The sequence below is a fragment of the Leopardus geoffroyi genome, chromosome B4, assembly GCF_018350155.1.
Source record: "Leopardus geoffroyi isolate Oge1 chromosome B4, O.geoffroyi_Oge1_pat1.0, whole genome shotgun sequence".
Taxonomy (NCBI): domain Eukaryota; kingdom Metazoa; phylum Chordata; class Mammalia; order Carnivora; family Felidae; genus Leopardus; species Leopardus geoffroyi.
In genome coordinates this window covers 68,677,350-69,228,451 of record NC_059341.1, presented here as the reverse complement: position 1 = coordinate 69,228,451, position 551,102 = coordinate 68,677,350, and the positions used below count along the sequence as shown (strand labels likewise).

Below are 551,102 nucleotides of genomic sequence, written 5' to 3'. Positions count from 1 at the left end.
AGAACAACTCTAATAGCTGTTATGTAATAACTCTTCACTCTGTGATAGACACAGCAGTATGCTCGTCACATGTGCAATTTCATTCAACTCTCCAGTGGTCATTTTGGGTAGATACTCTTATTATCCCCACAATTTGCCCAAGTTTACACAAATTGAAAGTGACAGAACCTGGGATGAAACCAAAATCTGCCTCTTTAAAGAGCTCTCACTGTTAAATACTGTACTGGAAGAACTTGTTTTCCCCCTATCTACTACAGAATCATTTTAGGATAAAAAGTACTATCAAAACTGATATGTGAATGGAAGCTATAAATTACATCTGTTTGATTTCCATTGTTTAAAGGCTACCACTGCTTTTCTGCCTTTCTCCAAGGAGGAAAATTCTAGCATCATATTTATTAGAAGTCTTTGAATAATTGATATGAATGAGAATATCGACCCTATAAATTGTTCCTTGAAATGCCAATGGGGTTGTATTTTTAGATTATTTTGTCTATATAAATAATCTCAAATAACTGAGAGTTTTCTCTATGATAGACTAATTACCTCAATTCCTTGAGTCCTGGCTTAATATATCAATCACAATGTATTTTTGTTGAAACCTTATTTTGTGTTTACTTCAATGAATATTTTACTATCTTCTGGATGTTTCTCAAAAATTCCAGAGATTTAAACAAAATTTTGAACACAGTAAGTTCATTAAATCAACTTGTGGCTTAGTGAAAGCCAACACATTACCGGTCAAAATATCTGTAGTATGTTTTGAATGTTTTAGTAACTATTTATAATTATAGTACAATAAATGTGATCATATACTACAGCATAATATATGAAGCAAGTTTAAATTCTAAGCAAATGGGGCGCCTGGGTGGCGCAGTCGGTTAAGCGTCCGACTTCAGCCAGGTCACGATCTCGCAGTCCGTGAGTTTGAGCCCCGCGTCAGGCTCTGGGCTGATGGCTCAGAGCCTGGAGCCTGTTTCCGATTCTGTGTCTCCCTCTCTCTCTGCCCCCCCCCCCCCGTTCATGCTCTGTCTCTCTCTGTCCCAAAAATAAATAAACGTTGAAAGAATTTCCTTTAAAAAAAAATTCTAAGCAAATAATAACAATAAGGAGAATACTAATTACTCCTACCTCATTGGATTGTTGTGAGATCGGGTTAATAAATGTAACGTAGAACCTTGAAGCATAGTTAGTATTATATATGTTTTTGCCCTCATTATTGCACTCCAGAACTATTTTATCGAATTACACATAGAGAGAGCAGCGTGTGAGTACATGCCCCACCACACTGAATGTTCTCCCTCCAAAAAAAAGAAAAAAAAAAAGATCTCATCATGTTATTTTAATTTGCACTTCTTTGTTTGCCAGTGGAATTGAATGTTAATTGACCACATGTATTTCTTCCTGGGATTATTCTTCACATTTTTATCACAATACTTGGGCTTTTTTGTAATATATGAGTCTATATATATATTAAGAATTCTATTTTTTATCAGCCTGTATAACATTGTTAAGTTCTGTTTATGATCATCTATCTTTGAAAGCTGAGAAAAGAAGAACATATGTTATTCTTTGTAAGAGGTTATCAATTGCCACTATCTTGTTTTGAGAAGAGCACAAATGAGTCTTTGTTTTGGTTATTCTACCACATCTACCACATCTATTAAATAAATATGTATTTCTTGTGATGTGCCTAGAGAGGAGAGTGTACCACTGAAAGCAACTTTGACCATGAGCTAAGGAAACCACTTTCTTCCTTCTGGAGTTTTCTATCTGGATTATTGAAACCCCCAAGAGCAAACTTTTATCTATGCTGCAAATCTTGCTCACCGGTTTTGTGATATCATTTGCCTTTATTTGATATGTGCTCTGCTAAAGCTGTACTTTTTATGAAGAACAATTTTCTACACAGTGTTGTATTCACCATGTAGTATTCAGCAGATGTTTCTTTAATGTTAAATAAATATGATAGTTTAAATTATGTGCAATTTTGGTTCATAGCTAAGGTTATAATTAAAGTATTCATTTGCAGAGTTGTCCCACGACTGCACACCAAGTTTCTGATTGTAATAGAGAGGTTGATTAATTCCACTCATGCACTCCTTGCCCCCCTCCTAGCTCCATGTTGCTTGCTCCCATCAGATCCATAATCACCATCCAAGTTATAAGCCCTTTGGATTCACTATTTTCCCTCAATCTTTTCTGACTCAGTTCGTTTCTTTTTTAAAAAATTTTTGATCATACTTGCTTATCTTTTTAACCCTGTTTTCAGCTGCTCTCACAGTGCACTCCTGTGTAATCCTCTTCTGTTTCCAGGAATCTTTCTCACACATTCAAACTTTCCTAGGAAAACATTTTAGCATCGATCATTCCAACTAGACCTGATTTTCCTGTGGCAACTAAATTCTCCCTCAGGAAACTCAGAAAAAAACAAAGTAGTTCATTCACCCATTCATTAAAATCTCAGAGCTAGAAAAAGGGATGACATTTATTCATGGTCTGCTTACAGATACATGACTATAATTATCAACAGCCCACCCCACCAAAAATTCAACTCATGCTGATCTAAACAATAGGTTGGAATCTATAGGTCATGATCTCACAGTTGGTGAATTCTAGCCCCACGTCAGGCTCTGCACTGACAGCTGCAGAGCCTGCTTGGGATTCTCTGTTCTTCTCTCTCTCTCTCTCTCTCTCTGCCCTTCTACCACTGCGTTTCTCATTCTCTCAAAAATAAGTAAATAAATATTTTAAAAATTTTATAAAAAGTAGGTTGGAGTCTAGAGCTGGGTTAGGTTTTGGTTCATCCAGTGGCTTCAGGATGCCCTCAGTGACTCAGGTTGTGCCCTTTTATGACCCTCGCTGGCCTTTAGGGCTGGTTCTCCTCATGGCTGAAGGATGGTTGCCGGTAACTTTCAGTATTCTGTGCTTCCTCATACATGCTGAGTGGTCAAGGAGGTAGTTTTTCCCAGAAAAGCAAGCATAGAACTTCTCCAGAATCCATCTCCCCACCCTCCCCCGCAAATTCTTGACTCTCATTGTCCATAATTGCCCGATTGAGCATTACAGAACCAGTCACCAGAAAAAGTCGTATCATTACGCTGGTTGACTCAGACTGGTGAGGACCCACACCTGGAGCAGGGGATGTATAAGCCTCCCCTGGGTGAAGAGGGTTCTGACATAAATATCTGAACAAAAGTACAGTCCTCTTTGGAAAAAGAGCAGATTATAATTAACTGACTGTTTACTATGTTCCAGAAGCTGTCCTAAGCTTTAAAGGTATCTTAGTCATTTACAAGTCAGAACAACTCTAGGGGGTAGGTATTGTTATTCTCATCCTCTTTGTCTTACACATAAGGAAACTGAGACCTAGAGAGTTTGAGTGACTTCTCTAGGTTATGGAGTTCTGAAGTGGAAACACTGGGACTTATACTTGGACATCAGGCTTTACAGACTCTGTTCTTTTTTTTTTTTTTTTTTTTTTTTTAGTTTTTGAGAGAAAACTTTTATTTATTTTGAGAGAGAGAGAGAGGGTGAGAGAGACTGTGCAAGTGCGAGCAGGGGAGGGGCAGAGAGAGAGGGGGAGAGACAATCCCAAGCAGACTCCTCACTGTCAGTGCGGAGCCCAACAGAGGGCTCTAACCCAGGAACCAGGAGATCATAACCTGAGCCAAAACCAAGGGTCAGACGCTTAACCAAACGAGCCACCCAGGTGCCCCTTACAGACTCTGTTCTAAACCACTAAACCAAATTGTCTTTATGATCTTCACTACACCACTTTTTTTTTTTTTTAAGTCCCTGGTGAAGATTAAGACTTTGTAGTTAATGTAGTCCTTGACCTGAATCCTAGCTCCTTTATATATATACCAGCTACGCAATCTTGTGGGAAATGACTTCACCTTTCTGAATATTAATTTCTGTACCTCTAAAATGAGCAAAATACTGACTATTACACAATGATTATGTGAAGAATAATAAAATAGTGCTTATTCCTCTGACACAGAGGAGGTATTTAATAAATGGCAGCTCTTGTAATTTTCTCTGGGGAAACTTAATTTATGTTGGGGCATTTGTAAATGTAAAATGTAACAGTCATAAATTTTTGGTTATTCTATAAATCATATTATATCATTTATAATCCCTGTTAAAACGCTATGAAATATGATTCATGCAAAATGTTTTTCCTAAAATCTGACCCAAATCAATAAATGTGGATAAAACTATATGCTTCATGCACCATTTCTCAAAAATGATGTTTTTCAGTTAGCCTAAAAGAGTGTTGTTTTTAGAAGTGACTTAAACATTAGATTTCTTTTTGACTTTTCTCACTTATAAAACTTAACCTGCCCCTGAATGTTGGCACATTATAAGATTTTCAAATTAATATGCATCTTGCCAAAATACTAAGAAATACAAGCCAACAAATCTGGAGAACAATCTGGCAGCACTTATGCCCTGGCAAACCTCTCCTGGGAGCGTCTTCCACGAGTTGATACTGTGGGTATAGTGCAGCTTTGTCTGGGGACCAGGGAGTTATGGGAAACATAGGTGATCATCTCTAGGAGAGAGATGAAAAAGTGGGGTAGAAATAGCTTATGGGCTGGGGCGCCTGGGTAGCTCAGGCAGTTAAGCCTCTGCCTCTTGGTTTCAGCTCAGGGCATGATCTCATGTTTCCTGGGTTCGAGCCCCATGTTGGGTTCCGCTCTGAGAGTTCAGAATCTGCTTGGGATTCATTCTCTCTCTCTCTCTCTCTCTCTCTCTTTCTCTCCCTCCCTGCCCCCTGTTCTCTCTAAATAAATAAATAAATAAACATTAAGAAAAAAAAAGAAGAAGAAGAAGAAATAGCCTATGGGCTATGCAGTGACCAAAAGCAATTATCTACATATACCTATAGCATACAGCTGAGTGCAAAGTCACATATTGAGTTAAAAAACTAACCATAAAAGGGGCACCTGGGTGTCTCAGTGGGCTAAGCCTCTGACTTCAGCTCAGGTCATGACCTCACAGTTGGTGGGTTGGAGTCCCGCATCAGGCTCTGTGCTGACAGCTCAGAGGCTGAAGCCTGCCTCTGATTCTGCTTCCCTCTCTCTCTGCCCCTCCTCCACTTGCGCTCTGTCTCTCAAAAATAAATAAATGCTAAAAAAAAACTATATCTATAGCAGAATACCATTTTTTATAAATTAAAACCAGATACATTCATAAAATAACTACGCACATTTTTCAAGGATACCTATATATCCAAAAACACATATTAAATGCATCAGAGCAGGTGACTAAGGAAGGAAAGAAATGATAGTGGGGAATGGGAATAAAAACAACAGAAACAAAAACAAGGAGGAGGAGAAAAAAAAAAAAACAAAAATTGCACAGATTAATGATGATGGTGTATCATGAATCCAGGCTTATGATTAATTCAAATCTCTGTTTCCAATGAAAACAGAAGAGAAGAAAAGTATGAGAGATAAGTAATTAAAGGAAGGGGAATAGAAGGGAAGGGAGGGGAGGGGAGGGGAGATGGGACGGGAGGAAAAAGAAAAGATAGAAACACAGGGAGGCCTTACTTCATGCGTATCCATTTAACAACTTCTCTTTTAATCTTTTCATAGTAGTTCTAATTCAATTTGCATGCCTACATATCACCAAAGCATATTTCCCAAAGATGACTGCATTCACTACACCTACTTACAGTAGATTCATACAATGACTGTAGAGACATTTAGGTATTAAATTGATTGATTTAATCCATACTTAAATTAAAACCAAGAAAAGCAAAGCTCTTTCCCTGGCTTTGTACTCTATTAAGTCAGCTGAACATTTGCTATAAGAGGATAGTTTCTACAGCTATTTATCAGTCCTATTTTTCATAGCCAGAGAGAGTTCCTAAATAATAAAAGTAGAGTGTGTTCATGTGTGCATACTTGCAGTGGTGCACGAAAATTATATAAATCATTTCTCTCTGTTAACTTTTCTACTATGGGTAGTATAGCTAAACAAAAGGCATACATAAAACGTTAAGAGAAGCTGAGAGAGAAAGACAGAACACAGACATACAGAACATCACTGTGGGCTGTGGAGATGCCCTAAGCTTCCAAGCTCCAGGGCAGAACCTGGGGAATTTGGGGTGGGGGGGAAGAGTAAACGGAGAGAGGATAGACAAGGTGGAGAATTGGCTTCCACACAAATACTTGAGTTCACCCCGACCCAAGACTTCCTAAGTTATCCAGCCCTAGTGTCCAGTACAGATATTGGGAAAGAAGTAGATTATTGTCATACCTGATTTAATTGTGCTTCACAGACAGTATGTTTTCCATTAATTGCAGGTTTGTGGCAATCCTGCGTTGAGAAAGTTTATTGGTGCCATTTTTCCAACGGCATGTACTCACTTCATGACTCTGTGTCACATTTTGATAATTCTCCCATATTTCAAACTTATTAATTATTATTATATTTGTTATGGTGATCTGTGATCAGCGATTATGACTCACTGAAAGCTCAGATGATGATTAATATTTTTTGCAATGAAGTATTTTAATTAAAGAATGCACATTTTTTAGGCACAATGCTATTGCACACTTAATAGACTGCAGAATGTTGTAAACATATCTTTTATATGCACCGGAAAACCAAAAAAAATTATTTGACTGGCTTTATTGTGATATTCACTTGATTGTAGTGGTCTGGAACCAAATCCTCAATAGCTCCAAGCTATGTGTGTGTTCAGGAAATGATGTTAGGAAAATCACTTACATATTTGGAGCAAAATCCATCTCAATTTTGACCAATCTCCTTTTGCTTGGTTAAGTCCCACATATATTAAATGATTAAATATTGAAATTTCTGGAAACCAATCTGAAGAAACCAGAGGAAAATTACAGTAGGTTTGGCTATGTTACTTTTAAGACTTTTGTATATTAATGATAAAATAAAAGCAAAAGTAAGTATTAAGTGTGCAGTTTATATCTGTAGGACAAATATTAAAATCCCAACAAAGAAATGAGCAAAGAGCATTTACAGGAGAGACAAGAAACAATTAAGGAATAAAGAAACAACAGGTTAATTTCATTGAGTCAAAGACATGCTAAATAAAGGAGCAACAAGGAACAGTATTTACCTAATAATTAACAAAGGTTAATTTGTGATCGAGAGTATAGATGTCTAGATACCTGCGTGTATTTGTATGTGTGAAGGTCTCTCTACTACGTCTGTGTGTTCATTAGTGGATTTCATATTCCCTATTGTGGAAAAAGCATTACCTTTGAGAATGTAAGAATTATTTTTATAAGTTTATTTTTTATTCAAAATTTTATGTAGACTATACAATAAGAAAGAATCTAATCAACCTAGACATATATAGTCACATGATTTATCACAAAGTTTATGCTACCGTACAACGTGAAAGAGTGGTCTTTCTTATTAGATCATTCTGGGTCTGCTTGTTAGGAATATGGCACAATATCATGATCCGTATCTCATACAATACACAATGTTTCAAGTATGAAAGTGTTCAAAAGGTAAAAAATAGGTATTTTACAAATAAAAGATAAAACAATAAAGATCTTAGGAAAAAACAGAACATCTCATTATATTGGAATAGGCTAAAATTTGTTAAACAAGATATAAAAAGTGATAAGTATAAAATTTTTAAATGATAAATTGGGTGGTCACTGGAAGGGTATGTGGATTCATAGGTTTGGCTTCAAAATTAGATAATCTTTTTGTTTAATGTTTGTTTATTTATTTTGAAAGAAAGAGAGGGAGAAAGAGAGTGTGAGTGAATGGGGGAGGGGCAGAGAGAGGGAGAGACAGAATCCCAAGCAGGCTTCATGCTCAACACGAAGCCCAATGCAGGGCTTGATCACACAGTTCATGAGATCATGCCTAGAGCTGAAATCAAGAGTTGGGAGCTTAACCAACTGAGCCACCCAGGTGCCCCTCAAACATTATATAATCTAAAGCATGTTTGCATATCAATTAATATGATCCTTTAGAGACAGAGAATGTGATAACGTAGGAAAGAGAAAGCACCAAAGGAGTGTGTATTCATGCCCTTGACTGCTGGCTGTCCTAGAGAATTGCTTCTAAGCAACAAAATGAGATCAAGGTGATGGGTTGTCATTTACATGATTACGTTACATAACATCGTGACTTCTGTTTTGCTAGCAGACTCTCTCTCTCTGGCTTTGATAGAGCAATTGCCACACTGGGGAGATCCACGTGGCGGGGGTCTGAAGATGGGTTCTGTCCAAGAGTCAGCAAGGAACTGAGTCTTGTAGTCTGACAGCCCTAAAGGAACTCATTTCTGCCTATAGCAGGATCTTGGAAAAAGTGACCTTGGAAACACATCCTTTCCCATTTGAGTCTTCAGATGAGCCCTCAATTCTGGGTAACACCTAGATTACAGCTTTGGGAAAAACCCTGAAGCAGAGACCCAGTTGGCACATGCCTGGATATCCAATGCATAGAAACTGGGAGATAATAAATGTATGCTGTTAAGCTGTCAGGTTTGGGAGTGATTTGTTACATAGCAATGGATAACTAATACAATAGTAAAGAATTTGGGAAGGTAAGTGAGGACCTTCAAGAGAACATCAAGAGTGCAAGTGCTTGGATAGAAGCAGAAAGCTATTAGAATAACAAAGGAAATTTTTCAAAAATGTGATACTACACAAATTGGTAAATTTGGAAATGGAACAATAAAGGGGCTCCTATTTCATTGTTTTCTTTTAAAAAAAATATTTATTTATTTTGGGAGAGAGACACTGTGTGCAAGCAGGGAAGGGGCAGAGAGGGAGGAGAGAGAAAATTCCAAATAAGCTCCATACCATCAGTGCGAAGCACTATTCGGGGCTTGATCTCACCAACTAAATCTTGAGATTGACCTGAGCCAAAATCAACAGTTCGATGCTTAACATACTGAGCCACCCAGTTGCCTCTAGTTGCATGTTTTCTAAATAAAATATTCAGCAATGTAATCTAATGAGAGTAAGGACAAGGAAGGGTGCAGGTATATACCAGTTTGAGGAGAAAGGAGAATGTTTGCAATAGTGATTGTGGACAATGGAGAAGCAAATATCCTGGGCAAGTGTGGTGGGTGTTCAAATTAAGTATAGCTCAGGGAGTGAGAACACAGACTGTAGAGCCAGACCACCTACATTGGTGTCCTAGGACTGTCCCAGGAAATTGCCATAAACTGGATGATTTACAAAAGAATTTTATTCTCTCACAGTTCTGGAGCCCAGAAGTTCAAATTGAAATGTGGGCAGGACCATCTCCCCCTGAAACCTCTAAGGAAGATTTCTTCCTTGCCTCTTCCTGCATCAGGTGACTACAGCCAATCCTGGGCTATGCCTGCATCACTCCAACCTCTGTCTCCGTGGTCACATTGCCTCTTCCTCTTATCTTTCTCTCCTCTGTGTGCCTCATATATGAACACTTGTCATTGGAGTTAGGGTCCTCCTGGATAATCCACATAATCTCATCTCAAGATCGTTTGGTTTTTTTGTGGTGTTATGAAAATCATTTATTTGAAATACATGAGCAAAGTAAAGTGGAACATTTAGAAATGATCAGTACGGTGGACATATTTCAAATACTTAGTTCTCTATGGAGTAAATAACTTTGGACCGAACTTCTAGAGAATTTTTCATTTTTTAATAATAAAATATTGAACAAACTCAAATATTGTAGTACAGAACATAATTGCGGTTTTCAAAGCATTGATCAATATCATTTATATGGGTTGTGTTATTATTTGTATTATTTTTTTCAATGTTATATTGTCTATCAGAGTTGGTTCTTTATTTTAATGTATTTTTTATGTTTAAAGTTTTTATTTAGGGGCTCCTGGGTGGCTCAGTTGGTTAAGCATCCGACTTTGGCTCAGGTCATGATCTCATGGTTTGTGAGTTCAAGCCCTGCATTGGGCTCCATGCTGACAGCTCGGAACCTAGAGCCTGATTCAGATTCTGTGTCTCCCTCTCTCTCTCTCTGCCCCTCCCTCGCTCACACTCTGTCTCTCGCTCTTGCTGTCTCAAAAATAAATAAACATTAAACATTTAAAAAAAAAATAAAGTTTTTATTTAAATTCTAGTTAGTTAACATATAATGTAATATTAATTTCAGGAGTAAAAGCCAGTGATTCATCACTTACATACATCACCCAGTCCTCATCACAAGTGCCCTCCTTAATACCCATCATCCATTTGGCCTATTCCCCCACCTACCTCCCCTCATCTCAAGATCTTTAACTTCAGTACCTCTACAAAAACCCTTTTTTCAAGCAAGGTTATATTCATAAGTTCTGAGTGTTAGGATGTGGCTATGTATTTTTTGCAAGCCACCATTCAGCCCCTATGCCGTCTATTTTTAAATCACGGTTCAGCCATCTCCTTAAGTGTGTCCTTCAGCATGTCATTTCACTTCCCCATGCCTTAGTTTGTTCATATGTAACAAAGAGGTTTATGAGAGGGATATCAGATGAGGTAGTATATATGCAAAGTGTTTGGTTAATTGTTCTTTTTATGTAAATATTAGTTATTACTAAGTCGTGATAAGAAATGTGGACACATTTACAATGGGAAAAATCACATAGAAAGGCAAGCTATTACTAAAATATAATTTTCCTCTCTTTTACAATGGTTTATGTGGCCCTTTTACATTATCTCTGATGACACTCCAACTCTGGGCTTGACCACAGTAAATCATTCTCAAAGAGGTATGGTCATACATTAGCAAAGTGTGCAGTTTTGCATGTATTGTAATTTAAAAAGAACTATTATAAAGGCCTCCCTTATCAAAAAGTGTTCCTTATCAAACAGGTACTCCAAGGAATACTATATATTTATCTTTGTTGTTTTTGATGTTGTTATCAGAGCAACAACAGAACTCTCCAGTAAATGTCCCAAGGAGAGAAAAAGAGGAGCAAGAAGTCATATTTCTAAAGAAGCATATTTACAAACATTAAGTAATTTTGTCCCAATCTAAATATGACTTTCATCATTTAAGCCCTACCACGTGGTTTATCATCTGAGGAAAATTTGTCATCTAAGGAAAAAAACTGAGTGGGAAAAATTTCAGACTTCCTTGGAAATGCTCAGGGCTTAAAACAGCAACATCGCCTCCCTATTTTTCCTCTGCACCTATGCTGTATATGAAATAGATTTAGAAGTTGTCAGGTGCTCTGAGTAGGAGGTTACAGAAAGTTAGATGAGCAGAGAGATAATAACGGTTGCCACGGAGGAGGGATAGGTGACCCTGAAACAGAGACTATAGGGCAGACAGCCCAAACATGGGGTGAGTTGGACCAAGAAGGAATAGTTCTGACTATTTGTAGTACTTAAAAGAGCTGAGCAAGAGGGAGGAACATCAAGCTGAGGGTGAGCAATCAGACAGGGACTGAGTGCTTTCAGTTTTAAAACTGGGACAACCCAGGGAAAACAAAACAAAACAGAACAAAACAAAACAAAACAAAACAACAACAACAACAACAACAACAACAAAACAGAATGAGTTAGTTTCCCTACAAGGCCTTAACTGTGCTAAAATTTGGCCACAAGTTCTACACACTCATATTTCAGTGACAGGTACCAGCAGATACCCAGTGGATACCTATGAATCTGAGGCCTACACCCTGCTCTATTTTCACTTGGCCTTATAAACTTGATCTCTATATATGGAGGTGCCATCTTAAAAGGAAGAGTGAAGGGAACAAGTTCTAGGTGGGGATGGGTTGATGAAGAAGCTCTTAAATGCTAAGCATTTACGTAAAAGACATTGATTTTATGAACCCCCCACCTCTAAAAAAAACAAAAAAACGAAACAAAACAAAGCAGTCTAAACCCAAGGAAAGTACTTTTAATTGATAAGCTTATGTCCTTCCTCCTTTTAGCATGGTGGGATCCAGGCTCAGGAGCAGGAAGAGGTCTGATGTAGAACATGGAGGAGCTATAATCTTATGCACCTCTAAGATGGAGTGTATATGACTTTGACACTGTCACACCAGTGTGGTAGCTTTATAGGGTGTCAGTTTAGCTAAGCTGGATTAATGTTTTGAGAATTCTTTTCCCTGCATGGGTTTGGATTAGGACAGATCACGAGTGTAACTTGTGCGAACTTTGGAAGGCAGCCATATTTACGCTGGGAAGTTTCATGTAGGCTCAGATGCTGATCACATGGTGTCCTGATTCGGCCAGCTCAGCTTGTTCACAATAACAGCTCAAGGTCAACAGCTCCTGCAGCTCTCACTGGAGCCTCCACTGGCATCTCCAGTTCTGGGCTGGTTTCACGTCCAGCTGCATGGCAGCGACCGCTCAGCATCTTCAAAGTTGGAGACTTAGAGATCCTGAGACATGGATACAAGTGCTAGAGAAAGACAGAAGTAGGGCCCAGTGTGGCCTCATGGATTCCAGCTCATCTCTGTAGGCTGCAATTTGTCCTTGGTCCCCACACTTCATATCTATCTTCACTTTGCTGCTGGCCTTGCCCACTTTAGGCACAACTCCAGATACAGGAGCAACACAGTTGAACAGACTGCCCGACCAATCATACAAGGTCTAATCACCATAATAAATGTGTTATGTCCCTTAAGATGGTTCAGCTTCTGTGATGGAATCCATAGGATGCCCAGTATGTGATAACAATCCTTTTCTTATCTTAATTTTTCAGTTGAAGGAATTATACTTGAAAGAGGATAATTGGCCTCAAATCATACAGCTCTTAAGTGGCAACCTGGGATTTGAACCCAGGGTTCTTAGGCTCCAGAGCGCTCACTCTTTCCCAGCTGGCTTTCATCAATCACTTTTATCACTGGGCAATCACTTTATCATGTTAGTCATTGCCTATCAGGTCTCTAGCAGAATAAAACAGAGGGCAGGGACCTTAGAAGAGTGGAGAGTGGGTGCCTCTGGGTAGCGCAGGCCAGCTGGAAAGCCATGAAGAGGGAGTTCTGGTTGCCTCAGTTTGAAGGCCCTAGTACCAACACTTACTTATGATAACGGATGGTGACACTTAACCTGTGCCAGGCTTTTCCTAAGTGCTTTACACTTATCAAATCATTTAATCTTTATGGCAATTGTAACAGGTAGGTTTTATTATCAATTCCATATTACAGATGGATAAGATTACTTCACTGGCACAGAGCGGGATTCATACTCAGGGAGTTGGCTTAACCAAATCGGATTCTCTGAACAAAATGGAACAGACACCACAAGGAGGGGCTGAGGTTCCTTTTGGAGAGTTCCTTTGGGCTTCACTGAAGAGTAACTTTACCTCATAATTTTGTTGAGCTAACAACACATTTCAGAAAAATAAAAGCTTGTCATTAAAAAAAAAAAAGGTACAGAAAATAGAAAATGAAGCAAGACTTAAGGATTTTCCTCAACTAACTTATGGATTGCATACTGTTTCCAAGACATTAGATTGCTAACAAAAACAAAGTTTTGAGCAATTACATACTGAAGCCACCATTATTGTTAACCAGTAAAGTACATTTTCTTAAAGTGAAATTTCAATGTAAATGGTCAATTTGTTTAAGCTGTGGATTGTCAGAGATTCCTCAAGTGTCCACAGAAAACTATTCAACTACAAGAGGATTTTTGTTTAGCAGCTTTCTGTTGTAAACTATTGGTTTTCATACATTCCAGGGAATCTATTTAATTATAATTAATTGTGAAAAATTTTATCTGTAAGAATAAAAGAAAGGTCCTTACTCGTTCATCTAATGTCATTCACAGGAGGGAAAAGTGAAGTGTGAAGTATTAAGGGGAAGCCAGCTATAAACACAAAGAAAGAAAAATGAGGGAGAAAAAAAAAAGAAGAAAGTACATGAGAGGATTTCCAGAGTATTTACTTTAATTCTCAGAATTAGGACTTTGAAATGAAGTTTAAATATCATTCCATTAAAATGCAGTTGGCTCACCCCAGAGCTAAGCCAAACATCCTAAAGGATCTGTGAAGAGAATTTTGATAAGTGTTACTGCTTGACATTGGCACAAGATGTCTTCCTGAAAGTCAGGGAAAATGGTCCCCCAGGTCTTCTTAAAAGTGAATTAGAAAAGGCAGTTAAAAATAAATAAATATGCCTGAACAACAAACATTAATTTGACATCATTTTGCTATTATTTTTTTCCTTCTGTCCACACAGGGGTCACATCAGAAATAAGAAATGAGTTGGGGTGCCTGGGTGGCTCATTCGGTTAAGCTCCGACTTCGGCTCAGGTCATGATCTCACAGTTTGTGAGTTTGAGCCCCATGTCGGGCTCTGTGCTGACAGCTCGGAGCCTGGAACCTGCGTCAGATTCTGTATCTCCTTCTCTCTCTGACCCTCCCCAACTTATGCTCTGTTTCTCTATGTCTCTCAAAAAATAAATAAATGTAAAAAACATTTTTTAAATAAAGAGAAGAAAAAAGAAATAAGAAATGAGCAAGTGAAAAAAGCTTAGAAAAGAAATACATTTAATACCTGACTCGAAATGAATAAGTTGCTCTCATTACATTATACTCAATAGTATTTTATACATTTAGAACAATGATACCTCTTATTCCTCTGGGACTTTAGTGTTTATAAAACACATTCACATCCTTTATGTCTTTGATCTCCTCTCACATCAACTCCTGGAGGAAGAACAGGCATTTTTATCACCACTGTATAGATGAAAAAACTGAGTCTCAGACTTATATACATTGTCTCAAGTTGCAGGCTAGAATATGAACCTTGGTAACTAATTTGAGGATTACTGTTTTTTTTTTTTTTTCCTACATTTAAACTATCCAGCTTTTCTTCTTAGTTTTGAAAAGGTTAGCCTAAGAATCGTTGCCTTTTGCTTCTTAAATATCTTTTCAAATTTGAGATTAAACACAAAATAACTATATTTTCAATCAACTTTATAACACTCGTGGACCCTACATAAATGTCAACTGGATGATTAAAACTTTTTTGTTTACTCCACCATAAATATTTTTAAAAAACCTCAGGCATGTTTGAACAGAAACAGCCAGATCTCTCTCTAATATCAGTGCTTGTAGAAAAATTGTCAACTCAATATGACAGAAAATTTCAGTGAGGAAAAAACTAGACCTCCAAGATTAAGGGACTCTGAAACAAGTTGCCTGCAATTCTCCTGCCAGCCATTCTTACTCTTCCTGTAGAAATTCAGCTTCATTTAGAAAGTAAATAAAGGGCATAGATTTCTATTGAATAAAATATTTGTGTTTTGGTCTATGAGAATCTTGACCTTCAAAAAATCTTTTGTTACACAAAGTGTACATTTTCTTAATTTAACTCACTTTACAAGAGCCTGCATGAAAGTGGAGATTTCTGTCTGGTTTTGTTCACTATTGTAACTCTGATGCCCAAAATATCTGGCATGTGGTAGATGCTCTACAAATATTTGTTGAATGAATAAAAGAAATTCATAAGCAACATTTTAGTAGAGGGATTCGTTTTCCATCTACTTTTAAATACCAGGGTTATGTAGGTAGGATTTGGGTCTCCAGTATAGCTTATAAAATTGATTCCTTCTTTTCTTCTTGACCTTCACCTTCAACTCTAATGCCTGTACTTATTTGGTGTAATCCTACTGTCTGCATACTCACTGATGTAGGCAAATAGGAACAAAGGGTTAAAGACAATGAAGCAGTCTTGGATGGAATCCTATCTTTTCCATAGTCTTTCATCTTTTATTTAACTTCCATTTATGTCTTTCTCCACCTCCAATTTTAATTGTCCTCCATTAATCCAATAAATGCTACCATTGGTACATCTTTGACTCCACACTTACTGTATTACCTCAGATAGCCAGTTGTATCCCTGATAGGCACATATCTCTAGAACAGATGCTAATAAAGTTAGCAGCAGTCTAGAGAAAGTTGCAAGGACATTATCTAAATTTTAAACTGCCATATAATTTGAAAATGACAAATAATGTGTAATAAAATAACAATTACTACAAAATATTTATGACTAAACTTGATGTCAACATTCCTTGCTACCTAGGAGTAATCCCACTTTATTTAATTATATGCAGCAAATTATCAAAGGACAATTAACTCTTGGTTTTCTGAAAAATTCTGTTCTCGTTTATATGTAAAGTCTGCTCTCTGATGAACTTTGATGTCTAAGTCTCCATAGGTCTTATTCAACTGATAAATTGTATATATGCACTTCCCCAAATGTTTCCATAGTTTTTTCAATATATAAATGGATTATGGAAACTTATCAAAGAAAGAAATTGGCTAAATAGTCACATGAAAATATGTATTTTTGGGGTACCTGGGTGGCTCAGTTGGTTATGTCCAACTCATGGTTTTGGCTCAAATCATGATCTCACAGTTCATGGCTTCATTCTCTGTGTGGCTCAGTTGGTTAAGTGTCCTACTCTTAGTTTTTGGCTCAGGTCATGATCTCATGGTTTGTGGGTTCAAGCCCCATATGGGGCTCCATGCTGATAGCATGGGGCTTGCTTGGGATTTTCTCTCTCCCATTCTTTCTGTTCATCCCCTGCTCACTCTCTCTGTCTCTGTTTCAAAATAAAAAAATAATAATAATTTAAAAATGCATTTTATGCCTTTTTGGATAAACATATTTTACATATCTTAGCATTCAGAAAAATAATCCACTAGAGTGGTTTTAATAGTATAGGCTTTTTTTTTTTTTTTTTTTTTTTGCCCATTGACTCATAAAATGTCCCAAATTTAATTGTTATGCATTTATAATGGTTGACAGTGTTCAGTCTGAGTTTAGAGCCCGATCTAAAAACACTGTCTGAAGTATATTTACAATAAAGAACCTTTCAAAGGGAGATCTTACTACCTCTTTTTTCTCAAATGGATTATTCTGATGTGAACACTAATCAATAACCTTCTGAGTTTGCATTAAAATGCACTTAAATTTCTATAACTGATGATAATAAAAACAAAATATCAATGTCATTATCTATTTGAAATTACATTCCTTTGCTTTATTCTCCATATCCAGTATGAAACTTCCTTTCTCTGCCCATGATCTATGGGTTTTGTACCTTTTCCCCCTGCTATATCTGACCACACTGATTCCCTTTACTTTTTGAAAGGAGTCAATGCCATTTGCAACAACGTGGATGGGACTGGAAGGTCTTAAGCTGAGTGAAGTCAGTCAGTCAGAGAAGGACAGATATCATGTTTTCACTTATATGGGGATCTTGTGAAACTTAACAGAAGACCATAGTAGAAGGGAAGGGGAAAAAGTAGTTACAAACAGAGAGGGAGGGAGGCAAACCATAAGAGACTCTTAAATACAGAGAACAAACTGAGGGTGGATGGACTGATGGGAGAGAGAGGAAATGGGTGATGGGCATTGAAGAGGGCACTTGTCGGGATGAGCACCGGGTGTTGTATGTAAGTGATGAACCATGAGAATCTACCCCCAAAACTAAGAGCACACTTTACACACTCTATGTTAGCCAATTTGACAATAAACTATACTAAAAAAAAAATTAAATAAGTAAATAATAATTTTTTTGCTTAGAAGTAAAAAAAATAAAAATAAAAAATAAAAGGAGTCATTGTTTCCTATGTTTTAATAGACTAATTTATTTTTAAACAGTCATTATTTTGTCCATTTCTGAAATTCCATTTTAAAATTATGTTTTTTATCACCTTGCAAACATCCTTAAATAAATCACATCACAGCAATTCAAAAATTTTGCAAGTCACCTTTCCTTCCCCACATACCTCGTGAATTGATAAAAAAAATCACAGTTATTTTCTGTTTAAAATAAACTTGAAAATAAAAGATACTGATTTATAAGGATGTGAACCAAAAATTATCTGTGAAGCACAACTTTAAATATTGCTCTCTACAGATTTTTTATGTACAAACAGTTCTTGAATTATATCCAATTAGTTTCTAAAGAATCCAAAATACCTTTTAATAAGACAGTTTCACACTCATGAGGTCATCTATAGCATGAACTTTGAGGGTATGAGTGAATGAACTTCTGTGTTCTTCTTCCAGTTCTGAACCTAGTAATGTTAAAAGGGTATGTGCCACTAAAGTAGCCCGGTCTAATGTGAAGGTCATAGCATAGCTAAATATCTGGTTCTCTAGAGAGGAGTTGGCAAATTATGACCTAATGCCCTCTCTGACTGGCCACCAATTCTATAAATAAAGTTTTATTGGAATAAAACTCTGCTCATTTGTTTATATGTTATCTATGGCTATTTTCGCAATGACAACAGAGACTGTCTGGACCACAAGGCCTAAACTGTTTACTATCTATAGGCCCTTTACAGAAAATCCTCTAGTGCACTGTATAATTATATTAGGACTACCACATACGTCATCACTCCTGTCAGAATTGAAGATTCTTTCCATGTTCAAATCTGTATAACCTGCTGATACTTTATAGATCAACTTTTACTATTTCTGTCAGCAGCACAGCTTACAAAAAAAAAAAAAAAAAAAAAAAAAAAAAAAACCAGGGCACGATAAAAAATTGTAAAATTTGTTAAAGGAGGCAACAGTGTTTCTTAAAACCAGAAAATCATCCTGGTGTCCATGATATGTCATATAGCAGAAAATAAAATTTTGAATGTCCATCAGATATAAAATAGCAGAGTGAAGAAAAGTTTAGAAGAATATGCGTTTCAGTCTAGTTGAAGAAATTACACAATGGGAAAGCGAGCCTTATAAATAAGAGTTTTCATTTATTTCATAAATAATTTAAAAATGTTTTTGGAGTAAAATTAAATAGCGATAACTGTTTTTTTAAAATGTTTATTTATTTATTTTGAGGGGGAGGCAGAGAAGGAGGGAGGGAGATAATCCCAAGCAGGCTCCATGCTCACTGTGGAGCCTGACATGAGGCTCAATATCATGAACCATGAGATCATAATCTGAGCGGAAATCAAGAGTCGGATGCCCAACCGACTGAGCCACTCAGGCTCTGCAAATACAGATAACTTTGAATGTGTAAAGTATTAATCATGAGAAAGAACTAGGTAAAATACTTTGGTAAAATTCATGATCTAATATTACATGTTTCTATAACTATGCTAAGAGTTCATTATGCTAATGTCAATGCAAGAAAAAATCTGAATTTTATTTTTTAATAGTATTTTATTATTTTAAAAACTATCTTATAATGGAATGTATTATTATCATTACTGGTTACTAAAAGGCTGTCGGGAAGTTATGATACTAACATTTTTCATTCGTTAGATGCTAGCATTGTGATAAATACTTTAATATACATTTTTTCACTTATTCCAGATGAGAAAATTGACAATTAGGTCACATGAACCACCAGTATTTTACACTCACATATTGGCAATAGAACATGAATTCTTGAAGAGGGTTGAGTCTGGGATTTGAAACAAAACCTGTCTGCTTCTATACTGTTCAGTATTATGAAATATCTCATTCTGTTATAAAACTTCTGAGGGTAAGATACCATGTACCTCTTTTAATTTTATATATTAAAAAGTAAACAATGGATACAGGAGATACACAATGATTAATTGAAATAGAGACAATCTTGTATTTAAGTATTGGTGCTAGGGGGTGCCTGGGTGTCTCAGTTGGTTGAGCGTCCAACTTCGACTCAGGTCATGATCTCACTGCTCGTGAGTTTGAGCCCTACCTTGGGCTCTGTGCTGACAGCTCAGGGCCTGGAGTCTGCTTAGGATTCTCTCTCTGCTCCTCCCCTGCTCACATTCTGTCTCTCTCTCCAAAAATAAATAAACATTAAAAAAATTTAAAAACAAGTATTGGTGCTAAAGCAGTAAAATTTGATATCTCAAATTACTTAAATAATCTTGCTTATTCTATTTGTAAATAATTAGGCTAACTCATCATACTCCAGAAGAACAGACTGAACTTACCACAACTCAATCACCAAGAAGATAAATTAATAAGACTTTGTTAATATCCATAGGAACTGTTCTTTCAAAGGTCATCAAAGACCTCCATGTTGGTAAATCCAAAGATCAATTCTCATTCCTCATCCTTTTTTGGCCTATCAGCAGCATTTGACTCAGTGGATCATTTTCCCCTTTTCTTTATTTCTTTCTTGGCTTCCAGGAGTATATACTAACCCACTAATCTTTCTACTGTGATAGTCATCCTCTCAATCTCCTATGTTGGTTCCTTCTTGTCTTCCTGATTTCAGTGGTGGAGTGCCCCAGGTCTGTGAAGCTGCCAAAGATTGCCACATTTACATCTCCAAGCTGTCTCTCCCTCAATCTCCAACATCTCCAGTTGGATATCTAATGGATATTTCAAACTCATATCAGAACTGAGTTCCTTGTTTTCTCTCCTAAATCTGCTCTACTCACAACCTTCAATGTCCTCTTTCAAGATGTTCAGGCTAAAACCATATAGTCTTTTTTTTTTTTTAAGATTATTCACTTATTTTTGAGAGAGAGAGAGAGAGAGGGAGCAAGTTGAAGATGGGCAGAGAGAGAGGGAGAGAGAGAGAGAATCTGTACTGTCAGCATGGAGGCTGATACAAGGCTTGAAGTCATGAACCATGATATCTTGACCTAAGCTGAACTCAAGAGTCAGACACTTAATCAACAGAGCCACCCAGGCATCCCTAAAAACCATATAATCTTGATCTCTCCCTCTCTCTCTCTCTCTCTCTCTCTCTCCATGTAAAATTCTCCAGACATCCTGCTGTATATAACATAAAACATTTTTAAAATCAGCCATTTCTCATTATTGCCACAGTTACAGTGTGATTTGAGCCCCATAACCTCTCATCTGAATTGCAGCATGCTTCTTCTGATTATAGTAAAGTTATATAAACTTATTTCACATAAGGGCTGTTAAGTTCATCATTTTTTTCCCACTTGATGGCTCTTGAAAAGTTATAACACCTTTTGGATAATGATTCCATATATACTTTTATTTTTCTCTCAAACATATACTAAATATGTTGTAATATATTATGGTCACCATTTAATATGAAACAACGACTGTCATTTGGAGCAAATTTGGATTGTATGTCATATTTGGATGAACCTAAAATGTTTTGCTTTGCAGATGTACACCAGCAAGAGAGATGAAGAAACACCATCTTCTACAACTTGTTAGTCTGTTTGCATCCTATTTCCATATATTTCAGAAAGCCCTCATGCTTAGCCTGGGGTTATCATCAAGCACATGGGACTGACATTGAAGACCTGCCTAGAAGTCAGCTACTTGAGTTTCTATCGTCTTCCAAAGAATAACTCCTTTGCAATCTTCTTCCATGAATTCCACCAACCTTAAACCATTGCCAAGAATTCTTTGGTGAATAAAATAAACCTCAACTACCTTAACTTTTATGCGCCAAGTGTATTATTTACCTTCAAAATTTTTATAACTTACATAAATTTGTTTTCATTCACTTGATACATTATACTATGTATAAAAACTGCTTGGGTATCTGTGTGGGATGGGATATCTGCTCATGTTTCCCATTAGAATTAACAAGGATGTTTTTTCATTTAATACATTTTCACCTAGCAGAAAAAATTTTCAGGAACAAATTAAAACTATTAAGCAAGGATAGGTGTTCTTGTATAAAGGACTTATTTGGAAATAAATGCATAACAATGTGTCCATATCATTCTTAAATATTACTGTCTGCATCTGTTTTCCACTGTAGCTCTCAAATAGTTGTTTAAAGTAGTTCAACTTTAATTTAGAATTTGAATATAGATGTAATTGAGAAAAATGCACTTTTTAAAACAAATTACATGGAACGCCTTGGTTTTTGTTGCACTTTATACTCGTTACTTCTTATGGACAGCATTATATTTTGTAAATAGTATGACTATGCATTGGATCTATGCCTGGATTACCAATAAAAATGCACATGCACCTATAGGCATGGCAAAAGGGGGCTACTGATAGAGGTGAGTCTTAGAATTATTGGTTAATATTTATTACTTGGCTATTTGTGTATTAAGAGGTAAAGGTTAATGATAATAATGTATCTGTAAAATGTATTAACGCATATAGAAAGCATTAAATCAATGATAGCAGCATCTTAGATGTTATAATCTGACTTTAAGCCTTAATCCTCTATTTTCTTATCAGTTAGTTTTGGAATTTTAATAACAATGACTCTTTAGATAAGAATTTTTGGGATTTACTATTTATCCAATATGCTTCAGTTTCCATCAAAAAAAGCTCTTTCCTCTTCCTGCATATTTCTATATGTATGTTTATTTTTGAAACTTGGGATATGTTCTTTCTACTCCAGAAATCCATATTGCATTTATATTTCCCCACACAAACTGACAGTTTGGGAAAATATTTAAAAAGATGTTGGGTAAACGGGAAATCTCTGAAATTCTTATTTTTAGAGGAAAAACAGAACTGAACTTTTGCCACTAATGCAGATGATTTTGACAGTCTAATTTCAAACTTGATGATTCTTCTTCTTGATTGCATGGTAATTATAAGTTACTTGGAACACTCCAAATAGTTTTCCCTCTTAGACTTTTTGAGTTTCTCTATGCCAATGTAGTATTAATCAACATTAAAGAGTATGGCCTTTTACTAACGCATGCTCATAAAAGTTATTATTGAACATATGCCCCAGTAATATCAATTCTGATTCTAATCATGTATAGAGGGAAAACTATGTATTAGCGGTAGGGCAACAGTTGGAAATTAAAGCTGAGAAGGAAAAAGACTGAAGATTAAAAGCCAGATTGGCATCTGATGAGTTGCACACTGTTTTGGTTTGAGTTGTTCAGGGCCTATGTTTTTCATTTATTAACTTATGAGAAGTGCCCACCACATTACTTGGCACATAGTTGACATTAAATAAATACTTATTTCCCTTTTTTAGGACTTGGGATAAAAGCATTGAGGTCTGAATTTACTTCAGTAGAGTGTATTTCAGAAAAGGGGGTAAAGAAGCTAAGTTAGCAACTCTGGTTTGGCAATGTGAATGCTCCTGGAACCCTGGTATGGAGACATGGATATCTGACTCCAATCCAAAAGTTTTAGGGAAGAAATGAAGCATCCAATAGCTAGATTAAAAGTTGGCAATAATAATAAATTAGTACTTAATGATAGATCAGAAACCCTACCAAGATGGCCACGTGCGCATGCCTAAAAATGTAGCTAGCCACATAGATATTTTAAAGATTTCTTTTTAAAAGCTTTAAAGAATTTCTTTAAATCTAGTATCCTTACTACAGATGACTTGTGGCAATGAATGACTATCATTTCCTTCTCTCCTTCTCCCATATTCTATGGAAAAACAAATTGCTTGCTATATAAAATAGAGATTATCAGCAGTATTGCTAATTGATGGTGTAGCTGCCAAAGACCAAGTCACATTCTGACAAAGAATATGACCTAACATTACTTAATAACATTTCATCAATCACAAGTCAGAAAATAACCAACAGTCAGTATTTTCCTTGGCTCAGTCATGCAACTTAATAGTGGCAGTTAGCATAATTAAAGGCCTATAACCAGATTAAAAAGTCTTACTTTGTAATTTTTTTTTCTAAGAAAGGATATGTATTAAATGATGTTTGAATTGAATCCAAAGTATGGGGAAAATCCCACCAATATGATTAAAAAGTTTTCAATGAGTATTTAATGAGTACCTACCCAGTGCCCAGTGAAGGGCACTTGAGGGGATATAATGGCAGAGGATACCATTTTTGCTACCCATGAATTTACAATATGATTGGGTAAAGAAAATGAGCAGATTTAACACAAAAAAGCAGAGGCTTAATGGCTAACAATGAAATGCTATAGGAAATCTGAGGATAATAACTACGTGATTTGGAATGATCAGAAAATATGGGGTGCCTGGGTGGCTCAGTCGGTTGAGCATCCGACTTCAGCTCAGGTCGTGATCTCATGGTTGATGAGTTTGAGCCCTGTGTCGGGCTCTGTGCTGACAGCCCAGAGCCTGGAGCCTACTCCACATTGTCTCTCTCTCTCTCTCTCTCTCAAAAATAAACATTAAAAAAAAAAAAGAAAAGAATATTGCCAAGAAGGTAAATGTTCAGAGGATGTGCAAATGGAAGGCATTTCAGTGACCCCTCTTGTCTGCACAAATTGATTTACATATACATGTAGCTGAAAAGGCACATAAAAGGGCAAGTGTATATCCAGCCAATTGTTAAGAACTCAGAAGTTTAATGCATTGAAATGTGATATAGAATGTCATGCATTTTGCAGACATTGGCACTCAAATGGCACTGAAATGATGGACATGTGGAAACTTGAACTGGATTTAGAGGCAGAAACAAAGAACCAAAGATGGAGTCATGTGTAAAGTAAAATGATTGAGAAATGCAAGCAAATTATTCATCTTTGACACTAAGAATAGTAGACACTAAGTAGTAGTGAATCCTATATCAGGACAGCCTGAGTCAGATAGGAAATAACATTGGCTTAGCAAGAAGTAAGTCATTGGTACCATTTGAGAAAAGGAAACAAAGATATCTGTTGGATGGAAAGCATCATCAATCTTTGGAAATTTTAGATAGTGAAAAAAAAATGAGAGAGTTTGCATGTTATCTAGAACATTCTGAAAGCACCCATAGCAATCATATTCTCTTTAAAAATGACATTTGCAAATACTGCTTTGCTGATTATTTGGATGTATCATAACAGAGAAAAAATTCAAAAAAATTAGAATTATTTTTTCTTCTATTAAAAAGTAAAGTTGAATGATAAATGTGAATAACAGTAAAGTGGCCGTTCAGCATCACGTAAGCTAACAGTGCATGTTCTGATAGTGGTCTTTCATACCATGAGATAGTGTGAGGGAAGCCTAAACTGATTTGTCAGAATAGAGCAGCTCTTCAATGTTGAAAAGAGCTTAGGATATCATGGGTTTGTTTGGCCGTAATATTGCTGCAAGCAGCTGAGTATCATTCATTCCTCTTGATAAACTTGTTCTAAAATGAAATGTTAAAAGTTACGTATAATATTTTGAACAATGTTGACTTCTAATTTAGCTTTGTCATGCAAATTGTTTCCAGAAAATGATGAAGCTCTAACTTCTAGAACATGTATACATTGCTAGAGCAGTCTCTCCGTAGCTAGCTTCAAAGAACTACAAAAGCATAGTACATGATTACATACATACAAGTAAATAAATGACAAATAAAGGATTCAATAAATGGAAATAAAATGTCAGGCTACATTCTGGACTCTTGCCTAGTGTCCCTATTCCCTAGTCTTTACCAGAATACAAACTCCTTTATTAGCTCCATGGGATTCTTGTCTCTGATGGTCAGGGGGATATCCTGAAGCTGGCTGCTGGAGGATACCTCAGAGGTATGAGATGCAACCCAATAAATCTGCTAAAACTAGATTTGCTCATCATGCCTGCCACTGGAGATTGAAGGGAACACAGCCCACCCTGGCGAGGCCCTGAGCAAGGTTCCTTGCCCCTCTCATAAGTGACAGGCTGGTGATCATATAATTTATCATCCAAATCAGGACACATTTAAAAGAAAAAAGGGGTACTGCTTAATTACACTGGAGCAGCTGGTGTAAACCAAGACTGTTGGGCCTACTGGAAATTATGGTTATTCCACCATGGCCCTACTCAGGCTTCATCTGGCCATTTCAAGGGCCTAGAAAATCATTATCTCATGGAACATATGACATCCATGTACAGTATTTATTTGGGAAGTTCAAATCTTGTGCTGAAACGTATTGAGTAAAAGTTGAACAATGGTGAAGTTTTGAGGAGCGTGTAGTTCAACACACACACCACTATACCTGTTTACCTCCTGACTCTCCCAACGTGGTGGTAAGAGCCAGCTCACAACCCAGTCGCTTCCCAAAAAATCTATCCATTGGTTGGTTTTATTTCCATACACACAGAATCTTCAACTAACTTTTTAGTGCCCACCACTTAAATGTTGAATAGAGAAGGATTTCTAGACATTTGTGAAGATATTTTCATATGAAATGTAGGAAACAAAACAAGGAGAAAAAGAGAATGTTAGAGGAAACAAAATAATTAGGTAGCAGAAAAAAACCCACCTACTATAGATAATATCTCCAGGAAAATAAGAGAATAATTTGTATACTTGAAACAATAGCATAATGCCTAAAAAGGGATGTTGAAGGGAGAAGGGAACATGCAGAAACAAGCAAGGGCTTTGTTAAAAATAGGATATCAGAAATAAAATGTCAGTAAAAGTGTTAGAAAATAAAGCAGATAAAATCAGAAAGAACAAAAAATGGGACAGACATGGAAAGACAGATGTGGAAAAATGGTTGGAAAGAAGAAGACAATCAGATATTAAATCAGGAAGTTGCACAGCTTCAATAAAAATTAAAAAAAGGGGCATCTGGGTGGCTCAATGTGCTAAGGTCATGATCTCACAGTCATGATCTGACGCCCACAACCCAGTGCTGGGTGTGGAGCCTGCTTGGGATTGCCTCTCCCACTTCCCTGCTCTCATGTGCATGTACTCTCTCTCTCTCTCTCTCTTTCACTCTCTCTCTATTTTTCTCAAATAAACAAACACAAAATAATAAATAAAATAAAATAGGGGTGTCTGGATGGCTCAGTCGGTTAGGCATCTGAGTTCAGCTCAGGTCATGATCTCATAGTCCATGAGTTTGAGCCCTGTGTTGGGCTCTGTGCTGACAGCTCAGAGCCTGGAGCCTGATTTGGATTCTGTGTCTCCCTCTCTCTCTCTGCCCCTCCCCTGCTCATGCTCTGTCTCTCTCTGTCTCAAAAATAAATAAAAACATTAAAGGAAATTTAAAAAATAAAAAATAAAATAAAATAAAATAAGCTCCAGAAAGAGGAAACAGAGAAGAGAAACTTCTATGAAAGAAAGAATATAAGAAAATTTCCTAGGATCGGCAAATGTGAGCCAGGAGATATCTATGAAAGTACAATGAGTGAAAAACAATGTAAAACACTGAACAATGACATCAGGCATACCTATTAGGAAGTTCACAAAACTAGGGGAAAAAAAAAAAAAACAGTGACTCTAAAAGCTTCCAGAGAGGGAGTTAAAACTGGTAACCTAGACTGTCTTGTGAATTAGCATACCATTGGACTCCCCACAATACTAGAAGCTTAAAGATCATAGAATAATGCTTTCAAAATTCTGGGGGAAAATGATTTCTCAGCTGGAATTCTATACATGAATATGGAGGTAGGACAAAGAATTTTTGGACTATTGATGTTCTCAGACAATTTGTCTTTCATGTACACATTCTTCAGAAGCTGCTATAGGATGTGTCCCACCAAGATCAGGGAGTGAACAGAGAACCACTTGGATGTGGCAGGTTGATAAAGGAGCCAGAGCCATGGGCCTGGGAGAGAAGACCAGGGAGGTCCCAGCGCAGCCGCTGGGCTGCAGGCCGACAGGGCAGTGGTGTATGTGGAACTCCAGAAGGAATATCTTTATTCAAAACAACAACAACAACAACAACAACAACAACAACAACATACTGGGGTTGGAAGGTTATGTAATGTGCGACCATGTAGAATATAGGGTTTAGAAGGCTGAGAGTTCTTTTGAGAATTTCTGAATTGATAAGAAGAGAATAACAAAAATAACCTAAGACAATTATTAACTCTGGAAGAAAAGGTGCTGGTGCACAAAAGAGGAAACATGTGTCTCCTGGCTCCACAGTAAATAACATGAACATGATTTTAGTAAGTTAAATCCTGTATATCCAGTGACGTAAAAAGTTAGGAGAGGGAAAGGAGAGAAAATTGGGGAAGGGGAATATAAAAATACAAAATTCATCTATTCCTTATAAGGTCAGTAGATAATATCTGAGAGGGAGTTTGTATAAATATCTTATTTAAACTTCAGAGGAAATGCAAGAAGAAAGATCTAAAGAATTTAAAAGCTAAATAGGGTATTCTATTTAGGGTATGGGATTTGATAATGCTGTGACAGGGGGTTCCTGTTATTAATTATAAGTTTTCTAGCTGTATTTCATTTTTTTATGAAGAACTTATGTTATTTTGATACAAATGAATGTAATACCAATGAATATGGAAGCCATTAGATGGTTATGAACCGGGGTGGGGGGACGCATTGTGATTTTATGTCTGGTTTACATTTTAAACGTCAGTAATATATTAAGCAGAAAAAAATCAGACCATAAAAGCATACGTACAGAAAGATCTCTGCGAGGATATATAAAACTATGCAGCTAACAGTAGCCAACTCTGGGTGGTGGAATTTTGAGTCGTTTAAAAAATAATTAATTGTATTTTCTAATTTTTTATAACGAACTTTTATTACTTATCAAATGCCTGGAAGAAAATGCCCGAAAATCAGAGGCACCCAGACAGAAACTGACCAAACATTGCTTAAGTTTTAGGGACCCTTACTTGCCTGAAGCAGACATTTTATTTGATAATTTTGTTTCCCGTTGCTTAAATAACACCTATCCCTACACGTCGTATAGACCGTGGGCCCCACCAAACTTAGATCTGCCCTTAGAAATAGGTTCAAATTCTGCCCTGCTACTTGCTACGATGTGATCTCAGGTAGCTCAGTTTATAACTTAGGCAACTTCTTTATAATCTTCTTATTTGGAAAGGAACATGCTACATGTCTGTTTCAGAGTCATTGCAAGGATTCAATTACACGCTAAAAATAAAGTGGATTTCGTTAGGCCTGCATTCCATAGAAACTATAAATGTTAGTTCCTCTCTTTTTAACATAAATCAAAATAAGACAATTTTAAGATATACATGTTTCTTATGATTTCAGAGCTAGCATGAAATCACTGCTGAATGTAAAATCAATGTTTTGTCCTGGAATTTGTAGAAGCCTTTAGTGTAGCTACTCTAGATGCTTCTGTGGAGGGTCTCATGATACCATTTATGCTTTGCTTGTAATTGAATGTCTTTTTTTGTCTCTTTTAACTGAATTCATGCATTTGGCCTTCTTTATCCATGAATGAGAAAGATCTGGTCATCTGTGAAAACCTTATATACTGCATGAGTTTCCTACAGCTGCTATAACAAAGTACCACAAAGTGTATGGCTTTAAACACTGAAATTTATTCTTTGAGTTTTGGAGGCCAGAGGTTCTGTCATCAGGGCTGTGCTCCCACTGAAGGCTCTAGCAAAGAATCCTGCCTCACTCCTTCCTAGCTTTTGGTAGCTGGGGCCACCCTTGGAGTGCTGTGGCTTGTAGCTGTCACTCTGTTTTCTCCCTCTATAGTCAATACATGACTTTTTCACCATGTGTCTGTGTGTCTGTGTCCAAATTTCTCTTTTCTTTTCTTTTTTTTTTAATTATTTAAAAATAATTTTTTTTGATGTTTATTTTCTGAGACAGACAGAGTGCAAGCAGGGGAGGGGCAGAAAGAGAGAGGGAGACACAGAATCTGAAGCAGGCTCCAGACTCCAAGCTGTTAGCACAGAACCCCGCGTGGGGTTCAAACTCACTAACCGTGAGGTCATGACCTGAGCCAAAGTGAGACACTTAACTGACTAAGCCACCCAGGTGCCCCTCTATTTTCTTATCTTTTTTTTAAGTTTATTTATTTATTTATTTATTTTTGAGAATAAGAGAGAGAAGGTGAGCAGGGGAGGGGCAGAGAGAGAGGGAGAGAGAGAATCCCAAGCAGGTTCCATGCTGTCAGCGCAGAGCCTGACACTGGGCTCAAGCTCACAAACCGTGAGATCATGACCTGAGCTAAAATCAAGAGTTGGATGCTTAACTGACTGTGCCACCCAGGCATCCCTTAATTTCTCTTTCCTTACAAAGTAACCAGTCATTGGATTTAGGACTCAGCCTGACACAGGATGACCCAATCTTAACTTGATTACATCTGTAAAGACCCTCTACTTCCAAATAAGGTCTCATTCACAGGGGCCTCGTGTCAGGATTTCAATATATCTTTTGAGGCTACGCAATTCACCCACAACACATACCAACCATTTACACTATACGAAAGATCTTAAATTAGAAGTGGGAGTGCCCATAGCTGATATTACACTTTTACACTGGAGACAATGTTACACTGAAGACAGTCTCTTAACTAATCCAAGAATATTTTGTCCCAGATTGTCTAAGTAATTGCTTTCTGCTTTATATCTGTATTTTACTCTTTGGAACCTCAAAGGACAAAAACATATATATTTGTGCATATATTCTTTCTGATTTTTTTTATTTTATATCAAATGACTGCAAAGTGTATGCGTCAAAAACAACTAGCATTTTTACTTCTTATCTGTCAAAACACTAAATATCTTCTACATATCAAATTGAGACATTTTAACATTGATATATTTGGTTGCTCTTTCCAGAACTTTCACACTGGATATCTTTGAATTTAAAAATATGGTCCTCAACCCTTACTTTGCTTTAAATGCCATGTATGGGTAAGGATTTTTATGAGAATGTCTTGACAGCAGGCACTGTGACCTATTTGACTGTATCCTAGTGCTGAACACAGTCTGGCACATAGTAGGTGGTTGGCGAATGTTTTTCAGTGGAGGGAATGACCCTGACATGGTGATAATGGAATGTTTGCCTGCAGCCACAAAACACCCTCTTCATTCTGTGGGTTTAGAGTAGAGGTGGGGAGTGGAGAATCTATCTTTTAAGGCATCTATAGACTTGTTCAGAAATGCCCTTGGCATGACTTTTAAACCCAGAGGCGCCTAGGTACTGTAATACTTAAATAAGAAACATTGCTATTACAGTCAGGGTCCAGGCAGGAGACCAATGGTACGCTTGCATGAGGTGATTGGGAGAGTTTCCTGAAGACAGTATTTAGAGACTTGTGGACAGCATTTGGAGAATGAAACAAGGTATTGTGGCTGGAGGTGGGGACAGGATTGGTTCCATCTCTGCCTCAAGGTACAAAGGGAAGGAACAATCACAGAAACTCCAGAAAGCTTTCCAGGGAGGAGCACGGCCACTTCAACTAGTGCCTGTGGAGAAAGAGAGTCAGAGAGTCAGGTGAATAAACACCTGGCCTCCTATTCTTCCTAGTTCTGGATCTTCTGTGGGTGTCTTTCTGGGCCAGACCCAAGTGGAAGTCAGAGGACGATCAACAAAGGGTCACATAACAGGTTGGAAAGGGGAGGAAAGTGAATCTGGAGGGGCAAATGGCGAATTTCTAGCAGGGTTTTATTCTTCATTTTATTGTTTGACATATCGGTGAAGCAAAAGATAAAGAAATACTTGGCTGGGCACCAGCTAGAGGACATTTATTTAGTGAATATAGTAAAGGTCTACAACTCAGTGCCAGAGACAACTCAGATATTTTCGGGCCTATAACATCTAAAATTGGTATTCTTGGGGCACTTGGGTGGCTCAGTTGGTTAAGTGTCCAACTCCTGGTTTTGGCTTAGGTCATGATCTCACGGTTTGTGAGTTCAAGCCCCACATCGGGCCCTGTGCTGTCAGCATGGAGCCTGCTTGGGATTCTGTCTCTTCATCTCTCTCTGCCTCTTTCTCTTTCTCTCTCTCAAAAATAAATAGATAAATAAACATTTTTTTTAAAAGAAAAAAGAAGTAAACAGGTATTCTCAATAATCCACCCATTCACTATTTACATAGAGAGAGTTAGGCACTAGGTACAATACCGGTGGTAAAAAGACAGACAATACACACAGGCCACTGCATCCACAAAGCTTACATTTTTGAGAGGTGGTGGACAATAATAACTGGACAGAGAGCAGGAGAATAACAGGTTATAAGTATCACAAAGCAAATGAATAAGGAAAGAAGACAGAATAACTGAGCCACTTTAGAAGACAACAGGGAAACCTCTGAGACACCCAAAGAAAAAGTGGGAGCCAATCCAGTTTGTTCAAACACTGGGTCGTTTACAAGAATCCAATCCAAACACTTGTGAAACTGATTTAGTGGATCCAAAATAGCATTTTCTTTGTATCTAAGTAGATTATGACTGGTCAGAGTACATCCCAGGTACTAAGTGAGAGAGCATTGTTCTGAGACACCCTGCCTCTCATTTACATATGTGCATGCTCTGTGTGTGTGCTGGGTCTTTGATGGAAAATACATTCCTTACACGACCCACAGTCTAATGCTGCAGAGGCTATGATCCCCAATCTGTCACTCATCTCCACCCTCTAAATCTCTTCCAGTGTGCCCTTTGGAACAGGTAGCAGATCAGTAGCCAACACCCCTTGTTCACTAACTTTTTTCCTCATGATTCCATCTCCTTTTTTGTCCTAAAGGAAAGCTGGCCATTTCGTGCTGCCGCTGAACACCAGGCAAAGCTCAGGGGTGGAAAGTGTTTGTCTTCCCTCCACTGACTGACCTCAGGGATCAGCAAAGGGGAAGGAGCATGTCTTTCTTGCCCTCCAGTGCTGCTTCCAAACTGTCTCCCTACTTCTCATTTAAATACGCCAGGCCCTTTCAGAGTTTATGCCAACAAACTTCATGAATTGCTACCCTTCCTCCTGGTGTCCTGTGCCAACCTGGCCTCTCCCCTTCCATTCATGACTTTAGTAGCTGCTCCCTTTTTCATCACCGCATTGATTCTGGGACAGTTCTTGCTGGCTCAATATCTTTTGGGTTGTGCTCTCTAATACCTTGGCTTCTTAATTCTTTGGCCTCACATTTTTTTTTCTTTCTCTTCTTGTTTACTGACACTCATGGTCTGACCTTTGACATTTATAACCATCAAAAATTCATATGCTGCCAGGATCTCTATATCAATCTTCAGACTCTAACTACCACTTCCCACTCATTTAGCTTATTTATTCTAGGTGTCCTACTCTAGCAACTCTTTGCCCTCATTGAGACCTCTAACTCTTTACTGTTTTCTTTTTTGTACAACTACGTATCCCTCTAATTGTCATTGCTATGGTTACATAGCTTAGATTTCACAGCCTGTAACTAAAATCACTTTCTAAAAAGAAAAATGCCTTAACTGTTAGGCATCTTCCCCCTTCCTTCAATTCCTGCTCAGGAAGGCTCCAATTCTGGTAAATCCCAGCTCTTTCCCTACCGATACTTGAGCAAATAAATGTTGCTGGAATAAACACAACAATACTAACTGGTCTCACCTTATATTCATTACTGCAATACTCAAGCGAGGACTCCGCTTTGGCCAGGAACCCTACATACTACCCTATAATGTTTGCTCTCCTATTCTCTGCAACAATGATTTCAAACTACCTCCCTTTCCTAGAGCTCCAACACTCTACCTTCCTTCCTTATTCTTGGCCTAAATCCCCAAGGAGAAAATAGAATTAGGCAGTAACTCCCACAACTTCATACCCCCAAACCTACCACTCTCCTGGCATCCATAGCAACACTCTGTGCTATTTGTCCTGCTACCGTACATGAAGCACCCCCACTCAATGCAGGGTCACTCCTTCCCTCCTTCCGTCCCCACTGCTGTCTAGCACTGTCTCAAGAACGTCACTCCTACGACTATATCCCCTCTCTCCTGCATCGTCCCTTTCACTGTCTCTACTGGTTCACTTTTTCATTCTCATCGGTGCATGCATTGTAGGAATTTGCTCGTGAAGCTCTTCCAGCTTATTTTTGGTCTTCTTAACAACAGAATCTTGAAAAGGCTTCACCAATCTAATTCCTTCACCAAATCATGTCTTATTTTTGTCTGAACTTGCTAAAATAGGGCTTCTGTTTCTATCACCAATGTATAAAAGTCTCCCTCATTTCCAAACCCAGTGTTTATACATGTGTCCTTATCTGGCTCAACTTCCCAAACTATTCAACTCTGTTAAACAATCCCTCCATCTTGAAACCTTTTCTTCTCTTGGCTTCTGAAATGTCACATTCTAGTGTTTTCCTTCTAACATACTGTCACTCTTTCTCAGTTTTTTTTTTCTGACTTTTTTTCTCCTTGTCCTAATCTCCAATGGCTCAGGGCATGGCTCAGGACATGTATTTCTATCTATGTTTCTGTCTAGGTAATATATTGCAGCTCAGGACTTAGTACTATCTACACAATGATTTATATCTTCACTCCACATTGCTCTCCTGGACTGCAGACTCAAATATTTAACTACCCACTTGACATATCCACCTGGATGTCCAATAGGCATCTCAAGCTCAGAACAGTCAAAACAGAACCCTGAATTCTCCCCACTGAGCCCCACATTTGTTCTTCTAACAGTCGTACTCATCTCAGAAAAATGTATCTTCATCTACTCAATTGCTTAAGCCTGAAACCTAGAAATCATTCTTGCTTTCTCTTTTTTGTCCCTCATCTCTCTCCAATCTACTAGCAAGGCTTTTCTCTATCTCCAAATGTTTCATTTCTTGCATCAACATTATTACCATCCTGGCAGGAAAAGTTTCTGTCTTCTCTACTTTGAGCCATTTAAGGTTATCTATGACCTAGTTTCCTTGCTTCTCTGTTTTCTCACTACAATCTATTTTGCAAGTGAAACTGATTCTTCAATACTTAAATCAGAGAATATCACTGGATAATTTAATAAACTTTAGTGGCTTATGATTTAATTTAAAATGAAATAACCTGGCATAAAGGCCCTACTTCACCTGGCCCCTGCATCCTTCTCTATGTCGCCTCTTAATATTCTTTCCTTCTCTCATTAAGCTCCAATCACTTTGACCTTTCTGTGAATTTGACGTGCTAAATTTATTTCTTCCTTCAAGTTCAGCTTGAAAGTTTCCTCCCTATATCTTCACCAGTTTTTCTTGTCACTAAGATCTTAGCTTAGCTATTATTTCTTTATAGAGGCCTTCTCTAAACCCCCAATCCAAATTAGTCCCCAAGACATTCTTTACTACATCCCTTTGATTTATTGTACTATAGCCTAATCACTATTTGATGGCTTCTTGTTTTTGTTATCTATCCTTTGCATTAGGATGTTGGTTTCCTGAAATCAGCCTGCAGTTTTATTTCTTACCCTTGAGCTCTCTGAACCTTCACAATGCCTCCCATGTTGTAATTCTGTGATGCAGTTTGATATTTCAATGAATGGATCAGGACTCCCTCTGTTCAGTCTGATCCATTGCTCCCTTCATGGCTTTCTTTACATCTTTCTTCCTCATAGCAGGTGCGCTAGACAAACTCCCAAGTATAGATTCAATGGCAAGAAGTCTCTTGTTCTATTTCTCTCTTTCTCTTTTAAGTCAAATTCTAGATTAGGGGATGGGATGTTTATTCATTCAACATGAATCAGGTAAGCACTCCGGTCTAGTGACCCATAATTAGAAGTGCACTTGTAGACATATTGCAAAAATATGGCTTCTGGGGGACCAGCTCCTATGTATAGAACTATCAAGGGAGGGAGACAGTATTAAAGGGCTCATTATGAACTGGGTAGGCACTTCAAAATTATCTTTGTGACCCAAGCTAAATTCCTTCATGCCTCATGTCTTTGTGCCTATTTTTTGTTTGTTTTTGCTTTTGTTTTATTAGAGACAGAGCACGTGAGCAAAAGAGGGGGAAGGTCAGAGAGAGAAGGAGAGAAAAGGAAAGAGAATCTTAAGCAGGCTCCATACTCAGCTTGGAGCCCTTCATAGGGCTTGATCCCATGATCAGACTATGAGATCATGACCTGAGCCAAAATCAAAAGTTGAAAGCTTAACCAACTGAGCCACCCAGGTGCCCCTGTGCCTATTGTTTTATCTGTCTGGCTTGTCTCTGTTTGACACCACTGCTTCCTCTTCAACTATGTCTCTACAGCCCTTGTCTATCCTTGATGGCTGATTTCTAACATTGCCACTGGATCTTATTCATGTTATTTGCTCATACATCTGGCCCCCCTTTGTAAGTTGTCTATACCTATATCATAAGACTAATGGCTTCACTACAGAATTTTGTTAACATGCTTGTCTTTCCAACTAAACATATTGCTCTTTAAGGCTATAGGTCATGTCATAATTTTTGCATATCCATGGCTGTGCAGTATGGAAGGTCCTAGTTACTACCATTTCTTCACATGTGGCAGAACAAGTATGCAGGCAGAAAATTAAATTCCACACAAGTTTGGTAGCAGTGAATGGAACAGTAGAGCCGAAGAGGAAATATAAAAGAGGGTGAGAAAAAGGAAGTTTTTGATCTAGGGATGAAAAGATTTGGGGAGCATGACATTGGAACAGAGACTACATGGGCTGAAGAGAGAAAGAATAAGCTAGCTTTATTGAAGGAAGAAAGGGGCATACTGGGGACATGACAATCTTGCTGCCTAGCAATCTTCTTTTAACATCTCCCCAAAACATCTGAGCAAAAAAAAAAAAAATACCAGAAATGTGATCAGTTTATAAAAAGTACATGAAATCAGTAATATAAATTGGGAATTATTAGTCATTGTTTTATGTATTCTTTTCAGGGGAAATAGTTCTAAATTATCAAATCATATATGCAACAGTGCTATATATGCAACAGCTGCTTAGGGCGAGTTTTTGCTACTGACAAAGGACAAACTGAACCATTTGAACTTTAATGAAAGATATATTAGAATAAAAAGAATGACATGTGAATTGAATAATTGAACATATAAAAAAGAAAAAATCAGAGAAAAAGGAAAAAGCGGGTGATCTTCTTGAACACCAGGTGCACATGGTCCAGTCTTTTAATGGTTTTGACACTGTGTTTTATGGGAGCCCTAGACAGACTAAGTGGTCTTGAATTTGGCTGTGACACTTCCTAGATGTGAATTGGGGTAATTTGCTCAACCTCCCTAAGCCTTTCCTCGGTAAAATGAGGTTTTTGAGAGGATGGAGAAAAATTCATCTAAAGATTGTATTAGCCAAATCTTTTGGGTTGCAAGAAACTCAACAAAAATCAGCCCAATTAAAAAGAAAAAGAAAATATGGTGATTCATGTAACTTGGAGGTCCAAGCAGTGTTAGAAACAGACTCAAGCAATTTTGCATAGGTTTTTCTGTGGGCTTAAATCTCAGGCAGGCTTTTTCTATGTGGACAGAAAGAGGCATGCTGTAGCCTCCAACTTGTATTCTTATATCTCATAACCCAAAGGGAGTTGAGATCTTCCCTCTTAGTTTTTAGAAAGACTCTAAGTCACACGCCCGCCCTTATACTCATCACTATTTCCTGCAGAGCAGCAAACTGCAGGTGAATGGTAGTCTTAAGTACATCTCTAGGAATGTGTGGACCATCATGATTGACAGTCTCACCAGGAACACGTGGCAGACAGAAAAGACAGTTCCCTGAAGAAGGGGATAAAGGGAGACAAAAGCATAGCATCCGCCACTTAATAAATTGCCTTGTCTGTGAGAAAAGGACTTGGAAAGGAAAATGTATATTAAGCAGGCAGAAAATGTCAACCATTCTTCTCTCTCCCCCCTCCTTTCTTCCCTCTATCTACTTTCCAAATTTTCTCTTGATTATTTGAGTCAAACTGCATTTTAATTAGAAATCATTTTAATTCTTCATCTGTCTTTGGCAAAGCTTTGCTAAGTGCAATCCTAGCTGAAACTTTACAGTGATTACAGTTAGAAAGTTATACAGTGTGATAAATTTCTGTGGTGCATTATCATCTAGCATCGGGCAAACAGAAATTAAGTTGTAGGAGCCAAAGGAGTCAAGTTTAATAAATGCAATTTCTTCTCACGGGAGTCATGGTGTCAACATTTACAAATATTTCTGCTTTGATGATGCAGGTAGGTGGCAAAACATTAAAATAGTTTGTTTCCTCTAAAATATTTAGAGATTATTTGGTCCAAAAGACAAAAATAAGCAAAGTAGAAGCGCAAACTTATTCTCTCTTACTGGTCTAACAGTGTGCTGTCTGAATTATGCTAGGCACCTGGAGTGTAGTCCCCCAAGTGGTGGTGGAGTATTAATTGAGAACTCTTTAAACTGAGCAGTAGACTTTCTATTGCACACCCTTCAATCTGTAATTTTAAATCTTTGTAATATGAGAATATGTGATAATATTAAAACATTTTGCTTGCAATGTTCCTTTCAAGACTGATTCCCATTATGTTTTATAAACACTAGCTCGTTAACCTTCATAAAAGCCCTTTGAGGTATGTTTTCAAATTTCTTTCTTGTTTCTCCACCATCAAGGAAGTCTACATTTTCTCCCGAACTTGAAGAACACTGCTTCCATTTTCTATAGTGATTTTTTTGAATGAAATATCCATAAAATAAAACTTTTAATAAAATGAGATGTGAGATGTAGAATTATCTCTTCTGTTACGTGTAGGCAGGTTTGGGCATTTTGAATAATCAGCAAGGAGTTTCTTCTGATATTTAAAGAGAAAATAGTGGCAGCTAATGAGCAGAAGAAATCCTAATCTGAGATTTATGTGGGTAGCTGGATGGGATTGGAATTGGTGGGGGCACAAATGTGTGGTATGTGACCAGGTGAGCATATTGATTTCTTTCCCTGAATCTCCTCCTTAAAAAGATACAGGCAGCCACATGAAAGAGCCTCAAAATTGAAGCTATACCAGTGAGAAATGACATATGATATATTTTTTAAGTTTACCTATGTATTTGAGAGAGAGAGAGAGAGAGAGAGAGACAGAGACAGAGAGAAAGAGAGCACGCGCGCACAAGCACAGGTGGAGGAGGGGCAGAGAGCAAGGGACACACAGAATCTGAAGTGGGCTCCAGGCTCCCAGCTGTCAGCTCAGAGCCCAGTGCGGGGAATGAACCCGTGAATGACACACGACATATTTTATTTTGTTTACAAATTCTTCCCCTTTGTCTTTTTTTTTTTTTTAATTTTCTTCAACGTTTATTTATTTATTTATTTATTTTTATTATTTTTTTGGGGACAGAGAGAGACAGAGCATGAACGGGGGAGGGGCAGAGAGAGAGGGAGACACAGAATCGGAAACAGGCTCCAGGCTCTGAGCCATCAGCCCAGAGCCTGACGCGGGGCTCGAACTCCCGGACTGCGAGATCGTGACCTGGCTGAAGTCGGACGCTTAACCGACTGTGCCACCCAGGCGCCCCATCTTCCCCTTTGTCTTGATTCAACTAGGGAACTAGGAAAAAACAGGATCGCCTCACTTTCTCAAATTAGCAATCTTCACAAAACCTTGTCAGTCAGAGTTTGTGCAAATAAAACTTCCCTGGGACAAGGTTATGAAACACAATATTATCAATCTAAAAATGCAACACAAAGATAAATTAAAAATTCTGACATTTTAAAAGCACATGATATAAAAAATAAATGCACATGATAGAGTCAATATTAAAGAAACAGTTTGGGTTAGTTAGAAATGCACTTGGCAGGAAGATATGAGCTGGGTAAATCTGGCTAGCACGCCTTTAACTTAGAACTAGTCAAGGTATATACCTGAAGCTGTCTTTATCTGCAAAATAAGTGGGTTGCTGCCATGATCTGGGGATCTACTCTAGCTCCAACGTGTACTGGAAAGTATTAGTGGGCAAACGATTTAGTCTATCCCCTGCTTCCTCATTTGTAAAATGGAAGCATTAACCGCCTTAAGGGCCTCACGTAATTATTGTACAATTAAATAGAATTATGCATATGAATGCCTTTTTCAAATTGGAAATCTACTCAAAATTTAAGTTATCATTATTATTAAAGATGAGTGAAATAGATACTTACTCGGAGGATCGAATGCTAATCTTATAATGTCTAAGAAATCCATCATTGGGAGTTGTCATTTGAAAATTCATCATATGGAGTATTAGCAACATTCTATCATTATTGCTTTATCTATTTGCTCTTTAATTTATCCTCAGTATTTTCTAACCTGTACCCTGTACTCTGCTGCCTATTCTATCACTTTTTATCTAATTACCTGTTAAATATTCATCCATTCTTTTTTTTTTTTTTTTACATCAATACATATTGAGCTCTTTCTGGGTGCCAAGTGGTATAACCTTTTGTATATTTTGTGCCCATAAAAAGTTTTATGTGTGATTACTTAATCGCTGCAAATGGTTCACCATATTCACACATTCAAATTTCCACTCTTCTAATTTTCCATAATTAGTGCTTTTGTGCTTAAGCTATTCTCAACTGAGGCTACCATTTTTCCTTTTCATATGCTTTTCTTTCATTTCTTTTTAACTTTAATTCCTTATATCTCTTTCTTGTAACCCACTTTGTGGATCAAAAAACATTTACTGAGCACCTAGTAAAAGGCTAGGTGCTAACTGCTGAAATGAGAATTCTTGGAGAGCTTACCCTTTACTCCTTGTACAGAGCTTACTAGAAATGAGTAAGATTATTCTGAATGATAGCAAAACATAATCAGGCTTCGGGGCGCCTGGGTGGCGCAGTCGGTTAAGCGTCTGACTTCAGCCAGGTCGCGATCTCGCGGTCCGTGAGTTCGAGCCCCGCGTCAGGCTCTGGGCTGATGGCTCAGAGCCTGGAGCCTGTTTCCGATTCTGTGTCTCCCTCTCTCTCTGCCCCTCCCCCGTTCATGCTCTGTCTCTCTCTGTCCCAAAAATAAATAAACGTTGAAAAAAAAAATTAAATAAAAAAAACATAACCAGGCTTCGATAGAGGTATATTTTAGGTGTAATAGATGCACAGTGGAGAGTTGACTCAATTAGATAGGTAGATGAAGAGAAGACTCCTGAAGACACAGATATACACATTAAGGTTTGAAGGATGGCTAGCATTTGGCTGAACAAATATGATGGTAAAGGTATTCTAGGAAATGACAAGTCAATGCAAAGAGTGTAATTCCCTTGAAAGATATACAAGTAGATTGATTAATAGATCTGAGGAAAAAATAGTCTCTGCAGGGAGGGATGGGAAATGGGATATGAGATTCTGGGTACAAAAACAGCTGGCTTCTTGTGTCGTCACATAGTCTTTCTCTAGGCACATGCAGACAGAGGGAGAAAGAACTCTGGTATCTCTTCCTGTTGTTATAAGAATAAAAGTTCACCCAGATTAGGGCTACATCTTTATGACCCAATTTAACTTCAATTACTCCTTTAAAGACCTTTTTTCCAAGTATAGTCACGTTGGGGCTTAGGGCTTCAATATGTAAATTGTGGCTACACAATTCAGTCATTAACACAGAGGATGAAATTCATAGCTCCATATAAATTGAAATGATGTAGTATAGAAATTACCTATTAATTATAAATATGGCTGTACTCTGCTCTGCCATATTCAAAAGGGAAGGACATTTCAAAGGTAAAGCTTTATACTGGAAAATCTTTTGGAGCATATTGATGTCCCAATATCAACTGGAGGCCCTTGGCCAACTGTCAGAAGACTTACAGCCATATATAACGGGGGTGGGGGAAAGCTGGTAGAATGTCCCTTGCCACACTACTTTGTGAGTTCTTTCTTATCTCAGTAACTTCTTTCACCATCACTAAGGAAGATATTTCCCTGATCGTGACACTCAAAAGAGTAGTGATTCTTACCTGCCCTAGTTTCTGGTCAGGGTGAAGCATGACAATCGCCATACTTTGAACCACACTAAAACCTCAAGGCTCTCCCATTGGGGCAAATAGGAGACCTCCACCTCAAATTTCTGCACACACTGGAGACTCAGGCTCACACCTGAGCCTGCACACACTTTCATAATTCACAAGGTGCTTTCACAGATATTATCATTTAAAGCTTATGTTATTCCTGTGGGATATGTAAAGAAAAATATCCCAATTTTTACAAAGCATAAAGAACTCTCTTCATGAGTAGAAGCAGAATCTAAACCTAGTTTTTCTAATTGCAGCCCCAGTACTTCTTAGAACTCACTTATGAATATTCTACTAATGCCTTTCCATTCAGAGGCTTGCTGCTTTTTCAGTCCTTTAACTTTCTACCCAACTCTACAAGAAGAAATATGATCAAAGGAAACACAAATGCCAGAGTATTTTTTTTTAACGAGAATTATTTTTTAATTGTTATTTCTTTTGTAAAAGCAAAGGGGATTACCAAAATTGAGATCCAGAATTCAGCTAGGCTTCAAGGAGAAGTATTCTCTGACATACTTTATAGTAACCTTTATAAAAATTCAAGCTTATGGAAATTCTCTGCTTAAAATATTCCTATGCTTACCCTATATCTACATCTAGAATATAATTCATTCTTACTAGAATGCTAAGTGAAATATGACTTTGTCTACCTCTCAAATTTTGCCACCTTTGTGGTCTAACTTTGATGTTCTTCTTCAAAGCCAATATGCTTTTTTTTTTTTTTTTTATATCCCAATACCTCTTCATCCTTCAGGAATCAATTCCAACATCACCTTCATTTGAGAAATTTATCTTTGGGTATTTCTTTTTTTTTTTTTTTTTTTTAAATTTTTTTTTCAATGTTTATTTATTTTTGGGACAGAGAGAGACAGAGCATGAACGGGGGAGGGTCAGAGAGAGAGGGAGACACAGAATCAGAAACAGGCTCCAGGCTCTGAGCCATCAGCCCATAGCCTGACGCGGGGCTCGAACTCACGGACCGCGAGATCGTGACCTGGCTGAAGTCGGACGCTTAACCGACTGCGCCACCCAGGCGCCCCTATCTTTGGGTATTTCAAAAGAATTGAATTGTGTTTTCCTCCCTACCCATTTAACATATTTTCCCTCTCTCTCACTATATGGAAAGGCCCAAGAGGGCTAGGCACTCTGTTCTGTGCAATTTTGTATTCCAACCCTTTACTTCAGATACTTCATAATTTTGTTAAACCAAGGAATAAATGAACTTAATACAATGATCCAGCCTGGGTATACAGAGGCACCATATTGTCAAGACGTAGAAGAATAGGCTTTAGGACCAGATCTACTCACGTTTCCTGGGATTGAGCCCTGCATTGGGCTCTGCATTGACAGCACAGAGTCTGCTTGAGAGTCTCTCTCTCCCTCTCTCTCTGTCCCTCCCCTGCTCGTGCTCTCTCTCTCTCTCTCTCTCTCTCAAAGCAAATAAATAATTTTTTAAAAAGAACCAGGTCTATATTTGAATCCCACTTTTGACATTGATTAGCTAATATTAACTATGGAAAAATGACCTTATCTCTCTCTGTTTCAACATCTGTAAAACAGGAATAAGTTAGGGAGCCTAAGATGCTGAGCACTATGTTGGGCATATTAAGTATCCAACATCTGCCAGGCACTGTTTTAATTTTAAAAACATTGTATGTATTAAGAAAATAGCCAGTAGGGTACAGTTGGTATACAGCAACTCTAAATAAGGGAAATGGACTAAAGACGTTCCTTAAGAACACAGAGAAGGACGTTTCACATGGTGTGCCATATTACAACGCTTTGGGAAACTGCTATCCCACAAGAAACCCAGGCTTTATGATGGATGAGGTGGCCGCCAAAGGACCCGAAGTGAAACCAAGCAGCAAATGAAACTGGTTTTGTTAAAAAGAAAAAAGCTATTAATCAGCTCTAATCCAAATCTAAGGGAGATCTGTATGGGAGAGCATTGTCGCTACTGGTCACCTAATGAGCTTTGTAGTCCAACTTCCCACAGAGCTAGTGATCACAGCTGGCTTAATTCTTTTAAACACAAAGTATACAGATTATTTATTATGTTCCCCCCATTCTATATTATCACCCCCTCATCCACAAAAACCAGTCATTAAGCCTCTATCTGGAGGCTATGGAGAGGATTGTGTCCTTTATTAAAGCATAAGATATTATGGAAAAAAAAATTAAACACCTCCAAAAAGATATGGAGACATTCCATTGTGTATGTCTTTTCTCATTTCTGTTTTATAAAATTAAAATTGTTGCTATCACTGCTAAACAATGTCTTTTGTAGTGTTCAAATCTCAGCAATGTAAATAAAACAAAACTTCCATATAATTTGTAGCAATTTATCTTATGATTGTAGCTGGACTGGTTTTTAACAAACCTCAGCATTTTACTTTTTAAAATTTTTTTAGTTAAAAACATTTTTTTGATGTTTTAATTTTAAAAAATTTTTAATGTTTTATTTATTTTTAGACAGAGAGAGACAGAGCATAAGTGAGGATGGGGCAGAGAGAGAAGAAGACACAGAATCTGAAGCAGGTTCCAGGCTCTGAGCTGTCAGCATGGAGCCCGATGCGGGGCTCAAACTCACCAACTGTGAGATCATGGCCCCAGCCAAAGTTGGATGCTCAACAACTGAGTCACCCAGGTGCCCCAGCATTTTACTTTTAAAAAAAGTATTTGCTAACAAGTTAATACTATAAATCAAATGTCAGGTTGGAAATTGGACAAATTTCAGAGACTCTATTCACCAAAGGAAATTTAAAATATTTGCTTATATATGGTGTGTAGTCAGGGCCAATCAACCCCATCACCATCATCAATATCAGTCTTTGAGGACTCTCTGTTATACTTGAAAATACTATTAGACAAACACATCAAGTTAATATCTGACTTTTAGAAAACAAAACACACTACTGTACACCCAAAACACACAAAATAATATTTGTACATTTAAAGATTATCAGAAAAAAACCCAAATGAAAAGAAATACTTTTATTTTTATTTAGTTATTTATTTTTACTGAAGTATATTTGGCACCCGATGTTACATTAGTTTTGGGTGTACAGCATAGTGATTCCACAACTTTATACATTATCCTATGCTTACCAGAAATACTTTTCAAATATTTGTAGCAGAGATACATTTTAGAGGGCAAATGGTGTGGAAAAAGAGAGAGAGAGAAGAAAAGAGAGAAAGAAACAAAATTCAATTTTCTGACCTGCTTGAAATATACTTCCATGTCATTGACACTGCAAAATGGATGTTGACTCATGATTAGAGGCAACGGCTAAGGTTTTCGTGCCTTTTCTGTCAGGGAATGAATTTTTCACTACATACACTCTCACATGTAGTCATTTTCTAAGGGGGCAGAATTCCTAATCTGAGGTGACTCTGTCATTCAGTAGTCAATGCTGAGGACCGGCCTGGCTGGGGGCCCTTAGTGCATCACTTGGTACCCTAAGGCTCCGGAAATCACTTTGCCCCAAGACCTCCTCTCTCCTTGTCCATGGAAGCTGCTCCCAGACTGTCTCTCTCTCTCTCTCTCGTGTGTGTGTGTGTGTGTGTGTGTGTGTGTGTGTGTGTGAGACTGGGGTTGGCAGATCTCCTGTCCGAACTTCTTTGGTGCCCTGAGACCAGAATAGCTTCAGAGTGCATCTGCTCTCAGCTCCAGCATCTTCCTCCCAGGGCATCTTACACAGCCTGGCCACAGGGCATCTTATGGCCACATGCTTGTGCTTGAAATTTGAACAGGGACAGGGGACACCAGAGTGTGGGAGGAAAGAGATGGATGGACAGTACAGTGAGAATCAACCCGCATTACCACATCCACCTGAAGGCTGGTCACATTTTATTTTTTTAATTTTTTTAATGTTTATTTATTTTTGAGACAGAGAGAGACAGAGCATGAACGGGGGAGGGGCAGAGAGAGGGGGAGACACAGAATCCGAAACAGGCTCCAGGCTCTGAGCGGTCAGCACAGAGCCCGACGCGAGGCTCGAACTCACGGACCACGAGATCGTGACCTGAGCCGAAGTCGGCCGCTTAACCGACTGAGCCACCCAGGCGCCCCGGTCACATTTTAAAGGCAAGTGAGAAGACAGCAATGAGTTTGAGATATGGCTGTAATAATTGGAATAAATTAGAAATCACTGAGTATTTCTTTTAAAAGGCAAATGATGGTAATAAATCAAGCTTCGAGTGGAGGCACGAAAAGAAAATTAATTCTGATTTGAAGTGCATCTGAAGTGTCTAAAGCCGTCAGTTTAAATGCTGCTTCGCTTTTTAAAATCCCCTTTTAAGTAGAAGTTACTATATAAGAAACTAGCCTTCGCTATATTTCTTTTGAAATGAAAATCTTACCCAGAGTCTTCGCGGAGTTTGAGAGGCTTGTTGGTGGGGGCGGGCGGAGGGGTAGAGGCAGGCTGGGGAAGCAGGACTCTGCAATTCTCAATCTTACTTCAGCCAGAGTAATGCCACTTAGGTATTTTCTATATTGAACTTCCCAGTACATTTCTGAAGAAAGGACATTGTCTTAACAAAAGAGAGGGAAAAAGAAAACGTGGGTAAAAAACTGCTCTAGAAGTCAGAGAAATGACAGATTCGATTAAAAGGTAGATCCTACCACACATTGAAACAACCTACAAAGCTAAAAACAGGATGAAGATGAAATTTGTAAAACTAGCAATCAAAGAATCTATACTGGTGGTACTCTTACAGCATAACATTTCATGGCCAAGCATTTTTTAAATAAGCAATTCAAATTATCTCTGTAGGTAGAAAATTCAGTATTCAATGATTTTAGGGGAAATGGGATTACAAATTATTATTTCTTTTATATAACCAAGCGTATTTTTCTATACCCTATGTTTTCCCATGATGGTTTCTTTAAAGAGAGAAGGGCACTTTATTTACAACCTATAATGTTCACACCTAAGCAATACTCCACATCCAATTATTATTTTTAATAATCCTGTTATTAAAATTATAAAGAAAATGAAGAAGAGGATAAGAAATGCGGTTAAGGGAAAAGAATTACCTACTAAAAAGTCATCTGTGGCATCAAAGGAAGCTCTGTTGGAAGTCTTATTTTCCCATCAATATGTTGTATGACTTCTCTGAACCTCAGTTTCTTCATCTGTGAACTGAGGTTGACGATAATCTTTAACATGGAATGCTAGGTACTTTCCTAAGCATGTAGCACTTATTAATTCAACTCTCACACAACTCTGTGAGTTGGTTGTTATTATTCCCATCTTTCAGATGAGAAATCTGGAGGGCCTGGCAATGTGACCAAGGTCACATAACCAATGAATGGGAAACCTGGGGTCCAACCCAAACTGCCTGATTCCCAGGCCACACACTTGACACCTACCTCATATTGTCTTTCTGGGATGTGAGCCCAGACATTAAGACTACGGTCTCTACTCCGAGGTTAATCAGTTATTTAATCATCCATTTTATAGATATTTATTTGCATATATTATGCATCAGCTACTCTCCTAAGCAATAAGAGATAGCTAGGAAAAAAACCCCAAAAACAAGAAAATGGTTATTCTCATGATGCTTGTGTGATAGCAGGGGGACACAAAATAATAAAAATCAATATGATATGATTGGTGATAATAAGTGCCAAGAAGAAAAATAGAAAAAGGGGACTGGGATGACAGGAGCAGTTCCTAGTTAGACTGGTTTATGTAAAGAAGGACTTGATCTAGAAGGTTTACTTGACAGGGTGATGTTTGAAAGAACTAAAGTGAGTACACTTTCTGAGCTGTTATGTGGATTGCATGAGACAGGTATATAAAAGTACCGAAGACAGTGCCCACCACATAGTAGGGACTGGCTAAATCGCATTTTCGTCTCCCCTTCAAGTTAAAAGAAACTGAGAAAGGGAAATTGAGTCCAGTAGGGAAGATAAACTGTTGAGGAGAACTTTCTTCCAACTTTTTTTTTTTAACAACAAAAAGTAAACATGATCACAGGTCCCAAACTTTCTTGAACGTTCAAATTTATAAAAACAAAGGTATTGCAAGCCGAGACAAGAAGTATCAGCCCTGTGTGCTGTGTGTGAGAGGGACAGAAAGAGAGACACAGAGAAACAGCATAAAAGGACAGAAGAAAAATTGATAGGAATATTCAATGGTTTCAGCAGAAAGTGCTGACAGACTTTCGAGCATTTCAGAACATGAAGTATCTAACGTGCTAATAAATAATGTTTCTGGCAGGTCCAAATTCAGAACTTTTGTGTAGAGATGGAAAGATGAGAATTTGACTATTCTGGATTCCTTCCAGCTCAATTAATGCCATATATATCATATGGCTCACCCAGATCCATAAATCACAGCTACAACTACCATTACTTTTTTAATGGTGCCATGACTATCACAATGCCACGCAGAGAAATTGATTCCTTTGGGAAAGTTATGTGAACACTAAATTTTATAATGACTAACTGGAGAGTAAACATGGGAAGATAATAGCTCTAAGCTTCTTGTGATAATATATAACTGTAACTCTGATATCAAAGCCTCTAACTTGCCTGAGTCCACACCGTGCATTCAGGAAGTCTTTATTTCACAGTTCTGGTATTTGATTAAAGCGAAATTTGTTTAAACGTCCACCTGAAATTTAATACAGAATCCAGGCGCAGGGACTGTAAAGTAGTAGTTATTTTGGAGTTCTTGGCACGGACAGGTGGATCAGATCGAGTTAGTGTTAACTTATGTTATTCCAGTGCTGTTAAGTAAGCTTTGCAGCCAGTTGCTGATATTCACACCCATCATATTCAATCTGTACATGTGTAGTTAATAGATACAATGCAGGGAGGTTTCAGTAATGGAAGTTGATGGATATAAATGTGCTTCTGTTTCTCAAATGGTGAGAAAAGTTCTTTGTAGGAGGCAACAACTGAGGAAACTCTAATCCTGTAGACTGTTCACTCTTCCATTTACTTCAGCTCTTGATTAAGCTTCTGGCTTCCCTAGTGGAGCTTCTTGCCAGGAAATGGGGTGCTGCAGGGAGACCGCACCCTCTGATGTCCTCCTCCCTCTCCTTCGCCATCTTGTCTTTTCCTTCACCCAATACTTTAAACTTAGCTTTTTTTTTTTTTTTTTTTGAGAGAGAGAGAGAGAGAGAGAGAGAGAGAGAGCATGAACAGGGAATGGGCAGAGAAAGACAGAGAATCCCAAGCAGTCTCCATGCTGTCAGTGCAGAGCCCAATGTAGCATTGAAACTCACCAACTGTGAGATGACCTGAGCCGAAATCAAGAGTCAGACGCTTAACTGACTGAGTCACCCAGGTGCCCCGAAGCCTAGTTTTTGCAAACCTTCACATGTCCTGTGCTGAAGTCCATGCTGATGCGCTGTTCCAGACTGCTGCTCAGATAATTTTATCTGAGAAAGTAATTCCCCCAGTTTAAAGGCACAAGGCATGCAACATTTCAGTTTCCTTCCAAATCTTTTTCCTCTGACTTCATGCCATGGCCCTTTAAAAATAGATCAAATTAGGGTTGTAAAACTGGAAACTGTCAGAAGGACTGTCAGAAGAAACCATGTGACACTCCTCTCAGTGCCCCTATTCTTCATCTCCTGTCTAGATCTTCCCATAGAAACCAGGCCTACATTTGTTTTTGAAAGAGATGGCAGACAGTGTCACAAATAGTATTCCGCATAATTGCAGAATGAATTCATTTTTTGGAAGCACATTATTATTTTACTTAACAGGCAAAATAAAATATGAACAATAAACATAATCCCTCAAATCAAGCTCTTTACAAGGGATAATTTCTGAGTATAGATCCAGCCATACCCTTTCCAAAAGAATAGATTATGTGAAACTTTAAAGCAACAAGTCTTTCTCGTTAACAGAAAAAGCAGAGTCGATATGGCTGCTTTCTTCTTAAAGATATCATTTGGCTTTATATGAATTTCATATTTCAGTAACCAAGTAACCAAAACTATAGTGGCTTATTCCACTGTGCATGATAAGGGTAATAGTATTGTAACTATAGAAACAACTTTTGATCAAAAATATTGTTGAGACACAGACCTTTCCAGGGGTGTTGTGTTGTATGTTCACACCCTTTCCATGTATGGTATGACTTGTTTTCAGTTCTGAAAAACCTAAATCCTAAATATAAATAATGCATACTGTGCACATACCACATAGTTTACTGAAACAGATGGATGGTTTGAATTTCAGGAAGCCACACTTCTGAGTTTAGAGCCATGGATCACTAATATACTTGACCTATGGATCACTAAAATATTTAAATCATATCTTAACCCTCAAAAGAAACTTATTGAGCCTCATCATAAAATTCAAAAAGGACAATTTGTTACGCTAAATAAGCATTATTTCCTTTACTGTGGTGGCTTAAGCCTACAAATTTGACTCAAGTAAAGTTTCTTTATTTCCATTGATAGTCATTGTAGTTTTGGAGGTATGATCCTAGGTCTCATAGGCTTTTGTCAAGGGAGATACTGGGAACGTCTGTGACTTTGAATATTCAATAGAAGTGGCTCTGTTGTGTTTTCAGACTCTGAATCACTTTGCACATTCACTTCCAATCAGTTAATACTTCAGTCAGGTCACATTCTGAGGCATCCATGATGCTTGGGGAAAACAAAAGTCCCTGTGTCCAATTATAATCTAATTGGGCCATCTTGAAATATGAAACATACGTGACAAAATATAATTGAGAGTTAAGTGGCATGATACAATTGGAAAGAGCTAAATGGATTCACATGGTTCAACAGGCTGCAAAAGTTGGCAGAGACTTTAAGAAGTCATGTTCTTAATGAGTGGGCAAAAAGGATAAAGAGGAAGAAGAGAAGAAAGAAATTTCAGGAAGAGAGAGACTGAGCTTAGAGGAGAGGTAGTCCTGGTTGAGTATGTTCTCCAGAAATGGAAGAAATTGCCCAGACTAGAATTTAATGGAACACAAGTTTAGATTGTTTGAGTGGGGCTAAATAATAAAGGATATGGACATTCTTCTCATAATGAATTTTTGTAGAATTTTCAGCCGATACATGGAAACTGACAGATTTTGACATGGTGGATCAGAATGGAGAGAAAGTGAGGCCATGGGACCTTAAATCATGCAGAAGACTGTTTCCCCTAATTTTCAGATAATAATTATAGCAAGGGATTAGCTGCCTGTGGATAAATCCAGTTTGAGAAGCCATCAAAGGAAGTGATGGTTATTCTGAAATAATAGTTACAGACTAGTGGAAACATTAAAAAGACCTGCAAAGTTTATTGGACCAGCCAGAGAAATGTATTACTTGTTTCTCATCTCTGACCTGGCTACTCCCTACTGCTACACTTTAGGTCTGCAGCCTGATGGAGACTTAGGCTGTCTGAAATGCATTTCCTCTTCCTTGGTAGGTATAACAACAGCACCCGATATTGACAGAGTATTTCATACTTGTGACTTTGTGAAATGGCTGATTTTGTTTTAAACATGGGACTAGACTTAAATTTAAAAAATAAAAATAAATACAGATGGGACCAGAAAAACGTGATTTGTCCAATTACATGCTCTGAAATAAGATACAAGTCATTTAATACCAATTCGAGCCTTTGAGGTCTCACACTGATAAAAAAAAAAAAAAGTGACCTTTGGTGAACCAAAAGAAACTATAAAATATGGAGCTCAATCAGGAAATGATTCCTCAGACTTGCTGTGAGAGGTTGGTAGTTATTCCTATGTTGACATGTCAACCTTTCAAAGCAGGGAAGCTTGGTTGGATCTTCTTCCTTTTGTTCAGTCTTTCCTAAAGCAGATTTATGATCTTTACACCTTATACCTTCCCTCTGTGTACTGATAGAAAATTCACCTATTTCCTTGTTGGCTCTATGCTTAGAGAGAAACACAGTGGAATGGCCTCTCAAAGGGTCTAAAATTTGGCCTGAATCTGTGTTGTTTGCACACAGATTTTGTTTTCTAGGCAGAATGCCCAGTTTCATTTACATTTTTGTTTATTATTTGTTCAGCATTCCACATGCTCTTCAGTAGGTTGCTTCGTGAATATGACCACATTTGGCTGGCCGTTCTGTGAAAGGCACAATGTCATTTTAAGACAGAATGGATCTATACCTGCAATGATATAAAATTTGTAATTCTGAGCCTTTTATGCTGTGTTATTCATTTGCTTACAAGAACATTTCCTGATGGCTGTGGGGTTACTCTGAGGCAAGGGGACTTTCTAAGGTTCACACATGCTGTTTTGGCAACACCTTGAATAGCAAAAATATGGGAAAAAAAAGAAACATTGGATGCATGGGCAAGCAGAACAATATTATTAGCCAGGTTTAGTTCAAGTGATTTTTCAATAATTTTTTGGTAGTGGAATTTGGGGCATGTTTACATTCAGCTAACACATTTCATGTAATAATGGGTATAAAGCATTGTGTGTGTGTGTGTGTGTGTGTGAGAGAGAGAGAGAGAGAGAGAGAGAGAGACAGAGAGAGAGAGAGAGACAGAGAGAGAGAGACAGAGACAGAGAGACAGAGAGAGACAGAGAGAGACACAGAGAGAGGGAGGCTTTTCCTTTGTTCTTACTATTTCCATGGCTGGATATACAACACCCAAATAAAAATATGTATTCGTTCCTAACTGAATAGGGAAAATATCATGAACCAGTCCCAGTTAGACAAAAGTGCCCTCTCTATCATCATGAACCATCAGAAGGAGGCAAGTTTCTCTGACGGTTTGTCTGAATTCAATCTTATAACACTTTTATTTCTTTCTTTATGACACTGTGGGAGATGCTCCTATGGACACTGAGATGAGTAGAAATTCAATCAGGGCAGAGGAGAAGGGGAGCAACAGTCCCAGTGAATTCTCTCTAAAACCAAATGGACTGTCATAAAAGCTACACACACTGAGAAATAGGTATCTCATGCTTCTGCGGAGGAGTGGAAAATGGAGAAAGAGCAGGGACTGATGCCAGGGATAAGGTAGGCATGGACAAGGTAGCATAGTATATGCTATTGAAAGAAATTTAGAACACATTCTGATCAGTTGCATGTGGGAGGGTATTACAGGAAGAATGTGTCCCCCAAAATTCATGTTGAAGTTCCACCCCTCTTGTGATGGTATTAAGAGGTAGGGCCTTAGTGCTCACCAGGATGTGAGCATATGGGCACCCTGAGCTGAGACTCCCAGCCTCCTGAACTGTCAGAAGTACATATCTGTTGCTTAGAGCCATGCAGTCTATGGCGCTTTGTTATAACAGCCTGAACTAAGACAGAAATCAGTACCGACAAGTGGGGATGATGTTGTAATAAATACCTAATTATATGGGAGCGACTTTGGAACTGAGTGATGGGCAGAGTTTGGAAGGTTTTTGAGGTGTGTGCTAGAAAAAGCCTACATTGCCATGAACGAAGCTGTAAGGGAGATTCTGTAGAAGACTCAGAAAGAGAAGAGAGCTGAAGAGAACACATCCTTCTTAGAGAATCTCCAAGTAATCTGAACAGAATATTGGCAGATATATGGACAGTTAAGGCCATGCTCATGAGATCTTAGACAGACATGAGGAACATGTTATTGGAAACTGGAGGAAGGATGATCCTTTTCATAAAGTGGTGAATAACGTGGCTGAATTTGTGGTCACGTTCCAGTGTTTTCTGGAGGGTAGCACTTGTGAGCGATGATATTTGGATGAAGAAATTTCTAAAAATGTTGCAGGTGCAGTTTGGCTTCTGACTACTTATCATAAAATGTGAGAAGAGAGATATGGCTTACAGATGGGATTGTTAAGCAAACAGAAAGCAGAACTAAAAGATCTGGGTAATTCTCAGCCTACGCAAATTGCCAAAAATGAGAAAGCATGTTCAGAAAAGAACACTAAAGGAGTGGCCAAGCATCTATTTGATAAGAGATGAGTACGTATGGGGACAATGGACTTCATCAGCCACTCTAGCAGGAAACTTGGTTTCAACTAAAGAAGGAGGAGACAGGAGTACATGAAGGATTTCTTGGATTTCACAGGACAAGTTCATAGAGCTATCTGCCTCAGAACTTGCCCTATTCCTCAAAACAATGAAAGAATGACTCTGAAGGCAATTCAGAGACCACCAGGGCTGCCTCCTTGGTTTCAAAACAGGGAAACTATTGCTTTGCTGTCAATAAGCCTTGGGGGCAGGGCCACCTTACAGAGCGCTGGGGGCGCAGAGCTCCCAGGACTGGACAGCCACTCCAGTGAGTCTGGAAGGCACAGCATTGAGCCCAAGATGAGACTAACAATCTAATGTAGTTTGCCTTGGTAAGTTTTAGGCTTGCCTGGGAACTGTCACCCCTTCCTGCTTTCCTGTTTCTTCTCTTTGGAATAAGAATATTTCTCCTATGCCCGTTTCACCATTGTTTTTTGGAAAAACAACTTGTTTTTTTTTCAACGGTTCACCGCTGGAGGGGAATTTTGTGTCAGGATGAATGTGCCTCGAGTTTCATCTTTGTCTAATTTAGATGAGATTTTGAACTTCAGACTTTAGAGTTGTTGCTGGAATGAGTTAAAACTTTTGGGGTTGTTGGGATGGAATGTATTTGCATGTGAGAAGTACTTGAGTTTGGGATCCTGGGGCAGAATGTTATAGACTAAATGTCTGTGTCTCCCCAAGAATCATATGTTGAAACCTTACCTTCCAATGTGGTGGTATTACAGGGCATGGCCTTGGAGAAGTAGGAATTTAGAATTAGAGGAGAAAGGTAGAGCCCTCATGAGTGGGATTAGTGCCTTGTAAGGGTCTTGCAAGACCTTATATCCTTTTTCTGCTCTCGCCATAGGAGGATACAATGAGAAGCCGGCTGTCTGCAACCCTGAAGAGGGTGGACCGTCCTGATCTTGGATTGCCAGTTTTCAGAACTGTGAGAAATAGGTTTCTGTTGTTTATAACCCTCCCAGTCTATAGCACTTGTTATAGGAGCCTGAACTAAAATGGGGGTAACCATGCCAAACTTCTTATTTAGGAAAGACCATAGTATTTTGGTTACTGAGCCCTCTTCTCTTCCCCATACCCCACCAACTCTGATATAATTCATGGAAGTACTAGGTAACTCCTGAATCCTGTCTTTAGCAGCAGTCTCACAATTTGGAAGGTGGGGTTCTGGTGCCTAAAGGCTTCGCTGTGGGCAGAGATGTAATTGAGTTTTTTATGCAACAAGATTTCAGATTCCCGGATTCTCAGTCAATTGCATGCCCCAGGCAATACCTTTCTCAACAAAGCTGTGTTACCTTTTCTTTCTGCTTCCAAACTAGTGTACTTCAATGTGCGTTGACTATAGAAATTTTTTTGACAAAATTGTTTACTGCAAGTGTCAGGGAGTAGCCAGCACACAGCCACATTCTGATTTTTTTCCCAACTTATTTACCTAAAGCTATAGTCTTGGCTGGCACTTGATACACCTTCCAGAGTACAGTAGGCAAGACTCTGACCAAATACTTTGCCATTTCTTAACAAGAGAAACCAGGTTTCCGAACTCCAATATCTAGATCCTTGCCCCCTCTGTTAAGTCAGTGCTACCTTTAGGTAGTATAATTGGTTGCATTCTAACTCCTAGCTATCAAATTTTAAATAAATATAAGCAAATGTTCTCATGTAATAAAAGCAATAAATACATATATGGCAAATTTTCATTTTTGTTAGTTATCAAACATATTTCTTAAAACCATGAAATATTATCTTTTAAATTAGAAACATCTTAAAAATTCGGTAATAAGTATAAAGCCTGTACTGTTCTACACCCATAGGGGCAAAACCATGCTTTAGCTTTACTGGGCAATATAGATCAGGACTGATATTTAATATATTTTGATATGATGATAATGTGCATGAAAACCATTTTAAGAGATAATACACAAAATAAAAATGACGTACATGATTTGTGTTCTATGTAGGAAGCAACTGGAATGTTAAAATGAAGAAAAATGGATGAGAAAATTATGACACATCTATTCAATGGGCTATTATGTAACAAAATAATTAGGAAGACTATGTTACAACATGAAGCTCAGTATACGATGTTCAATATAAAATGTCAAAACATAAAATTACATGTGCACAATGATTGCAAACAAGTGAAGTAATGTATGAAAAATTCTTAGATGGGATTATAACTAAATAATTGTAGTTGTTCCATGGGTGGTGAGATCATGTCATTCTCTAATTTCCAACTTTTGCGTCCAGGAAAACTATCTCAAGATTTATGGTCAATGAACTGACATGACTTACCTTTAAAACATAATAAAATGAATCTATGTTATTAAATAGATTAAGTTGGGCACATTATTGCAATTTCGTGGGTTAAGTTGCAGAACAGCTGTCTTTATCCCTTTATCCTTTAATTATTTTCTATGATTTATTTACTTAAACTCTTATGCAAAATGCCAATAATTCATTTCTTAAATTAAAGAGAGGTTTATCAAATTAATCCTTAGAAAATCTCCTTTGAAAGCGTCCAGAATGCAGTTTAAAATTATGTTTCTTTAAAGATACACACAGATGATCCACAATATTTCTATAACTTCTTATAAGATGATTTTCCCATTTTCTGTCCTTAACTTTATTTTTCTTACGCTGGACCGCTTTCATTTCCTTAATTATGCCAAATCACATCTGGAGTATTTAGAACACCTTTTTTTAGCATGTTCACAAAATGGCTGTTTTATAGGTAAGGGGAGAGAACGTCAATATAAGTTTTATAGGTAGATGATCAAAAGTAGAGTGTGTTTTCTAAAAAGGCATGTTTGAAACCCACATATTAGTAAATTCTCCTGGTGTGAGATGTTGCCACCTGAATTAGGTCCACAATCTTATTTCTTTTTTCCTTTGGACCCTCTGGTATCCCCTACGTGAGTCTATTCTTCTCTGTCTTCGTGCCTTAATAAAAATAATTTATTTTTAAAATGTTTGTTTGTTCTGAGGGTTGATAGGGAGTGGGAGGGAGGGGAGGGTGGGTGATGGGTATTCAGGAGGGTACCTTTTGGGATGAGCACTGGGTGTTGTATGGAAACCATTCTGACAATAAATTTCATATATTGAAAAAAAATAAATAAAGTACAATACAATGCAGTCTTAAAAATAATAAATAAAATGTTTGTTTGTTTATTTATTTTGAGAGAGAGAGAGAGAGAGAGAGAGAGCACATGTGTGAGAGGGGGAGGGGCAGAGAGATGGGGAGAGAGAGAATCCCAAGCAGGCTCCATGCTGTCAGCACAGAGACTGACAAGGGGCTTGAACCCATGAACTGTGAGATCATGACCTGAGCTGAAATCAAGAATCGGTTGCTTAACTGAGTGAGCCACCCAGGCACCCCCAAAATAATAGTAATTTTTTATGGTGAAGCTTATATGCCACAAATTCTTTTCCTTCCAACCATGTATCTCAAGATAACTTTTTTCCTTTGAATGACTTATATTACCTTTTCTGAAGGCAGGTTGCCTTTAGAAATTTTACAAGGTAGATTTTGGATTCTTTTCTAATAGTTCTTGTAGCTTCCTCAGGAATAACTATAGTACTTGAGTTCACTCACCATTATCTCTCCTTTCTATAGTATCTTAGTACTTTCATCTATGTTTTTCTTCTGCCACCCGAGAGCCACTTATTTTCATTATTAGTTTTCTAGTTAATTGTTTTGTTTATAAATTTTCCTTCACCCCAGTTACATCTATCAATCTATATTCTTTTATTGGTAACCTTTGCACCTGTACCCACTTTTATAATGGTTTCTTCTCCTTGGTCAGGGTCTTTTTTTCTCAGATTCGGATATCAACTTCCTAAAATTTTCATCTGGCTTAAAAACACTGGTATTACTCTGAGAGCACCTGATGGGTTAAGTCGGTTAAGCATCCAGACTTTGCTTAGGTCATGATTTTGTGGTTTGCCAGTCCGAGTTCCGCTTCAGGCTCTGTGCGGACAGCTCAGAGCCTGGAGATTGCTTCGGATTCTGTGTCTCCCTCTCTCTCTGCCCCTCCCCTGCTCATGCTCTATCACTCTTTCTTCTCAAAAATAAATAAATATTAAAAAAACTTAAAAAACAGCACTGGTATTACTCTGATTCTTTAGGATACTGGTCCTTTTTACTTGTGCTCCAATATTGCAAGGTCATTATGTGTCTGCTGTTTTTGTTTTTTTTTTTTTTTAACTCCTGTTTGACTTCATAGAGATCATTAAAGAACATGATATAGTTCATTTTAATTTTTTGAGGAACCTCCATACTGCTTTCCACGGTGGCTGCACCAGTTTGCATTCCCATCTACACCAAGATTTTAGAAGAGGAGACAAAAAAAGGATGGAGAAAAGAAGGCCACCCCACCCCCAACTTAAAAATAGGAGTAGGGAGGGACTGGGCTACCTGGAGAAGATACAGGGTGCTGTCCCCCTTGATTTCTCTCTCTTCCTCCCCCAGCATGTTGTCTTACTAATGTATGTCCACATTGGGCAGTGGAGACTACCCAGTATTCAAATCAGAAGACTTGACTTCTGGTCTTAGCCCTACTAAGTGCCTCACTCTGACCTAGTCAAAGACAGCTGCTCTTCCTGGGATCCAGTTTCCCTTGGGAGTATGTGTTTGATTATACAACCTTTAAGACTCCTTAGAATCTTGCTATTCAAAGTATGGTCTGTAATTGCACTACCAGGTATTTATCCAAGGGATACAGGTGTATTGTTTTGAAGGGACACATGCACCCCAATGTTTATAGCAGCACTATCAACAATACCAAAGTATGGAAAGAGCCCAAATGTCCATCGATGGATGAATGGATAAAGAAGATGTGGTATATATACATACAATGGAGTATTACTCGGCAATCAAAAAGAATGAAATCTTGCTATTTGCAACTACGTGGATGGAATTGGAGGATATTATGCTAAGTGAAATTAGTCAGTCAGACAAAGACAAAAATCATATGACTTCACTCATATGAGGACTTTAAGAGACAAAACAGATGAACATAAGGGAAGGGAAACAAAAATAATATAAAAAACACGGAGGGGGACAAAACAGAAGAGATTAATAAATATGGAGAACAAACTGATGGTTACTGGAGGGGTTGTCAGAGGGAGGAATGGGCTAAATGGGTAAGGGGCATGAAGGAATCTACTCCTGAAATCATTGTTGCACTATATGCTAACTAACTTGGATGTAAATTAAAAAGATAAATTACAAACAAACAAACAAATAAGAACTGGAAATTCAAAAGCAAAAAATAAAAAATAAAGAACATGATACAGGCAAACAACTACAGTTGGCAAATTGCTCGTTCGTTTGGTTGATGTGGACTCTTTTACCCCTTAGGTGATGATCACAACTTCTCAGATGTATTGCTCCTTGATGCATACAGTTCCAACCCCCAAAACCAGTATCTAATTCAGATCTGAGAGACTGACATAGGAACATCTTGTAATTCCTTATCCTATTACCTTGACTTGAAACTAAAGAAAAATACATTTAAAAAAAAACACCCAATCATTTCAAATATTTCACATTTTTCTGATGTGTACTTTAATCTGCATAATTTACTTTTGAGGATTCCATTTCCAAAGTTGCATGTGACATCACCAATATCCTTCCTTCAACCTGTCTCCCTTCAGTGACATCACTTTTCTCCACCAAACCTTCAACTCAGACCCCACCACTCCACTCCACCACTCCACATGCTTTTTTGTGAAATACTTTTGGGATGTTAAATCCCTGACTAGATATAGGAAGAAAAGGGAAAGTTGAAAGGAAGGGAGAAATACAGCACTTACTAATAGCGCTCAAGAAAACAAAGGTTGTGGCTCACTTTCTGGTTTATCACTCCATCATTTTTTTTTCTTTTTTCAACAGATATTTATTAAGTTCCTCTATATGCCAGAGACAGAGCTAGAGAGTGGATATATAGTGGTAACAAAGACCAAACAAACAAATAAATAAATCTATGATCTTTGTATTCATGAACCTCACAGTCTAGGGAGATAAATGTGAAAAATCAACATTCATTTTTCTATTTCTCTGGCTTTCTCGTTAAAGATAAGTTGTGGTAAATATGATGAAGGGAAGATATGAAGTACCTTCAGGACATTGAGTATTATATAGATAGTAGTTCAGAGGATTATTCTCTGGGTAAATAACATTTAAACTGAGGACTGAAGAGTGAAAGGGAATTAAACATGTGACGAATATATATGTGATTGTCAGGGGAAGGCAAGTTGGTGAGCAGGAAGAGGAAACACAGCCTGACAATGTCCTGATAGAAAAGAACCTGGCACAGATATCATGTGTGTGGAACAGAAACTGTGCAGTGAAGGAGATATGAACCATGGCTTTCCCTCTAAGTGAACCTGATGCACATTGGTGCCCATCCTTTCTATTGTTTAATTTTGTGGCTTTATTTCAACTGACAGATTGTAGGGTTTTTTTTTCTTTTTAATGTTATTGATGAATTTTCAATCTGTAACCACATATTTTTAAGTATTTTTGTTGGCAGTAGACAGAGTTTGCAGCAGAGTTTGCTAACCAGCTGACATTTTAAGAATCTGTCAAGTGGTCAAACAATCCCCAAACAGCAGCACAGTGGTAACAGGACCACAAGTATGAGTACTGAAGTCGCTATGTTGTCCTGCCACCTTTCCATAGATTTGACCAGTAAGGAGTCAACGATCTCAAACAGATTCAGTTTACAACTTATGCAAAAGCAAAGTAAGATCAGCATGGTGCTACCTCCCCATATTATATGCCTAAACCAGAAGCGTCATATGACAGATGACGTAGGTAAAGGGTCATCTTGCTATTAGGGAGCAGCCTCTAAACCACAATTACTTACATGGAAGCCTGAAGTTGTACTCCAAGGGATGAGGTGAGTTGCAAAGTCCTGTGCTCAACTGAAACTAGGGCAATGGATGGGAATCAGATTTCTGGTAGTCTTCCACAAGATTGGGATAAGAAACTGCCTCATAACAAAACTTACCTCTCCTTGCTCCAAAAGGAGCCACAGGACCCTCTAGCAAGACGTGGATTAGACTACGGTCAAGGTTGGCCACAGAGCATATGTGAAGTCACATAAGATCACCAGGGCATCAGGGAAGAGCTGTTTCTCTGTAGAATCCCCAATCTATTTTTAATGGTGCCCTAAAATGTGTCCTTGAGTTCTTTATAATAATCAAAAGAAGTCTATAGAAATGACTTAGAGAAAAATAGTGCAAACTAATATTATACCAGAGTAAAATGTCAACTTCCTTTTTCTACAAATAAGCATACAAAAGAGGCATTTGCCCCAAGTGTTTGTTATTTATGGTGATTGATATGGATCTCTGTCCTCTTATTAGGGAGATAGGAATAATGCCTAAATAATTTTAAGGCCATAGAGTAAGTAATTATAGAAGTTTCATACAATATTTATAGCCCAAAGGAAAGAGTCCTTAGCCCTGCTTGAGGGTCTCAGGAAAGGCTTCCAGAAAAAACATGACTGGAGAATAGACAAATAGATCAAACAGTAGAATAGACAACCCAGAAAGAGACCCACATAATATAGACACTTGATTTATGCAAAAGTTAGCACTTTAGAGAAAGAATGTTCTTTTAAAAAATGTTTTATTTGTTTTTGAGAGAGTGAGAGAGAGAGAGAGCACGAGCAGAGGAGGGCAGAGAGAGAGAGGGAGAGGGAGAATCCTAAGCCCAGCTATTAGCTCAGAGTCCAATGCAGGACTCGATCCCACAAACTGCGAGATCATGACCTGAGCTGAAGTCATAAGTCAGATGCTTAACCAATTGAGCCACCTAAGTGCCCCAAGAATGGTCCTTTTGATGAAGAGATTTGAATCAGCTGTATAGCTGTATGGCAGGGGTGGGGGTGGGTGGGTAGTGACTTCTTCATCATGCCTTATTAAAACCAATTATTTCCGGATAGATTTTTTTTTTTAGAGTTTAGACATAAATGCAAAAGGAAAAACAAAGGTAAAGATAACATAGGAGAATATCTTCATAATTTGATAGAAAAATTATTTTCAATAAAACTTAATAGCATTAATCCTAAATTTGTTAAACTACTCCAAAATTAAGTTCAGTACTTTTTATCAAAAAACACCATGTGAAAGAGTGAAAAAGCAAGCTATGGAGTAGGAGAAGTATTTACATCAACTATAACATCATCTAAAAATAATAAAGCACACCTGGGTGGCTGAGTTGGTTAAGCATCTGACTTTGGCTCATGTCATGATCTCATGATTCATGGGTTCAAGCCCTGCATTGGGCTTAGTGCTGACAGTGCGGAGCCTGCTTGGGATTCTCTCTCTCTCCCTCTCTCTCTGCCCCTTACCAACTCGTGATTTCTCTCTCGCTCTCAAAATAAATAAACTTATATATACACACACACACACACACACATATATATATACATATGTATATATGTGTGTGTATATATATATATATATATATATATACATATATATATGTCTCCTGTCAATTAATAATAAGAAGAGACACAGCCCAGCATGTTCAAGGGGTTTGAACAAATACTTCACAAAAGAATCTCAAAGATCAATAAACATGTGAAAGGTCATTGGCAACCATCAGGTCTCTGCATAAGAAAACAGAAGTCACATTATGTATTTTAGGTATGAAGGGCTTTAGTATAGAGAATAAGAAACTTCTACAAACATGTAAACATCTGGGGAGTAAAGCTCAGAGAAGCTCCCACCATGTGTCTCTTGGGCTGCATTGGTAAAGCAGGTGGTTCCTGAGAACCAAGGAAGAGACTGCTGACAATACATATCTGTCTGTCAGGTTGGCTACAACCTCCTCTAGAGAATATGTCCTCTCCTTCCCTTCTTAGAACTGCCTCTCAGTGTCAGACTTAAATCCAGAATCACACAGACAGAAAATTCTTGGAAATGTAATCTCTGGCTTCTCTGGGATGCAGATAATATCTTGGTAGTGATGCCTTATTGACAACAGATAATTTAGAACAATGTCCAACATCATTCCCTCCAAATCAGGAAAATAAAAATTAAATCTGCAAATAGGTTCACGACACACCAGATGGCTAGATATGAAAAGACTTGCAATTCTATGTGTTGGCAAGTATGTGGAATAACAGCAATTTTCATACATTGTAGGCGGAAGTGTAAGTTGGTATAACCACTTTGGAAAACTATTTGGCATTGTTTATGAAGTTGAGCATATGTATATCATATAACTTGCTCTACTCCTAAGCAGAATGAGTTTTCACACACAAAAAATGTGAAAACATGTACAAAGAGCCATATCCAATAATATCTACAAGTGTATTTATAGTGGACCAAAACTGGAAACTGTTTCATTCTTTACAAATAGTAGCATGGCTAAATGATGGTCCCCTCAATCACATACTATAGAATGCTCTATCTAGTAAAATAAACCATACCTACAGCAAGAAGGTGAATTTCACAAATGCTATGTTGCTTTATGTTGCCATGAAATGTTACGTTGTCTGAAAGAAATCAGAGAAGTACATACACTATTATTTTATTCATCTAATGTTTGAAAGCAGGCCAGGATAAACTATCATGTTAGGAGTCAAGATACTGGTCATCCTTTCTGAGGAGCAAGGAGTAGTAATCAAAACAAGGAGGAAGGGTACTTCTGGTTACTGAAAATCATCTGTTTTGGGGGGGAATTATTCACATGGTAATAAATTAATGAGTTGTACAATGCTATTTCAATTGTTCTTCATGCCTTATACATTATAATAAAGATAAAAAACAAAAGCAAAAAAAAATGCAAACAAATCAACAAACAAAACATAAAAATTCGAAAAAAGCCTCCCCAGTAGAAGGATACAATTTACTATCACTTTTCAAAGTGTAATAAAAAGAAACAAAATGCTCTCCCATGACTTAGTACAGTTTCTGAACTTACATACATCACCACCCCTCAAGTGTGCTGTTAGAAGTCTCAGAAAACTGAGAATTTTTCCTTATACTGTACAATTTGAAAAGAAGTGGAGTCAGGAGGAAAGTAGGCAGTCTAGAGGAAAACCAATGAAAAACACTGAGGTGCAGGAACTCATACTTACCGTTGCCATGTACTAGAAGAAACAGAAATGTCACCCGGGCTCAGCATTCCTAGGGCTTCATTCTGCATTTGAGAAAAGGAAAACGGAAAAAATCCAATTAATGACCTAAGGAAAAACTTAAGATCTTGAAAACAAAAGTAGACAAATAGGCTTCTGAATGGTAATTGTGGTTGTTCGTTTTTTTTTTTTTAAGTAGAAAATCTCTAAAATAAAATATAGTTGAAGATATAAAAAATTATTTGATATAAGAGCTGAATTCTTTTATTGAAATTTTATACAAAAGATGGAAATATCAAGATGTGTCTAAGTTTGAACCTCAAAGATAAATAATTTTTCAGGCTTGAAAGTGGAAAAACCGAGTCACCATCAAAAAGGAGAGACCAAGCTGCTCTCCAGTGGTAGTCATATCAGAAGATAACAATGTTTACCAAGTCTTGAAGGAAAGAAGAGCATATCCAGCAATTTTTCCACTCAATGAGGAAGGAGGTTTTAAAATCTCAAGGATGGGGTGCTTGGGTGTCTCAGTCCTTTAACCTTCTAACTCTTGTTTTCTGCTCAGGTCATGATCTCATGGTTTCATGAATTCAAGCCCCATATCAGGGATTCTTCCTCTCTCTCTCCTTCTGCCTCTCTACCACTTGTGCTCGCACGCTCTCTCTCTCTCTCTCTCTCTCTCTCTCTCAAAATCAATAAATAAACTTAAAAACAATTTAAAACCTCAAGGAATCCAGCATTCATGATCCATTCCTTCTTGAAAGAAAACACAATACTGAAAGATTAAATCTAGCAGATGAGAAGATGACTGGGGAACGGGTAGCAAAAAGCAGTGTTATACCTAAAAACAGGAAACAGAAGGGAGATGTCCACAGCTTTCTGGTAAAAAATATTGTAAATCAGTAATTGTTTACCCAGGTATGAGACAAGCTTCTCAAGCTTGCAGCAGTTCCGGAAGAAACTTACTTATTATTGAAAAGAATCTTACTTATTATTGAAACCTGCAGTAGGCAGGGTTCTAAGATGGCTCCCAAGGCCCCCAGCCTGTGCTATGCACACACCTGCTCCTGGTTATTCAATTAAACAGCAGAGTGGGTACTGCTGTGAAGAGCTTTGGCAGACATAATAATTAAGTTTCCAAACCAGTTGATCTTAAAATGGGGAAGTTATCCAAGTAGGCCATACCTAATCACATGAACCTCTAAAAACAGAGTATTTTCTCAAACAGATTGCAGAATAAAAAAGCCGGAGATTTGTAGCAGAAAAGAATTTGGTGCCACGTTGCTGGCTTGAAGAGGGAGGGGCCATGTGGCAAGGAAAGAAAGCGGCCTCTAGTTGCTGCTAGCGGTGTCCAGCTGGTGTTGAACAAGTAAACAGGGACCTACGTCCAACAACTATACGTATATGAATCCAGTCGACAGTTAGAATGGCTTGGAGAAAGGTTCAGAGCCTCCAGAAGAGGCCTCAACCTGTCTGACATCTTTATTTCAGCCTTGTGACACCCTGGGCACAGAACCCAGGCTTTTGTGCCAGACTCAATAAATGAGTTGCTTGTGCTAAGCAGCTAAGTTTGAGGTAATTTGTTACACAGTGATAGAAAACAAATACAAAATCTAACCAGACATTAAGTAATTCACAATAAAGAGCTCAAGAAAGTAGAAGCAAGAGTGTTGGGGTTGAGCAATGGATTTGTATAAAGAGAAATTGTGTAAATAGCCATTGACAAAAACACAAAGAAATTAATAGCAATTATTCACTGATTTTTTTTCTTTAAACAAATACCAAGCACCTATGTGACAGGTACTGTTCTAGGTATGTATTAATAACAACAGTAAAAAAGCAGGCAAATTTCCCTCTCCTTGAGGAGTTTACATTCTGATGAGGAAGGGGAAAGAAGACCATAAACAAAATAAAGGAAACGTGTAATATGTTATTGGTGATAAGTGCTGTGGAGAAGAATAACCCAGAGATGTTAGAGAGAATGTTTGGAGGGAGGGTTAAAATTTAGATAGGGTGGCAGGAAAGGCTGCCTTGAGAATGTGGCATTGAAGGAAAGCCTGCATAATGAGAGGGCATTAGCCATGCAGGGATCTTAAGCAAAGTGATGGTAGACAGAGGAAACATCTGAGAAGAGCCATGATGCGGGTGTCCGGCCAATGGGAGGAGGCCACTGTGGCTGCAGTGAAGTAAGAGAGGAGGTGAAGTGAGTGACAGGGTGAGACTGTGCAGGACCTTGAAGGCCACTGTTAAAACTTTTAAGAGTTTCCTTCAAAGAGTTGACAGGACTGTGTTGTTTCTATAAAAGGATCATTCCTGCTGCTGGGTTGAGAGGTACCTGAGGGGCACAGGGGCAAAACTGGGAGACCGTTAGGAGGCCATTACTGCAAGAGTCCAGGTGAGTTGAGGCTGATGATGACATTGCTTGAGAGTGATGGTGGTGAAGGTGGGCAGGTTGTGGATACGTTTAGAAGGTAGAGCCCACACGATTTGTTTGTGGCCTGGATGTGGGCTGAGGGAGAAAGAGAGGGCTCAGAAAGCATCCAAGTTTCATGGGCTGAGCAACTGTAATTCTAGAGTTGCCCTCAGCCAAGATGCACAAGACAGTGGGAGGAGCAGGTTTTCAGTTTCTGGGGAATTGGGTGTTGTGAGTATGGAGTTTGGGGCGTTATTAGGAATAGAAATGCAGAATGGAGCATAAATGACATAAATCTTCATAACATGATAAAAACAAAAACAAACAAAACGCACAAATATATAACGTGTTTTAGTATGTGGAAAAACAGGGGGCCGGTGGTAGAGGAAATTATTTGAATGTCCACTTCCTCATCTTTAAAAAAATTTTTTTAAGTTTATTTATTTTTGAGAGAGAGAGAGTGAGCAGGGGAGAGGCAGAGAGAGAGAGAGAGAGAGAGAACCCAAGCAGGCTCCCCACCATCAGTGCGGAGCCCAATTTGTGGCTCCAACTCACGAACTGTGAGATCATGACCTAAGCCGAAATCGAGAGTCAGACCTTTAACCAAATGAGCCACCCAGGTGCCCCATTTCCTCATTAAATAAGCACTCACTTGAGGTCTGGGTGGTTCAGTCAGTTAAGCGTCCTCTCTCTCTCCTTCTTTCAAAAATAAATAAATAAACATTAAAAAATATAAATAAATAAAAATGATAGAATACCTGTTAAGTGTTCATGACCATTTAAAATCTAGTTTAGAAAGATATTTTAGGTCATGGTATCTCTTTTGACGAAGAAACAATTACCAAAGCTTCAACAATCCATTTAGTTTCTCTCTTTTATTTTTTTTTTCAATACAGCTTTTAAAAACGTTCAAATAAAACAGCCTGTAATAATTCTGAAAAAAATAGAAGCAAGTACAGCTCCATATTAATATTATTATTTTGGTCTCAATTGAGATGTCTATACTGCCATGCTTATGTATGAATCAAGAAATGTCTGGAATTAAGGTCACCGAAATTTAATAATAATCATTTCTAGGTAATGGAACAGTTCTTTTAAACTTAATTTTTTTTTAATATTTAGTTATTTTTGAGAGAAAGAGAGAGAGAGAGAGAACAGGGGAGAGACAGAGAGAGAGGGAGACCCAGAATCCCAAGTAGGTTCCAGGCTCCATGCTGTCAGCACAGAGCCTGATGCAGGGCTCAAACTCATGAGCTGTGAGATTGTGACCTGAGCTGAAGTTGGGCACTTAACCAGCTGAGCCACCCAGGAGCCCCTAAAGGTTTTCTAGTGCTGAATGGCTTGGATATTCTTAAACATGCAAATTTTATGATCAAATAAATATATGTCAGTTACTATATTTAGGGGTAACAAAATACAAATTTTGAAAATGTTTTCTATTTATTTTACATTAACAAAAAATTGCATAATAGTAAGCAAATGTCTGAAAGTACCTCTGGGAAACTCTTCTCCCAAGCCAACTCATGACTAGGCATGCCTATACTCACCATGGTCAATGGTGGTAATGCTATAAACACCTCTAAGATGATTAACATATTATTTTGTTTGAGAATATAAGAAGTAAATATAATCAGTTTTATAGACTAGTAGTTTATCTAGTTAAATAATGAGACTGGATTATTCATAAGCAGAATGTTTGACACCAAAAAACATTCACAGCTCGGACATAAAATGACCAGCTAGTCCATTTAAGGATAATTTAATGCAGTGTCTTTATTCATTCTGACTTAGAGGAGTGGAGTTGCTTCAGTTAGTTTCATTGTTTCCCCTTTTTTATAATTAGCAAATAATTAGTGGCCCTTTGACTATTTTAATATGTGGTCTACAGCTTAGGGCTATGATGTCTAACACAGTAGCCCTTAGTCACATAAGACTAATTAAATATAAATTTATTAAAGTTAAACAAAACTTGGGGCACTTGGGTGGCTCAGTTAGTTGAGCACCAGTCTTGATTTTGGCTCAGGTCATGATCCCATAGTCATGGTCTCGAGCCCAGGGTCATGGGATCGAGCCCCATGTCAGTCTCCATGCTGAGCTTGGAGCCTGCTTAAGGTTCTCCTTCTCCCTCCCTTTGCCCTTCTCCCCAGCTTGTGCTTTTTCTCTAGCTCTCAAAAGAAAAGAAAAGAAAAGAAAAGAAAAGAAAAGAAAAGAAAAGAAAAAGAAAAAGAAAAAGAAAAAGAAAAAGAAAAAGAAAAAGAAAAAGAAAAAGAAAAAAGAAAAAAAAGGAAAGGAAAGAAATTAAAACAACTTAAAATTCAGTTTCTCCTTGAGCTGGTCACATTTCAAGTCTTAAATGACTCAATGACTGGTGGGTACCCTCTTGTACAGTGCAGATGTAGAACATTTCCATTGCCTCAGAGTGTTCTAGAGGACAGTGCTAGTCTAAAGCTAATGGTATTCCATGAAGAAAGTTTTTTTTTAGTTGCTTCTACAAAACAATTTTATTATCTATCTTTAAGTCTTTAGGTCACTTTTTAAAATCACCATTTTGAAAAAGCAAGATGAATTATGCATTATCCAGTGATTTAGCTAATATAAGAATGTAGAACAAATATAAAAAATAACTTATTCTGAGTAGGAGTTAAAGTCAATTTGCAAACAATGATGTCATTGTAGACAGAGCTCTGGACTCTATCTAACAAGAGTCTGGACTAATCTTCAAAATCTTCATCTTTGAATAAACAAGTATTGGCCATAGATTTAATTTATAGTCTAACAACAAAGAATCATGTAAGTTCCAATTCAGCATAAATACAAAACCGTTTTTATTACTTAGATTTGTTTACGAGACAGTTTATGAAACTTTCAAAAATACATATTGGACATCTTGGAAATTCATTCTCAGATATATTGGCTTAATGTTTCTATTTCTGGGAATTTAAATGGTACCTTCATCAACTGCATCTATAGTACCAAGTTTTCTTAGGACAAATTTTCCCTTCAGCAACCTAGGATCTGAGCTAATAATGGAATTGAGCCAACCAACCTCGTGGATTAGTTTAAAATATCTCTTGCTTACTAAGCAAAATGTCAGGGCTCTAGATATTAGAGTTTACTTAACTTGATTTCCCCTGCCTAAGACTAATCCACACCTCTCTCCATCAGTGGGGAAAAGCATTTATATTAATGAGTTACTCTGTTGACACCCATTTAATACCACTGATTTATACTAATTGCTTTTCAAAAATAATACTATTTGTGGTTTCCAGTACCACACACAAATCGTATTCAACAGCCCTTAAAATGGATTACTGTGTGAACATGGAATTGTTTGCTGCAAACATTCCATGACCTTGTGACGGGACTGATATTGCAAGTGGCTCTGCTATATAAATTTTGGTTCAGAGTGATTCCCTGTCTTCTGCATCATATCAAGTATTTGGTTCCATAACTTTTCCAAGTTTTAGAATACGTGCTTGCAAACAGACCCTCATCTTGAGGCATGAAGGATAAAGACAAAGTTTCATGTTGCATAAATGGGAATAAAGCTCTCTAAGTCATATTTCTGAAGTTCAGAAGTTTTTTCTCTATCTTAATGTTGTTTACAGATTAAACAAACCAATTAAAAAATACAAAAAATAAAGCCAGGGTATAATTAAAAATTAACATTTTCAATTATTGGGTCAAAGTATTTGATTGGATGATTATTGCTCTTATTTTCTAAATTGCAAAGTTTTATGTACACATTTTCGATCTCTGTTAGTATTTTTGAATATTTAATAAATAGTACTTGGGATACATATTACAATTATATAATTATCAGTTTATTGCTAAGGTAGAAATTTAATACAGAAATAAAAAAAATGAGATTTCTTAAAAACCAATGTCTTACATATTCACGATCCTCTTTTTCCAAAGATGTCATGAAAATCATTGAATGAAGTCAGTGTTAGGGGTGTTTGCAAATACATATGGATTGTTTAACCTAATACTGGAGGCTTGATGGGATTCACATGTTTTTGAAATTTCGGGGTCCCCAAGGAACAAGAGTGACCTGGTGGGGGATGTCTTCTGTGAATTGTTACCTCCGAAAAGGAATAAGGGAGGAAGGAGCTGAAGACGGAGAGTCTTAGAAGGGAACTGTTCCTCTGTTGAAGTCTTAGGTGAGATCTCTGACCCTTAGCCCAGCTAATTATCTCCTCTGCATATTGCAGTATCTGCCTCCATTTCTCTAGATGCACTAAACCTAATTATACTGGCTACTTTCAGAAGAACTTATTCTACTGCGCTTAACTGCCTTTCCTTTACAGGTTGGGAGATCTATATGCTGGTTAATAACAAAATTGCAATTATCTGTATGAAAAAGCACCATATAAACCAAGTTAAAAATAAAATAATACACTAAAACATGTATGTGACAACAGAAAACAGAAAACAAATAACCAGACTATTCCATCATGTCTATAACAAAATGACAAAAACACAACAGAATAATAGGCAAAAATTTTAGTAGGCCATCTGCAAAGAGAACGTACAAATAACCAACAACATGAAAAGGATGCTTACCTTAACTGTGAAGCAGGAGAATGCAAATTAAAACAAGTGTTAAATATCTTTTTGATTTCATCAGATCGAGAAAAGTTTGGTAACATCAAGGGTTGATGACGAGTCTAGGAACTGTTGGTTAATTTATATTGCTTCAGTTCTCTTAAACATCTTGTCAGTATCTTAGTTATAAATATTAGTAATGCATATTATTAAATATAAATAATAAGTAATATAAATAAATTGCTGATAATCCTTTGGGAATCTACCCCATCTTTATTGGAATAAATCTTGTTGAAACTACCGAAGTATTCATTCTCTTCAAAGGCAAAGAATTAGCATGTGACTTAAATAAGGCTACTCAGTGCTCTTCTTGGAATCTGAATCTCAGGACCTAAAAACTAAGGAAATTGTCCATTTCTAGATTTCATCTTTCTAAAATGCCATACATGCAAGATACAACTTTACTAAATGTATCACTTTTTAAAAGGCACCAGTTACACAGCTATCACTTTCTTTCTACTTACATTTAGTAAATGAGCTCCTTTACATGTACTTACAAATATATTTGTTGTCTTATTTCACGCTTGCACTTAAAAAGAAAAAGAAAGTGGAACAAATGGGCTTAAATCATCTTTATTTTATGAACCACTTTGACTCAGAACCCTCTTGTAAATCACTTTTGATTCCGAGTTCTCAGTGTTCTTGAGTCTCAGGCTATAAAGAGGGTAACTGATGGAGCACTTTTTAGTCTCAGATATTTTCGTCCATGCTGCTGGTACCCATTCAGCAAATTTTGGTGCTTACCATGAGTTCTTCAACAATGAATATTAACTGCACTAATATAAAATGTATGCACTGCTGCTTTTATGTCTTTTTGCATACACAATAAATTTTAAATACACCAGTTAATGTATAATCAAGATATTTTAAATGTGATTAAACCAAACATGTGTGGTGCTAACCTTGCTCATTATTTAACCGTAGTGAGGATAATATTAACATCACAGCCAAGTTCTCACATGCTCAGACAAGGTCATCTACTTTAACAGTACCTCTGTCCAACCAGGATTGTGATACTCCATTTTAGAGATGTTACGTTATGAAAAATGTACAGCTTAGAAATGATTAAATATGATTATTCCTCTATAGATATTTAGCAATGTCATAGTTTCTATACTATGAAACCCTATCATTCAGGTTTTCTTTTATTTAGTATTTACAATACATTCAGGCACTCTTCTAAGTGCCCTACTTGGGTTATCTAATTGAATTTAATGACACACCACATGACATAACTATTCTGCATGTGTGTGCTTGCATGTGTGTGCACATGTGTGTGTTATATAACAGGATATATAAAGTATAGAATATATATATTATATAAAAGCACATACAAGATTATATATGATTAAAATTTGGAAACAATCTGAATACGTTTTAGTAAAAGATTAAGCAATTTTTGATATATTAAGACTAAATTATAACCAGCTTTAGTGTTTAAGGTTGCTTATAGTAAGTCAAGATCTTTACGTAGTGGCTTTCCTTAGTATAGGTATAAAGTAATGGGCAGCCTGAGGGACGTGTGTATGACAGGGGTCAGTATCAACAAATGCTTCCAGGGGCAGAAAACTGGTTAGTAGCTAAGAATATGGGGTGATAGCCACCCTATTGCCTGCACAGTGCTCATCTCCTTCAGAAAGGGAGGCTGTTTTCAATTCCAGCTGACTGTTTCCATGCAGCCATATGACCCTTGTTTCCAGATAGATCACATCTTCAAGAAACGGCTTACATCCAATATTTTACACGAAATTAATTGACAATTAGTTAAAGTGAAACAATGCAGGCCAAACAAACATTACATGCAGGCCAACCTTGGGCTTGGGTAAGGTAATAAAAAGTAAAGATAAAAAAGCAAAGCCTTGGCCTTAATTTTAGGGTACATGGTCCTCTAAGGAAAAAAGACATTTAGGGGCGCCTGGGTGGCTCAGTCGGTTAAGCCTCCGACTTTGGCTCAGGTCATGATCTCGTGGTTTGTGAGTTCGAGCCCCGCGTCGGGCTCTGTGCTGACCGCTCAGAGCCTGGAGCCTACTTCAGATTCTGTGTCTCCCTCTCTCTCTGCTCCTCCCCCACTTGTGCTCTGTCTCTCTCTATCAAAAATAAATAACATATAAAAAAAATTAAAAAAAAGAAAAAAGACATTTACCAGCTTCCCTAGAAAGAAGATGAATTTCCATCATCTGGTAGATTTCAGGATCCTTCATTAAAAACAAATGGAAGATGCCCTTGGCCTCTTCTTTCCTCCTTTATCCATTCTTCTGCCCGGAATGTTCCTGGGCCTAGAAGTGAAGGGCCACACTGCGGTGATAGCACACTGATGAGCTGGAAGGAACCTAAATTCTTGAAGACTGTGGAACAAAAAGTGCCAAACAAGCCCTCCTCTGCCAACCTCCAGACTTTTGAAGAGAAGGAATATATTCTATATTGTTTAAATCAATGATGTCTGTGGCTGAAGCTAATCTTATTTTGGGAAACTGAATTGGAAAATCCCAAATGAGAAAACTAAGCAACTTCTAGGCCTTAACAAAGCAGCTTTAATTAAATCGCCACCTGTAGCACCATGGGTCTTATATAAAGTGCCTGCTAAGCTTTACCGAGTAGGAAAAGGACAGAATGAAGCAAACCTTGGCCACTTCTTGGGTTTTTCAGGGAATATGTACAAGAAAGAGACAAACCTTATTCTAAGCTGTTATAGCTTAAAACAGAAAGAAAGAGCATATGTCTTTGTTAAGACATTCATTCAGCCTGTGTCCAGAAACTCAAAAGAGATTAAGGTCAGATAATCCTGTTATTCATTTCTGTGAATTGCAAGAAAAAAATGATTTGACCCAGTAAGCAAAAGCAGAGATGAAAACAGTGGTGATGTGATGAAAACATAAACTTTAAACAAGAAATATTTCCAGAGATATTGAGGGATATTTTATAAAACTGAAAGGATCGAGTCACCAAAAATATATAACAATCCTAACTATATACACCCAATAACTGAGCTTCAGAAATATATAAACAAAACTGTTAGAATTGAAAGAAATATATAAATTCATAATTATAATTGAGTATTTCAACTCTTCTCTCTCAGTAAATCCTAGAGCAAAAAAGAACATTGGTAAGAAGGTAGAAGACTAGAACAACACTATCAACATGTTCTGTGACATTTTTAGAGCACTCTGTACCAGAATAGCAGAACACAAATTTATGTCAGAACACAGGGGATATTCTCCAAGATGGACCATATGCTAGACTGTCCAATACATATCAATACATTTAACAAGATTGGAATCATACAGAGACCATGCAATAATAAAATCAATTTTTAAAAAAAAATACTTGAAAACTGTTTAAAAATTGGAAGTTGAACATTTTAAATAACTCATGGTTTAAAACATCACAAGTTAGAAATATTTAATCTAAATAACAATGAAAGTATTTTCTTTCTTATATTTCTTGAAATGCAGCTGTTGTCTTTGTGCATTGTTTTCCAGAAGCCTGCTGCTAGTCCCATTCTCTTCTGTTTGTAAGTTAATTCCTCAAAAGGAAGTGCTGACGATTGTTTTCTTCACTGATAAAGTTTGGTATTTTTACCAGATTCTGTCTTGGAGCTGGTCGTTCCTAGTCCATTTTCTGTGCTCTCTGTGTGTTTTCAATGTGGAGATTTAGATTTTCTTTTATTTCTGAAAACTTTGTGTTATAGCTTTACATATTAGTCCTGTTATGCTGTTTTAATTTTCTTCTTCAGAGACCCCAGTTGTATGTATGTTGAATATACTTTGTTTTATGTTTTAATCACTTTTTCTCTGACACTACTTTTTTTCTGATGCCTTTTATTTATTTTTCTTCATATCATTTGCATGCTTCTGGTTATTTTTCTGCATTCCTTCAATTACCTTTACATTATTAATGATTTTTATTAGACCTTAGTCTACCTTGGCCCCATCTTGTAGTTTATTCTTCACTTATGATATGACTTTTGTCATTTTTTTCTATTTCCTTGCCAAGTTCAATCAATTCTTATTTCATTTCTCCCCCCTCCCACCCCATATCTTCTCTAGTTTTATAATCTGACTGAAGATACTTTTTTATATCCTTAAATAGCTGTCTGGGAGGGGTACCTGAGGGTCTCAGTCAGTTAATCATCTGACTCTTGGTTTCTGCTCAGGTCACGATCTCGTAGCTCGTGGGTTCAAGCCCCACATCCAGCTCTGTGCTGACAGCTCAGAGCCTGGAGCCTGCTTCAGATTCTGTGTCTCCATCTCTCTCTGCCCCTTCCCCACCCACATGCTATCTCTCTCTCTCTCTCTCAAAAATAAATAAACATTAAAATTTTTTTAAGAAAATAGCTGTCTGAGGATATAGAATTGTTTGGAGTGTTCCATTACCATTTTCACCAATTCGATGATTTTTTTTTGTGGGGAATGGGGTAAATTTTCAACAGCAGAGTATTTTCATGAATATTTTCCATTTATATAAAGTAGTTGTATGTGTATGTGGCTTGCTTTTTCCCATTCCTGTTTATTTTGTGAACAGTGTTTTTAGTTTGAGAGCACTTTTTTTTTTGTTGTGAGCCTAGCACTTATCAGTTTGTTTTTGTTTTTGTTTATTTATTTATTTTTGAGAAGGAGCATGCAACTGGGGTAGAGGCAGAGAGAGAGAGAGAGAGAGGGAGAGAATCCCAAGGCAGGCTCTGCACTGGCAGTACAGAGCCACATGTGGGGCTGGAACTCACAAGCCATGAGATCATGACCTGAGCTGACATCAGATGTTAACCCATTGAGCCAACCCACTGAGCCACCCAGGTGCCCCAATTTTCAGGTTTTTTTATGAGGAGGGCATGGTGTCTTTTTCTCCTTCATTTCTGTAAGATCCTTAATTTTTCTCTCATATGATAGCTTCATTTCTCAGAACTGCTAGATTTTTCTGCATATCTGATTCTACCCCAGAAACAACTCTGCCATTCCAGTCATACACACATTCAAGTGTCTCTCCTATAGCCAGTCCTGTGAACCATCGACTTCTGACTTGTCTTGATTGTTTTGGTATATAATGTTGACCTTTCTACTTGGGAGTTAACTTTGTCCTTGCTTCATGTAAGTCCCTTACCACCTTATATCTTTTTTATGGAGTCTCTAAGTCACCCCTTCTCCATTCTCCTGATTGCAGAATAGTACTGTTCTGCATTCTCCTGACTGTTCTGTACATTCTCCTGACTGCAAAATACTGTTACTGCAGTAACAGAAAAAGGATCACAAACTTGCATGCCAGTTCCAGAGATAAGTTATCAGTGGGAGCAGGTGATAGGAATGGATTCTCAGACTGATGGTATCTAGGAAATTCCCAGATTTATAATCTACCCACTTAATGTTCAAGTAGATTGTAAATGGAATTGCTCCATTAAAAAGACTCTTAAAAAACGGTAAAGTTTTGTACTTTATTTCATCCATGTTCAGGAGAACTAAGAAAGAAAGTGGGAATAAAAAAGTCCTTGAAGCTGATTACCTTGGGAAACTCAGGTGGCAAATATATTGATTCAGGTGTGAAATAAATGTTAATAAACAATTTTGCAAAACTACATCTCTAGGAAACACCTTTCCAAAACAGTTTTAAAAATTCCCAAATAATTTATAGTATTGTATAACATTTTAAATGTTTTGTTTGTCCAAATATTAACATAAAGTGTTAATGTATTAAATTCAAATAGTTTATGGGGATTTATTCATTGGAATCATCACCCCAAGAAGAGAAGCATAAATTGAAGAACAGATGGTTTTTTAGTAGGCTGAATAATGGACCCCAAAGATAATCAGATACTAACCTCTGTAACCCACATTTATACTTGTAAATGTTACTTTACATGGCAAAGACTTTACAGATGTAGTTATGGATTTTGAGATGGGAAAATTATCCTGGATTATTAGAGTGGGACCTCAGTACAATCACATGTGTCCTTTTAAGACAGAAGTAGAAGCAGATTTGACTACACACAGAAGAGGGAAAGGTGATGTGACCATTGGAGGCAGAAACTGAAATGATATGGACAAAAGCCAAGAGACGCTATCAGCTACCAAAAACTAGAAAGGCAAGGAACAAGTTTCTTAGAGCTGCCAGAGAGTGGATAGCCCAGCAGCACCATGGTTTCAGGTCAGTGATTACTAAACTTCTGGCCTCCAGAACTGTGAGAGAATAAATTTCTAGTCTTTTAAGCCCCCAGGCTTGTGGTAATTTGTTATAGCAGCCACAGGAAGCCAATATAGTTATCAAACGGAATGACATTATTCTCTCAAGCAATATCAATTTTACCACCTAAGAGATGATGCACTGGAAGTTATGTAATGAGCTACTGTAATATATGTGGTCTACAATTGTTAATTTCCTGCATACTCCTAGTTGTGGAAGAAGATAAACAGAAATTCACCCTGTAAGCCCAAAGCTTTCAATATCTGTTCTAAAGATTTTAAATCAACTTCTCAGAGACAATGACTAAAAATCCAATCCTATCAAACCAAATCTGGTAGACTCTTTAAACAATTAATGAAAAATATATAATTTAATGATTTTTAAAGGGTCTAAATTACAATATTCAAGTATATCACCAGGTGCCTTTAGCTCATGAGAAGTATATAGTTTTCCAACAGATATTGGCATGGATGTGGAGAAAGGGGAACCTTTTTTACACTATTGGTGGAAAAGCAAACTGGTACAGCCACTCTGGGAATCAGTATGGAGGTTCCTAAAAAAATTAAAACTAGAACGACCCAGCAAATGCACTACTATGTATTTATCCAAAGGATACAAAAATGCTGGTTCAGAGGGGAACATACACCCCAACGTTTATAGCAGTGCTATCAACGATAGCCAAATTATGGAAACAGCCCAAATGGCCACTGACTGATGAATGGATAAAGATGTGGCCATATATATATATATATATATATATATATATACATATACATGTATACAGTGGAATACTATTCAGTGATCAAAAATGAAATCTTGCCATTTGTAACAATGTGGATGGAACTAGAGTATAATATGCTAAGCGAAATAAGTCAGAGAAAGACAAGTATATAATTTCACTCATATGTGGAATTTGAGAAACACAACAGATGGACATAGGAGAAGGGAAAGAAAAATAGATGAAAACAGAAAGGGAGGCAAACCATAAGAGACTCTCAAATACAGGTAACAAACTGAGGGTTGCTGGAGGGGAGATGGGTGGAGGGATGGGCTAAATGGATGATCAGCATTAAGGAGGGCTCTTGTTGAAATGAGCACTGGGTGTTGTGTGTAAGTGCTGAATCACTGGGTTCTACTCCTGAAACCAGTACTACATTGTATGTTAACTAACTTGAATTTAAATAAATAAATAAATAAATAAAAAGAAGTACAGTATATGGTTTTCATTACTTACCTCCCTACCTTCCTCTGATTTTATGGGTCTCCTTCTTCATAAGTCAGAATAGTTGAATCTTACATCTTTTAAAATTTCCTGCATAAATAGCAATTGAAGGATTTTCTGCAGTTTCGTTTTTTTTTTAAGTGGCTGTATACTTAAATAACATATTTGCAATTATAGACATCCCCCGTAGGAACTTTCCAGAACCCTAAATTCTTTAGAAGTATTATCAGAAGACTCTGGTGAATAAGTGAAAGCAATCAGGAATGATTGACAAGATGACATATTCCATAGTGGATTCTAAAGAATGAACAAAAAAGGACTAGCTGCTCAGGACCCCAATCTGAGAATCTGATGTAGAAGCAGATGGGACAGGCTGGAGATGTGAGAGCTTCTTGTTGCTATCCTGGGGAGAGAATTCTGAAGCAACTCTTTGAGTTTGGATTTGTTCACCCACATGGCATTTTATGCCTCTTTAGCATGGCCTCCCAAACTGAGCTTTTCTGAATGCCAGACAGCAGACCATGTCATGGGAAGAAAAGGAGATCAAACCAAACTGGTTTTGCTTGTCTTGAAGAGTCATCCCTGGTACAAATATTGTTAGATTAATTAGAAGTTTAAAAAAAAGGAAGTAAAAAAAGAGAAAGGAATAAAAAATGCAAAACAAGAAAAGCACACAGGTTCTTAGTAAGAAAATATTTAAGGGACTTGGAAAGGTCACATTCTTTATTTGATCATTAACCAAGTAAGATTTTGGTACAGTTCTGCAGGAGCCTTGAGGGACCATTTCCCTGGCTAAGGAGTGCTTGATTATGCTAAACAAACAGAACAATAAATTCATTGGAAAGTACTGGGGATAGGTTCTTTTCCTGGGGGTGGCAATAAGAAAGAGCAGAATGATTTTTTTTTTCCGAAGACTGGGATAATAAAAACAGTATTATAAAAATATGGTGTATTTTTCTTCCACACTGCAGTTGAAGCACAGAATTAGCTTGTTTGTCAATTAGGACTTAGCACACAACTGTTAGAACCAAAAACATATTTAGGGTGAGATGGAAATACTCTTTACACGATATATGTTTCTATTACAGTGAACAAAACTTAAACCCATAGGAATCATGTAGCTAACTCAACATCACTAGATCTGACACTCAAATTTATGGTTTAAGACTCCTAGTAAATTGTTTTTTTCAAAGAGCTACTGTATTTCCCAAGACTTTTCAAATAGTAAAATCTTCCCCAAACTGGATTGCTTAGAATATTCCATTACATACCAGATTAGCCATTTCTAAAATATACATTCCATAATAGAATTGTTTAAAGAAAAAATAGGCATTTCCACTGAAATCAGAGAAAGTCATGTATATGCAGGATCAATAGTGTCTCATATGCTAAAAATGCCAATCAGTAAATCTTTTTTGAGAGCTGGTTTGCCTCAGTTAGCAGTGTAAACAATCTCTCTGGAAAGTGAAACTGTTTATATTAGAAAGATGCCTCTTTCCTGTCCTTAGGACTTTAATTCCACAGTAGTATAGCTGAATTGAATAGAATATAACTACCTCTATAATATTTATGAATGTCACAAACAGAATTTTGAAGTATTCAAGTTGTGCTTTACATGCTTCATTAAATCTCTTTTAATCATTTTATTATTTCTTCTGTATGACAGAGTTTGGACTGTTACCTAGTGCCTTCTACTACCTTTCAAAGACTTCCTATCACTACAAATGCTTTAAGTATGACCATTTCCTAACTAACCTCTTAACTCCAGCCAAAAAGGATGGTTTTTACATTTCTTCAAAGCTGTTAACTTCTCAAATTATTTTAAATTAGGGTGTAAAAAAATGTAGTGTATAGCATAATAGTTGTGTTTAACTCTCTCAAGACTTTTTTTTTTTTTTTTTTTTTTTTGTAGGTTTCATCCCCAGTGCAGAGCACAATGCAGGGCTTGAACTCATGACCCTGAGATCAAGACCTGAGATCAAAAGTCAGACACTCAACTGACAGAGCCACCCAGGTGCCCCTTGCCTCTCCACTCTTAATCCACTATTTCTCAATCCGAGTCTGTTCAAAGAACCCGCATCTTACATATTCTGAGAATTCTCAAGGACAATTTAAAATTTTTGATCATTTGATGATTATCTTTGGATGATGTCTTTAAAAAATAATGTAAGCACATTCTGATCTTCTGAGTGATCACCGAAGAGCTTCATATTTCCTATCATTTTAGTCCTGGAGTTTGTATGTGCAATTGCATTGGTGCCAAATAGCCCTATTTTCTTGTCTCTGGCTAAGAAGAAACAAACAGACATGCACTTAATGGTAAATGATGAGTGTGCACTAAGTGATGCCCAGATGTCAGCACCATTTACCAAAAGGTTTCATAGTAATTAGGATTGGGAAACGATAGGAGAGTTCAGTCGTCTGGTACAGGGCTGCAAGCAGCAAATTAATTTCGGCAAAACAACATCCATGATCACATGAAATCAATGATTAATTTCAACAGTGCTAGGTTTGTAGCTTTGTCTAATTTTTAAGCTTGCTTTGGTATAAGTTATAAGGACAAGAAATTTATAATTAATTTTATGTTGGAAAATATTTAGGTAACATTTTAATAATATTATAGTCAACCTGGATTGCCTGTGATTTTTTTGGTTGATTTATTTGGTTTCAGCTGTGCTTTCCTCAAGTTTAAGGGACACAAGGCCAAGATAGATAATAATATAAAAATCTAAAATCTGTCTGACAGATGGTCCTTCTGGCAACTCTCAGCTCACTTGGTACGAGCAGTTGTCTTCCCAGTATTTGACTCTGGAAATGGCAAACTTATAAGCAGTTAAATTGGTCAGTATTTTTGAGCACAGCGGATTAAGTGAGGAGGGGAATGTTAATTTATCTTATCAAAAAAATATCTATATTACCATGCTCTCAAAAGGGGGTCTGAAGTCTCCTCATTTATAAACCACAAAAAACTAGAGAAACTTTTGAACAATCTGATGTATTTCTGTTTCCTTTAGCAAATCATTGTAGTCTTATGAAGATATCTCAGACTTTTACCTTCAACAGACTGTCATGCATTTGGCTGCCCTCCTCGAGATATTTTATTACTCTTTCTAGCCATAGGTATGAACAATTTAAGCACAGTATAAATGCTGTTGTTATGAAAAACAGTACAAATATCTAAAATCACTCAAAACCATTTGTGAAGCCATTTGAAAGCTTTGGTTAATTTCGAAGAAAAATAGCTAGACTTAAAACCAGCAAATGATGCTTGTTTTCATTTGGTCTATTCACCATACCCAGTCAAATCATGAGTTCTCTTAATTTGGTCTATTAAATACCCTTAAAGTCTGTTCACTTTCTTCATTTTTTTTCCACCACAAGAGGATTTCAGGCCACCACCCTTCTTCCCCTGGATTTTTCCTACTGTTCTCTTGCTGACTAGTCACCCTCATGCCAGACTACTGAAGGATGAGGGAAAAGTAGGGCAGAGCCAAGTTGTCCTAAAGGGCCCACTGACAGTGTGTAACAGCTGATAGCTGGCTCTCAGGCACATGAGAAAGCCCAGTTCATATTAGCAAAGCCCCATACCTGACCCACTGCTGACCCAGATGTGCGAGCAATTAATATTTATTGCCATCTGCCACTGAAGTGTTGTGGTTGTATTTCTGCAGCACTATTATGGCAATAAATCACTAATATGGTTCACTTAAAAGGCTGTGTGTGTCTTTAATACTTTATTATGGCATGTCCCTTCCCATTGATTAATTGGAATTAATTGCCTAGTAGATAAACTTGTCCAATTAAGTTCTGAAATCCCTTGGAAATTTGTACCACCCCTAGATACACACATCACTCTTTCTTAGAAATAATGAAAAAAAGTGAAGGTGAGACTGCTTGACAATGGTGTCCCTTCACTCATCACTGGGAAGGGTGTACATTTAAAGTGTAGTAAAAGGAAGATTTCAGTGATGACAGGCTTTTTCTCATCTTCTTTTACGTTCTGATATTGCTTTCAGTTAGCTAAGTCAGCTCTACCTGATCAAGGAGGAACTAACTTTGGGTTGACTGTGGATGCTAAGCTCTGTGCTAAGTATCAACAGAGAACTGTGCCATCCCCTGAAGTAGGAGTTTTAGGAGCCCTAAATGCAAAACTGCACTTATCTATTGAAAAGTAATGGTAGGAAGGGAGACTTAAGATTGGTTTTGGATTTATAACTCTATCATCTTCTTAAATTTGTATAAATTGTATAGAACTCCAGGAAGAAGTGGAGAATGCTTTTTGCCAGTCCAACACTCTCCTGCTAGTAGCATTTGATAGTCCTTTGTGACTGCATGTGGTCCTGGTCCTCCATTTTTATCAGAGTGTATTTGCCACCTTCTAGTTATCCAGAGGGTAGACAGGAGGCCCAAGATGGCTGAATAAAATACACCAAACTCCTGGGGATAATCTGAGTCGTTAATGAGATTTGGTATGCGTCAGAAAGAGTCTCTATGCCTTTTGGACCACTGACCTGGAGGACGTAAACTGTCAGCACCTATGATTCCTGCCACAAGGAGATTAGACTGCCTGAGAATGAAGCCTATGCACAGACAGAAGCAGAATCAACAATGGAGAGAGAGTGTTCCCTGGGAACATTTATGGCCTTATATCAAGTCCATCTTGTAGATCCCATTATCTGAGCCAATAAATTCCTTTTTTCCCCCTTCAGTTTGAGTTGAGTGTCTATCACTTACACTTGAAAGAATCCTGAGGAGTGTTGTCCTCATTTTATGGAGGAGGAAATTTGTCCTCAAAATGCTGCATTGCTTGTCCAAGGCCTCACAAGTAATAACAGATCAAGTTAGAATATGATTGCAGGTCTATCCAACACCCATGATCCAATGCCCAGTTTAAAAAATGTCCACACAGTAAAACCTACTCATTTGCTGTACGGTTCTCTGAGTTTTGACAAATGGCTAGATTTGGGTCACTGCTATTAGTTCCATCATCTCTAAGGGTTACTCATGCTGTTCCTATGTAGTCAGACTCTCTATCCTTAATGCCTGGTCACTATTGACCTGTTCCCTGCCTCCAGAGTTTCACTTTTTCCAGAATGTCATATAAATGGAATCACACAGCCTTTTGAATCTGGCTTCTTTTCACTGAACACAATGCATTTGATATTCATCTACATTGTTGTATGTTATCAACATAAATGTTTTCTGAAAGCATGCTTACAGCAGTGTTTCAATCACATCTTCATTAGTGTGAGTGGAGCATATGCACGTTTTAAAATGAGGAAAGGGGAAGAACACGGGGTTGAATATTCTCCTAAGATTTCTATCTACCTGGAATCTGTGACTCTGATCTTATTTGGAAATAGGGACTTTGCAGAGGTCATCAAGGCCATACTGGATTAGGGTGGGCCCTAATCCAATGGTTGGCATCTTTATAAGAAGAGAGAAATCTGTATGCACCACAAGGAGAATGTCAGTTGAAAATGGAAGCAGAGATGGAGGGAAACAGCTGGAAGCCAGAGAATGCCAAGGATTGCCCACAACCACAAGAAACTAGGAGAGAGTCACGGAACAGATTCTCCCTCAGAACTAACCTTGCTGGCACCTTGATTTCAGAGTTATAGCTTCCAGAACCGTGAGAAAATAGATTTCTATTGTTTGATGCCGTTCAGTTCGCGGTCATTTGTTATGATAGCCCTAGGAAACTAATATAACTGAACTAATGAGGTATTCAGCACTATTTTCAACCAAAGCAAAGCGGCCTGAGGACATATGATAGGCGAAGACCAAGTTCCTTCACTTCACAATTTGCCTTAGGCTGAGCTTGATTGAATTTTACAGCCAAATTAGTAATAGCATCATATGCACTGTTATATATTACCTCAACTATCAAATTTATTACTAGAAACTAAAAAGTGAAACCTGTTTTTAAGTTATTATAGAAATGTTAGAAATCTAATCCTGGCCTCCCATCAACTAATTTTAAAGTCAACTCATCCAAAACCACTGTGTTTCTATTCTGGAAAAAAAAAAAAAAAGTTCAAGTTAAGGAGCGGACACCTTTCATCAATCTTTTTATTAACAACCTTCAGAAGATTATAGACTCAGGAAATTAAGTATTAAAGTTTAATTAAGTTACTAAGTCACATAAAAAAAAAAGAAAGAAAAGGGTAAAAGAAATCCACATTCCTTTAGAGAAAAAATCTTCTGAGGTACATTTGTGTCTGCTGCTTGGATTTTAGAAACAAACAAGTTGGGATATTTTGATTAGACAAGCATTTTGACACTTAAGATATGTAACTAAAATGTAAGAAAGGTCATCAGTATTTTAGCATTTTAGACAAGCCAAGAAAATGGATTTTTTCCTTAAGAGATACTTAAATTACATATGCAGTCAAAAATATCAGTTAATCTAGTTTGTAGTAATCATAAAAATCTTTGATTCTCAAATCTGGCTCCCTATGAAGACACTCTTGAACAACCTAAAAGATACAGCTTTGTATCCCTCACTTTCCAAATTCTGATTTGGTAAGTCTGGACTGGGGCCCAGAGACTATTTTATTTTTTTCAAATTCTCCAGCTGATACTAAGGGGTAACCAGGTTTGAGAACCACTAACATGGGAAACACTCTCATGGAAAAAAGCTTTCATCTCCCAGAGTCTGGGGAATTAGAGCTAGGGTCAATCCAAGGTCAAATACCAAAAGCAAAATATTAGAAGGGAAGTAATCTAATACTTAGGGTCAAGAAACAGAGGCAGGGGTCCGAAAGGGAAACCAGGATCCAGTGTGGAAGCAAGTTTCATGAAACAGGAAGGGAGGTCGGAATGCCAATGAGAAATCACAATCAGAACACAGAAGATTGTCAGGCAGAACACAGGGAGCCCTGGGATTCAGAACTTTGGGCTTAGTCTAAATCAGGATTCAGAGAAACTTTACCTGTACCAGACTCCTGTCTTTAGAGACATGCTTTTATGCAAATTCCTCTATTAGAATTTCAGTTCATTCAGGGTTGAATAGCCTTTTTTTTCTTTTTTTAGCTTTTAGCAGTTTGCTTTAGTGTCTAGCATTAGATTCATGGCAATCCACAAAATTGAAGTTTTTTACTAGATGATCTTATTTCAATGTAATAATGCCTGTGTGTGTACGTGCAAGCTCGTGTGTGTGTGTGTTTGTGTTTGTGTGTGTCTTTACATTTGTGTGTATATTTTTTGTAGAACCTTTCAAACATTTAACTGTTACTTAACAATATTTATTCCATGCAGTTGAATTTACAACGAAACCTTCTAGGGGTACCTGGGTGGCTCAGTCGGTTAAATATCCAACTCTTGATTTTGGCTCAGGTCATGATCTCATGGTTCATGGGTTTGAGCCCCGCATCAGGCTCTGTGCTAACAGCACAGGCCTGCTTGACATTCTCTCTCTCTCTCTGCCCCTCCCCCGCACACTTTCTCTCAAAATAAAAAAATAAACTTAAAAAAAAAGGAAAGAAAACCTTCTAAAAATGAGTTTTAAACTTTAGGTAAATTGAAAGGACAGTTGCTATTGTTTGGGTAACAGTAAGACATTTATTTCTTTATAATTTGTTTTCATTCATAAAAAGGACAAAGCACAGTCCTATACTACTCCATTGAAAAAATGATAAAAAATAACTAAAAAAATCAATTCAATATTTATCAGTATCAAATAAAACTACTATCACCTTTCCTGAAATACAAAGAAACAACAGATATGTCTATATCTATATAAAGTTTAATTAAGAATCTTGCGTCTTAAGCAGATGATACATTAGTTAGTTTGACAACAGTTTAAAACTGATGGTCCCAGTCAAATTTGTACAACTGTATGAGGAAATGAAAAGCTTGAGTTATCAGTGTATGAGAGATTTTAATCTACCTTATCTCTGTCACAAATTTAAAATGAAACAACCTCCAAAGTCTGTTTCTTCTTACCTTTCAGAACCATTTCATGCAAAATCTAACCAGTTTTGCTCTTTATTGCAATACATTAGAAATAAAAGGCGAGCATGCATTTGGCAAAAGATTTAGTTGTTGTCGATTATATAAAAATGCCCAACATGGGTCACATTGCAAAAGGAAAACCCCAAAGTGTAACAATGAAAACACAAACATTTGTACAGAAGGCTTACACAGTATTCGTTTCCCTAAAGTATGAAGAGATTTTGTTTCTTTTTCAAATAATTATGTATTTTATGAAATCTGGTAATGATTTTAAGACTGTTGACATACTTCCACTGGGAAATCATCCATTTCACTTATTATTAAAAAGTTTAATTTTATAACAAAGAGTTGAATGTAAACTAATGACATATTTATTGATATTTTCATAATGAAAGCTCTAAACATTTACACATAGATATATAGTACAAAAATTATACAAATTAAAGAAAAGGGGGTAAAGTAGTAATAGTTCTATTTTGCTGCCTGTAAATATTTTTTATGAACCTATAAGGTATCCTTTCTAAAAAGATAAACTCTATCTCTAATTAGCTAGCAAGGTTGTGCTAATAAAATAGGATTATACCTCCTGAATCATCAGACATTGCACTATTTCATGAGCCAGCTAATCCTTTATTATTCCATTTCTCTCACATCCACACTCAAACACATTTCCTTGCATACCATGGAGAATGAAGAAATGTGCATCTTCCTTTTTACAACTTATGAAAACCTAAAGCACCAACACTTGGGAGACACCATTGGACACATTATTTGTCTCCTCCTGGCCTTCCAGTTTGCATACTTTCAAAGTACCATTAGCAACATATTGATTTGGTATTTTTAGCCAGTTTTCAGTATTGCATTGAAGTGGGAAATGAGTTTACTAGCAAATTAAAAACAATAAGGTATATTGTAGATTTTCCAACCTATAGGTGATTTCTTGATACCTTCAATAAAGAAAGCTTTTACTTAGAAATGGAGCACAAAAACAAAGATCCTTAGAATAGTATTAGATCACACTTATACTCACTTAACGTTGTTTATTTCTAGCTGTGTAACGACTGTCACCTCTCAATTAAAAAATGAAAGCATTCTACTTTTCAAAATTCATTATTCTATGTATGAATAAATACAGCAATATGATGATACTCTAGAGAAGAGCTGTGATTTTTGAGGTTTGAAACTGATGATGAGAAAAGCATAAAATATCTTCAGAATATCATATAAAAGTAAAGAAAAACCTTCCTATGGTATGTTAACTTTACCACTAAAAATCTAACGTAAAATTATTACTGATTCTGAAAATCAAGCATTTAGAAAATTACTTACTTCCAAAATAAGAATACTGATAACAATTTCTAGAATTTGGTTTTCAATATTCAGAATCTTTCAACTCATTCAGTAAAATGAGTTGCTCATGGAATTTATGTCAAAATGTTTCAGTTATACTCTATTTTTTTTTCAAGAAAACTCAAAATGTCATGAATGATAGGGGCCATTCGAAAATATGCAGGACCCAAAACAGAGAATAGTACAAGAGACTGTTTTACTCTTACATTTACCACATACAATCAACATTTCAACCTCTATTATATTTCACAACTTGTTATTAAATTTAAAGCACCTGTGTATGGTGATTTTACTTTTCACTCTACAGCCTATAGTATTGAATTGAACACTGTAACTTGTCCCATTGGATTAAATCATGCAACTGTCACAGAATCAGGTTAAGTGGTTTATAAGGCATATTGGAACGAGTTAAAAATCATTTTATACCCATTTAAAAGTTTATTCTTTTGGACGAAGGGGTTCCTGAATGCCTCAGTCATAATGTGTGTTGTAAATCTGTTGGAGAGTTTGTTAAAGTATCATTTATTTGGCTTAGGGTGGAGCCACAGAAAATGGAAGGAATTATATTCATCATAGGGATGAAGGTGTCCTCTGTGTCCTCTAAGCTGGGCTGGGAGCAGCAGCTGTCACATCACACTCAGAAATCCAGGTAGACAAGGATGCCAAGGGCAGGCAGCAGTAAGCCAAGAAGGCTTGGTGATAGGGTGGATACACCTGAGAAGTAAATAAAAAAGTACATGTTATTTCATTGAGAATGGCACTGTTTCTCATTCACCCTGCTTTAGGAAAGGCCAGATTATGTAGGTTTGAATATCAAATGGTTCCTTTAAAAAAAATTCTCTGTTCTTAAGTAATATAAAGAAAAAAAAAACATTTGATCAAGAATTTTGTGTGTGAGAGCACGTGACTCTCTACAACATGTTCTTATAAATCATTCATGATAAGATCACAAATGCTTAGGTTTTCCCTATAATCCAGCTGTCCCAAATTCCTACCAGAAGGTGATAAGTGAAAAAAACATATGGAAATAAGCAAACAAATGAAAAAACACTGAAGGTGTTAAAAAATAAGATAAAAAGATGTACTAAAAATACTAATAAGGTTACCTGGTATAAAAACATCATGGGTATATTAGATAAATTTTGCATAATTTCATATCCCAATAGTTTTAAGGCATTTAGGTGCTCAGACACAAATGATTTGAGTAATATATATATAATATATATAATATATATAAATAAATATATATATAATATATATAAATAATACATATAATGTATAATATATAATATATTATATATATATATAAAATAGGTGCTCATCTCAACAGGTGCCCTCCTCAATACCCATCACCCACCCTTCCCCTCCCTCCCACCCCCCATCAGCCCTCAGTTTGTTCTCAGTTTTTAAGAGTCTCTTATGCTTTGTCTCTCTCTCACTCTAACCTCTTTTTTTTTTCCTTTCCCTCCCCCATGGGTTCCTGTTAAGTTTCTCAGGATCCACATAAGAGTGAAAACATATGGTATCTGTCTTTCTCTGTATGGCTTATTTCACTTAACATGACACTCTCCAGTTCCATCCACATTGCTACAAAGGGCCATATTTCGTTCTTTCTCATTGCCACGTAGTACTCCATTGTGTATATAAACCACAATTTCTTTATCCATTCATCAGTTGATGGACATTTAGGCTCTTTCCATAATTAGGCTATTGTTGAGAGCGCTGCTATAAACATTGGGGTACAAGTGACCCTATGCATGAGTACTCCTGTATCCCTTGGGTAAATTCCTAGCAGTGCTACTTTTGGATCATAGGGTAGGTCTATTTTTAATTTTTTGAGGAACTTCCACACTGTTTTCCAGAGCGGCTGCACCAATTTGCATTCCCACCAACAGTGCAAGAGGGTTCATGTTTCTCCACATCCTCACCAGCATCTATAGTCTCCTGATTTGTTCATTTTGGCCACTCTGACTGGCGTGAGGTGATAACTGAGTGTGGTATTGACTTGTATTTCCCTGATGAGGAGCGACGTTGAGCATCTTTTCATGTGCCTGTTGGCCATCCGGATGTCTTCTTTAGAGAAGTGTCTATTCATGTTTTCTGCCCATTTCTTCACCGGGTTATTTGTTTTTCGGGTGTGGAGTTTGGTGAGCTCTTTATAGATTTTGGATACTAGCCCTTTGTCCGATATGTCATTTGCAAATATCTGTTCCCATTCCGTTGGTTGTCTTTTAGTTTTGTTGATTGTTTCCTTTGCAGTGCAGAAGCTTTTAATCTTCATGAGGTCCCAATAGTTCATTTTTGCTTTTAATTCCCTTGCCTTTGGGGATGTGTCGAGTAAGAGATTGCTACGGCTGAGGTCAGAGAGGTCTTTTCCTGCTTTCTCCTCTAGGGTTTTGATGGTTTCCTGTCTCACATTCAGGTCCTTTATCCATTTTGAGTTTATTTTTGTGAATGGTGTGATAAAGTGGTCTAGTTTCAACCTTCTGCATGTTGCTGTCCAATTCCCCCAGCACCATTTGTTAAAGAGACTGTCTTTTTTCCATTGATGTTCTTTCCTGCTTTGTCAAAGATTAGTCGGCCATACGTTTGTGGGTCTAGTTCTGGGGTTTCTATTCTATTCCATTGGTCTATGTGTCTGTTTGTGTGCCAATACCATGCTGTCTTGATGATGACAGCTTTGTAGTAGAGGCTAAAGTCTGGGATTGTGATGCCTCCTGCTTTGGTCTTCTTCTTCAAAATTACTTTGGCTATTCAGGGCCTTTTGTGGTTCCATATGAATTTTAGGATTGCTCGTTCTAGCTTCGAGAAGAATGCTGGCGCAATTTTGATTGGGATTGCACTGAAAGTGTAGATAGCTTTGGGTATTGACATTTTGACAATATTTATTCTTCCAACCCATGAGCATGGAATGTTTTTCCATTTCTTTATATCTTCTTCAATTTCCTTCATAAGCTTTCTATAGTTTTCAGCATACAGATCTTTTACATCTTTGGTTAGATTTATTCCTAGGTATGTTATGCTTCTTGGTGCAATTGTGAATGGGATCAGTTTCTTTGTCTTTCTGTTGCTTCATTATTAGTGTATAAGAATGCAACTGATTTCCGTACATTGATTTTGTATCCTGCAACTTTGCTGAATTCATGTATCAGTTCTAGCAGACTTTTGGTGGAGTCTATCGGATTTTCCATGTATAGTATCATGTCATCTACAAAAAGTGAAAGCTTAATTTCATCTTTGCCAATTTTGATGCCTTTGATTTCCTTTTGTTGTCTGATTGCTGATGCTAGAACTTCCAGCACTATGTTAAACAACAGCGGTGAGAGTGGATATCCCTGTTGTGTTCCTGATCTCAGGGATGGTGAGTTTTTCCCCATTGGGGATGGTGTTAGCTGTGGGCTTTTCATAAATGGCTTTTATGATCTTTAAGTATGTTCCTTCTATCCCGACTTTCTCGAGGGTTTTTATTAAGAAAGGATGCTGAATTTTGTCAAATGATTTTTCTGCATTGATTGACAGGATCATATGGTTCTTATCTTTTCTATTATTAATGTGATGTATCATGTTGATTGATTTACGGATGTTGAACCAGCCCTGCATCCCAGGAATGAATCCCACTTGATCATGGTGAATAATTCTTTTTATATGCTGTTGAATTCGATTTGCTAGTACCTTATTGAGAATTTTTGCATCCATATTCATCAGGGATATTGGCCTGTAGTTCTCTTTTTTTGCTGGGTCTCTGTCTGGTTTAGGAATCAAAGTAATACTGGCTTCATAGAATAAGTCTGGAAGTTTTCCTTCCCTTTCTATTTCTTGGAATAACTTGAGAAGGATAGGTATTATCTCTGCTTTAAATGTTGGGTAGAACTCCCCTGGGAAGCCATCTGGTCCTGGACTCTTATTTGTTGGGAGATTTTTGATAACTGATTCAATCTTCGCTGGTTATCGGTCTGTTCAAGCTTTCTATTTCCTCCTGATTGAGTTTTGTAAGTGTGTGCGTGTTTAGGAATTTGTCCATTTCTTCCAGGTTGTCCGGTCTGTTGGCATATAGTTGTTCATAGTATTCCCTGATATTTGCTTGTATTTCTGAGGGATTGTAATAATTCCGTTTTCATTCATGATTTTATCTATTTGGGTCATCTCCCTTTTCTTTTTGAGAAGCCTGGTTAGAGGTTTATCCATTTTGTTTATTTTTTCAAAAAAACAACTCTTGGTATCCTTGATCTGCTCTACAGTTTTTTTAGATTCTATATTGTTTATTTCTGCTCTAATCTTTATTATTTCTCTTCTTCTGCTGGGTTTGGGGTGTCTTTACTGTTCTGCTTCTATTTCCTTTAGGTGTGCTGTTAGATTTTGTATTTGGGCTTTTTCTTGTTTCTTGAGATAGGCCTGGATTGCAATGTATTTTCCTCTCAGGACTGCCTTCGCAGCATCCCAAAGCATTTGGATTGTTGTATTTTCATTTTCGTTTTTTTCCATATATTTTTTAATTTCTTCTCTAATTGCCTGGTTGACCCATTCATTATTTAGTAGGGTGTTCTTTAACCTCCATGGTTTTCCTGTAGTTGATTTCAAGCTTCATAGCATTGTGGTCTGAAAGTATGCATGGTATAATTTCAATTCTGGTAAACTTATGGAGGGCTGTTTTGTGACCCAGTATATGATCTATCTTGGAGAATGTTCCATGTGCACTCGAGAAGAAAGTATATTCTGTTGTTTTGGGATGCAGAGTTCTAAATATATCTGTCAAGTCCATCTGATCCAATGTATCATTCAGGGCCCTTGTTTCTTTATTGACCGTGTGTCTAGATGATCTATCCATTTCTGTAAGTGGGGTGTTAAACTCCCCTGCAATTACCACATTCTTATCAATAAGGTTGCTTATGTTTGTGAGTAATTGTTTTATATATTTGGGGGCTCCTGTATTCGGTGCATAGACATTTATAATTTTTAGCTCTTCCTGATGGATAGACCCTGTAATTATTATATAATGCCCTTCTTCATCTCTTGTTACAGTCTTTAATTTAAAGTCTAGTTTGTCTGATATAAGTATGGCTACTCCACTTGTTTTTTGACTTCCAGTAGCATGATAAATAATTCTCCATCCCCTCAGTTTCAATCTGAAGGTGTCCTCAGGTCTAAAATGAGTCTCTTGTAGACAGCAGATAGATTGGTCTTATTTTTTTATCCATTCTGGTACCCTATGTCTTTCGGTTGGTGCATTTAGTCCATTTACGTTCAGTGTTATTATAGAAAGATATGAGTTTAGAGTCATTGTGATGTCTGTAGGTTTCATGCTTGTAGTGATGTCTCTGGTACTTTGTTTCACAGGATCCCCCTTAGGATCTCTTGTAGGACTGGTTTAGTGGTGATGAATTCCTTCAGTTTTTGTTTGTTTGGGAAGACCTTTATCTCTCCCTCTATTCTAAATGACAGACTTGCTGGATAAAGGATTCTCGGCTGCATATTTTTCCTGTTTAGCACACTGAAGATTTCCTGCCATTCCTTTCTGGCCTGCCAAGTTTCAGTAGAGAGATCCGTCACAAGTCTTATCAGTCTCCCTTTATATGTTAGAGCATGTTTATCCCTAGCTGCTTTCAGAATTTTCTCTTTATCCTTGTATTTTGCCAGTTTCACTATGATATGTCATGCAGAAGATCGATTCAAGTTCCGTCTGAAGGGAGTTCTCTGTGCCTCTTGGATTTCAATGCCTTTTTCCTTCCCCAGATCAGGGAAGTTCTTAGCTATTATTTCTTCAAGTACACCTTCAGCACCTTTCCCTCTCTCTTCCTCCTCTGGAATACCAATTATGTGTAGATTATTTCTCTTTAGTGCATCACTTAGTTCTCTAATTTTCCCCTCACACTCCTGGATTTTTTTTATCTCTCTTTTTCTCAGCTTCCTCTTTTTACATAATTTTATCTTCCAGTTCACCTATTCTCTCCTCTGCCTCTTCAATCCGAGCTGTGGTTGTCTCCATTTTATTTTGCAGCTCATTTATAGCATTTTTTAGCTCCTCCTGGCTGTTCCTTAGTCCCTTGATATCTGTAGCAAGAGATTCTCTGCTGTCCTCTATACTGTTTTCAAGCCCAGCAATTAATTTTATGACTATTATTCTAAATTCACTTTCTGTTATATTGTTTAAATCCTTTTTGATCAGTTCATTAGCTGTCGTTATTTCCTGGAGATTCTTTTGAGGGGAATTCTTCCGTTTCGTCATTTTAGATAGTCCCTGGAGTGGTGCGGGACTGCAGGGCACTTGCCCTGTGCTGTCTTGAATGACTTGCATTGGTGAACGGGACCGCAGTCAGACCTGATGTCTGCCCCCAGCCCACCTCTGGGGCCACAGTCAGACTGGTGTGTGCCTTCTCTTCCCCTCTCCTAGGGGCGGGATTCACTGTGGGGTGGCAAGGCCTGTCTGGGCTACTTGCACACTGCCAGGCTTGTGGTGCTGGGGATCTGGCGTATTAGCTGGGGTGGATTGGCAAGGTGCACAGGAGCATAAGGGGCAGGCTCAGTTCGCTTTTCCTTCGGAGATCCACTTCGGGAGGGGCCCTGCAGCACCTGGAGGGAGTCAGACCCGCCACCAGAGGGATGGATCCTCAGAAGCACAATGTTGGGTGTTTGCACGGTGCAAGAAAGTTCCCTGACAGGAACTGGTTCTCTTTGGGATTTTGGCTGGGGGATGGGCAAGGGAGATGGCGCTGGCGAGCACCTTTGTTCTCCACCAAGCTGAGTTCTGTTGTCTGGGGCTCAACCACTCTCCTCCCGTTGTCCTCCAGCCCTCCTTCTCTCCGAGCAGAGCTGTTAGCTTATAACCTTCCAGATGTTAAGTCCCGCTTGCTGTCCGAACACACTCCATCTGTCCCCTCCACTTTTGCAAGCCAGACTCGGGGGCTCTGCTCTGCCGGCGGGCTGCCCCTCTGCCCCAGCTCCCTCCTGCCAGTCCGTGTAGCATGCACTGCCTCTCTGCCCTTCCTACCCTCTTCTGTGGGCCTGTTGCCTATGCTTGGCTCCAGAGAATCCGTTCTGCTAGTCTTCTGGTGGTTTTCTGGGTTATTTAGGCAGGTGTGGGTGGAATCTAAGTGATCAGCAGGATGCGCGGTGAGCCCAGCGTCCTCCTACACCACCATCTTCCTATTCATTTCTCTGTATTCTTGATAATAGTAAATAACCTATTCAAATTTTTATATAAGGAAAAATTGCTTTGAGATACTATGTTGTGAATTAAAAGTAAAAATGATGTCATGTACTCTGGACTTGAATTACACCTTGAGCTAATCATTACATCTAGAAGGGTTCCTCCTGTTGTCCAGTTTATGGGTGCAGGTATTGCCCACGTTGGAATTCTTGAGAAAAGGCTAACAAAGGGGATCAAGAAGGCACACTCTTCTTTTCCACTCTCCACATCTATTAGGCAGTATCTTCACTGAACACACTATTTGGATGAATGCTGAGCTAAAAACTACAGTCAACAGTTCATAAATATAATAGATGTGTGTCAAGTTATAGACACAAGTTATAGAAGTTATTCTGAAACCTTAAAACATTATTAGCTACCATATTAACAGTGACTCCAAACAGCCCTTTCTGTGGAATATTCCCCTTGTATTAGGAAGAGTCAGGGCATTTATCTTGACTCTCTAGTCATTAGAAGCACATTCCCATTCTCCACAGGATGGAAGATGATTGTGTCTATCTGCAAACATGTATTTCACTAGTACCCTGTTAGTAGCATTGAGTACTGCATGGAAAACTTAAGAGAAGTATCATTTGACACAGATTAAAAAAAATAAGCAGGACGGTGAGGGTCAAAAGTGTGGGCAAACAAGAAGGGCAATATAAGTGGCTGCTTATAGTCCATTAATGCCGATGCTGCATAACATTATCAATAGCGATGATAACACTAACAGCAAACTATGAATGCTACTACTTCCTGATCTACAGCCATAAGACAGACACTACGCTGGCCAGTTGTATATATTATGGCGTTAACACAACAGCCTGTGATGGTAGGTCTTACCATCCTGCTTTTATAGATTAGGTAACTCAGTGTCAGGTAAAATGACTTGCTCAAAGCCAATTGCCAGTAGACTGGCAGAGCCAGGTTTCCATCTCAGATTGGTCAGGCCCCAAAGGCCGTATTCCATTTTCTGCCACTTCCTACAGAAGTAGGAAAAGGATCCTTTTGGAAAAGGATCAGTTCTAGAAATGCATAAGGACGCTACCCTCCACACTTAAAAAGGCACAGAAAGAAAATTATATGAGACATATGAGAAAGCAGAGCACCTAAGTTGTTTCAAAGAGTCTTTGGATTCACGTAGCATTTTTTCATTCTATTTTTCTACATAGATATTTTAAAAATTATGCCACAGTCCACATGTTATTTTATTCTGACAAGGTGACCAATAGTAAACCTCAATCACACAGAAAAACATTAGTTTTCAAAGTCTGACCTAAGTTAAATGATCTGTTCTGAAGACTTTTGTCTGACAATGAGTGCAGGGTCTCTCTGTACTGCTGCGTCCTTTGACCACAAATTACATCAGTGACGGGTCCACATTCATGTACTTGCCTAACTGGTGGGTTGGCTCATACAAACTTTGGCTGCAGAAAGAAGTTTAGGCAATTGTGGATGCCAGCTTGAAGTTTTGGTGTTAGTATGAAAACCAAATACAATTTCATAATTTGTGGCTTCAACATCAGGATATTTGATTTATTTTAAATAAACTCTTCATGTTTATGTGTGTTATATTTAATTTCTCTAATGGCTCAAGCTTATGTAATTGTGGTCTTCATCTTCAATTCTCTTCCACATTCCAAGCACAAATTAGAGACCTGACTGAATTACTATTTAAAGGGCATTTTAAATATGGGCTCCCCTTATTCTTCAAGGGTTTTCAATATATATTGGTTTTATATCTAACAAAATGTATATCAAAATAATGCTATCAAGCACAATGTCATAATTATATGGTAATTAGTAAACATATATTTTGCTTTCACATATTTACTGCATGTCAAACACGAACATGTGAATCATTTTTCCCTATCAGAACAAAACCAAAGCCAATTTAGAGTACTATATTTTTTCTACTGGATTTTCTTGATTTTTCTTTTTACCTAACCTTCACTGATCTATTATTTCCTTCAGAAAGGATTCCTAATGGAGGGATTTTTATGTTGAGAAGGGAAATTCTAATTAAAAGTTAAGCAGTGCTTAACCATCTTTGCAAGTTTTATGATAAGCAGAGAACCATTCTAGTCAGTTTTTAATAGAGATCTACTTTCTTGTTTTTTCCATTTATTTATTTATTTTGAGAGAGTGAGAACAGGGGAGGGGCAGAGAGGGAGAGAGAGAATCCCTAGCAGGCTCCACACTGTCAGTGTAGAGCCTGATGGGGGGCTTGAACTCATTAACTGTGAGATCATGACCTGAGCCAAAATCAAGAGTCGGATGCTTAACTGACTGAGCCACCCAGGCATCCCACAAATCTCTTTTTTGATGCTTCAATTTGGACATTATAGTCCAATCCAAATTGCTACTGCCTAGCTATCATGCATGATGCCGTGGGACAGAGAAGTTCATTCTTGTGGTGTCACTCTTTGTGTTCACACTGTTCATATTTCTAAATTGTAAACACTTCAGGAAAAGGAATAAACCCAAACTGTATTTTCATCTGTGTTGACTAATACCAAGTGCTGCACAGAGTGAATACTTGATCTGTAATGTTATAATATAAATAATTTTAACAGCTAGAAGCCCTTAACCTTTTCTGATTAAGGGTACAAGTTGGGAGAGAAAGCAAAAGGGTAGGAAAGGGGGCTTAATAAAGAAGACAAAGGAAAGCACTGTGATCTGTAGTGGAACCGTTGGTATTTCCTTACATATTATAATCTTGCTATTCCATAATCTCTCTAACTTTTAGGGATCTGGGGCAAGGAAAGGGGTTATCCATTCCTGTAAATGCTTTTCTTCAGGAAATCCCGGGTTTTTTTTCTCCACCAAAGAGAGGATATTGAAAAAAAAAAAACACACACACAACAAAAAGGCATTTATTGTGGTACCTGGCTGGCTCAGTCAGTAGAGCATGTGACTCTTGATCTTGGGTGGTGAGTTTGAACCCTACATTGGGAGTACAGATTACTTAAAAATAAAATCATTTTAAAAAGCCATCTATCTATTTTACCACTTGGTTGTGGAATCCTCTGATTTGTCTTGTTAGAACATTACTTCAGATTCTTTCAGTCTTATAATTGGCCCTGGACTTAGGGAAGAAAGATTTTAGATAAGATGGTTGATTCCCCACAACCTAGAGGTATGTTTAATATACATTCACTGTATTAGGTATGTATCAGTGGGTGTTTGTTATTGAAATTTGTCAAGTTAACAGAACATTTGTTGGGATAGCAGCAAACTTAAGTCAAAGAGTAGAAATCTGTCTGGGACTGAGAGTGGAAATCAGATTAGATGGAAAAAGAACAAAGCCACAAGCCATTATTCAGGTTAGTGTGAAAGACACAGATAATGCCAACTGTAAGCTTCACTGGAGATACTTCAGAGGTCAAGCCACAGCAACAAAATTCCATAATGGCCCCTTCATTGAGGGGCTAGTGCTGTGTTACCCATGATGCCCCCGGTCTGCTTTACTTCCCATCTATTACTGGGAATACTCAATTTATCAACCGCCCTCTACTCATGATGGCCCCCCAACCCTAGTTAATTTCTGCTTCTCCTATCCTTACTTGGGAAACAGCAGGTCCAGAACTGATTGTTAAATCCCTTACACCCTGCTCTGAATTCTTCAGCAGGGACTCAAGTCTTACGTAAGAAGCTTCTCCATCTCACTTGAGTGGTGTTCCACAACTGTTCTGGCTTGTTTCTTTGCTGCATCCAGTCTGACTACATGGCAGACTACAGGTTTGTGCTTGGTCTTCAGCTGTGTAGGTTTTCACAGAATCAAGAGGCAAACATGAGGATCAGTAAGGAGATCAGTGTCCTGGTAGGAGCTGTAAAGCTTTACTGGCAATAGTAGTAGCATGTGGCAGATAAGAATAAGACCTCTGGGGAGAGGCAAAGAAGGCAAAGTCCAAATCCTGCCTCTGCCTTTTACTGGCTAGGTAATCTTTAGTGTGTGTCTTAATCTTTTTATGCCTCAGTTTCTTCAGCTATAAAATGAAGATAATAATATGTCTCATGGCTTTATTGTGAGAATTGAGAAGATGTCTATTAATGGTTCTTATATATATTTTAGCAGAAATCTTTAGAAGCAATCATACGTGGAAGTCCATGACTGAACTAAGAGGAAAAGGGATGCTTTATTCAAAGATGTGCCTGGAGAAGGAGACTAGAGACCTTTGCCTCCTCCATGGTCATGCTGGTACTTGTACTCCTGCAAGCCCATCACTCCACACAGCATGTGGAGATCTGCTTATTACAGTTTGAAAACAGCTGCCTTATGTAAAGCACTTCAGAAAATCCATGGCTAATAGAAAATTCCTGCAAATTGTAGTAATTCATACTACATTTGGCCTGTGGCCAAGTGGGGGAGGGGCAGACAGAGATGGGGACAGAGGCAGAAGTAGGCTCCATGCTCACAGTGGAGAGCGCAATGCAGGGCTCGAACTAATGAACTGTGAGAGCATGACTGAGCCAAAGTTGGACATTTAACTGACTGAGCCACCAGGCACCCCGATACTGTTCATTTCTTGCAATAGATTTCTTGCACTATATTTTTTGAAAAGTAGATGGGTGAAAAGCAAAGAAAAACAATAAAAAAGGCAGGTGTCCCTTGCATACAACCTACATTTGAGACATACATGTCTACTTACTGTTCCCCAACCACACACATGTCCTTTTAGTGCACAAATATTCCTAGAATGTCCTTCCACCTATTAAGACTGGGCATACTGAACTTTATTGTAGTGGTCTAGCTCAAGTGTTATCTCCTCTGAGGTATTATAGTTGGGATCTTTGGCTTCTGGTAACAGGAACCCAACTAAAGAGCCAATGTCATACGGATTTTGGACAACTAGAGCCAGAGACTTCAACCTCTGTGTCTTCCGTGTCGCTGACTTTCATCTCTTCTTCCTTTGCATATTGCCTCAAATTCTCAGACACACTTCTCCTCAAGACACACAAGAGCACTAAGCTCGCTGTCATATATTCTCAAGAAGAAAATGACGACATCTTTTTACCCAAATTCTAGTGAGAAAACTGTGAAGGAAAGATTCTGATTTGCAGAGTCTGGATCAAACAGCCACTCCCAGACCAAGCACTGTGGCTGAATTAGTGAATTTCTGTAATAGAACCAGCTTGGAACAGGTTCCCATCCCTTTACTAATCAGTGTGGCCAAGGAGACAAGGTGACTTAAGAAGATGTCAATGTTCATTCTGATCTCAGGAGGGGGTACCTTCCCCAGGGAAAGAGCTATGAGGATCAAGAAGCAAAATAAGAGTTCTGAGAGAAAATGAGAGCACACTTCAACTAAAAAGTACAAATGCCCACTGAGTCACCAAAGTAACATAGAATAATCCTTATCTCCTAAATTTGTTGACTATGGTATGCTTTTTGTCAAGGAGTAAGTCAAAAGAATAATATTCCGCCATAACTTTGGAAAATGTGTTTTGTGGTAATTGGAAAAATATGTTTCAGATAATTGCTCACCTCTCTAACTTGCCTTCCTCAACTTTTACATATTTTTCCAATTCCAATCAAAATAAGAAAAGCAAATGATCTATTTAGCTACTGAAGATTTAAGGACTAATTATTTCTGTAAACTAGTCACAGTAATGGAGCCATTTTTATGAGTAAACATTGAAAGTCACTCAGGATGGGTGCAACATTAGATACTGTAAGCCTGGAGGCTACTTTTCTTTTTGTGGGGGGGAGGGGGTGGAGTACACAAACATGTATGGTTATATTTACCCCAAGATCTGAATTTCAGCAGCAGTGATAATTACATAAAGGACGAGCTAAGAAATTTAATAAACTACTATGGTTGGGTCTACATAAGATCTGCATTTCTGACCTTATTTATTTGTACAGGAAGACCTAGAAAGAGTTTGTCATTTTACAAATTCAATCAATCATAAGGATTTAGTCTGGTTAAGAAGTGGTGAAGGTTTATTTTTGGTTAGCCTAACCCACTGGGAATTCTCCATCTATCTTTTACTAATTATATACCCTTCAGCAAACTATTTAATTATATCTGCTTCTCCACTGGATTGTTGTATGAAGTTGGAAATGATACTTATTTTCCTAAGTTTTGTGGCAGAAATAGGTGAAAACAAGGGTTAAAGAAGGAAGAGCTGTTTCTGACTTTGAAATATTGAAATGTAACTTAAAGTATGGGTGTGTTTTCTTACAAAGACAATTAAGACAAAAATTAGGCAATCCAATTTTCTCGCAGGACTTAACACCTGAGCAATGTTTGCCATTGAGCAAAACCAAATTACTTTAAAAAGTTATTTAAAACTTTTCCTTGACTATTGGGATTTTATGAAAATATTGGATTTGGTTGAGTCATTTCTGGAATTTCCATACTTTCTGTCTCTTTGCATACTTTCTCTTGCACGATTCTCCTGCCCTACCAGCCCCAGGTTCCCACCCCATTCTTTATCCCATCTAAATGCTATCAATAACGAGGGTTTAGAATAGAGCTGATGTATAAAACTGAAAAACTTATAAAGTAGGAAAGTTTTACTTGCCTGGAAACTGGCATAAAATTTGCAATAAAACGCCTACAATTCAGTGAGGTTAATGTTAAAATTTCCTTTAGGCCATATACCAAAATTATTTTTATAAATTGCCTAGTGCTTATTAACAATTAGAGGAGGTGACTTTTTAGAAAAGTAGTTGGATTTTCTTCAAATAGGTCTCTAGGGGAAAATGCTGAGACATGTTTCAGTTTTAAATCAATTATTATAAGCGTTAACTACCTGCCCTTGACAAAATGAAGTAATGGATATTTACCCAGTTGGTTTTAAAAGTTTCTGGGGGAAAAAAAAGCAAAAGGGAAATCAGAAAATAAAATGAGTTTGTTCTTTGAGTTACAGATTTTTCTGAACTTTTCCATCATTTTTTTTCTTTAGATAACTATTTTTTATGGTGTCTATCAGCTTACTTATTTTGCTTTTGGTAATTTTGTCTCTGTATGTCTCTTTGAGATGGGAAAATACTAAGCTTTGTGGAGAAGGAAAAAGATAGCCTAAGGCCTACTTCCAGTTCTTTCAATAACTAGTTGTATAACTTCAGGCAAGATAATATTTGGACTCAAGATGTGGCTCTGAGGCTGGTGTGACCTTTGGCTATTTTACTTGTCAAGGATGTGAATTTTCCTTCTGGAAAATGATAGGGTTCAATGTTATAAGTCCTAAGGTTCCTAGTATGGCCATGAGTCTATGATTCTAAGCAAGCCATAATGTATTTAAGAATATCAAACATTGAACCATCAAATTTGCAAACATATTTGTTATATTTCCCCTCATTTATAATAATCAAAGTTGATACTAGTTTATAAATACACATTAAAAGTTTGATCATGTAAGTGATAGTGGCTTTGATGTTTTTTTTCAAATTCATGCAACCCACTAATCTTTTTTTGGCAGGGGTACGTGGTTTGCTGGCAGCTTATCTTAGCAATTGTACTCTTTCCTTACTGTTGACTCTGGCCCTTTCCATGTCAGAATGCTAGACTGCCAGGATGCATTTCCTTTTTGAGAAAGAAACGAGCATTTACAATACAATGATGACCAAGTATTTGCTGGGAAATGTAAAAGTACCTTCCAACTGCCTATTGGCCAACAAGCATATGCTCAAACAACCTCCTTTGATATGTTTTGGGCAAGATAAGACTATGACTATGAGGGCCTTTTAGATTAGCTTACCTAGTCCTGAAGAAATGCAAGGTGATGTTTTCACAAGAGCATGAGACTCCACATTAGAAAGAATTCTATTTGAATATTTTTGCCCTCAGTGCTCTATGTGAACGTATTTGAATATATTTGTCCTCACAAGGTACTTAAGCCTTCAGAGCCTCCATTTCCTTATCTATAAAATGGGGAATGTAATACACAGCAGGGTATTTGTGATCATTAAATGGAAAAAAATGCTAAAAATGTAAAGTAAAAGTCATCTGATAATTATAAATTTGAAATATGAAATATAATTTGTGCACTAAAACAATTATTTCATGAATTTTTAATGAGAATACACTGAGCCGGGGGTGAGACAGAGAAGACCCAGACCTCAGTATTTGGGTCGCATTCTACACCAAATGTGCAACATGTATATAATGGATTTCATGGGTTTATTTTTTTTTCAACTTATATGAAACTTTTAACGAATAACATTCAAATTATTTATTTGTGATTAATTCACAAACAACCAGAGTCAGCTTGTTAGATCTCTGCATTTGGCTTTGGAAACAGCTGTTAGAACATTCTTACATGGGTAGCCCTTGCTTTGTGGAATGCATTAAACTACCACAAGAATCAGTTTTTTCTCAACCTTGATTACAGTTAGAGAGACTGGGGACTTAATATGCCTATTCTAGTTTGCCATACTCGTAAAAACAAATACTAAAATCCTCTCCTCCTCCTCCCTCTCCTTCCCTTTCCCCATTCTGTTTTTGAGATAAAAGGACAGTGAGAAGAGTCAGAAAGTTTAAGAATTTGTGTGTGCCCCTTGCCACGGCTAGTGGTGCCCTCTTTAGTGCTAGGCTTGAAGAACCACTTGAGCACATCAGGGACTAATACCTCCTGGACATTTTCAGGAGTTACAGATACATGGTTTATTGGGTTTACTTACAGATGAAGAAAGACTGTTCTGTGCACCTCCTCCACTGACACACTCGCTGGTTCTATAGCTTTGCCTCTTCATGCTTTTGGGAGACCAGCTAGTGTTTTAGCTTATTGACAATAAAGAGGAAGAGCAAAACCTACTGGTCATGACAGTCAATTTTCCTTGAACTCATAATTGTATCTAATCGAAAGAAATCCAAACTAAGGGAAACAGGCAGATATGTCTTCCCACAAAGCCCACTGAGTTCTCAGTAGTTCTGTTCTTTTCTTTTCTTTTACTTTACTCTATCTTATTTTATTTTAGAGAGAGGGAGAGTGTATGAGTCAGGGAGGGAGCCACAAGGAGAGAGGGAGGGAGGGAGGGAGAGAGAGAGAGAGAGAGAGAGAGAGAGAATCTTAAGCAGACTCTTAAGCATGCTCATTGCAGAGCCTGATGAGGGGATGAGGGCCTCCATCCCACAACTCTGGGACCTGAGCTGAAATCAAGAGTTGGAGGTTCAACCAACTTAACCACTCAGGTGCCCCCTCAGTTCTTATTTTATATAAACTTGAGTAAATGATCTTTTGCTGATTTTAATACCCATATTCAAGGTCAGGGTGGTGCACACTGTTTTTATGTGAGACAATGGAATCCAAAAAGCTTACTCTATCATGTGGCAGGATGTCATGACTATTCATGCACAGAGGGTCTACTTTCTATAGGCATCCCTAAAATTGTAGGAAATGTGACATATTTCTACGAGACACACATTTACATGCATATTGCTGGTACCAGTATTTGTGGGACACATCACTCCCCAGTTGTAGGAAAGGATAGGTATGCAGTTATTTAAAATTTGCTTAGAATAGCAGGCCCTTCAAAAAGACGAGAACTACGAGGATAACATAGGGCAGTCTTTGTCAATTGGCGCTATGAGTCCCAAAGTGGGAGTTGTGTCTAGCTTTATGTGGCTCTTTTGTGGGACCCTAATTAGTAGCAGTAACTCAAGTGGCTAGCCTGCCTGGGGGTAATGTCCACATCTCATGCCTAGTTTTATTAAAGTATAGATGCAGATTAATTTGTATTTAAATTTTAGCTCTGTTTGTCTTTTAAAATAAAATCTTCATCTAACGATGAGGAAAACTCTAAAATTTAAGTATACAGAGAGTGATAGGAGAATAAAAAGGAGATTTTTAAAAGTCATTTCATTTAGGGGCACCTCAGTGGTTCAGTCAGTTAAGTGTCCAACTTTCGCTCAGGTCATGATCTCAGTTGGTGAGTTTGAGCCCGGCATCAGACTCTGTTGTCAGCACAGCGCCCACCTCAGATGCTCTGTCTTCCCTGTCTCTATCCCCTCCCCTGCTGGTTGCTTCTCTTTTTCTCTCTCAATAAATAACTAAACTTTAAAATTATTTCATTTATCCTAAGTTTTCTGGACAATCTGACCCCTAACACAGCACCAACAAATATCCATTCAGTGGATTGATTTTTTTTTTAAATAATTTATGATGTGCCAACTCTGGGGAAGTTGTAACATGTTATTTTGTGTAAGCCATATAATACACAGTTGAAGTATCGTTATCCTCACATATAGATGAGGGGCCTAAGGCTCAGATTTGCCCACCTAGGAAAAGTAAAATGAAGTATTGAACTGAAACCTGACTGTAAGCCCAGTGCTATTTTCCCTACTGCACAGATGCTTCATGAGTGTCTCTTACTATGGCTAGAGAATGCAGTGATCCAGCCTACCTAATGTAATGAGCTGAGGGCTGGAAATTACTACCCATATCTAAGCACCTCCACAGCGAAACAGCCAAAAATCTTAGTTCTCCACTGGTTTCACTTGGTGATTCAGAGACCTTGGGAGCTTTCCCAGGGTAAAACTGTGACAAAAGGACCATTTGATCTTTCTTGATTCATCGTTGCTTTGCGGGTCTGACAAATGAGTGACTCACCTGTTTGAGGTAGTATTTTGGTAGTTAAGATTTTCCTTCCTAATAGGAACCTGAACTCATTTGTTTGTCAGACCTTGAGGCCTCATGCAGGTTCAGTGTCATCCCTCTATCTGCGAGGATTACTTGGTGTATTTCTGTTTTTCCACATGCACATTCAGTTCTTCTAAGAAATGGTCCAAATTCACTGAATTTCTACAACTATTATAAGGATCACAACCAGCTGATTCTTCTTTTTGCACTTCCCCAGGAGAAACAATTTCTCAGCTGTTTTAATGATATAGTCTGAAACATGGAAGGAGTTGCTGGCTGAAACTCATCGCTGATTACTCTAAACGATTTCTGAGCGTGTGCTTGTTTAAAGCCTCTCAGCCGGAAGATTATAACATAATCCAATCACTTTGGATGGTGTCTGCATGGAATTTTCACTCTGTTTATACATTTTCCAGAATTCTCTTTCCAGAAAGCTCATCCTCAGTCTTACTGTCAGGTGCTAAAGTCTGAAATTATAAGTTCTTTTCAAATTCTTTAGGCTCAAAAAAGTGGAGACAAGAAGATTGGCTTTCATCACTTCCGCAAAGAGTTTATTTTAAAAATCAGCAAAGTAGTTACTCCTTGCTAACCACGAGGAATTCTGGGAAATTCTTAAGAAACCATTTTGTTTATATTGAACAAGCCAAATTCCCACACAGTGAGTGGAAATTGAACTTCTTTCAACATTTGCCTGTATTCCTAACAGTAGTGCCATTTTTCTTCTAGTCACTTCATTATACATTTTTTGGAGTCATCACTGTCTTTCTTCCATTAAGACTTGCACCTTGTGCCTTTATGCCTCTTGACAGTGCATTTTATACAGAGAGACTTTTAGACATTGATGATATGCTAGTATGTTTTAAATAACTCATAATTAATTTTCTAGGTATTGAGACAAGTATTATAAAATCTAGAAAGAAGTTTGAGACTAATGATTTGTTTTGAGACAGTATGTCTTAACTGGACTGTCCTACCTCTCATTTACCTGAGCTGTTTTTTCTATGTTAGAGTTCTTCAGAATTTGTCACTGAACCTCTTCTTTCTCCCTATATTCTCTTTGCTCTGCCACTGTCATTGTTCTTATAAAATGTGCCCACTGAATTTCTGAATTACTTAGCTCAGTCAATGATGTTGCCATGTTCTCATTATTCATAACAGAAAACACAGAATCATTTGCAAAACCGTTTTGCCCTCATTTGCAATGTACCAACTTGGCCACCAAGCACAAATGAAGAATCTCTCTGTTCCACTTTCTCTACTGCCTCTGCCTTAGTAATCCAGGACCTCATCACCTCCTTTTCAAACATAAGAAAAAGTAAAATATGAAAAAAAAAACCCGAACCATAAATTCAATATGCCCCTTTCTCACAGTCTGAATAAAATAATCTATACTCTACTTATTTCTACCCCACCCTCCTTTTTTTGAATGCCACATCCCAAATGCACTAAATACGATGCCATTTTTATGTGTTCTTACAGTCAACATTTGTTTCCTTGGACTTGAACCCCCTTTATTCCTGGAAAATTCTCACTGATATTACTAGATTCATCAAACATGCCATTCCTTAAAACAGTTATACGTTGATTTAATCACTTTCTCTCTGTCCTTGCTTCTATAACACTTGATAGATGTGCCACAATTATTTTTCTGCCTCCTATTCTCCATGAGCTCAGGACTCCTGGAGAATACACACTATGTTCCTATTCTTCTTTAAACTTCCCGGGACCAAGTCTTATCTAACATGTTTGGTGCTCAGTAAGGTTTTACTGAATGGGTTGAACTAATGGTCAAAACCTTTTTTTTTTTTTTTTTTCACATTTAATCACCAGCTGCTGCTTTGGATTCCCCTTCGGCTGTAGTTCTGTGCAGGGTCTGTTTATCTATGCATGTCCCAGAGAACCATTCCTGAGAAAAAGTATTATAAAGAATTAGTGTCCCTATAAAACCCCCACTTGTCTTAGACTCAAAATCAAGCAATCATTACATCTAATCACATCCACTAGAGTACTCAATTTGTAAATATGAACAAGCAAGGTCAGTTGATCATCCAACTCTGGATTTTGGCTCAGGTCTTGATCTTATGGTTTCTGACATTGAGCCCCACGTCTGGTTCTGAGCTGACAGTGTGAAGCCTGCTTGGGATTTTCTCTCTCCCTCTTGCTCTGCCCCTCCCCTGCCTTGTTCTTTCTCTGTCCCTCTATCAAAATAAATAAATAAATATTTTTAAAAATACTAGGCATTAACAGAAATTCTTACTTAATTGATAGAAAAAAGCTTACAATCAAATATGCCTTAGGAAATATTTATAATTCTGAGTTTAATATTGCCTATAATGTATACTCTTTCTTTTTCTTTTAATATCGATGCTGTAACTCCTGGCATTTATTACTTAATCAATTATAATTTATAACTTATTTATTTATTTTTATTTTTTTAATGTTTATTTATTTTTTAGAGACAGAGAGAGAGTTTGAGCAGGGAAGGGGCAGAGACGGAGACATAGAATCTGAAACAGGCTCCAGGCTCTAGCTGTCAGAACAGAGCAGGATGTGGGGCTCAAACTCACGAACCATGAGCTCATGACCTGAGTATGACACTTAACCCAGAGCCACCCAGGTGCCCCAAATTGTCTTATGTCTTTTTTTGAACCCAAAGTTCTACATAAGTGTAATAACCCAACAGATATAAGATAGTATCTTTTATTGTAATTTTTAGATACACCTTTAAATATAACTCACTTTTTAAAAAAAATCTTTTTAATGTTTTTATTTATTTTTGAGACAGAGAGAGACAGAGCATGAGCAGGGGAGGTGCAGAGACAGGGGGAGACACAGAATCTGAAGCAGGCTCCAGGCTCTGAGCTGTCAGCACAGATCTTGACACGGGGCTTGAACTAACAGAGTGTGAGATCATGACCTGAGCTGAAGTCGGATGCTCAACCGACTGAGCCACCCAGGCGGCCCCCCTTTTTTAAAATTTTTAATGTTTTTATATAACTCACTTTTTTAAAGTTTATTTTTATTTATTTTGAGAGAGATAAAGAGCAAGTGGGGGAGGGGCAGAGAGAGAGGGAGACAGAATCCTAAGCAGGCTCCATGCTCTCAGTACAGAACCTGATGAGGGGATCAAACTCACAAACCATGAGATCATGACCTGAGCTGAAGTCAAGAGTCCCATGCTTAACCAACTGAGCCACCCAGGCATCCTTAGAACTCATTTAATTAATCTTCAATTTTACTAAAATAAATCTTCTTCTGGAAAGAACTGTAAAGAGATTTTAAAATACCAAACAAATAATCACACTATAATAAAAAAGCATCCTTATTTGCATCTTCATTTATTTGAGAACAATGTAACTTTTTCCCACTTTGAGGAAAAGGGATTAACAAATAAAATTCAAATATGGAGTTATTTTCTTTTATATTTCTTTTATTTGGTCAGAAAATATTGATTTTTTAAAACCTCCTTTGAATGTAATTAATGGTTTTCATAGAAAATATTCCTTAAAGAGTAAGAGTATAATAATAATAAAAAAGAATGAGAATAATAATTGGGGTTCTTACTCCAGTCACAAATTATGTTCACTTGTAAACTGAGCAAAAATAAAAATAAAAATCAGAATAAGAAAATTCTAAGTTAAATCATTGTCTTATGTCTTTTTTCTTTTTTTAATGTTTATTTTTGAGAGAGAAAGAAAGACAGCACAAGCGGGGGAGGGGCAGAGAGAGAGAGAGGGAGACACAGAATCCGAAGCAGGCTCCAGGCTCTGAGCTGTCAGCACAGAGTCTGACCCGGGCTCAAACTCACAGACCACAAGATCATGACCTGAGCCGAAGTTGGACATTTAACTGATTGAACCACGCCGGCGCCCCAGATTGTATTATGTCTTTACTTGAATCCAAAGTTCTACAGAAGTGTAATAACTCAACAGGTATAAGATAGTATCTTTTTTGTAATGATTTTTAAATATATCTTACTTAATGTTTTAAGGATCAGTTAAATTTTTTTAGGTAAAGAAAGCTTTTCAGTCCTAGGTAAAACACAAAAAATAATATATGGCTTCAGGGAGCTGCAAAAAGATGTGTTCAGCCATCAAAATCACCCTTACAAAAGGCAAAGTAATTAACAAAATCACAAAATAACCAGTTTTCCAGAAATGAGCAATCCTCTAAAAGACCAGCTCTGTGTTATCAGCAGAAAAATATATTCAGGGAGAACAAAAGAGACAGAAACTAAATACATTTTTATCTGTGTAGGACTTTATTCTCTATATCAAATTCATGTTGGGTATCGGGTACCCATGTCAGTATATTTATATGTTTGGAGGTTTAGGCAGCACTTAATGACTATATAAAAAGAATGTCCTTCCATTTATAAAAACCAAAGCTCTCTCCAAAACCTCGGAATATATAATGTTACTACATTAGTTGAGGTATTTGGAAGAATATATATAAGAATTATGATGGCTATATATTTCATATATGGTAGCACCATTTTCCCTACTTCCAATCTTTCTCTATTAAGCTGGTTTGCCTCGTGTTTCAGGTTTCTCCTTGAATTACAATTTCTTTGTAATCTTAGAATCATATATAACAGTTTTCCAGTTGTCATGAAAATCATCATACTAAATAATAAGCACTTTTTAATTGTGTCAATTTTTCATTTTTAACATTTTCTCTAGATTTGATTTTATTTTAGAATACATTCTTTATGACTTGCTATATTTAAAGAATTTCTTTTTATCTTATATTTTCATTATGCATATGTTAGAAATCTGATACATGTGTCTTGTAGTTCTTGAGGGTCAATACATGCTCTTTAGACATTTATGATCTGTGTTCCTAAGACATTTTAACACATCACTATTTATTTAGGTAACTTTTTTTACTAGTTAATCTGGGAAAATAAATATTGAGTCAAAATGCTTTGCCAGGTTTTTTGGAGAATGAAATATAAATATTTACCTATAAGTTATATGCTTCCTAATTCTAAAAAGGTTTTAAGATAGTTTGCAAAGATACATAAATTGTGACAAAGGAAAAATAAGGAAATTGAGAAGAAGGAAAATTAATTTAGGAAAAAATAGACTAAGCTAGGAGAAAATGATATCAAAATAGCAACAATAACATGCACCAATGCTGCTACTAATATTACTAATATTTATTAAGTAGTTATTTAAAAAGCACTTTACTTACATTCACATATCTTCAATTAAAATATACAATGACCTATATACTTTGCTATAGGTATGTCAGAAATATGGTTGTAAGCTTTGGCCAAGCAACACAGAGAAATAGATCAGTCACTAAGTTAATTACCCAAATGATAAACAAACAAACAAATAAAAACAAAAACAGGTAATGTGCTCAAAAAGGCTTTTCTATTCCTGGTCCTGAGATAAGAGGTTAAGGGGCAGTCCATCTGGGCAGGTCCCTGGAATAACAATCCATCATGATGCTAACACAATACTAGAAATGCAACAAATTAGTAAAGTATTTTTTTTAACTTTTCTTAATGTTTTTATTTATTTTGAGAGACAGAACAGGAGCAGAGGAGGCACAGAGAGAGAGGGAGACACAGAATCTGAAGCAGGCTACAGGCTCTGAGCTGTCAGCCCAGAGCCTGACGTGGGGCTTGAACCCATGAACCATGAGGTTGTGACCTGAGCCAAAGCTGGATGCTCAACCGACTGAGCCACCCAGCCACCCCAGAAAGTTTATTTACCAGAGGGGTTGTTTTTCATCTCCCCTCCCTCACCTGAATTCCTTTTCATGGAAAGTACTGTATTGAAGGAAGATATTTGTAACTTATTTAGAGTGTATGTGCATAGAACATAGATTTCCTAATAAATATGCTCTAATAAGTAATATATTAGTTGCCTACAGAGGAGAATGGATTTATTTAACTGTATGTATTTTTCCTTTTTGAGTGTGTGTGTGTGTGTGTGTGTGTGTGTGTGTGTGTGTGCGTGTGTGTGTCAGAGAGGGGGAGTGGTGCTGAGGAAATCGATTTTTCTAGAATTTAGACAACAGTGGTCATATTTCACAACCTACCTCTAATAAGATCTCATCCTTCCCATTAAATAGTATACAAAAATTTCAAGAATACTTATTTAATGTTAAATATTAAATTATCTTATTTAAATATTTATTTACTAGCCTGGGCCAGGGCATTTACTTGTCTAGATTCATCCCTACTTACGAAAATTTTTAACCATCGTTCCTTAAAAGAAGGACACTGTGTAGTACAGCAAAACATATCCTCTACAATCATCTAATAATATGGTAGTAGATTGTATGTAATTGTTTTTTGCTTTTGTTCTTTTTTCTATAACGTTCCTCAGGATAAGCCAATAGCAAAATACCAAAGTACAATACGATAAAAATTAGTCCTATGAAGGTGCAAAAAATGTCTCGTAAAAACACAGCTCACTGACCTTTTGGACAGATAAATTCAGAAAATGATTGCATCTCTTGGGAATGGATGGAAGGGGGTAACTCCAGAGAGAATGCATTCTCCATAGGGACAATATGGCCCTCATGGAGATGAAAACTAGATCTTGTGAGTTGAAAGGATCTAAGATAGTACAATGGTTTTTGCATCTCCAAAGGACTACTGTACATGAAGAGATATGCAGAATATCTGTGGTATTAAAATGGCATGGGTGGCACAGTTTCTAGGCAAAAATGTGTAAAAGGGCTTATTAGTGAGGTAGTAATGAAACAAGGTTGAGAAACACTGATATGGAGTATTATCTCTCCCAATCATGCTTTTGTTTGGAATTGGATGGCAAAAGTTTAAGGCATAATAAAACAGATTTTGATGTATTCATTTATTATTCACAATAATAGTACATAGTATCATTTGCTATTCATAATAATAGGAGGTAACAATCTATTCATCACTTATTACTCACATACAAGATAGACACTTAATCCTATTCTACATATAAAGAATAGAATATACTTTTTATATAGAATAGAATAATCAATGCATATAAGTAATACAAATATATACAAATATATAGGAATAATATAGGCATCTTGATTAGAGGAGTCAAATTTTTCAGGGTATTAGAAAACCAATTAAGAATCTCACAGAAACAGATTTATATTTCATGAGCTGGGGAGATCATGGTACTGGCCAAGGTTGAGAGAGATAAGACAAAATACAAAAATGAATATGGGACCTAGTCCTATTCTGAGTAAGATGGAAAGTGATTGCAAGTTTTTGTACAGGTAAGTGCTGACATATGTGAAAATGATCACTGTGGTCATTCTGTTGAGAATGAATTGTATGGTGCTAGCTAAGCACAAAGCAGAGAACACAGATGTCTAATGCAATAATCCTGAAGATAACGCATGATCACTGAACCATGATGGTGGCAGCAAACCTAGAGGTTTCTAGATATATTTTGGTGGTGAAACCAATAGGATTTTTTGATGAAATGAATATGGTATGTAAGGAGGAAAAAAAGTCAAAGATGACTTCAAGGAATATTGGAAATGTTTTGTTGAGATGGGTAAAAATGTAGGAAGAGCAAATATAGTGGGCCAGGGGGAAAGTTTACTTTAGATATGTAAGCAGAAATAGTGGTTAGTGATTAGAGAGTTGAATAAACCAGAGACTTATAATGGAGAGCTTTCAGCATTTAAATCCTTGGAACTGTATAAGATTACCTAGACACTAAGAGGGATACAGTTACTGAAGTACTGAGTCCTAGGGCATTTTAAGTTCAAAAGTTGGAAATATGACCAGGAGCCAGCAAAGGAGACTGAGAACAGCAGCTTGTGAGGGAGGAGGAAAATCAAGGGAAACTGGTGCCCAGAAAGCCAAGAAGGAGAAAGTGATCAACTGTACTGATGCTACTAAGAGATTAAATAAGGACTGACTCCTTGGTTAAAAACATGAAGGTCATTGGTGACCTTGACAAGAGATTTTTGATACAGTGTTGGAATGAAAACCTGATTGAAGCAAATTTAAGACAGAATTGGAGAGGGGAATTACAGATTGTGAAGATGGACAAATTATCTGTTGCATTTTGCTCTGAAGAAAATCATAGAATCATACAATAGCTACAAGGAGAGAGCTTTCTTTTTTCTTTTCTTTTCTTTTCTTTTCTTTTCTTTTCTTTTCTTTTTTCTCTTTTCCCTTCCCTTCTCTTCCTTTCCTTTCATTTCCCTTCCTTTCCTTTCGTTTCGTTTCCTTTCCTTTTCTTTTCTTTTCCCCCTTAAAGATGGGAACTATTGCTAAATGCTTGTAGGGTGATGCAAAAAAAAATGAATAGAGAAAAGGAAAATTATCATGCAGAAGAGAAAAGAAATAATGGCTGAGGCAATACCCTTGAATTAACAAGAGGTGTTGGAATCTGTCTCATATGTGGAGAGTGGACCTTGAGTAAGAAAGAACACCGAGTTCCTTCAGGGTATTAGGAGGGAAAGTATGGCATATATTTAGATGTTGGCTGCTTCTGACTTCTTCCATTTTCTCAGAAAAACAGAAGAAGTTATTGACAAAAGAGGAAGATAGGAAAGATATGTTGGAAACTGAAGGAAGGAGAAGTGCAAACGAGTTGTCAAGAAGAGGGTAAGAATGAACGTATGAGGAAAATCTAGTGGAATGGCCCAGCAGCACTGTGGTCCCGCTTAAAGTGAGTTGTCATGAATTCAAGGTGGTGTAACCAGTCTTAATGTTGGGTATTTTTCTTTAGCCACCTTTAGCTTTGAGAATGTAAACATAGATATAAGTGAACAGTTGGACTTAATCCATGAAATATCAAGTGAGTATGTGAAGTAAGAGAAGTAAAGATATGTGTGGGGATTCTATAAAAAGGAGTAATTATAATTTGTGGCTGTGGGGATTAAGGTAGATATGAAGAAATTGAGAAAGAAACAGAAAAAGTGATAAGATCAATGGCTTATGGTTTCTTGTGGGTCAAAAATTTTGGAAGTCAGAGTACTAAAAGATGAGAGAAAAGATAGGTGGTGGTCAGAGACTAGACTCTTTGATATTATAAAAACAGCAATAATAAGGTTGGAATGGAACCACAGGAAGGACAACATAAACGAGCAGTGTTTCAAGTGAGAGGATAGGGTAATGTATGGATTATCTATATGCATACTGAAATCAACAAAAGATATGACAGAAATAGTTTTGGAGACATTCACAGTGACCTGGGCTTGTAACTCCTCAAGGAATGAATAGAAATGATCCAGGGAATTGGTAAAAAAAAAAAAAACAAAAAAAAAAAACAAAAAAAAAACTGCAAAAATGGAAAATGAATGAGAGGAACAAATGCTATGAGATTCCAAGCAGGGTGTTTTGGACAAGAAAGGAGAATACTACTGAAGCAGCAACAAGAAGCAAGGACAACTACCCTGCCACCAGGCCCAGGGTCCACGGTGTCTGAACAGACTGCAGGAGAAGCAATGTCATTGGGTAGAGCAAGGTTTCAGATGAATTAAGGGGAAGGAAATATTCAGTGAGGAGATGGACACTACAGGAGACTTTGCTGATGACTGACCATAAATTCCAGAGGTCAGAGTGAGAGGTTTTAAGAGTTATGTATGGATAGAAGTGGAATCATAAAAGGAGCACCCAGAACTCCTTAATCAGGGACTCCTGGGCTACTTTTGGTTAGTGTAGTAAATGAGACCTATGGGAATGCTTAGACCTGAGGGTCTCCAGGCAGATAGTGTTGGGGGTAAATTTTGGGCATGGGGATGGACAGGGAGATCTTGGCAGGAGCTATTCAGGCACATAGTACAACAGAAATTTGTATTTAATCATAGTTTGGCTTGGCCACGTGAGGAGCGTAAAGGGAGAATGAGGCAAACTATAGATAAGGTAGTGGTTTTAATTGCAGGCCATGGAATGCTGCAAATAATGCTTTCACATACATTAAATATAATATCTAGAATTAAAGGAAAAAACAATTATATTGAGATACTTTTATAGAAATATCAAGAAAGCAAATATATGTTTATTAGCACAATAAAATTTTATGTGCACATCAAATAATAAGAACAAAGGTCAGGTCTAATAAATGCCATATTTTTGAAGCAGTAATACTGCAACAGCTGAAATATTATATGAGAATATCTGCAATTGTTATTGGTGACAGTAATTTGTTACTTCAGTTCACATTTCAAGGAATAATACATTTGAGTTAGCAATTAGTGAAAGTTACCATGTCATTTTTTCTCATTAAATTTTCAATGACCACTCATCTTTTTGTTTTTTTTCAATGTTTTATGTATTATTTTTGACAGAGAGAGAGGGAGCAGGGGAAGGACAGAGAAAGAGGTAGACAGAGGATTTGAAGTAGGTTCTATGCTGACAGTAGTGAGCCCAATGCAAGGCTCAAACCCACGAACCATGAGGTCATGACCTGAGCTAAAGTTGGACGCTCAACCTACTGATCCACCAAGGCAGCCCATGGGGACCGCTCATGTTCTAGTTCACATTTAGGTCTGTGAACCCCTGTCTCCATTGTGATCAGAAGCAGGTGACTGAGGCAGGGCAGGAAGACAAGATCATCAAGAAAGAGGAATTGAAAGTCCAGGGCATTGGAAGGATCATCCACACAGATGTTCATATCCAAAGAATTCACAACTTTTGGGCACATCTACTTTGAAGCAGCCCCTGTGGATTGAGTCTCCTTAAGCTACTCCTCTGTAATCTACAACATCCCTCACTCTTCCTGCTTCTAATGGCCATGTGACCAAGGCTGTTAATTTGCAGGGCCTGAAGCGGTAGGTTACTGAAGAAAGACAACTGGCGGGAGAAATACATACTTTTGTAATATGTTCTAAACGATTTATTTCCTCTTGGTCTGGCTCATTTTGCAGAAGGTGTTTGTAAAAAGTGCCTCTGGAATGTCTTTTGCTTCACTGAATTGCTTTCATACTGTGAATAATCTACTGAGGGGGCTGACTTCTAGCCTTACCTAACTTTGGGAAGGACTTTGAGACCCAAACATTCCTTTCATAAATCACTAAAGCTGGTCCCTAAAGTAGTATTAAATGGACCATTTTAATATGTTGATATATCACTTTCCAGTTTAAGTGTTTCATATTCCTTCTTATTATAGCATTAAAGGTTTCCAGTTCTATTTGTGAGAAATTTCCAGGGATTCAATTTTAACAATGACAAACTCATTTTCTTTTCTAAGTAGTTTTAAAATTTGTGTTACTGTGGGCAAATATCAAAACTACAGAGCGAAAATTTAAAGTCAACTCTCTTTCTCAGCACAGATAAGTATCTTTATATTTTCCTGAAAGGGTTACAAATTTCAACATAGCCTATAATGTTTCAAAGGAAATTAATTTTGAAATGGTGTTTTGATGGTTAATGTATATGTCGAATATAACATAATTATTTTAATTCACTTATTTGTTGCTCTTATTTAAGGAGAAAATATAAAGCAACATCCTCTGACTTGAGGGGGTGTACATATATCCTAATATTTCTTCCTTAGGATTATAGAATATTTTCACTCCATTTGTGTATAGAGAATAGAGAATCTTACTGTAATTTTTATGCCACTAATGTACCAACATTCATAAATGTGCAAAATTGAGCTTACTAATAATTAAAATTATACATATAAGACATGCCATTGCAAAAGATTATTCATTTTCTCATGATCAATGTATTGACACAAAATAAAATTTGTTGGAACTTTATATTCCACAGAGTTTGGAATTATGAAAACAAGATGAAAATAGAGAACTATTTAATAAAACTGGAATTTTGCTGATACCCCAAATTCAGAAAAGTTCATCTTTGAATGAAGATATCTCCCTTAGTACAACTGCTTCATTTTCTGAAACTTCTTCCGTGTAATTACATTCTTCAAAAATGATAAATTCCTTTAATTTACAACTCCTTTTTTGAGAACACTTACTTTATGTAGGAGTCCCTAACCATGCTAGGTTCCATTAGCAATGTTCTTTTCAGATTCTAACCTCCTAGTTCAACTTTTTAAATTTAGAAAACATCACCAAATGCAGTCTTTGAGGGGAAGGGATTGTCTCATAGGTTTGAGTATTGCAGAATATATAATCTAAACTACAAAACAAAGCAAAAATAGTTACAATTTTCCTACAGCAGTAATTACTTAAACTCTTCCTTGAACATTTCTGTTTACCCATCCAAATATTCTTTAACAGTTACTGACTTTAGATCGGACTTCTCTCAGTTTATGGACATAATCCTTGGTAACTTGTTCAACATTATTAATCCTTGTTTTAATCTAAAAATTCACATGTGATTACCATTCCTTATTACCTCAGTAAAAATAATCCTGCCTAAATTGTCTATTTTTGAAACTAATTTTCTATCTTTCCTATAACTTTTTGTCCTTCTGTTGCACTTTTATGAAGCTGCTCTTTGACCCAGTTTTCCCTTCTTCATTTTTCTATATCCTCATTTATTTATTTTAGTTATTTACCTCATTATTCATCTTGTTATCTAACTTTTAATATTAAGTAGAAATCTTTTTCTGTTTCCTTGCCAATATACTCTCCAGTTTTTGCTCAGATGTTCACTCCTTGAAGAAATTTTCACCATCCCCATCTGAATTAAATCTTGATCACTTTGAGCATTCGTGGAAATGCCATTTTACTAGTTTAGTAAAACCAATTTGAGACAATATGGAAAAGATTTTCAGAGAGTCTCTGGTAAAGGTCCTTCATTTAAGATGGAGCTTTGGCAGAGACATACCCCTTCTTCCTTGGACATCATAGAGTCTGCGTGCACTAATTTCTAGCTTTGCTACAGCCATACTATAACCACAGAGAGAATCAGCCTTAAATACACCCGGTTCTGAGACCCCTCTGGTGGAGATGTAAGATGCTGGGAGGGAATGGCCTTGATTACATTTTTGAGACACTGATTTCACTAAGGCCTAATAGCCACCTATTTCTTTTTTAAATTTTTTTTTTCAACGTTTATTTATTTTTGGGACAGAGAGAGACAGAGCATGAATGGGGGAGGGGCAGAGAGAGAGGGAGACACAGAATCGGAAACAGGCTCCAGGCTCTGAGCCATCAGCCCAGAGCCCGACGCGGGGCTCGAACTCACGGACCGCGAGATCGTGACCTGGCTGAAGTCGGACGCTTAACCGACTGCGCCACCCAGGCACCCCTAGCCATCTATTTCTTAAGCAATTTAGAGTTGAGGGTTTGTTATAGACAGCTGAAAATATTTTAATAGATACAAACTCTCTGCTCAGCTACTTAAATTATTCAACTAAAAGTAATGAATCCTTGTTTCCCTTATCTCCTACTACATTAACCATGCAAGTTGCCAACTTTGGGTGATGTCAACAACCATCTGCTTTCTCTGTATCCAGGCTGGTATGAATTGCAGATAGTTATATAACTATGCCACTTGGTTCTCTGACAAATTTGTTATTTGACCTCAACTGGTCTCTCAGTTTTGCTAGATGATTCTTTTCCTTTTTTTTTTTTTTTAAATCTATCTCCATCTGGATGACCGATGGACATAGCATGAACTAGCACATCAAAATTTGAGCTCTTCCTCCTTTTCTCCAGTCATCTATTTTTAGTAGATGATTCTGTTGGCCATTTCAGTAGATGATTCTGTTGCCTAATCTAAATTCTTAGAGTCATGCCAAATCCTCTTTCACATCCCTTATCAAATCATCAGAACATATTGTTGGGTCTTCTTCCAAATAAATCCTGACTGTACTTCTCACTTCTACTATGACCACACTAGTCAAAGCTGATTTCATCTCTAGCTTAGACTGTCACCTTTTGGTTTGTAACCACTCTCCCTGTTTCTAGAGATTCACAGAGATTTCTGGTCCACCATTTATGAGATTTCTACTTCCTTCCAAAGAACAGATAAAATAAGACTTGTAAAATATACATCTGATCATGCCATTTCCCATCTTAAAAAGCTTCTATGGCTTCTCATCACATTTAGAGTAAAATCTAGTCTTTAACCAGGACCTGTAAACCTTGTTATGATTCAGGTTCCAACTACTTCTCCACCATAATTGTGTCTACTCTCCCCACGCCTTGCTCAGTCCCAGTAACACTGGTCTCCTTGCTGTTCCTTGAACAGCCAAAGGCACTCCTAGAATAAGGCTTTATATTGTTCGAATAGGAATACTTTTCCTCCAGATAACCACATGGACCTTTCCCTCACCTCATATGGTTCTCTTTTCCAGTGTTATCTCATCAGAGCAAGCTGTTCCTCCCACTCATTGAAAATGTAGGTCCTAGCTATCTTCCATCACTATTTACCTACCTTCTTCTGGTTTACTTTCTTCTTCAGGTATTATCACTATCTGTTGTTATATGTTGACTGATTGATCTTGCCTCCTCTCTTTAGAATGTAAGCTCTGGGAGGTTGGCTTAGAGAAAGAAATAAGACCTTCACCCACAGTATTTTATGGAAGATTTTCTCTTGAAATTACCAGAAATTACCGGTAACTTTGTTATGGGATGAATTTTGTCCCTTCAAATTCCCATGTTGAGGCCCTAACCCTCAGTACCTCAGAATGTGACTGTATTCAGAGATAGTCTTTAAAGAGGTAATTAAGTTAAAGTAAGGTCATTAGGGTCAGCTCTAATCCAATATGACTGGTGTTCTTATAAGAAGAAAAACTCAGGACACAAACATACAGAGGGAAGACCCCATGAAGATAGGGGGAAGACAGCTGTCTATAATCCAAGGAAGCAAACCCTGCTGACGTTTTGACCTCAGACTTCTAGCCTTCAGAGCTGTGAGAAAGTGAATTATTGTTTAAACCACTCAGTCTGGAACTTTGTTATGGTAGCTCTAGCAAGGTAATAGACACCTCTAAAATGTCAGATTCAATAAACTTTCTTATTCGTCAACTTTGTCAATCTTCTTTTAACTTCTACAACTTTGAAATAAATTATGTAAATTAGTACTTTTAAAAATATAATTTAACAACAACAACAACAACAACAACAGAGCACTTACATACTTAACAGCCAGGCAAAGAAATAACATTGTCACCATCCTATAAGCCTCTTCCTGATTGCCCTCTGCCCCCTCACAAGGCAACATGGTACTGAATTTTGTGTTAATCATTTTCTCTTTTGGGGGGAAGTTTTACATGGCACTTACATACCTCTTGAAACATTGCTTCATTATTTTCTGCTTTTGGATTTCATAGAAGTGGACTTAAATCATATCTATTATTCTATGGCTTGTTTGTATGCACTAAATATTTAAAGGTTTTTAAGATGAGAATTCATTATTTTGCACATAAATGACCATATTGATCTAGTATCAATGACTTTGAAATGCAAACTTGAAAAAATATTTGCTACAAATAGGGTATGAAAACGCTAATTACATTGCTTTACAAAATGAGCATAAAATTTTAAGGAAAATTATTAATGTTAAACAGAGAAAAAACATAAACAGAACTTCTTAGAAATAAAAATATGAGTAGCTATTAAACATATTAATGTATTCACCTCAATAGTAATTAAAAATAATAAAAATTATGAGATCATATTTTTGCCCAATTAACCAAGAATTTTTGAATACTGAAATGCTAGTAAAAATTGTTTAATGATAAAATATAGGCATTACTGTTTAGATAGCAATTTGGCAATTCTCAAATATTTGCCAAGTGTTTGAAAGGTTCTGCCTTCTAATCCAGTATTCTACTTGTAAGAATCTTTTCTAAAAGGTAAGAAATTTTGAAAAAAAGATTTATATACAATGTTGTCCATTATGATGTTATTATAACACTGTAAAAGAAAATACAGAGGGGCGACTGGGTGGCTCAGTTGGTTGAGCGTCCAACTTTGGCTCACGTCATGATCTCACGGTCTGTGAGTTCGAGCCCCACATCAGGCTCTGTACTGACAGCTCAGAGCCTAGAGCCAGCTTCAGATTCTGTGTCTCCCTCTCTCTCTGCCCCTCCCCCACTCATGCTCTGTCTCTCTCTGTCTCAGAAACAAACATCAAAAAAAAAATTAAAAAGAAAATATACAGAATAACTAAATATAGTTGCCACATTGTTATCTGTGATTGTTGGTGATCAAGTGATATTAATCATTATTTTCTATATCTTAGGTAAGTCTCCCTTTTAGATATATTTATAATGCAGCCTCGATAGCTACGGGTTTTCTCGCCCTATATTTTTAATAGTGTTTCTAATACGGATTTCTATATCATGAAATCAATTTAGATTTCCCTAATTTCATTTAACATATCCTAAAAAGCCAGGTTTGGCTGGGTTTTTCTTGTCAGTTTTGATGGTTATCATGCAAAGCTACTTAGTTTTGGAGAAAGTGTGCTACATTTTTTCTTGGATTTGCAGCAGCATTTCTGGTGGTCACTATGTCCTTCTGCCTATCCCTGGGATAAAAAGGTGAGAACTACATTCCTAGATGCTCTTGCCAATGAGAGGCACAGAGAAGGGGTGGGATGTGGAAGGGCCCAGAAAAGCAGAAGCCCCTACTGCTTTTGCAGCAGTGGGCAGGGCTCTGGGCCTCGATGGTGCCCAAGGTTCCGGTGGTGCCAGTGCCCTCACAGCTTCTCCTGTGGTTCCCTCACTTGGGAGCTGCAGGCAGATGGACCACCAACAGGGGCTCTTTTCCACTGCAATTTGTTATTTTTCTTAAATCCAGCAGACATTCTAACAACTCTTATAAAAGGTTTTATTGTCTCTCTTTTAAGAATCTAATTCAATACTTGATTAAAATATCCAGAGATGTTTCATCTTTCCTCAAAGATGAAACCTCTTTCACTGAAAGAAGACAGAAAAGAAAGAACTTCATAGAAAGCTATGGGTTGATCCTATGAGGTAGATTTTATCAGAAACGAGTTCAACTACTATAGCATTGATCAGAGATCCATAATCTATTGATTAAGGTTATTGATAAGCCTAAGGGCTGCTTGTAAAATGGGTGAACTGGCTCCCCATCACAGATAGTGTTTGAACTGAGGTTGAAAGAGAAAAAGCCATGAATGTCCTGCAGAGAATTCCAATGCTTGGAAAAGAGTCAAACAAGATGATGTAGACATTTCCCTCCAGCAACTTTATGAATCTTTTTCACTTTTCTTATCTTTTTTATCACTAAATTTCACATATTTTGATAATTTGTACAGAAAACCTTCTAAAGTGTACATTTTCTCCCTCTGAAGGATATATAATGTCTCCGTACACATTCTTTAATCATTTGTCCTAGAAAAGGTCTTGTAGTTTGCTTTTCATCTCAGAGGAGTAACAGACTTGCTATCTTATAAAATGATTCTTTCTGGAAGGGAATCTACCAATGCTGATGGGCTGTCAGACTTGCTCTCTTTTTTACCAACTCCCCTTTGCTCCACATCAATATACTGTCTACACTACAACAAAAATGGTCTTCGATCAGGTTGCATCACTCATCTCTGAAAACACGCCGATATTCCCCCCAGAATAAAGTGCGGACTTCTGATGGAAGGCTTCAAGGATGGGGCGATGGGAGTTGGAATGAGCGAAAAAATGGTCTGAAATGAGTCTGAGATGCAGTCAAGGCCAGGCCTTTCACAGTGTTTTCCCCTATGCTGTCTCCAGCACAACCCCCACTGCTACTCACCAGTCACCCTGGCCTCCTTTCAGCTTCTTGAACATGGCGTGCTCTTTCCTTCACTCCCTGCACCTATGACTCTCATTCCTACTTTTGTGGTATGGCTAGTTCCTTTCCTTTAAATTTCATACCAGACATCACCTAGTTAGGGCTTGACCTGATCATCCTATTCAAACCAGTTCTACTTCCTTTATTCTCTAAATTAGCCACTGATTTTTTTCTTATAAATCCTTAAACCTACATAAAAATGGATTTTATTTTTGGTGTTAGTCCTTTATTCTCCTGATAACCTCTAGAATGTAAGCTTCAGGAAGGCTTGTTAATTATTGTAACCAATAACAAAGTAGAATGCCTGACACATTGTAGGTGTTTGGTAGATGTATATTAAATGAATCAATTTTCTGGAGAACAAAAGTATTATGAAAATATGTAATGTTTTAATACTAAGTTTTATTTATCAAAGGAAAAAATTATTTGCACATTCTAATACTAAAGTACAGCCTCATAGACTAAGACCATCCTTCATAAACTAAAATTATTTTGGTTGTAAGTAAATCTTGAAGGATTATTTTTAATTTTTCTTTCTATTCTTATAATGCATTCCACTGGGGAGTTTCCCAGCTAAATTATTTCTAAGTCTAAATAAATGAAGAAAATAATATATTTGGACTGTTGTGTTAACTTACTAGTAGCTAAAGAAACCTTGGAGAAGATCCAGGAAAACCCGAGTTAGTTTAGATGCAGAAGTGCTATCTTGAAGTCAAATGCAGAGACACACAAAATATTATTTTGTTCAGATAGTTTTCCCTCCATTTCATGATTGTTATGAAAGTAGGAGTGTTATGTACAGCTGGAATGTCAGAAAAGGTTTTAAGTGGATAGTCATAATTCAAAGTTAGTGAAAGGGATCTATACTTTAGAGGTAGTTAAAAATTTCTTAATGCTTTATTTATTTTTGAGACAAAGAGAAAGAGAGACAGAGCATGAGTAGGGGAGGGGCAGAGAGAGAGGGAGACAGAATCTGAAGCAGGGTCCAGGCTCTGAGCTGTAACCACAGAGCCCAATGAGGGGCTCAAACCCACGAACCATGAGATCATGACCTGAACCAAAGTTGGATGCTCAACCTACTGAGTCACCCAGGCACTCCAAGGTAATTTAAAATGTAAGCTGTTTGTCAGCCTAGAAATACAAAGGCTGGATTGGTCCACTTGAACTCTCAAATTGATCCCACACAGAACTTAGCAAAGGAAGACAAACTATTTGGCTACTTCAAAATAGTTGGAGAGATAGCCTTTCCTAAATAATAATATTTGATTATGCCATAATCACAAATACAAGCTTTTAAAGTTGTGATGATGAACTTATAAGAATGGCATTCAACTCTCATATGATATACCATTCCAATTTCTCATCTTAGTATATAATTTATTCATGGCAATCTATTTGTCCCAAATAACGCAGGACATTTACAACGTTACAGATTTGGGGGGGGGGTCACTAAATTATATAGTAGCCTATCATTAAAGAAGGCAAGATACAGTAATTCTAAGCCCATCATGTTTACTACCCTCTCCTCCTGTTATATGGACTACTGTATAAGATTAGATGCTCAAAATAATTTTGGCTTTTGAAATGCTTACACTGAAAAAGTGATGAAATCAATATAACATTTTAATTTCATAATGTATGAATTAAATCTAAACATCCCAACTACCTTCTTGTTCCTTTTACAATGTACTAATAACTTAGGTAGTAGAGAAGGGGGCATGTGAGTAACAGAGTTAACATCTAAAGATTGTATCTAGAGAACAGTTTCCTAGTCCTTCCTCTGCTGCTAGTGGAAAGATAAGGACAAAGTGAGAAAACAAAATGCGTTTTTCATCAGTGTTTAAGTCAGTGGCTTTGGTTATATAGTTTAACTTAGTAACTTAGGAGTTGCCAAAAGTAGTAGGTTAAATTTTGAGTTTGCATCATCTATGGCAACATCAGAATAAACTACAGATTTATTAGGAGATACAAAATCAACAAGATGAATATACAGCAACTTTAAATCAAATGGAAAAGATGTCTTGTTCTTTTAGAACCTACCCTAGACCTGACTGACCACTGCCCTCTTTCCAGGACAGACCGTTATCATCTTCTAATCATTCTATAATGATCACCTTGTAATTCTACTCCTTAAATCTTTCTTCCCTACTATATACATTTTCCACAATCACCAAAGTGATTTTTCAAGTATAAACAACTGATCCTGTTATTCCTACCTCCTTGAAGCTTTCAAATGATTATGGATTGCCCTTAGGAAGAAGTCTGGCCTCTAAAATGCCCTTAAAAGTCTTCTTTGATTTGACTAAGTTATCTTTTACTAAAACTGAAAAGAAAAATAAAAGCTCAAAATATGCACATTCACACATAAATAAGTAAATACGTACTTCTCTGTGGATATTTATTTATGGCCACAGATCCTTGATAATCTATATTCTAAAATTTATAGTGAATATGTAACAAGCCAAACTAGCTTATTAAAATTTACATTCAAAGTATTTTGTAACTATTAGCACATTCTTAATTTAACTACTAATGATGTACAAAAACAAAAGATTCTTAAGAGACAATATAGAATTTCTTAAAGATAGTACATTCTTGATGAAACATTTGTGGTGTCACATTTGCCTAGATGTGAACTGTAAACATCTAATGGGGAATAATGTATTAAGACAGCAGTACCAGTGTTCAGGTCAGAGAGAAGCAGAGATGCAAGTTACCATGTCAAATAAATTTTCTAGACTATCTCTCATATGAAGTCTTAAGCTTTGTAAGAACCAAACTGTGAATTAGCACATGGCATAATACAAACCATGTGCCTAAGGGAGAAAAGTGTATCAACATTCTGGAAATATAAATCATAATTTAAGTTATCCAAGTTATTCTTATAACTAAATTTTACTCTATGCAGAAATAGTAACTTCATTCAGCAATTATTTGTTAAAACCCTGTTTTGTGCCAGATGTGTCCCCGAAGTACTGGGGATTCAAAGGTTGAAGAAGTCAGATAAGAGCTTGTTCCCATGGAGATTTACATTCAAGGAAGGATGGAGATAGATGATAAACAGCATAAATTAATACATGAGGTAACTTTGAGTAGTTATAAATATTATTAATAAAATAAAAGAGTGATGTGATAAGATATAGAGGTACAGTAGGGGGCTATCTTAAATTGGTGGTCATACAAGTCTCTTCTGAGGAGGTGACATCTGAGCAAGAAACAAAAATGACAAAAATGAACCTGCCATGCCAAGATTCAGAGAATTCAGGCAGCAGCAGGAACAAGTACAGATGTTTCAAAGTAAGGATAACATTGATGTATGTTCACGAAGAGAAAGAAGGTCATGGAACAAAGATGAAATCACTTAATCGAGGTAAGAGAGTTTGGCCAGATTATTACAGAGCACTACAGGCCATGGTAAGGAATTTAGATTTTATCCTGTGGGAAGTCTTTTTAAAAGGAGAGTTGCATGATTTGATTTAAGTATAAAAAGACCCCTCTGGCAGCTGCATAGGGAATGGACTGTACAAGGCCAAAATTGGAAGCCAAGAAAATTGTTAGAATCACAGTAGGGCCATCAAGGGGTGATAGTGATGTGGAAGAGGAGGGATATGATATATATATATATATATATATATATATATATATATACACACACACACACATATATATAAGATATGAGATATATATACATATATAATATATGTATATAATATATATTGTATATAATATATGTATATAATATATATATTATATGTATATATACATATATAATGTATATAATACATGTATATATACATATATATGTGTGTGTGTGTGTGTGTATATATATATATATATATATATATATATATATATATATATTAGCACATTTTAAATATATGAACTGTGGGGGCACCTGGTGGTTCAGTTGGTTGAGTATCTGACTGTGACTCAGGTCATGATCTCATGGTTCATGAGTTCAAGCCCCACATCGGTCTCTGTGCTGATAGATCCACTGTCCCCTCTTGCTCTGCCCTGACCTCGCTCACACGCTCTCTCTCTCTCTCTCTCAAAAATGAACATTAGAAAAAAAAAAAAAAAATATATATATATATATATATATATATATATATATATATGAACTGTGCCTGGACATAATGTAGGCATTTCATGTATATTTCTTGAATGAATAAATAAATGAATGAATACATGAATAGCATAATGCTTATATAAACATTAAAACATAGCAATGTACTCTATTCCTGGCATCATATTTTAGTCATGAAAACAGAAACAAAGGAAAGTATGAGGAGTCTTTTACATTCAAAAGAAAGCCTAAAATTTTCATTTGCATTCACATGCTTCTTTCATTACAAATAAGGTAAACAATTTGCAAATGAATCTAACTTAAGAAAATTTTAGAATGGGATGACCCACCAAACATCTGACATTTCCTAATGTTAATTGTGGAGTTTCTTCATAGAGTCATGGCTAGAATAAGAAATAAATAACAGAAATTCTGCCTTAATAAGAACATTGCCCGTTAGTTGGCAGAAAAAGGAAATTATTCACTTGAGGTTTCTAAAAATAGCTTGCTCTGTGCCTTCTGTACGCGGGCTGTTCACACTAGTGTCAGAGTGTGCCCGTGGTGGGCAGCATGGGGTCTCTGCCACCTCCCAAGAACCGATTGTTAATTGTTTAGAAAATTGATGAGCAAGTGGTTAAAAATATTGTTATTAAAATTGAAATTATTTAAATTTCTTAAGTAAATGAGGAAGTTTAAAACAAGGTAGTAAATTCTCAAAACTCATCACTTCCTAATTCCTTACTGCATTTTTAATAATAGTCTTTGAATGTTTATTTATTTTTGAGAGAGACAGAACACAAATGGAGGGGAGGGGGCGGAGAGAGAGGGAGACACGATCTGAAGCGGGGTACAGGCTCTGAGTGTCAGTACAGAGCCTGACACGGGGATCAAACTCACTGACTCTGAGATCATGACCTGAGCTGAAGTCAGACGCTGAACGGACTGAGTCACCCAGGCACCCCTGTTCTGGCATTACAAAAAATTTTTTTCAGTTTATTTTGAGAGAGAGAGAGAGAGAGAGAGAGAGAGAGAGAGAGATAGAGAGAATCTTAAGCAGGCTTTGTGCACAGAGCCCAATGTGGGGCTCAAACCCACAAACCGTGAGATCATGACCTGAGCCAAAACTCAAGTTAGATGCTTAACCGACTGAGCTACCCACGTGCCCCTATTTTACTGCATTTTAATATCATCAATGCTCTTGAGGTTATTCCTCTGCATCTGTGTGGTGGCTACCACCACATATGCATAATGGTGTGCTGCTCAGCATTTCATCGTAGCTCCACATTCAGTGATGTCATGTGGGAAGTTTGAAATCAGACATGATGGAAATATTTACACCACAGAAATTAGCGAACTATAAAGCCAGGGCTTCCCCTCACCCTAAGACAGTCTGTTGTTTAACATCTACCTGCACATCACTAGTTATCACTATGCTGAGACTACTGTCACTGCTACGGCATCTCCAGCTACAAACTTCTGTAGTTTCAACCCCAGAAGCTGGGTTTTGCTTCACATCAGCGATGAAAAATGAAGGGTAAGGAAATAAAGAGAGCAGCAGTGGGGTATGGCAGGCTTCTTAACAAGGAAGGTTGGTTTTCAAATCGATTTACTGGGTTCTTTTGCACTTTACTACCCTCAAAATAAAGTGCTCATTTCCCTCTGATTTCCTTTGTGGAACAGCCCTGCTGAGTGTGAAACCACTCAAAGTGTGTGCTAGCAAAGTTCAGAAATTAGAAAATGTTTTAAAAATAAAAACATGCCATCTTCTCCTATCATTAGTAATGACTAAAAGGAAAACTAATGTTGGGGCAATGCAATGGGAAATGCACTCATATACAATGACAACAGGAAAATAAATAAATATATTTTAATTTGGCAATATAAAAGTAAAATACTTTATCAAATTATTTCAATTTAACCTGCAGAAAGATTAATTTATAAAAATGTATCCAAAATAGAATTATTTATTATAGTGGAAACCAAAATGGGTAGATACATCTTATACATTTGAGAGAATATTATGTATAATTTTAAGTGAAATTTACAACATTTTGAATGACATGGGGACTGTTTGTGTAACATGATTCATAAAAGTAGGATATACCATTATACATTCAACAGAAGCAAAAATGCAAAATTATATATAAATATAAATAAATATAAATATATAAATAATAAATATATAATTTATAAAATATTATATAGTGTAAATATATTATATATATAATATATAATAATTATATAATTTATATAAAATATAAACATATAAATATATATGTACACACACACACACATACACACATAGTGAACACTAATTGTAGCTAATTTAGAGTGTTTGGAATATGACTATTTTTTATTTTCAAATTTTGGCAATTTACAAATTTCCTAAAGAAACACAATAATAATGTCTAAACAAAAAAAATCAACATAAATTAAATGCATGAGAAAACCTATTTAAACAACTTGCAAATAAATCCAAACTTAAATGAGAAAATTCTAGAATGGCACTATTCATCAAATACATTAATCTATTTAGCTATAAATTATCATTTTTTTTCTAAATCAGTGATCCCTGTCTTTAGCATCTTGAAGTGTTTCAGAGACTCATAAAACTCTCAAATAAACATCATTTAATTCATTATAATTAATCTATAGCATGCAGGATGAGAAAAAAGTATCAAAATTTAAATAATAGTGTTCTACAAGTCCACACAAGAGATGAAGTCACTGCCTCAAGTATTTATTTTGGATTACCCAGTGCTGTGAGAAATACAGTTTGCAGATTAAGGACACATATGCTGAGAACACAGAGAGAGATAGTAAAGGAAGGAACTACCATCTAGTTAGTGTCTTTCTATTTTATTACTATATTAATATACATAGGACAAAGAAAAAGGAGTTAGAAAAGTATTAATAGTAGTCCAGTGAATTTCTTTTTTTTTTTTAATTTTTTTAATGTTTATTTATTTTTGAGACAGAGACAGACAGAACATGAACCGGGGAGGGTCAGAGAGAGGGGAGACACAGAATCTGAAACAGGCTCCAGGCTCTGAGCTGCCAGCACAGAGCCCGATGTGGGGCTCGAACTCATGAGCTGTGAGATCATGACCTGAGCCAAAGTCGCAGGCTCAACCGACTGAGCCACCCAGGCACCCCGTGAATTTCTTTTTGATAAAAGTTTGGATATTAGTATTTAATGGTCTATTATTATGTAAAATTTTAATGCATTGTGGTATTTCTTTCCATTGAACTATAGTTGACATAAAATGTTACAGGTATACTACATAGTGATGCAACAAGTCTAGATGTAATGCTAGGCTCACCATAAGTGTGGCTACCATCTGTTACCACACAATGCTATTACCATACCTGCATTATGGTACTTGAATTATGCTTTGTCACCCAGATAGTAATCAAAAAGTATGCGGTATGTTGCAAAGTTACTTTTGTGACTTAGAAGGGAAGAAATGCCAAGTTTCAGGACATCCTTGACACTTCAGATTTCCTTAGGAAAACACTGATACTGGTGTGCATACCAATCCTACCTTTACTCTTGAGAATCCATATGGCCTACAAATATACAAGTAATTAATGGAAATGTGTCTTAAATGACTGGCTTACCTGAAATTTTGACTTGAGACACTACTCCATCTCCTCCATCACTGTGTGCACGAACCTCTACAACATACTCTCCATCCCTGGGGATTGGAACTTCTATGGAGTGTTTATGAGTTGAATACAGCTTGCCATCATGCTGGCCATCGGGTCTATAGAGAACCTGAAAAAGTCCGAAAATATGTATATTTAATAAAGTGGTAATAATGAGCCAATGCCAAAACACTAAAACCAAAATAAAAATGCTTAGACTTTTATTAATAATAAAAAAAAATCCCAGGAAGCTGTTTAATACTAGCTAGAAAAAAAATTATGTTATTTTTAATTCACAGAAATTGATTTCACCTATTATTTTAGGGTGATCCAAGAGAAAATGCCTTAAGCATCTGACTTTTTTTTTCTGACCTAACATAGAGGCAAAAATGTGTGTGTGTGTGTGTGTGTGTGTGTGTGTGTGTGTGTGTGTGTGTTTTATGGAATAGGTATAAAAATGAGGGCTCTTTGAACATTTTGAAGTAGTCTTAAAACATTGCTCAGAATTAAATTTTTTAATATTATTCCCAAAGTCTGGTATCCAATAAAAAATGTGTGATAGAATATATGGAAATAAACTTTTTTCGGTTCATTTATGGTATGCAACTCAATATACCCAAGTTTACTGTGTGCCAGGCAATGCTATCTTAATCATTGCCAAACAAAAATGGATTTATGCACTGATTACTTTAACAACTCTATTCTTTAAAGCAGTTATTGTACCTATCTTGCTCACTTGACATAGAATTTTCATAGAATTCACTGAAGATATTTTCTCATTTCAAAATTTATCACAGTACGATGTCATCTGATTCCGCTATACAGCTAGAATAAGAAAGCTGAAAGGGTTTTGGTGAAATAAACATCAGTCAAGTCCAAACATCAATCACTCTTTATAGGAATAAAGCCTGTGTGCGGAAAAACCCAGTAATCTTTTACATACCTTATATCCTGTCACTGTAGATTCATTTGATAGTGCTACCACATGATCCCAGGTGATTATATAGCGTGAACCAGATCTTATGGAACTGATGATCCTTGGGGGCTGGCTCGGAGCTGTGGAAAGTAATAATATGCAAGTGACAGCCACCGTATCCAACTTGAGTTCTGCAAACTACCTTGAGTCAGTGATGATAATGATGTGACAACAACAGCTAATTTTGATGAGTGCTTACTACATAACAGGCACTATACTAAGCACTTTATATCCATGGGTTCATTTAATGTACCCTTTACCCTGTGAGGTAGGTAATATAACTATCTTTTATCCTCTTCTCCTTGTTCTTTACTTGGGTTTCTTTCTCCACCAGTCTTTTGTAACTGCTGCTTTTAAAGCCATCAATTATCTCCAGTTGGCCAGATAATGTCATGTTTTACTCTTTTCAGACTTAATATCTTTGTAGCATTCTACAGAATTGACCTTCTAACCCCTTTCTGAATCTCATTCTTTTCTTAAATTCATGATCTCTTAACATCCAGGTGTCCTTCCACCTCTCCAGATGCTCCTTCTCATCAACCATCCTGTGCCAGCTCCTGTGCTCTGCCTAATTTCTAGATGTTGGCATGACCTAGGACTTGATCCTGAGCACCATTCTCTGATCTATGAATATTTCCTAAATTTTATATCTGGGTGTATGGCTTTAAGAAGTCAAAATTTTATTTCAGGTGTATGCTTTCTCTTGGCCTCTAGACATATGTGTCCAATTGCCTGTATTAGAATGTCTACAAGACTTCTCAAATGTAATCAAGATGGAACATTGGCCATGTTCTCCCAAATCTGCGTCTCTATGGGTCTTTCCCATCTTTGGCAAATGATACAACTGAATCCTCAGTTTCTGAATCAAAAGTACAGTACTCAGTCTTCCATTCCATCCATGCCAACATCCAAATCAGCACCAAGTTGTCAACTCTTTCTGTAGAAAATTTTCCACTTCTCTTTATATCCATTATCACTTAGTTCTGGCCATCATCACTTCTCTCCTTGACATCTAAAACCGTCCCCTAATTGGTTCTTTTGTTTTTACCCCTACTCCACCACCACCCATTGTCCATCCGGAAACCAGAATGATTTTTTTCAAGCATAAGTTAACTATCCCTCTTTGCCTTAAAATGTCCCAATGGCTCTCAACAGACTTAGAAAAAACTCTAATCCCTAGCAGGACCTACAACTACAAGACTCTTCATATTTCAACACCAGCATACTTCCTCCTTCTCACTTCCAGCCTACATCCTTGCCCAACTGGCCTTTCTACACTTATGGCATACCAAACTATTCCCACCCTTAAACTTTACCCTAATTACTTTCTCTACCTGAAATAGTCCCCTCCCTGCCAGTTGTCATAGTGGGTCCTTCTTATGATTCATATATTCATATATATATGACTCAAATGGCATCTTATCAAAGAAGCTTTTCTTGACCACTCAATTGGAATTCATTTTCCATCCATGTCACTTTCTATTTTATTATGTTTATTCATTTTATTGACCTGTCATATTATCATTCATATTGATTTGTCAGTTCTTTGTTTTGTTTTGTTTTGTTTTGTTTTGTTTTGTTTTGTTTTCATGTCCTTCCATTAGGTTGTAAATCTTCTAAGAGGCTCTGGGTCTGGTTTGATCCCTTCTGTATTCTCAATGGCTAGAACAGAGATAGTAGACACATAGCATACTTCTGATGAATAAATGGAAAAAAAGAACAAAGGAATGGATGCTGCTCTTACAAATTAGAAAACTAAGGCTTAAAGGTGGGAGGTAATTTGTCTACTGGCACACATTTAGTAAGTGGAAAATACATATCTGAAGCCCATGGCTGATACCAAAGTCTGGTATCCTATCACCATGTTCAGTTACCTTTCCCCAAGTGAATTTCATAAATTTCCAAACACCAGTAGTATTCATGTCTCTAAATTCTTGCAAATCTCTCTAGAATCTTGAATATAAATTCTATTCTTCTATATATTCAATGTGGGTTCAAAAAGGAGATATCAAAGTGAACCCAGAGAGCTGAGAACGACTAGAAGACTTAAGCAGGATGGGCTGTCTTGTTGTATAAACAACGAGAACATATGGTAATAAGAGATGAAACATAATGCTACAACATTTACCTCACATTTGCACTATGCAGTGATGAAGGTTTATATAAAAAAAGTATAGAAAAGAAACAATTTTAATTTTCTCATGCTATATGCTATTTATGCAGTCCTATAAAACCAATGTTAAAAATAGTAACAGAGAATACAAATTGATTATCTAGTGATACAAAATTTACAAAGGGAGGTTCTGTAATATTATTTCTATAGTGGAACATTAAATGGGTGAAGTCATCCTCCACATGTTTTCATCACCTACAATAACTAGCAATGATTTTTTGTTTGTTTTTGTTTTAAACCTTGGATGGGTGTAAAAGATAAAATTTAAAATGGAATGTGCTAAGACTGCTAGGTAGTAAATTTCTCTCAAATGTACCTTGCATCATGACCGAATGGATTGGTAGTTTTTGATGAGTCTAAATGCAAATGTTGACTCACGTGCTTTCTTGGTGAAGGTCTCAATCATGTCACTGGGAGGCCCACACCCTGCACTATTGCAGGCCCTGACTTCCACGAAGTACTGGGTGTCGGGCAGAAGGTTCTCCAGCCTGGCCGAGTACTCTTGGCTGGTGACTTGAACTCTGTGTGCAGCTGCTTCTTTGTCATGGGCAGCCCAATACCGAATCTGCAAACATTCAAATTGAGGAAGATGTTGTGATGACTCCGTGGTGAAAATCCTTTTCACTTGGCTCTGACACCTATGATGTTGGCTGAGTGTCATATACTCAAATGTTACTTAATGCTACTTATACTTCTATTGGTCTTAGAATACGGCAAGGCACATAATGTAGATCTATTAAAGATGTCAAAGAAATCAAGGGCTCACCTCATGGCCTGAAATAGTATCACTCTAACAACAACAACAAAAAAAGATGAAGAAGAAACCAAAAACCTCTTCATATGATTTACCTTCAAAATATAACACTGGTTTCTGTTTGGACGTATTTCCACAATAATTTTTATCATTTATTTACTGTTTTATTTCTGTTTGTATAATATCAAATGTGTCATGGGTCACTGATAAAACAGTTTGACAGGAAATACAACTTTGTTTTATAAAAAGTTATTATATGGCCTAGAACATGTGAGTGTAATAAGTTTCTGCTAGTTCATTTTAGAAATATGTATGAAAAATTATTCCCTTTGAAGCTATATTTTTGCCAGCTATCAAAGAAATGGGCTGAAGAGTTTAATTAGTTGAGGAAATTATTTATTATGAAAATCAATTTATTTTTAAAAATGTTATCCATGCTGTGATTAGACATGATTACTTGTGGGGCACCTGGGTGGCTCAGTCCATTAAGCATCTAAATTTGGTTCAGGTCATGATCTCAGGGTTCATGAGTTCACGCCCCCTCTCCCCGCCCCCGCCCCTGCCCAAGCTCTGTGCTGACAGCTCAGAGCCTGGAGCCTGATTCAGATTCTGTGTCTCCCTCTCTCTCTGCCTCTCTCCCACTCACACTTTGTCTCTCTCTCTCTCTCAAAAATAAACATTAGTTAAAAAAAAAAAATGATTACTTGTACCAACCAATGTACCATGACACTCTTCCTTGTCTCTTAAAGTTTAAGTAAAAATTGGAAATTATAATTTCCATCCTTCTAATGAGACTATTTTATTGGTTAGAAATTCCTGTATCTAAGGTATAAATAAAAAGGAGCAAATTTCCTTATAAATGTGTTGATATTTTATATATTTTAGATTCCCTGGCCATAAAATAAATGAAAACTTAATTTCACAATTAAGCAAAGTGCCTAGACAATAGTATCTAATATTTATATACTCTTGAATAATTCATTTACATAAATCAAATGAAACCATTATAAAATGGAACTAGATGGTTCCAATTCACTTAGTAACAAAGTAAGGTTTATATGTAGAATGATCACATTTCAGAACAAAGCCTAGTTACTGAGTTGCTAATTTGTTTCCTTTGCAATGTTTTTATTTTGTTTTCTAGTACTCATTTTTCTCATGTCAGCAATACTTTTTCTAACGGTTTTGATAGGATCTCCTTGGCATTTCCTGTCATCTGACCAGAAGGATGGCCTCAGAACCAAGGAACTAGAATTGTACCCAGTGTCTCCAGAGGCAGATCTCAGTTGGCAGACCAAAGACCTGTTAAGGGGAGGAGCCTCCTCAAGAAGATGTTTCCAGATTCTAAAAGGGTTCAGGCAGTGAGTGCATTCATCTGGGAGGACAATGGCCTACATTTTAGTGGGCACTTGAATTAGGTAATGCATAAGGCCTCCTTCTAATGCTTGACTAAAGAGAAATAAAATGAAAATGTATATTCTAATGAAATGCCAAGAACCTGAGTAGGATCATCTGTATACATTATCTTCATAATAAATCTAGAATGTTTTATAGCAATCAAAACTGAAATCTATGAGGTTGATGCATTTTTATATGTATGCTTGTTGACTGAGATGTGGACTACATTTTAAAATCTTCATTCAATTTTAACAACTTTTCTATCATCCAGTTTAAAGAAGAGAAACTTTTTAACCAGATAGATATCAAAAAGGTAATTTCTAAAAGACAGACACTATGAGGAATTAAAGTGACAAAATTTTTCTGCCTTTTCACTCAAATTTCCATGAGGCATTTTGGCAATACAAAAGAAAAGAGCTTTCCTTAATTTACTATTTGCACCTATATCTAAAATGACAAATGACTTTATTCATCAAATTTTAGCAGGGATCTGTGGTGGTCAGTCTCTATTAAAATTCACAATAGTGGCGACTGGGTGGTTCAGTCAATGAAGCGTCTGACTTCCACTCAGGTCATGATCTCATGGTTCGTGAATTCCACTCCTGCACCGGGCTCTGTGCAGACAGCTTAGAGTCTGGAGCGTGCTTCAGATTCTGTGTCTCCCTCTCTCTCTCTGCCCTCCCTGACTCGTGCTCTATCTCTCTTTCTCAAAAATAAACATTAAAAAAAACATAAGTCACAATAAATTAAAGCAGTGATTTAGCTATGCCTTTTTAACTAGGGAGCAGAAAGAATTATTGAGAGTGCCAAACAGTCCTTGATTTCCTTGTTTTAGAACAGGAGACTTGTTTGAACTTTTCACAGTATAGTTAATCTTTACAAATGAAAGCATCTGAGACAAAATGATTTAATTTAATAATCTCTTTAAATTATATGTTTACATATAACTTACAATGTTTTCAAAGTGTATTAAAATAAATAGTAGATAGATATATGTCATGTATGGCATCATCTTTGTTTCTCTGAACTAGCCACTGGCCATGCACGTCATTTCCAAACAGATAATAAATTTGGGCTGTTGCATCTTGATCATCTCACTGAGTTTCTCAATGTGGTGAAGCACCGAGCAAATCGCTTATGAGCGATTTGGAACAAATCGCTTGGAGTGAAGGGTGCAACCTGTAGTCATGGAACAGAACAAATGTGTTGCTTCTGATTAATCACTAGGGAGACCGAAAGAGAGCCTGAATGAATTAGTGGAAAGGGATTATCACTACTGGAAAATACATACGCACATACATACATATACTAGGTCCTGAATTATGGATAGTAAACCATAAATTCATCTCCATATGCTGCATTAATATATAATGCATTTCTTTTTAATGCTGTGGCATTATACAATTTTCACTCTTTCTCTGCATGGTTCCATAATTCCCATAGCATCTTTTGTCTCTCATAAACCTATCATAGTGCTTATTAGGCAATTATGACTAACTAGACTGCCTCATGACTTGTCTTTTTCCACTTAAACTAGATTATAAGCTCTTTGATGACAGGGTATTTACTATTTATTTTCAACACTATGGGCACAGGGCTACATTTGACGTATGATACTCTTTCATTCATTGAACAAATATTTATCAGGTACCCACTTTGTCCCACTTACTGTGCAAGGTGCTGGGAGTGCAGTGAACCCAGGCATACGTGTTCTTTGCCATCATAGATCTTATTAAAAAAATGAAGGAATCAAAATGTATAACTTCACATAAAATCCCTAATATCTTTGAGGGAGAGATCTAAGTATATCATTTTGCCCAAAGAATACTTACTCTTTACAAAAGTATTAGGAAGCTAAAAAGAAAAAAGCCTTAGCAGAAGAATATCACACTTTCCATAAATTGTGTGCTACATTAATAATACTTTTGTACAATGACAATATAGTTATATTCCTTCTCAGAAAAATTTAAGAAATTTGCAGGGAAAATGGCTTTTCTAAAACCTCATTTTCTCCAAAGGGGTTTAGAAAAAAGGAATGGTTGTTACAATTATGGAAGTGCCTGAAGATATTTAGCACTTTTGGAAATTGGGTTTGCTCCATTTTATTATTTTCAACTTCAGTAAACTTTTTTCTTAAGTTTATTTAGGTATTTTGACTGAGAGAAAGAGAGACAGAGACAGGGAGAGAGAGAGACAGAGAGAGAACATGGAAGAGGAAGAAAGAGAGAGACAGAGGGAGAGAGAGAATCCCAAACAGGCTCGTGGATGTAGGGCTTGATCTCCCGAACCAGGAGATCATGACCTGAGCTGAAATCAAGAGTTGGAGTCAGATCCTTAACTGACTGAGCCACTCAGGCAGGCACCCCTTCAGTAACCTTTTGGATCAGATTTCTAAGTCCTGTCCTTTCAGTTCTGAATTTGCTGGGAAAAAAAATCATAATCATGTGACAAGTGAAGATTCTTTTGTAAAAGATATAATACAGTATTTAGGAGAAACGGTTAATATGGTCATTTAAGTGAAAAACTGAGACTCTGACACAAAAAAGCTCAATCTCTAAAAATATACAATAACTATATTATCCTAATCTTAGACTCCTTTGATTATTAGAATATTCTATGGGAAAGGAATAGCAAAAATATAAATCATTCCAATCCGTATTCTTACACCTTTTGGGAGCTATTCAAAATTCTTTTATTCCAGCCACTGGTGCAGGGACCAACCAATTCTATGGAGGCTTCACTTAGATACTTCTCCTAAGCATGACCAGTAAGCATTTCACCCATGCTAGTGCTGCTGGCCTCGCACTCCCAGTCCCAGGATGTCTTTGATGCTGCGATGTGAAACTTGTCCCACAGTCCACGGAAGTGGGAGAGGAGGTGATGCTGATGGGGCCACCCGTAACCAGTGGGGGGCAGCAGTGGATGAATGCTCCCCCTTTTATCCCAGGTAGGGCAATTCTAAGCCACATTCTAAAGGTCCTCAAAGATCCCAAGAGATGGAGCACCAGTTGCCAACAGGGTTTGCCAAAAAGATATGCATCTTTCTATCCAAGCTTCCCCTTTTCCTCTTCACTCTGTTTTTCCTCATTTTTTGCTCTCCAGGATCATATTAAAACAAATGGATCAACAACAGCAACAACAAAAACACTACCTTCTCCCACACCTGTGTGTCAGACTTTGCTTTGGGGAGATCAAGATCCAAAATAAGAAAATGAAGTACTTCCTAAATATTAGTACTTCCTAAATATGCTCGCTTTAATCAATTAACCTTTAAAAAACTGAGATTACTCAGTATTGATAATCTTTTAAGATAATTGTAAAACTGATTATTTGCATTAATCTCTAATTCACTTGTTAAGAGATTTTGCATTCATTATTCCTGATAGCATATTATGCTTGTTTACATTAAGTTAAGTGGGTGTTGTACCTGCTGGGTGAACAAACTAAGTCTTTTGTGGATTCTGGGCAGGAGCTCAAAGCTCTAATACACCTTTCCTACACTGCAGAAAAACTTGTACCATTAAGGTTAGGAGTGGGGAGCTCTTTAACTAGGCAAGAGGAAAAAATAAGTAGAACTTAAACACTCTACTGAGATACATTTTAAAACCACAAGGGAACAGATTATTTTTAAACTCAGCTGCTCACAGTTCTCACTTGAAATATCAGGAAATTAACCTTGAGAAGGGGTCAATCACACAGGACTCGGGCTTCTCCAGTTTTTATTTTATTTTCTTAATGTGTTACTTTTTTTTCTCTGTTTCTGTATAACTTTGTCCCTGAGTACATTTTTATAGGAAGTGCACTGGGGTATTAGTTTTCTCAATCATCTATCTTGTTAAACCATTGGCTTCTCCCATAATATTTTAGAATAGAAACAATAACCACATTATAGTCAGTCAAACTCCCCCCCCCCCACCCCCCATACAGGGGCATTTTCTTACAGGAGAATAAATGTTACAGACATTCTCTTTTAAGCTCTCATGCTTGTCTCTTTGATATTCAAGGTTCTGTGTCAACAACTCAAAAAGGTTTTAAGAGGGGCGCCTGGGTGGCGCAGTCGGTTGGGCGTCCGACTTCAGCCAGGTCACGATCTCGCGGTCCGTGAGTTCGAGCCCCGCGTCAGGCTCTGGGCTGATAGCTCAGAGCCTGGAGCCTGTTTCCGATTCTGTGTCTCCCTCTTTCTCTGCACCTCCCCCGTTCATGCTCTGTCTCTCTCTGTCCCAAAAATAAATAAACGTTGGAAAAAAAAAATTAAAAAAAAAAGGTTTTAAGAAAGAACAATTGGAAACAATAATTTTGCGATTTATGTCCAATATTTTAAATTTATTTGGAGACGTAAGACCTAGGTTCAAATCTGGTTATGCTAATTATTACACAGACAAATATTTCTAAACTCCAATGCTGTTGAGCATCATAAAGGCTCAACAAATGTTATCATTCTTATCAATATTATCATTATCATTTTCATCACTGTCATTATCATCACTATCACTGTCTTCAAATGTCCAATGACATAGAACAGGGAAAGGCATTAAAAGTTTTGATTTCATTCCACACAACAGTTCTATGAGGCATGATTACTCTCTCACCTTTCCAGGTAAGAGAACAGGGTTCAGAAATTTCAGATAAATTTTGTATCAAATTCCTCAGTGACAGAGTTGAGATATCAATGCACATCTGCTCAGCAAAAGAGCTCACTGTTCTCTACTTAATATGGAGTTACAGAAAGTCAGATATCTGTGAAACTAAATTCCTCAATGGTATACATTTTCCTTGAAATTATCATTTAGGAAAATATTATCTGATAACTATTATTTTTAATGGACTATTTCATTGAAAATCCTTAACTGATGTTTACTTCCAATCAAAAAAGCTTATATTCTGGTTATTGCCTAAATTCATTGGTGCCAATGCTAGGTCAATGTTTTAAACGAAGTAAAATATAAATTTAGCATTTTGATTCAATGAGTGAGTTATATTTTAAATAATCTTTTTTCTCTTTTTTTATTATTTAAAAATGAATAATATGAAAGAAGAAAAAAATCCTATGGTCCAAGATGACTTTCAAGCTCCAAATACTAATGTCTTCTCCCAAGAAACCTTGGACTTGTTTATTATAGGGGTTTGTAATGCCTAGTGAATTTATTTTTCCCATTCCTTTCCTACTAGCTTTAAATGTAAAGGTCAATTTAATAAGTTATGAATACTGTCTTTCCAGTTCATTCCTACCATTCCACTCTTTTCATAATAGCTTCAGCTGAACCCTTGCAAAGATTATCTGAAGACACTTTGACATGTACCCAAATCATAACCTATGTTACCGAAGAAAAGAAGCTTCCTGATATTTACATGTTTAAAACTTAAAATCTTGGGTTGGTTTTGTGGTCACATCTCAGAAACATGGCTTTGAGAAGTCCAGATTGTAACATATGATTTGATAATACTGCAGCTCTATTCAGCCTGAATACCTGTTTAGTGCCTACCCTGTGCCCAGCACTTGTTCTTGGCGCTGAGAGAAAAACAGACAAAATCTTGCCCTCAAAGAGCTAATATTCCAACAGATGAAGAAGGAAGGTGCACAAGAATTGAGAGGGCAAGCTGGCTGTGTGCGCAGTTCAGCACCCATGGCTTCAGAAGGGCATTCACTTCTAAAACAGAAAGGAGTCAGTGGTTTGGCATAAAGCCTTGAACTTTGAATCATCAAAGCTGAATTTTAGATACTGCTTTGACACTTAATTTGTGCTGAGGCAAGTTGTTGAATCTCTGGCATCCATTTGTTCATCTGCAAAGATCAGATGTTGCCAATTCCTCCTAATTTTCACTCTATGTGCTTAAACATATGAGATGATATCACATTTCCTGCACAATCAAGTCTTAATTTTGCTAGTATTGTATTAAAGGCCCGACTATCATTCTAGCTTCAATTTTCCAGGTCTTCTTCCCTTCAACTAAGACAAACTCTCCCCTTTGTATCTGGTGAATTCCTACTGGTATTTTAAGACTCAACTCAAGGAAAATTTCCTTTGGGACATTTCGAATGTTGCCAATTTTCTACCTTCATAGATAACATTATGAGACACATATTTGGTATATTTATACTTATTTCCTTTATAGGGACCATTAGAAGTAGAACTACTGAGACAAACAGAATAAACATTTTAAGGATGCTTTTATAAATTATCAAAATGGTTTCCAAAAAATTTTTAAATTTGGCAACAGTTTATGAGAATGTCTCAAGAGATCTCATTTAACTATGGGTGTTATTACCTTAGTTTTTATTTCAGTCAACTGTTTGTCAACACACAGGACTCTGTATCTCTCCTAGATAAGCTAGTTAGGAATCTCCGCCTTACTCTTAACAACTAGCTTATAAATGCCCAACATATTAGACACAGAGATTATAGTGTTAGTTGCCACATAAATCAATGGCCACAGAACATTCAAAGGGACAACATATTTGAAAACTTACGATAATAAACTTTTGAATAAATGTATATAGTTTAATAAAAATTGAACTTACCTGATAGCTTTCCACAATTTTTTCTACAACATGATCCCAATGAACAGATATCTCAGAAGATGATAAGACTTTTACACCTACTTCTGTTGGAGCTTCACTGGGAGCTGAAATTTGATGAGAACATTACATTCTTATATAAGGTGCTTATATTCATATAGCACCATTTGCTGTATGAATGGATTAAAATTACATTTTAATATTTTTTCAAGTTTTTGTATTTCTAAAATAAAACAAGACCAGTAATTTTATTATCTTTCTCTCTGATTTTACTAATATTATTTTATTTCATGGTCAGCAATGATATATGATGACACACACAGTCATCTACATGAATGTTAATATATTCATACACATGTACATACTCATGCACACACACACTTTTACAAAATATGACTCTTTCACGGATTTCTCCAATATCTGTGAGCAAGAACTGTACTAATTATTTTTTGTATTTCTCTGTACTAATCTGCTTTAAGAAAGCCTGTGGATGCACATTCAATTCATTATATTTATATAGCTCTATATTATCAAAAATAGGAAATTTGGTATTTATTATTAAAATTGTTCATTACATTTAATTTTCATTTTTCTCACACTTTGTATTTACATAAGCTACAGATACACAGAAATACTTCTCCCCTTTTCTTTTATGTTTAAGCTAAGTTTTTTTTTTTTTTTTTTTTAGATCCTTTGAAACAAGTTGTGACATCCACTGCTTCTTGCGCTCAGGAAAGCTTTTATAAGTCTAATCTTCCAACTGGGCATCAAGTCAAGTATGTATCAAAAAGGTCTCTGTTCAGTGAAAAATAAAAAGTAATTTACATCCCTTATGAAAATTACACAAAGAAACTAAGGAAATCTTTAAGCAAGAATGGTCAATTTTTATTGTCTTTTATTAACAAACCATAATCCTCTTTTGTGTAAAAAATGTCCTGCACATGAACATTGTTGCCTTTCTAAATCAAGGTTAATGTGTAGCACTATGATTGATTTCCTAGCAGGAGAAGAAGAGAGGAACGCTTATACAAGCTTCGGCACATGCAGGTTTTATGAGACTTATGAAACATTTAGGAAAGAAATATAATTAAATGCAGATGGTCATGACTACAGAGATGACAAGCATGGCCCTTTGCCTGATTACTTTAGCATCAAATAAGGCACTAAAAAGTTGATATTGGGTGAGAAGATAACTTGTAAAGTGCTTTTTACTTTCATGTCTTCTGTGGGGGATACTCAGATTGTTCAAACTGGTAACACTGAGCCAAGTTACCATCTTTCTATTGAATCGGAATAAGTATAGAGAATGTAAGAATTATTACTCAGGTCTGAAAGCCCTGACTTGATTATAAACTTAAATAATTTCCATTTTTATTCTCTCCATGTATTTAGTTAACTTAAAAAAAAGCACGTGTGTGTGTGTGTGTGTGTGTGTGTGTGTGTGCACCTACATGTATATATAACCATATATATAAGATTGCCTTTCATGTTTGTGTTATAAGTAAAGATCATGGAATGATGGGAATACATATTAAATTTTTAACAAGTAGGGAAGCTAATAACTGTATGCCTGAAGAGCATTATGTGAGTTCTGATAGCTAAATGTGTATTTTGAAGTAGAAGGTAACACAAATTGGGCAAATGAATAGAGTGTTTTTCCTCTAAGAGATCAGAGGAGTATTTCCTGTTTTATTTCCTTTTGTGCTTCTCACACGTATGTGAAGAGAACTTGGCCAAGGACAAATGTGTCAGGTCAGAAGGCAATGGAATTTCCATTTGCTTTTCTAGCCATTAATTGTTTACATAGTGCTCATGAGTACGGAGATATAATAAGGAGATCTTATGTTTCTTTAATAGGAAAACAATAAAAATCATAGTAGCTTAAATAGGAAATCACAGAAGTCAATGTTATTATGTTTAATCTAAAACAATGTATTATTTATCAAAGACATATAAAGTCTTTTAAAAGCATTCTCAGTTCAGATAAAGTTTCTAGAAAAACAAAGAGAGCCAGTATCTATATATTTGTCCCCTTAACGAGTTCTCCAGACAAATTTTTCCTTTCCCAATAAAAAAATTCAACTTTCTGACTCCTTCTTCATAGAATTCTGCCTAGATTCCCTTTAATAAAATTTCAGCACTCTATTGAAATGGCAAAGAAGTTACATAAAGGATAGAATTATACAATTTGGGGGTTAAAAGGGGAAACTTTACCCCCAGAAAAGTATATGTTAAGGAATTTGTAAGTAGTAAGCATTGTGAATGCACAGACATACTAAGGTACCAACCAAGTATGGAGAATTTCTCACTTCACAATTAGAATCAAGAGGCCAAAAACAGGGATCCAAAGCCAATTATTTTAGTGGAGATTTCCTAATTATCGTGGACATGATCTAAAGGATGAAAAAGATTTGGGAGGTACTCTTGTCTTTAAATGGTTGGAATGACATTTTAGTTTGGATCAAAGTAATACTCTTTTATTAAATGCCTAGTACTATGAAAAGATCTTAGCAAGTAAGGCCTGAAAGACAGCAAACAAAATACCTACCAGAGAGTTAGGTTTATCTTCCTCATCATGTTAGCAAGGTCTTTTACCTACCGTCTTGTGCTGAATTAATGACTGCTGTGAGGCTGTAAGGTCCATCTCCTTTGTTGTTGAAGGCCTTAACTTTGACTTGAAATGCAGTGGAAGGGCGCATGGTCTCATCTTTATGGACATAGCGGCCAGTATCTGGATTAGTTACTGTAACTTTTTTCCATTCTTCCCCATCAAAAGGCTTAAATGCCACTATGTAACCAAAATTGTTGCCGTAGTGGTATTCTCTTGACAAAGGCTAAATAGAAATTGATATATTAAATAGGTTTAAGCAATATAATTAATAGGGAGGAAATCCAATGCAAATAATAACAATACACATGGAAGCATGTTCTTTGTAAAAAATTACTTAAAAAAACATGTTCATAAGTTAGTGCTGCCTGAAAATGCCAGGGCAAAAACATGCCCAAACAAGTAATGACTTTACTTACTAAGTATTCTCTTCCTGGAATATCTCAGGGGGGCTCTCACTCTGGACCTTTTTACATTCAATTCTTTCTGCCTAGAATGCTCTCCCATACATCAGAAGCCTCCCTCCTTCACTTTCTTGAGGTAAAAATCACCTACTTGTGGTCTTTCCTGGCCACAAGATCTGCCATTTCAAGACTATTTCCATAACACCCCATACACCCTACCTCCCTGCTTTATTTTCTTTTCTGTAACACTACCATGATCCACACTATATAATTTACTTATCTATCTACTTCATTATCTTTCTCAACTACTAGAATATAAGTTTCATGAGGGCAGAGTTTCTGCGAGTTTCATTTACTTTCATGCCTAGAACCTAAAACAAAGAGAGTTGTATATGACTCTAGAATATCTGTCCTGTAATCAAACAGTAGACACTGGTCAGAGGAGAAAAGAGAGAAAAGGAAGGAAGAGATGATATTGCCTTCATATGTAGGAGGCTGGCTGTGGGCCCCTGTCTGACACAGTATTGAAGAATGTGCTCTGTTTGGCATTATTTCCTGAGTTTCTTATCATTACACATGTCATCTGCCCAATAAGGAAGTTCATGTCAGCTTTAACAAGTCATTATTTATAAATAACGACAAAGCTAGTTCTAGCAAATACTCATCACTTAGTTGTTTTCAGTCAAAAAGAGAAATATGCAGATTGTGTCTTTAATTTTTCACCAGAAAAATCAAAGTTATCTTGAGGAAAACCATGAAGTAAATATACCACAGTTTCTTGAATATACTTATGTTAAACAGGATGGTATAGAAATGTACATCCTGAAAGCATAATCCCCAGGATGCACATATTGTGATTTTTTAAATTATTAGATAATATAACCTAGTGTTTTGCAGTAGTTTGAACATTTTTCTTATTGATAGTTATCTACCTAGTTTTTGCAATTTAGAGTATACCAGAGTCAGCTAGAGAATTTTCAAATCCCAATGAAACTGGAGAAAAAAAAAATTCCAGAAAAAAAAAAAAAAAAAAAACTCCTTGGGGAAAAAATTAATAAGTCTCAGGCCATAGAGACTTGATTTAAAAATTTTAGAATAGGATTTCTAATTATGAATTTTTGGCAAGCCCGCATCTTATCCTGAAACAGATACCATCCAATTTTTTTTTAAAACCAATTCATATATATGCATAGGGGCACTTGTACCCCAATGTTTATAGCAGCACTCTCAACAATAGCCAAATTATGGAAAGAGCCTAAATGTCCATCAACTGATGAATGGATAAAGAAATTGTGGTTTATATACACAATGGAGTACTACGTGGCAATGAGAAAGAATGAAATATGGCCCTTTGTAGCAACATGGATGGAACTGGAGAGTGTTATGCTAAGTGAAATAAGCCATACAGAGAAAGACAGATACCATATGGTTTCACTCTTATGTGGATCCTGAGAAATGTAACAGAAACCCATGGGGGAGGGGAAGGAAAAAAAAAAAAAGAGGTTAGAGTGGGAGAGAGCCAAATCATAAGAGACTCTTAAAAAGTGAGAACAAACTGAGCGTTGATGGGGGGTGGGAGGGAGGGGAGGGTGGGTGATGGGTATTGAGGAGGGAACGTTTTGGGATGGGCACTGGGTATTGTATGGAAACCAATTTGACAATAAACTTCATATATTAGGAAAAAAATAAAAAAAAATTCATATATAAAATAATAGAATATTCTAATTTCCCTAATATCCACACTTATGTATGTTACATTGACTAAAACCTACAAATTAAATAACTTGATATTCAGCATTCAGTATTTCTAAATCTTACTTAAGAATGTAACCTAAATGCCAAGAATAAAATATGACACAGCACTGAATGAAGTCAATTTTTGCTAAATATCCACTTACTTAAATTGATTTGATTTCTGCAAAAATTAAAACCTGATTTTTTTTTTTTTTTGCACTCCTAAAAATCCCTTGGAGCTAGGTTGTGCTTTTTGACTATCTGCAATGATTGAACAGTAACGATATTTAATGGGTACACATGGACCTATATAAACATGTTACCTAGATAAACAGATGTCTAATGCAGACAAGTTTATACTATTGCAGCCCTCTCCTCCACCAATATCTGTCTCACTTCAAAAATCCAGATGAGAGGCATTGTTTCTCAGACATTATGGTTTCTGAGATAGACTTCCCTTTGGGTCATAAAAGATTAACAAAACGTTTTGGATGCCTCAATAACAAGTCCCTTGGGTGACTCCTGGGACAACATATTGTAATACATTACACTAGTGGTCAAAATAAGTCTCAAGTAAGAAAGCAAACTTCATTTTGAAAACAGGTGCTGATACAAAAGTTTTTAAATCTTTGGGGTTTTGAATGCCCAGAGAAGTGTTAGAAATTAAAATTGGGTTACCACACCACAGCGAGCTCAAAATCTATCTAGAATCAGATAGCAAGATGTTTGTTTAATCTTTTAGGCCAGTGGATCAATTTTTGCACAGGAACTATACACTCAGCCATAGGTAAAATCTGACTTGCATTTGAGGAAAAGAATAATTTTAGTAATTTATTCTTGCTTGTGCTTTGAGCATTGATTTTTTTTCTTCTTCCTTTTTTTTTTTTAAGTAAAGTAACATTTTGGATAGGGGATTGTGACATGAACAATTTTCATGAAAAGAAGTCATTGTGAGTTTGTCAGATACTTCAGAAATAGATGCTCAAGTTGCATAAAGCTTGAAGATAAAATTTGTTTTTCAAAAATGCAATTACAAATGTGATGGAAACATGTTGAATTGAAAGTTAATATTGCCATATTCTATGCAAACAACATAATAAAATCTCAAGGAGTCTTGAAGAAAGAAAATTGCATGCAAAATAATATTAAGTTTAAAAATGCTTAAAAAACAGCTTTCTGCTTTTATTTTACAAATTTTATGACATCATATGTAGAAGATTAGAAAGACCACCCCAAAATGTCAATGTGAGTTATTTCTGACATGTGTGATCTTGAGTAATTTTTGTTTACATAATACTTCAGCATTGGAGATGTCATTAATTTAAAAAAATGTTGCTTTCTAGCTTAAAAAATTATTTTTACAAAACAAACAAAAGGAGAATACCCCTGCAGTAGAAATATTACCATAATAGTAGATATGGTCTTTGGACTAGCTGATACTACATTACTGATGTGTAAATAGAAAAGGACAAATATATCAGTTTAGTGTAGTGAACAAGATTAGTACCAAAGAACATCCAGATTCCTTTTGGGTAAACGTTCCCCAGTTAAATACCCAATTATTCCAGTACCTTTCATTAACAAGTTTTTCTTTTTATTGAAAAAGAAAATAAAGTTATTTTCTTTGTATCACTTTGGTGCCTTTGTTGCAAGTTAATTGATCATATGAGTGTGAGTCTATTTCTGGGCTCTCTACTCCATTGATATGTATCGGTCCTTATGGGAATATCACATTGTCTTAATTAATGCAGCTTTAGTAAATTTTGAATTCAGGTAGTGAAATCCTGCACCTTTGTGTTTCTGTTTTTATTTTTCAAATTTACTTGATTCTTCTAATCCATGAACATGCTATTTATGTTCATTTATTTGGATTTTCCTTAGTTTCTCTCAGGAATATTTTGTAGTTCTTGGTAGAGAAGTCTTGTATGTTTCTGTTCATGTATATGTATTTTACCTTTTTCTAATTGTCATTATAAATGTATTTTTAAAGTTTTGTTAGCAGCAAACCAATAAAATATAAAAGAACATTTGACTTTAGAACATTGATTAGGTATCCTGCAATTCTATTAAATATGCTTATTAATTTTAATAGTTGTTTATAGGTTTCCTAGAATTTTCTGCACATATACACTTCGTGCTCTTTTTTCTTTTCTTCTTCTTCTTCTTCTTCTTCTTCTTCTTCTTCTTCTTCTTCTTCCTTTTCTTTTTTTCTGCCCTATTTCACTGGTTGGGGACTATTATAACATCAAGAGGGGATACATTTGCTCTGTGTCCAAACTTAGAAGGAAAACACTTAGTCTCTCACCATTGAGCCCATTATATTAGCTACAAATGTCTATAAATACTCTTTACCAGGTGTAGGAAATTCCCATCTATTTCTAGTTTACCTTGAATTTTTAAAAAATAAATGACTTTTTTAAGTTGCCAAGTGCTTTTTATGCATCTATTGAGAAGATCCTATGGTTTCATTCCTTTATTCTGCCAATATGATGAGATTTGTGAAACCAACTTTGCATTGCTGGGATAAACTCTACTTTGTCATAGTGTATCATTCTTTTAGTATTTTGCTGGGTTTAATTTGCCAACATTTTGTTAAGTTTTGCATCTATGGTTATAAAAGGTATTTCTTTGTTATGTTCTATTAAAAATAAAATTCACATTTTATTTAAATTAAAATACATCGTGACAGTTTATTTGTTTCACCAAAAATAACAGCAATATCTTTTATATTGTTACTCTATAAACCACAAATTCCTATTTTTCTCCAGGTAATTCTTATAAATCAAGAAAGGTGGTAGATACGGTCATGCAAAGAAAACAAATAGATAGCCAGTATCCTTGGCCTCTGATTCTATCTTGACCATGAATAAAAGTGTTCAATGTACACTCACTAGATTTATACCTTATGAGCTAACTCATAAGGCATAAATCAACAAATGAATGTCGATAACAACCATATGCAGAACAACAGTGGATTACTTTCCACTCAAATTCAATTTTCTCTTTACATTCACTTAATGGAGACAAAATCTACATTGAAATCTCTGGTGAACTCAGTTTCTTCTACTTGTTGATAATTTCCCTAATTGCCAATTCAAATTTTTTTTATTATATTTAAACAAAAACAAAACAGAACAAAACAAAAACAGTTTACTCTGGGCATTGTCTTTTATTCCATATTATTTCAGGAAACAAAATGGTTTTGAGATTCAGTGTAGGTAAAGCAGCCTATAATATATGTAACTTATTCATACTTACCACCCACGTTATGGTCAGCTCTCTGTTGCTTCCACCTCCACCTCCTACATCTGAAGGCGCCACATTAGGAGCTGAAACAAACAATAAAAAATGAGGTTATGCAATTTTTTTCTGGCACTCCAAGACCATAAATTTTTTCTTCACTAGGAAACACAAGCTGCACACATTACCCACTCAATTATAATGATAATGCCTCACAGTAGCTGCAATCTATCATATATTATATATATATATATATAATTATATAAATATAAGTATAAATATAAATAATATAAATATAAATATAAATATAAATATAAATATAAATATAAGTATAAAATTAAATATGTTTTCCTGCCAAGCTAAAAATTGATTCAGTGCCATAGGAAAGTATGGGTTTTCTTTAGCAGGGGGGAGCAAAGCAAATTTGCCCTCCCACACACATCTTTTTTTTTTTTTTCCTGTGTCCTTTCATTTAATATGATTTTGAAAGATTAGATCTATTTTGTTGGGAAAATATTCCACAGCTCTTACTTTTGAAACTTATGACCTTCTTATAATTTACTGTTGTGTTAGTTTTATGCTTCAATCTACAAATAATATTAAATAGCTCCTGTGAATTAACATTGGATAAAGTTTCTCCCAAACATCTGGTAATATTTGAAATCTAATATTTTTTCTGGTACTCTCACTTCCAGTTCCTAAATACCTTCTAGAACCTTGCCCCATCAGGGACTCCGACTCTCCCACACTTCTGTCTTTTTAGATCTTCCTTCAGTTTCACTTGTTCTACTAGATTCTACCTTACAGTCTCTCCATCTTTAAAAATTATCTGTAATATTGCCTCCTTCTTACCCTCCACACCATTAAACACTTTGTCACAGAACTGCAAAGAAGAACTGATATATGGCTATGCTTTGTACTTCACTCTGTAATAGCTTTTTAATGACCCATAATCTGTCTTCCACTTCTTTATATTACTAAATTCACTCTCTCAAAAAATCACAAATCACAAAATTGCTTCAAATTGCTAAGTCCAATGACCTCTTCTTTATTTTTCTCCATGTTATTCTCTCTCCCTATAAATCTTTCAGGGTAGTTGCTGTATCTCATCAGATTTGTATACTATTGGATTCTTATCTAACTGGAGTTGCACAGATAAATAAAGCATAGTTTGTCTTGTACTGGAGGCACTTGGAGACCAGCTACATGGATGAAGTCCGTGTTTTTACATGCAACTGTTGTGGCTCAGTCTGAGATATCATTCCCAGATCTGTTAAAATTTTAAAGAACAGATGAAGAGCACCTGTGTGGCTCAGTAGGTTAAGTGTCCAAGTTCAACTCAGGTCATGATCTTGAGGTTCATGGGTTAGAGCTCCAGTTCCAGCTCTGTGCTGACAGCTCAGAGCCTACAGCCTGGTTTGGAGTCTGTCTCTCTCTCTTTCTCTGCCCCTCCCCCACTCACACACACTCTCTCTCTCTCTCTCAAAACTGAATAAACATTAAAAAAAAGAACAGATGAAAGATGAATTATCCCTGGATTCCCCACATCCTTCCCATGGAAATAGTCATGCCTTCCTCAGAGTGCTCAAAGTAACATGTTCATTTACTAAGCTGCACATACCAACAAATAATTGTGACTCAAAGAAAAATACTTCATAACTTCTCCTATGTTAGCCATGCAAATTCTTTGTTGAGATATGTACGTTAATTGCACAGAAACAAAATGTATGGTTTTATGTCTATAAACCGTGTGATGATTTCCATTTCTGATTAGGAATGAATATGAATTTGAGAGATTTTATTTTACTACTCACCTGTCACCACATAAGTGTTAGAAATAAAAATTGAGTGCACAGAGGTGTTAAAAGATAATTGTAGTGCTTTAGATAAAATACATATTGAACCCTGGATATTAAAATAACTCTTGGAAACCTTTTAAACCACATAACTCATATTCTGAAGCTAAAATTCTACATGCTACAAGAAACAGGAAACAAAGAACATGCTGTCTTACAATCCATGAATAGATCAAATTTTGTGTGTTTAACTCTAAGTACAAGTATTGTGGTCACAGGCAAATAATTTCAAAAATAACTCTTAGAATAATTTATTACACTGCAATTTGTTGAATCAAACATTGCCTTCATCAGATCAAGTATTATTTGCCAAAGCACTTCACTGTAATCCTTTTCATTATAATCAAAATTAACCTCTTTATTTAGAGCTAAAAATGAAATATGTGTATTATGCTAGATTGAATTTTTCTCCATTTCATAATGTTTATTTCAAACTCCTTTTTTTTTTTTCAACGTTTATTTATTTTTGGGACAGAGAGAGACAGAGCATGAACGGGGGAGGGGCAGAGAGAGAGGGAGACACAGAATCGGAAACAGGCTCCAGGCTCTGAGCCATCCGCCCAGAGCCCGACACGGGGCTCGAACTTACGGACCGCGAGATCGTGACCTGGCTGAAGTCGGACGCTTAACCGACTGCGCCACCCAGGCGCCCCTATTTCAAACTCCTTTAACATGCTTCAATAAGTCAAGATTGACTTGCCCTTCAAAGATCACCCACTCAGCTTATGATGCTAAAATAAAGGGCAGGAATAAAGGTAACTGTACCTTCTAATAGAGTGTTTTATATCTTAGGTGAATTATTGACTTAATGTCCTCCATTTAGCTTTGAATGTGCAGCTGTAGCTTTAGCAACCAAGGGGCATTTTTTTTTCACAGGTGGGATTGACATATACCCTACATAACTGACAAGAATCTGAGCACCTTGGGGCACCTGCGTGGCTCAGTTGGTTAAGTGTCTAACTCTTGATTTCAGCTCAGGTCATGATCTCACGGTTCATGGGTTCAAGCCCCACATTGGGTTCTGCACTGACAGTGTGGAGCCTGCTTGAGATTTTCTCTCTTCCTCTCTCTTTGCCCCTGCCACTCCCCTGCTTGCACTCTCTCTTTCTCTCAAAATAAGTAAACTTAAAAAAAAAAAATCTGAGCACCTAGCTACTGTATATTTGTATTCAGCTTTGCTAGAACAGAAAACCTGGGCAAATCATGATTCCTTTCAGGGAAGTAAATAACTCTAACACAAGGCAGTTTATTCAGCGTTAGGCTCCAAAGCAATTTAACAGTGAACAAACTAAACTTTCTTTTAACAATAAATCATTTAAAAGATTTTAATGAAATATTTAGGAAAAAATAGAAAATTATTGAATTAATCACGAATAAACAATATTTATCATTTTACTGTGAAATGTTAAAAATAGCTTTTAAATTTGTTCTTCTGCCTTGAGTTCAGTCTAACAGTGATTTCCTAATGATGTTTATAAAAGTGCTTCTGTATTTCAGTCACAGAACTCAAAATTATTTAAAAAGAAACTCAAGCCACTGTCATAATTACTTGTTCAGTTTAGAAAAAAAAACTGATGCTGCCAATTTTACTTTTAGATTTGAAAGCTTAGGTAACTTCCTTAGAAGTACCAATTTGAGCTTTGGTGTTTTTTTGTTTTTTGTTTTTTCTTTTTTTTTTTTTTTTAACAGTGTACACATTGACTTATGACAAACCCTAAATTGTAACAACCATGAAGTATATGAAGACAGGCCCTTGATTCAAAATAAATTGTTGACTACTTAGTCCTTGTTAATTATTGCTTAATTTGTATAGCCATTTTTACAGAAATAAAGTTACCATGAATGTACCTTTCAAATTTAATTTGCATCAAAATCTCATTGTGATTTAAAACAAAATTTTTAGGAAGAGATTCAAATGGTTATAACTGTAATGCTCTAGAATCTAGAAAAACCAAGGGATTAAAAGTACAATTAAAGTCTTGCATCTGCTTTTATTCTACTTTTAAATATACATTCTTTGTGATTAGCCATTAACAAAACCAAATGAACTGCATAATATTTGGATATTCAAATGAGAGTAGCTATTTGTAACTCTTAATGATCTGTTCCGCTGGTGGAACAGATTGCTAATATTGCTAATGCATCTGCCATGTTAAACTGATGCTCTTCCCGTAACAGGTAAAAACAATACAGGGTCTGAGATAATTCACAATAATATTAATGTCGTAGGGTCTTCTAGAGCTGAAATTGGAGGTTTGTTTATGAATCTAGGCTTTGATCTCAAACAGGAAAAATTTATGGGTGGAACGGAGTAAATTTGTTAACTGCTCAAGAGCATGATAATCTAAAAATAAGTCATCTGAAGAAATGCTGGATGGGCAGAAAAGAATGCTACAAACTGAAATGATCATAAGGTACAGTGAAGTTATTATGAAGAACTCAAACCAACTATGCACTATTCATTTAAGTAAAAGGATGAAATCTAGTTTCTCTCAGGATATTAAAAACAAAAGTATTTAATGCATGTGTGAACTTTGTTTTCAAATAGAATAAAATATGTTTGGTAATGCGTTCTTTTCAATCATAACGTGCAATTATCACTATGGCTTTATCACTGCTTCTCTTTTCATCCTCCTCTATTAACCGCCAATTTCTAGAACGACCATCTTACCCTTCTTGCTCCTCCTTTTCTCTTCCACAAATAATTTTGTAGCGCTAAAGATAGCAACATAAATAGAATCTGATTCCAGTACTGAAGATGCACTTTCTTTAATTTAGCAACAAGTGAATATGTACGACTAATTTTAATTTAATGTGTTAAGTATCCCCAACTTGTGAAAGTCTGCCGAATGAATGAAGCAGCTCAGCTTCATAAAAGACTCATCTAGAACTCAGAAGTGATTTTTACATACTGCACCTAACTGGATACTCCGATCAGCCCTTTGAAGTAAGCATACAGAGAAGTAACATTATCCCATTTTACAGGAAAGGCAAATGAATCCCAATGGAAGTTACTTAACGAGCCATGTCACAAGCTTACATGGAGAGTAGCTTTAATGCAGGCCTCCTCATTGCTTAAAATTCTATACTTTTTGCTACTTTAAAAAAATGTTTCTCTCTTTTATTACCAATGATAGCAAATAAATTTATCAGTAACTTGCTAGCTACAAAACATGCTCTTAGCACCATTTCTCTCCTTTATCAAACATAACTAAAATGACTAAAAATAAAACTAAATAAAAAGAGAATGGCTTCATTAGACACAGAATTAATGTTCTATATAAAGGATGAAAGTGCTGGTTCTTGTATTTTTTTTCTCTTTTCCTTCTTAGGTTGATCTGGCATAAATAAATGCCAAAGCTGTCAAAACAAACCCAAATGCGCCATTTTAGGATATCAACTCACCAACTGCACCTGCAGATCCATTAGCTATGAGGGTATGTCTTAATGACACATTACTTTGAAGGACGCTTTTGTTATCTCTTTCTTACAGTCAAAATTAAATGGGCTACAATGAATTACAAACACATCTTCTAATTCTTCATTTGGGACCATCCATTTTATAATGCACTTGTCTGAATCCAAAGAATATACCCAACCATGCACTGCGATCTTAACATTAAGTAATTGGACAGATAAGGGCATGTGCTGCATTAGATAATGTTGTGTCTTTCAATCAGCATAATGAGGTGCAGGGGCAACCTTTCCATCAAATGGGAACCAGCCTTTATCCCACATAACATATGCTGGCATCTCTTAGGGAGTTGTTATAATGGTACATGGCAAGACAAACATCCCCTTGTTTTAAAAAGTATTTTTATTTTTTTTGTTAGAATGAAGAATGTGAATGTCCAATTTTATGCATATTAAATTTTTTAAAATGAAGAAGAAAAGAAAAACAATATTTAAAGATAAATTCTATTTAGTTTTATATTAAATGTATATTCTTGTGTTTATATTAAATATAAATATATATATATATATTCCTCTAAGATGATTAGAAATTACATGAAGCTATGTGATTCTCTGTATGCTTATAAAAAATGGAAATACATTGTCAAATGAGGTGATCAATTACAGAGTAGACAATATTTTCTTATAAGCATATTATGCTGTGAAATGAGAATAATAGCATAATAAATGAATATTAGGCAGCAAATATTATGCACTAGATAGTACTAACTTCTTTCATTATATGTTTTTAAATCATAAATCATAAAATCTCAAAAAATAAATAATTTCCATTTTGAGATGAGAAAACAGAGAGGTTACGTAATCTAAGGTTTGAAACAATGGAACCAAGATTCTACTGAAGGATCGGTATCTTGGAGCTTCAATACTACACACTGCTTTCAGAAGAGTAGGAAGACAGTGAGGTTGAAAGGTCTTTAGAGTTTCATATAAATTGAGTATACGAAAATGATCCTGAGCTTCTAAATATGATACTAAATATAAATCACAAATTCAGATTCAAAAGTCAGACTGAGTCTTTCTCTGAGACGCTTTTTGTTCGTATTCCTAAAAACATAATCATTTCTACTTTGAGATGACAAAAAAGATCTTACAATAATTCCTTCCAGATGATCAACCCATGTATACCAAAGCAATCACCTTCTGAAATTAAAAAAATTAAGATACTGTTTGTAACAGATTTCCTGAGGAGGAGAGGAGAAGGTCTGTATCTATCATCAATGCCAGAGAAAGCTCCTTCCTCCTCTAATGAACAATTTAGTATTTCAAAACATGTGTTCAGATTAAGTCTTAGTTCATACAATGTTAGTCAAGAGATCATGGAAAGTTAGCCAAGCTCAAGAGATTTTTTTTAAAGGACTATATTTAAATATAAGAATGTTATAATTTTTAATTTTTATTTATTTTTTTTAATGTTTATTCATTTTTGAGAGACAGAGAATGAGTTGGGGAGGGGCAGAGAGAGACAGAGGGAGACACAGAATCTGAAGCAGGCTCCAGGCTCTGAGCTGTCAGCACAGAGCCTGGCACAGGGCTTGAACCCATGAACCATGAGATCATGAGCTGAGCCAAAGTCCACTTAACTGACTGAGCCACCCAGATGCCCCAAGAATGTTATAATTTTTTAACTGAAAAAAGTTTACGTAGGCATAAACTTAATCATTTATTTTATTTTTACAATTTTATTTTGAAAATGAATACTTGTTAAATCAAATCAAGTACAAGATCTCTCAGCATGAAATTATGTGGTTTAAAACCACTGGTCAGATCATGCCCATGTTCCTTTTTATTTTTGTCTTTCAAGAAAGTCCATCATACAAAAGTTTATATTAAAAACACAAGTGGCTCTAGGGACTAATAACAAAAATCAAACACAAGGATCCTGGCTATATGGTATCTGTAATCTACAAAGCTTCAACTTATATTACCTCTCTATCCTAATGAGATGCTTGCCAGGTAGAGCAAAAGAAACAGTTGTGTTCATTTCGCAGGTGAATATACCAAAACAAACAAACAAAAAATTAGCATTTTATCATATCTAGCTTTATAGTTAAGGATGAAATCTAAACTATGCCTAGAACACTAATAAAGTTTTATATAAATACATATTTGGGTTTTTCTTTTCACGTTTATTTACTTACTTTGAGAGAGAGATAGAAAGCATGCTGTGTGTGAGTGGGGGAAGGACAGAGAGACAGGGAGAAAGAGAATCCCAAGCAGGCTCCACACGGTCAGTGCAGAGCTCTACAAGGGACTCGATCTCACAAATCGTGATATCATGACCTGAGCTGAAATCAAGAGTCAGAAGCTTAACCGACTGAGCTACACAGGCTCCCTGTGTACACACTTTTAGAGTCCTGCTTGAGAAAATGCCCTTAAGAGAGAAAGCTCAATGTATGAGAATAGGTGTCAAACAGATCTTAGGATTTGAACTGAGTCTTGCAAGTAATTATATGAATTTCACATTATTTACTGTCTCTGAGTCTGTTACCCATTAATGAACACTGGATAGTAATACCTACCTTAAAATATTATCAAAAGAATTAACTGAAATATGTGTGAAAATACTCAGTGAAGATCAGTATTTCAATGTTTATTATCTTCCTTAATTACAGAATCATTATTTTTATCTGGTAAATAATGTAGTAAACTACATGAAACTTTCAGAGATTACTGATGGCACTCCTGTGAATAACTGGCTTTAAAAACTAAGACATGAGAGTTCATAATTCTATTTAGAAGTTAGGCCAAGAAATTGAGGTAGCCAGCAATGTGGATTAGTGGTATTAAGATACCACAACAGATTTTAACAGCAGTCTATCATCCTTTTAAAATCTTTTCTCTCGCAGGCACCTGGGTGGCTCAGTGGGTTAAGCATCTGACTGCAGCTCAGGTCATGATCTCACAGTTCAAGGGTTCAAGCCCCACATTGGGCTATGTGCTGGCAGTGAAGAGCCTGTTTGGGATTCTCTTTCCTTCTCTCTCTCTCTCTCTGCCCCTCCCCCACTTGCACTCTCTCAGAGTGAATAAACTTAAAATAAATAAATAAATTAATAAAATCTCTTCTCCCAAATAAAGCACTGAACTTTGGCAAGGCAGAGTAAAAATAAACTCAGAGAGCCTACAAAACATTTTCTTTTCTTTTTTTTTTAAATATGAGATTTATTTTCAAATTGGTTTGCATACAACACCCAGCGCTCATTCCAACAATGCCCTCCTCAATGCCCATCACCCACTTTCCCCTCCCTCCTACCCCCCCATCAACCCTCAGTTTATTCTCAGTTTTTAACAGTCTCTTATGGTTTGGCTTCCTCCCTCTCTAACTTTAACATTTTCATTTTCATACACAAGGAATAATAAAAAAAAGAGCTATTATTATAATCAGAACAATATTTTTGCCTGGTAATTCAGGGAAAAGGAAAATAGAGCTGAGTACTTCTGCACCAAAGGCTATTTAAATGGAGTTGGTATTTCGCCTAAAAATGTGAACCTGAATTGGAACAACATCCATGGTTGAGCTAGGGTCAAAGAGCATATTTAGAGTGACACCTAATATTAAAAGAACACATTCTAGCTATTTCTCAGAGAAACTATGACTCTCTTCGTGGTTTAGATCTGGGAAGTTCTCATTCCATGGTCTCCACTCCCTGCTAATCCTACCCTCCCCCCCACCCCCGACCATGCCACACGGCCACACAGTTTTAAATGTTTTTGAGTGACATGCAGAATTGTGAACCTTCTAAATCTTAAAACTCGTTACTTAAGAGCCTCCCTGGTTAAGATTCAAAATTTACATGAAAGTTTACATTCTATTTTTTAATGTTTATTTATTTACTTATTTTGAGAGAGAGAGCACAAGTCGGGGAGGTGCAGAGAGAGAAGGAGAGAGAGAATTGAGGATGATAAATTGGCTTTCACTCTAGTGTCTACATAGAAGGTAGAAGCATTTACTGAGGGAGAAGTGAGATTAAGTGCAGGTGAGGACTTGTTCTAAATTATTTTTTGAGCAATTTAATTTTTAATCTTTAATTTTTTTAAGTTTATTTATTTTGCAAGACAGAGAGAGTGGAGGAGGGACAGAGAGAGAGAGGGAGAGAGAGAATCCTAAGCAGGCTCCATGCTATCAGCCGGAGCACCATGCAGGGCTCGAACTCACAAGCCATGAGATCACAACCTGAGCTGAAACCAAGAGTCCGACGCTTAACTGACTGAGCCACCCAGGTGCCCCTTTAGTTTTTTTTTAAATTTTTTTTAAGTTTATTTATTTTGAGAGAGAGAGAGTGTGTATGTGAGAGCATGAGAGTGGGAGAAGGGCAGAGAGAAAGGGAGAGAGAGAATCCCAAGCAGATTCAGCTCACAGCCCAATTCAGGGCTCGATCCCATGAACCATTAGATCATGACCTAAGTAAGCAGAAATCCAGAGTCAGATGCTTAACTGAGTGAGCTACCCAGGCACCCAAATATGAAAGTTTATATTATAAATACCAATTTCATTTTAGTCATTCCAAGTGGAATACGCAGAGATTTCTATTTACTTCTTTCCTTACATTCCTTATGTAAAAATATTCTTAAACATCATATGACCTTTTTCTTGATTTTTGACTGTCTTGTCACAGAATACACACACCTGTGTGAAATACATACACACATTTTTAGATGAATCACTTACCTCAGAGTATTATTTATTTCCAAATACATTCAACTATATATAAAAGTGGCACCATATATATAAACCTTTCAAATTTTTAAAAGTTTCTTCAACATACCAGCACCATCTGTTTTAATTCTGTTTGATGGTATACTGGGCTCTCCTATACCCAACGTATTGGTTGCTACCACACGAAATTCATACTCCATCCATGGTATTAAATCCACTGCTCTTGCTGCCTCCATATTCCCTTCAATGATTGGGGGATCTAAACAAAATGAACATTAAAAAGAATATTAGTTGAACAGCATCATTTTTATAATCCCACATTTTAATTTTACTATTTTGAGTGGCACATATTCCATTGAGTTGAAATAAAAATAAAAACTAGACATGACAAAATATTAAGTTCAAGGGAGTAAGCAGAGAGATCATTAATAAATAATAAACTACAAAAAGTGATATGAATGTGGATCATCTATTTCATAAGCCTAAGATCAGAGGGTTGAAATGCGGCACTCCTATCAAGCTCCCAGGTCATGCATTTACTGCTAATCCATGGACTCTACCTGGAATAGCAAGGAGCTGTATTTTAAAGGTAGAATCTAGAAAGATTTCCTGAGGGAAGAGCACAACTGGGACAGTCAAAAACTTTGTGGACATCCACTGACATTGTACATGGGCAGTGAATGATTTATTGTTAGGGTACCTATATGTTTATACCCTTTTTTAGTTGGTTTTGTTGATTTTTACCCAAATCACTTGGGGCAATGATAACAAATGTTATAATAGTTTATTAAAAATTCATGCTCCCAGATAATGAAAAGATTATAAATTATGGATAAAATATGATCCAACATTGCTTATTTCATTGAGATATGATAAAACATACAATCAAGGCAGGACTACACAGTATTTTAAGCTCTCTTGAAATATTTCCACATGTGTTTTTAATAACTAACATATACATACATATGCATATAAATACTTGTACCTCACTTGTTTGGAAAATGTGTTGCTTTAGGCTTGTCTATGACTCATTATCTTACTATTTAGGGAATTTTTTATCTGGCAATGCAGACCATGAATCTATAGTTTTTCAAGATGTTGTTCTCATCTCTACAATAAATGCCAAGCATCCCAGTGTCCTGGTTTCTGCTTTTGGACAAATTCCTGTGTGTCTCAGACCATGCCATGCTTCAACCTGCCATAATTGTAACTATCCTGGATGCTAATTTTTCCATCTCTTCTCTTATTTTGTTATGAACTTGTTCTATACATTTGATGTAATTTTTGACTTTCTGATTGAAAATTTGGCTTTGTCTTCTCCTGTTTTGATTCTGCCTCTTTATTTAATATTTATTCCACCCTTCCTTCACAGCAAATCAGAATTTGCTTTACTTCACATACCCAAGGACTTCTTTTAGGTAGTTGGAGGAAGGAAGTGTAGTTTTAGTTTGTAAAGTGCTCTTCATAAAGAAAAGAGAAAAATATAGCTGGTTGTTATGACACTGGGTAGCCCGCTTCCCCTCTAGAGACCTTCCAATAATTTTGAGCCTCGTATAAAAGAAAAAATTTTATAGTAGTGGGTTGAACTGTGCCTACCAAAAAGTTCTATCTCTTCCCAAATTACAAGAACCTGTGAATGTAAGTCATCTGGAAAACCAGTCTTTGTGTGTCCTTTGAAGTTTAAGACCAGAATTATGTTAAGGATCCTGGGATAAGATTAGCCTGGATTATCTAAGTGGGCCCTGAAGCCAATAATAAGCATCCTTATAAGAGAAACACAGTGGAGAGACATATGTAGAAGAGGAGGCAATGTGACCACAGAGACAGAAGTTGAAGTGATGTGGCCACAAGCCAAGGAACATCTGGAGCCACTGGAACCTAGGAGAGGTAAGGAATACCTGTTCCCTAGAGCCCCTGGAGACAGTACAGCCTTGCAAACACCTTGATTTTGGACTCTGGCCTCCAGCACTGTGAGAGTCTAAATTTCTGTTGTTTTAAGCAACCAGTTTGTTACAACAGCCCTAGGGAACCAATACAGAGTTTTAAAGTCAGAAGCTGATGGGATTATTTATGAGTTTGTGATCTTATGAATTTGGGGCCTAAGTAAAAACATATGGTAGAAGGCTCAAGGAGGCAGTCCAATCTTTCCCCTTCCTGTGCTGCAAAATCCCAGCACCATTTTAATGTTTATTTATTTTGAGAGAGAGAAAGAGAAAGAGAGGGAGGGACAGTGAGAGAAGGAGAGAGAAAATCCCAAGCAGACTCTGGATCTCATGACTGTGAGATCATGACCTGAGCCAGTATCAAGAGTTGGATGCTTAATCAACTGAGCCACCCATGCTTAATCAATTAAAGCCACTCTGATGCCTTTAATCCCAGCACCATTTAAATGCCTGAAGAATGGGAATGTTGAAAGCCCTCCAAAGGGTCTCTCTTGACAAGGGTATGCTATTCTCATGATGGTCAAAGCTAACCAGGCTTTTTCAAGCAGCTGGGCAGCCAACAAGTACAGGCAAGAGTATGTTGGGTCAAAACAAGAAGAACCAGAAGGATGTGCAGTGGAAACTGTAGCTAATAGACTGATTTTGAGCATGTGTGATCATCCAGTATGAAAACACCCCTAAATAAATGGAAGGTCGAGTATATGTTCAAAGAGTAGAAAATCAGACTTGACCACAGAAAATATTTGGAGGAATGGTGAAAGGTAAAGAAGGAAAGGTCTAGTGGGGTCATTTTGTGGTAGGCTTTGGATTCCAGGTGAAGCTGTCAGTCCTCTGATTTAATGACCGAGATGAAGAAAGAAGGAATAAGGAATAAGGAAAATAAGGAATATGGTGTTACTACCATAAGATAAACACCAGTGAGAAACCATTGGCTCAGGGATGCAAACAACTTTCTCAGAAGGGGAAACAAGAAGTGGGTGGTTGGTAGGAAGATGGACTTCTGGAAGCATCTTCTGAATGGGTAGGAAAGAATTTGGTATCTAGAAGTTAAGGATAGTATTCTCTACCAGGATTGCTAAAGGCATGAAAAGTGCTCTTTCCGGAACAAAACCAATTATAATCATTCTTGTTAATATACATTAACATCAGTACCTATGAGAATATAAATATCCCAAACAAACATGTATTGGTATATTTTTATAATACCTCCTAAATAAAACCATTTACATAAGCAGTAGGAATAACTTAGCCAAAAAAAAAAAAAAAAAGACTAACATTTTCATTTTAGAAAAATGTATCTAGAATTAAAAGTGGCTTCTATCATGCCTGTTTTCCATTCCACAAACTGGGGCAGGACTTTTGAACACCACATCATGAGAAGAGGATTTTAAAGCTTGCGAGAATTTCTCTAACTTTTTCCCAGCTCCAATCTTGACACAGGCAGTCCACACTAAAAATATTTCTTTTGCCTCCTCTTGTTTGTTCATTTGTGAACATCCACGTTTCTTCTACTTCTTCTACATGTTTTGGGATTCTCTGGGCCTAGTATACCTAGTATACTGTTTTGTAAATACTACTACTTAATAAATGTTTGTAAAAACTACACATAAAATATAAATACAAAAGTTACACTTGTTTAGAGCAGACAGTGTTTCAATGCAGGAAGCACAGCCTTGTGTAGAACACTCACGATAGTCTCCTTCCACCCTGAGTCATGCAGGCTACCGGTGAAAGACAAGAAGATCATCCCTTTACCCTGCCCCACCACAAAAGATCCAACACTCTGTGGCTTTGATGCTTATATTCAGTCTATAAATTACCTTCCCTTGTAAGGCAGTATACTTTGTCTCAGTCCCCTTAAGCCCTCTCCCACTCTCTTTAACTGTGAGCTGATCCTTTCTCCTCTACTGCTACTGTTTGTTTTACCTCTATTATGCACTTTTATTTGTTTTATTCTGGCCCTGAATATCCCTATAAATGGATTTTTACCCCATACAATTCTCCCCCAACTCCTTCAGTCCTGGCAGGAACTATTGGATATATTTTATTTTTCCAAAACCACCCACGTAGACAGGAGCAGAGTTCAGCTTTGCTTTGGAAGCAGATTCATACCCGGGCCGAATGCAGAACAGTCAGAAGCAGAGGACATTGTGTCCCCTCTCTTCAGCCAAGTTCCTTGCCACCTGTTTGTTATTCCTAGAGTCAGAAAGAGAGGAGAGCACTTTGCACAATTGACGCAAGTGCTAGGAATCAGGACTGGGGTCTCAAGATCCTGAGTTTTAAGTGGGTCAGTTCTGAGTCAGGCCATTGTTTAACAGATAATTTCAGTATTGAAAATCAGATCTTAACTGTATCATGACTGCCAGAGGCTTCTCCCTATAAAAACTATATTGAGTAGTAACCTGAAAGCTGTTTAAATCTTGGTTTTACTCCTGAGTGTAACTCTCAATCAAAGGGATACAGAGCAGGAGACATGCTCCTTACGTTAACACTCAGGTCAAAAGACCCTCTTGAGAAGGTCTTACTTTAACAACCAACCATACACAATAATCCGTAGATTCATTTGCAAATGCCTTGAGTCCCTGAGGCTCAGTATAAAAAGATTGTGACTAATCTTTGTAGGAAAAGAGAAGCAAGCCTCATGGGTATCCTAAGGCCAATAATTCACAGTGTTTTTGTTGCCTGGAAACCATGCTTATGGCACTCTGCCATCAGGCCACATGCACTAACTGAAAAGCTTCAGAAATAGCCGAATGACCTCTGGACTAAAAAATATATTGTTTCAAGAATAACTCTAGGCAATGTAATCCCACCTGTTCTAGATTCTTTGAAGTTGCCTAGTGAATCCTGGTGTTTCCTTAGAATTTAAATACATTCAGAACCTTTAGGTTCTCCCCTCTCAATCCAAAATTCAAGCATTTGAAACTATCCAGAAGCCACTCAGAGGTTCTAAGTGATAAAGCAGATCTGCGTTTGAGAATGGAGAAGGGCATTTACAGGCTTCTCATTGGTTCTGTGTTATATTAGAGCCTTCAGACCCCACCCACAAGGTCTTCTGGCAGAACTTTGAAAGGAGCCATAGATTTGGCAAAGTTCTCTGCAGTGAAAGAGAAGCAAATTGTGCTCTGGCATCCCAAAAGATGTGATTCATTGATTTTTCTCCAAGGAAATTTTGAATGTAACCTCATAAAACCCCAGAAATTCATATTTGAAATAAGAACAACAAAAAGTGAGGCTACAGAAAGGCAAAAGAGAAAATAGTAAATTCTACAAAGTATCCTACAAGAAGCCTAGTGGTTTTTCTTTTCTTTTTTTTTTTTTTTTTTTTTTTTTTTTGCATTTTTAAAACCTAACAATGTGGCAAAGAATTAAAAAAAAACACTAAAAACTAAGTAAAGATGTGGTAGAAGAGATACTCATATGCTGGTGGTGGTAATAGAAATTGTTTCTTCTTTTCTACTGGATAATTTTTTAGTTCAGCTCATGGGTTTAGGCATGTTTACACTAAATAATTTAGTTTACAAATATCTATTCTAAGGAAATAATCTAACATTAAAGAAACATTTATGTATTAAGACGTTATTACAGATTTGCACCAATAAATTCGAGGCTTCCACATGACGGAATTTTAAACACAAAGACATTTTTCTTCTTCATTTTAGAAAATATATCTCAGGTTTGTTCTCTTAATTGATCCTCATAGCACGGTTTCTAGGCCTCTTTATGTTCAGTCCCCTTGCATACATACATCCTATCACCAACAATATTCTATAAAATTTCCTCTCCAAGTAGCAGTATAGAATCAAACACAACATTCTAAATCTTATCTATGCATCGTGTAGAACCCTGAGAAAATGGCATCAAATTTCTGCTGTCCATCCCCAAAAAGTCCAAGAGAAATAATATTTACAATAGATTGTTTCAAAGACATACAGTCTATTCTTCCAGATCATTATTCTAAATGTAATCCTTGGACTGCTGAAACTTGGTATCTTTGAAAAATATTTAGTGAATACCTTAAATAATTACCTTCATAAAACAGAGTTTAGTCTTACACTTTCCATTTTTAGTGGGCACCACTATAAATAAAAACTACATGGTTGCATTTACCGCAAAAAGTATTTTTCATTTCTACTTAGGACACTGTCACAAGAGAATTTTACTTACATAACTAATAAAAAGAACAGGTAATACAATCTACAAAATAATCATTTTTCAGAGCCTATCAGAGAGCTGAATTTGTGAAATCTGTGAAGAAGAATAGGTACAGGGACAGGGAGAGGAGAACATAGTCATTAATGTTCAGAAAAACAAAACTTTTCACAGATATTTAAAGACAACAGGTAGGCTGGCATGGCTGTTTCGAATCCCAGAAGCCCCCAAATCAAGGAGCATCTATACCCATCAGCCAATTCTTTTTTTGTGGGCCTTCACCTAGTGTACTAAAAACAGCTGGGGGCAGGACAAGAGAGCCAAAAGAAACCTCTCTCTGAGGCACGGACATCTCAGATCTGTTCAAGTCTAAGAGCAAAGCAGGAAAATGGAGACCACCATATGCACTCCAGGCCTTACCCTGAATAAGTATGTGGTTGTGTGTGGCTGTGTGAGTGGCAAGAGAGCAAAGACAGATCTGCCTCCCCAGAGAGGGACAAGTGTTTTGGGTCTGCTGAAGTCTGAGTGAACCTGTAACTGAGAACCACTCCCCCACCCACCCCCAGGAACTCGGGGCTTCAGACTAATGATTAGACAACAGCTGCCTGGGGCAGAAGAAGGGAAGCTAATAGAACCCTCCCTGAGAGCCAGGCTAGAAGAACAAACAAAGTCTGATGGGAAGGCTGGAAAGCATTCACATGTGAGAGAGGTTTTGCTCCTCCACTCAAATTTACTCGACCCTGTACTGAACTGAATCTAATGGCAAAAGTCAGATTACCTCAATTACAGATTGTAGTGACAAAATGACAGTTTTGGAAAAATGACATGCATTTTCCAGGATATAAGTAGTATTCACTTTATGCTCCACTGTTCTTTCTTACACAATGTATGGATATTTAAAAAGTTATCAGGACATGAGAAAACAAAGAAATTCATTTTCAAGAAAGGAAAAAAGAAACAATCAACAGAGCCAGACTTAAAGATGGCCAGATGTTAAATGATCACACAAGGACTATAGAAAAGTTACTAGAAATACGTAAAAGTAACAAGTGGGAAAAAGTGCACCACTTGCAAAACAAAAAGGAAATTTCTATGGAATACTATGTAAACAATATGAAAAGGAACCAAATCCTGGAAACAAAAAATCCTGGAGATAAATAGAAATAAAAAATCAAAATAATTTTTATAGGATCTTCAGCAAACTGAATGTAGCATGGAAAAGAATCTATGAGGGTGAAGACAATTCATTAGACACTATCCAATCAGAAGCAAACACACACATCCATGATCTATGGAACACATCAAACAACCTAACATACATGGCAACACAGACCAAGAAGAGAAAGAGAGCATGACGCAGAAGAAATATCTGTAGAGATAATGGCTGAGAATTTTCTAAGTTGAAGGAAGATATCAACTCAAAGATCAAGCTTGCCAGTAAACCCCCACCAGGATAAACATATTTTCATCAAGCTGAAAAGCAAAAAGGAAAAAAAATCTTGAAAGCAGCTAGACATGACGGACACATTAAATATAGGAATATAAGGTAAAAACAATAAATAGTTCACTTCTTATCAGAAACAACAAAAGCAAAAAGATAAAGAAATAATATTTTCAAAATGTTCAAGGGATGCCTGGGTAGCTCTGTCAGTTAAGCCTCTAACTCTGGATTTTGGCTCAGGTCATGATCTCATGGTTCAGTTCACGAGACTGAGCCCAGCATTAGGCTCTGTGCTGACAGCTCAGAGCCTGCTTGGGATTCTCTCTCTCCCTATCTCTCTGCCCCTCCCCTGCTCGCTCTCTCTCTCTCTCTCTCTCTCTCTCAAAATAAATAAACTAAAAAATAAAAGAAATAACAAATAAAGGGGTGCCTGGGTGGCTCAGTTGGTTAAGCATCCAACTTCGGCTCAGGTCATCACTACGGTTTGTGAGTTCGTGCCCTGCGTCGGGCTCTGTGGTGACAGCTCAGAGCCTGAAGCCTGCTTCAGATTCTGTGTCTCCCTCTCTCTCTTATCCCTCCCCTATTCACGCTCTCTGTTTTTCCAAAATAAATAAACATTAAAAAAAAGAAATAAAAAATAAAATGCTCAAACAACTTAGAATTTATATTCAAAAAATTATCACAAATATGATATGAAAGAAATTTCCAAAGGCTAAAGGTCATTGACTCCAGCAACCTGCACAATCAGAAATATTAAAAAAATTCTTCACTTAGGAAAATTATACTAGATGGAAATTCAGGTCTACATAAATAAATGGAGAACACTTTCCAAAATGGAACTAAGTCCTCACCTGCACTTAATCTCTCTTCTCTCAGTGAATGTTTCTACGTTCTGTGCAGATGCTAGAGCCAAAATCTCATTTCCCATCCTCAATTCTGCCCTTTCTCTCAATATCCATACTCAATTTGTTAGAAAGCTCTGTTTTGCCTTCAAAAATATATCTCAAACCCACGCACTGCTCTCCATGCGCATTGCTATCCCATTGTCCTAGCCACTGACATCTCCGACCTGGACATCCCTCACCTTCGATATCCTCCTAGCTATTCTCCATGTTTCTAGTTTTGGCCCTCCAGAAATCCCTTCTCCATACATCATTATTTCTCCTTCGTTTAAAAATTCCTTATAGGATCTACAAGCCCCTGCATATCTTGTCATCCACTATTGCTATTTGCATTATAAACTACCTCCAAATTTAGTGGCTGACATCAACTATCATTTTACTCTGTCTCATGAGTTTCATATATATAAGTTTCTTATTATAGGGACACCTGGTTGGCTCATTCGGTTAAGCATCCGACTTCGGCTCAGGTCATGATCTCAGGGTTCATGAGTTTGAGTTCAGCATCAAGCTCTCTGCCGTCAGTGTGGAGCCCACTTAGGATCCTCTTTCTCCCTCTCTCTCTGCACCTCCCCCTATCATGCTCTGTCTCTCTCTCACACGCAAAAATAAACATTTAAAAATATTTATTGTATATATTTTATATTATAAAATAAAATTTTTTGTTGGGCCTAAGACATACAGAAGTGTAATATATTTGATAATATCTTAAAGGCAGGTGGATGCGAAGTTGTATCAGAGTAAGGATGGTAACTCAAATCCACAGGAACAAATGAGAAGGACTAAAAATGGAAAATAAAAAAGTTAATATAACAAACTCTATAAATATGCACTTGCTTTCCTTTCTTCTTGTAGCTTCTTTAGAAGACAGTAACAGAAGAATAACAGGTTTGTAATACATAGAGAGGTCTAAAAATAATACATAGCACCAAAAAATGGGTAAGATGCAATAGAGTTATCTAGGAGTAACATTTCCATATCTCACTGAAATTAAAATAGTAAACATATGAAGTATTCTAACAAGTTCAGATGTAGCTGGTGAGCCCTAGAGTAATAATATGTATATTTATATTTATATTTAAAATTCATTTATTTATATTCAGTAACGTATATATAGTATATATAGAGTAACCATTAACTACATAAATATATATATTCATTAAAGTAGTTAAAATGCTATACTAGAAAATATTCACTCAACCAGTAAAGAAGGAATAAAGAAACAAAAACAAGTAAAACATTTAGTAAGCAAAAATACAATGGATAGTTACCACAGGGGAGGTGGGCAGGGAATGGGTGAAATAGGTGATGGGGATGAAGGAATGCACTTGTGATGAGCACCAGGTATTATATGGAAGTGTTGAATCACTAAATTGTACACCTGAAACCAATATTATATTGTGTGTTGACTAACTGGAATTTAAATAAAAACTTAAAAAAATAAACAGAATAAAATACAATGGCATATATAAACCCAGCTATATAAATAGTAACATGAAATATTAAATGATTAAAGAATCCAATCAAAAGGCAGTGGGTGTCAGGATAAAAAATAAGATGCAGCTATATGTTTCAACAGAAAACATACTATAGATTCAAAGACTGAAATAGGCTGACAGTTGTGAAAGACACAACATGTAAACAAGAAGCATGCAAAAGTTGGGGTGACTAGATTAATATCAGAAGCACCCTTTCTTTCAAATGCAACTCCTGTATCATGATCCCTCTTCACGATTGTTTCTCTTTAGCACTAATCACCATAGGACTTACTGTACATTTTACTGTACATTTACTGTAAATATTTGTTCATTGCCATCTTTCCTACTAGAATGTCAACTCTTTTGAGGGTATGGTGTGTGTGTGTGTGTGTGTGTGTGTGTGTGTGTGTGTGTTCTCTCTGTTTTGTTCATGGATGGCCAGGTGTATATCCAGAATCTAGGACAGGTTCTTGCATACAATGGAGGCCCCATCAGCATGTGTTTAATAAATGAGCATTATGGGCCCTGATCTAGGAGTTAGAGTAGGGCAGTGAATAAAAACCTTCATCCTCATGGAACTTACTTTCTAGTGGAATAGATATAGATATTTTAATGATAAGTATATTTTTATTCAGCTACCTAGTAAGAACATATATTTAATGAAAATGATTACAATTATTACTCCTTTTTCAAAGCAAAACAAATTTAAACGTGTTCATTGCATTCTGTTCTCTAGTGTCTATAATCAGTCAATTAGGCTAGATATCAAATATTATCATTATCATCCATTTTAATTCTCTTCAGAGAAATAGAAAATACCCATACTTTAGGTTTATCAAACATCTAAATTGTTTTTATATTATTTTTCAAATGGTCTGATTTTGCCAAGTTTATTGCTAGATAACTTACATTCGCAAGCATAATGTAGCAGAAATATTTCACCTGTTTCTAACTTGTGTTCTTTATATAATATATGGAGAATACCTCAATACTAAAATATATCTAAACCCTCATAACAGCCTTCAGGTTTATATTTAGTTCATTTCACATAATAGGAATAAATTATCAAAGAAAATTAAATCTAAACTAAAACTTCTCAATGATCAGTACAATTAAATCCCATTATGTTAGTGAAAGCAAAAATAAGAGCAGGTTTGGGATATTCTGGGATTACTTCTTTTCAAATTTTTAAAAAGACAAACATTTTATTCATTTTGTTTTTTTCTCCCCTTGTGACAACTGAGCACATATTTCTACGTCTCTTCATTATATCTAAAAGAAACTCTAGCAATTACAAGTTTGTTTAAAAATAATGTCAAAATGACAAACAGAAACAGGTTATTTCATTGAAAGAATCCTTCATTTTCTTTGACATTACACCCAAAACTTCATTGAAAATATGTTCTGAGGAAATTCAAAGCAGGTATGATCATCTTTGAAAAACAAAGGCTATAGTAGTGAGAAACTGGGTGCTTAAATTAATATTTATAATCAAAGTGGCTTTTCTAAAAATGCAGAATAGTACCTATGTAATTGAAAAAAAATGAGTCATAAATAATAAGCTATAGATATCATTTGCCAAAAAAAAAAAAGATTTCCTGAAGTTTTTTTTTTTCCTAATAAACCTTAGAATTACACATAGCAAACTAGAAAACTAGGAGGCCTCTCTTTGCTTTCCCATTATAGATTCAGAAATGCTGCTTCCCCTGCAGCTTTAAAATGTCTAAGTTCCTTGTGGTTTTCTTCACTACCATCCCACAGGGATACTTGAAAAAAAAATTAAAAATAAAAAAGCATTTCAAGGTAGATGATGAAATCCTTAAAAAGTCCAGATATTCATTTTTGTGAAAATAATTCATTTAAAAATATGCACAGATTAATCAGACAAATGAAACTTACCTGTCTTTGCATCTTTCCAGTCATCTGAAAGAATAGTCTTGGTCTGAATAGTGTATTTAGATATAGGACTATGATTGTCTGAACCACGGCTCCAAGTAAGTGCCACAGAAGTGGCTCTAATGTCTTCTATTCGCAGACCACCTGGAGGGCCTGGAGGGCCTGGAATGAAAATTTGGGTAATGAATCAATGAATCCCAACTAGCGAATTAAGTGCACATTCGAATACAAAAAACATCTTCTATGAAATTAAAGAACATTTGTATCATATAATCGGTGTTGCCATATTTCTTTTGGAATATATAAACTATAATAGGCAGGGGCGCCTGGGTGGCTCAGTCGGTTGGGCGGCCGACTTCAGATCAGGTCATGATCTCGCTGTCTGTGAGGGCTGAGTTCGAGCCCCGCGTCAGGCTCTGTGCTGACAGCTCAGAGCCTGGAGCCTGTTTCAGATTCTGTGTCTCCCTCTCTCTGACCCTCCCCTGTTCATGCTCTGTCTCTCTCTGTCTCAAAAATAAATAAATGTTAAAAAAAATTTAAAAAAATAAACTATAATAGGCAATAATAATAATAATATTATGGCCTTTGCTAAATGATTCATGGTGTCTCTTTGAAAAAGGAGATAAATGCTATAATTTAGAAATGGCATTATTCAAGATAAATATGACAATCTTGGGTTCATAAAATGGATACACATGACAACCTTTGACTTATAAAATGCAATTGGCATTATAGGACCTAACAGAGTATAGCAAGTTAATAAATGTTTGCTGAATGCATAAATCAGATATGGTAGCACAAATAAGTCCAGATATGAGAATAGTTAGTTAAATGTTTCATTGTGCTTCCCCCAGATGGAACAAATTCTTTTTTATAACCCTAAATGGTCTAGGTAGTTTATTTTACTTGGAGTAGAAAATTCTGGGAATTATTGTATAATTTTGGATAACACATTCATATTAGTTACAGTAATGGGAGTAAATAATATGAAAAGAAATATCTATTTCCATAAAATACAAAAAACAATCATCAACTCAGAGATACACCAGAAATGCTCTGAAACACAAAATAATATACTGAAGAGTCTTAGGACAGAAAGATTATTAATGCAGAACATAAAACAATGTTAAAAATAGGTTTTCATAGATGCTTCATAGGTCAGCACCAATATTACTCATTGAGAGCACTATGCCAGGTAGTAGAAAAAACACATGATGCATAACTTTTGGGTACAGAAGAGCTCTTCAGGGTCTTGAAAAGAGTGAAATGGACCAGCAAATAAATAACTATAATTGTCGGGGTGCCTGGGTGGCTCAGTGGGTTACACATCCGACTTCAGCTCAGGTCATGATCTCACGGCTTGTGGGTTTGAGCCCCGCGTCAGGCTCTGTGCCGACAGCTCAGAGCCTGGAGCCTGCTTCAGATTCTGTCTCCCTCTCTCTCTGCCCCTCCCTCGCTCATGCTCTGTCTCTCTCTCAAAAATAAATAAACACTAAAAAAAAATAACTATAATTGGAAATGCCAGTAAATGCCATGATAATGGCATACAAGGCATTTATACTTTACATCACAATTTCTTGTTTTTAAAAATGAGAAAAACATCCTTTAAGTGGTACAGAGGCACCCACTGTTTACAATGCCACAGAAGGTTCTCAGGGAATAGAGACATCCTTGCATAGACATTTCAGAAAATACTCTCACTTGTTTTCTTTACACCAGAAAGGAGTCGATCCCCAACTAAATTGGGCATATTAAATATAATAACAACTTTGGTAAAATGATACCTTTGGCTTTTCATTGTGAATGTAGTACTAAAGACATGTGTAGCTAAATATAAATACTTTACTCTTGATTTATCAAATCAGATTCTTAGCATGCATCGTTTTGGTTTTTGCAAATGGGTTTTGGTTTTTGCTAAGGTATAGATGATTTCCTTGTAGCTGATCCCAAGGGGGAAAAAGTATAGATAGATCCATACAAATACATTGCTGCTAATACTAAAATAACACAAGACACATCCTATTGATGGTAGTAAATTTTATTATTTGGAGGTTTATATAACATATAAATAAACTTTTATAAATGGATCATCTCTAATAGTGTATTTATACTTCTCGATGTTAATCAAAAGCAACATATATACATCATCCAGAATAAATGAAAATAGACACATAAGTAATATAGAACACGTGCGATATTCTGAAAGAAAAAACTGCATTTTTCATGTGTAAAAACCACATTGATTGGATACTTTTTCTGAGCACAAAGGTATGGCATCAATAAAATGTTAAGGGGGATTTAAGCCATAATTGCCATAGGTTAGCCTTTAACCATTAAAGTATAAATTATTGCCCTGCTGTTATTCTCTGAAGTTCTTGGAGTGGCAAATGAGTAATATTTTAAAAGTTCAGATTAGAGTTGCATATTAGGAACATATTTGTTGGAATCTTACATGCCAAATAATTTCACTCAGTCATCCATTCATTGAACAGTAACTCTGTTAAGCAAGACATTGTAATTAAATTTGTGCATTTTGTTTCCTCTGATATATGCTTGGCTGCTAATGGGTTCTTAACAAATATTTTGGTGTCTACATAAATGCATATATCACATTTGAACTGCTCTCAGATCTATAAACATAGCAGTCATCCACAATACAAGCTCTACTTTTCCATTTGCCTTGAATATCATCCTAAGGAGGTAAAATTGAGAGAACAAATGGAAAGGTGTCGGTTGAGATCCTCAAAACCCTGGTGTGGCAATGTTACTTAGTAATGCCAAGTACACTTTTCCATCTAGTAAGTGACTACGAATATCTCCTGGAAAATACCTGAGAGAAAAGTACTATTAAAGGCAGGGATTGTGGAGTTTAAAAGAGGCTTGACTTTAAATTCTGTGCCCTTTGCCTGGTGACTCAGTCGGTTAAGTGCCCGACTCTTGATTTTGGCTCAGGTCGTGATCTCATGGTTGTGATGAGATCTAGCCCCACTTTGTTGCATCGGGCTCCATGCTGAGCGTGGAGCCTGCTTAAGATTCTCTCTCTCCCTGTCCCTTTGTCGCTCTTCCATGCTCACACAAACTCTCCACACACTCTAAAATATATGTGTGTGTATATTTATATTTATGAATATATATAATATAAATATATACAAATATTATATATATAATAAGTTCTATGCCCTGATTTATCATGGGCAAGTTTTTTAAAATTATTGTTTCCATTTCCTCATCTGTAAACTAGGAGTAATAAAAATTGATCATAATATAGAATAGTTTTTTTTAGGATTGAAACAATATCTTTAAAGAATATAGTGGTAGACTTGATCCATAGAAAGTCCTCAGTAAACTTTAAGTATCAAAAGTATTATTGCTGTTATTCCTGTAAGAGCTTCCTGGGCACCTGAGCTACTAAGCAGCAGTAATTATTGAATTGGGAGTGATCTGTTTCTCAGCTTGCTCATTTACAACTTGTTTTCACTTAAAAATAAAGTGTTTTCTGACAAATTTGTTGGAGGTGAAGAAAGGTTGGCCGTGTGAAGTCCCTTAGTTTGTACTAAGAAATCACGATGTAGCAAAAACAGAGGAGTGGTGCTATCAAGAGAAACTTGCACAACCCAGGAGGTCAGCTCAGGGCCAATATTGTATTATCCCCCAGAGGAAGATTTTCAAAGCAGTGTAGCTGATATTACTTGTTCATTTTTTCCTGTTCATAATGGAGAAAAAAGTTTTATGGTAGAAAATAAAATGCAGCTACCAGTTCCTCAGCACACACACAAGAAGGCATTCGGAACCGGCCACCCTTGTTATTCTTCCATCAATGAGGAGAAAAAAGCAATACATGATTCTAAGAGTTTCTCTTCCTCCCTCCCTCCCTTTCTCTCTCTTTCTCTGTCTCTTCTCTACCTCCACCTCCTCTCTCTCTCTTTCTCTTTTTCTCTGCCTTCTCTCCTTCTCCCTTTCCTTTTCCCTCTCCCTCTCTTTAAGCTCCTACTGTTTTACAAACACTCTCAAGAAATATACAAGCAATGAATTAAAGTCAGGGAAAAATGTAAGCAAATGGACTGTTACATGCAGCTTATTTCATTATTACCCTACTCATATATCTTTCCAATTTCTTAAGTGGCCCTCAGGCAGATAGCTAATTGTTCCTAAGAATGTTATTTATAATGAATTATGTATGTATGTGTATATATATATATATATATATATATATATATATATATGTATATACATATATATACATATATATATGTATATACATATATATATATACATATATATAAATTAAAATGAAATTAAATTGAAATTATAATGACACAGAAACATTGGTCAGATAGAAAGGAACTTTGGAATTTGACATGCATTTTAAATGCTTATATACATTCAATGAGAAATTATTTTAGTCTTCCATTTTCTTTCTTTTTTAAATTTTTTTTTTAAATTTTAGATGTTTGTTCATTTACTTTGAGTGGGAGAGGGGTCAGAGAGAGAGGGACAGAGGATCCCAATGACCTGACCCTACATCAAGAGTTGGATGCTTAACCAACTGAGCCATCCAAGCACCCCCATTTTTTTGTTTTTAATCATTACAGATCAGGATGGCAGGAGGAGGGGGAAGTGTGTGTGGAGGAACTGGGATATTTCCCTGACTAGCCCTGGCAAAACTTTCTTTTGATTCTTCTCACTGCCATTAAATGCTTAGGAAGCTGGAAAGAGAGGAGTAAGGAGAAAAATAAAAAAAAAGATCTGGGGGAGGAGATAAAAAGCTTTTTAAAGGACGCTTTTTATTTTTAGTTTTTATGAAGACAGTCTGACCAAATTCTCCTAGGATAAAATTTCCAGTGCAAACTTCAGTGTCAATACTCTCTATCTCCTGTTCAAAATCATGGTGCTCTATCACTATTTTTCTTGGACCTACCTTTCTGTACTTCTTCAGGTAGAGGCTGTCACTGTGTAATTCCTTCTCTATTTGCACTACCCTCTGTCTTACTATCCTGGTTTTTCACTCATATTCTTGTCCTCTGCCTTTAAATATCCCTCACAGAGATTGCTGCCTGAGAACGCTCCATAAAAATCTCACCTATAGTGGATAATTAGTGGTCTGTCAAAGTCCTTGCTAGTGCTATGTTTCAACATTGTGGGTTCTTCAAAGTCAGGCAAAAGGAATCTACAATTACTGAAGTTTGTTCTTTTTTTTTTTTTTTTCCAACCAGTGAAGAAGGACTGTGGGAAATATCCAGAATGGTCCTGTATCATCTGTGGTTCAATGCAGTCTCATTTGCCACATTGATACTCCCTACCCCTAAATCTCTCCAGGTTCTCAATGTTTTAACTATGAAATCATTGACTGCAGGCAAATAACAAAAACATTTCAGTATGTAATATGGATCACATACATTTTAGAGTGCATGTAAGTGAATATCTGTATATTTACCAAAGGATCCAGAACTCTAGAAAGGTTATTGCCAGAGTCACCCAGATAGTTTGTAACAGAGTACAGACTGGGACAAGAGACTGGGTGTCCTGACATAACTCACACAAAATGAGAAAAGGCCCATTTGAAATTTAGATCCTGCAGCCCAAAGGTGCCTATCTGCAAAAACCCTCCAAAAAGCTACCTGAATACTGACAGGTTTACCCTGTTGTTTTCTTGGATTTCTCTGTGTTTTTTTTAAATAATATAATGTATTTTTTAACAAGTATGAACTCATAACAACATAAAATTTATATGACATAAAATGTTAGTGAATAAAAATTTTATATTTTTTATTTTAATAAAAATAATATATTTTACTGGGCCCTTATTATATTGAAGTCACTGCTAACTCTCATCATCAATGATGTAGGTGCTATCATTTTTGCTACTTTACAGATGAGGAAACAGAGACATGGATAGATTAAACGATCACAGTCATACAGCTAGCAAATGACAGAGCTAGGATGTAAACACAGCCACTTTGCCATGAAACCAACTTTCCAATAACTATAGCATGATGATTTAAATTATTGCATTATCAGAATCAAATTCAAAAAATGGTATTGAGCTTTCTTTGGAGACCTCTCTTGTTGGGGACAATATGAATATCTTGGGCACAAGTGTATATTTTAGAAAAAATGACCAATACTGTTATACAATGACCGTAACTTTTTAAATCTTTGCTTGATCTGTTAGCTCAGATAAATGAAGATAAACACATCAGCTGTCTATAAATTCATACTGAATATATCCCCAGTTTTTCTTGATCACATAAAGCCATCTGTTAATCTTTCCTTAATTTTGCCAGTGTCTTTAGGTAAAAATACCTATGTATGAGCGAAATATAGATGTGATTTCCACTCAATTCTTGGTCATAGGTAATCAGAGGAAAAACTGAGCAAGAACACAACTATTTATCAATTTGGCCATTTCTTCTTTGGGAAAGTAGTAACATTCTATGAAAAGGAGTTTAGACACTTGAGAAAAAATCGCCAGGAAAAAAATATTTTAAAATGTCTCCATCAATAATTGAGACACATTTTCGGATGAGTCAAATGGGATAGAAGATTTGAAATTGGGACCCTCCAGAATTAAACAGGGTGCACAGCAGCCATGACTCCACCCCGTGCATTGCTTGAGTTTGTGCTGACACTTAGGCAGGACTGATCACTAATGGACTTTCTTCTTCTTAAACACTGACTTTCTAAACAACCGGACCCTAAACTTTTGGTCCTCTTGGGACTTCCTTCCACATGGCACACACATTTAATATAAACCTGCACGTTCCAGAGCTGCTGCAAGCGTGAAACATATCTAGCATTACTCTCTACCTGTAATTCCCATTAAGTAATTAAAGCAAACACCACATGCAAAACTCTGTGATTCTTTGTTTATTTTTTACTAAAATAGCAAATTTTAATGAAAAGTTTGAATGTTAAGGAAACAAACACTTCTCAGAACAAATGATCTTCCCTTTTAAAATAAAATAATCTTGAAAAAATCACATTACTGAAAGGACATCAGTTATATTAGGAGAGGTGACCTCTTTTTTTTTTACCAGTATGTGTCAGCTAAAGTCCTTTTATTATTGTAGGCCTATTTCTGTTCTCAAAATTAGTTAAGACAATGGTTCTACATAATTTTCTGAAACACAGTTCAATGTCATGGGGTCTTGTCAATGTTTAAAGCTCTACTAAGGTGAAGGTGAATATTAAACATCCCTACCATTTAATAGGAGCATGGTAGTTTTTTAACCTCTAACATTGAGAGAAGTGAACTTAGATCCATTCATAATGAGAATAAATCTAACAGGAGAGCAATGAATCTTTATAACCTCTACTTATTATCAATGCAGTTTATTTAAACAAGAATATTCTCCCTTTCCCAGAAACAGGAAAAGCACACTTGTTGTCATGTGATTTTCTTTCAAATTTTTATTCTTTCTTTTTTAAAGCTATATCCCCATCTAGGGGCATCTGGGTGGCTCAGTCGGTTAAGTGTCTGACTTCAGCTCAGGTCATGATCTCATGGCCCGTGAGTTTGAGCCCCGCATCAGATTCTATGCTGACAGCTCAGATTCTGTGTCTCCCTCTCTCTCTACCCCTCCCCTGCTCACACTCTGTCTCTCTCTCAAAAATAAATAAACATTAAAATTTTTTTTAAAAACCAACAACTATATCCCCATCTGGTCTTGGTGGTATACTTTCAATTACGGTCTATGAAAGAAGATGTCCACAATGACGATTCATGTACATATCTCCATGATGATATTTACAGGTACATGAGAGTTTCAGAAAAATTCTAAATATCTTATTAAAATGGCAATTGATCTGGATCTCTATTCTAAATTCTAAGATAGTTCCATCTGTGACAGTAATTGAGACTGGAAATTTTTAAAAAAATTAAAAAGGTGGAAATTAACAACATCTTGAGCCAGAGATTTTTATTCCTTTATGATGACTAATGAGTTATTTAAAAAAGAACACGACATATATATTTAAGAGTCATATCCATATCCCTCAAAACTTTCCTGAGAGTTCTTCCAACAACAGATGGGGTTGCTTGAGCTACTAAACGAGAAGTTTATATAATACCTTATACCTAAATATAAACCTGTTTAAGAGCAAAATTATTTCTGGTAAAGAGACAAGAATTTTAAGCATGTCTTTTTGACCAAAGGGGAAAAATTAAAGTATTTTGAAACAATGAAATTTAAGCAGTTCCAGAAAGAATTATATATACTTCATTTTAATCTTTCACTTCTGCTCAAGTCCTTCCAGTCACAGTCTCAAATTTCCTGCCCAAATTAAAGATCCAAGAAGGTTGATGGTAGGAGTTAATAAAATTAAATACACATCCATGCTGTTAACGGCTTGGTATCTTCACATAAACCTTGCTACTGAGACAACAATTTTCTCTGCATGCTGTCCATTTTCACTTCCCAATCCCAGGAATTGTTCCAAAAACCCTACAGAGCCATGGACAGTCTTGAGTTGTTTATTGCTGCTTTTCATCCATTCTTGCCAAAGAATATATATATGGCATCAGGATACAAAAGACCAATGGAGTAATGCTCCTTAGAATGCATCCTAATTAATATGACACCTTCGTGAATTTGACAACAACACTGTTCATTACCTGCTTGGCTAAATCAAACAGTCCATTCAGTGGCAATACTCCTGTATTATAATTCACCAGTTCTTCATAATTTTTTTCAGATAATGAGCTAATTTCTGAGATATGTAATTTCAATGAAAAACAGGACATGAAAACACAAAAATTTCACTTGGCCATTATAAGACGTACTAGGTTAGTTCACTAGCCATTTTTCATATTAGTGAAGCTATAATTATATTTTTAAATATCTTCCTGCTGAAAAGTACGTTTATAAGTTTCAAAGGGGGGAAAATCCTCTAAGATCTAGATGGGAGGGAAAACTGCAGAAGCTACAAAATTGAGTAAATTAGTATAATCTAGAATAATATGTTAAAAAAAAAAAGAAAGAAAGAAAAAAAGGCTTTCACACAAATGGTGAGTGTCAACGATCACCAGGTTGGAGGCAGGCTGGCACAGACGGGGAGAAAAGGATCCACCATGTTTTTCTCTCCATCTTTTCTGTTTTTACCTGCAAGAGGAAAGATCAAGGCTGAAGGGACAGTGTGGATGCCCGGTTAGGGGCAGGAAGCCATGTGCTTTGGGTATTTGCCATGAGTCCTTGATGGGTAAGTTGAACTAATGAGCAAAGGAAAACATCTTCTCCTAGACACTGGAGATGGGAGTCCAAGAGAGAAGGCTAAAGTGACAAGCTTTGGCCCAATCAAACCTCTCTCCCCCTGTAATAGTGACTGACTTTCTAGAGAACAAGAGCTGTACCTGGATCCGTTCCCCCACATTAGCAAACAAACAAACAAAAACTCCTAGAACCTTTGTAATTTCATTCCAGAAGTGCAAGCCTACTTACTAAAACATGTGCTTGAAGGCTTACAACTAAGAAAAAAATACTGAGGGTGAACTTAACAATGATTCTAAAAAGCTAACCAGTGTTTGGGACTGGATGTCACGGGAACTTGTGTCTTGAGGTATATGGTATTTATTTTTTATGTCTACATTATACATTAATAGCAAAGAGGGAAGAAATAAAGGAAGATGTTTATAAAACATCACCATGGTCATTGTGTGAGCTGTAACTATTATTATTCTCTTTCATAAATATGGAATCTGAGACTTAGAGTGATTAACTGACTAGCCTAAGACCACAGCTGAATCAGTAGTGGGAGTGGCTTTCTAAGGTACATTTGCTTCATGCCAAATGTCATACCTTTTAAAGTGCACCATATGGATATTTTTCTTTTAATTTTTTAAAGTTTATTTATTTATTTTGAGAGAGTGAGACTGAGAGAGAGTGCAAGCGGGGTAGGGGCAGAGAGAGGGGGGAGAGAATCCCAAGCAGGCTCCGCACTGCCAATGCAGAGCCCGATGCAGGGCTCAAATTCACGAACTATGAGATCACTACCTGAGCTGAAACCAAGAGTTGGGCGCTCAACTGACTGAGCCATCCAGAGGCCTCACATCATGTAGATCTTTTAATGATTGTATGCATATATTAACTATAGTATTAGAGAAAATCATGTAATTTATAGGATGACCAGCCACCTCTTTCCCTTACCCATAACTAAGTATAATTTGATTATTAGAATTAGACCACTTTACCACACTATTATCTCTCTGGTGGTGACTATTTAACTATGAGAAATAATATGTAAAAACTCGCTTTTGCTGACTGCTTATTGCAAATTTTGTCCTTATGATAAATGGTAGCAAAGGGCGCCAAATTCACTTGTCACTTTAAACACATGAGATTTCTACATCTTTTCAATGAGAACTGGAAGTATTAATTTTGGATATATTCTGTGCAAACACCACGCCCCTCACTCCCTGGCCTTTAAATAAAGTTTTGGTAGATTTTGCTATATTAGCAGAGTTTGCTTCTCTGAACCCTGAGGTTTTAAGTCTGGTAAGAGGGGACTCTGCACAGTCACACAGCAAGTCTCCCTAAACTGCCATACAATAGAGTTCCATTTCCTTGATTTAGGCACCTTAGCTACCAGCTTACACAAGAACATATCAGATGGTGACATCAGACAGATTTGACATATTACTGTCAGTAACGGTCTGTTGCTCCTGGAAAGATTCTCAGGAACACGTGGAGTTGCTCAAGCTCTGGTGTTGACAGCCAGTAAGACAGGAAGGAGCTGAAGTTTAGAGGTATATTCTTCAGTGTGATAGAGCCTCGACTATTCTGGGACACTCATACAAGGGATCACTACATCTTGGCATGTCACGAGTTACTTGCTACTCACATGTTTGTGCATTATTTCTTTTCTAAAATGAAGTGGATTCAAGGTTGTCCCTGCAACATGCTAACTCTTAGCTTACGTGCATCATCCCGACGCACTTTCAAAGGAGTTGGCACTCTCGCTGCCCTGGGAAATTCACAGAAACCACAGCCAGCTTCCTCACCTCCTCTCATGTCCATAGAGTGACCATTACTGTTGGCTAATATTGGACCATTAGAAATTAAAATAGTGTTTTACTTTTTAGGGAAAAAAAAGCCTTGGGATTTATGCCAGAATGGGCATTGACTTGTAAGTGTACTGGGCAGTCAAATAGTATAACCGGGGGCGCCTGGGTGGCGCAGTCGGTTAAGCGAACGACTTCAGCCAGGTCACGATCTCGCGGTCCGTGAGTTCGAGCCCCGCGTCAGGCTCTGGGCTGATGGCTCAGAGCCTGGAGCCTGTTTCGGATTCTGTGTCTCCCTCTCTCTCTGCCCCTCCCCCGTTCATGCTCTGTCTCTCTCTGTCCCAAAAATAAATAAACGTTGAAAAAAAAAACAAATAGTATAACGGGAAAGTGCAGTAGCAGAGGAAAGACAGAAGTCACTTCTGTGCTGATGTAATGATAGGTCCTAAGTCAAATTTAGATAACACATGGGGTATTCTGTCAAGTATGGGATCCTGTAGTTACCTTTAAGGAGGAAGTGGAGAGGATGCGAAACATGGTTGCATCATAGTTCAAATCCACAGCTGGGTTTGTAGGATATCAAGAGAAAGTCTACAGAGTCAGTTACAGAATACTTTTCACATATCTTCCTTTCTCTTTGAGTATATCTTAATTAATTTGATATCAAGATTTTACTTTCCTCTCTAACCTAACTTTGAATGATCATCAATACTTCAGAGTGGTTTGGATAGACAATTTAATTAACTTGATAAACTACATGCCAACAGTGAAACAGATGTAAAATAAAAATGATATGATCTGGCTTTTATATGTTGCGAAGTTAAGCATTAAGTGAAGTAAAATAAGTTATATAGTAAATTTAGAGCACTGGTATCTGGCCACGTTCTGGCTTTATAAGGTGAGAGCTGAAGATTATTCCTTTTCCTTTTTTCAATTCCCTCTGCTTATGAAATGGGATTACCAGTTATTACACTACTACCTCACAGCAATTTTAAGATACAACAAAAAGATGATATGATAAAATTTATATGAGAGTCCTATAGACATATCCATTATAAAGTAAAACATTTAAATATTTGAATAGTTGAATGTTATTTATTTTAAAAAAATTAATGTTGATTTATTTTTCAGAGTGAGAGACAGAGCGTGAGTGGGAGAGGGGCAGAGAGATAAGGAGACACACACAGAATCTCAAGTGGGGTCCAGGCTCTGAGCTGTCAGCACAGAGTCAGACTCGGGGTTCGAACTCACAGACCTCAAGATCATGACCTGAGCTGAAGTCAGAGGCTTAACAGACTGAGCCACCCAGGTGCCCCTTGAATGAATCAATTTTAAAGCTAAAGAGCACATTTTAAAATCAAACTTTAAAGCCACCTCCTATATTTATTGTTTTTGCTATTATAATTGCATGATGCTGAGTAGCTATATATATACCTATATATATATATATATATATATAGGTATATATATATATATTTTTTACTACTATAATTTCCCCTGTTATTAGGTCAGCTATAAATTATCATGGGCAAAAATAAAATTGCAAAATCGGCATCAGTGACTTTCTATGGAATAAAAAGTTCTTACCAATAAAGAAAGAGGCCTACTTTTTAAATTTTCCAAATTTATTATTTTATCTCATTGAATATATCTGGATTAGTGTTTCGTTATATTGTGTTTCAGCCATGAGCTAGATGTTACATCTGTAGTCAGGCTGCTTGGATTCAAATTTCGTTCTGCTTAGTAGCTGTATGACCTTAAGCCTCATTGGGACTCAATTTTTTTATGTGTAAATTGGGGATAACAATAGTATCCATCACTTAAAACAGTGCCTGTTAAGTAATAAGCCTTTAATTAATATTATGTATCTTTATATAGGAAATACATGATATATGGTAAGTAATATGTATTTTAATACCACATGTCTTTATGATACTCTATCTGCTCTATTATACATTAAATTATATAATTATATATCTTTATTTTTATTTTATATTCATAATATAATGTTTTTCATGGCCTGAAGATTGGAGTTGTAAACATAATATTCTTCCAACATACACTGAAATTATTTTCAAAATATGAACTAATTGTCATTTATGTATGCTCATAAAGACTTTTAACTATCTCTATCTGAACTGTTGTTATAATTTGACTGGCATAATTGTCACATAAATTTGGCACCATTGGTAAATACACCAGCTGTATAAAGCCTACCATACAGCACTGCAGTGGAGCATGTAAAAGTGTACCATGGCTATTAAGCTCTGTAAAGCTTTCCTCCTTTCTCTCCTGGAATCAGAGTGAGGAGAAGTGAGTTTGCTGATTATTTGTTAAGGGATCCGTGGATACAGACAGACTGTGTAGCAAAGAGTAAGTTTCAGTTTGCCAAAAGCTGACCAGTTTGATTATGAGACGAAGAGGGTCAGGAATAATTAATGAACAAAGAGGAGAAGAAACCCTCCATGAAAACGTCTCTCATTGCATTCCATTGAGGAAAAAGATAAGTAATCCAAATCTTCATCCGTGTATGTACTACAGTGTTGTGTATGAGCTTATGATTCTTACACAATTATGTTTTAATTTTTGAATTTGTAAAATGAGGTGTTACACTAGATCAATTTCAAGACCCATCTTAAAGCATAAAATCGTATGACTCATTCTGAATGAATTACATAATGTGTTGATATATTTGAAAATCACCTTGAATTTATATCAATTTACATTGAACTTACACTGAGGAATACAATTTCAAATCATTGGTGTACTTTATAACTTCAGTAGTATTGGAAGAGTTGTTATTTTTACTAGAGCTTTAAAAAAACAGCTTTAAAAAATAGAACTACTACTGAGTTCTAACTTTGAAGCAATCAAACTACTCTCTAAATTCTGTATTTATTCAAAACAGATACACATTCCAGCTCATTATTTCAGTATTAGTATGTAACAGTTATGGAGATCTGCCCCCTAGCAGCTTTTGAATCTGTTGATCTCAATGGAAAGGAGAATGCTTAATTTCTGGGCAGGCTTTCACTATTAATAGATGTATCACTGTGGTTTAGTGCCAAGTGGGCTCAGGATGCCTCAGGATGGCGCCCAGTCAGTCATTGTTCCAGCCAGTGTGGGCAGCAAGGGCCATTTTCCTGTCTCAGTCCTGTGAGGGCTGATGAGATGGAATCTTTAGTCTGTCTCTGTGGCAAACTTTCTTGGACAACACAAGTGGAAAGTAGAGGCAATTATCCAAGTATCTGAGGTAAATGTGTGTTTTTCTGACCCAAATACTTGAAAAACTACCTCAACTCTTCTCTTTGGTTTGATTATGATTATCTGGACACATCTTTCTGCCTTTATAAGTGTATCTCTTTTCTGGATGTCTTCATATAAGTGCGTATGGTGGCAGGGGTGGTAAGTTGTGTGCGTATTGGTATGCCTAACTTGGTACACATACCACAGGAAACTTTTCTGTCTGTTCTTCCTAATTTTATAGAGACTAAATTGATTAATTTCAAAGGCCTTTGAGATTCATTTAGGCATGCCATGTCTTAATAGTTTTGAATACAAATCCATAGTCTCATATTGGATAATAATTTGAATATAGGATTTCTTAAACACAATTGGAATATTTATGCCAGATACCACAAAAATCTAAATTGTGATTTAATATCAGAAGTTCCACAAATCTTAACATGACAGCAGACTTTCTTTCCTTTTGCTTTTACTTATAGCCAAGGACTGTAGGTTAGCCATACAAGTAGAATTCCAAATAACCCAGGAATTAATAGTTTAATCTCTTTTAGTGACTGTCTTTGGTTTTATCTTTTTCCACAATGTTTTAAACCCTTAACTGCTATTTATTAGCATATGCCACACAATGGGAAGGAAAGAGAAAAGAGCAGAAGCTGTAATCTCTAACTTTTACTACTTAGTAGCAGCAATTCTAGAATGGACTTGGTCATCGTTCTGATACTACACCAAATTAACTATAGAAAGCTTTAAAGTATTAGATACAGAAGTTTTAGAAATTAACTATAGATTTTATTTATTTGTATTCTCTGGAAGAAGCTCTAATACAATGACAAAACTGGACTGCTTATCACTAAGCAGATGGTAATACAGGGCAAATCCCTCTTAGAGTCCAAATTTACAAAATGAAGGCATAGGAATTATCCAAATGACTTCTAGCATTAATATTAAATTTAAAATTGTATATTCAAATTTGAACATAACTGCAGAGATTTCATATAGTTACTGTGAAGAGCAAACAAGATGTAATTAATGCATGATTTGACAATAACAGAACCAATAAAGCCTTTTGATCTTAAAGAAAATGTTTATGTATTCCATATTTTTTAAGGAAAGAGTACTAACTAACCTGAAACAACAATATCTGAGTAAATGCATCAAAACCAATTTTGCCTGGATATGCTCTGGATATGAACTCTGCTAATATAAAAGAGCTGAGCATTTCCTGTAGAAAAGACCACTAGCCAACCATTGATTTAAAATATAGCAATATTGGGGCGCCTGGGTGGATCAGTCAGTTAAGCATCTGACTTTGGCTCAGGCCATGATCTCGAAGTTCATGAGTGCAAGCCCCATGTCAGGCTCTGTGCTGACAGCTCACAGCCTGGAGCCTGCTTTGGATTCTGTCTCTGTCTCTGTCTCTGTCTCTCTCTGCCCCTCCCCTGCTCGTGATCTATCTCTCTCTCTCAAAAATAAATAAAAACGTTAAAAATAAAATAAAATTAAATAAAATATAGCAATATTATTCAGATAAAATGTATATTGACAGTTTCCATCAGGTTATTTATTTGGCTATGTTAACTTATTCAATGCAGGTTTTAAAAGTGGGTTAGTCATCAGCCAAAATGATCTCCTTAAGAAAGAATCTGGTAACCATGTGATTAGGCCAAGTAATAAAAACTTCAATGAATTACATCAAATAAAAATGACATCTAACATATCCATTTCCATTCTGCAACTGTACTCTGCTTTAGGAATAAAGCGGAAAGCTTCACACACACACACACACACACACACACACACACACACAGAGTCATCTAAATAAAAATGAATTTCAGCTACCCTTTTTTTCAAACATTTCCAAATTTATAGAGCATATGTCAGGGTTTGAGAATTTGACCAAAACAAAAGGAAACAAAAGTTTCAGATAGTGAAAGTCTTTTTTCCTTTTGTGTTTAAATCTCAGACTTACACTAAGAAATTTTGTTTAACATGGTATTTAAGATGTAAAACAACAACAACAAAAAGCCAGGGCATCTGAAAAATATGGTCTTCATTGCATTTTCTGTTTTGGCAAGTTTAGTGCCAAACATTATGTTCAGCTGGGTGTCAGGAAGGTCTTCCTAATAATTGGTAGCAATGCCAAGAATATTTATAATACAACAGAAATACCATGGAAAGTGGTAAAACACGGATGTCAAAGCCTAATTTCCTGCCTTTGTGACCTAATTTTATGGTCCATTTTTTAATGTTGTCCAAAAGTACACTCATGAAAGAGAATTTAGGTTTGGCAATCTGCATAAATATTCCCATAAGTGCTGCTGAATAAATCCTGGAAAACCTTTCCCTCTAAAGGACACTCTTAGCTGAAGAGCTCAGGTTTTTCAGAAGTGTCTTTCATTAAAGAACATTCATACAGGGCTCTTCATGTGTGCCAAAGCTTGCTTGATGAGGCTGACCTGAAATACATTTTTATGGCACCTAAGAAGTAAAACATTTATTATAACAACGAGGACATTTTTATCAATTCTCTTAGTTCAGAGTTTTATTAAGAGGTCTAAAAACATTTGAAGTTTAATAACTGGTTCTTTTTTTGTAACTAAGAATAGTTTTAAACTATAAAGTTTTTTTTTAATATTACGAAATTTATATTTGTTTGAGTTCTAAATCCCTTTGGCTATACTATGCACACATCTGTTTTAAAAGGTTAATTCTGAAGCTACCTCCTTCTCTGATACAATATTATTTTTAATTGAGTTTATATATGCTCTATTGGTAGGAAAAAAAAGCTTTCACTAAAATCTTCTATAAACAAATTTAAACATCATAATACCAAGAATGGTATTATAACCTCTTGTAAAGTTATCTTAAATTTTATAGTAGTGCTCTAGTTGGGGAATGTTTCATCATATTTGGTTTTTGTTTTTTCTTTACTGCTGATATACAGTCATATTGAGTAGTTCTATGATTAACTGTAGAGCTTTTGAAGCTAAACGATCTTACTTAGTGGGACTTAGGGTTTAAGTCCAGTTGTGCTAAAATGATGATGAGGATGAGGGAAAAACTCAAGGCCTTAGTTCTTCTCCCCACCTGGGCTGTTCTCCTCCATTCCCATACCACTCCTGGCCTTCTGTGGCTTCTGGAAAAACATTAATATCATTTTTTCAATTGTCGCCTGATTGACTTCTATTTGGTTTGCCTAGGACACACTGGAGGAAAAGAGGACCTTACTATCTTATGAAACATATTTCTAAAATAAATTATCCCCAAAATACATTGGATAAACAAAACAGGATTACTTGCAAACTATTTTCCATGGATACCCTGGAACAATAATTCCCGAATACCAGTTAGAGACCACTTTATTACAACCATCTGGAGCCTTATTAAAAATAGAGTTTGGCCAACCCAAGCCAGGTTTGAACATTTGGTCACTTTGGTTTGCTTTATTAATTTGATGTCCTCCATAATAAATATAAAAAAATATTTAATGTTTATTTCAAGGAAAGACAGAAATGCATAGGGAAAAAAAATGAAGATGGGTTTTGGGGAAGAAAGAAGAAAACACATACAGTTCTCTGTCACTTTCCAGTAATTCAGCTCTGGTCCCAAATCTGCAGGCCCACTGATTTTTTTCTAGGTCTGGAGGCTAACTGGACCCACTTCCTTAGAAGGTAGTTTGTGGCCATCACTTGTTTAAATATTACCTCTGGGTGTACCATACTCCACTTCTTCTAAAATTATACTATCCTTGAAAAAAGGAGCCCATAAATACTTATTTTCTTTATACTTTCAGTGTATTATATGTTCAGTGATTTTTAAAACTTCCTGTTTTGAGATAATTGTAGATTCACATGTATTTGTGAAAAATAATACTGGGAGATTCTGTATCTCCTTTGCTCATCCATCACTATATCACTAAAGTATACTAGCACAACAGGAAAATTTACTTTGCTATAATCCATCATCCTTATTCAGATTTCACTAGTTTTACATGTATTCATTTGTGTGCCTGTATGTTTCTGTAGTCCTAAGCAACTTTTCTTTTTATCCAATGCATAGACCATCACAGTTACAGAACAATTTCATCAAAAGAATCCTCTGTGGCATCCTTTCCTGGCTACATCTACTTCCTTTCCTCGGCCCTCCGTAACCCACGCCAATCATTAATCTATTCTCCATCTCTAAAATTTTGTCATTTTAAGAATGCTATGTAAAGGGAATCACACAGTATGTAACCTTTGAGATTGGCTTTTTCTTCACTCAGCATAAATCTCCCGAGATACATCCAAGTTGTGTGTATCAATAGATCATTTCCCTTTTATTTTTGAGCATTATTCCATGGTACTCATGTACCACAGTTGAACCATTCCCCTATTGGAGGATATGTGTTTTTTTCCAGTTTTTGATTAGTATGGATAAAGCTGTTGTGATCATTTGTGTATATATTTTTATGTGAACATATGTTCTTATGTCTCTGAGATAAATGCCCAGGAGTACTGGGTTGTATGGTAAGCACATGGCTACCAACTGCCATACTCATGTCCAGAGTGGCTGTCCCATTTCACATTTTCATCAGCAATGTGTAAGTAACTCACTGTCTCTACATCACTATTTTTTTTTTTATTTTAGGCATTCTGATATGTATATAGTGATAAGCCATTATGGTTTTAAATGTACTTTCTCCCAGTGGCTAATGATGTTCAACATCTTTTATATGTTTATTTCCTGGGGTGTCTGGGTGGCTCAGTCGGTTAAGCATCTGACTCTTGGTTTCAGCTCAGGTCAGGATCTCACATTTTGAGATTTTGAGCCCTGTATCAGGCTCTGCACTGACAGCTCAGAGCCTGCTTGGGCCCCTCTCCTGCCCCTCCCCTGCTCGCACTTGCTCCCTCTCTCTCTCAAAATAAATAAACTTTAAAAAAATTATGTGTTTATTTCCCATTTGTATATCATCTTCATTGAAATGTCTGCTCATGTCTTTTGTCATTTGTCACATTGTTGTTTTAGCGTCTTAAGAATTCTTCACATATTCTGTACACAAATCTTCTGTTGGGCATGTAGTTTGCAAATATTTCCTCCCAGTCCGTAGCTTTCTCTTCGTTATCTTCACACTTTCACAAAGCAAAAGGTTTTAATTTTGAAGAAGTCCACATTATCACTTTTTCATCTTATACATTATGCTTTTGGTGTCAAGTCTAAGAACTCTTACCCTACTCCTAGCTGCTGAACATTTTCATCTTCATTATTTTTCCTGAAAGTTCCATAGTTTTACATTTTACATTTAAGTCTATGATTTACTTGGAGTTAATTTTATATAAGGTTTGAAGATTAGGTCAAGGCTCTTTTTTTTTTTTCTTTTTGGTCTATGAATGCCCAATTGTTCCAGCATCATTTATTGGAAAGACTATCTTTCTTCCACTGAAAAACCTTAGCATCTTTGTTAAAAATCATTTGGGCATATTTGTAGGAGTTATTTTTTGTGCCCAGTGATGATGCACCATGTTTCATCAGGCCAATCTTTAATCCAACTTTGCTAGACTCATCCCAGCACTATTAACTCAAAAACTTCTCTAAGAGAGGACTTAGAATTGTGTGTCTTTAATCATAGTGGTAAATCTAATGTACAACCATGTTTGGGTACTCTACCCAGAGGTTTCACAAAGATCTCTCATGAATCTTTGCTGAGGTTGGTGGTGAGGAAGTGGAGGGTATCAGGTGACTCTGTGACACTCTTTTATTAAATTAATTAACAAATATTTGACATTTAGGGAAACTTATAAAAAATAAGAAATGGCTACTTATGTTCTTGCTACTTGGCTTAAGAAATGAAATATTACTTATAAAGATGTAGCTTCCTGTGGGTCCCCTCCCTCTTCGGCCACATCCTCCTCCCCTTCTGTCTCCAACCTCAGAAGTAACCACCCTCCTATATTTTATGATTATCATTTTCATGCATTCTCTATATTTGAGCATATAAAATATGCACATACATATGCATGTATCTACATATATACAGATATGTACATATATATCTACATATATACACATATGCATATATACTCATATATGTCTAATTTGTTATTTTTAACAGACCTGAAGTAAAAGCAACTACCAACTTGATCAGAGGACAAGTTATCATTCTCATTAGTCCTCAAACCCAGACAACAGCAGCATATCCTGAAGTCTGGCTTATTAGCTTAGTTTGCTTACATTTATCCACATACTTACTGGCTTCTTTGTTCACCATGCTTTCTGACATCTCAGAACTTTATTCTGGGATTATTTTCCTTCTTCCTGAATTCTACCCATTAGACATTCCTTTATATATAACACTTTCTTGGAGGATAAACTCTGTTATTGTTTGTCTAAACATAACTTTATTTTTCCTCATTATCAACGATAATTTGTCTGGATATACACTTTTTGGTGGACATTTACTTTTCCTTTAGCACATTGAAGACATAACTCCATGGCTGTTGTTGTATCTACAGCTGAATAACAAATTATCCGAAACCCAGTGGCTTAAAACAGCAATAAACATTACCTCTCATATCTTCCGTGGATTAAGAGCTTTTTAGTGGCATAGCTGGATAGTTCTTGATCAAGATGTTGACCAAGGCTACAGTCATCTGAAAGCTTGCCTGGAGGATCTACTTTCTAGATGGGTTACTGGAATGACTGGGAAATTGATATTGGCTATCAGTAGGAGGTCTTATCTCCTCCTCACATAGGCTTCTCTACAAGATGCTGAAATGTCCTCATGACATGGCTTCCTCGCGATTAAGAGTTCCAAGAACCAAGGGGGAAGAAGTGATGTGATTTATGACAGTGTTCAGCACTGTCACTCCTGTTGGCATATAGAGCAACCCTTAGTGTGAAAGGGATTACAGAAGGGTTGGTATACCAGAAAGCAAAATGAGTGGAGGCCATCTTGAAGTCTGACTCCCCCCAGTTACTTGGTGACTTTTATTGCTGATGCTGATTAGTCTGCAGTCGATGTATTGCTATGCATTTGCAAAAAGGTATTTTTCACTTTTGCTGCACTTACCATTTTCTATCTATTTTTAATGTTCTTGGGTTTTATTTTCATTATTTATTTTTATTGATTGTTCTTGTGTTTCATTGTGATTCTTAAAAACGAGAAACCATATTTCTCACTAATTTCCAAAAATCTGTAGTCATTATCTTTTTGAAAGGTTTTTCTCTCCTACTTCATCTATTAGTTCTTCTGATCATCTGATTTGACAAATACTGTTTTCTCATTAGATCCTTAATATCATCATCTCATTTTCATAATTTGTTTTTGTTTCTCTGTGCTGAAATGTGTTAATTTCCTCAGGTCTACCTCTTAGGTTCCCTGATCCTTTCCTGATCTGTCTCTAATTATTGTTTAACTTATTGATTAATCTATTGTTTTTATTATTTTCAATGACTATATTTATCATTTATAGAAACTGTCCTTGTTTTTCCCCCTCCAAACTGCTAATTTTTATAGTATCTTGTTTCAAACTCATTTTGGCCAGTTCTTTTATTTATTTAAAGATATGGGCAGGATTATTCTCATTCCTATTCCAATGATTAGAATATGTGAAGTACCTTGAACTTAAACACTCTTGTTGTCCATCAATCTAACTCCTGGTTCTCTCTCATTATGGCTTGTTTGTCATTCTTTGCATAATTTTATATTTGAAGGCTCACTATTTAGAGAGGGTATTCTTCTGCCTTTGCCAAGGCTGTGAGGAAGAACATATACTGATTTATCCAAAACTTTGGGTGCTTTTAATGAAAGAGTTTTTAGAACACTGAATGAGCATATTGCCAGTAAAGTAAATAGTTTTGATTTCTTTCAATCAGTGCCACTTGAATTCTATATATAGGGCTTCCAAAACCATACTGCTTGAATAAAGGTTACTTGTGCAAAAATAAGCTCTATTCTGTACAAAGACTAGCAGAAACATATCCATAGTGAAAGGACAGAAGTAGTATAAAAGGCAACTTTGGAAATAAAAAGTGAAAATCACACAGTAAGTATGACCCCATGATTTGAAATTGTTTGCATAACTGGAGGAATGGACAATGTGCGCCACTTTTATGGTCTAATCCTTGAGCATCCATTGGCTCATTTAGTGGGTAAATAAGTTGAAGTACTATAGATTTTTAATTTTCTTAATGTTTATTTTTTGAGACAGAGACAGAAAGAGAGAGAGACAGAGCATGAGCAGGGGAGGGGCAGAGAGAGGGAGAGACACAGAATCTGAAGTAGGCTCTAGGCTCTGAGCTGTCAGCACGGAGCCTGACGTGGGCTCGAACCCATGAGCCGAGCTGCAATATCATGACCTAAGCCGAAGTCGAATGCCTAACCAACTGAGCCACCCAGGTACCCCTGAAGTCCTATTCATTTTTAAACATAAACACTTAGGACTGTTACAATGACTTGTAGCTGATTATTAGACCATCTTCTATAAATTGGTTTTGGTTGACCACATTAGCTATTGTTTTCCTTATTTCTCAATCCCATCATACATTAAACAGATAAAGCGTGGAAGATGAGTTTTCTCTGGGCAAAAGCTCCATGAAATCAGATCCAATGTTACATTTTACTTGGACTGTGTTTTTCCTATATTTAATTTCATTTTATATGTAGAAGCATTCAGATTTAACTAATGCATTGCCTCTATTCTAAACTCAGTTTAAAATAATGATGAAAAATATAAACCAAAAACACCTTTTTCTCCCTCACAGAAATTCCTTTCATCAAACTTTATGAACATACCCACATTCACCCATCCATGGTTACACACACACACACACACACACACACACACACACACATACGGTGTGATAACAATAATTTTCATTTGTATTCATTCCCTTCAAGGTAACATAGGCTAAAAGAAACCACAATGTCTAAGTTATATCTGAATATTTCTACTTTCATTTCAGCCTTCTGATAAGGCATAACAGTTTACGCACTAAACTAGTTTTATTGTCCAAAAAATTTATCAGGGATCATCAGAGAAAATTACTTTCCTCTCTAACCTGCTCACTGCCCCACTCCTAACACTAATTTCAGAATCAGCAGTTTAGATCACTGACATCTGAAAATGAATTAGAATTAGTTCATCTCGAATCTGGCAAATTCTTTTATATATATATATGTGTGTGTGTGTATATATATATATATATATATATATATATATATATATATATACATACATATATATATATATAATGTCTAATATATAACATACTCAATATGTTTTGAGACATATATTCTTGGAAGGTTGAGTTAAAATTGAGTTTTTCAAAAGCAGTTCATAATCTAAATGCGCTACTAGATCTCACTATGTGGAACTTGTTAGTATTTTTTTTTTTATTGGCATGAAGTGAATAATCATCCCTTAGTTTCTCTTTTTAGAGAGTCTTGATCTACAAAAGGGAAAGAAAGAAAAACAGATTAAGCTTCTTGGCCTTTGGGCCAAAAATGGTCTTTTGGGCCACTGCCAGCATTGGAAATCTGATAAAATTATAAATCCACAATATACAATTATAAATGCCATACACACACATGAAATTTTGCATACAATTTCAGGAAGTCAATGGGACCCCTTGAATCCTGTCTATGGACTCCAGATTATGATTTCCTGGACTAGATGAGAAAATAAATTAAATGGATAAATGGACCAATAATAATATTACTTGAGGCATGCTATATTTTCTTATATATTACTCATCGTTACTATAATAAATTTAAAAGAACTGTTTAATTTTATATCCCATGACTTAATATATAAAGCATATTTGAAGGTTTAATTTATATACATTTTGTGGCACAAGCTATGCAAATATTGGCTTTTTAATAGCAAACTTCTCTTGACATAAATTGAATACCTTTTATATTAATAGAAATAAAGTTTGGAGAATGATTATAACTTGCAGACTTTTAACAGTACTAAGCAATACTTTTTATCTGCCTATATGGTTGTTTTTTAATATCCTGCTATAGTTTAGGGGCTTAAAATGTTCTATCATGTTTCTACTGAGTGCACTTCCCAGGTTCTATTGATTTAAAGTATTTTCTCTGGAACTAAAAAGCTTACAGTAAAACCTTTATATTTCCAAACAATACCTGTAATAGCTTCCTTTTATTTGTTTTACCTCTATAAAAAACATACATTATGATGATTATTAATTACCTAAGTATGTGTGGATAATACCATTAATACCCTGATTGCATTTGCCAAACTTCTTCTTCCTTCTAAATACTGGGAATTTACCATACTCTAATCATATAAAAACACTGCTGTACAAGTGTTGTAACATAACCCCTTTTGTAACATTAATGCTAAATCTGTTAATATGCAAGCAATTTCCATTAAATACATACATAAGCTATTGCTAAAAAAGGCTTAACAGCTAGTAGTCTGACTGGAAAATACAGGGAACTAGTCTCTCTCTCTCTCTCTCTCTCTGATAACTCTTGAATGCTAGATGTCCCAGATCATAAAATACTTTTAATGGAAATACAGAATTTAAATGCACTTTCTTCAAGTTAGCATAAGAGATGTATGGAATGAATGTCTAAGTTCATTTGGATATGAACTTCAGCTGGACTTCTATTACTCCATTGGAGAATATGTTAACTGGACTATAAGTCTTCTCAGCATTTCCCCAGTATGACTTGGGGACTCCATATCACCATTGCTCTAGAGGGAAATACGGGAGATGTATGAGGTTGAATGAAACTATAATGATCCAGAAAGGGTATGAAGACAAACCACATATCTCATGTCATTTACTAAATATTTGTTTGATTGTGCAAAAAGTGTCTGAACAAGTGTGCAATAAATATTAGTCAATAAATATTTCTAGTAGATGAAATATGAAAACATAAAAACTTTAACATAAAAAAGAATAAAGTTAAAATGTTAACATGACACTGAGAGAGAAAAAGAGAGCTATGAAAATATGAAATGGAATTCTGCAACTCACTTAAGGATTAATAAAAAATACATATGTGAATTTCACAATCCAGTAGAGAAGATAACTCATATGCACAGATTGCTATAAAATGCATTATAGAAAGTAGTAAATGTTATGAAAGTTTAGAAGAGAAGAGCTTATGTTGGTGACATCAGGAAAGGACTCATTAATTTGGTAATACTTTAGCCTAGCCTTGAAGGATGACTTAAGACTTGGGCAACAAATAATAACTACAGGAAATGGAAGCAATGTTGTGAACCAAGGAACGTAGAATGGTAAGAAATTAAAGCTAAACAGGCTGATGTCAATACATGGACCTTCTTGGTGCTTAGTTAAAAGGAGTGGTCTTTATTCTGTAGGCGGTGAGGGAAGAGCCAATGAATGATGTTTTGAGATGGCCTTACAGCTATACAGCAAAGACCAGTATCAAAGGAGCTGTATTTTCAAAAAGGGCATATTCCAGCACATTCTCAATTATATATAAGAACAAAAACACTGCTCTGAAAGCTGGCAACAAATAGAAACATGATGCATGTATAAATTAACTTCTTATTCTAAGATTACAGTAATAAATACGTAACACTTGAAGTTATAGTAAACAGTATCAGTATGCTTTTTCCATAAAAAATAAAAATGGAAACACTATTCTCAACACACGAAAAGTATTAGCAGAAACTGAGAACTTCTGGTAAATACTGAGTTTAAAAGCACAAACATTTAGTAGGAGGTATGTGGTGTAAGTTTCTAGAAGACATGTAGTTAGTAAAACAAACAAAATCAGTGTTGTTTACTACTTGTCTAGCAAAAATCATTCTTAAGCATGGATGAGGAGCTGTTCTCAAGGACCAAGACTCTAAATATATAAGAATTCATACCAGAGTGACCAGAAGATTATACATAGTTATGCAAGTCAAATACCTTTGGTTTCATAATTTTAAAATGTTGAAACTCTTACCTCGCACAACAAGATCAGCTGAAGCTGAAGAATTGTCCACGATTGTCTGAGCAGTGCACGTGTATCTCCCAGCATGCTTCAGCTGGGCATTTCGGATGAGCAGTTCTCCATTGGAATCCAGCTGTTAGCAAAGACAGCAGTCATTCACGTCAGCATAATCTTCACCAATTTTATGGCATTTAGGATTCAAGAGGTACATTTTCTCCCTAACAAAATGAGTACCGTGAAAAGGTATATCTTTTAGATATGCTAACTCTGTCCTATGTCTTTTAATGACAATTCTGTCTTTACTTAGGTTACTTAAAGTCTGGACTTTGGTATCTCAAGAGATAAATAAAGTGAGTGAATTGTATAAGATCCCTTTTTTTTAACATTTATTTATTGAGAGACAGAGAGATAGAGCATGAGCATGGGAGGGACAGGGAGAGGAGGAGACACAGAATATGAAGTAGGCTCCAGGCTTTGAGCTGTCAGAGCCGGATGCAGGGCTCAAACTCAGAAACCGAGAGATCATGACCTGAGCAGAAGTCGGACACTTCACTTACTGAGCTACCCAGGTGCCCCTGTGAGATCCTTTTAGTCCTAATATCTTTAACGTTCTATTATTTGTATTATCAGAAGGCCATACAGAGATAAAATATCTCATTGATATCTTTAAAAGATAAATGATAAAGTCTAAACCTCTTCATTGTAAATGTCAATGAGGATAACTAAATGGTAGAAGGCTAAGAAGAATTATTAATTTGGTTTTGCAAAGCCAATATAATTGATTAATTTCAAGATGTACTAAGGTTAATTACACAAAGATACTAAAGGTGTGTAGAAACTTTCAAAATGGACTATTCTAATATTTTCCATTTAGGTCAAAACATAAGCTCCATGTAGGCAAAGAATTTTGTTCTGTCACTGCTCTATTCTTAGCATTTGACTGATCAATATATATGTTTTGAAGAAGGCTGAGGGGTGCTTGAGAGATAAGGCACCATCTCAATGCAATTTCTAAAAATAGTTAATATTTATTGAATGCCCACTCTGTACGAGGTGCTGGGCTATGCAAGTATGGAAGTGTGTGTGTGTGTGTGTGTGTGTGTGGGTGGGTGTGTGGGTGGGTGTGCACGCGCGCGGGCGCGCGCATGTGCGTGAGTGAGTGTATAAAATCTCTTTCAATTCTCTTCTGACAACAGTCCTATGAGATAGGTCCTATTCTGTACATTTTATTGAAGATACAAGTGAGACTTAGAGTAGCTAAGTAATTTAACCAAGGTCACTGAGCTTGTTGCATAGTGGGAGCATGCTCATTATCTCCAAACTATTCATTTAGAGAAAAATTTGGAAAACTCAGTTGTTAAGTAGATATTTAATTTTCTCAAGAACCAAATATATTGATTTACTATTCTAATCACAAATATCCAGCTATCTTAAAAGATGAAAAATTGGTGATTAGGTTAATGTCTGAGAAAATAAACGAGGATGATTTTTATATGATATGATAGACCTACACATTTTAAATTTTGGTTTTTTAATGACTGTGGAATGAAGGCTCTACTTCACCATGGGTTTTGCAAATGGCCCTTTCATATGTTAATTTCCTTCTGGTTTTGGAAAGTATTCTGGTTTGCTATACTTGTTTAGTTAATGAGATTAGGAATGCAGGCATACCTTGAAGATATTGCAGGTTTAGTTCCAGACCACCCACCATAGAGAAAGTCAAATGATTTTTTTTTACTTCCCAGTGCATATAAAAGTTATGTTTATACTATATAGTCTATTCAGTGTGTGATGACATTATGTCTAAAAAAGCAATATACATACTTTAATTTAAAAATACATTATTGAAAAAAATGCTAACCATCATATGAGCTGTCAGCAAATCATAATCTTTTGCTGGGGGAGGGTCTTGCCTTACTGATGCTTGCTGACTGATCAGGATGGTGGTTGTTGAAGTTTGGGGTGGCTGTGTCAATTTCTTTTTTTTTTTTTTAATTTTTTAAAATATATATTCTGAGAGGGAGAGATAGAGAGCAGGGGAGGGGCAGAGAGAGAGAGAGACAGAGAAAGATTCCCAAGCAGGCTCCTTACTGTCAGCACAAAGTCCGATATGTGGCTCAAACCTATGAACAATGAAATCATGACCTGAGCTGAAGTTGGATGTTTAACTGACTAAGCCACTCAGGTACCCACAATTTCTTAAAATAAGACAACAGTGAAGCCTGCCCCATAGATTGACTCTTCCTTTCATTAAAGATTTCTCTGTAGCATATGATGTTGTTTGATAGCATTTACCCACAACTCAACTTCTTTCAAAATGGGAGTTCATCCAGTCCCTGCCCATGCTTTATCAACTAAGTTGATTTAATATTCTAAATCCTTTGTTGTCATTTCAACAATTTTCACAGCATCTTCACCAGGAATAGATTCCATCTCAAGAAAACATGTTCTTTGCCCATCCATAAGAAGACACTCCTCATCTGCTCAAGTTTCATTATAAGATTGCAGCAATTCAGTCAAATCCTTAAGCTTCACTTCTAATTCTAGTTCTCTTGCTCTTTCCACAATATCTACAGTTACTTCCTCCACTGAAGTCTTGAACCCCTCAAAGTCATCCATGAGGGTTAGAAACAAATTCTTTCAAAACCCTGTTTGTGTTGATACTTTGGCACCTTTCCATGAATTTCAAATGTTCTTACCGGCATGTAAAACTATGAATCCTTTTCAGAAGTTTTTCAGTTTTCTTTGTCCAGATCCATCAGAGGAATCACTATCTATGGCAGCTATAGCTTTATAAGATGTAGTTCTTAGGTAATAAGACTTGAAATGAAAACACTAATTTTAAAAGATATATGTACCCATATGTTTACTGCAGCATTATTTACAATAGCCATGATATGGAACCAGCCCAAGTGTCCACTGATAGATGAGTGGATAAAGAAGATGTGGTACACACACACACACACACACATGCACACACACACACACACACACACACACACACACACACACACACACCACACACCGGAATATGAGTCACAAAAATGAAGGAAATCTTGTAATTTACTACAATTTGGACATGGACATATTATTCAAAATGAAATAAGTCAGAGAAAGACAAATACCACAGTATTTACTACATATGAAATCTAACAAGAAAACCCAAAATAAATGAACAAACCAACCAAACTCAAATACAGAGAACAATATGGTGGTTGCCAGAAGGGAGGCTGGTGGGGGAATGGGCAAAATAGGTGAAGGGAATTAAGAGGTACAAACTTCCAGTTTTAAAATCACAAGTCATGGAGATGAAAAGTACAGTGTGGAGAATATAGACAATAATTTGTAATGATGTACAGTGACTATGCTTATTGGGGTGAGCACTGAGTAATGTACAGAATGTGTTGAATTACTGTGTTATACGTCTGAAAGTAATAAAACATTGTATGTCAGTTGCACTTTAATTATAACTTGAAAGGAATAATAGACTTGAAAGTTGAAATTGCATATTGATCCATGGACTGCAGAATAGATGTTGTGTTAGCAGGCATGAACACAACATTAACTTTGCTGTACATCTCTATCAAGTCTCTTTGGTGACAAGGTGCACTGTCAATGGGCACTATTATTTTGAAAGAAGTCACTTTTTTATGATCAATAGGTTTCAACAGTGGGCTTAAAATATTCAGTAAATCATATTGTCAACAGATGTGTTGTCATCCAGGCTTTGCTGTTCCATTTATAAAGCAAAGGCAGAGTAGATTTTGCATAACTCTTACCAGCCCTAGGATTCTCAGAATGGTAAATGAGAATTGGCTTCAACTTACAGTCACCAGTTGCGTTAATCCTCCACAAGAAAGTCAGCCAGTCCTTTGAATTTGTGAAGGCAGGCATTGACTTTTCTCTAGCTATGGAAGTCCTAGATGGTATCTTCTAGTATAAGGCTAGATTTGAAAATGTATTGTTTAGTTTTCATTAATGGTCTTAGCTAGACCATCTTGTTACTGCTTCTCCACCAGCACCTGCTGCTTCACCTTGCATTGTTATGTTGTGGGGATGGCTTCTTCCTTCACGCCTCACGAAACAATGTGTGCTAGCGTCAACTTTTCCTCTGCAGCTTCCTCATCTCTCTCAGCCCTCACAGAATTGAATAGAGTCTGGATCTTGCTCTGGATTAGGCTCTGGTTTAAGGGAATGTTTTGGCTGGTTTGATCTTCTATCCAGACCACTAAATCTTTCTCCTTACCAGCAATAAGGCTGTTCTGCTTTCTTATCCTTCATGTGTTCACTGGAGTAGAACTTTTAATTTCCTTCAAAAACTTTTCCTTTGTATTCACAACTTGGTTAATTGTTTGACACAAGAGTCCTAGATTTAGGCCTATCGTGGCTTTCGACATGCCTTCCTCTCTAAGCTTAATGATTTCTAGCATTTGATTGAAAGAGAGATGTTGACCTCGGCTCGGGTTATGATCTCACGATTCGTGAATTCAAGCCTGGCATCAGGTGAGCACGAGCCTCGCTTTGGGTGGGCCCTGCTTCTCTGTCTCTCCCTCCCTCTCTTTCTCTCTCTCTCTCTTCCCTTTGTGAGATTCTCTCTCCCTCTCTCTCTCTGCCCTTCATTCACTTGTGCCCTGTCATATGTGTGTGTATGTGTGTGTGTGTGTGTGTGTGTGTATGCATATATATAAAGTGAGAGATATGAAACTCTTTCTTTTACTCAAATACTTAGTGGGCATTGTAGGGTTATTGGCCTGATTTCAATATTGTTGTATGTCAGGTAATAGGGTAGGCCAACCACAGTCAGAACACACACAACATTTACTAAGTTCACTGTTTCATATAGGTACAATTCATGGCATGCAAAAACAATGACAAGAGTAACATCAAAGATCACTGATCACAGATGACCATAACAAATATAATAATGATGAAAGTTTGAAATATTGTGAGAATTATCAAAATATGACACAGGGACACAAAGGAAGGAAATGCTATTGGAAAAACAGTGCTGACAGACTTGTTCAACATAGGTTGCCACAAACTTTCAATCTTTAAAAACACATTATCTACAAATATCCATGAAGTGCAAAAAAACAAGGTATGCTTGTAATCACTAGTTATAATCTGAGCACATTGGTTCAGTTGGTTATAATGGGATCACTACTATCTCCATATAAAGAACTTGTCAGTGGCAACACACATTGTTCCTTGACAGTAACCAGTCTTAGTAAAAATGAAGATAAAGTTTACACAATTTAATGTCAGTTGGGGGTCTTCTTGTGCCCTGAGGTCTAGATTGACTAAAAATCCAGCTTCCAAGATTTCTGAAAATTCTTAGGGTAGGAGAGTATTTTCCTCCTGCTATATTTTTTAGTTATTTTGGTGCCACCAAGGAACACCATACAAGAAATTTAGCTCTTTCTCTATTTTGTCATACAACCTAGTAACACAAGGTACTCTCTAGTAAGGTGGGTTTACGGAACTGAAGATGGTGGAATTGGTTGTATCCCACAGGGTGGGGCATATCAACATTAAAAATGATCATTCACTACATATTTCTATTCTTAAAAGTCCTGTTGGCCATATTTTTACTGGGAATGTCACAGTGATTTTACCTTTCCCAGTGCCCTGCCATCTTGCTGGCATGCACTCCTGCTCCCGTCTCTTACTTCTCTCTGTTTTCCCCTGGAAACAGAGAATTATTCTTCTTTCTTCATGTTAAACTGCTTAATTCTACGACGGCTGCTTGGATTGAATAATATCTATTCTTTAAAACCTGAATTTCTGTTCTTAGGTTTTTTTCCCCATTTTTTAAAAATCTCTTAATCCTCAATTCATTTTAATCTGGTTCCCACCTCTTCAACTTATTTTACTTGACTTCTAATAGCATTTGAGCTTTCCTACACACTCAATTTCCAATCATCTAGGACAACACACTTTTCAGAAACTTTGAGGGCATTTTCAATCCTCTTCTTCAACTTCCTTATAATTCAATCATAAATTCTTGAATTTATCCATTCCTCCCATTACCACTATCTCTTTCTTTTTCTAAGCTACCCACATCTCTCACTGAACTACTATGACCTATTAGATCACAACCTCCACCGTTATTCTACTCTATTCTCTTCTCTACTTGGTACCCAGAGTGACCTTTTTAAAATGCAAGTGTGATCAAATCACCCCTCTTTGTAATAATACAACTTATTGAAAGCTTTAAAAATGTTCCTCTTCCTGGAATAAAACCTATATGTGTTATAATGACCAATCTGGTGCCATTTTCTAGAGTCTGTCCAATATTGCAGCTTACCTAGTGCCCCCATTTCACTTACTCTGCTCTCCAGGAAAACTTTCCCTTTTTAGGCCCTTAAATGCATCTTGTTCTCTCCCATCTCTGGTTCTTCATAGTGTTTCCTCTCCTGGAATGTGATCCCCCTCATTCACCTAAGTAACACTCTCCACTCACCAATACCACTTCATTTCCTCAAGCAAGACTTTCCATTTTCTCTTGTTATATTTTGTCACAGCACCTTTTACCTTGTGTCATATAATACATCTCAACTGCAATAAAATATTTGTACAACTGTATGATTAAAGTTGGTTTTCCTTGAGGACTATAGGTTTTACGTGAGGAGGAAACATGCCTGTTTTGTTCATCATTGCATCCTTATGTTATATATGTACAAAGATGTCTTCTACTGAGACATGATAATTTTTTGAGGGAGGGACTAGATCGTATTTATTATTATATACAAATTAATTATATCTGACGTATAGGGGAAATTCAACAAATATTACACAAATGAATTAATAAATATTATGTAAAATTTTTATTAAATTCTTTTAGTAATTTTGTATGACTTCTTCAGGTAAGATAATAATATTATAAGATAAAATAACCAAATTAAGAACAACTATTGCTATCCACATACATGAGAGCAAATATATATAATAATATATTTCAAACTAATTTTATTAGGAAATAAAGTTTTAGCACTAACATACAAATTTATAGAAAAAAATGCAGTTAACGTATAAGAATGGAAACCTCTGAGTTTTCCAACCATTTATATGTGTTATAAAGAATCTGGCCTTGTCGGAAGAGAGGTCTGTTATTTTCTCAGCCTCTGGAAGGTAATCTATATCGTCTTTTTCTGTTTGGGTATCTTGGATGATACTGGATAGACTAACAACATGATTTAGAGTGGGTGCTAGAGACACCTGTATACTTTTAGACTTAGGGTCTAACACTGTCTAGTGACTTAGGTAGTGGCTTTGGTCATGTGGTATCAGTCCAATCTTAAGACTGACATTAACCATATGGTCAATCAAACATGCCTACATGGTTAAGCCCCAGTAAAATCTCGGGATACGAAAGCTCAGGTGAGCTACCCTGGTTGGCAATATCTGTGCACACCGCCACACACGTAGACTGATAAAGTAAAGCATCTTGACTCTACAGAGAGAGAACAATGGAAGTTTTGTATTTCGTTTTTTTCCTGGACTCTGCCCTACGCACTTCTTCCATTGGCTGATTTTAATTTGTATTCCTATAACAAACTGACCATAAGTATAATAGCATTCAGGAAGTTCTGTGAGTCCCTTCCAGCAAATCAAAACTGAGGGTGGTTTTGGCAACCCCTGGAACTTGTAGTTCATTTAAGAAGTGAAGATGGTCTTGGAAACTGTACCCTTTGTAATTGGCCTAGTTCCTCATAGTGCCTTACTAAATAGAATTCTTCTGAGAAAGGAGATAAAGAAATACTATGGTATTATTTATAAATACTTTTTAAAAATATTTGAAGTAAGGAGAGAATAAATGTGTGTGTATAGTGAAGGTAGTAATAAATTTTTCTTGAGCTATCATACGGGCCATTATGGCACATTAGCCAAAGTGTATATGTGGTTTACCACTTAGAAATTTCCCAAACCTAAATCAAAAGACCTGCAAAATATAAATGCCCATTCCTTCCTTCCCCTTCCCCCATGAGTAATTTTCTAGTGAGAAAAAATAAAATTATAGTAAAATAATATAATTTAAACACTATATATTTGTAAAGCATACAGCTTCAATGTGCTTTCACATTCCTAACAGCACTGTACTGTAATACTAAATATTCAGTAATGGAAGGATATTAAGTAAAATCTTTTTAAGTTATTATGACATAAGATAATAAGGTATATTTGAGAAAACTAATGTTTGCATAAAAAATAAAAAGCCGTTCTATTATATGCTTTCATTATGTGAACTCACTACCCTGTTTGATTCCTATGTTTAAACGAAAGCTAATCCTGTTGCTAAACTCACACTATTTCAATGAGTCATGTGATTAGATTGGAATTAAAAAAAAAAAAAACACTTCAGAAATATTAAATGTTTTCATTCAACCTCACAATAAAAAATTGAGGGCAGAAAAATAATATAAAAATAAACAAGTTGTGACACCATAATTGCCTTTAGTAAAAAATTTGTATTCTGCATACCTAAATTCTTTTTTTCTTAATAAAATGGCTTTTTCCTCCAGACTCTCAGTTTGAAACATATTGCTGTTTACATATTCAGTTATTTTATTCTCAGAGAAATAATGTGGCATGATTTTTATACTTTTCACGTATAATGAAAACTGCAAACTATTTTATGTCTTAACATTATATTAAATATAAACTATTTTAGAATAAACCCTTTATTTTTTTTTATTTTTTTTTCAACGTTTATTTATTTTTGGGACAGAGAGAGACAGAGCATGAACGGGGGAGGGGCAGAGAGAGAGGGAGCCACAGAATCGGAAACAGGCTCCAGGCTCTGAGCCATCAGCCCAGAGCCTGACGCGGGGCTCGAACTCACAGACCGCGAGATCGTGACCTGGCTGAAGTCGGACGCTTAACCGACTGTGCCACCCAGGCGCCCCTAGAATAAACCCTTTAAAAGTTTTATTTAAAACTATTATAAAAGTTTAATACTAAAGTAACTTAAATGTCAGCGAGTTTTAAACATTAGGACTTAGGTAGGTAATGACAGACTTCTTGTATATTATTACCTTATACTTATAATAATAAGGAATTTTAACATTTATTTTCATTTGCTCTATATTTGGTAAAGGTGTGGCACTGGAATGTCTCAAGAAGGAAAGCAAGGGAAAATATACTATTTCATTTCCAATATAGTTGTGTATGTATAAGAGCTTTCCTGAAGTTTTATAAATGGTAATAGCTCTTTCCATACCTCAAGAGAAGCTGAGGTTCTCTGGTCAGCAGAACGCTTACAAAGCAAGTAAAGATCATGGACCTCAGCACATTCTAGCCACAAATTAGATACGAATGCTCTCTATATTTTCACTAAAAAAACCACAGCTTGGCTGAATTACAAAATGCTTCCCTTCATGTGAGGAGAGTTGAATCACATACTGGAAATTGTGATAGCACAGCTCAGGGATGTTCCAAAGTGTATATGTGGTTTACCACTTAGAAATTTCCCAAATTTAAATCAAAAGACTTCCAAAATATAAATGCCCCTTCCCCCCTTCCCCCTCCCCCGTGAACTAAATCTACAAATTCATCTCTGCAGTATAAATGAATCTGAATTACTAAGATGTAAATTGAATTAATCATCATGAACAAAGAAATAGGTTGTATGGTGCATACAAGGTCTAGATAAAGGCCATATATATATATATATATATATATATATATATATATATATATACACACCAATGAAAATGGCTAAACATCAATGAAAACATCTATTTTCTTCCATTGAAATGCAGAAGGAAGGGGCAGATACAGAAGGTTGAAGGAAAGAATATCCCTTAAAGAGAATGTTCTAGAAACTTAGAAGCAAAAGCTATTAAACATGTTTGATACATGCTATATCTATGAGAGATTAAAGAAATTCTCTTTTTAGTTTTGGCTTGTTAGATTAAAAAAGGCATAACTATAGCAGATGTATCACTGCAACTATAAACTTCAATATCACAATCACCAACACAATTTACAGCCTTAGTTAGGGTTCCATAGGTGTCAGACACTCTTATAAATAAATATTCTATGTGTGCAGACTCACTTGCTCTTCACAGCAACTCTGTGAGACAGATACTATTCTTAGTCACATTTCAGGGAAGAGGACACAATACTACTATAACTAAAGCCACTACTATTGCCAGTAGTGATGGAATAGAATTGCTGCTGATAGAACACTTCTGCTGCTACTAATCCTACTATTAAAACTGCACCTGTTAATTGCATTATTGCTGCTGCCACTGTGGCCACTATTCCTGAACTCCTTGGAATAACTGATCTAATTTATTAAGTGACGTTTAGATGTCTGGCAATATGCTTTACGTATATACATTTACATACCTTTTCTTATGTAGCTTTTATTATACTCAGGGAGATAGTATTTATATTTCCATTTTAAGGACAAGGAATTTGAGATTTTAAGTTGAGGGGCTTGTGGAAGGCTCCACAGTTAACACTCATTACTGGTGTTAAACTGTTTCCAAAATTCTAGTTTATGAATCAGACAATGGGATTTAAGTTCACAGTTTTGCAGGTAAAAATGGGTATCTTCTCATAGCAGAAAGAATACAATGCTATTATTTTACATAATTATTTATTAAGTTCTTAGCTTATTTAAAGGTCCAAACATGAGAAAATAGAAAGAATACTACCATGGTCACCTGTATACCAACGATTTGATTCAATAATTGTAAATTTACCATACTTGCTTTACCTAATTAGTAGCTAGCTAGCTCTGTCTTTCCTTGTCTCTATATATACAACGTGTCCATCTTTTTGAGTATGTGAAAAATGAATAACTGATATTATCGCACTTTCACTCTTCAAAATATTAGATTGAATCTCCAAAAATGGTTATTATCTTACATAATTGCAAAACCATTTTCACATGTAACATAATTAACACCAGTTTCCTAATATTACCTGGTGTAATATTACCTACCTAATATTCAAGTGTTACTACCTAATATTACTAATATTACTACCTAATATTCAAGTGTTATTGTATGCAATGCTTCAGCATTAAGATTTTTAAAAATTTTTTTTCAATGTTTATTTATTTTTGGGACAGAGAGAGACAGAGCATGAACAGGGGAGGGGCAGAGAGAGAGGGAGACACAGAATCGGAAACAGGCTCCAGGCTCTGAGCCATCAGCCCAGAGCCCGATTCAGCATTAAGATTTAATGTGGAAATTTTTTTAAAGGTATGACTTAAAAATATTATGAAAATGAAATAATATTATCATAAAGACTTAAATTAGGGAAGTGGTCTAGGATTATTTCTAAGGTAACCAAGTATTTACAGAGTCAATGTAAATATTGAATATCTTTAAATTTGGTTATTTTGATGGCTAAAGTGTCCAATTTTGATCATTTGGACAATTTTATTTACTTTTTTGTTTTGTTGCTTTTTTTAAACACTTAATATTTTCACTTTTTTTTTTTTTTTTTTTAAGAGACAGCAGGTGAACGAGGGAGAAGGGCAATGGGGAAGAGAGAGAATCTTAAGCAGGCCCCATGCTTAGCACAGAGGTCGATGTGGGACTCGATCCCATGACCCTGGGATCATGACCTGAGCCTAAATCAAGAATCAGAGCTCAACTGGCTAAGCCATCCAAGTGCCCCTACAGTTGAAAGTAGCTTGGATATTAATTTGTATGGTTTCATATCAGTTCCCATTAGCCTTAGGGTTCTTAAGATCTTCAAGGATCACTTGGTAGAAGAAAGGAATCATATGGGAAGTTTTGTGGTACAACAACCTCATCTTCTTGTCTTTTATTTATTGGGCTTCTGATTTAAATTGTCTTTGCAAAAAGGATTCTGCTGCTAAAAACTTGTTGTTGTTGTTGTTGTTGTTGTTATTTTAAAACTTCTGATGTGGACTAACCTCCTTATATAATAGATGAAAAGCCTAAGGCTCAGAGTGACTGTTTTGACCAAGGACATAGAACTCTGTCAAAGGCAAAACCAGAAAAAACACTCCAGATCTTTAGATACTATTATGTTCTTAAAAACAAAATGAAAAAATTAGATAGAATTTTTGGAATATGCCAGCTAATGACAAAATAGTGTACTGCTGGTGTGATATAAATAAAACATCAAAGTCCACAATGTAAAAATTATAAAATTCTTAAGATACCGAAGGGCTACATGTTTATTTCTTCCTCTTTTTATCTAAATACTTATATTTTGCCAGAATAATAACTGCCGTGATGCTTAAGTATGCAAGGAGTTCTACGTAAAACAAAGGGACTTTAACTTTGAATGTATTTCTGGACATTTTCCAAGCCAAGATATTTCTGAAGAACAAAGACTTGTTGCTCTATGTTCTTATTTCCACTTACTTAGCATTGCCATCAACAAATGCTCACTAATGACCAGACTATGGGGTGTTATGCTACAGAATAACCTTAGCTGACATGGTCTCTACACAGGAAGTATAATGTTCTAAAAGAAGCCAGAACATGTATAGACATCTCCCTTTTCATCTCCCTTGACAGTAGTTTCTCAATCTTGGCACTATTGACAATGTGGACCAGATAATTCTCTGTTGTGAGGGAATGTCCTCAGCATTATAGGATGTTTAGCAACACCTGTGCTAAACAGATGCCCATAATACATAGCCCTTCTCCCTCCTCCCCATAGTGGTGACAACCCAAATTGTCTCCACAAACGGCCAAAGTCCCCTGGGGAGGAAAATCGCTCCCAGTTTAAAACCACCACTTCAGGGCTTGCATCATTTTGTGGTGCCTGCTGGTCTTCTGCTCTAAAGCAGTCCTTGCCTGGATGATGGCCCAACCTTCCTTTTCTCCTCAAACCTTTACCCCCCAATTCTGGACAATCATCACCTTCTTGCTGAGCAGTAACAGAGAACCAATAACATTTTTATTGTCATTCCTTCCTCCTCTCTCTCCCTCTCCTCCTCAGCCCCTCTACCTTTGGATATGCAGAAGCAAAATTTCTGTTCAAATTCATAACATATTCTAGTATGGAACACATAGGTCTTAAATTTAAGCACCATGATGTTACATGTTCAGTATAATTAATATTTTCTTTTAAAAGGAAAACCTGAGGATAAGAATTCTGTCCTCCTGTGTTTTGAATGGTGTTGTATATACAAGCAGAACAAATGCACACCCACACACCTGCAAACACGCACTACACCTATCTACCTAAAGGAGATCAGAAAGAATTGCCTACAACTACAAAGACCACCAGAAACCATGTAGCCTTGATTTACAATGTATTGCAAAGTTTGCTAATAGTATAGGGAAAGTGAAGTAATTTGGATAAACCTGAGTGAATGTAAAAAGGTTCATTTAACACAATGATAGAATAAATTGGGAGTTGAACGGCACTGCCTTATAGTGCTTTGAACAATGGGAGGTGGGTATTAACCAGTGGATGAGAATCCGAAGTGGTGAAGGCCACAGTGTCTGCGGTCAGAGCACCTTGGTTTCAAATCCTCCCTGTCACCAACAAGTGGTATGAGGGCTTTGGACAAGTGACTCAACCTTTCTGATCCTCGGTTTCTTCACGTTGAAAGTTAAGAAAAATCACAATAATATATGTTTCCTAGAGGATTGCTATGAAGATCAATGGAGAAACACATGAAAAACATTTAACCCAATGCTGGCCAAACAGGAAGCACTCAATAAATGTTAACCATTCCCTCAGCAAGGAAATAGCTAGAACTTTTTGTTTCAGATTAGGTATCCAATGCAGCAGGAGTGCAAGAATTAAAGTATGAAAAATTGAGACCTGTAAGCTGAAAAAAACTATGCAGCAAAACCCTCTGGAAATTTCAGTGCGGAATGATTGCCCTCTATGCAGAGTATGAATAACTGCTTACAATCTGCCAGAACTTGTGTCAAGTGCTTCGTAGGCATTCTTTCACGGAATCATCCCAAAATACTAGGAAGCACCAGTTTCGCAAACCCAGTGAAGCAACCTGAATCAAGTAAGTGAATTATTAAAAAAATTTTACAGAGATGGAAATCTGAAAGTTTAGAGAGGTTTAATCACTGGCTCAGGGTCACACAATAAGAAGTGACAAAATGAAGCCTAGACCCCAGGACTGGTTGTGGCAGAGCCTCTGAACAATTCAGATGCTATTAATGAATTCAAAACATATACATAATAACTTATTGCCAAATTTCAATTTTAACATTTATTTGTATTAAGAGAAACAGGAAGAAGATATTAGAGTGGCAATACCTAGAATTGGAAAGTTCCAACTCATGCGGTTAACTAAGATAATGGCTCGGACAGGAAGGCGTTGTCAAATATTTGAAAGAAAATGACTCAAAGTAGATGTCAAAACTTATATGGTTATTGAAAAAAAGTAACTTCCGCAGATCAGACACTACCGTGGGAGAGGCATAAAATGGTATGTTAAATAGTTTTTTTTTTTTATTTTTTTGGTGGATAGTTTTAAGTCCTTTCAGGAACAAAAGGGAATATAAATTAAATTGATAAGTGAAATGACTCTGCCTTTTATACTTACTCTAAGGCAGTAAGCAGCTATTTCACTGGAAAATAAAAATAAAAGCCATTTTATAGTTGGGCTTGAAAAATTTATTTATTTGTCACATAACTTTGATAGAATAAAAGAATGCCAGATAAGTTGCTTATAAGCTTATTGCATCCAAGCTTCAATTTTTAAAATTTATGATTCATATATATAATTCTTAATATCCTTCTATGCATAAGTTCAAATGAAACATTTACTGAACCTGATTATATAATAATATAATGCTGAGTGACTCTTTATGGGATGAATGAAAGAATAAATGACATAGCAGGTAAATTAGATATTTAAGTTATTTTTTTCTATAATCAGTATGAAGTGTTTCCACACAGCTTTAAAATTAGTATCTATATATATATACATATTTTTAATAATCAATTCAAAAGAGTTTTGCATGAAGTAGGATCATTAAATGTAATGGCGATGTAATTTTTACTTTTTTTGTGAGTTCACTATAAATTCTTAAAAGAAATGCACCTTGGGGAGCCTGGGTGGTCAGTCTGTTAAGTGACCTACTCTTGATTTCCACTCAGGTCATGATCTTATGGTCCCTGAGATGCAGCCCTGCCTGGGGCTCTGCACTGACAGCACGAAGCATGTTTGGGATTCTCTCCCTCTCTCTCTCTGCACCTCCCCCTCCCTCTCTCAAAATAAAAATAAATAAACTTAAAAAAAGAAATGCACCTCTTGAAAATATACTTTTTTCCTGATAACTATATGAATATAATTGAAAAAATATAAAGTAGAAATTTTTTAATTACCTATAATCGCATATATTAGACCTAAGTATGGGAAAATGTATTTGTTTCATTTCATAAACCTTCAAGTCCCAATTATTCCAGGCTGTGAAATTTGAAAACTTATGCAAGGTTGCCACATTGTGGCCAAATTTGAGAATAGCAAGCTAAAATCAAAGCATCGTCATTGATTTGACATTGAATAAAATTTCTCATTGAAACTAAATTGGAAAATACAAACTTAGTTTCTGGAAGTGGAAACCTTAAATTTTGGTTTACATATTCATTCTTCATTAATTAGGACTTCTGATATTAATTTTTAGCAGTTAAATTTATTAAAACGAATGATGATGATGACATCGGTTTTGATAGCTATGGAAACATTTACATTTGAATTTTAAACTCACAGGGTGCCTCTAATTTATTTTGGATCAGTGCCTGTGTTTATTTTATTCAGTGTTTTATTCACCCTAGTGTCTATCCCTGTTCCTGCTTTTGGTATGTGCCCAGTACAATATTTTAAATGAACAAAAATGATATTCACTGATTAAAATGCTGCCAGAATCAAATAAAATATCAACACATTATTTAAGACCCCCCCCAAAAATGATGTACTGACATATTTGCCCATGCAATTTGAATAATCAACAAACGCAGTCAGCAATGTCCCTTCCTTTGTATTCCCTCACTACGCTTGAGGTAGGAAGGGCCACTCCTTCTGACGTGGTCTGTCAATGCATCCAGCAGCAATTACCAGTCATTAGCATGATCTACCAAGAGGTGGATCAAACACATATGGTGTTTTTACTCAAACTTTGTGTTGTACATTTAGCAGTGAAGTCTGACTTTGAATTTGGCTTTAAAAGAGAAGGAAGATGCAAGGGAAGGTTTTATAGGTCTTAGGTTCAAAAGACAGAATTAAATTTAATAATTTATTTTAAAATAAATTTCTTACCTAGGTTTTTTAAAATTATTTAGAGAACTGAATCGGCCTGTCCATCTAATGTGCTCCAAATGTGCATTTAATATTTTTACTCAATTAAGTTACATATTTAGCTAGTGAATATGTGTTCTACCAGTGGTTATCACTTGGTGGAATAAAGCTGAAGCAGAGTTGGTGAGGCAAAGCGTGGCCTGCAGTGAGTTGTGCTCTGGATTAGCTGAGGGACAAGCACATGAACTTCTGTGGCTGTCATCTGCAAAAGGAGTCCAGTAAGTAATGACCAAAGTCGTTTATGTTTTTATGATCCATTTTATTATTTATTTCTTAACTATTATTCCAGTTATTTCTTTATTTTCCTCTCTTTTTAAGCTACCAGGCTCTTTTTCCTTTTTTCCTTTCTCCTTTCCTTCTTATCCCTATCTCTTTTCCTTCCTTTTCTCCTTTATTCCTGTCTCTTTTTTTTGAAATATTTATTTACATCAACAAACATAATGTAGCTATCATTTTAAAGTACATAAAGAAACTCCATATATGAAGTTCCAGCAAATTCAAAAGTCTTTTTCTTTTAAGTAAGATATTTGTTTAGCTCATTTTTCCCCTTAAAATGAGTGAAAACTGAGTAGCATTCACCTTACTTGCAAAATTAAACACAATTTGAGGAAATTACTAAAGATATCAGTGCTAATTTTACTCATGTTGGGAACAGGTATGAGTAAGCATACCAAAATATTTTTCAGAAATATAAGGAGAGATATCATATAAGGAGTATAATGTTAAAATAGTTCCCTGTTGTTATTTTCTAAAGTGTAAGTTTTGTTCTGAAAATGAAAGACAATCAGCAGGTTTACAGTAAATTTCTACTCATAGCTAGAGCTGTTAGATTTGCAGTTAATATGTAGAAAGCATACATACTGATTATTGCATTGATAGTAGTTTTATGAATCTATCTAATAAAAATTTAAGAAGAAATGTTTTCATCTAGTTAAAATCAGTCTCACTCAACCTGGTTGAATGCTTGTTTAGCTTTTTAAAGTGTAAAGTTCTAGAATTTTTTTAAAAGCTAGACAATTTGAAAGCATGCTATTATATGTACATATCAATCTTAAGGTTTCATAGGACTTTAAAAATCCCACATATTCCATGGAGTTAATTCAAACTTTTATTTATATATTTATAATTAACTTCTAAAATTAAAATCAGTTTTCTTTACTAAGCATATGTTCTAAAGAGGTTTTTAGGTTCCTTAACAATAGCATTCCTAGGAACAGACAGGAACAGTGGCCAATTTATCTTTTATATATAACTGACCCTTGAACAATACGGGGGTTGGGGGCACTAAACCCCTGCACAGTTGAAAATCCATTATAGCTTTGACTCCCCAAAAACTTAACTACTAAGAGCCGTCCATTGACCAGAAACTTTAGTAATAGTTAAACGGTCAATTAACACATATTTTGTATGTTGTATGTATCATATATTGTATTCCTATTATAAAGCAAGCTAGAGAAAAGAAAACGTGATGAAGAAAATCATAAGGAAGAGAAAATACATTTATGTACTGTACTTATTGAAAACATCCACGTGTAATTGGACCTAGCAGTTCAGACCCCATGTGGTTCAAGGGTCAACTGTTCGCTGTAACAGAGACAGTCCTATCTTGCACCAGCGATGTTCCTATGCAAGTCAGTATTCCTGCATTACTTACCAGTCCTTTCCCTTTATTTTCTTTATTTCTACACAGGGACACCACTATTTGTACTTATAGGACTAGTGTCATGTATGATTTCCTATTCTTAAAATACAGCCATTTAACCCTTCTAAAAATCACGTGACTATTTCCTCAAACCCTCCCATATACATATTTTGCCTATTTCTTACCCTCAAAGAATAAGAGAAATGCCTTAAAGTCATCATTATAACAAAGGATAAGGTCTTTGCTCTTACCTTATTTAAAATTATTACGAAGGCACTACAACCAAGAGTACAGATACAATGAGGTATAGTACACAGCAATATCAAAATGATATTGTAATGAAAGGAAAAATGAACCTAAAGCCCAATGAATATGTATTGATTAATATCTCTACCAGAATACTTACAGCCAGCCATTTTTGAAAAGGTTCAAGAGTGCTACAGGTAATATAAGTAAACCATGAAAAGCTTTTTTTTCTTTTTCTTTTTCTTTTTCTTTTCTTTTTTTTTTTTTTTTTTTTTTTTTGCTTGTTTTTCAGTCTCGTATGAATGATTAGAGTAAAAGGAGTTGCAGTGCAGACACATAGGGGTCAATGGAATGTTAATAAGATGAAACTTAAAACACATACCATAAAATTCCTCTGGTAATGAATGTTCTCTTTGTTAAAATCGATCACATAGCCATTGAAGGACCAAATAAATGTGAGATCCAGGGCGGGATCAAAGGACGCAGCACACTGCATGGTAGCATTTTCTCCAACAGTAATATCAGCATTAATTGGGGCCAATATAATTCGCGTGGGATCTACACATTGGAAAAAAAAGAATAAAGCACAATTCAAGAAAACATTAGATATCATATTATCTGGCAGTTTCAAAGAATAAAAGGTACTACATTTTTATTTCTCTGAACAAAGGGAGAAAGATGTTTTCAGATTTAAATTCTAGGAACAATTTCATTAAGCAAGAGATTTGCCCAATAGGTTTTTGAAATGGAAACTTATCAATACATGGACTGTCTTTGTGAATCATGTCTTATACTATATTAGAAACTAAGTACTATTAAACTAGAAAAAATTAATATTGATCTAATGGTTTCTTACCTGTAATAACAAGAGTGCCAGTGTTATTAGCCCTCCCTCTATTATTTTCTGCAAAGCATGTATAGATACCTCCATCATTTCTTGTAATGTTATTTATTTCCAAGCTGCCGTCTTCCCAAATGAGTATTCTATTCAAATGAGAGAAACACATTCTTCACAAAACTAATTTAATAAACATTTTACTATTCTGTCTTAGATTACAAACACTATCTTTTGATCATTACTATTTATACAAATTACTCGACAGTAACATTTTCTAAAGATGAAACATTCTAGCCTTTGTTTATACTATTTTTTCCAGCATTGACCAATTGCTTTAGAAAGCCATCTTCATCTTTTTCTTGGACTATTGCTGTAGTCTCTAACCGGCCTCCTGCTTCTATCCTTGCCTGTCTCTAGTCTCTTTTCCACATGTCAGTCAGACATGAAGACACAAGTGACATAAGTCACACCATGTCACTCTTCAGCTCAGTGAGATCACTCTGCAGCTCAGCTCCCTCCAGTGATTTTCCATCTCACTCATAGTAAGAGACACAGTCCTTTGATTGCCCTTTTAGTCCCTGGGCAATCTCAAAGCTTTTGCACATTGGAACCTTCAACAAAGCTTTGCTTAATAATTCTATTTAGCATTGCATGCATGCATATGTCACCGCTGCTGTCCAGGCACCCTCTCCAACCCATCCCTCCTCTAAGATTTTCTCTCCTAATATTCATGCCGTCACACATACTTCAGTTACTTATTAATCTATCCTTCCAATAGATGGTAACATTCCCATGCAAGGAATTTTTTATCTGCTTTGCTTGTGGCCCTGTCTCCAGCAGGTAATATATCTGTCTATTCATTCATTCATTCATTCATTAGAAAAAGAAAATCTGCGTGCCAGGAATTTAGAAGAGGAAGACACTAATTACTGATTAGGAAGTCAATCAACCTTTTCTTGAATGAATGCACTTCATGGAGTTTAATTGAAGCAAATGGTTTTTCATATACTGCCATAAAATGACTTAAAAACTGCTGTGGAACAGCCTCAAACCAGTCAAACCAGTCATAGGACTGAGATGAATGAGCCCAGGTCTTCCAGAAATGTGACCTCAGGACTTCAATTTGGACTTTTAAAAAATATATATATAATTTATTGTCAAATTGGTTTCCATACAACACCCAGTGCTCATCCTATTAAGTGCCCTCCTCCATGCCCATCACCCACTTTCCCCTCTCCCCCAATCCCAATCAACCCTCAGTTGTTCAGTCCTTAAGAGTCTCTTATGGTTTGGCTGCCTCCCTCTCTGTAACTTTTTTCCGCCTTCCCCTCCCCCCCTCCCTCCATCTTCTGTTAAGTTTCTCAGGATCCGCATATGAGTGAAGACATATGGTATCTGTCTTTCTCTGCCTGACTTATTTCACTTAGCATAATACCCTCCAGTTCCATCCATGTTGCTGCAAATGGCCAGATTTCATTTTTCCTCATTGCCAAGTAGTATTCCATCATATATGTATACCACATCTTCTTTATCCATTCGTCAGTTGATGGACATTTAGGCTCTTTCCATAATTTGGCTATTGTTGAAAGTGCTGCTATAAACATTGGGGTACACGTGCCCCTATTCAACTCAGACTTTAAAGTTAGCACAGACTATCGTTTCCACAGCTACAGAGGAATGCAAAAATATTTTTTAGTAATGTTTAAAGAAGGATATTCTAAAACCTTCCTTATTAACAGCTTCTGTAACAGATTAATATTTAGGAAATTCTTCTTTCAATGGAACCTAAATCTTTCATACTAACAACCTAAATCTATTCCCTGTCTGCCTCTTCCTCAGAGACTAGACACTATAAAAACTCATTATATATAACTAAATTGTATTTAACTTGTATATTTATTTAAAAACTTTAGGGGCACCTGGGTGGCTCAGTCGGTTAAGCAGCCGACTTCAGCTCAGGTCATGATCTCACGGTCCGTGAGTTTGAGCCCTGCGTCGGGCTCTGTGCTGACAGCTCAGAGCCTGGAGCCTGTTTCAGATTCTGTGTCTCCCTCTCTCTGACCCTCCCCCGTTCATGCTCTCTCTCTCTCTCTGTCTCAAAAAGAAATAAACATTAAAAAAATTAAAAAAAAAACTTTACTATGCTATATAATACTTTGCATTTTGATTCAATATCGAATTGCCTATCATTAGATTTTCACTTTCCTGAATGTACCATTCCAAAAACCTTAATTTATCTCTGAAGCTTGGTAGAGCACATGCCAACAATTATCCATCTATTCCACCTTAAGGGCGGAGCTTGATAAAGGAAAAACACCGTATATCTACCTTATTAAGAAAATACCAAATTTTCTTAATGCATTTCCACATAAGAAAATACCAAAAATTCCACCAATAATACATTCCAAGATTTCCTTTTGCCTCTTTATCCAGTTCCAACTTAAATTTATTTCAGAATACTTTCTTTTCCTTGAAGAGAAACTGTAGTTTCAAAATAATATCACCTTAAAAGTAACTATTTGGTACTGCAGAAGCTTTGGCATGTGCTCTAAGTTCTCCACTGTAAGAAGTATAATGGATCCACACAGCTGTTGCACTCAGAAATCCATCACTGTGTATGAGCCAAGGCTATACTTTCCAAAGGCTGGTCTCAGCCAATGACAACCTGAGAGGAATGTAAAGGCAAACCTGTTTCTAGGAGACATCAGATTCTTAGGAGCAGTTTGAGCTGGAGGACTCTCCAGTGGCCTCACCATATTCAGATCTGCCCTGAAATCTGAGTCATTTCCTTGGGCCTTCCTTCCTGCCCTCCCTTTCTCCTTCATCTGGAATCAGTCCTGCATCTTGGTCAGATGGTTGTCCAAACCTCTACCCAGTGCTATATTTTCCCATGTAGGCACTGCCATTAATAAATCTCCTGAATACTTACTCCTATATTGGCACCTGCTTCTCCAGAATCATATTAACAAGGACCAACATTAATGTGCCACACTTTTTTTTTTCACTAAAATCTAATGTGAGCCCTTAGCCAATGTTCCACTGCACTATCATTTAATTATTTTGCAGGAAGCTATGAAAATTATAGCCAATATGCAATGGAAAGAACAACAGTAATCATTCTTTCTAGAATCCACACTATTATTCTGTTTTCTCACATTAGCTCTCAGTTAACCTTTAGTATATCCAAAGAATATTCTTCTTTATGTCACTCATTTCACCTATTATTTCAGGCACTTATTTCGTGATACTAAAATTAATTTTTGGTAAGGATTACCATGGTAAGTTAACTTGATTTTTCTCTAATAATGGTCCCTATTTTTTTAATACATTTTTGGTTTATTTATTTATTTTAACAGAGACAGCATGAGTATGGGAGGGGCAGAGACAGAAGGGGAGAGAGAGAGAGAGAGAGAGAGAGAGAGAGAGAGAGAGAGAATCCCAAGCAACTCTGCACTTCCAACTCAGAGCCTGATGCAGGGTTCAAACTCATGAAACCCGAGTCGAAACCAAGAGTCGGACCCTTAACTGACTGAGCCACCCAGGAGCCCCTAATGGTCCCCATTCTTAAATCAATGCAGATCAAACTCTAGTGATCTTATCCTTATTTTCAGATAATCTGATATGGATAAGTAGTCCAATAAACTAGGAACTACTTGGTCTTTAATAAATTAGTCACTCACTTTTGCCAAAATTACCCCAGGATAACCTTCATTTTACTTGTTAATTGCTAAAGAATACTAACTCTAGAGAAGAAAAGAATTTTGGAGTTGCTCTCACATAAATGGCTCAGATAAAGATCACTTTAGAGCTGATAGCAGTCCATTAATATGAAATGAACAACTACAAATAAATTCTGTTGTAAACTGTATATCATTTAGCGCCAAGTAAAATCATACAATTGAGAACCTAATTACAATTTATCAAGATGTATGTTTCTTCTCTACTGATAGGAAATATCACATAAACCATTTTACAAGCCACTAATCAAGTGTGGCTAACTGTAATGTGGAACCATTTTCTGTAGTTTATTAATCAGAATGAGATTACAGTTATGCTGAAAGACAGTTATTCAGGTGCTCCTTGAATATTATTTTTAAACAGAAATGTTTTATTTCTCTAAAACCAATTTATTAGTTGAATTTTTCTTAATGCATACTATCTTACCACATTGAACTTTATTTTTATGTAAAATACTGTATCTATTATAAAATGGTGCTTATAATCTGAAAAATTAATGGATTAAAGCAGTGAGCAAAAATTGGATTTATAGAGTCTTTTGTCAAGAAGTAATACAACTTGATTCAAAGACTAAAAATATTCTGACAAGATTAAAATGGTAAGATTTTAGGAGCTAGAACACATATTGATATTTAGGAAAATATCCTTTTTCTTTTCCTTTTTTGAACACATGTTGATATTTAGGAAAAACAAGGCCATGAAACCAGGTTCTGAGAAATCCTTGGTCAGAAAGGCTCATGACATTGGTCCTCATCAGAATCAGAGCAAGATTTTTTTCATTTAGGGGAGAAAGTTAGTGGCGGGGGTGGGGAGGCTGAGGGCGATGCTGTGCCACAAGTTTATTGCAGGGGTAACTAAGTACCTAGATAAGGGACTTACCCTTTGGTCACAGTCTCTGCATTGCTCACTGTCTGATCATTAATGTTTCGGCAGAAAATTGAACAAATTAATTCTTCCTTTAACAATGATTCTGCTAGCATCATTTTGCTAAGGTCTTAATAAATCTTAGTCAAATCTATTCATTTTAAAAGTTAACGTGCTTGTGGAAATAACTACTGACCTTGTGCACTCCCTACCATCCCCCCCCCCCCATCTCGATCTCTGTCCCATACACAGCCACACTTGTGGCCATCCTAATAAGAGAACTGTGTTGGCATATGTTCATTCCATGTCAATATGACCCAAGTTGAAGTTTCAGTTTGGAGATTATCAACATACTTTCAAAAGTTTACTTTAACCATTCCAGGCTTCAGATACATCAAAATAGACATAATAATACCCATCTTACCTACTTTTTAAATTATTATTGTGAAGAAGATCTGTCTTATGCACTTTTGCTAGAATATTCTTTTTGAATGCAAAAACTACATCTTTTTCTCCTTTATTTAAGTCTTTAACAGATTTGGTTACTCAAAGATGGGGTCCAAGCCCCCTAGCCTAGAAAACATTATTGATGAGCTGGATTACTATATCTTATCTCTTAAAACTCTTCTCCACTTTCTCCTAAGGGAAAACCTCAGAAACCTAAGAATTCTTAAATTCTTCACCATCCTATACTCTCTGCCTCAGGGCCCTTGTACATAGTCCTTTCATTGCCTATAATATTTCTTTCTCCCCCACTTTCACAACCCATTTCCTATCCTGACTTTCTTTTCTCCATACTCAATATTACCTTATCTTCTCCTAGTACATTTATAGAAACCATTCAGTGTGCTTTTATTTTTTTTTTAATTTTTTTTTTCAACGTTTATTTATTTTTGGGACAGAGAGAGACAGAGCATGAACGGGGGAGGGGCAGAGAGAGAGGGAGACACAGAATCGGAAACAGGCTCCAGGCTCTGAGCCATCAGCCCAGAGCCCGACGCGGGGCTCGAACTCACGGACCGCAAGATCGTGACCTGGCTGAAGTCGGACGCTTAACCGACTGCGCCACCCAGGCGCCCCTCAGTGTGCTTTTAAATAAATATTATGAAGTCACATGCTTTATATTTTATCCTAAAGCTACCAAAACATTGGTAATCGTTTACTTGTTAGGAAGGTGAGAAATTCCAATTTATTTTAAAAGATGGGAAGGGGTGATTTATTCTTTGAAATGTACCTTTATATTTTTTCTACTGAAATATTTAATGGGCTAACTTCATAAAACTAAACCAAATATAAATGGATACAGAAGTCCGTGTTAGGGGAAAAGTAAGTCAGAGATCCTATTTTATTTCCCATTGTTCATTTTTTCCCCCCTCAGGACTTGGGCAATTAACCAAAATTCCCTGAGTCTCAATTTTCTAAATTTCTTATAAATTACAGAAGCCTAAAAATTGAACCTTGATTATCACAGATAACAGTGAAGGGTAAGTATTTCTTACTTTTGTTTATCTTAGAATTACAGTGCCTTCTGCAGAGGAAAGTTAGAACAGCCAACATTTACATAAGTCCTCTTTAAAGTCCTCTTTAAATGAACTTGGCCAAATAGTTCATTGCAATTGGATTTCTAGTTTCCGAACTGACCTGCTGCTATTGACGAGCCACTCTGTCCCTTTACTCCATGAGAATTTTGGCTTGGGTGCTGCTTTAGGTTTGCATTCAATTATGACCCTTCCTCCCTTAGCAGCTAAGATCTTTTTCTTCATAGGATTCATTTCAAAAGTTGGAGCCAAAGCTAAAAGGAAACAAATGATTATTTTTCTCTTTCACTAAAAAGGGAAAATAAAACATTTCTTCTATAGCATCTTTTATTCTTTTGATTAATAATCAACAGAAAACATTAATCCCACCAAATATTATCAGATATGACCATAAATATTTCATACCTAGTATTCATACATTTTTTTACTTAGTAACTTAACTGAGGTATATTTTACTTATAAAATTCACCCATTTTAAATGTATAAATCTTGCTGTTAACAGAATTAATTATTATGAATTTTAGTCACAATCAATTGCTATATACATATTTACCTTGAAGGTAACATCCAACTTAATTATTTTGACTTAATTGCACAAAGGAAGTTAGGTGGAAGACTGGAGTTATATTGAGCATCATTATTAATATCGACATACGGTCATAATTAATACCCTCAACCATACTTCGAATGACCTGTCTCCAGTGTACAAATGAGAGAACTGATATCTATTAAGATTATATAATTTGCCAAAGATGCCATAGGCAGTATCAGGTAGGATTCACAATTGAATCTTTTTCCTACTGATTTGCCAGCATCCTCTTTTAATTAAACAATATGATTCCCCCTTCAGTATGCAAACATTTCTTGAGCACCAACTGTGTGCAGACGCTCTGATGCCAAAATGAACATATGTCTGCCTTCACACCTACCTGCAAACATCCATGGGAGTGATGGATGCAATTAATTGAAGGGTACATGATTCACCTATAGTTTCTCCTTATGTCAAAGTACAGAGCTTACGAAAAACAGGATACAGAGCCTCTTAAAAGGTTACTTCAGTGATGACGTGCTCTATTTTTCTTTAGGTCTCCCACATCTGGCTCATTTCTCAATTTCCTTGTATTCTAGCAGAATTCTTGGCGGAGGGGGCATCCATTTATTTCTATACATCCAGTCTCTGTATGTAACTGTGTCCATTCTGTAGGCTTTTCCAGGCCCAAGTATATCTTTGTCCAGATATTAGCTTGTCATCTGCTAGTCCTGTGACTCTCAAATTCTATTTGTACATCAAAATAATGTGATGATCTTGGTAAAATGTTGATTAAGTAGGCCTGGTGTGGACCTGAGATTCAGCACTTCTAACAAGCTCTCAGGTGCTGTTATTGCTGCTGCTGCTCTGTGGGACACACTTTTATAGCAAGGATTTAGTTTATCTCATTGTTCTTTTGGGCTGAGTTTTGATAACTGACAATAAACAAACAAGTAACCAACCAACTTGTGTTGTACACCTAACTCCGTGTGTAGAATTTTGTAGAGGCTCAATAAATATTCTGGGTGACATATTGCTTGTCAAATAGGAAAGAAAGTTTAATGGAATTATATTTTAAAAACCTAAATTCATTTAGAAAATTAGAATTTTTCCTGAGTCTGAGTTTTAATGAAAAAAGTTGATTTCATACAGTTGTTTAAATGACTTCATACTTATCCAGTATCTGAATTTATAGTGAAAGAATCCAAACTATGTTCCTACATATTTTAGAAGTGGGTAAATGAGGGAATATTTGTCCCCAAACTAAGAAGACATGCATTTTTTTTTGTCTATCGTTCTTTTTTTTTTTAAATTTTTTTTTAACGTTTATTCATTTTTGAGACAGAGAGAGATAGAGCATGAATGGGGGAAGGTCAGAGAGAGAGGGAGACACAGAATCTGAAACAGGCTCCAGGCTCTGAGCTGTCAGCACAGAGCCCGATGCGGGGCTCGAACTCACGGACCGCGAGATCATGACCTGAGCCGAAGTCGGATACCCAAACGACTGAGCCACCCAGGCGCCCCTGTCTATCATTCTTTACTGTGTCTATTAAAAAGAATAGTATCTGGTGTAGAATAAGTTCCCAAAAAATATTTGGTGGGTGAATAAATGAATTACCTAGATAGCAAAGGAATATATATAGAGAGAAGCATTGTTTCTAAAGCTAATAAACAAAAATTGATTCAAACAAATATAAAGATGCCCAGAAACATTACTATAAGGCTGAAAACACTCAAGCAGTTTGTTTAATAAAAGCCATTAAACTACTGATAAATTTTGTGCTTGAATATGGAGAGATCTTTCATCCTGAGCTGTTGAATTTTCTTATTATTTTGTAACATAGCATGATAAGTAAATTTTAACAAAAAATAAAAAGCTAACATTTGGAAAAACATTCAAAGTCACCTCATATCTTGTATAAGAGTCAAAACTATTTTATTGTATTTCATAATAAAGAAATATGGTATGAAGCCTGAGCCTGAATGTTTGTTTGATACCCAAATAAAGTAGATTAAATATATCAGCAAAGAATTTTTACCTTGGAGGGAATAAATGGAATATGATCTTCAGCATTATAACAAGAGACTGGGAAAATTAAAATTAAGAAGGCCTCAACTCTTCTTAAAGTTAGTTTTATATATTCTTTCATATTTTTTAGTGTTAATTTATAGTGATAGCAATAATTAAAAAAAATTTTGGGGCGCCTGGGTGGCGCAGTCGGTTAAGCGTCCGACTTCAGCCAGGTCACGATCTCGCGGTCTGTGAGTTCGAGCCCCGCGTCGGGCTCTGGGCTGATGGCTCAGAGCCTGGAGCCTGTTTCCGATTCTGTGTCTCCCTCTCTCTCTGCCCCTCCCCCGTTCATGCTCTGTCTCTCTCTGTCCCAAAAATAAATAAACGTAAAAAAAAAAAAAAAAAAAATTTTAATGTTTATTTATTTTTGAGAGAGACAGAGACAGAATCCGAAGCAGGGTCCAGGTTCCGAGCCGTCAGCATAGAGCCCGACGCGGGGCTTGAACCCACAGAGATGTGAGATCATGACCTGAGCCAAAGTCAGACACCCAACCAACTGAGCCACCCAGACGCCCCTGATAGCAATATTTTAAAGAATTTCCCTTTGGTGTAGCAATAATAAAATAGGCCACACTTTATAGTCACTGCTTTATCTTTTTGGTAATCAGTTGTAGAAGACAAAGCCTGGCTACATCTAGATTCATTACTTATAACATGACTAAAGCTGATGACAGCTAATTAAAATAAAATGAAAAGGACACATTACAGTAAGGCCTTAATTAAAGTAGTTGTAATGAAAGTAAGGAGAATGTGAGATTTATGGGGTAACATTGAGAAATTTAGTAGATGTGATAGAAATAAAAGATGTAATGAATTATGTCATTCTATAGAACAGAATTTTTCAGGATAAGGTGAGTGAGAAATAAGGATTATAGCTTCAGACACACTAAGTCTGGGTTATCTGTGAGGTTACCAGATGAACATTCCTATTAGGAAGCTTTATATTGCGCTACGGATAAAAACCTGAGCCAGTGATATAAAGAATCAATGATAGTTAATGGAAGAAGAAGAAATTATCAAGGATTTCTAAAAATTTGAAAATAATAATTTGGGAATAATAATATAGAATATGAGAAAAAAGTGGGTTACAGAATAGAATGAAACCATAAGAATGGAATCTGAGAGCAAGATTTCTAACTGAGCAGAGGAAAGGGTAAAGAGGAAAAAATAAAAATGATCAATAAGAAATAATCTGGGAGGTATGAAAGCATGGAGTCTCCAAAGCCAAAGAAGCAGAGAATTCAAGAATAAAACATGATTAAAAGGAGAGGCAGCATGAAAGATATGAACACACATATGCACATGGAGAAGAGATATCTGTTCATATCAAGTACAGGGTAAGTGAAAAGAAATGAATATAGGGCAGAGGTAAAGGGATTACAGGCATACCTCAGAGATATTCCAGGTTAGGTTCCAGACCACCCCAATAAAGCAAAAATCACAAGTGAGTCACATGAATTTTTTGGTTTCCCAATACATACAACAGTTATATTTACACTATATTATAGCCTATTCGCTGTGCAAATGGCGTTATGTCTGAAAATAAACAATGTACATACCTTAATTTAAAAATACTTTATTGCTAAAAAATGCTAACCATCATATGAGCTTTCAGCGAGTCATAGTCTTTTTGTTAGTGGAGGGTCTTGCCTCCATGTTGATGGCTGTTGACTGATCAGGGTAATGGTTGCTGAAGGTTGGCGGTGGGGGGGGCATCTGTGGAAATTTCTGAAAAAAGACAACAATGAGGCTTGCCCCATCGATTGACTCTTCCTCTCATGAAAGATTTCTCTGTGGTATGTGATGCCTTTTGATAGCATTTTACTCACCACTGAACTTCTTTCAAAATGGGAGCCAATCCTCTCAAACCTAGCCATGCTTTATCAGCTAAGTTGATGTAATATTCTAAATCCTTTGTTGTCATTTCAACAATCTTCACAGCATCTTCACCAGGAGTATATTCCACCTCAAGAAACTACTTTATTTGCTCATCCATAAGAAGCAACTCTTCATCTGCTCAAGATTTATCATGAGATTAGAAGAATTCAGTGAAATCCTCAGGCTCCACTTCTAATTCTATTTCTCTTTCTAGTTCCACCACATCTACAGCTACTTCCTCCACTGAAGTCTTGAACCTCACAAAGTCATCCCTGAGGGTTAGAATCAACTTCTTCCCATCTCCTGCCCATGTTGATGATATTTTGCATCTTCCCATGAATCATGAAAGTTCTTAATGGTATCCAGAATAGTGAATCCTTTTCATAGATTTTTCAATTTGCTTTGCCAAGAGACATGAGAGAAATCACCATCTGTGACACCTAGAGCCTTATGAAATGCAGTTCTTAAATAATAAAATTTGAAAGTTGAAATTGCTCCTTGATTCAAGGGCCTCAGAATGGATGTTGTGATAGCAGGCATGAGAACAACATTAATCTCACGTACATCTCCATCAGAGTTCTTGGGTGACCAGGTGTGTTGTCAAGGAGCAGTAGTATTTTGAAAGGAATCTTTTTTTTTTTTTTTTTCTGATAAGTAGTTCTCAACAGAGGGCTTAAAATATTCAGTAAACCATGTTGTCAACAGATGTGCTGTCATCCAGTCTTTGTTGTTCCCTTTACAGAGCACAGACAGATTAGATTTAGCATAATTCTTAAGGGCTGTAGGATTCTCAGAATGGCAAATGTGCATTGGCTTCAACTGAAAGTCACCAGCCACATTAGTCCCCAACAAAAGTGTCAGCTGTGAAGCCATTTCCTCTTTTCTCTACTCTAAACCTCATGAACCAACCTGAGCTAGTTTTAAACTTTTCTTCTGCAGCTTCCTCCCCTCTTTCAGTCTTCACAGAATTGAAGAGAGTAAGAGCCTTGCTCTGGATTAGGCTCTGGCTTAAGTGAATAATGTGGCTGATCTGATCTTCTATTCAGACCACTAAAACTTTCTTCAAATCAGCAATAAGGCTGTTTTGTTCTCTTATCATTCATGTGCTCACTAGACCTGCACTTCTAATCATAAGAACTTTTCCTCTGCATGCACAACTTGGCTAACTGGTTAGCACAAGAAACCTAGCCTTCAGCCTATTTCAGCTTTTGACATTCCTTCCTCGTTAAGCTTAATCATTTCTAGCTTTTGTGTGAAAGTAAGAGATGTCTGACTCTTCCTTTCATTTGAACACCCAGAAGCCATTGTAAGCTTATTGACTGGCCTAATTTCAATATTGCTGTGTCTCAGAGAATAGGGAGGCTCGAGGTGAAGGAATGTGGGCAGTCAGAACACACACATGTATTGATTAGGTTTGCTCTCGTATATGGGCCTGGTTCATGGTGCCTGAAAACAGTTTCAATAGTAATATCAAAGACCACTGACTACAGATTAACATACCAAATATAATAATAATGAAAAAGTTTTAAATATTGTGAAATTACCAAAATGTAATACAGAGACATGAAGTAAGCCAATGTTGTTGGAAATATGCCTGCTCGCTGCAGGATTGCAATAAACTTTCAATTGGTAAAAACGCAGTACTGTGAAATGCAATGAAACGAGACAAGGTATGCCTGTTTTAGAGAGGAGAGATACTCACGCCTCTGGATGAAGAACATGAAGGGGAAAATGTAGTAAAGATTTACATACTTTTGAATGTGGATAGGAAATTGATATATTTTATTTCAAAGGGTTTCAATTGTTATGGCAGAGTAAGAAAGCGATACCAAAGAAGGAGTCAGGGTGGAGTAAAGAGCTTGAGGAATGTCCTGAGGATTTTAAATATCAATTGTAGGATATGAGATCCAAAGACTGCTATAACTAGCAAGTGCTGAAGATCCATCTGAGACTGGGTCACATGCCTTGTGGAAGCATCAATCACCACAATGTGATTTTCAGGAAGTATTTAACAGCCCAGACATAGGAGAGAATAAGACTTGTAAAAACTGGCGTATGTAAAGTTTGCTTTACCTGTAAATCATTTTTTTAAATTATTGTACTCCATGCTGCCTCTAACTTATTTACTGTTCTCCAATGAAAGAAGGGAAATAAAACAACAATATCACCCTGTTCCAAACCACATTTTGAAAGTTGTCACCTTTAGCGATCCAACATACAATCAAATATGATCTGCAGAAACCCTTATGATCACTGTTTAATGTGGTGCTTTCTTGCTGAATGTTATCAGAAACTAGAAATGATACTGACCCAAGATCTTCAACTCCGCATTTGCATATATGGCTCCATGTGTGTTTTCAGCTATGCACTGGTACATGCCAGCATTTTCAAAAGTCACATCATACAGTCTCAACTCCCCTTTATGATACTGAAAAGAAGACAAAGCAAAATACATTCCCTTGATCAACTTTAACAGAAAAGCTTTTATTTAAGTCTGGGCCGGTTTGCCTTTTCATTCAGGTACAATATTTTGCCCCCACTGTTAACTAAGCCAGATACGGTAGGGTTTAAAACCCACTTACCATGCCCAGTGGCTCTTGTTCTATTCATCCTACAGAGCTGGGAGTCCACTTTTTCCCTCTTGGCCCAGCTGGGAGATTACAGAGGGAAGGTACAGAAGGGCCCCACTGCTGCTACTTGTCCCCAGGGCTAAAAGTAGAACCTTCCCTCTTACCTCTGTTTCTGTGGGGTCAGGGAAATAGTGGCCAAAAAAAAGAGGACAATATCAGGTAGTAGAGAAGGAAAAGTAGGAAGCAGGGCAAAATGTGGAACAAAGGGCAAAATAAGGAGAGAGAGGAAGAGAGAGAGAAGGTAGACATAAGATTGCAGAAAAGTTGTTTTAAATTGAAAGAAGATAATTTATTGTTCACTTCCTTGTTTGCCTTTGTTAGAAGACTTTTTTACTTATTTATTTATTTATTTAATTTTAGGGCCAAGATACCCTTACTCTATTGATTCTCTTGCTAAATTTATCTGAGGACCACTGGAAATGGTGCCTGAGTATGGACTCAAGAAACGCAAAATGCTTGAACATACATACCGCGTATCCATTTTTCAGCCATCGGATTGTAGGGATGGGCTTCCCTGTGGCCACACAAGGCCAATAGAGGTCACTGCCTATATCCACCTCTGTGTCATTGATATGTTCTACCCACTCAGGAAACGCTGAAAGTTAAAGAACATTGTAAGTGTCAGACTCAAATCTCAACACTCAAAATAATCTCAAGAATGCAAATGTCACATTTGGTTGATCTTCTGGAGAATACATCAGATATTATATATGCCATAAAACCAGCGTTAGAGCCGTTGAAATTGCATCCCCATAGGTCTTCAGGTAAATTTTATCCTACATTGTTATAACATGAAGTAAATATAATCAATTCATAATTATTTTCCTATTTGTGAACCATGTGTTGTTAGAAAGCTAATTCATGAGTAACACTACACTAATTTATCTTTTCTTATAACTTAAATCTTTCAAAATGACAATTAAGGTTTTAAAAAAATATGTCTTGGGGCACCTGGGTTGCTCAACTGGTTAAGCATCTGCCTTCTGCTCAGGTCATGATCCCACGGTTTGTGAGTTCAAGCTCCATATCAGGTTCTGGGCTGACAGCTCAGAGCTCGGAGCCTGGAACCTGCTTCAGATTCTGTGTCTTTCTCTCTCTCTGCCCCTCCCCTGCTCACACTCTGTCTCTCTCTCTCTCTCTCAAAAATGAATAAACATTAAAAAATTAAAAATTTCTCACCTGCAGGAGGGGGCATGGGCTAAATGGGTAAGGGGCATTAAGGAATCTACTCCTGAAATCATTGTTGCACTATATGCTAATTTGGATGTAAATTAAAAAATAAAATTAAAAAAAAATTTCTCACCTGTAACATTTTTAAAAAATTATGTTTTGGGGCACTTGGGTAGCTCAGTTGGTCAAGTGTCCAACTTTGGCTCAGGTCATGATCTCGTTGTTTGTGAGTTCAAGCCCCACATCAGGCTCTGTGCTGACAGCTCAGAGCCTGGAGCCTGCTTCAGATTCTGTGTCTCCCTCTCTCTCTGCCCCTCCCCTGCTCACTCTCTTTTTCTCAAAAATAAATAAACATTAATTTTTTTTTTTAAATTATGGCTTCATTGAGTATGACACTAAGTATTTTCTTTTGGAATAAAGAATCAAAATTTTTTCCACTTCCTCAGGTGTCCTCCTTTTGATGTACCGTTCACCTAGTGGTCACTGTCACATTTTACTGTAGGATTAGATAAATGCCTTGATCACATAATTACTCTTTCAATATTAGAAACCACATACAGGAGCTATAATTGGTGAAATCCATGCTTTAGTGAAATTAATTTCAGCTTCATCATTTCATCTGATCTGGTAGCTAAAGAAAACTGCTAAGTATTTCCCATACCACAAGTAAATATGTCTAGAGAGCAAGCAAATGGACACTATGACATTTTTTTGAGTATTTAAGTTAAATAGTTTCAATAAATGTACGTAGGGGTGCCTGGGTGGCTCAGTCGGTTAAGCCTCTGACTTTGGCTCAGGTCATGATCTCACGGTTTGTGAATTCAAGCCCCACATTGGACTCTCTGTTGTCAAGACACAGCCTGCTTCAGATTTTGTGTTCCCTTCTCTGTCTGCCGCCCCCCACTTGTGCTCCCTCTTTCTCTCTCATAAATAAATAAATAAATAAATAAATAAATAAATAAATAAATAAATAAATGAATGAATAAATAAATAGCTGTAGGTAAATAAATTGATATAAAATAAAGGAGGTAGGAATAGAGAATTAATTGTGAGTGGAGGAGAGTATTTTATTTTCTTTAAAAAAGAAAACTTTGATATATTAATTTTATGACAAAATAATATACATGTCTTATAGAAAGTATTTAATACATATAAATAATAAAGAGTATAAAACATTTTTATGATCTCACTAGATATAATCCCATCAAGATTATATGCGTGTGTGTATTTATAACACAATAATCTGATTTAGTATATTTTCACTTATCATTACATTTTGGTAACATATGTAGACAGTTATAAAAATTAAATATTGATAAGAATGTTAATTGAGAGAGGTTTTATTTTGTAGACAATCTTGGCAATACATAAAACAGGAATATGAGCACCTTTCATGCCTTGGACTCTAACACACAAGATATCACATTAAAAAATACAATAAGAATAAATAATGGAATCAGCTTGACTATGATTTAATTTTGTAAACTGGTTGTTTGATTACACCAAAAGATAAAAACTGAGTGTGTTTCATTAGTAAAGGAATAATAATAGTTCCCTTAATAAGATTCCCTTACAAATATCTGCTGTCACCTTGATTCTTCTAAAGAATTAGACATTAGATAGTTTAGAACTCTACTCGGCTAAAAACCTGGATCATAGTTTTCTTAGTACACCGAATAAAAACAGATCTATAAGCACTAGAAACCTGGTAGAATGCCAGCTTTATTTAAAAAATGTAATGTAAGACTCTAACCAGAATTTTCCTCTCTTCTGGAGGTCACCTATGTATACTTGATATGTATCAAGTGAATTTTGTTGGGGTACTGAATATACAAGTCTAGGGTTCCAAGAAAGTATCTGGGTCAGAATTTTCAGGTGCTAGAGCCTAATTAAAGCCATGATCATAGGTGAAATCACCAAGGTTGTGAGGAAATAGAGAAGATTTTCAGAGACAAACTCTGCTTGCTCCCATGTTCGAAGGGCATATGGATTGAGGAGGAGAATGTAAGTGGTGCATAAGGATGTTAGCAAAGTATGGATCCCAGATGCGAAGCACAGAGAGCGGACGGTGGAGGACAGCACAGTCAACAGGGGCGTCTGTTGCTGCTGGATCAGGTAAGACACAGCTGCGAAGTGGCCATTTGCTTCAGCAACATAACGTCATTGGTGATCAAGACAAGATTCCAGCAGGGAGGTAGGTATGAGACTCAAACAAGAGTGAATTTTAAAAAGAAGAAAAATTGACCACAGCATATTTAGAAAGTATAGACAAATCTGTCAGGGAGACAAGAAGAAGGGAAATGGAGCAGCAGCCAGAGTTAAAAATATTTTAAAGAAGTAGGAAACAAGAGCCACTATACACTGATGAGAATGATCCATTGAAAAAAACGATTACTTTCGCCGGAGAGGGAATTGCTGGAACAACAGCCTTAAGGAAGTAGGAGGGTACAATCAAGCACAGAGTAGAGGTGTCGGCCTCAGATAGCAGCTGAATCCATAGCAATGAGATATGGGTAAAGGTATTGGATAGATGTGGGGTGGGAGCCTGTGGAAGTTCTAACTTGATCTTTCATTTTCTCAGGGAAAGAAGAAGCCAAGTTATCAGCTGAGAGTAAGTTTGAAGGAGGAGGTGTTAGGGTTTGAAGTAAACTGTGAAGGCATGAGTAGGTCATCCAAGGGACTGCAAGACTAAGTGGGCCTGTGGAAGTAAAATATAATTTCCAGGCAGCACCAAGGGCCCAGTTGAAGTTAGTGATGAATAATTTAAAATGCTCTAATAAGTATGGTGATGTTTATCTCAAGTCATATTCAAGCCCCTGGTTCAGGTACTGTAGGCAAAAACCTCGATTTTTCCGGGGTTGGCCTTTTACAAAGGTAGTAAGACAAAAGAGAAGGTGGTGAGTGCATTGTGGAGGAGTGCAGGGGAACAGTTATGAATGATCACAGGTTTAGGGAAGAGGTAGTAGAGGTTAGTGGAAGTGAAAGAATGTTAAACCGTTGCTAGATTAATTGGTTAGTTCCTGGTAGAGTCCAAGGGTATTAGAGAGACTGAACTAGAAAGATAGGAAATAGTGGTTTGAAAGAAATGTGTTAAATTGAGATGATAAAGGGATTGTAATTTGGAGGGCTCAGTTATTAGGTGTCTAACTCTTGTTTTTGGCTCAGGTCATGATCTCACAGTTGATCATGAGATTAAGCCCCACATTGGGTCCATGCTGAATGTATAGCCTGCTTGGGATTCTCTCTCTCTCTCCCTCTCTGCACCCACACCCCTATCTAAAAATAAATAAACATTAAAAAAATAAAGGGATTGTACTTTTTGGTAACATTGAGGTCTGAAGTGTGGCCATGGGAACGGGTTGCTCAGGTGGGTTGACAGACAAGATCATTAGGGAAGAGGAGTTCAATAGAACTGAGAGGCCAAACTACTAAAGATAATCATAGTCTAAGTTGATTTTGATGTCACTAAGAATGTCAAGAGTAGTGTTCTGGTTTGTAAGAGCTGCCAAGAGCAAAATCCTTAGAGAAATGAGGGGGTTTGTCCTGACAGATAGTTAACTGGACATTTAAAGGAAAAGAGATGGAGGGTAGTCTAGAAACAGTGTATGGAACAAGAAGAGCAGGTATACTGCAAGCCAAAGGGAATGAGAGCTGTGGAAGAAAATTAGCCACTGCCTGAGAGGATTACAGGGGAAGCAGTGTCTTTAAGGGAGAACCATGTTTTAGCTAAGTGAGAAGTGCAGAGTAGAAGTTACAGAGAAGTTGAGAATATAGGAGATTGCGATGACAGCAGCCTGTGTGTTGTGGAAAGTATGGTACAAAGGTTTCAGAAGTTAGGGATGGGGAGGAGATGGAGACTGAGAAGGACATGTGCAGAGCTGTGTAGGTGTTAAAGTTCAGATGATAAGGGAGGCCTGGAGTGCGTGGCTTTCTGTGCCAAATAGAATGAACAGGGTAAAGGCAAAAAGAGCCTAATCCTGGTGAATTCTATGGGATGGTGGTGGTGAGACTTCATGTGTTAAGTCATTGGAGGCACTTACTTCATCCCTGTATAGACAGAGGCCTGGGTCTGGGTAGGGGCCACAATGCCCCTTCTCCATTCTGATATCACAGTTTGGCTCTCACATGTGTATGGAGGCATATGTTCAGTTGCTTGTGTATACTGGTATAAATGTAGAGGTTTGTATATAGTATGAAAACAGTATGAATCCTGGACAGAGGACAGAGAGAGTATTTCTCTTATCTAGTTCCACTTGTTCCTGTCATAGTGTGTGTCTCTGAGTAGACACTCAATGGATGCTTATCCTTTAAATGAATGGGCTTACTGAAACCTTAGATGTTTGCTTAGTTGTGATCTTTAAGTTTTATATTGTACAATAATACAGAAATAATTTCAGCCTGAAAAGTTTCAAGTGGTCCCTGATAAACAACATTCTATCCCCCTAAATATAAGTGTGTGTGTGTGCGTGTGTGCGTGTGTGTGGGTGTGCGTGTGTCTGAATCAAACACTTGACCAAGAAAATTGCTTCAAAAAAATTCTTTTTTTCCTCTTTTGGAAAAAAGGAGGTTCTCAAACTGTGGCTCCTGGTCTGGTAGCATTAGCATCTTTTAGGAACTTGTTAGAAATACAGATTCATGGGCCCTAAATAGAACTTTCTAACTCAGAAACTCTGGGAACCAGCAATCTGTGTTTTAACAAGCCCTCCAGGTGATTTTGAAGCATACTTGAGTTTGCAAGTCAGTGGCTTAGCCTGAGTCATAATGCATAGTTTCTTCTACAAATAAAAAGGTACTGGGGGAAAAAAAGAACAAGGAAGGGAGTCAACAAGTTACATCAATTGTATTTTCAGAAAATTATCAAGAACACTACTATGAATCCATTGGTGTTAGTATGATGCTAATAGAAGTTTATAACTTTTATAAGCCATATTTGTGACTTCATTAGATGGATAAATATTTCACCTTTTTGCATAATATAAGATACATCACTGTTTTTAAACTATCATATACTAGCTTTTCAAGTATGGAAATGGCTATAAATAAGATACTGATGCAATTTACAGAAAATTAAAATAACATGTCTACCTTGAACATAAATTCTTGCCTGGTGTTTATCCTTTCCTCTATTGTTCTCAGCCTCACATTCATATGTGCCTTCATCTTCTAGCTGAATATTGAAGATCTTGAGGACAGCCCCAGAGGTGCTGATCTCAGCAGTACTTGGCATTGGTTCTAGGACCTTCCGCCATCGGATATCAGGAACGGGACTTTAAATAGGAGATAACAAAAGCTAAGGGTCCACAACATTTCAAAGTAAATTACTTTGTTTCTCTATAGCTAAACACTTACATCATTTATTTCCTAAATGGTACAAAAATTAATATATTTCTATATATGTTAATAAAAAATATAAGTATACTTACTTGCCAAGCGCAAAACACTCTAATGTCACATTTTGGCCCATCAATGCATAAATGTCCTTGAACTGAACTATGATATCAGCAGGATATGGTTTTGTTGTTCCTAATATCAAGAAAAATACAAATATCCACTAATTATTAGGCAGAATGAAAAGAGTTTTTTTTTTTTTCAATATTGTAATTTTGATAGAATTACTTCAGTATGGAAGACATTTCTCAAGTACTGGGAACTATCTGATCATATCACAATGCATAGACTTATTTGTTTATGCATAGTATGTATATAGCATAAATTTCATCAAGCATTTCCAATCATATTGACTCATTCTCAAGCTGTGTAACTAATTTTACTCAATTCACTAAAAAAAATTTTCAAGGGGCACCTGGGTGGCTCAGTCGGTTAAGTGGCTGACTTCGGCTCAGGTCATGATCTCGCGGTCCGTGAGTTGGAGCCCCGCGTTGGGCTCTGTGCTGACAGCTCAGAGCCTGGAGCCTGTTACGGATTCTGTGTCTCCCTCTCTCTGACCCTCCCCTGTTCATGCTCTGTCTCTCCCTGTCTCAAAAATAAATATAAAAATTTTTTTTTCAAGAAGTCTTAAAGAGCATCAAAAATGTGTGAAACACTTCTCTAAAGAAGACATCCGGATGGCCAACAGGCACATGAAAACATGTTCAGCGTCGCTCCTTATCAGGGAAATACAAATCAAAACCACACTCAGGTATCACCTCACGCCAGTCAGAGTGGCCAAAATGAAGAAATCAGGAGACTATAGATGCTGGAGAAGATGTGGAGAAACGGGAACCCTCTTGCACTGTTGGTGGGAATGCAAATTGGTGCAGCTGCTCTGGAAAGCAGTGTGGAGGTTCCTCAGAAAATTAAAAATAGACCTACCCTATGACCCAGCAATAGCACTGCTAGGAATTTATCCAAGGGATACAGGAGTACTGATGCATAGGGGCACTTGTACCCCAATGTTCATAGCAGCACTCTCAACAATAGCCAAATTATGGAAAGAGCCTAAATGTCCATCAACTGATGAATGGATAAAGAAATTGTGGTTTATATACACAATGGAATACTATGTGGCAATGAGAAAAAATGAAATATGGCCTTTTGTAGCAACGTGGATGGAACTGGAGAGTGTGATGCTAAGTGAAATAAGCCGTACAGAGAAAGACAGATACCATATGGTTTCACTCTTATGTGGATCCTGAGAAACTTAACAGGAACCCATGGGGGAGGGGGAGGAAAAAAGAAAAAAAAAAAAAAAAAGGAAAAAAGAGGTTAGAGTGGGAGAGAGCCAAAGCATGGGAGACTGTTAAAAACTGAGAACAAACTGAGGGTTGATGGGGGTGGGAGGGAGGAGAGGGTGGGCGATGGGTATTGAGGAGGGCACCTTTTGGGATGAGCACTGGGTGTTGTATGGAAACCAATTTGACAATAAATTTCATATAATAAAAAAAAATATTTATTTTTGAGACAGAGAGAGACAGAGCATGAACAGGGGAGGGTCAGAGAGAGGGAGACACAGAATCTGAAACAGGCTCCAGGCTCTGAGCTGTCAGCACAGAGCCCGACACGGGGCTCGAACTCACGGACCGCGAGATCATGACCTGAGCCGAAGTCGACCGCTTAACCGACTGAGCCACCCAGGCGCCCCTCATCATCTCAATTTTACAAATGGTACCAAGATGTTAACTAAGCCCATGCCAGAGACCAGCTCCAGCAACCAGGGGTTCCCAAAGGAAGAACGGCGTCGGTGAAAAGAAAATAAAACTAAAATAAAACACTGGAAAATAAAAAACTAAAATAAAAAGCTAAAACTAAAATACAAATGGACAGAGACAACAGCAGTGTGTTGAACCGGCCGATTTATTGCGGTAAACGTGGCATTATATATACTAGTGACTTCCTTGCAACATGCGTCATCTATGTTTTTCTAACATTACCCAATTCTAAAATTGTTCCTTTGTATAGTCACCCAATAAGGAATAACATGATTGTTTTGTCATAACGTTAAAAAAAAAATGTGTGAAACACTGTGCCTGGTGCTAAATGAGACTCAGGAAGGAAGAGAAAGGACAAGGGAAATGAGGGAGAAGGGTAGAAGGAAGAGAGAAGAGTGTAAAAGAAAGAGGCCAGGCGAGAAAAGAGGGAGAAAAGAAGAAAGACATGCATATGGCAAAAGGGAAATAAGTTGAAAAGAGGGAAGGAGAGAGGGAACGAAGAAAAGTGTTTATTCAGACAACACTGTGCTTATCAATATAGTTACCTTATTGAATGTATTGAGCACATCTATACTGAGAGATGCTTTATTCCCTCAATCTTACAGTCACAGAAACAGGCTCAGAAAGGCAAAATGCATGGTTTAAGATTATAGTATGAATGGCACTTTGCACTTCATTGGTACTAGAGAGACAAATAGATACACAATGACTGAAAATACAAGTCAAAACAAAAATAAGTGGTCTGAAAGGGTGGCAGCTAAGGAGGATGGTTGATTATGCAGGGCCTACGGGAATTTCAGGCAAGAAGAGTATTTGAATTCACCAGACCAGTTCGGGTTGAGGAAACAACATATTAAGACAAAGTTTCAGGAGTATGCAGGGAATTTTTTCAAAAATTCACAAAATATATGTGTTGAAGATGAGCTTGAATCTATTATCTAGAAGGCTTGAAACTGTGACATTAAACATTTTGAGAATAATTTCCTTGGTGATTAACTGCGAGTGCGTTTGGGAAAGAGAATTTATATGAATATCACCTTTGGTTTAAGTAGAAAATCTTGTTGGAAGTTTTAAAGAATGGAACATGGAGAAGAGAATTTTAGAAGAGTATCTAAGGAAGGCTTTGTCATTACTTCAGGCAAAACAGATGAGGGCTGGAGCAATAGGAATAAAAAGGAAAGAACTGGTCGAAGCTGTCTTTCAGAGGCAGAATCAACAGGACTGCTCTTTGGGTCAATGTTTTCACAACTCATAGATAAAGGATCCAATTCATTGTAATCACTGGGGATGCTTGCTGAACCTACAAATTCCTGGGTCACATCCCAGACCTGCTGAATTAGTATTTCTGGGTTGTATATTTCCGCAAACTTCCCAAGTGCTTACATACTAGCTGCAGACCACTGAATTAGCTATCTGGAGGATGAGGAGAGGACAGGACTTGATGATTAAAAATGTTATTCTGAGATAGTAGAGATATGACAATACCACCAAACAAGATGAAGAGCACTAGAAGTTTTAGACATGAGATGACAGATGTGTCTGGAACATTTTGAACTTAACATTCTCAAAAACATTCTGTATGACAAGTCTAGGAGGTAGGTAGAATTAAGTCCTAAACAAAGAGAAAAGTTTTAGACATAAGAATGTGGACTCATCTCCATAGTGCTGCTGTCGAAAGGGATAAATTGGTAATAATATCTGAAAAAAGATTAGAGAGAAATATAAGAAGGAGGGAGATCTGGGGAAGGGTACTGCATAGAATTTGTCAGAGAGGCAGGTGGAAGATAAGGGGAGGGAAGGAGCTGGGAAAATTAGGAAAAGAAAGAAGAGTTCAAGAGAAGCATAGGAGATCAATAGTGTCAAAGTTCATACAAATTCAGGACTGAAAAGTATACTTTGGATTTAGCAAATAAGAAATTGTCAAGATTGTTTGCAGTTAATACAAAAGAATACACAGAGGGAAATGAATGGAGAATAAAGATTCTGAAAAAAAAAAGCAGGAATTAAATGATATAGTGAAGTCTCTAAATGAATCAAATGACAAATGAACTAGTGCAACTGGAAGAATTAGCTAGAACAGGAAGAGAAACACTTCTTCCACAGAGATGCTAGTAAGAAATAAATAGATGAGATGAACTTCTGGGGTAGAATAAGAAAGAAACCTATAGAAGTTTTTACATGCTGGCTCCTTATGATTCTATGAGGTAGTAGATCTCAAGTATTTCCAAGATTGTGGAGAGAAAAAAGAGCCAGAAGTCAAAAAATATTTATTGAATATCAACTACGTGACCACAATCTTGAGTAGAAAAAATGCAGCCACAGTGATATGATGACATTTTCCCCATTTCTTATTTAGAATAGAGGCAGGAACCAAGCCTAGGTCTGTGAACAACAATTCCCAGTATTTCTTCAGAAGCCTGAACTCACTGATGTGAGTGGTAACAGGAGGACTATGATAAAAACAATGGGAAGTAAGCAAATATGTTGAAGTCTGATTTTCTTAGGAAGTGATGCATTAAAATAAGGAATGCTGTTCAACTGGAATCTTGGAAATGCCATTCAGGTCTGTCAGTGATCATCAATTATGGCATCATGGTAGTGATACCCCATGCTACTTACTTACAGCATAAAGGCAATACGTACACTAATTTGCTTCATGTAAACAGTTCCTTAAAATATCAAAGTAATGAAACTGCATTTATTTCCTAATTCTATAATCACTATAGCTTGTTTTGATCTAATCATTTGTTCTCTTTCATTAAGTTACTAAAAGCTTTGAATGGACATGAGAATAAAAGCAGAGGTAAGCGATTCCCACTGTAACCAGTATATGGGTATTAGGCTAATGAAGCAGTCCCTACACATTCTCTGAACTAGAAGCAACCAGTCTGACCTGGACCATCTTAGGGCACTTTTAACATGTAAATCTCCATCAGAAAAACTAAGTAATGACCAAGACTTTCAAAGTCTTCTGTTTGTGTATCTTCTGTTTGCCCTGAATGGGCAGCCAACAAGTCTTCCCACTGGATATTTCTTTTCATATTGTAAGTACTCCATAAGCAGACAATCTGCAAAAATAGTGTGTAACAAAATACTTACGTTCAGGTAGTGGAATGAGTGGGATAAATTTGCTGAACACACTCTTTGTAATAGAAGGACTGGATACAAAGCAGGAATAATTGCCTTTGTCTGATGCCTCGACATTTGCAATGTAGAGATTTCCATTTGTCTGAGACACAAATCTTCGTTTATCCATTGTGATAAATACAGGAAATTCATTTAGAAGCCAGCGGTAGCTAAGGTCATCTGGAAAAAAATATTGTCTCTTAAAACTGTTGTTTTCTAGCAGTAAGCTAAGGCATAATCCAAACTAGGCTATTGCAGAACAAATGTTGGATGTAAGCCAAGACAAACAGTGCTTTTTCCAAAAGCTACCATATTTTTTTTGAGTAAATATAAGCATGGCGATAAGCAATGGTATCTCTCTTTCTCTCTCAAATATTGTATGGACTATTAATATTCTTACTTCGATTTCACTGATAGGCTAAATGAGACTCAGAGGTTAAATGTTTTGCTTAGAATTTCATGATTGGTACGTAGAATCAGACCCTGCATTAATATAGGAAATTCCAAAATTTCATGACCCATCTTCCCTAATGCATTTTAAAAATAAAATGAAGATTGTTAACCACACTGTGTCTTTATATCTTTTTCCTTTTGCACTCCTATTTTGAGTAACAGATTTAGAAATGAATTTCCACTAAGTCTTTTCTTAAAACAGCAGCCATGCTCATCTTTCTATAACTTAAGCAATGTCATTGGTGGTCTAAGCCCTCCAATGAAAATCTCACTCTAGTTAAAGCCAGTGTAATCACTATGAATTATAAGGTCCCATGTGATACAGCTCTTGTATCTCTCCAATTTCATTTCTTACTACCTTCTACCTCATTCACTCTATTTCAGTCACCCTGACTTCCTTGATCTCCTTCCATAGTCCCTTCTCACCCCTTGCTCCTGCTGCTGCATCCGCCTGGTATGCCCTTATCTCAGACATCTGCACTGTTAGCTTCTTCATTTCCTTCAGGGCTTTATTCAAAGTTACCTTCACGGCATTGTCCCTTATAAGAGTTCAGCTATCCCTTTAACACTTACTCTTTCCCTTCCCTGAATTAATTTTCCACCCTGGAGCTTACCTACTACCGATACCTTGGTAGGAATGTAGTTCAAATGGAATCTTGGAAAAGCTATACCTGTTAACTATGGATCTTGTCTGTTGGCTGTCTCTTCCAGTAGCAAATCCCTGAGGGTAGGTGGATTTTCCTGTGTTACTCAAATAGGTATTCTTGCCTATCAGGCATACTAAGTGCCTGGCACACGTAATTGTATAACAGGTGCTCACAAGAGATTTGTTGAATGAATGAGTGGTTAAATGAAGCCCATCCAGTGCTGAATGTAGTCAAATGTAGTCATTGGCTACTTATGATCATTACCTTTGTTTGTGGGAAATGCTATGGAGATCAGGGAATTTTTTTCCCGGTAGTTTTAGCAGTTCTTCATAGTAAAAGATTACTCTCTCATAGAAAGGTTGTTACATCATTTTGAATTCTATGTTCCTCCTATATTTAGCATTTAATAGTATTTCTCCTGTTTTATTAGAGAGAAAACTACTGATATTTGATATATAAACAACCAGACTTCATATACATATAATTGTAATAGAATATATTCTCTACGAAGGTCTTTAAAGACAAATTTATGCCATAATATTAGAATATAAAACATTGTTTTTTTCCACTGTGAAAAGTAGTGTTTATATATTGTTTCAAGAAGATATTTTATAAAAACAGCAAATGAAAATTAATGAAAGTATATAAAGTGTTCATCTTTTAATTAGCACTTGATAGCTTTTCTTTTAGCCATATCAAAGTACAGAAAACCTGTATTCAAAGGTTGAATCTTGTTACAGATGACAATTTAACCCCTTTCTAAATTGGATGATTATTCTTGCAGATAGATGCCTTAAAGAGATTAGTAATTTATTATGTCTTTATCCTTTTCAAGCATTTATATAATTCACAGTATACTGTAGATATAATAGTTTTAATGAAATGACTGACCAGCACTGTTCTATTTTTAAAATAATTTGTAAATATTCTATCATACTTTCTCCTGTGTAACAAGAATGTTAATAAAGGCATAATCTAACATATATGTTGTTTATAAACCAATATGATTCCAGATCTTTGGAATTAGGGCCAAGTGACTAAAGAGCCTAGAAGGGTCTATAACCATTATTAAGTGATACATTACAAGGTTAGACAGATATTGAGTCTTACTTAATCATAAATGTACCATTATTGTTAAGAAAATTAAAACTGATGTGTTCATTGCACAGATGCTTACAGTCACAGAGGAACTTAGTTTACCTGGAAAATGGTAGGGAGGATCACAGAGAAGCACCATTCCCTTCCCTTCTTTCACTCTGACCTCAGGACGCTCCTCAGGTGGGAAAGGGTCAAGATCTAATTATGAAAGCAAAAAGGAAAACATTCACTCTCCAGTCAATAGAGATTTTCATTAAAGTATATCTTTTACCTACTAACTCATTTTTGGGTATGATACTTCTCAGTTGCTTTGGTGGAGCCTGTGCGAGTCAATTCTGCTTTTATACGCTGGCATTTGCATAGGCTCTAAAAGACTTCTGTGACGAACTCCAGCAACTGGATATTAGTATCAGCCTACGTAAGTGTGCTAACAACCCTGAAGATTACAAATATCCTCAACCTTTGCTTCAAGTTTAGGTAGAATCTTAGTAAGGTAATTTCAATCTCAGTAAGTAATTTCCATCTGGAAATACAATTGGCTCAGACAAAACCAGGATTCTACCAAATAAGTAAAGAGGAGTGACTTGGAGTCACAAACTCATTTGAAAAGTCTATTTCTCTTCCCGAGGGGAGGACTCCAAGGGGGTGAAGGAACAGGATGAATGGCAGGATCCTAGTCACCAACTTTTTCTCCTTTTCAAATTCTGAGTTTTCCTTAGTCTCATCTCCTTCATTCTTTTCTGTTTACTTAGAATTCACATTTTGTTTAGTTTCATGATACTCTATTTTTTATACTATTTTAAAAAAAATTTTAACACTTATTCATTTTTGAGAGATGGGGAGAGACAGAGCATGAGTGGGGGAGGGACAGAGAGAGAAGGAGACACAGAACCTGAAGCAAGCTCCAGGCTCTGAGCTGTTAACACAGGGCTTGAACCACAGACCACGAGATCATGACATGAGCTGAAGTCAGATGGTTAACTGACTAAGCCACTCAGGCACCCCTCATGATACTCTATTTTATTCTTTATTTGTTTTACTCATGCTCATTCTGTTTCAGCCCTGCCTCATCTCCTACTTCTCAGTACGTGAATTATAAAATCAAACTGTTACCTCTCTGAATATATTTGTATCTCAGAAAAGTCATCATTCTAATTATTACCTTTTTGCAGAGAGCCCTTCAGATATATATCTCTCATCCTGATGCCTCACTTGAATGCCAACCCTATCCTCAAATACTTAGCTGACATTTCAACAATGATAACTTAATGTCACTATAACCTCTGCATGTGAAGCCATTATTTAAATGCTTCCTCCCAACCTTGAAATTGGTTTTACTTGATCCCATTCCATTATTAAAGAAAGCAGAATGTTTCTGCCCTTTGACTTGACTTTCCTTTTAAAAAATTATTTAGGTTCCTTTTTCTTCAATGCAATGCAATGCAATTGTTCTATTGTTTCTTCAAGGACTGGGTTTATTATTTATATTCCAACTGTGGCCACATTAATTGAGTCTGATTGTTCACACCCTCTGGTAATCACTGCCACATGGGTCCTCTTAAAACATAGTTTTCAGGGTGCCTGGGTGGCTCAGTCGGTTAAGCGTCCGGCTTTGGCTCAGGTCATGATCTCACGGTTCATGAGTTCAAGCTCTGCATGGAGATCTGTGCTGACAGCTAGTACCTGGACCCTGAGAATCTGTCTCAGTCTCTCTCTCTGCCCCTCCCCTGCTTGTATTCTGTCTCTATCTCCAAAATAAATAAACATTAAAACAATTTTTTATTAAAAAAACATGGTTTTCATCCTATAATTGATTTTGCAAAGGATTTAAGTGCTAACTTATTAAATCACATACTGGAGATCATCTAGCCCAACCCCTCTTTCAATGTGCAATTTTCTTCTAGAATAGCTTCTATCTTTAAGTTTAGCACAAGGTTCCTGAAGGTATTTTTTCACAACTGCCTCCATAAGGAGAATATTTTAAACTTAAAATAATTTAATTAATTTAATTAAATGTATTCTTAATAAGGTAAATTAAGTACTATGGATTAAGATTCTGTCAGGTAGAGTTGAACTTTAGAGAACAGAAACTGTTAGTTACAATGTCAAAGATGGTTTCTGCCCCCAAAAGCTTCCATTGAGAACACATGGCTTGACACTTCCACTGAAACTAGTTTTTAGAAAGTTATTCAAAATCCCGCAGAACATGGCCTTTGTTTCACGAAGCTTCACTCTTGAAATTTTCTCTCCACAATCTTTTTTTAAAATTTTTTTACATTTATTTTTGAGAGAGAAAGAGAGAGACAGAGTGTGAGCAGAGAGAGAGGGAGACACAGAATCTAAAGCAGGCTCCAGGCTCTGAGCTGTCAGCACAAAACCCAACATGGGGCTCAAACTCATGAGAGGTGAGATCTTGACCTGAGCCAAAGTAGGATGCTTAACCGACTGAGCCACCCAGGCGCCCCTCTCCACACAGTTTTAAATGTGATCATATAAGACCCACTTTATCTATGGATCCTTTCTTTCATTTTCTTTTCATCTTGATTTTTCTTACTGACTCTTATGATGACATCTAATTTTTCCTTCACCTAAATACACTGACCATGTTAAAGTTACAGTCACTTACATCCAAAGCTCAGGGTTGCTTCAGTGCTTCTGACCATCCCATAGTTATTTGATGCCAAACAGTAATATATTCCAGCATCTTTCTGTTTGTCAGGGTTGTTGATAACCAGGTTTCCTCCCACCATACTGTACCGATCACTTGTCAGGTCAATATCCCCATTATTCATTCTCCATCTATGAGAAAGAAAAACAAATGTCATATCAAAGGTCATAAGGCCTGCAAATAGCATAACGGGCTAATGTCATTCTAAAATAATATGGGTATGGCTCCATGTGAAATCAGATGATTAAGTAGATGACTTGGTATGGTATTTCTTCACACCCTATAATTCTGGGTCGCTGGGCTCATAATTTATGATTTAGATCAGGCACATAAAGGTAAATGTTAAAGTGCATGAAACATTTTCTCTTTATTAATAAGACATCTGCAGAGACATATATTTCACTGAATTTTGCTACATTAATTGGTTTCTTAGCAGATACACATAGATTATAAATGATAATCATCTATGTACTAGTAAGTTTCATGCATATCCATATGTGTTGCATAAGATATTAATGCATTACTCTAGTAAAAAATAAAAAATAAAATATAAATTTCTGATTCTATATATCAAAATAATTTTTCAATAAAACTAATTGAAGTCAGGGTTCTACTGAGTAAATGTCACATTCTGACCACTAGAGGTCGATCACACAATTTGAAAATTGCAAAAATCAATTGGATCTTTTGTTTCCAAGCCAATATACAATTGCAGGTATATTTAGGGGATTGTGTTATAAATAAATCGACTAAAAACAGGAATCTAACTTCCTTGGTGAGATTATGAGAAGAATAAATGTAGAAAATAGTTTTCAATTAAGCTGACCATCTGTGTGATATACATACTCATTCTGTATCAGGGTTCATGTCTTCAGCAATGTCACAGGCAAGAGACATGGTCAATTAGTGGGCTGGGGCCGCATGGCTCATTGCCTTGCACACTTCTAATTAGGGTTAGAATCTTACCAAAAAAAGCCTAAACATTTTAGAATACTTTTTATTAAATCAAATTACTGGAACATTTTTAGTTTTAACTTTTATAATATAGGATGTAATTTAAAAGCAAACCCAGAAAACTGGGCTTTTGCATTTTGAAAGCCTCCCAAATTCCAACCCAATGAATAAATCTTCCTTCCCCCCAGTTTGATGGCAATGTTGGCCCTACTTGAACAATCCATTGTCAAGTTGTTTAGCACTTGCCAAGGCAATAGGTTTCCTTGTTGAGCAATTCCAATTTTATTTTGTTTTTCCACTATGATGACTCCAAATTTTTGCTTATTGCATTAATTCTTCTCCAGTACATTTGATTCTGCCTTTTAGGTTATATAATGATTAAGTTTTGCTACGTTTGGGTAGGTTCACTGGTTTACTTTACTTTCAGGAATACACACCATTCTTGTAACTCCTTTCAAACAGTTTTAAATGCAATTTAATTAGCATTCTTATTATTTTGGAGGTCAAAGCAAGATGATGAAAGCTTCAAGCCTGGTAAGTAAAAGGTAAGGTTCCCTGCTGTGCCTTTCAGGGTGTTGCCATGAATAAGACATTACCATGGAATATGCCATAAATATAAAACTACTGTGTGAATGACACTTTGCATGATGACCAAGGTTAGTATGGCTCGCTCTGAATATTAAGTAAATTTTAAAAACTTCAAATGTTCTTTTCAATCAGACACGCTGCATCATGAGCTGAATTCTTTATTCCCTTCCTCTTTCTTCCTTCCTTCTTTCCTCCCTCCCTTCCCTCCTCTCTTCCTCCCTTCCCCCCTTCCTCTCTTTCTTTCTTTCTTTCTTGTTGTCAAATGCAGACTGCCTTCATAACAGAATTAAACATCTACTTCTCCTTCCAGCTCTCTATATTAAGGTGCAAGGTCAGGAGGCCACACTCATCCTAGGCATTCAGTGCTGGTACAACTTATGGAAGGGAGTTGGTGATATATTTATCAAGCAAAGCTTTCTCTCTTATTTTTACATTTTAAATTTTGATAAGAACGCTTAATATGAGATCTACTTATATAAGGTATCTATAATAGTGAAACTAGCGAAGCAAAGTATAGAATGGTGGATGCCAGAGACTGGAGAGAAGAGAAAAAAGGGAGTTGTTAATCAATGTGTATTAAGTTGCAGTTATGCAAAGTTTTGCTTCTTACTGTGTCTGTGGGGTTGGGAAGGGGTTGAGCACAGTGAGAAACTCCCATTTGTAGAACACTATCTGAGAACAATCTCTTCTGTTATGATGCCTCCATTTCAGCCTATAGACTGATCTGCTAAGTTTCCATGTATGAGTGTCAAACACAAAGTGTCACAAAACAAGCATCACCGAAATAGCTTTTGAGATCACTGAAATAGCATTTGAGATGTTATCAACCTATCTATATAGACACATACTGAAAAAATTATATGTTTCTTTGAAAGCCATAAAACCTGTGTTTCAGTCCTGGATCTGTGATTACTAACTCTGAAGCAAGTCAGTTTATATATTCAAGATTCAACTTCCTTTCCTATAAAACTATGTGCTTGGGTTAGATCTCCTCTACAGTCCCTATTAGTTATACTATTCCATGCCCATAACTATGTATATAAACACCTATCATGTATGGCTTAAGGGTAGAAACAAGTCTAGCTCATCAAATATTTTCAGAACAAACATATTACTTATAATTTATAAAATGTCTATTTATTTTGTACTCCCATGCATGAAATTGAAACAATAAAAATAATTTCAAAGGGATGGTGATTTTGTATATAAATTCATATTTTATTTTAAGAATAATTTTGTAATTTAACCCAGAGACTTAAGAGAGTCTCTTGAACTCAAGAGAAAACAAACTCAATTAGAATGAAATTTGATAATGACTTTTTATAACAATAGACAGTTGTTTTTCCACTGAGAAAAAAATACTATGAAAATCAATCATGTTGAGTGACAACCTTCAATTAAGTTAACTGACATTAATGCACTAAAGTCCCAATTTCCCCATCAATCACTTGCTTTGTCTTCATGGAACCATTTCACAGGTGAAATTCAAATCCATTGGTGTCAGGTTGATTTTTTAATCTAATTCATTGTATCAGGCTAGGAATTGTTAGAATACTTTTCTGAACCATCTGAAGCAGAAAAACCCATTGTTCTTTTTTTATAATATAAATACGTACCTCAGAAAAACAGAGGGAGATATATTTATATGAATTGTCTAATAGGCGGGGATATTTAAGAAATTTGCTGTATTATCTGGAATATAGATTTGATACTACTGAAAAAAGTGGTGCTTTCAGGATTATAAGTGCAAGCTCTCTAAATGTAGTTGATACAGGAATATCATCTATAATATGTAAGTATGCATTATCCAGGTCAATGCATATAAGAACATTTTATTGTCAAATGAGTATATTTAAATTGTGCATGATTTTCACATAGCCTTTTATGTGCTTAAATCCATGATCACCATTAGAAAATTTTTAAATGGATAATATCAAAAAGCATTGGCATTATCTGTGCAGAAAATAGTAAGTGGATTATTTGCATATATTTAAGGAAACTTATCTGGGCATTAAACTACTCTATTTTGATAACTTGTATGCCAATATTTTTGTTAATATCCCTGTATTTTGTTAACAGCCTTATATTATAACTTTTTTCTATCATTACAGGGTCACAGATGTTGATCTATAATCTGGTCTGACACGCCACTATGAAAAGAGCAGTGAGGTACATTACTTGTAAACTGGGAAAGGGCTGGCTCGTGCCCTACAGTTTAGTGAAACTTTTCCTTCTGGTGATTCCTCTGGATAAATGGTATTGATTGGCTGCTCTTCGAAAATTGGTCCAAATCCTTTGTCTTCCTCAGAAACTACAAGAAAAATAAAATTATTTTACATTGTGTTGCTATAAGTGAAAGAAAATTTGGACATGTTTAAAAAGATTTTGGAAAAAAATGCCAGAAACGCAGAATCTCCATTCCCATTTGAACAAAGATATTTGCCTTCATAATCCTGAGGAAAACATTTAGGTGCTTTATTCAAAATTCTTTTCTGCCCATCTCTCATTGCATCTCCCAAAGCACCCAGTGTTGTCACGCTTAACTACTTATAGTCCCTCAAATGAGTCATGCTTTCATGCCTCTGAGCTTTTGCAACATGTTTTTTCCCCCTTTCTAGACTAATCATCTCATTTTTGTCCTCCTATCAATACTCAAAATGTCCTTTATGATGCAACAGTAGTTAGTTCCTCCAGAAAGCCACCCCTCAACCCCCCTAGCCTCAGTTGGTCCTCATTTGTGCTCTCATAACTCCTCACATAGCTTATGGTACTTAACACACCTTCTGTGATTCTTGATACAATTGTCTGTTCCACGAGACTGCAAATGCTTGGAACAGGTGGCTGTGTCGATAATCTCTCAGCTAGCGGTCAAGCAGTCTGGAGCACAATAGGTGCTGAATGAGTTTTTAATAAGAGAATGAATGAATTTGTAGATGCTCTGGGGAAATTAGGCTCTTCCCTGAGTCACTTTTTCTTTTTTGTTTTATTTTTTTTACACATGTGACCAATGCCTGTACTCAGGAACATCTAGAACAGTCAATAGACAAATTACATGGATATGGGATCTGACCAACTGGTTTAGAATTCATCACAAGCATACCCATGTTGGGAAGCAGCTGTTTCTCTGGAAGGGGAGAGTGATGCTTCACAGCAGGAAGACGAGAAGAGAATTACTCATATGACATCAATATGGCAGCACTTACAGAGAAGAGCTAAGAGCCATATGCCCCATATGAATTAATACTAGCATGTGTGGCTAGGAAGGAGGATATTCTTACATAAGATCATTAAAATGTCTCTGCTAGAGCAAAGCTATGGTTCACTCCTCCAATTTATTTTTTAAGAGAGTTTAAGGTGAACGCCACAGAGACATGTTTGTCTTCTCTAAAAACAACCTTGAAGATGAGAGCTTTGTTCCAGCTTCCCTGAATGAGTAGTTTTATTATATTATTTAAATCTTGCCTCAGTAGTGTTTACAGTGTCTTTGGAAAAATTATTTAAACTCTCCAAGCCTCAATATCACCCTTCATAAAATGAGGATAATAAAATCTATCCCATTAAGACACTGCAAGAATTATTTTGAGACAATGCACATAAGACAGCAGTGTACCTGGCTCACAGTCAGGATTCAATAAATGATTTTGCCAACTTTCTCATACATTTGCCAATCCTTTCAAAATTTAATTTATACATCTTATGTACATCTTATGCATATATCATTATATGTATATGCATATATTTGTATATCAACTTATGAACTTTCTAAAAGCAAGAAGCCACACTTTATTCACTCTTCCTGTTCTAGTGTTATTAGCGTTGTATCAATACCTATTTGGTACATGTCGCTGATTAATAAAATCCTCAAGTTAGTTTCTCTAAGTATGAAGCAACAATTTTTCTAAACTTGCATGAAATATTTTAAAAAGGAGATGACTCATTTTTAGTTGGAATCACTGAAATTGCCATTCAAGAATTTATAGACCTCAGTTACATTCTATATCACCATTCTATTTCAGATAGCAAATTGCTGGATCAGAATCAGAGGAATGATAGAAACTAAGATTTAGTTCCAACAATGTACTTCTCCAAACTGTTGTTTTATGCAAGCTATTTGGTTTACATGATCAACATTTAAAAATGTTTTGGTTTACATGGTCAACATTTAAACAAGAAAGGAAAGAGTGGGGGCATATGTTCTAAAGGCCCTCAGGCCCAATACAACCATAAATAAGATCACAAATGCAAGGTATTCACAGAAGCCCTCTGCTAATGACTGTGAAAGTCCTGCTGTGAGCAGTGTCTAGTTCCATATTCTTCCCGAGGCTGTAAAAAGCCAGAAATGCATATAACATTTTCTGCTTCACTTCTAATAATTTTCCTGATGATGCCCAGTATTTCCTGGCCTTTTGGGATATAACCACACACCAGAGGAAATGAGGAGTAAATTCCAAATCTGTGATAACTGGGGACTTTCATTTGGATGTAGGCTCTAGATTTTTCAATCTCTGAAAGAAATGACCTTGTGCGTATCCATGATAAAAATCATATGCCATTTTTCTTCCCACTTGGACAATTTTATAAGCTCTTCCTTGAGTCTCTCCCAATTGCACAGCTTTTCTGATTGGAACAATTTAGCAACACCTGCTGATCTGGAGATGCTTTGTTTCTTCCCAATTCACATGAAAATGCTTAAAACGACAAGCAGAGAAGTGCAGTTTTATCAGTATTTTTAGATTCTCTTCTTGAAGACAAGATGACTACTATTTTAACTCTATCCTCAATCAATGACAATTTTAGTGTGAATTTTTCAAACGATTTTTAAAAATTTAAGTAAACTAGATATGTAGAGAGTAAAAATAAATATTATTTATAGAAGTTTAAAGCTCATAAATATCTTCTAAGTACATTGTATTTATATAACGATCCTGATGTTTATGTCATTACTGTTACTACCAATGCATAAGATCATTAAATTTAAGGGGAAATGGATGTTTGATGCACTTATGCATATAATTTAAATAGAATATCATTGATCTGCACTGGATTGTATCTTGAGTTTCCATTTGCTACATTAGTGATAGTGTAAGAATTTCAGAAAGTCACTTGGGAGACCTTTGATGAACTATAGGACTATAGGTATTAGTTGTTCCCAGTTCAGTCAATGACTTGAATATGATCTTGGGTATTGCGATGGATTTTTAGACAGAACACAAAAGCATGGTTCATTAAAGAAAACAACAGACAAGCTTGATTTTATTAAAATAAAAAAATTCTGTTCTGTGAAAGATACTCTTAAGAGAATCTCAGGTCTTCAAGGTTAGGGTTTTTCCTTTCGATTTTCTCCAACGTGTATTCCACAAGAGCAAACAGGAGAGACTTACAACTAACTAAATCTTTGTTGTATTTATTAAGAGGGATATATTAGTGATTGCACACTATTTCACAAAATTTGTCCTCATCTCCACAGGTACAGGTTTGTAATAGTTAAACCCCCTTTAACATTATTGGGTTTCAATGCAGAAATAGCCAGTCCTGGCCCATCTAACATCTGCTTCTCTAGTGCCCTCTGGCAGTGCCATGAAAGAGATTGTAATAAATCACAAATTCTCAACTTATAATTTCATTAGCTTTCTTGAAACGACTACTTTTATCACTCTGAAACAGCGTTATGTTCATTCTAAACTGGCCTTAAATTATTTATGGTACTGTATGGTATAGGGGCGCCTGGATGGCTCAGTTGCTTAAGCATCCGACTTTGGCTCAGGTCATGATCTCGCAGTTCATGAGTTCAAGCCCTGCGTCGGATTCTGTGCTGACAGCTCAGAGCCTGGAACCTGTTTCAGATTCTGTGTCTCCCTCTCTCTCTGACCCTCCCCAACTCGTGTTCTGTCTCTCTGTCTCTCAAAAATAAATAAACATTAAAGTAAATTAAAAAAAAAAAAAGGACTGTATGCTACCTTCAAATTCAACAAAGACAGAAGTGTGTATATATATATATATATATATATACACACATATATATACACATATGTATATGTGTATATATATACACATATACATATATATATATACACACATATGTATATATATGAATGTGGACTTGCATATTTTAATTAAATGTATAATCTTAAATATTTCATTTGATAGTGTATCTTTTGATTTTAAGGTATATATGCTTTCGAGATAAAAGTTGGTCAGCTTTTAGAAAATTGAGGATGTTTCAGTAGTTTCTTCATCTTGATCATATGCATTAAAAATTATGTTTTTTTTTTCAGAAAAGAGACCAGCAATGAAAATTTCCATGGAAAATAATCAAATGTCACATACTTATAATGACGAGATTGTATCTCTTGCCAAGCAATATCTCAAGGAGTATATGTAAAGATTAAACACTTTTTGGGTGAAGTGAGTTGAAATTTATATGCCAAACTGGATAATATTAGTAGTACCCCATGCTATTTTTCTTTCTCAAAGACAAGGACTCTTCATAAATTACATGTATATTTCTTCATATTCCTCATCCATCTGGCCTTTATAGGAACAGACAACAAAACATTCAGGGGACAAAAATATGAAGCTACTTTCCACCAAAATATTGGATTTATTTTTCACATTGAGAGAACACTGCATTCAAGCAAGATACTTTCCTCGTCTCATTCTCTAGGTCAAAAGCAGAAAAGGACACACTTCACATCACAGTAATGTTCCTGGTAAGTATTATTTTATAAATAGAGGGTCCCTGCTTTTGTAAAATGTACAGGCCTAAATAAAACAATGTATTCACTTAGATGGTTTAGCAATTACTGTACATATTTTATTTGCGGAACATATTTGGGTCCTTAAAAGATAAATTACTCAAGTCAAGCTTGAGAATTGCATGGGCATGTGGGTGAATCTCTGAATGTGATCCTCACAACCCCCTTGAAGAGGGTCTGAGCTCATCATTCTGTTCACTCCACTAGGGCACTCAGATCAAGGAAAAAGAAATTTCTGGGAGGACACGAGGCTCAGTAAAGGAATCATTAATACAAGCATTACACTCTCAGAAACAGAAAATATGACCATCTTACTGTTTTTTTCTACAGCCATGGAAGTAATTACATGATAAATTACAGTGCTTTGGATGTATTATGAGGGTATAGGGCACCCAAGACAAGAAATAGGTATCACGTTACAGAAAAAGAAGATTAGTTTTTAAATATGTGCCCTTTTTCTTAGTGGGTAAATTCTTCTAAAAAGAAGCACAAAATTATGGATGATTTCTCAAGCTAATTGAAGACAACATTTCATATCACTCTTTCTTTTGATTTACTCTTAATGCAAAATCACCAGTTTTCTACCATGTAATGTTAGTCTCTTGCAGAAATAAGTTCAATTCTTTACATTCTTTATTTAATTAATTAATTAATTTATGTATTTATTTGAGGAGTGCAAGTGGGAGAGAGGGGCAGAGTGGGGGGGGGGGGGAGAGAGAGAGAATCTTAAGCAGGTTCCACATTTAGTGCTAAGCCTGAAGCAGGACTCAATCCTACAATCCTGGGATCATGACCTGATCCAAAATCAAGAGCTTTGATGCTTAACCAACTGAACCACCCTGGTGCCCTATAAGTTCATTTCTTAAATTTGATCACGAAGATTAATAAGAATAAAATCATATAAGAATATTTGTTGTCAAATTTACAAATGTGAATGACAGGTAAAAGTTACTGCTTTTTTCAGTACCATTCTTAATTCCAACACTAACATAATCAGTTGTATTCTCTAAACTGGGATTACCTCACCTCTCTTTATGTGGAGATGGTCCACTGTAACCTTGCTATTCTATTTTATGTTTGAAAATTGGAAGCATAATTATGATTTGTACTTGAGATAATTTTTTATTCATTTTATATCTATTTTGAAACAAATTCTGTTTCTCATTCTGTAATATGTCATCTCAATCTGTTAGTTATAAAAACATAATTTTACATAAGTATAAGAAGAATCTCAAGGAAAAAAACTATTAGAAAAAAGCAATGGCAAAAAATTTTGAACAGAGTCTAACAGGGGGATTTTTACAATATTTACAATGTTACAATTATTATAGGATGGAGAGTGTTACCAGTCTCTTGAAATACAATAAATTCTCTAAATGAGACAGCATTTAAATAGTCTCAAAGAATGCTTCTTCCTACTGTCTTCATTGTCAACCATTCCCCACTGATAAGGAAACAAGGCTGTTCAGAGCTTGGAGTTTGAATACTTGGGTGTCCCAATCCTTTAGAGTCATGGGGAATATATAATGTTGTAGTAATTCACTATAATTAAAATGTAAAGGAATTGGTTTGAAGAACTTGTAGCAACAAAATTATCAGAACAGAGACTAGGGTCAGGTTAGCGAAAGGTTGACCATATTTCCCTTTGCATGGCTTTATCTTCCAGAGAAGAGCCTATCAAGTCCTTGATAGCAGCCCCTTCCTTGACCACTGCTAAAGCCTCTACACACTGTGTTTTCCTTAACTGTCTGGGCATCTTCCCACACCTACTTCATATCTGACTATATCCCACTATATAGCACTCTCCAGTTAGTGGACCTATTTGTATGACTTAGACTCCTCAGGCTATCTCTAGTCTATTTTAATTTATAACAATGACTATATCACAAAATAATGATAAGGCAGTGAATGCTATAAAATCCCAGCCATAATTAGAGATAGACTAATGCTATATGAAATGAAAATAATGCTAAGTACTTGATGGTAGTCTTATGGAAAACATGTCATGAAAATTTGGGTGTAAGTGCCGTGAAGACAATGGAAATTCCATATCTGTTCTCTCTTCAGAATTTTAATTTTCCTTGATATTACCTTTGAATATTATAGTCATATGGTAATCCCATTGCACAAATTATAGATTGTTTTATATTCTAATTCCTACAGAATAAGTATTATACTGCTGTTTTATCTCTTCTCATATTCTTTTTTGTCACTAAATTACAAAAGAATTAAAGAGATACTTATTTTCATTTTTGGTTAGTATAGGTGAATGTTGGTCCTGAAATAGCTGTATCTTATTATTCTTTTCTTATTGTTAAAGTAAAGTAACAGCAGACCGTAATTGAGAAAGCATCTAAAATAAGTATTTACCCTCAAATATCAGTTATTAATTAAATATCTGAATATTACAGGTTCACTATATGGAATTCAGTTGTATTCATTCTCTTAACTCAATAGGATACATGTTGGTTTCATACAATCTAAAAAATAAAAGAGGAAGAAATTTTTAAGAGATATGGAGAAGAGTGGAGTTGGGCTTTAGTATTTTTAAATAAATTTTGGTGTATTTTATTTTTCAAACTAAAAATATCTATGTATTATTTTAATGCATATATTTATTTTATTTAAAAGCTAGTCACCTAGGCTATTAAGACTACTATGAAGTAATAGTTAAAAACTATTGTAGATCCAAAATGATATATTGGATAGAACTCTCCTATTCATAAGTGAAAAAACAAACCTTACTTTCAACTCACCTAAGTGATGTAGCAGACATTCTTCTTTGACTAACCTGTTCTAGTCCTCCCCTCCTACCCTGATGACAAAGGTCAGATATGTTTAAGGATCAAATCTTCAGTCACATGACTCAGAAATATAGGTTGACTCTCATTAATGTCATTACATTACTCCTTCCTATTGGAGGTAAATGTGTGACCCCACTCTGGACATTGAGGTGACTGGAGAACTACTGAAAGGTCTCTTACTTTTAAAAGAAATACATATGAGAAAAAATACAACCTGTAGATGTTATTATGTCTACACGTAATATCTGCAACTGCATCACTTTTCCAATAGGTCAAGTAGAAAGCCTTAGTGTTGACCATTGGATTCACAATGTGTACATCATTGGTGACATGGACAAAGCATCTTGGTTTGAAAGCATCTTGGGGTGAAAGTCTGATCAAAGTAGGTTCAAAGGGAAATATGGGTCAGAGAAGGAAAGACAGAAAGCATACTCCATTTTTTTTTAGTAATAATGTTGAAAAGAAGAATAGAAAAGTGGGATATTATCTATACAGTATGGGATTAGCAGAGACATGATTACTTAAATGAGAGAAATTACTACAGAATGTCTATATGTTGACAGTAATAATCGAGTAGAGAGGGAGAAACTGATGATGAGGAGACACGGCAGGCAATTACTGGAGCAATGAACTTAAATAAACCAGATGGGATAGGACAAGGGCACAGGTATAGGGTTTGGTATGGTGAGATCATGTACAAAACAAGCAGGAAGACACAGTCTATGAGTATAGATGTGGAAGGAAACTACATATAGTGGGGTGAACTTGTGGAAGTTCTCTTGAGATTGTCTCTAACACTTCTGTGTAATAGAAAGTAAAGGACAGCCAGGAGCTGTTGGAGTTTTGAAGAGAGGGAAGCAACTCTGACATGAGCTAGGAAAATGAGGAGATGAATTCACTGGGGAAGTGGAGTATGTTGGCTGGGCAGTACCAGCTCTTAATTTGAAGTTAGTAGTCATGAATTTAACTTGATATCGGTCAGCATAAATGAGGTTTTTTCCCTTCATAACTACTAGCTGGGTGGGTGAATAAGCTTGGGAATATCTGGATATTTTACAACTCTTCTTTCCTCAGAGATTCACAGTACTTTTCTCTCGGTGTAATAGTGTTGGTTGAATTGTGCTCCCACAAAAAGATATGTTGAAGTCTTAATCCCTGGTACATCAGAACGTGAACACATTTGGAAATAGGATAATTGCAAAAGTAAAATCAAATTAAAATGAGGTTAAAGGTGGGCCCTAATCCAATATGACTGGCAACTTTAAAAAGAGGGAAATTCAGGGGGGCCTGGGTGGCTCAGTTGGTTAAGTGACCCACACTTGATTTTGGCTCAGGTTATGATCTCACGGTTCGTGGGATTGAGCCCTGCGTTGGATTCTGTGCTTACAGCACGGAAGGTGCTTGGGATTCTCCCCCTTTGCTCCTCCCCTGCTTGCACTCTCAAAATAAATAAATAAATAAATAAATAAATAAATAAATAAACAAACAAACAAACAAACTTAAGGAGGGCAATTCAGACACAGACGTAGACACACACAGAGGGAAGATGTGAAGAGACATGGGAAGATGACATATGAAGATGGAGGTGAACATTTGCAGTCATGCTGCCATGAGCCAAGGAATGTCCAAAGCTACTCAAAGTTGGCAGAGGCAAAGAAGAAGCCTTCTCTTACAGGTTGCAGAGGAAACATGGCCTTGATGATACCTTGCTTTAGACTTCTAGCCTCCAGAAGTGTGAGACAATACATTTCTATTGTTATAAGCCACCCAAGTTGAGTTACTTTATTACAGCAGTCCTAAGCAAGTAATATATGTATTATACTTATTACATACATAGTATAAATACTTATTACTTAAAGTTAACAATAACCACTGAACTTTTATGAACTAACCTTTGCCAAATTTATTTGACAATGAAGTCCTTTCTAATGTAATTCCTACTAAGATCCTGTAGAACAAGTGTTTTCTGAAATGCTTGGAGAAACACTGCCTTGACACAGCCTTATTTCCCTAACTCTGTGTTGTTTTTGTTCCACATCATTTATTTGGAATTAGCTCCATTTCTAACTTTTGAAATCCTTCAAGATTCCCTAATGTACTACCCCCATCTTTAAATATTCCTTTTTTCCTCAAGGAAAATCTTTTAAAATGCTCATTATATTTTTCTTATAATTTCGTTATCTACTTACTTATTTCCTAGTATACAGTAAGGTTGTTGAAGTCAAGAAACATATCTTACTGATCTTTATATAATGTACATGCAGTGATCCCTAATTCACAAGGTGGGAACAGAAATGGCTTTGGTGGAATTCATGCTAAGACTTTCCCATAACCCTCATGGCAACCTACAAATGAAAGTTCTTCTGACCCACTCTAGCATGAATATTGTTGATTTGGCATGCAAGTTGTAGCACTGTTTGCTCAGTGCCTCTTTCTAATTTTTTCATTCTCCTACCACTATGCAGTAGCTTTTATAAGCTACGAGTCTTAGTGTGTTCACTGAGCACCTATCATGTAAGATCACTATGCTAGAATCTATCACCACATTCTTTTTTAGTCTTTACAAGAACCATGTGATTTTTATACATGGGAAAGTCAAAGCTCATAAAAGTTCAATAATTTGCACAAGATCACAATCTCTAGTGAATACCAGGTTGAATATGCAAATCCAAGTTGGTCTTACTCTAGATTCTGTCTTCTCCAGTATACCACTGCCTCTATTTCTGGCCAGAAATGTTCAGTGGTTGAAGTAGAATCTAAATTAGCAGAATCACTAGTTATACTTACTAAATTATAAACAATAAACTCTGCACCATCTTTGGGGTCCTAACTAAACTGTATCTTAAGGTTCCAATGTCATTAACTTTAACAAGTTAAAGAACTTGTTGAGAGTTCTTTTTCTCTCAACAAAGCAAGAGGATTTCAAAAGTAAGTTAGGTGTTTACAATATTTAAAATATTGCTTCAAAACTTCATGGCATCAAATTGTTACAAAGCATTAGGAAAAACTAAAGGCCACCTAGAATATATTTTCAATCTGCTATAATAATCCAATAGCATATTTGTTTGTGGCGTATCCATTCATTCATTTTGGCAATCAAACAAGTTGTTTTATGACCCCAGATAAACTATCTTATAGAATCTCCAAGTTATCTAACATTTATTTGCCATTAAGTTTATAGATTTAATTGCTTAGAGATAAAATATGGTTCATTTGGAAAAGTTATTTAAAAAATTTATTCTTTTTTCAACTTACCTCCATGACCATATCTTCTGTACCATGTAAACTCTAAAAATAAAAGAAAAAGCAATTTTAATCCCAAAGAAGCTTTTCAAGCTGTGGTTTGAAACATTACTCAAGTAACTCATACTAGTTAATAAAATGACATTATTGGCCCTTTCTTATGGTTGATGTATCTTCACATGTTAGCAACTATTTGTTTCATCTCTTTGCATTTTATAGTTGCATTAAAATTTGTGGTCAATAGAATTAGGACAAATTTTCAGTACTAATAAGGTTATTCCTTCATTTTATTCATACAAATAAGACTTAGCCAAAATAATCCTACCACAAAATTTTATTTATTTGTATAATATGTATATAAATATGCATGTAATTGTGTGTGTGTGTGTAATTCCTGTCATTATAGCAACATCATTAAAATTCTCAAGCACTGATGGAATTATTATATTTTATGGATTCTGAAGTCATCATAATAAAAACTAGTCCCCAAAATAAAATAGCATTTTTACTTCCTTAACAATAAAGAAAAAGTACAGTAGGATGTCTAGCAGGTTCATCATTAAAACAAAAATGGGGACTGATAAATGAAAAATAATTTCCACCTGAGTCTTACACTCAATAATAACCAAACAAGTATTTACTGAGTTAAGGCAATGAAATGAAGGTATTAGAAAAATGGATTGTTAGAAAACATGTTGCTTTCAGATAAAAATATAATGCCCCTCTCCTTGTAGGAAATATTTCTGAATCCTTTGTAGTTGTCTTTGAAAGACAGAGGTATAGTATCTCTCCTAAAACTACAGCACTTTCAAAACTGCTTTGTTGTTTTTAATGTCCTTGAACACACTGTAGATTATTTTAAAATTGTCTTTCACGGGGCGCCTGGGTGGCGCAGTCGGTTAAGCGTCCGACTTCAGCCAGGTCACGATCTCGCGGTCCGTGAGTTCGAGCCCCGCGTCGGGCTCTGGGCTGATGGCTCAGAGCCTGGAGCCTGTTTCCGATTCTGTGTCTCCCTCTCTCTCTGCCCCTCCCCTGTTCATGCTCTGTCTCTCTCTGTCCCAAAAATAAATAAACGTTGAAAAAAAAAAATTAAAAAAAAAAAATAAAATAAAATTGTCTTTCACAACACCAGCCAGTAATAGGAATTGAATATTAAGTTACAAATCAATTCATTAAAAACAAAAGTAACAAATGCTTAAAGCCCATTACTCTAATTATTTTACTACCTTTTACTTTTATTTACGCAATTGAGGTTACTTAAGGTACTGTATCCTTGCGGTGAAAATACTATATAATGGTGAGCTGTTGTATATCTTTTCCAATGGCACATAAAATTATGTCAATTTGTCAAGATTGGGTATAGCGGTAATATTTAGTCCCCAGCCATTGATAAATGTTATGCAGCAGGGACACTTTTCTCTCCCAGAGATCCACATTTTAAACATTAAGCAGCACACTACTACATAAGATTGATTTAATCTTGTGGCATTTTAATTGAAAATAAAAAGGAAAGTAGGGTCGGCCTTAATATGTATTAATTTACTTGTCTGACACAGATGTCAAAAAATATGAATACTAACTTCATGCACCAGATTTAATAAGGTGAATACACACATACTGATTACATTGACATAATTTATGGAGAATATGCAAAGGATACTTCTTACCTGATAAGCAGGTTGTAAAAGATATTATCACAAGGTGACTGACCAGCAACCACATTTTCATCTTAGGTGCAGAAGTTAGTTTTGATTTTTCAAAAAAGCTTTAGCTTTATGACAGTTGGATAGTAAACACCTACATCCAAAACAGAAGAGAAAGAAAAGGAAAGGAAAGAAAAAGATAGGATAAGGGGAAAAAAAGGGAAAGTGAATGTTCATCATTTGAGGTCAACAATATTATCAATTCTATTTTATTTTAGCTTTCTTGTTTATAGAATAAGTTTTAGTTTATTTAAATACATTCGTAAGCACCATGTTGTATGAAATGAGTGCACTTGGTATCAGAGGGTTATCAGCTGCCTCCCAGTCTTAACACTGTACAAACATGAGCAAATCACTCAATTTTAACTATAACCATTGAGCATAACAGTACTTTTCCTATAAATAGCACAGTAGTAAACATTTTGATATTGACCAATTTAATTGAAGATCAAATTTAAGCGAAGGGCTGGTAGGAAGATTCAATTAAAGATATGTCTGTATGCGAGTTTTGGAAATTCATAGACATTATACAAAAGTGATATGTTAGGATTACCTGTTTGGTGGCTTGTGGAACATTTTTTGCCAGTAATGCTAATTTCCAAATACTATGTGGAATGTGTTGATTAATGGAATGTGTTGATTAATAACACACTCATCCATCACCCTCTCCTTTATTATTCATTCAAAAAAAAGGCAAATTAAAACTTATGTGTCAGCAAGGGAGAATCTAAGTTTTGTGGGGCCAAATCTTTAAAAGTTGGAAAGCTGTATTTAAGAACAAGACGACAAAAATTACTAATGTAAACTAAACCACAGAACTATGCAGTAGTCTAATTAAAATACCTTGCTTTTATAAATTTTGCAAAAACTTAGGATCATGTGAAAACACTGGGGAGGATCCATCCAGGAGGTGCTGGGGATAGCTTGGTGAAGGCTGTATACCACAACTTAAGCTTATTTAGCTTTGTGCCAAATCCATCTCTGTGAGTAAGCATATAGATAGAGGAATCAGAAAAGACTTAGTTGACTTGCCCATAAGAAGTTCACAATTCAGTGGGCACACAGATGTGTACAAAAATCAGTGTGACGGAACAGTTGTTTGGACCTAAATGCTATTAAACTTGAAAACACGTTAATTACTTTAATTAAAAGCATCGTAAAATACATTATGGTGAGAATGGATCTGACTGTGGCAGCGAGAGCATCAAGGTGGAGGTATTACACTCTTAGATTTGAGTCATTGGGTGACATCAGAACCCAAGCAATTCTTTCTGCTCTCCTTGAGAGCTCTCTCCTGGAGAGCAACATGGTTCAGGGCACTAAAAAGAGACCCTTCAGTTGGGATACTACAGTAATTCCAACTTCGGAAGATATTAAATCACGTTTTCAAACAATGTATAATAACGTTGGAAACTCTCATGACCTAGAGTTGAATGTAAAATCTAAATTAACACAGAGCCTGAAAACAATACTGAAAAGAAAACATCGAATGTTATGATGTTCAATATAGAAATATATTTAAACATTTTCTTAAGTAGCAAAGCCAAAATGGTACTAATTGCTTACATCATAAAGACATGTAAAAAAAAAAAAACCCATAGGATTCTACTTATTTTTTTCAGTTGTGATGAATTTTAAGATCATATTTAGCACCACCCCCCTCCACCACCCCCACCCTGATGTGCCAGAATTCTAGCATTTCCAGAGACAGGTAAAAATATTTATTGGTACTACATGGACCAGGATAAACCCATTTTTCTCTTTTGGTATGTAGATTATTCTGCACTGAAAAATCAATCAAGAATCAATTATTTCAAGAAAAAGTTGAGGTGAAATCTCAACTTTTAGAGAAACATAAAAACAGAAAATATAGTGGAAATGGGTCAAATTAGCATCAGGAAATGTTTAAAATACACTTGCTTAAGTAAAAATATCAACAGTTAATTTTGAAATACCAGGATCAATTTATAACCAATTTCTTTCTCTTGGATGTAGGTGAGAAAGTGAGAACTACAAGTTTGTATAAATCGTACTTTCTGGACTTTTAATTTAATTTTATTTATTTTACTAAGCAGAGAGAAAAAGAGAATATTCCTTCAGGAATCGGGGAAATCAATTAAATGATCTATGGAAAGATTTCTAGCTATTCATTTCTATGATGTACAGTATCATTAGTATTTAAAGATAGACCTAAATGAAATTATTGAAACCTGTACACATTGCTTACATCTTGCAAAGCTTGTCTAAAAAATTTACATTTGAGCATTTTCTTGATCTGCTTGATCAAGATCTTATTTCTTCTCACAGAGTTCTGTACACTAATCAGGATGAATTCTCTTCATGAAAAGGAAGGTAGGGGCGTCTGGCTAGCTTAGTTGGTCAAGCATGAGAGTCTTCATCTCAGGGTCATGAGTTCAAGCCCCATGCTGGGCATGGAGCTCACTTTAAAAACAAAAAGAAAAGAAAAGAAAAGAAAGGAAAAGAAAAGAAAAGAAAAGAGAGAAGAAAAGAAGAAAAGGAATGTAGAAAAGGCAAACAGATAAACTATGCCAAAACTGTTGTGTCAATCACTTCTTTTTTTGTAAATATTAACTTAGATAATATACTGCAAAAATTTTACAGATTATAAAGCATTACACTTCAATGTGGTGGGAATTATTGTATTTTAACTAGCTCTAATTTACCTATTAATAAACCGTTATGATTTGCGAACTCTTAATAATTCTCACAGATGTTCAACTTTAAGAGCCAGGGATGGTGCAGCAGTTTGGTATTGAGGGTAGAGGAACCAGCACTGACCAGACAGAAAAAGAATCAGGTGAATCGAGGCAAAGAATGAAGAACAATTTCTGTGAACGTTTTCCTGATGTTTATAATTCAGATGAAGTATGTCAGCGAGATTTTGGTCTATTTATCTCATTAACTTTAAAAGTAGTCTAGGAAAGGAGAGCTGGTCTAAAGGAGGATTAGCTGTGCCCACACAGAGCAAGTGATTTCAGAAAATTGGAGGTAAAATACATAAGAATTTTCTAGGTCTGGAATATCATTTGACATTGCCTTCTTATATAACAACCACACTATGTGGGAAACTATGGCAAGGCAGAGTCAAAACAGAACAAGGGGAATTCAGCCAGATCTTGCTGGAATTTTGGCTCACCCAGTTTTTATGATAAAAATATATTTTATTTGCCATATAACTAGAATCTCAAAAGAAACATAAATTCAATCTCAGATGTTTCAAAAATTCAGGAAGTCCCCATATAACTTTGGGCGGACATATTAATATAAACTGATTAAATTAAATTATGATTTAGGTCCATTAAATTTCTCTCTTTAGAAAGGGATGAATAGGAGCATGCACCCTGTGTAATTAGAACTCATCTTATCTCCTGCCACATGTGGATATCGTACTGTCCAGGGAAGTCACCAACTAAGAGCTTTCCTCACTTCCTCTGTCAGAAAATGTTAATCAAAACTTGCTGTAAAACGAAAGCTGATGTCATTCATCAATTTTTAAAACCAGAGTGGGGTTTTCTCAGTTATTCAAAACTGCTACAGTAGGGTCACCTGGGTGGCTCAGATGGTCGTGTCCTATTTCAGCTCAGGTCATGATCTCATGGTTCGTGAGTTCGAGCCCTGCATTGGGCTCTGTGCTGACAGCTCAGCATGTGGAGCCTGCTTTGGATTCTGTGTCTCCCTCTCGGACTCTGCCCCTCCCCCCATTAATGTTCTGTTTCTCAGAAATGAAAAAATGTTTAAAAAAATGAAAAACTGCTAAAGATTTATCTATATGAGTGCCTATGTTCTAACAAAAACACATTACCCTTATTATATTTTCCCAAAATTAATTATGCTAGTAGATTTGGCTATTAGAACTGGGCCATAATTCAAGTCTAATGGTTGAATACGCCAAACATATAAGATTTTGTGGTTATTTGTTTCTCTTTTAAAAGTTACTACAAGTGCTCAGTTGGTTAAGTGTGCAACTCTTGATTTCGGTTCAGGTCATGGTTTGTGAGTTCAAGCCCTGTATTGGGTGTCATGGAGTCTGCTTGGGATTCTCTCTCTCACTTTCTGTCTGCCCCTCCCCCACTTATGCACATGCTCGCTCGCTCTCTCTCTCTTTCACACTTTCTCTCCCAACAAATAAATTAAAAATTTTTTTTTCAGTTAGTGATAAATTACTAATGTACTAAATAATGAATTTCATGATTTTTTGTAATAGAATCTTCATTTTGGCAAAGTTTTCACAAACAGCACATCGTACAAAGAACCTGGGCACCTGTTATGAAAAGTTTCCTCATTAATGACAAGGTCTTGTTTTTTTGTTTTTTTTTTTATTGTGGTAAAATACACATAACTTACATTAAGTTACACAACCAACACCACCATCTATCACCGTAACTCTTTACATCTTTCAAGACTGTAACTCTGTGCCTATTATACAATAATCCCCCAAGACCTCCTCCTCTAAGACCCTGACACCCAACAGTCCTCTTGATTTTTTTTACCTCCCCTTTCCCACACCCCAGCATCTGATAGCCTCCATTCTACTCTCTGTTGCTATGAGTTCACCTTTTCTCACCCATTCTTTAGCTTGTAGCTTGCGACAAGTTACTCAATCTCCAACCCTCGTTTTCCTCATATGTAAAATGGAAAGAATGACTATTTCATAAGACTGTTGTAAGAGTTACATAACATTGTACATGTGAAATATTTATGATGAAAGTGTTTAATAAATATTAACTTATTATTCTACCAGGCCATAGACCCACCAGGTTAGGGAACATGATTCTTATTCATTGTTGCTTTTATAATGCCTGGCACATAGAAGTCTCCCCATATACATTTAATGAATAAATGAAGGAATGAATGGACCATTCCATAACTATTCCAAAGCACTTGCCATAAACAAAGTGAAATTTAACTTTAATTCCTTAAAATGAGGGTAGGATGATGAAAAATAGTAACAAGGAATGTCTCCTAGGCAAACCATAAGAGACACTTAAATACAGAGAACAAACTGAGGATTGATGGTGGGGGGACGGGGGGCGGGTAGGAAGGAGGGAAAAACAGTTATGGGCATCAAGGAGAGCATTTGTTGGGATGAGCACTGGGTCTTGTAAGTAAATGATTAATCATGGGAATCTACTCCCGAAGCCAAGATCACACTGTATACACTGTATGTTAGCTAACTTGACGATAAATTATATATATACTAAAAAAAAAAAAAAAAAAAAAAAAAAAAAAGGACTGTCTCCTATTAGAGCTCTTTTCTCTGTTAGGGATTATTGTTGCTTATAAATAGAGTCTAGAAGAGGGTATTCTAACTAGCAATATTTTAAAGCATTTTTAATATGTACTTTATTAAGTGTTGGAAGTCTCTGTCTTCCGATATGAATATGCACATTCTAGTCAGAAGGAAAAGTTTTTCATTATTTTGAGCCTCTCTGTGTCATACCACATTATCTTTTCCTTCACTCCAAAATATTGCCTATTTCAATAGGACAGTGAGTCATCAGCCTGACAACATGTAATTTATTTCATTTAATGAGTTTCTTGCTGTTCAAATATAAGAGCAGCCTTCACATCTTGTTCACACATTTGTTTTCTGCTAGTGATTTGTTCCATTGTGTTACCAGTTATCTTATTATTTGTGACTCTCTGATCACATCCGCTCAGCAGTGCTGCAGAGGAGAGAGGCAGTGAGGATGGGCCCATTTCTGCTAACTCAGAAGAGGCCGCTCTTCTTACTTCGCTCTGGAGGACATACCATCGAGTAATTCACAGCTCGCTCCCCAGCCCCCACAGGCCCGAACGCCTTGCAGCAAATGAAGCGACGGAGGAAGAAAACAAACAACTCTGACAAAGATGTGTCACTTATGGGAGCAGACATTTTACTTCCCATAAGCTGAAAATACATAACGACCAAAAGCAGGAACCAGGGATGCATTCCTGTGCCCGAGGCAGCGCTGTGCACCGGAACTTGCTGGCTTTCAGAGCCCTGTGGCCTCTCTACTCTACGAGGGCAGGGCGAGGCCTCCCAGCCAGTCCTGCAGATGCGGCATCCCGCAAACCATCACAGATCTCTAGGTGTCTAGTGACTGCTGGAGCCCAGGGAATTTAACTTCTTTTGAATTTCCCAGGGAATTCAACTTCTTTTCCACTTCTTTTCTCCAGCATCCTTCACTAAATCTCTTAGTCACATTAAAACAAAAACACATTACAATGAGACAACACAAGGCGGCATGTTTCTCCCTTCCGTCCTTTTCCTTCTTTTTTCCTACACTTGTCTTTTCCCCTACCTCTTCCTTTCTATGTTAGACAATGCAAGAGTTCTCCTTTGAGAAATTTGGTCCATATCTAGATATTCATTTTTCTGCCAGACAGACACCATCTAGCTCTTTTGTTTAGTTCTGGCTTAGGCTAACACACATAAGCTATTTAAAAGCTTCAGCGATACATTAGTGGTGAGCATTTGGGCACTAACTATTATTTGAAAATTATTTAGTTTTGCTATAGAATCAAAGGATGTTTCATTAAGGCCAAAACAACTAATATTTCATTGCACTGATGGTTATATAATCATTTACATTGGTAGAAAACAAGATCTTAGGAGTATTGATAAATAATACATATAATCAAATGGTCACATCTCTATTTTAGAAAGAAAAAAGAGATTTGTGGGAATATCAGGGGTCTATCCTGATCTATTCTTAACACAGCTCATGAAAGGCCATGTTAAAAAGAATATTTACTTATGGTGCTCATTGTTCTGCTCTGGTTCAGAAAAACATTTGCTATAAAGTACTATTTCTAGAAAATAGTAAGAGGAAGCTTATTGGAGTTGAACATGGATTAGTCTAGGTGAAAATATACCAATGTCTTCTACTCTACATTTTAATTTTTTTAATGTTTTTATTTATTTTTGAGAGAGAGAGAGCACTCAATCAGGAGAGGGGCAGAGAGAGAGAGGGATACAGACACAGAATCAGAAGCAGGTTCCAGGCTCTGACGCGGGTCTCGAACACACGAGCTGTGAGATCATGACCTGAGCTGAAGTTGGATCTTCCCAAGGGGTCATCACCCAGTCTGTAAGTGGACATCCAAGCTCCTTCTTCACAGGATTATTGTGAGTACTAATGTATGTATGTGTGTGTATGCAAGTAAAAGCCCTACAACATGTGTACATAATAAAAGTAAATATTAAAGTGGAGTAAGTTAAATTTCCCAGAAATAAAATTAGTTTTTGATCTTAGAAAAAGGGCTACCCCTTTAGAGAGGGGATATTATATATTTAAATGTTAAGCCCATTAAACATCTTCATATTGCGGCGCGTGGGTGGCTCAGTCGGTTAAGCATCTGGCTTTGGCTCAGGTCATGATCTTGCAGTTTGTGAGTTCGAGCCTGTGTTGGGCTCTGTGCTGACAGCTTAGAGCATGGAACCTGCTTCGGATTCTGTGTCTGCCTCTTTCTCTGTCCCTCCACTGCTCACACTCTCTCTCTCTCTCTCAAAAATAAATACTAAAAAAATCTTCATATCAATATTCTAATTTTCAGATTATGAAATGTAATTTAAACATAGGTAACACATCTCCCTCTAGCTGAATAATTGCATATTTCAGATGTTCTTCTCCAGTCTCACACTGACTTCTTTAAACTCTATCATCAAATTATTATTACCTCAGTTCACTAGTTTTTCTGCAGTCATTAACAATATTTTAGCAGCTTACTGCTATGATCAAATATACTTAGTAAAAGTTTATGAAGAACTTGCTGTCTAAGCCAAAGAATAACAGCACAGACTCGAGAAAAACACCCCATTTTCTGAAACTGATTATAAACAGTATCCTTTTTCAGAACAGGGCCATACATTGTTCAACTAGTAGGTACAGCATAATATTCTTTAGATTGCAATCTTCTTAGTCCTTGAAACAGTCCACCACTTGACTGTGTATGAAGTATATGTAAAGACCGAAGTGATAAAATATATTTTAAAACATTTCAATAAATATGACATCATCAGATTGTGAAGTATGTCTTAGGGGCTGCTGAGGAAAAAAATATCTGAAGGCATTTTGAAGATGTGTATATTAATTGAGGACTGACAGTATAGCTTGCATTTAACAGAACAATTGACTCCTCACATTTTTAGATTTTATGATTAATTATACATTTATTTTTAAAATTATGTAAGACATGCAGAGGAATTTAAAAATAGTACAACCCCTGTTTGTGATATTTATAGCACATATGTTTTCACAGGCAAATTTAAGCTAACGATGTCATATAAGACTAATGATGCAGTCATGCTTATCACTGAGACAATTTCAGGAAACCATCACTTTCAGGTAGTAAACAGAAAGTCCTACATATATTTTGTTCCACATTTTAGGACATTTGAGAAAATGTGTAGCTCTTGACATTTGAGAAAATGCAGAAGGGTCCTGATGATTCCAAACTAATCCCCCAACATGACATACTGTCAATTGTGCCCGTTATTTTGCTTGAAATTACAAAAGTGAGATGCTATTGGAAAATGGAGACAGTAATCATGAGCAAATCAGACAACATGGTTTCGTAAGTAATTCCATAAATTACCAGTTCAGTCAATGAACAAGGGAGGAGCTATTTCATCAAGAAAGATTTAAAACTCAAACGTATATTTATGAATTCCACTCCACCTCTTTCCTATCAGTGTATCAATATGGATCACTTTGTTATTCAAGGGCAAACACATGTTTTACTCTACTTTGAATACAGTGCTACATTTGGCAAAGAACTGTTACTAAATTAAAAAAAAAAGAGAGGGATATCAAGTGAGAGGTGAAACACAGCAGGTAGGTTTTAGGACCAGTTAGGAAGGATACTGGGAAGCAGAATTGATTCTTCCTGTGTTATAAAGAATAGTGGAAGCAACTGAATGGAGCCAATGAGTACGAGTGTTGACAGTAACAAGGTCACCTCAGCTACTGGAAACCATAAAGGAGCAATACCAAGGATTGGTGCTAAAAATTTTACAAATCATTAATCTATATATCATCTCCTCTGACACTACCAAATGTCTAAGATTTTGAGAGACGAACAGAGTTATCAAGATCATGTGGATTGCCCAAAGATACACAGAGCCAGCATGTGACTCCTTCTATTCTAGAAAGATTTAAACCCTTTACTCTTTATTGTTTATTTTTTGAAAGATACTTAGAATTTATCCTAGCTCTAGATTGCAAAAAAAAGTTTTTTTGTATATTCATGATCAACATATTTTTCAAAATGCTAAAATGGTACTTCCCAAAACATGGTCTAGGGGCCAGCTACCTTAACAGTATTTGGATGTACTTGTTAATAAAATAGATTTCTGAAAAACTCCCAAGAATAATTAGAGTCTCTGTGGGAATAACCCAGGTATCTACTTTTCAATCAAGCTTCCCAGGTAATTTGTAGGCATACTACAAAAACTATAGTTCAAAAACTATTGTAGTAAGTGTATTAAGTGAAAGTCAAAATATTTCCAACACTCACAGACAACAATCAAATGTGTTCTGAATTCATTAGACCACATCTTTAAGCGGTGCACACTAAAAATCAGAAGATAACTAACATTTAACGTTCAATAACTCATCTCTTAAAATTATGTCTGCACTGTACTTTGTTGTGGCTTTTGGTCTGGGTGAGAATTGAATATCCTGTATGTCTACATCTGATTTACTTTACCACATCATAATGAATAAGGCATTTTGACATATTGCTTTGACTAATACCTAGAAGTTTTCTTACTATTAAATGAGACTTGTGGGACTATAATGACATGACTGAAACGTACTATTAACTTCTCTTGCAGCCCAACAGCCGTTCAAACTGATCTGAGAGAGCTGGACTACGTCAAAGTAATGTGTTTCATGATACCTTCCTTGTGAATCATATCTAACAATCCAAAATAGGATTGAATAAGTCTTTGACAGCAGGAAAAAAATTCCCATGCCAGCAAGACAGAACTTTCCCTTTTGCTCTCCCACAGACTTGCAAGAGAATGAAACCTGGGAAGAAACCATACCAGATGGAAACATGCACTCAACTTACACTGGGAGTTTTAAAGACTTCCTGGGCTGTCAGCTCTCCTCTGTATGACTTTATTCCTCTGTAGAGATGGCCATGTCTAATACCAAGGATTCACTGCTACGGCCACTCTGCTTTCTGAAGCTCCATTTGTAGCCATTCTCTCTAAAGCAGCTGCTTCTTGCTCCACAATATCTGTATGTCTTACATGTAAAAGAGCAGGTATTTATACTACCTCACCAACCTCAAGGCTGAGAATAAAGGCTCAAGAATAAAGCCTCAAGGCTCAAGAATAAAATTTCTTACTGTCTTCTGACAAGAGACCCACCCATGATTGAAGAATGAGGCTAATGATCTTGTATCTCTTAATCGCTGCTGTTCAGGTTGAGATACCGTACAGAAGAAAGAGCAGGATATAACCTTGACATTCTATTTTTCAAATAACAGGGGAGAATCACTAACTGTAGGTCGTCATATCAGTATTTAAACTGAGGAGTGATTCCTACCAAAATAATTTAGGCCCCTATTCCTAGAAACAATAGAAGAGAATTATTTTTAAATGCACTTCAATTCAATTAAACAATACGTATTTAATAAGTATTTATTTTTGAAACACATATAAGAGGGCATATGTGAACATTTGTGCACTTTAATCAGATATCAGTTTTTGCGTGCTGTTCAAAGATCAAGAAATTTGTTTTATTTCCTTTGAAGATTATAAAATAATCATATAGACATAGCTGGATGATCCTTTTTAATTATTCATTCTTTCCACACTATTTATGAAACACCCATCAGTAGCAACATTTTGTAGCAATAGGAAAAGTATTGGTAAATCAAGGATATACATTCAGTGACAGAGTTTCTAGATGTAAACGCCTCAGCAACAGTTTGTCTCATCCCTTTTACCATACTCCATATTGCTTAACACAAAGCCTTACTCATTAAAGGCACACAATTAACATTGGTTGAATAAGTTTATGGAATAATTACTAAAAGCAAATCATTGGTCTATATTTGACAGGTAGATCCATGCAAGCAGGTGGAAGTGCCAATAGTAAAAGCATACAGAAGGAAAGTAAAGGTTAAAGTCTGAGAACTCTGCAGAGTTTAATATGGCCAGGGCATACACTCATGGGAGATTTAGAAAAAAGATAAGTGGGAAGAAAATGGAATCAAATTATGGAATCTTAAATACCAAATGTTGAACTTTGATTTCATAGGTGGTGAGTGAGTTTCCCTTGCTGAATTGTTCTGCAGGAAAATATCATTCTATTTGATCCCAAGTGCTTTGGTTGATGAACACTGTGTTCTTCAGTCTCCTTTTCAGTGTTCCATTCACAGAAGAAATACTGGGGAAGCTCCCTAATTCTCTCCCTATTCTCATGCTCTTTTGTGGAAGTTTCTGATTTATAACGACAATGTAGTCTTGAGCTATACAAAGAATTTTACTCCTTGTTATTCAAATTTGTATCAAATATTAATTAAATTTCCCATAAGACAAGAGTGGATATATCCCTCCACTTAAATACAATTTCAGAACAAAGATATGGCTAATGCAAAGTCTGAAGTCTAAAGGAAAGGGATTCCACAGTTTCTGATAGTGCCTTTATTTTCTCTTAACGTAAGGAATTATTTCTTTTTATCAAACTCAAGTCTTATCAAACAACAAGTACTTACTGAGCACCTACTGTATGAAAGGGCCCAGACAAACCTCAGTTAGTATTAGAAGTAGAGGCAAATTTTCAATCTTCAGATACTTAGAGTCTACTTAAGCACACGTATCATAACGATCTCACTGGATCTATCCTTGATCCCGGTTACCAAGAGGAATCCATGCCAGAATTTTATTATTTTAAGGAACATGTATCGAAATATCTGAAGCTCAGTGAATAATACAAAGTTTAATTTGATCTTCAAAAAAATTAACTATTTTATACTCTGTCTCAAAATTTTTCAGTGGTACACTTCACACTTCCTTCAATATCTATTGAGTATTTTATGTGTTATACTATACATTATATTAGGTTATAGAAATTATAATACTATAGCATATTTATACATTATAATCATATTATATATGCTATAATTAGAATTATAAATATTTTAGAAATTAAAAGATCAATTAAATAATCCTTAGCTTCATAGTTAATATAACCACACTCCATTATCTCTCAACTTGAAAGGCAGACTCTGTTCTAGAAGCTTATTATTAATATTCATATGAACTCAAATGATACAGTAATTATTATTAACCTCAGTTTATAAATGAGAAAACAATGTCTCTCCTATATTTCAAGACTTAAATCAAGCTTTCTATTTATAGGAAAATCTAACCTCCGTCAATGTCCTATGAGATCCTCTCCCTTGTCTAAAATCATGGAGCATTTGTTTGACTCACTCATGGATTCCTTATTATTAGGTTCTTGCTTATCTTCAAATGCCAGGCCACTTCCAACTGAATATAGGGACACTTTATTAGAAGACTTATTTCAAGACAATTTCAAGAACTAAGGGGTGAAAAAAATATTTTGGAGAAGTGGTTTCTTAGCCAAAATTTGGTATTTTTGACAGGTCTTGATGGCTTATGAAGATAAATATAGCAGAACATCTGACTATAAAACTGTCTTGGAAAGTCTGTGCATATGGTCACAGCATTTTAGATTTTTATATTATCAAAAGGTAATGAGATTAAAACACAAGAATTCTTTAATATGGCTATTTCATTTGGGCAAATTATTTCAGCAACTGGCAAGTAGGAACACTAATATGTACTTACTTGTGAGAACTATATGAAAAAATGTAAATAAAACACCTATATTACTCTTTCTTAATCTCTAACTAGATTAGAATTTACTGAGTAAAAAGAACATGCCTTATACATATCTTCATATTCCTATTGGGGCCTCAAAACCTTGCACAGTGTGAGATCAATAAATGTGTGTGCATGTGCATGTGAGTGTATTTGTGTGTGTATTTAATGCCACTGAAGATATGTCATAGAAGAAAACTGATAATTAAAAGAAAAAGCACTACACCTGTGAATGGCTATGTAACTGCCTTCATTTGGAAGTCTTTAAGCACAAGAATCACTACTAAACAGTTAACATTGGTTTGAAGATAATTCCATGCATTTCTACAATTGGGAGGAATGATACAACACCATTTCTCTTCCAAGATCTAATGAATTCTCTAATGCTGTGAGGTTGCCAATACAATTTCCAGTGTAGATATGTAAAGTCAGTAATTTACTTATAATTTATTTAGCAAATGTAGAAACGGTTATATAGGCAATTATATTTGTTTTAAAATATTTAAGGGTCTATCATGTACCCTGTGTTAGGTCCATAGAGATTCAACAGACCCAAGCTCGATGGTCCTCAGACCTGTGAGAAATAAACAGTTTGGAAGTAGAAGGTGAGGGAAAGAGAGAAGCTCAGGGGTGAGTTCTCACCTCTTGACTTGCCCATTGGTGTGGAAGATGCTGCCACTTGGCAAAGGGGAAGTAGGGTTTTGGTGGAGAGTGAGTTGGCCAAAAATTTAGTTTTGAATGTGCTGGGTTTCAGTTTCCCATTATACATCCAAATGGAGATACCAAGTAAACATTTGAATAAATGAGACCAGAATTTTTGGAGGGGGTTGGGATTGGGAATAGGTACCTGGAAGTGATCTGCATAGAAATACCATGTGAAGCCCAGTAACAGGTAGAACCTTCAATTCAATTTGTATTATGCAGTGGAAAAGTGAAACAAAGATAAAAGAGACAGCAGAAATATAAACCTAAAATGATTTCCCCCCATCATGGTCCTCTCACTTACTAAAAACATAAAATAAGGGAAGAAAGCAGTGACAGCTGTAAATATTGGCAGGAGCCCTGCAGCCCTTTGCTCTATTGCCAGAATTATTTACTTTCTTCGAGTTTCTATGAGTTTAGAAGAAATACTGTTGGCTTTTGCTCAAAAATTCTTGCTGAATTAAAACAGATTTTTTAAAATGCTTCTTGGTGTTTTGAAGATTTAAGGAATATACCATGACTGTAGTTTCAGTTTTTTAGAATAAACATATTAGAAATTCATAGGTTTCAGAAATTCATCCTCTCTTATTTTTGTGAGCTAGTTTTGAATGCATCAGGCTTATTAAGGTTATTAAAAGACTTTTAGTCCTGTTCAAGAAAATATCAGTGGTGAATTCAATATGTCCATATTTATATCTCCAAATCTCAAATTATCATTGATATTTTAAGAAATTTGATTTAGCTGGAAAATTAAACTCCCTACACGACCATACAGAAATGATATAATGATCTCCACAGTTAAGATGAAAAAAGTTAGGCAATTATTTTATTATTATTATTATTAAGCAGTAAACTTTAGGCAAAGGCAATGTTTTCACATAAATTATTTAAGTGACCATTCATACTTTACTTGTATTTCAGCTATCTCTGAAATCTTTAGTAATAATAATGATAATAATAATAGTAACAACAACAACCAGATTATCTCTGCTTAATATTTTTTGGTATTTTAATAAGTATTTTTTCCTCTATCAATAGGTATATTTTGCTTCCAGCTTCATCATGTTTTCGTTTATTCACCCTCGAGTTGTTTTCATTTGTGTTTGTTTCCATTTGCTTAGAATAATGTGTCTTAAATTTCTGGGAATGATTTATATCATTACATACTAAACCTCTCTGACTCTCAGCATTCCAGCAGAAACGAAAGCACCACATACTGCCTTTTATATTTCCTTTTAAATACGTCATCTGATAAGATGTTGGCAAATTGCCTTATAGTCAAGTCTGGTAAAAAGTTAAAAATTCCAGGGGCGCCTGGGTGGCGCAGTCGGTTAAGCGTCCGACTTCAGCCAGGTCACGATCTCGCGGTCCGTGAGTTCGAGCCCCGCGTCAGGCTCTGGGATGATGGCCCAGAGCCTGGAGCCTGTTTCCGATTCTGTGTCTCCCTCTCTCTCTGCCCCTCCCCCGTTCATGCTCTGTCTCTCTCTGTCCCAAAAATAAATAAACGTTGAAAAAAAAAAAAGTTAAAAATTCCAGGTTGCAAATCTCTTGTACAGAAGTGAGCTTCTTAAGAAACTAAGAGTATACACTTATTGGATGAGTTACGTCCCCCAAAACGTTCAGTACTTTTATCAAAGGAAGATATCTTAACTAAATCAGGTATTATTCCTAGTACACATGCAGGAGATTTGTCGATTATTATAGATACTCATCCTCAGGTCTTCCTTTAAAATGCCAAGAGTAAGGATTGTTTAATTATGGTGGTTCTGTCATCTCCTGTTAGTGTGCCTCCTTGTTTGGGAAGGATTCCATTTTGTTTTTTTGCAATTAGTATTTTTATTTGAAAGTCAGTACCTAATGTTTTGCTGAGAATGAGAAACTCCCCTGACATATCTGAACATACATATTATTTTATAAAGCTGAAAAACCCCATTGACCACAGCATCTTTAGGGGTATATATAGTGACATAGATTTTTTAAACCTGAGATTAGCTCAACTACACTGTTATGTCCTTCCCACCATTTTCTGCTAATTGCATCTAATCTATACACCTTTCACCTTCAGACATGCCTGATGCAAAGGTGCAACCTCTCAGTGGTAGATCTTTATCAGCCAGCTGGCTCCTTGGCTACAACTGAGCTGCATAAAAAGGACAAACTTTTGCAATATGGCTATGGTATGGAAGGGTTCAATTTATTGTTTCATTAAACAAGTATTTTAGCACATTTTCATGCAAAGATGAAAAGGTAGAAGACTCAATATTGTCAAGATGTCAGTTCTTCCTAACTTGATCTATAGATTCAATACAATCCCAATCAAAATCCCAGCAAGTTATTTTATGTTATTTTGTGTGTTGAAAACCAATTCTAAAGTTTAGATGGAGAGGTAAAAGACCCAGAATAACCAACACAATATTGAAGGAAAATAACAAAGACAGAGGACTGACACTGCCTGACTTCAAGACTTACTATAACGCTATAGTAAACAAGACAGTGTGATACTGGTGAAAGAAAAATAGATCAATGGAACAGAATAGAGAGCCCAGAAATAGACCCACATAAATATAGCTAACTGATCTTTGACAAAGGAACAAAGGCAATACAATGGAGCAAAGATCATCTTTTCAACAAATGGAGTTTGAAAAACTGGATATCCACACGCAAAATCTGACTCTGGGCACAGACTTTACACTCTTCACAAAATGGATCACAGACCTAAATGTAAAATGCAAAACCACAAAACTCCTAGCAAGTAACATAGGAGAAAACCTAAGTGACCTTGGGTATGGTGATAACTTTTTAGACACAACACCAAAGACATAATCTCTGGAGAAAATAATTGATAAGCTGGACTTCATTAAAATTAAAGGCTCTAGCTGTCCAAAAGTCAATATGAAAAGAATTAGAAGGTAGGCTATAGAATGGGAGAAAATATTTGCAAAAGACATATCTGATAAAGAACTATTATGCAAAATACACAAAGAACTCTTAAAACTCAACAGGAAAACAACCTGATTTTAAAATGCACAAAAGATCTGAAGAGAGACATCAGCAAAAAAGATATACAGATGGCAGATAAGCATATGAAAAGATGTTCAACAACACATGTCAATAAGGGAATTGCAAATCAAAACAAGAAAATACCACTTAGAATGGCTCAAATCCAGAATACTCACAACATCAAATGCTGGTGAGTGTGTGAAGCAACTAGAAATCTTATTCATTTCCCGTGGGAATGCAAAAATGGTGCAGCCACTTTGGAAGACGGGTTGACAGTTTCTTACAAAACTAAACATACTCATAGCTTATGATCCGGCACTCTTACTCCTTTCAAATGACACTAGGAGTATTCCTGGATCTTTATCATTCTTAGAATTTACAACGGATACATCTGTATTTGATTTTTATTAATAATTTTTATATAGTTTTAGGGACTAATATCCCATGAGTAGTAGCCCAGTAAAAGAAATTAACTTATTTGTTGAATACTTACTATGTTCCAGATACTGGGCAGGTGTTCTACATATCTTTTATCTTCACAATAACCAATAGGTAACTGCTATTAACCACAACTAACAAATCAAGAAAATGAGGTTAAGAGCAGTTACATAACTTATCAAAGATAATAAATGATGGTACCTGGTTCCTAACATCTTCATCCACAGCACTGTGATCATCTTCAGTCTGCTCATCATTAGAATATGAATATAGCAGTTCAGTTCTTCCGGGGTCCCTGTCAAGTACTTGATTTGAGTTACCTCTTTTAATACTATTATGACACACTGAGGTGGTTAATATAATGATCCACAGTTTTTATGTGAGGGCATATAGTCAGAGAGATTCAGTATATTTCTTCTGTTATTGTGACAAAATATGCACATCATAAAATTTACCATTTTAATCATTTAAGTGTACAGTTCATATCATTTTGTAACCATCACCCCTGCCCATGTCTAGATATTTTTTAAATGTTTATTTATTTTGAGAGAGAGAGAGTGACTACACATGTGCACAAGCAGTGGAGGGGCAAAGACAGAAGGAGAGAGCATCCCAAGAAGGCTCCATCAGCACAGAGCCCAACTCAGGACTCAATCTCACAAACCATGAAATCATGATCTGAGCCAAAATCGAGTTGGGCTTTCAATCAACTGAGCCACCCAGGCACCCCTCCAGATCTTTTTACTATTCCCAAACTGAAGCTAGAGTGTTTTCTAATATTGGAGATATGATATGGTCCCCCTCCTTTCATGGCCCACTAAATTTAAAATAATAATAATAAATGCATCAATGTGGGTGACAAGGTTCTGCCTTGTTTAATTCCTGCTTGCCTAGCACATGCTTTTCATCCAACTGAAGCGTTTCTCAGATGCGACCTAAACTGACTTTCCTTAGAGAAGCTGTCTATCAATCCCCAAGTGAAATCAGGTTTTCCAATGACACTTTCATAATTCCCTGTGCCTTCCCTGTATTGCAAGTATGCTTTTTATGATTGGACACTTATTAATGACTTTTGCCCCCACTGGTCTGTAAACTTCAAAGGGGAAGCTCTAGCTAGAAGCTACCACCTGCATATTTCACAGGAAATGCTCAATAAACATTTTTTAAAAATCCCTGAATATATAAATTAATAAATGCCTTCAGAATTATTTCATTGACCTAAAAAATAATGATTACATGTTTGTACATACCTGAAGTGATAAACTGAAGAGACTGAAAAGAGAAGGAAGAACCTATCAATTGCCCTTTTCTCTTTCTTCAATCACATTCCGTCTTGGTCATTTTTTTGTTTTAAACCACTCATAGCATCCCCTCTCTTTGCCTTTTCCTCTTCACATCATGGCTAAAATCCATTCACTGAGGGTCAGTGATTCCAATTACAACTCTAGCCACTTCTCACCAATGTTTTAAAGAATCTCCCTAATTTATTTGTAAATGAATTAGGTGAACAGGTAGAAAGTGAATTTCCTAAGATAGTGGATTGAACCCTTACAGATAATCACTTGAGAAGGAAATTTTCAATGCTTTAACTTTTTATATTTCCATTCAAAGTACTTTCAAGGATTTCAAGTGACTGGCTCCATGAAGCAAATAATCTGTTGGCCCAGGCCTGCGTACTTACTGGCATGCTATAGTGGGGCAAAGTGAGAGGCAGTTGGGGGAGTGAGGCTTGTTCTTTGTCCACATGAGTGGGTATCTGCCACACTGTTCAACCTTGTTTTGTTTGTGGAGAACCACCTAGCTGGCTAGATTCTTACTCTGTTGAACCAATGAAGTGCTCCCATAGTCACTACATCAAACCTGGAGAAAGTCATGCTGTCTTCCCTAGCAATCAGGTAATAGAAATGTGTAAAGAATAATTACTGGCAAAAGAAAAAAACAAATAAACACAGACAAGCCTATTTGTTTACTTTTCATTTAAGCACATTTCTTTAAACCCCTAATCTTTAGTCTAGAACAAATAACCATAAGTTAAGATTGCAAACCATACCCCAGTTTATTCCTTTTCCTTAGAAACCAGGGATGAAAAATCTGTGACTTGAATTGCATTTCAATGTTGATTTTTAATACTCAAAATATTACTTTTTAAAGTTTAAACTAATGTATCTCTAAAGAGTCCTTTTTATAATGTGTATATTATTTTAATAGATTTCTATGAAAAATCAGTAACTGATTTTTCAGAATGTGGATAATTTTTAAAATATGAATATATTAAGGAAACTGATATTACTACCATAGTTGCTTTCAAATATAAAAAATCTGTAATAGGGAATAAGAACATTTAAATCATTATGAAGTAAAATTATTCAGAATACAAACAAGGTTTAAATTTGTCACCATAAATTAGGACTAATGGTTCTCAAGCTTTTGTGGTGATAAACTGTTTTTGATAATCTAATGAAACCTATCTAAAATCTTCCACAAATAATGCAAACCCACACACAACATTTGATATATACTATGTTAAAACCATGGGGCTAGTTTTAAAGTTCTCTAAGAAAAGGACCCATAGCTATGCTGTCGGTTGGTTTATCCCAAGTTCTTTCCACAGAACCTGAAACATGGAAACCACTCACTGAATATTTGTTAAACACATGAATTTAGCATTACTATGGAAGCTTACGCAAATACAGTTCAAAATTTAGTAAAACTCAGATTTTAAACAATTAGAAAAGAGGCGAAACTATTATTTGCATACTATGTGATTATATACAAGAATAGGAAAGAAAATGGATTTAAATAAAATACTAGAATTAAGAGAAAAGTGGCTACAAAGAAGATAAATATAAACCAAACAATGGTTTTCTTGAGTACTAATGATAAATATTTAAAAATAAGAAAAATAAAATATTTATTTAAAATATTTAATATAAAATATTTATAATATTAACAATTATTTAGTAGTACTTTTTAAAATTTGTTTTAAAAGTTTATTTATTTATTTTGAGAGAGAGAGAGAAAGAACATGAATGAGCAGGGGAGGGGCAGAGAGAGAGAGGGAGAGAGAGAGAATCCCAAGCAGACTCCATACTGTCAGCGCAGAGCCCAATGCAGAGCTCAAACCCACAAACCGTGAGGTCATGACATGATCTAAAACTTGATCCAACACTCAACTGACTGAGCTACCCAGGCACCCTTCTAGTAGGATTCTTAAAAAATAGTGTGAAGAAAAAAACTGTAATTATTTACTGATAGATGTAGAAGCAGTGTTGAAAAATTGGAGAAATACATCTTTTCCCTTAGTAAGACTCAATATTATAATTTCTTTTACAAAACAATGTACTTGTAATCAAAATAGAAATGGGATTTCTCTAAACTTGACTGAATAGATCTCAATTTCACTAGAGGATAAAAATGGATGAAAAGGACATTAAGAACATTTTGAGACAAGTAATAGTTCATGCTAGCAACACATTTACCACTAACTACTTTACGTATATTTAATCCTCATTGAATCCTCACAGTAAATCTCTGAGGCAGATGCTATACATATCTCAATTGTATAGATAGAGAAATTAAAAAAAAACAAATAGGTAAAGCAATTATCCAAGGTCATATAATTAATTAGTTTGGATGTTGGGATTTATATGCAGGCAATTCAGCTCTAGAGTTCATATGCTTAAATACTATGCCAAATTGTCTCCCAAAGCTAATAAAATGAGAAAAATCCCAACAGATAGAAAACTATAAAAGTAATCTCCATCTATAAAAGTGTGATGCTCTTCCAAGATAAAAAGATTCAATAATAGGTAACATTTCCTGGGAATTTGCTATGTGCCATATACCTGAGATATATTATTTCATTTACCCCTCACAATTACCCTATGATACAGACTCTTTGACAAACTCAGGCACATAGATGCCAAAGATGGTGGTGTTATTATGTGCGGGAGCTGAGATCTGACCCTAGGCTTACACTTACAATGCTTATATTTTCCATTTGTCAAAATGCTAACAGATAAAAATATAAATATAGATCTCATAGAGGACATTGAAGCAATTAGTTGGAAAACTAAATAAACATTCTAGTCTCACTTCATACATCAATATAAACTCGGACAAATTACAGGTTGAAATGTAACGTAAAAATCAAACCCACTGAAGAAAAAACTAATAGAAAAAGGAAAAGCATATATCAATCTCTGAATAAAAGAAAATGCAGAGAATTTCAAAATATAAACCGAGGGAAAGCTTCAAAAAGATTACAGACACAGCTATACGGAGCTCACAGCAAAAGATATGAAAAATTATTAAGATTACAATAGATCCATTTATGAAAAACATGGTTAGATACTTATATGAAGGAAAAATATGAATGGTTAAAAAATAAACCAAAACGGGTGCCTGGGTGGATCAGTTGGTTAAGTGTCCAATTCTGGATTTTGGCTTAAGTGATGATCTCATGGTTTATGAGTTCAAGGCCCACATCAAACTCTGTGGTGACAGTGCAGAGCCTGCTTGGGATTCTTTTTCTCTCTCCCCCTCTCTCTCTGTCCTTCCTTTGCTCATGCTCACTCGCTCTGTCTCTCTCTCTTTCAAAATAAATAAATAAACTTCAAAGACTAAAAAAAATGCAAGTTTTAAAAAATGCTATGTATATTTTACCTGATCAAATTTTCACAGCATTAAAATTAATAATACTCATTGTTGGCATGGATGCAATGATTAATATTTTCTCATATTGCTACAAGCAGCAGTAACCAAGACAATCTTTTGAGAAAATAATTTAGTAATATGCATTAAGGGTTTTTAAAGAAATCTATTCTAGTGAAATAACTGGAGATATTTATATTATACTACAGCAATATGGGAAAATATCAGGCAGGACTTAAAATTATGCATCATAATAATCAGAATCAGAATCACAAAATCTCATACTATACTATTATGTAAAAAGCAGCACTAAATATAATAGATTATGACTTCAAAAATGCAAGGTATACAAAAGATTCTCAATTGAATAGAAGGGAGAAGAAAGAGAAATAGTAACAAAAGTAAAGAAATAAACAAAATTTTAGAAATACACCAGGATACATAATAAATTATAATAAATATAAATGGATAAAACTAATTTATCTGCAGAAATCAGGGAATTTCATAACTTAAACTGTAAAAACATTTAGCTAGCATTACTGAGTATTTAGAATAAATATGAAGTAATAACACCAAAATATGGTTATTTCTGTGTGGCAGTATGGGTGATCTCTATTATTGCTTTATATTTTCTACAATCCAAATTTTCCTGTGATAAAGGATACATTACTTTAATAGTCAAAAAATTATTAAAGCTAAAATTAACATGAGTTTATTTATTTTATTTTTTTAATATGAAATTTGTTGTCAAATTGGTTTCCATACAACACCCAGTGCTCATGCCAACAGGTGCCCTCCTCAATGCCCATCACCCACTTTCCCCTCCCTCCCACTCCCCATCAAACCTCAGTTTATTCTCAGTTTTTAAGAGTCTCTTATGGTTTGGCTCCCTCCCTAACTTTTTTTTTTTTTCCTTTCCCTACCCCATGGTCTTCTGTTAAGTTTCTCAGGATCCACATAACAGTGAAAACATTCGGTATCTGTCTTTCTCTGTATGACTTATTTCACTTAGCATTAACACTCTCCATGAGTTTATTTTTATGTTTATGTGTATTTCTTTTAAAAGTAACTATTTTGACAAAATATCATTATATGCTTACAATTTTATCTTTGCCCAAATAAATAACAAATTATGTGGAAGTTCAGTGCAACATAAATAAAAACTATTTCAAAAATGAAGCTATTTAAGTAAACCAATAACAGATTCACTCTGGGTATAGCTTTACTAGATTATTTTTCCATTTTCTACATCAGAACATGCTACCACTGCACTTGTTTGTTGCAGGATGGAAGATTGCTCTGTAGGGAATTTCATCTTCGAATTGTGTTTCCTAGAAACTTCCTTGAAGCCAGAGTCTTTTTTAATATCAATCACTCGTATCTGTGGAGAATGCTTAAAAACATCTCTCTTATCCTGTGAATAAACAATGAAAATTGGGCCAGCAGACAGTTGCAAAGTGAGAAAAGCATTATCAATTCCATAATCACTAAAATTCTCTTATTCACTTTGGATGCCTATGCTTTAAACAGGGAAAAATATATTTGAATTTTTTCAGTCATATGATTTCAGTAATACTGTTAACTGTCAAGGATCTGGATTGAAAAACAACAGATACCATAACTATATCATCCTTATTTTCTCAAGACCAGAAATAATTAGCAACTGAATCTAAGGAATACTTTTAACTTAAAAGAGCAGGCTTCTCATTAGATCATACACTACCTTGAATGAAAATTAGAACTACTTGGGACTCTTTTAAAAAAAAATTAATGTTCATTTACTTACTTTGGAGAAAGAGAGAGAAAGAGAGAGCCCAAGTGGGGGAGAGACACAGAATGAGAGGGAGACACAGAATCTGAATCAGGCTCCAGGCTCTGAGGTGTCAATGCAGAGCCTGATGCGAGGCTCAAACTCACTAAGCTGAAGTTGGACACTTAACCAACTGAGCCACCCAGGTGACCCAACTATCTGGGACTTTTTTAAAACATGCCCACGTCCTGGTTGAAAACCTCAGTTATTCTGTCTTGAGTGATGATTAAAAGCTCATCATTGGGGCGCCCGGGTGGCTCAGTCGGTTGAGCGTCTGACTTCGGCTCAGGTCATGATCTCACAGTTCGTGGGTTCGAGCCCCGCATCGGGCTCTGTGCTGACAGCTCAGAGCCTGGAGACTGTTTCAGATTGTGTCTCCCTCTCTCTCTGCCCCTCCCCTGTTCGCACTCTGTCTCTGTCTCAAGAATAAATAAACATTAGAAAAATTAAAAAAAAAAAAAAAGCTCATCAGGTGATGCTAACATATGTCCTGAGTTGAAAACCATTGCATCGTTACAGGATCTGCAGTATCAGTTTTTGTTTCCCTCATACTGTAGTGTTGTAAGTATGTATGAAGTGATGTAGTAAGTGATAACTAAAGTTTGTGGAATAAATTAATAAAATATTATCTTCAGGCCTATCTTAAATATATTAATTTATACAGATTTTCTATAATGATTGAAAGGTAAATTTCAAATAAACCATATAGAACCCAAAATGAAAAGTCAAAACCTTTTAGAATGTCTTTATTTTACTATAAAATATTTTACTTTTACTACATATTTATTATGATGAATTCAAATCATTTTATAAAGAGATTATGTGTTCATGTGTGTTGATATTTATATTTCCTTCAGAAGGGTGTGTATATCACACGGGTTTATTAAAGATGGAATTTTAAGCTCTAACACACCATGAAGTATAAAGGGTGAGCAACAGGTGAAAGAGGTCCAGATATGATTGTGTCCTCTGAAAGGACTAGTACCTCTGGTCCTAGAAGAGAGAAAATCTAGAATAAATAGTGTTCATATCACTCAGTTTTCTGTGTTGCACATTCCAGTCAGTCTATAGAGAATTCTCTGGGAGATTGAGTCAGAAAGCAAAAATACTCTAGGACATATACCGTTTATTTTCACTCTTCACAGCTTTATAAATGTCTACTTTTATTATTGTTAATGACATGTTTCTTCTTGTATGTAACAGTCTTGGAATCAAATTAAGAAAAGGCACAAATATATTAATAAGATTTATTTAACCCATGTGTCTAAATAATCAGAATGAATCACTAATAGAATTTAAAGTATTTCAAAATGCTTGTTAGTTCAGCTGTTCTCTAAATATTTATTGGTATGCCTATGTGCCAGATACTTACTTAGCTCTTTTGTTGACTTATCCAATCATAATCAAGGTTAAATCTTGGAAAATTAAGAAGTGATCCAAATTTATCTTAGGATATCTTTGCTCCACTTCTATGTATCTTTCCTGTCCTTGTGTCCTTTCTCTCACCATCTATTCCCCATTTTAAAAAGGTTCAATTCTCCTAACTTTTGTCTCTCTCTTCCCCACAAAAAATGATTTTCTGATCATTCACAGTAAGTTATAAATGACATAAAATCATTTCATATATCCAAAACCAAATCACGTTGTGCAAAGGGGGCAAATTGTCTAACCTGAATATACAGAAAACAAGTCAAATTTTCCCCAACGATAAATGCCTGATAACGTGAAATTAGTTTTCTCAAATTTTACTTTCTAATCAGATTCCATTAATCAGAACTCAAATTGGGCAAAATTTGGACAAAATGGTATACAGTAATCATCTAGTCAAGATCTGTATGAGTATGGTAATATTTTATACGCAAGGCTACCAAACAAATGTCTGTGAAACTCATGTTATCTGTTTTTGATTTCCTGATTACTCTCAAAAAGTAATGGCCAATTTTTCTAAGAAAATGGCTATAGCCACAGTTTACAAAATAGGGGTCCCATAGGGTGTTTAAAAATTTTTAAATGAAACCCATCCACATTATTTCATAGATTTAAGTATTTATTAAACAGATCTCTTAGGTATTTATTTTGGTGTAGGGGTGCCATGAATAAAAATAACTGAGATATTAATTGTGATGTAATTTGAAAAAGTTTGGGAACCTCTGGGCCATATTATAACTCTACATCATGTATAACTATGAAAATACCTAATATTGGAATATTAATGGATCACCAAGTTCCTCCTTCTCCTCCTCCTCCTCCTCCTCCTCCTCATCATCATCATCACCAACAACAATAGCTAATTAATCATCAAGTTGTACTAAGTCAACCTTGAAAAATTTTGCACTTTAAGGTCACTGTTTCCATTTCAACATATATAGATCATATTCATATAATTTAAAGCAATAGTATTTCGTGTTCCTATCTCCAGGCTTTCTTTCTTCCAACCCATTTTACATACTGCTATTATACAGCAACCTGAAGTAAACACTTGGGTTGATTTCAGCCTCTAAAATCCAAATTGCATTTGGTTCTCTCCATCCCTCTCTCTCCCTCTCCCTCTCTCTCTGGCTTTGTCTCCCTGTCTCTGTCTCTCTCTCCATAATATAAAAAAAATTCCTCTGGGAAACAACCCATCCTCAATTCTTATTTATGTGGTTGTAGGGAATGATATGAGTGTTCAATGCCCAGCCAGTCATAATATTAAATTATTGAATTATTTTATCCATACGAGTTATGGTTCAGGGATAGGCTTATGATCCACACCTGGTAAATCTGTATAATTCCATTCGTTTAGCCACAGTAATTGGCTCAGAGATGAGTTTGTGACTCTAGAAATTTCAAGCATAAAATATAGTAACTTTATTCAGGAGTCAACAGAAATTTCTGTCTCTTATTCTGGACTGAATCCTAGGAGGATGTAAGCCTAAAACTGAAGGAAAGTACCATATGGAGCTTGAGATTTAAAACAGAGTTAAGAGAAAGATAAAAACCAATTCCTTATTATATCATCTGTATCCCCAGCATGCTTCTGAAACCCAATTTACCTCTAAACTTTTCCGTGATATGTACAAATCCTTTCTTTCTTCAGTCAGCTATAGTTTGGTTATCTGACAATTATCAGTAGAGGAGTATTACGCAATGCACAGTCTTTCATTATGTCATTTACTTGCTTAAAAGTAAATTCTTTTTTTTGCCCAGAATACCAATACAAATATTCTGGCTAGTGACTAAAATGTGTCTTTTCCAAAACTTTCACTTGTATCTCATTTAAAAAAAAATGTTTTTTTAATTTTTTATTTATTTTTGAGAGAGAGAGAGAGAGAGAGAGCACAAAGAGGGAAGGGGAAGAGAGAGAGAGAGAGGGAGACAAGGAATCCAAAGCAGGCTCCAGGTTCTGAGCTGTCAGAACAGAGCCCCATGCAGGGCTTGAACCCACAAACTGGGAGATCATGACCTGAGCTGAAGTCAGACGCTTAACCAAGTGAGCCACTCAGGCACCCCTACTTCTATCTCATTTAAACAAAAATCTGTTTGTACCCTACAGTCCAGCCAAGTGATTTACCAGTACTATACCCTGAAAACTTAATGGCTTTGCTTTACTTAGTAAATGTATTTGATTCTACTTAGGAAAGAATGCTCTCCTACTACCTGTTCAAATCTACCTATCCATAGAAACTCAGCAAAAAAGAAGCCTCTTCCTAAAAAACTTCCTAAATCAGAATTGACAATGATCTTTCAACCTCTAATATCTACTTCATTCTAGATTTTGTGATACTCAACAAATAGTTGCTAAATGAATGAATACAAAATCTTAATATGTATCACCTAATTAGCCTTTCCTTTACTGCTATTCTAATTTCTCTATTGTATAATACGTTGTTTATGAATATTTATCATACCAAGTAAACTGCTCCTAAAAAGAACACTTTGTATTACAATACTTTGTATTCCTTACAGCAATCAGCACCAAACTCCCTGAAGCACAAGTATTATTGCAGATATTTTTACAATTTGTATTCAGCTTACTCAGTAATGTTATTTATTTGCGAATAGTGTACAATTATCACTAATAATTTCTTGCTTCTAAAGAGTTAACTATTTTTTTTCTTGTTACAAACCTTGAAAATGTACAACAAACCATCAACAAACTATGAAATACAGTTGCGCTCAAGTCACAATAAACATAGGATTGATTATGATGAAAAACTACTGTATCTCTATGATTCTCTGCTCCTCTATTATTATAGCAGACTGCATTTTACTCGTATGCATAGGAAATCAAGAACAAGACTGAGAGGATTTTCTTTTTCCAGCCTCTAGTTAGTTTTTCAATTTCCTTCCCTGTTTCCCAGCACAAATGTCTTGCTTTTCTGTGGTGATAATACTAGTCCCTTCTTCAATTCTAATCTTCTCACTTCTTTTCTGATTTTCCTTCTCTTGTTTCTAATCTCTGTCACTTGACTCATTTTGCATAACATGTAGAGAAAAGAGAGAGAAAAAGAGGATAACTCTGAGTGCAGTTTATAATGTTTTGATTTATTTCTTCTTCTTGGGAATCCTGTGTCTGGGTATTTCTTCAAGCAGCCAAATTTTTGTTGTTTTCTCAGAATTTTCTCACTAAGCTAAGGGATTCTAGAGAAAATATACCAAAGAAATGGATTTTCTTAATTGTAGAAGGGATACAGAGAAATCGTCTAGAGAGGTAGTAAATAAAACACTGATTAGATGAGTACTCTTCCAAAAGAGATACTGATGAATATTCTAAACGGAAAGAGCAAACCATGCTGTGCATAAATGATTTTATATATGTAATTAAGGTCATCATAGTGCTTCAAAATCTCAACTTGAAAAACCATGACATTGATTTAGCTCCTGCAAATGAGCCACCTCCAAGGCACAGTTTACTTACTAATCAATCTCTTAATAAACCAAGGAAGGGAGATCTGACCTCATCGCCCTTCAGACTCCCCAGTTATGTTGATTTTATTTCCATAATAGTATTAATTCCGCATATAGTTCAAAAATTAATCCAAAACATCTCATAGGAAGATAAATAGTGTAGACAAATCTAATTAACACATAGAAAATGCATTAAGCATGTCTAGCTCCTGAAGATTAAGATGATCTGTTCTTTTGAGCAGAAACATTTTTTAATATGTTTAGGTTTCTTACTTTGATTCTTTCACAAAAAAAACTTCTAGAGTAAAAACAAATGTTCTATTAAAGGTGATTTAAAAATTACTGCAAGATGTTGTGGGTGCATTTATTAATCAATCATGAGTCTATTAAATTTTTTTTAATGTTTATTTATTTTTGAGACAGAGAGAGACAGAGCATGAATGGGGGAGGGGCAGAGAGAGAGGGAGACACAGAATTGGAAGCAGGCTCCAGGCTCTGAGCCATCAGCCCAGAACCTGATGCGGGGCTCGAACTCACGAGCCGCGAGATCGTGACCCGAGCCGAAGTCGGACGCTCAACCGACTGAGCCACCCAGGCGCCCCAATCATGAGTCTATTTAATTGAACATACCATTTTGGTTATTAACCTAGAACAGTGACTAAATGCAAAATAGCAATTGCAAAACAACAACAACAACAAAAACAAAACAAAACAAAACAAAACAAAAAACACCCTCAAGGTATAAACTTGAAACGTTGATGTAGAAAACCTCAACTAAATATCCCTGACCTTCACTGAGTCCACAGTGGGATAATTAAATATAAGTGTTAAACCAGGTATAATGGTACATTGGCAACAGTGAGAACTGTTGAAGGGAAAATATGGCAAGTTGTTCAGATAAGAATGTCACAAAACAAGAAAGCTCACATCCACAATTATTTTGGTGAAATTCACTTTTCAGAGCATCTCAAAACCAAGTGATTCATCACAATAGAAAATGAAAACACCCTTGAGTTTCAGGTTTTGAAACATTACACACAAATAGTTCAAATTTTTCTAGGCTACATTTTAGAGAAAACAATGCATAGAGGCAAACATATTGGACTTTTCAGTTCCTTTATAAATGTACTGAACTCATGAAAATGATATCATCACAAAAGTCACCTATCAAAGTTTTTAGAAAATGATAATGTGTCCTACAGAAATACAATTATATTTCTGTCTTAAGGAAGCAGAGAAATCTCTTTTTGCAGCATGTGGGAAAAAGAAAATCTGATAACTACAATATGTTCATTACACAGATGTAATAGGAAATGTTTTGTGTACAAATAAACATATTAAAATATTTGAATAAGTATAATGGATTATTTTTTTTACTTCTGTGATAATTTAGTTATATTTCCCTTACAAAATACTATGCTATATTTTTGTTGGCTCTGATATCCTCACAACTTTCAAAAATAAACGCGGCCACAGTGATGGTTTAGTCCTATTTCTATTAAAGAAGACAAATTGTTCTCGGATTGACATCACTCAATGCTAGTCAATTAACTTTTCCATGACATTCTATACAGTTTAAACTTAACTTTATATCCAGGTTACTCTAAAAATTGTTGGGTATTTTTTTCTTCAATTTTTCTTCAAATTCCTATTACTTTGATTTTAAGTCAATGAACACATCATAACAAATATATGCTTTTTTTCATTTGGTTCTAAGAGACTACAAAAGTGTTTAAGCATTTGATTTTTTTTCTCTCTCACATGTTATATCCAAAAAACAAAGCTAGTAAAATGGATGCATAGTGCCATCAATCCTACTAAACTTGTAGTATGCATCACAAACTGGAAAACCTAAAACAATAAGTTCTCTTTTTACTAAATCATGTTAGCAGTATTTAACCTGTGGCTATTTCATGTTTGCCTAGGTTGTAGAAATAACATTCATACCCAAAATAAAAAAAAAAAGTTTGGTGATAAAACTCATCACTGGAATAAAAAAAATATGTATTTTTACCCTGAGAGAGACGTTTTTACCTCCAAGTGTGATTAAAGGGAGAGGTATTGGTAAATCAACATAATTTCCTTACAAGTCAAGACTAAGTCAGGATGTCTGCCTCTACTCCTTCTATTCAACATTACACTTGAGCTGTGTACCACAAGGTCAAAAAAAAAAAAACAATAAAAGGACTAGGAAGGAGGAAAGAGAAATGTCATTATGCACAGACAATATGATTGTCTAAACAGAAAATATAAAACACAAATTACAAATTAAAACAAATAGCACAGCAATGTTCTTCATATAAAATCAATTCTGAAAATCAGTTGTAGTCCTATAAACAAGCAGAAAACAATTAAAGTGTGATTTTTAAAACATCTACATTAGCAACGAACTATTAGACATTTAGGATAAGTTTCACAAAAGTGGTATAAGACCTTTCTGAAGAAAATTGCTAACTTTATTAAAAGACTTTGAAGAATTGCTAATTAAATGAAGAACTATTATTAAATGTCCAAGAATAAGGAAATTCAATATATTAAAGATTTCAATTTGCTCCCAAATTAATCTATAAATTCAATTCAATTCTAGTCAAAATCCCCAAAGTTTTTGGTAAGGAATTTAGTGAGATGATTTTCAAACTTATGCTAAAGAGCAGATAGTCAAGAATAGTCAATTGGATATTCTTTCCTGCTTTGTCAAAGATTAGTTGACCATATATGTGTGGGTCCATTTCTGGGTTCTCTATTCTGTTTCATTGATCTGAGTGTCTGTTTCTGTGCCAGTGCCATACTGTCTTGATGATTACAGCTTTGTAGTATAGCTTGAAGTCCGGGATTGTGATGCTTCCTGCTTTGGTTTTCTTTTTCAAGATTGCTTTGGCTATTTGGGGTCTTTCCTGGTTCCATACAAATTTTAGGATTATTTGTTCTAGCTCTGTGAGGAATGCTGGTGTTATTTTGATAGGGATTGCACTGAATATGTAGATTCCTTTAGGTAGTATCGACATTTTAACAATATTTGTTCTTCCTATCCAGTAACACAGAATATTTTTCCTTTTTTTGTGTGTATCTTCTTCAGTTTCTTTCACAAGCTTTCTACAGTTTTCAGTGTATAGATTTTTCACCTTTTTGGTTAGATTTATTCCTAGGTATTTTATGGTTTTTGGTGCAACTGCAAATGGGATTGATTCCTTGATTCCTCTTTCTGTTGCTTCATTATTAGTGTGTAGGAATACAACTGATTTCTGTGCATTGATTTTATATCCTGCAACTTTACCGAATTCATGAATCAGTCCTACCCATTTCCTAATGGAATATTTTGGATTTTCCATACAGAGTATCATGTCATCTGCAAAGAGTGAAAGCAGGAAAGAATATCCAATGGAATAAAGACAGTCTCTTCAGCAAGTGGTGCTGGGAAAACAGGACAGCGACATGCAGAAGAATGAACCTGGACCACTTTCTTACACCATACACAAAAATAAACTCAAAATGGATGAAAGACCTAAATGTAATACAGGAAGCCATCAAAATCCTCAAGGAGAAAGCAGGCAAAAGCCTCCTTGATCTTGGCTACAGCAACTTCTTACTCAATGTGTCTCCGGAGGCAAGGGAAAACAAAAGCAAAAATGAACTATTGGGACCTCATCGAAATAAAAAGCTTCTGCACAGCGAAGGAAACAATCAGCAAAACTAAAAGGCAACCAACGGAATGGGAGAAAATATTTGCAAATGACGTATCAGATAAGGGTTACTATCAAAATCTATAAAAAAACATATCAAACTCAACACCCCAAACAAATAATCCAGTGAAGAAATGGGCAAAAGACATGAATAGACAGTTCTCCAAAGAAGACATCCAGATGGCCAAATGACACATGAAAAAACTCTCAACATCACTCATCATCAGGGAAATACAAATCAAAACCATAATTAGATACCACCTCATACCTGTCAGAATGGCTAACATTAACAACTCAGGCAACAACAGGTGTTGGCGAGGTGGAGAAAGAGGATCTCTTTTGCACTGCTGGTAGGAATGCAAACTGGTGCAGCCACTCTGGAAGACAGTATGGAGGTTTTTCAAAAAATTAAAAATAGAACTATCCTATGACCCAGAAATTGCACTACTAGGTATTCATCCAAGGGATACAGGTATGCTGTTTTGAAGGGGCACATGCACCCCAATGTTTATAGCAGCACTATCAGCAACAGCCAAAATATGGAAAGAGCTCAAATGTCCATTGATGGATGAATGGATAAAGAAGGTGTGGTATGTACATACAATGGAGTATTACTTGGCAATCAAAAAGAAATTTTGCCATTTGCAACTACGTGGACAGAACTAGAGGGTATTATGCTAAGAGAAATTAGTCAGTCAGAGAAAGACAAATATCATACGACTTCACCCCTATGAGGACATTAAGATACAAAACAGATGAACACAAAGGAAGGGAAGAAAAAATAACATAAAAACAGGGAGGGGGGAAAACATAAGAGACTCTTAAATATGGAGAGCAAACAGAGGGTTACTAGAGGGATTGTGGGAGGGGGGATGGGCTAAATGGGTAAGGGCATTAAATAATCTACTCCTGAAACCACTGTTGCACTATAGGCTAATTAACTTGGATGTAAATTAAAAGAAGAAGAAGAAGAAGAAGAAGAAGAAGAAGAAGAAGAGGAGTCAAGACAATACAATAAAAGAAGTACGTGGGGTCCTTACTTCAGCAGATCCATGATTTATTATGTTATAATAAATAAGGAAGTATAGTAACAAGGCGGGGTGGAACAACAATGAGGAGTGGAACAATAAGTCAGTAGATCAAAAGAGAGAGTCCAGAAACAGATCCACCATACATGGAGATCAGATAAATGAAAGAAATATCTCTGAAACTAGTAAGGGAAGGATCAATTATTTAATAATTGGAGGCTGTGACACCTGATGATCCAACCAATGATGACCCTACCCTCACATTAGTTCTAAGTTTAATAAAGAAAATAGTTTGTAGGGCATCTTGAATGGCTCAGTCAGTTAAGCGGCTGATTTAGCTCAGGTCATGATCTCACGGTTCATGGGTTCAGGCCCCGCATGGGCTCTCTGCTGACAGCTCAGAGCCTGGAGCCAGCTTCAGATTCTGTGTCTCCCTTTCTCTCTACCCCTCCCCCATTCATGCTCTGTCTCTCAAAAATAAATAAAATGTTTTTAAAAATTGTTTAAAAATAATAATTTGTAACACAAACTTCAAAACTTCCAGAAAAAAATAGAAATATATTTATTACCTCATAATGGGAAAGAATTTCTTTTAAAAATGAAAGCACAAATTAAAATGGAAATGGCTTATAAATTTGGCTATATTTAAAACAAAACAAAACTTCTATTCATCAAAATTTACCATACACAGAGTAAAACAACAAGCCAGAGCTCAAGGGAACTGATTTGCAATTCACATAACTACCAAAATTTTCATATCCAGAATATGTTGAAAAAAAAGCCATAGTAATCAATAAAGAAAAAGTCAAAAGAGAAAGATACTTAGAAAAGTGATCAGAGACTTTGACCAGGCAACTTAAAGAAGATGAAAGCTGCAAAGTCATTGAAGGTATAGAAAGACACTTAATCTCATTAGTAAGTAGAGACAAGTAAAATAAAACCATAATAAAATGTCATTAAACATTCATCGGTTTGCAAACATTTAAAGATTTTTAAAGTATTAAGTGATGGGGAGGAAAGAGCAACACACTCACTTATAGGAATACAAATGATCACCTGATTTTGTAAGGCAGTTTGCCAAAATCTAGTAATGTTGAAAATATATATACCCTATGTCCTCCTAAGTAGAACTCCTACCACCATAATGCTCAAATTATGAGGAGCTCTGAAAATACATCAGGGCCATTTGGAAGTTAAAAAACTAAACATGCAACTACCAGATGACCTGGCAATTGCATTCCTGGACATGTGTCCTAGAGAAATACAAACACACTTTTCAACGAAAACTTAAAAATGAATATTTATAGCAGTTTTATATGTAATAACCAGAAAACCTGGAAACATTCAAGATGTCCTTCTACAGGTGAATTGTTAAGCAAACTCTGGTACATTCATACCATAAAATATCACTAGTAATAAAAAGGAAGAAACTATTTACACATGCAACACATTAGATGAATCTTCACAGAATTATGCTAAATGAAAAAAGTTAATCACCAAAATTTACATATACTATAAATCTATTTACATAATATTCTTGAAATGACAAATTATAGAAATGGAGAATAAATTAATGGTTGCCAGGGTTTAAGAAGGGAGTTGGTGGGGGAGAAATGGATGTGGCTATACAGGGGCAATAGGAGGGATCCTTGTGGCGATGGAAATGTCTTGACTATATTAATGTCAATCCTGGTTGTGATATTGTACTATGGTTTTGCAAGATATTATCACTGGGGAAATTGGGTAAATGAGATCGTTCTATATTGTTTTCTACAAATGCATGCCAATTTGCAATTACCTCAAAATAAAAGTTAAATTTAAAATAAGAGCCTAAATGTCCATCAACTGACGAATGGATGAAGAAATTGTAGTTTATATACACAACAGAATACTACGTGGCAATGAGAAAGAATGAAATATGGCATTTTGTAGCAACATGGATGGAAATGGAGTGTTATGCAAATGAAGTAAGTCATACAGAGAAAGACAGATACCATATGTTTTCACTCTTATGTGGATCCTGCTAAATCTAACAGAAGATCATGGGGGAGGGGAAGGAAAAAAAAAAGGTTAGAGAGGGAGGGAGCCAAAATATAACAGACTCTTAAAAACTGAGAACAAACTGAGGGCTGATGGGGGTGGGAGGGAGGTGAGGGTGGGTGATGGGTATTGAGGAGGGCACCTGTTGGGATGAGCACTGGGTGTTGTATGGAAACCAATTGACAATAAATTTCATATTAAAAAAATAAATAAATAAATAAATAAATTAATTAATTAATTAAATTAAATAATAAGATTCAAAGACATTTATGTATAGACCCTATCTACAGAGACTTTGAGTCAACTGATCTGGAGGGAAATTTTGACATACATAATTTTTTTAAATACTTTTAAAGTTTATTTTATTTTGAGAGAGAGAGAGAGAGAGAGAGAGAGAGAGAGAGAGAGAATCCCAAGCGGGCTCTGTGCTATCAGTGTGGAGCCCAATGTGGAGCCTGAACTCACAAACCATGAGTTCACAATCTGAGCTGAAACCAAGAGTCACACGCTCAACAAAATGAGCCATCCAGGTTCCCCAGCATACATCATTTTTAAATGCCTAGATAATTCAGATGGTCAGACAAGATTGAGTCCTGTCTTAGAGCTACTCTCATGTGTATGCCCCAAGAGACATGTGGTTAAGAAAACTGATTCTTGGGGCGCCTGGGTGGCGCAGTCGGTTAGGCGTCCGACTTCAGCCAGGTCACGATCTCGCGGTCCGTGAGTTCAAGTCCCGCGTCGGGCTCTGGGCTGATGGCTCAGAGCCTGGAGCCTGTTTCTGACTCTGTGTCTCCCTCTCTCTCTGCCCCTCCCCCATTCATGCTCTGTCTCTCTCTGTCCCAAAAATAAATAAACGTTGAAAAAAAAAAAAAAGAAAACGGATTCTTAAGCCTTATTGTCAAATTGATTTCTAGCAACACCATGTACTAGCTGTGCAAAGTTGACTGAGTTTCCTTGTCTGTACATTATATACAATAATAGTATTTATTATAAATTATTGTGGGACTAAATGATTCAGTCACTTACTAAGTCACTTAGAACAGTGTCTGAAACATAATAAACACTAAAAAAGTGTTTTATACTAATTTCATCATTATATTATTGCTATAGAAATTTATAAAAATAGAATGGAAATTTGTAAACATTTATAAAATTTTATAATTCATAAAATAATTATTTTATGATTTATAAAATTTATAAATATAAATTTATAAAAATTTGTAAAGACATCTAAATATACATCAGTAAAAGAATGGATGAAAGAAACCAGTTTCACTCATAAAATACAATACTGTATACTCGTGAAATTTAGTGAAATTTAAAAAGCCAGAAGTTTATGTATCAATTATAATGACTTTTGCAAACATAATTATCATAAAATGCAGGTTACAAAAAATATATACTTGGCCTCATCATTTAAAAATCTGAAAATTTCTCTAGATATTGTTTAGTAATATATAGAAAATGTAAATGTAGTAAATGTATGAAAGTAGGCATGAGAAGGATATTTAAATTAAAAAATAGCTCCATCTGTGGAAGATAGGAGTAAACATAATCAGGGATAGGTATATCTGTGTTCCAACTGTGTTTATATATCTTTGCAATTTCACTGTGAGTACTTTGACTTTTTATTATCTTTCTAACTTTTGTATATATATCTGAAGTGTTTTATAATAACAATAATCTAAATTTATTTTTCTATATATATTGTGTTCTGTACTAAACTCTTTAAATGGCCTAGTCACTTTTGTCTTCTTATAACCTGATAAAGTAATCTTATTTGCCCTACTTTATAAAAGGAAAAACTGAGGCTAAGAGAGTTTAGGTGATGCACCCAAGAGCATGGTTAGAAAGGGGCAGAACTGGGATTTGAATCCAGACAGACCAAATATAGTGCCTGGAACATGGCAGACATTTACTAAATGGAAGATGAAATTTCCGGCAATCATCATTTCCTAGTAGAAAGAATTGAAAGTGAAATCAGACCTGAGTTTCAGGTTTATCTCTCTGAACCCTAATTTTCCTGTATCTATAGTAGAGTGGTTGGCAAGAGTAGAAGCAACATACACAAAGGTCCAGAACATAGTGAATATCCAATGGTTGACAGTTATTGGTTGGTGTTTAGTTTGGGGGAAATGAGGCACCATTGCAGGTTTTTAGCCCAAATGTGTCAAGCTGGGATACAATTTGTAGAGGATTGAAAAGAGTTGAAGAAACTGGAAGGATTAAATTTATGTTTTAGTTTTATACAGACATAGCCTTTAAAACACATTGGCCTATTTTAAAATTGTATTGTGTTTTAAAGCAAGATTCTTGGCCAAATATCCTAGAATCCACAAAGATATTAACATAATGCATACAATAATAAATGCCCTTTGACCTAAAATACTAAAATTTAGTATGAATAGTTGGAAGCAGCAAAGGCAAATTGCTAAGTTTTATATGCTTTCATCTGAAAAATGTTCTTAGAATCAAACCAAAGTAGAGAAAAATACTTGTCTTATAATGAGAAGTTTAACCAAGGAAAGCTCTATCAAAATTGCATTTAAGAAAGAGGATACACTAATGGAGGTGTTAAGTAACACTTGGCAATTTAAAAAAAAAAATGTCTGAAATGTCTCTGTGAAATCATCACCACCAACAACAACCTTGAGGCAAATAAAAATAATGGATGAACATTCCAATTATTTTAGAATGATGCAAGTCGGTCTGACTCACTCCATTAAACTCAATAATTTTCACCAAACTGGTTCTATTCTGTTTTGGTGATGTCAAAAGCAAAACATCACCTTAAAGCTTTACATAAAATGTTTCAGTATATTGAAATATAGTGATAACATATTCAATTTTGATACACTGAAATAAATTTCAATATATTGAAATAAATACTGATTACTTCTTTCTCTCCTTTGATATCCAATCTGTTAGCAAGTCCTCTAGAATCTAGCTTCAGAATATCCTGAATCTAAATACTTTGCCCTATTTCCTCTGTTAGGATCCTCATCCACTCATCCCCCCTTAAGTGGCTTCCCTAGAGTCTACTCTCCACAGCATTGCTAGAGTGATCTTTAAAAAAAAAAAAAAAAAGGTCAACCATGTTCCTCTCCTCCCTTGAGTCAGACAATGAGGGTTCATCTCAATTAGGCATCTTATAAGGCCCGTAGGACTCAACGTATCTCAGCTCTAATCTACTCCCAGAGCATATCCCGTAACACTTTCTCCTGGGTCATTATCCTCCAGCTTCTTTTACTTCCTCTAACGTATCCAAGTGCTTCCTTAGTGCCTTTGCACTAGTATGTCCCCTACTCCTAGCAAGGAATTGTCTTTTATGGTAGCAGGTAGAAATATGAATGGGGATTAGTCAGTCAAGAGTACAAGTGATTCTGAGACCTGGCTTTTTGCTTTGTGGCCTAGCAGGGTCCTCCTTTGACTCTCTCCTCCTGAGAGATGGACCACAAATTTAGGTGTGCCTCAGCAAGTGGTTGTGCATCTACTTACTCACTTGTACACTTAGCTTCTTGTTTGCTAGTTCTGTGCAACCTAACATGAAAATATCCTTAAACCCAGAACATCAGGATGGAGAGAAAGTGCGTGCACATGTGCAAGTAAGGGAGGAGAAGGGGGCGGGAGGGGGCAGGCAGATGATCCCAGCTGGGCTCTGTGCTGACAGCAGAGAGTCCGATGAAGGGAGCTCAAACCCACAAACCATGAGATTATGACCTGAGCTGAAGTCTTAATCAGCTGAGGCACCCAGGCACCCCTCTCATTAGTCTTTCTACTCAGACCAACCCTTTATGATCTGACCAAACTCAATGATATTTTAAGCTTTATACGTGTGTGTGTGTGTGTGTGTGTGTGTGTGTGTGTGTGTGTGTGTGTGTAATCTATATAACCAGATAACAAGCTTCCTTGGATCAGGAATTGTTTCACAAATTTCTGGCATCCCTTTACTCATGTGTATCCCTACTATAGCATCCATCATAGTATGTACTCAATACATACTGACTAAAAATTGATTTATTAGTTCCCTTCAAAAATGATGCTCAGAACTTAGAAATATTAGCTTGAGAATTACCATCTATGATCTGATTGTGAATTCATAAGTACCTTACATCAGAAATGCAAGTCGAAAGAAATTTGATGACTGGAGTGTCAACCTTAAGAACTTAAAGTAATTCCAAATTCCCTTAGGCTGAAAATAAGTTAATGTACATATCACACTATATTTTGCTCCAAGAATTAAAAAATCTTCAGTAAAGTAGCATTTTAGACAAAGTGTAAACATTTTTGCTATAATTAGTGGATTCTTCCTTGTGTACTTCCTTCTTTCCATAATTTTGTCATTTTTTGTTAATTTCTTTTTGCTTCATTAACAAAATAATCAGTGGTAGTTCATCTGTATTTAGTTTGAAAACTATTATAGCAATATGAAATGAAAAGCCAGTATATAGATTTTTCAATAGTTTTAGCATAATAGTAAACATCGTTAATTGAGAAACTATATGTAAAATATTTTCTAGAAATATATTTCTATAGTTCATTGTGATTGATTATAATAATGTTGTATATGCAAAAGGAATGAAGTGATAAATTTTAGTATCCTGTTATTTAGATTTTTTTAATATTTAAATATGTATTTAAATGTCCCAGGATCAGATCTCATAGAATATCACTTAAATTATAATTATATGAATACCCATGAAATGTGACATCTTATTCAAAATTATCCAGAATCATAAACTTAATCTGAAAGTTTTTCCAATTTTTATGTAAATATGGACCTTAATATTTTTAGGACGAATCTAAAGTGAATTATGATATGGTAGTGTTAAAAATCTTTAAATAACAAGTAGCCTCAAGATCCACAACTCAAACAAAGCTGTGAATTGGTTTGAGTTTTATTCATTTGACAACTTTTTCTTAAGCATTCCAAAATAAAACTAATAATGGGACTCATGAGATTCCAGCTGCTGACAAAATATAACACAGTTGATCTCAATCCACATGGGATCTATAATCCACTATGGACAAGTTGTATAGACAAGTTGTACGGCCAAGTAAGTGGCAACAATCAGCAAGTAAGTGGCAACAATCAGCAACACCTGTCGACTGCAAGGAGTGAAATGCAGCAGCAGGATCAGCGGCCACATAAAAATTAAACAGGAGCATTTGCAAAAGCATCAAGAGAAGCAAAGTGCACAGTTTTTAAGGAAGTGAAAGTATTTCCAACAGGTTGGAGCAGAAGTGCAGGGCTGGTAGGGATGGGAAATAAGGAATACAGAGATGCTACTGCAGAGGCCAGTGTTTGTTTTGGGCATCTTTATACTACCCTTTTGTGGCTTTTATAGAAATTGTTATGGCTAATGTACTTCAGGCATTCTGGGTTTTTGATTCATAGTCTTATAGGTAGATGCCCACTCAACCTGAATATCTGCTCCCATGTCTAAGTACTGTCCAACTGCACAGTGAGTCCCAACCTATAGAATATGGACCATGAGAGTACCAGAGATAATTGCAATAGATCCAAGAGTCAACAGGAGTACCAAGCTTTACTGTAAATTAAATGAAAGTAAAAATTTTATCATACAAGGGGGGCTTAAACTTTTCTTCATATTGCTAAAGATTTTATGTCACTGCTTTTCTCTTCCCTCTATACTCATTTCTAATGAAAGTATAATGATTTATGTTCCATTCTTCAGAACTCTGTGGGGATGCTGGCTAGTATAATGAACTCATCTGTGCTCTTGTGATAAGAGATCATGATGGCTTCAATAATTGTTATTTACATTTGGCATCTTAACATTTGAACAGAGGTTTTCAGGAGAAAATTACTTAACTAAAATGGCCCAGTAAATGTGAAACTGGAACATAGCTGAAGTCATACGGGAGACACAGTAACCTAAAACAAAAATTCTGTTAAATAAATAACTACCTTTTTGTTTTGCCATGGCTTATAAACTTTTTTAGGTCAGATATGGCTATATTCATATGGATAGAGCCCTACTACCTAGCATAGTGCTTTATACAAAGGTATTTGAAGAATAAGTTAATAGGACCAATAAATCGGATGTTACTAAACAGCCAATGGCATAATCCAATTTAGATAAATTATTTTATAATTCACTTAATATATTTATGAACACTATTAATAATAAACATTCACTATGATTCAAGCGTTCTACGTAATTAACTTACTTAAGCCTTACAGCAAATGAACAAGAAAGAGGGCAGGATCCTTCAGAAGATGTTAATGCCGTAGATGGAAGGGGTAACAAACAAACAAACAAAAACTAATCTAGCAGCATGTAACAATATAAATCAGAGAAAAATCTAAACTTCTTACCCATAAAAATATAGGAATATACTTATAATTTCATGGACATTTCTTAATTTAATAAATTGAAAAATATCTACCTAAAGTAATGACATGTTCCATGTAGTTGGTTACACGATCCTCAGATTTTCCGGTTTTCACTTACACATTTGCATTCTCTCTGAATTATACCCTGATACATTTTAGAAATTAGATTTAAGTCACCAATTTTTTTAATGCAGGTCAATTTTTGGCTACTTGAATACTCTCAGACCTATAAATTGTATAAATTGAATTACAGAATTCTCAATATTGATTTGTCCTCCCTAATTTTAAGAAACTAGCCTGAGTTAGGGATGATTAGAAATGTTGCACATATTCTATTTTGATTGACTGATATGTGGAAATATCTCCATGTATACTGGCATATTTATGAGGCAAAGCATAGAAAATATTGGAATAGCTGAATTATTTGAAAATACTTAGAGACGGATAGTATCTTAGTCTATTTGAGTTGCTGTTAAAGAATATCATAGACTAGTTAACTTTAAAACAACAGAGATGTACTTCTCATCATTCTGAAGGCTCAAAAGTCCTATATCAAGACACTGGCAGATTTGGTGTTTGGTGAAGGCCCATCTCCTGTTTCATAGATGGTAGTCTTTTTAATGTGTCCTCACATGGGAAAAAGGTGAAGGTAATTTTCTGGGGACACTTTTATAAGGGCATTAACCCCATTTGTGAGTACTCCATCAACAGGACCTAATCACTCACCAAAAGCCCCACCTCCAAATACCATCACATTAGTTATTAGATTTTAACATAAATTTTGAGGCAAATAAACAGTCAGTCTGTAGCAGATAGACTATCACACTTACGAGGGAAAAGGAAAGATTTTTAAAAGATATCTTAATTTTTCCATATATAACTTACACACCTTGCACAAAAGAAATATAATTTTCTGACTGATATTTTCATGGTTCAACATGTCAGTGATAGTTGCTACAGCCTGTAGCCTTGCAATAATAAAGATTTAAAAACGTTTATTTCAGTAAGCACTTGTGCATAATCAAGAATCTCTTGGCAAGACATTACTCTGAGAGGAAATTGGGCTATATAACTTCTAATATTCTTTCAAAGGACAAAAATAATGGAAGTAGATACTCTTAATCCTGTTTGATAAACTAGATCATAAGCTTCATTTTGAAACATTAATTACAAATGACAAATTTCTGTCCCAATTAAAATCTTAATGGCTTCTATATATAAAAAAAAAAAAAACTTAGCATTCAAGTGGCAACTCAGTTCTAATAACTAAGAGATTTCCATGGGGATGATTACTTTGATTCATGGAGATAAAGATCTTATACACTATGAGAAAGGAATTACATGAGACATGAAAACAAAAGAAACAGGAGCCATCAACGCAAGAAAAAAAAAAGGATCTAAAAAATCTTAGTAAGTTGTGACTTATCAATGAAACTTTTAACTTCTCAAAGCAAATACTGTTGCTGGTAGTTTTTAATAAAGGCAAAATTACAAATTACAAGCAGTCCCACAGTAATGTCCAAAGTTAAGATGTAATCCAAAGGTTTTTTCATCCATACTGAAGCCAACATGAAAGTACCACCAAAGATATCACACACACAAAAATACATTATAATAAATAAATAAGTGAATCCAGAAAGCCCAGCTCTAGTTGTCTCCGCTTTACATAAGGGAACCAGCATTCATACATTTTATATTTTTAAATATGTAACAAAGAGCAATCATATACATACATTAGAAGAAAATTAATTCTGAGCATACTGATCTTAGATACTATCCTACTAACTACTGATCCTTTTAAAACATATATTTCCATATGCTCTAATCAAGGTGACTAGGGAAATTCGCTTAAGGCTTACAGGGTAATTATAATTAGACATATGGGCTGCTATTAGGTATAGGTAATTTATACTGCACAGTCAAAAAATTGATCCATTTAGGAATAACTAAAATTTAACTTGATTTTTTATTTTTAAATCTATGTTCCAATACTTTTTAGTCTGGAAGGCCATTATCCCTTCTCTATCTAGCAAAACAAGATTCATGTGTCATTCTCTTTGACTCTGAAAATTAAAATCTGAACTTCTCTGACTGCCCAAGGCAGAGTTAAACACTGTCCCTCCTTGTATCCCTCTAGCATTTTGGTAATAACATACAGAGCACACTGCCTTCTCATTATCCACAATTCTGTGTCCAATATGTCTTTGTTTTCTAAGTGTTTCTACTGTTCTAAGCATATCACATGCATTGAATAAATATTATTTGAATAAAAGCATTAATAAACGAATAGATCAGAAAGCCAGCATTGTTTGGCAGTTCCAGGATATGAAAGGAGGCTTTGGAAAAATAGTAGATTCATATTGATTTCATTGTTATAAAATGCTTTAATGATTGGCAGAGACTGCAAGTGCTATTCTTCTGTTCTGCATTTATAAGGTTGGACCCTTATGACTGCTCCTAGACCATGGCATGTGGACAAAAATGGCGGAAGGCATTTTTCTAAGACTGGCCCTTAAAATTCTCCAGCCATCTCTTCCTAACACAGTGGCTTGGGAGGCTACGCATTCCAAATGGCAAAGCCACAGATGTAACGTGAATAAGTTAAGCCTTTGAGGTTGAAAGGCCCTACGAAAGGGCCAGCGGCCTCGAGGAGCTGACAGTAATCAAGAAAATGGTGACCTTCTTCCTATAATGGCAAGGAACTGAGTTTTGCCAACAATCAGAAGAGAATCACAGCTCCAGAAAGAAACAGGGCCAGATGAACTTGACTGCAGCCTAATGAGACTCTGAACCAAAGACCGTAGCTGAGCTGTACCCATACTCCTGACTCACAGAAACTGAGATAATCAGATTTAAGACACCAAATTTGCAGTGTTTTGCTTGCAGAACAGAAAAAAGTAATATCCATTGCCACCACAAAAGACAGGAAAACAAAACGAAAAAAAAAAAACCCTCAAAGGACCTGTTAGTTTGATCCATGGAGCTGTGAGCCTGGCTAGATGGTTTATGGTTATATGTTATCTCAGGAACTGTAAAGAGCTTTATCTGCAGAGCTCAGACTTTTGTATCTGAAACTCAATAGTGAGGGGCGCCTGGGTGGCGCAGTCGGTTAAGCGTCCGACTTCAGCCAGGTCACGATCTCGCGGTCCGTGAGTTCGAGCCCCGCGTCAGGCTCTGGGCTGATGGCTCAGAGCCTGGAGCCTGTTTCCGATTCTGTGTCTCCCTCTCTCTCTGCCCCCCCCCGTTCATGCTCTGTCTCTCTCTGTCCCAAAAATAAATAAACGTTGAAACTCAATAGTGATTGACATTCTTGGGACTATTTTTTATACAAATTCATGAGATTTACCCATTTGGAATAATTTAATTCATTAATTTTATACTATTTTGCTTTAAGGCTTAAGAGTTCAGACTTCAGTTTTCTACAGTAAGCAACTTTGTATCTTCATTGTAGTAAGACCACAGTTCTGCCTACTTTTGAGACCCCACCTGCTTTCAGGTCATTAATTACCTGTGAATGACTTAAACATCATAGAAATGTTTCTAGTCCCAGGCCTGCCTCCCATTAACTTTCCTTAAGGACTCACATGGCATCTCCTCCATGAGGAAACTGCTCCAAGCCACAATGTAATAAAAACAAATTTATCAAATTTTCTGCTAAAAGAAGTAGCATGTCTCCACTCCCTCCATTATTTTCCACAGCTGTAAAAGTCTCTTAAAATGGGTCACACCTTTGGAATACTTATAGTTACTCAATTCTTTGGAAAAATTATATAGATTAATCATTAATTTTTGTCTGTAAAACTACCACCACAATTATACCATATCCTATGTTATCCAGCATCTAGATTTAATAGCATCTTCCCTAAACCTCTGTTCCTAGGTATAAGTACTTCATTTCAGTGGTATTCAAAGTTTTTGTCTATGAATTCCAAAAAATAATTTAGAAAAACTTATATAGCCCATTGCATATTAGTAGTTGGTATCTAAACTCTTACTGAAATATGTATATATATTTTGAAAGAATCTAATTTTAGTGTATATTTACACTATATTTAGTGTATATTGTATTGTATAGTTGTATCATTGCTTTAAACATATTTTTTAAACCTTGGAAACCATTACAAAATGAAAAGGCAACCTCCTGAATGGGAGAAGATACTTGCAAATGATATAACTGATCAGGCATTAATATCCAAAATATATGAGACTAAGCAAACAAGATCACTAAATGCAGTGTGGTGTCTTGCATTGGATCCTGGAAGAGAAAAGGGACATGTGTGGGTAAATTGGTGACCTCTGAATAAAGTCAGTAATACTGTGTTAATATTAGTTATAAACAAATGCACTCTGATTGTGTACGATGTTACCATTAAAGGAATAGAATGTATGTGTGTGTGTGTGTGTGTGTGTGTGTGTGTGTGTGTGTGTGTGTTATACATGGCTTTCATAGTCAGAGGGGTCAGTACCCTAACCTCCACATTGTTCAAGGCTCAACAGTAAATTCCTCTGTTTGTGTATTCTTTTATTTTATCCTTTTCAGAGAAGCTAAACTACTTTTCCATTTCATCACCTCTATTCTTTTCTTTGAAAAGCTCAACATAAGGACTCAGTTGAGCATCCAACTCTTGGTTTCGGTTCAGGTCATGATCTCATGACTCCTGGGATCAAGCTCCGTGTCAGGCTCTGCACTGACAGCATGGACCCTGCTTGAGATTCTCTCTCTTCCGCTCTCCCTGCCCCTCCCCTGCTTGTTTTCTCTGTCTCTCAAAATAAACATTAAAAAAAAGGTCAGCATAATAAAGACTTTTTCCCCCTCTTATAACAGTCCTGGTTAGATGTTTAGGTCAATAGAGCAGAGTTCTCCTCTACCCAGGAATCTTCTATCTTGAGAACTTGCCTTCTCCAGTATTTGGTGATCATCAGTTTCCAGCTGGCAGAATAAGTTAGAGCATAAAGGAGTTTTTTGTTTTGTTTTGTTTTGTTGTTTTTTGTTTTTTGATGTTTTTTTAATAGGCCAGGCCTGGAAGCTGTGCACATCTACTCTGCTCACTTTCAACTGGGAAAATCATAGGTACATTTCACACTTACTTGAAGGAAGCTGAGGAATGTAGTGTAATGTAGGTGTATGGCCAACAAAGAGAAGAATTATTTTGGTGGATAACTAAGTCTTCACCACAATATTTGTTGTTTATTTGACTTACCCTCTGGTGTCTCACAAAAATCTCAGATTAACCTAGATAGAAAATCACTCTGGATTCCCCACCCTCACACCCACCACATCTTTCAGTCACTGAATGGCACCATCATCTATACAGTTACTCAAACCAGACATCTGCAAATTATCCTTGACTCATTTCTTATCCTCACCTTTCATATTTAATACTCCAGGAACGTCCTGTCAACTCTACCTCCAAAACACACCTTAAATCATTAGCTCTCTCCATCCTTTCTGTCAGCTCCTTAGTTCAAACATTATAATAACCTCTCATCTGGATTATTCCAAGAGCCTACTGATAGCTCTCCATGCTTCACTCTTGCTTGCCCATGTTTCATTCAGGAACATATCACTATTTAGTTTAAAACCTTCCAATGGCTTTAGGAAAAAAAATAATCAATAAAATCCAAAGTCCTTACAGGATCACTAAGACCATATATGGTACGGCTCTTGCCCAGCTCTCTAATCACATCCTTTATTACACTCTTTCTACTGACTGCTACTCCAGCTACAATGACCTTCCCACTGCTTCTTGAAAATATTTAGCTTACTTTCATTTGAAAATCTTTGCACTTTCTGTTCCTGAGAGACCTTCTTCACATCCAGTTATTCTCTTACTCAGCATCATGTTCTTTGTCTTCTTAGCATCCTCTTAGGCTGTGTTTTCCATTTATCATCTGCTTCTTCTCCTAAATGTAGGATCCAAGAGCCAAGTACTGTTCCTCATTCTCACTATTTCCCTAATTTCTAGTAGGCCTGGCACACAGTGGTGCTCACTAAGTAATTAAGTGAATAAATGTAAAACCGTCTAAGGGTGATCAGAGAAAACCTCCTGCAAGGCCTTTTGGTATATTGTTGGCGTAGTATAAGGAACACAAACCTGGCTTACAATTCAGATTTGACCCCTTCTCAGCTTTGCACATGAGACTTCAGCTCTGTGAGCTTCAATTACCTAATGTGTAAACGAAAGTAAAAAAACATCCCTAACAGTGTCAAATGCCTACTTTATTAAGAAGAAGCTAATGGAGGAAAAGAGCTCCAGGTAAGATTAACCCTTCTCCTTAAATAAAACTAGTATTGCAACCATTATGTACAATTCTGTTCCATAATGGCAAGACCCTCCCAAGGCAGCCGTTTCTTCCTCTTTGTAATTGGTTGACTCCTTTCTGTGGGGTGTTTCCGGTGGCATAAATCTCCACAACACAAAGAGAAAAACGCTTGTCAACTCCATTGTTAATAATTCAATCCATCCATATCCCTCAAAACCAACCTTCTTTTTTTTAAAGGTTAATTTATTAATTTTTGAGAGAGAGAGAAATAGGGAGTGAACAGGGGAGGGGCAGAGAGAAGGGAGACGGAGAATCCTAAGCAGGCTCTCTTCTGTCAGCAGAGCCTGATGCAGGGTTCAAATTCAGGAACCATGAGATCATGACCCGAGCTGAAATCAAGAGTCTGATGTTTAACTGACTGAGACACCCAGGCTTCCCAAAACCAACTTTCTGAAATTAAAATTAAAAGCCTTCAACCTATGCCTTCTCTGTACCTTCACACTGATAACTAATGACTGCAAAAAAAAAAAAAAAAAAAATTGCACAGTTTGTAGGTCAGTGACCTTATCTCCAGTTATCAGACAAATCATTCTGTTTCTCTGGTCAATTCTTTTCCATGCTCTAAAAGAATATTTAAAATGTACTCCACTTCTGAAATTCTAGAAATTTTACACATGCATTGAATCTAATAAAGCACCAAAATTCTTGATTTCTTTTCCACCTCACATTTTTCATTATTTCTTTTGTTTTACTACTTTTTTCCATGACCACTATTACTGCCCTAATCTAAGTTACTAGTCTTCGAACTCATGTATACATACATGCTCTTGAGAGTACAAAAATCCTCTCCATGGTGTTCCCAGAAAGAAATTTAAGGAAGAAGTGAAGGTACCTCTATAACAGAGGTATAGGTTCTATTTTCCAAACATTCCTCTCTTAGTTACCTTTCTCTTATGTTACAATGATAAATAAATTAAATAAATAAATAAATAAATAAAATTTTCTCTTATTTTATAATCATAAATAAGTAAAATTATAAATAAATAAATAAATTATCCTATTTTACAATAATAAATAAATAAATAAATAAATAAATTATGTTTAAAAACATGATTCTTACCCATCCACAATTTTATGTGCATTGACCCAGCATGTAAATCTTATGGGGGCACCAAACAAAAGGACAATTGAGATAAATGTTAAGAAGTACTAGTGTTACTATTGAAAAAAATGAATGACCAGTAAAGAAATTATTTTGTAAATCCAACTCTTTCCTTTCCACAAAATTAATAGATTACTAAAGATAAATTCTGGTAATTGATCATCACGTAGTTCTTTACATATAATCAGAAAGAGTTCAGATAATTAAATTGCATCATTAAACTCAATTCTTCATCTTTTAGTTCACATCTATAAAAATGAAAAAGTCCAAATAAATACCAAATTCTGTCTCATTTTGGCAATAAATAACATTGTTCTAAAAGTAGAGGAATCAATTAAAATAAAGAAGCCCATCTGTCACATTTAGCACTGCATTTCTAATAAAGTTGTATTTTTTTGTCACTAACAACTTTTTCAGAGTTTTAAATACAGTTACATAGTTTTGGTCAATTATGCATTAATAAAAACCATGATGATTAATTCTAGAAGAAAAATTAACCTTTAAACCTTACAGCTATAAGAAGTTGAAAAAAATCAAATTATATAACTAAAAGATATGATAGGGTACTGAATTAAATACTTTAAAACATAACTTAATATAATAACAGGATAAATTTCCATGGGAATAGAAATATGAGTTCAAAAGAAATGAGAACTACATAAAATGTTTTAAAGTTCTGCAAGAGCTATTTCAAATATTTTTAAGTGGGTAACAATGAACATGGAATCTCAATACTATTCAGACTTTAATGGATATATTTTAGTGATATAACAGATTTATTTTAAAATGTCAAAACTTGCAATATGCTGAAAATGACTTTTTTTGCTGCTATTTAAAATTATGATGAATCTGTATGTCAATTCATAAGTATATGTGAGGATGTACAGTTTTAATATATTCTCTTGGAGATTTTTAAGGAAAAAGGTTTGAAAATCACTAGTTTAGGCCATTATCATCTCTTTCCAAGGTTACTGTAATACCTTCTAATATTTTTCTTGCCTAGCATCCATGCTCTACTCAAAAATGTCTTCAAAAATGCTGTCAGAGTGATCTTAAAATTTTTTTTACATTTGTTTATTTTTGAGAGACAGAGAGAGATAGAGCCCAAGTGGGGGGAGGGGCAGAGAGAGAAGGAGACACAGAATCCCAAGCAGGCTCCAGTCTCTGAGCAAGCTGTCAGCACAGAGCCCCACACAGGGCTCGAACCCATGAGCCAGGAGATCATGAGCTGAGCCAAAGTCGGATGTTTAACCAACTGAGCCACCCTGGTGCCCCTATTTATTTATTTTTTTAAGCTTATTTAATCTTGAGAGAGACAGAGACAGTGCAAGTGGGGGAGGGACAGAGAGAAGGAAAGACAGAGAATCCCAAGCAGTTTCCACACTGTCAGCGCAGAGCCACCCAGGTGCCCCACAGAGTGATCTTTAAATGCAAAAAACCAATCAAGTCACTTCTCTACTTAATATAATGCAGAATCTTCTCATTGTCTTTCCTTGTGTACCCTTCCATTGACTCTTGTCATGGCTGCACTTTATCATCAATTCTATGGAAACTGAACTACAGTACTTCCCAGCCTCCTGCCTCTGGGCCTTTACTGAGGTTTTTCTCTTTTTCTGACTCATCCTCACTCCCTCCCTCCACTTCTCCTCCTTCCACCATCTGCCTTTCTCTTAATTAACTCCTACATCACTTAGATTTCAATTCTGATATCCATTGTTTTATAAATATTCCTTGGCCCTCCAATTCTGAGTTAGAAATCTCCTTAATTTATGTTGTCACAGCACATAAATTCTTATTTAGAAACATAAATTATAATGGAAGCTGAATGTTTTCCCTTGGTTCATCTTGCTTTGTCTCCTTGAATCTTCATATTTTAAATGGTTAGATGTTTGCATGAGCGTGTTTTTTATTTTCTTATTTCTCCAGCTAATTTCTGATTCAGGTTTATAGACATTCTCAGCTAATTTCTGATCCAGATTTGTATACATATAAACTTAAGGTAATTCACGTTTTCATAAAATAAGACCAAATTTGTAATTCTAGAAACAAGAGATGAGCTGAGGCTACTTCTTGATTATTCCCCCATGCTCTGGCTTAAATAAATCTTTAACCCTCAGGATTCAAAATAAATCACTCTTCCACCAAGAGTCTTTCCACCGTCATATAAATTAGCTTTCACTCATTCTTATCTGATGAGGAAATTCTATACCTCTGCAAACTCCTTCCTAGCATTTGTAACAAGCTAACAATCTCTATAGACAAAAAAGACTCTATGTCTATTATTTACCATTGACCTTCCAATGTGAAACATAGCATCTCACATACAGCAAGCATTCAATACATGGATGCTGAATGAGTGAATGAAACCATACCAAGACAAGGAACAAATAAGCAGCTGTTTCACTAACTGTGAAAAACAATTTTGGTATCATAGGTATAATACAAAGTAGGCCTTGGATTGAGTCCTCACTTGAGTTTCTCATTAACCTTTACTAATGGCTAGGTCCATTCAATAAGGATTCAGCCTCAGTTTCCTACTCTATAATTTGCCATGCAAAATTGGAGCCATTCTTTTAAGTTACAGCGAACATAACCCTTTGGAATGCTATCTACCTCTACATCTACATTTTCCTTAACTCTTAGAGGCAGTGGTTTGGACAGTTTAATTTTTTTCAACCCCAACTTTCACTTTGCTCAAGTCCTTGACATCCCTGGTAACAACCTGAACGACTTAAGGAAAAGGTAGAAAAGTTGAGCAAAAAATACGAAGCTCAATTTTCACATATATGTTTCCTCGTTAAGTTGAACAAGTAGTGGGGAGGTGTAAGTTTGAGGACAGAGTAATACTTACATTAACACATGGAGAAAAGAAGATTTAACAAATCAGGCTGTTACTGAAACATTTCAGTAACTATTTAGTGAGAACATTGAAAAACTGATATATATTAAATCAAATTCTCTCAGAAAACTATACAATGAAAATTATCTTCTCAGGAGGAAACTAGCTTCAAAAAGTACATTTAGGGGCCCATGAGTGTCTCGGTCAGTTGAACATCCAGCTCTTGGTTTCAGCTCAGGTTATCATGTCACAGTTTGTGGGCTCAAGCCCCACGTCAGGCTCTGTGCTGACAACATGGAATCTGCTTCAGATTCTGTGTCTCCCTCTCTCTGCCCTTCCCCCAGTCATGTTCTCTCTCTCTCTCTCTCTCAAAATAAATAAACAATATATACGTTTAGAAAATTCTGAAAATTAATAAAGGAAGATTTGCCAGTGGCTTGGGGAAATTGTAAGAACAGAAATAATGAAATAGAATTTGAATTTGAATCTTATATAAAGTCTTCACATAAAAGTAGAGAATTTTTTTCAGGAATAAGGGAATTCAAATATATGTATATGTATATATATACAATTTTTCTAAACATAGGATGGAACACAAAAAACTGCCTTCTCAGTTCTATTACAATATTTGTTTTATCAATTTAATTTCAGATTTTGTGAAAACATCCTTGTGACATTAACTATTGTGGCATCTTAATTTCAATAACATTAAATTGAGAGAAATATGCTATTTAGAACTGAAAAAATACGCTGCTATAAAAAAGGCATATGTGATTCATAAAATATTAACAAGACATTTTGGATAAAAACTATGAAATATAAGGAACCTGGTAAAAATCTTGAAGCCAAGCCACAATCATACCGTGTAGGGAAAAAGCAGTGATCCCAGAGAAAGCTGGTCTAAATTAAAAATAAACATTGGTGCTCAGTCTGGTGATATTTATGAAGCCAACTTTTCTGAATCTGTTTCCAGCTGTAACATGGTAATAGAAATGCCTTTCACATCAACCATAAGAATAACTAAGGGATTATTATGGGAGGATAAGATATGTTTAACAACTTTGCAAATTAATGTTTAACAAAAATGAGCATATAGTTCTGTAAGCAAGACTAACCCCTGAGAACCCAAAATGTGAATGGTTGAAAGATGTCCCAGAGGGATCCCAAAATGTTGACGGAAATTCTTATTTGACTACACATTTCACATGAAATATCTATTCCTTTGTGAATTATGACTTAAAACATGCAGATACATACAAATTATTAGGGCGAGTAAATTATTAGTACGGTAATAATGCAAAGATAAACAAATAGCCTCATCCACAATTCCCATTAACAACAACAACAAAAAAAAAACACTCTGGGGGCAAGTGAGTGGCTCAGTCAATTAAGCATCCAACTTCAGCTCAGGTCATAATATTATGGTTTGTGAGTTCAAGCCCCACATCGTGTGCTGACAGCTCGGAGCCTGGAGCCTGCTTCAGGATTCTGTGTCTCCCTTTCTCTCTCTGCCCCTCTTCTCTCTCTCTCTCTCTCTCTCTCTCTCTCTCTCTCTCTCTCTCTCAAAAATAAATAAACACTAAAAAGTAATTTTAAAAAAACACTCTCAAATCAATTGGCATATATCTGAATCAATCATAATCTCATAGACAGCTGAATAATACAAAAGCTATCTGTGCTTATTCATTCAGACATGCAAGTTACTCAAGACTAGCTCATATTTTGATATCATCACTTTGGATAATTTTGATTATGTCAGCTGAAACAGTAACAATAATATATTCAGACTGTGTCTACATCTTCTGAAAGCTTTCTCTAAAATACAGAGCATGGTCAAGGAATACGTTGGAAGCTTTAACAATTCCATTTTGTTTTACGACACATAAAGGAGCAGAACTTTCAGTAACTATTACTCCTCCTACCACACTCCTTCTGGGTAGCCCCTGAGGACACTGTTTGGGATTCATCTAACATAACAGTTGAAAAGTACTGAATAAATTCAGAGTCTTGGCTGAAAAATAGAGAGAAAGAAAAATAATAATTCTGGACCAGTCCTTAGATGATTTGAGCAAGCTGACAGTGCTCAGAGATAGTTGAGGAAAAAAATGAGCAAATTGTCAGATGCCTTTATATAAAACATCCTTTAATTTAAATAGAAATCTACAAACAGTATTTATAATGCTAAAGGTGTAGGCATTAACAAATATACTACTTCAATATTATTTTCTAAAGAGTTGATTAGTTGGTTGATTAATTCTTTACTGGATTCATATATCCACTAAGGTAGTATTCTACGTCTCACAGAGAAAAAAATAAAGAGGTTCTTCCTAATTTAAGTTTGTTTTAGTTGCACATGACATGGCTAAGAAATTGTTTGAAAATACTTTAATGATACAAATCACTGTTAGATATTAACAAATATGACAAAAGTATCATAGAAGTTGTTGTTAGCATTTTGTATTTTATGGAGACTCAGTCTCCTTTGTAGAAATTCTCCAGATGACAGAGGAATAAATCAGAGACTCCAGCATAATGCCCAGCACTACTTAACTCTGTTTCTCCAAGTGTTTCTCCACTGTTACCCAACCAAGTTTTGTTGTTGGTATTTATGGAACAAGAGGATAGATGGATAGATTAGATTGGAGAACAACTGTCTGAGTCAGTTTTGCAGGAAATGATTTGAAGATTGAATATTATTTCCATGGGGTCGATCATCAATGTAGTTTTTGCATTTGTTTTACTTTCCCTGAATGCATGATTTTCTTTCTTTTGTCCATTCATTCTTTCTTCCTATTTATATTTATATATAAAGTAAAATTTACCTTTTTAATCAAAGGTTGATTGTTTCATTGTTGCTATTAATATTAAGTTTACTTTTCTTTGGCCCTTATACCTTTTAGAGGCGTAAAAGTTATTAATGGTTCTAGGAATGCTTTATCTGTATTTCACAAACAGTTTGAGAATTGGTGAGGGCAGATATTTCTAATCCCCATTTTAAAGATTAGCAAGCTGAAGCTTAGAGGGATTAATCCATTTGTCTAAAATCTCAAGGGATAAATTTCAAGGTTTGCTGGTTCTTTGTTCAGTAGTTTGATGACACCACCCCATTAATATTTATTGATCTTTCTAAGTGTGCAAGGACGTTTTCTTTTGATTCTTCATTATCTATTGCTTACTACTATGAATCTATCACAAAGTCTATCACACTACAGTTGTATATTACATTGGATTATTTTGTATGAGAAGCCAATTCAAGGAGAAGGAAGTGATTTTTCTCCTTTATAATCTTACTGCCCTTTTCTTTTCAATAAAAATGGTGATGTTTTAGATTCCATCTGTACTACAAGACTATGATACGTCATTTAATAAAAGAGGGGTTTCATCTTTGAGAAGACCTAAGGACTAGCTACCAGCCACCAGGTATATGACATGCATTCTTGAAAGGCCTTGAAAAAATAACTCAGCTGGAGAAGGTTTTGAAATATCCTTTCTTCATTTTATTATATCTACATCTTTTTAAAAGAGAACTGGAAGCAGTCAGATTAGTATTTACCCCAAATCCAAAACAGCATTTGGATCTCTTGACTCATCAAATCAGGTGAGGGTCTAGATGCTAATTCAAATTATTCACATATTTACATGTTCATTATATATGCACTAATACTTAGGAAAAGAATTTGTGGCAGCTAATAGAGTCAATAAAGCTTTCAATATAGTGATAAAAGAATGAGACTCCAGTATGAAGAGAATCAAGTAAACTAGCCTAGGGCACATTACTTATTAATTGAATAGAAATTTTAGCTATAAGCTGCCTAGCTCCCAATGCAAAGTAAAATAAAAAGAAAGTAAAGGCAATCAGTTATACAGCTCACACTGAATAAAAGAAATAAGAATAATTTTGAATTAAAGCATTTTCCCAACATTAAACACTAAGAGAAATTTTGACTTTACAGAAACATCATTGGGAAAAAAAAACAATTTAAAATAAAATCTTCAATGAATATTAGAAGCATTATTTATATACAATTCTTATGTTCATTCTGATATCAAACTGCATCCCTGAGAATCCATCCTATGTAGGCATAAAGCTTACTGTCCTATGACAATATATGTGTAGAGTTTAGGAGTTCCAGAGTAACAACTCACTCCTTCCTGCTGAACTCACACTATTGCTCCTTATTTAGGCATGTGCCTGTGCATAGCTAGTAAGATACAGCTCTAATTGCTGTCTACATTATCAATTCATTGTTTCATCTCTTCTCTAAGATGTTTGAAAATAAGAAAATTCAGATAATTTTCAGCTCACACTTTTACTTGTCATAAATAGGTCACACAATGTTTGAAAGTGACACAAACTGAAAGGAATAACCATTAGTGGATTTGAATTTTTTTCTCAAAAATATGCACATGATAAAAAAAACATCTGTGGCTGATTTGAATTACTTTGTTACAGATATTGGACAATAAAAACTGCTCTATGGGGTGATGATGCATAGGAAGAAATGAAATGAATACTTAAGTCTGCAGGAGACTTCACGGAAGCATGTGAGTCCTTAATACTCTCACCATCCACCCCCATTGCTGCCATCTCTTTTTTTTGCAATTACTGATAGATTTCCTCTATTCTTTTCATATCAACTGTCCTTATGGTTTTGTGGTTTTTCTAACTTCTACTGCCATGCCATTGCTAAAGTAAATTCTTCTATCACCTATAAACTGAAACTTTCCATTGATTTGTTTGCTGAATTCATTCTAGATCAGGCTCTAAATTCATCACATGATTCTGTTTCCCCAATTTAGTCAATCTGCATATAATCATTTTTACTGCCTACATGGAATATTTAATTTCCATTCTACTCATATGCATTTTTGTTATGTTTCTTTACAGCCTAAACCTAATCACTCCATTCATTTAAGTTTTGTTTTTTAAGTTTATTCATTTATTTTGAGAGAGAGAGAGAGAGCAAGTAAGGAGGGGCAGTAAGAGGGAGAGAGAGAATCCTAAACAGGCTCTTCACTCTCAGCACAGAGCCTGATGCAGGGCTCAAACTCATGAACCATCATTATTTGAGCCAAAGTCAGATGCTTAACCAACTGAGCCACCCAGGTGCCCCTAATCACTCCGTTAACAAAATAATAAATAAATAGGGGCTTTATTTCTTTGTAATTTGTTTCATATGCAATTATGTAATGGTTTATGAAGATTAAATCCTAAATTACATCTTAAATAAATAATCATATATATGACACAATATGACAAAAAATATTTCCTAAACAAAATTAAAATATTGGTTTTTATTAACACAGTTGACCATGTTTACAGGCACATGGGTGGCTCACTAGGTTAAGACTCCGACTTTGGCTCAGGTCATGATTTCACAGCTAATGGGTTTGAGCCCCACAGCTGGCTCTGTGCTGATGGTTCAGAACCTGGAGCCTGCTTCCGATTCTGTGTCTCCCTGTCTCTCTGCCCCGCTTCCACTCACGCTCTGTCTCTCTTGCTCTCATATATAAATAAACATTTTTTTTTCAACGTTTATTTATTTTTGGGACAGAGAGAGACAGAGCATGAACGGGGGAGGGGCAGAGAGAGAGGGAGACACAGAATCGGAAACAGGCTCCAGGCTCTGAGCCATCAGCCCAGAGCCTGACGCGGGGCTCCAACTCACGGACCGTGAGATCGTGACCTGGCTGAAGGCGGACACTTAACCGACTGCGCCACCCAGGCGCCCCTAAATAAACATTTTTTAAAAAGCCATGTTTATTGTTACACCAGTGATAGCATTTTAATGTGTGGGGGATAAGCTCAGGAATCCCCGGGTTTATACCAATGGGTTAACAAAGCATAAAGAAATACAAAGTCATAAAATGCTCACACCTGAGTTTGGGTAAACCAGATTGGCACCCCAAGAATGGGGGGGGCAAAGGCACACCAAGAATAGGGAGGCATAAAGGTGCCAGGAATAGGGAGGTGCAAAGGCACCCCAAAATAGAGAGGGGGTGCAGAGCCCCCAGAATAGAGAGGGAGAGGCAAAGGCCTAAAATAGAAATGGTGCAAAAGTACCCAATACATAGGTACATAAAATAAACAGGATTAGATATTCAGGGTGGAAGCGCCCCCAATTTAGTACTATAGCAGAAAAGCTGCTTTCACAGGAGGATAGGGCCAGGTTAAGTAAATTGGTGAATTGGACTATGAACCACTGTACTGCAGGCAAAGCAGCCCAGAGGGGAGATGGTTAACAAAAGAAAAAGTGCCTTATTAACCCTGAGGTTATTCCCCCTATCTGTCTTATCCTCTAGGCTAGCTAACTTAAACAGACATGGTGCCTCCTGTCTGCCATTAACAACCATCTACCCATCTGCCCGGCACCAGGATTTTGTTTTATATTGACCCAAACCCCAAACACCGTATATCTTCAAAAACCCCCTTTTCCCTCATGTCTCCAAGTTAATGCTCCCAGTTTGTCTCTTTGTACATGCCCATCATGTTTGTAAACCTTCTGATCTTAATAAATATGAGGCAAGGACCCTTATTCAGGGCTCTTGTCTTTTCCCTGACATTAGCCATCTCTCACGTTAATCCTGTGCCTGCTCTTTTGCTGGCCAAAAGAGAACTTTAGACTTAGAGTCTATGACATTAATGAATATGCAAAACACTTATCACACTTCCTAGCACAAAGTACAAAATGAACAAATGTTGGTATAACCAATTCTCCCTCTAAATAGTGCTTTATTTTGTCAGCAAAATAGAGTAATTTTGCTGTGACACAGGTGATAACATCTTCAGGCAATTAACAAATTAAATTTCTGTTCTTCATTCTCCTTATTTTACCAATTGCTAGGCAGTGCACTCTTCATAGTTCTTTGCATGTAGTATCTATTGAATATCTACACTTTGCTGGACTAATTTAATCCTAATCAGCTTTGTATATAAGAAATGGAGATTTATACAATCTCCATTTCATTTTAACACATTTACTCATTTCTTCCTAAATTACAAGTGACTTAAATTTTTGTTTTTAACAGTATAACCAAAGCACTTATTTTCAACCCATTGACTGACAAATGACTAGTTCTTGTAAAGAACTAATTTTATACTGACTATGAGAATGTCTCAGTGAGTACCCATTTCCTAATCAATGTTCATGAATTTCTTGCAACATTATACTTCTGTAGTTAAGATCTAAGAATTCTGTTTTGAATCACAGAGGAGTGATTTTCTTTCACTGAAGTTTCCTTTCTTAAGAATGTTTCTCGAAATAGATAATTTAGAGAAGCTAAAGAATTCATTGGGGCGCCTGGGTGGCGCAGTCGGTTGGGCGTCCGACTTCAGCCAGGTCGCGATCTCGCGGTCCGTGAGTTCAAGCCCCGCGTCGGGCTCTGGGCTGATGGCTCAGAGCCTGGAGCCTGTTTCCGATTCTGTGTCTCCCTCTCTCTCTGCCTCTCCCCCGTTCATGCTCTGTCTCTCTCTGTCCCAAGGATGAATGAACGTTGAAAAAAAAAAAAAAAAAAAAAAAAAAGAATTCATTAAAGAACATTTTCCCTTAAACTAAGAAATTAATAACATGAAGAATATTAAATCTGAATCAAGAGTCTTACAATTAAGGAAAAAATACTGTAATTTTTGTATTATTATTAAATTTCTAACCAGTATGCTTTGAAACTTATTTTTCTATATGTAGGTATGCCTAAATAGTAGATCCTTAGATAATAAGTCTCAATCATCAGAAACCCAGTTTCCACATGTAAAAACTAAAGATTAGTCACAGTTTTATAAAAACTAACCCCTTCCAACTCTAAGATTTCATTGCATCCTTGATGAGGAATGGCCAACAAATTCTAAATAATCTTTCTCTTAGGTTACCCAAAAATATTTTTTTTCATTACTGCATGAAGCATCTATTTAAGTTCAATTTAAATGAAAGGAGGGTGTCACTTAAAGACATTAATATTTCCATAAGTGAGGGCTACATCCTACTACAATAAAGACCATAGAAAATAATCATATTTGTAATACTATTTTGTATTTAATAACTTCAAAACAATCATTTTGCCAAATAATTTTATTTTTTCCTATAAAAAATGATTTATTTAAAAATCAACACTATTTGGTATTCATGCTCTCCTGCACAGGTCTCATCCAAATATATCCATGTAAACGATTGGCCATGTTTTCTCTCTTCTAATTGAGTATTCTGGTACAAATAACCATGTCTCTCAAAATATTTATTATTATTTATGCCTGATCTACTCCCCTCATAAATTTTCTATTTATTTAACATCTTCATTAAGTTCCAGTGAAACAATGTTGCATTTCAAGTCATCTTTAACAATATCAGACAACTTAGACTCAATAAGACACATTTTTATGGCCTAGATCTCTGTTTATCTGGCAGGTCATTTATTTCTAAACACATTGTTTTATATAATTTGTCATTCAGCTATGAATAGGCCACAGTATGGAATATATTCACCACTTTTTAAATATTTTCTTAACAATGCTACTGCCTCATTGTGAACTATTTTATTATCATTGTTATGACTTAAATATGTAAGTCAAGAAGACCTTAGTATCAACATATTAGTGACAAATATTAAGCAACTGTTTACAATAGATCAGGCAATGTGCTAAATGCTGAGGATATGGATAGACATAAACAGAATGATGATTGTGCCCATGAGTCTGAAAACATTTTTAATATTATGTAAAAAGTTTAAAAGAGTTCAATTATTTTCATCTCTGCTATTTACATAATGTAAGTTCTACCTAATACATGATTTATCTTTTATTAAAATATTCAAAATATTTTTGTTGGACAGAATATCTGCTCATGTTTTAAATCACCAAATATTTTTATATGAATTTTCTAATCAATAAAAATCAGTAAAAAAAAAATAGAAAAAGAAGAAAAAAAAGAAGAAAGAAACCACATAGTATGGTCATTCCAAACCCCTGAACTTGCCATTTACAACATATTCCTTGTGAAAACTAACACAAAATATACTCATGGATCATGGTGGTGGGAGAGAGGGTGCTATAAGACATAAAGATACGTAAATCTTGGTAGCCAGGCATATTCCCTAAGTCATAGCAAAGTTGGTCTTCATTGAGATTGAAGACCATACTCATAAAGAAGCTAAAATTGTTGACTTGACATTCAGATCTCCAGGTACAGGTATACTTTAGGTCAAGATAGACTTTTGTCATAAAAAATTCCTACTACAAAAAAAAAATTCCTACTACTACAGGATTCATCTTACATTTGATATGTCCATTTACATAGTATGATCCCCAAAGTCTATTAATTTAACAGTGTGACTCAAACATAGTGTCTTAGAATTAATAAAATGTGGTAACATTAATTCATGTGACCATTCATTCATCACATATTTATTGAATATCTACTATGTTCATGGCCCTGTTCTAGACTCCAGGAATGCAATGATTAATAAAACTGAAGTGATACCCTTTCTATTCTTTAGTTATATACAGAAAACCTGCCTGATTAATATCACATTTTCTCCTGAAGGAGTTAAGAAGGAAAAAAGTTTCTGAAAGCATCCTCCCAGGGAAAAGCAGTAAAAAAAGTTCTTATCACTAATTCATATTTTAGAGGAAACAATAATAAACTGGGTAATATCAATTTATTAAAAACATATTACTCATCAATCTACTCAACGACATTTAAGCTGGTCCATGTATTGGGCATCTTGTTAAATGTATGTATTTCCTCAGGTGTCATTTTGTTCTTTATCCATCATTCAAATTTTCCACACTTGGGCAAAGTGACCTTTTTTTCTTTTAGAGTTTGTTTGTGGATAGTTTACTTTTCAAATTATACTTGACTTTCTTCTAATTACAGACATCTTAATAAAATAAATTTGTAACTTTGCACTGGTTCCATTATGTATGTCCATTTTAGTTAAAAGATAGGTGAACACACCTATGAACATAGGAGTACAAAATATCATCGAATGCATCCATGCTTTGACATTTGAAGGTTCCTGCAACATGCAACAAAAAATAGCAAAATTATGGGAATATAGCAGAGAAATTTTAATCTCTTAATCCTGAACCTATAGTTTTAAAAATAGGGTAAACTCAGTCTTGGTTTTCTAACCTTTAAAGTGAGAATCTCATCGTCTTCTAGAAAGGATTAAATGAGAACACGCATTAAAGCAATTATCTCAGCACTAAAGACATAGTTTGCTTCCTCTATCCTTTCAAGTTGTGTTAACTACCTCTTTTTAGTGTGAACCTCTAAATTTTTCAGTGAACATCATTTATAACTCTAAGTAATAAACAATGATACAAATATTTTAAAATATCCTAACTGTCCTTTGATTGCTGCATCCAGGAGATTATTCTTGATGTCTTCCCCTACTTTTGTCTAAGCCCAATTTACATGCACTATTGTACCTGGTTTACATCTTTACAAGAGCAATCTTTGTCCAATAAACCTTGTTTGCTCCTCTCTTTTTTTCAAGAGACTGTTTTTTTTCCATGGCAACGGGGAATAGACTTCCCTTTGCATAACCACTGCACAGAGAAGGGTCTTAATAAGCATTTGCTGAATTAATAAATTAGAATGTTCTGTGACCTCAAGAGATTCATAATTATGTAGCGTGGGATACATATCTATTACCTATGTACATAGCATTATTCCATCTATTAAATCGTGCCATAGTATCTAACATATAAAAATCTGTTTGTTCCACTAGAATATAAACTCTTTGATGGAAAGATTCATGTTCTATTCATCCTTGTATCCCCAAAGTCTGGCATAGTGGCTGACATATGTGTAGAATTTGGCAAATGTGGTTCCCCAGCGGAAGAGAATTACTTAGAACTTGGGAAGATGCTGCTATTAGCCTTGTGCTCAAAAGTTTAATTCAGAGGATTAAAATGGCAACTAAAAGCTTCACTTGAAAAGAACAGTCATAAAGCCCAGATAACCCTGGATAAATCATCTTTGCTTCTGTGTGTGGAATTAATTGGAATGCAGATATTTTATTTTTTTTAAGTAAACTCTGTGCCCAACATAGGGCTTGAACTCATGACCCCAAGATCAAGGGTCAATGCTCTACTGACTGAGCAAGCCAGGTGCTCTGGAATGCAGATATTTTAGAAATCATCACACCAGCAATAAATATCAAAGTTTCAGGTATATTGGCATAAGACCTTTGGCTAGTAAAATAGATAGCAATAGATTGACCTGAGAAATATGGTTGATGTATGAGAAAAATAAGTTTATCGTTTAGATGGAAGAACAAAGGAAAGAATGGTGTTAATTCAAAGTTTATATATGTGGCAAATGGAAGTATCTCTTCGCTTAGAACCCATGTATCCATCTGAAGGTCAATTAGAATAGCTGTAAAGTCAGCACCTTCCTATGAACGTTACTATGCCTGGCACTTTTTCATGGTGGCAACTGTCATATAAAAAGTACTTAATTACATTAAACAATTCTACTTAATTTGTAAGCACAAATAATTATCTAAGAATATAGTGATTTAAAGGTAGATAAGTCTGAAGACAGAAAAGAGACCAAATGACTTGTAATCATCTTTATGTTCACTGAGGCACTGCTATCACCGCTTTTAATAGCCAATACAGGGAGGTGCCCCTGGGTGGCTCAGTGGGGTTAAGCATCTGACTTCCGCTCAGGTCATGATCTCATGATTCCTGGGTTCAAATCCTGCATCAGGCTCTGTACTGACAGCTCAGAACCTGGAGCCTGCTTCCAGATTCTGTGTCTCCCTCTCTCTGTTCCCCTCTCCTGCTCATGCTCTATCTCTCTCTGTCTCTCAAAAAGAAATAAACATTAATTTTTTTTTTAAACAGGCAATACAATATAAGGAATTTTTCTAAACATACAATTAAATTCAAATTTTTCATAGACCGAAAAATTCTCTTTTTGGTAGGGGTTAAAGTTCTGATTCTCTACTTACTTACTTACTTACTTACTTACTTACTTACTTACTTACATTAACCTTCAGCGTTATTTTCCAGCCAATTTCTCATTTACTAGCCAATCCAAGGCCAGAATTCAAATATAGAAAACACAAAACTAGGAAATAAAAAATAAATTTCATGCTCTCGATAATTTTACAGAATAAATTTTTTCAGTAGTGAGCATCTTTGAATTTTCTACTAAAATGTTCCCTCCATAGATGATCACCATTCATCATGATTTCGAAGCACATTAAAAAATTATAATAAAAGTCGTTTCCTAGCTTCGAGTAAAGGGAACAACTGCAATTGTTTTCCCCTATTCTTGCCTACTTGTTCTGGAACTTGGGTGCCCTCATACTGACCTATTTTGTTTATTACTGGTCCATCCAATTCACCTCTTGGCTGTCTGCTCAGCCAGTTCTTCAACAGATCCTCCTGTTTGTCACCCAGCTTCTCTTCTTGCCAACTAATATATCATCTTCCATCTGTTTAAATTCCTATGTTCTTTCTGGCACAGCTCTGCCTCCAGATTCCCTCCCAGCCACCTACCTTGCTGCCCTCCATCTGCTAGCATGACTAGTGCCTTTTCTAACCTATTATCAATCTAAATTGTCTTCAACTTTCCACTTGAATTTCTTTATCAAAGGCTCATCTCTTAAAGGGTTACTGCAATTGCAATCATAACATATCATACAATCTTGAAGTAGAAAGGGAAGTTAAAAACCATTAGGTTCAAACATGCATTTCATGTTTTAATTCTTCTACCCTTTAAAGTCAATTAATGTTCTCAATTTCTCTCAGTGATGGTATTTTGAAGTAATAGAGTGTACCACCGAAAGAGATCATTACTGTCTTTTGGTATATATTCTTCAGAGCACTACCTCTGTGTGGCCCAATTCTTATTAGTCTTATAGTTAATTGTGTTTGGTTCATTGTTCCAAAGTTTGGCATTTACTGATTACCAAAAACCTTTTTTTGGACACCACATTTTCAAGACAATTCAATTCAATTTTGTAGGCTTAATGTAGCAGAAATATTTCTTAATTAGGATGTGTGTTGCTTACTGGATACCAAAGACATTATATAAACAACACTAGCATTTGATAATTACAGTTTCAGAATTTGATATTTTAGGAGCATAAGGTGGCATTTTCCCTTGACATTGATTTAGTCGCTGGATGAGGTAGATGCTTGTTTTTATGTAACAGAAATGCTACAAGTTAAAGCAGACTCAGGAAAATGATGAAACTTTAGACCTATGTAGCTTGCCATTAGACTAAAAACTTCTAATTGTCCATTCATATTTCTAGAGGATATCCCCTCCCTCTTTCAACCACAGCTTAGAAAAAAGCTAAGCTTATGTTTAGAGGAGGTTCACTCAGGATCTGCCCTTAAATCTGAAATAATATAGCAATTTAATAAAATGGTAATTATTTTTAAAGACTTAAATCATTTATTTTAAATACTGGGAATATATAATTTCCATTGATGTTAATTGGTGTTAAAGATGTTAAGACTTTTTCATGTTTGTTTTAATACAGGTTTTATTATTATTTGAGTATGGTAAAGCCAATGGATCTGATGATAACTGCCACTGAAAAGATACTTGTTTTACTCACAGATCCCAAGAGAAGGGGGGCATACCATGCATGGGGGCACACAGGGAATCTTAGGGCTTGGGGGTCAATCAAGAGGCAAAAGGAGAGGGGGAACTATAGGCAAAAAGCCTTTAGTGTGATTTTCTCAGGAAGGAGAGAGGATAAAAGTGGATTTAAGGGGGCTAGTTTGAATTACTTCAGAAGCTATGGGTAAGCACCAGAGCCATCCCTAGTTGTCTGGTACAGGTCCCAGTGGTGATTAGGGCAGGAAGAAATTGGCCAGAGTGTGAAAACCTTGATAAAGAAGATGGTTTAAGGTGTGGACTCCAGGTTGCTTGATTTGCACTTGAAAAGTTCACTCAGGGGTCATTGGTTTACTAACTAGTAATTGGCTAAACTCAGGAAGGGCAATCCTCCCAGGGTCAGCAAAGCGAGGCGTTAGAATATAGAAAATAAAAGGCAAGATTAATACAATATTTAATTTAGAATGAACAATCATTTAAAAATGTCACCATTCATCTGATTCAGGGGTCAGAAACTTTTTGAGCATTAAATGCCCCCAATGGGATTGAATAACAGATGTGAGTGACCAATCACTATAAAAATAAGTCTAAACATGTTATTCTAGTGGTTAGGGTCTTAATAATCTGCTCCCACCATGTTTGTTCTCAACTCTACCAGTCCAATTCCTCTGTTTCAACCCTGACACTGGAATATAAAATATTAATTTTTGCTTCCATGCTTTTATGTATATTCTTCTCCTGGGCTCCATTTAAAAATTTTGATTATGGTTCCTTATTTGTCCTATGACACTTAAACTTTTACCAAATGTTTTAGATGACACTATGTTGTACTTTTTTTTTTCTACATTTGAATTATTTGTTCTAGTGAAAGCACCGCCCCTCTTCTTTTTTCACAACTAGAGAGCCAGAATCCCTAGCAAGAGCACACAGGAAGATCTTTAAATAAATTCTTCATTACACTGAGTTGTTTTATGAGAGGAAAGTGACTAGAAAGCAATGAAAAACAGAGTAAAATTTATATTTATAATCAGAGGGAAGACATTGCTGAAACATTCATGAAGCTGTATTAAAATGACACATCCCTCAGAGTCAAATTCTAGGAGCATTTTTAAAAGGAAAATAATTCAAACACTAATTTCTTAGAAAATATATTTTAGGGAGAAATTAATGTTACTATTTTTCCAAAGGGAGAAAAGACAAGATACAATTTCTTGGTGTCACTCTTTGTTATAAATTCATACTTAAAAAAGTTTCTGAATTTTACAAAGTTTACAATTCTTCAGAACTATTTACTAAAAAAATACAGGGGAGACTTCCTTATCATAAAAAAATAAACTCAGATTGAAAAAAACTTTTATGTGTGTTTTAAGATTGGAAAATGGACATATTATCTCTCTTCAAATGTTTTTAGTCTCCTAATCTTCCATTAAATGATTCATAACTTTTTTACAACCCTAGTTTATGGCTAATGTTAAATATAGGACATATAGAGATATATAAAAATATAGAGATAGATTTTTACTTAGATTTATTATAACATATGTACAAACAACCCTTATTAGTATAACTATTATACTAAAAAGAAAATGGACAGCTTACCATTTTAAAATACCCTTCACTGATTTCTTACTCTACTAAGTCACCTTTAAAATACATTTTTAAAGTAAATTACAAAGCCTTACATTAGTGAATCATAATATTTCAGAATTCTTATAAATTGATTTTAAGGGGCATTAATTATGTATATCGATTATTCATTAAGTACATTTTCTTTCAAAATCTTATAGCTAATATTTCACTGCTATATGGGTTTCTCATTCCATTTCCTCTTTCCATTTATCATACCCTTTTTGTATGTCCTCGGTCTCCTTTCTAACTGTATCTAATATGATTATGCTTTGCCATAATAATCATTATTTAAACTCATTTTGGCGTCTCACTTCATATATTGTGGTCAATATTCAAATTTTCTCATTAATCTCTTGTTAGTTTCTCCCAATTGACAATCTATAAAAATTAATTACAACTACTGTGGGAACTGGGGGCAGAGCACATCTCATTCCAGATTTCCCTCACATGATCCAGGAAATATTCTTTATCTAACCATCACATATTTTCAGTGATATTGAGTAATGGTTTGAGTTGAGACTAGAACAATGACAGAGAGACTTAACAAGTGCAGTGCTACTCAGACCCCTTTGTTTATACAATCTCCCCATGTTAGCCCATTAATTTTACTGCTACGTTCTTGTCATCCAGCACGGGGGCTTTTCTTCTACTGTCACCTCAGCCTGATCAAACAAGTAGCACTGCCATTATGCTCATCACTCAGAATTTAGTATGTCTTTGGTCAATAAATATCTTTTAGTTTCTGCCCCCTCTGTTCTTTTTCATTTTCATTTCTATTCCATTTTACTAGCTGTTAATGGGCCACCTCAGTCAGGAGGCATTTGAGCAGGAATGAACACCATGACTCAGCATCAGGAGACTCTAAAATGTATAGGGGCAGCTACTTCTCCTTCCTATCTTCCCCTCCCTAAGGAAAAACTCTACGTGTGAGTTTCCTCCTGTGCCTAAACTAGCTCAGCTTTGCAGATTTAAACACGTTCTATAATGTGAGTTCTGTGCCACCATACTACCAGGCAGTTGAAAGGAAACTCAAATATAATAGAGTAATACCACAACAGAATTAAAATGCATTGTGAAATGCTTGAAAGGTAGTTTCCCTGTGTTCTTATTATCATTGCTCTGTATTTCTCTCCTTTTTTTTTCTAATAGGTGATGCTTATTCACAAAGCATACTTAGCATTATCTATTACCGGTTCTTGATAGATTATTTAGCAAACATAATTTTAAAAACTTAGCATCATATTTGAGGAAGGACATATACATACATGTTATACTGCGTATATTATGTTCTATCAGTTATATATTATAGTGTATATGTGTAGAAATACATATGTGTACATATATGCATGTGTGTATATATACTAATAGTGTGTGTATATATATATATATACATTAATAGTGCATATTTACTGTTTAAAATTATCCTTAAAATGTTATATTTAATGCTATTTTCCCACCCTGAAGAGAGGTCAAGGAATTCATATCATACCGCACATTATTTGCATATTTATTAATTATTTGCCATGATATTTAAACAAGCAGTTTTAATTCACAAAGACTGATAAATATAGTAGTACATTATTTTTACTGTTCAGTTTTTCAGAGTTTTTGTGGATTTTATTTGGCTTTTCTACAGTGGGTTCTATAATTCCATAAGCTTAATTTTGAAAACATCAAGAAAAAAAATAAAACTTTTCGGGGGGGGTAGTAAATTCAAAATATGCCATCTACCCACTCTTTTTAAAGTAAGGCATTCTGGACAGGAAGAAAGAAAACAAAACACGTAGAAGTCAAACTGTTTTGTTTCTGACAACAAGGTCTTCCTTCAAGGACATGCTATTCCAAATTATTTCAATTCCATCTGTTCAATTTGTATGCAACACAGTATTTGAGTTTGAGTACCTCAGTGCCATCCTCTACTTCTGGTAGAAGGATTGAACATTTTTGGTGTCTATCAACATCTTTCACCATCATTTGAAAATGTTGACAATAAGGAAATAATCTGAGCCAAAGGAATACCACAACCCTGCTAAAACTTCTCCAGAAGGAGATAATTTTTTTATTGATTCAGCTCACGCTCAGTGCTGCCCCTCCCCAATTTGCAGGCTAGCTATCTAAGACACACACATAGGAGCTCTGGTACATTCTTGAATAGCTTTTGCATGCAAATAAAATACCTTACGGCACAATACTGTCAAAAATATAAAATAAAGTCACCTTTCAATGAACAAAACAATTCAGAACCCTGATGCTGCATCGCAATACTGAGGTCTGAGTCAACGTTAGTAATACCGCATCACCGTTATCCCAACTCAGCACATTCTCACTTACAATTACCTAGAGAAAAACCTTGTGCTTACCTGATATGCTGAGTTATCTGTTGTGCTGGGTATAGTATTTATTGCAAATTGTCCATTTGAATAAATGCAGCGACAGTTATACCACAATACGCCTCTCTCCTGCAGCAGAAAGCAAGTTAAAAGGACTTCAAGCTGTGACCTCAGAGGCAGGCACAGCCGCTCCCATCCTTCAGCCAACCTTCTGGGAAGAGCAGGTTAGATGACAGCGAAGCTGGCTCTCTACATAGCAATACTTTCAAATAAAGCATTCTGTGCTGGGAGCTGGGGGATTTACATCTTCCAAATTCGGCTGGCCTGAGTCAATGCTGCTTCTATGCCTGAAAATATTAAGCATTTCACTGCAGTCACTTAATGCAAGAAACTATCTGAGGCGACTTCACAAACCCTGTCATTCTGTTCGGAGACTAAAGAATGAGCACCGCATGCATAATTCATGCATTAAAATCTTCAATGCACTTCCTGTAGCTGCTGTTCTATCCAGTAATGGGCTATTGATCACCTCATCGCTAAGACAATTGAAGCTCCGCAATTGGTTTATTTCCACAAATAAAATTACAACCTAAATCACAGGCAGAAGGCTCCAACTCTGCAACATCCACTCAGGGAAAACACTCACATCGAGGAGATAACATTTGCATACTGCAGAATGTTTAAACTGGACTCTCTTTGGCAGAAACACTGTACTATCTGCTTCTTTTATTCAAAAGACATACTTTCTGCAGATTTAGACTGAATATTTTACATTATAAGTGAGATATACAGAGTTTTTTTTTTTTCCTTACCATTTCAGGAAAATCAACAGGCTAAACTGAAAATTAAGAAAAAAAATAAAACATAAAGAGTGATGTATGGCTACAAATTATAGGAGATTTTTCCTGGATTCATGTGGATAACCTTTCTTAGAAGACTTTAATTTAAAAATAATTAACTTTTATTTGAATAATGTGGAAGAGATCTTTTTAATCACCATAGTGGGTACATGTGTTCATTACTGCTAAGTATTTTGGATGGTAAGCACCTTTTTTTTCTGGTAATGTCAATAGTTTTGAAAGCCCTTTCTCTTAGAATTTAAGCTTCTAAGAACACACCATGGTTTCTATTGCTCTTTTTTCAGGGCCTCAAAAAAGAAACCTTTAAAACAAAATGTTCATTTCATTAGGCTGATATTCATCAAGGAAAAATACACATAGCATTTTAAAATGTCATAATAATATGTACAACAAACACTAGAGTGAGAGAGCCATGTAAAATAGCAAATGTATACAAATGCTTGTCAATTTCCCAAAGTATCTTTAGTGTAAAAATTAATTAAGCTTTCTTTTTCCACCAAAAGCAGACTAAATATGATGTTATTAAGATCATTTAGAAGCCTAATACCGTGTCTTTCCAAAGCCTCTCTTTATTACATATACATAGGTACCAGGTACACATACAAGTGTCATAGTTTTGTGTTATCACATCTGACTATTTGTAAGATCTGAGTGAAATCTGCAATTTCACAGCTCAGGGCTAGACTAGAGTAGAGAATAATATAGACCAAGATATAGACCAAGAATAGAATATAACCAAGGTTTGCCATCTAACAGTTACACTGCACAAGAAGCAGTTCAGCCTTGGAGGAAGAATGGTCACAGTGATTTCCAGTCAATAAACCAGGAGCAACTGCTATCAGCCTGTGAGGGTAGGAGGAGTGCTGATGACAACATGGATGGAGTTCACGGAAGTTCGGGGAAACATTTCTTTCTTCCAATGCATGTGAGAGCGTGCCTACTAGGTCATAGAAAAGATAATTGCACCTAACTGATCAAAATGATGCTAAAATATTCTAAATGGCAGTCTGAGAAATTAACCATCCAATTGCTATGTTTATTATATATCCCACATTCCATAATGTTTTGTCCTACCCCGGGCAGACTATATGCACATTTATATATATTGCCTCTAACCTAATAAACTTCAAGTGAACTACATAGTAGACCTTATTTTAAAATATTTATCTGAGTGACATTCTTTATTCTTTAAACAGAAGATTGAAAGTCTTCAAACATTTTAAAAATCATAGAAGTTATAGCTAAGGATTAATATCTTGCCATGAGTTTTATCAAATTAATCACCTATAGAAGCAGTTTTGTATGAAGATAACATCTCATTTAAAAATAGTAGGAAATTGAAAACTTTAAAATGTAAGTTACCAGGTATGGGGATATAGAGTACAATCATTTTGGAGATATAAATTGCTGACATAAACTAAAATAATTACTCATGTATGCGTTAGAAAATTAACCTCTCTGAGATGACGTGATTCAATAATGCATAACCAGGTGGATAGGAAAAGCTTAGTTCATCCCTCCTGCGGTGAGTGAGGACGGTGAGTGAGGACAAAGTCAGTATCTTTTCTCCCATACAAATACTCAAGACCCAAGTCTACAATGAAGATAGCAACTTTGTATCTACTTGGTGAATTTTCACTATCAGTGGTCTTAAAGGTGGGGAGAGACCTGAGAAACACACACACAAACACCTCATCAACCTAGAAGACACCAACACTAGAAGTCTACAAAGAAGAATACGGCATGAGAAAAGTTATAGGGGTGGTAAATCCCTAAAACATCAGAGTGGGAGCCACAAGTAAGCCTTGAATCAAAACAACTCAGGAAGAGTAGCCAATTATACTCTTAGATAAAACAAACCCAAAGGTGATAATAAGAACCAATGTCCACTTTCCGGAAGTCCAGCGATGCGTAAGAAAGACACTTGACCGATCTTTTCAAATAGATGGAAAACAGAGATGGAGATTTTGAGATGAATTTCATCTCTTTGCAGATCAAGAGGCTTTCCAATATTTTGAATTTATAAAGCATGTAAAATACAAACTCCGTAATGTACGATAGGGTCAATAAAATTAATCAAAATTTGGAAATAAACCAAAGCATATTTAGTCTACTAAACTTGTGATATCTATTAAGATATATAACTAGACTGTCTGACTACTGTCATTTGGAAAAAACGCATAATTTACATCCATTATAAGAAAACATAATGACATGTAACCTTAGGAAAATAACTGAGGCTACCAAAGTTTCTACATTCCTGAGCTCAAGGAATGTAGGAGCAGACTGCATTTGTTCTCTGAGATATAAGACACTCCTTCTTTTCTTGCTCTGTCCTACCAATACTATAATCATCCCCTAATCATAGCACATTCATTCAATTAAACATATTTATTATGTACCTTCTACAAGAAAGGAATTGTGCTAGATGCTAGGAAAACAAGTATGTACAGGTCAGTGGCTGCCTCCAAAGTAATCATACTTTAATGATGAAAACAGGTAAATACATAGATGCATAGTGATGAATATAATCACTTTGATATACTTTAAGATATGCAAATGAGATAATTACTAAAAGGCACTGTGTCTGCATGCTAAATAACTGCTGGGTAAGTGTTGTTAATTTTTATTCCACTAGATGAGGCATAGAGGTATAGTAACAGAAGAAATACTGGCATTACCAACTGCCCATAGGGCATGAGGAAATGATTCATGGAGGTGGTGATAGTTAAAGAAATTGAGTGGTATAAAGGAACTAACATGGGTTTTAATGATTGACAAATTTGAAAATAAATTCAGGCTTCTTTGAATTTATGTTACTTTGCACATGCTACCCATATTCCATGAAGAGCAACTTTATATCATTCGTGTCATATAGAAATCAAGTTAAACACCCATCTCTAGCTTTCTGTGAAAATTAAAAAGTAATTTAGAGCACAAGAGTTAAAATATAGTTTTTGTAGTCATACAGATGAGACTTTAAATTCCACCTTGATTTCCTCATCTTTAAGATGGAGAGGAGATCAACATCTTAGAGTTATTAGGAAATTCAAATATTGCAATGTCTATATGTCATTTAACACAGTTCTTGACCCAGTAAGACTTTAGAAACATTAATTAATTTTTCCCCAAAGCTTAATCTTGGAGAATATTTTTGATGGAAAATTCGTTTTCAGTAAGGAGAACCATGTGCATTTGTGGCAAGGTAGGATATCACATAATACGCTTGAGAAACTGAATTGTGTATGTTATGAGAATCTGAATACAATAGACATTTGTCAGGTGATAAGGCACAATTATATCAAATCTGATTTATATAAGGCTCTTTTAAAAACTTTGTTACAATTCTGACTATATAGAACATTTTTAGCACTGTTAAGAAGTTTGAAGCTATTCTGCAGAGAAAGAAATATTTAAAGATTTCACCAAGAGAATAATATGACTAGATTTTGTGGCTGGAAGATAGACTGGAAGCAGTAAACAGATGAAAAGAATATGTTTAAGAGAATACTATTTGGAATCTACCAGAAGTGATAAGGATCTAAACAAGGCAGATATAGGGATGTGGACATAGGGCAAATATTCTAGAGATATTTAAACACCAGAGTCAGTAGAACTAAGTAGTATGAAGAGGTTGGGAGAAATCCTGGAAGGCTTTCAGGACTTGGGTAACTCAGTGTCCTTCTCTCACTCCTATCCACAGGATAAAAGAATGACTGATATCATAAGAAGATGGTGAGATGAGATTATAATATTATACACAGCAAGGGGGGAATAAACCACCAACAAGATGAAGAGTTGGTAAAGAATTGGATACTTAAAGAATTTATAGCAGACATTTTGAGAATGAAACTGTAGCTCACTAGGTGTTTGGGAGCAACCAGAATTGTTTAAGGAAGTCAAAGAAATAACTCAGACTTGAAATTGTGCAATGAAAATAAGGTGGATACCCTGAGATGTAGGAAACAAAATGAACTGAAAGCCCTATGTTAACTTGGTATCTTGACATCATTTACAAATTGATTGCAAAAGGGAAAACTTCTAGTATATATTAAGCATATCCCATAAGAATAAACAATGCTCAGTACAGCCCTTGTGAAATAAGTAGCACTTACTTCTACTTACCATGAGGAGTTCTGCTCAAAGAAACTTAAGAAATTTGGCCACATCACATTACTCGGCGATAAAAAAGAAAGAAATCTTGCCATTTGCAACAACGTGGATGGAACTAGAGTGCATTATAGTAAGCGAAATAAGTCAGTCAGAGAAACACAAATACATGACTTCACTCATATGTGGAATTTAAGATACAAAACAGATGAACATAAGGGAAGGGAAGGGAAGCAAAAATAATATAAAAACAGGGAGGGAGACAAACCATAAGAGACTCTTAAATACAGAGAACAAACTGAGGGTTGCTGGTGGGGTTTTGGGTGAGGGGATGGGCTAAATGGGCAAGGGGCATTAAGCAGGGCACTTGTTGGGATGAGCACTGGGTGTTATATGTAGGGGATGAATCTAAATTCTATTCCTGGTATCATTATTACACTAAATGTTAACTAACTTGGATGTAAATTTTTAAAAATAATAATTAAAAAAGACCCCATTATAATTCAATCTCCATGTAAAATAAAGGTACTAAGAATCCTACTAATGGTTACAAGTATAATTGAAAAATATAATGTAAAGCCTTTCAAGTCTGTGAAGGTATAATATCTCCCAAATAATTATTATAATCCTTATTTAATCATATTTGCTTTTAGTTATTTTAAGAGAGGCAGGGTTTTTTTAATTTAAATTCCAGTTAGTTAACATACAGTGTAATATTAGTTTCAGGTGTTCAATATAGTGATTCAACAGTTCCATATATCATCCAGTACTCATCACAAGGGCATGGTTTAATCCCTATCACCAATTTACGGTAGTTTTTCTTTTTAAGTGACTAAAACCTCTTGAAGGTATATTTAACTTCAAGTCAAGACATCAGCAACCAATTCTACCCCATGAGATCTACTGAACAGCTCTGGATATATGCCAGTCTGTCTCTAGATACACATTAGGGAAAAGCTTTGAAAATTGTATCCTACTTGGAAAAAAGATAATAAAATAAAATAAAATAATTAGAGGCGCCTGGGTAGCTCAGTGGGTTGAGCGTCTGACTTCGGCTCAGTTCATGATCTCACAGCTTGTAAGTTCAAGCCCCACATCGGGGTCTGTGCTGACAGAATGGAGCCTGGAGCCTGCTTCAGATTCTGGGTCTCCCTCTCTCTCTTTCTCTCTGTCCCTTCACCACTCATGCTCTGTCCCTCTCTCTCTCAAGAATAAATAAACATTTAAAAAAAAATTATATCCTGCTTGTCTTCTTCCAGTAACAAATTTTAAATACTTACAAAACATTTTGGTCCAAATATTATTTCTAGTCTCAAGATAATTTAAGCCTACCTCACTATGTCTCGATTTTTTATTTAACAGAAGTCTGTACCTTCTTAGGTCTTTTAGGATGTTTAAGCTTTTGAAAAGAATGTTCCAACCCATAAGTAACTTCTTCAAGCAGGCTTAATGGGGAAAAAAGGTTGATTTTATGAATTTATGAATGAACAAATGCCAACAAAAAATAGATGATACATTTACTATAATATCTGATTGTATACTTTAAAATACAAACTGTTTTTGTAGACTTTTTGTAAGTTTTAGCCTCATTATTACTAAATAGATATATTTTTAACATAACCACATCATGATTAAAAAGCACAAGTATATATTGTGTGCATTCATGTGGGATTTGCATATATACACAAATATTTTAAAATTTAAATTATACTGTAGTTCATATTAATGTACATTTAACTTGCTGGATTTCCACAAACTGACTCAGCTATGTCCCTTGCACTCAGATCAACAAACAATACGTAATTAAAGGCCCACCCTCCACTACCTCCCCAAAATAGCCACTGTTCTGACTGTTAACAAGATAGGTTACATATTTTTACACAATGAATCTATAGTGATGCAGAATTCTACAGATCTAAAGCTATTTCAGAAATAAGTTGCACAAGTGTTTGGTATTCACACTCTTCCCATTCTTATTTGACCATAGTTTCAAAATATAAAAGGTAACTTTTACACTCTCATTTAATAAAGCAATTTTGTAGAAGTACCTTTTGATATGAATACCTCAGAACACATTTTATTTTCTACCAAGAGCTAAGTCTCAAAGCAGGATATTAATGTACCAGTAAATTCTTTTGTGAAATATTTGTTTTCATGGAGTTATTACATAAGGCAATCAACTTTACTTTTTCATAAGAAGTTTTATCTTTAAATGTGCAACTGTAATTTCCTGGATAAGATTTTATCACAGATGGTTGTCCTATGAAATTAAAGAGGCATTCATAAAAGCATCTTGAAAATATAACTAATATTTTAGTTTTAGGGAGTGAATATAGGGATCTTTCTTAACAAAGTGATACTTTACTGAAATGCATGAGGGTTTAAATTAAAAATTGATAAGCAATTTAAAATAGGAACAAATTCTAATTTATAAGGATAACCTATGACCTAGACTGCCTTCTTAGTGCAAAACTACCAAATGCAAAAAACCCTTGGGTACAGAGGCCGTTACACAAGCGAGTAATAATTATGTTCGAAAACTACTCCTAATTAGTGATACAAAGAATGACAGGTTTATGAAACAGAGGGGAGAAAAAAAGGGGTCTGGGGCATACAAGCGTGAATGTAAAGAAACCTGGCTTTCTTCTGATCCAAATACCATTGATTTGAGCCCTTTAACAAATATTCATTGATGGGGCTTATGGATCCAAATCCAGCTCAGTGCTGAGAATTTAATGATCCTTATCCCAAAAGGTTTGGAATCAGTGGTCCATTGGAGCCAGCCCATACCAGCTTTTAAGAGTCTATTTTAATTTTGGGGAAATTGGCAAGTCAGTTTTAAATATAATCATTATTAATAATTTAATGATATAAACCTACATGTAAATAAATTATATTTTAGAAGCGCCTGGGTGGCTCAGTTAGTGAAGTATCCAACTTCAGTTCATGTCATGACCTCACAGTTTGTGAGATCAAGCTCTGCATTGGGCTCTGTGCTGACAGCTCAGAGCCTGGAGCCTGCTTCAGATTCTGTGTCTCTCTCTCTCTCTCCGCCCATCCCCTGCTTGCACTCTGTCTCTGCTCTCTCTCTCAAAAATAACATTAATTTTTGTAATAAATAAAGAATAAATTATATTTTAAAAAGATAAATACTCAAAATATATCACTTCATGTACATTTTACTATTGTCAGGGCTTTAAAGATTGTTTATACATATTTTATCTGTATGGTGGAAATGCTATATAATAGTGTGCTATTGGGCACCTCTAACTCCATGTTCAATGACATCGTGTTGCTAGCTTGAAATCAACCATGGTGAAAATATTTACAGGACTGAAATCAGCAAATGCTAAAACCCAGGTTTTTTTTTTTCTTTTCCCCTGAAAAGCCAGTTGTTAAACATTTAGCAGCATACCTCAGCTTGGAATTCAGTGTCTAGAAAGTTGTAAAAGTAATTATGCCCAACCAACTCCAACAACACTATTTTCCAATTTTAATTTTAACAGTGTTCCCTCAAAATTTCAATTAATGTTACCAGTATGGACAGGGAAAAGTTGAGTTTTGGTAACCTCTCTTACCCAATTGTACAATGATTGAAACTATAGAAATGTCTGAGAATATTTATCCTAAAAGATCTGTTCTTTTTCCCTATTAAGAACTGGAAAAAACAGTCAAGATACATTCAAAGGTAGTTAGATAATCCAGGTAAACAAATAGTTTATCAACTTACCTTTCCCTTCATCAAATTATAGAAATATTCCTTTATCAAATTATAGAAATATGTTACATAATTCTAGCTATATATATTTTTTAACCATCTGACTGTCCTTCCTTCTTCCACAATAATACTAAAAGATTATTTTTTAATATTTCTTTATTTTTGAGAGAGAAAGAGACAGCACAGGGAAGTAGCAGAGAGAGAGGAAGAGAGAATCCCAAGCAGGCTCCACACTGTCAGCACAGATCCAGAGGTAGGGCTCAATCCCATGAACAGTGAGATTATGACCTAAGCTGAAATCAAGAGTCAAACACTCAACTGATAGATCCACCCAGGCGCCCCAAAATATTTTTTAAATGATAAAAAGTTGCATATATACCATAAGTTCCAGATGTGCATTTTTGCTATAGTTGAATAGATTATTAAGGTAACCACCTAAAAAAATATAACAATAATTTAAGTGTAGTGTAATGGTTTAAAAGAGTAAGATAGAGGGGTGCCTGGGTGCCTCAGTTAGTAAAGAATCCGACATCAGCTCAGGTCATGATCTCAAGGTTGGTGAGTTCTAGCTCTACATCGGGCTCTGTGCTGACAGCTCAGGTCCTGGAACCTACTTCTGATTCTGTGTCTCCCTTTCTCTCTAACTCTTCACCAGCTCTCTCTCTCTCTCTCTCTCTCTTATTTATTTATTTATTTATTTATTTATTTATTTATTTATTTATTTTAATGTCTGTTTATTTTTGAGAGAGAGAGAGAGAAAATAAGCATTACAGATTCGACTTGAAAAATATATAGGGATAGAGAATGATAATGAGATTCTGCCAGTGTATGAGAAGGACGCTGGGAGGTCCATTCCTAGTCAGTCTTAACTAGAATCTTTAAATCCCTCCTAATTTGGAGTACTTATCGGACTACCTCAGAATCTTTGAAATTGACATGCTTTTATTTGGGTACAGCAGAAAGCTTCAACTTCATAAGAGAGTGACACTAGCTTTTGGACAGACTAGCACCATCTTTTGGTTTTCTTAAGCTAGCTGTTTGGAAATATCTAACATCAGAGTTCTGTTGGAACTCTGTACACTCATATCTCAAACGCTACTATAGTTAAAGTCTTTATCCTACCCTTTAAAATACCTTAAATTAGTTGTGAATTAAATTTAACCAAAGTGGCAACAAAGCCTCCATCTGGATCTACTATAAATTACATTGACTCAGATGTCCAGACTGGTGACCTGAAAGAAGGAGTATGCTTTGTCCTGGTGATAAATATTATTACTTTAGTCCTTATTTTCCTTTTACACACAACCTACAATATACAATAAAAAACTATTGCGGTATATCAAAAGAAACAAGAAACTGTGTCCCATATCAAGAGAGTAAAGAGTAATGTAGGAGTAGATTCAATAATATAGGGACATAGAATATTTTAAGATTGGAGAATGTTTGAGGAGATGAGACTTGAAAATGTATTTTATAGTCACTTAAAAATAAGGTGGACTTGGCTGGCTTAGTCATTAGAGCATGCGGCTCTTGACCTTGGGGCCATGAGCTCAAGACCCATGTTAGGAGCAGAGAGTACTTAAATAAACTTAAAAAAATGTATATTGTAGTCAAATGGTGAAGATAAATAAACTGAGTCTGAAAGGAGACACTGACTGTAAGCATAAAGAAGCAAGAAGACCAACAGGAAGTCCACCTTCTCCGCCAGATGTTGACGAAGGACCTGGAGGAGTCACAGGGCAGCGAGTCCTGGGAGGCCCTGTGAGCCACTGAGCTCAGGGTCCGGCTGGTCCAGAAGGAGCAGGAGCTAGCCCGAGCCAAAGAAGCCTCGCAGGCCATGAAAGCCGATAGGAAGCGCCTGAGGGGCAAGAAGAGCGACCTGGTGAGCCAGATGCAGCAGCTGAACACCACGCTGGAGAGCTGCAAAGGAGCAGCTGTGAGACCATCTGCAACCAGCAGCAGCACCGCAAGGGCAACCCAAGGCACACCACAGAGCAGAGGTCCTGGCTTCCCCTGTGAGCCATGGGTTCTGTGCTGAGCATTTCAGTGGCACTGTGGCCATCCTGGGCTTTAATGGCCAGCACATCTCCTGTCTTTCAGTGAGTCATCAACTTTTACAAATGTGCTTTTACTTGAAAATAAAATTTCCACAGAGATCCAAAAAAGGGGAAAAAAAAAAAAAGAAGAAGCAAGAAGAGATCAAAGACTTATCTGAGTTTGCTGACTGATTCCATGTGGGGGATAGAAGAAGCAATGTTGGGAATAATATCAAGGTTTCTACTTTAAAAAATCAGTGGGTGTTGACAACAGCCAAAACTGATTATCCAAAAATGACAGAAAACAGTGAAGTGTATGTGTCTACTTCACATCCCCTTTCTTGACTCCTCAGTGTCCTGTCCAATCTCTAATAACCAGAACATCCCTTTATTTGAATACTAGGGCAGCATACTCTCCTGATTCCTTCCTTCCTTCTCTAGCATTTATCTCTCATTATCAGCTCATGTATTTCCCCTTAACTATCTGTAGCCCTAAAGATTTCTCTCTCCTGCCCTATTCCCACCTCCCATCTCCATTTCTCATTTTGTGCTCTCCCTGAGTAGTCTCATCCACTCTCATAACTCAGCAGATAATGTGTAATGAATTCAAGCTTATATCTCTAGCTAAAAGATCTTTTCTGAACACCAGGTCCATCAGCCCACTTATATGCTTCATGTTTATCCTTGGGTATCTCATAATCCTCTTCAAACTCAGGCAGTTCACAAATGAAATCAACTTATTTTCTCTAAATTTGGTTTTCCTTTTTACCTCTCTATGCTAGAAAATGGTACCACCATCCACTCATCTGCTCATGCCAGAAGCTGAGATCTCATCTTTCAATACTTGAAAGATCATATATATGCTCATGAACTCCAACTGTGTCTCTAGGCAAGATATCTCTTCTGAAGTTTAGACACATAAGCTTCATATTTCTACTTGGTTCTATCACTCTGAAATAACTAGATTCTCAATATTTTTTCCAAAGTGGGTCGCCCTCCAGGCCTTCCTATCCTGGTGAATGGCACCACCCTACACCATGTACTCATGCCTAAAGTCTATGGCTGCACCCCTCTTTTCTACCTCCTAATTATATACTGAATTCATCTATTTTTTTCTATCTTTATTGTCAATAACCAAGGTCAAACTATCATCATCTCTGGCTTAGACTACTGAAATAGGTGTTCTCCCCAGATCCACTCTTGTGCCTGCTAATCCATATGAAATAGCCTATGAGACCACCTAAAAGAATCTTTTAAAATGCAAATGTCATCATGTTGTTTACTGGCATAAAAACATTCAGTAGTTTTCCACTACAATTAAGATAATATTGAAAATCTTCAGCATTGCATATAATGTCCTACAGCCCCCTAACTAATCCCCTTGCTTCAACTGTTCTCTTTTCCCCTCAGGTCATCTCTCTGTTTCTTCCTAACTTCAAGAAGTTATTCCCCTTCTGCTGGGAATGATTTTTCTCCAAATATTTGCTTAGCTAATTGACTCATCTTTCGGGCTCTATCTTTTATTTAACCCCTTGAAAAGGATATAGTTCCTTCTGTGATTCATTCTCACAATACTCAGTAACTTTCCTTTACAGCTGACCCAAATTGTAATTAATTATGCATTTAATCCCTAATTTTCCAGCATAATGTAATTTTCACTTCAGTAAAGACCATATTTGTCTCATTTGCCTTTCATTTATCATAGGTCTGGTGTTCATCCCTGTGACTGGCACATAGATGATATTTGCTGAACGCATGGATGAATGAATCAATGGCACAGTGTATGCTTGAATCAGAGGATCTGATTCTTTAGGTCGGAATTATCAGTCACTGTGATAGAGCTAACCAGACAGAACTGAGCTGCCTGCCTTTGAATAAATAGTTCAATTCCAACTTCAGATCTTTGGCTAAGAAAACTTGTATATTAAACTTTTCTTAAAAATTCTGTACTACTTGTCTCTGTCCCAGGATTTTGCCTCCCTAGATTGTCAAACCTGTACAGGTCAATAGACTTTGACCTGTGGTTACCCATGCTGGACAATCTGCTCTGACTTGGTGTTCAAACTCATTTGTTCTTAAGTGGTAAAGTTTTATTCTCTCCACAACCCTATCTACACCATGACCTACTTGAATTCTCAGTTGTCTTATATTTCCAGCCTAAGACAGAACACTCATTAACTGTTATTAATTCTAATAACTCTAGCTATCGTTTTCATTTTGTTTTCTCCTGGGAGAGTCTCTTCAGCCCTTTGAGAATTTTCTTAGCTGGCTCATAAACTTCTGGTAGTTTAAAACTAATGTGTTCAAATCTAGTATAGAAATGATTGCCAGAGATGTGAAAAAAACCCTAATGTCTTTAGCTTTTCTGACTTCTAGTTTCCAAAGTGTGATCTATTTCTGTACTCTTAATAACTAAACTATCACTTTCCTCCTTCATAAAAACTCAGAAATCTCAACTGGTAAATAAGCTTTTTAATATTTTTTTAATTTAATAATTTCATAAATAATGCTTAAAAGTAAAGATTATTGTTACAAAAAGAAAAATTTAAGAGTGTTTTACTCCCATCTTGTATTAATATTTTCAACTATATCTTCCTTGCCTCCCAATGAGTTGTAAAGAGAGAGACGCAGGTAAAAGAATAAGTTTTCATTTCTTACATCCTGGTGTTTAGTTCTGTGTTTTATACTTGCTGTTTTTCCATAACCAAATAAACTCCTAAAATCTCAATATCTTTGTCAAATAAAAATATTACTAACAATAATACTTTCATCATAGGAATACTGTGAGAATTGATTAAATGCAAGAACAGTCTAGTGCCCCAATTTAGCAAGGGTTAAAAGTTGTTAGTTACTATTGTTGCATAAACTCTGTGAATGCTAGCACCATGCTTTATGCTGCTGGATCATATAGATAGATAGGTAGATAGGTAGATAGGTAGATAGATAGATAGATAGATAGATAGATAGATAGATAGATAGCATGGGGCTTACATAAAATAAGTTTATAATAAATGCTTACTGATTGATCAATAAATTCAACCAGACTTTCTTAGTACTTCTGCTTTGTCAGGTCTTAATGACTCAGAAAATACTATCTCCCACTAGGAAAGTCATTCATTAAAAACACAAGGGTTATTTTCTGCCAAAAATGATACAAACACATTAAAGTGTTTACTGATTAAAACAAAATTTTTTTTACTAACTCCTTAATGCTGAGAGGAAAAAACCTTCTTACCAGGGATTTAAAGTGATTTAAATATTGAACATAACATGAACCTATTTTATATTCCAGCATGGTGAAACAGATCAACTTAGTTCAAATTCTAAGAAGGAATAGAAGTAACTACTCAATAATAGATTTTACTGTGCATACAAATGCCAAATATGTATAATATATCAAAATAGATTATAGATAATGGATAATAGGAATTTGATTACACATTATCAAATAATAATGGCTTACAAACATCGAGATTTATTTGCACCAAGCATTTTCTCTAATACTTTACATGATTTATCAAATCTAATAATTCCAGCAACCAATCTCTATGGACTTCTTTTCTTTTAGACTTCTGTATTAATTTAATTTACTGACATTTATCCATAAATAAATAAAAAGTTAGAAAATAGGTTATAATGACACTTGAGCTTATGTTCAGACTGTTTTCAGCTTCTGACTCAAAATCAGTGTGGATGGAATATGGGCTTTAATACTCTGAGGCTCTGTACTATATAGCTCCAGTATCCACAATTGAACTCCTGACTTTTCTCTCAAAATTTATTTCCTCCAATTTTCTCTGTTCTGTCTAGTTAATGGTACCAGTCTCTATTTACACCAGAAACCTAGAGCCAAACAAACCTAATCCAAAACATCCCTTGCTTGAACTATTACAGTAACATCCTAAAGATTTTCCTGCATAATCCATATCAGATACCCTACCATAGCACCTGGAAGGATACAATTTTTAGTGAAAATGTCATCATATCATTTACTGGCTTAAAATCATCCAGTGTTTTCCTACTGCAATTAGCATCGTATTCTATGTCTGTAATGGGACATAGCAGATCTGTATCATCACTAGTCTCATCTACTATTTTCCCCTCATTCGCTGCATTCCAATCCCACTGGTTATCCTCCTATTCTATCCTAAGGTGTGCATTCTGCACAGACTGTTCTCTTGGCCTAGAATTCTTCCCCTCAACAGTTCATCAACTTCATCTTGTCTTTAAGGTTGTACCTTAAAATTCACTTCCTCTGAGGGGCACCTGATGGCCCAGTCAGTTAAGCATCCTACTGTTGATTTTGGCTCAGGTCATGATCTCAAGATCAGGGCATTGAGCCCTGCTTTGGGCTTCACGCTGAAGAGCCTGCTTAAGATTCTCTCCCTCCCTCTCCCTCTGCCATTCCCTGGCTTGCACATGCATATGCATGCCCTCTCTCCCTCCCTCTCTCTCTCTCTCTCAAAAAATTTTGGAAACTTTTTTCAAAAAATTTATTTTCCCTGGGAAATGTTCCTCTGGGAAAGCATCCTTTTAACCTTCCTCCTTTCAGGCTAGGTTAGGCATCTTGTGACTCATTCTCACAGTACCTGTATTTTTTCTCGATGGCACTTATGGCAATCAGAATTACCTACTTGTATAATCGCTTATTTAATGACTAACTCTTCTGATGGCTGAGAGCACATTTGTGTCACTTACATTTTATCTCTGTTTATTGATCATTGTATTTGGCATATAGAGGATGCCAAAAATACTTTTTGAATTCATAAATGAATGAATCAGTGGTGCAATCTGTGACTGTATTAGTTACTAATTAATTGTATTAGCTATTAAGACCTGATTCTTTAGGATGGAGAATTGGCAACTGTCATAGGGTTGTCCTAATATATCTGGGATGCTTGCTACCAAATAGCTTATAATCGACTTCAGACCTTTGGCTATATCTTCAGACCTTATATCTTTAGTTTCTCTCTAAAATACTCCTCCTTTTTCCCAGGATTTTTGCTTCCTTGTTTTACCAAGTCTGCCTTAATCTTTAATTCTACTTTGATATTTGATATATATCATCTTGACCTCTTTCACTTATGCTGTGTAGCCTGACCCTGTGTCCAAACACATCTTCACTTGAATGAGAGTTTCATCATCTCCACGACCCTACTCAAGTTCTTTCCCTCAAATTTATTTTTGCCCCAGTTTCCCATACTGCATCTCAGCCCAAGACGGAACATTGATCAACCATTATTAATTCTAGTTAGCTCCAGCTTGATTTCTTCATTCTGCTTTCCTAGAGAAGCTCACCTCAGCATCACAAGACTCTTCTCTGCTGGTCCCTGTTGCTATAGTGCAGTTCTTTTCCAACTTTACATGACATGGATCACTGGGAAAGTTCTTTTAAAACACAGTCTCCCAGGTCCCACTCTAAGAAATTCTGATATACGAAAACTGGAGTAGGGGGGCTTGGGTGGCTCAGTGGGTTAAGCATCTGACTCTTGGTTTCGGCTCAGGTCATGATCTCATGGTTCGTGGGTTCGATCCCCGCTCTGTGCTATGAGCACAGAGCCTGCTTAAGATTCTGTCTCCTTCTCTCTCTGCCCCTCCCCTGCTCGCTCTCTCTCTCTCAAAAATAAATAAATAAACATTAAAAAAATTATTTTAAACCTGGAGTAAAGCCCCCAAATTTGCATTTCTAATAGTCTACCAGGCCACACAGAATCATACTTTGATTAGCATCACTATAACAGTTTGAGGTAAGTTTGTTAAAGTCAGGTGGAAGTTGACTATCTGGTTTTGAAATGCCATGATTGCTTTACCTTTTCTAGGATCTTGTCATCACCATCTAAGCTGCCTTTCTACTTTTAAGCCATCAATCTCCTTCTACAGAGTCTTTCTATAATAAACATGGCTATTTGTTATCTTTTATGAATATTTAAAAACATAGTTTTATTCTGATCACAAATCATTGACCACAGTTAATATATTCTGCTTTCTATATTCTGCTCACTAATCATTGACCACAGTCAATATATTTATATCTACACATATGTATGACATGTATGTATAATATATAGAATATATATGTATAACATGTAAAATATATATGTGTAACGTATAGAATATATTTAAAGAGATTTATTTCAAGGAATTGGTTCACGTGATTATAGGTGTGTGGCTGACAAGTAAGAAATCCCTCGGTAGGCCAGAAGGCTAGAAATTTGGCAGGAGTTGATTCTGCAGACTTAAGGCAGAATTTCTTCTCTGGAAAACTTCAGTGTTTTCTCTGAAGGCCTTTCAGTGATTGGATAAAATCCCCTACCTTAAGGATGGTAATCTGTTTTACTTAAAGTCAGCTGATTTTAGATGCTAACTACATCTACAAAATACCTCCACAGCAACACCTAGATTAATATTTGATTAAAAACTGGGCACTACAGCCTAGTCCATTGGCACACAGGAAAAATAACTGCCACAACTCCTTTATATCTAGAGAAAAAAATAAAATTTTCTCTCAGTAGTTACGGATTTCCATGATCTAATTCATCCCTTTCTTCTAATTCCTCCCTCCTCATTTGTGAGACTCATTTTTCAAGTTCCATCATTTTGTGAAGCTAATTATTCATCTCCATGGGAAGTACTTTCTTTTCGCTGTTCTCATAGTTATTGTTACTTTCCCGTATCCTTCTGTGTTGTAATCTTCTGTACGTGAAATAATTTTTCTCTGTTTGTTGAGAGCTCCTTGGTTGGGGGAACTTTCTTTTTATTTCTATCTCCCACAGAGACTTTTCACCATGGTGCTCAAAAGACAAGTTTCTAATTTTTATTAAATTATCTCCCAGCAAAAAATTTCAAATAATGGCTGTATCAATGATATAAAATTTAAGTCACTTCACTGGAAGGAACAACATTTTAATAGTGTAACACACTGGCAAACTGTGCATTTCCAGTTTAAATAATGTTATGATTTACTAAAAAATAAAACATTTAACATATAAGACATTTTGGCAATACACCATGTGGGTAAAGTACCAGGTGGACATATTCTTTAATGACAATATTATGAGTTCAGTTTTATTTAAATTATATATTTTCTCACTCTCATTCAAGAAAAAAAGGGCAGTTATTCATTTTCAAATTCAAGGGGCAGAGTATAAAACAGCAGGAACTCAGGCAATTCAGCAATCCATCTATCTTGAGAGGAATAAAACACTATTCCACTCTGTACTGGCTGGCACAACTCTTCACCAACAATCCCCCATTTAGATATAAAAACAAACTGGCCTTTGTATTTTGTTTATGCTGTCACCGGGGCATTGCTCTCAAAGCACTTCAGCAATACAAAAATAATGTTGCTGTCTCTCACAGGCTAAGCTAAAAAATACTCACAAAAAGTGCTGCTCAAAGAGCATATTTATCTCAGTTGGTTTCTTCATTGTGCAATGATACAGACATTAAACTAAATTTATTATTTTTGTCAAGACAGTGAACATTTTCTCATTTTACATACATCTAGGTAAAATTCTGAATTGTTGAACTTATTAGGTATGTATAAGAAAAATGATCTAAATTTACCCGTATGAAATTCCTCCCTACTCCTCTCCAATTCAGTGTTTAAATATGTAGCCTAATAGGGAGAGATGTGAACAGATGCAATAATGTATTATAGGTACAATGATGAGAATAAGTACTGAGTTCAGAGGAAGCAGAAAGGATAACTGTATAATCGACCTGAGAAGGTGAGGAAGAAGGTCAGGAAAGGTTTCATTCAGTTGAGCACTGGACAAGAGTAGATATTTTCCAAACGGATAAGATGGAGGACAGAGGAGTTATTCCAGGAAGAGAAGGCCACTTAAAAGCACGGAGGAATGACCCAGCCTGGCACAGCTGTTTAAAGAACCACAGGGAATGAAGTATACCTTAGAGTGGACGAGAAAGGCACTCACCCCACGAGTATCAGATTTTATGTCCAAGTCCAATGTGCTTCATGATCTGGTTTCATGTTATCTATATAACCTAAATTTATTCACACAGTAGGTGCTCAATAAATATTTACTTAATGAATACATAAATGAATAACATTTCCTAAGAATCCAGATGCAAGAAACATTGCCAAGGTTTATGGAGAATAAAAACAAACAACTATAACTTAAGAAATAAAGCAAAAACAAAAGCAGTTAAGACCTCATTACTGAGAAATATGACAATTAACTGTAAATCAAGATAGAAAGTAATGAAGGGGCACCTGGGTGACTGTCAGTTAAGCCTCTTCAGCTCAGATCATGATCTCACAGTTTGTGAGTTCGAGTCCTTCATTTGGGCTCTTTGCTGATAGCTCAGAGCCTGGAGGCTGCTTCAGGTTCTGTGTCTCCCTCTCTCTCTGACCCTCTCCCATTTGTTCTCTCTCTCTCTCTCTCTCTCTCTCTCAAAAACAATTAAAAAACATTAAAAACTTGGGGTGTCTGGGTGGCTCAGTCGGTTGAGCGTCCGACTTCAGCCAGGTCACAATCTTGCGGTCCGTGAGTTTGAGCCCCGCGTCGGGCTCTGGGCTGATGGCTCAGAGCCTGGAGCCTGCTTCCGATTCTGTCTCCCTCTCTCTCTGCCCCTGCCCCGTTCATGCTCTATCTCTCTGTCTCAAAAATAAATAAATGTTAAAAAAAAAATTAATAAAAAACATTAAAAACTTGTTTAAAAAGATAGAAAATAATGTGGAGGAGGTCTCTGGAAATTAAGAATATATTGTTTCCATTGTTCCATAGGTAAGCTGGTTTCTCATGCTGTCTAGGCTTACTCTATTCATTCCTACTTTGTGTTTGGGTTTACAGTATTTTACCTTTTCTACCTATTTGATTATTTCAAGTTCCTTTGTTTACATACCCAGATTTTACCTATCTCAAAGAAAAGAGGAGAAAGAGAAATGCCGGTGATTAAATGTCTTATTTCCTTTTTTGCCAAGCAAAATACTTTTGCTAAGTATTTTATATAAAACGTCTTATTTAATCCTCACAGCTTTTAAAGTGAGTAAAGTAGACATTGTCTCCTTGTTTCACCCCTATGGCTATGTGTGATTCAAAGAGGTTAAGTAAGATTCTTCCAAAAATAAAAAGAGTGAGTGGAGGAGGTGTGTGCTCAGCCCATCTCTGTCTCCTCTTTCCTGAGCTCAGCTCATGTTATCTTTTAGAGGAATCATTCCCTTAGGCCACCATCCTCTGAATTCCTAAGGTCAGCATGCTACACCCTAACAGAAAATAATTATTTTCTAATAATTCTTCAAGGTGAATTCTATCCTCTTACATGGATTATGAGATCTTTGATGAATAGAATCACGTTTTATGTTCTTATGCATCACCCATAAAACCCCATAGAGTGCTGATCACAAAGCAAGTGACTTGAACCATCTGTGGGCTGATTAGGCTGTATCTGCAGTAATTTCATCCCTTATTTTGCTTTAATATAACCCTCTCCCTTCCCGTAATGAATCATCAACTATTGCCAGTGCTCAGTGAGAACATATTGGTTGGTTGTTTTTTAATATATAGTATGTATGCCTTCAGAGTCAATTCTTATATATCTTAACAAAGTGGTAGCTGTATTACCTTGTAGTTTTACTACTAATGGTCTATGAACATGCACAAGCTACCTATTTCACAGGCATTTTATGAAGCTTAAAAATGATTATGTATGTAAATGAATGATAGAGGCTTTAGAGCAGTGAAATATAGGTTTATGTTTATAATATTTAAAGAAATAATCTACTTGTGTTTCTTAGTTCCTACCAAATTTATCCCTGAGCTAATCTGACAATTGAGTCGATGTCCCTGTTTCAAATGAAAAAAAAAAAAAATGAAATCAGTGCCCATATGTATTTTAATTGAGCTGGTAGAGAAAATGGCCCAACTTTGGTCACAAAGAGCATTAGTAAGTGAGACGGGGGGAATTTTACACTACAATAGAGAATTTGGATGTATTGACAGGTAATAAAGGTGAGCCATACAACCGCCTGTAATTACTGCTAGAATACGGTGATAAACCATTTCTGGAGGCAGTACAATGACATAGGTTAGGCAAAATCAAAGGTAACCGATGCCATCTTAAAAGTGATCACCTTTTCATGTGTTAAAATGTAAACAGGAACCAATTGATAAATTACATACATACCATATGCATCAATGTGTACAAATAATTCAAATTTGTCAAATATGGCACTTAGGGTAGGAAATTAGATCTAACTACAATAAGTATTAAACATTGCTGTAATAATAGAAAATAAAAATTTGAGAAAAATGCTCCTCCCTAACCTTAGCCATAGAGTAGTGGAAAGCCTCTCTCATCAGTTGTGTCTAAAAGAAAAAGGCAGGGATTCTGTGGAGGTAAAGGCTACCTGAGAATAAAGGCTCAGCCCCTAATTGCTGCAAAACAGCCTCTCTCAAATTTGAGTGAAGGCATTGTTTTTTGGGCAACAGGCAGAACTGGTTTTATGGGATCTTTTAACGGAAAAAAATTAACAGAAGCTTCAGTAACAGAGATGCAGAGAAGAATTTATGGTGAAATAAGAGATTCCTACTGCTCCCCCTCCTCTGTTGGGTGGTGGCAGGGGTAGGAGAGGTAAACAGAAAACTCACCCTTGAGGTTTGCGAGGGATTTTGAATGTGCGATGCTGGCTCTCCTTTCCTGCTTGCAGGTTAACGGAACAGCAGAAAGCCAGATATTTCCAGTGCCACTAGGACCTGGGGACTGAACTGCTACAAGGTGGCCAAGAGGCACAAACTTTTCTCCCTGAAAAAGGCAAAGTCCACTCTAGTTTTCTATGCAACTCAGTGATGCACAGAGAGAACTGTGAGTTTCCTATGAGTTTAGGGAGTCCACAGACTATGAATGGAAGTTCTGACCTAGGGATCAAGTCTTATAAGAGATATCCTGGCAGAACGAAGGGATAGTACTAGAGTGGCGATAACAGCTCACTTGGCCTAAGAAAGGAATGTGGCTTCCTATCCAGTAAGACTGTCTCCCTCAAAAAGCTGCTAGGGAGATTCACTGGCTCCTCCAGTTCATCTGTGTTACCTTTAGAGGCAGCAAAGGGCATCAACTGGACCTGTCAAGTGCCAAAGACCAACCAATTGTGGGCCTCAACAGCAGAAGTAATACGCATCACACAAGTCTTTCATGTCCTGGAATTTCTAGCTGTGAAAGAACCTCAGAACCTGAGAAAAGTGCCACTCTCTTTCTGCTTTATGAGCACAATTAATCGACACTAGCTTCATTCACAGCTGGTGAACTGTGGTGCTGCATATAACACTTTTCTCTTCCCAAATGTACAACTGGTGTCCAGTCAGATCCTTACTACCCCATATTTATAGATTCTACTTTCAAGTGTAAAAGAGGACATTTTGTATTTATTTCTGAAATATTTTATCTTGTTGGTTTGAACTCGGTATTATAATTGTAATTGGTTCAAATGCTGATTCTGTCATCTAAAATATTAGCTACTGGTTAAATTATGACAGTTGTTACATTTAACTTTTATTTTCCCAGGTTTCCATTACACTATGTAGAATATAATTAAGCTACCACTTCCATTGTATAAACCTAGAATTCCAGCTCTGATACCAAATCTACCAAAGGATAAGATGGAAAAAATATAGATGTGGTCATAGGCGCCAGGTAATAAATAAAACCCTAGCAAATCAAGCTCCAGAACGACTTAAATGAATACTCTTTTGGGTAAAAGGATGGTTTATGTTAGGAAAACTATGGATCTATTATAACACCATGATAAGGAGAGATTAACGTGGACCATGGAGCAGAGAGATCAATTAAGCTGAATACAAGGGAACATGAAGCCCCCAGACTCACACAATAGATTAAGTACCTGTAATTGACAATAGCCTTGGGCAGCAAAGTATGAACTTCTGCAAAATAACAGCTGTCTACAAGTCATGGATCTGTGGAGCTATTTCAAGTTTAGACGGACCAAGCAATGTTAAAGTAGTAAATATCAAGGGTGTAATTATATAAAAAGTCAGAATCTTACAAATTTTCATAGGTTATGTTCTGAAAAAATATACACAAATATGGGACTATTTAAAGCATGTTAAAATAAAAATTATTTTTAAGTGAAACATTAGAAAAAGAATTAATGTAGCCAGGAGAAATGGCCAAATTATATAAGGTATAAGTTAAAGTGATGTTTTTTGAAGAATTTGTGACAATGGAAAGTTTCAAAAATCAGCACAAGATGAAGTGAAAACAATGAATGTTAAAAATTAGGTACACATGACTTCAAAATATCTCAAGATGTTAATAAAAGCTTGTCTCGGACATGTGACACTATGAGTTATTGCTCTCATTTTCCAAATTTTTTCAAAATAAGTGCATTTTTAAGTTAAATCACTCCTATTAGATACATGTTTTCTCTAATTGTTATAAAAATCTTTTAATTGCCACCTCATTTTGTCACATGAGGAGCAATTAAATGGCTTGCCTATACTCTTACAGGTGTCAGTGGAGATCTAAAATTCAAATTTAAGTTTTTTTAGATTCTTTCCACTGCAATACATACAAATATATTCTTGCCTCACCATTTCTGAGAAAGAACTCCATCATTTCAAGTGTTCATGATAATTTCTAAGCAATTTAAGTGTTATTGACAGGTGATTCAGTAATCAAAATGCAAATATATGGATTAGAATTTCATCTCCTTTCATTGCCAAGTTTCTGCTCAGAATAACAACATAAGTATGACAGCCGAAAATCATACCAGGAAATTTAAAAAGCTGATTATGTTATCTACATATGGAAAAATCAATCCCAAAGTAATCACTAAATCAATAATTACATAGCAATTGATATTTATCTATAGGGCATTGTGCTGAATAATCTATGGAGGTTTTAAAGATGCACAAGATATGGGGCACCTGGGGGGCTCAGTGAGTTAAGCATCTGACTTCAGGTCAGCTCATGATCTCACAGTTCATGGGTTTGAGCCCTGTGTCCGGCTCTGTGCTGACAGCTCAGAGCCTGGAGCCTGCTTCAGATTCTGTGTCTCCATCTTTTTGGCCCTCCCCTGCTCCCTTTCTGTCTCTCTCTCAAAAATAAACAAACATTAAAAAAAAACAATTTTAAAGATGCACAAGATATAATTCTTTTCCCTTAAATGTTTTGTAATCTCATTTGGGATATATATATATATATATATATATATATATATATATATGAAGAGAAGCTTCTGTAGTGAACTTAAAAAATCATCTAGAAAGAACTTTTTAAAGAGTCATTTTATTTGTCCCTAATAGATACCTATTTCCCTTGAGAAGTTAACAGGACCTTTTATGATCTGCTAAATTATGGCTCACTCCTCTATGAGAGGGTCACTGAATAGACTTTCCAAGAGGTTATTTGGGGATAGGGAACGATCCTTTTGTGACTTAACGTTATTGGAACCTCTTTGAAGGATTCCTGTTCCTGTTTGAGGTTGTGGGCGGGAAAGGATACCAGGACCCTCAAAGAGATCACCATGAGGTGAGGGAGAGCATGGCCATGACCCAAGCTTAGAACCACGGTTTAGATATTCCTGAGGAAAGGCTGAGGCTGGCAAACTTTCTCCTTTCCTGGCCATGGTATGACAGTGGATATTACAGGAACAATGCCTGAGCTTCTTCTAGCTGACAGATGGAATTATGAAGCCCAAGAGAGTGCAGAAATTTGTTTCGGGCAGGACATCCCAGTAGCGGTGCAAAATCATCAGCTGGACTGAGCCAGGGAACCAGTTTTCCATAGCATCTCTGTGTGTAGGGACAGAAAGCAGCAGATGGACTTTGTTCTTTCTGCTTGGTATTTGGAAGCAGGGCAGCCCATATTTGATGAATAGTCCTCTGGGAATCTTGGGCAATGGAAGTAGGTGTGCAAAGGACGTCAAGATGCAGACATTGGGCTTCCTGCTAATACAGGCATGCCAACTTAGAGTTATATACAAAAATAAATAAATAAAAGAGACATGACTGCATTTGATGTCCACTTTTTTGTTTGTTTGTTTGTTTGTTTGTTTTATTATGGTGATATAAAGGTTCAGAGAAGATATATACTTTGAGGTATCATAGCTATTATTGCAAAGCTAGGATTGAAATGAATTCTGTTTGACACTAATATTTTGTTCTCTACAAAAGAAATGTCATAAGAAATTATGGATATTCCAGATATAACTATATATCTAGTAAGACCCAGTAAATAATTATTCACTAATAATTAGTAAAATGTTTTCTTAAACTCCAGATAAATGGCACTGTGCAACTCAGAAAGAAAATAAAGCTTATGTTTTCATTATGAAAAGTTACAGTCATTTTATTTTATTCTTCATCAAATCTCAGACACTAAATCCCCTGTGCCGTCTTGGATTTCCTTTTATTGAATAAGGAGTTCTTGTTCTGATGAAATGGAATAGAAAGTCATGAGATTTTCCTACATTAGTCATGCTTGAAAAATAAAGCAATAGCTTTTAATATGTATTCTATAATTCATTCTAATATAATTGATGAGGAACTCAAGTTATTAAACATCCAAAATAATTCAGATGTGTTAACAGAAATAACAATAAGGAGAGTCTGCCAAGATGTACTACAATAAATAGGCTTTAATGACACTGAGAGATACACTAGGGCTCTACAACTTTTCCCAGTGTTGAGAAAATGCCAAACAGAATAGTGAGCACAAATTTGGTGCTAAACAAATTACTTTTCATTGATGATAGCCACTAAGTCCTATATGAACTGTAGCATTTAGGGAGAGTCCACAGAATTGTTGAAAAATCATATAGCATAAAAGTTATACGGGCGCCTGGGTGGCTCAGTCGGTTAAGCATCTGGCTTCGGCTCAGGTCATGATGTCACAGTCCATGGGTTCAAGCCCCGCGTCGGGCTCTGTGCTGACAGCTCAGAGCCTGGATCCTACTTCGGATTCTGTGTCTCCCTTTCTCTCTGCCCCTCCCCTGCTCATATTCTGTCTCTCTCTGTCTCAAAAATAAATAAAAACATTTAAAAAAAATTAAAAGTTATAAAGATGTAAAGGATTTTAAATGACAAATGAGAGAAGTCACCTTACAAGTAATAATAATGGTATGGCTATACTCATAACTTATAATTGATAAAAAATTGATATAAATAGATACTACGACAGAAGGATAGATTTTTTTTTAATATCCCTAGTGCCTAGAGTAGAATCTGGGGTATAGGGAGCATCACAGTGAGCTGATAATGGATATCTGTTAAATTAATGGGTAGTTAAAAATATCATACATTTATTTATGCTCATATTTGTTAGATATTAGAAATGTTACACAGTATTTAAAAGCTGAGTGAAGAGGGGTGCCTGGATGGCCCAATCGGTTAAGCACCCAACTGCGACTCAGGTCATGATCTCGATTTGTGAGTTCAAACCCCACATCAGGATCTGTGCTGACAGCTCAGAGCCTGGAGCCTGCTTTGGATTCTAGGTCTCCTTCTATCTCTCTTCCCCTCCCCTGCTTGCACTCTGTCTTTCTCTCTCAAAAATAAATAAACATTTAAAAAAATGAAAATAAATAAGAGCTGAGTGAAGAAATGCAAAGAAGACCTTCACAATAACATATAATTGGAAGATAAAAGTAGGTAGAATGAGGTAGAAGCTGTTCCCAGAGAAAGGGAATCTTCCAAATAGATCCTATATCCCAAAAGTTCTGGTTTCCATTTTAGCTATTTAGAAGTCAACCATTAACCTAACTGCCCTTCCTTTAGCAGTTGTTTTTCTAACTCCTGCCAATTCTTCTTTATTGTTGGGATTTTGTGGTTTAATTTTTATGTGTTCTGATGTAATTTTCTTGTAATTTATGCTCTTTCAGTTTCCTTGGACTTTCAGGATATGACAATTAAGTATTTTTCAACAATTCTAGAAAATTCTCTGCATTTGCTTCTTCAAATATTTCCTTTTCCTTATTTCTATTTTCTCCATTGAGAATACCAATTACATACATTATATCTTTATTCTGCTCATCATCCATTCCATGGTCTATTTTCTCTCTGGTAAATTCTACCTTTTTGTTTTCTCCCTATAATGTTTCTCTCTTTGATAGCCATTTCTTTGGATCACTAATTCTCTCTTTAGCTGGGTCAGTCCTACTAAACTGTTCTTTAAGTTTATAGTTTTGGTTATAACATGTTTCTATTAGATTCTTTTCCAAAACTACTTCTCATTTTACACTCTCTAGTTTCTTGCTCATATTTTCAAACATTTCTTTTTTTTTAATTTTTTTTAATGTTTATTTATTTTTGAGACAGAGAGAGACAGAGCCTGAACGGGGGAGGGTCAGAGAGACAGGGAGACACAGAATCGGAAGCAGGCTCCAGGCTCTGAGCTGTCAGCACAGAGCCCTATGCGGGGCTCGAACTCACGGACCGTGAGATCATCACCTGAGCCGAAGTCGGATGCTTAACAGACTGAGCCACCCAGGCGCCCCACAAACATTTCTTTAAATATACTTTTGATAGTTGGAATAATATCCGCCTTCCCCCCCCCCCCACCAGATGCCTGTGATCTAGTCCTCGGAATCTGTGAGTATATTATTTTACATGGCAAATGGGACTTTGAAGATGTAATCAGTGTAAGCTTACTTGAGATGGTAAGATTATCCTAAAAGTCTGGATGGTCCCAGTCTAATCACATGAGTTCTTAAAAGCAGAAGAGGAAGGCAGAAAAATTGGCCAGAGAGATGAAAAGTGCAAAAGATTCAGCCCACTGTTGTTGGTTTTTGAAAGGTAAGGATGGGTCCATGAGCCAAGAAATGCAGCAGCCCCTAGAAGCCAAGAACAAACTTCAGCTTATAATCATCAATAAAATGGGACCCAGTCCTTACAATCATAAGGATTTGAACTCAGTCAGGAATTTGAATGAGCAGGAAACTGATACTCCCATAGAGCCTCCAGAAAGGAATATATTTCTGCCACTCTTAAGTTTGAATCCATTGAGAACTATAGTGACTTCTAATCTAGAAAACTGTAAAATAATAAATTTGTGTTGTTTTAAACCATTAAGTCTGTAGTCATTTGTTAGCAGCAGTAGAAAAATAATATGGATTTCAGTATCAGGAGTGAGGTGTTGCTGTAACAAATATCTAAAACTGTGGCACTGATTTTTGATATCAGGCAGCAGGCACAAGTTAGAAGAATTCTGAGAAGCATGGCGGGCGGGGGGAGGAAGCTGACACTTATTTGAATAGACTGTTAGCAGAAAGAAGGGCTTTAAAGACTGTCCACGAGGGCTCAGAAGGAAGTGCAAGCATTACAGAGAAATTCTATATTTTCTCAGAAGAAAACATAAATGGTCATGAACAGACTAAACAGAAATGTAGATTTTAAGCATGCTGCTGATTGAAGGCTCAGAAGGAAATGAAAACATGTTATTGGAAACCAGACGAAAGGAATTTTTTCCATAGTGGCACAAAACTGTGTCATGCAGTTATGTGGAAAGCAGAACTTGTAAGCAATAAATTTGAATACTTAGCTGAAAAGATTTCCAAGCAAAATGTTGAAGGTGCAGGCTGACTTTTTTTTTCTCTTTAGAGTAAAATGCGAGGGGAGAGAGATAAATAGAAGGAGAAGCTGTTAAACAAAAAGGAACCAGGGCTTGAGGATTTTGGAAATTCTTAACCTATCTGTATCACAAATATGCAAAGATGCTAAAATTAAAAGATTATTTTAATGCAATTTTTATTTAAAACTAAGTGATTAGTTTTCTAATATTCTTCAGAAAAACCAAGAGAGCAAAGTATTCTGCAGCAAAAAAGACTCTTTAAAGAGATTAAGGAAGTGATCATAGACACCCTCAGCCATCTCAGCCAAAGCCAAAAATAGTGAAGAAATTTTCTTAAGATCTTTTGGTGAGGCTCTTGTCTAATGGGGTGAATCCTCCATAGAATCCTTCCATCCACGGAACACCCACAGAGTTCTAGAAAATTTTATACAACCAAAGATACTGCCAACTTGAATTGAAAGGGGTCAGAGTGATATGATGTGAGAAGATCTCAACCTGCTATTGCTGGCTTTGGAAAAAAAAAAAAAAAGCAGGGGAGGTGGGACCAATGCAAGGCATGAGATAACAACTGGAAGCTAGGAGAAATCCTCAATTTAGAGCCAGCAACAAAACAAGGAGCTCAGTCCTACAACCACAAGGAACTGAATTCTGCCAGGAAGCCAAGTGAACAGGAAACCAATTCAATTCTCCTCTGGAGCTTCTAGAATGAAATGCATCCTGGGTATACTTTGTATCTGGTGACACTCGTTTTAGATTTCTGATCTATAGAAATGTAACGTGATAAATCTGTGTGTTTTATGACATTTAGTGTGTGGTGATTTGGTATGGAAACGATAGAAAATTAATACAGTATTAAACATATTTTTCTTCCAAATCTGCTCATTGTAGCATAATATACCTTTTAGAACTGTATCTTCTGTCATGGCTTTTTCCAGCCTTCTTTTAAATCTATTTTATTCTTTATGTTTTGTAGTTTTTGACTTGTTAACTAATTTCTCTAGAAATTTATCTTGAAAACGTTGAATTTAGATTCATGTGGCAAATTATTTCTTTTGCTTCCTCCCACCAATTGTGAATCCAGAAACATTCTACATTACTGGATGAAACATGTTGGATCACACAGGTGAACCTGCCACCAAATCCCAGTGAACGCTGACCAAAAGTTCTGAATTCTAAGGGCAAGGATCCTGGTTTCCTGAGAAACCATCTATCAGACTCCAACTTGGACTAGCCCTAGACTTCACCTTGTCTCCCCAGCTTTGGCCTTGCTTTCCTCTGAGGGTTGCTGCTTTTGCTTTGTTTTTATTTTAGAGTCTTTACTTTCCTACCATCTCAGAAAAGCATTTTAAAAGAAGGGTTTCGTGGTTATATTTTTACAGTTTTTCATTTAACAACTGCCAGAAAAGGAACTGATTCCCTATTTTTTAAAACCTATCCAACTTTATTTTTATAAATTGAAATAATACATCCCATTGCTTATATAACAAAGGTTTTATTACTTAAGTAAAACTGTTAACAAAGTGATAGCTTTCCCAGTCAGCTTCTTAATGCATTTAACAAGTAACATTCTTGATAGTACGGCTGTCAAGGAAAATCAGTAGCAAATCGCAGGCAATATGTTTCACATGTTAAATCCCTACTTGCTAAAAATAGATGGTCCATTATATGAAGACTCTCCTCCAGACTGCAATCAAAACAAACAAAAAAAAAATCACAGTCTTTGAGAATCAAATTCTAAGAAATTCAAAGCCTACTGTTAATTTTGCACTAACATTAGAGTTTTCTAAAACATGATTAAGCTTAAATCCAAATTTCAGAAGGATATCTTCTTTCAGGCTTATGAAGCTCCACATTCCCTTGCTGATATTTATGAGCAGTCCTGATCCACTGAATCAGAAGTAATCCTATCCCTTTGCTTCTACAGCAAGGAATTACACTATACTATAATAACTTGTTTACATATTTGTTTTTTTTTTAAACTAGACTCTGAGCATCTTGAAAAGAGGAACTGTATCTATTGAAAATGTGGTAGACCCAGAATTTAACACTAAATTTAGGTCCTGAACTAATATTTGATGAATTTAACCTATGAGTGAAAATGGTTAGTAAAATGTAAGAAGTTTATAATTCTGTAGTACATATCATTTCAACTTGTCCTTTTTTTTATTAATCCTAGGAAAAAACGGTTATGGTATTATAAAAAATATTATAGTATTGCAAGCCAGCCTTAATCAGACTTCACTCCAAATGAATTAACTTGTAGCCTAAGTTGAGCTTGTTCTCTTTCTTTCTCTTCCTGTTTATCGTCTAATTCACATATTTCATTACACAATGGATGTTTTCATTCTGAAATAAAAGTGATTTTAAATTGTATTTTACCTGAAGCATAATTAACAAGATAATACTCAATGAAAGGCAATCAATATTGTCCGCATTTAAAATAAATGTTTTCCAGAGTTGAGTTTTAAGTAATTTGCATTTACCTAGTTAAAAAAATCAACATTATATTGCCAAAGAAATCCCAAACAAACAAAAAGTTTACAAGTTTAGAATTAGGCATAGAAGGTCGGACTATTATTAGGTTGCATTATCTCACATGCATTTTTCAGGATTACATAGTTATATTTTATTTTTAAAATGTTCAACTGAAAATGGTGTTTAGAATATCAGCCCCCAAAAGGCATCCAAATTGGTAAGGAGGAGTAAAACTTTCACTATTTGCAGATGACATAATACTACATATAGAAAACCTGAAGGTTCCACCAAAAAAAAAAAAATTCTAGAACTGACAAATGAATTCAGTAAAGTTACAGGATACAAAATCAATGTACAGAAATCGTTTACACTCCTATACACTAATAATGAAACAATAGAAAGAGAAATCAAGAAAACAATACCATTTACAATTACACCAAAAAGAATAAAATACTGAGGAATAAACTTAACCAAAGAGGTGACAGACTTGTACTCTGAAAACTATAAAACACTGATGAAAGAAACAGAAGACAACACAAAGAAATGGAAAGACATTCCATGCACATGGAGGCAGAGCAAATGTTGTTAAAATGTTTATGCCACCCAAAGCAACCTACAAATATAATGCAATCCCTATACAAACAGCATTTTTCACAGGACTTGAAGAATCATAAAATTTGAACGGAACCGCAAAAGACCCTGAATAGTCAAAGTCAAGAAAAAGAAAAACAAAACTGGAGTCATCACAATTCCAGAATTCAAATTATATTACAAATCTGTAGCAAACAAAACAGCATGGTACTGGCACAAAAATAGACACATATATCCATGGAACAGAAAAGAAAACCCAGAAATAAATCCACAGTTATATGGTCAATTAACCTTTGATAAAGGAGGAAAAAATACATAATGGGAAAAAGTCTCTTCAGCAAATGGTGTTGGAAAATCTGGACATCTACATACATGCAAAAGAATGAAATTGGACCACTTTACTTTCTTACACCATACACAAAAATAAGTTCAAAATGGATTAAAGACCTAAATGTGAGACCTGAGCCCATAAAAATCCTAGAAAAGGGCACAGGTGGTAATTTTTCTGACATCAGCCATAGCAACTTCTTTCTAGAGGTCTCCTGAGGCAAGGGAAATAAAGGCAAAAATCAACTATTGGAACTACATCAAAATAAAAAGCATCTGCACAACAAAGGAAACAATCAACAAAACTAAAAGGTAACTTATGGAATGGGAGAAGATATTTGCAAATGACACATCTGACAGAGGGTTAGTATCCAAAATATATAAAGAACTTACACAACCCAATACCCAAAAACCAAATAATCCAAATAAAAATGGGCAGGAGACACAAATGGATATTTCTCCAAAGAAGACATACAGATGGCCAACAGACACATGAAAAGAGGCTCAATATCATTCATCATCAGGGAAATACAAATCAAAACTACAATGAGATATTACCTAACACCTCTCAGAATGGCTCAAATTAAAAACACAAGAAATAACAAGTGTTTGCAAAGATGTGGAGAAAAAGGAACTCTCATTCACTGTTGGTGGAAATGCAAACTGATGCAACCACTGTAGAAAAGATTATGGAGGTTCCCTAACAAGTTAAAAATAAAACTACCCTATGGTCTAATAATTGCATTACTGGATATTTACCAAAAAAATACAAAACTACTAATACAAAGGGATACATGCACCCCTCTGTTTATTGTATTATTATTTGCAATAGCCAAATTAGGGAAGCAACCCTGTGTCAAACAATAGATAAGTGGATAAGAAGAGGCAGGATATACATATAATGGAATATTATTCAGCCATGAAAAAGAATGAAATCTTGCCATTTGCAATGACATGGATAGAGTTAGAGAGTAAGCAAAATAAGTCAGAGAAAGACAAATATCACATGATTTCACTCATATGCATAATTAAAGAAATAAAACAAAGTAGCAAAGGAAAAAAAGAGAGCAATACAAACCAAGAAACACTCCTTAAGTATTGTTCTCTTAACTAGAGAACAAACTGATGGTTACCAGAGGAGAGGTGGTAGGGGAATGGGTGAAATAGGTGATGGGGATTAAGAGTACCCTTATCATGATGAGCACAGAGTACCATATAGAATTGTTGAATCACTGTATTATACAGCTGAAACTAACATAACATTGTATATTAACTATGCTGGAATTAAAATTAAAAACTTTTTAAAAATTTAAAAAGAAAATTAAAAATAAAGAAAAAAATCAGCCCATGTGCTTCTATTTTTATACTAATCCTTCCACAGTTATCATCCACTCTAAAGTCTCTTAAAAAATACATTTAATGGGGCGCCTGGGTGGCGCAGTCGGTTAAGCGTCCGACTTCAGCCAGGTCACGATCTCGCGGCCCGTGAGTTCGAGCCCCGCGTCAGGCTCTGGGCTGATGGCTCAGAGCCTGGAGCCTGTTTCCGATTCTGTGTCTCCCTCTCTCTCTGCCCCTCCCCCGTTCATGCTCTGTCTCTCTCTGTCCCAAAATAAATAAATAAACATTGAAAAAAAAAATTATAAAAAAAAATACATTTAATGATATTAGAACACAATCTTCACCTGTTTTCTTCATGTAATTTTCTGTGTCCTATAGGATATATGAATATGGGGCTCCATTGACATTTTGGATGCAAGAAAGAAAAATCAAACTTACTCTGTTGTCTAACAATATTTCCCTTTCATCAGTTTTGTAGTTTTTCTTTTTTTGCTATAATAAACTTGAAACCATCTCTGCTCTTCATTCCCCTTTATTCCTTTTATCTAATCTACCATGAAGACCTGTAATATTTGTTTACTTTCATGTCTTTTGGTAATAGCATGCCTCTCTGTTTCTAACGCCTCTATCAGGAGTAGGCTGCCATTTCATGCTTTAACAGGACTACATAATTTTCAATGATCCTTCCTAATTCTAGTATTTTATTGCTAATTGATTTTTTTTAACTGGTTACCCTGACCAGATTGTAGATTACTGTACTCAACTATAATAGCAAAAATCCAGATTAGTAGTTTTCGGGTAGAGGGCAATAAAGATGAAACTGGAACACTCGGTATTTATCCACCAAAATATGTCCATAAGCTCCATCTGCTCTGGCTACACAATTTTCATTACATTTTCCTCAAATGTTCTTCATTCCAACTTGTCACTCAAGCACAGTGAATATCTAGATCACCTTTACATTTTTGTTAAGTGGCCTTCTTACTGCAAAAACTTCCCTTCTCATTCTCTTCTGAATCCAAAGTTCACAAAATGCTGCTTAACTCTTACCTTCCCCAGGCAGTTTATATAGTGGTAGGAAACCAAAACTTGGTGTGGTATAGACCTCAGCTGGTAACCATGCCACTCACCAGCTACATGACTCTAGACATGCCTCAGGTTTCTCATTATAAAATGATATTAACAATAATAATGAGAATAATAATACTTTGGCTTCAGAAATTTGTAAAGATTGTATGATATAAAGCATTTTTGTAAAGTATTTAGTAGACTGGATTATAATGTTAAGTAAATAGTATTATTATTGCTGTTGGTGTTATTGTTACTGTTATTACTATTAATTCCATGATACATCCCTATTATTCAGCCCACATCTGATAGCTCACTGCAACATCTATTAACTCAGCAACATTGAGCATTACACTATTTAGTATTAATTGTACTCTAATTGTTTTGTATATTTTCACAGTGATTTGCTCATATGGGCATTTGCAGAAAGGACACTTAGAGGACATTTATTAAGTAGTCATGAAGCTATTTATCATATGTTTTGATATATTTTTTAAGTTGAGAAATATTATAAGTTAAAATGGAATCAATATCATTTTCAATATCAGATTTTTTTATTCTGTCACACACACACACACACACACACACACACACACACACTATCTCTCTTTCTCTAAGTAAACACCTTACCTTAAGATTGTTCTGAATTCAGCTTCAGAAATGATCCAAGTTGGATATCTACAAATCAATAATTATGAAATTATAGTCAATTAGCTTGAAGACAAAGGTATCGCTACTTGAGCAATGATTTTTAACATTTTCTACAAAAAAAAAGTTGTATTTTAATCCTCTACAAGCTTTTGTTTGTTGCTTTCACCATCACAGTAAAATTTTAGCATATTTGCAAAATACATTTATAAAATCAGTAAGCACTTTTAAGTTAAAGGGATTTGATTTTTTCATTGTTTGCAAAGCCTATTGATGGCTCAGAGTCCAAATATCCTGTTATTCACCATCATTAAATTGAACTAAAAATAAACATTTTAAATAAAACAGGGTAATTGCTGCTGAGCTGGTCCCATTTTATGATACTGAACACTAGATTGGAATATATTTTAGAGAAGCCTGTATATACACCATACCCACATTGTATATACTGTGTTTGTGTGTGCACATTACATATGTATGTATACATATTGATAGTACACTAATACGTACACATACACACAAACTTAAGGGGAAAAAACAGGTAAATCTAAAACATTTCACAGAGGAAACGAAATATTTGGGTAAAATCAAATGGATTAAATTCAACATAGCTCAGGTTTTGGATAAACTGATACTTCGGTGATATTAACAACAGTAAATGCAATAAACTGTGTTAAGTCTTACAGTTTACAGAATATTTTCACATTCTTGTCCAGGTCTTTAGTACCCCTCATAACCACAAATGTTTCCTCTCAAATACTGTTAGGATAAGCTTGGCTGAATCGACACAGAGGTAGAAAACTTGTCCCATCAAATACACGTTGTGAGAATAGCCTTTCCATTTAAAATGCAGCCCGTGTCATATTCCCTCATACACAAAACATAGGTGTAAAACCTAGCTCTACATATGGCTGAAGCTCATCTTTTAGATCTTGCATCAAACACCCCTCTCCAAGAATGACAGCAGATATTAATCAGGTAATGACTCAACTTCATACATAACTATGTACCCCATTAAATGTCATGAAGAAGACTCATAAAGTACCTCGACTCCAGTGGGGATCCTCACTTAGTAAACTGGGAGGATAAAGGAGAGGGATAAAATTTGAGCTGAGAGTTACCAGGTAAAGATAGAGGTGTCAAGAAGGAGAGAATGCCCATTTTAGAAGGACAGGCAGGTGCAAGGTGCTGAGGCAGGACAAGTGTGGCCGTGTTGAGAAGCAGTAGAAGTTTTAAAGCGGAAACAGGAATGGAGCAGTGTGTAGGGGTGCATAAAGCTGGCAAGCTCATGCAGGGCCATAGCAGGCTATGAGGAAGACGAGTTTCTATCTTGCAGACTACAGGAGGCCACTGCAAGGTTTATACCCAGGAGTGTGGTAGTGTGATCTTGAAGATGGTAGCTCTGGTGAGGAAAGAGAAAGTGGAGGAAGCGTGAATGTAGAAACGCAGTTGAAAGGCTATTGCTCTAGTTCAGGAAAGAAAGATAGTGCCTTGGCCTAGAATATTTGCAAAATAAATTGATAAAATTGGTTTGCTTTAATAAATTTGGACGGATAGATTATAATCTGTCTCTCTCACTTGATTGTAAGCTACATGAGGTAGAGACTTCAATTTTTACTGACCATTATATCCTCTGCCACAATACTTTGCACACAGTAGATACTCCAAAAAAATGTTTTTTGCATGAATGCATAGTAGGAAAATATGAAGAAATTGGGGAGTGTAAGGAACTTCATGAAGGAGTACTATTTACTGTGATAAGAATTACTAGCCAGGATCAGGTTTGCAAGTGAAATCATGTGCTTAGATTTAGACAAATTGTACTTAGATTGCTTATCAGATATACAAGTGTAGATAGGAATTAGGATATTTTAAGTGTCTAAAGCTCAGAGATCTTGACTGGAGACATAAATTTGGAGGTCATAGGAATATCAGTAACACTGATGCCATGAGAGTGGATGGGGAGAAAATAGAGTAATAACGATAACTGAATTTTTTCAAGTTTATTCATTTATATTTTGAGAGAGCCAGAGATAGTGTGAGCAGGAGAGGGGCAAAGAAAGATGGAGAGAGAGAATCCCAAGTAGGATCCAAGCTGTCAGCACAGAGCCCAATGCAGGGCTTGGACTCACGAAACTGAGAGATCATGACCTGAGCCAAAACCAAGAGTTGGGCGCTCAACCGACTGAGCCAACCAGGTGTCTCCATTTTTTTAATGTTTATTTATTTTTGAGAGAGAGAAATAGACAGAGTGTGAGTGAGGGACGGGCAGAGAGAGAGAGAGAGAGAGAGAATGAATCTGAAGCAGGCTCCAGGTTCTGAGCTGTCAGCACAGAGCCCGACACAGGGGCTTGAACTCATGAACTATGAGATCATGACCTAAGCCAAAGTCAGATGCTCAACTGACTGAGCCACCCAGGCACCCAGGTACCCCAATGATAACAGAATTTTTGCAGACTCCTACTATGTATCAGTCACTGTTCTGTTTCTCATGTTTCAATCCAGTTAATCCTCACAATAACCCCATAAAGAGTACTCTGTTTATCATCCCATTTTAAAGATGAGAAAACCAAGGCACAAAGAAATTATAGAATTTGCCCAAATTCACAGACTTAGTAAATGGCAGAACTAGGGTATAGCAGGCAGAATTCTAAGATCGCCTCCAACAAGCCCAACTCATGATGTTCACACCTTGTACAATGTCCTGTCCTGTGTAGGGCAGAACCTGTAAATGTGATGGGATATAATTCTCATTATTTAGTTATTAATGAGTTGACTCTGAGTTAACCAAAACCAAAAGGGAGAGCTTTGTGGGCCTGGCCTAATCAGTCGATCCCTTCAGAGGAAATGAGGTCCTCCCTGCCACCAGAGATTAAAAGCATGAGAGGGCCTATGCAGGGGGCCACATGGCAGAGCATTGCAATCAGCTTCCAAGAGCTGAGAACTGCCCTTGGCAAACAGCCATCAAGAAAATGGGGAATTCAGCCCTATAGCCACAACAAATTGAATTCTGCCAACACCAGTGAGCTCAGAAGAGACCTCAAGCCTCAGATGAGCCCTCAGTCCTCAGCTTGAGTTCAGGCTGTTGAGACCCCGAGCAGAGGACCCAATTGAAACCCACCCAGACTTCTGACCCAGGGAACTGTAAAATACTAAATAAGGTCTGTCTTAAGCCATAAAGTTTGTATTATTTGTTATACAGCATAGAAAACTCATGCACATGATAAAATCTGAGTAGTTGGTTTACATGACCTGGGCTGTTAAAGACTTAGCTACACCTCAGAAGGTAGAAGAGGTAGGAAAATGAGAGGAGAGACTAATAATGACAGAGCCCTGAAGCAAATGCAGACATTTAAGGAATGGGCAGAGGAAAACGAACCAGCAAAGGAGATTGTAGAGAAACCAAGAAATCAGGCAAATCCAAGGGAGTATGACATTACAGAAGCAAAGGAGAAGATGTGTGCAAGGAAGGAGACTGAGTAAAAGTGTGCAGCACTACAGACAGCAAACCAGATGAGGACTGGAGAGCGTTCAGTGGATTCAGTAAGATGCAGGAAGGTAACACTGGCTTTTCCTCTGGTCAATTAAAAAAGCAGAGTTGGCATTTTCGAACTTCTTTTGTGTGTGTGTGTGTGTGTGTGTGTGTGTGTGTTTAATTAAGGGAGGAAATCATGTGATGAGTTGGGGAGAAAAAAAATATGTTTTCCAGACATATTTTTGCTGTTCAATATTTTCATGCAGGAGCAGTATAAACCTCTCCTTAAGAACTCAGTATATTTTGTTATTTACAGCAGACCTGACAAGTTAATCAACTAAAATATTCTGTCACAAAATTGAACTTCGAGGATTGACAACTTCTTGTGACAAGGCAAGATTGCACCCAAGTAATATTCTACATACCATTTAATCTCATGAGATGACTACAGAAAAGCAATAGAAAGAGGACAGAAAAGAGAGCATTCGATTTCTAAAACTCATTCATTTATTTTGATCATTTATATAGCCACTCTAAGGGGAAGTTATTTTTTTTTCTCCTAAGAAAATATGAAATCAGATGCAGAAGCCAAAATATAAAGAGGCATTAACTAAATCAATAAAGATCCATTTTGACTGTAATAGAGTACAATTGAGAAGACAAAGGGTACACACAGAGACAATTAAATGTATGGCTTTTTATGCTGCTATATTCACCCAATGATGCTGCTTTTGGATTCTCTGGCACCAGTATTTCACTTTGGTGACTAATTTCATGGGAGGCAGAACAAGGACAATTCTCCCCTTATCCCATATAAGATAACAAAATAACAAGATTTAAACTACACTGTTATTCTTATACATGGCAGGGTGGTGGGGGGAGGGGTTGGGTATACTTATCTCCAATGGAACCCTTAGGAAAGGAAAGGAGAGTTTGTCCAAGGATCTCTGACACATAGTCAACATAGGAACAGGGTCATGTTCAATGGCTCAGCCTGAACTGAGATTTACATTTTCTATTTTGAATGATCAAGACAGATGTGCAGGGGTCCCTGTGTAGCTCAGTAGATTAAGTGTCCGACTTCAGCTCAGGTCATCTCACAGTTTGAGTCCGAGCCCTGCATCAGGCTCTCTGCTCTCAGCACAGAGGCTGCTTCAGATCCTCTGTCTGTCTCTCTCTCTCTCTCTCTACTCCTTCCCTGCTTGTTCTCTCTCTCTCTCTCTCTCTCTCTCTCTCTCTCTCTTTCTCTCTCTCTCAAAAAGTAAACTTAAAAAAAATTTTTTTTAAGATGTGCAATGTTAGAGACACGAGTGCAGGAGGGCAGAGTCATTATGTCTTCTGGTGGCTTAGGTGAAATTTTTCTTCCCTTTGTCTCATCTGAAGCCATTTTCCCCAGATATGGTTGTGAATTCACCTGTTCTTAACACTTTACTCATGCACAGATGGTTTAGGAGGCCTGATACAATCATTGCTTACATCCCAAGATTAACATTGCTTGTGCTGTTCACTTACATTTTAAGGATCTTGAATTTGTTTTACATCCAACTTAGTATCATGTATGTGGCTCCTACTTTTAGTTGTTTATGAATGAGACAGCTCTTACTAACAGAGGTAACTTTACTAGTGAGCACATTATTACTTTCTAGTCTAAGACAAAGTTTGATTAATTAATGAGTCATGCCACCTTAATAAATGAGAGCCTTTTATCATCCTGGTATAAAAATTCTTTTAAAAGACAATTTTTTCACTTATGTGGAATTCAAGAAACAAAACAAATGAGAAAATGGGGAAAAAAAAAGAGAAAGTGAGGCAAACCAAGAAACAGACTCTTTAAAAAAAAAAATGTTTATTTTTGAGAGACAGGGAGAGAGTGCAAGGGGACGGGATGCAGAGAGAGGGAGACAGAGAATCCAGACCAGGCTCTGTGCTGTCAGCACAAAGTCCAACCTAGGGCTCGGACCCATGAGCCATGAGATCATGACTTGAGCCAAAGTTGGGCACTCAACAGACTGAGCCACCCAGGAACCCCCGGGCCTGTAACTACAGAGAACAAACTGATGGTTACCAGAAGAGAGGTGGAGGGGGGGGTGGTTAAAAAGGTGATGGGGATTAAGGAGCACACGTGTCATGATGAGTGCCAGGTGTTGTGTGGAAATACTAAATCAATATAGTGTACACCAGAAACTAATATTACACTGCACGTTAACTAAGTAGAATTTAAATTAAAACATTAAAAAAAAGAAAATCTACCCATTGGTGTGATCAATTCCAGGAAATAGATCACATCTTCCTACTCTATGAGCCCTGAACCCCTAACCAAAACAAGAAGCTTGAATAGAGCTCCTATTTTAAGTTGTTCTCTTTTGATTCATGGAATTTGGAGATGAACCTTAAAATGAGGCTTGATCCTTTGTTTCTCAAAACAAAAAGGAAAACACCACACTTTTATATCTCTATGAAGATACAAAAGACAAGTATCAGAAAACGTCTCAAATTTTACTTCATACGTCAGATATCCTACAATCATATTGTAGTTTCCCACAGAATTGCCAACTCAATAAATTCTTGGCCGATGCTTCAGAATTTTCATCTCTAATATTCCAAATCCCTAATGGCCTTAAACTTCAAAGCCTAATCATTCAGTTGATTAACATGCCTCTTCCCGACTGGGTTGTGCACGCAACAAGTCTGAAACTTCTCCAGTATTTCCACCTTCCACAAACTGTGAGATGAGTGGCTCCTCATGATCGTCTTTTCCAACCCTAACTTCTTATAATTTTCCCCAAAGTATGTTCCTCTTAGACTACACTTACTGTATATACATACTTCATGCTGGCTTCAATTACTTCAAGTTCTAGTACACATGCATATGCTGTTTGTTTTGGTGAGCAGTGATCCTGGTATAATAAGAGTATAAACATCTCTTCCTTAACCCTGTACTGATAAACTATAGTCTCCAGACTAGGTAATTTTAAGCTTCACAGGACCTATAATAGAATATTAAAAAAACAAAACAAAAACAAAAACAAACAAGAACAACAACAAACTATACTTTGGTCTGAAGTATCTTTTCAAAAGAAAGATACATGGTCCTGAAGATTTTAGGAATCCAGACTACATTCTAACTTTAAAACCCTTATATTTGCCCCCAAACTACACTGACTCTATAGATATTTAGATTTCCAGCAAAAATGAGTCCTCATAACTGTGATAGGAGCAGAAACCAGAACTAGATGGCTTTGAACTATGCTTGTATATGAAAATATATCCTGTTGTACTTTGATTGTAGCTCTATTTTGGTATCAGTGGAAATGATATTTTTAAAAATCAATTTCTTCTTTTAAAAAGGGATTTCCCTTCTGTTCCAATTTTCACTTAACTTTGGGAATTTTCTATATTGGATCCCCAAATATTTCTTAACTGCTTCACAGTTAAAGTAGAAAATTTAACTTTCATGACTTGACTCTAAAACACATTACAAAGAATGTCTTAAGTGACAGCAAACTTCTTGGAGAATGTACTTACAGTTAAGGCCCAATCCATAACCATGGGTTTAGGACATTGGAAAGCTTGACAAAGAAGTAAATTTCCTAAGGCTTAGTATATATTCTTGGGCTTTATAACCAGCTATAACTTTAGGTGTATCGACACATCGAAATGACACCACACAAAAGTTATTAAAAACTAGCTTTTAAATTATAAATCTTCTAGGGGCACCTGGGTGGTTCAGTTGGTTCAGCATCCAGCTTCAGCTCAGGTCATGATCTCACAGTTCATGAGTTCAAGACCCATGTCAGGTTCTATGTTGACAGCTCAGAGCCTCGAGTCTGCTTCAGATTCTGTGTCTCCCTTTCTCTCTGCCCCTCCACTGCTCGCTCTCTCTCTCTCTCTCTCTCTCAAAAATAAATAAACATTAAAAAAATGGTTTTAAATTATAAATCTTCTTTGTAGAATTCTTTCAAGTGGGAGGTAAAAAAAGGTGAGGAAGCTTACATTTTTATTCATTTTAAAGAATAAGAAGTAATACACAGAAGGTATTAATTGGAAAAAAACAGGAAATTGAGTATTAAGTAGACTTTTTGAAGGGTAAATTGAAATAATTTGATATATTTTAAATAATGAACTTAATCTTTAAAATAAAAATAATAGCTATTAATTGAGAAATACTCATTTACCAAGTTTTTAACATACATTATTATATTAGAAATCTTGCAAAATAGAGATTATTTTCCCATGTGAAAGGCATGGTTTCAACCACTTGCTTTAATGAACAAGACAGGTACTAACAGAATTCCCCAAGTTTCAATCCAAATTTGTTTTCAACAGTGAACTAAGTCACTCACTGTGTCATCAAATAGATGGTTCATTGATATTAAGCAGGCTTTTCCCTACTATCACTTTTTAATGTCAAAAGAAGGGAAAAGATATTTATTAAATGCTTATTTCATATAAGAAGCATTTTCTAGATAATGCCAGTAGTCTGGGGAAAAGGAACAGGTTATTCTGCCTTAGGGTTTTTTCATTTGTCTTGTTTTATTTTTGGTAAAACCTAAGGAACTGACTGCTTTTAAGGAAGCACAATGCACCTAGGTTTCCACTGTTCATCAGTAAAAGATATTCTGGAGGAAAGAGTAAGACCCACTAGACTCCAGATCAATCCAATCTTTCTTTTTCTACGTGTAGAATTGAGCAAAATGGACGTTTGACTGAAGCAATATTTTAAAACTATCAAAAGGCAGGGGTCAGCAAACTTTATATGTAAGGGCCAGATGATAAATATTTTATGCTTGTGGACCAACAGGTCTCTGTGACAAATACACAACTCTACCATTGCAGTGGGAAAGCAGGCAAGACAACACATAAATGAATGTGGGTAGCTGTGTCCCCACAAAACTTTATTTACAAAAAGCGTACATGGGCTCGATGTGGCCCCTGGCCTGTAGTTTGCTGACCCTGAAATAGGAGAAAAATAAAATATAATCATAACTTGGAAATGATGAAGTCAAGACATTTTCTTGTAGTACCTTAAAAGCCTTCTCATTGTTTTGTCCAAATAGCTAGCAGCAACATTCAAGTAGAAACATTAGGTTCTGAGCTACACACTTACTCATTGGAAAAATAGGGCAACTGCTCCTCTAGCTCTTTTAGAATGTCCTTAAATGACATATTCTCAAAGACAAAATTTTCAATGATGTAGGGTGAGCTGTTAAAAACATCAGTAGTTTCATCTCCTCTTCAGTGTAAAGAATTTCACAATCTGGCATGTTTAATGATTTGTGCCTCTGAAGCAGTAGACTGAGAACATCTGTAGGTAAATTTGAACTTTCTAATTATATATATATTTTTTTCCTAAATTACACTTGTACCCTTTTTTTCCCTATTTTACCCTTCTAAAACCTCTGAAAGAGATAATGTTATTAGTCACCTTTTATAGGTCATGAATCTGTAATTTAAAGTGACTAAGTAAATTACCAAGGTTATATAGCTACTAAACTCTAAGGCCAGGATCTGAACAATGTAGCCCTATACTTAGAGCTACTCTGTATGATTGTGCAAGTTATGGACCTCTTACAACACATAAGGGCACAGATGACATAGGTATGCTTATTGTAGAAATTTTCCACAGGCAACAATAAATTTCATATGTCTTACAAAATCAGTATTAGGAAAATTTTTCTGATAAAAGAATATATATTTTATAAGCAACCTTTTGTAATTCACAGCAATATGCCATATATGAGAGCTTCAGTCCTGTGACCTTGTTCTTTTACACTATACTAAAGGAACTCTGTACCAGGATGGCCACCTGGAAGGTTACAAAGAGTAAGGTCTTGAGGGAAGTCTGTGTTCCTAGACTGTATATGTAACATCAGCCTCTTCCCTGCCTTTAAGTGCTGGGAATAGTTTATTACTATGAAAACGGATACAGAGGATGAAAAAGGAGAGCAGAATTAAAGATGGTCTGAACATTACAGCATGATTGACTGGATATATAAACAAAATATTAAGATTGGGAGATAGAGTCTTGGGAGAGAAGGAAAATGACTTATTTTTAAGGTTCAAAGCATGCAGATGATGGAGAAGTCACAGAGGAATGGAATATATGTACCCAAAGCTAAGAGAGTGGTTAGGGCTAGAGTCAGGGATATGGGTGTCATTTCCATAGAGGTGTAAGAGCTAAGGCCAAGAAAATGAGAGAACATACATGGGAAGAATCTAGGACTAGCAGTGGTGGGATCTACAAGATGAGCCAAAAAACAGAAAGAAAGTTAGTGTGATCAGAGAATGGATATAACAAGTTAAAAACAGGATCACTGAAGCCAAAACAAAACATTTGTTAATAAGAGATTCTGGGTTTTTTTTTTAAATTTTTTTAAGTTTATTTATTTATTTTTGAGAGAGACAGGCAGACAGACAGACAGAGGCAGAGAGAAGAGAGAGGGAAAGAATCACAAGCAGACTCTGCACTGTCAGCACGGAGGCTGATGCAGGCTCCAGCCCACGAAATGTGAGACCAGGACCTGAGCCTGAATCAAGAGTCGGAAACTTACCTGACCTGAGCCACCCAGGTGCCCTGTGAAAAGAGATTTTTAGGAATGTCTCCTGCTTCAAGGAGTTCCAGGAAGATGAGAACTGTGCAGAAATCACTTCAGCTCGCAGTTCAAGAGTAACTAGTGAATTCTGTAAAGTCAGTCTCAATCCAATAGTAAAGGAAGGGGCTAGAATAGGGTGAGGGATAAAGAAGTGGAAGGAGAGTATGCAGGGGCGCCTGGGTGACTCAGTCAGTTAAGTGTCCCTCTTGATTTCAGCTCAGGTCATGATCTTGCAGTTGTGAGATTGGGCTCTGGGCTGAGCATGGAGCCTGCTTGGGATTCTCTCTCTCTGTCTCTCTCTCTCTCTCTCTCTGCCCCTTCCCTGTCTGCGCACACACTCCCTCTCTCAAAAATAAACGTTTAAAGAAAACAAGAAAAAGAAACAGAGGGCGCAGGCTATTTTTTTTAATCTAAAATTTAGAAGCCAGAAAAGGAGGAAGAAAGGAAAAAGATTTTTTCTTAAAAAAAAAAAAAAAAACAGAAGCTCATTCGAAATTTTTGAAGTTGAAAAATATAAAAACGGGGGATAAATCATTGACACCACTGTATTTCACAGAAGACCCAAAAATCCCAAGTCACAAATCACTAGTGGATGCAAAAATAAAATCCTGTCCTGGTTCTCTTTTTTTCTAAGCAGCTTTATTGAGATATAATTTGCATGCCATAATACTGACCCATTTTAAGTATAAAATTCAATGAGTTTTAGTATATTTACAGAGGCTTTAGTCTTACACGTCAAATAATGGACGTAAGCATAAGAATGCTTAGTCTTGTTTTAGAATGCTGCAAGAACTCAGAACCTAATCATGAGAATAGAAATACAAACAAAATAATACAGAAACACCAGTGCGGTGTGCTGCAATAACATTACAGCTTATCATGTGGAATGAGGCAAATGGCTTAAATAGTCCCTTTTGTAGCCTTTACAATAGATAATTAATGAGCCACATTCTATGAATCAAGTAAGCTTTTGTTTCATAACATTAAGAATCTATCTAGATCTATAATTGACTCATAGAGTAACTATGCAGTAATATATTACTTCTGGTACATTTTGCCTCATATTGATCTCTAAGGTTTCCTTTAATTTGTTCACTTGCTTGTTTTTGGTCATACATCCCAAGGCAATTTCATACCATGCAAAGTAGTCATTGTGTTAGTTCTTTGTGTTTAACCTCAATCTTGGGTTGTGAAAACTTACTGGTGCCTACAAATAACAAACATCATACAATGATCTATCTCTTTCTGTAGTCATTTGTGAAATTCACAAATTTAGATATCTGCACACTGTCTTTCAGAATGATTTCTAGACTTACAGCATGTTTATGCCTTACCTAAATTGAGAGAAAAGGCTCTTCAATTAAGTAAAAAGCAAACAGTACAAAAATGAAGATTAACCATGGTTTCTTCGTAACATACCTATATATGTTACCCCTCATCAGGTTATCAGACTTACAGAGATGTAAGGGAAATTGTATACTTATTTTATATTCAAAAATGTAACAGAAAAAAAGAATCATAAAGCTAAATCTTAACTACTCAAGCTTCTAAGTAATTAAACCTCATATCTAAAAACTTCTTCATGGGGTGCCTGGGGGGCTCAGTCGGTTGAGCGTCCAACTTCGGCTCAAGTCATGGTCTCATGACTCATGAGTTCAAGCCTCACATCAGGCATCAGGCTCTGTGTTGACAGCTTGGAGCCTGGATCCTACTTCAGATTCTGTGTCTCCCTCTCTCTCTCTGCCCTTCCCGCACTTGTGCTCAGTCTCTCTCTCTCTCAAAAATAAATAAACTTTAAAAGAAATGTTCTTGGGGCGCCTGGGTGGCGCAGTCGGTTAAGCGTCCGACTTCAGCCAGGTCACGATCTCGCGGTCCGTGAGTTCGAGCCCCGCGTCAGGCTCTGGGCTGATGGCTCAGAGCCTGGAGCCTGTTTCCGATTCTGTGTCTCCCTCTCTCTCTGCCCCTCCCCCGTTCATGCTCTGTCTCTCTCTGTCCCAAAAATAAATAAAAACGTGGAAAAAAAAAATTAAAAAAAAAAAAAAAAAAGAAATGTTCTTAAATTTTCTCACGTTAACAGATTTAGATAAGGAAATCTACCTAAAGAAGTATATATTATATTTTTAAAACCATTTAATTGAACGCTTCATTTGAATATGTTAGCTCTCTTTCAACTACAATAGGTAGTTATTAAAACAAATCTCTCCTCCATAGAACAGACAAAGAAAAATAACCACTTTCTTATTAAACATTAGAAAGAAATACATAAGACTTACTCTAATTTCTTTCTCAAAATTTTAGTAAACATTGATTTTTTTAAAAAGCTAAAGAAAGGTAAAAAAAACTTAAAACTGGGAGAATATAAATCTAATTTAAATGTTTTTATTATAATGAAAAAATAAAGAATTCAATTACATTTTGAGACAAGATTTAAATGTGTGATTTCTATAAGCATTCATGAAATTAGACTGGCTGGGAAGAGGTGAAGTACTTTTTCAAAGCACTGACTTTATCACCTTTAGTTTTTTTGTCTGTTAAAATTCTCACAGGAGTTGACGATCACCATTAGTGTTTTCCTCCAGGAAAGGAGACTATTACCACCTCAAAGGTATTTTCTGTAATCATTGTTCAACTATGTGTTGTCTTGTGAAATTGCAAATATTCTCAGGGATGATAAAACTACTGACAGATCCATTGCTTCCCTTAATCATCCAAAAATGAATTTTGGTCTTTGAAATTCTCCTGACACAGTAACTATTACCGCCTCCTTAGAGTTCCATTCCAACCACACAAAGCCCATACTGCTAGGGAATCTTTCAAGCAACTCTTTCAAATGTGAGGCTTCTTCCATTAAACAATCTTCACTTTTAGATATGGTTTTGAAAGACATTATCCCAAGTCCAAGTTGTTTTCTACTCATCTCTTTTCACTGATCAGTTCAGCCCACCGACATCAGTCAAGTGACTTGTGTTACAATCTTTTTGGTTTGCAATTCTGTTTTTGCTCATAAGAGTCTCGCTACCTTTTGTAAATTAGCATCAACTACTAGTTTCCAGTCGCATTCATATAGGATGGGGAAGTCATGATTTTAAAAACAAGGAAGGAAAAAACAGAAATCTGGAAATCTGAATTGATAATATTGAATATGAGTCAATACTAATGAGAGAGGTTTTATTGCATGAGTAACCACAGAATTGCATCAGTAACCACAGAATTAAGAAGTTATGTTAAGGATAATAAAAATCATTAACAGAAAATTACTGAGCTCGTTCTATATGCCAGACACTTCTGGATATTGCAAACACAGTGATAACCAACAGGAACAAGTCAAACACATCTTTGTTACAATTAAGCTTAAATTTTAGGGAAGAAAGATATGAAGTGTGCTGCTAAAAACAGGTGCTATGAAGACTGTATTTGATGAGGACCCTATCTAGAGTCCTGTATCCAATATTAACACATGTTTCTGATAATTACATATAAATTATAAATCAAGTAACCTAATATCTGCTGACACATTGGTTTGAAACTGTATTCTACCTTTGGTGTACAATTTGTGTCTTAAGAAGGGAGATCTGTGTCAAATACCTGCCACAAAGTACTTAGAACAGCGACATGAACAGAGCAGAGGTCAGGAAAAAAAACCTTTTTTTTTTTTTTTTTTTTTTGAAGTCAAGAGTTCTGAACACTATCACAAAGCAAACATCTTTTGTTTTGTTTTGTTTTTTTCATTTGGGTTTTGTTTTTGGTTTTCTAAATCCCTGTTGCTTCCTACTGTGCACAATAGCATACACTCTTTTTAAGTAACAGAGGTGTTGACTTTATTGTGGACATCATTTCACAATATATATGTGCATTAAATCATCACATGGGACACCTTAAAGTTACATAATGTTATATGTCAAGTGTATCTCTAGAAAGACAGGAAAAATAGTTTCAAGATGATAACAGCAGGGCATAAAACCAAGAATGGGCTCTTCTGAGCAAAGGATTTTGTGTGATAACACAGATGTCAGACCTGTGATGCAAGCCCTGATTCTACCCCAAAACAAATCTAAAATCTGACCACTTGTCACCATTTCCATGGTTAACAACTTGGCCTATGCTATCCCCCAGGTTACTACAATGGTCTTTTAAATGAAATCCCTGCACAACATCATAAATTTAACTCTTTGAAAGTAAAAAAAAAAAATGCTGTACTATGTAAAATAAATTATTTTCCAGGTGTATACATCTATTCTTGTTTTTTTAAATCTAGCTTTTAAGCATTTGAGAGGGTGGAAAAATAACTGAATCATCACTGTTCCAAGGGATGAACATAAAAGTAAAAATTAAGTGCACTTAACCATACTGCTATTTTTTTTTTTCAAATGGAAAGTGCCAAGCCAGTCAGTTTCAAAAGGAAATAGGCTACAGGTTTACATAGAGTGTTTTATCAGCAGTTTGCTTTATGGAAGTCTGAAATTCAGTTTTCTTAAATTCAGGTATTAATTTTCACGGACTTAAATTTTTTAAAGGTGTTACTTTATATAGACATGAATATCAGAGTGTCAAGATATGGTGACTACATTATATTAAGCTTTAAAAGAGATGATACAGCCATGGGGTAATGTGTTATGCACATTTGACTATAGAAGATCAATTACTGAAAGCTTGTACTAACACATACATATGGATAAATAGATAGACATAGATACATATATAAGTATAGATACAGGACTTGTTTTGTAGTTAAATATTTTGAGTATCACTCAGATTATACACACACACACACACACACACACACACACACACACATGTATTCTCAAGGAAGAGGGCTCATTTAAGGCATAAAAATATGATATATTTTGGCACCATAAGGTTTTTCATAAACTATATAATTAACTTGAGTAAACTGTGTAATACAAAATTCCATGAGAGGAATATTTTAACCTTATGTTATATCTTAGGTGGAGGAAAGACAAAATATTCTAGCCTGTTTTGAATAAGAAGAACATAAGGAAAGTAAGAAAACAATGAAAGAAAGGAAGGACTACTGAAGCAGGAAAAGAGAGGTTTATCTGATTTTAGAACATGAAGCATAGTGACTCACAACAATGCTTCTTTTCTTTCCTGTCGACAACTCTGAATAACGGAATAAACCAAAACACACAGATAATGTTTGAGACTCTGCCTCTCATCTACATTTAAGTCCCTCCACACAACAGGAGGCACTTTAGAGGAAGTCTGGGGGGATATAATAATATAAACTTGCAGCTCTGTTTTGTCATCCCAAACCCAACTTCTGAGAGGAAGAGCTGGAATTTTGCCTTCTCCTTTGACCTTGCATCGCTCTCCTTCAACCTGCCTTTGCTTCCCCATCACACTGGTAAACTCCAAGATCTCACATCCTGTCCTGGCCTTAACACTGCAGATGGCTCTCGCCTCCCTCCCTGCCCTGAATGTTTTCTCATCAAGGTCAACTGCCTGATTACAAGCAACTCAAAAACATACAGATAGTTCTACTTCTGATCTTGCTTAACCTTTATGCAGCTTTATCACCTTTTATCCCCCTTTCTGTTTGGAAAAGCTTTCTTCCTCCAACTCACACCACCATCTCCTTATTTTGTTCCTATGCTTCGGTTTCCTTTGTGAGCTCGTTTGTCCATCCTTTAATGTAGACGTCCCCCAGCAATCTGTCTTGGGTTTTATTTTCTTCCTATGCATATTTCCTATGGGCAATTTTACTTACTTCTATGGTTTTAATGACCAGCTGTAGGCTGATAAGCCCAAATCTCAACATTGCCAGTTCAAGTCTCTTTTCTGAGATCCAGAAATAAATACAACTCCCTACTGATCAGGTTTACTGATGGTCCATAGAGATATCAAATTTAACAAATCTAAAACTGAATTCATTGCTATGTCATTACCCCTCCCCAAATGAACCCTCTTTTTAGGTTTTCTGATTTAGTTGTAGGCACTATCTTTCATCCTGTTGCTCAAGTGAGAAACCTTGAGTACCTTCCCAGCTCCTCCCTCACTCTCAACATCATATATCCATAAACCAAGTTCTGTTGACTCTTCAGTTCAGACATCTCTTAAGTCTATCCACTTTGTCTCCATTTAAACAATCATAGCCATTTCTTCCATAGCTCACATCTATTTCTGCACCAAACTGGCTGTTTACAATTGTTCCTAGATCAAATCTCGCATCCTAATTGCAGCCCATGTGACCTTTCTAAAATGTTATGCTAGTCATTTCATTCTCCTGTTCAAAATCCTTTAACTGGTTCCCCACTGTTTCTTTCATTCATTCAGTATACTCCTTGTCTATTTACAGGCTATTATATGTTAGGTACTTTGTAGAGTGCCAGGGCTATGGTGACCACAAAATATTATCCAGCAAGACACTGTTTTTTCCTATAGCAAAGATTTGGTTCTCCTGCTAACCCCAGACTTCAGATTTATGGTTTCAGAACTTTATATTAATCATAATTGTTCATTCCTCTTAGTGATAATGATGCACTGACACATTATTTCTCATCCTATAAATGTTTCTGATATCTATTTCCTTGCTTTGCTTCTGTTTTAGTTCTCGATACCTTCCAGAATGAACCTGGACTTACTTTCTCTGTCTACTAATGGGACGTTTTGAATGCCTTAGCTTGGCTGCATTCTACAATGGAGCTCCTAGAAGTTCCCCAAATTACATTTTTGCCAAGAATCCTCCACCCCCAAAGTAAATACTGCTTTGCGTTACAGCTGCTACATCCTGGCTTGGTCTCTGAATTACTGGCTTTTCTCATAAAGGGCTACAGAATTGTTTCTGCTTTCTCATATTTTTTATCATTAATTATTTTCTACTTTCAAAATACAAAGCTTTGTTCTTAACTCTTTTTACCCTCATTTTCTTTACAACATATTTATTGGTGTTGTCCAATTTTTTTTCCTTTTTAAAACTCTTTTTTTTTTCCTTTGGTTGTTATGATGCAGCACCATGGGTACTGTGATAGCTGTCCATTGTCTTTTCTGCCCTTACCACTGGCTTGCATATCTCCTGTCATCCATTAAAAGTAGTAGCCATTACCTAAAGTACTGACCATCATTCTATTATCTTTTATCTCTAAACGTAAATGGTTCTGTCATATACTTTGAAAGCTTCAATAATTATTTCCAGATCACTCTTGTCAGTTCCAGAACCACAGGCTTACAATTCTTGAATTTCCAAATGCTGCTAGAGGTTTTCTGTGTCTGAAGCTCATGGGGCTCCTCTTCTTTAATCCCCTTCATAGCTTCTTTCTTTTCCAGTAGACTGCCTTTTGTTATTATTAGATGAGATAATATATGTAAATGGCATATCATGGATGGCACACAGTAAGGCACCACATTTATTAATCCCTTCTTCTGCATGTATCTACACTTGAAATGTTAGTAACGTTAGTGCATTTTACCTCCCCTTCTCTTGGAAAGTGAATGTAAAGTAGCAATTTTAATGGAGTCTCCATCCTCTTAAATCTCACATTCCCACCCAAATGAAGCCCTTCTTTCTATAGCTTTGATGGGCACAACTTTCCAACTAGCTTCCTCCTTCTACTTTATCCTGTGCACTGATTCCAGACAAATATTCTTGTGTCACAGCCTGATTATCTGATTGGCCTGTTCAGATACATTCAATGGCCTCCCAGCATCTGTTGAATACTAATTTTGAGATTATGAAGGTACAGAATGATATTTATATCCCTTTTGGTGAGCCTAAGTATTCAACTCAGAGTCCTGGATTACTAGGTGATAGAAAACATCCCATAGGTTATAAAGTGAATCTTCAAAACATATAGCACTTGAACAAGCATTACATACCTCCCTTCTATTCCATTTCTTCTCTAATGTTAATTCTAGAATGGATTTTAGTTACTTATTCTCTGGCTTTAAATGCCTCACATTACAATTAAAATTCCTGTTCCAGGTACTTGACAATGGAATTCATATATCACAAAGTGAATGCAACAGAAAGTAGGACCATGACTATGGACAAATGAGATAGGATTGTTTCAATCAAGGAAATAACATTCTTATTGCTTTTGACTCATACTATATAAATTTATGCAACATTTTTAATGTAAACTCTACCCCCAATGTAGGGCTCGAACTCACAAACCCAAGATCCAGAGTCATGTGCTCTACTGAAATTTATACAAATTTATATAAAATCAATTTTTCCTTATAATCCAGATACGTGAAGGTAGTTTAGAAACAACTCTGTTTAGACTCACTCGAATAATTCACAGCTCTATATAACATCAACATTATATTATTCTACAAATAAAACAGAATTAGAAATATGCTTACATGAAAAGTAAGAGGTAAAGCCAAAATTAATATTCTAATTTCAGGCTATTCAGGCTTCCTTCTTTTCGGGCAAATTTACTTTAACATGTAAAAGTATAAGCATGATTGCCTGGGAAAGTTAAGGAGTCAGGATCCCTTCAAGCAGACGGCATAGTCTTCCTCTGACTTTCATGACCTGATTCCACCCAAATTGCTGGGTATTTATCCCACATTGTCTTATTTAGAAAAGCATCTACTCCCTCAGCATTGCTGCAAAAGTGTTGAGAAGACTAACGGAATGTATACAACGAAGTCTAAGATAAAGGAGAAAAACCTCAAATGAAGAGGAAAACATTTATTTATTTTCCAAATGAATTACATTGCTTTGTCTCCCACTGCTCCCATCAGCTTTACTGATGCTGGGGAGGCCACTCCCCAAAGGAAAGACTCTCCTCTCCTAACCACAACCATCTCCTCCACATTCACACCTTTCCTCTGCATAAGGGCAGAGGGAGAAGATAAGGAACATTAAATTGTTTTTGCAACAACTAAAAATCTTTATACAATTGTTATGATTAAATAATTGGTAGTATCAAATAATAACAATGGATCGTGTATTTTATTTTCAGTCAGCTATGCTTGAAATCCACCACCCACCCCAAGCTGATTTTGATTTTATACTGGGCCATTCTCCTCCTGGACAATGCTATAAGCCACCACAGCCCAGAGGGGCCTGTCCTGCATATTCACATGCAGCTCAGGTGTTCACAAAAATAGCGATACAAATCTTGATCACTTATTAATATTATCATTAATGAATACCAAATTGAGGGTTTTCTGCAACAACATACACTAAATATTCTAAGTTTCTTAATTCTCAACTACCTACACCAGAACATATCCTCTTAAATATATAATTTCCCATCTATAGCAGAATATTTGCAAGAATAACATTATTAAAGAAATAACACTGGACATCGACTTTAGTTTAATTGAAAATTAAGCTGATCAGTAAATTATCCTCAAGCCAGTGTGGGAAAACAATGTGCATATTGACAACTCAAGAAGGTGACGGAGTCAGGCTGGTATAGGGGAAAAACATCTGGTTTGTAATCCATGAGAACTGGTTTTAGCCAAGATTCTAATACGTTCAAACTGTGATTCTGAGCAAGTGAACAAACTTTCACAGGTGTCATTTTTTGTTCTTGTTTTTTTTTTTTCTTTTAGATATAGTACAATGAGATTTTCCTAATGTGATTTCCTACTGGAATAACATATATGTCTAAGGATTTCATGAGACCATATGGATTTCTTTCCTAGGTTTTCCTTGGAGAAGTCTTCTCTACTACATGCACAAAATATTTTATCAACAAATGGAAATGCACTGAGGCTTCTAACTTGATAAGCAAAGCAAGGTTCAAGTCATGGGATTGGAAAACAATTAATTAAAATTGAAATCCTAATAAGGAAGTTTCCACATCATTAGTTTCATAATGTACCTGTTTCTGCTTATTTCACTGTCACTAGTAAAATTTAATTGCTTCATATTTCATATTTATTATTTTGCATATAGCATGTGTTTCAGATTAGAGAAAGTAATAGAAAAAGCATTAATCAAGCCAGGCCAGTCTCAGCCTTTTTTGCAGTCTCTGATCATCATTTTTATACACACATTTGAGCAATTCTTGTGATTATATTTTTGTTAATTATATGTTATCTCTTAAGCCTTCTGTACTCCTTATGGCAGCATCTAACCACTAAAATTACAATTTCAACCTTAATATGCAAATCGATATTAACTATACAGACACCTTTTTTTTTAATGTTTATTTTTGAGAGAGAGAGACACAAAGACAGAGTGTGAGTGAGGAGAGGGGAGAGAGAAGGAGACACAGAATCTGAAGCAGGCTCCAGGCTCCAAACTGTCAGCACAGAGCCTGATGCAGGGCTTGAACTCAGGAATCACAAGGTCATGACCTGAGCTGAAGTCACACGCTTAACTGAGCCACCTAAGTGTCTGTACAGACACCCTTTAAACATTGTTTTCATGGCCTAAATATCCAAAGCTCTGATATATACACAGATAGTTAAAAAAGGCTATACTTAAAATTTTGAGGTAGAAAAATTTGGGTTTCTTTTTTTTTTTTTAAGGTTATTTATTTATTTTTAGACAGAGAAGGGGAGGGGCAAAGAGAGAGAGAGTGAGAGAGAGAGAATCCCAAGCAGGCTCTGCACCGTCAGCCTAGAGCCCAACACAGGGCTTGAACCTGTGAGCCACGAGATCATGACTGAGCCTGAGTCAAAATCAAGACTTGGAACACTTAACCAGCTGAGCCACCCAGGCTCATTCATTTTTATATACTTTTTATGTATAAATTTAATTTTTCTGGCACAAGTGTTATTTCTGGCACAAGTTTTAAATAACACAACACCTAAACTGGTCTTTAGAATAAGCTTAAAAGGATCTTAATTACTTCCTCTGAAAATTTTCTGAATCAAACACTGGTCCTGAGAGCTATTCTTTTCCAGATGGCCAACTTAGTGAATTTGCCTCTCTAGAATAACAGGGATTTTGAAGACCACCAATCTGTTATACAAGGGACCCTCTCTCCAGGTAAAATTGGCATCTTTGAGGGGCTCAACCTGATTGCTTCATACAGAAGTTTTTGGTAGTATTTATTGAAATATAAAGCCTGGCATAACTAAGGCCACACAGTGTCTTCAAACTTGATGGGAGTATAGTTTCAATTTCATGACCTCTAGAAATAACATTGTACCAGAATGCAAAAGGATCTAAAACCTCTCTTCTCACTTCTCAACAATATAGTCCCGAAGCCCTGTGTTTTCTCCCCTCAATATGTAACTCTCTTTTTTTTCCCCTAATAACATTGTCTCAAAGAGATATTACAAGCAACTAGTAAAGATAATGGGTAAAATATAGGTATAGTTCCACAAGCAGTCCAATTTATTATTGCCTAAAATATCTAAACACAATCCAGGGCCAAGCCCATGATGATAACAGTAGGGCACTTGTCAGAAGGGAAAAATTTAAGGGGAACCTCCCCAAATTCAGTAATCAAGACAATAATATTATTTTTAAATGGTTTATTTATTTTTGAGAAAGAAAGACAGAGCATGAGCAGGGAAGGGGCAGAGAGAGAGGAAGACACTGAATCCAAAGCAGGCTCCAGGTTTGGAGCTGTCAGCACAGAGCCCAACGCCAGACTCGAATTCATGAACTGTGAGATCATGACCTGAGCCAAAGTCAGATGCTTAACCTATTGAGCCACCCAAGCACCCCAAGATAAATAATATTTTAATGGAATATTCTAAAACATCAAAATTAAAGCAAAAATCCCCGATGAACAGAATATTTAAAATTTAAGTAAAGAAAAGCTATTATATACTATATCTAGCTAAGTAAGTCCTCACACCTGCCGTTTGTTTATCTTGCACTGGTTTATTGTAGAATAGCTACAGTTGTTCAATTCATCAATGTCAGTATACATATCATTAAACACTAAATCTATACTTTTATTATTTTTCCATACTTATAAATAGAAATTTAATTGTTGGCCATGGACACTCATGAGATGCACTTTATATTCTGCTGCTATTTCCAAAAGAATTTTAAGGAGATCCAATTTAATAGAGTGCTAGTCAAAAAGACCAAAAAAACAGGTGCTTATGTACAATAACATAAAAACAAATAGTCCTCGATTGCAATAAGCATTAAGGTTTCAATTATTTAAAATTTCAGAAATTTGAGAGATATTTTCTTGCTCCAGCTCCCTTTCCTTGTCCATGTTTACCATTTTGCTTTAGAGCAGAGGGGGCAGCCTTTCAGCTGACCTAATGAAACACTGCTGCAAAATTGAGAAGCCAACCTGTGTGCAATTGCAGTTCAGCCAGAAAGAATGCTAATTCTTGGCTTCAGTGCTTTCTTTAAAGAAATCATTCAGGCTTTTCTGTGGCATGGAACACTGTGACCAGCCAGGAACTGTTAAAGATGAAAATAACCTTTCTTTGTTATGATCCCAAAAATGTAGTATTTGTTTCAGTTTCATAGGAGACCCTCGTACCTAGTTTAAAAAAAAACTGGGGGGTAGGGTGGGGTGTGGAATTAGTCAGGCCTAGCCATTGTCTATAAAGGATATAATCTCCTAACTTACAGCGTGCTCCCAACGGGCTTGTAAGAGGCATACAGCAAATGCTTTAAAAAAAAATAGGGTATCATTTTGCAATTGCTCAAGTATGGTCAAAGAACCCTGGATATAGAGGAGGAGGAGCTGAGTTGAGGGCCCTCGCAACCTTTACAAGCTGTATGACAATGAATTCTGATATGAGATATCCTTTTCCCTAAAACGGCATTACTAATACCCACGTCACACAGTTGTAAGAATTAACTAACATGACAACTATAAATAATATGTAAATGATAAACTGCAACACAAATGCCATGAAGAATTTTAAAAGATAACAAAATATAATAAGAATGTAAAGTAGGATTGTAAAGCCAATCTCCATTTCTACTGGAAATAAAATTAAGTTTTAAATTATTGTGATCTGTCCATAGAGGTATAAGCTAACAAATTGAGATATTGCAATGAAATAATTTCTTAGATTAAGATTTTCACTTTTAGGAACATGAATTCAAAGACTGCAGAATCATTAATATATGATCCTTTCAATTTTTATTAGGTTAGAAAAGTCAATTTAAAAAAAAACACTTAAAAGATATTTTCACTTAGAAAAAAAATCAAAAAAGTGGATGGAAGATTACCTCAGTTTGATAACTTTCCAAGTGGTTTTTAAGTAACATAAGAATAACGGATACTAAAAATAAAGTAAGGCAATTCCTTTATAAAGAAATAATTGAAGAGTAAAAATTTTATGCCATAGTACCATTTGACTACTAGTAATTACCAGAGTAGATTGATTTTAAATTGGAAATTTTCAAATACCCTTATTGGGTATGTTAAAAATGTATCATTTTTTGATTTGTTACATTTGGTTCCTTTAAAATAACTTTATACAACACAGACATGTTTTACATGGCAAAAGAATTTTGAATAAGGCATTTAAAATTCTTAATTTTTTTTTATCCTGATCATTTTTGTTTTCTCTTTATTCTACTAACTCTCCTTGAGAAGTGTTACCCACTCTGGTTTTCATTACTATTAATATATGATTCTCAAATCTACTTCCACTACCAATATCTCTTCTAAAGTCCACATTCCTGTTTTCAATTATCTACTGGACATAATACTTGGAAATTTCCCATGGACCCTTTGGCCCCTTCCAAAACAAACTCAACATCTCCCACCCTCTGACATCCACTTCTGTCTCTATATTTCCACCTGATTAAAAAGAACAGCTACCCACACAGTGACTCATGTCTAAAATGTGGCAATCATGATTTTGCCTAATTTCAGATCCATCTGATCGGTCACCAAGTTTAATGGGTCCTACTTTTAAAATATCTGTCATTTTGGATTTCATCCCCACTCTGCAACTTATCTTCTCATCTTGTTCCCCATGTATCTTGTTCTACCATATCATTTGTCTGTCTAGAAACACCCCATTGGGGTTTATGGATAAGTTGAGCAAGAGAATCTACTTGAGATTTCTAGTTTCTGGAAGAAATTAACTAAACTTCCTGAAGCCTTTAGTTTTAATTGCAAAAATCAGTATGAACTCATAATGTATTTGATGTTCAAAATCAGAACATTTTTCTTACTCTTTCAACAAAACAAATGAATGAAAAACCCAATAAGCAACCATAAAAGATCCCTTAGCAACAAAACTGAAGACTAAATGAATCAAAGAACGTGGAGGAAATGGTTGATTCCAGACTGGAGGCAAGTTATATACAGTGGGTGAGGTAAGGGAAAAAAAAACAGATTCACCTTGAGTTGGTAACTGCTGAAACTGGATCATGGGTGCATTAAGAATTCATTAGACTTTTCTGTCTAGTTTTGAACATATAAGAAATTTTTCATAATACACACAAAATAAAACAAAAAAGAACCAGGTCCCATAGTCTACTTGGATGTAAAATTTTATAATGCAGAGTGTCCATAAATGTTTTATAATGTATATAAAACACAATTTTGAAGCAGCTACAGAGGGCTACATTCCAAGAGAAAATCTAAATGATGGTAACCTCTTGCAATTATACTGTATCTGATTTTTACTTCAAAAACATTGTGTGTATTTTTTAGCTCAAAGTCTGCTATGGACTGAATTGTACCTCTCCAATTTCATATGTTGAAGCTCCAACCCCAAAAGTGAAGATGGGGCCTTGGGAGATAATTAGGTTTAAATGACATCATAAGAGAGGAGCCTTCTTATAATGTTCTTATAAGAACAGACACTATAGAGTTTGCTCTCTCCTCTCTGTACCATGTGAGGACACAATGAGAAATGGCCATCTGCAATGTAGGAAGAGAATTCTCACCAGAACCCAGCCATGATCGTGGACTTCCCAGCATCCAGAACTGTGACAAATAAATTTCTGTTGTTTAAACCATCTAGCTTAATGTATTATGTTGTGGCAGCCCAATCTGGCTGATACAGGGCCTTTCATTTTTAGTGCTCATTAAATGGCAGAATTTAAAATGGTAGATTTCTAAGTTGCCTTGAAAATTCTCAAAACACAAAAGAACATTTTGTCTTAAACTTGAAATATACTGAATATACAAACATAAATCAAGTACTGTGTAAAATATTCATAATACCAGAGGCTTAAAAATGTAAATGATTAGAAACATTAAATCACTGATGTGATTACAGAATGGTACTTCATAAAAATAGAGCAGCGACAATTAGAATCATGCTTCATAATAACCATCTACAATGTGGAAAAAAATTTCTTGCCTTGGGCATCAAATTAAGGTGGATAGTTTTATTCTGTCTAAGAAGATGAATAACACATATCTGGTCTGTTAGAAAGAAAAAAAGGGGAAACTAATTTACATTTGTTATCTTAATTAATCCTTGACAACACCAAGGACTCATTCTATTATAACCATGCTATATATAGTTTTCTACATATAAACTAAATAGCATGTTAACTAATTATATAACCTTTCTACTTATTGACAAAATATAAGAACATAAATTGATCTCTAGTACTTTGTATTTAGCACAAAAATATAAAGATTTTTAATATAAAAAACTGAATATAAATTGTTCTATTTTTACTTTTTTACTGATTAACAAGATTGTCAATTTATCTTTAATCTTTTTCAAAAAAAGCAAGCAAAGGTTATGGTCACACATAGGGGAGATTCAATTTTACAGTTGTGGGTGCTAATCTGTGAAAAGCTGACTATTGGCTGATCATAACAGGAAAAGTGATGGTTGAAACCAATAAATCAGGAGTTATAACTATACTTCATTATTCTGCTGGTAAGAATTTCTGGAAGTAATGAGTGACAAGATCTTTGAGTCCTAACTAATGACTATCATAAGGCAAACAAAACAACTTTATACCTTCTTCTTACTTGTGTTACTAATTCACCTTTTGTGAGGAGAAGGTTGTGAATAGCAATTCTTATAAGATGAATGAATACTCTGAGTTGGAAAATTCCTTTAAAAACTATATTTGGATTTTGGAACAAGTCACAGGAAAGTGGGAGATGATATTGAACCCTATAAATGTTCATTCATTCATTCAACATTGAGTTATTGACTGCCTACTACGTGTCAGTAATCATAAGTTGGGGAAATCTGCCACAAACAAGATATGCAAAAATCACTGTTTTCAAAATATTTGTATTCTATAAGAGGACCAGTGTATGAAAACAAATAAATAAACAAGTTAGTTTCAGTTAGTTATAAATGGGTTTAAAGTATAAAACAAATAAAACACAAAGTAGAGCATGCCTTAGGGACTATTTTAGATTGGATGATGGGCAAAGCCTCTTGAAGGAGGTGATACTTAGGCAAAGACCAAATTAATGAGAAGGAACAAACTATGGGGGCAGTGGTCTGGTGTAAAATGTTCTAGGCATGAGGAACATCTAGTACATGAGCTCTCCATATCAACCCTCAATTTTGATAGAGTACCTCTTCTTGGTGCAGTCACCTACCCAGTTCTCAGAAATCTTTATTTACTGTCAAAACCTCCAACACTAATCTCATCTCAACCTCATTCAGTGATCTTGTCATCAACACTACCTCAGCTCCTCTGGTCATATCCATAAGAAAACTCCTCCCCCACGGGGCGCCTGGGTGGCGCAGTCGGTTAAGAGTTCCACTTTGGCTCAGGTCATGGTCTCATGGTTTGTGGTTTGGGCCCCACGTTTGGCTCTGTGCTGACAGCGCAGAGGCTGGAGACTGCTACAGATTCTGTGTCTCCCTCTCTCTCTCCTGCCCCTGCTTGTCTCTCTCTCTCTCTCTCTCTCTCTCTCTCTCTCTCTCTCTCTCTCTCTCTCCCAGAAATAAACAAACATTTAAAAAAAGAAGAAAACCCCTCCATAATCTCAATTTCTAACACCACATGCCCTGACTACTACTCCTCCTTTCTTACCAGTTCACTACCTCTAAGTACCCTGACTCCAATAACTCTCTTATCCCAGCAGGACCTACAATCCATGGATTTACCACTTGTTTCCTATATTTCACTCCCAACTCTTGCCTCCACCACTTTCCTTTCTCATCATAAATTTTATGGTACATCACTGAAATCACTCCACTATATAAAACTCCAACTTTCTTGCCCCTTTCTTGCTTTATTCTATTCTTGAATAAATCCAACCCTAGTTAAAATCACTTCCATCTATTCTATGCCCACATCTAAGTATCTGAACATGGCTAGAAAAACAAATCACAGCATAGAATCATACTGAATGGTTTTGCCTTACATTCATAAACAGTATCCTAAAAAGAGCTGTTAAACCAGACTATTTAGTCTCCCACTGTCCTAGATTACAAGTTCATACTTATTGTTCTCTCCTACAACTGTGAACATGTCTTCCCTCATTCCATCCTTACCGAATAAACACCATGTAAGTGTTATTCTACAAAACCACAGCCGCCACTTGTACATAAGATCCCATCCCTCTACCCTACCAGCATCACTTCAGCAAATCTCCCCTTGTCTTCTTGGGTCAACAGTTTCTTTCTACACCCACTGTTCATTCTTATCAACATACATACTTGGTGTAACCTGTTTTTTCCCAGATAATTTTCTTTAGGAAATAAGAAAATAAATGTATTTTTTTTCTGGAAGAATAAATAATAAGACTAACCCTGTATTTTCTTTTTTTATAATTTACCGAATTGATGAAGCTGTGGTTGTGTTAAAAGTATTAGGTCATGGGGCACCTGGGTGGCTCAGTTGGTCAAACATCCGACTTTGGCTCAGATCATGATCTTGTGGTTCGTGAGTTGGAGCTCTATGTCAGGCTCTGTGCTGACAGCTTGGAGCCTGGAGCCTGCTTCAGATTCTGTGTCTCCCTCTCTCTCTGTCCCTCCTCTGCTCATGCTCCATCTCTCTCTCTCAAAACAATGAATAAACATTAAAAAAAAATTTTTAAGTATTAAGTCATATTATAAAGCCAAAAAAAATTTATAAAGCATAATAGCACGAAGAATGATACTAAAAACAGATAGAATTTTTTAATAGAGGCAATAAACAAACCTAACATTAAATGTGATAATTATGGCACTTCAAATCAAAACAAAAATAGGTAGTTTAAGTAAAACCAAAACTCTAAATATATTGAAAACCTGGTGAAAATTTGCAAAATAATTAATAGAGAGAAAATATTAAAACATAAATAACTGTTACAAATTATCACTCAAAAGAAAAAAGTGGGCAATTCTCATGGTTAAGAAATTCAGAAGATGTATAGATAGCCTTAACATATGAAAAATATTTAACTTTACACATGTTTAATAATACTAAAAAACAAAGGTGATATATTATTCTTGTTTATATATGCATATATACATATACATGCACAATATACACACACCTATATATATAGATGTACAACATACTTCCACCCCAATGCCTATATTTCTATCTCTAACGTAGTGTACCCTATATTATGAAACATACAAGTAAGTATTTTCATACTTGTTATCAGCTGATAACTCCCTGAAGGCAACTTGACAATATAAAGTAAAGGTCTAAAAAATGTGGCTATTTTATAACAGCAAAAAATTAAAAATAATATAAATTCCTGACCATAGGAGATTACATAAATTATAATATATCTTTATGTTAGAATGTGATATGGCAACAAAAATCATAATCTTGAAGAATATGTGAGGATAGCTGATATTACTCCAGGCACCCTCCCACATCCTACAAAATAGTATAAAATAAATGATCTCATCTTCCTAAAGTATTCATTATAATATTTATTATAATTAATATACCAAAAAATGATAAGATAGCAAAGTATTAGGAGTAACTATTCTCAGTTATGGAGCTATGGGTAATTGCAATTTTCTTCAGTATTTTCCACCTTTTCTAACAGCAGTATATTTAGAAAGTTAAGAAAGCAACAAATATTGAAGATGATGAAGAGGAAGGAGGCAAGTTGAGAAGAGTAAAGTTTTCTTCTCTCCACTTTTTTAAGTGGGAATTGGTCAGAAATCACTAGTGCCTCAAGGTAGTCACATGGTTTGTAGGTCCTTGCACAGGAACAATTAGTTTATTGCAGGTTCTTCACGACCACCCCACCACCATATTTGCAGATATTTTATGAAAGCCACCAAGGGCAATGACATCTAGCACAGCAATGAGGAGATTCTAGGCTCTCTACGCCAACCATGTGGATTGGGCAGTCAGAGAGTATTTCTGAACTTCAGTTCTAATCACAAAATAAATGGATTGACTTTTTTGGCAATGGGTTTGCCACCAGAACACAGATGTTGTAAAAACCCCTGCTAAACCTAAACCAAAATGGGAAAGGAAAAGACTCATATCAACATCATTGTCATTGGATGTGTAGATTCGAGCAAGGCTATCTCTACTGCTCAAGGTGGGATCGACAAAAGAACTATCAAAAAATTTGAGAAGGAGGCTGCCGAGATGGGAAAGAGCTCCTTCAAGTATGCCTGGGTCTTGGATAAACTGAAAACTGAATGTGAATGTGGTATCACCAGTGATATCTCCCTGTGGAAATTCGAGACCAGCAACATCAAGACCGACATCATCATTGATGTCCCAGGACACAGAAACTTTTTCAAAAACATGATTACAGGCACATCTCAGGCTGACTGTGCTCTTCTGATTGCTGCTGCTGGTGTTGGTGAATTTGAAGCAGGTATCTCCAAGAACGGGCAAACCTGTGAGCATGCCTTGCTGGCTTACACACTGGGTGTAAAACAACTAAATGTTGGTGTTAACAAAGTGGATTCCACTGAGACACCCTACAGACAGAAGAGATACAAGGAAATTGTTAAGGAAGTCAGCACCTAATTAAGAAAATTGGCTACAACCCTGACACAGTAGCATTTGTGCCAATTTCTGGTTGGAATGGTGACAACATGCTGGAGCCAAGTGCTAACACGCCTTGGTTCAAGGGATGGAAAGCCACCCGTAAAGATGGCAATATCAGTGGAACCACAACTGCTTGAAGCTCTGGATTGCATTCTGTCACCAACTCATCCAACTGACAAGCACTTGTGTCTACCCTTTCAGGGCATCTACAAATTGGTGGTATTGGTACTGTCCCTGTGGGCTGAGTGAAGACTAGCACGATGGTCACCTTTGCTCCAGTCGATGTTACAACAGAAGTAAAATCTATTGAAATACACAGTGGGCTTTGAGGGAGGCTCTTCCTAGGGACAATGTGGGCTTCAATGTCAAGAACGTTATTTGTCAAAGATGTTTGTTGTGGCAACGTGACTGGTGATAGCAAAAATGACCCACTGATGGCAGCACCTGGCTTCCCAGTTCAGATATTTATCCTCAACCATCCAGACCAAATCAGTGCTGAATATGCACCTGTGCAGGACTGTCCCACAGCTCATATTGCTTATAAGTGTGCTGAGTTGAAGCAGAAGATTGATCATCATCCTGGAAAAAAACTGGAAGATGGTCTCAAGTTCTTCAAATGTGGTAGTACTGCCATCATCGATATGGTCCCTAGCAAGCCTATGTGTGTTGAGATCTTCTCTGACTGTCATCATCTGGGCCATTGTGCTGTTCATGACATGAAACGGACAGTTGCTATGGGTGTCATCAAAGCAGTGGACAAGAAGGCAGCTGAGCTGGCAAGGTCACCAAATCTGCCCAGAAAGCTGAGAAGGCTGTGTGAATATCATCCCCAATACCTGTCACCCCAGTCTTAATCCATGGTGGAAGAATGGTCTCAGAACTACTTATGCCAATTGGCCATCTAAGTTTAATAGTAAAAGATTTGTTAATGATAACAATGCATCATAAAACTTTAAGAAGGAAAAGGAGAATGTTTTGTGGACCATTTGTGCATGCATGTGTGTGTGTGTGTGTGTGTGTGTGTGTGTGTGTGTGTGTGTAGCAGTTTTAAGCCATTATTTTTTTTAAATCAGTACTTTTTAATTTTTTTTTTCAACGTTTATTTATTTTTGGGACAGAGAGAGACAGAGCATGAACTGGGGAGGGGCAGAGAGAGAGGGAGACACAGAATCGTAAACAGGCTAAAGGCTCTGAGCCATCAGCCCAGAGCCTGACACGGGGCTCGAACTCACGGACCGCGAGATCATGACCTGGCTGAAGTCGGACGCCCAACCGACTGCGCCAACCAGGCGCCCCAAATCAGTACTTTTTAATGGAAACAACTTGAACAAAAATCTGTCACAGAATTTTGAGACCCATTAAAACAAAAGTTTAATGAGAACAAAAAATGGATGAATGAGATATCCTCTTTACCTTAGTACTTTGATTACTTATCTGTTTGATTTAGTAATGCAGAGAGAATAAGGGGAAATACAGAACTATTACTTTTATAAATCATATGGTATGCACATATAAAAAGATTCTAAAGCACTGTAGACTTTAAAATTCTGTAGACTTCAAATTTTTAGTCTTTAACTTTTATGTTATCATTTGAAAGCATTAAGTAATAGTCTTCAAAATTATTGGAAACTCCTGGGAATAGAGATTAAAATTATAAGCAATTTAATGTACCATGAAATTGTCCTATCTGGGATTAAATAAAACGACAACAAATTGAAATCTATACTTGGATCTCACTCATTAAAACTAGCACCTAGAAGGGGGATGAAAGACAAAGCTGATCCCATGCAGATAACATAGTTAAATATTTTTCAAAATCACATCACATAAAGTGTCTGCTATTTGAAATATTTCATTGTTTTACACATTTCAATATTTTAACAGGAGTTTCTAGACTGTGTAATGAAAAGAATCTGAAAAGTCCTAAAGTTATTGTTTTTGACTGAAGCAAGAGAGCATCATTCATAGGACAATGAATGTGCTACACACGTAGCTCTGAAACAGTGAATTTAGGACAAGTTCAATTGCACTAAGGCATGGGCTAATAAACATCAAACAAAGCAGTCATTGTAAGCCAAGCCTCATCTATTATAAACATGTGATCACACAGGGCATACTAAAGTCTTTGTTCTTGTGTTAGTGCACAGTGGTCAAAGGAAATTATATATTCTATATTTTGTTAACTTACTCATAAAAAGCAATCAGGGGGTCTTATAAATGTATTTTACAAATACAAAATTTTAAATGTGAAATAAAAAGATGTAGTTTCACTCTAAACATATTCAGATAAATATTCAGATAAATAAAAATTAAAAATGATTATAAAAAGCTGGATTTTAAGAACTGCAAAAAATAGGTCACAAGATTTTGCAGATATGCCTTACCAATTATCATTTTCTTATAAAAAGATCTTTGATTTATAAGGTTTTTTAGAGAATATATAATCCCATTTGACCAACGCAACACCACCTTCTGATAGAACATAGAACTCTTACACGTGAGGAAGCTATGGTTTCTCAAGGTTATTTCCTTTGCTCATATATCTTGTTAAGTTTTGGATATAGAACACCACAGTCTTCTGAAAACTATTATATTCTTCTTTTGACTGAACCACCACGTTTTTGTACAAAATCCTCGTCCATGTAAATGCCATAAACTGAAAATTAAGGAGGCCTGTTTTCTATCTTATCATGGTTTTTTCTTGTGATGTCAAGTGACCCCACGCACTTCCTTTGGCTCTTCCGTGCCCTAGAATCACACTGTTTATTTTTCTCTTTTCTTTGACTTTCTCCTGATATGAAAATTTTAAATGCTCAATGCTTTCTAGGCTAAAAGAAGCCACCTAAACTAGAATATAAGATACTGAGGACTGGGATTTTTGTCAAATTTGTTCACAATGTCCACTTTGTTTAAGGATACCTGGAATAGTGTCTGGCACAGAGAAGATACTTAGTAAAATGTATTAAAATATAAAAGTTCCCTTTGTCTACCTCACTTTATTTTTTTTAAGTTTGTTTATTTTGAGACACACAGAGAGAGAGAATGCACACTCACGCATGCACACGTGAGTGGGGTAGGAGCAGGGAGAGAGAGAGAATCCCAAGCAGGATCCACACTGCCACTGAGGCACGCCAGTGAGGTCATGACCTGCTCCAAAACCAAGAGTCAGACACTTAACTGGGTGAGCCATTCAGGCTCCCCTGGTCCACCTCACTTTAAAACTACTAACCTCTTGGGGCGCCTGGGTGGCTCAGTGGTTAAGCGTCCGACTTCAGCTCAGGTCATGATCTCGCGATCTCGCGGTTGTGAGTTCAAGCCCCGTGTCGGGCTCTGGGCTGATGGCTCAGAGCCTGGAGCCTGCTTCCCATTCTGTGTCTCCCTCTCTCTCTGCTCCTCCCCCATTCATGCTCTGTGTCTCTCTCTGTCTCAAAAATAAATAAACGTTAAAAAAATTTTTTTTTTAAACTACTAACCTCTCATGATGTTTCCTATCACTATCATAATCAAAGATCTTGAAACTTCAGTTCCAGCTTCAAAATCACCCACTCTTAGGTTAGGTAATCAATAACTTCCTAATAATCAAAATGTAATGGTCTTTTTATAGTCTTCATCCTATTAGATGACACTTACAGGGGCACCTTGGTGGCTCAGTCTTTTAAGCAACTGACTCTTGGTTTCAGCTCAGGTCATGATCCTGCGGTTCCTGAGTTCAAGCTACAAACTGGGCTATGCTCGCAGCATGAGTCGGCTTGTGAGTGTCTCTCTCTCTCTCTCTCTCTCTCTCTCTCTCTCTCTCTCTCTCTGACTTTCCTCCACTTGCATTAACTCTCTCTCAAAATAAGTAAATAAACTTAAAAATAAAAAAAAAAAAAAAAAGAGGCGAGCCTGGGTGGCTCAGTCAGTTGAGCGTCAGACTTCGGCTCAGGTCATGATTTTGCGGTTCATGTGTTCCAGGTCTATGTCAGGCAGTGTGCTGACAGTTCAGAGCCAGGAGCCTGCTTCGGATTTTGTGTCTCCCTCTCTCTCTGCTCCTCCCCTGCTCTCACTCTGTCTCTCTCTCTCTATAAATGAATAAACTTTTAAAAAACTAAAGAAAATAAATAAATATTAAAAATAAGAAAAACTGAACACTCTTATAACTATTATTGCCATTTTATATCTTAGTTTTCTTTGTCCCTTTCTGCTTCCTTTCTCCATTGCTGGCATTGCTTCCCTTACTTAAATAAATAATAAAATTCTTTAATTATGACCTTGGCTCCTCTCTTCACTTTGCTAGTTCTTCCTGGCCATATCTTTTACATCATGGTTTAAATTACCATAACTGTGCCACTAATATTCAAAACTGTTTCTAGATTTCATCTCCTGACTGAGCAAAAAGATTGCATATCCTGTCTTCTTGAATGACCCACAGAACCTCAAACATAACATCCTCAAAATAAACATTTTTTCTTTATAATCCTCTTTCACCAAACTGAGTTGTCTTGAGTTTTCGCACTTGGCTCCCCCCGCTTGCATTTTTTTTTTTTTCTGACACTCAGCTGATGTCTATGCTTTCTATTTCTTTGGGGGAAAAAGAAGATGCAATCAAAAAAGAGAAGGCCTAAATATTGCCAATACCACATCCACCAACTTATGTGTATCCATATACCACATCTTTTGTTCTGTCAATATGCATAAGCTGACCTACTCCTACCTAGAGCTAGTCTCTCCTTATATACTTGGAATCTATCCATACCTTTTAGCTACTCAAAGACAATACTCCAAAATCTGTACCCCCCTTGCCTCCTTGATTTTTCCTCTCTAACCAAGATTCCCAATATCATGCAAACCTGATTTTTAAAAACTTTCCATCTTAAAAATGACAAAAATTCTCTTGATCCACATCTGCATCCAACCGTTTCATTTTTCTGCTTTCATTTACAGCAAGGCTCAAAAGAGGTGTTAACACCATCTGCCCTTCTTTTCCCAAACTCTTGAACTAGTTCATTTAGGCTTTTGTTTTTCCCAATCTATGCAACAGCTCTTGTCAAGGCCCCAGTGTCTGCTGCACCACCAAATTAATGGCCAATCCTCAATTCTCTTTCATAGAACTAATAGGGGCATTTGACACAGTATATCACTCCTTCCTTCTTGAGACCATTTCAACACTTCCTTAACCAAATATATAAAATAGTGAATATCCTGTCCCTAACACCTCAGACCTCAATGCCCCTTCTTCTCCACATCTTCTCCCCCTTATCCAGCTTTACTGAAGCTCTTCACAGTACCTATTACTGTGTGTATATACCTATTACCTGTATATATAGTTATTTTTTGTGAAATATAGGCTCAATGACAGCAAGGGCTTAGGTTTATACTAGTCTCCAGCCCATATTAAGCACTCCCTAAATATCATTTATATAATTCATTTTTACTATTTGTACAATCATACTAATTAATATACAGTAAAACCTTGGTGTGCGAGCATAATTTGTTCAAGAACAATGCTTGCAATCCAAAGCACTTGTATATTAAAGCAAATTTCAAGAACCATTGGCTCAACAGTGATCATGTGACATCTGGCACCATATACTACTTGTATTACAAGACATCACTTGTTTATCAAATTAAAATTTAGTAGAAATGTTTGCTTGTCTTGCAGAACACTCACAAAACACTTTACTTGCAATCCAAGTCATGTGACAACCAAATGGATATTTTTACGTCAATTTTCTTTCCTTTAAATTCATTTTTTATGTTGTTATATCCAGAAGCACAAATCAGATAACATAGTAAATACATCTACAACAATGGTAACATGCTAAGAAGAAGGAAGTCAACATAATATCTTACACAATTTGATTAAAGTTCAGGAAAACTCATATTTTACTGAACATTTGCATAGGCCAATTAACATATCTTTTAATTTATATTAAAATATGGTTATTAGGAAAAATATATGTAGTTATTAGGAGTACATTATAGCACTCAAGGTCATATATACCCGGATTATAACTGTGGCTCTTCTATCCAACGACTTGAGTCATGTTATTTAACCTCTGAACTTCACTTTTATTATCCATGAAAATGGGTGATCATAAGTAAGAGCTGGGTCCTGGGTTGTTGGAAGAATTAAATGAACTAATGTGTATAACTACTACTATTGCTATTATATATATATATATATATATATATATATATATATAGGTAATTATTCATTTTGGTCAATATTCACTCAGGACCTCGCATCTACCAGGTCATTGAAAAAAAAAAGTATTAGACTGAACTTATATTCTGTCTTCTATCTACCCAAAGATGCTTTATTTCCTTCATTTGATAGATATCTCAAGTAGTATTAACATACCTCCCAATATTTGCAAACACATGTATTGGACTAAGCATAATTATACAAAGAAATATTTTTTCAGTAAAAATATCACTGAGTTGTGGTGGGTTAACTTGAAAGGTGGACAATGGGGATATAGGCTGTATACTTTAAATATACTCTATCTACTTTACTATAATACCTGGTCCACTGTATGAAGTCAATAAATATTAATTTATGTCAATGTACCTAAAATCTTTTAAAAAGGACAACTGTATACAATTATCATATAGTTTAGTTCCTGGACAATTCTTACAAAATGGAATAGAATCCAGAGACATAATAAAGAATTGGTACTCTTTAGTTAGCACTAATAAATAAGAACACCAAGTTAATCATTGCAATAACAATTCAAAGAATTAAATGGAAACAATTCATTAATGTCAAGAATGCTATGATATAAAAGCAAGTATAAGAACCTAAAAGGTGTTCTGTTTTCAGTCTTAAAATATTGTAATTTTAACTCTGCAAGAAAAGATAGATTAAAAATACATGTTGTAAAGGGGCACCTGGATGGCTCAGTCAATTAAGCGTCCGACTTCAGCTCAGGTCATGATCTCACGGTCCGTGAGTTTGAGCCCCACGTCAGGCTCTGTGCTGACAGCTCAGAGCCTGGAGCCTGCTTCGGATTCTCTCTCTCCCTCTCTCTCTGCCCCTTTCCTGCTCATGCTCTGTCTCTCTCTGTCTCAATAATAAATAAAAACATTTAAAATTTTTAAAAAATATATGTTGTACCTATAATTTTTAAACTATTGTTTATGAGAAAAGCATTTTCTTTTCTGCTAAACTGTTTCCTAGATTGATTCTTCTTTGTCCCACTCTTTTTTCTTATGCTTGGTGGTATCCAATTAGACTTGTAGAGAAATCATTGATTGAATCAGTAATGAATCATTTGCAGTAAAACATCTAATATATGACATTAGAAACCAATATATTAATGTAATTTTTATGATTAAACAATGAGAATAAAAGCCAAAATTCTATTTAGACAGTTTTCACTTTGCATTGTGTTTTAAGTATCTTGAGTACAACAACAGCAACATTTATAAATGAGCATAATAGTTTTCAAGTATAACTATTCCAACATGAAAAAAAAAATATCTTGAGAATATAGCACTATATCTATGCACAACTAATCCTTAGAAACTTTAGATTTTCAGAACATTTTGCAGATGGTGTTAAAATCCCATCTGACAGTAGTTTGTTGAAGAGATTAAAAGTGATATGTATCTTTTACTTAAACCTTGGAGTTATTTTTCATTCTTCCTTCTCCTTCAACCCTTCAATACACAGTCTTTCCAACGTTCCTCACCTAATAATTAACACTAACCCTGACTTCTGCCCAGATGCCTCCTATTTCACCTATTACTTTACTCCCCAGATCCTCTTCCGTCCAATATTAGCTCTTTAGACAGTACTACAAACCACTACCAAACTGCACATTCCCTGTCCTCTTCAAATATCTGTAATGACCCCTACTGCCTACACAATGAAGTACAAATTCCTGAACTTGTATTTTATGCCATCCACAATCTGCATCTCTTGTCTATACAGCTTTATTGCCTAATATGCTCCTTCACAAATACTCCATTTCACTCAACTAGTACTAAGCATTGCCTAAAAAGAAATAATGCAAACTCAAACCTCCTATATCAAAACAGGTCTCCAGTGCCTATAATGGATTCACCCTTCTCTGTATTACAGCTTCCTATCAAGGAGTATTTTTTTTAACAGCATATCAGAGTCAAGTCCATTAACACTCATTATCACTTATTTTTCTTAAAACTTCTTGTATCGTTATTTATGCTGTCATTTTACAGCAATAACCTCCTGACTAGACTATTTCTTCTTTTGCGCTCCACAATACATTCTCCATATAGCAGCCAAACTGATATTTTACGAATGCAGATCATATCAGGTCACAGCCTTGCTCAAAAGCCTCTACTGGCTTCCTATACTCAGTAGGAAAGACAAAAGCATCACACATCACTCTGCAGCTGCCTGCCCTGCGTCCTCATTTCTGCTCTGGGATTTATCATTCTGCCCTTGCTCACCAGACTCCTGGACCCTACACTTTTACCCCTTTTTCTATGCAATTCTTCCCACACATTTTTGCATGGCTTACTTCTCTGACAAGACCTTCTATGACTACCTTTTCTAAAAGATTCACTAAAACAAACACATACATATGAATGCACACACACGCATACACAACTCACACACACCCACACACACACACGCACATTCAGGCACGCATGATCACTCTACCCTTTCCCTTCTTTGTTGTCTTCTTAGAATTTAGCATCATCTGTCTTTATTAATTTCTGATGCTACTCTATGGCCAACTCTTCAAATGGAATGTAAACTCCATACAGTGGAGATAATTTTTATAGCTATATCCCTAACTTACTATATTGGAAATGCACAATAAACATTTGTTCAATTAGTAAATTAATCCTTCTGTTAACAAGCATATAATCTGTTTCCTTAAACAGAATACTAATTCCTTAAGGAAAGACATTTGTCTGAATGCTCGAATGTTCTTGAATCCAGTAAAGCGGCTTGAATATAAGTGCTCAAGTATTTGTGTGTGTGTGTGTGTGTATGCGTGTGTTTAACAAGTAGAATCAATTTAGAGTAAAATGCATGCTAGGAATTACATGAAAACAGAATTTCCAAAGTGAAACAAAAAATAGAACATAAAATAAAAATATCTTTCTACCCATTTTATAAAATAGCTGGTTTCTCACTCAATGTGCTATGAAAACCTGCTTTATGGAGAGATTTTATTGCCAAAGTCATTTGTGGAATTATTTTGTACAGAATTTCAGCTCTTTTGAAATGAAACTAAACCACAGGGCTTTGCAAATCCGAGATGAATTGAATTCATTAACTCTAGGTCCCACAAAGCCTACAAGGTACCTTTTGGTCAAGTGTGTATTTCTAAAACCAAGACAATGATTTTTAAGCTTTTTTCTTTAAGCTTTTTTTTTTTTTTTGTCCCAGACAAATTTGTCCTTCTGATAATATAGATGGGGAGCACAGGTCAATAAAACACCAACAGTCTTGGGGTGCCTGGGTGGATCATTCAACTGAGCATCCAACTTCGACTCGGGTCATGATCTCATGGTCTGTAAGTTCAAGCCTCTCTTTGGGCTTTGTGCAGACATCTTGGAGCCTGCAACCTGCTTCAGATTCTGTGTCTCCCTCTCTCTCTCTATGCACCTCCCCCACTTGCACTCTGTCTCTCTCTCTCTCAGAAATAACATTTAAAATTTTTTTTTAAAAAATAAAAACACCAACAGTCTTAAAACTTCAAAGGAAATCAAAATAATTCACATCAAAATATTTTCAAAATCTAATAGCAAACTATGTTGCTGAGCCATTTCTTTTTTTCCATCCCTCTACTCAACCCGCATGCTGAAGTTTACAGTGAAAGGTTTAAAAAGGCAGACAAGAGCAAAATGCCTGGCACATGGTTATTATTCAATGATTATTTTTAAATGAATAAATAAAACACTTTAAGAGGCCCTCAGTAAGGAGATGGACAAAACATCTGGTCCCTGAATATTATAATATTAGTATAACTGTCATCCAGTTTAAAAAAATGAGATAGAAATGCAGTATGTGATCATTTCATTTGTAAAAGATACACCAATTGAGAAGAAAGGAAATTTTTTTTTCAATTGGAAATTAAGTAATAGAGACAGAATGGGTTTTTATATTAACATATCATTAAATTATTTTTTCAATTATGCAAAACATATTTAGCTTATATTAACCTACAAAAGTGCTCATATAATTTGTTTTTTCATTAATAAGGAATAAAGAAGTTATTTAATATATTTTGGAATATCCAAGACTATTTGAAACTGTTTTTAATACTTCAAAATGTCATAAAATTAAATATCAATTAGTAATAGTAACCCTGGCCAGCACTTTATCTTTTTTTTAAAGTGGGGCACCTGAGTGGCTCAGTTAGTTAAACGTGCAACTTCACCTCAGGTCATGATCTCCTGGTTTGTGAGTTCAAGCCCCATATTGCGCTCTCTGGTGTCAGCACAGTAAATTGACTTCAGATCCTCTGTCTCCCTCTCTCTCTGCCACTTCCCAGCTCGTTCTCTCTCTCTCAAAAATAAATAAACATAAAAGTGAAGTATTTGATGCCAATACCCATATCTTGATTGAAAATGACTGCAATAATGTGGAGACTGAAGATGTCAATAATAATTAAGTTATATGAATAATAATTGTTGGAAAGGTATATATGCAGTTCATTGTAAAAATAAATAACACATCTGTTAGAGAATAGGCAGTTTGTGATCAGTGTCCAGTCTCATACATACCGCTGCCTAAGAAAAAATGGGAAATTTAGAAAACAGGTTAGGTTTGATATTTGCCTGCACAACGTAAATAAGTAAAATAATATATCTCCCCATAGAGATAAATTGTACAATAAATAAACACAGTACAGTTCAACATGAACTACTTTAGAGCTGCTAAACATGGTGATTATGATTATGTGGCAATGTGGATAATATTAAATGTTAAGTGAATGAAGCAGGTTATACATTGTTATACTCCAATCACAATTATGTAAAGAAACATTTGTTTACCAAACAAAAGACTAAAAATAGACACATAAAATGATAACCATGGTTGTGATGGGAAAAAAAGATATTCCTTCTGGTAGTCTCTAAGAAAGTGATTTTATTTTTCAAATACATCTCACTAGTAGTGTATATATGTCATGCCTCCATGAAGGAGTCTTTGTACCCAAACATCCCCCTTCCCAGTATATCTATGAATCTATCTTTAGAGATTTCTTCTCTGTCCATCCTGAAAAAGTGGGGAAAGAGATTCTTTCCATTTCTTACTTCCTACATTCACCCTCAATGGTTTTAACAATCACTTTTATTCCACTAACTCTCAAGTCTCTCTCTCCTACCTACTACCTCTAAGTTCCTGCCCTGTGTTTTCTAACAGGAACTGAATGTACATTTTCTTGAAAGGATTTTGTACAAAAATGTTAACAGGAGTTTCCTTTATCACCTCTGGCCTCCTGTACAGGGTTTCATGTTACCATGCCTATTTCTCAAGTTGGAAACCTTAATAGGTAACTTCACTCCTTTCTCTACCTCTCCCGTCATGAATAGCAAGTCACCGATTACCAGTTCTTCCACTCTGGAAGTCTCCTGAAGCTGACATATCTTCTCAACTCTCTCTTTATCCATACATTCATCTCTGGTGTTCTTATATTTGTTTTCCAAACACTCCTTTCAAAAACTCTGTCAATATTACCTCATTTAATCTTTATGCTGATTATTTACATTAACACCGTTTTACAGATAAAACTGATGCATAAAACGTAAGTAATGGGATAACACAGCTTGTAAGTGGCAGAGTTGGCATCTTTCACTATTCCAAGAATCTCCTGTGTCTATGTCACTCCTAATTATTTTTTTTCCAAATATTGTTTTGTCCCCCATTGCCCACATAGCAATTCAAACGTATTAGTGTCTCAAAGAAAGTTCTTGCAAGTCTACAGCAAGTGTACATGTCCAAGCTTATCTTCTGATACTCCCTTACCCTACACCATGTATTCCTGCAGAAACTGATCAGAATGAACTCTGGTCATGGTGATCCCTTCTCAACCCCCATCACTATGTGCAAACCTCAGCTACTTAGAAAACTGTCCCAATCCCCTCCCCTCAAAAATCCAGACTCAAAGCTTTCCTCTTTAATGAAACCTCTCCTCCTGTCACCAGGCTGCAGAGTAACCTTGTTCTGTTCTCCAGATCTCCATAACACTGTATTCATATATCTAACACATTCTCTACTGTAAATTAACAGAATTTAATTGTTGGTTAATCTATCCTCCTTCCCAAATGATAATCTCCTTCAGAGCAGGAGATCATATCACTTTTTCATCCAAATATACTAGTTGCATATCTACAATATGCTAATGCTTAGCTCGGTGCCTAGCACACAGTTGATACTCAATATATGGTGAATGTGGAAATTTTTCAGAGCACCATATTACAAAACAGATATTCATGGAAAGGGTAATTCTTATAGATCAGATAATTCAAGATCAAGGGCACTTATAAGAGAAGTAAGACAAGAGCCTGAAAGGCCTCTAGGGATAGAAGGCAAAGGACATGAAAGAGAATGAGATATAAAAAGGATGGAAGAGTTCAAGGGGCACCCAGGTGGCTCAGTCGGTTGAGTGCCTGACTTCGGCTCAGGTCATGATCTCGCTGTCTGTGAGTTCGAGCCCCACGTCAGGCTCTGTGCTGACAGCTCAGAGCCTGGAACCTGCTTCAGATTCTGTGTCTCCCTCTCTCTCTGCCCCTCCCCCACTCATGCTCTGTCTCTCTCTCTCTCTCTCTCTCTCTCTCTCTCTGTCAATAATAAATAAGCACTAAAAAAATTTTTAAAAATGAAATGATGGAAGAGTTCAAAAGCAGCAAAGACAAATTTTACTCCCTTGAAAATGTTGCCATTTCTGAAATATTAAATAATCAAATGCAATTCGATTTGGATAGAATCCTCTGCCACAAAGACAAAGCATTTGTCCTCTTTCCCTCTTTGTGTAAACTCTTGGTTCAGCTATTGACCGATGGAGCTATTATGGTGAAATACCACTCTACTAAATGCTTTCAGTTTTAGCCCATTTAAGCCATTGTGAAACTCAACTTGGCAGTCACCTTGCTGCACAGTGAAAGAGCAGGATAAATGAAACTTCCCTCAAGTTCTTTTTATCTTCAAACAGTAGGAGAACATTATTGGCTCCCTCCAGTTGTGGCTAGGTTACATGGGTTATATTCTAAACATTTCAGGGCAAACTCCCACTGTAATGTGATATTATTGGGCCAGTTTGTCTAACTTGAGAGAAAGTCCTATTGTAAGTAGAAGTACTTTTGCTTGATATTTTGAGAGTATACGTAAAACACTTGGAAAGTTTATAAATCTAGATTTTTTCCCTTTTGGGTAAAAGGAAAAAAAAGAAAAGAAATTCAGTCTCTCAAAGCAAATTAAAAATACATAATAAGTTTATTTTATTAGTAATGATATTATAAATTCACTGGTAGAATTTTCAATCTTTCCATTAAAATTCAATTAATCTAATAAAAGTTATTTATAAACATCTAACATACAAGGTAAGTAAAAACAAGATCATACTTGTAATCAAGGAACATAAGTCTGAAGTAAAATCAATTAGTCTACTTCTTTGCTTCTCTGTGGGTTGACATTTATCATTCATTATATTGAACAATTTATTTTATCACTCAGTGTGACATTTCCTCATCTGTCAAATAAAAATAGTATGTAAATGCACTGATTATTTCAAGTATTCCGTTGATACTTATAATATTTGGTACAAATAGGTGATCAATATATGTCATTTGAAATGAAATTTAAACAATAAAGGATCAAATTTAGTATCTCATTGAGGGGATTGTTCAATAGGCTTTAATTAAAGCTAAATGGTCAGATTATTTCTAATTAAATTCATCATTTTAGTTTATCTTTCTTATATCTTTTGTAGTAAAGTATATGATATTTTATAGAACATAAAAGGGAAAAATAATGATGGACCATAATAAAAGAGGAAACCTTGTTCATTAGAGGCTTTTTTGAACCACACTTGGAAAATTGAAAAAATGTGGATTATGATTTATTTATTTATAACTTTAAGTCAAGTCAAAATTCAAAAGTATTGAAGCTGATTTAAAGTGAAGGAAACAAGCAGATGTAAAGATATAGCCCAAAAAACTAGAAATATTACCGTTCACCTTCCTATTCTAGGAATTTTAGTGTGCTTTTTTTCCTGCTTATTGGTATGAGAGATCATTTGCCTGACTATGTGTGTGATATTTTACTGAAAGGGCTGCAACTCACATTCAACAAGTCACTTTAATGTTTATTAATCGCTGATTATGTATACACTCTATTGGGAACTAAGTGAAAAAAGATAACAAAATTTTGTCTCCAGGAGTACATTGAGTAGTGGAAAAGACTGGTATATAATTTTAAACTTGCAGGATTCACTCAGGAGATTCACTTGTGAGCTATAAAATTCACACTTACTGGGAGATATCCAGAGGAGGTACACTTAGTCCATCCCACTGGAAAGGTGCAGATATGGTGGATGAATTTATTTTTGGGGACGAATAAAAACTGGCCAGGTGAAGTAAGTTGAAAGGAAACTCCGGGCAGTGAGAAATGGCCTGGTGTGTCGGAAGGGATGGGGAAAAAACTTTCAGTTATTTGAGTGCTACAACAGGGCTGAAGGGGAAGGCAGGGCTGAGCCCTAGAGTGTCCTTCATACCTTGCTAATGTGATTAACATTTGTCTAGTATGCAGTGAAGAGGCATTGAACCATTTTATGTAAGGAAGCTAACACATTATGTGTATTTGCCATCGATCGTTTGAGGTGGGAAGAAAGACTTGAAAAATCCTGCAAGTATGAAGAGAAAGTGAAGAGCTATTACAATTTCCTGATGAAAGGTGATGGAGAACTGAACTAGGGCAGAAAGAAAGGGAAGGCAGTGAAGACTCAAAAGTAAATTGTGGGTAAATCCACATTATGCAATGATGGTCACAATTTTACTTCTATGGCCATCCAATATGTTAGGACAGAACCTCAGCTCAAATGTAATTATGATATTTTTACATACCACTCATTTTAAAAACCATAGATTTGTTCATAATATATTTTATTACAAGATTGTGTTATTCCCTTTATCGATCATCATTCTCAGATTTATCTGGCAGTTCTTGCAAATTTATTTATCTTTATGAACTTCAGAATCCATTATGTTGTCTAGTTCACAAAAAATTATACTGAGAGTTTTTAAGGAAATTGATTAAATTTATTTAATAACAAGAAAAGCATGTTTCTTTACATTAAGTCTTTCTATCCAAAATAAAATACAGCATGTCTTTCTATGCGTATCTTCCTTCCTAACCTTAAACATTATAGCATGTGTTATTCAGTGTATCTCAGATTTATTGATAAGTTTACATCAAGATAGCTTTTACTTTGTGTTACTACCAACGAGGTCTATTCATCCATTGTGTTTTCTTTAAAATTATTTTTACATTAGTAAATAGGCTTATAAAATGCATACCCCTGTACTAAACACCTACCTCTGTCAAATTCTAGCATTTGACTATATTTGCTTCAGATTTTTCGTTAATGAAATCAAACATTACAGATGTGATTGGAGTCTCTGTTTACCTCTCTAGATCTCCTCTGCAGTGGGAATGCCACATAAAATTCAGGATTGCTTGTTAAAACTGAATTTTAGATCAACAGTGACTCAATTTTTAATATATCTCATGCAATAGGCAATTTGAATGATAATCTTACTTCTTGAGGTATAGAAATATTCTTAATTTGTTCTTTTATTATTCTTAAACATTTCAAACTATACTGTTACATATTATGTGATCTTAAATACTTAATGGCATTGCCTTTGAAGGTCTTCAAAACTTACACAAATTGTTCAAACATGTTGTTTCCCTTGGCTCAAACCAAGGATTGTTGCCTTTTCTTTCACACGGTCTGAACAATGTGTTTAGCTGGCTGTGTCTGAGACAATGTAACTGCATATGTCTTCTGACAGTATTTTCATGTATCCTGGATCGATATTTATTGCGTTTGACAATGCTTCATCTTAAACTATGATTCAAGAGTACAGATATGCCTAGTTTCGTCAAAACATGATTTATACTTTTTTTTTTTTTTTTTTTTTTGCTATTCTTCTTTCAGTGATTACAGACTAGAGAAAGGGAAAGAAAGGTCTGTACTCCCCCTTCTCACAACTGGAATTCACTTACGTATTTGAAAATTATTGATGCCTTAAGCAGCATTCTACTAATGGAATCAGTCCCCCTTCAAGGGTCAGTCCAAAACCTGTGTAAGCTGACAAACTCCAAAGGTGATTCTTCTGTGGGAGTGAGACCCTTGGCTTAGCTAAACAAAGATAGATTTTAACAATATTTAGAATATTCTACTTTTTTCTTCTTACTTAACTTTGTTTTCTTTGTATCAAACAAATGTACATTTTTAAGCATGTTGTTATATATTTTTAAGATTCTTGCAACTTCTTAAAAATAGTACTAAATTGACTTCCATAAAAGCTATCAGTTTTAATCTCTAAAAGTTCATAAATGGCTTTAATTATTAACTAGATGTTAACTCGGATTTTATAGAAATGTTTAGTTCAGGTTCTGTTGGACTCCCCAATGGTGTAGTATGTTAGCCTGCAAAAAGTAAATAAAATATCCTTTGAAACTTTCAAGGATTTCTTGGTGATTTAATCATAGTCAACCTACGGGGCATCTGGGTGGCTCAGTTAGTTAAGCTACTGACTTTGGCTTAGGCCATGAGCTCACGGTTCTTGGGTCCGAGCCCTGTGTCAGGCTCTGTGCTGACAGCTCAGAGCCTGGAGCCTGCTTCAGATTCTGTGTGTGTATGTGTCTCTCTCTCTGCCCCTTCCACATTCACACACTGTCTCTTGCTCTCTCAAAAATAAATAAACATTAAAAAATATATAGTCAACCTACAATATTTATCCAGCCTTTCTTTGAGGTATAATCTTTTTTTGGTTTATAATAAAATTTTATGACCTATTAAAATGATTGCTCTTTCCTGTTCCTCAATTATACTTCATGCTTTCACTGCTACATGATTTCCTCATACTCTTTAACTGAAATAGATATCCTCACCTTAGTTGATAAATTAAACCTGTCTTTTAAAAAACATTTTCAAAATCAATTTCTCCTCCTTCAAGGTCTTGTACGTGCTGGTTTTCTTTTTCTGAAACCTAAGGGCAATTCATTTGTATATTTCTTGACATGCTTATTACATGATTATATGATAATTTGTGTACTTGCCTTTTCCCATAGTGATAGATCATAATTGATAATAGAATTGTAATATGTGATAATTATTTAACATCTACTAAATGCCAGGCAATGGGCTAAGGACATCATTTGCTTTAATCCTGAAAACAAACATATGAAGTATGTAAAATTATTTTTTTTCTATTTTTCTAATGAGAAAATATGGGTAGAATGAAGTTTAGTAGTTCCAAAATCACACAACTAGAACAGGCCAGCCTTTGAACATGTCTCACTGCAGAAGCAGCCTTCTTAACCACAATGCCCTGCAGTGCCACAGGTCACCTACTGCCTCTTTGGGGTCTTGCTCAGAAGCTTACGTGGCAAATCCTAGCATATTTATTCCACTGAATTTCATCATTTACCCCTAACCATCTGTTTGATCTTATTTGGGCTACTTTTATATAATTATAAATGTGGGAATCTCAAGTCAACATGTTTTAATGTTTCTGTTTTCCCATTATACTTCAGAATTCTAATGAGAATTTGTTCCCAGCTAGAGAACATGGCCTAATCACTAGTTCTTATGCCTCCCCCTCCCGTTTAGTGGACTCCAATTGTTTTCTAGATCTGAATTGACAGCCATTACATAAAGCAGCCAGAAGATGATTAGCCTGGAAAGCTGAATTTTGTCAAGTTAATTACCAGTGGTACACATTGACTTTGATTCATGAATATGGCTTTTAGCAGAACTCTTAAAGTAAGATGTTAATCAGTCAACACTAATTGTTTACAGTTTAATGGAAATGTCACAAGGAGGGTTGCAGGGAAAGCCAAGGAAAGAGGGACCCTGGTGTGCACTGAAAGAATCACCACATATAAAAGAAGCATTCATTTTAAAGAAGTGTTTTTCAAGCTTCTTGATCATAAAATGAACAGACCTCTAACTGCTAGAGCTGTAATCAAATCAATCATCAGTGCTCTTGATAAACACAGAGATGAACTAAGAGATTATGCTCCGTTTTTCAGGTAAAAATCTTCCAAATTTAATGGAACTGTGTGGTACTAAGAGTGAATGCAAAAAGGCAGGACAAAGAAGAAAATGTATCTTTATTAAATATAAAATATTTAAAATGTATTATATACTTTGTGATCAGATGAAAATATTCTGCAATCTCTTCCTAGTTCAAAACTGAACAAATACTATTAGGGATAAAGACTTCCTCACAGTCAACCTAAGTCATTCATGCTGCTTTTTAAGCTTATTATCTTTCTTTGTCTCAGGGTGATAAAAATCTCTTGCATATCTACCTCTGGGGGGGGGGGGCGGGTTAAGATCTCCTTATCTGAACACTTTTGAAAATGATAGCATGATAGGAAAATGCAAACCTTATGTTTTGCTGCCAAATTTTGCCACTAAATATATATCAATTTCTTGGGGGGGGGGGGATCTAACTTTTATGGCATCTAAGGTATCCTAGTTTTGAAGGTATATTTTAGCTTTCATTTTTAAGCTGTTTTTATTTTTTCATGACCAAGAGAATACAATACTGGAAAATAAATGGAGCCTGGTTGGAGTTTATAAGCTTTGTTTCCAGGCAACATTGAATTTCAAAGACACTGTATTTTGTATTTCAAATACTGCAAATCAAGTATGATATCAGCCACAAAATATTATGACCAAATTCATTCACTTATAATATTCATAAATACCCATCTTGGTCTCCCTGTCTCCACTCAAAGCCCAAGTTCATACGCAGGAACTACATCTCTTTTATAAACAGAATGCAAAGACCCCCAGTCTCTATGAGTTACCACATCCATGACTAGAAGAATTTCCTAGTATAAATAAAATCTAATTAAATCTATCTAATTAAAATATATGCCAACTTGGTAAGTAAGGGCAGAGAATGATATAAAATGCTTGCCTCATTTTTTTAATATCATAAAGGCAAAAATTAGCATTTTGATATTTAAAAGAACTATCAAAGAATGCTACAGAATTAGTTTTACATCAGTAAAATCATTTGAAAGAAAGGATTCTTATGGAATTAACTCTTGTCAATTTTTCCAAATATTTAGACAAAAAAAAAATGTAGGCAAATCAGTAACAAACACTTCAGTGCTTTTCATTGCCTTTTCCTCAATAGAGGCACTAATAGGATTTCTGAGCAAATGTGGATTTCAATCTTCTTTTCAATAAAGACCAGTACAGCCAATGGTTTCCTGTGTCCCCTTTTATAGTAGAGAAGAAAATAATTCAACTACAATGCTGAAATGCAGTTTTCCTGGTAGACCATGAGCCTGGTCTACAAAACTGTGACATCTTTCAGGACTCCATTTTTGAAGTTTGAGAATAAGTATAATGAATCAGTAAAGTGTATTTGATACAATTTCATATATCAGTATAACAAATAAAATACTCTGTTACCATTCGATTCTGCACATTGGGACAGAAGCTTTCCTCTTGAGATTGTATTACTGCATTTATCATTGATGTTTTCATTATTTCCCACATCAGGTTATATCTATAAAATTTAATTGGTTACTTTCAAAGATAACCATAAAGGTGACATAACATCTCATAATGAGATCTTATCAGATACTACACAAACTAAATCCATGAAGGAAAAATAATTGCCTAAATTGAGCATGATAGACTTACAATTTTTTTAACCCTTCCACATGATAAGGCAAATAATTTAATGAGCAATTTCCCTAGCTCCCCTCATTTGCAATTTAAAATTTTCTATTTTATACTATAAATATGTTTTCAATCATTGATTCAACAAATATTTGCAGAGGTCCCTCTGTAGCAGGAATATAACGATTACCTAAACCAAATGCATGCTCCCCAAGAGCACATAGTTTGGTGGAAAGTAATACATTCATGGCATGTGCTCATTCTGTTTACTTATTGGAATTAGACAATTAAAATCATTAACATTCCCTTCACTGAGACAGAGCCATGGTTAAAATACTGGGGTATGTATGTGTTGGAACATGTGAAATCACTGTTTTGTAGACTTAAAATGGTCAATTGTAACAATGCCATACAGCTCACTCTAATATATTTCACTGTGTATATGGACCACAATGCTCTACAGTGGCATACTTAAATAATCTTCCATATTTTTCTATAAGTAATGCTAACAGATAGTGCAACATTGCCTATCCAGTCACATAAATCTTTATACACACCTCTCATGCTCCACTCAAGAAAAACTCCCTGTAAGCAAAATATCTAAGATATGTACTTTTTTTTATCTTGCAATGTAATTTTAAATGGTGCTGAGTATTTTACTCAATTGTTGGTTCCATTACCATTTGATTTATGTTACTCTGAAACTGAATGACTAGCTTATCCATTCCCCCCTATGGCATACTATTATCTATTGAATAAATTTTGGTTATTTATTTACTTACTTACTTATTTAACAAAAAAACACTCATTTATCTTAGCCACATTTTTGCTTTTTCTTAACATAGAATTGTCATGGTATCATTCTTTAGTCTTAAGGGGAAAAACACCCAACCAAAATATGTTGTTATATCCCCTCAATCATTCCTTCTTTTCTCCTTCTCCTTCTCCTTCTTCTTCTTCTTCTTCTTTTCCCCACATGCACACACAAGCAAGGGAAGAACAGAGGGAGAGAGAGAGAATCTTAAGCAGGCTCCATGTGGAGTGCAGAGCCCTATGAGGGTCTGGATCCCAACAGCCAAGAGGGGCTCAATCCCAGGAGTCTGGGATCATGACCCAGTGGAAATACCGCCTGAGCCACCCAGACGCCCGTATCCTCCATCATTCCTGATATAATATAGGGAACTTCTCTTTTGTTTCCAGTTAAGTGTTGCCACGGGTTGGTCTATTTTACGGACCTGGTCAAAGAACAAATTTTGGATTAAATTAACAGTGGTATGTTCCCCTTTTCTGTCTAATTTTTAAAGGTCAGTTTTTACTTTGGGTGATTTATTTTCCTTAAGCATATTTTCCTATTCTATTTCTATTTTTTGTTTAGTGTAATACTTAGTTCACTTATTTTCAGTCCTTACTATGTAAAATAATTGTATTCTGAGTATAGCTTAGGCCTATTACATAATTTGTATAGTTTATATGTACTTCTCTCTATTTTGTAAGGCACAATGTAATTGTAGAATTGAATCTCTATTTTCCTAAGTTAATTAAGAGAGTCATTTATCTCAAAGGTAAAATTTTTGTTTGGCAAATATTGTGGGTATTTAGAGTCAACCCAAATCTCCCTTCTCATCTGATCTCTTTTCCTATGGAAGATGGACAGCTAAAATTCTCAACAACTCATTGCAACTAGGGGTGAATGTATGGTTTAGTTTTAACCCATGAGGGTATTAACAGAAGTCTCTTGGTAGTATTATTGGGAAAGCTCTGTAAGAGTTTTTTGTTGTTTTGGGGTTTTTTTCCCCATATTGTTTTGTTTTGTTTTAAATAGAGCTAACTATACTGGTTGGCTTGTCCCTTTAGGCCTTTTGTCCACTTCCTTTCTCCTTGTTCCTGCCTAAAATGTGGTTTTTGCCCAAGGATTTAGCAGACATCTTGAATATGAGAAGAAACTGCACACTAAGATCCTGCAGCAGGAAGGAGAAAAGAGCAGAGACAGTTAAGGATATACTGGAGTCTGGTGTATAGGTCTAAACTGCCCACCTCTAGACATATTGTTTCAAGAGAAAAATAAAGCCTTTGCTTTGTTTAAGCCAACTTTCACCAGATTTTCTCTTTCTTGCAGCCCAAATTCATCCTAACTAAAAGTGTGGCTATAGTAGATGTTGTCTGTCCTTACCCTCAGACCTCCTTTATCGATCAGTCTACATGTCCTCCAATACTGTCCTGGACAAAGAAGAGCTGTTTAGGATAAGGCAGTACAAAAGCCCAACTTCTCTTGCCTGAAGGTGGGATACTTCTATGGAGTCATACTCCATAGTTTCTATTGGCAGTGACTGAGGGTAGATTTCAATCCTCCCCACCCCCATTCTAATCTGATTCCCTCAATTTCTTATAGATTTTTCTAGTTCATACACTATCAAGCAATCATTTTCTGCTACAAAATTCTATCTGATTCAGTGAGTATTTTTATGTCATTTTTAAAAATAAACACCTTGTCTTATTATAGTATAAGTATACAGCATGTATAATTTTTGCTTATAATTTTTAAATCATTTCTCTATGGCCTAATATAAAAAGGATTATGTTTATATTCATAGACATTTGGAAATAAGAGACATTTTTTTCTCTAAGTTACCAAGTTTGATATAAAGTTAACTTTTCTGGTTATATCACTTAAATTCAGGATATTCACAGTTACCTATGATTTGACTTTACTTGTATTTACTGCATTTTTTATATTTTTTAAACTTTCATGTATGTCTTCTGACTCATTCAGGTAGACATCTGTCTTTTACCTGTAATATAAATTTTCTTGTTATCAATAAAATCAACCCTCTATATTCATTTTATGCTCTTTGCTTTGAATTCTTTCAAATATTTCAATACTGCTACTTTGCTTTTCATTTGTTATTGTATTTTCAGACATATTTTCCAATTATTTAAACCTTTATGTCATTGTATATGAGTTTTAAACTTCTCTTTTAGAAATAGCATATATTAGATTTGTATTTTTTGCCCCAATCTTAGAGTCTTTGTTTTTTCTTTTCTTTCCTGTCTTTGAAACTTAGTCTTTGCAGAGATGCAATTAGCCATTCACATTAACTATGATACGTCACAGGTTTTCCTTTAAATGTTTCCTTAGTCTCTTTTTTACTGTTAGAATTTTTTTTATTTGTGTGGCTATTTTGGCTTATTTTTCTTTATTACTTATCGAGTGGTTTTGAAGATAAAAATTATATTTTTATTCCAACAGAGACTTTTTAAAATTTCAGCACATTTTACATCTTTCCTTGGTATCATTAATCCAAAAGTAACAGTGTCTATTGTCTCGGTAAAATTCATTTACCAAGTTTCCGCATATCTAATAATATTACAAATCTACAGTGTAATTATTGAATTGTAGTAGGTTTACTTTCCAAAATATTTTGACATTTTTATTACTATATAATCACATCAATAATAATAAAGAATAATTGCTGATGTTCTAATTCAGAAGTTATTCAAACTTATTTTTTTGTTTGCCACCTTCTTCCCCCTTACTGTTGTCATAACAATTTTTTATTGTCCTTGTAAGATATTTTACCATTTCTTTTCATTAGTTATTCCTATACTTTAGCCATTTTAATTTGCTGAGTCATGATTGTCTTTAATTCATGAAATTTTCTTCCATTGTCTTAAAGGATTGCTTCTCTGTTCTGGTCTTCTTAAAAAAACATTGTTATTGAATGCCTACTAAACATTTGTTGAATCTCAAGAATCTGGCCTCAATTGGAAAAAGTGAAATAGCACTAGGCAGATTTAAACAAGCAAGGAAGACTTTATTCAAGACTAATGCAGTAGGCAAAAGAGATTGAACTCAACTACACTGAAACAACAGTGGAAGAGGTTTGGGGGGAGGGGACAGAGTTGGTGAGCTAGTGGAAAACTACTGATAGACATTGGCTGGGAGCACCCAGTGTGATCAGGCCATCTAAGTATGCTAATTGTTGCAAATTTAAGTTTCTATCCTCCCATAAAAACTGGGAGTTAAGGGCATTATCTTTCTTGATGATTACATTTCAAATGATGGCTCCCCGGTCCTTGAAAAAGATCTAGATTGTAAAATTGGCTAGAGGCTGAAGAATGAATATACATTTCATAGGAGCAGAGAAAAAAAAATTGCAATTCCAAGTTTCTAAAGTAAATCCTTCAAGAAAAGGAAGATCAGGAGGCCAGAGTCAAGAAGAAGCGTGTCTAAAGTTAGTCAAGATGAGGGGAATTTTAAGGCTAGCTTGGTTACCTGTCACTTGTCTTTTGTTATTTGGGTATCTTACAGATTTTTCTAGCTTGTAGTTTTTTGTGAATTCCTGGATAATTTTTTTTTAATTTTATTTATTTATTTTGAGAGAGAGAGAAACAGACAGGGAACAAAAGGGGAGGAAGAGAAAGAGACAGTCAATCCCCAACAGGCCCTGCACTGTCAGCACAGAGCCCAATGGGGGGCTCAAACTCACAAACTGTGAGATCATGACCTGAGCTGACTCCCTTATTTGTTTTTACTTTCAGAGTACAGAGGTTTCCTTGTTGACTGTGCTTTATTTTATTAAAAAACAAATTCAAAGATGGTTAAGAAAAAAGTTCTACTACTCTCTGAAACCTATTACATCACTAGACTTATTCTAAACTAATACTACTTTTGTCCTATACTGCAAATTGACACTAGATAAATTATATATTACAAATTATGTTACGTAGTTTTATAAGTATACACATATATGTGTGTATATCATTAAATAGACTTTAAGTAACTATGTGTTGACTATTTGAGGGCAGTGTTTCCAATCACACAGCTCAATAAACTACAAGCTGTTTGAGGGTGAGGACAATATCTAATAGAGACCTATAATCCCTTTCCCAAAATGTATGGCATCAAATATGTTTTGATTTAAGATATATTTTGGAATTTTTGGAATTTTGGAAGAGCATACCTGTCTAGAATCACAATATGTAATGTAAAACATCAATATTTCTTTAGGAAAAACTGAATATTCACACCAGAAAACAACGAATAAGGTATAAAAGGCCTCAAACCAGTTCAGAGTAGGTTTTTCTATCAATTCAAGTCAAGATGAGGTTTTGTCACCAAGTGAGTCACAAAGACTGCATGTTTAGAGCTTTTTTGAATTCCAGAATTATAAGAAAGTAAATGGTGACTAGTAGATCCTTTGCACCCTGGGTAGCTCCACCATGAGGTACTTGTTAGTTAATGGAGAAGTCTGTCATTCACCACAGCTTGGATTCGTGTGATATCACCCAATTTACCAAACAGCATCCCTTGACAACAAATTAAAAAACAACATATAGGGCTCCTGGATGGCTCAGTCAGTTAAGTGTCTGACTTCAGTTCAGGTCATAATCTCACAGTTTGAGTTTGAGCCCCACATCAGGCTCTGTGCTGACAGCTCAGAGCCTGGAGCCTGCTTCTGAATCTGTCTGTCGGTCTGTCTCTCTCTCTCTGCCCCTCGCCTGCTCACGCTCTGTGTCTCTCTCTCAAAAATGAACAAACATTAAAAATATATATATTAAGCCTTGAGATTGAGTGTCAAAGTCAAATGGGCATTCCTCTGTACCAATAAAAATGATATTTTTTTGATATTTTTAGAGTCCTTTACATAACAAAGAATTTTAAAATGTAGACAAAAGATCCAACATAAAAGAGAAAATAGGAGCTGGTCTTGAGTGCTTTTACAGCCTTCATTCACATAGCTTACTTTACTAACTTTTGGGGCAGAATGTTAGAGGAAAGGTGACAACCTAAGCACTTGGGATCATTATGAAGAAGGACTGAGATACAAAATATCACATCCTTTATATGAGCATCATTGTCTGTAAAAGAACTCTGATAAATGAGGACATCTGTATGAGTTGTGATGTTCGGGGTTTAGAAAGAGGAGAGACAGGATCAACTAGTACAGTTAACTATTCTCTCAAAGGGCAAAAAAAAATGCATTTTCCTCACTTTATATTTTACAGAACCATAGCTGGGTTTCACTTTAAATAGTCTGACAACATTATGTCAAAATGTTGAATTATACCAAAAAACTATTTGATTATAGTTCATTTTTGGGAGATTTATAACAGGATTCAATTATCTGATACCATATTACCTTTGCATTTCAAATAAAACTCAATTTTCAAAAACACAAAACAAATTGCAACGTTAACTAAATGCTATTTGTTCAAAAATGTTGAATTACACCAAAAAACTATTTGGGGTATAGTTCATTTTTTTTTTTTTTTTGGAGATTTATAACAGGATTCAATTATCTGGCACCATATTACCTTTGCATTTCAAATAAAACTCAATTTTCAAAAACACAAAACAAATTGCTACATAAAGTAAATGCTCTTTGCCTGCGTTTTCTAATCATTTTTTATACTTCTCTACACCCATGTATACACAAACACACACACACCCTCTGAGATGGGTAACTATTTCTTAGATGGAGATCTGTCTATAGTGTTTAACAACAAAACAATCAGACTCTGAACTAAACCTTTGAAAGTCAATGAACAAATCTAGAACTTAAAAAGCCCAAATAACTGTGAACAAACATGACCTTCTATACTTAAACCTTTTTGACTCTAACATACTTCAGAGACAAATTTTAATGAAAAATACAGAGAATAGATTCATAAGCAGATTTTTTTTTTAAAGGCACACTGTTGAATGTCAAAGTCTTAGACCAGCAAGGTAGATCTTTTGACAATATTATTCTACTCTTTTAACTTCAGCATGGTATTGACATATGGTAAATACTTAATAAATACTTACTTTGTTGTCTAAGAGCCCTAGCAGTTTATGTAGCAAGCATATTATGTACTTCCTCTTAACCATGGTAGAGTACACTAAGCAAATAAGAATGATTTATTTTATTGATCACATAGCACAAGGAGATAAGGTGAGTTCCACAATTTCACATGAAATATAATCAAGGTTCTGGTCCTGATTCAAGGTTTAATGCTTTTTTCAATAAAAGCCACTATACTTCCTTTCTTTCAACTATTATATTTAGTTACTCTGTCCTACATTCCAGATGATCAGGTTAAGAGTGATACTATTTAGAAGCTGCCTATAAAATAGCTTAGAAATTATATAGCAAGTTTCTGAGGTAAAAAATTTTTGTGATAATTAAAAAGGCCTATATAGAAAGGTTCCCTAAATATTGTACTTTGAAAACATAACTATCCTCAGTTTTAAATCAAAGTGACTAATACTTCATCATTCCATTGTGTTCTGTAACACGTTGTTAAGGTGACAGTAACATATTCCTGATTTAGGTGCTCTAATATTAAAAAATCTATAAATGTGCATTATTCCATACGATGAATCAGCAACTGTTAATTTTTCCATCTTGAGCACATTATTTCCAACCGAATAACACTTCTGTCCTCAAGGCACACATGACTATACAATTAACTTTAACTGTCCAGTGTTTAAAAAGGTTCAAACTTTGATAACATGCAGGTAATCAGACAGGAAAGAACTCAAATAGCTTCCCTTAAAAGATATCACACCCCATACCACCCAAGGTGAAGGGAAATAAAATTAAATGAGGCTATGCACCTAAGGTCACTTTGGAAATATGCTTTGATGGAAAGAAATCCAAAATTTTCATCGATAGACAGCCAGGACCCAGAAATGCTTAATACAAATCTGTTCAAATAAAGATAAACAGTAGAATCTGTGAAAACCTTAGAGGATATCTACAAAGTCCATCAGAACTAAGAACACTAAATAAGTAGCAGAACTGTAAATACATAACTTCACTCAGCCTCAGTTTCTTCATCTGTAAAAAGGGAATAATCTCTGTCTTATAGTGCCACATGTATAATCTACTCAATTTCGCTGCTCCAGCATGTTGGGCCTTAGAGCACTTCTACCATTGCCCCAGAGGGCTCTTTTTTGCCCAGTGGAACAGAAACAGACTAATGGACTCGACAGACATGACTAAATTCACTGAAGCCAACTCTTGGTGTTGACTGGAAGCCACCTGGGTTACTCATTAGAGAAGGCATTAAAAAACGTTCATAACCTTCAAAAGTATCTTTAAAACTACCCAGCATGTTCTTGGTTTCGAATGAAAATGCACATTGCACTAAAAACAGATATCCATCAGGTGGGATAAAAGAAATATTATAAAGGCCCCATGTCACATGAAAACATAAATTAAAAACTGAGAAAAATTAAAACTTCATCTATTGCATTTATAAGTCAGTCAATTAAAAATCTGGAATCTTTCTCTTGAAAGACAAGGTATGTAACTGATTCCCAAAGAAACCCCAGTTACCTTAGTAGCTTTAAAGCTGATTAAAGAATGAATACACACCTAATTATGATAAATCTATTTTTGCAATAATTCATAGGCACAATTCTTTTATAAGAGGCCCCTACTCTGCATGAGAAATACTAAAAGAGATTCCTCCAACTCACTAGGCATCATGCGTAAAGGAGCAATTGTATCCAGTGTCGGTGGCAATGCTGATTTTAGCTTAAACCGATACAAGAAAAACAAAACCATGTTTTTATATACTGCTGTGAAACAATTTTCCTCATGAAGCTATAACACTCCTTCAAGAAAATAGAACTGACTTGACATAAAAGAAATGAAATATATTTGAAGATGATTTTATATTTTCTAATGCTGACACCCAGTTGATATGCAGAAATTCTCTCATTTAAATAATGATTTATCTTACTACTTAAAACTTAAGGAGTTTACTCCAGAACTTAAAGCAAGAATTTCTTTTCAGTTGGAAAGCCCAATGTATAAAATAGTATGAATAGAATAAGAGTATGGTTGTATACTATAGGAATAGTTGGACATTCATTTTGCTTTAGTCTAATGAGTTTATTAGTGTTTTAGCCTAGTGAATATCCTTCAATAATTTCATTGTCCCTATAACCATGTGAAGAGATCCAATTGGTTTTCAACTATGGTTACACTAATAATTGATGCCAGATTCTGAATCCAGGCCATCTTCCTATCTTCTGAAGCCCTTTTCACTTTTTACCATACGTTAAGCCTATGGGTTCCAGACATGCTTGGGAAATACAGCCAGAATTCCTACATCCAGATAGTTGTATTTATCCACATCTGACAGCAAGGTTCTATAGGCAATATACACTGAGCCTGTATTCTACAGGAAACATTGCTCATCACCTTGCATTCTAGCCTTTCAACATTTGTTACAGTTTGTCTCTTCCTCCAAGCTGTTTAAATTTCAGAGTAGCAGTAGTAAAGCAGTAGTAGTAGAGGTAGTAGTAGTAGTAGAATGAGAAAGAGAAGTAAGAAGTGAAAAAAACAAGAAAGAGAGAAGAAAGAACGAAAGAAAGTTATCTAGTATCTCTATAAGGAAATGGAGAAAGATGGACTCTAAAACCATGTCTATCGAGGCTCTAACGGCCAATCCCTTACTTACCAAATAACCTCTTGGCATAACAATGTTATTCTATCCCTATATTTAAGTCTTTTTGCTTAGATTTTTTTAAAAATGCCTTTACTTTATAGCTATCTGTTGAGTTTATTTGAAGTTTAGGGACAATATTGATAAAATACCTTATCTAATGCTTAATATATGGAAAGTAGGTCCCAAGAAATGGTAGTTGGCTTTTTGTCTGCACTTCTCTCCTTAATCATTCTCCTTTATCCATTTCCCTATATCAAGACAGGACCCCAAACAATTAAATCTGAATGTCTGAATGGTGGGGCCCAGGCATCAGTATTGTTAAGGTCCCAGGTGATTTTAATACCTAGCTTAGGTTGTAAGATATTCTATCATCCTGACTTTCAAACTATTAGAAATATCTGTGGAATTTAATCCTAAATCTCAAGGGTACATTTACTAGATATTTGTCATGGCAAATTACATCCCCCCCCATATTCTCTAACTGCTATACTATAAAAAGCTTAAAATTACTTGTTAATGCGAAAGCATCAGGGGTGTCCTACTTGCTCCCCCCAGACTTGATTGCAATAAAAACTTGATATCTTAACAGATTTATTTCATTTTTTATTATTAACATGAAATTTATTGTCAAATTGGTTTCCATACAACACTCAGTGCTCATCCCAACAGGCGCCCTCCTCAGTGCCCATCACCCACTTTCCCCTCCCTCCCACCCCCATCAACCCTCAGATTGTTCTCAGTTTTTAAGAGTCTTTTATGGTTTGGCTCCCTCCCTCTCTAACTTTTTTTTTCCTTCCCCTCCCCCATGGTCTTCTGTTAAATTTCTCAGGATCCACATAAGAGTGAAAACATATGGTATGTGTCTTTCTCTGTATGACTTATTTCACTTAGCATAACACTCTCCAGTTCCATCCACGTTGCTACAAATATGGAGGTTCCTCAAAAATTAAAAATAGGTCTACCTATGATCCAGCAATAGCACTGCTAGGAATTTACCCAAGGGATACAGGAGTGCTGATGCATAGGGGCACTTGTACCCCAATGTTTACAGCAGCACTTTCAACAATAGCCAAATTATGGAAAGAGCCTAAATGTCCATCAACTGATGAATGGATAAAGAAAGTGTGGTTTATATACACAATGGAATACTACGCAGCAATGAGAAAGATTTATTTCTTAAAAGTAAAAGGAATGTCAGTATTTTCTCCAACACAAATCATAAAATCAGGCCCTGGGAGATTACTTGTGTTATTTTTTGATAGTAAGGAAAAAATGTGTTAGTAATGTTAAATCAAGGCAAAGAATCCTGCTAATGCTGCATCATCCTATACAATAAATAAATTGCTTTGTTGTTTTCTCCCATTATTTAGTACCTTTGGTGTGGCTATTATTTTCTGAAAGTAAGTATTATCAGTTAACAAAGAAGGGTTGGTCTAAACTTAATTAGAACAATACTACCCAAAGGGTAGTTCTCAGAAAGGCAACATTAGCATCATCTGAGAGTTTGTGAAAATGCAAATTATCAGACCCCACTCCAAACTACTGAATCAGAAACTTTGAGAGCATCTGTTTTTAAGACAGCTATTCTAGTGATACTTGATGCATATTCATACTTGAGAATCATAGGCTTAGAGGATGTCTAAGGCAAATAAAATTGAGTTCATGACTTATCATGTTCTATATTCTCATCTTATTCCTTTCTTCACCCATTTTTCCTTTTTCTACAAAAAATGCTTATAAAATATCAAAGTCATATTATATTTCAGCACGTCCTGAAGAAATCTGAATCACCAGGAGCTGGATAGTATACAATCTAAAAGTTGAACAAGCTGCAGAATGTTAACCTGAAATACTCATTTTGTAGCTCATTGTAAGAAGATCTTGCATTTTGGTTGATCTATGATGAATGCCTATATATGTGTTCATAAAAGAATTCATATTAAATAGAGTTGTTGACAACTATTACATCTCATAAGGTAATCAGTTCAGAATTGAGTAAATGAAAATCTGTAGGAAAGCTAATTCAGAGTATAATTTCTTAAAGCAAATAATACATAATATTGTCCAGCAACGTTTATATCTGAGAATATAGAAGAGATGAGAGCACCTCAATGAGGAAGCATTAGCAATTTGATATGCAACTGTATCTTTCACTTTCTACTAAAGATGGACAATATAACTTCATTAATGATCAACATTTTAACCATGCATGGAAGGGAGAGATGAAAGGGCTATAATTCAGTAATATTGGACCCTTTGAGTGATATTTAACAATTGCTATTCCCTAACCTATTAATTCCAGAAATGCCCCATACTACCACTCCAGGAAATCTGTTTCATGTTACCCATGAACTTCCTGGGTTTACAAATGCTTCAAATTAACAACTAATTCTTGAAACTAACATAAAGTTCTTGAAGACCTATTACATAATCTAAAAAAAGGAAACATAATTTAAATTTTTATATTGACTTTTGTATTAACTACAATATAAAATATTATATTTTATAATAGACCACAAATTTATATTCATAGGTGGTCAAGCCTGATTTTGGTTTTTAGTTAGTATCCCAAATTCTAACAAAAGAAGAGAATGAGGCTATAATTAATCATCCCATCTCTTACCACTTAGGTAGTCAGAGAGAAAGAGGTCTTGGAGTGATCAGAAGAATCCCAATTACTTCTCAGGGAGGTCACTTGACCTCATCTAGCTCCTCTTAGCAGTGACAAATAGAGCAGAGTATAATTTGAAAATACCAGGGGAAAAAAGCAGTAGGATTCTGCTATTTAATAACAGATTAAACCAAAGCACCAAATACAGAAAAGACATATAACTTTACTTCCCAATGGTTCTCAGGGCAACAAAGCATAGAGTTTCTGGTTGGACGTTGTATTTACCTTTTCATTTATTTCATTATATACATAACTCCTCAGTATTCTCCCTAAATACTAACAACTTTCTTCTCTTGTGCCTTCATGACACATTTCTTTGACATGATAGGACCTTAAAAACATAACATTAACAGCATGACTTCCCCACTAGTTCCATTATCAAATGCTTCTTTTGTGAGAAACTGTTCTAAACAATTTACATGTGTCCTGCAATTTCATAAATTAAAAAAAAATCTGCCTACAAAAATATGCCACATAATCAAGAGGTTATTAGCATACAGGAATAGAAATCACTGAGTAAATCTCTTCCACTTTTGGTTCCACATACTTTAATTTACTATCGTATAAACAAATGTGATGAAGACCTGGACAAATAAGCTTCTTGAGACTGCAGCTTTGATTTGGGCTAACTTAAAGTTTAGTTAAATTTATGCTCAATATATAAATCAATTCCTATAAGGACTTCCATGAATTTTATGAATTCATGATTTGAAGGAGAGAAATATTTCTCTAGATGCTATGTCACTTCAATGATATTTTTGAGAAAACGGTAGAAGAAAAGGCGATGATATGGGGTTGAAAATAAAAGATTCAGTTCATTTAACAACTCTTCAATGAAATGTAGTTGAGTTGAAATGAACATAAAATAGGAAGCCCACACAATCTTTGTGTTCAAGAGACAGCTTAAAAAGTTGGAATATGCAAGTATGAAGTAACATAGAAGAATTATATTTTAGTAATATTTTACTTGCATAATCCAACTAAGTTGAACATTTCTGTGAGGTAGATACTATTTACATATAATGTGAAAACTTCCATATGATTAAGATCAGTGTCTTGTAAGTACTTTACAATGAATCTTAGTTGATCAATTAGAAAAATAAATATTATGGGTCCTTAAGAAATTGATTAGTGTCATTGGAAATAATCTGAGAATCTTTCATAGAAGCCTTAAGCTTCAAATGAATGTAGAGACAGGATACCACCATTTATAATAAATATTATGAACAAAGACACAGAAGCAGTAATGTGGGTGGTTTGTTTGGAGGATAGCAAGGAAGTTTCTTTTTAGGGAGCAGTAATGGTTATTGTTGAATATATACGATATATATTAAAAAGATGATTGAAGAGTTTGTTCCAAAATTTATAATTTAAATAAGCAGCCAATATTTTTGTATGTGTGACATACTTCTTAATCTTCTTTTTTGCTTATTAGCCAATACTTATTTAAGTTCAGGTGGTATATATTTTCTAAAGAGCTCTTCTAGTGAGTGGAGAATATTCAAATAGGTTGTTTCTGCATTAGTGGTTTGGGGATGTCCATAGAATGTGGGGCATTAGGGTCATACAGATTTGCATTTGATCTAGCTCATCCCCTATTACCGATTAATCATAGATTATTTGATTTCTAGGTCTCTCATCTGCAAAGGAGGACACAATAATATATAATCCACAGAGTCATTTTGACAATTAAGTCAGATAATTCATTTAAAGGCATAAAGCAAAAATGCAATAAATCATTAACTCCCATGCTAATTTTTGTAATGCTATTGATAATACAGAACTGTTTTAAATTTTTTCTTTCCTGTGGTTCAGTATGAAATAGATTGGGGAGGGGCATCTGAATGACTCAGTCAGTTAAGCATCCAACTGTTGATTTCAGCTCAGATCATGATCTCACAGTTCATGAGACCAAGCCCTGCATCAGGCTCTGTGCTGACAGGCTGACAGCATGGAGCTTGGGATTCTCTCTCTACCTCTCTCTCTACATACATAGAGATACACGTTATTCTCTCTCAAAACAAACAAATAAACTTAAAATACATTGTGGAGAAAAGCACAGCATTCAGGAAATAGAGTTTACTGTGCTTATTAAACCACTAAACTGGAAACCACTAAGTGGAAATATACAATGCATTTTTAACAAGATGTGCCTACTGTATAAGTCAAATTGAAATTAATGACTTTGAAGTTATCAGCATATAGACAGCAATCAAAACCATCATTGGAAATAATATCTCATAGTAAATGTATTTAAACTGAGGTAATGGGTTTAGGACAGAAGTCTCAGAAAATTTAAGCTTAAAAGCAAGGTAAAGAAAAGACTACAAAGGTTACAAAGGTTTCTAAGACTTAAAAACCAGAAGATGGTTCCATGAAATCCCAAGGAACTGCATTATATCCATCAGCTATTGCCCAATAATTCTGCAAAACAAACATTCCAAAATTATAACAAGTTCCTTTTTTTTTTTTTTTTTTTTTTTTTTTTTGACCACAGGTCCACAGTTTGGGCCAGATATGCTTTAGGCTTCAGGGTGAGTGTGCTTGGCTCCCAGCTTTGTATTGACTTCATGTCTCCTCACATGTTTCCACATTCTCCTTGGATGAGCAGGTTCTCAGCATATGTGCTTCTCACAGCAAATAACAGAGTATAAGAACTAAGCCAAACTACAGATGCATAATGTCCGCTTAGTTCACACCCACTACTATGCCACTGGGCAGAGCAAATCACATGACTGGGCACAACACCAATGGGTGTGGTCATATGCTTAACTACAGTGGGAATGAAAGAAAAATGAAAATGTCTTAACAATAAATCCAAACTACCAAATTATTTTAACAAGAAGGGAAATTCAAGAGTGTAGCATCTGCCAAAGGGTCTAGTAGGTGCTATATGAAAGGTACCCACAGGATTTAGGAACTAAGAGGTATTTGAGTGACCTTATAAAGCACAGTTTTACTGAAATGTCTGGTATAAGAACCAGGTTTCAGAGATTAGAGAATAAACTGAATGTAAGGAATGGTAAAGTGAGGGGCACCTGTGTGGCTGAGTCAGTTGAGCATCTGACTCTTGATTTTGACTCAGGTCATGCTCCCAAGGTTGTGGGATTGAGCCTCATGCCAGGTTCTGCACTGGGCATGGAGCCTGCTTAAGATTCTCTCTCCCTCTCCCTTAGGCCCTCTCTCCAAACTCTCTTAAAAAAAAAAAGGTAAACTCAACATAGATGAAAGTTCAAAGAAATTTGGCAGTGGGACAGAAAAGGGAAAAATAAATACAGTAGCTTGTGGGAGGCAAGAGTTCAAGGAAGGATTCTGTTTAATTTTGTCTGCATGGTTTCTAAGATGAAAGAGAATTAGGCATGCTTAAATGCTGACATCAGGAAACTAGTAGAGAGGTCAAGGTTGAAGATTAAGGTAATAATGGATACAATGACAACACTAAAAAAGTGGGCAGATGCAATCCTGAACTAGGAAGAGAAAAACATGTAGACAGAAATTGACTTTCCTCTTTCATTACAATGAATTGGAAGAAGGGAAGGAGAATGTTGCCGTAGCTTAGGTCATATATTTAGAAACTACAGACTAGTAATTCTAAAATAAGAAAGAGAACCAAATGAAGTTTAAAAAGTAGCTAGAAAAATTAGTAGAAAAACAAAACTGAAAGTTTAAACATAGGGAAAAATTAGGGAGCTGAGTAGGAAAACATTGGAATTTCTGGGGAGAAAGCATATAACTACAAGAGCAAATATCTTCTCGTGCTGTACAAAATTGAGATCCAGAATACAAGTAGAGGTATTGGAATTAGGAAAGAGAAAAGATCACTCTCTCTGAGGTTTAAAGGAAAGAAGTAGGGATACAGACATGTTGAGTGAAGCCATATTTAATTTACTAAGGCATTTCACTTGACACTGATATTTTTAGTAACATATATATTAGTGTCATCTTCCAAAATATGTTCCAGAAGAGTTGGAGAGGAAGGTTGGTTTAAAATTCAAAAACAGAAATAAATAGGTTATGTGTGAATTATGCTAAGAAATCTAATAAATAAATAAATAAATAAATAAATAAATAAATAAATAAATAAAATAGTTGCTGAATCCAGCAAGATGGTCTCCTTACCTACATATTAGCAAAAACCTAAAAGAAATTCCTTTGTTCTTCAGTATTCTTTTCAAAAACAGAAGGCAATATGAATAAACATGATTTGTGGCAACATCTGTAGCATTGTTTCTCAGTTTGTTTTTAAGAAGTATTTAATTGGCTAGCAGTCATCATAGTCATACCACCTTAGATCAGACAATAGTCAATGGAAATTTTTCAGTATATTATCAGAAAGCAATAATTAATAGAAAATGTGAATAGAGAATCTTAGTGATACAGTTTGATTTCTAATATAAAAGCATATCCATGAGTAATATGTTATTATTTCTCTCAAATATAAAACCAAATAAATGGAAGAAAAATGTAAACTTCAAATTAGACACAAAATTCTAGTACATAAAACAATTTACAGTGGAAAAATATATGCAGAAATAAAAAGCCACTGGGGAAATTCATATTATAAAATAATGCATCAATTTTATTAATATTTATATAAGAATTAGAGCAAGTTATCTTTGCTCTGAGTTTGTAAATAAATTATTCATTTTTCCCAACTACCTTAAGAACTTGGCAAACTACAACATCTTATTTTAATATTCTTAGCAATCCAGAAACCATCCCTCCAAAGGTCACCCAGGAAACTAAAGATTCCATAATATTGCTCCCTCTTTACACTTCTTTCCTCCTCCTACTCCAGTTAGGCACTTGTTTTCGAGACCAATCATTCATCCATGCTTACTATCAAAAAGGAGAAAGAAAAGAAAAGAAAAGAAAAGAAAAGAAAAGAAAAGAAAAGAAAAGAAAAGAAAAGAAAAGAAAAGAAAAGAAAGAAAAAAGTAAAGAAAAGAAAAGAAAAGAAAAGAAAGGCCAAGCTCAACAGAAGACCCAAAGATTAAATTATTTTATGCATCAAAATAGGTTAGTATTTAACATGAAAGAATAGGATGCCCTGGTTGGCTAGCGATACTTGTAGTAAGTCATCTTTCGATAACAACAAAAAAGATAATAAAAAGGAAAGAGGAAAGGGCGAAAGCAGTGAACTGAGTGATAAAAAGAAATAATGGCTCTGGCAACGTGGTGATCCTTAATGTATTTAAAAGCAGTTTTTTTAGGTTTAGTCTGAGCTGCTGTGTGTGTGTGTGTGTGTGTGTGTGTGTGTGTGCGCGCGCGCGTGTTTATATGTATGTATTATTAGGCTATGAGCATTGGCTCCATCTAGGCTGACTGAATTTTTTCTTAAGTTTTTATTTCTTTATATTGAGAGGGGAGAAGGGGCAGAAAGAAATCTCAGGCAGGCTCTGCACTGTCAGCACAGAGCCCGACCTGGGCTGGAACACAGGCCCACAAGAAATGCTGTTAAAAATGCAGATTTCTGGGTCATATTTCAGATCTACTGAACCAGACTCTGTATTGATGGAGGTCAGGAACATCATTTTTAACAAATAATATCAGGTAATTCTTATAAATTGCCAAGTCTGAGAGCCACTGCCCCATTGTATATCACTTGTAGAACAATTGTAGGATTTTAACTGTATTTGCCAACATGAAGAAAGTAGTGTGAGCACCTGCTATTACTCTGATGGTTTCCCTCTTGTATTTTCATAATATGGAATATTTTTACAATAGAACATTTCTAAAATATCTTATTTGTTTACTAAAATAAAAAAGACATATGGAGACTTGAATATCCCTGAATGTACACTCTAGTAAAGAAAGGCAGACATAGGTATAAATGTGAATAATGAAGGGACTATGGTAGAAGTTTGTAAGAGGTACACTGGGGACATAAACACAGGAGGTGCTAATATGACTGGAAGAAGTCAGGCTAGGAGAAACTTCCTGAATGAGGTGGCACAGAGTAATCTGAAAGGTGAGAAGATGCCTGCTAGATATACAATGCAGACACAAGCAAAACTTTCTACCTCATTATAAAGCATTGATGATACTTTAAAAAAAACAGATGTTGCTTTTGCTCAGAATTCTGTCTGAAGTCCATTATTAAAGAAATATTGAAGAAAACAACAATCTGCTATCAATTAAGTAATTCTCCATTACTATCCATTATCCACAGCATTTGTCCCATCTCAAACATGAGCAAGTCTGGGAAACATGAACAGATACGCATTTGTCAGCTGAACCGAACAACCATGGCAATAATGAAGCAGAAATAATAAATCAAGATTCAAATGGTAGTATCAGATCAAAGAACATTGCAACCAATTGTGAAGGAAAATATGCTCTGACTGAAACAAAATCCCCTTGGGGAAAGGCTTCCTTAAATTTTCATTCTCTAATGAATCAACTAATGGGCAATAACTGGCTTTGAAAAGTACATTAGAAAACTTCTGGACATTCAAAAAGTGACCAGTATCGTCGGTATACCTCAGGATGACACTTACCTGAACAACATCAGCATTCAAAGGAGACAGAAAGTAAAAAAAAAAATAAGAAATTATGTACCATCACTAAACATCAGATATTTGTTGTGACTTCTCAATATATGATTTTAGCAGGGTATCAGAAAATATAAATATTTTTTATTGCAAGTATAAGCTTTTCACATGTTAAGCAGTGATTCTTTAAGTTCATTTTACCAGGACTAATAAGTTCATTTAGGTCAGTAGTAATGGCAATTTTTCCTCTTTACAGCTATCCACCTTACCACCATAAAAATAAAGAAGGAAAAATTTTTCAGTCCAGTGATATCAGACACAGGGAGCATTTTATAGAAACCCTCTGTTTCAAATATCTCTAAAGATCTCACTACTACTAGAAATCTTTCTTTAGTGATTTAGGCATGTAATAAATGCCCATTTTATATGCCTCTGTAACAAATATTATTATATGCAAACAGGAAACCATATGTGTTTCAAATAAGCATGGTGGCGTTCTGGTGCTCTCAGCCATGGCTGGGGATGAAATCCAAAGTCCTGTACACCTGTGGATGTCTATGGCTCTTAAAAAGATAGGTATCTCTTAGCAGAAATCTAGCTCTTAAAGATGCTATGAAAAACATAAGATGAAAATATATGACTTAGTACATTTACTAAATTTTTCCGTAATTACTCAAAGGGCATTTTCATAAAATTATAAAAACAAGATGAAGTAAAAAATGAAATTATGATTAGAGTTTATCAAAAGAGACAATTTAGAGACTACAGGCCAGCCAATTTTGGAGCAAGACTTCTTATTGAGAATTGTGTAGATATGCTGCTTCAAATCTGAAGTAAATTTCCTTAACATTTTTGAAATTACAAAGTCCTCTATTAACTAATATCTTTCTTTTACTTTATTAAATCCTCAAAGAACATTTTAAGATATTAAACCACTGTCTTATGCAACCATTGCTCCTAGGCTAAAATACAAAGAACGTTCTTTAAAAGAACTGTTTTCCATTCTTCAGCCATGTATCTAGCCACTGTATAGTTTATACTCTATCATATATTAGATTTCTTTCAGTTATTTGAATCAGTCATGCTCTACTAAATGCCCCTGACATAGACCATTCACCTAACACACTGATTCTCCTTGCATTAAAGCACTCATCACAGTTTAGGGTTATCTTTTTATCTATTTTTCCCACTTAGCTTAGAACACTTTTGAAGGCAAGGAAAAGTCTGACTTATTCATTACTATTTCCAGGCTCCAGTGCAATGTCTACCACACAGTAGATCTGTATTTCTGAACTCATTCTCATTCTCATTCATTCTCTCTCTCTCTCTCTCTCTCTCTCTCTCTCTCTCTCTCCCTTTTATTCCCTCCCTTATGAATACAATGTAGAACAAATGATGAAAAAAATAATGATTCACTTTATTTCTTTGCATTTCTAGCAGAAGGACCTGCTTTGTAGATTATTCAGGGGAGAGAGATCCTTTGCCTCATCTGAAAGCTGATGTTTTTGTTTTCCTTGAAGAACAAGCAACTTTGAGAGGGTTATAAATAGTTAAGTGAAAAACAAGAGGCACCTGCCTAACTAAGATGATTACCTAAATCAAACCTAGAAAACAATCAGACAGAAAATACTGCAAACATACTTTCATATCTATTCCCCTCACTTTACAAAATGAAGTCACTCAGGGTTACAGAAGTTGAGTACATTTCCCAAGAATACATACCTACTCAGTACCAGAATATTGACTTAAATCTATGTCTATTGAATAGCTAGTATTACAGTCTTTCCTGCATGAGCAAACATATCATATATTATCTTGAAAATCTATGACCCTAAAATGACAATGAAAGCAAGGGAATTTCTGAGTGCTTGAATTTTATGAAAACAACATAGGATCCATTTTAACTGAAATGTTCTACAAGTCTAATAACAATTAAAATATCTTTTTGCATAAAATAATAAAACCTCATCTATAGCAAAAAAATGTTATGCTTATGATGTCATCAGCACATAATTATGCTTCTCTAATATAATTTCTTTATTTAAAGCTTAATTTGGCAAGACAAAATCTTCTACAAGTGTTTGAAAGATTGACAAGACTCAACCCTGAAGACAAGATGCAAAAGCAAACATTCTTATTCCTGTTACTAGGATTATAAATTAGTACAATCTCTTTAAAAGACCATTTGGAAATAGTGATAATGTGTAAAAGATGCATCTCTTGCCAGCAATTTCACTCTAGAAATGTATCTTAGAGAAATAGTTCCAGGAATATACAGAAGTACATGTAGAACAATGTTGCACATTCTTAAAAGAAAAAAAAAATTGGAAATAACCCAAAGAGCCAATCATGGAACATCAACAAATTAGGTTCCATGCTACGGGGTACTTGGCAATGCTAAAAGGAATGTGTTAGTACTATTAGGAAAGGAAATAAAAGTTGACCAAGATTTTTAAAAAGCAACAGAACATTTTATATAGTATGATGCAATTTTGATAGTAGTATATTTAAAATTATAGTCTATGCATAAAAATATTTATTTAAATATATATATATATATATATATATATATATATATATATATATAAAATGTCAATAATAGCTCTGTGGTTGGACTTAAATGAATGGAAAGAGTCGTCATTAAAATTTTTATAGCTATTGAAAAATAGTAAAAAATTATTTTCAAAAATACTATCGAATATATTTGAAAGTTTTGATGGACAAATTCCTAGAAAAAAAACTTATCAAAAAAAGATTAATAATTAGGAAATATATATAAACTCATAACTCCTAAGACAATTGATTATTTCATTTAAAATTGTGCCACACACAAAAAATCCAGGACCAAATGGCTTCACTAGTGGATTCTATAAAATATTTAAGAAAGAAATTAACATGTATCATCCAGAATCTTAGCAAATAAAAAAAGGCAATCTATTCCAACTCACTTTATGAGTTCAACCAACATAAACTTAAGACTAAACTGTAACCAAATACTATTACAAAAATTGAAAAACTAATAGCTAAAAAAAATCCTAAGCAAAACATCATCAACCCTAATCCAGCAATATACATAATGGGTAATAAACAGATCATGAATGAGTCAAATTTATTCCAGAAATCCGGGTTTAACATTTGAAAATCAATCAATATAATCCACTGCATTAACTTAGCATAAGAGAAAAATCATATGGTCATCTAAATAATTTAAAATTATTAAATTTTTAAAAAATTTTAACAAATAGAAATAGGGGGGAACTTTCTTAACCTGATAAAGGTTTTCCAGAAAAATCTAATACTTAATGGTGAAGTTTGGAGGAATTTTCTTATGATATCAGGAATGAGACAAAGATAAGTTATCACCACTTTTACTCAACATTGCACTAGAGATCCTAGGCAGTACAAAAAGGGAAAATTTTAATAAGTTATAAAGAATGGATCAAAAGAAATAAACTCATTATTCTCAAATGATACAACTGAAAATCTAGAAAAATAAAAGGAATCAACAGAGAAATTAACATTGATAAGTGAGCTTTACAAGTCTATAAAAGGTCAACATATAAAATTGGAAATTTGGAAATTATAGTGCTTATGATGGCATAAAAAATCAAACACCGAGGAATAGATACAACAAAAGATGTGCAAGGCTTTCACACTGAAAAATTTAAACATCATCTAAAGAGTTTTTAAAGATCTTAAAAAAGCTATATACATATATATATATATGTATACACACACACACACACACACACACACATATATATATATAAGCCATGATAATAAATTAAAAGACTTGAGTTTTTAAATATGTCAATTACACTCAAATTGATTTCTAGATTAAGTGCCATCCTAGTGAAATTCCAACAAGGATTTTGTAGAAATTGATAAGCAAAATTTCAAATTTATATAGCAAGGCATAGAGTCGATAACAGTCAAGACAAACTTAAAGGATAAGCAAGCTAGAGAACTACTCTAGCAAATATTAAGACATAATTTAAATCTATTCATTAAGACTGTGACTATGGCCACAATGATAGATAAATAATCCAGTGAAACACAATACCAAGTCCAAGAAAGAACAGATCTGCCTATACATGGTACACTTGATTTAAAACAGAGGTAGTAGCATTGCCAAACAGTGGGGAAAGGACAGCCTTTTCAGTAAATGCCCCTGATGACTTCTGAATCCATAGAATTAAGAAAGCAAAAGTCAAACCACACACAAAAATGAATTCCAGATGAAATGTATAACAATATAGTGTCTGGAACACAATACAAAAAAATCTCCGTAACTTATAGTTAGGAAAGATTTATTATCAAGACCAAAATAATACTAATTCTGGACTACATTAGAGCTGAGAACAGCTGCTGATAAAAGATAACATTAAGAGTGGCAAAGCAAATCAGAGAGGGGGAGAAGATATTTACAAACATTTTCTAAGGGCTCAAATTCAAAATATATAAGGAACCTCCTATGAATCAATACGTAAAAGATAACTCAATAGCAAATTGGATAAAATTTCTGAATGACACTTCAAAAGAGCATATTCAAATGGCCAAAACACATAAAAAAGGTGTTAATTTATTAATAAAAAATGCAAATTAAAACCACAATTAGGTATCCATTGCCACTAGGGTAGTTTAAGTTAAAAACACTATTAATAGCAAGTGTTGGTAAAGCTAAGCCACAACTTGAAATCTCATACACCACAGGCTCAACTGGAAACTGGCTCAACCACTTGGGAAAAAGCAAACAATTTCTATGCAGCATTAGCCTATGAATCAGTAATTACGTATTACAAAACATGTACAATAACAAATGTACATAGAAGAACTATTGGTAATAATACAAAACTGGAAACAACCCAGATGCCCAACAAGCAGAACAGATATGTACATTCTGAAGTATTCATTAGATGGAATTCTATTGAGCAAGAAAAATGAAGCACTGTTATATGCAGGAACATGGATATTTCTCACCCAAAAGGTTGAACAAAATAAATCTGATGCAAAAAAAAATTGCAGAATATATGATTCTGTTTATATTTATTTCAAAAACAGGCAAAAACTATTCTATGGTCTTGAAGTCAGAATAGAGTCTACCTTCGGGGAAGAGCAAGGTGGTAGTGATTGGGAAGGGCTGGAAGAGGCATTCTTGGGTGCAGACAAGGTTCTCCATCCTGAATGGAGTGTTGATTTCATGGGTAGAATTACTTTGTACTTCTCATTCAGCTCATTTAACTGACACTTCTCTGTATTTCTATTATTCTTTAGTTAAAAGGGTAAAACAAAACAAAACAATACAATACAATGTTTTATTTAAAGCAAAGGCCTTAGTTTCATTACCATTCAACTTGTGCCTAAGCCAAAATTTAAAAACAACTTTTTTTAAAAAAGCTGGGTTAATTTTCTAGTACCAAAAAGGAGTTGCTATGATCTTTAAAATAATATATTCTGGGGCGCCTGGGTGGCTAGGTCGATTGAGTGTCCAACTTCGGCTCAGACCATGATCTCAAGGTTCCTGAGTTTGAGCCCTGAGTCCAGCTCTGTGCTAACAGCTCAGAGCCTGGAGTCTGCTTTGGATTCTGTGTGTGTCTCTCTCTGTGCCCCTTCCCTGCTCATGCTGTGTCTCTCTCTGTCTCAAAACTGAATGTGTTAAAAAAATTTTTAAATAACATATGCAAAAATATAGTCAATCAATCCAGTAGGTATTTTTAAAGGTTTTCAATTAAAATATAGTATATTTATTGCATAAAAATATGCCATGGGAATTTTTATCTGACATAAAATTATGTTATATTAAGCAAGTTGAGTCCCAAACTGGAATATTATAAATATAATTTGTAATATTTTAGCAGGCAATATTGTCTGTTATAGATAGCAAATCTGTACTTTCTGTAACCATGACAATTAAATACTATAAGATTAGATGCCTTAAGATAGCATTACTGTTTATGGTTCCTGGTGTTAGGAAGCAAAATTAAGGCAGAAATGCATAAACACTTCTGATGCATAGATCTAAGTTAAAATAACAAATTTTTAAAAAACACATTGCAATCACTTAATGTTTGGGAAACTGCCCCACGTAAATCACTATAGTAGAAGACCACTTTGTTTATATGATACCCATAAATAAAACATGTAATGTTATGAATGTTTTAGAATTCATATATTTAGAACGAACATATGTTCATTCTAAAATGTTTTAATCTCTTGTGTGGATACTAAGTTTATTTGAGATAGATATTGGTCACCTAAAATGGAGAAAATTTAAAATGTGACTCACAGAAAACTAAAATCGGATATCATGGAAAGGCATTAAGCCTAATAATAATTTAGCCTTAGGAGTTAAATAACTTGGGTGTAAATTCTAGCTTTTTAATATCTCTAATCTTTCTCATCTGAAAAATAGTAAAAATAATACACAAAATCCACTTACTGGATTGGTTAAATTAGGAGAAATCACATTGAACACATTTAAAACAAAGCCCAACACTGAGTGAGTACTCAATAAATGGTTTCTGTCATCAATAATTGAAGTGAGACTACAGAGAACACATTGCTTACAAAAGCCAAATAGAAAAATCAGTCTCATATCTCAGTATTTTTAATGTTCAAACTAGGCTACTTCAATGCTCTAGGTAAGTATCCATCTATTTTTCATAAATGTCTTTTTCAATACTTGCATTAATTCTGAAAAACATAATTGACTCACTAGATTCTCCAAGTTTATATATAATACATGCTAAACCAAACTGAAAACGTGAATACTGTATACTTAATTCTGGAAAAGGAGTGAAGAAATGGGCAAAAAACATGAATAGACACTTTTCCAAAGAAGACATCCAGATGGCTAAGAGACACATGAAAAGATGCTCAACATCACTCATCAGCAGGGAAATACAAATCAAAACCACACTGAGATACCACCTCACACCAGTCAGAGAGGCTAAAATTAACAACTAAGGAAACAACAGATCCTAGCAAGGATGTGGAGAAATGGGAACCCTCTTGGACTGTTGGTGGGAATACAAACTGGTGCAGCCACTCTGGAAAACAGTGTGGGGGCGCCTGGGTGGCGCAGTCGGTTAAGCGTCCGACTTCAGCCAGGTCACGATCTCGCGGTCCGGGAGTTCGAGCCCCGTGTCAGGCTCTGGGCTGATGGCTCAGAGCCTGGAGCCTGTTTCCAATTCTGTGTCTCCCTCTCTCTCTGCCCCTCCCCCGTTCATGCTCTGTCTCTCTCTGTCTCAAAAATAAATAAACGTTGAAAAAAAAATTTTTAAAAAAACAAAAAAAAACCAGTGTGGAGTTTCCTCAAAAAACTAAAAATAGAACTACCCTATGACCCAGTAACAGCACTAGTAGGAATTTATCCAAAGGATACAGAAGTGCTGATTCATAGGGGCATTTGTACCCCAATGGTTATAGCAGTGCTTTCAACAATAGCCAAATTATGGAAAGAGCCTAAATGTCCATCAACTGATGAATGAATAAAGAAGATGTGATTTATATATACAATGGAATACTACTTGGCAATGAGAAAGAATGAAATCATGCCATTTGCAGAAACGTGGATGGAATTGGAGGGTATTATGCTAATTGAAATAAGTCAGAGAAAGACAGGTATCATATGTTTTCACTCATATGTGGAACTTAAACTTAACAGAAGACCATGGGAGAAGGGAAGGGGGAAAAATAATTACAAACAGAGAGGGAGGGAGGCAAACCATAAGAGACTTTTAAATTCAAAGAACAAACTGAGGGTTGATGGTGGGGGACAGGGTAGAGGGGAATATGGGTGAGGGGCCTTGAGGAAGTGATGTGTTGGGATGAGCACTGGGTGTTGTATGTAAGCAATGAATCACAAGAATCTACCCCCAACACCAAGAGCACACTGTATACACTGTATGTTAGCCAACTTGACAACAAATTATATTTAAAAAAAATACAATAAAGAAAACATGGAGATGATGGAAAAAAAGGAATATCTGGAAAAGGTATTTTAATAATTCTAGTAAAGAAGACATGTGTGAAGAGCATTGTACTTGTTGCCAGAAATAAAAAGAAATACGTCCTGGTATGCCTGGGTAGCTCAGTCGGTTGAATGTCAGCCTCTGGCTCAGGTCATGATCTCATGGTTTATGAGTTTGGGCCCTGCGTCAGGCTCTGTGCTGACAGCTCGGAGCCTGGAGCCTGCTTCGGATTCTGTGTCTCCTTCTCTCTCTGCCCCTCCCCAACTTGTGTTCTGTCTTTGTTTCTCAAAAAATAAATAAATGTAAAAAAAATTAAAAAAACAAAGAAATACGTCCTGAAGTAAAAGAAAAATTAAAAAAAAGAAATACATCTTGAAGTAAAAAAAAAATTATAAATGTAATATGTACCCACACATAAACATATCTAGTCTAAATAATCAAATATACACAAGACTTTAAAATATTTTTGACACAATGTTCCTATCAGTAAGTTTCATCTCAGACATTAAAAACCAAAGTAAAAACTGTCTATAAATATTAGTGCAGTGAATTTTTACTGGATTGTTCCAGAGTCTCAGTATAATATCAGTGTCCTAGACATGGGCAGACTGGTGGCTGGCATTGAGGAGAGATGTTTTGGCTAACCATTATACACCAAGCAAACAACTGTAAGTAAGATGACCTTACTTCTTGTCCAGATTTGCCACTAGCTAACATGAGTTTAGGCAAATTACTTATTTCTCTGAGCTTGTTTCCTTATCTGTAAGTCTGAATAATCATGCCTTTCCATCTAACTTTCAGAATTGTTGCAAAGGATAAACTGCAGTTATGAATGTAACCATGTTTTGTAAACTTCTGGAGATCACACCAACGGAAGGGCTCTTATTAAATGAAGACAGGGGGATTCGTTTTGTCAATATTAGTTCCAATAAAACTAAATATATATGTACATTATCCATGCAACCATACATCTTTTATTCTTTTTAAAATGTAGATTTTTTTTTAATATTTTTTTTCAACGTTTATTTATTTTTGGGACAGAGAGAGACAAAGCATGAACGGGGGAGAGGCAGAGAGAGAGGGAGACACAGAATCGGAAACAGGCTCCAGGCTCTGAGCCATCAGCCCAGAGCCCGACGCGGGGCTCGAACTCCCGGACCGCGAGATCGTGACCTGGCTGAAGTCGGACGCTTAACCGACTGCGCCACCCAGGCGCCCCTAAAATGTAGATTTAAAAGAGAGTTACCTACTGGTTTAGCATTTGGGAATTATTCAGTGTCTATGCAGTGTCCAAGGCATGAATCTTCATGTCAAAATTGCTTATTAAAGGACTCTTTTTAATGTATCTTGTATAAATCAACAGAACCAGGAAATTAATCCTTAAAAAAAAAAAGGTGAAGTTTGACATAGCTTCTAGTTTTTCGTTGTTTGTTTCCAAGGTAGTGATACAAATCCTTTATTCATTGAAATCCTGAAAACAAGAATCTTAACCTTCCTTTATTCATTTCTTCAGAAAATATTTATTAAGTATCAACTATATGTCAGAGCCTTAACTGGACCTAAAAAAGGAAGAAGGCATGGTCTCTATCCTTTAGGGCTTACAGTGGGGATAATAGACATAAACAATCAGTTACAATTTAGTATAGTTAAGTGCTATGGTTGGGGTATCTACAGGTTGTTATGGAAGCACTAAATAAGGACCCCAAACTCAGCCTAGAAGTTCAGGAAGTCTTCCTAGAGAATGTGGCAGCTGACTTAAGCCTTGAAAATGTTAGGCAGATCAGTCACACTGCAGAAAGGAGACAGGTCATTTGTGGCAGAGAAGAGAGTATGGATAGGTAATGAAGTTTGGGGAAAAAAGAGAAAACATGATGCATTAGGGGAAATGCAAACAGTTCAGTGTGACTGACATTGTGGGACTGGAGATGGAAGAGACTAGAATAATTAAAAAAAAATGAGAATTAATCAGGGACCATTTAATACAGAACTTTAGGTGAAATGCAAAGGACCTTAGGCATGTTACTATCAGTAGAGGAGACACAGGATGGAATTGGTTTTAGAAAGATAACTGATGATGGTGTGGAGAATGTGCTTAAGAAGACTATAAGAGAGGGAGACTCACGTAAGGACACTAAACTCTGAATGTCCTCATTTCCTACATGGGAAAGAAAGATTTACAGAGATTAAGTAACTTGCCAAACATCACACCATTTGTAACTGGTTAAACTGACCTTCCTGCAAAGCTTTGCATAATTCTAATACATACGTTCTTTAAAGACCAAGGAAACTGCTTCTCATAAACGAATGTGACCAACTCTCAGTATTAGAGACTAGTAACAAATAAAACTGTAGGAAAACAATGACACAGGTCTACATCATCAAAATCAAGTACAGGAGTGAGCAATTATCCAGTGAATTAAGGACCATCTGGATAATCCTAGCAAAAGCAGATTTAGTGCCTGAGTCATTCAGATAATTGTGCAAACAATGTGCCTTGCTCTGGCTGAGTAACCTGGTCATTAATATCTTCCATAGTACGTTTTGCCCCGTGGCACTTCTGAAATGGACAACAGTAGCTCAGAAAGAATTAAGGTACTATTCACTTCATGGGAAAGCCACATAAATAATAATGGGATCTTAATAGACTGAGAGGGTATTTTATATGTCCCCAGGAGCCATTTCACACAGTGATATATACACGATATATGTAAGCCAAATCCCACTTCAAAGAATAAAACAAGCTCAGCAATAGCACCCTCAAATGTGTGTTTTAATTTCAATTCTTTGTCAGAAGAAAGTTTTCTGAGCATTAAGGCAATGAGAAATACTACTGCAAATAGACTTACAGGTTAAACTACAATAAGATTAAAAATTTCTATATGTCCAAAAACATAAAAGGTAAAAGGCAAAAAAAAAAAAAAAACCCAGTAAGAAAAGTTTCACAGTATACAATAGATTCTTCTATGAAACAAGTTAAGAAAAACATAACCCAATAAAGTCAAATAAAATACACACATTAAGAAATACAAAGACCCAATAAACATGAAAACATATCTCACAATCATCCAAAATCATAGAAACACAATTCAAAAGAATAACCAGATCCACAATTTCTACTATCAACGTAGTCACAATTTTTTAAACCACAATACCAAATGTTAATGAGAATCTTGCCCAATTAGTTGACACTGGGTATCAATTTGTGCATAAACTTTTCCCTGGAACAATTTAGCAACAAGCACTAGAGTATGAAAATATTTACATGTCTGACCCAGTAATATCTGTGAAGTTATTATAAGGAAATGGTCAAAATTGCAAAGGTTAATGTATAATCATGTTCATTTCCTTTTTTTTTTTTTAATGTGTATTTATTTTTGAGAAAGAGGGAGAGAGAGACAGAGCATGAGGAGGGAAAGGGCAGTGAGAGAGAGGGAGACACAATCTGAAGGAAGCTCCAGGTTCTGAGCTACCAGCAGAGAGCGTGACAAGGGGCTCCAACCCCAGGAACCATGAGATCATGACCTGAGCCAAAGTTGGATGGTTAAACAACTAAGCCACCCAGGCACTCCCATGTTCATTTCTATAAATGTAAAAAACAGGAAACAATCTAAAGTCTCTATCTATAGAAAAGAATAGGTGGCAGCCATTAAAAAAATGGTTAGTAAAAATATTAAATAAAATAATGTTTATGGTATGATGTTAAGTGGGAAATAAAGCTAAATATAAAAATAAATATTCACTTGAATTCTAAAACTGTATGTTTAAAATACCTAGGTATATTCACAGAAATAAAATTGGAAGGTTCAGAGTAGATTTCTCTGCATGGTGGAATTTTCTTTCATTTTCAATTTTTCCTGAAAAAATCTGTATTTCTTTATAAAAGTGTTATTTAAATGTAATATTAATAGGTATACTTTTGAATGCCACTTTATACACTACATTGTTCATACAACCATAACAAAATAATAATCTATCTTCCTCCTGCTACATTTCCAAAGTCACAAAACTGGTAAGTCCTATTCTCAGGATTTGAACCTAAGTGTCCTTGCTCCAAAGTTAGCACTATGGATATAAATATATGAAGTAAAGCACAGGAAAAGTTGCAAAGAGAGCATAATCAATAATGAAAATTAAAATGTGTCAGTAATATGGGACATCTTAGATTAAAACAGAAAAACATACATAGGGAGATTTGAAAAATTGCCTCCTGTACTAATCCAAGGCATGCAATGACATATACACTGGTAGTGGGAAAAATATATGCTACAGATTGGAGATCAGAATAAAAATGGATAAATTAATTACTGAATAGATTGTGGGCACTTGGAGGTAGAGGAAGGAAGTCTGAAAAAAAATAACTAATCACAAACCAGAAGCCTGGAAAACTGTGGTATGCTTTGCTAAAAGCCAGTTGAAGGGTGATGACTATTGATGGGGGAAAAAAAAGTTTTTACTATGTATATTATCACAACTTTAAACAGTACTTCTACTAATGGCTGTTATTTATGAGTAATGACTACAGCCAAGCCTTATTTTAAAAGTGTTGTGTGCATTATCTTATTTAATACTAAAAAAAAAAAAAAAAAAAAAAAAAAAAATCCCACAAAAAAACTCTGAGGTAAGTGCTATTATAATCCCCAGTTGACTTACTGACATTCACTTATCTGCATAATGATGTATAGATAGCAGAAGTAGGCTTCCTTCCAAAGCCTGCGTTCTTAGCTGCTAGGCTAGTAATTTGAAATGGCTAATGGAGGAGAGATGAGAAAAGAAATGCAGGAGAGAATTTTGTTCCCAATAAAATAAATTGCATCAACTGGGCGAATTCACTTGAAAACCTGAAGCAGGAAGAGGAGATAAAAGGAAGACAAAGAAAAGGGTAGAAAAAAAGTTAGAAAAAAATTATCACATCAGATCATTGGTGGTATCAAAAAGTAAAAGATCAAGGAGGAGATGGAGAATATGGAAAATGGCAGTTCAGAGGGGAAGAAAAATGAACAATACACCAGTAAAAGAAAATGAACATTGGACTTAATGAAGAGCTTACTGGTGACCTAGAATGGGTTCTTTGCTAGGATGTAAACTGTGGCCAATTTATATATAAAAATGGATGGACATTGTTGATCTCTCTTTTAATAGAGATCTAACACTGCATGTTTTGTATAGAAAAGTATAAGTCATCTGTTTCAACTTGGCCTCTAGTTTGTCTCACGGGGCACAGATAAGAGAAAATAGATAGAATAACTTACACATAGCCATAACCCCTATTGGAGAATTCAATTATTTTGTGGAAGGATATAGAAATGTCTGATGTCATCCATTACTCCTTTCGAGGGAATAAAAGAGCTAAGGGAAGTTTCCAAAAGTAGTTCTCAGCACACAGCCTTCCAATATATAGGATAAATATATTATCCCTAAATCATTGCTCCAAATCATTCCTTAGTATGATGTTTCCTCAACAAGAATCTTTGAGGCTACTTAGAACTGTGTTCAGTGTTGTGGAGTATACAAAAACATAGGTCATGGTCTCTTTCTGCAAAGTACTTCCTTGCCCAATTAGAAGACAAATCAGATAACGTAAATGGCTATGCAAATAAATAAATAAGACCGAGTGCCTGGATAACTGAATAACCTTGGCCTGTATTGTTACTGGTATAACACTGAGCAAATTTTGTTATCAATACCAAAAATCACAGGAAGCTGAGGTATTCTATTTGAAGGGAAACTGCTATGCAATATAATTCATAGTAGGTTGTTGAAATATTAGGGTTGAAATAGTGGAATTTCAGAAAGCTTTAGGCAAATTACAGGTGTCCTCTAAATCTTAGTTTTCTCATCCAGGAAAATGAAAAAGTTATCATCAGGATTAAACAATTTCAGGCAAAGGGAAAAATAAATGCACATACATTTATAAAAGAAAGTCCGTGTAGTGCAAATAGATATGAAAAAGCAGCGCACATTTAAATATCAGATCCACAAGTAAAATCTGTACAAAGAAATAGATTTATACCAACTTCAAAGGTTCCAAAGGTCCCTTAATTTTACCTCTTGCAAGGTGGGTGGGTCTTTTTCCCCCAGTTCTCCAAATGCTGCTATCTGTAAGTTACCATCCAAATACATTTACAACCCAAAAAGGAAGGCAGGGCATATAGAAACCATTATGCTCTGATGAGTTTAATAAAATATCTTGGATATGATATGTATTTATTTCATATGTGTGTTACACTTCAGGTTGGTAAGGCTCCTATGTACACTGTAGAGCTGAAAAATTCAGGGAAATAGCACACTCTAAGGATGTATTCAAAATAATACCTGGAAATACTGATCTTCAGACATGTTACAGAAACATCATTTCATGCAGGGTTTCCTCAGTCTGAGCACATCTTCTCAGGCTTTTCCCCCAGTGGAGAATTCGATTTCCTTTTGCCCCTCCCACTCAGTGCTTCCAGATTGCTTCAGAAGGCCCAGGCAGCCTGCTCAGCAGCAGGCGAACGAGCTATATATAGCCCCACCTTGGAGATGTGCACACAGAAGCACACATGCAAATGCCCATGCTGTATTTGGCATGAATAAACGAGAGAAGGTTGCAGCTTTCCTCTCTCCTTCTTCCCCATCACCCCAATTTTTCAATAATTTTCAAAGCAGGGTGTCATCGCTTCCCTAGAGTGATGCAGCCTCTAATTTCCCTGCGATTCTTCTGCCTACTGTTTCCAGCAATCCGACTCCGGCAGGAACCGGCATTGGGCCAACACCTACTACCCAGATGCGGTCATCCAGGGAGGCTGCCTTGCAGCCGCGGGGAGCCCATCCGGGTACAATTACTTGAGTCTCTGGGAATCCCTGTGCATAAACCCATTTTTTAGAAACCAGGCTAGGAGGTGGGTCCCCATGGACATCGACAGACTAGAAGAGAGAGGCGAAGCTTTCCTGTCTCTCCCCTCCCTGGCCTGCAGTAAATAGGGGAGAAGGGCCCAGGTTTTCTCACTGGAGGCATAATTAATCGGTAAATGCCCTTAGAGTTGCGGGATTTCTTCCCCACCGCATCACTTCTTCACAGAGGAGCCGGGGAACAAACAAGTGCCTTCCTCCCCTCGGCGCAGTCATTCCCAGTTTTTGCAGGGATGTGCTAGTCTAGACGCAGGGGTCGAGAGGGAAAATGAGTGGGTGCGGACAGGCGTGGGGAGAAGGAGAAGCCCTTCCCGGTTTAGGAAGACCTGCGGGCTCCCGGCTGCTGACATCCAAACCCTCCCCTGCGGGTCGACATGGCTTTCGTAGGGCGCAACACCCGCCGCGGCGGCCAAAGCCTCCGGGAGGAAAGTTAACGAGACGCAGATGGGGGCTCGGTCCCCCCTCCCAGGGCACTGCCGCCCTGCCCCGCCCGTCACCGGGGCTCCCGCGCCCCTCCTTCCCAGCAGCACCCAGACGACCTCCATCCAGGTCCTTCCAGCCGTACTTCGCGACCAGAGCTGCGGCGACCACATCAATTTGGGGGTGACGAGGGCGGGGCAGAGCTGGGGGAAGGGGAAGGCAGGCAACAGTAGCACGAAAATACGCATTCTTTTTCCGAGCTGCAAAGAAGGCAAAGTCCTGCCTCCTACCTGTTCTGTGCTCCTGCTCGCCTCGGCGCCGCGCGGCTGGACCATAACCTACAGGTTTCCCACTTCCGCTGCAAACACCTGGGAGCGCATCTCCGCACCCGGCGCCCCTCCTAGCCTCGGCGGAGCCCTGCCTAGCTACTTGACAGCAGAAGCCGGGCCTTTTAGAGCGGTCATTGGGGCCGCGGGGAAAGCGGGGCGGGCCCCGGAGAGAAACCCGCGCCTCTCATTGGGCAGGCGGGATGCCACTCTCACCCCAGACCAGGGTTTGCTGCGGACTGAGGAAGCTGCTAAGCCCAACTGCAAAGGGTCTCTGCAGTCCCTGGAACCAAACCCTGCTGCCAAAGGACCAAGGACCCCTCAGAGGAGGGACACTGGTTTGATGGCTTGTCATCTGAGGCCCCAAGAGGGAGGGAAGGGCCAGGCAGCACCAGACACCCAGCACTTTCCAGAGCTTCCCTGAAGGGACCATCTGCTCTGGGAAATTTGACAGGAGAAAATGTCAGGAGCAGTGCCTTGATAGGGAAGCACGAACTTCAGTTAAGAATGGAGCAAAATACAAGAAATACGTATATTGACGTGAAAAAAAACCACAAGAAATAAAAAGACATGAGGGTTGTGTTTATTTATTTCAAGTTTCCTTTTTTTTTTTTTTTTTTTTTTTTGCCTAAATGTAACCCGGTAGTTTTTCCTGTGGAATAAAGGTTGAACTGTTTCTTCTGTACTGCAGAGAGCCTCCAAAATATTCCCTAGTGGGAACAGTGCTTTAAATGGGAAGACGCTGCAATAATAACCTCTCCTGAAAGACTAAAAGAGAGAAATTAAGGCCAAACTGCATAAGGAACTTGCTTTGGGCAGTTCATTTGGTGGTGGAAGTCTTAAAATAATCACCACCAGACTGACTGATAATCGATCTGTTTCTCTTCTACTGATATTACTCCCTCATTCCTTTTATGCTCAAACCCTGAGGCTGCAGAGGATGCTTAAGCCAACCCCAACATAGGTAATCCCAAACCTGCCTTTTAGATGAAGGGGAGCAAGGGTAAAACCATTTTGTTCCCATCTTTCATCTCTGCCATTTGGCCAGGTGGAATCAGTGAATCAACCCACAGAATTTTTTTTTTTAATTTTTTTTCCAACGTTTATTTATTTTTGGGACAGAGAGAGACAGAGCATGAACAGGGGAGGGGCAGAGAGAGAGGGAGACACAGAATCGGAAACAGGCTCCAGGCTCTGAGCCATCAGCCCAGAGCCTGACGCGGGGCTCGAACTCCCGGACCGCGAGATCGTGACCTGGCTGAAGTCGGACGCTTAACCGACTGCGCCACCCAGGCGCCCCTCAACCCACAGAATTCTTAAGTGGGGAAAATGATAGAAGGAGTACCATAAAATTGGGGGAAGGGAGGTGTCTTGTTTTAGTGCCATATTAGAAAACAATCGTCTCACTTCCAGCCTACCTCCTTTTTGCAAATAGCCAAGTTCTTCATCCACCTAAATTAAGTAGCCGTCTTAACTTGTGCTGAGCATAACACAGCCCACTGGACAACTGTGAGAGAAGATAGCATTGTTATTAAATGCTAAATAAGTGTAGGCTCTTAGCTTAGTGCTTATGGTTGTTATTACTATTAGGGGAGACTCTTCATAAAATGTTCTCTTCATAAAACTGGATGATTCAAATTAATGTACTTGGAAGTGGGAAAGGACCCTAGAGATAATTTACAGAGAACAATAGATATGGCTTTTATGCTGGGAAGTTAACTTACCACTGACTGGGAATAACTAAAAATGCAATGGGAAATTTCAAAACATTTCAGCCATGTTTCCACATAATATGCCCATTAGTTTGTGTCTCCACCCCAGGGACCCACACCAATTGTTCCATTGAATTGGACCAATCATTCATTACTTAGTGCATTTACTGAGCACTTATTCTGTGCCACACCCTGTGTTAGGTGCCAGGGAACTAAAGAAAAATAATACATTGAACAGGAAGCACTAAAGATAGTAAAATATGGTAGTAAGGAATATGTAATTTCCTTTTTTAATATTTTTAAGTTAATTTATTTATTTTGAGGGAGACAGAGAGAGCGCGAGCAGGGAAAGGGCAGAGAGAGAGAGAGAGAAAGAGTCCCAAGCAGGCTGCACAGGGTCAAGGCAGAGACTGAAGTGGGGCTGTAACTCACCGAACTGTGAGATCTTGACCCGAGCTGAAATCAAGAGTCTAACACTTAACCAACTGAGCCACCCAGGTGCCCCAGGCATATGTATTTTTAGCACTAACATCTTTCAATTCCTAAACCTAAATCATTTTGAGTAGCGATGAACTCTAGCAGAACTTCCCCTAAATTTAAGCAGCGAGGAGAAGGTGAAATATCAAGGAAAGAAACTGAACGTTGGGTTTAGCACAAGAGTTGAAATTGGAAGTGAAAAGAATATTAAAGAAATCTCTGCTATCCTCATTCTCTCATTCCTTAATTCATTCCTTTCTTCAACAAATATTGCTATCACAAATATAGTGGTGAATAAGGTAGGCAAGCTCTCATGGAGCATATTTATTTTTTAAATATACAGTGTTACTCTGTATATTTACTGATATAATTACAGCTCTCTAGGTGTGCGTATGTGTGTGTGCACACACACAATTTGGGAACAGTATTAAAATAATTAAAATTTCTATCTGGGCATCAGGCACCTATTATATTTTCAAATAAAACAAACTATCTCCAGGTTATTGCTTCTTATCTCAGAGAGCAACACCTCCCCCTCTGTTCCTGGAATAAGTATGTTCTTACGTATATGAATATATCAAAAGTATCTGCCACAGCACATTTTATATTTTTCAGATCACTTTCAGATAAACTCCGCCCCCCCCCCGTTTTTTTTTCTTAAGTAAGCAGAAGAATCATTATCAGCTCCACTTCACAACTCAGGAAATGAAAGTAGCCAAGTAAACGTATTCCTTTGAAAGTAAAGGTAATTAAAAAATAGTTAGGTATATAATGCTTGGTATATAGGAGATAATATATACTTACAGATGAATATATGCTTTATAAAATGTGAGAGTTTAAAGAAGTTCGGAAACTATCAATTTCCACCATTAGTCTGTGAAGGAGACAATCAATTATTATAATTTGTTCAGGGTATTGCACCTACTCAGAAGCAAATGTGAGTCTAGAACCCAGATCTTAGGGCGACTCCTTCATTATTTTTACCAGCATAACAAACAATAACTTTGTCTGGCATATCTTCCACCAGAGTTCTTGCCCTTTTTCCTCCCCGAACCACCCATCCTTTTGAAATTTTCAAAAAATTCTGACCCAACAGTGTACCCATCTTCCAGCATCTATAAAACTATATGAAAGCATGCCACTTTAAGTGGAAATTAAGCAGGACATAATAAGTAGCTGAGACTAAGTTTGCTTGTAAGTTTGGGGTCTGCCTCAGAAGACTGGGATCAGAACAGTCGGGGCTGGCGTTCAGGTACAAAGAAAGCTGATGGAAATGGGTGGCTAGCTAGGCAGATTGCCTCCAGCACATGCTGTCCCTAAAGTGAGGAAAAAAAGAACCGCAGAAACAGCAGTCTGAATCCCCACTGACAGCCTGGGATAGAACCTATTTGCAAATCTCTATAAGAAACAGTAGGAACATTTTGCCTGGTTCTCTGGCTGGCTCTGATTCCCTAATCACTCGCAGAGTTCCACGGCACAATTTATTGGATATTACATTGCTAAACTTCCCTTGGCCCTGTTATTGAATTCTCCTGCCATCCTTCCCCTCCTTCTTCCACCCGGCATTGGCCCTCTTTCTTGAAACATTCCAATTTCCTCCAACCAGTGATTAAATCTTGGTGAGAGGAAAGGAAACTATAGCAGCAGTACAGTGTTCCACAGCATGTATTCCTTTTCTTTCTCTTCTGCTCCACCCACCATTTCCTCACTCCGAAGCTTCCCAGAACAGTTGCTAGCATAGCCTGTTGTAGCAAAGAAGGGGGAGAATGAGAAAAAAGGGGCTTTTCCAACAGAAATTTCAAACTAAACACAGCAGAAAGACAGCAGAGGCTCTGCCCACTAGTATGAAGAGAGTCATGCTAAACCCAGTATGCAGCGTCTCAAAGAAGATCACATCAGCCCACTGACCTAGCTTTCACATAGCCAATAGGGAATGATTGCAAAGCGATGCACACACACGCGCAGCTACACACACACACACACACACACACACACACACACACTGTACCATGTGGCTGGCAGAAGACGCTGAGAAGATAGTTTTCAAATACTGCATACTGGAAATACAGTCCATAGCAGCAGCTTGCTACTTAGCCCCTGGCTACTGCAGTATTTTCGGAGATTAACAGTAAGATTAGAATTCCTTTTGTTTTGTCAATGACTGCTGTGCACCAAAAGGGCAGATTTATAGAAAGCCACATGCCAATATTTGCAAAGATATCTTCACACAGATTCCGTTGTTTCACAGGAGAATCCACTGTGTCTCCTTAAAATTGCCCCATTTGCATAATAGGAACCAATGTGTGATATAACAAAAAGGCATGTTACCCCTTAGTCAGCCAATATGTCCTCCAATTTATTTCACCTCCTGAAACTCATGGGGAAGGACGATGCTCAATTCAATTGTTAAATTGTAGCTTGGTCTCTGTTATTCACGGAGAGTAAGCAGTCAGTTATTATTAGTGAACTCCACTGTCAACCTTAATTAACATGTCCTTTCCCTTCTCTCCTAACAGCCACTAACTAACACTGAAAATTTCATTTACTGAGTATGTCCTTGAAATGATGCATACCTTCACATCTGGAGTGGACATGGGATGAGACAACAGAAGACCTTTGTTCCACTCTGAACTAGAAAATAGCTGAGAGGGTAGGGACAGAATCCTCAGTTCCTATGCTATAACGTGTCACAGCAGAGTGACGCAAAACTATTTGCTAATAATATGGTATCAGCATCTTTATAAAAGGTCATCTACCCAAATATACCTCCTATCCCCCAAAACAACCAAAAGAAGCAAGGGGAAAGATACAGAGGAAAGGATTTTCCACTTCACCAAAATTTTCAAATTTATTGGACTAAAGTTGTTCATAAAATCCCTTTTTTGTGTGTGTTTAATATATATTGGATCTGTATTTATAATCCAATTATTTTCTTTTTTTTCCAATTTTCATTTTCTATGTTGATAAATTATGCGGTTTTCCCCTTGTTAGTTTTCCAGTGTTTAGAAATATTGTTAATCATTTCAAATATTAATTTGGGTTTTTAATTTTTCTGTAATGTGTATATGTCTTCTATTTTATTGATTTCCGCTCTTATCTCCATTATTTCCTTCCTCTTACTTAGTTTTGCTTTGTTCCTTGTCTATTCTTGAAGTGGGAATTGATGCCACTAATATTTCAGCATTTCATCTTTTTTTAATATCGCCTTTAAGGCTACACTGTTTTCTCTAAGCACTGCTTTAGTGTATCTAACAAGTTTTACTATGTCTTATCTTTATTATCAGTCAGTTTAAATAATTTCTAATCTCTGCTTTTCTTTTTTAGTCCAATGATAATTTAGAAGTACATCGTTTAATTATAGCCACTTAAGGTTTTCTACTTATCTTTCTGTTTCAAAATCTCAGTTTGATTTTATCTTTGTCAGAAAAATACTCTAAAAAGATTTCAACTTTTAGTGATATGTTGAGGCTTTGTTTATAATGCCAATTTTTGCATCTTTGGTACATGTCCCCTATACTCAGATTTTAAGCTGACTCCTAAACTATATATACACAGGATAGATTCCAAACAGTATAGATAAAGTTTAAAGAATTGTAGTAGGATGAACAATGACCCCTGACTCTCTGGAACCTGTGAATGTTACCTTATATGGCAAAGTCTCTGCAGAAGTGATTAAGGATCTTGAGATCCTGAGATTATCCTGGATTATCCAACCAGGTCCTAAATGCGATCACATGTATCCTTGTAAGAGGCAGACGAAGAGCGATTTTACTATACACAAAGCAGATGGTGATGTGAATGAAGACAGAGCCGAGAGAGATTTGAGGATGCTGGCCTTAAAAATTAGAGTGATGCAGCCATATGCCAAGGAACCCCCGCAGCCACCAGAATCTGGAGGAAGCAAGGAATGGATTCTCCCTAGAGCCACTGGAGGGAGTGTAGCCATGCTGGGCCACCTTGATTTTGGCCCAGTGATGCTAGTTTAGATATTTTGGATTCTACAGTGGTGAGAGAATATTTATTGTTTTAAGACCTTTTGTGGATTTAAGTGAGAGGATAAATGCAATTGTTTTGTTGTGGTGGTAATTGGTTACAGCAGCCACAGGAAACTAGGATGAGAATTTAGCAAAGATTTCAACTGCACAGAGGAGAGAGAATTCAGAATTGGAGGACATCCTAGCTAATTGCCTTATAAACAGACAAAGAGGGTGGCTCAGTGTGTTGAGCATCTGATGTGGCTCAGTTCATGATATCACAGTTCATGAGTCTGAGCCCCTCATCAGGCTCTCTGCTGTCCCTGCAAAGCCTGCTTCAGATCCTCTGTCCTCCACCCCTCTCTCTGTGCCTCCCCCGCTCATGCTGTCTCTCAAAAATAAATAAAACATAAACAAAAAAATGAAACATATTCATGCTCTTCAAAAAGACACAACAGAATCCAAAAATCACTAAATGTATAATCACGGGGCACCTGGGTAGCCCAGTTGGTTAAGTATACGACGCAGGTCATGATCTCCAGGTTTCATGAGTTCAACCCCCGCGTCGTGCTCTGCACTGACAGTGTGGAGCCTACTTGGGATTCTCTCTCTCTCTCTCTCTCTCTCTCTCTCTGCCCCTCCCCCACTCGCACTGTCTCTGTCTCTCTCAAAATAAATAAATAAACATAAAAAAATTGTTTAATGTCTCATCACAATTTCCAGGATATAATCTAAAATTACTATACCTACCTGCCTGCCCCTGCTACTGCCTGCCTCTCAAAAAGAAAAACAAAACCAAAAACAAAAAAAACAAAAAAAAAAGTGAGATTCATACTTCAGAGTAAAGGCAGATATTACAGTTAGGAGACTAAGATTTTAAAACTGCTATTATAGTTATGCTCAAGGGCAAAAAGGAAAATTTGTCCATGATGGGTATTTTCCAAATAAATTATATACACACAAATCTTCATCCTATAATGTTTCCTGGATGACTGAACACAATTTAATAAATCATACATGTTCATTATATAAATGTATGACAAACTAGAAGAGATAATAGTTGGAAAGAAATCTACCCAGAAATTAGCAAATTATTGTGTGATATTAATTTACTACTTAATTTCTGTTCTTCAATTATTCAAAATCATATCAAACTCAAAATGTCCAAAACTGAAATAATTACCTTGTTATAAGTTACAAAGGAACATTATGAAAACAGAACCTTAATATATCTGAGAGAGAAAAAGGAAATAGAGATGATATCTAGGTATATTGTTACAGGAAGAATTGTCAGTATCTAGAACTGAAGACAATGTTCCTAGTTAGAAAAAAGTGTGAAAGATATAATGTAAAATAGCAAGGCATGCTCAATAATTGAGATTTGATTATGATTAAAGCATAAACATAAAGAGGACGAAAAACAGATTGGAAACTACATTGGCCTTATTGCTATTCCTTATATGACGTACACTCTAATCATAGGGCTTTTATACTTGCTGGCCTCCCTTCCTGAAATACTCTTCCTCAATTCCAGCGTGAACTCTTTTTCAGATTTTTATTAAAATGTTATCTTCCCAATCAGCCTCCCCCTGATCATCTCACTTAAATCAATATGCCCCCACCTCAGAACTCCCATTTCCTTAACGTCCTCCATATTTCTCCATGATGCTTTTCATCAGCTACTGTGCTACGTATTTTTTGTACTCATTTGATTTCTTGACTGTCTTATAGAATATGGCCACCTTATCTTCCCTTTAGAATTTAAGCTCCACTGTGGTTTAAACTGACTCTTTTGTTCACTTCTGTGTGCTTACTTAGTAAAACAACCTGTCCACGGGGCATGATAGGTACTCGATAAATCTTTGTTGCCTGTGAAAAAGAACCCCCAGAAAGAGCACCCATAATGCCATGCTTTTTGCTTGACTCTGTCTTCACACTTGTTCTCTCAACCTGGGATCTATTCTTCCCTCTTCCCTACCTGCTTGCAGCCAGGCGAACTCTTGTTTATCCTCTAAAACACTGTTAGCTGGTATTTATTTTGTGAAACTCAAATTCTTCTCTTATAACAACATACAGTCACGGCCACTTCTGCACTTCTACACTTTACACATAAATTTATCATTCTATTACATTTTATTGTATGCATTTGTTGGTATATCTCTCTTCATTACAAATAAAAAGCAATGAAAAGAATATATCACTTTTTACCTTAATGAGTTATAAACTTGAAGCTTCATTATGAAGAAATATGGCAATTTGCTGATAAAAACTTGGAAAATTATAAATCCATTTGGACAACTAGAGAATATGTAAAATTCAAATTTTGGGACTCTGAATTCTTGCTTGTTTCTGAAGAAAATGGGTCAGAAATGCCATTCCATTAGTCCTGCCCTTCCTTTGGGTGTTCAGTAATAGTAGGAGGAACATGCAGCACAAACAGCACATAAGGAAAACAGAGTACAGTTTAAGAATGAAGTATTACCTACTGCCAATAAGTCTGAGCTTTCTGCTGCTATCCAATTATCAAATTGGAAGCACTACTTAAAACAAAGTTTACTTTAACCTTTATGTGGACATAGTCATTCATTTTTCCAAAAATCTGTACCATTTGACATTGCAATAAAATTGGCTCAAAGCCTGGATTCCTCTCCAGCTGGTTGCCTACCTGAAGGAAGTTGATATATATTTTTTAAAATTTATGTCAATCATGTATACATGACTAGGAACTGCTCACCCCCCCCCCTTTCCGGTTGACCTGAATGCCTGAATATTTTCTATGCTGTTACTGCTGTTTACAACTTTATTAGTCATTCTAGGTTAAGTGGGTAGTTCTTTTTTTTTTTTTTAATGTTTATTTATTTTTGACAGAGAGAGACAGAGCATGAGTGGGGGAGGGGCAGAGAGAGAGGGAAGCACAGACTCTGAAGCAGGCTCCAGGCCCTGAGCTGTCAGCAGCACAGAGCCCGACGCGGGGCTCGAACTCCTGGACCGCGAGATCATGACCTGAACCGAAGTCGGACGCTCAACGGACTGAGCCATCCAGGCGCCCCTAAGTGGGTAGTTCTTATACTCCCAAGAAGTCCTCTGTTGAGCAGCAAATTTCTAGAATGAACTCAAAGAAATAGGACATAGGGCAGGTTGTCTACAAAAGGAAAAAGAGTGGTTCATTTAGAGTGTAGGCTTGAAAATGATAGGAAAGCCTGGAGTTTTTCATGTGTTGCACAATTCTTTGGAGAGGATGTTTGCAGAGGTCAACAGAATTGAAAGGAAAATCCAAGGTTGTGGACACAGGATTACTCCATTCTGGGATGGCCTCTCACTCTGAGTCCCCTCCTGTCATAGTCCTCCCCACATTTAAAACTCCATAATGGCCTTGCATTGCAATTTTGAATGTCCAACTCTTTTTCCATTACAAATGGTCTGGCTCCTGCCTACCTGTCTGACTTTACCTCAAACCACTCAGCTCTTTGCTCACTATGCCCCAGCCCACATTGGCCTTGATTGACCTCGAATGCCAAACTCAGTGCTGTTCCTTTTTTCTAAAAGGTTCTTCTCTTGGTTCTTCTGTGATGAGATTTCTATGATTTTTCAAGCCTCATCTTACCTGTTACTTCTCAGAGAAGACTTGGTGATGACGTGACTGGGCATGTTACAGCAGTAGCAACTGCCCCTGGGCCATCAGCTGAATCCTGACGACACGGTGAAATTCAACTGTAAATTTGAGCAGGTGCAACAGAAGAAAATGGAAACTTCCCACTGATCCCCTGTTTAGCTTTTTCTCATTCCTCCTTTCTCCTTCTGTGATCACGCTACAGTGTATCAGCAACAAATGCTGCAACATTAAATGCCAATTTGTTTAGATTCTTTTCCCAACATTCAATCAGATGATCAGTTCCAAAATGTAGAAGTCATCCTCCATTCTCCCCTTTTCTTCACTAACTGATTTAACTTATTTAATAACTTCTTTTTTAAAAAAAAAATGTTTATTTATTTTTGAGAGAGTCCAAGTGGGAGAGGGGCAGAGTGAGAGGGGGACAGAGGATCCAAAGCAGGTTCTGCACTGACAGCACATAGCCTGACACGAACTCAGGAATCATGAGATCATGATGTGAGCCGAAGTTTGACACTAAACCAACTGAGCCACCAAGTTGCCCCTCTATTGATTAATATCCATTAACCATCTTCCCGATCATATTCTAATGTATCGCAGTGCTGCCACTCTGACTGAAGCTACCATTCCCTTCTTCTATGACTAGTGCAGTAACCTGATCATTGGTCTCTCACCTTCCATTCTCAGCTATTTGTCAAATCATCCAGAGTAATCATTTAAAAACAGGAATCAGTTTAGATCACGTGCCCATCAGATACTTTACAGAGACCTTGCATTAGAGTTTGAATGTCCAACTTTCCCATTATAAACGGTCTGGTTCCTCCCTATTTCTCTGGTGTCATCTCAAACCAAACTCAGTTTGTTGTTCCTTTCTTTCTTTCTTTTCCACCCAAACTGCATCCTCTCCCTCTTATTCCCACGGAGGACAAGAACAATCATCAATGGCAATAGATAGTGGCAGGAGCAAACAACACTTACAGCCAACTTCACGCTCAGGAGAGAACACTGCACCCCCCCCCCCATGGTTTCAGGCACTCTACATTCAGACAAACTTCTCTAGTAACAAACTATAGAAATGATCCCTGCTTTTTTTCTAATACTCCTCTCCTGGATCTCCATATGATTGGCTTTCTATGGTTTTTCAAGTCTAATCTTAAGTGTCACCTCTCACAAAAGACTCCTGTAACACTCCCAAAGTGTATCCCCTAATTCAGATTCTCTGTCATATCACACTATTATTTTTCCTTCATAGCACTTCACTGTGAGAAATAATATTTGGTATTTAAATGTTTGCCTGTGTATCTTCTTTCTCTCCCTGTAGAATGTAGGCTCCATGAGGACAAGAACGTTGGCTGTCTTATTCACTACTATCTTCCCAGTGCTAGCATGGTCCATGGCACATGGTATGTGCTCAACAGATATTTTATACTAATTAATAAAAATTGTGACATGTGATTCTTTTTTTTTAATATCCATGACAGGCCATATACATTTTTTTTTAACATTTTATTTACTTTTGATAGACAGACAGAGCATGAATGGGGGAGGGGCAGAAAGAGCAGGAGACACAGAATCCAAAGCAGGCTCCAGGCTCTGAGCCGTCAGCACAGAGCCCGACGTGGGGCTGGAACCCGCAAACCGCGAGATCATGATCTAAGCCGAAGTCGGACGCTCAACTGACTGAGCCACTCAGGCGCCCCTATGACAAGCCATACAAATGATCAGTGAACACTGTTGGTGAGCACTCACAGAGTCCAGACTGACAGCTGCCTCTAGATACGATGTCTTGTAGAGTTGTCCATCTGGACTCTCCAGAGCAGGCTGCCTGGTTTTACTTCTTGGGAAGTTGGTGGGCTCCTGAGAATCAGCACCCCATTGATACAGTACATCGAAGAAAATCTTTCTGACATTTTTCTATGAAACAACTCCGGTGTTTCACGTCCTAGCGGTGGTCATTTCCTAATCCCTTCAAATAATTGAAAGAGCCCCATAATTTCTGGATATGTATCCAAACTTTCAGGCCCCTACACAGACTAAATTTCCCTAAAGTTAGAGTAAACATAAGCTTCACACCAAAGGGAAGAAAGGAAGAGCTGGAAAGCTACTTAATTAAACCATAAACAGACCAGATTTAGCAGCATGATCACAAGATTGAGTCGAGGGAGACCAACGTTAATTTATTTCTGTTATCAATTTATAAAAAACATTTCTTGAGGGGCACCTGGGTGGCTCAGTTTCTTAAGCATCCAGCTTCTGCTCAGGTCATGATCTTGCAGTTCGTGAATTCCAGCCCTGTGTCAGGCTCTCTGCTGTCAGCACAGAACCCACTTCAGATCCTCTGGCTCCCTCTTTCTCCGCCCCTCCCCCACTGGCTCTCTCCCTCTCTCTCAAAAATAAATACACATTTAAAAGAATTTTCTTGAAACATACTAACCTTTTCAGAGAAAGATGCATTCCTAGGAGAATAAAACAATATTGGCATGCTACAAAGAAATGGAAATTTTCAGAAGAATGTAAACCTGGGAGGCTTGTCTCACTAGGACAGTACATATGGAGACTTAGCTATGTATTTTCTAATATAGTTTCAATTTGGAAACACCTGTATAGGTAAAACTTCATGTATGGAGGATAAGAGTGATTGCCTGAATGTCAGTTTCTTCATGACTTACCCCCAAAACATCAGAGCAACAGGAAGGCATATAAAGCCACATGTGACAATAGTATCCTTTAATAAGATTTTGATGCACTGAAAGAGGTAACTTTCAGTTCAGGCATCTTGTCCATTGGATGTTCAGAAATAGAGAAAAGTAAAATTTCACACATAGCTATTGAAAGAAAAAAATACAAACTGTGAATCAAAGATTTCAGTCGAGAAAATTCTCCTCAAATAGACACACACACACACACACACACACACACACATGTACACACAACTGGAGAAAACTGCAACACAACACTTGAATCTGAATTTTAAGTCCTTAAATGAGAATTTAAAGGTATTTTCTAAAAAAATAAGGATCAAAAATTTAAAAATTAAAAACAGAAATGGTTTCCCAAATAACAACAAAATTCTCACAGAAGGAAAACAAGAGCTTAGTTAGCTCAAAAAAGGAATTTAACAAAGAGATAAACCATTTCTTTAAAAAAAAAGAATAAATTACAAAGTGCTCAAGGATAATAAATTCACATGAAAATTTAATAAGGCCCATTGAAGAAAGGAAGAAAAACAATCAAGAAAATAAAATGAGGTAAAGAAATAAAAATGATTAAAGAGATGGTAAATGAAACAGAAGGCAATCTAAAAAGGCCCAGCGTGCATACAACTAGAGTTTCAGAAGAAAAGAAAAGCAATCTAACAGCAGTAATATTTAAAACTGTAATCTAACAAAGCTTTCAAAACGCAACTAAATTTACATACTGAAAGGCCCCCTTGTGTACCTGGGAAAATGGACCCAGAACAATAAATTCTCAAAAGTATCTTAGTAAAACCATTAGTCTCTAAAAACAAAAACAAAATCATCAGGATTCCTGGACAAAAACATTAAATTATAAAAATAAAAAAAATACACTGGTGCCAGACTTTTCAAAAGCAAGGCTGCAGTGCAGCAGCATTTCAAAAAATCTAAAAGTGTGAGCCACGGATGTTATAGCTAACCAAACAATCCTTCAAGTATCAAGCCTATAAAAAGACACAACTTTGAATCAGAAGGAACTCAAGTTACAGTGTAACCATGAGCTCTTCATGTGGCTTCTATAAAATGAGTTTACTGGAGAATAAACATGACTGGGAAGTTTCCCCAAAAGGAGAAAAGATGAGCACTTAATATACTTAAGTGCGGAACTAATGCAGGGTTCAGTGTAGGTTTAGGTACGTGAGGGAAAATAGTATGTAAACATCATCTATTCTGACAAAATAGAAGGAATGCAACTAATAAACAGAAGGAGAAACTAGAGAGGAAAAAGTGGAATAAGAGCATTGACTGGTGTAAATGTAATAGACAGCAGGCAAAGAATACCATTTACATTTCACAAACAGCAGAGGGAAATATTAAGTAGGAAATAAGGTGATTAAAGGCATTATAAAGGGTATACATGAATGGGTATACATGAATAAAACATAAGACAAAACTCCCTCGATATCAAAAGAAATGTTAAACGAAGGAAGACTCAATAAATACAGAAAGAGGTGCAGTAAATACAAAACACCACACACAGCAATCATAAAATACTATTATAAAAGCGACATATTAATCATAACAATAAATATGAACAGGCTTCACTTATGTACTAAAGGAAAAGATTTTCCAGTTGGCTCAGAGAGCAAACCCAACTCTCTGCTGTGTACAAGACGCACACTTAAAATGGTAACTGAAAAGTGTGGACCATTAAGGCCAGGGCAAAGATATACTAGGCAAATGGGGACAATAAGGAAGCAGGGTTTGTGTTTCTGTTATCAAAGTAAAATTCAAGCCAAAAAACATTACATGAGAACAAAAAAAAAGGGCATTTTAAAATGCTAGAAGCCATAATTCACAATGAGGAAATAAAAGTTATAGCTATGCCCCAAATAATACAGTAAGCATTTAGTGAACACAAATCACAAAAGGTACAAGATGAAATAGAAACATTAAAACCAAGAGACTTTAGCACATTATTTTTGGTTCAAGGCAAATCAAAATTTAAAATTTGGACCAGAGAAAATCTAAATAACATAATCCACAACATAGAATTTATAGGGATATATCAAACACCACACAGGAATATGTTTTCTTCTCAAATGCATGTGGAATGGGGCACCTGGATGGCTCAGTCGGTTAAGCATCCAACTTCGGCTCAGGTCATTCACTGATGGTTTGTGAGTTTGAGCCCCGCGTCGGGCTCTGTGCTGACAGTTCAGAGCCTGGAACCTGTTTCAGATTCTGTATGTGTGTCTCTCTCTGACCCTCGCCTGTTCACGCTCTGTCTCTGTCTCAAGAGTAAATAAACATTTAAAAAAAATTCAAATGCATGTGGAATATTCACAAAAATAAACCATATAAGAGATCACAAAGGAAGCATCAGTAATTTCCATATCAGAATCAATTACAACACCACTCCGATCACAATGCAAAACAACTTGAAATTAAAAGAAATTGCACATGGAAATAAAAAAAAAAAAAAACCTTCTCTTAAATAACTCTTGGGTGGAAGAGGAAATACAACCAAAAGTAACAAAATCTCTGAAAAAAGAAAAAACAATACATAGTAGAATCTGTGGGATATATTTAAAGTAATGATCAGGAGAAAATTCAGTCTTAAACATCTATATCACGGGTGAGAAAACTAAAGTCCCCAGGGCAGGTCTAGCTCAATGCCTGCTTTGTATGACTTGCAACAACAGCCAAGTTTATTTATTTATGCATATCTTATGGCTGCTTTTCACTACAACTACAGATTTGGATAGTTGTGACAGAGATTATATAGCTCACAAAACCTACAATTTATAATATTTATAAGACCTTTACAAAAAAATGCTGATTCTCACTCCATAGCAATAGAAAGATAGATAAAAATTAAATAAATTAAATTCCCAACTTAAAAAAAATTCAAACAAAAATAAGCCAAAATAAGCATAATGAAGATTAATTACATAGGGAACAGAAAAGAGTCTATTAAATTAAATCCAACTCCTACCTACTCTTAAAAAAATCAACAAAATAGACAAAATACTAGCTAAATGAATATGTTTTTAAAAGAAGAAGAAATTACGTGGGAGACATAACTATTGATAGGAAGAAATGTATATTACATTATACATGTATATTATATTAATATGTATATTATATTATATATACATATGTAATATAAGATAATCAGAAACCAGTTTTTCACACTTGCATAAAAATGGAAAACAGATAAAATTGATAATTAATAAATCATTAGAAAAGTAAAATTTGTCAAAATTGTCTGATAGACAATAGAATAATTTCCATAAAAGACATAGTGAAAGTTATCAAATTTAAAAAAAACAAAACAACAAATACAGAAATTTTGTGCAACACATATCAACAGGTAAAGGGATAATATAACTAGCATATAAAAAAGTATTTTTTAAGCTAGGTAAAAAAAATCAAAATTCTATAGAAAAAGTGACAAAAGACATGAATATAGATAAATTCACAAAAATCATGCAATCCTTAAACACATGGAATGGTGTCCAATTATTTATAATAAAGAGTTATTTATAATGTTATTTATAATAAAGAGATTTATATTAGAATCTCACTAAGTTACCATTTCTCATGATAGATTGGTAAAAACTCAAAAGCTTAATAATGAACTCTGTTGGCAAAGCTAGGGGAAATAGACACTCTCATGCCTTGCTACTGGAGTGCAAGATTGTATAACTCTTCTGGAGAATTTGGCAATATCTAACAAAAATATATGCATTTATGTTCTGTACCAGAAATCCCACTTCTAGGAAGATATGTTTAAAACAGTAGGAATATATATGTCACACATTATTTGTAATGACAAAATATTGGAAACCATCTGGCGTGCCTAGGTGAGTGGCTCAGTCGTTTAAACATCCGACTTGGGCTCAGGTCATTATCTCGCAGTTTCTAGGTTTGAGCCCCATGTCGGGCTGTGTGCTGACAGCTCAGAGCCTGGAGCCTGCTTCGGATTCTGTGTCTCCCTCTCTCTCTGCCCTTCCCCACTCGTGATCTGTCTCTCTTTCTATCAAAAATAAATTAAGAAAATGTTTTTAAATAAAAACAATTGCAAACCATCTAAATGCCCAGAGGGATTGGTCTACTAAAGTACATCCACATAGTGGCAGACTACATGGCTGTAAAAAGGATAGGGAACACTTGTAAGAATAGATATGGGGTGATTTTTAGGATACATTAATTTAAAAAGCAAAGTGCAAATCAGTATATGATATATTCTATGTTAGCGTGTGGGCATATTGCTCACCTTTGCAAAAAGAAACAGGAAAGATGTCAGAAAATGAAATTGGTTACTGGCAAGGAGTTCAGGGGAGCAGGAGCCAAGAAAGATACATGGCTGAGAGTAATATATGCCTGGTTTACATTTTGGTTTGGTAGTTCGGTTTTAGAAGCACATCAAGATTCTCCATATTTAAATACTAAAATAAAAGAAAAAAAACTAAAACCTTATGTAATCAAAAACAAATGAACCCAAATGAATTATATAATCATACTGAAATGGTATGGGGAGACCTAACCAGCATAACTTTTAACAGGATACTTTATATATCCACAATCTGTATTTAAAAAAAGAAATAAAATCAAATATTAAAGGCATTTTAGTAAGTATATTTTCCATAACTGTATCAATTATTTTGTTTGTTTGGGTTTTGGTTTTATTGAGGTATAATTGCATCTAATATCATTTAGTTTCAGGTGCACAATATAATGACTCTATATTTATATACACTGCTAAATGATCACCACAATAAGTCTAGTCACCATCTGTCACCATATAAAATTACAAATTTTTTTTCTTGTGATGAAAACTTTTAAAATGTACTCTCTTGGCAACTTTCAAGTTTGTACTACATTATTACTGTTATAGTCACTCTACTGTACATTATATCTCCATGACTTATTTATTTTATAATTGGACATTTGTACATCTTAACCCATTTCATCCATCCTCAAACTTCTTCTCTACTAGAAACCACTGTTCTGTTCTTTGTATTTATGAGTTTTGCTTTGTTTCATTTGTTCACTTATTTTGGTTTTTTTATTCCACAAGTTAGTGAAATCATACGGTATTTTCTTTTTCTGATTTATTAGCATAATTCCATCAAGATCCATCCATGTTGTCAAACTGGCAAGATTTTATTTTTTTCAGGCTGAGTAGTATTCCATATTGTGTGTGTGTGTGTGTGTGTGTGTGTGTGTGTATCTCACATCTTCTTTACTCATTCATTGAGTGATGGTTATTTTAGTTGTTTCCATATCTTGGCTTTTGTAAATAATGCTTTAGTGGGGGTGCATATATCTTTTCAAATTAGTGTTTTTGTTTCTCCAGATTAATATCTAGTACTGGAATTATTGGATTATAAGGCAGTTATATTTTTATTTTTATTTTTTTAGGAAAGTCCACACTGTTTTCCATAGTGGCTGCACCAATTTACATTCCTACCAGCAGTGTACTAAGGTCCCCTTTACTCCATATCCTCCCCAACCCTTCTCTTTTCTTTTCTTTTCTTCTTTTCTTTTTATAATAGCCATTCTAATAGGTATGAAGTGGTATTGCATTGTGGTTTTCATTTGCATTCCCCTAATGATTAGTGATATTAAGCAACTTTTCTTGTGCCTGTTGGCCATCTCGATGTCTTCTTTGGAAAATATCTGTTCAGGTCCTTTGCCCATTTTTGATTGTTTGGTTTTTTGCTACTGAGTTGTATGCATCCCTTATATATTTTGGATATTAACTTTTTAAAAATTTTTTTAATGTTTATTTATTTTTGAGAGAGACAGAGACAGAATGTGAGTGGGTTAGGGGCAGAGAGAGAGGGAGCCACAGAATCCGAAGCAGGCTCCAGGCTCCAAGCTGTCAGCACAGAACCCAATGCGGGGCTCAAACTCACAAGCTGTGAGATCATGACCTGAGCCGAAGTCAGACGCTCAACTGACTGAGCCACCCAGGTGCCCCTATTAACATTTTATTAGGTATATAATTTATAATATTTTCTCCCATTCAGTAGGTTGCTTTTTCATTTTGTTGATGGTTTTCTTTGCTGGACAAATGCTTTTTAGTTTGATGCAGTCTCATGTGTTTATTTTTGTTTTGTTGTCATTGTTGTTGTTGTTGCCTTTTCTTTTGTAGTTAGGTCCAAAAAATCATTGCCAAGACTGAAGTTAAGAAGTTCATTGCTTATGTTTTCTTCTAGGAGATTTATGGTTTCAAGGCATTCAAGCCTTCAATCCACTCTGAGTTAATTTTTGTGTATGTTATGAGATGATAGTCTAGTTTCATTCTTTTGTTTGTAGCTGTCCAATTTTCTCTGCACATTTATTGAAGAGTCTGTCCTTTTCTTACTGTATATGCTTGCCTCCTCTGCAGTAAATGAATTGACCAAATATATATGGGTTTGTTTCTGGGATCTCTATTCTGTTCCATTGATCAATGTGTTTTTATACTGATATTGTATGCTTTGATTACTATAGCTTTGCGGTATAGTTTGAAATCAGAGAGTATAATGCCTCCAGCTTTGTTTTTCTCTCCTAATATTGCTTTGGCTATTCAGGGATCTTTGTGGTACCATACAAATTTTAAGATTGTTTGTTATATTTCTATGAGAAATACCACTGGAGTTTTGGTAAGGACTGCATTGAATCTGTTATAACCATATCAATTCTGATCCTATCTCACACGTATTGTAGGATTGAGCAAATGAAAAAGTTGGTTAATATTGTTGAGAGTTAACATTGATACTGTGAAAGAAGGAAATGAAAATATGGAATGGGAAAAAGGCAAAGAATGATCATGTGGTATACCATTGAAATAAAAAATGTCATTATAAATTTATGTTTTCTGTCGATCCTAGAAGCAGTGACACCTCTATGGCAACATAGAACAATATGTAGCATATAGGAAACAAAGGATCAAACAGAAAAGAGAAATAAATATAGAGGACTTCTAGGGGTGGTGCAAAAGAAGGACAAGGAGGCCATGAAGCACCAGGGTGGCTCAGTTGGTTAATCGCCTGACTTAGGCTCAGGTCACAATACAGCAGTTCATGAGTTCAAGCCCCACATCGGGCTCTGTGCTGACAGCTCGGAGCCTGGAGCCTGCTTCGGATTCTGTGGCTCCCTCTCTCTCTGCCCCTAACGCACTCTCACTCTGTCTCTCTCTCTCTCAAAAATAAATAAACATTAAAAAAAATTTTTAAAAAAGGACAAGGAAGCCAGCTGTGCAATAGGCTAAGGTAGAATTAAGTCCTCCTTTAAGTGGGACAACAGAGGATTCCAGATGCCCTTCCAAAAAATGTACTATATAAATATAATATAAAAATGTATCATATGAATATAATATATCTATATACATGTGTCATAAATATACACAATATTTATTAATTACAGAGGGTGTGAATATATTCACCAAAGGAAATGTCATCATGGAACATAATAAGAGTTTCTACTTTGTAAAAAGTCTAGTTAAATGGTTTTAAAAGAAAGGGAAGGAAAGAGTGCAGAAGGTTCAGAATGAAACATTAAGAGTGGTCAGTCTTCATCTTTAGATATTTTGAAAATGACATGTAGACAAGTAGATGTTTTGTAGAATAAACATACAACATGGTTGTGGCAATAAAGGCCAGAAAAAGTAATTACAAGAGTTAAAAATTTAGCCGTAGAAAAACAGAAATTGGGAGTAGGAAGAGTAGAGCAGGGGACATTTGCTATTTTTTGTAGTATTAATGACATTTCAAGAGTTTATATTGTTACTAGGAAATTGTTTATGAATTGGTGACATTTTTGAGGAGCTATGTTGCAGACTATCACAGAATGATCTGGTAGTCTCATTCTAGAACAATTCTCCTGGGATTATACCCTGGGTCATTTCTCTGCCCTTTTCTCTGTTATGCCCCAAGACTTGCCCACCATCCTACTTGATTTGCTACCGCTTCACCACTGTGGATCAAGAAGTATACTTATAACTTTGTCCTCTCTGTTCTTGTCCTCGCTAAATAAACATACAACACTGGAAATTTCTTGGACCTATTCAGAGCAATAACTATAACAAAACAGTTGTGAGTTCAAGCCCCACGTTGGGTGTGGAGGCTACCTAAAAAAAATTGCTAGTCTTAGTCTTAACCACCATATAAATAAATGCACCTCATCCTGATGCTGAGTTTCACTGATTCTCTCTTTGCTTTCTTTCTTGGAGTCAGATCCATTTTTCTATTCCTTTTCAAGGGCAAAAGATATAAATTTTAGAAATTCAGGTCTCATAAAGTATACTACTTGTGAATCCTTATGAGGGGGAAAATACAAGATGTAAAGATGGTCAAAAATGGATTAATATACATGAATTAAGAAAGGGGAAATCAGAGCTAAAACAAAGACTTTCAGGCAGGAGGGAGAGGTAGAGTGACTGGATACATTATCTGTTGTTTACAACCTCTGGAACTGCCTACCCTCCAAATCTGAAAGAGAAGGCAAAGAGAGACAGAAGAGGGAGGGAGGCCACTCCGGATCAGTAGGTAGCAGGTTAATACGCAAGGGAACTTACCTGTGAGATGTGTTTTAGGCAGCCACAAGACAGATGGATCTCTGCCTCTACCTGCTAGAATCTTAAAAGTTTATAAAGAGCCCTTAACTGGGTTAAGCCACATAATTTAGTTGAGATGGTCTCAACAACACATTGTTCTCTCGAGATTGTGTCCTTGTATAGCCAGGACACAGATGTGCAAGAGCGCCTGGCTCTGGGGGTCCCAAACAGACCAGATTCGGCAACTCACCACTGACAAAATCCAAAGGCAGAGAGAACAGTGGTGCTGAAACAAGAAAGGAATTTCTTTCAGGGAGGCCAACACCGGGAAGACTGGACTAATGTCTCAAAGACTGTCTCCAAAGCGCCCAAAATTCTTCCAGGTCTATAGAAAGAAACTGTAGACAAAGATCAGTGCAGATGGGAAATGAAAGTCAAGTGGATTATTGTCCTGGAATTAATCATGGGGTCTTGCTGGCTCAGGGCAGTCCTCTTTGCTTGAGAGGGTAGTTTCTCCCATCAAGGGATGCTTTGCTCACAGGGTCCCTTGCCTGAGTTAAGAGATATTTTAGGAAAAAGAACTTAATCAAGTAGAAAGTTTGAGGTCAAAATGGTGGTAGTTGAAGTCCTTTTTCACTTGAAACTTACCCTAAAGTGGGAATGGTGGGCAGAATGTACTTTCCAAGGACAGGAAAAGGGGTAAGGAGCCTCTGATTGCCCGAGTCCAGGTTGAGGGTCAACTGGTGATCATATCCTCTTGATGACCTCCTCCACCATCACCCTAGGGACAGAACATTAGAACTATAGAAATGATAAGTATCAAAGTATAACTATAATCTGAAAAGACATCTTCACTTTTATAATTATTTTTATTTTTAATCATAATATTCCACCTATTTTAAAAAGCAGTTAGACATTTTATGTGCCTCAAAAATATATCTGGGTAATAACTTTTTTAAAGCTGGAATAAGCTGTTATAAAATATCTGACAGTATATCTTATATACTGGCTGGCTGGGTCACTCAGTCTGGTAGGCGTCCAATTCTTGATTTTGGCTTGTGTCATGATCTCATGGTTTGTGAGGTCAAGCCCTGCGTGGGGCTCTGCACTGACAGCACAGAGCCTGCCTGAGATTCTCTTTCTCCCTCCCTCTCTGCATCTCTTCCCTGTCACATCCACACATGCTCTCTCTCTCTCTCTCTCTCTCTCTCAAAATAAACATTTAAAAAAAAAAACAATAAAGTAAAATATATGACAGTGAACAACAAAAGGTATCTAGAACAGAAACAAAAAAAAATAGGAACAAAAGTAGCAGATGTCAATAGCTTTAAACATTGATAATTAAATAAAATTGGTTGAAAGACAATTTTCAATGTACAGGCCACCACCAAAGGAGTAAAACAAGATGTATACTGTCTAAATCTTTAGGAGAAACTTCTAGGAAAAGAAGATAGACAAAAATAAATCTACAGCCCATTCATTAGACTTCCTTTTAACTTTGTCTTGTCTTGGAGGTACTGCGAAGCATTATTGCTAAATAGTTCAGGCAAAACCTTCAGAAATAATAAAGTACAGCATAGCCAGGCAACTTGGAATAAAGGAAGAACAAAGTTCTCAGATTCAACGAAGCTCCTTTTGAGTCAGGATTTCATTACAAATCTTTAAGATAGGCACCGTACCCTCATTTTTACAAATAAGGAGAATGAAACTCGGAGAAAGCAAATAACTCATCCAAGGCCATAATTCTAATGAGCATCAGTGTTGTGATTCAAATCCAGATATTTGGCCTCCAATTCCACCATCCTCTGAATTACTTCACATCACTTCACTACAACTTACTGGAGTTCAGCAGTGCTCAAGTTCAGCAAGTCAACAATCCTTTTCTCTTTCCTCTTTTGTTGTGCTGACTTTCCTGCTCTCATCATTTATGCAAAGAATCAAATCAACACAATAACGTGTGCATTTTGCCTAAGTAAACAGGATGTTCCCAGTTACAAGACGGAGTAGCACAAATTTGTATTCTATCCAGCCTCAGGCATCAATCTCAACAAAAGTGAAAAGGAGGGCAACTCTAGCTGCTTCTAAATTTCCCTTACATTCTAGGAGCAGTGCCAAATGAAATCTTGCAGCTTATACTAAAAAAATCCAAAAACCCAAAAACAAACAAACAAAAAAAACCTTTGTGCATTCATTCTAGTAAGTAAGCACACACTCACAAACTCCTTTATTTATAACAATCCCCAATGGTAGCCAAGTAATTTTCCATTTTATTCTTAAAACCCCAGTTACATAAATCTTGCATTATTTCCAAAACTATGAAAACTCAAGACAAATATTCACTCCCCTGTCAAAAGGTAAAGAAAAAAAATCTGTCAAATGGTCAGTACGTAGGGGTTTCTCCAGGTAGACTCCAAGTTTTTGTGTAGCCATTGGTTATGATGAGACAGGAAAAATGCTACTTTAATAGATTCACCACGCCCCTCCCTGCTGTCTATCCAACTAAACAACCTAAATAAAGAGCTGGGATATTGGACAAAATGGGTACCTGAAGAACTGAGGTACAGATTTTCTGTTGAGAACATGAATTCTTAACTCGAATGAGGAATTTAGACCAAAACAATTATATAGCATACACTTATTATACTGGGGAATTCGAAACCACCAAATTTACCACGAACTAACAGGAAAGGCAGACTAATGGTAGTGAGGCTGTCCTGCTTTATTAATGCTTTTCCATTTGTGTGCCAAAGGTCTTACATTTTCAGAAAAATGCATGAATCTGTCATGTCATTTATTTATCCAACAAGATGGCAATGCAGATGATTCTTAAGTGTGTATGATCTAGGAAAAATAAAGACAATAATAACTAATTGAACACGTGTAAAAACCACACCTTTAAAACTTTATCTGCCTCTGTAACTTCTTTAGTGTTAAGGAGTCCTTTTTCTTTCTTTTCCTAAAAAAAAAGGGACAAGAAAAGCAAACCTGTTCTCAGTTCTATTGCAGAAATGCTCACTGGTATAATACCCTGTCCTTTTAAGTCTTCCCTCATGTTAGTAATTACCAAATCAGAGAGGCCATGAAATAATATTTTCAAAGACCAAATTCCAATTTTTATGTAGTACAAGATGTTCTCATAACAGTTAAATGTCTGATACATATATTTTAAAACACAGTGTATCCTAAATCCTAACATTTCTTACACCCCTAGTCCTAACTTCTCCTCCAGCCTGAGCTACAGTCAGTTCTGACTTGATAACTATCCCTGGCTGCCTGCCTCCCCTTGGCCATCTGCCATCATTTCACCACTCAGCTATAGAAAGAATGATACTTTTCCAGTGAAAATAGATCATGCCATCCCTATTCTCAAAAATCTCCTAATAGCTTTCCAGCTCCCAGAAGGAAAAACAATTTTTTTTTTCCCATGGTTTGAAAGACCTTAAGTTATCTGGCTGTGGCCTATCTCTAAGTGAATCCAAAGAGGAGGTGCACGTGACCAGACATAGGGTGCAGCTATAAAATGCTCCTAGCAAACAGACCTATGGGAGAAATTAGGGTTGTAATTTTGATAGCAAATTTGATTCTCTATAAGGAAGAAATAAGTAGTTTCCAAAAAAAGAGAAAAGAAAAAAAAAATAGAGTATTTCCGAGTAGAGACCAAAGCCTTTTACATATGTAAACTGAAATTAAGGCATGCTGAGTGTGTTGGTTAAAGAAAAACTGGTGGTTTTATTTGGAAATAACTACTTTGCATAATTTCAATGTAAGCTTGCTTGGTCATACCAAGCTGAAAAAGAAAAAAAAAATTCACTTTGTCATCATTGAAAGAGTTGAAGAGAGTAGTGGAATCCATTTTGCATTTACATCTTCTGTGGGTTTAATTTTTTAAAGTTTTAAATTGATTTAAAAGTTAATTACCCCTCAATAAAAAAATAAATACTTTTAACTAAAGGAGATTCCTCCAGAGAACTGTATATCAAAATATGGAAATTAAAATATTAAACAATTTCCAAATTTTTAAATATAGTTGGAATGTTGTTAAGAGTCCAATGAGCTCAACACTCAAACCTCTGCACAATATCGGAATACTTTCTTTCACAGCTTTGAACACATGGTTGTGTAATTTCTAGCTGAAAATTTCTAGTGATAAGGGACTTTTCATCTTAAGATTTCTTTGATCACAATTCTGATGAATGGAAAAGTTTTTAAATTGTGTCAAAAGCCTCTTTATAATTTTCACTTACTGATTTTAGATTTGTCTTCTTGACCAATATAGAATAAATCTAATTTTCTATCTATGTATCATTGCTCTATATATTTGATTACAATTGGCATTTCTTTTGCACACACTCTCTTCTACAGTCTAAACATTCCCAGATCTTTTAATGCTTCCTCACATTAGATGGTTTCCAGTCTTTTCACTGGATCACTTTCATTCTTTTGAAGAACCCATTGTTTGCAGATGTTTCCATTAAAATATTACATCAAGTACAGATCTTCCTCAGCTTATGATGGGGTTATGTCCCAACAAACCCATTGTAAGTTGAAAAAATTGTAAACTGAAAATGCATGTAATATGCCTAACCTACTGAACATCGTAGCTTAGCCTAGCCTACCTTAAACATGCTCAGAACACTTACATTATCTATAGTTGAGCAAAATCAGATAACACAAACTATTCTATAATAAAGTATTGAATATCTCACATAATTTGCTGAATACTGTACTGAAAGTGAAAAACAGAACAGTGGCATGGGTACAGAGTAGTTGTAAGTGTATTGGTTGTTTACTCTCACGATCACATGTCTGACCAGGAGCCATGGCTCACCCGCCCAACATCATGAATGAGTATCATACTGTCTATCCCTGGCCCAGGAAAAGATCCAAATTCAAAATTCAAAGTATAGCTCCTATTGAATGCGTATTATTTTCACACCATCATAAATTCAAATAACTGTAAGCAGAACCATCTTAAGTTGGGGACCATCTGTACTAAACATCATACCCCAGATGTATCACGACCACTGAAGATGAAAATTATACTGCCTTTCTTGGTGTATACAATATTAATAGTCATGAGATATTTATACCTCCAGTTTACCAAAACTCCCTTTCTTTTCCCATATAGACTTCTATGAAGCCAGGTACCCCCCACCTTATGCTTTATTTTTTAAAGTAAAAACCATTTTTTATTCAAATGCAAAACTTTAATCTTCCTTTATTATCACATTGTTAGTTGCAATCTTTTGGACTGTTGAGTTCTTGGACAATTCTCTGGAATCTTGATTGTATTATAATCTTGATTGTATTACCTTTCTCTTCCAGTTTTGTTTAATTAACAGATTTGGCAAGATAGCTTATGTCACTATGTTCTTGATACAATGTTAAATAGAAGAAGATCCCTTAAGGTATATCTTCCTAGAATGAATATATTTGGAAACAATTGTTCATCTATTTTTAAAATTTTCCAATCTGTATTGTCATCCAATATACATTGTTCTGGGGATATCTGTCAACAATACCTTGAGACATTTTGTCAAAAATTTTGAGGAAAGTAGTACACAGTAATATATGTAAATCTAATGACTTAGCAATCTATTTATCCCAACTCCCCCAAAAGAGTATCATTTAGGTTAATTTACATTTAGTGAAGCCATTTTCTAAGTAGATAACACTTGTCATTCTGTTATCACAAACCAATTGTTCTGAGTCCCCTGTTCTTTTACTGGATGTCTTAATTAAGCCTAATTATTAGCAGAAGACTGTGTGTGTGTGTGTGTGTGTGTGTGTGTGTGTGCATAATTTTAATAATTATTAAAAATAATTATTTGAATCTATCCACACCATTTCAAACACCACGCTTTAACCCTGAAAGCCTGAATATACTTCTTGCTTTAAGAACTACTTCAGAGTCATTAATATAATTGACCCCACATTCCTGTGGGTAAAAAGATAGTAAGACACCAAAAAGAGTTCTTTTTAGGTGCTTGGGCTGAATGGCTCTGTAGAGCAGTGCTGTAGCAAGTTTTTGACATCGATACAGACCACAAAGAATCATTACTAAGCAGAATCAATTTAACAAGCTTCACAGATGTATGCGTGAAATTTTTAGAAGTTTTCAAAGCAAGGTTTTAGTTTTACATAGAAAAAGTATGGTTTGAACAATAATTAAGATATTTTTAGACCTGGAAACTCTTCATTCTCTTAACATCATCTACTCCCACTTTTAGCATATAGCTTAAACAAAAGAAAAAAGACATTCTTTCTTTCCTGGTAAGTATCAGTTTGGCAATGATAGATTAGGTCAGGCTGCTTAGAAAAACATGCTTCAAAATCTTCTTAGTCATAATTGATCTGGTAATTGATTAGCATTCAGTACAAAATTGAACTCATCTGTACTGGTACCCACCATGCAGCAAGAGCAACATCCTTACCCAGAAAGAATCACATACCCTGAAAGGACCACCACTCGGCACAGGGAGAAGTCAACAGTGTTGTGAAGTAGGGGTGAGCGCTGACCTCGGGGATCCAGAAGCAGCAGCCAGAAGAGTAATGAGCCCTGCACTCAGGTGATAACCATTGGGCCATTGCCTTCCCTTCTAGCCATTATCTTGCCCCTCACCAGCATCCTCTTCACCGGACTTTGCAGGAGGAGGTGAGAAAAGCCAACATAGGACCCACAGATTGGGAAGTCGATCACATAATCCTGGCTCCAGACTCCAAAGCCTAAGCCAAATACCCAGAGTACAACATCCCCAAAGCAGAGCTTTTTTGTCCCCCTTTGATCCCTGCTGTGTCCCAACAGCCTAATCAGTGCCTGGCACAGAGGATGTGCTGATAAGTGTTGGTCGAATGTATCAGTTGGGATACCTTCATGCTATATTAATAAGCAATAATATTCCACATTTACAATCTTTATTTCCTCCTACTCTAATTTTCTTTTAGAAAATTAAATCATATTAAGTAATATTAGTAGCTAACATTTGTTGAGTGCTATAAGCCAAATATTGAAGCCCTGCACGTGAATTAAACTCTTCTACTTAAGCAAATTAAGGAGGCTTCCTGACCTCTTTTCCACAGCATATTTCACAATCTAAATTTCATGCTCCGATGTTACTGCTCTGACCAAAAAACATCCTCCACTGAAAAGTCCTTCAACTTGCCCAGCTTCACATGTAGGGCCTAAACCAGTCACCCACAGATCTGGCACAGCGGAGAGCTCTAGCTCTAGCAAATGTCTCTCTTTATTGTATCAATATTGAGTGAGTCATATACAAATTCAGAGAATGATCAAAGGAATGCCAACCAGAACAGATTTTGTTTGTAAGTATGTTGTTTATACATTTCAAGTTTTGAGTACATGAAATAGCCATCCAAGAGAATCACACTTGCTCAGGGTAAGTTCCAGACCTTTTAATGATTTATGCAAAGCAGACCATGATCTGGTCTCTGCCTTCTAATCAGTCTCATTCCCTGGCACTTTCCGGCACTTTCCATTCCTGCACACACCATGCTATTTCCTGTCCCCATGTCCCCTTAGCTGTTGTACTGCCAATTGCGCCCTAAGCTGGAGTTCTTGACAACCTCCCCAGACTTTAGCATGCTAATGTGTGCTTGGCACTCAGAAATTTCTACTGGATAAATGAGGGAATGGATAAAGAAGAATCAGTGCTGGAGAATGATGTACTTTTTCTTCTACTCTTGCTGGCATGAATGCTAACCACATTATTTACCAAATACGGTGTAATAAAAAAAACCTCCTTCAGCTACCACATCATTGTTTTTCATAACAAGTCTCCAGAGGCAGCTTGGAATCCCGTCTTCCCGACACTCTCTTAACTCTCCAAAGGCTAGATCAGTTAAACTGTTCAACATGAAAAGAGTTAGGAGCAAAAAGAAAAAATAGCAAATATGTTCCTAAGAACCCCATTCTCTCACACAGCCCAGATGTGGTTGGCTCTGTGCTTTCAGGGGCTCTAGACACTGCTCCATCCAGCCACAAACCATATGTCTGACACAAGAGAGGTAAAGGGCAGATTTCTCTTTCTTCCACTTCTAAGCATTTATCACATTACTGCAATATATTTGCAAATACCAGGAAGAAACTTTAGTAAACATTGTGAAACATCTGGAATAGTTTTACCTGAATAACTTACATAAGCCCAGATAAACATTAAATGCAGACGCTTAAAGGTCAAACTACTTTTCCTCATGAAAAATTCATTAATAATAGCTGTATGACAAATTTCAAGAACCAGCTGTTAGTATGGCCATTTTTCCCCCAGACTTTTCATTATCTTCCTCCATTCTAACCTTAGCTTCTCCACACCAACCGATAGATTGACTTCCAAAGCACGTCACTCTCTGGTTCTAAAGCTTTTGGTAGAACACTATTATGAAATAATGTACAAGCATATCTGTGTGTTATTCAGAGGCCTCCAAGTCCAGTTCAACTTATCTTCCCAGTCTCACATTCCTCCTTTCATCTGCATGTACTGTTTTTCCAGTCAAATTATTTCCCTTGCTATTTCTAATTCTCTGCCCAGAATGGCTGTCTTCTGAACTGCCTAATCATTTCTGCCTTTCCTTATTACATGTATTATATGTTAGCATATTTAACAGTCCCTTGTGCATGCATGAGTATGCGTCTGTACACAATGTTGATAAACTGTTACGTTTTTGAGGGCATTTCTTGTTTATATCTTCTACAATTCAGAACATTACAAATAGCATGTACTCAAAACATGCGCCTTGAATAAAAAAGTAAATGATGGGGGCTCCTGGGTGGCTTAGTCGATTAAGTGACTGACTCTTGATTTCGGCTCAGTTCATGATCTCATGGTTGGTGAGTTCGAGGCCCGTGTTGGGCCCTGCTTGAGATTCTCTCTCTCCCTCTCTCTCTGTCTCTCTGCCCTTCCGCTTCTGCTCTCTCTTTCTGTCAAAAATAAATAAATAAACTTTAAAAAGTAAATTATTACATTTCTCAGTAAAACCATCATTCAATCTCACAGTTTCATCCACACATCAGGTGTCTTTCCACCGGTTGCTTGTTATATACCCGTTAGTCAAAAGTTACAGGGGCGCCTGGGTGGCGCAGTCGGTTAAGCGTCCGACTTCAGCCAGGTCACGATCTCGCGGTCCGTGAGTTCGAGCCCCGCGTCGGGCTCTGGGCTGATGGCTCAGAGCCTGGAGCCTGTTTCCGATTCTGTGTCTCCCTCTCTCTCTGCCCCTCCCCCGTTCATGCTCTGTCTCTCTCTGTCCCAAAAATAAATAAACATTGAAAAAAAAAATTTTTAAAAAGTTACAGAAACCTTGCTTGGCAGAAGAATCCCGTCTCTCTTGGAGAGTAGCGCCGTCTTCTGCATTGCATCTTGATGGTGCTATTCTTTCAATTTACTGTGAATACGCCAACCCTCAGGAAAGGAAGCATTCTTGTCACACATTTTCATAATTATATCAACGTAGAACTATTACAAAATAATCTGACCGCTTGCAAACATAGATTCTGGCAATTCACTTTCTGCTCCACAGACTTCCAAATCATGGCAACTTTAGAAACGGCCTATAGAAAGGGTTGGAGATTCCACTGTGGCTCCTTAAATTCACAGTGATGCATCTGCATATTTGAAAGTCGGGATCATTCTTAGAGAGGAACAAAGGTGTATTCATGGGAACAAGAGTACATTCCTCTCTCTTACACCCCCAGAGAGTCTTAAGTTTTATACTTTCATTTCCAAAATGCAATTTATTATCTTAAAATATATTTACTGACTTCTCCTCTTAAATAATATTTTCAGGACAAACTACTACTTGGCATGTGCCTTTTGATATGAAAGCACAATTGATCTCTTCATGAAGATTGTATATGTGACTGAGTGTGGACTGGGAAACTCTTTGAGGAGGACTTTTAGATATGAAACTGTAAAGTCAATCCTGTTCCAGAAAGGAGAATTTTTGTGTATAAAGTACTAAATGCTCTGCGTAATATCTCTTGAGTTTGTATGTCTGGACTTTGAGGTGGAAGGGCCCAGTGGAGAGGAACATGATCATGGAAAAGAAATCAGAGTGGCAACTTGCAGTGCCCTGGAAGAGGGGCTTGGCACATGGATTGCAGCAACTTTTAGGTCTTCTATATGGTAGAAAAGGGAATGGTGGGATTTCCATGGGTCCCTTCCCCGGTATACAGTGTAGCTTTTTCTATTCTCAGGCCTTTGTGTAAAACTTTGTGAAACAGTAAGCTTTAAGGAATTATTGGATGGACGTGTTCTCACACTTACGAGAGCTTCAGGGTCCTGGAGGAATAATATTGACCTGGCAAGCAGTGATCTATATAGAGGCCAAGAGAAGCAGCCCGAATTGAAGACGCCAAGTGACATACAAGAAACATTTGTAGAACAAGAAAAATTCCTGAAAGTTACCAAGAAATATTGGGGGGGGGGGGGGAGGAAACTTAATAAAAAAGACACTATTTCCTGTAAATCAAACAAGAGAGAGAAATGCAAACTTCTATTATTTGGGTACTGAAGAGAGAAGTGAGACAGAAGGCTGCAGAATTTAGGGATGTTAAATTCTTAAAAGACTCAGACATAAGCAGAATGATTCACAAAGTGTAAGAACTCCTGGTCAGTAAGACTTTATCATTAATGTTTATTTTCAGCAACTCTTCATTATTCAGAGAAATTCAGTTTGGCTCTAGAACCGAACCACATCTAATTAATGCTGCACCCGGTATATGTTTCCACTCCCCATTAGATAGAAACAGTAGTTCAAAGGAAAGCATATATGGCCAGCCAATAACCCCAAACCCCTTCTTCCACAATATAGATATCTTTGCCTCCTACACTGGAAGAGAAACATCCCTGAATTAACTGTAAAAGGAAATATGTAAAAGTAGAAATAGTAAAAATATATATATACTATAAAGATTTGTACAGGAAATATAGAAGGTAATTCTATAATTATAATTTAAAAATTGGGCCACGGGTAAATGGTAAAATAATAGAAAAGGTCTGTATTTTATTTTCATTTTTAAGCCATAAAATATATTTTCAACAACTATACTGAAAATCCATAATTCTGACATTTCTCTGACATCTTAAGATTAGCTAGTTTTAAACTAATATTCCATGTTGGGAGAGCATATTTTTACCTGCCAATTATGTAAAAGACAAAGAAAAGGTTATAGAGAATTCATCTTTTTTTTTTCTTTTTTGAGAACGCATCCTTTACCTTTTAGTCTGATGTTATTCAATTATTGCTTTTTACTGATACATATTCTGGGGAAAAATAAATATTACAATGGCATACTGTCCCTTCTTTACTAGTATCTTTATCATCTGGTCATTCCTAGCATGTATAAAGAATTCATTTTTCTTTCCTCACATTAAAAAGATTCCCTCACATCAAATACCTGACAGTTTTTCTGAGTTTTTATTGCCTATGTATGCAGTAGATATGTATTGTTTTTATCAATGCAGTTTTCTCTACTTTTTATTCTGTAATAGAATCCCTCATTCCTTTAGGGAACTCATTGTGGTCATGTGAATCTGGTTATTTCCCATGAATCATGGGGAAAGGAATATGATCCAGACTTGGTGAAGTCCCCCCATTTTCCTGGACATTCTGGCTCGTTCAGGAACAAGTACAAGGTTCAAGCCCATGCAAGCAGAATCTTCCCTGGAATATTTCTTCTAGAAATAAACCCATTGGGGTTGATAGGCTCTGGGCTTGCTAGGGATATGAAATGGGGCAAGCCATCTGACCTACCATGAAGCATGAATCTGTTCAAGAGATGAAGGTCAAGGCAGAGTACTAATATCTTCATTTAGCCCCTAGGTCTAGCTGTAACTATAACTTCAGTGCTTTCAGACTTCTTGGTACATGAACCAATATATGCCCTTTTGTGAGAATTCTATTTTTAGTTGGATTTCTGTCATTAACACTGGAAGAACTCCTCACCAATAAACTGATTCCTGGATTGCATTCTCTGTGTCCCATCCACGTGCCAAGAATACTGTTACTTTAATACCCCCATTCCTGTGAGATTTGCTTTCCTAGACTACCTACCTATTTAATTTTGCCCCATGGCCTCTTCTCTTTGTTGGACCTACACCCATTAGCTGCTCAATTTAATGGGCCATTCTGTCTCCAGAGCCAAGCCCTGGCCCACAGTAGATAATGCTAGACCATGAGCAACTCTAGCTGTGTCTGGAGATACGGTAGTATTCCTCACAGAACAGAATAACAGAGGCTAAACTCATTGAATTCTCTTGACTCCTAGATAGAACAACAACAACAGCAACAAAAACCCCAAAAATTTTTATTTTGTAACAACATAAGCAAGTTACCCAGACATCTTGGATGTTTTTTTTTCTTTTGCTTAAGGTCTTTAATATTTATAGCTTATTGTTCATTCTAAGAAAATACTTCCTCGCCAAACAAGACAGATTAGCTAATCTTATTGTGACGTTCATTTCTTCATTCAACAATATTTATTGAAATTTACTCTAAGATGTATATTATTCTAGGCATGAGGGACTTATCAAAGAACAGGGCAATCTTCTTGCCCTCAAGGGAAAGGAAACAGCTAATAACAAAAAATAAACAAAACAAATGAACAAAGAAAGGTATGATAAAGTATAGAGTAGAGGGGATACTTGTGAGGTGTGGATGCTTCTTAACACTGAGTCAGGGAGGCTTTTCTGATGGAGGCTACATGAGTGTAGGACCTAAAGAAAGTAAAAAAAAAAAAAAAAGGAGTCATGAAACTGGCAGCAGAAGAGCATTCCAGGTAGAAGAAAACTAGGTGCAGAACTCTTGACACTGCCTTTTACCAGAAAAGTAACAAAGCTGGTGTGGCTGAAGCAGAGTAAACAGTGAGGGAGAAGTGGCCAGAGACAAGGTAGAAAGGCTGGGTAGAGGAAGGAGGGCTTTGTAGTCACTGTAGTACTTTGTTACTCTGAATTGGGAAGTCATGGAACAGTATCGGTCAGTAATGTAACAGGACCTGACCTTACATTTCCGAAAAGGTCATTCTAGCTGCTGTATAGTAATTAGATTGAATACTAAAACAGGTGTGGAAATAGACTAGTTAATACCTTATTACTATGATGCAAATAAGATTATGGTGGCTTGGACAGTGGTGATAATGGTAGAGTTTATAAGAAGTTGTGAGATTCCAGATATATTTTTAACGTAGATAAAGTAGGATTAATTAATACATTGAATGTCGTAGAAAGGGAATGGTGATGTTTTGTCCTAAGCAATGAAAAAATGAAATTGCCATTTACTGATATGGGGGAGCTTGCAGGGCTGGTGGGTTGGGGCAGGATATGGGAAATTAGCATTTGGTTTAGATATGTTAAGCTTGAGATGCATATTAGACATTTAAGTAGAAATGTCGAGTAGTTTGGTATATGAGTCCAGAGACACCAGACACTTGGGCTAGAGTTATAAATTTGAAATTGACAACATATTGAAAGCCATGAGATGAGATCACCTAAGAAGTGATGAAAGATGTTTGAGTACTGAGTGATGGAGCCCTCCATTTTAGAGTTAGGAGAGATGAGTAGGAACCAGCAAAAGAAACTGTGAGGGTGTAGCTAATAAGGAAGAAGAGAGAGGAAATGGGGGGAAGGCAAGGGGAGAGAGATGGGGTGATGGGAGGAGACAGAGAGAGGGATTGATTGATTCTAGAAGCCACGTGAATTAAGTGAAAGTGAGGAAATGTTCAACTCCATTAAATATTAGATGAGAACAGAGAATTGACCACTGTACTTGGCAACGAATAGGTCATTGGAGACCCCGAAAAGAGCTGTTTCAGTGAATTAAAAGCCTAATTGGCATGGGTTCAGAAAAAGATTAGAAGAGAGGAATAGAGACAGCAAACATAGACAACATTTTCAAAAAGTTTTACTGGAAAGGGGAATGGAAAATGGGACAGTAGCAAGAAAGTCATGGATTAGGGATATTACAGCTTATTGGTCTGATGTTGGGAAAGATCCAAAAACGGGCGGGAATTGATGATACCATGGAAAAGAGACTGGATGAATTAATGTTATTGAATTGGCATGAAAGGTTGGGATCCTGTGTCCAAATGAAGGGATTGACTTTAGATAGGATGGTGCATATGTCATCCATAGTGACAAGGGAAAAGTAAATTTACCAGTACATTTGTAGGGATGGCGTTGGGAAGATGTGAATTTTTTTCCATCTGGTTTTCTCTATTTTCTGTGGAGGAAGAAAAGTCAACAGTTCAGATTGGAAAGGAGAAAGGATATACCAATGGTTGGAGGAGAGAAATGAAGGCATTAAATAGTCATATATTTCAGCAGATATATGAATATACTAAGAAAACATGGTGGAATTGCTGGGTGACATGGAGGGCTCTCTTGAGAATGAAGGTCAGGACAGTGGGGAAAATAGGGGGCAAGAGTATGTAAGAGAATAGTTAAGTCAATATATTCCAGCACAGTCATCAGGTACATATTGTTAACAATATCCCAGCTTTAGTGAGGCCCCCAGAGATTCAGCATAAATGCAGAAAGAAGGAAATCATATAAAATCCTGGACCTTGCTTTCAAAGAGATTGGGAGGAGGGCAGTGTGGCTCAAACCAGAAAACAAGGAGCTTAAGGTTAAAATGGAGCAAGAGGCAAATCCAGATACGTAACCAAGGTGCAATCAATAATGCAAAGATGCAAGAGACAGAGCAGGAATCAAAATGACCTTCAATAAAAGATGTGGGACAGGAAGAGAGTCTGTTTAATAACTGAGAGTGGAGCTTATGAGGAAAGACAGACTTAGAGAATGAAAGGAGAAATAGCAATATAGGAGACAATGGAAATCCTGAGGTGCAAAACCATTTCCTGGTTCAGGAATCTGGAGGTTAATTATAAAGGAGAGTCTCCACAATGATATTCTTCCCTCTTAGTAGCTATACTATTCTCTATCTTAAAAGGAAGATCACTATTCTGACTCAGAAAACAGCAACCATCACAAAAGGATTCTCCATCCATATATTCTAATAATTTGATGGATGCCAGAGTCTCCTTGGATTGCCTGTCCTGATTCCTATATTGTGGATTCCACAGTTAAAACATACTGTACGTGGTTTGGAGCCAAAACATCGAGGTCCCTTTGGAGATTCAAGCTTTGAATGGAAAATGAGCATCTCTAGGACTTAAATCCACTTCACTGAGCAGTGATTAGTCATTTAAATGCAAGAAGATTAATCTTTATGATTTCCACAGGATGAATTATGAGAGCATGGAAAATGAATGAGCTTCACAGTCAAAATGAATTTGAATCCTAGCTTCAGTTTACTTGAATTTTTCATGGGTCTCAGTTTCTCCACATGTATAAATGGGGTAATAATATTTATCTAGAAGTTATTTTAAAGATTAGATCAGGTGATGTATATGAAAGCACCAATCATTGTGCCTAAAATAGTAAGCCCTCAGAAACCGGTTCATTTTCTTTGCTTTCTTCTTTCCTTTCCTCTTCTTCCTCCCTACCTCCTTTCCTCATTCTCAAATGGTTCTCTCCCTTTCCTCCTTTTCTCTCTTTCCTTTTTCAGGCACTAAATCCCATTACTATCACGTGTTGACAGGGAACGTTTTATTTCAATGTATTATCCTCCCGCCTCCGTGTATCAGTAGAAACTGTGATAAATTCATGCACTTATAGGAAACATAGGTCTGCTATTTGTCACAGAATCCTATTGCTTTAATTCTGATTTGTATTTGAAATTTCTTAACTACACGTATTTTATAGTATCTCTGCCCCTGAGATTTAGTATGACTTCCCAGAAAGTTCCCCATTGACCCTGTTCTTGTGAATGTTACCATGGATAGGGTGAAGTCAGAATATATATTTCCTGCAATGTATCAGGCACTTTCTTTTAAAATAACAGAAACTTAGGGGGCCTGGACACTCTTAAGTGTCCGACTTCGGCTCAGGTCATGATCTCACAGTTTGGTTCATGACTTTGAGCCCTGCATCTGGCTCTCTGCTGTCGGCACAGAGCCTGCTTCCGATCCTCTATCTCCCTCTCTTTGCCCCTCCCTTGCTTGTACTCTCTCTCTCTCAAAAAATAAATAAACATTTAAAAAAAAGGGAAAAAAAGAACAGAAACTTTCTGGAGTAATATGGTTATTACATTTTTGTATATTGTTTTATAAACCTAAGATCTTAAGTATATAAAAATACCTCAAGGGTGGAAAAAGAAAATTCTGCCTTTAAGGAACTACTCTGAAAGTAAATTCAGTCTTCTCTTCCTGTCTACAAGACACATGTTATTTTTGCTTGAACAAAAAGTTCTTGAACTCTTAACAGTCACATCAGCTTTCTCATCTGCCTGGCCTTCCGTCATCTCAGAAACATCCCAAGGTTATGAAATTACCTCTCACAGCGGGGTGATAAATGGCTGCTGTTGTTGATTCCTGTCTAAATTGTCAATTTCTCTTCATTGATTATCTCCCAATTGTCTTTACTTAGTTTGATTCAAATAATTTCATTCAAGATTATGAACCATCTAAGACTTAATGAAGTATTTTGTAATATTCTTTCCCATGGCTTAGGTAGATATGAAACAAAATATTCTAGGTGACTCTTGCCTTCTTCAAGGCATGAGTAAAATACAGCTTTGCAATTTCACAGATATTCCTAAGAAATTGTATTAACATTTTATCAAAATTATTATTGTAAATGATTCTTCTACAAAGAGTTGGTTTTTATAGCCATTTAGTCAAGGCATGGAAATACTGAGAATACAAGAAAACAGACATGAGAGACAGGGAAATGGGGAGCTATTGATCTATTGGGTATATAGTTTCAGTTAAAGAAGAGGAGTAAGTTCTAGAGATCTGTCTGCTGTACAACACAGTGGCCATAGTTAACAATATGATATTGTGCACTTTAAAATTTTTGGAAGTTAATCTCATATTAAGTGTTCTTACCCAGAACACACCCACAACCCCCCCAACACACACACACACACACACACACACACACAGACACACACAAAGGAACACAAGGAGATTTTTGGAGGTGATAGATATGTTTAGTACCTTCATTGTGTGATGGTACCATAGGTGTATGCATATGTCCAAACTCATCAAAATATATAAATTAAATATGTACAATCTTTGTACATCAATTTAAAAAAAGAAAATAGACATTCAAAACTCAAAGGTCTGTACTGTTTTATGAGACACCATCAATTATTCAAATAAATTACGAGGTGATATAGGAAAAAAATACAACATCAAATAGTGATAAATGAGCTTTTATAATATAGTTTTAAAAATGTATAAATAATCTAAACTATTATGGAAGAAGAAAAATTAACCTTCATTTTAGGAAATACTGTTTTAAGATCAAATCAGAATTAGCACTAGAGAGTATGAAATCCAAAGCTCCAGAATTCCAAGAGAAGGGTCTGGAGTAGGCAGAGGCCCTGCAATATTCCTAGAGGTCTCTATTAAAGGGCTCTGTCAGTGAAGAGAAGAAAAAGAAGGTGATTGGACAACAAGGGAGTGAGACACCAGAAGAAACTTTCTCCCATTTTCTTTTATGACAAAGGTGGGAATGGCTTGTGAAGCTAGTAATGGGATATCATTCTAAGAGTACAGACATGCTCATCCAGGCAAACTGCCCTCCTATAGAAGCCATATGGCTGTCTTTAGATTTTGATCATGTACAAGAAATATTAGCCCTGTCCAAGGTTTAGTCTTTGATGCCAGCCTTTCTTGGAATTTCATCCTTAGTTCTTCTCTGAAGTTTAAATTAGCCAGTCATTCTAGGAATGATTAAAATGTGTTAAAGCATGTTAAAATATGTTGTCCTCCAAAAAAACATTGATTTTCCTTTGGGAAAAGAGCAAATTAAAAAACCCCTTATATAAATTCTAAGACCTTTACCTGCTAAGAAACATCACCATTTTCCCCAGAAAGAGAAAGATCTTATATGCCATGTTGCTTCCAGTTTAAATCAACAACATTAAAAGCTGACAGCTCATGCCAATTTTTCTACCTTTAAGCATTCTGTTTAAAATAACTTTAAACAAGTAAGAATAACTGTAGGATTTTATGAAAGGTTTTGACATGCTATTCCCTAAGAAAGCAAACCTTGCCAAAAAGCCAAAGTTATTAAATTTGTGGAAGTCACATAAAATGTTAGTTTTTGATGCCAACCTAGTGTGGATTTGTTTATCCAGTCAATCCATCAGGGAATTAAAATGAATCAGAAGCCTGGGGGAGGAGATGGACTGACATCAGGAAACCTGTCAGTGTTAATTCCCTGGAAGTCAGTGGAGGGAGCTTGGCAACAGGACTGCTTTCTCCATGTGTTCTTCAGTCCAGAAAGTCTCCTTGGCTCTGCAATGTTTCTCTCAGACATGGAAGAGAGAGTTAGACGTGTACATTCTGTGGTCCATCAACTTTAGGGAAATAGGTGATTTATTCTAGCTCAGATATGTGATCTTTATTGGCAAAGCATAATAACACTTGGCCTTGTTTGAATGTTCTCTAATACCCAGGATTTAAAACTTGATTCTGCTTAAAACCTTTCCCAACCTAACCTCATTGAAAGTTCATGATTGCTTAGATATCATTACATATCTGGGATAAGCTTTATTTTTCAACCAAACATTGCAAACACCAAATAATCGCACAGTCAGCAGGTGTCATGAAGTCTGGAATTGTTTTGGCAACCAGCCATTTCTTTATACTATTTTTCTTTTGGCCTTCAAATTTATTTTAATGAAACTATGATTTAGTCCAGCATGAGTTTAAATGCCAGGATTTTAAAGTTCTTCATTGATTGTAAATTGTGTTTTGTATTCTATGATAGTTCAGTTGCCAGATTTGGTTACATTTCATGGGGTAGTTTGGGTTAGGTACTGCCATTATAAAATTCATCCCTATTGTTTATCTACTATGACTATGTCTCCCACCATCTGCTGAGGTACACATGATTTTACTCAAACAAGAGAAGCCATGGTATTTTCTCCCTATCCCCAGTACCTCAGTTTTTGCTTTTTAGAATGTTCTTATATAAATATATAAGTAAATATATTTGACTCAGTAATTACCAGTTTTTATAGTTTCAGGGACAGGAAACTCATGCTTCCAAAATGCAATGCCTGACATGGATATCTTCTTTACTGGCCACTTAAAATTTCAGTAACTTTATTAGGTGATCAGCCCTCTATAAATACAAATGTGAAAACAGTATTTTTAACTACCTGCCTGCTAGCATAGATAACACCCTACACACTCACACACACACACACACACACACACACACACACACACAGACACACACAGACATTCAGGTACACACTCCCTACATGAATAGCTGGTATCAGGTACTCTCCATTCTTGCTTTTATGTCCATGAGAGATTTGTGGGGACAAGGTTTACTCTGATAGAGAAAAGAAGATGGGGACTTAAATTAGAACATGGAAACCATGAGAGGGATAGTGAGGACTTTTTCTTTCCCCAGGCATTTGAGACTGGTTTTCAGCCCATGGAGAGTTAAAACCAAAGCTTATAGCACTTCTTAAAGATAAGTTGTGAGACTCGGAGCACAAAGAGAGCTGCTTTGGGGTCATGGGTAGAAATCATACTCAAGGCTGTGTCCGGACAACCACCGACCTCAGCTTCCACACCTGTCTCTGCAGAGAGCCCTGCGCTGTTTAGATACCTGGATGCTGAAAGCTGTGGTAGTGTGCATTCTTGGCATGGTTATTGGTGGTCTTTTGATTGACAATCCTGGCACACCGAGGCTTTTACAAAGGATTTGAGCCTGTTCATATTCTAGAGTCGAGGTTGGCAAACTTTTTCTGGAAAAGACCAGATGGTAAATATTTTTGGTTTTTATGCCACATGCTATCTCTGTCACATTGTGTCTCCTTTTCCCACCATCCTCCTTCTTGTCCTCCTTCTCCTCTTCTTCCCCCTCCCACCCTTCCTCCTCTTCCTTTTTAAGTAGACCCTTTAAAAAAAATTAAACACAGTTTTAGAGGCAGGCTGCACAAAAACAGGCCACGGTGAGATTTGATCAAGTCTGTAGTTTCCCAACCCCTCCGTGAAGGGTAGGTGCGAAGTGAACAAATTATCTTTAATGGTAGCACTTTATTTTCCAAAATACTCTAACTTCTGTTACAAACCATCTCCAAATACCATAACTTAACAAAATCAGTTACTTTTGACTCCCATCTAGGTACAATGTGGACGTTGGTTGGGATGGAGCCAGTGGGAAGTGGATTGCCCTGTCCTGCATGGTCTTCCATGCACTCAGGTTGCTTCTGTCAAATGACCCTGTAACCTAGGCTTCCCTGTCTGGCTCAAAGAGAAGGGGGGGTGCAAGAGAAAGGGCACCTTGAAAGGGATTTTAGGGGTGAGGCTTATAAATGCTGTATATCACCAAACTCATCCTCATTGCCACACCTGTGAAGGGACTAGACCACGTAATGTAGCCGTGGCAGTGGGAATTAGAGGTGAATATGGATGTTAGAAACTACTAGCAATTTCTGGGAAGCAGTGACAAGTAGGCTGACAGCAACAGTATCCAGACTCTGAAAGTATGGGAGGTGGGAGTGAGGAGGGGAGGTAGGAATGGGTACAGAAAGGAGGGGAGTAAAGATAAATCACTACCTATGTAGCAATCTTAGAAGCTGAGTCTGTTTACATGCCATGTACAAGATATCACGGTGGAATTTGAAATGATAGATACTGACATGATAGATAGTCAAATTGGATGTGTATTGAAATCAAACAGTTAGAAAGTAATATTCTTCAACTTGACAGTTTCCATCAGCAGCCTTTCCAATGCAGAATGGGAGTTGGGGTCAAGTTGAAATAAAAAATCTCTAATATTATTTCATTTAATCAGGGCATTAATGAAAGTTTAGATATTTTTTAAAGATTTTATTTTTAAGTAATGTTTATGCCCAACATGGGGCTCACACTTACAACCCCAAGATCAGGAGTCACATACTCTTCCAACTGAACCATAGTGCTTCTTCCATTGATCACACTCCCCATTGGCTAAGATATTTTGTTTAAGACATTTGTGTCATTACACATGAATATTTTAATTTTAGTCATCTTCTCAGTCAAGAGGAAATGACCTTTGTTTGACATTGTTTATTTTGTTGTAAATTGTACTTAAATAACTTCCATTAATACCAATGTGGGAAGTTCAGCAACTATAGCAGAAATTTACACTTATAAAAATATATTAAATTGGAAAGCTCCATGTAAGCATTTGCTGGTAGTAGCAGCCATAAATCAATATAATTATCTAGAATGTTACTAGTTCCAGGTTCTTTTGAAGAAAAAAATAGTGTATTAGGCAATATTTTCACTGTGTTATGTGTATTTTCCTAAGATAGAAGTTACTGTTTTTGATTTTCAAGAGTCCAGAATATTTTTTTAATTTAAATGTTTTTAATGTTTATTTATTTTTGAGAGAAAGAGTGCAAGTGAGGGAGGGGTAGAGAGAGAGGGAGACACAGAATCTGAAACAGGCTCCAGGCTCTGAGCTGTCAGCATGGAACCTGACCCAAGGCTTGAACTCACAAACAGTGAGATCAAGACCTGAGCCAAAGACTGATGTTTAACCGACTGAGCCACTCAGGCATCCCAAGAGCCCAGGATATTTTTCTAAGCTGACAAATCTCAGTGACTTCAAAAGACACTTTAAAATGAGTCCTTCTTTTCTCTAAGCCATTGTAATTATTGCAGTTACAAACTTGTCAAGAGAAGCACCATTGTTGTATTTGTAATAGTATAGATCATTTCAATTCTCCCTAAATTGATTTATAGATCTAGTATTTGCACAATTAAATTCTCATCAGGTATGTAAAAGTTGACAAATTAATTATTTTTCTTTTGTTGCAAGTTTTTATTTAAATTCTAGTTAGTTAACACATAGTTTAATACTGGTTTCAGGAATATAACAAATTAATTCTAAAATTTACATGAAATTCCAAAGAAGTTAAAGAACACAAAACAATCTTGAAGAATATATGTAAAGAACTTACAATTCCAGGTATCATGACTGATTGTAGAGCTACAGTAATTATGACAATGTGGTATTATACAAGGATGGTAAGTAGACACCAATGAAATAAAAGACAATCCAGAAGGAGACACATACACACAATCAATCTAATTTATGACAAAAGTGTCACTAACAATCAATAGGGAAATTATTTTTTTCCTGATAAATGGTGCTGGATCCAATGGACATGCATATGAAAAAAAATATATTGACTTCCATGTTGCATTATGCACAATAATGAATTCACAGACCTAATTGTGAAACATAAATTCATAAGTTTTTAGAAGAGAGCATAGGCAAATAACTTTATGGCCTGAGGTATACAGATTCTCTAAACAGAACATAAAACATCAGAAAGAGAAAGATTAATAAATTGTTCTTCATTAAATTAGCAAGTTCTGTCATTAAAGGATACTGTAAGGGGCACCTGGGTGGCTCAGTCAGTTAAGCATCCAACTCTTGATTTCAGCTCAGGTCATGATCTCATGGTTCATGGGATCAAGCCCTGCATTGGGCTCCATAATGACAGTACAGAGCCAGCTTGGGATTCTCTCTCTCCCTCTCTCTCTGCCCCTCCCACACTCTGTTTCCCTCTCTCAAAATAAATAAAAATAAACATGAAAAAAAAAAAGATACTGTAGGAAAGTGAGCAGTGAGAAGAGGCAAAACTGAAGATAAACACCAGAAAACTGGTTATCTTGAGGGAGCACTCTCGCCTGTGGGGGAACATCAGAGAGCCATTGGGGGTGCTGGTAATATTCTCTATCTTGTTCTATTTGGCGGTTTCACACATGTAGACATATTAACATCAAACTAAAATCACAATTTGTGCATTTCATCGTACATAAATTCAACTTAAATAAAAGAAAATAAGATTCTTGGTTTTGCATTTATTTTTATGACTTTATACACAGAAGTGCTTATGATTAAATCTCCATATTTGTTTTTAATTATCACCACCAAATATTGATTTTAATCCATCCTTTGTTGGGAGCACTTTCAAGTAGTTTTCCTGGCAAGAAATATGTTCTTAGCACTATATGATCTGAGACCTTGCATACTTAAGAATACCTCTCACTTAATTCACACAAATGTGAAAACAGGTCACTCAGGTCATAATCTGTTTAGCCAGTACTTACTAGTCAGGCCATGCCAGGCCAGTGCCAGCATCCATCATGTTGGTCTGTTTCTGTGCCAGACTGATTGTTAAATGCATTATTTTGAATATACCTCTTTCCTTTTTTTTTCCTTTTTTTTTTCTTTTGGCTTATAAATAACAAACTTATTTCTCACAGCTCTAGAAGTCTGTGGTCAGGGTGCCAGCAAGGTCAGGTCGTGGTGAGAGGCCTCTGCCACGTTGTAGACTGCTGACTTTCTGTTGTATCATCTCATGGCAGAAGGGATGAGAGATGAATTATCCCTCTTAAGGTTACTTTTTAAATTTTTAACCTTTTTTCTTTGGAAATGTAAACTTGGATAGGTCCTCTCTTTGTTGTTTTCGTTTCTGTTGCTGTTGCCTGGGATTTGGTGAGTACATGCAGTCCAAAACATGCAGGTTCTTCTTCAGCTCAGAAGAATTTTCTATAAAGTAATTGCTTATTATGTCCAGTTTCCTTTGGAATATTTCTTAGGTCCCACAGTGGTATTAATGGAAGTTATTTAAGTACAATTTACAACAAAATAAACAATGTCAAACAAAGGTCATTTCCTCTTGACTGAGAAGATGACTAAAATTAAAATATTCATGTATAATGACACAAATGTCTTAAACAAAATATCTTAGCCAATGGGGAGTGTGATCAATGGAAGAAGCACTATGGCTCAGTTGGAAGAGTATGTGACTCCTGATCTTGGGGTTGTAAGTGTGAGCCCCATGTTGGGCGTAATTATTTCTGCAAATATCAAATATTTTATGTTCTCTTCTCCAATACTGATTTTTAAATTGTGATTGCTTTCGGTATTTCTATCCATACCTTTTCACTTCTGCCATTTCCTTTTATGTCCTTGCCTTTACTTCGTACTCCCCAGGGGTTTCTACTATTCCATATCTGCTTCAGTCAGATGTCTTTTAACATGTTCTAGTATTCTGTTCTTCTTCTTCTTCTTCTTCTTCTTCTTCTTCTTCTTCTTCTTCTTTTTCTTCTTCTGAGAGAGACGTGCAAGTGAGCGAGGGGCAGAGGGAGAGGAGGGGGAAGAGAGAGAGAATCCCAAGAGGGGCAGAGACAGAGAAAGATAGAATTGGGGCTTACCTGAAGCTGGGCTCATGTTTGCCTTAAGCGGGGCATGAGCTCACCCAATGTGGGATTCAAACTCATAAACCAAACCGTGAGATCATGACCTGAGCCAAAGTTAGATGCTTAAGGACTGAGCCACCCAGGTGCCCTCTAATGTTCCATTTCGAATGGAAATGAATGTTCGCAACTATACCTCTCAGCCATTAGCATTTTTAACTATATCTGTGAATTATTTTCTCTTTACTACTTTGGAGAATGAGCCTAGCATCTGCTAAAAGACAAAGTAGACTATCTCTTGTACCACTTATAGCCCACTTGGCTACTCATAGCCTTCAGTACAAATGGAAAGAAAGCTTGATAATATCAACTGATAGTACCTAACCATAATCCAGGCTGGTTTTGAGGAGTCTAATGTCAGCTCTTACACTTTCCTGGCAGGGATTTCGAACTAATTACCAATGGGTGCTGTTTACAGTGTTATTCCTGCTTTCTACTGAGGAAAAAAAAAAAATCCCTGGCAACCAAAATCCCAGAATGCACTTAGCCATTGCCCTGCTTCCGTGGTATGCTGCTCATTGTGATTTATGGTCTCTGAATGATACATAGAGATAAGCTAGGAACAGACAGCTTTCAGTTGCAGGAAACAACACACTTTAGAAACATTTTAAGAAGACATTGGTTTAAAACATAGGAAATTGGGTGCTTACAAAAATCACTGAAGGAAAAGCAGGCTTTAGTGACTCCAAGATCAATACCATTGAACTGACCCACCAGGGAGCTACAATCTTTACCAAAAGGAGATTGGAGAGACAAGGAGGGCATCTCTGAAATTGTGATCCAAAGAATGGCTGTGACCCAGAGAATCAGAAGCCACTACCTCTGCCACTACTTCCTGGCAGCCACGAAGTGAGTGACTAGAAAACAAAATGCTGAGTTGGACCACAAATGTCCCTTGCATCTGCCTTTGTAAACCATGCTCTAAAAGGAGCTTGGCAGACTTCGGCTCCCCAGGCCGGGTTCAATCAGCAAACACAGCCAAACTCCTGTGTTTACAGTTTGTCCATGGCTTCACTCACCACAACAGCAGAGTTGAGTAGTTGCGACAGAGTTTGTGTGTGGCCTCTGGGCCCACAGAATGTAACAGATATACAGTCTGTCTCTCTAAAGAAAAAGTAATGCCAACCTCTACTCTAGAAGTCAGTGGTTGGAATGCCATTTTAGAAAAACCCAACAAGTATACAATGCTGTCTGCCAGAAACAATACCCAATGAAACAGGAGAGTTCTGCCTTCCCTGCATTAGGCTGTTCCATCCAAAGGACACAACCCAATTCTTATCCTCAACCTTCAAGGGAATTTTATTTATTTATTTATTTATTTATTTATTTATTCATTTTTCAATGTTTATTTTATTTTTTGAGAAAGAGGGAGAGACAGGGGATGAGCAGGGGAGGGGCAGAGAGAGAAGGGAGACATCCGAAATGGGCTCCAGGCCCTGAGCTGTCAGCACAGAGCCCGACACAGGGCTCCAATTCATGAACCATGAGATCATGACCTGAGCTGAAGTCAGAGGCTTAACCAGCTGAGCCATCCAGGTGCCCCTTCAAGGGAGTTTTAAAAATGGACTTTTTATTTTCCAACTTTTGCATTGGAGGAGGCCACATCAGGAGAAAGCTGGAGGAAAATGTGTCATTTCACCATATCCACCAAATCCAATCTTTATGAAAATAATTTTTACACCCATTTCTCCTTATACTTCCAACAACAATGGCAACCTACAATACCCATTGTCATACAGATATAAATGCATTTACCCTCCCCTCAGGAAGGTAGAATCAGTCTCATCAAAGACTGTTTTCACCTCTAGATGATACTCATTCCTCTTCAATTAAACCCAAATGGCATCGTAAACATTCCGTCCCATTTTTCTTTTCATCGTTCTCTCTTCCAGGCTGAATACAGATGTGGAGGTGAGCCATATTTGACGTGATGGGTAGGGTCACCATTTAGGAATGGGACAATAAGCAATGAAAAGAGTTCCAATCCCTGACAATGGCTCAAACTATCATCCAGCCTTAGACCACAGTCCAGACTAATATATGAGAGAGACATGACTTTTCTCTTAAGCCACCCTATTATGGATTGAGTTACCACAGTAGCAGCTTTGATTGTTCTCTTATCCATAAACCTAAAATTTTAATTAAAAATTGAACATCAATGATGTATCTTATATAAAAAAGAGTGACAGAAAGAAAAAGGAGAAAAATTAATTCGTAAGTTAAATACATACCTAACATAGACACAAAGAAATTATGTGTTTCTAATAGTAGTCACAAGGCCTATGCCACATCATCTTGCTTTCATGCAACACTTGGCTGGTTACCTTTGCTTACTTTGCTTGATGGTTTATTTGTTTGGTCTGTAGGTTGATCCAAGTCCTCTCTTCTGAGATATCTGGCCTCTTCATGGTCTTGCCCGAATGACCATTTGGTCAGTATCATCTATTAAGTTTTACCACTAGATTGGCCAGTACAGGAGGCAACTCAGAGATCACTTGACCCCAACCACATTCCGCTTTGTTCCCATCGCAAGGCACTAACCCTATTTCCCTTTGGAAATTAGATAAATCACTAGAAAACAAAGTTATTCTAGCCTCACCCTGGTGGATGTTGCTTAATTTTATTTTGTTTCGCTTGTTGCAAAAAGAGTCTAAAATGCAACCATAATTCACCGTGTCCCCTGTAGAAGCATTCTTCCCTTCAGTAACTTGACAAAAATATTGCCCCAAGCCTGGTATGATACCTATTTCTTAACCTCCTTCGGAGAAAAAAAAAAAATGGCATTTCTAATGAAATTGCTTAGGTATCATTGAATACTTGCCTAAGGAACTGTAATAAGCCTAAGATCTGTTCTGGCTACGAGCCACACTTTTCTGTAAATGGCACTAGAAAGAGATAAGCCTTTGAATTGGTCTGCTTAGGCCCCTTTCCTTGAACAACCCTGAAATAAAGTTTTGACAGGTTCACATAATTAAACTGTCAGAATAGATTTTTGTTTTTAAGTGGAAGAGGTTTTTTTGAAGGTGACGTTGCTCCTGTAGGCTAGAACATCACTTTCATGTCCACTCCTTGGTTCCTCAACTCTTATATTATGGCTATGGGGGTGGGGGAGTGTCCTTTACAATATTTCTTCTATTTTAAGTCTTTGCATTCTGTTTGGTTCTGTTTTAGATTTTTGTGTCTCTGACATTGGCCTGCTTCTTAAAATGATTGCAAATCATAGTTTACCTGATACCGTATTTTTCCTTCTTTTTTTTTTTTTTTTAAATTTTTTTTTTTTTAACGTTTATTTATTTTTGGGACAGAGAGAGACAGAGCATGAACAGGGGAGGGGCAGAGAGAGAGGGAGACACAGAATCGGAAACAGGCTCCAGGCTCCGAGCCATCAGCCCAGAGCCCGACGCGGGGCTCGAACTCCCGGACCGCGAGATCGTGACCTGGCTGAAGTCGGGCGCTTAACCGACTGCGCCACCCAGGCGCCCCCCGTATTTTTCCTTCTTAACAGTACTTAAAGTAACGATGCTCCTTATAATCAAGGCCAGTTACGACATGAATCACTGCTTAAGATCATATAATGCATTCTCCTTAGACTCACAAGGTACTATCTTCCCCAAAGTGCTAAAACTGAGGCTTCAATATGCTATTTTGTTATTCGAAAAAGGCATCTCCTTCGGGGTAACAGGAAACATAGTACAACCAGAAAATTCCTCAGGCTTCAGGACATTGTCCCACTTTTCCCATGAAAACAAGTCCATTGTGTGGAAACAACATTACAAGGAATCCTGAAGCTGTGAATGAGGTATTCAGTAAGACCATGGATAAGTGTCTGTTCTAGAGAGAACAAATCACTGTGACGTGGCTCAGAGTAATCAACCCGCCTGCAAACATTTTCTGGTACTTCTGGGATAAGCCAGCATATGTTGTACAGCATTTAGAGGTACAAAACAGAGATTTGGGCAAGTGGGACACGTCACAGTACTATTAGACAAATTAGCCTTGGTGAGGAGAAATCCATACATAAATGCCACCATGGCCATTTTGTCCCTGTCTCTCAATGCCTTGAATAAGCACTGGACTGGCTGGGGGATAGACTAAGAAAGATGCATAAATCTTACTCGTGGAATTATTTTTATGCTCCCACATTTGTGATTTATTGAACCAATTGACTTACAACACATTACAGATGTCACAATTATAGTAAACTAATTTAGCAGTCTGTGGTTAACTGGTACAGTTTGCTGAGTATGTTTTGTAAAGGAAGGGAAATACCAAATCCCTGAGATAGTGGTTCCACTACATTCTAGGAGACAAAGGAGATTCTGTTTCTCAGACATTTGAATCGGGCTAATGAAAGAGAAAAGAACATTCTCCATCTGAAGCACTGCCTCACTAGAAATACTCTAGTAAATATAAACTGCACTGTTTATAGTGTAGCTCTTAAGATAGTTCACAAATCATAACGCCCCTTTCCTGGGCTTCAAAGTTAGAGGGTTTGGTCTTTACATTTGTACATCTCCAGCATTGGGACTTTTCAGCCTCAATATTTTCATTCTGAAGTTAACAATCTACTTCACCATTTCTGTATGAAATTCGAACACAGTACTTTAAGCCAGAACTTCAATACGGAGCACATACCACAAGCGCTATTGCAAACTGTTTTTGTGTTTTTGTCTTCCTCAGCAGGTTACAAAATAGCTCAGGGAGGGTTGGTTAAGGCTGTGGGTGCCTCGGAGGGGGTGCAGATAGATCCTACACAATTTGTTGATGCACAAAAACTTGTTTCCAGCTTACTGACTCTGCTACTCTGTAGTCAAATGGTAATTATAACAACATTGGGATTTCTCTTACTGAGTGAAAACCTCTTTTACTAAGTTTAATTCTGTGGCGGCAAGATGCAAGCTTCTTTTATTTCTTTAATAACTAATTGCCAGGGAATTAAAATCCAACACTGTTTTTGGTAGCTTTTGGAGAAACTGAAGGGAATAGAAGTCATGCTCTGTGTTGAAGGAATTATAAGCACTAGGAAACTGACACAAGAAGATAAGATGTCACAAAAGCTAAATCTGTATCACAGCCACAATGCTCAGGGGTGACCTTTCATGGAAGCCTTAATCCACTCCCCAGAACTATTTGTGTCTTCTTTTGACTTGATTTCTCTTGTTTTTGTGTTTGCTGCATATAATTAGCAATAAACTCTTTATCCTTTTCAGGTTGTCACTGTCCAATAAAATGAATGCATTTTGAATAAATTCCTTTTTAAAAAACACTGCGTAAAAAGTGATTTTTCACATTCTGTAACTGTATCACTTAGTAACTTCCCAAACTGCTTTATAAATATGCTTCAGAACATCTATTCCATGGATTTTGTTAATAATATAAAAAACAATTTCCTATTTCGATCTCTCTAAAAATTTTTTTCATTTCATTTATTTATATATTTATTTTTGAGAGAAAGAGAGAGAGACAGAGAGACAGACAGAGAGAGAGAGAGAGAAGACGGAAGCAGAGGACAGACAGAGAAAGAGGGAGACACAGAATCTGAAGCAGTCTCCAGGCTCCAAGTGTCAGTGCAGAGCCCAATGTGGGGCTTGAACCTACGAGACGTGAGGTCATGACCTGAGCCAAAGTTAGATGCTTAACTGACTGAGTCACCCAGGTGCCCCTTAAATTTATTTTTCTTAACAACAACTTTATCGATGTATAATTAATGTACCATAAAATTCATTTTTAAGTATAAATTCATGATTTTTAGTGTATTCAGTATTTGTGTAAGAGTAGCCACTTTACCGTCTGCAACTACGTGGATGGAACTGGAGGGTTAATTATGCTAAGTGAAATTAGTCAGAGAAAGACAAATACCATATGACTTTACTCATATGAGGACTTTAAGATACAAAACAGATGAACATAAGGGAAGGGAAACAAAAATAATATAAAAACAGGGAGGGGGACAAAACAGAAGAGACTCAAATATGGAGAACAAACAGAGGGTTACTGGAGGGGTTGTGGGGGGAGGATGGGCTAAATGGGTAAGGGGCATTAAGGAATCTACTCCTGAAATCATTGTTGCACTATATGCTAATTTGGATTTAAATTAAAAAATAAGGGGCGCCTGGGTGGCGCAGTCGGTTAGGCGTCCGACTTCAGCCAGGTCGCCATCTCGCGGTCCGTGAGTTCGAGCCCCGCGTCGGGCTCTGGGCTGATGGCTCAGAGCCTGGAGCCTGTTTCCGATTCTGTGTCTCCCTCTCTCTCTGCCCCTCCCCCGTTCATGCTCTGTCTCTCTCTGTCCCAAAAATAAATAATAAACGTTGAAAAAAAAATAAAATAAAATAAAATAAAATAAAATAAATGGTGTCTGCCAGGCTTCGCCACAATCAGGTAACTCCAAAATAAAGTTACTATTTTTTCCATTTGGAATTAATGAGTATTAATTCTGTGAGGAGATATTTTAGTTCTAAATAAATATTTTATTCCTCATCAAAAACAAATAAATAAAGTAGCCGTTTTATCCACGAAGCTTTGCTTTTAGCAAGACACTTACTTCATCCCAGATCAAAAGTAACAATTTCAAGAATGACTTTGTCACTATCTACCATGTGTTACCAGTGCCTCATTGTTTAATGGCAATGGGTCCCTCCCCACCTTTAAACCCAAATTTTATCAAATCTGCAATCCCACATTTCTATCCATGAGGGTGCATTGACCATACCACTTCCTGTATATGGTGCTTCCTGTGCTGTTATTCAGAATTCAGATGCAGGAAACAAGAATCACTCTACACTCTAGCTATCTAAAGCACAAAAAGTCAAATACCTAAAGGGAATGGGGTACTTGTAAGATCATTTGATCTCTTTTGTTGGGGTGGGAGGAGGGAGGATGAGCGTCAGAATTTTTATCTTCAATTTTGCCTGTAACAATCATTTCTGTTGTGTTATGTTTATATTTTCGTTAAGAATAACCTTGATTCTTCGGTTTTCTCCTCTTCATCCTCTACATCTATCCTCACCTAACTTGTTATTTTAGTTCTTTGTTCTTTCCTCTGTATTCAATAAGTGCCATTCTAGTTTATCCCCAATATCAGTGGTTCTCTTTCCCAAGAGTCAATTTGGTACCTTACCTCCTTGCAAATATATTTTAAGTCATTCATTGATAGCAATTTGGGGTGTTTGTTTTGTTTATTTTGCATTTGTTTGTTTTGCAAACAGTCTTCATTTTTTTAAGCCATTGTTTTATCTCTTGGAGTTAACCTCTTTTATTGTGGCTATGTGTTCTTTTATGCTACTCAGAATGCCACAATGTTTTCTTGTAATAATTAGCGTCCTAGAATCTTTTTCTTTTTCATGTTAATGCTTGTTTTCTTAATGCTACAGCACTGGATCTTCTCAGAAATTCCATATTGAGGGTATTTTTTTCCATTGAGCTTTTCAACAATAAATGTGGCCAAAGCTGTAGAGAACCATGGGGTGCCAGAAACAGAATATATAGACAAGTTTGGGTCAAGAACATAATCCATTTGGTCAAGAACTATACATCCATTGTATTGTAGTAACACATTTTCAGAAGATAAGCTCCATGCTGAGTATTATATGCCTATTACATCTAAGGGGTCTTCAGAATCATAAAACTCAGATGTGCAAAAATTGAACTTTCTTTTGATTCTCCTCAATTGAACTTAAACTTAGCTCTCAAGCCTCCATTTTGTTTTTACTAAAGACAAATTGTAATCTGCCAGTTCTCTTTAAACTCAGTCTGTACTAACAGAGTTTTAGTTCTGTTCATTCAAGAATATTTATTCCCTTTCCCTTCCCTTCTCCCCTGCAAGGAATAGTTGGTTAGTTGATATCTATCCATTACCATTTTCTTCCCTAGTTTACCTTCACTGAGATATATAATCCATATTGCTCTAGAATGTTTGATATTCATTCCCTCTGCTGTCAGCTGCTAATACCTGTGATACTGTCTTGTTCTCCACTTGCTAGGATAATGTACCTCACCCTACATATTCCCCATCACGGCGCCAAGGCATATGTAACGCCATCTGTACTTTCTCAGCCTTCCTCTGTATCATTTTCAAGGGGACATAGAAATCATTCAGGTGCTCACGTATACTGTTCTTGGTCCTTGGAGAGAAGGAGGAAATGAGTAATAGCCTGTCATTCTATAACTGCCCTGCATCCATTCTTGTTCCATTATGACTAGGCACTCTGTGTTAATGTCCCCCCCTCCTAACAATTCGAATAAGAGGAAGAGGACAGGGCACCCCTGCTTTCCAATTGACAAACCCCTTTGAAAATATCTATCAAGACCAACCCAGACTTTGGCCTTGAGAGGGAGAAAGGCAAGATACCTTTCCTAAGTGCCCACATAGAAGAATGTTTCTTTTGCCGAATTTTAACCTTTTTCTCTCAGACCATAAAGGACTTTTATTATCTATCTTCTGTGTCATGAAAGAGGAAGATGTATATAGTGGAAAGAACCAGAAACTGACTCATCTACTTTCTCTCCAGCCCATTACATTTTCTTCTGTTAAGTTTTACCTCGGGATTCTCAAAGCTTCTATTTTTATATTTACATATTTCTTTGGAAATTAAAATCATTTTTCTTTTTCTTGTATTTAGAGACCATTCTTCCTGGTACGTTGTTACTTAAGAAATCATTCAGAAATTTCTTTTTTTCCCTAAAATGTTTCATGTCCTCCCTTTTCAGAGGCAGTAGAAATGCACTTAAGGCAATAAGGAGCAGTTGCTTCAATGGGTCAGTGGGTAGGTGGATGAATAAGAAATTGCATCTTTGTGAAAAATTAGAAGCTATAGCTCCAAATTTCATACCACTCCCCAAATATTCCTCTCATAGCCTTTCTTTTCTTTTTTTTAATTTTTTAAATGTTTATTTATTTTTGAGAGACAGAGAGAGACAGAGTGTGAGTAGGGGAGGGGCAGAGAGAGAGAGAGACACAGAATCTGAAGAGGTTCCAGGCTCTGAGCTGTCAGCACAGAGCCCGATGCAGGGCTCGAACTCACAAGCCGTGAGATTATGACCTGAGCCGAAGTCGGGCACTTAACCTACTGAGCCACCCAGGCGCCCCTCATAGCCTTTCTTATGAGGTAGAAATATCCTCTTGTGTTCCCTTCCTGGTTTTCTACAGTGAATTAATGTAGTACATGCAGATAAAAATCTCCTGGATTCTTCAGGACTCCTGTCTAGCCAAACCTAAGCTGCTTCCCTTTACCTGAATGATGGGGGTGGAGAGAAAAGACCAAAAGAATAGCCTTCTGACCAAATTCAAAATAAGGATGACACTGTCAAAGGAATGATTTTCTTTTTCTCTGGTTGATCAAGAATCTGAACTGCTAATGAAAAGATAGACCAGTGGGGAAGGATCATAGGTCTTGCAACCTTCTTTCAGATGGGTAGGTTTGCTTTCTTTCCCTTAGAGAATAAAAGTGGGCAAATCACTCTATTTTTCTCACTCCAAATCCCATGAAATTTAAAATTAATGGAAATTGCTAAGGTTCCTGGAAGTCGATGATCTGTCATGCAATGGATTGCCTGCCGGCTTCCTCAAGATTCTACATGAGAAGTGTGGGTGTGAGGAGGCTGCATTAGAAACTGCCTGCCATTTTTAAGACTGGGAATTTTCTTTTAATAATAATTATGCTCGGTGTAATTTGTTTATTGGTAAAGTCAAAATTCTGGAAACCACAACACAGCCAGTCTAAAATAACCTTACTGAGGTGAGCTTTTTTTTTTTCTTTTCTCTTCTTTCTTTCTTTCTTTCTTTCTTTCTTTCTTTCTTTCTTTCTTTCTTTCTTTCTTTGGTTTACTCTAATGGTCCTTTTTGTGCTCTCTAAATAGTAATCATCTAACCCTGTCTCTGCACCTGGAAGTAAAAGAATTCGGCATTATGTGAGGAAGAATGCTCGCCATGACCCAGTTCTATCCTTCACTGCATAACTTTCTCTCCTGAAAGCACTGATTGATTTCAAAGAGACTGCTGCAGAGAGATCGTCTGCGATGTGAAGAGAATTAGAATTGGACCCAAAGGTACAAGTGTAACTGGTGCTAAAAATAGCTCACACTTTAGAAAGTTGATTAACACCAAAAGAGAGAGAGAGAGAGAGAGAAGTTATTAAAATGTTCAATTATAATCTCTGCAGCTTGGTGATTCTATTTTTAATCTTTAAGTTATTATGTATGCAAAATGCAGAAGGGTGTGAACCCTACCAGGAACAGTAAAATAAAGAGTGGGAGCTGCAAATGCTTCCTTTAAGAAGCAGCCACAGAGTTTGGTGACAGCAGGTATTATTATTACCGCAAATGTCTTGGTCCAATATAGCCATCCCTATCAGGGCAAAAAAAATTCCTACAACTCATATTACTTAGGAATCCCAGGAATCCCAGAATTTCTTTTTAATACGAATTTTAGAAATTCCAAGGGCACCTGGGTGGCTCAGTCGGTTGAGCATCCTCTCTTGGTTTAGGCTCAGGTCATGATCTCACTGTTCGTGAGTTCGAGCCCCACATTGGGCTCTGTGCTGAGAGAAGCATGCTTGGGATTTTCTCTTTCTGTCTCTCTTTGCCCCTCCCCCACTCACTCTGTCTCTGTCTCTCTCAAAATAAATAAATAAAATTTTAAAAATCTTAGAAATTCCATATCCTAGATTTAATGTATGCTTACATTCATTCTTGACACTTACACATTCTTATACACTTATATGTATGCATTCTTATACACTTTTGACCACATTAAAAATAGAGTATCATTGTAATTCTAAATATTAATTGGTAATGTAAAAATCCATTCGCTCCTAGAATTAGCACAACCATCCGTCTATCTGATTGCTCAAACTAGAAGCTTCAAAGCCTCTCTTGATTCCTTCTCTCTCACTTCCCAAAGCCAAACACCAGGTCCTGTCAATTTTGCCTCTTAAATAACACTCAAATCACCATACTTCTTTCCATCCCCATGGTTGTAGCTCCCATCCAATCTACTAAAATCTCTTGCCTAAACTATTATAAAAACCTCCCTACACTTTCCCAAACCTACTGTGTTCTCCTCTACCCAGTCTCCATTTTGCAATCAGAGTAATAGGTCAGAACTACATCTGGTTATTTATTCCCCTTCTTAAAAGCTTCTGATGATTTCTTCTCACTGTTGGGGAGAGTCCAGTATCCACACCAAGACTTTACGAAAGGTTCCCAAACCAGCCCCTGCCAGCTCTCCACTTCAGACATGCTCTTCTTCCCCTCACTGACTCTGTTCCAGCACAAGGGGCTTCTCATGGTTCCTCAAACTAATACATGCCATCCTCTCACTGAGGGGGTTTATGCATGCTCTTTCCTCTGCCTGGGATGCTTGTCTCTTTGGCTGGCTAACTTCTCATTCTCAGAATTATTCCCCAAAAGCACCTCTATTACATGTAAAAGGCATGTTTTCCTAACGTCTTCATACCCTTCATCATACTACTAATTGTTCGTATAATGTCTCCTTACTTTGCTAGTGTGTATGACAGCAGTGACATGATGATTGTATTTCTTGGCATTCAGTGTAGTTCATGGCTAATTAAATAATTATTTCCTAGATGAATGACTGAAGTGCCATCTATAGTTATGAAATCCAGAAACTAAAAGAAGAGTGTCTTGTGGCCTGAAGGAAAATGAAAGGGAGAAAAGCTCTCAGCGGAAGTTACATTCACTACGGGGCTTGCAAAATAAGTAGGGCTTGTCAGGTAGAAAGAGCTGGTAGATTATTCCCAGAACTGGGACTAGCACAAGTGAAAGCACGGAAGTGAATGAAATGTTTAGGGCTTGGTGAGTTCTCCGTGACTAGAGTAGGTGAGGAAGAGGGAAATGATTGTAGCTACCCTAGCATTGGTAAAGCTAATTCAGGTTCAAGATGTTAAAAGCTTCTGTGCTACCCTAAGTAGTTCAGTTCTAAGAGGGGAGCAAAATGATCATAACGATTAATAAAATCACACAGGTGTTAGCATGTTACTATTGACAGCATCTGATACAACACACATACCTTTTCTCATTTTCTTTGACTAAAATTGGTGTCAAGTGAATTAATTCATCTTCAAATAGAAAACATTTATATCATACCAGTCATCTCATATATATTGTTATGTTTATTCTACGATTCTTAGAGAAAAAATAATTTTCTAGAAAGAGAAAACCTATCATTTTAATTCAATACGTTTGCAACTTTGAGATTTTTTTTCTTTTCTGAAGATATTCCTTTATGCAATGGAATTTTCCCATTGATTCTACAAATTAGCAGTGTTTAAAATAAAGAAATATAAATACCACATGGGTAAATGCATTAATGCTTTAAATATATCTAGAAAACAATCATATTTTAATATCCTTAATGGGGGCAAAGTTAATAGGTAGCCATGCAAGAAGAAACAACTCTTTGCTGCCATCTGATGGCAGCCCATTTTGCCACCGGACTGTCTCTTTTGGTCCCACTTCAAGCCCCTGTGAAGATAATAGGCCGGCTTAACCAAAAAGCAGTCTGTTGAGAACCCAAGAGAATTTGTTCCAACGGACATAAGGCTTCTCTGATTTTCATAGTTATTAAAATGTTCAGTGGTTCCATTTCTTCTTTAACAGTTAGCAGGTAAAATGTCAGTAACATTAATATAAGAGATAAAGCAGATTCCTTTGAGTTAAGGCAGGGCTAACAAGGAATCCTGGAGGAGCTCTTCTTCTCGAATGTTGTCAGCCCAGTACTCCCTGGAAACCACCCCTAACCAGAGAAGCCTCTCTTGTTCCATCTTCTCAAATGGTTCCTTGGTACAAACAAATGAGGCTTTTGAGCATTAACCAATTCGTTCATTTAAAAAGTGTTGACATACTTTGGTGAACAATGTAGACATGGAACTTACATGGTAGTAAGGATAACATGGGATAAAAGGAAATAGACAAATTAACAGTGGAAAAGTATAATAACAGTTTTGAAGGAAACGAGGGTCCACTGGAATATCAGATGAGAATGTACATTAGGAAAAGCGATCAGGGATAGACCTCATAAGGATATAACAGTGAAGTTGAGACCTAAAGGAAGAGAATGAGCTAATCATGTAGAAATGTGGGATAAGTGCATGCTAGACATAGAAAATAGCACGTGTGAAAGGCATGAGATAAGACAGAGCTTGGAACATTCAGTACGTAGAAGATGTTAGACGGGTGTGGTGGGTGGGAAGAGTAATGAAAGATGAAGCTAGGCCTGGACAATGCAAAGTCTTTAGACCACTGAAAGGACTTCAGGTTTTATTCTGAATTCAGTGAAAAAATATAACATAAAGATGTTATTTGAATCCATGATAACTGAAAATACCGCCAAGGGAGGATATAATACCACCATGAATCCATGATAACTGAAAATACCACCAAGGGAGTGTGAAAGAGGACAAGACAAAGCAGGACTGGAGGAATCACATCCTGTTATGTGTCCTTCACACTAGTTTTTCTTCTCTCGATCCACTAACTGTGACTGCTATGTATCCAACCCATGCTTTTTTAAAAGTCTCCATCTCTGTAACAAACTGTAATCTCTGTCTCATGCTATAGGTTTGACCTTCAGCCTGCTTCTGCCTAAGGATTTATCAGTAGCCATTTCAGGTGAATTAGACGTTCCATCTGTGGGCCCTGGTTCCTGGTTACTTTTGCAGTCACAGCCTTGAATCTGGATAACTGTCCACTCTGGCCTTTGGCCAGGAACCTAAGTCTACTCCGATAGATTGGATGACCTAAAGACTTCTGTGAAGGAAGGGTATCATGAAAAATCTTCATGAAAGGGGCACCTGGGAGGCTCAGTCAGTTAAGCATCCTACTCTTGGTTTTGCCTCAGGTCACGATCTCACAGTTCAGGAGGTCGAGCCCCACTTTGGGCACTGTGTGGACAGCGCAGAGCCTGCTTGGGATTCGATCTCTCCCCCTCTCTCTGCCTTTCCCCTGCTTGTGCTCTCTCTTTTTCTCGAAATAAATAAATAAAATTTTAAAAAATCTTCATGAAAAATAAAATTTCTCAGGTTCTTTTCTTAGAAGTCTGTTCATTTTGGAAGTGGAAGCTTGCTAGTAAAAAGAAATTACTTGCATGTAATTACTGATTTCTGCTCTTTATCTTTATTGCTCCAATTCATGCCATTTTACCATGTTGGTATATATCTATATACCTTCTCTGAAAATTAATATATCACTTACTCTGAAAGCAAATGTAATTTCATCTTAACACTAGAATGGATTTTAAAAAGGATAGAAATAAAGCTCTTTGTTCTAGAGTCCGCATAGATTTTTTTTTTCATGTACACAGTTTGCCACAGAAAATGACTTCTCAAATTAATGTTCTGTAAAATTTTGTAATGATTTATTTTGAGAGAGAGAGAGTGCACATGCACGAGCAGGGGAAGAGCAGAGAGAAAGGGAGAGAGAGAATTCCAAGCAGTCCCCATGAGGCAGTGCAGAACCTGATGTGGGGCTTGAACTCACATATCATGAGATCATGACCTGAACCAAAATCAAGAGTAGGACACTTAACCCACTGAGTCAGCCAGGTACCCTGAAATTTTTATTCTAGGAGTTCTAAAACATTCATTTTACACTTTCAATTGAATAATTGTTATTGGAGATTGCAAAGAAATTGTCTTCCTGTTGTATTCCAATCAGCAATAAAGATGAGAGGGTCAAATTTAAATGTCCATTGAGTTTGCTATCCCCATGATTTTAAACAAAAGAATAATTCCTTTCTGGAACCCTTTATTCCCACGCTGGGGTGGTGGCACATCTGGTCTTAGCCTTCGTTCTCTTCTGGCTGAGCCTTATCATTTGAAATGATCAAGCAATTTTAACCAGATAATAACTTTTCATTTTAAATCACATTTGCATGCTACTTAAGTTTCTCTTCTACCCAAATGAATACTGATAAGTTGGCTTAAAACATTCTGTTTTCAAGTAGGCAAACAAATCTTTGCAATTGACGAAGAGCTGAAAGTCAGAATGACTAACATGCACTAAAAGAAAAGCCATGAAAGGATTTCAAAGACTCTCTGCTTTCCTGGCTTTGGGAAATGTTAGAGTGCAAGTACTGTGTTGTTTTGTTTTGTTTTTCAAATTCAAAGCTTGTTTATTATTTCAGGAAAAAATCCTATAAATAATAAATATAAATTTAAAAAACCCACTAACTTCTTTTGACCACAGTGTAAGTGAATGACATAGAAATTGGAAGAATGACACAACAATCTGATGTTAGGGCATGGAAAGCAGGTGTGTATGGCCATGCAATCCACACAGGTTTGGAATCAAGATGTGTGTGGGGCCGCACATCCTTGGGCATCCCAATTAATCTTTCTAAGCCTAGGAATACATCTGTTAAGTGGGGAAAGAAAACTTACATGTGGTTCTTGTGAGTATTAGAGATACTGAGTATAAAACATCTGGCATATAATAGACATCCCATAAATGGTGTGATACTGATGATTTCCTGGTTGGCATATGTGGGTAAAATGAGCTGAGGATCAATCCAAAGATGTGTCTCTCTACCTTACAAAGGCAGTCTTTTCATGATTGTGTTTTGTGCTGCAACATAAGAAAGATTTACTACCAATTCACTTTAAACCAGTAAGACATGACCCAATTTCCTAAAGCCAGATGGCAAAGCTACTTCCGGTGGGGCAGATGGGCCTATTGACTTTCAGTCCCATGAAAACATCAGGCTTGGAAGATACCCTGGGATCCAGCTAATGCACCAAGAAGATAGAGGAATGCCTTTGACATTGGCCTGGGTATCAGGAAAGCAAAAAACTATCAGAAAGACATGTGCGGTTTTAGACACTCACACAGTATTTGGGGCATGAAATAGAGTATTCAGAGGAAGCCAAGTTACTTTCATTGGCACTTGGGATATTCAAGAAGCTTCATCAACTAACCCTCTTTGTGTGAGATTGCGGCAATGCTTCTGAGTACCAGATGTGCTTGCCCTGAAAGGAAATGGAAAAACTGGACACATTCATATTCATTAATTAGGTAATATCAAAGTTAATTTATAAAGGCAGTTATTTGCTGGACGCACATGGGCAACAAATATCAAAGAGAAATATCACTGCAATGGGAAACATACCAGAAAATATTTGCCTTTGAAACAAACGAAAATTATATTAACAATAATAACAACCCCAAATCCAACGCCATGCATAGACAAGTATCTATTTATCATACAGTATATTGAAATTCCAAGAGATGTTCTTACCTTTTTAAGAACTTTGGCTCTAAAATAGAAGACTGATTTGAGTCAGTAAAGGAAAGAACTTTCTGATAGTCAGATATCTCTAGAAATAGAATTAATTCCTTAAAAAGTGTGAGTTTCCCACCTCTGGAACTCAAATGTGCCTAATGCAATTTGGGGGAATTAGAATAAGCTCTCTGTGGATGGCTAAAGCATATGACCTTATTGGTAAATTCAACCCTTGATTTATCTCTCTTTATATAAATCACACTTCATAGCTGTATTGTTTTAAAGCATCACCAAAAAATAGGTATTATTTCCACTCTTTTCAGTATAAAAAATGAGATAGAGGGGCGCCTGGGTGGCGCAGTCGGTTAAGCGTCCGACTTCAGTCAGGTCACGATCTCGCGGTCCGTGAGTTCGAGCCCCGCGTCAGGCTCTGGGCTGACGGCTCAGAGCCTGGAGCCTGTTTCCGATTCTGTGTCTCCCTCTCTCTCTGCCCCTCCCCCGTTCATGCTCTGTCTCTCTCTGTCCCAAAAACAAATAAAAACGTTGAAAAAAAATTAAAAAAAAAATGAGATAGATGGGGATGGGATTAGAACCCAGGGCCAAATTCAATCATGCTTTTTCCACTACATGATGAGCCTCTGGTCTTGTTTATACACAAACTAACATGTAACCCTCATGTATATATATATACCTATTTACAAATTAATCTCTTAGGCATACTATAGCTGAGTAATCATTAAATACAAAATTCAGTATGCATTGCATCCATGCTGGATACTGCCATTTCCCTACCCAATACACATTCTTCCTTCATTTGTTAGTCACAGTCAAAACCCCAACTTTATTTAGGGCAGAAATAATTACCTCTCTGTGTTTCTTGGCAGTTAGGTAAGACCAGACAACCCCATTCAGGCCCAAGGTTATATAAATGGAAGTATATTTTGTTAGGGTTTTGGGGAAAGCAACATTTCCCCCCTTTAAAATGCTTTCCATTTTATATTTGCATTATGAAAATAATGCAATGTTATAGAATAGAGATGTGGGAAAATAAGTACATCTATAGTTGACCTTATACGGATAATCATTGGTAGTTCTTGATATATAATCTGTTAGTGCTTTGTACACACTTGTATAGACTCTTAAAATAATGTTATTTTTAAAGAGTACAAAGTATATACACTTCTCAGTTATTGCTTCTTTACTTAATATATTTGCTATGGTCTGAATATGTATGTTCCCCCAAATTGATATGTTGAAATCCTAACCCCAAGGTGATGGTATTTGGAAATGGGGCCCCTGTGAAGTGATTGGGTCATGAGGGTGTGCCCCTTGTGATTGGGATTAGTCCTCTTATAAAAGAGACCCCAGAAAACAAGCTTGTCCTTCCCTCCATGTGAGCCAGACTCTCACCGGACACTGGGTCTGCAGGCACCTGATCTTAGACTTCCCTTACTCTAAAACTATGAGAAACAAATCTCCATTGTTTATAAACTATCCAGTTTATGGCATTTTATTATAGCAAACCAAAGGGACTAAGACAATATTATAATCACCTTCTTATGCCATTAATGATTGTTATACAAGTTTATATTCATGACTCTAACATATGCCTTTGTATGGCCATGGACACTCACGACCATGACCATGAGAATCTCATGTTGAGGATGGGAAAGCAGGAAGCTAAAAGAACTTTAGCCTTGATGACTGCTTTCAATCAGCACACCAACCATGTAACACTGACTTCTGGACTCCTTTTCACATGAGAAAAACATGCCTATCCCTAAAGTAGGATGTTATATCTGTATGTGATTTTGAGGTCTCTCCCTAAGTTGAACAGAAAATAAGTCATTGAAGCTTACAAAGAGGAGTTACTGATCCTCTAGTGATGTGGAAGTTTGTTTATTTACAAGTTACAAACAACTAAGTAGATGTGATAAAGACAACAGAATTAGTAATGTTATTATATATATGGGATATGTATATATGTGATAGAATATAATACATTGTACATGTGTGTATATATTGTATATAATACAATATAACAGAAGAAACCCTCAGTGCTCAATATATCAATTAATTTTGCTGAAAATAATGTTATACTTCTCAAGCATATTTTCTATTCCTTAAAAAGAAATAAGCCCATAGAGATCACAGATTTCAAAAAAGCACCGTTTGGTGTATATCCTATGAAGAAGTTTAGGCCAGAACAACTCATCAATATCAATAACAGAATAATTTTTAAATGTGATAATGTATTATCAATTTAAAAAGGTTATATTCAGTTTGACAGACTGTTCACAAAGTAAGGAGAGGTATAAACGAGTTTAGAGAAGTGATATTAGCAAAGCTTCAACACAACCTCCCTGTTGCCACTAGCATGCAGATTCTTGCTATAAAAGGAAGAACAAAAAGGGACAGCAAAGCATTCTAAAGAGATGCCATTCGAATGACTTTAGAATTGTAGTGAGCTAAATTGGAAGAGAAAATGTGGGATTCAATCAAAGAGTTAATAGGTAAGTTAAATCATATTAAATGGAAACAAGGGTTGATCTATGAAAGAATTAGGCAAATGGCCACTTGAAAATGGTGGACTCATATATGAAAAGCAATATGTCTAAAGGCTGTGAACATGAACCTTCATATCAAAAAGCATAAAAAAGTCTCATTAACTCCTCTACATAACAGCTCCCATTCATATATCCTCATCTTAATTCTCAGACTGATAAGCAATGTATCAATAACTTTAGTCTTCCTGAGACAGAAAAAATGTTCAACCAAGCTGGTGGGTTCACTATCTTTTCAACTCTGGGAGGATTTACAGTTAAATTTAGAAATGATGAGATAAATAAAACCGATAATACGAACATTTTAAATTTCAATAAGGGAGTAACTTGAATTTTTATTAATTTTAATGATTTTAAGCAGAAAGTCATAAAGAATTTGATTTAGTTTGTAAGCAGAATTGAAATCATTACAAAAACTTGATTTGATGTGTTTGTAAGCTTAATTATTTTTTTAGATCTATGAGAGTTTTTCATTTTTAAAATATTTTTCTCAGAATTTTTAATTTTTCCTGCAGAATATTTGAAAATCTTAAATAGGTATCAAGCATATACTTTGTAGCATCTTTACTAAGTGTGGTAGGCAGAATAATGACCTCCAAAGATGTCTGCATCTTGGAAACTATAAATATGTTACATGGCAAAAGAGGCTTTGCAAATGTGATAAATTTAAGGATCCTGAGATGGAAAATTATCATATATTGTCTTGGTGTGCCCAATGTGATCACAAGGGTTTTTATAGATAAAAGAGGAGCAGAAGTCAAAGAAGGGTTGTGACTATGGAGGCAGAAGTCAGTGATACGGGACCATGAGCCAAAGAATGTAGGCAGCCTCCAGAATCAAGCAAAGTCAAAGAAACAGGTTTTCCCCAAGAGCCTCTAGAAAGAAAGTAGCCCTATTTTCTATTATTACTATAACAATTACCACAAATTTAGTGATTTAAGGAAACAAATTTTTTATCTTAGAGTTCTAGAGGTCAGAAGTCCAAAATAGGTTTTGAAGTACTAAAATCAAGATGTTGACAGGGTTGTGTTCCTTCTGGAAGCTCGAAGGGAGAATCTGTTCCCTTGCTAGTGGTTTCTTACGGGGATAATCCCATGTCTTTCATTTCTCTAGTTTCCAAAGACTATCAGCATTCCCTGGCTCTTGGCCTTTCTCCATCTTCAAATCCAGAAACATAACATCTTCAAATCTTTCTAACTCTAACATTGCTGCTTCCTCTTATAAATACTATTGTGATTACACTGGGTCCATCCAGATAATCCAGAATAATCTGCCCATTTCAAGATTGTTAACTTAATGACCTATACAAAATTCTTTTGCCATATGAGGTAACATATTCACAAACTTTGAGTATTAAGACATGGACACCTTGGGAGACCATTATTCAGCTACCAAATTTCCCGTTATACACCCCAATGCAACCATTTATCTACTTTCTATTTCTATGGATTTGCTTTTTTTTTTTTTTTGAACATTTCATGTAAGTGGAATCAAACAATATGTGGTCTTCGTATGTGGCTTCTTTCACCTAACATAATGTTTGGAGGGTCATTCATGCTGTAACATCTCTCTTTTTTGTTGCTGAATAGCATTCCGTTGTATGGATCCACCACATTTTGTTTACCACTCACTGGTTGATAAATATTTGGGTTGTTTCCACATATTGGCTATTATAAACAAACTGCTATGATCATTTACATAGAAGCCTTTGTGTGGGCATGTTTTCATTTTGGTTGGATAAGTACCTAGAAGTAAAATTGCTTGCAGCATCTGGGTGGCTCATTTCGTTAAGTATCTGACTTGTGCTCAAGTCATGATCTCACATGTCGTGAGTTTGAGCCCAGCATCAGGCTGTGTGCTGACAGCTCAGAACCTGGAGCCTGCTTCAGATTCTGAGTCTTCCTCTCTCTGCCCCTTCCCCACTTGAGCTTTCTCTCTCAAAATAAATAAACTTTAAAAAAAAGATGTGGGGCACCTCGGTGGCTCAGTTAGTTAAGCGTCTGTCTTCGGCTCAGGTCACAATCTCAGGGCCCGTGAGTTCAAACCCCATGTCACCTACTGTGTGGACAGCTTAGAGCCTAGAGCCTGCTTCAGATTCTGTGTCTCCCTCTCTCTCTGCCCACCCCCGATTGCAGTCTGCCTCTCTCTCTCAAAAATAAGTAAACATTAAAAAGTGTTAAAAAAAAGATGTAAAATAAAAAAGTTGAACTACTGGGTTACATGGTAAACTTATACTTAACTTTTTAAAGAAACTGACAAATTGTTTTCTAAAGAGACTCCACCATTTTACATTTCTACCAACAATGGATGAGGCTTCAAGTTTCTCTGTATTTCACCAATATGTGTTATTGTCTTCATGATTATCATCGTTATTATGGATGTGAAGTAACATCCCAATGCAGTTTTAATTTGCATTTCCCTAATGACTAATTGTGCTAAGCATCTTTCCATGTGTTTATTCATAAATCTTTTCTGGTAAAATATCTATCTAAATCTTTTGATAATTTTTTAATTTGGGTCACTTCTCTTCTTACTGAATTACAAAAATCGTTTATGGTTTTGGATACAAGTCATTTGCTAAATACATGTTTTACAAAGATTTATTCCTTTCTGTGTCTTTTCATTTTGAAAACGGCATCTTTTTGAGCACAAAGTTTTAAATATATTGTCTTTTTTAATCACTTGTGCCTGGCATCACTCTTAAGAAATTTTGGCCTAACCCAATATTATGAAGATTTACTTTGATGTTTTCTTCTAAGAGTTTAGAGTTTTAGCTGGTAAAGTTAGGTCTGACCCATTTTGAGGTAATTTTTGTGTAGTGTATGATGATGTAAGGGTCTAAATTTATATTTTTGCATATGAAAAATCAATTTTGTCAGCATTTTCTGGTGAAAAGACTATTTTTCCCCCAATGAATTGCTTTAGTACCTATATCAGAATTCAATTGGTGATATATATGAGGGTTCATTTCTGGATTCTCAACTCTCTTTCATTGATCTATTTGTCTATCTTTACCACATTGTCTTCATTACTGTGGCTTTGTAATAGTTTTTGAAATTGGGTAGTGTAAGTCTTCCAACTTTGTTCTGTTTCAGGAAATTTTTCTCTTCATTAGAAATTTTAGACTTGGCTTGTAAATTTTAGCAGAAAGAGTCGGTTGGGATTTTTGCTAAGCTTTACTGTATTTTGCTAAACTTTACTGTCGATCATCTTGGGAAGATTTGTTATCTTCATAATGTTTAGTCTTCTGACCCATGAATATGGACTATCTCTTAATTTACTTAGATATTATTTAATGTCTTTCAGTGGTATTTTGTAGTTTCTTTCGCAAAGTTTTATAGCTCAAATATGTTTTATTCATAAAAGCAGTATAAAATGCTCCAGGAAACTTAATTAATTAAATTAGTAAATGAGGGGCGCCTGGGTGGCGCAGTCGGTTAAGTGTCCGACTTCAGCCAGGTCACGATCTCGCGGTCCGGGAGTTCGAGCCCCGCATCAGGCTCTGGGCTGATGGCTCAGAGCCTGGAGCCTGTTTCCGATTCTGTGTCTCCCTCTCTCGCTGCCCCTCCCCCGTTCATGCTCTGTCTCTCTCTGTCCCCAAAAATAAAAATAAACGTTGAAAAAAAAAAATAAAAAAAAAAATTAGTAAATGAAATTACTTGTTTAAGGGAACAAGTAATTCTGTTCAGTTTTTCAAGTATTCTGTTCAGTTTTTTTTAACTAAAGTATATTAACATGCAATGTTATATTCTTTGCATAATTTTTATATAGTTTCAGATGTATAACGTATTGATTCAACAATATCATACATTACTCAGTGCTTGCCACAATAAATGTAGTCACTATATAATGTTATTACAATATTGTTGACTGTATTCAGTATGCTGTACTTTCCATCTCTCTAGCTTATTTATTTAATAACTGGAAGTTTGTACCACTTCATCTCATTTTTATATTTCACCCATCTTTCTTACCCACCTTCCCTCTGGCAGACACCAGTTTATTCCCTGGATTTAAGAGTCTGATTTGGGGCACTTGGGTGGTTCAATCAGTTAAGTGTCTGACTCTTGATTTCAGCCCTGGCCATGATCTCACAGTTCGTGAGTTCAAGCCCCACATCAGTCTCTGCACTGAAAGTGCAGATTCTCTCTCTCTCCCTCTCTGTCTCTCTCTCTCTCTCTCTCTCTCTCTCTCTCTCTTTCTCTCTCTCTCTCTCTCTTCCCCCCTCACTGGCTGTGTGCTGTCTCTCAAAATAAATAAATAAACTTCAAAATATCTGTTTTTTTGGTTTGTATTCTAATTTTAGTCATGCACTAATTCAAGAAAAACTGGAAGGAAATATTCTCATTTTGCTAGATCTATAAATATCATAATGAGATTTGTAAGTAGAACTTCAAGGCATATGTAAAATTATGTTATTTTATTTCTAACTTTAATAAATTAAATATTTATCTAAATCCTGATAACTTTATTTATTTTTTTTTTATTTTTTTTTTCAACGTTTATTTATTTTTGGGACAGAGAGAGACAGAGCATGAGCGGGGGAGGGGCAGAGAGAGAGGGAGACACAGAACCGGAAACAGGCTCCAGGCTCTGAGCCATCAGCCCAGAGCCCGACGCGGGGCTCGAACTCACGGACCGCGAGATCGTGACCTGGCTGAAGTCGGACGCTTAACCGACTGCGCCACCCAGGCGCCCCTAAGTCCTGATAACTTTAAATAGTCCTTTCTGTGAACAAAAGCTCTGCTAACTTGTTTTTTTTTTTTTTTTTTTTTTAAAGAAATCACATTGATCCTATTAACCAAAACTACTTCTGAGACTTCCTTTTTGAGAGTTTAACATCTTTTTGTAATACCATCTGTTAGTATAAAAAATGAATTTAGGCAAGGCGCCTGATCTCAACTCAGGGACTCAGGTCATGATCTCACGGTTCATGAGTTCAAGCCCCACGTCAGACTCTGCACTGAGAGCATGGAGCCTTCTTGGGATTTTTCTGTCTCCCTGTCTCTCTGCACCTACCCCCCCTCCATACTCTTTCTGTGTCTCAAAATAAATTGTAAAAAAAGCCCTCAGATTTTCTGATACTTAAATATTTTTAAAAAGAGAAAAACATTAACCATGGAGAGGTTCAGTGACATGCCTAATGTGTTTAGAAAACGAGTGGCAACCTTCTCTGGGAAAAAATATCCCTTTCATATCAGAGATGTTTTTGGCAAAACTAGTTTCATAAATTTAACGTCTGTGGGAAATGATATTCTATCTTTGGTGTGCTTAGGATCAGACAGATGATGATCAGATATTAAGAAATGGTAATAATAATGTGCTCAAAGGGAAGCAATTATGTAAAATACAATGTGGAATTATAGAAGATTCTAAGCTATTATCTTACCCTTAGAAGTATGAATTTAGTTTGAATTTTAAAAAGAGTAGTGTGTATTAAGGGAATATGCAGATATAAAAATCTTTAATACCAGATGAAATTATTTCCCCTATAAGGGGGAAATGTAATGTACACCAGATGCTTGCACTATTTAAGACACCTGATCAAATTTATATTCCTTGTGATTAAAAGAGTGTTTTGATTGCACTGATTCTCACTGCTGCCACAATCCCTCCAGGAATCCTGGAGGTGAATTTGAGTGATGATTTTTTCCATTTCATCATTTTCCTGCTAGGCTTCCCCTACTACAACATCCACAAGCACTCTCAAAGCCCCAAATTAAAATGAATCATTTAAATTAATTATTCAGCTTCTTCATCTATTCAGTGTTTCTTTTTGGCTGATTTGTGCATCTATAGGTGAGTGATAACAAATTATAAGCTTCAGGGGAAAGCTTCACATTTGTCATAATTTGCTTAGGACAAAAACCCAGACATGAATACTGAATAGTTAGAATTAAAGGGATAGAATACCTCAAAATTTACCTTCAATAAACTTAATAAACTATAATGAGATTAATAGCTTTAATAACCTAACACACACACACACACACACACACACACACACACTTAATGGATCATCGTTTTAGAAAGATAGCATTTGGCAAAATTTGACCAAACACTTTGCCAACTATATCCTTGACTTTTCCAGATTCTAGTTTGGAAGTATAATTATGAATGTAATTTCAAAGCAAACATTGATTATTTTAACATAAACCATGGGAACAAAAGGCACAGCATAAGGAATATAGTCAGATATTATAATAATGTGGCATGGTGACAGGTGTCAGCTATAATTGTAGTGAGCCTAGCATGATGTATAGAGAAACTGAATCACTATATTGTACACCTGAAACTAATGTAGTATTGTGTGTCAATTATACTCAAATAAAAAATTAATCATTTGGGGGCATCTGGGTGGCTCGGTTGGTTAAGCGAGCAACTCCTGATTTCAGCTCAGATCATGATCTCACAGTTCATGAGTTTAAGCCCAGCATTAGCCTCTGCACTGAGAGTGCAGAACCTGCTTGAGATTCTCTCTCTCTCTCCCTGCCCCTCCCATGCTCACTTTCACTCTCTCTCAAAAAAAAATAATAAACATTTTTTTAAATGAAAGAAAAAATAACCATTGTAACAATAGTACATTTGTATTCCTGACTTGGAAAGCGAGGAGGCAGTGGTATGGGGCAGGGCAGTATCAGAGATAGAAAGGGACTCTCTACTCTCATAGAACAATCATGCCAGAATACAATTATTCTTTTACCTTCTTTTTCTTTCCTACTACCAATACTAGTGCATTAGTCATCTTTGAATTCCTGCCACACAGCAAAAAATTGGCATGTAGTAACCTCTCAATACCTGTAGAATGAACATAAAATGAAATTCTAGTACTTTATCATGAGAAAACTATGCAGCTTTAGGTAAATCAATTCATTTTTACCTGTAAATTACCAGGAAATTTGAGAAGATTGTTCCCTAAGTTCTCTGTAAGCTGAAGAATTCTCTAAAGGAACATTTATATGTCCTCGAATTGTGCCCTACAACAGATATTTTCATGATGTTATTATTATTTGTATTTTACAGGAATTTTAACTTTTTTATCAGATTATGCCATGGATACAGATTAAATCGACAGTCTAGCTCTGAAACTAATTTGTTTTGTAATATCATGCAAGACCATTATATGTCTATGTGTCAGGAGCGATTGTCTGTACGATACGGTTGGTGATAGCTGCCATTTTCTTTAATGTAACAACATTTTGTTGAAAAGCTCTTTGAAGACCAGCAAAGAACACTATTATGGGCAACTGAAAATTAATAGTATAGAAGACTTTCCCAGGGATTTCTTTAAAATATCCATGGATGAATAATCAAAATGTTTTTGAAATAAAAAGAGGACATAAAAGAAACATAAAAACATGCTTTATTCCTTGTTTTGATATGGGTCATTTTAATGAAATTGTTGTTACTAATATACTGTTGAGCTATCCAGGGAAACCCATAATTATCATAAAGTATACTTAATTCATAATAGAAACTCCATAACTGAACAGCAAGGTTAAAAATTTCCTGAGTTAAGTCAGATACTGCTAGTAAAAACATCCCCCAGATTTAGAGAGAAATTTGGCTTACCCAGGCTGCTTCTAATCTGTACCTTCTCCTTAATTATCCTGCCTAGAAAAAACGTGTTTCTTATATGCACTTACCTGCATGCTATTCACAAAGACCATCACATTATCCCAACTCAGCAGTAATAAATAAATAAATCAGTAACTGTGTAGAGCCCTGAAACACATTCACTGATTTGCAGAAGAGCCCTGGTTGTTGAAGAAGTTAGTTATATTTTTAAGAATTACTAGAGCTAATGATCAGTTATTGAGCAAAAACTAAAGATTGCTTTCCTTAGTATTATGTACCATACTCTTTTTTAAAGATACTAATAAGTTAAACAAAAACATAGAAGTAAATAAATACTATGGAGCATGTCAGTTAAGAGAGTAGGCTCTGAAATCAGACTAAATTTAAATCTCAGTTTGGCCAGCCTCCCATCCTAATGACCTCAAGCAAGCTACTTAATATCACTTTTCCTATTTCTCCATCTGTAAAATGGAGGTGATAAGAGTATACTACCTTGTAGAGTTGTTGTAAGGATTAGATAAGCTTCTATATATAAAATATCCTTAGGACAGTGCTTGGCTCAGAGCAAGTATTCTACATAAATAAAAGTTAATATTGTTGGCATTATTATTGATTTAAGTCCTTAAAAAGACACTGCTATGGACTGAAAGTTTGTGTCTACCCCCACCACCAAAAATTTATATGTTGAAGCCCTAAACCCCAGCGTGATGGTATTTGGAGAGGGCATTTGGGAAGTAATTAGACTTAGATGAGATCTTGAGGATGGAGTCCCCATGATTGGATTAGTGTCTTTGTAAGAAGACGAAGAGTCCAGGGCCTTCATTATCTAGGCCATGTGAAGATATAGCAAAAAGGTAGATGTTTGCAAACCAGGAAGAGTGTGCTCACTCTACATGAAATCTGCTAGCAGCCTGATCTTGGACTTCCTATCCTCCAGAACTGTGACAAATAAATGTTTGTTGTTTAAGCCCCCCACCAATGTATGGATATTTCCAAACTAACAGAAACATTGGAAATGAGGAACAGGAAATAATATGAAATTTCAAAATTAATGAAGTAATTTAATTAATTGTATGTGATTTAAAAGGTTAGCATAATTTGAGCCTGGTGAAAATTGCCAATATCTTAAGAATAGTTATTTCTGCTTCTAAGACATGTGTGTAAAACAGATTTGGGGTCCTCTGCAGTAATATATCTTTTAACAAAGTAGATCAATTCTTTTTTTTTTTAATGATTATTTATTTTTGAGAGAGAGGGGAAGGGAGGGGAGGAGCAGAGACAGAGGGAGACACAGAATCCGAAGCAGGCTCAAGGCTCTGAGCTGTCAGCACAGAGCTCAAAGCAGGGCTCGAACTCACTGACTGTGAGATCATGACCTGAGCTGAATTCAGATGCGTAACCGACTGAGCCACCCAGGTGCCCCAAAGTAGATCAATTCTAATGACATTCTAATGTCTGACCTTTTGCTTCCAAGAGTAGAAATAACATACTACCAGAGACTAGGTTAGCAAAAATTAAAGTGAAAGTTTTAGTTTTCAGAAGAAAGCATTTTTTTCCTTTCTTTATGCAATTTTTAAAACTTTGACACATGCTTAGTGCCAGTTTTTAGGATATGTTGTGTCTATTTTTTTTCTCAAGAAACATAAATTGATGAGGGAAAATATTCACATATCTGAGATGATTTTTAAGTCCTCTATTTTTAATTAAGAAAACATCAGCTCTACTATAAATAATTGCTATACCTGGAATCCAGCAGCACATTTTCAGATTCCACGACCGAAAACCCACTATCGCTCTGGGGCACCTGGGCGGCTTAGTCAGTTAGGCATCTGACTTGATTTTGGCTCTAGTCATGATCTCACGGTTAGTGAGTTCGAGCCTCCCATTGTGCTCTATGCTGACAGTGAGGAGCCTGCTTTGGATCCTCTCTCTCCCCCTGTCTCTCCTCTGCTTGCTCTCTCTCTCTCAAAATAAATTAATAAACTTCAAACAAGCAAATAAATACATAAATAAATAAAACCAAACTATCTCTCTAAGGTCAGCCAGGGTGGATAGGCCAAACCTAGTTTTATATACTCTGCTTTATAACTCCTTGAATGACTTGGAAGTAGAACTCAGGGAAGCTAATTCGGCATCCTATGCTTGTCAAGCAGTTTTCTAGACAGTGTAGCCTTTTTCCATCAGTGAGAAGTAGCAGGTGGTGATTACCAATAAGCCATTGCACCAAAGACTATGATGGGACACATTACGATAATTTCCAAGTTTTAAAGCAACTCATTGAACTCATTTGCTACAAAAGGAAAAATAAGAAGTATTAAAGAGGAGGATTGAAGTGTTAAAAATTTATCACGTTTAATATTCCTACCACCCTGTGTTCTCGTATATCTCTGAGAATACTTTACTCAAATTAGGTGATTTTAATAAAGCAAATGACATCTTGTCAGTAAAAGTAATATTTTTATGAATATTTATATAGTTTCCAGTGGAACCCTTTGTTCATTTTAGGAGATTTAATGGCCCTTATGACTAATTAGTTCCTTTCTTGGAAACTTCCTTGTATGAGAAAACATCAGTTTCCTCTAGTAGGCTGAAATACAGTTATTTTTTAATTTCTTCAAGGGGATTTGACAAAATTAGACATCTTAAAAAATAATTAACCTCAAATTTTAGTATATATTTAACCTTTTAAAACTTCTTTCAGATTTTGCCATATTTTAAATGTTTGCTTCTAATAACATTTCTTTAAACCAATGCTATTAAGTCTGCTGGGAATTCCAGAGACTGAACAATGGTGAAAGAATTATAAAGAGACAACAAAAAGTCAAATGAAATTGAGATTATCCATGATTGAGTCATCTACCTTTTTGGATAATCTGAGTCAGTTTCAGATTTTTTCACCACTATGTTCAAGTTGTTCTTTGATTACCATAACATAGTACCTGATTGCCATCAATATGAGGCATGGCGGGCACATATGTAGGTATACCAAATGCCCATTACTCTGTGTCCAAGAGTAAATTCCCACACCAATCATAAATTATTTTGGGAATATCTGTAATTTGTTATGTTTACTCCCAAGTGAGTGAGAATTATACATATTTAATATATGGTAAGTGTTCTCTTTTTTTTCCAATTTAGATTTATACTTTAATGGGGGTAGTTATAAGGATGATTCAGATTTATTATATGTTTTTTAGTCACTCTGTGAAAAAGGGAGATGGCTGAGTTGATGTCTCAAACTACTTTTCATTACCAATGTTGTGTTGTTAATAACCATTGGCATAAATGTTGGTTCCTAATGTAGAAATAGAGAAATAGTGATCAAGCCACATTCTAGCAATTGGTTTAACAAAGACACTGAGGGTGTATGGTCTAAAGACACATGGTAGAAACTCAGGCTTTCCTCCTCTCTCCTGAGTCACTTCATCTGGGCTCTCTTTGCTTATTGGCTTCTTTGCTTACTGGTGTGCCCCAATGATCCAACCCAAAATTTCTCTAGCTAGACTCAGTCTGCAGGTGATCCTCTCCAGGGCCACGGTTCCAAAGATTACCTATAGTGCACAAATGACATGCATTTTCACATGCATGTCTGGTACGAACTACCCCCTGATCATCAGCCTCAGATACCCAACTCATTCCGTGGTAGCTCCACTCGGTTGTTAAATAGGCATCTTAAAGTTAACATACACAAAATGTTTCCCCCCAAATTCTTCCTCTCTCAGTATTTCCCATCTCAGAAAGTTGGTACTACCCAATTATTCAGAATCAAAACCCTAGAGTCATCCTTCTGTCTTCTCTATCTATCCTTTCCACTCCTTATCTTCTCAGTGCTACTGCCACAGCCGCTGCCAACACCATCTTTTGCCTGAACCACTGCAAAATTCAAATGATCACTCTCCCTACTTTCTCTTTTGTAGTCCTTACACTACAATCCACACTATAAGGATTACTAGTAACCCTTTAAAATTTTTAATTTGGTCACGTCAGTCTCTTGCTCTCAAACCCCTTTTGGTTTTCCATAACACTTAGAAAAAAATCCAGTGTCCCCCCCCCCCCCCATGGTGGTCAAAGTCCCATATGATCTGATTCTCTGTCATGTTCCTCTCATTCACTTCCCTAGACACCCTCGCCCCTTTAAAAACTATCAACCAGGGGCTCCTGGGTTGCTCAGTCAGTTGGGCATCTGACTTTAGCTCAGGTCGTGATCTCATGGTTTGTGAGTTCAAGCCCCGTGTCAGGCTCTGTGCTGACAGCTCGGAGCCTGAAGCCTGCTTCTGGTTCTGCCTCCCTTTGTCTCTGTCCCTCCCCTGCTCGTACTCTGTCTCTGTCTATATTTAAGTAAATAAGCATTTTAAATAAACAAATAAATAAATAATAAAAACCATCTACCATATTCCCAACTCACTATTAGAACTCGTTTTCATTGCCTAGAATATTTTTCAGCTATAAATTTTTCATGTTTATGTATTCATGAAACATGTTTCCTTATTCTTCTCACGCCTATATTCAACAATCAGTTTCTAAGAATGCCTTCATTGAAAGCCCTATCTAAAATAGCTCCTTCCCCCTCCCTCCCAACTCTGTTCATCCCTGCTTTTTCTTTATGATCTGTCTTCTTTGTCATATCCAAAGGGAGAAGTTGACAAAGAAGACAGATCATGTACATAGCATATAGAAAGGAAGGAGAGGCACCTGGGTGACTCAGTTGGTTAAGCATCTGACTTCGGCTCAAATCATGGTATTATGGTTGGTGAGTTCAAGCCCTGCATCAGACTCCATGCTTACAGTGTGGAGCCTGCTTGAGATTCTCTCTCTCTGCCCCTCCCCAACTCATGTGTTCTCTCTCTCTCTCAAAATAAATAAGTAAACTCAAAAAAAAAAAAAGATGCTACTTTCCTTCCCAGCTTTACTAATTAGAAGGAAGATGACGAGGAGGAGGTGGAAGAGGAGGAAAGGAGGAACATGTACAGAAACTGGTAAGCTAAAGCAGGTACTTTTCAGAAGCAGAGGCTTGGCCAGTGGTTTCAAGTTTCACAGTTGTCCTGGCAGGAGTATTTGATGACAGGAAATACTACTTCGACACACCTCTATTCATTTGTGTTGGTACTATCTTCCCCAAGCAGTGGTTGTATTACAGTTTCTCATGAAAACTGCTTGTGCTGAGAGACAGTTAATCTCATGAAGTTTGATGATGAATGAGGGTAAGTTAATAAGTCCTATTCCACTAGCCGAAATCATAGTGCATTTTTGGAATCTATCGCACGAAGGACCCAGCTGAGTAAAGTCTTTAAAAGGCCTTGATGAACCTAACACGTGTAAATGATCACAGCATTTCCCATGAAGAATGTCATACATTAGCAGGAGGTATCTTGGAATGCTCTTTCTGTTCACTTTTGCTAAGAACCTAAAACGCTCTAAAAAATAAAGTACATCTAAAAGGGGAACAAAGAAATGCTTTTCCCAATATTTATAAATTGCCATTTAAAACACATCCTCACTCCTAGTTAATTCCTTATTAGTCAGATGAAACCCTCTTTTCTTAATAAGTGCATCCCATTTATGTTCTTTCTTCCATGGCAATATAAAGTTTCCTTCTTTGGTCCTTGAAGGTATTATTTAGTTTGGCATACCCCAATGTTATTTTTTGGCTTCAGCCAAAAATTAAATGATAAATTAAGTCTTAGGTCTCAATTCTTTATCTCTCCTTATATTTATGTCTTTTTGACATAACTTTGAAATTCAACTCACAAAAGGTAAATATACTTCCTACCTCTTGAGTTCGGACATGGCCATGTAGTCTACTCTGGGCAGTGAGTTAGCCGACTTGATGCAGGTTGTGTGCTCTGGTGGCCGGGCATGCTACTGCCATGCATCTGTCTTCACCATGAGAGGAGGCTGAGAGACACAACCAGAAAAGCCACCTTCTGACAGGCAATGTGAAACTAAGTTACTTCAGCTGACCTGCAAACTTGTGAGCTAGAAACTACTTTCATTGTTGCTTGCCGCAGAAATTTCGAATTTGTCGGATGCCTGAGTGGCTCAGCTGGTTAAGCCTCTTGATTTCTGCTCAGGTCATGATCTCACAGTTCGTGAATTTGAGCCTTGCATGGGGCTCTGCTCTGACAGCTTGGGATTCTCTCTCTCTCTCTCTCTCTCTCTGCCTCGCCCCCTACTTGTGTGCTCTCTCTCTCTCTTCAAATAAAGAAAAGAAAATGAAAATATTAAGAAAAGAAAATGAAAACTCTTTAAAAAAAGAAGCTTTAAATTTGTTGTGAAGCAATATTACACTGACCAAAAACTGACTCCTCTCCACTCTCAAGTCCTTGGCAACCCCATCTCCATCTGTTTTTATAATACATAGAATATTCAGCTCTTTCATTCATTCATTCATATATTTAATATTCTTACTGAGTTTCTACTCTGCCAGGTATTGCATGATTCAGATATTGGTTAAAAATGCATCTAAGCATATATATCAACTATATATATATATATATATATATATATAGGTGCACATAAGTATGAATATGTGTGATGTGTGTATATACAAATTTATGGCACATACATACCATACACACATATATGTGTCCACACACATATAAACACATCTACTTGTATAATTTCATATTGTTAATATTACCACAAACAGTGGTTTAAAACAACACAAGTTCATCATCCTACATTTCTGGAGGTCAAAGGTACAAGATGAGTCTCCCTGGGATGTCTTTCTTTCTAGGAGAGAATCTATTTTCTTGCTCTTTCCAGCTTCTGGTGGCTTCTTGCTTTCCTCAACTCCTAGTCCTTGTCCACCATCTTCAAAGTCAGTGATGTAGAGCTGAAAACTTCTCTCACTGCCATCTCTCTGGTTCTCTCTATCCGGACTCCATTCTTTCTCTTACAAGTAGAGTCACCTGTGATTACCTTGACCCACTCAGATAATTGAAGATAAACTTTCCATATCAAGATCAGCTGATTAGCAACCTTAATCCATCTAAAACCTTAATTCTCCTTTTCCATATAACCTGACACATCCACAGATTCTAAAGAGTAGGGTGTTGACATCTTCCGTTGGGGTGAGGGAGGATGACTTTATTTTGATTACCACATAAATCCACCATGAATCCACATGTGTTGTCGTATTTCTTCCCTATATCTTCTTGGAATTCTCTGAGAGTCAGAATAAGTTTTAAAACATTTTTTAAAAAGGACATAAAGCCCCATATTAAATCCTTAGGATCAGATGTATTTTGGAATTCGGAATTGTTACAATTTAAAGGTAATTAAAAGATTACAAAGATTCAGTGGTATCTGAAGCATTATTCTATGTTGAAGCACATTAATCTTCAGGAGATGTATGAGTATTCACTCCAAGTGGGATAAATTAAGAGTATAAATAACCTCATGTCAGCTGAGGTCAAGTTTCATTACTAAATAAGTTCAGCTCAGGTCAGAATTTTGTTGCCATAGGACCTACGGAAAAAATTGATTTTTGTACTTTTGGGATTAGAAAAATGCAGGCAGCATGTGTATGCATAAAATGTAATAGGGAATGCAAAAATATTAATAGTTGATTTCAGCTTATTTAATATTTCCTGTGCATTCCCAAATTTCTACAGAGATTAGTTATCCTGTCTTTAATACATTTTTATTTCTATAGAATCTACAAAAACTTTTACTCCATAGAAAAAATTATAACTAAATAAATTTTTATCATATGAACACTTTGTGTAACCAGGATTCCAGATCAAGGAACAAAACATTCCTGGAAGTCCAGAAGCTCCCTTGTGCCCTCTTTTGGTCATTCCCCTAACACTACCACCTGAGGGTAACTACTCTGTTTTCATCATAGATACGTTTTACCTGTTTTTGATCTTTAAAAAAATGGAATCATAAAGTATGTATTCTTTTGTATATGGTTTATTTGCTTCAATATTATTAAATATTATTTTGTGTAAAATTTAGTTGCAAGATTTTTTGTGTGTGTCTTTGCCTTGTATAATACTCCATTTTGTGACTGAATACAGTTTACTTGTCCATTTGAATGTTGATGTGTTTGAGGTGTTTCCATTTGGGGGTTATCAGAATTAGTGCTGCTATGAAAATTCTTGGTAAATATACGTGCACATTTCCATTGGGTATATAACTAGGAATGGAATTACTGGGCCCTAGGGTTGGTTGCAAATGTTCAGCTTTAGTGGATACTGCCAAGCAGCTCTCCAAAAATTTTCATATTCATGTTATTTGGATAATAAGGGGGGAAAAGTAAAATTGCGAAATAAGAGAAAAAGTTCTGATTTCTCAGAAAAAGCACTTGGATTATACCATCAGGGATGTATGTGTCTTGTCTGGCTTTGTCACCAACTCTGTGACTTTGGGCAGGTCGTCTACCCTCTCAGGTTCAATTTCTTTTAATTTAAGCTAGAAGTTTGGTGTAAACGACTATAGGAGATACGCCCAAACTCTGAGTCAGTAAGAAACAGTGCAGCAGAAGTCTCAGCTGGGTCTGTGATAGGATTCCAGTTTTCACACTGCCAAGCATCCCCCTCTTCCCCAACCATGAGACTGAAACAAGCTATATCTTAGGCTATTTTGTTATTTGTGTCTTTTTTTGTTCCACTATGCTTTACTGAAACCATTTTTGAGACATATTCATTTGACATTTAAGAAGAGAAGCCAAAGGTCAAGACTAAGGAAATTAGAGAAAGCTAGGATGAGTGTTAAAGCAGATCTGCTTTGGGTTGCCTGAGTGGTTTAGTTGGTTAAGTATCCAATTCTTGATTTCAGCTCAGGTCATGATCGCAGGGTTCATGGGTCAGAGCCCCACATGGGCTCTCTGCTGTCAGTGCAGAGCCCACTTGATTCGTTTTCTTTTTTCTAATGTTTTTATGTCTATTTATTTTTGAGAGGGAGACAGAGAGAGTGCAAGCAGGGGAGGGGCAGAAAAAGAGGGACACAGAATCCAAAGCAGGCTTCATGCTCTGAACTGTCAGCACAGAGCCCTAAGTGGGGCTCGAACCTAAGAAACGTGAGATCATGACCTGAGCTGATGCCGGCCGCTTAACTGACTGAGCCACCCAGGCACCCCCTGACTTCAGATCCTCTGTCTCCCTCTCTTTCTGTCCCTCCCCTGCTCATGCTCCCTCTCTCTCAAGAATAAACATTAAAAAAAATTAAAGTAGATCTGCCTCCACATCCACCAAAACAGAGGAACTCTTAAATGGGTGGAGGGAACAGTGGCAGTTGCTGAAAGTAGCATTCACAAAGTGGGAACTAAAAAGGATTTGTGGTATTTGGACACTTGACGTTCATTAATTTTGGAACAAGCAGAATCAGTCTGAAATCATATTATCTGAAACTATGAGTTCCCAAAATGCTTAAAAATACATATGTGCAGCCCCTACCTCAATCCCAGTAAATTTGAATTTTTAACAGTCTTATTATTAGGCACCAAGAAAGTACCTATTTGTGCACTCACATTTGGAAAGTACCGGTATATTCTAGAACATTAAGAAGGATGAAAGGGAATGATAATAAAATAGCTTCAAGGGAGTATACAGTCAAGACTTTTCATTTTATTTTACTTACTCATCCATTCAGTCTTTCATTTATTTATCCATAAATATGTAATCAGCACCCAATTATGTGGTTGGCACAGTACTTGGTGCCAGGGACATAATCTCATAAATAAATAAATAAATAAATAAATAAATAAATAAAAGAATCCAGCTCTAGAAGCTTGGCGTTTAATGTGGGGCAGATGGACACATAACAGTACATCCGGGAAAGGTTTCTGGAGTGTTGTAAAAGAAGTTTGCACAGGATATATGAGGCATCTGAACGTAAGAGGGCCCTTTTACTGGGAAAGGAAAGGAAACAAGAGGCGTTCTTGGAGAGAAATGGCTGTGGAGCTGGAAAGGTAGAACAGACTAAAGTAGAGAGGTAGTGTTCTAATCAAAACTAATCAATGGGTATAGGGGGTGCATGGTGGCTCAATCGGTTTGGCATCGGACTCTGATTTTGGCTCATGTCATGGTCTCACGTCCTGGGATAGAGCCCCATGTCAGACTCTGTGCTCAATTGCAGAGCCTGCTTGGGATTCTCTCTTCCTCTCTCTCTGCCCATCCCCCAGTCATTCTCTCTCTGTCTATCTCTGACTCTCTGTCTCTCTCTCTCTTTCTCTCAATAAATGAATAAACTAAAAAAAAAAAAGAAGCTAATCGGTGGGATAAAATTTCAGTTAAGCAAGATGAATAAGTTCTAGGAAACTGTTGTACAATATTGTGTCCGTAGTCAATAATATTGTGTTGTACACTTAAGATTTATGAGGGTAGATCTCATGTTTAGTGTTCTTAACACAGTATTTAAAACAACTTTTGGTTAAGAAGTACAGAAACCCACTCCAATTACCTCAAGTTGAAAAGGAATTCAGGGGCACGTGGGTGGCTTAGTCAGATAAGTGTCTGACTTCAGCTCAGGCCATGATCTCACAGTTTGTGAGTTAGAGCCCCACGTCGGGCTCTGAGCTAACAGCTCAGCGCCTAGAGCCTGCTTCAGATTCTGTGTCTCCCTCTTTCTCTGCCCCTCTGTCACTCATGCTCTGTCTCACTCTCCAAAATAAATAAACATTAAAAAATTTAAAAAAAATAAAAGAGAAGGAATTCAGTAAAAAAGATATGGAAGGAAACCAGTTTGTCTCACTCTGCAGAAATCAACAGTGTGGCCTCTTGAATATGGCACATTTATGTTTTTGTTCTCTCTGACTCTTTCTCGAAAACAGCAAGTTTCTCAGTTCTGCTTCTTTCCATTCTTTACACTTGTCTTCTTCAAAAATTAGTTTATCCCCCACCATTATTTCAGTTTGCATGTGGCTGTGGCTCGCTGGCATCAATTACACCCAGTTTTGTATGATCTTTCCACTCCCTATGACCATCACTGGTTTTGTCCCTCCCAGTATCTGTTTTTGTACAAATCCCAAATCCAAATTCCTGGGGAAGAGATCCTGGGAAAGAGAATCCGATTGGCCCTGGATCTATCAGTTACCCTTCCTGATACAGTCAGCTATGCTTGGATGGAGCAGGATCTTTAGACATGCAGGATTTTTCTTTTCCAGGAGTTACATATTCTCATGAGAAGAGCTTGTTGAAAAGGCAGGCAATGCTAGACGAGTTGGTATTTATCATATGCGCAAAGTAGGAAAGAAAAAATAAATGACAGAGAGAGGACATAGAAGGGCATGTTCAAGAAAATGTCAGCACTTCACTAGATTATTTTATAACAAAGAATGCTTGAATATTTAGGGTAACTAGGAAATAGGAAGAAAAAGACAGAGAAGGAAAGTATTGGTCTAACCCTTCACATATTGTGACTAGAGAAGAATATCTAGCATAAAGTATCTCTTCGTGAAAGGGCAGCCACCAAAAGAAGTAAGTGAATGAATTCGCACCAAAAAGAAGAATAAAGATGTAGAAGAGAACATCGAGAGTGAAATCATTTGTATATCCTACACTAATTTTTCAGTTATTGCATGTAGTTTCTGAGAACTACCTGTGGATTTCACTCATTAAAATGCCAAATGCAGGGGCATCCGGGTGGTTCAGTCAATTGAGCGAGTGTCAGACTCTTGATTTGGACTCAGGTCATGATCCCAGGGTCGTGGGATCAAACCCCACATTGGGCTCCACACTGAGTATGAAACCTGCTTAAGATTCTCTCTCTCTCACTCTCCTTCTGCCCCTCTCCCCCTCTTAGGCACTCTCTCTTTCACTCTCTCTCAAAAAAATTAAAGTTAGGGGCACCTGGGTGGCGCAGTCAGTTAAGCGTCCGACTTCAGCCGGGTCACGATCTCGCGGTCCGTGAGTTCGAGCCCCGCGTCAGGCTCTGGGCTGATGGCTCAGAGCCTGGAGCCTGTTTCCGATTCTGTGTCTCCCTCTCTCTCTGCCCCTCCCCCGTTCATGCTCTGTCTCTCTCTGTCCCAAAAATAAATAAACGTTGAAAAAAAATATAAAGTTAAAAAAATTGTTTTTAAACATTGCTAAATGTGGTGTTCAGAAAGGTTTTATTTTTTTCTATACTACTATCATCACTAAATTTGACCCTGGATTAAAAATTACCACTGCTGTTCACTAATTTGCTATTAGTGTCTATGTTTTGTTAGTTTTTAATTAAACAAAATAGGTTTCTGATAACAGGAAGGGAGACCTTTGCAGAAATACACATCAGATATTTTAGAAAATGTTGACAAAGTTCTGAAGGTGCAAACCACAGGGGAATTCCTTTTCTTAGTCCTGCCATGGCAATAGACAAAGGTTTCAGTAGTACCGCTTACATTAGTCGCCAGGTCAATGTGAAATAAATTAACCTGCCACATTCTTGCTCCAGAGAATTCTTTAGGCTGTCCAAGTGGTAGATAAAACAGTTTCTAAAGTCCTTCAAATGTACATTTGCTGGTCTCCTGTCCTTTTATAAAACTAAATGTTACAAAAGGAAGACCTATTTGCCTATGTTTGGTTTCCATTCCTTTAAATGTCTCTATTTGAAGATTGAAAATAATATAAATTTAAGTAAAAGCACTGGGGAGCAATTGTTGTATTATTTTTACAAACGAATTCATTCCTCTGTCATGTTTTGACTGTTTACATCACATTTGATTACCCAGTCATTCAAGGTTTAGATCTAAGATGAGCTTGGATCCTACTTTACATTAGACTCTAGGTTATTACTATGTTCACTCAGTCCTTGAAATCCATTCTCCTTAGCAAAAGGTTCCTGAGTGTCGATTATTTTAATTGCCTTTATTATGCAAACATTTTCTCCCTTTCCAAGTTCATCTAAATTAGAAAATGAATTCTTGGCCCACTCTTCAGGTAAGATATTAAACAGTTTTTTAAGCATGTTTTATAATTGGTCAAAGTCAGAAAATAAAATAACCCTTATAAATGCAGGACTTGGGAGATCTAAATTTTTTTATTTTTACTTATAGACTTGTATAATAATCTGTCCTTGGGGAGAGGATATCAGTTTTTATGCCCCACTGCCCTTATTCCACATTTCTCCATGACACAGATCATGTCTAGTCCAGATTGGCTGTGTCTGGTTAAATTATGAACACAGCTGGATTACTGATTTAAAGATCAAAATTCTAGCTCTCTAATCACATGGTTGGTTCTTTCAGGAACCAGCCCCACTTTAGGTGTTTTCCACCTCACTAAATTTAGTCACCTCACTAAATTTAGTCACCTCACTAAATTAACAACAGACGCCTCTGCTGCTCTCAAGGTTTAGGAAATTCCAAGAGTTTGGGGAGCTCTGTGCCATGAATGGGGTCCAAAACCAAATATATATATTTATTATAAATCACAATATCACACAAGACCATAGGTATGGCTTTTTAAAGACTATGGATGTGTAGGGCAGGGATCTTGACCTTCCAAATTCTAGCTTTGGCTCCTAATTGGATCTTTCCACTGTCGGACCCTTAGTGTAACCACAGTGTTCTCCGACTCCTGGTTGGGTCCTCCTGAATGGTTTACTAAAGACTTCCGGCACCCAACAGTAGTTTAGGCATCTCTTCAAAAAATTCTAAAGTAATAGAGAAATAAGTTTCTCCACCAAATAGGTATAGCTTAAATATCATATGGAACTATAAGAATTAGAGTTATTTGACCATGTTGACTGACAAAACTAGTAAGTTAGTGTGATTAAAACAAAGAAAACCAATTCTTCTACATAAAGTGCCTACACTATTATTATGTTATGCCATAAGGAGATTAACTTCCAATGTATTATAAATGTTAAAAAATAGCCTACTGGCTATTCCAAAGGAAGTGTTTGAACTTCCACCTTGTCACATGTCACATTCTTCTTCAATATCGTGGTGAGGAAGGAATCAACAAGACATATAAGTAGCTTTCCTATTGAGAGTATCTACCAAATTACAGTAATGTCACCCTCGAGTGCTCAAATTGTATGCCCCAAACCCTATAAGCAGACTGTACATTTTTGTTGTATGTAAATGAGTTGGACATGCACATTATGATGGCAACGTCAGACAATAAAACTTGCAAGATGGCACTAAAAATAGGTCTCATTTTTACTAAAATATGCAAGAACTTTTGACATGTGGATGTATAAGAGAGTATGGATGGGGCTCTAAACTGCAGCAGACAGTGCTAAAGGATGATCAAGGCACTGGTGTGACAAGCTGACGTTCCACACACACTGTGAACTGTTGTCACACTGTGAGAGTAAATGTTCTGTAAATGCCATGGACTTGTTTCATGCCATTGTGTCATGTCTTTTTATCCCTTCAAGTTTGCAAAAGCAGTTGTAACATTTGAAAGTATGAAATGAATAAAATATTGAGAACTCAGTATAACTTTACTATAAAAAGAAGAAACCAGAGTCTAGGTATTTCTCTGAAATATAAATACATTTTGTTTCAAGGCTTTGTGTAGTCAAAGCCCAACATTATCCCCTTTGTGCTTCGTTGTCTCTAAAGAGCCCTTTTTGCCAAATTCCATCCAACATGTGACATAGGAAATACCCAGGAGTAAAACCTATTTTTAACACTGTGAAAATTTTAAAGCAAATCAGAGATGTCATATCATCCCACCAGTAAATATTCAGATATTTATATCTAACAGATAAGGATTAAAAGGGAAAGTAGAAACTATCATCATAGTACCATCATAGTAACCAATGGAATTAACATCAATTCTTTCATACCACTTACTACACAATCTATGCTGTTTTCCCTGTCTCAAAATTGTCTTGTTATGGTTGATTTATTCAAATCAGGACCCAAGCCATATCCATGCATTGCATCTAATTCATGTGATTCATAAGTCCTTTCTAATATAACATTTCTTCCTCCTTTATACTTCTATTTGCTGAAGAAACTGGATCATTCTTCCTTGTTTTGACAGTATATCTTCACAGTATCGCTAAGCATGATTTCTATAATTGGTATTCAGATTTAGAGGCTTGACTGGATTCAGGTTTAATACCGTTAAAATTAAAGACAAAATGGAGGTCACACTTGAAAAATTCCCTGAGCAGACAAAACCATTTAAGCGAGGTAAACAAAACTAAATCTAGCTTATTTCATGAACATAAGTGAAACTTAGGTTATTTCCTGTAATTGACTCTGATAATCATAAAAGAAACCTAAATCATCTTCCTAAAAATGGAATGAGATAATCACTTTTAACCAATTCCCTCCTATCTCGAACCCTCTGCCCCCTGTAATAACCAACCATTGTAACTTCCTCATTTGGGGCACCTGAGTGGCTCAGTAGACTTTGAGCCATCAGACTTTGGCTCAGGTCATGATCTCGTAGCTCTTGAGTTTGAGCCCTGCATCCGACTCTGTGCTGACAGCTTAGAGCCTGGAGCCTACTTCAGATTTTGTGGCTTTCTGCCCCTCCCCTACTTGTTCTCTCTCTCTCTCTCTCTCAAAAATAAATAAACATTTTTTAAAAAATCTTCATTTTTACTTTATAAGCCATCCTTGTAATATCATTCCCATAGCTTTTTATGAGTTTTAAATTTGAATTCTTTTAATTAAAAAAATTAAATTTTAAAATTTAAATTTAAAGCTCCCAGTTTAAATTTGAAAGCTCCCAGTTTATGAGTTGTTCTTATATACACAATAAACTCTTAATAAATACTATTTATTGAATTGGGGGCTTTAATCTCACTATTTCTGATTTTTTGACAGTACTTTCAGCTAGAATAGCTTATAATTAGTGCCATTTCTGTCTATTTCAGGGCCAACCATAATGTCTGACTTCTCCAGATGTTAGTGATATTACTGACAAAACATGGACCAGGAGGTTTTAGCCTTTGTAAAACAATCCTAATCTTTTACATAATGGTTTAAGCAGCCACTGATGATCATTGCCTAGATTTGCTCTTTCATTAGGAGTTACAAAATAGTTATCTTTGAAGTCCATCCTTCCTCCTACATGTATTAGTTTCTATAAAAAAGAAATTTCACTCATAATTTATTCAGTTATTTTATATAGACATACTAGAGTGGCTAGATAAATATTTGATTCTTTCCCTTTAACAATTTTTAGAAAAACCAATTGATATTTAGCAACAATGTGAAGGTGGCTAGAGAGTTCTGTTTTTTTAAATACCATTATAAACCCATGTTTTAAAAATCTGTTTAGCATGTTTCAATGCATTTGAATAATTACAATTTTGATGCTCAAAATGATTTATCTTTAGCCAGAGTGAGCCCTTTCAAGCTGTCTTCTGTGTCTTTTTGACACAATCTCAAGAGTTTTTGGAGGAAGAGCCAAGATTGCAGAACAGCATGGAAGTTGTATGTGTATCACGTCCATGAAATACAGCCAGACCAACACTAAACCATCCTACACACCTAGAAAACTGATCTGAGGATCAACACAACAATCTGCACAACCTGAACCACAGAATTCAGCAGGTATGTGGTGCAGGGGGGTGAACTGGGGGAGAGAGAAGCTGCGGAGGGCAGGGACCCACTTTTGTGGGAGGATATGATGGAGATGAGGGGTGGGGTGGGGGGAGAATACGGGAAAAGCACCCTCCACAAACGCAGCTGGAGAGAAAGTGGAAAAGTGGAAACAACTGCAGGGACTGAACTAAAAAAGGGAGAAATGAGAAAGGAGAAAGGAGAGGGTTTTAAATTCCATTAAGAGTATAAACAGGGGGAGTTCAGAGTCTGAAACTCCACAGCTCAATAACTGTCAGTGCTCTGGTGGAAAGGGAAAATCCCCAGGAGCATAGTGGAGTCTAGGGTTCTTCAGGCCACAAGGGGAGAGACGGTTTCCCTGCTGGGAGGACACCTGACAGAGGCTGTGTGGGTCCCCCAAAGGCAAAGCCCCAGTGGACCCGGGAGAACAACCACATTCTCTGGTGCTGGAACAAAGTTGTTAAGGGTGAAGCCTGGTGCCAGATGTGTGTTGTAATTTTCCATAATCCCTGAAACGCTGCTGCTACACTATCTTGCAAACTTTTTCTGGGGTGGGCTGGCACCTGATTGTGGTCTCTGGGCATCAGCAGCACAGTCCCACAAATGTTCCTGAGTGTGGTTGGCACCCAGCCATTGCTTGGTGAGACCCTCCAACGGAGGGTAGAATGGGTCAAAACCGCAGTCCCTCAGAAGTAAGGGGTCGGGAAAAACTGCCGGATCTCAGACAAAACTCAGGAGGAAGGTGCTGCCTGCGGCTTGGTAATGGGCTGTGTAAAAGTGGGGAGTGGACAGAAACTGAAGACAGAGGATGGGTATGCAATTGCTGATCAGAGAGAACGGAGTTCCGACACTAGAGACTGGGTAGCTGGGTGACATCATTTTCACCAGTCCCACACATGTGCATGTGCACATAGTGCCACAACAATCTACCCCACTATCTAGTGGAGAACAGAGCCGTTACACTAAGCCCCACCCAACGGGGCCAACCTCACTCTTCAGAACACCTGCTTAGTTTATGGACTATAAAGTGCTTCATAGTTTGACTTCTAGGGGACAACAAAGTAATTTCAGTTGTATTCCAGTCTGTTTGCTGATCCATCTATTCAATTTCTTTATTTTTTTCTTTTCTCTTTTCTGTTTCTTTTTTTATTGAATACAGAAAGAGAAAGCATTCATTTTTATTTTCAATTTTTATTAAAAATATTTTTCTTTAATTTTTTTCTACTATATTTTTCACTTTTGTGTAAATTTTTTCAAATTCTATTTTACTTCCATAATTTTATTTTAGTCTACTTCAGTGTATTCATTTTTTCAAATTTTCAAGCTATTTCCTTTTTTTTCTTTCCCCTTTTTTCTCTAATCTATCAAGACCATTTCAACACCCAAACCAATACACACCTAGGATCTGCATCATTTATTTGATTTGTGTGTGTGTGTGTGTGTTTGTTTTTAATATTTTAAATTTTAACATATTTTAAATTTTAATATTTTTTAAAATTTTAATTATTTACCCCATTAATTCTTCTTCTCCCTTCAAAATGACAAAATGAAGGAATTCACCCCCGAAGAAAGAACAGGAAGAAATGACAGGGACTTAACTAACACAGATACAAGCAAGATGTCTGGACCAGAATTTAGAATCACAATAATAAGAATACTATCTGGAGTCTAAAAAAGATTAGAATCTCTTTCTGCAGAGATAGAAGTAAAAGCTAATCAGGATGAAATAAAAAATGCTATAACTGAGCTGCAATCTCAAATGGATGCCATGGTGGCAAGGATGGACGAGGCAGAACAGAGAATAATGATATAGAGGACAAACTTATGGAGAATAATGAGCAGAAAAAAAGAGGGAGACTAAGACAAAAGAGCCTAATTTAAGAATTAAAGAAATCAGTGACATTAAAAAGGAACATCAGAAGCATAAGGGTCCCAGAAGAGGAAGAGAGAGAAATAGGCATAGAAGGGTTATGTGAGCAAATGATAGCGTAAAACTTTCCTAACCTGGGGAAAGACACAGACATCAAAATTCAGGAAGCACAGAGGACTCCCATTAGATTCAACAAAAACCGACCATCAACAAGGCATATCATAGTCAAATTCACAAAATACTCAGGAAAGAAGAGAATCATGAAAGTGGCAAGGGAAAAAAAAGTCCCTAATCTACAAGCAAGACAGATCATGGTTGTAGCAGACCTATCCAGAAACTTGGCAGGTCAGAAAAGAGTGTCAGGATATATGCAATGTGCTGAATCAGAAAAAGAGGCAGCCAAGAACTCTTTATCCAGCAAGGCTGTCATTCAAAATAGAAGGAGAAATAAAAAGTTTCCAAGACAAACAAAAATTAAAGAGTTTGTGACCACTAAACCAGCACTGCAAAAAAATTTAAGGGGGACTCTCTGAGGAGAGAAAAGATGAAAGCAAAAAACAAATAAATAAAGACCAAAATCAACAAAGACTAGAAATGACCAGAGACCACCAGAAGCATCAACTCTACATCAACATAATGGCAATAAATTCATATCTTTCAGTACTCACTCTAAATGTCAGTGGGCTAAATGCTCCAGTCAAAAGACATAGGGTAACAGAATGGATAAGAAAGCAAGATCCATCTATATGCTGTTTACAAGAGACCCACTTTAGACCTAAAGACATCTTCAGATTGAAAGTAAGGGGATAGAGATGACAAAGGGCATTATACCAGCATTAAGGGATCTATCCACCAAGAAGACCTAACAATTGTAAATATTTATACACCAAATGTGGAACACCCAAATATATAGATCAGTCAAACACAAACATAAAGAAATTAATTTATAGTAATACCATAACAGTAGGGGACCTCAACACCCCACTCACAGCAATGGACAGATTATCTAATCAAAAAATCAACAAGGAAGCAATGGCTTTGAATGACACACTGGACCAGATGGACTTAACAGATATATTTAGAACATTTCATCCTAAAGCAGCAGAATACACATTCTTCTCCAGTGCACATGGAACATTCTCCAGAATAGACCACATACTGGGACACAAACCAGCCCTCAACAACTACAAATAGATCAAGATCATACCATGCATATTTTGAGACCACAACACTATGAAACTCGAAATCAACCACAAGAAAAAATTTGGAAAGGTAACAAATACTTGGAGACTAAAGAACATCCTACTAAAGAATGAATGGGCTAACCAAGAAGTTAAAGAGGAAGTTAAAAAGTTCATGGCAGCCAATGAAAATGATAACACCACAACCCAAAACCTCTGGGACGCAGGAAAGGTGGTCATAAGAGGAAAGTACACAGCAATCATGGCCTTCCTTAAGAAGGAAGAAAGATCTCAGATACACAACCTAACCTTACACTTAAAGAACTGGAAAAAGAACAACAAATAAAACCCAAAGCCAGCAGAAGACAGGAGATAATAAAGATAAGAGCAGAAATTAATGCTATCTAAAGAAAAAAATAGTAGAACAGATCAATGAAACCAGAAGCTGGTTCTTTGAAAGAATGAACAAAATTGATAAACCACTGGCCAGTTTGATCAAAAAGAAAAAGGAAAGGACTCAAATAAAATCAAGAATGAAAGAGGAGAGATCACAACCAACAGAGCAGTAATAAAAACAATAATAAGAGAATATTATGAGCAATTATATGCCAATAAAATGGGAAACCTGGAAGAAATGAAAAAAATTCCTAGAAACATATACACTACAAAAACTGAAACAGGAAGAAATAGAAAATTTGAACAGACCCTAACCAGTAAAGAAATAAAATTAGTAATCAAAAATCTTCCAAACAACAAGAGTCCAGAGCCAGATGGCTTTCCAGGGGAATTCCAGCAAACATTTAAGAGTTAACACCTATTCTCTTGAAGCTGCTCCAAAAAATAGAAATGGAAGGAAATCTTCCAAACTCTTTCTATGAAGCCAGCATTACCTTGATTCCAAAACCAGACACAGACCCCACTAAACAGGAGAACTATAGACCCATTTCCCTGATGAACATGGATGCAAAAATCCTCAACAAGATATTAGCCAACCGAATCCAACAATACATTAAAAGAATTATTCACTACGACCAAATCTACATTTAAAAATGAGGTTCCTGGGATGCATGGCTGGTTCAATATCTGCAAAACAATTAACGTGATTCATCACATCAATAAAAGAAAGAACAAGAATCATATAATCCTCTCAATAGATGCAGAGAAAGAATTTCACAAAATACAGCATCCTTTCTTGCTAAAAACCCTCAAGAAAGTAGGGATAGAAGTATCATACCTTGAGATCATAAAAGCCATATAAGAAAGACCCAATGCTAATATCATCCTCAATGGGGAAAAACTGAGAACTTTCCTCCTAAGGTCAGGAACAAGACAGGGATGTCTACTCTTGCCACTGTTATTCAACATAGTATTAGAAGTCAGCCTCTGTAATCAGACAACACAAAGAAATAAATGGCATCCAAATCAGCCAGAAGGAGATCAAAATTTCACTTTTCGCAGATGACATGAAACTCTATATGGAAAATGCAAAAGATTCCACCAAAAAACTGCTAGAACTGATTCATGACCTCAGCAAAGTGGCAAGATATAAAATCGATGCACAGAAATCAGTTGCATTTCTATACACCAATAATGAAGCGACAGAAAGAGAAAGCAAGGAATCGATCCCAGTTACAATTGCACCAAAAACAATAAAATACCTAGGAATAAATCTAACCAAAGGGGTAAAAAAAAATCTATACACTGAAAACTATAGAAAGCTTATGAAAGAAATTGAAGAGGACACAAAAAAATGGAAAAGATTCCATGCTCCTGGATAGGAAGAACAAATATTGTTAAAATGTAGATACTACCCAAAGCAATCTACATATTCAATGCAATCCCAATGGAAATTATACCAGCATTCTTCACAGAGCTAGAACAAATAATCCTAAAATTTGTATGGAACCAGAAAAGACCCCCAATAGCCAGAGCGATCTTGAAAAAGAAAACCAAAGCAGGAGGCATCACAATCCTGGACTTAAAGCTATACTACAAAGCTGTAATCATCAAGACAGTATGGTAGTGGCACAAAAAGAGACACTCATATCAATGGAACAGAATAGAGAACCCAGAAATGGACCCACAAACGCATGGCCAACTAATCTTTGACAAAGCAGGAAAGAATATCCAATAGAATAAAGACAGTCTCTTCAGCACGTGGTGCTGGGAAAACTGGACAGCGACATGCAGAAGAATGAACCTGGACCACTTTCTTACACCTTACACAAAAATAAACTCAAAATGGATTAAAGACCTAAATGTAAGACAGGAAGCCATCAAAATCGTCGAGGAGAAAGCAGGTTAAAACCTCTTTGACCTTGGCCACAGCTAATTCTTACTCAACACGTCTTTGGAGGCAAGGGAAACAAAAGCAAAAATGAACTATTGGGACCTCATCAAAATAAAAAGCTTTTGCCCAGCGAAGGAAACAATCAGCAAAACTAAAAGGCAATGGGAGATGGAATGGGAGAAGATATTTGCAAACGACATATCAGATAAAGGGTTAGTGTCCAAAATCTATAAAGAACTTATCCAACTCAACACCCAAAAAACAAATAATCCAGTGAAGAAATGGGCAAAAGACATGAATAGACACTTCTCCCAAGAAGACATCTGGATAGCTAACCAACACACGAAAAATGCTCAACATCACTCATCATCAGGGAAATATAAATCAAAACCACAATGAGATACCACATTACACCTGTCAGAATGGCTAACATTAACAACTCAGGCAACAACAGATGTTGGCAAGGATGCGGAGAAAGAGAATCTCTTTTGCATTGCTGGTGGTAATGCAAGCTGGTGCAGCCACTCTGGAAAACAGTATGGAGGTTCCTCAAAAAATTAAAAATAGAACTACTTTATGACCCATCAATTGCACTACAAGGTATTTATCCAAGGGATACAGGGATGCTGTTTTGAAGGGACACATGCACCCCAATGTTTATAGCAGAACTGTCAACCATAGCCAAAGTATGGAAAGAGCCCAAATGTGCATCGATGGATGAATTGATAAAGAAGGTGTGGTATATATATACAATGGAGTATTACTTGCAATCAAAAAGAATGAAATCTTGCCATTTGCAACTACGTGGATGGAACTAGAGGGTATTATGCTAAGCGAAATTAGTCAGAGAAAGACAAATATCATATGACTTCACTCATATGAGGACTTTAAGACACAGAACAAATAAACGTAAGGGAAGGGAAGCAAAAATAATATAAAAACGGAGGGGGACAAAACATAAGAGACTCTTAAATATGAAGAATAAACAGAGGGTTACTGGAGGGGTTGTGGGAGTGGGGGATGGGCTAAATGGTTAAAGGGCATTAAGGAATCTAATCCTTAAATCATTGTTGCACTATATGCTAACTATTTTGGATGTAAATTAAAAAAAAATAAATTAAAAAAAAAGAGTTTTTGATGGTTTCCTTGATTTCAGAGATGACAAGGTATCTCAGATTCATCTTACACATTCCTGATAAGGAATCAGCCATTTTTCTAAGGGGCCCCGGTTCCTTTTAGAGGGAATTGGTGTTCGAAGATAAAAATTGTGCATTGGGGTGCTCTTTTTTTACTAGTTAGTAATTGCCTCTAGATAGGTGGCAATTAGTGGATAATACTAAGAAACATACATATTTTTAGAATGAGAAAAATACTTTCAGTGTTTATAAAACTGATGCTTCCAATTAAAATGAAAATAATATGAGGTTTTGCCCAACTTATTTCATTTATATCATGTATCTCTTAAACTATTATCTCTTAATCTTGCCATGAGATCTAGGTTTTTCTGTAGCAACGTAATCGTGAGAGAGACTAGTTATTTCCTATATACTTAAGAATGTCACCTCCACTCCGTTTTTCTCAATTTCTCTATTTGAAGGTTGAAATAAAATTGGGGTGCCTGGGTGGCTCAGTCAGTTAAGTGTCCGACTTCAGCTCGGGTCTGATCTCTCGGTTCATGGGTTCTGGCCCCACATTGAGCTCTGTACTGACAGCATGGAGCAGCAAGGATCCTGGAGCCTGTTTCAAATTCTGTGCCTCCCTCTCTCTCTGCCTCTCCCCCACTTGCACTCTGTCTCTCTTTTTCTCTCTCTCAAAAATAAATAAACATTAAAAAAATTTTAAACAAGTAATATGGAAGTCAGTTCATAGAAGTATCATGGGATTGCTTTGCAGTGTTGAGGAAAGGCAGAATAATAACACTGATTGAAAACATGGTTTTGCGAGGCAATGTTGTAGCAGATGTTTATATATCACACATATTTCTCATTCCAGCCTTAAACAAACCTATGAAGTAAATATTTTTATTAGTCCCATTTTGCAAATGAGAATCCTTGGACTTAAAAAGAAGTTAAATAATCCAGTAGGATGGCTATAATAAAAAAAGACAGATAATTAACAAGTGCTAACAAGGATGTACAGAAACATTGCTGGTGGAAGTGTAGAATGGTGCCACCACTTTGGAAAACGACAGGTCCTCAAAAGGTTAACATAGAGCTACCATATGACCCAGAAATTCCAGTCTGAGATTTATACCTAAGAGAATTCAAAATATATGTCCACATAAAAACTTACACATGAAGGTTCCTAGTAGCATTGCTCATAATAAGCAAAAACCCAAAATAACAACTCAAAATATCCATGAATGGATAAACTAAAAGTCATACAGCATAATAATAGAATATAATTCAGCCATATAAAGGAATGAAATACTGACATATGCTACAACCCAGATGAACTTGGTTCTTCTAATAAACGGAAGGCCACATATTGTTTGACTCCATTCGTACAAAATGTCCAGAACTGGCAAAGCCATAGGAACAGAATGCAGATTAGTTAGTGGTTACCAGGGGCTGGAGGAAATGGGGAGTGGCTGCTAATGGCATGGGGTTTCTTTTTGGAGTGATACAAATGTTCTGGAATTATGCAGTCATGATCATTGTACAACTTTGTGAATATACTAAAAACTGCTGAGTTGTACAATTTAAAAGGGGGAATTTTATGGTATATGAGTTATATCTCAATAAAGCTGTTATTTTAAAATTAGGTTAGGAATTTATGTAGCATTACAAAATTGGAACAGGGTAAGCCAATACTTGAACCAAAACAATCTAGCTCTAGAACCTGCATTTTTAATGGCTCTATTTTCTATATCTCTAGTGAGAAGAAATATACTAGCTGGTATCATTGTATTTATCATTCACATGCCCCAAGGTAGAATTTAGTACATGTCTAATGGCCAGACTCAAGACTTCCATGAATAGTTTTCTCAAAACAGAGATTTTGATAATAATTAATCAGTTATCATTAATTATTATCACAGGCAAGAACCTGGATGATATATATTTCATTGGAGATAGAAGCTAAATAGTGTTCATTAACTTCCTATCATTGATTCTTCTTATTCTCTCACACCTCACATCCAACCTATCACAAATCTTTGCTTTGTCTTCAGAAAATATCCAGAATCTGACCTCTTCTCACTGCTGCCACCAATGTCACCTTCATCCAGGCCACCATTATCTTTTGCCAAGACATCGCAGTAGCTTCTTAACTGGCCTTGCTGTCCCTTTGTTCCTATCTAGTACGTGTACTCTGCACAGTAGCCATAATGTTATGTTAAAAATGAAGATCATCAGATTCCTCCTTTGCCTCTTCTCAAAGCCCATTGCTCTCAGTATAAAATCCAAAAGCTTTCCTAATCCTCCAAAATCTGTTAACATCTCTGACCTCATCTACTCATGTTCTTCTTTTCTTATAGTACCCAGATATTTTAGTTTCATGTCTTAAACAATCATCTGATCGTATCTCAGTAACTTTGCACTTACTGTGCAAGGAACACATTACCTTCTAAGTAGCTGTTGCCCTAGAAATCCACATGATCCCCTCACTACATTAACATCTCCTCTCATATTCCACCTTAACAGAGAGGTCTTTCCCAAATGTCTTGCCTAAATGATATGCTCTCTAACCTCTTGCCCTGCATTGTTTTTTTAATAGCACTTATCACCACCTGACATATATTTGTTTATTGTTTTCTCCACGCTCCACCCCTAAACAAGTCAGGATCTTAAAGAGATGCCTGTACTTTCATGTTCTTTGAAGCATTATCCACAATAGCCAAGTTATGGAAACAACTTAAATGCTAACTGACAAAGAAATCAATAAGCACATGTGATATATACATATAATGTAATATTACTCAGCTTAAAAGAGAAAGGAGATTTTGCCATTTGTCACATTGTTGGACCCGAAGGACATTATGCTAAGTGAAATAAACCAGACACACAAAGGCAAACAATTTATAATCTCACTTATAGGTAGAATCTAAAATAGACAAACCTATAGAAGCAGAGAGTAGAATGGTAGTTGCTAGGAACTGAAGGGAGGGGGAAAAATAGGGACTAACGGCCAAACGGCATAAGGCTTCAGTTATGCAAGATAAATATATTCTGGAGACCTACTATATAGCATAGTGCCTATAGCTAACAATCATATACACTTAATATTTACTAAAAAAGTACATCTTATGTTGTATTCTTACCACAATGAATAAACAAATAAATAACAATAAAGGAGTCAGGAGGAAACTTCACAACGTGATGGATATATTCAATACCTTCATGGTGGTGATGGTTTCATATGTGTATACTTTTCCACAAATTCATTGAGCTGCACACATTAAATATGTATAGTATTTAAACATTTTCAGCTTTGCTGAGGTATAAATAACAAATAAAATTATAAGATGTAAACATGATAATTTTGTATATGTATACATTATGAAAGGATCCTCCCTCAGCAATTTAATTAACACATCCATCTGCTTCATACTTACCTTTTAGAACATTTAAGTTCTAATCCCTTAACACATTTCAATAATACAACACAATGTTATCAATTATAGCCACTAAGCTATACACTAAATCCTCAGATCTAACTCATAACTGAAAGTTTGTACCCATTTACCAACCTCTGTCTATTTCCCCAATTACCCATTCCTGATAGTCATTTTCTACCTTGTTTCTATAAGTTCCAGATGTTTTTTGGGTTTTTTTTAGATTCCACATAGAAGTGCATTATATTTCTTGGTCTGGCTAATTTATCTTAGCATAATGCCCTTAAGTTTCATCCATGTTGCCACAAATGACAGGATTTCTTCTTCTTTTTTAAGGCTGAATAATATTTTATATTTTATTGAATACATATATCACGTTTTCTTTATTCATCTGTCAAAAGACACTTTGATTGTTTCAAAATCTAAGCTATTGTGAATAATGTTGGAATGAACATGGGAGTCTTTTGGAGCAAGGCCACACCACCTTTTGGAGCAATTATTCTATTTTCAACAAGAACTAGCTTTTTACTGGCTTCTGGCAATAACAGGTAACCATGAACCAAAGCAACTCATTCTGGACTGGGGATTATCTTGTTTATACAGCCATGAAGTTAGGCATTTCCAGCAGTAATCTATTATCCATTAGAAATCATGTATACAGAGTGGAAACCCTGCCCCCATTAAGACTTCAAAGGCAAAAGTCCGATCCATGGATGGTTTCTTAATGTTTGCAAATATAGTTCCACCTATGTAGCTGCCACCTTTCTTTGAATTTGTGTGTTTTGCTTAAAGGGGTAACTTGAGACCAGTTGACACAAAAGAATAAAACTCAAGGCCAGATTACCAATGACCCAGTATCAGTGAAAAGTGAGCTATGTAACATTATAGTGTGTCTCAGCCATGGTCAAAGAAGACAACTGGAAAGGAAATTTCTCATTGGCCATTGTGCTTGCTAGAAGTTTGGCTTGAGGACAGTCCTTTTTTCCTTATATAACCTGTTATTGGTTTTGATTTTCCTCTCATGTCTAATATGCCTCAGAAAGTACTGCTACCCATGGGCTTACTGAATATTTTATTTACTACCATAAAATGCTGCACAGCCCTTCTTCTAACCAAGTAATTTGTTTCAAAATGAAAAAAAAAAAAAGGCAATAGGTACATATTACATCAGGGATTTTATACTTCCTTATTATTCGTGGATAGTAGACGTTGAAAGATTGGCCTATTGAGAATTCCACCCGAACATCAGCTGAGGGACACTGCTACATAATTTGGTGTACTGATTGCAGGAGGTGATATATTGGCTGATCCATAAGTCAACATTTACATTCTCTTCCATTTGCTGAAACTCCCTTCTAGCCATTTGAGTCTTTTGTGACTCTAGAGCAGCCTTTCTAAGCAGAAAGGCTATCATCATATTGTCTCAAATGATCAATTCTGACCATCAGGAGAAAAATAGAGCTACCGCCACACGGTAAGGTCTGGAATGTAAGTGCGCTGCTGTCTCTATGTTTTATCATTCCCTGAGGTAAAAGGCATTGAGAAACTACAACTTCATGCAATTGGATTTTCAAGGACTCAAATCCCTCATAATTTTTCCGACTGACAAACTCTGCTACAGACTACAAAGAAGAACTAGCTGGAATGAGTGATAGACATGAAGGAAAGTTAAGAGCCTTGGGACTAACTATAGAAGTGACACTTGTAATATACACCTGTATTTAGCTATTGTTCATCTTTTGTTGGTAGGTACTACCAGTGATATACTAATATACCAACTTTCTTTCCCCATCATTGGGCATAGTGTTTAATGATGGTTAAATTTACCGTCAGTCCAGTTTACATAGAAAGGTGAGTAGTACATAAAAGGTTTATGATAAATTAGGTTGGGGAGGTGTTAACAACTGTACATTTTTTATTAAGGTAATTAATGTTGTGGGGCACCAGGGTGGCTCAGTTGATTAAGCCTCTGACTTCGGCTCAGGTCATGATCTCACAGTTCAAGAGTTTGAGCCGCACGTCAGGCTCTATGCTGACAGCTTGGAGCCTGGAGCCTCCTTCCGATTCTGTGTCTCCCTCTCTCTCTGTTCCTCCCCTGCTTGTGCTCTGTCTCTCTCTCTCAAAAATAAACATTAAAAAAATGATAGAAAATAATAAAAATTAATGTGTGCAAGGCACATTTAGAAATATATGTATAGGAAGAAGGATATGTGTGTGGGCAGCAAAGTGTGTAGAATGTACTGAAGATGATAGTCATGACATTACGAAACCTCAACTTCTCCTTCTAGCTAACTACCTCAATGGTATATAAATACAAAGACAGAAGTGGGTTAGGGGGAATGACACTTAGTTCAGTTTTAGTCTTGTCGAGTTTGTTCTATCTATAAACCATCCAGCTAGAGGTGTGGATTCAGAGCTGTATCAATGTGTCTGTAATTCATAGAAGAGCTGAGGGCAGGAGACATAGACTGGAAATCCTCCTCTGTGTATAAACACAACTACTTGTGTTGATGAAATCATCCAAGGGGCATG

The 551,102-nt window shown here is 36.2% G+C and overlaps 1 protein-coding gene, 3 long non-coding RNA genes, 1 other non-coding gene and 1 pseudogene across 8 annotated transcripts; 2 read left to right on the top strand and 4 right to left on the bottom strand.

Moving 5' to 3' along the window:
• Positions 1-45,691: 45,691 nt before the first annotated feature.
• Positions 45,692-64,325, bottom strand: LOC123591176. The gene is made up of 3 exons (XR_006709143.1): positions 64,278-64,325; positions 63,370-63,431; positions 45,692-45,858 (listed from the first exon to the last, which is right to left on the bottom strand). It is a non-coding gene; the product is annotated as an uncharacterized LOC123591176 (long non-coding RNA).
• Positions 53,107-56,243, top strand: LOC123591175. Its single transcript, XR_006709142.1, has 2 exons — positions 53,107-53,601; positions 54,120-56,243. It is a non-coding gene; the product is annotated as an uncharacterized LOC123591175 (long non-coding RNA).
• Positions 64,326-85,503: 21,178 nt separating the features above from the next.
• CNTN1 (contactin 1) lies at positions 85,504-450,557 on the bottom strand. 4 transcript variants are annotated; one of them, XM_045466116.1, is made up of 26 exons: positions 450,444-450,553; positions 366,551-366,598; positions 331,881-331,979; positions 262,541-262,670; positions 260,886-260,918; positions 250,250-250,382; positions 246,488-246,660; positions 243,964-244,059; positions 241,637-241,843; positions 236,813-236,912; positions 236,475-236,656; positions 230,690-230,814; positions 229,900-230,017; positions 223,215-223,365; positions 216,990-217,117; positions 216,516-216,691; positions 197,985-198,105; positions 171,808-171,966; positions 160,105-160,254; positions 150,030-150,100; positions 144,625-144,859; positions 142,029-142,132; positions 133,735-133,921; positions 131,151-131,263; positions 130,181-130,337; positions 85,504-87,794 (listed from the first exon to the last, which is right to left on the bottom strand). In XM_045466116.1, the coding sequence occupies exons 4-26, from the start codon at positions 262,599-262,601 to the stop codon at positions 87,718-87,720; spliced, it is 3,057 nt and encodes a 1,018-aa protein (XP_045322072.1). In that variant the 5' UTR covers positions 262,602-262,670; positions 331,881-331,979; positions 366,551-366,598; positions 450,444-450,553; the 3' UTR covers positions 85,504-87,717. The 4 variants fall into 4 exon arrangements, with proteins under 4 accessions (XP_045322072.1, XP_045322071.1, XP_045322073.1 ...); XM_045466115.1 differs by lacking the exon at positions 331,881-331,979; XM_045466117.1 differs by lacking the exons at positions 331,881-331,979; positions 366,551-366,598 and having other exon boundaries at positions 450,444-450,557.
• Positions 227,272-229,893, bottom strand: LOC123591621. Its single transcript, XR_006709429.1, has 2 exons — positions 227,541-229,893; positions 227,272-227,439 (listed from the first exon to the last, which is right to left on the bottom strand). It is a non-coding gene; the product is annotated as an uncharacterized LOC123591621 (long non-coding RNA).
• On the top strand, positions 396,066-397,421 carry LOC123591620 (annotated as a pseudogene).
• Positions 450,558-461,136: 10,579 nt separating the features above from the next.
• LOC123592238 lies at positions 461,137-461,348 on the bottom strand. Its single transcript, XR_006709646.1, has one exon. It is a non-coding gene; the product is annotated as a small nucleolar RNA U3 (small nucleolar RNA).
• Between the last annotated feature and the right edge of the window lie 89,754 nt (positions 461,349-551,102).

Coding starts and splice junctions, on each gene's coding strand:
- CNTN1 (XM_045466117.1), bottom strand. CDS start 262,601: ATGAAAATGTGGTTGCTGGTCAGTCACCTTGTGATAATATCTTTTACA. Junction 246,661..250,249: donor AGCCCTTTCCCAGTTTACAA/GTAATGTACCTC, acceptor TCTTTCTCATAG/ATGGAGAATGAATAATGGGG. Junction 216,692..216,989: donor TGGCACTCTTGTTATTACAG/GTAAGAAACCAT, acceptor TCCAATGTGTAG/ATCCCACGCGAATTATATTG.